Source organism: Anoplopoma fimbria, chromosome 8 (assembly GCF_027596085.1).
Source record: "Anoplopoma fimbria isolate UVic2021 breed Golden Eagle Sablefish chromosome 8, Afim_UVic_2022, whole genome shotgun sequence".
NCBI classification, from domain to species: Eukaryota; Metazoa; Chordata; class Actinopteri; order Perciformes; family Anoplopomatidae; genus Anoplopoma; species Anoplopoma fimbria.
This window is the reverse complement of record NC_072456.1, coordinates 18,339,826-18,916,541: the sequence shown is the minus strand read 5'-3', so window position 1 is coordinate 18,916,541 and position 576,716 is coordinate 18,339,826. Positions and strand designations below refer to the sequence as shown.

The 576,716-nt window shown below is 41.1% G+C and overlaps 23 protein-coding genes across 35 annotated transcripts; 13 read left to right on the top strand and 10 right to left on the bottom strand.

Annotated features, from left to right (window-relative positions):
• Positions 1-2,679: 2,679 nt before the first annotated feature.
• Positions 2,680-13,355, bottom strand: matk (megakaryocyte-associated tyrosine kinase). Of its 2 annotated transcripts, none has more exons than XM_054603568.1 (13): positions 13,305-13,355; positions 13,013-13,057; positions 12,128-12,241; positions 11,917-12,032; positions 11,322-11,541; positions 10,033-10,126; positions 9,844-9,909; positions 9,589-9,688; positions 9,277-9,361; positions 8,217-8,290; positions 7,818-8,013; positions 7,418-7,504; positions 2,680-6,001 (listed from the first exon to the last, which is right to left on the bottom strand). In XM_054603568.1, the coding sequence occupies exons 2-13, from the start codon at positions 13,019-13,021 to the stop codon at positions 5,789-5,791; spliced, it is 1,374 nt and encodes a 457-aa protein (XP_054459543.1). In that variant the 5' UTR covers positions 13,022-13,057; positions 13,305-13,355; the 3' UTR covers positions 2,680-5,788. The 2 variants fall into 2 exon arrangements, with proteins under 2 accessions (XP_054459543.1, XP_054459542.1); XM_054603567.1 differs by lacking the exon at positions 13,305-13,355 and adding an exon at positions 13,165-13,200.
• A 339-nt stretch (positions 13,356-13,694) lies between these two features.
• Positions 13,695-33,996, bottom strand: zfr2 (zinc finger RNA binding protein 2). Of its 5 annotated transcripts, none has more exons than XM_054603561.1 (19): positions 33,914-33,996; positions 30,555-30,810; positions 30,120-30,237; positions 29,125-29,346; positions 26,946-27,271; positions 26,428-26,616; positions 25,904-26,141; positions 24,770-24,948; positions 24,249-24,368; positions 22,991-23,154; positions 22,248-22,374; positions 21,920-22,125; positions 21,124-21,292; positions 19,638-19,812; positions 16,916-17,004; positions 16,656-16,751; positions 16,139-16,250; positions 15,789-15,886; positions 13,695-15,266 (listed from the first exon to the last, which is right to left on the bottom strand). In XM_054603561.1, exons 1-19 carry the CDS (start codon positions 33,964-33,966, stop codon positions 15,093-15,095), a joined length of 3,111 nt encoding a protein of 1,036 aa, XP_054459536.1. In that variant the 5' UTR covers positions 33,967-33,996; the 3' UTR covers positions 13,695-15,092. The 5 variants fall into 5 exon arrangements, with proteins under 5 accessions (XP_054459536.1, XP_054459539.1, XP_054459538.1 ...); XM_054603564.1 differs by having other exon boundaries at positions 23,009-23,154; XM_054603563.1 differs by having other exon boundaries at positions 22,991-23,151.
• Positions 33,997-37,390: 3,394 nt separating this feature from the next.
• atcaya (ATCAY kinesin light chain interacting caytaxin a) lies at positions 37,391-42,381 on the top strand. The gene is made up of 9 exons (XM_054603156.1): positions 37,391-37,467; positions 39,596-39,654; positions 39,767-40,018; positions 40,720-40,893; positions 41,035-41,137; positions 41,260-41,391; positions 41,763-41,849; positions 42,051-42,149; positions 42,342-42,381. The coding sequence occupies exons 1-9, from the start codon at positions 37,391-37,393 to the stop codon at positions 42,379-42,381; spliced, it is 1,023 nt and encodes a 340-aa protein (XP_054459131.1).
• Positions 42,382-48,534: 6,153 nt separating this feature from the next.
• On the top strand, positions 48,535-52,423 carry mibp (muscle-specific beta 1 integrin binding protein). Its single transcript, XM_054602341.1, has 8 exons — positions 48,535-48,706; positions 49,605-49,695; positions 50,274-50,322; positions 50,535-50,709; positions 51,339-51,410; positions 51,561-51,667; positions 51,811-51,896; positions 52,137-52,423. Exons 1-7 carry the CDS (start codon positions 48,681-48,683, stop codon positions 51,894-51,896), a joined length of 606 nt encoding a protein of 201 aa, XP_054458316.1. The 5' UTR covers positions 48,535-48,680; the 3' UTR covers positions 52,137-52,423.
• A 5,912-nt stretch (positions 52,424-58,335) lies between these two features.
• Positions 58,336-61,861, top strand: loxl5a (lysyl oxidase-like 5a). Its single transcript, XM_054602997.1, has 6 exons — positions 58,336-59,260; positions 60,005-60,113; positions 60,785-60,922; positions 61,225-61,381; positions 61,516-61,611; positions 61,742-61,861. Exons 1-6 carry the CDS (start codon positions 58,336-58,338, stop codon positions 61,859-61,861), a joined length of 1,545 nt encoding a protein of 514 aa, XP_054458972.1.
• A 6,123-nt stretch (positions 61,862-67,984) lies between these two features.
• On the top strand, positions 67,985-76,267 carry mydgf (myeloid-derived growth factor). The gene is made up of 6 exons (XM_054602705.1): positions 67,985-68,184; positions 70,394-70,444; positions 70,535-70,596; positions 70,922-71,003; positions 73,377-73,449; positions 74,685-76,267. The coding sequence occupies exons 1-6, from the start codon at positions 68,020-68,022 to the stop codon at positions 74,762-74,764; spliced, it is 513 nt and encodes a 170-aa protein (XP_054458680.1). The 5' UTR covers positions 67,985-68,019; the 3' UTR covers positions 74,765-76,267.
• Positions 76,268-91,331: 15,064 nt separating this feature from the next.
• On the bottom strand, positions 91,332-105,053 carry tnfaip8l1 (tumor necrosis factor, alpha-induced protein 8-like 1). 3 transcript variants are annotated; one of them, XM_054602889.1, is made up of 3 exons: positions 104,790-105,053; positions 93,983-94,262; positions 91,332-93,213 (listed from the first exon to the last, which is right to left on the bottom strand). In XM_054602889.1, the coding sequence occupies exons 2-3, from the start codon at positions 94,252-94,254 to the stop codon at positions 92,925-92,927; spliced, it is 561 nt and encodes a 186-aa protein (XP_054458864.1). In that variant the 5' UTR covers positions 94,255-94,262; positions 104,790-105,053; the 3' UTR covers positions 91,332-92,924. The 3 variants fall into 3 exon arrangements, with proteins under 3 accessions (XP_054458864.1, XP_054458866.1, XP_054458865.1); XM_054602891.1 differs by having other exon boundaries at positions 104,801-105,053; XM_054602890.1 differs by lacking the exon at positions 104,790-105,053 and adding an exon at positions 96,211-96,259.
• Positions 105,054-106,644: 1,591 nt separating this feature from the next.
• Positions 106,645-112,819, top strand: cope (COPI coat complex subunit epsilon). The gene is made up of 10 exons (XM_054602330.1): positions 106,645-106,781; positions 106,958-107,020; positions 107,159-107,259; positions 107,897-108,049; positions 108,410-108,463; positions 108,681-108,762; positions 109,221-109,376; positions 110,918-110,986; positions 112,021-112,095; positions 112,489-112,819. The coding sequence occupies exons 1-10, from the start codon at positions 106,680-106,682 to the stop codon at positions 112,540-112,542; spliced, it is 909 nt and encodes a 302-aa protein (XP_054458305.1). The 5' UTR covers positions 106,645-106,679; the 3' UTR covers positions 112,543-112,819.
• A 321-nt stretch (positions 112,820-113,140) lies between these two features.
• On the top strand, positions 113,141-137,022 carry cers1 (ceramide synthase 1). Its single transcript, XM_054602202.1, has 7 exons — positions 113,141-114,211; positions 131,096-131,255; positions 133,505-133,685; positions 134,225-134,386; positions 134,539-134,686; positions 134,813-134,973; positions 136,534-137,022. The coding sequence occupies exons 1-7, from the start codon at positions 113,963-113,965 to the stop codon at positions 136,574-136,576; spliced, it is 1,104 nt and encodes a 367-aa protein (XP_054458177.1). The 5' UTR covers positions 113,141-113,962; the 3' UTR covers positions 136,577-137,022.
• A 448-nt stretch (positions 137,023-137,470) lies between these two features.
• On the bottom strand, positions 137,471-151,516 carry ncln (nicalin). 4 transcript variants are annotated; one of them, XM_054602197.1, is made up of 15 exons: positions 151,197-151,516; positions 150,190-150,380; positions 149,199-149,343; positions 148,907-149,001; positions 147,747-147,827; positions 147,421-147,524; positions 146,745-146,833; positions 146,088-146,227; positions 145,413-145,639; positions 144,799-144,886; positions 144,661-144,699; positions 144,238-144,401; positions 143,694-143,747; positions 143,348-143,426; positions 137,471-142,816 (listed from the first exon to the last, which is right to left on the bottom strand). In XM_054602197.1, exons 1-15 carry the CDS (start codon positions 151,369-151,371, stop codon positions 142,754-142,756), a joined length of 1,734 nt encoding a protein of 577 aa, XP_054458172.1. In that variant the 5' UTR covers positions 151,372-151,516; the 3' UTR covers positions 137,471-142,753. The 4 variants fall into 4 exon arrangements, with proteins under 4 accessions (XP_054458172.1, XP_054458174.1, XP_054458175.1 ...); XM_054602199.1 differs by having other exon boundaries at positions 144,238-144,398; XM_054602200.1 differs by having other exon boundaries at positions 145,461-145,639.
• Positions 151,517-190,028: 38,512 nt separating this feature from the next.
• Positions 190,029-192,758, bottom strand: s1pr4 (sphingosine-1-phosphate receptor 4). Its single transcript, XM_054603069.1, has 2 exons — positions 192,673-192,758; positions 190,029-191,994 (listed from the first exon to the last, which is right to left on the bottom strand). The coding sequence occupies exon 2, from the start codon at positions 191,831-191,833 to the stop codon at positions 190,589-190,591; it is 1,245 nt and encodes a 414-aa protein (XP_054459044.1). The 5' UTR covers positions 191,834-191,994; positions 192,673-192,758; the 3' UTR covers positions 190,029-190,588.
• A 4,257-nt stretch (positions 192,759-197,015) lies between these two features.
• Positions 197,016-253,117, top strand: LOC129094190 (unconventional myosin-IXb). Its single transcript, XM_054602263.1, has 45 exons — positions 197,016-197,319; positions 215,558-215,778; positions 215,912-216,131; positions 216,473-216,979; positions 227,838-227,932; positions 230,579-230,641; positions 232,145-232,244; positions 232,633-232,733; positions 233,158-233,287; positions 233,372-233,461; positions 234,215-234,331; positions 234,537-234,671; positions 235,098-235,219; positions 235,394-235,535; positions 235,680-235,875; positions 236,605-236,680; positions 237,100-237,192; positions 238,678-238,791; positions 239,588-239,627; positions 239,791-239,913; positions 240,020-240,100; positions 240,387-240,497; positions 240,856-240,981; positions 241,114-241,263; positions 241,391-241,551; positions 241,682-242,039; positions 242,093-242,904; positions 243,113-243,188; positions 243,349-243,464; positions 245,089-245,207; positions 245,786-245,979; positions 246,065-246,172; positions 246,284-246,454; positions 246,545-246,586; positions 246,694-246,805; positions 246,944-247,017; positions 247,634-247,826; positions 247,928-248,056; positions 248,300-248,405; positions 248,600-248,731; positions 248,847-248,970; positions 249,136-249,186; positions 249,985-250,100; positions 250,201-250,340; positions 250,795-253,117. Exons 2-45 carry the CDS (start codon positions 215,621-215,623, stop codon positions 251,358-251,360), a joined length of 6,990 nt encoding a protein of 2,329 aa, XP_054458238.1. The 5' UTR covers positions 197,016-197,319; positions 215,558-215,620; the 3' UTR covers positions 251,361-253,117.
• Positions 253,118-254,721: 1,604 nt separating this feature from the next.
• Positions 254,722-259,951, top strand: use1 (unconventional SNARE in the ER 1 homolog (S. cerevisiae)). Its single transcript, XM_054602972.1, has 8 exons — positions 254,722-254,901; positions 256,186-256,235; positions 256,339-256,417; positions 256,624-256,776; positions 257,088-257,103; positions 257,246-257,276; positions 257,516-257,678; positions 258,646-259,951. The coding sequence occupies exons 1-8, from the start codon at positions 254,803-254,805 to the stop codon at positions 258,826-258,828; spliced, it is 774 nt and encodes a 257-aa protein (XP_054458947.1). The 5' UTR covers positions 254,722-254,802; the 3' UTR covers positions 258,829-259,951.
• Positions 259,952-279,663: 19,712 nt separating this feature from the next.
• On the top strand, positions 279,664-351,816 carry insrb (insulin receptor b). Its single transcript, XM_054602274.1, has 23 exons — positions 279,664-279,784; positions 301,119-301,667; positions 334,053-334,261; positions 334,385-334,518; positions 340,147-340,286; positions 340,516-340,660; positions 340,748-340,962; positions 341,413-341,539; positions 342,367-342,617; positions 343,534-343,701; positions 343,824-344,022; positions 345,529-345,667; positions 346,089-346,242; positions 346,565-346,713; positions 347,805-347,961; positions 348,183-348,279; positions 348,582-348,649; positions 348,791-349,020; positions 349,764-349,874; positions 350,001-350,163; positions 350,298-350,427; positions 350,561-350,695; positions 351,218-351,816. Exons 1-23 carry the CDS (start codon positions 279,691-279,693, stop codon positions 351,570-351,572), a joined length of 4,119 nt encoding a protein of 1,372 aa, XP_054458249.1. The 5' UTR covers positions 279,664-279,690; the 3' UTR covers positions 351,573-351,816.
• A 10,668-nt stretch (positions 351,817-362,484) lies between these two features.
• On the top strand, positions 362,485-403,596 carry LOC129094191 (rho guanine nucleotide exchange factor 18-like). Of its 3 annotated transcripts, none has more exons than XM_054602265.1 (31): positions 362,485-362,560; positions 366,442-366,599; positions 367,313-367,938; positions 368,309-368,489; positions 369,042-369,168; positions 369,282-369,333; positions 370,588-370,662; positions 371,223-371,334; positions 371,624-371,816; positions 380,075-380,142; positions 380,981-381,026; positions 382,170-382,353; positions 383,039-383,145; positions 384,522-384,662; positions 384,813-385,063; positions 385,216-385,341; positions 385,458-385,575; positions 385,698-385,952; positions 386,176-386,252; positions 386,474-386,652; positions 386,816-386,889; positions 387,204-387,389; positions 387,582-387,728; positions 388,019-388,134; positions 388,962-389,030; positions 389,218-389,265; positions 389,490-389,771; positions 390,339-390,488; positions 397,485-397,836; positions 398,806-398,949; positions 399,450-403,596. In XM_054602265.1, the coding sequence occupies exons 1-31, from the start codon at positions 362,485-362,487 to the stop codon at positions 399,776-399,778; spliced, it is 5,049 nt and encodes a 1,682-aa protein (XP_054458240.1). In that variant the 3' UTR covers positions 399,779-403,596. The 3 variants fall into 3 exon arrangements, with proteins under 3 accessions (XP_054458240.1, XP_054458241.1, XP_054458239.1); XM_054602266.1 differs by having other exon boundaries at positions 369,279-369,333; positions 387,582-387,722; XM_054602264.1 differs by having other exon boundaries at positions 369,279-369,333.
• A 12,370-nt stretch (positions 403,597-415,966) lies between these two features.
• Positions 415,967-428,136, bottom strand: enc3 (ectodermal-neural cortex 3). The gene is made up of 4 exons (XM_054602269.1): positions 427,821-428,136; positions 425,521-426,555; positions 424,663-425,429; positions 415,967-417,526 (listed from the first exon to the last, which is right to left on the bottom strand). The coding sequence occupies exons 2-3, from the start codon at positions 426,541-426,543 to the stop codon at positions 424,683-424,685; spliced, it is 1,770 nt and encodes a 589-aa protein (XP_054458244.1). The 5' UTR covers positions 426,544-426,555; positions 427,821-428,136; the 3' UTR covers positions 415,967-417,526; positions 424,663-424,682.
• Positions 428,137-431,961: 3,825 nt separating this feature from the next.
• timm13 (translocase of inner mitochondrial membrane 13 homolog (yeast)) lies at positions 431,962-434,274 on the top strand. The gene is made up of 3 exons (XM_054602273.1): positions 431,962-432,219; positions 432,605-432,673; positions 433,013-434,274. The coding sequence occupies exons 1-3, from the start codon at positions 432,100-432,102 to the stop codon at positions 433,109-433,111; spliced, it is 288 nt and encodes a 95-aa protein (XP_054458248.1). The 5' UTR covers positions 431,962-432,099; the 3' UTR covers positions 433,112-434,274.
• A 341-nt stretch (positions 434,275-434,615) lies between these two features.
• tmprss9 (transmembrane serine protease 9) lies at positions 434,616-441,743 on the bottom strand. The gene is made up of 15 exons (XM_054602267.1): positions 441,596-441,743; positions 441,334-441,461; positions 441,185-441,252; positions 440,918-441,093; positions 440,734-440,778; positions 439,740-439,853; positions 439,377-439,542; positions 438,964-439,238; positions 438,531-438,673; positions 437,496-437,781; positions 436,870-436,983; positions 436,627-436,795; positions 436,271-436,536; positions 435,679-435,815; positions 434,616-435,043 (listed from the first exon to the last, which is right to left on the bottom strand). Exons 1-15 carry the CDS (start codon positions 441,741-441,743, stop codon positions 434,882-434,884), a joined length of 2,397 nt encoding a protein of 798 aa, XP_054458242.1. The 3' UTR covers positions 434,616-434,881.
• Positions 441,744-444,420: 2,677 nt separating this feature from the next.
• lsm7 (LSM7 homolog, U6 small nuclear RNA and mRNA degradation associated) lies at positions 444,421-447,031 on the bottom strand. The gene is made up of 4 exons (XM_054602272.1): positions 446,972-447,031; positions 446,605-446,695; positions 446,404-446,475; positions 444,421-444,910 (listed from the first exon to the last, which is right to left on the bottom strand). Exons 1-4 carry the CDS (start codon positions 446,975-446,977, stop codon positions 444,768-444,770), a joined length of 312 nt encoding a protein of 103 aa, XP_054458247.1. The 5' UTR covers positions 446,978-447,031; the 3' UTR covers positions 444,421-444,767.
• Positions 447,032-447,323: 292 nt separating this feature from the next.
• Positions 447,324-449,373, top strand: LOC129094195 (kelch-like protein 23). Its single transcript, XM_054602270.1, has 3 exons — positions 447,324-448,317; positions 448,503-448,914; positions 449,070-449,373. The coding sequence occupies exons 1-3, from the start codon at positions 447,327-447,329 to the stop codon at positions 449,371-449,373; spliced, it is 1,707 nt and encodes a 568-aa protein (XP_054458245.1). The 5' UTR covers positions 447,324-447,326.
• A 2,276-nt stretch (positions 449,374-451,649) lies between these two features.
• On the bottom strand, positions 451,650-462,393 carry LOC129094196 (ceramide synthase 2-like). The gene is made up of 10 exons (XM_054602271.1): positions 462,215-462,393; positions 458,984-459,101; positions 456,720-456,838; positions 456,308-456,365; positions 456,002-456,052; positions 454,627-454,719; positions 453,767-453,895; positions 452,712-452,818; positions 452,091-452,247; positions 451,650-452,002 (listed from the first exon to the last, which is right to left on the bottom strand). Exons 1-10 carry the CDS (start codon positions 462,388-462,390, stop codon positions 451,802-451,804), a joined length of 1,209 nt encoding a protein of 402 aa, XP_054458246.1. The 5' UTR covers positions 462,391-462,393; the 3' UTR covers positions 451,650-451,801.
• Positions 462,394-487,498: 25,105 nt separating this feature from the next.
• Positions 487,499-550,455, top strand: fbn2b (fibrillin 2b). Its single transcript, XM_054602300.1, has 65 exons — positions 487,499-487,584; positions 490,511-490,817; positions 498,452-498,534; positions 498,688-498,789; positions 504,895-504,990; positions 505,638-505,733; positions 514,514-514,711; positions 518,650-518,775; positions 522,537-522,662; positions 526,378-526,530; positions 527,635-527,877; positions 527,998-528,141; positions 528,348-528,467; positions 528,627-528,752; positions 528,839-528,961; positions 529,723-529,998; positions 530,096-530,149; positions 530,244-530,369; positions 530,726-530,851; positions 531,222-531,341; positions 532,365-532,502; positions 532,900-532,950; positions 533,143-533,268; positions 533,371-533,598; positions 533,827-533,952; positions 534,059-534,187; positions 534,399-534,524; positions 534,757-534,882; positions 534,983-535,105; positions 535,329-535,454; positions 535,637-535,762; positions 536,201-536,323; positions 536,505-536,627; positions 536,738-536,863; positions 536,964-537,086; positions 537,464-537,586; positions 537,704-537,865; positions 538,009-538,077; positions 538,213-538,338; positions 538,427-538,552; positions 538,692-538,841; positions 538,953-539,024; positions 539,119-539,244; positions 539,880-540,005; positions 540,642-540,767; positions 540,870-540,986; positions 541,247-541,375; positions 541,489-541,608; positions 541,782-541,907; positions 542,046-542,198; positions 542,305-542,370; positions 542,470-542,595; positions 542,929-543,048; positions 543,146-543,268; positions 543,445-543,576; positions 543,676-543,801; positions 543,918-544,124; positions 544,376-544,501; positions 544,624-544,746; positions 545,449-545,565; positions 545,662-545,790; positions 545,985-546,104; positions 546,698-546,929; positions 547,146-547,299; positions 547,470-550,455. The coding sequence occupies exons 2-65, from the start codon at positions 490,654-490,656 to the stop codon at positions 547,845-547,847; spliced, it is 8,652 nt and encodes a 2,883-aa protein (XP_054458275.1). The 5' UTR covers positions 487,499-487,584; positions 490,511-490,653; the 3' UTR covers positions 547,848-550,455.
• Positions 550,456-550,956: 501 nt separating this feature from the next.
• Positions 550,957-552,798, bottom strand: LOC129094968 (cortexin-1-like). Its single transcript, XM_054603288.1, has one exon. It carries the CDS (start codon positions 552,100-552,102, stop codon positions 551,722-551,724), a length of 381 nt encoding a protein of 126 aa, XP_054459263.1. The 5' UTR covers positions 552,103-552,798; the 3' UTR covers positions 550,957-551,721.
• Between the last annotated feature and the right edge of the window lie 23,918 nt (positions 552,799-576,716).

Below are 576,716 nucleotides of genomic sequence, written 5' to 3'. Positions count from 1 at the left end.
GCAGCTAATGTGTAAATGCAAAGTGTCAGCTTACTGAGGGAAGTGGAGAAGGGGGGGTGAAAGGGGGAGCGAAATGGTGATAGCAGGGTGTGACGGGGAAGGTAACATTCATGTGATTCTCTGGTTCTATGTCTTGCAAAAGCACACAGGCAGAAAGAGAGAAGAACACTCTGCTGTTGAGAATACCATTAAAATATGCTGAGATTGTTTCCATGGTAACGTCAAATCAAAGGTAAATGTACTATTTTCAGTGTGAAATTGTTTAAGTTTATTTCCTTTCTAACATACCGTAATTAGAAAGGTTGGCATCATAATGAAAAGAAAAACGTATTATTTACAAAGAAAATCATGTCTCAAGTAATTCAATTTCAATTTTTTTATGGAAAAGGTCATTATATCATAAGAATAGTTATATGAGAACAAACAACAATATCACAATATTATAGAAAATGCAGTATTTAGGGAGAAAATGTAATTTTGAGAAATAGTTTCAAGGAAAATGTTGATATAATGTGACAAAATGAGGGATAAAGAGGATTAATTAGGATCCATTGAAGTCTCACCATGAAGGAATTACTTATAGTGATACATCTGCTTCTCACCAATTCCCCCAGGAGGAGCACCTGGCTTTTCAAGCTAATTTTACCTAGCATTTTACATTAGCCCAAAAGACATTTCCCCATTGACTTTCATTGGGAAAGAGACGTCTGTAAACTAATGGATACTTCTTTTTAGATAAATGATCTCACGTGCATAAAGTGACTGTCTAGTCTTCTGACCAATCAAAGAGGATACAAATTCACATTCAGACACTGGTGGCAGAGGATGCCATGCAAGATCCTGATGATTACATAATTGGTAGTGAAACTTTTTTGCTTCATACACCACTGAGCAACTTCCATAGAAATGAACGCTGTACCAGTTCTCTTAATACATCCATGTTCTCAGGCGGTCATTGAAATGGTTGGGTGTAATGCAACCTAATCTAATTTTGGTTGGATGTGGTTAAGGAGTTCGTGCATAGAGCAAAAGAGGCGGGACTCAATCTGAGAACCAAACAGCTATCCGATGACAGTGATTTAGATCTTTATTGGTTTAAAATAAGCTTGTAAACTGTGTACTTGTGAAACAATCCGGTTGTAAACGTCATCTCTCAACTCCAACTCCAGTCTTGCATCTCAAGTCACTAAACAGACTGTCAACAATGAGCAGCAAACAAATATGGAAGTCTCGTCTCTGATACCGGCTGGCTATACTTGAGCCCTTGAAATTTAAGCTTAAGCTAAAGTAGCCTGCATGATGTTGGCTGGCAAAGCTGTTGATCCACTCCATACTGGGATAATTATAACTTTCATAACTTTGAGTTGTACCCTTACATTAAAAGAGCTGTATTTAACATTCTGAACATTAATATAGCAGAAAACAACTATTATCTATGTAAAGTTCCCCACTCAGGTAAACACAGTTAGGACTCTTAGCACTTTTGCCATATATTGCAGTGTTAGCACCGTTAGCCATGAGCCAAATTTATTATATTATTGCACTGTTTTTTGTTCACAGATTCAATATAAAGAAATTCTTGGAACAATAAGTTCAAATTGTTTCAATTTAAGAAAGCCACTGGGCTCACAGGAACAGTAGCATGATGAAGAGGACCAACAGAGAAGTAAAAGCAGACTGTTTCAGAGACGATTATGTGAAGTTCCTTCACTCATCCTGTTTAGAGACGTAATAGCACGTAAACCTGGCCTTAGTTGAACTCTAGTGTTAAAAGCCGGCCAATCCATGATGCATATGGACTGTGCCGAGTTTGACCTACTTACTTAGGATACAGTACAGTATAGTCATTTTCTATTCTTTGCTTTTTAATGGAAATAATGGATAATTTTACCTTGTTGGGAGTCAAGTTAAGAGAGGAAATCACTTATTGGTTGAACTAAACTTCAAACAACTCAGACATCTGAAACATGACAAGAGACCCCAAGACACTGTTTTTGGTTTTGCTGTGGACCAACACATAACGGAGTTCTTCAGCAGGAAGGACAGCTGAAGCATCGGACACCCAGAACAATAATATCCATATCAGGTGCAATAAAATCATATATAATACATACAAAATACAAATATTACTTATTTTCAATATCATTGCTAATATTAAACTCAATATCATGCACAATATAATTGTTCTACTTTAGTTTCTTTTAGGCACTGTTGCTAGTATAACTTCTTATTCACTTTTTACTTTTAATTTTTTTTATTCTTATGTTGTAATTTACTTTTTCTATTTTATTTGAAATATTTTACTTAATTTATCCTACTCTTATTGCTATTCTATTTAGCATTTGTGTTAGTACTACATCTTATAAACATGTTTTTTATTATTATGTTGTAATCTTTGTTCAATCCCTTCTATTTTACCTTATTTTAGCTTAATTTATCTTACAATCTACAGGTTGACAAAAAAAAAGGGCGTTTGGTTGTACAGGGCGGTGATCTTACTATTTAAGGGTTACAGTATTTAGTATATTCATATCTTAAGATACTCAGCTCATACAGCTCATTTTCTTGGAAGAACATCTTGCCTCTAACCTCTATTAGCTCATATTAGCTGCTTTGCTTCTGATTAAGTGACCACATCTATTAAAACCTAAACAAGCTAAATCCCACTATTAGGTTAATCTAAAGTGCAGCTATTCTTTTCCCACTGCCTGTCTTGTGCCGCATTGGCTCCTCTTGGATCAGTACAAAGACCACAAAAACAACTTACATGGTGCAGTCTCTAAGTAGTGGAAGAAGGGGAACAGTGACACTTGGGAGTCTGCTGATGAGGCTTATAATACATCTTTAACAGGCACAGACATCAAGCAAAAATTGAGGGTGGTTTCGGTCCGGGCATTAAAGGTGATAGACTTCAGCCACCAAATATTAGATATGAGGATTTTAAGGGGATCTTAAAGGATCTTCTTTATTACAGTTGGTCCACTAATAATTTGGGGGCTGCAGTTTATATAAAATGTGTTAAACTACATGTTAACATCCTCAAATTAAAGCTGAAAGTCATCACTTTAGAAAGCACACAAGGATATAAGACCCTCTGAGAAAACATCCTGAGCACTCACATTGAAACTATGAGTACCAGAATAAAAGCTTTGTCCTGATATTCTTATAAAAACACATATTGACAAACAGAGAGGAAATAACCACTGGTATTCAGAAAAAATCCTTTACTCGATAATATATAACTCATCCGCCATCAAATCTTTTATCATTTTTTTTAGACATTTGGTTCCTTTATAAATCTTTGTCCAGAAAAATTGCTGCTCATCCCATTAGAGAGCTCGAGGAAAACACAGAGCAGATTGAACAAATCGTGGCGGAGCCTCGCTTGCACTGTACAATAACAAGGGACGGAGGATCAAGCCTCAATTTGGGTTCCGTCTCCCGGGATAGAGACAAACACCAGGCTTACGTAGACTTAAGTCAAATGACATCTTTAATTTGGTCTTGTGCCGTGACATCAATCCAAAAAATGAGACTTCATTTCGTGATAAGTTTAGAACCGAATGTGTATTAGTCTCAACAGAAAGTAAAAGAAATATTTTATTGTATTTCTATTAAAAAGCAACTGATAATCACATACGTTGAAATTTGTTATACATTAATAAATATAATACATAAATATGAAGGTATATGTAAAATAACAATGTAATGTCCAAAGATTAGGAATACAGAAAACATTTTGTATCTGCAAAAATCCAAAGAGATCCCAAGAGATCCCAAGAGGACGGTGGATAACACAAAGTCACTCTTCTAATCTCTAAATCCTCATAAAGAGGGAAGAGAAAGTAGTAATAAATGCCGTATTTCCCATTGATTTAGTCTTAAGGAATAAATTACATTTGAATGAATTGAATCAAAGCCCCCGTTCCCAGTATGCTGTAGGCTGTTTCCACAAACAAATCTGAAAAAGGTTGAATGCGAAAGTTCATCTTCAAAGTGAAAAATCTACTGAATTAACCAAAGGCATACAGAGTATCTGCTGCAAATGAAAAACCACATCTTCCCTGCAGACAAGCAAAATGCTGACTGCTTTTTAAGAGTATGTAAATTAATATCTCAATATAAATCAGCAATAACATTAAATATTAGATATTTTTTATATTAAGCCCTGAATCTATGGCATATTGTTGAACTTCAACGCCGGGACACAAGCAGATTTGGGTGATGTGTGATTAAATCCAGGATAAAGTTTTTCCTTTTCCTCTCCCATATGCATGATTGATCTTCCTCTGATGTCTCTCCCTGACATTAAATACAAATAACCTGTGTTTACTCTGCATGCATAACGTAGATCTTTGATCATACAGGTACCATATTTATAAGGCAAAATACTGACACTAAATCCCAGTTGATGTATTGTAACGGGAACTACCATAGAAGCTGTTTTAAGTTATTTGCCGGGTGTTTATGTGGACAGATTTTGTTGACTGTGCAGGGTGCAGTCACAAAATTTAGCAGGTATGTAGTTGAGATTAAACTGAAGGCCGAGTTCAAAGATGGGTGTGCTCTGAGCAAAGGCGCCGTAAGCAGGGGTTAGGTAGTGAGTAAGTGGCCATTTGAGAGCCCACTTTGTGTTTCACTAGGGATACACCAATACCACTTTTTTCAGACACAGTGCAAGTACTTGACGATATTGACGATACAGAATACTGATATAAGTACTAAATAATACCCTTACAGTTTAAACAAATACTTTCAAAATCATGTTTTATTTTCACCAGATGTTGCTCACTTTCTGATTGTGACAAATATACAGCATAATGCTGTTGCTCACATTTTAACAATTAAAATTGTGTTTTCCTGATACAAACGTATCAGGAAGAATAGTTCTTTGCCTTCTCAGGTAAACAGCTGAAAGCGGCGCAGCGTGTTACTTAAAGGAGAATAGCTGGTTCACCTTTAAGGCTGCATTTGTCCACGACAACGTATGCAACATTGTGGCGGCCAACTCTCTTTGACCGGTGAACTGGTAGCTGCTTGTTTTGACGTATTTTACCGCTTTGTGCATCAGGTTATTGTTGGAGCTGGGCAGTTTATTAGGCTCAACTGACGAGAGGGTTAACATTGCATTGCCGTAGTGGTATCAGGTGCAGATGTATCAGTACATGAGCACAGTATCCGACCCGTTACTGGTATGGAGCGTCTCTAGTTTTTCACCTTGTGAGTCTGTATGTGTGTCATTATGGCAGAATGTTGTCCTGTAGACGCCTACTGTAGCAGGAACTACCACAGAAGTGGTTTTGAGTGCTTTCCCAGGCGTGCCAGGAAAGATTCTGTTAATACGATAGGATCACAACTGTGCAAAATGCAGTCACACTTGACTGTTGTCAAAATGAGAACCAAGTTTGCGGATGGGTGTGACTGTATTGGACTTGACCCACCTGTTGGTGGTGCTAAAGGAAAAGTCAGGGGATAACCAAAGTAATTTAGGATCATCTGGGGACCATGAATGTCTGTACAAAGTTTCATGGCAATGGACCAAAGTCACAGAGCCACTAAAGCAAAGTTTAGTATATTCATGGCTCTAACCGCTAAACCCTTTCTCATCAGCATTACATGATGACCAGAGTTACATAATGGTCGTCTTGTCCCATCCGCTAAGTTGAAGGAAATCCAATAGGAACTCCACTGGGCCATCTTGGTGAGGCGGGTAACAATGTGCGTATTACCTGTCCATCAGTCGCAAGTCTATTCCCACCATTGTCAGCTCAAAGACTCACAACCAAGATCAGCATCCAGATCCAGACCTGATCCCATCAGAGGCCGGGCTGCGTTTACCCATCTCTCGCTCAAGTTTCTCTCTCAGTTTGTGAAAAGCAGGTCTTTTGCGTGGCTCCTGCTCCCAGCAAATCCTCATCATGGAGTAAACAACGGGGGGGCAGTCCTCTGGAGCCTCCATGCGGTAGCCCCCCTCCACCCTCTCCTTCACCTCCTTCAGAGACTACATGAACAGGAGCACCGGGAAAGAAAGGAGGTGAAGAATTCATCAATTGTGAATATTGAGTATTCACAATCCTGTTTACTACATCATGTGTTTGAAGCATTTGTGTCATTGACTTTCTTTTTATATATGTTAACACCCGAGATACTAATCACACACTCACACTTTTTCCTTGGTCTCTTTTCCAACAGATAACAAATTACCAGGTGAAGAGTTTAATTAAGGTGAGCACAAACTTGACCCAAATCAACCTGCATATATATATATATCTACAAACAGGCTGTAATTAGGAGGTAATCATCAGCATTTAAAAGGACACCACCTGGAGTAAGGTGCATAAGACACACCCTAACTGTCCCTTCCATTAATGCTGCCTGATCCTGTCCTTATTGACCTGTCCGATTCAACAGTCATCGAGCAGCATTACCTGAGAGCGCCTAGTATGGCAAACAGAGAGGTGTTTAAGTAGCATAGTTTCTTCCTCTCCAAAGTCTCTCTATAAAGGTGTTGACTTAATCCAGCTATCATGTGACGTCAACCTGCTTCATCTGTTTTTTTTTACCCGTTACCTCCTGCTATGAAGTCTACGTGTACGATGTAGCTTCGTCCTCCTCCTTTTACAAACACTCCATAAAGTAGATTAGTTACGCTGAGCACAACAAGATTGCTTTTTATAAATTGTTCCACACAATGTACAGTAAACATCTATAATCGCTGACGCACTACTATGATCTAAGTGACCTGAAGTGGTTTCCTGCTCAGACGCAGTAAGTCGATCCAGAAGATGACGGTCTACAGACAAATCTGACCGCAAGGCCTCGTTATACTTTCCACTGACACACCTACGACTTTCTATAAACACGAAACCTGTTTCGTGTTTATATGTCAACAGAGTTACCTTACCAGCCAGAGAGAGAGGAAGGATTTATCTGAAGTCTTATTCTATCATATTTTATTCTTTTGAGGGTTTAATTTCTCAAAATCTGCTTTTTTATTCATGAACAGGGAGAGCAATACAGAAAAGATGGATGTCTGAAAATTGTCAGACAAAGAGTGGTTGCTCAGTTGTTTGATAAAATATCAAATTTAAATAATGTCATATTAGTCACATTGATCAAACCTGACGAACAATGAGATAAGGCATGTTAATGAATGAGCTTAAGGCAGATTGTAATGCCTTTGGACAGAGCCATGCTAGCTTCCCCTTGTCCCCCTGCTAAGATAACCGTGTGGCTGTAGCTTTAAATTCAATGGACATGTATGACAGGGGTATTGAACGTGATTAGGTCAAACTGTTGGTTTAACACAGTTTTGTCTGTAACTGACATATCTGCAATGCACCCATGTGTCTAGTGAAATATATCACCCATATATAAACACACACACATAAAAGCGACATGTTCTGGTGCTACATACCATCTTAGGATAAGGTTGACGACCGTAGGAGAAGATCTCCCACAGCAGAACACCGTAGCTCCAAACATCTGATTTTGTGGAGAATTTCTGCATCAGGGGAGCAAATATAGAAACATATAAAACATGTAGAACCCCTTTCTAATAGAGAATCCTTCTTTAAGTGTTTATATGTTGTTATGACAAAGTCAGTAATCAAACTCTGACATCCTGATGAATTAAAGAACTAAAGAAAAAGATAAAGTAAGTTATGGTGGAGAAATATATGAATCAGGTCATTACACCGACCTACTCGTTATGATGGATTATTACTGATTAATATTAAAAGAGGTCTGCACACTTGAACGTGGTGAATCAATGGTAATGACTGTGGTGATAGCAAAGTGACACTCTTCAAACCGACCTCTTTCTTCAGAGCTTCGGGGGCGGTCCATTTAACCGGCAGTTTGGCGTTATCTGACACCTTCGAGTCCACCTTGGTCAGACCAAAGTCGCTGACCTTGGCCAAGTTGTCGTCAGAGATCAACACGTTACGAGCTGCCAAATCTCTGTGAACCAGCTTCTTGGACTCCAGGTACTCCATCCCCTCACACACATCACTGACCACATACACAGAAACACACAGAAACAATTGTACATGAAACTGATGAACACACACAAACAGTGTAAAGTATATATAGTTACTAGCAGTTGTTTGCACTTATGGAACCAGCTGTCACACAATGTACTACTCTGCACACACTGTATTTTCTGCTGTATAGAATGTTAAATCTTTAAGTTTGTCGCTGACGTTTGAACTCACAGAGCAAAGCAGAGCAGCTGAACTGAGGTTACAACTGAGCGTCCTCTTGTCCTGAGAAAGTTGACAAGGTTTCCCTGCAACACATTTGCACAAAAATGATAAAATAGTCAAATAAGGTTATATTAGAGGATATCTCAATTAGCATTATGAGAAGAACTATAGTACAAGTAGACAGAAATACAGCAAGCAGGGTTTAACATTTTGGTTTAAAAATGTGTAAACCCAGATCTCAGTTATTTAATACTTTAAACTGTCACCTAAAGTCATTATATGACTGTACTTGAGGCCAAACAACTACAATGAGCTTCTGCATTTTTCATTGAACACAAGAGGAAGTCAGACTCTGACTCCTTAAAACTGAATCATTGGAAAACCATTGCAACTGTGGCGACCCCAAGTGGCAGCAGGGCAGTCTGTCATTTAATTTATGTTATTTTTATCGTCTCACAGGCGATATAGCTCACAACCGAACATCACAAAAAAACACATAAACACATGCAAACATGATCCTGAGACACAAAGCCATTCACTCTGTTAAAAAATACAGAGATTTGATTTCACAAAACATATACACTTTAGTTCAAAAATTACAAGCAAACACAGGATCAGTGCAAACCTTCAGATATCACAGTGCCTCAAAACCCCTCTGTCTGTCTTCCAGGAGTTTGACCAGATTATTTGGTTACCCAGAAGGTAAAGCAACCCTCGTAAACTAATAAACCCTCTATAAGTATTTTTTATTATTGTTTGCTGATGGTGAATTTGCAGTCAAATGTTGATATACTCATAGCTGGGGAGTCCAGCTTTCTGTTCAGATATAAGGCACCAATGTGCTTCCCACCAATAATTCATTTTAACTTCATTATTTTTGTGAACAGGACAAATCTATAGGCTTTAACTTACTATATGTGATTATATTTTGTGCTTCATCGCGTGATAGAACAAGGCGTCTCTGAGTTACGTTTTATGTTATTTATTTCTTATTGCTCCTGACATTATAATCTTGTTTCAGTTCCAACTGAGAACTGCTGGGAACTGCTCTGTTAACTGTTAACTGTACCTTAGTCATGAGCTCTGTGACAATATGAAGCCCTTTGTGAAGAATGACCCCCAACAGTCGCACAAGGTTTTTATGCTGGAGCTTCCTGTAAGGAGTGAATTCACATTAAAGACGCTGACAGCAGGAATTAAATACGAACAAGTTACATATGATTCAAAAGGATTTGATCACTTGTACAATAAGGCAATATTATTAGTTTTTTCATTGAGCAAACTCACTAAATGCTGGTTTTATTAGTATTGAATTTACAGCTTTTCATAGTGTTTTGTCAAAATGGGAAAGCATTCAAATTGAGGAAGTCTTCAGACTCACGTCATGACTGTGGTCTCCTGCAAGAAGGCCTGAGCTGTGACATCACATTTAATTATCTTTACCGCCACCCTCTGGCCCATGTAGTCTCCTGCATAAACAGCTGGGGTTGAGAATCACACACAGAGTTTATTACATTGGAAATAAGAAAAACATGTTCTTCTCTGTAAATGTTTGATGACACCTTTCATTATAAATGTTGGGATGTTTGAAACAAAGATAATAAGAGATAGTAAATAAAATCAAATAAAAGCTCACCACCAAACTCCCCCTCTCCTATGTTCTCTCCCAGTTTGAGCTTCGCAATGTCCAGCAGCCATCCAGCTGCATAGGAGGGAGAGATGAACTGTGAACCCTACACCTCTATAAGCCTTTACAGAACGTTATAATTATTATTTGTATTATATTTGATCAGTATAGATACAGTTTCCTTGACCTCAGACTTACTTTTGGACAGCTCCAACTCAGCTGACTTGGTTCCTTGTTTTTGTTTGGGCTTCAGAAGAGTTGTAGCGATGGAGCCTTTGTTCTTTGAGTAGAACTGCAGAGATGGAAACACACAACAACTGAAACAAAAAGCATCGAAGGGCAACAGCTGAATTAAATTGCACAAGGGAATTATGATACAGCGACACATCAGAGCCTGGTTTTGTATTGTCAGCAGTCTGCCAGCACCGAGACAAAAGAGCATTTATAACATGATTCAGCCCAAATATTTTGTTTCCTCACAGGAGTAAGTCAGCCGGTCTGACTCAGGTCTGAAGCCATCTGTGGCTCGCTGATAAGAGCTGGCCATCTCTGTGGAGTCTCACTGCAGCAAAAGCTTTCAATGCACCCTCACACAGAGACACACAGGCCAAATACAGATAAACAATAAAAAATGTGTTTTCATGTGTCTTCCTGTCACTGGCGTCAGTTATGCTGATCTGTTTTCAGGCTGACAGACACTTTGGCCATAAATACTTCAGGCATCTGAGTAGCGTAATCCCCAACCCCCATTTCATGACTAACTGTCTATTTATGTCTTCCTGTCACCTTTTGTGGTCTTAAGTGTGAACATTTGAGGGACTTTTAGTTGCCTGCTAGTGGTCTTCTTTCAACCCATGTGGTCGAGACTGACGTTTCTCACTAACTATTACATGAATTGGGGTGCACTTTTGTCCAGACAATCATGATCCCCAGAGGATGAATCCTACTGATTTACGTGATCCCATGACTTTTCCTCTAGCGCCAACATGAGGTTGACATTTATGGTTATAGTTGGTATTGAAATGTCCAAATGGTAGCTTTCTAACATGATAAACTAAGATGGTGAACATGGTAAAAAATGATCAGACTCAAAGAGGCACGGCTGTTCAATCACTGGCCTGGAGTTTGCATGGAAGAAATAGCTGAACTGAATTTGTGAACTGATTATCTACGCTGCAACATCTGGCTGAAATCTGATTGTAGGGAAAACTTGAAGTAGGAACAACAACTTAAAGCGAAACCAGTGTGTTTCAGGTTTGGGGCTTTATTTGCATGAACTGAAAGCTAAAGTGTGTTGTGCTTTAAATCCCAAGTTAATTAAGTACAGGAGTATCTGTGTAATGACACTGAAGTCAAAACAATATGCATATTTTTACCTTTGCCTTTATATGAAAGATTCACAGGGATTTTGTTCTTGTTGCAGCTATTTTTGTCCAGCATACATAGAATTACACAACTTAAATGTATTCTAACCAGGAGCCTCTTACCTCTATCATGTCAATGAGGTTGTAAAAATACTGTGTGTTATCAATGGTCAGCTGCTTGTCCTGATAAATCACCCGGTAGTGGATAACATCTCCAGAGACACTGACACACAGGACATAGTCGCCGGGATGGCGGATGGACTCTCGAACCAAGAACAGGCCGTCTTCGGCGGGCTGCAGCTTACCCACCGCCTCTGGACCCGAGATCTTACCATGAAACCAACTGGTGAATGACAGCACAGAGTGACCCACACATATTAAAAAAAACATCTGTCTCATAAGTTCAAAATTACTAACAAATAAAAAATGTTCTAACAAACAGGATGTGTATTCATATCAGTGGTTTACACAACAAAAAAGGAAGTTGTGAGTGATTACCATAGAGACAATGTTTGTTATAGCAGGTCCAAATCACGTGTTTTTTCAACATTGATCCAGCCAACTAGGCTTTAACGTACTATATATAAATGTCTCTGTGTCACTGTCACATTGCTTGTGTTAACCACATGTAAACATGGCTATCTCCTATGGATGTGTCACATCCGCAGTAATCACATGCGGTAAAAAAGTGTGAAAATGAGAGAAAGAGGACACTTACGGCATGAGGCTGAGGCTGGGGTCGACACGTAGAGCCTCTCTTTCCCGCACGTTGGTGGAGTTTATGAGTCCCTCCTCTCCTGTGGTGTTGAGTCTGGCATTGTAATATCCCTTCTTCTAGAAAAGAGAAAAGTCTTGTGTCAAATGGTGGGGAAAAAATTACAAAATGAACTGAACAAACAGTTTGTAGCTCCTTTTAAATTTGACAGTACCGCGCTGGCATCAATGATAGTGAGGATGTCTCCTTTGTGGTAAGCCAGTTCACCAGGTTTGGGTTTGCTGTGGTCGCCCTTGGCCACACACTGTGTACCTGCAGCCCAGCTCATCTTCAGGAGCAGAGAAATATTGATAATTATAATAGTCAGACTTTTAACTTCACAAATTGCCTGGCCATTTTAAACAACATATTAAACATGACAAATGTTTCATACTTATTTTACAAGATCATTATAACCAAATAGTTAAGTTTTCTTCAAAGAACTATGTAATTATGTATAATTAAGTAATGACAGTGAAAACAGCTCTGTTATTTTAGTCACTGTTAATTTTCAAGATTGATCTTTAAAGAACTTCATTTAAATTCAAGACTTAAAGACCCTATGTTAAGTTAGCTATGTCTCTATTTTACCTACAATCACTGCCAAATAACAATAGTCTTTCTAGGAGTCGTCTTCTGAAATCATTAGGAATTTATAACCCTCCAGTATAATATGTTAGCCAAAATGACCAATAACATTACATTACATTACAGTCATTTAGCAGATGCTTTTATCCAAAGCGACTTACAATAAGAACTGCACATGGAAAATACTTTAAAATACAATATGCACTTAGTTAAATAGCCCAAGCATCTCATAGCCCGTTACATTTTATTGTAACATTACTCAAACTTTTTTTGATTGACTTCAGACAGAGTTTGGTTTCTTAATTTATAATAATCTCGTGTATTTTTTTTTTCTATTGTTGAATATCTATTTTTTAACAGCCCCAATGTTTTACCTTAACATCACTCAAATATTAAATATGACTTGTCTCAGCTCCTTGTATGTTGACTGATGTTTAAAGCTAAACCACATCATTACAGTAAATAGGCTTACCTTTGCCATCAGCAGGAGGGAGTTGGATAATTCTGTGTTGAACACCTGTCGAGGAGAAAAATGTATCCAAACAATAACATAACATGAAAATAAAATACACTTCTGTCCATAAATAAAGATCTGTTGTCGAGACAACGAGGATCCCAACACACCAGTAAGCAAAGATGAAGATGTTGCGGGGAGCAGGATGTTGACAGATTGAGCATGGCTGCTCTTATCGCATACATTTAAAGTAAAACGCCCCGGACAGCTTGTGCAGTCTGGTTTCTTGACGACATTAATGTTTCAGTACCTGCAGCTCTCTGGGCAGATGTTGAGCTTTCCTCTTCAGCACAGCTGGATCCGGAAAAAAAAACCGACTTCAAAATCCTCTTCGACAACCATTCAGATGTGACATTTTCTGCCAAATGTGCTTATTAAACAAACTCAGCAGGAACCGGTACTGTAGACACTCATGGCTCAGACTACTGCAGCTGTGCAGTGAGGCTGATATCAGCCTGTCCGACCACTTCCTCAGTATTTAGGAAAATGTGGTAAATACTTCATGAGGCGACACAAGAAGTGACGCTGTAGGCGACTCCACTTCTTCTCCTATTAAAAATCGCATCGCATGAAAATGTAGAAAGAGTTTAATTGGTTTAAAAAAAACAAAAAAAAAACAGCACATGACACAAAATTGGCTTAAAAGTGTTTTAATATCTCCCCCTTAATGTTAGGCAACACTACAAGGACATTTAAATAATATAGGACAGCAACGTTCACACTTTCCGTTTGAAAAACACAAAATAGATTTCCTTCAGAAATAAAATAAGCAAATACTTATATGATGCTCTTGATAAATGAAAATCAAACTAAAAACGACACATTAAATCTCTTAGGTCAACTTTTAAGCCAAAGAGTTGTGCAACTGTCCCTTCCCCGTCCCACATCTTTGTGGAATTATATCATTACAATATCAACCTGACAAAAAAAAAAAACAACAACTCATTAATGTTCCCCTTTCTCTGTATACACAACATGATGCAGGCACAAGGAAGAAAGTCAAAGAACTACTTGATCATTACAGTAGATATTCAGTCTTATTTCTCGGAATAAAGCTTTTCTCTTCTGCTAACTGTACTCTGGAAGAAAAAAGATTACTAGGCATATTATTCAAATGATAAAATTATGGCTGCATTCAGTAACATTGTCATTTCTTAAGTGCTTCATTCCCTCAGCATGCTACAGACTGTGCAACACAAGACGTCTCTCTCAGACAGATTTACCCTCCAGTGTGACTTCAACAGAAAAAAAACACAAAAAGCAGAACTTCTGTGTCTTTGTACATTTCTCGCAAAAAAAATCCTTAATGATGACATATTTTAAAGGCAGTCATTTTAGTGTAACCTTTCAACTTGACTTTAGAGGTGAGCTAAACAGCATCACGCTATTTTAAATACTGTGTCATCTTAGGCACATGAAAATCACAGTACTGTATTTACGTAGATCTCAAACACAGACAGTCTTCTGGGACCGTTCTCATAGTTTCATAGCTCCTAAACTTGAACCCTCATCTATTTTTTGTTTTGTTTCACACATACTGAAATAACAGCATACAAATGTCATGCACCAACATTAGTTCAGAGAGTCCTGACTCAAGCAGTTGAGTTCAGAATCCGCTGAAAACACAGCTTCGGGTGCAGATGATTTAACATCATAGAAAACAATATAAATGTACTTGACGGTAGTGGCTTAACTATTATGAATAAACAGGAGGGAGGGTCAGTAGTTAGTGTGCAATTATAGTCAGTCACTTTCATGGGTTTTTTTATTGAGCCAATTTTCTCTGCAAACTTTAAAAGACACTAAATCTGCGATGTATATATGAGAAGGATTTTTAGAACAGATTCTCAAGCCTCAGTCTCCCCCCGACACATTACTCCTCTTAATTCAAGGGTAACCATCTAACATGTACAGTCAGTTATATTCATATGTGTATAGTTGCTTGTTAAGATTGTTTTCAAGAGTTGAAAAAAGTTGAAAGCTGTGACATTCTACCAGTCTCTAAACTAGCACACGCCTCCACTCTGGAGGGCAAAGGTCAAGCACTCTCTGCTTCTTCCTTCTTGTCTTTTTTGCCCTCCCCCTCCCCGTCGCCGGTGTCGCTGCCGTCCCGCCTACGCTTGCGGTTGCGAGCGCTGGCCTTGGACGCTGGCAGGGAGTCCATACCCAGAACCTTGTGGATCTGACGGAAGGCAAGCAGCCGTAGAGCATGCTGGAACCAGAGAAAACAGGAAATGTAGGTTTGTGGAGTTGTAGTTTTTTTAGATACTTGTATTAGTGTTTTATTTTACAGTTTATGGCACACAGGAAACATGAGGAGAGGGTATGAAATGCAGAAAAGTTTGTGGTCCTCTCTCCTGTTCCCTGCAGCAAATGTCCCTCAAACGCAGACTACCAGGTTCACTGTGGATAACGTTATTTTAAAAGTCTTCTCGTTCCTCCTCTGACTGTTATTTAATTTGGATGTCAACAAAAATCTAACATGGTAAATCTGCGTGGTTCAGGTAGTGGTAACACAAAGAACCCTCTCATCAAGCTTTTTAGGCTAAACCACACATTGCTGCTGTCTTTACCCACCGTGTAGTAGAGGCTCATCAATTCAGAACTGAAAGCAAACACCTAAAACAAACTAATGTGTCCCGTTTAAGTTTGATTACTAAAAGTGAATCCACACCTTCCAGCCAATCAGAATCTAGGCTTTTCAGAAGCTATGGCATTAATGCCGTGTGGGTACCTGTGCGCTGGCAGTTATGTCCTCTCGAGCTTGAAGCATCATGCTTCCCAAAGCATCCGTAGTGTCTTTCTCACAAGGGTCCATCAAACCTGGTCCATCTGAGAAAGGGAAATAAATGAAACATTTAAATATGATAGAATTTACTAAATCAGAGGTAGAAAATATTGAATTATTTTTCCTTTAAAATGTTGAACACGGATTTTGTTGCACCAGAGAGGACCCACAAAAAATTATGAAAATGTCCCCAGAATAAAAAAGATGACATGAAACAAATCATTTTTTAAGTGATAAAAGTTCTGTATCTTGTGAAAACCATCTACCTATTCAGATCATATTAACATTTGTCTGACCTGGTAGCAGGATGCCTGTGGAGATGCACTCCAGGACTCTGCGCATGGCCTCTCCTGGGCTGAGCGGGCCGGCAGCACTGCTGATCACTTTCTCCACCAACAGCTCCATCGCCTGAAGAGAGTAACGCACGGAGGGAAACAAACACACTGAATGGAAGAAGACACTCCAGACAGCTGATTGGAGTACCCTCATAGCTACTCCTCTACCTGCCCTGACTCTGCATAAAACACCCGGTCAAGACATTTGCGGGGAATCTCCTCACACAAGATATTAATACAGCATTGATGCAGCACTGATAGCGCTGTGAATGTTTGTAAATATACTTTTAATGTTATTATTCTCTCATACACAACATCAGGCGAGACAGACATACAAAAGAAGAGGACGGAAAAGCCAAATCAAGCGTACAACAATGCACATGCTCGCAGAAATGTCACTTCATATTATAAAACCTCACTAGTAGGAGGTCAATACTACACCAAATTTTTAAAACACAACAGAGTGGAAGCCTCTTACCCAGCCGGGCATCTTTCCCCATGTGGGAACCCGTTGACATAAATCTCTCAGCACCCGAATGATGATCACACAGGACTGCAACCCGTTGGCACGAGCCTTCAGAAATAAAAGGGGGAAAAGTAACATTAATAAACAAGAAAGGGGCTTTTATTTTTAGATAGAGACGACCTCTGACAATGTCCCCATAATATTTAACTGGTGACTTTAAATTTGTGTATTTGAAAAACAAAAAGGCAAGGCTAAAACATTTATGATTGTACCTGAAACCATTTGGCGTGACGGAGAGAAGCCAGGTACTCCAGACATTTCTTCTTATTCAGAAGATCAGTAGGCTCCTTTTCAGCCACACCTGGTAAAGATAACATGCACCAGCTCATGACTTACAGTCAAACTAATGCGAACCCCAAATGATGACTATGCAATACATAGTTAATGTTGATGTACAGTCGCCGATCAGGGACGAGGTTATAGAAACGCTGGACGTTCATGTAGATCTCATGTGTCCAGACTGTTCCTTGAGTCATAAAATACTTTACGGTTTGTTTCAGTTTGTTTTTGTGAAAAAAAATGATGAGGGGAAGATATGAGAGAAAGTAAAAGCACTAGTCTATGTTTTGCAGATATATATTCTTTGGAGTGGAACATTACAGAGATGCATGCAAAAAAAGAAGGAAATCCAACAGAGAATAATGGTGGAGTTTATAATTCATTTTTTAGTTTAAGATGAATAAACCAGACAAGACCTGTTGATTTTACAGTGGCTTCAAATTTGGACCCCAGTATCGTCTGCCTGACTGCATCTTTCTCACAGAAAGACATTTTGACTTGTCAAACATGTGCGTGACTAATAACCTTATTAATGCCTAGGTGTTTCTGTGCCAGGACCGGGATACTGAGCATGCTGCTTCACTGGACACTTAAAAAGGAAGTTATCGTTTATAGTTCTCATGCAAGTCAATATATCTTCATGAGAAAGACGTACTAAAACTGTTTAATCATATGGCAATCAGCTGGTTTCCGTCTTACTCAAATGTGTTTCCCTCTTACTTCAATGGAGTTTTATCACTCTCAAGATCTCTTACATATTTTGTAACCTTTCTCCGGTATATGGTCATTGAGTCCCATCTTCTGACAGTTTTCCCCACAATTTCTCAAAAAAAAAATCAAAATCATGTCAAATTTGGCTTTTTCACAATACCCATCATGCCTTTTATACAGGAAATTAGTAACTATTGGATATAAAGTAAAGTAGCTGTCCACATTGTAGACATTTTTCTTAATAATAATCTCAAACTCTTGAGTTGTGGATTTCCTCTTTTTCGATTGAAACAATTCAAAAGATTCAGATCCAAAAATGTATTTTCTACAGCTTTGATCATGAAACATGGTCTTTATCCCTTTGAAAAGCTCTCCTTCTACAAATCAATGTTTTTAATTGGCCCCTACTTTGCATCAATAGCAAATGCTCCAATTTCTCCTCTGCAACTATGTTCAAAAGGAAACTTCTAAGCAGATAAAGTAGGAAGACAAACATAAAAAAGCAAACCAATCAAGATGGAGTCAGATCCATATGAAAAAAGCCCAAGATTAACTTAATTAGTACTAAAAACAGGTTGTGTTTTTAGGTTGTATTTAGATGTTAATGAAATTGTTTGAGGACATGACAGGTTTGTCCAAAACATTCAACTTGGTAACTGATGACTTTGATGAAGTAATATTTCACAAGAGCAGCCTCGGGGCTTTCCACACTTCTATTTTCACTAGAACTGTACAGCAACAGAGGACATTAGCTTTCTTACAGGGAAAAATAAATAAGAAAAACAAAATTCTTATGAAGTCTACACTTCATACCACTTAGAATCAAAGACCCATATTTATCATGCCTCTTACAGATTGGAGATTGATTTAGCAGCAGCTGAGCCCCTCTGATGATCGCAAAACAAGAGTTTCCTTCTATAAAAAGCTTAATGAACATGGGCAACCTGTTTCCTTTAACGTTTCTATTCTTAGTGGTATGTGAACAAGTGTGGTCTTCAGATCAGCCATTGGCTTGCCTAGGTCTGCTGATACAGAAGTAGGGGCACTGATCAACAAACCCAAACAATTTTTTTAAAAATGAAACACAACGGTCACAGAAAACATTTCTACCATGTTTTCAAAATGGGGAAAAAAACACATTAAAATACTGACAGTTATTGGAGCAGGTGGAGGAGTGTTTGCAACACAATGATCTTATTATCTTTACTGTTGAATGAGGGGGGAAGCAATGACAATGGATTTACTTATGTCATCTTATTATTTAAATACTGATCATTGTGAGGCGATAAAATGACACTCCAACACCTCGTCACTGATAATGCCACAGTATGATACAGGGATGAGAGATGGGGGAGTGGAGGGAAGTTGCTGGACCTCAAATTCCCCATAATAGGTATCGTGACCAAAATGCAGCAAGGAGCACAACGATTACCAAGTTTAAAAAATAAGGATATTTGTGATAATAGTTTCATCCATTTGAAGCCTTTTCATCCCTGGGCATTATCTGATAACTGATCATCACCTTCAGTCTCTCGTTATAGCGTCCCAAAGGTCTCATCTGAGCATGTGTTCACAAGATAAACACACACCCTAGTGGCACAGAAAGGTCGGAGAGCCCGGCTTTTGATTCCCATGTTGTGGAAAAGAAATAAAGAAATTGGGGACTAGTATAACTGCAAAAAATGGGGGAAATGAAAAAAGTGGGACAAATGAATGTGCAAGTTAATTCTTATTTTAGGGGTTAAAAAAAACCACTTATACGTGGGCTTGTTAAAAAGTCCCACTTCACATTTTATGTAATTTAGGAGCTTTTCAGCCTAAACATTTAGGCTACTGGGTGGAAGGGTGGCGCAAGGGGCATCTATATATATATTTATATATATAAGTGTATTACACACATCGCTTACATTTGGTCGTGGTACTGAAAGCTTTGGCTTCTCTAACCTTTCTCAGCCGCTTTTCCTCCTGCCTGCTTGTCCTTCTCAGTAGCAGGGTCCTCCCTCATCAGCGGCGAGGTGAGAGAAATGGTCACCTGCATTTTGGGCTCCTTGCTTGAAAATATCACGATGTTCGCCTCCTCGGGGTGAGCCTGCACCTCATACTGATCTTCAGAAAATGTCTGCCGGTTAAAAGGACACTTGGGATTACTCACTACAGAGGAGGAGGGGTGCAGGGGCAGAGAATCGCCTTGTTCGGCAAGATTACAGGGCGATACTGTTGTGTTTTAACCATGGGTGGAGCAATTTTTTTTTTCTCTCACGGTGGTTTCCCTTCCACAGGGTCTGTGACATTACCAGAAATATATTTCTTAACAATGCTTTCAATCAATGTAATATTTAGTTAAGCAACGGGGCAGTTTAAGAAGAAATAGCCCCATCTCACTCTGTAGGATTCAGGTGTCATAACCAGGCAGTGAATCTAAAGATCAGTCAAAAGCACCTTTAATGAAACACTCATTACAGCTAAAGCAGGAGGGAGGAACAGTGAGGAATTACAACACATCACAACCTTGTATTTGGCGCCAATCCTCTGTCTTGTGGAACTTAAATGGCCAGTAAATTCACATGAGCTTTTCTCTTTAGGCTGGAAGCAGTTCAGTCATTTGTGAACATGGAAACATCTGTCCCAAAGCTAGACACCACACAGTATTTCTAAGATGTAGCCAGGAATTCCTCTAATAACAAAAAGAAACGGACTGAATTGATTAACACAATTAACTTTACTGAGAGGCAGTTCTGAACCACCAAAACATGTGTACAGAGAGCTAACATGACTGATTTTACTTTCTCTGTCAAGATGTTAATCATAATCGTTGATACATGAGTGAACGACAATCTGTTGTGTCATTTCTGGCTGTAGAGGACAGCTCTCCATGTTCACAAATTATAAATAAGCTGCTCAAGCACATGAGAGAAACCCGTCAAAGATGAAGTGAATTAGTCGTGGAATTTCTTTGTGGTTTTGGATATTGGTTGGTTGACACGTGGGAGTTCTGCAAATACTGCATCACGATGTTTCGGTTGTTTGTGTTTTATAAATATATATATATATAGAAGATAACTTCCCGTTTCTATTCTATTGTTACATAATTAAAACCATTCAGTCACTCATCACCCACCTCTTATGACACAAGTCATAAGGCAGTGGATGACAATTTCCTCTTTTTAGAAATCTACTTCATCCGACAACATAATATTTACCAAACTTCTGATAAAAGCTGGCAAAGGAATCTTTTTCCTGACATTTTTTTCCAGGATTTACAGTTCATCTATATGATGCCACACCCAGGTGTTTGTCACAAAATCCTATAATAATTTGATATAAAACTTAAAATGCAAGATTGTCAGTGTTGTGAACTCCGAGTTTTCCACAATTCTTCCCTCCCTCAACCTCAACCGATGTCCTAAATTAACTGCCGACGTTTTCTTACCTCCAGTTCTTTAGGCAAATTCTTGGCGATATTCTTCAGTAAAGTGATGGTGGGTTTCTTAGCCGTCAGCAGGATGAGCTCAACATTTCTGTCTCCACGAAGCAGCAGGCCTTTGGCCAGGATACCCACCCTCATCACACCTTTTAGCAGCCGTCCTGGGTTTTCAGTACTGTCAAGAGAACAAACAATTCAGCTTTTTGTAACAACTTGATGGATCACAAATAGACTCGGGTCATAACGGACATTTTATTTATCGATGGCTTCTGCTTTTTACATGAGCATACACCTGTAGCTCTAATGTATGTGTGTGTATTGTGAATGGCATGTGACACCTGATATTTTGTTTGTGTTTTCACATAATTCATAAGGTTGTAAAGTTATAATTCATAAATAAATTGTCCCTTATCCACATGAGAAAAATCTACATTGCATACAGACATTCAAAAAAAAAAAGAAACGATTATTTTTGTGTCACTGCATCCAAGGGAACATTAGCTAGCAAACACGTATGTCTTTGTTTAAATTACTTTGTTTCTTATTTATATGAATTCCTTAGCAAATTAAGATCAATTAAATTAATGAATTAAAATAAAAAAAATAATGAGCTTTGGAAATGAGCCCCCCCAAAAAAATGTTTTATGTAATCTAACATATAGCAGTACCTTAGCTCTGATGTACACCAGTAGGCCACGGCCCAGTGGATGAGGATAGTTCGCTTAGGTACCTTGAATCCTAGTTTTTTTTACCAACATTCCCAAAGATAAATGTGCATTATCTACCAGAGATAACTTTTTACCCTTTTTCATCTTCTCCTTCAATAGCAGCGGTATCAACAACTGGTGTCTCCTTCTCCAGCAGGGAGTCTGACACCAGTTTTAGGGCTCTCTCAGAGTGGGAGACGATCCTCTGGACAGCCTGGAGCTCCTCCTCTACCGGGTAAATGGTCGAGTGTTTAGCCATGATGTGGCGGTCATCGGGAGAGTCTGGCCGACGCACACACGTCTTATAAGGGGGGGAGGGAAAAGAGTGATTGATCACGCTTGGACTTAAGTTTCAGTGAATGTTTGTTTTCTGTTTTTTCATACAACACAAAATAAGACAATAACTGCAACTGCGGTGCTCACCAGTAGAGGAGGTACTGGCATACCAGGGCGGCTCATCAGGGGTGGAGGAGCCATCCTGCGTCTTTGCTCCCCCCAGTACATCTGCTCCTCCTCCATCCTCCTCCAGTACATGTCCTCCTCATATCGTCTGCAGGAGAAGGGAAAGTTTTTAATTGTCACTCATTAAAAGTAATTTATTCCAACAGTGGTTTGTTATGTCTGCAATTAATGGTACAAAGTAGTCCATAAAAAAGCACTTTACCAAAACATTTACTCTGAACTACCGTTGATCATTTAAGATAATTATTTCACAGAGGTTTTGTCTCGCAAGCATTGTGTTAGTTGAAGGTAATCCAAGGTTAGAAAACTTGCATTTCCTCTTGTAACAACAATTACAGCAGAGGACTGGTATGTCAAACATTTCTTTTTGCATTAGGAAATTTACTGAATTACACCCTGATCTGGCTGTGCAGTTTTCATGATAAAATCTTCTTAACTAATCTAATCTCCTGGTGATTATGATGTGATTAACAAGAAAACTGTAACAGTCAATAATATGAGGTAAGAAATTCCCTTTTTTCTCCTTGTGTACATGCGTCAATCAGTTACTAACATTCAGTTGGTCATCGTCAGGACTTCCTTTTTACTGATAATACATGTATGAATGCATCTTTATCATCCTTTGTTTTTTTTAGTCTATTCTGTGAGAACCAAGGAAACTTGCAAATTCAACGTCAGAGGTGTAGGAAGTTAAGGTTACTAACTTTGGCCACGAGTCTGACCTCATCTCCATGTGCCAGCGCTGCTCATCGTCTCTCTGTCTCTTCAGCACCGCCTTCTGCTTCTGCTTCTTCAGCTTGCTCTCCTGCAGCTTCCTGGCCCGGTTACTGGGCTTGATCTCCACAGGAAGCTCTGGGTTGACTTTCTTCTACAGACAGAGGAATGTAGCAATAATGTAGCAATGATGCCTGTCTGTTGACAGGAATCCTGCAGATTAAATGTAAAATAATATTTAATTTTCCTTTGGGTTTCCATCCACGTCAAGCTGGCATTTTTAACCCCAAGATCTTTTCTCTTTCTTTAAAAAAGCAAACTTCAGAGACAAGATAAAGTCTTAGCGTTTTAATAGTGGGATACCATTGGTAAAACTGGGTATCATATGTGCAACAAAATGTGGACCCACTCATAGAAGAACAGCTCCATAGGGGTCAGAAACTCTACATGGCACCTTTAAGAGGCCAACTTTTTAACTTTTGAATTTCTCATTTTGCCCATCAATACAGCCCATCGCATAATACGGGTGTCGTTCTTGACTCATTTATATGTTTATCCAGCAATGTCACTTACTGTCTCAATGTAGCTGTCCAGAAATTACCGTAAGCTTTCCATTACTACACTAGTTCAGTTAAAAGGTAGCATCTATATCCAGTGATCAAATCATCATTTAATTCTCGTGCTGCCATTTAACAAAATATACAGCTGTAACTGAGACACCGTGTTTGGCTATGCTGAAGCACAAAAAGAGCAAAACTTTTGCACTCCAGTCGACAGGTGCGTAGAAGAATACCTTAGGTAGACAATATAGAAAAAATAACTCCCGCACACTGTCTTCTTCACTTGCGTATAAATATCTTTTAGTAACAACGTTTCGGTACGTAGACCTTCATCAGGTTATTTACCATGCTATGCTGAAGCACAAAATAACCAAGAGAAAGAAAGTCTGCTGAAACCACACAACGTATCTGTACGTATGTCAAACCAGTCCATCCATTCAAACTCCTGGTCAGATATGATATGAATAAGAATTACCCTGTTTTGTGTCTATCCAACCAACAAAAGAAAGGTGGAAAGAGATCGGACTTTTGGAAAAATCAACTGCTTTGAACAGAACCCTCCTTGACAGTTCATGTAATCTAAAAAAGCAAAACATTTGAAACTATTCATCTCAGCCTTCTGTTCAGTATGTCTCTCTGTTTAACCAGTCAGACAGGAATCGACTCAGTGATGCTCAAACTTTCGTACCTTGTACTGAAGTCTGTGCCTCCGGCCTTTCAGGTGCATGTCTTTAGCATTAGGGTCGTTGAAACTGCACTCACACAGTTTACAGTGGAATCTAATCACTTTTCCGTCATCGTTACGAACCTGAAACAGACAGTTGTTCAGGTAAATACACATTGTACAGGACAACAAACGTTTTTTTTTTTTTTTTAGTTATAAGAAAAGGAAAAAAATTGCAAAAACTTTTAATAAATAAATAATAAATATTAATAAAACCAATCTTTACTGCAAGTAGAATATGTTACAGATTACAAGTCAGAATTCATTTTGAAACATTGGACAAAGTATCTCAAAATATCTAACTCACATGTTGTAGACTACTGTGACAGATGAGATCAAAGTAGATAAAAAATAAAACTGTTAATAAAATGATATCAAACCCTCTTTAACTTTATAACTGTTTTTCACTCTGCATATCAACCAACACATATCACTCCGATATACTGATTGGCTGTCGGACATTTTTCTTTACTTTTCCTGCTCACCTCCTCTACATAGTCGTGTCCCACTGGCTGGATGTCTCCCTGGCCTCCAGCTCTGTCGCAGTCATCATCGTCACTCTGAGGGTCCATTCTCTGAACTGACTGTTGAATGGGCTCCGGCACCTTGGCTGCCACCACCGCCGCCGTCACTGCAGCTGCTGGAGCGCTGACAGGCTTATGGGCTACGAGGCAGGTAAGACATTACAAATTAGAGAGTTCATGTAAGGACATGTAAATAACCATTGATAGACTGCCATTCAAGATGTCCACCATGTTAACCAGCAGTTATTTGATTTGTTAAAATTTTGTGACACAGTTCATTCTGTTAATTAAATTTAACCCTGCTTTGAGACTAATAAAGATACATTATGGCCTTAGAGCAGAATGATACTAAGTTTGCATGTGAGCCATATCATTACTTGGTAAAACTGAAGCTTAAACATTCAAAATAAACACTTCTATTTTAAATAAACAACACACGCAAATACACAGAGAAGCAAAATGTTGGAGTGTAAAGATCTCATTTATGACCATTTGTTGGGAGAAAAAAATATTATAAATAATAAATATTATTTTGTAGGTGCACATTGCTTCAGAAGTAAGGGCCATTTTAGAAAATTGCATTTGATCTTCAATATTTTGTTCATGCAGAAGATAAGGAAGGGCTAAATAATCCTGTTCAAAACTTCATGCCACTAGTTTAAGTATAAAGGACTCATTATACACCATACCCCGACACCTTTCAAAAACCAACATTCACACCCACCTATATTTGACAACTGGACATTCTGATTGTACACACAAACGGTCTGAAAATGCGTGCTATTATCTCCACTTTTAAAACTTGGAACAAATACAGCATGGTCAGACAGCACGTCATATGATATGTTGATCTACTCTGGCCCTAACACACAAATCAAACAACACTATTGGAAACAGTTAACAAGTGATTCAGGCCGCAGCTGTCAAAATGCCTTCTTGTTTTCAATGTAGATGTACATTTGGCTAAATGTCTACTGTGCAGCTGTATTATATAGGTAGATATTAACATCGGATTGGTAGTTGTTGATTATTAAATGGGTTAGATGGGCCAGAAAAACATCTCTTATCATCTACGTAACAAATCAGCCAACTTACAAACAACAGTTATTTTGGAGGGAGCTGGCTTTTTGACTGGTGCTGTTTTGGCGGTGACGTTTACAGCCGCCAGTTTGGGAGTCACAGTTGGAGTTGAAGTGGTTGAGACCAAAGCTGGAGTGGATGTAGAGACTTGAGGTTTCCCTGCTGTCGATGTTGTGATAACTGGAGCCGAATTCACCAACACTGGCTCAGTGGAAGGTATAGGTTTGCCCAACTTGGTGTGAAGTTTCACCACCTTTCCAAGGTCGACAAAGGGGACAGAGGAAGATACAACCATTTAAGCCTGCTGATACTTAATCCCATCCTAAATCCCTAACCCAGGTTTCGTTCCAAGACTTATCAGCTGTGATGGAACATCACAGCTGATAAGTCTTGGAACGAAACCATCACATGAGCACACCACAGTCATGTCCATTAAAGAAAGCATGTTATGTCAATATCTACCACAGACGCCGATATTTTCTTGAATAACAACATTGCAAGACTTAAAGATAAAGAGAAATGATCACAGCTGTGCTAACCTTCTGGTGTTTGGCCCCACGGATATGGGCGGCGTAGGCATCCACTCCGGTGCAGGAGACGTCACAGAGCTCACAGCGTAACTGAGTCTGGACCCCCCTGGGTCCGTTGTTGGACCCAGTCTGCCCGCCAGATTTCAGGGCGGCCTCCTTCTTCTTATGCTTCTGGCCCTCCAGGTGCTCCCGGTACGTCTGGTGGAGTAAATCAAACCAGTTAGCAAGATGTAGCTTACATCATATTTATTACTTTTCAATGTTTTTTTATTCTGTGATTAGATAAACTCAATATAAAACAATGGCTGATACTTAATGATGTTAACCAGCTATGAAAGTATATATTTTTTTATAAAGACATCAAAACACGACTCTGGTCTTAAATCTTAATGTTGCAATGTGTTTGTTCCCATTTTTTTGTGTGTGTTTGTCTTATTCAAAGCTCAGTAATGCACAACACAATACAGCTTTTCTGTTAAAAGCTTTCTTTAAAGAAAATCTTGTCCCTTGTCCTTGTAAACTCCTACCTGAGGGCCTGCACAGCTGATCTTGCAAATGTCACAGTAATGGAGCTGGGGCTGCTTCGGAGGCCCTTTGGGCTTCTGCAGCTTGCTCTGGTGAAATGTGGGCTTTTTGTAGGAGTTTACAGTCGGAGCTGTCACCATGTTGCTGCCTGAGTTGCTCCAGGAAGAGCTCGTCAGCTGCTTAGGTGGCGGCTGGATGGGGGGCTGGGGCTGTTGCAGCTGCTGAGGTGGAGGCTGCGGCTGGGTGAGAGTCTGCTGGGCTGGCTGGTAATAGGAGGGGGTGGATGTGGAGGTATAGCCAGTTGAGTCATAACTGGAGTAGTTAATGCCTGAGGGTAAGAGAGCAGTAGGAAGACGGTGAGGACAGAGAGTTATTAGAGAGAAGAAATGCAATTAGCGGCACTGCATTCTTAAAAATTGTCAAAAGATGTCATAAGAAACTTAAGCTTGAATTAGCAAGGTATTAACGTTTGTATACACTTGTCCCTGCCTCTCAGATTCAGCTCACACCTTTGTTCTCTCAGACTTCTATCAAGGAGATACTTGATAGTCTCAAGAACCAGCAGAGGTAGAGGTTAGCTCGCTAGCTACAGAAGTTCACAGACTTGCACTGCGAGTAGTCACTATGTCACCAAGCGTCTAGACGAGCTGATCATTTTTGCTGTGACCCTTTGAGATTGCAACCTACTGATTACACCTCGCTAAATCCTTCTTGAGTGTGAATGTGAGCCATCAAGTGCAAAACTGTGGTAAAACTGTTCCACCTCGCTCAGAGGCCATCCTCACCATAATAAAACTACTTTAGGAGCAACGGAGATCCAATATCTGAACCCATCGTCTATTGGTCCGACTACGGATAAGCCTCTGGGGGCAATGGGCTATATTTCTGGGGTTCTGGTGTAGCCCAGCTGATATCCAGGCCGAGACTTTCTTTTCTGTGCACTGCTTATTAGCAACTTGAGATGTAAAATGATTTGTCTTTACTACCATATACAATAAGGCTGTATCGAATACATCTTTTTTTTTTTAAACATTTTTTACATCAACCTTTGAGGTTTTAAATTAAGCTCTGAATTCTGAATCATCACCCTGAAAAGAACGGCTAACATAAATGCGTGCAGATATGACTACATCTAACTTTTTTCAACACATTTTGACTCTTGAATATAACAATGCTCTGGAGTTATCGGCAAAGTTTGGATCACACAAGTTACAATCCTACGCAGTATTGATGCCTGAGTCAGCGTTTTTTAATACCCGGACCCAGGGATGAAGTGAAAAAATAATCAATTCATGTAAGAATGTAGATGCTGATCTTGTAAGATTCTGAATCGATTCCTAACTTCTAAAACTTCCAAAACATTTTCCTAAAAAAGAAAAAAGATATTGCATTTGAATATGTTCATATATTGCCACATCACATTTTAAATTCTTGTCACTTTCATATACTTTCATGTTCGCTGCTGCTGGCTGGCTGAGGGTTACCAAATGAAATTTCGTTGTATCACTACAATGACAATAAAAACCTCTTTATCTCTTACCTCTATATTAACATATGTGGCTGCACACTGTCTCTTATTCGTACTGTATACTGACAATGTTTTCTGATGTGCCAGTAGTGCAAGGAAAAATCCTCCTGCTGGTGACTGAGGTAGCAATTTGTGCACTGGCAACTTTGATAAACTATTTCATAATAAAAATAAGGAACATTTCAAACGCTGAACAAAAAAAAAGAAGACAAACCGTTTTTAATAAGTCACACCTTTGAAGTTTGCCAATGTAGCTGTTATGCTGCATGCATCTGAACCTGTAATATTTTTTAATAAGCTTACCTGACCCCTCCCAACACGTTGGTCTTTCGACCTTTGCACCAGTACTATGCAACCACTACTGGAATCCAACTATACAAATAGCATAACACTAATAACTGATGATCTTCATCTGCAACTGTGCAGAAATTATGGGTTTAAAGAGAAGCAGTAGAAATACATAAAAAAGACAAAAATAACACAATGTGGATTTCAATATTGAATGTCAACGTTATGAATTAAAGCTATGCACTAAGCTATACACATCAGTTATACATTAATGTGTATACATTTATTTGTTTATGTATATATATTTGGGGACAAATGTTTCTTTGGGATGAACTTTTTTTTTTCTTATATCTTGTCTTATTTACCCGAGTAAGTCGTGGCCGCAACAGTGGAGCCGAAGGAGGAGCCGAGGGTGTAGGATGAAATGGGTGTGGGCGGCTGCTGGACACTGGTGGACACCGGGTAGATGTTGTAGCTGGTGGACACAGAGGGGGCCAGAGGCTTCAGGGCCGTCACCTGCCTCTGGGGAGGAGGAGGCTGGCTGTACACAGTGGTGGGGGCTGGACTGTAAGCAGTCTTTACTCCAACTGATAGAGGAAAGGGTGGAGGGGAAAGAGGAGAAAGGGGAGTAGAGGTGGAGAGGAAGGGCATTAAAGTGAGAGGAGCGCACAGTGAAAGAAATCTGAGACATCCATCCCATCCTCTGGGACTGCCTGTCAAGAGTTTTTGGCAGCACAGCAGGGATTCTCATTTCACAAGCAAATAAGCAACAGATACATTCCACATACAGTCTATCATATAACATCTTTAAAAGGGGAACAAGAATAAATAATCCCAGGACGGATGACCAACCAATCCCCCAGCAAGACTGAGGGGTGTATGTCAAGTGTTCTACACTAGTAATTAGATCTGAAACAATAGTTATATAACAGTCAAAGAGTATTTGTTTGTGAAACTGATATGAACTTTTAAGTATTCAAAATACACACACACACACACACACACACACACACACACACACACACACACACACACACACACACACACACACACACACACACACACACACACACACACACACACACACACGCAGAGGTCAGGTAAACTCACTGCTTTCTAACTCCACACCTCCAGATTTTTTTTTTAATTTCAAACTTGTCATCTTCAGCACCAATAAACGCTGATTCAAGTGATATCATTCGAGGCAATTTATCAGATAAATTACCGCTCCTTGTGGAGTCAGAAAAGAGTTCATACAACTTTCTTCACATATGCAGTAGTACAACAGCTGTTAACAAACAGGCAAACAATGATTGAAAATTTGGATGCAACATGAGAGAAAAAATATAAAGTGACTCACCAGTCTGGTAGTAGTTCTCTGTGTGTGTCCTCTGAGCCGATGCTATACTCGTCGGGTAGTACTGTTTATTGTCATAGGTAGTCACAGCTGCAGGACGCCCATAGCTGTAGTTGTCCTGCTGGTGTTTACAAGAGAGTATTTAATCCAATGGGAAAGCAGCAAGATTTAAAAAAAAAAAAAAACACAGATTTAATACTACTGCATTAAAGTGTGCGAAATGAAAGCATCCTTTAAATTCTTATGGCATTATTTTTTTTGTTCTAAAAAAATAAGATAATCACAGTGAAAATTGGTACCAAAGGTGCATACATTGCCGTCTGTCCCAGTGTCTTTGTGGCTAAAAATCATATTATATGACCCAAAACAAAATTCTGTACATTTCATCCAATTTGACTACATCATGCAATAATGAAAAGGAAGCAGAAAGTGACTGACCGTTTCTGGGTACACCTGGTACGTTTGTGGGGTGGTGGTGGGCTGCGGGGGTGCCGGGGGGTCTGGCTGTCTGTATGCGTATTCAGGGGGAGCCTGATGACTCTGATAGGTGGGGTAAGGGGCCGTGACCACAGGCCTGGCTGCCTGGACTGGAGCTGGAGAATAGGACGCAGTCACTGCATGAGCCACAGCTGGAGCCTGCTGGACAGTGTAACTGGCTGTAGAGGGATGGGAGTAGGCCGGGGGAGGCTGGGCACTGAAGGAGAGGAGAGGGAAGGAAAAATTAGTGATGCAAGACAGAAAACTTCAAAACTGCTTTCAGTGGACATCTATATGAACAACATTAAAGTTCAGAGAAGTGTTTTTTTAAGTCTTTACCACTGGTTAGAGCTGAAATCAATCCATGTTAGAAGTGCAAGAATATTTATCCTTTCATAATAAATAGTTAAAAAGTTGAATAAAGGCTTTGAGGTTCAACTAAACCGTAATTTAAATCAACAGCATTCCAGTTTCCTGTCTGTTTCATCATGGCATGATATTACTGTAATTTTAAACAACAACTGATCCTGATGCCTCCTTAACAGTGGGACTGGTTTACAATGTAGGTTACCTTGAAAAACACAAGCACGGTCAGTGGAATGATAATCTGGATAATTTTACTTCAAGTGTGTGGATATTTTAAAAAGATCAAGAGTCTTCTACCAAGGAAGAGTGGTGCTTTGAGCTACATGCTAATGTTGGCAAGCTAAAAAAGTAAAGGGATCCCCATTCATTCTGAGGGGGCATGAATGTCGGTGCATTGTACTATATTTCGGGGCAATCCATCCAATAGTTGTTGAGATAAATCACTCAAAACCACAAATGTGAACCTCATTGTGGTGCTAGAGAAAAAGTCAGGGAATCACCAAAGTCAGCATCATTTGTCATCTGAGCACCATAAATATCTATGCAAAATATCATGTAAATCCATAAAATAGATGCTGAAATATCTCAGTATGGACTGAAGTGGTGGACAGACCAACTGAATAACTAACCAGCAGCCCAATATAATTCATGCCCATGAAAAACTGTATAAAATATTGAAATCTAAATGGGTGAGTCATGTAAAACTGCAGTTTATGACACCTCTGCATTGGCTTAATTTTTCAGCACAGGATGTTGCAGCTTGGTCATAAGTATAAGCAAAAACAATAGGGAGACGAATCAAATGCAAAACGTCAACATCCAAACAAGATTTAATTAATCGTGGAGGTCAGAATTTTGATCACAATTAATATTACGTGATTGACTGAGCAGCCCTGCATTGACATCAGATTAATTCATCGGCATACAGAGACAACCACGCAGCAGCCTTGTTGTTGGCACGGTTTAGGATGGGGACAGCAGTTACTGGCAACGGCATAAGTAACTCATGATATCAGCATCTTTATTAAGCTTTCAGTGTCTAGATAAACAAAACATGAGAGAGCTAAAATGAAATGACATCTAAAGGTCATGAAAGAGCATAGACTCAAAATGCTGTGGGAGTATTCATAACACCATATTATATTACAAAAATAACATGGATCCGTAGCAAATCAAAAATAGTTGCACATTACAAAAAAATACTTGGAAAAACCCATTTTTCCAAAGTGGACTAGTCTGTGCATTGTCCATTAAGCATCTCAATAGTTCCTCTATAAATTGCCTGTAATTACATTATCTCAATGTGGGCAAGAATTTCCACAACCTACTTATTGGATTATGCAGGTGCTACATGTGATGTTGTGAATCAGATATTTCACCTAAATAAGTGTAGTGGACACCCGGGAATGTCTTAGACATGTTCTACAGATATAGACATAAAAAAATAGTAATGTTGATAAACATTATGTCAATTTACTGTCAAAAGATCGTTTTCACGGTCTATTTTTGCTGTCAACCGCGCACAACACACAGGAATAAATGCAAGATATCGCATCTCTAGAAGAGACACAGCTGACACATTATAGAGACAGGCCTGTGACAGCAACAAAACATATAATCGTATAGCAAACACAACAAAAACTCACTGCCACAATAAAGTGCTGCAGGAATGAGTCCTAAACACTGGAAATTAGTTTGATATCAATGGGTTTTTTGAATTGGTTTTTGGTTGGATGCCAGAAATCACAGCACCGCTGACACCAACTGCTACTGCCATTATTATTATTATTAGTCACATTACTATTACTATTACCTGTACCATTACGCATATCAGCTTTGCTTCCACCCTGAAGCCCTTTTTGCTTTCTCGCTTTGCAGGTTTCCATGAATCGTTGTGGTACCTGGACCGTAGACACCCACTGCTACTTAGATTATTATTATTAGTCACATTAATATTACTATTCCCTATTTCATAATTATAATTCAAAAAAATGTTCCTTCGTTACTCTGCTTACTACTCTTATTATATGAATCATTTATGTCATATACATTGAATGTGTTGTATCTCTGTTATGCTGTTCATTCTGTACACATGACTATTGCATTCTGTCCAACCTGGGAGAAGGATCCCTCCTCTGTTGCTCTCCCATAGGTTTCTTCCTTTTTTCTCCCTATTAAAGGTTTTTTTTTTTTAGGGGAGTTTTTCCTGTGCTGATGTGAGGGGTCTAAGGACAGAGGATGTCGCATGTGTACAGATTGTAAAGCCCTCTGAGGCTAATTTGTGATTCTGGGCTATTCAAAAAAAAATGTACTGAATCTTCAAATCAATAATCAGCATTACAATTTAAGACTGGTCCCCAATGCAGGATTTGGTGAATGACCTAAAGGGAAACATGCTCATAGAAAATGAATACTGTATACTACTGTTTGACAGGTGTGATGGCTTGAGTGAAATCTTACAAAACAGGACACCTTGCTGCAGTGAATGATAATTACATGATGTGCTAATTCTATCTGATTACATGTCAAGATGACAGGCTGAACACAGGGTTTTACAGGTGATACTTGTTCATTTTCTCCCTTAAACATAAGCAACATCATCTATTTAAATGTCCCTTTGCAGCTGCATGTCTTTATCCAACATGCAACGTTACCAATAACAGGCACACTGTCTGTTAATCCTAAATATCACCAATCACAGCGATGAACTAAACCAGCTGCGTGACGCCTGCTATAGCGGACCATTAGTCTGGCCGTCACTGAAGTCCAAACAGCGTGTCGGGGCAGAGCTGGCCTGCAAACTCAGCTAAGCTAACGTTAGCTAGCCGAACTAGCGGGTCAAGCTAAACTAGCTTAGCATCCCGTCTCACCCCTCCCACCCACCGTGAGACACCGGCGGCTGATACATGTGACACAAAGGACACGCTGACATCAACCGGCATCTCTTGCATTACCTGTATTGCGGACCGGCACCATGTGTGAACCCGAAATAATTGCTTGCAGCCATCTTGGCATCTCCAGTATACAGTACAGACCAGCAGAGATACCCTGACACTGTCCGTCAAGATAGTTCCCCCCCTCTAGCGCAGCCAATCGGAACACCGCTCCGCTTCCACGGAACTGCGTAACAACAACAAAAGAAAACATATTTAACAAACCTTGAGTGAGATACATACGAAAACTCGGCGATAAAATGTTAAGTAAATGTTTAATTTCAATTAATTTACATTAATAGTTGAGGCATAAATTATTTTTTGGGAATTTATTCTTGGAATTCCACATAACAACATCGCGCATGCGCACCAAGAATGAAAAAATATGTCTTAGAAGGAAGTTTTTTTTTGTTGTTTTTTTTTGCTCTTATTTGAAGAAACAGTAGAAATTAAATAAAAGGGGTCAAAGAATAGAAAAATAAATAGAAAGAAAATAGGAAAAATGTAAAAGGATGAGCATTTGTTCTGGTATATACTCCTTTTTATAAAACTCCATTTTATAAAAACTTAAAATAATCTAGTCAATTCGTTATCCCTGGTATTGGAAATCAAAACAGCAATGCTAAAAGGCCTAGATACTCATATTTGACTGTCTCCTAAACATAGACTGTATAACCCCTAACCCTAAAAAACGGGGTTTACGCGAAGACGGAAGTAGCGTAAATGAATCATCTCGTTCTGCTGTATTGGCTGAATGTCATGTGTGCCTGTCAGACGTGCATGCACCAATGATAAATAAATAATATATCTAATCTATAGCCCTGAGTCTGTGAGAAAATAAAATCAACATACTGTCATATTCAGATTCCTATTAAACTGCCTGGGAACCATAATGTTCCAGCTAATAAAGTAAAGATGACCTTGTTTTCCCCTCACGAACGCCACAAAATTGAGGACAGTTATTCCATAAATCTAAAGAGGGATTCAAATGTCAAATTAAAACATAAATATTTATATGTATATGCCGTGATTAGTAGACCACCAGAGGCACAAAATGCCCTGATTATAGAGACAGGTTTGTTAGAGGAAATATGCAGACAGCAGCACACTTTGCAGGGAAACTGGTCAGGGGTGATATGATTGGTTGGGTTGCAAGTGAAGTAAGGGATTGAATAATTCATGTGTGAGGAGAGTTGGGGTGTATGAATGCGAGTGGGGCGAGGAGACAGAGAAGGAGGGGAGAAGCTATGGATGGAGAGAGAGAGAGATGCTGTTGCCAGGGAACAGCAGCCACATAGAGGACCACTGAGAAACAACAGCAGGATTATCTGATGGGGTAAAGGGACACAGAGACTGGTGCTCATTTTTCCCTCACTGAGACGGTTTGAATTGATGTTTGGGAGTGGAAAAGGGTAGTTGGAGTTACAAGCAGGAAAAAGAAGGCGTTAGGGAGGGAGATCATGATGCCAGAGCAGATGCATTCTGATTAAAGGAATTTTGTGTCTTGGTGGTGTGGACGTCTAGGAGCTGAGAGGCAGGCTGTCGGCTCGCTCTTCACGGCCAGTCTTTCCCCCAACAAAGGTGGCCAGAGGCATAGGAGAAGAGGGGGGGTCCGCCACAGAGGTGCCCCCTGTCTTCAAACACCTGCTGCTGGCTAGCGGCTGACATCGAGGACACTAGGACTGTGTCTGTGCACGAGTGTGTGTGTGCATGTGAATGAGTGTAAGACAGGGAGCGTGAGAAGAGAAAATCAGCCTGACCCCGCTGCTTCTCTGTTGATGTGGAGGATCCCGGCTTTCTCCCCTTGAATCTTTGCGTCTGTGACTGAGGAGGAGGGAGGACTCATAGACCAGAGAGAGGTTTTGAGGGGATCTCACACCGCTCATGTGAGTATAGTCACTGAATTAACGTCCATGCATTCCTATTCTGCATACCTATTCTACATTCAAACACCTTAGGCTGACTGCATGCACATAAGATTGTCCACTAACACATGAAATCCATTTAGGTATTTTCCCTTTTTGGCTGTTACATCTGGGATGACCGAGGAAGGCTGCAGGGGCACTTTACTCTATGATGTTTTGCACATTTGGTTGCAATTCATTTTGTATAGAATTTTTTTTTTTTCAATATTGGAATTTGCAAGAAGAATGATTAAACATGGGTAGCATAATACAACAATAAGGGTATTTTAAGGTGAAGGTCAATTTCTCCTTACAGCATTTTGTAGATTGTTGGAATATTTTCACTTATAATTGCATTACGTTGTCAACATTTTCCCAGCCTGTCAAACATGATGTGATAAAGAAGAAAACATCATTGTCTTTGATCAATGATGATAAATTATTTAATCCGTTTTTTAGCTCTCCCTCTTGCTTAACTGCTTTCTTTTTCGGGTGTTGTCACATTGGATTTTTATGTGACTTTGACCTGCTACAGATAAACATTTCATGTGTTTGTGGATTTTGCTTCATGTTACAATCTCTTATCTTTGCTTTGTTCCCTTTGTGTAATGTAACGCCTCTAAAAATGAATTATTTCCTCTTTGTGAGACATGGCTGTCTTCCAGTTAAACCACAAGTGTTGCTGCCAAAACCTCTCCACTCCTTTAAGTAATTATATTACTGCACTGCCTGACAAGGATGTCAGGATCAAATAGGGTTTGTTGTTTTTTTATTTTACCACAACAGTATTATTGTTGCGCTCTCCTAACACGTTCTGAAAAGCATTAATGTGACCCTGGCATGCACTTTTAATGTGCCTTTCCTCTGTTTTGTAAGAATAACCTCCAACACAAACCTAAGAATCCTCTGTCACTCAGCAGAACCTGCTCAGACATTGTGGATTGTATACTTGAGCGTTCAGTGCATCTTAATGCCACCGTTGATTATGCAGTCAGTGTATGTAATCATTGTAAAGGCATTTCACCAGTATGTGGATGCTCTTCAAACTCTTGAGCACAAATAAATGAATATTAGATCTTTAGAGAAGTTTTTTCTGTTAATACTATTGGGGGGTATAAAGCCTGAGCTTAAAAGGCAGCAGTCACATCAGCACGGCAGGATTAGTGAGCTGTGGGGGAGGATTAAATGTGCAGGTCGTCCTCCTCATTGGCCTCTTGAATTCCAACCAGGAAGAAATTTGTTCGTGATATTTGACTTTGAGGAGAGCTGAGCTCAAAGTGGGCTCTGTTCGAGTCAGTCACATGCCTCTCTCATGTGCTCCTCTGGGCTCGGGGATAAAAAAAACCATCTGACTAAAGAGTGGTTGCAGCCCCCAAATTGTAATGGAGAAAGTATTTAAATAAAGTCCTCTAACAATGCTGACTTTTCCCCTTTGTCTTTAAGTCAAACACGTGTTCCTGCAGTGCAGCAATGGAGCTGACTGTCTAGTAAGTACACACATTTTATGTGAAAGTTTTCCCTTGTTATTGTAAATAGAGTTCATTCATTAACAGTTTTCTTCACACCTCCAGGCCCCTGCTCTCTTCCCTGAGGGATGGGCACCACAGAGGCAACTCTACGAATGGAGAACTTAGAGGTGAAAGACGAGTGGCAGGATGAAGACTTCCCCAGGTGGGATCCTTTTACTTTCTACTAATCATCATCTGACTGTACTGAACTTAACTGTTCTTTTGATGTCAACTGGATGACGTTGAAAGTGGAAAACTATGAAACAGCTGTGCAAAGAAGCTGCCGTTATGGCATCTCTTAGAGCTGTGTGTGTGCCTTTAACTATACGGCATATTCTTGTGAATGTGTGTGTTGATGAATATGCAGTTTAATTTATGGATGAGAAGCTCATTATTTAGGATTACTTGTGCAGATAATTATGGATTGATTGCCAAACAGAGGTACTTAATGGGCCAGCTGCAACTTATAACTCAACCGATATTTGGATGGATTTAAAAGCAGTGCTGTTTAAATTAATCAGTAGTTTTGTAATATTGACACGTTTTATTTTTATAAAAGCTAACCTATCTTTATGATAGCCATATCTTGTTTCTGTTATATTGTCTTAGCAACAGTGGATTTATATAAGCTTATTGTATTGATATTAAATGTACAGGGTGCAAGGTTTCAGCCCAGTGACATTTTATTTCATGTTCACAATAAGATAGAGAAACAAAGAGAAGGATAAATGATGGTAAAATAAAACTTTTAAAAGGATTTACAGAGTGTGGGAATTTGATGTTCAGAGGTGGAGATGAAGAGCTTGATGGGCATAAAAAAAAGCAGGTGGGAAGGGGGATGACAGTCAGTTCTGGGCTCCCTCCTCCTCCTCCTCCCTTCTCCTCTTCCCTCCTCCTCCCTCCTCCGTCACACTGGGAGGCAGGAAGCCAGTTAGCAGGTGCTGCTCTGTCTGTAAATGGTCTCAGGCTACGTCATTTGACGCAAGAGCAGTCACCGATCAACAACACAGCGTCGCCAGGAAAATGGTGGCAGGTTTTGGTTAAAGCCAAACAGAGACGGAGGAATAACCAGCAGCAAATGGATTTTCAATGCAGCCTCTGAGAGATGCTCTGCTCTACACTGTCTGTCATCAGCTGAGAAAACAGGGAATGAGTAAGCAAACTAAATCTAAAGGTGTGTCAGGTTAAAAAGCTATTTGAATCAGCCTTGACAACAGCAGCCCCGTGGTATTTCCAGAGGGTAAGCATCATTGATTCGTCCTGTTATTGTTGTGTGTAGCTGAAGGACAATGCAGCCATAAACTGGAACAAAAGAGATTATATTGCTTTTGTTAAAAGAAGAAATCCCCATAAATCTGTTCATAGAATTGGCTTAATTTCTGACAAAGGAAGCGTTGGACTAGTAATCACTGCAGGGTTCCTCGGGGTAAAAGGGTTGAACCGTTCAGTGCCTGTTTCTCTGGGCTAAAGCCAGTGTTTTTGGCTTAGGGGGAGCACGCACTCTCCCCCTCTAGATGGGAGGGAAGAGGCTGTAAGCTTTCAAAGGGATGCAGCTAAGATCCTCTCTGCTGAATGACACTGCATTTTTATTTCTCTGCATCTCTTGCGTTTGGACCATTTAGTTGCACATCCCTGTTTCCAGGTCCCTGATTTCATTGGGTGTTGTTGCTCATATGCAAAACACGTCTGTCCTAATGTGCATAGTTTTGCTTACTCTTAAAAACAACCACACAGATGGGCAGATGCTACACAAACATATGCAAGGCAGGACCTACAGTTTGCTCCTTCTTATGCGCAGCGTAAATTACAAGTAGCATAAAGGGAAAGAGAGCTGCATCTTTTTTTCTCTATGCGGAGACATACTGTACTTCTTGCTTCTTCTCTCTCTTCCTCTCATTCTCTATCTTTTATTCCTCCCCTTTTCTCCTCTATCCCCCCTAGAGAGGTTAATTACCATCTCTATCCTCCTCTGCTTGCTCCTCTTTTTAGTGCTTAGCCAGATCAGTGTGAACACCCAAGCCTTTACTGGTCCATTGAACACCATCCTAATCACAATGTTAGATTCTAATGTGAGGCCATAGTTAGAGACTGCCGCATGCTGGAGAACAGAGTCAGCTTTAAGTTAAATCTACTGCAGCCAAAAGTAATGGTTGCTTATATTAAAGACCAAGTGAGCGTCATGATTGTTCTTCTGAACCTCTGTCCTCAGCAGCATCATGACTAGCTTTATATTATATATTATACTCAACAAGCTCAGTGCTTGTTCCTCACCTGTGTGTGCTTCCCTCCAGACCACTACCAGAGTACGGAGACATGGATCCCTCTTGTGGTCTCACAGACGACAGAGCCTGTAAGTAACACTGAGGGGTCACTGATTCAATCATGGAAAGTCCATAATAACTCTGATTTATGACATCACTAACATTTTCTGATCCGTCTCTCCTCTCGTCATCTTGCTGTAGCTCCCCCTAACTCCCTGAATGTGAGCCCACCTGGAGGAGGAGGAGGCGGCATGTCCTCGTCCCACCGCAAACGGCGTACGTTGGTTGCCCCGGAGATGAACCTCTCACTGGACCAAAGCGAGGGCTCTCTGCTGTCAGATGACTTCCTGGACACGCCGGATGACCTGGACATCAACGTTGATGACATTGATACGCCTGACGAGACGGACTCGCTGGAGTTCATCACCAATGGCAACGAGCTGGAGTGGGAAGGTTAGTGGTTAAAAAACACACACAGATATCTTCTGAAGATTGCAGATTCAGCAACATGTTTTAAATCACTTCTTAAACCTTTCTTTGAAAAATATCCTCTTATTAATTTGATGAATTTAAATGGAAATGTATTTTTTTACACCGCTACATTTATCTGACACTAGTTTTGACATTATTAGTTACTTTTTACAGAAGACAATGATATGATGCAGTCCCATCCTTCCAATCTACCCAGTAATTTGCCCCACAGTGACAAACTACAACACTGTGAAACAACCCATTCTGCATAATGAGAACTTTTACTTTTAATAATTGACGGTGGTACGTTTTACTTTTACATTTTCAATTCAGGACTTTCAATGGAGTACCTTTAGATGTTGTTTTTCTACTTTTACTTCAGTAAAGGATCTTCTTCCACAATTTCACACAACTGAAGAGTTAGGATATCTTCAACCTAAAATAATTTTAAATTACAACACAAACCTGAGTCCTAATCCATAATAAATGTTAATCTTAAAACAGCAAGACAACATGTAACTGCAGTTTTGTTAAGACTAAAATTTAAAATATATATCTATTCAACAAAAACCTTACTTAAGATGATTTTACACACAGACAATATATTTCACTCTTGTTTTGAACCAGTGCTTTGCAATGTGGCAGATATTTTCAGAAAAAAATCTGTCTCTGTGTCCGTCCAGATGACGCGCCGGTGGCCTCGGCCAAAGCAGGTCCCGCTGGCGGTTCAGGGGACATGGATGAGGAGGGGAATGTCAACAACGGACGCCTCTGGAGGACGGTGGTCATCGGAGAACAGGAGCATCGTATTGACATGCAGGTCATCAGGCCCTACCTCCGGGTCATCACACATGGAGGTCAGCAAAAGGACAGAAATCAATTAGATCAATCTCATGAAAGACTTTGGAAGATGGTTTCCAGATATTTACAGAAATGCAGACTTTAACTCCTATGCAGAGAAGCATTATTCACTATTAACTTAAACTCTCTCCCATCAGGTTATTATGGCGAGGGACTTAACGCCATCATTGTTTTCTCTGCCTGTTACCTGCCTGACAGCAGCTGTGCAGACTACCACTACATCATGGAGAACCTCTTCCTGTGAGTGACTCTGTGTGCCTGTTGTCTCATAACCCGTCCATGATGCTGAGTCCTCTCATGCTACTGTTTTAAGGGTTATTCAGCGTTTTATATGACACATGACAGCCCTCCCTCTCCTCCAGGTATGTGGTGAGCAGTCTGGAGATGCTCGTGGCTGAAGATTACCTGATCATCTACATGAACGGAGCCACTCCACGGAATAAAATGCCTGGGATCAGTTGGCTCAAGAAATGTTACCAAATGATCGACAGAAGGTGGTTAAAAGGAGAAACTACTCAGATCTTATGTTTGTGATAGGCTGTCTATAAAAAAAATCTTCATACTCATTTAAAAGATAACCGTTCTGAACTGAAATATAATTTAGGCCCAACCTATTAGCTGCTGAGTATTGTTCACCATCAAAATATAGAAATGCATGACATTGAAACTGACTGACACAAATTGGAGGTTAATAGATGTTGTCAGTTGCTGTCAGTAAGTTTGAGCCTGAGGTGACTCACAGGTTACATTTACAGCAGGACTCTGTTTAGAGAAAACCTCTTCATAATTAACAGTTTAATATTTTTTAACACTAACTGAACTGTGTTAACTGAATTGTGTTAACATCTTCGTGTTGTGACGACAGATTGAGGAAGAACCTGAAGTCTCTGGTCATCGCTCATCCCACGTGGTTCATACGCACCGTCCTGGCTATATCCAGGCCCTTTATCAGGTAATACACACACACCTACAACTAAACAATTATGTCTGAAAGCGGGATATCCATAAAAGTTAAAATTGCTTTTTCTAGTACTGAACTATTGAGGACCAGGCTGTGCTTTTGATCATGAGGATTTTGTAACTGAAACATCAGTGATGCAGCGACTGTAATGGCATTCATGTTGTTGTTGTTGTCCTTGTTGTCCCTCTGCAGTGTGAAGTTCATGAATAAGATCCAGTATGTCCACAGCCTGGATGAACTGGCAGAGATCGTCCCCATGGAGCACGTCCATGTACCAGAGTGTGTGGTGCAGTAAGTAGCTTTCATCACTAGATGGAGAAAACGAGCCGTGGCAGTGACAGCAGCTTCTCCTGCCTTAAGATGATTATTCATGATGATTATTAAGAGTAATGTGTTTGAATAAAAGTAAATAAAGATTAGTACTCAAGCTCTTTAAAAGTACTGGGATATACTGAAGGATATAACAGTGTTACTTATTTTCAGATTTGACGAGGAGAGGATTAAAGCAAGGAGGGAAAGGTAAAATACATTTGATAAGATCATCCTCTCATACATTTATATTACTCATACAGAATTGCACTTGAAATGAACTGTGGTTTAAGCACTTAAATGGAATTAATTGGCTACAGACGAATGCCTTTAGATTCACAACCAATTGGGCATCAGCCTAAATGCCTACTATAACTCTCTGTATGCGTGTGTGTGTGTGTGTGTGTGTGTGTGTGTGTGTGTGTGTGTGTGTGTGTGTGTGTGTGTGTGTGTGTGTGTGTGTGTGTGTGTGTGTGTGTGTGTGTGTGTGTGTGTGTGTGTGTGTGTGTGTAGGATGGAGCAGGAGCACAGACAACAGGGTCAGCAGAAATCAGTCCCACAGGAGCCAATTAAAAAAACTGAGAGGTACTGGTCCAGCCTGGATTTTAAAATCATATTTATACATCGGACATTTAAATAGTTGGGACAGTAATTCTTTTTTGGTGTGTTGTCATCCCTCCAACTTTCTAATGGTTTTTTTCTCATTTTCAGGCCGAAGTCGATGTTTGTAGATCGAGAGTAATGAGAAGGACAACTTCGCAGGTGAAGGTATTTTAAACCACTGTTGTATCTCTTTTAGGAGCCCGATGTAGCTCTCTGTTTTGAAGTAGATTCACCACATAACTCTTTATATAGCCACACAGATCTATATGAAGTGGCCAATAATCACACATTCCAGTTTACTGTTTTTACATATTCCAGGACCAAAATCAGATAATGATTGAAGTCAAATATTTCAGTTTGTATGCTTTCTCTTCAAACCTTCTATCAAGTAAACAAAATGTAATTTATTCAATTAGATCGCCTTTCTTACATGCTTTTTTTTAAGCAATCGTGTATTTATCCATTGTTAAACAGTAGCCTAATTGTGTGAATTATTTCTTAAACAGAAATAATCAAACAGAATATTCAAGTATACCTTTAGCTGAGTAAATGAATGGGCATGTAGAGTATTTGACAAAGAAACAGGGTGCAACGATGGGTAAATATAATTATGTTTTCATTCATACACATTCATACACATTCATACAGATGATAATCCTCCATTGTCAGGGGCGATATCTATCTGTAGTTTGTGATGTCATGCACACCTTTATATTGATGCTTGCTTTATATTGAGACTTGTTTTTCAGGTTTTTAAAGTAGCCTCTCTGGAGTTTCATTTCCCTCTAGTTAGTTAGTTAGTTAGTTAGTTAGTTAGTTAGTTAGTTAGTTAGTTAGTTAGTTAGTTAGTTAGTTAGTTAATTAGTTAGAGGACAAGTGATGGATAAAAAAAGAATTTTCTTTAAATCTCCAGTAAGCAAAACTTATTTTAGAAGGGTGTATTTGAAGATTGTTGGTACTAAAGTAAATTTGTCTCTTAAAAGAACGAGACAAATACTAAGAACATGCAATTTAAGTTTATCAGTTTATTTAGATCATGATACATGAGTAACAAAAATGTTTTTATTGTCCTGTCATGCACAAGCATTTCCTTCTCTTTATGCAGTGTGTGACAGACGTTTGGAGAATGAACCTTTGGATTTGTACCCGTATGAAGAAGTGGGTCCAACAAGTCTACATATTCTTCCTTATTTCACCAACATCCATATGAAGATTTGTGCCGTGAAGATGGTGAACGCTCCGCCTCATTAACCCATTGTGTGAAACCCCTTCTTCCTCTCTTCCAGAGGGTTTCATATAGCAACTTAAAAAATGTACAAAGGAAGTCGCTGCAGGAAGTGTTTCATTATGGAAACTATTGCTGCGTTCATCGACTCATTAACCTGCTGTTTGGTGGGACCTGTTGTATAGCCCACATTGTAATATTACATCATCGTGATGCTCTGGAGGACCGGGACATTGACAGAAACTCACGCTCTATAATGTAACACAAAATGAACTGGAAGACTAAAGAAAGCCGACTGAGTTTGGTGATGTTGGGTAAAACAACGATGATACTCATGTTGTATCTTAGTTTAAGGGGTAAGCCCTTCAAAATTTTACAATTCTAATTTTTGTTAAAAAATTTAAAAATATATACAAAATTAACTGTAAAAAATTATAAATATTTCACCAACAAATTCTGAAAATAAGACAATTAGAGATTTCAGATTTTTGCCTGACATAACTGATGTGAACATGTGTTATATAATATTTAACACTGCAAGACCGAAGATGTCTAACAGCAACATTATTGATGTAGCAGATGCTGATCTTGGGTCAGTGTGTAACCACCAGACCAAACACACATTTATATTCATGCTGGTTCGTGTGAATATAATGTGTGTTAAATGTAAATAACAATGCATTAAATGCCTCTATCTTTATTTTTTTTGCCTCATACCAGCTGTATCTTAAGGCCTTCTCAAGCTCTCTCTTTTGCTGAAGTGGCATTTTGAATAATGTCCAAATGTACTAACATCTGTACTGTAACTTGTGTTAATGCTGTGCCTCAGTTGTCTTGCGTGTAGAACATTTGTGGCCTAAAAACCCCCATATGACAAAATCTTTGAGAACCATATATGTGTTGTAAAATAAAAAACTTGTTTATTTTGTGTAACATGTTCATGGCCACATCAATAGATGTCATAAAACATTAAAGACATGTGCTTTATATTAATATTTAGACTGCAATCATATTGCATACTGTATGACATGTATTAGACAAATATAATTCCAACCCACCATAGACAAAACATCTGCAATAATTTTGTATGAAAACGGCAATAATCAACACAGTAAACACACATTGTACATATGATTGCATAGTAATGTTATAAATTGTGCATATCTATAATTCCTGAACATTGGCTGTCAGTTTAGATTGAAAAAAAAACACATTTATGACCACTAACTTGATGAAGTATAATGGCCTCTGATGAAATGTTGTTATTTAATTTAGAATCATAATGTTTTTGTAGCTTATGTTAAGACTTAGTTTGTGATTTCAAATGTTTTTGTAAATGTCAGCAGAGCGACATCAACTTATGGTTTTAAGTGGTTGTTTCTGATGAACATTTGGGATGATATCAGCACATTTCTCAAACATCCTAATGCATTAGGGATCGGATGTTTTCTGGGGTTGCTTTGAATTTCTCTTGTCTTCCATCTTTTCGACTTGTAGCAGGAGGGCAGAGAAGTAAGAATTTTTATTTTTGTAAAGAACTGCATCGATTTTAATGCCTGCCTGCCTTTTTTGCACTATGTTATGTTTAGGTGGAGAAAAGTTCTCCTAAAGTATATTTTGTGTTGTTAAGTAGCATTGCTGATGGCATGAAGTTGTGTAGCTTTTAGTAAAGAATGAAAATGAAACGCTTCTTTGTTACAGAAAACTAGTCTCATGAAATGATCTTTTGCCTTTTTCAAGTTCAACTTTGCAATCATTTTAAGTTCTGTTTGGCTGTTTTCAAACCAGTAAACCAAACAAGTAGTTTCATCAAATATTGATCATCCCTGATGGAACAGCTCAGTTATTGCAGCTCGTCATTCTTTGTGTTTGAGGTTTGTTTGCACTGAGTGCCTATTTTTGCACCAAATGCTTTTTTTAAATCCAGAAAAAGTGACAGAATGTAAAGTGTAGCCTTTCCATTTGAAGTAATTATAGTTTATAGGTTTATTATATCAAATTTCACCCAGTATTTTAAGAAAGGTTTGAGTAGAAATGGTTGACATGACCAAAATGTTCGTTTTGACTATAAAAGCACAATATTTATATTGTTACAATTCATTTGCCTACCATTTGTCTGCAGTTAAATGTTTGCTCAGATTTAAATGGGAAAGATGATCTATCATATCATATCATATCATTGATATCAATTCTGCCTTGTACATATAACTGAATAAACTGTTCCTCCCAAAATCTGTTTTTCACAATTTCTGTGTACTCATCATTAATACTCTTCAGATACAGAGTTTGACCTGGAAAAACTAGACTTATAAACATACACTGTATGTGACTATGTTCCATTTTAGACCACTGTATGTTACAGAAACAAAATCTTAGTTAAGAGTCATTTTTTACCTGGATGTGTGAATAGGCAGCTCTTTGCTAACAAGTTTGTAATATTAATTCAAAAAGGTGATCTTATTTTAGTGATGTGTTTCCAACTTGTTTCAACCTCACCCAAGGGGCCAAAAAAATCTGTAAATGCAGGTTTCAGTAGCAAGCCTTTGAGTTCATGGTTAATATGGCATATATATTTGTATTTTTGGCAGTGCACAACAAAAACGTGCATGTTAAAATAAAAATCCACTTTATATTCTTGTGTTCTACTTGGCCTGCTTTCTAACTATTGTCCCCAATAATGTAACCAGTTGAAATTTTTAGCAATATACGCATCATGTGAGCACTGCAAAAAATTGTTTGGGAACCGCTACAGAACAGTACATCACCTGCATGCTGAGGATGTGCAGGTGCATGAGGACATCCCAAAATACCCCTTACTTTTCCAAAGAGACGTCACAGCTTCAGGGGGAGGTGCAAAATATCCGGACGGGGCTGTGATCAGGTTTGACATTAAGACTCCTGAGAAAAGTCTCTGTCTTTATTTGGAGTAAAGGAGTCCTATGATGTAACTGCAACCATAAGATAATCACGAGTCCCCCATCACACCCTTCTCCCTTACACACTACTGACCCAGAGAGAGACCCTGGCTGTTGACCCCTGACCCCTGAGAGAGGATTCACATTGCACATGGACGCATACACACAAATAGACGTGAATGTATACTACACCATGCTATTCTATACTATACTATACTTTACATCACTCTATTATAATATATACTATATACTAGTATTATACATTACTAAACTACAATTTTGAGGTATTTTTACAACACTTTTATGGTACTTTCTTTGGAGGTGTATAATCTTGAATGCAAAATTTACTTATGATAGACATTAATAATGATATGCAATGTATATTATATCAGACTACATTTATATTAAAATGTATTGTAATGCAAAGCTACTTCTTCTTAAAGATCTAATACCGGTTATGTTGACTGCATGGCCATAACTCAGTCAAGAGAAGAATAAGTGTTCTCATCTGTCCTCCTGTCAAAGACTAGAATGACCTACTTTATTTTTCTAATCTTTTAATTAACATTTATAGAAGCACTTCCTAAATGCCAGTATATAATATCTCTTACCCTACTTGGCTGGTAGGATCTGTGCTATAAATACAGTGGTGGGTAGTAGCTAAATACATTTACTCAAGACCTGTGCTTAAGTACAGTTTTCAAGTACTTTACTGCATTCTTTTTTATCTTATGTTACTTTAAACTCCTCCTTCACTACATTTCAGAGGCAAATATATTCACAAAACATGTGATCAGTAGCATATACAATATGATGCGGTGTTATAAATGTAACTATCTAAAAGTATATGAAGCTTTTTAATTAGCTCCACCAAAACCAGCTATAACCTTAAAGTGTGACTACTGTTTACATGATAATGGAAGGAATAATAAAGGTCTAGTAAAATAAAGATACACTAACACTAACAGGACCCATTCTGACAAAACAAATACTTTGACATTTCATGCTTTTAGTACATTTGGCTGATAATACTTTTGTACTTTTACTTGAAGGGCATTTAGAAAGTAGAGCTTTTACTTGTAAATTAGTATTTTCTATATTGTGGTATATTTAAACACATTTTTTAATACCTCTTCCTCCACTAAAAAAAAATCCCATTATGTGAATAGAGTTATACAATTATGAGGGCTTGCTGTTAAAGTATTTGTATTACCTTAATAACTTTATGTATAGATTATTGATTTATATATTAATTAAAAAATATTTTAATATTTTTTTCCTCACTGATTTGTCTTAGCGCTGTTAGCTCACTTATTTAACCACCGTCAAATGAATGTATCAATAGGACACCATTAATGGTAGTTTTCCACTGTGGGTCATCAGGTGGATTAACGGCTGAACGGAACAGTACGAGCTGCTGATCAGCGCTGTGTTGGACAGGAGCAGGTGCAGGGAAATATGTAAATATGTGAAAGTTTACGGGCGGTGATTGGCTGATGGCAGGCGCTATCTGGGCCCTGATTGGCTGCGGCGAAGAGGCACGTAGCGCCAGTGAGGAAGAGTACGAGCACGTCCGAGCAGCATGCTTGCGTCAGTAGTGACGCAATACGACGCCGGTCGGATATAAATTGCAGTGCTTTGCGCGCTCAGTCAATGGAGCAGTAGTAAGCATTTTATTTGTTGGATTTTTATCCTCGATTAAGTATAAAAAATACTCTTGACTGTTTCTTCAGCTGACGTTGAGCAGGACTGTCGAGAAGAGCAGAAAAGATGAAATACATTATAGGAATTGGCGGGTGAGTTTATTAATTGTTTTAATATTTTTATTATTTGCAAACATTTTGCTTGTAGTGTTAATGTTACATTTAAAGCTTTTTATATCTAAATCATTTCAAGTTATTGCTTAACTATCTGATAGTTGTTTGCAGACTGTTGACTTAAATTGTATAGTATATATATATATATATATATATATATAGTATATGTATATATAGATATAGTATAAGTGTTCATGGAGGTATATAAAGTAACACTAGGGCTCTGGATAAAGTTATTAAAGTTCATAAAGGGAAACTTAAATGGACGTTGTCCTTAAGTCAGCATGTTTTATCAGCTGCCCGCCAGAAAGTGTTAAAGCTGTCTCCGGTCGTGTCCGGTGCGGCTGGTTTGTTGTCATAGATCGAGCGGGACATTTGAAATTCACCGGGAGACTCAATTCAAAAGTGGAGGGAGATTTAACATGAGTATTGTCCCAGACAGAAATCAGTTTAATGTTATGTTCATCACTTGTGTATAAAGCTTTATGTTAGGAAATGACACACTTTTTAATCCATGTTATATCAGCTTTTTTATGTAAACAGAGCATGTGCTTTTTATTCAGCACCTTTTGTTTACTATAGCAGGTCACCTTTTAATCACACACACACATTTAACTGTTTAAGCACACACACACACACACACATTTAACTGTGTTTCAAGCAAATGTGGCTTTTTGCCCTGTGTACCAAATTCACTACACTTTGAGTAACAATACCATGTAAACAAATGGCACCATGTGTCTTTTGGCGGAAATGTTTAATGGCTGCTTTTTTTGTTTCCTAATCAAAATATTTTAGTTTTAAATCAGAACTGTAGCTGACGAGATATTATTAATGTGCATTTTTTTTTAATCACGTTTTTCCTTTTTGTTTACAGAGTCACTAACGGTGGTAAAACCACCCTGACAAACAAGTTGATCAAGACTCTGCCCAACTGCTGTGTTGTGCACCAAGATGACTTTTTCAAGGTGAGTTTAAGCAAATGGATGAGTGTTGTTTGCCTGTTTTTTTTATTGATTAATTCAGCATTGCATGTCAGAAAAGTAGTAAGTGCTGCAAAGTAACCTCCCACACCCACACTATGTCCCCCATAGTAGATATGGAAATGGGATTCATGTCTTTTGAGCATAGTTTCTTTACCTGCTTGTCTCTTCTTACTGCTTTAGTCATGATTTTGCTGCATTGTGTCCTTTTGAATTTCCTCAGATACCTGTGATAGACATATAACTAACATTAAATCAATCAACTTTGCATTACTTAACCAAGAATATGGCCAGATGCAGCTATTTTCAACTTAATTTCCATTAGCACTTTCACTATATATAGTATTGAATATCCCTCTTTTCTCCAATTTCATTACAGCTGTGTAATTTTATTTTTTTAATTACTTGCTTAGTTTTGTGCTTACCCTTGGCTATGCGCCTTTGCTTTTTCTTCTGTGTGTGCACTTCTTTAACCATAGTACTCTGGCATGTGAGTAGAATCTGCGTCTTGTGTTCAGAGCTGTGAGGTTGCAGCAATGTTTTATTGGTGAATGTTATTTCAGAAACCCGATCAGATAGAAGTCGGGGAGGACGGCTTTAGACAATGGGATGGTAAGACTTCACCAAAGACTGCATATGACTTATTGTTTACACTTTAGTGTCATATACCTCTCCCTCCAACATCACATAGACTGCACAACATTAAGCTGATATCCTTTAGTAACACATTTCCTTTTTTTTTTTTAAATTCCTGACTAATGTCTACTCTTATTCACTATCTATCCTTTCCATCTGCTTCCTTTTCTATCAAACTTGCTTTATAGTGATAACAGCTATGGACATGGAAGCCATGACCAACACAGTAAAAGGCTGGATCGAGAACCCAGTGAAGTTTGCCCGTTCCCATGGAGTCCCTCTGTCTTCTAAACCCGACGTGGCCAACCCAGACGACCAGACCCACATTCTGATCGTGGAAGGCTTCCTGCTCTACAACTATCCGTAAATTGATATTCATTTACTTGGTTTAACGTGTGTGCGTGCGTGTGTGTGTGTGTGTGTGTGTGTGTGTGTGTGCGTGCGCCGTCCGTCCGTCCATCCTTTGACCTATGAAGCAGTTTAATAAAAGGACATGTGGTTTGTGCAAATGATAATAATACTTGCTCTAAAACAACAATGTAACTTTAACATTGTGCAAATTCTCTGGGAAATTGTGTTGTGTTTTTGAATCTGGCTCTAAATTAATCAAATCTCTCCTTTTGATCACCTTCGCATGACATCATTTTTAGTGAATGGTAACATTCTGTTAAATGCAAATTCTGAGAAATGTATGACAACAAAGATTAGATGTGTTATTTCTGTGATGTCACGTGTTCATTTTGCATGCTTACTGTTACATATACACGGACCCCTTTTGGGCGGGTCCTGCAGTAAAAGATAAGGGTTTCAGCAGAATGAGGCTCTCTGAGTTGTCCTTAAAGCCGACTGCTGGTTGGTTGTCACTGTGTCCTAGGGATGAATATCAAGCACTCTGCAGAGATGTAGATAAGAGACAGTATGAGCACTTACATGACTGTCCTTTTCTCTAGTTTATCGGAAAACTTCAATGGTCTTGTTCATCTCCCCTCTAGGCCTCTGCTGGATGTTTTCGACAAGAGCTATTACATCACGATTCCCTACGAGGAGTGCAAGAGAAGGAGAAGGTGAGCATTTACAAAAAATGATGTTATGTGTTTACTTTTTCTACATTCATTGTCACATTTACACTTTTCTAGTAAATTACTTCAGCTGTTTTCCCCCATAATTCTTTCATGGCGAGTGGACGTTCCCTAAATGTTTGTTATTACTTTCAGTACAAGACAGTATACTGTCCCCGACCCCCCCGGCCTGTTTGATGGCCATGTGTGGCCGATGTACCTGAAGCACAGGAGAGAGATGGAGAGCTGCGGATTGAATATCGGTATGTTGCCTGTCTTTTTTTCTATATACATATTTGCAAAAGCTTGTGGAAATTAAGTGTAATCTTTTTTTTAAATGGTAATGTATTATTTTTAAGTATGATTTTATAAACTAATTAACTGGTCAACTTTTAAACTGTTGCAGAGTGCCTTGATGGTTTGAAGTCTAAAGAGGAGATCTACAACAGAGTGTATGAGGACATTCAGAACAATCTGCTCAATCGTTTATAGGTAAGAAGAAGGATTGATATTGATATTGATATTGATATTGATATTGATATTGATATTGATATTGATAAGGACATATTGCACTGTTTCCAATTTGAGTGTCTGATATCCTAGATTGAAAAATCTGCCTCATTTTGGGGCCGCTTCATTCTTTTTCTTTTCTGCTAAAAGTATTCTGCTTTTGGAAAAAACTAAATGCTTATTTTCTAAAATAAAGTTGATGTTTTTTTGTCTTTCTTGCAGCAGGAAGACTCCTCTCCATCCCTGTACAGAACTTGTAAATAGTACCAAGGATTCATTTTTGTGAAGTTTTTCTAATTTTATTCTTTGTTTGTGAATTAAACAAAGCAATGTTAATTTATCATTGTCTTTTTTTTATCATCTTTAGATGAATTTATGTTTAAGTGATTATTGAACCAGAACATTACTATGTTACTGTTATTTTAAACCACTGACTTGTACTGGACCATTTGTTGCATTCTCCTACAAATAAATGCATTGGTTACTGTTGATATACAGAACATCATGAATCTCTATTGTCTTGTTGTCATAAAATACATTTAGCAGTTGATATAGTTATATGTGTTGGTTTTTATGAACTTGCAATATAATAAAGAGCTCCCCAATTTATTTATCTCACTTAGACATTACATATTGCCTTAATTATTGTAAATACTGATAAACATGACTTAGTAGTTGTTTGGACTGTTTAATCTTGTTGCATGTGAATTGAAGTATTTTTACAATATAACTTGGCTATTTCAATTTAGAGAAGATTAGTCACTCCATCTGATATTTTTTTATTTGGGGTGCCTTTATTGATTATATCAGAGGGCAAATGAACGCCGCTTTAACTTAGTGTACCGTTGATTTGTGTCCTGAGCTTGGCTCTGCATGGTTTAGTTGAAATATACTTTTTCATTTCGTTACCTTTTTCAAAAGACATACACGCTGTGCAAAGGGACAATTTCAGGATGCATGGACATTTATTTGCTACAATGGCACTTTTTTTATTTTCCCTCTCTTCTTTGGCTTTGTTTTTGGGGTTAGGTGTTTGTTTCCTGGTTGTATTTGTATATATGTACTAAAAGAAAATAAATTACATTATCTTTTAAAAAGAATAGATAGCTTTGAGACTTTTCTTATCAACTATCTTCCCTCAATGGAAAACACAATGCTACCTAAGTATTCATTTAGTGTGGGTTGTCCATTCTCATCCGAGACCTGGGATCAGGACGCAATGGTCTCCAACCCGGGGTTTTGCACCCCCAGCCAATCTGGATCTGGGCATAGTAAACATAATCTAACTGATAAGACATTTAATAACTTTAATGTAATTATCTGAATCTGGCGTATAAAAAATCCCTGTGAACTACATCCAAGTTGAGCTATTTTTGCTTGCATCTATTTTAGAAACAGGAAAAGCTCTGTACGACATCTTAATTTGTCCTCCTGCGCTTTTTCAACACAGTGGCTCTGAAGGTAGATGCATGAGTAGGTCATATACGAACTACAAGATTCAGGCTTACACACTAGATTTACATCAGACCAGGCGCGTGCCTACATTGTGTATGTTTCGATGCGTATAAATAGGCCAGAGTAATTTCTCATTTCCCCTGAGGGAATACCTTATCTTGCCACAGAGTTAGTGTGAGCAGCTCATCATACCACAGCTAAATAAAGAACGGGTCAGGTAGGTGCATGTATTCTGGGGCAATGTCCTTGTCATCTCCAAAGTCTGTTGAATACCAATGTATTTTATAAGAGGAATAAAAGGACAATTTGGACGTCCAAATCAATCTGACAGGAAAAGTGATTTGGGTCATTTTTGAGTCAGAGTTGTGTAAACTCTTAGTTATAAAGCAGCAGAGAGCAGAACTTCAGGTTCCTGTAAATTGAGCTAAGTAGAGCTTGTAGTGCAAAGATATGTTCTTCATTTTATTGACACGTATTAAAATAACAACCAGTCTTCCCATTCCTAATGACATCAGCTGTAGGTACGTGTGACCTGTTATGTGTGTGTCCTGTGGAAATTGAGTGACAAGGTGATTGTTGTGACGCTCTAGCAGGTGGATGTGGAATAAACCACACTGGCCTGGACTCCCGGTGCTAAAAATGACATCAGTATGTGTGACGACTGTCAAAGCACGCACACATAAGGGTGTGTTCATCAAGGGCATTTATGAAACAAAGAAAACAGACAAAAGATGACAATATCTCTGTGTTTTCAGGTATGCAAACAACTTGCCTTTCAAATTCTTGACTCAAAAAATAAAAAAATGTTTACGTCAACTTAGTTGACTTTATGTTAGCAAAACCATTGATGAAAAAACATGAAGAATTGCATTGATTGCAGGGCCGTGAGACTTCCTCATTAGATAGACTACTTCAGAAAACACAGGTTGCAGCAACTATCAGCGACACAGGCGTTTGTGGGGTTAATGAATTAACAAATTAATCAATAATCTCTATATACATTGCGCTTTCAGAAGTTGAAAGGGTTCAGTACATTCACATGGTTTGAGTCTAGTGATTTACATGTTTTTTATGTTTAGTTATACTTGGGATTGTTTTAATATTTAATATATTTAATCCAAGACTAACTAGGTAAAGGGCCAGATGTGTCCCGCGTCCACCTGTCTGGCTGTTAACCCTTCCTGACAGGTGGACTGGGGACTCAGTTGTCTGTTTTGATGGATTTAATTTGTTTGTGCTCCAGTTATTGTTGCAGTTGGGCGGTTTGTTAGGTACAGCGCCCTGCATGAAAGACACTAATCCTGTCGGTTAATGGTAAACGGCTGGTTAACGACAGTTTGCTTTATAGGGTGGGCCTCTATAAAGTCAGTAATATAACATGACTCTCCAGTCTGTCCTGCACTGCTCTTTGTTCCCAATATTTTTCATCACTGCTGACAAAGAAAGAAAAAATTGTGTCATAAATTAACTCAAATAACCGCCCTTAATATATCTTATAAATTGTTGCTTTTTATAATGTCAACTAAATTGTTTTAAAAGGCCCCATTTTAATAAAAACAACAACTAAACCCAGGCACCAGTGACAGTGAGCTGCTGAGGAATGAGGAAAGTGTTCTCTTGTTAGCTGATCTGTAGCTGTCTTTCAGGGTAAATGTCTTTCCCAATTGAGACCGCAGGTTCACAAAGAGCTAAGTTTTGAATGCAATATTCATAAACACAACATTAGTGAATTCAGTTAACTGCAACTTTAGTTTGCCCATGAATAACAAAACAAATTGAACTGGGCCTTTAAACCAAAGAAAATCGTCCTTTAAATAAACTTGGTTTGATGATAACCTTAAGTCATTAAGTCATTTGTCCATCTGTGGGATTTCTCCACAGTTTAAAGTAACTTCCAAGTGTCTGATGACCCTAAGGAAAACTTTTCAACGTAAACTGTCCGAGTCTTATGAGTCAGAGTGCACTCTCTAAACATATCAGAGGGAGTCTCTCCAAGACTTCTCTACTGTAATACTTCCTGTTTATATTAGTAACTGCACTCAAAGCTGCTGGTTCATTTTTAGTAAGGGATGGGAATGGGTGAAACGAAATATTTGACTAAGTTATTACTAAAAACAGAAATAGAAGAATCATGTTAAAACATACGTTAGAACTTTATCAATTTTAACCCTATTTGTTCAACTGGGTTAATTTCCATTATTTGCACATTCCACAGGCTGTCAAAATGCAGCTAAGTATAAAGGAGGCTACAATATTTCCTTCTGAAATGGAGTGGAGGAGAACTGTGAAAAACTAAAGTGAAGTAGAGGACGAGTACTTAAAAAATTGTAGCCTACAGATTAAGAATATTGTTACTGCAAGTAGCAGCCGACTGGCGATCACAGTTATTTCGGGAATTTGACTTTTTCTTCACTTTTTCCACCATGTTTCCCGATTTCCTGGATATATCTGAACATTTTAAACAAATAAGCTTCTTGATAAACTTTGATAACTACTTTAATCTCCAAATAAACTTTAAATGAAACTAAAGCCAGTGTTCATTGACGGTGTTGGATGGCTGGGGGTTTAAATCATGTGTGTCAACGAGTTAGGGACAGAGCAGTATCACTGGCCGGACAGATCTCAAGGGCTTACACTGTGAGAGACCACCCGACAGGCTGGAGGAATGACATCCATCCGGTTACAGCCTGCATGAGCCAAATACACCCTGTGATCATGTCCCACAACATACACACACACACACACACACACAGACACCTACCATGCTCCTATTTCTCACACTCACTCACAGATTTATACTTGCAGAGATTGCTGAAAGGCCCCGAGTGCTTGCCAGGGTGTGTGAGTATATTTAGAGGAGGGTTCTTGTAGTGGTGGTGCAGATACAGGAGGTTCTATACATTCTGACCTCCGCTAATCCAGAGTATGCTGGTTACTTTCATCACCGTGCACTTGTGACTGGCACCACGCTACTGGCTACCAGTCTGTCCACACGTCCAGGCAACCAGAATAGCTGAGCCACAAGATGAATGAGACAGAATAAAGGCAAAGTTGACGGCCTCTCACCTACTGCGATCTTCAACCTCATTACCGTGTGTATATATGTTGAAAATTAACATAGTTAAATAAAAATGCACCAAATAAGCCTGAACTGCCTGTGACTGTCTTCTGGTGGAGGTAGTTTTCTTTGTTTTTTTTCTGTTATTGTTCAAGAGTTTTGCTTGATCCCTTCAGGCCTTCACAGTTGGCATGTTCAAGAAGAATAATGGCTGTCCATAGAAAAACACTTCACATCCCTGTAAAGAACAATATTAGGGATAGTTGGTTCATTACAGCAGCTCGTAACTTGAATGATGACTTGTTGACCTGTCATCCAACAAGATCAGGACTGAGTCTCATGTGTCTTTTTCTTTGTTTCTTACCCATAAATACAAGTTTCTCAACTGTACATTTTTAGTATTTATATTTCAACAATCACAAACTTGAAAAAAATTGAACAGTCTGGCAAAGTTTTGATTTTACTGTTTCATAAACATTGACAAACACTAGAGACCAGACTTTACTCTTGAAATTGCCCCTCCTGCAGAAGGCCTTAATGTGTTGGTAGAGAGTGGCGCACATAGATCATCAAATGTAAAGTGCTCCCATGGGTGTCTCATCTATTACACAATAGGGATATATATATAAATGGTCTGCAGCCAAATGAAGATGTCAATAAGTGCTTTAGAACTCTACAGTGTTTAGGACTATATATATATATAAGCCTGACCTGACTTTGAAGTATGTCACACAGCTTATGATATAAATTGCAGACATGCTTTGGGAGAGAACATGAATAAATAAATACACACTGTAGGACTTGTATACGTTTACAAGGGTTTGAAGGTTCATTGAGAGAGACTCATGACTACAAATTAGTTTGAACTACAGCATGAAGTAAAATTTCTAATCACTTTATTCTCATATGTGTATTTTCTCCAATGGAAGCTGAATAAACTGACAACTAAGGGATAACTTCAAAAGTCAAGAGACTTTGATAAAAAAAAAAAAAATAGACTTTCAGTGAGGGTCCACTGCCATCGTGTGGTGAAAAGGTCTACCTGGCCTCAGAGTGGGGATTCAACAGGTTCATTACAGCCCTAAAGTCATTACACTCCCAATACTGCCAGTCCCTAATGTAGCTTAGGCACGAATCACTTCAGATATTAAGATGCATCATTTATTTCCCGGGACCTTCATTGCACCGTTGGGTCCAGGACTATTTGAGAAGCACTGCTTACTGCGTTTTAAATGTGTTCAGTGATGCATTTTCAGCCCATGTTAAAATCACAATGAAGTGCTGTTTATTTTTGCACAAATGAATAGATACACAAACATATCAGAGATAGATAAAAATCCCATTGCAGGAAGAGGCAGAAAGAAGCCTCCACCTATATAATATTAAAATATCACAATATTATTGAGAACATAAAATGAATAAACATAAAATATGACTACGTAATATTGTCGACAACGTATTTGTACTACCTTGCACCTCCATGAATATTTTCTGTTTTAGGATAGCTAGAGTATTTGTAATCTTAATAGGAATCAAAGCTAACAACTCGGACTTTATGATGAATAGTTCCTCTTCTTCTTTGTCTTCTTCTTCTGAATATCACCGCCTGCTGTTTTGTTTGTTGATAACAGGCTTCGACCCGTCCGGTTAACGGTGGTGAAATGGTTAAACTGAGACACGAGAGAAACTGTAAATGTGAAAAGGCATTTTTTTTCTTTTTCTGAAAGTAACTCACATTACAAAAAAAAAAAGGTGAAGACGTCTTCACAGGCAGTCTCTCTCAGTGGTGATGTTGTGCGTAATTGCGTGACGGAGTCGAGTGTACTCCAAACACCAGCCCATCACCCAGGTCAAAACCAAAGTTTCAGTGTTGGACCTCTTCACATAGAGACACCTTCACACTGAGCCATGGAGAAGCTACAGCTTGTGTCCATCTGCCTACTGGGTGCTTTGGTGTGTTTTGGTGCCGGTCAGCACCTTCCACGCGTCCGTGTCGTCCCGTGGAGACACAGGATTCAGTGGGAGAACAACGGCCAGGTGTACAGTTTACTGAGCACTGGGACTCAGTATCGCTCACCTGTGCAGAGCAGAGGAAGCACTCAGTTCGCATTGACGACTAAAAACAGCTTTGACCGACTTCACCCTACTGTTGCACTCAGGGGATCCAGCAGAACCACACATGGAGACCTCCAGGACGCAGCCGGGGGCCACTCTCAACAAAACGAACTAAGCCAATTGGATGAGTCGGTTCTTGGTGTTGATGCGGGTCAGTATTTACTCGCCCAGTCCCCACCGCTCCCCGACACCACCCGAGAGGCTGTGGTTGTCCGTTCACAACAGGCACCATCCAACCACAGCGATGGTGCTTACACCTCCATCCAGGAGTTATCTGGCAGTGGAGTCCTGCGAGGAGGCCGGAGTACACCTGGAGATGGCTCACACCGGGCCACAGCGTCTCCGGTAAGAGCATCGGACTTTACGCACAGTCGAGCTGGCAGGATGAGATCTGACAGCTCAGAGGCTGAGGATAGCGGGAATACACGTCTCATCCAGCAGCAAACACATGCAGGAGACGCTCTCCAGTCATTGACCAGAATTACACCGGAGCCAAATGTCTCTCCCACAGCGCTGACCAGCAACGCCGTAGAAATACACTTTCCTCGCCCGAGGCCGGATGCAACAGGGACTACGGACACGGACGACCCACGGGATCCGCACAGTATTCATCACAGGAACTCAGTTTTCTATAATATTTACCCACCAGACCGCAGGAACAGGATCCCTGTGCGACCTCCACCAGGACCGGGCTATGGCACCAGGTTCTTCCACAACGGTGAGGCGGACAGGAGACATTATAACTAAAGTGTAGCCTATAAAAAGTAAAGAAATCAAGATATGTCTTTATTGATGACACCCTGAACTCATAGTCTGAATAATGAACTAGCCCTGTGAAGCACTGATTGTTGCAATGCTGAGGCACAGATGCCTCATGCTCATTTTTCCAAATGTAAATCCCCTTTTTTAATGCAGTTTTAATGGGAGTGAGAGTTAATGCCCCCTTACGACAAAATGAATATCTCCAGTATGAAAGCCTCTGAGCAAAATAGAAATGAAATGGCTGATTGATAGATCGGGAGTCATTAGTCCAGTAGTTTGGCAGCAGTGGTGCAGAGTAAAAGTCAATAATCTGTATTCTAATAAAGTATTTAATATCAAATGTACTCAAAGTAATATTACTTGATTAACAATGATGATTGTTTAATTTACTATATTCTAAAAAATATAAAATCAGTTAATATAAATAGATTGTTTTACTTGTATAGTGGGATACCCCATGTAATGTTCTGATGATCTATGCATGACAATTAAAATCACCACATACATTTCTGTTGATTAGGCCACATCAATAGTTTTCTTCTGATTTCCTTGGAGAATATCAAAGTTTACACCTCTTTTCCAGAGGAGAGAGAAGGTTTGAAGCCCCCCATTAAAAGTCTTAAAGAACAGTTAAATTCTGTTTGAATCAGTGCATGTATTTACATTATTTTTAAGTTTTGGTTTGTTTGTTTTTCTGCAGGTCTCCCAGACTTGGTTCCCGACCCATACTACATCCAAGCTGCCTCTTATATTCAGAGAGTGCAGATGTACGCACTTCGCTGTGCTGCTGAAGAAAACTGTCTTTCCAGGTACACTTATTTATTTGACTTTACATGGAATTGATCCATCATTCGAGTCCAGACCAATAAAATCATTTAATGAGTAAAGATACGAGTAGATGATTCTTGTATTGGCCTTTTGTCCTTAACTGACATTTAGTTCTGCACATGCTCTCTTCAGTGCGATAAAAAGTCAATCAATGCGCTATAGACTTCTAAAGAAATAGTGATAATCATTTAGGTTTCCTCTGAGGTTACCACTTTAGGATGTGTGTTGGCCTCAGTCCCGTTTGGAAGCGATATAGCTGAGTGACATAGAGGCTGGACACAAACCTGGCAGCCACCTGAGATTCTCTCCTCTGATCTGAGCAGCCACTTCAAGCTCTGAAGTGAAAGGCAAAGGATTCCTGAGGTGAATCAAAAAGAAATGCTGAGGCAAGTCCAGAAAACAGCCCCGTCGCTTCCACAGCAATGCACCATTATGTTAGCTGGAGAAGGAGTTCAGTGTGCAGTCAAGTGTGTGTGTGTGTGTGTGTGTGTGTATGGAGGATATGTGATGAAACAACAAATAAAAAGGTGATGCAAGTCAACCCCAGCTGTGCGCTCAGTGATTTGTGTCCTCCTATGTGTCATTTCAACCCATTGTGAAGATACTGGAGTTTAACTTGGCTCATTACATTCCTGTTTCCTTTTTATTTCAGGTCTGCGAATCATCCCAGTGTGAGGGACCTGGACTACAGAGTCCTGCTGCGGTTCCCACAGCGAGTGAAGAACCAAGGAACAGCGGACTTCCTCCCAGTGAAGCCCAGACATGAGTGGGAATGGCACAGCTGTCACCAGTGAGTTCAGTGGTATTATATCAAAAAAATCACAAAATCACAATTTGCTCCTGATGGAACAATGCTCTATTTGATCATCGAAGAGCCACCCCAGCAGTTGTTCCTTTCTTGGTGCTGATATGTATGTATATGATCAAACAATATATTTGATGTAAAAAGGAAGAAATCATTATATGAGTAACTTGTTCCATTTTGGCCAATGCAGCATCAATATGAGCTGATAATGACTACAGAAATTATGATTTCCACAACACATTTTCAGTAAAGCTCTCATTTTGGTCCGTCTCTCCGTTTGTCTGCAGGCATTACCACAGTATGGAAGCTTTTAGTAATTACGACTTGTTGGACATCTCCACTGGACAGAAGGTCGCGGAGGGACACAAGGCCAGTTTCTGTCTGGAGGACACGTCCTGTGACCCCGGGGTGCGACGGCGCTTCGCCTGCACCGCTCACACACAGGTTGGTCTTCCTGGTCTAAGACATATTTTTACTTTTCCACTGATCCATCCATTGATCTATTATTTTACTTATTAGATGATGCTTCATTGCTGTAAGATGAAGCCAAGAGTAATGCATTTGGCTTTTTTTCTTAGGGGCTCGGTCCTGGTTGCTACGACACGTATCATGCCAACATCGACTGCCAGTGGATCGACATCACGGACGTACCCCCTGGAAACTACATACTCAAGGTTGGGAGTAAATGAAATCGGACCTGATGAATAAAAACAGATTAATTATTAAATTCACAACAGCATGTTTTCAAATAACTGGAATCAAATGGAATATCTACATTTCATAGCTGTTTGTTCTGTTTCTCAGGTGACAGTGAACCCCTCTCAGATGGTTCAGGAGTCTGATTTCTCCAACAATGAGGTGCGCTGTGACATCAGGTACACAGGAAGCTACGTCCAGGCAACAAACTGCAGGATCACTGTGTAAGTCAGTCTGCTGTTCTCACTCCTTTTAGCTGAGATCAGACGTCCAAAAGGGGAAAAGCTGATCTCGGATATCTTTTCTTTGATTCCACAGAAGCTGACCTGACTGAAGACAAACCTTTTCCCACAGAAACTTATACTTAATTCCTTTTTGTTTGTTGCTCTTAATGTGCAGTGGGTACTCTGTTGTGCCGCTGTTTTACTTCAAAATGTTTTCTAATCTGTTCCTATTTATGTGATATGATAGACTGTTGCTACAGCCAGACTGGCTAGATGTTAACTTATGTATGAATAACCATTTTTAGAGACTCTTCTGTTAGCTGTTTTTGTGTAGTAAACTTGAGGAACGTGTGTTAGTGTGATTCATAAATATAAAGAAGTCATTCAAGCTGTGTAAATTCACTCAGTTACACTGTATGACTGAATAGGTGCTTATTTTGAGTGGTGCTTTTCTCCCCTAAAAATTCATTAGCAATTTGTATTTTCGTAGAAGACGATCATCTGTTTAATATTGACAATTTATGGGAGTAAAAGACTTAAAAGTGCTGTTAAAATCTTAAATCCAAATACTCTAATGCATTTCGAGCAGAATGGCTTGTATGATTTTGTGCACTTTTGTGTAAATTTCCAGTTTCCACTGTTCTTTTTCAATCTAGTGAAAGGGTATTTGATTGTTTGAAAGGTGTAATGAATTTATTATGTTTCATAATTAAGTTTGGGTTCTTTTTGGAAACAAAGGTACCATTGAAGACTGATGCCTTACTTAAAAAAAAGAAAAATCTGAATAGTCACTACTGATGGGATAATTTGAACAAATATTTAACGACATTCAGTCATTCCACTAACCATTTACCATTACTTCATCACTTATTATTTCACACAAGCTGAAGGCCATTAGAGTGAGGAGTGGTACATTTCTTAAATGCTTTTTGGAATAACACACCTCGGAGAAATACCTGAAATGATTCCACTTTGCACGTTTACGTCCCTCGGAAATAGCAACAACACTTCACACAACACCAGCCTGTTGGGTGTTTGTCATGTTGTGTTACAGTAGATGAGTGATGGAGAAAACATTTATTCGCCTGGCAACAACTCTGTGTGAGGTGTCTGAGAACGCTCTGTTTACACTTTGTCACCAGATTTATTAGGGACACTGTCTGGCTGGGATGTGGAAATGAGTGAATACTCAATACAACAATTTTTTTAACACAATTCATTCTTTTTGCAATTTTTTCAATGGCGCTCTTTGCTGTCCAGCACAAATATATTCCTTCATGGTTTTGTAATGTTAAACATAGAGCGTGAAGGTGGAGGGTTTTTAGAGCTTTTGACTGTATTGACTTGTAAAGTCTTTATATAGTCATTATAAAGTGGGAGATCTCAACAACTTTTATGCAAAATCTTACAGTTCCAGGATGTTCATGAGATGAATATGCAGGCAGGTGGGAGCTGAGGTCATAGAGTGCATTTTCTCTGCTGCAGCATCTGTTGCTGTTCCAGAGCAGCTCACCCACTGACTCACTTTCACAGTCCGTCTTATGGCAACATCAGTGCCACAGCAGGTCACCAACATCTCTACTCCCCTCTCAAGGTAATGGAAGGAGCCTGCTGTCTGCTTCTCAGATGCCGTGGATGTCAGTCCTCATTTTGCTGGGCTGATGATCTCCATCTGTTCATTCACACATCTGTGAATAAGAAAACCAGAAGAAAGTTTTAGAGAATTCATTACATTAGTGTATATTCAGATCTGGAACACACTTATACTGTGGTGAAGGATACATAAGCATTAACATCAAAAATGATTCACTTCAACTATAAATGTACTGGTTCTGCAGCATAATGCCTCCTGTCACAGATATATTAGAATGTATAACATACTCAAAGTATTAATACTGTATAAGAAGCATTGGTGGTTTGGTTCTGTAGTTCCTAACCATCGGTCTTATTTGGTATTATATCATATGTTTATTGTTGGTGTAATATTAATCTGAAAAGTGTAACTGTTGTTATATCTGTTGCTGAAAAATAAAAAATACAATACCTATATTAACCCACTTTCTCCTCTCTCATGCACAACCTACACTACTGATTCCTCCGACCTCCAGTCTTCATGTGTTTATTTGACCTTTTCTGTGTTTTTAATTAATCTCAGTTTATAAATTTATTTGTTTAATTTTTGAAGAACGATGTGTCTCAAACTTTGTCATGGCCTCACAAGTCAGATTGTGACACCCCGTAACTGTACTTGGTGACTTTCCATTGCTGTTAAGATAAAGGTGCATGGATGCAAAAGATGCAAAGAAAGAAGAAAGTATCCGAGATGAGGAAAGTCTCAGTGTATGTATGTATGTAGGCTGCAGATATCCACATCACACTGGGATTGAGATCTATTTTATAACGCCAGATTTCACTCGTCCTCTTACCCAAATATAGTGTCTCTGTGGAGCCCAAACCATCTTTGGTCAGAGAGCCACTGATGTGAATTTGAGTGTGACGGAGGGTCAGGCCAGAGCCTCCTCTGCTGCTCCAGATGCTGTTTGCTCAGGGCAGGTCGATGTGTTGAGCCCGCGGGGTGTGCAGGATGGGCAGAGCTGCCGGTCGCCCCTGGCTTCCCCCCGCTGGAGATGGCGAGGAGGAGAGAAATTCCACAGATCCGCAGACGGCCAGAAAAACCTGACTGCAAACTGCTGACATCAGCAGCACCGCGGCTGAACCATTCTTATCACGGACTGAAGCTCTGTGAGGCTTTGCCCAGAGGCCCCGACTGTCTGAGACTACCGGTCAACAAGTGTCAGAGCCAACAGGCAAGACTTCAGTGACACTTTATGGCAGTCAGTTTGTTCCTTGTGCAGACACAAACTGCAAAATAGTCAACACTGACCCTGTTAACGGATGCTTGTGGTTTCTCTATTCTTTCTGTTGTAGCTTTAAGTTAAACTTTCAAATCTCTGTGGTTTATTTCATACTATTATCTGATATTGTTTGGGTGTCTTTTAAATCATACATTTATAAACCTTGTGATCACTGACTGGGGCCACTGAGACTTAGGGCTCCTGGGCCGTCTGGCTTTACTTACACAGTGTCACTCAAAGAGACACTCACCAACCAGGAGAATTCAAGATAAACTTCTGCGCATTTCAACAAAGCTCATTCACATTGTATGAGCTCATTGTGATGGATCTGCTAAAAGGTCTGTGGGATTGAGGAGATTAATGTGACTTTGCAATAATCAACACCATGCCAGTGTTTATATAAATCATCATCCTTCAGAGTTCATTTAACACATTTAGACAACTATGAACTCACACAGCAATCAGCTCCATGAGAGGACGAATAATAATGCATGCAACATTTTAACAACTGATTAATCATCTAATCATGGAGTTAATTGGCAGAACTGATTCAGCTCTGCAACAGATGTGCAAAACTATTATATGGGCTAAATATATAAATCTACACATACATAACCACAGACATACTGAAGTGTAGATTTCCAACCCTTCCTGTCATATGTATAAAGTCTGGAGTATGAGCTTGCATCATTAGTGAAATAACTTCACGCCGACACGTACTAATGTTGTGTTTCTCTGTCTCGACTTCTGGTCAGTATATATTTACCTTTGTAGAGAATTGTTTGTTTTTAGCAAAAAAGAGAAGCTGTTTGTGTGAGCACGCTGGAAATGACTCCTCAGCCGAGTGTCTGACATTCTGAATAAAACAGAAAACAATGTTTACCTGGGCAGGACAAGGACTCCTGGGATCTCACAATTTACACATCATTAACAGCTCTCCCTATTTGAAAATGAAGAATATGACTAATGACACCTGTACTTTTCCTCCCGGAGCTGCTGTGTAAATATCCACACACTCAACAGGCCGTCTGTTTGAATGCATGCTGTTATTAATCCTGTTAATGTATTATTTTTGGGGCTGGGAAGTGGGATTGGGCAGTGAGGCGGACCGGATGGGGCTACGAACAGGCGAGGAGGAGGAGGTGATGGAGGGGGGAGGGTGAGGAGAAGGGTGAAGAGTGCAGACAGGTTATTCAGCTGAAACCCTCTAGTTGTTTTTGGTCTGATTTTGCTTCTAAATGCTCGTATTGTTTTATGGGTTTTTTGCACATGAGTGTCAGACAACGTTGATGTGTCTCCCCTCGTACCAGACATCTGTTCACCTGTCACGGGACGACGCTTTATGGCTCCAGAGACATACGTATAAAAACATGCAGACATGCAGACAGGTAGGAGCAGACATGAGACTGTTTTTGTCTCCTGTAACACAAAATGATGTTTTACTGTGAAAAAGAGAGGAATGTGCATGTACAGTATTTGTTATCAAGAGTATTTTGTACGCCGTTTGTAAGAGGATGCCACCCGTACATAAAAATGTTAATATATCTTGTGCAGCAGCCCTGAATAAAAGAGGTAAAAGCACTCATTCGCTCAAAATGTATAAGATTTTGTTTCATCGATCGGAGGGAAAAAATTGCTAGTGTTAAGTGTGGTTAGAGAAAAGTGCTGTTTTCCTTTCAGTTGTTGAGACATTTATTTATGTTTATTTCCATAGTTTTTATTTTATTTTGAGTCTAAACATCATGCAGCAGTGGGCACTTTCAGATGAATGCACTGAAATTATTCTGTCAAATTACAGTAGTTTGTTATGAATATGTGTGTAAATAAAACACAAAATCATCTTACTGTGCTTTCAAAGCCTACTATTCTTATCGTTCAGTGCCAAGTACACAATACAGGCTGTACATACAACACATATAATACATCACATATAATACATCCATTTAAAGATGTGCACATAGATCTCTTTGTATATACATTGTTATTCCAGTGTTCCTTACACTCAATGCACTACTCGCACAGAACATTACAAAACAGGCAATGAACCATATGCAATTTCTAGTAACCTTTTATACCTGTATGTACTTGTTGGTAACTTTCCCCCGAAGGAATGAATAAAGTCTGACATTATCTTGTTATGTCAAGGAGGAATGATTCATTGCAATAAGATTGGAGTGGATAAGACTTACACTGAGACAAGAAACGTCAGTGACATGTTAATGCAACTTATACATTTGCGAGGATGAGATGTGCGCTCTGCCCTCTCCCTTTTACACCTGCACATGACATCCTGGGCTGCAGCCAGGCAGTAGAAAAAGAGACACATAAGCCTACTGTACGCTTTAAATAAGCAAACATCAGTATGTTTGTGTGAGAGTTTTTTTTACTCTCTTGGACATACCATAAAGAAACAGTTCTGACGTGAGTTGGTGTAAACTATGTGTGGCCTTTTGGAGTTTAAAAAATCTACTGTGATTAAGTTTGACCAAACAATCCCAATTTAAGGTCAATTTACTGGCTTTGTACTGGAGGTTTTAACGATCAGGCTGTGTAATCATCGGTGGATGGAGTTTGCTCAGTTGTCATGGAGATGGATTGATTGCAGCGAGCTCACTGGGCCTTGAGTTCGAGTGGATTTGTCAAATTGCTATGTTGTGTTGTTTTATGCTTACTTAACTATATGTTGTCATACAAATAAAAATGTAGACATTTTGCATAATGGTTCCACTTAGTCTGCATTCAAAATAAATGTACAAAATTGGTCAAACAAGGGCGACATCGTGTGGTCAGGAATGGTAACGTTAAATTAAAAGATAAGAGATAAAATAAGATAAAATAAGATAATCCTTTATTAGTCCCGCAGCGGGGAAATTTACAAGATTACAGCAGCATAGAGGATAGTGCAAACAAGAGACATAGTAAAAAAACAAGATCAAAAATAAGTGATTAGAATTATAAATAAGCAAATGAGCAATAAAAAAACAGTAAAAAAACAGTAAAGAATCCACAGTAACTTAAATATTATATATACACAGAAACTATTATAGCTATTGCATTGCACAGAGTATTTGTATTGCACAGGTATGTACTCATGTGTACTCATACTTATATTCCTCATATTTGAAAACATTTTTTTTAAAATCTAAGATACACCAACCAGGAGTGTTTTTTTTTTTTTTTTTTACTATTACATCGAGATAATTGTGTTTTGAATATTTTGTCTCCTTGAGTTGGTCTTTGCTATGTGACGCCTGGTGTGACGTCATCCACAGTCGACACACACCACCACACATCTGAGGAGGAAGAGATGGCCACCCTAAATAACTTCGGCTCTGTGGCTTCGTCGTTTATGTTTATGTTCGTATTGATAATCGTTGCATTTGTCCCGGTTGATGCTTCTTCTGATCAGACGAAGACGGTGGAGTTCAACGTTAAACCGGGAGGAGTGGTGCACACTTTCACTGAGGCGATTGTAAGTGACTGTCTTCATTGGATTATTAAAATAGCAGATAAAATAATAATAATAATAATAATAACAGCATTGAAAATATCACGATATGCATTATTTGTGTTTGTGTATTAGAGGTGTTTTTCTATCATTAAAGTGAGTCACGCATATTCAATATATTCGGTGTTGTTTATAATGACATATACGTGTAAAAGAAAAAAAACCACTGCGTGATGACGTCACAGCCTGTGAGAGGCTGACACGTCGCTGCCTCGGTGCCACAATGAGTCCATTCATTGGTTGACAGCTTTAATGACTGGGAACTGATTTCTCTCAACTTTAATTTAATATAAACAAACCTGAAATAAACAACGACAAATTAAAAAAATGTGCTAGACTAAGATTGCAACAATACAATTCAATAAATAAATTCATAAAAATCTATAAATAAAGGTGAAATAAACACAAAGCATGAAGCTAATTTAACAGCCAAGGAGTTAAGCTTAAAAACAAGGCTATAACATTACTCTAAATTAAAGGCCAGATAAAATAGATGAGTCATTAATTTCCTCTTAAAAATACTGAGAGAGCTTCCTGTTCTAATTTCCAGAGGCAGTGTGCTCCACAGTTTAGGGGCATAAAAACAGCAGGAACTCTCACTGGTACTTTCATTAAATACATAGGGAACATTACAAAGGAAAAGCAGTGGAGGACCTTGGTGATCTGGCTGGAACATAAAATGAAACAAGATTTCTGATGTAGGGAGAAGCGAGGTCATTAAAATCCTTATAAATAAGTAAAGTAACTTTAAAATTGATTTTAAAAGCGCCAGCTAACCAGTGGAGTGGAATCAATTTCCTTGTTTTAGTTAAGACTCACTGCTGTACTCGCTGTGTGTAGCTGTTATTAGGTCATCCAGTGAAAAGGGAATTAGAAAAGTCTAAGAGGCTGGTTCAGCATCATTCTGAGCTATAAAAAAACATCTGACTTTGCCGTTACTACCAAGATGATAAAAGGATGTTTTAATGACATTGTTAAAAATGAGGAATAAAATTAAATCAGAGTTTAAAATCACTCCCAAGTTTGTGATGTCGGTTTTAATCTATTTGCCACCAAACACTGAGTGCAGTTTCTTCTCTTGCTGCTTTGGGTCCAATTAAAAGAATCACAGCTTTTTTCCTCATCTAAGCTTTTAAAAGTTTTCACCCATCAACACATCCATTAATGTCAGTGAGAAAGGCAATGAGTGCATGCAGTGCATCGTGGGTAAATTAAGATTTTAAAGTGATTTCTGTCTGACAAAAGACAATTATCATCATCATCATTTGTCCATAAAATGGGCTAAAATAATAACACATGCCCATCACAATAGGCCGTTTTCACTGCTGAAACTTCATAACAGTAAAAGCCCAGGTGTTACTAAGAACATGGTGGCTCTGCTTAGGGCTGGCAATATGGTGGAAACCATTATCTTGATATTTCCCTGTGATAAGGATATAATATTGTTATATATTGCAATATGGCAAATAATTGCACATTCACATATGAGATCATGAAACTGGCGTTGAAAGCGATGCCCTGCCTTCCACTGTTATGCATTAAACAAAACAAAACTGTTTTCTAAGTGTAGTATATTACTAGTTTTTAAGTTTCTGACTATTGTTTTGTACAAGTCATTACTTTGGACAATAGAATACATTTTTTATCATGAGGCGATTTAATTGAAAGACAAGAAGGGATATTACTGATTTATCGTTCTCCTCTTTCTTAGAATTGATTCCTCGTATATGTAACATTTACACCTGTACCTTCCTCTAGAACAAGTCAAAACGTATGAAATGATAAACGTCTTTAGCAGCGGAGTGATTGATGTCTTCAAAACATTGTTATCACACCAGCAGCAACAACAGACCTTTTGAGTTGGTAATGATGTGAACTCTAGAGAAGCAAGCTAATCTCTGCCTTTGCTAAGCTGCAGAAATGAATGTTTGCTCGATTTAAAAACTGTGAATTCATTTTAAATCAAATCAACACGGTCGCACACCTTTCTTAAACTGAGCAGCACACTGACATTTTCCCTCTAGTTCATAAATGCCTGTTGAGAAAACAGTTAGTGGATTGATGGAACGTGTTTATTAATAGCGTGTGAAAGTAATTTAAAGTTCAATAATGAAAGTGATATGCAGACTTAATGATGCACTTACTAACATTATGTCACACTCTCTTATTACAGGGGAAGTATGAGTGCTCATTCACTTATGCCTCACAAGGGGGAACCAACGAGGTGAGTCTCTCTCTTCATTTTGATAAATTATGGATTTTTAATTATAGCAGGTTTTATGCATAAATATTCTTCCGGTTTTGTGCCAAACAGCAATGGCTGATGAGCGTGGGTCTGAGCGACGACGACAGACTGTTCTCCTGCTCCGTGTGGAGGTGAGACACACGCACACGCACACGCACACACACACACACACACACACACACACACACACACACACACTGTGGCGAGATTCTTCAGCTCAGTGACCCTGATGTTCAGTGTGTCTTCAGTGAGAATTTGTCCCGTCCGAGTCTCTTTCCACTGAGTCACTCTTTGATTGTAGTTAACCGTGACAGCCCCAGTAGAGAGGAAAAACAATAGTCTCCAACCTCCTGGTTTAAATATATTCATGTCCAGCTTCCACTTAATAAGCAAATAAATACATGCAAATTGACTTAATGTGATTAACAAATATTTTTCTTTTTTCATTTCTGCCAGGCCCCAGGGGAAATCCTATCTGTTTTTCACTCAGTTCAAAGCTGAACTGAAAGGAACCAAAATTGAATATGCTAATGCATATGTAAGTATAATAGAAAAAACAATTCCCTCAACTGTCCTGTTCACTTGAATTTGTTTTCATGTTGTCAACTGATTCTGTTCCCCAACAGGGAAAGCCAACGTTAAATGTAATGAATTCAATAATGGCATCGAGCCATCTATTATAGGGATTAATGTAACCACATACCACACGTCTCGCATCAGTTGCATCTTGATATTTGTGTGACATAGTCAGTTTGTTGTGTAGCTCTCATTCAGTAATATCGGAAAACAAGTCAAACTTTATAAAAGTTAAACACAACAATTGAAGAAATAAATGTTTTACATTTATATTTATGCTGACTCAGGCTAAAAAAAATCCCACTTTTGATGCAGCACCTTATTATAAAATAACAAGTTAACCCACAAACTACATATTGTATCTTTAAAAAAAAAAAAAAAAAAGATTTGCACAACCCTTGCCCTCAATGTTGTAATTTGTTACCAGTCAAATTGCACCACATCCTGCAGAATATAGTTATACCGCTGTAGGTGCAGCACATGACCTACAGAGTGATTAGTGGGTCTGTGGCTCATGTTGTGCAGCAAGAAGCTCCGAGGACTTTACTGCCAAACAAAGACGGAGTGCAGTGAAAAGTTTTCCCCCCGATGTTACTGCACACGTTTAATGCACCCTGTCAGTGTTGAGATTAAAGCTTCTCATACTTTTTGCCCCAAAACAATTTTAGAGCAAAGGATTTACAGTGTCTGCACAAATGTCAGAAAATCAAGGAAAAAAACGCAGCTGATGAACATTTTTGCGTAGCCTGCAAATAATAAACCATCCACCTGAAACCAGCGATACAGCAATACGTTTATCAGGCTCGGAGGAGATTAAGGCTGGGCTTTTTAACTTTGCTTTTTTTAACCACAAAGCTGGTGGCTGTAAACATCTACACTTTGATTTTGTCTTTTGTGCAAAGATCATTATCACATTTAATGACACAATTTGATATTTCAAAATAGCGGGCTTCTTTACTGAATATGCATTTGTGTGTGAAATGCATGTAACATTTCTGTATAAATGGGGTTATGAAAAATCATAAACAGGATAAGTTTCACCAAAGTCGTGTAGCCAGACCTTTTTCTCATTAAACTCTGTTTCAATACATCTGCTACAAACAATTATTCGTTATTAGCAATTTAATTATTGATTATTCTTTGGCTTATTACATAGCCAAAAAACTAGAAAATGTCCATTAGTTTCCAGAGCCCAAGGACTTAAAATTGCTTGTTTGGTCTGACAGTCCAAAACCCCAAAGATATTTAAGTTTATAATGATCTAAAGCAAAAGTATAAGCAACAAATCCTTATTTGCAGCTGGAATCGAAGAAATTTTCTGTCAACTAATTGATTGTTTCAGCTATAATATAACAACTATGTCAGTTAGAAAAAGCGTTGACAGTTTACCATTTAATACTCTGATCAAAGAAGTATTGCTAGGGACAAGTTTATTTCCCCCTCATGTCATTTAAATTAGGTTTTTCTTGGGACCTCCTTCAGATACAAAGGTCTTAAACGTCACAAGATTAAACGTCACCCAACATCATCTGAGAGCCAGAGCATCGCTGGATATACCTGACCCCACAGTCCTGAGTAGAATTGAATAAAACACGCTGTCACTTGCACTTTGGACCTGTCTTTTGCTTTAGTGCACATCCCCTCCACTTGTGTATCCATGGTAACCCATCACTTGCTTCACATGTCACTGACAATTTTTTGGTCCATTGTCCTTTACTGATTGTTCCAGCTTCATCCCAGCTAGGACCAACTATGACAAACTAACACAGGCAAAGTAACAGAAACGCTTAAATTCTCCTGGAAGTCAAACTCATCGTGTCTTTGCACGTAATGTTCCAATTGAAGGTTAATGTCTGGACTCCTTCCTGAGCTCTGTCACTTAGCGGAGGTCTGCCGTGTCCGATGTGGTCGTCGCTGAAGTGAGGCCGCACGTTGACACGCCTCCTTCCCCCAGCAAGGGCAGTCCTGACATTCTGTCATTAGTGAGAGCACATGTTTCCTCCTCCTGCTCTGGCTCCGTGCCCTGCAAGCAGAAGACAAACACACAGAGAATAACTCCACTAAACGATGGGACGGAAATAACCTCACACACACACACACACACACACACGCGCAAACGCACACCTGCCACCCCCGCACAGCATCTCCTTGACCTTGTCGTCACATCCTCCTTCTCTCCCGGCCCGTCTGGTGCAAAAAAAATTGTCTCCTGTGCCGCCTTTCATCCTGTTTTTTGTTTTTTCATTTATTTTTCTCCTTTCTTTTCCTCCTCCTCCTCCTCCTCCTCCTCCTCCTCCTCCTCCTCCTCCTCATTTCTGCTGTTTTTTGTCTCCAGTCTCAGACGGTGGCTGCAGGACAAAGTGACATGCCTTTGAAGCCGGAGGAATTTACCGTAGGAGACTCAACAGGTGAGGAATTGATTGTATTTCCAAGTGTTCAATCAACTCCCTCTGCTTGTCATGTCAATCTCCCGCTCCCTCCCTGCCCTCCATCACGCTGCGAGTTCCCTGCTGATTTTTCGCTAAGGCATATTCTCCAGCTGTGAGTGGGTTGCAATTTGTCCCCTGTAGCATTATTTGTTGTTATTCAGTTTCTGCAACAAAAAAAATCCCCACTGTGGCTCCAGTTCCGGCCTGTGATTAGCAGGATTTGACAAATCACACGGCAATTTACTGTAACAGCAGATTAGTCACAACAGTACAGAGGATTATAAAGTCACTTTCCTGCAACTATCACAGATTTTAGGATAATCCCATCTCTGTGAGACCATTGGGAAACACTTCCAGTCATGATGTAGTGGGATAAACTCCTTAACAGTGGTAGAGCAGGTAAATTGTTCTTTTAGATGCAAAATATATCAATGAACTGGCTTGTAACTCACACACAAACGTGTATTTCCACATTTAGCAGGCTGCCGATTCACCACAAAGAGAACCTGTTCAGGCACTATTAAACTAGTTCTACACATGCCGACGTGCTCCATCTACAGGAAAGCAAAGTTACAGCAGTTAAGACCTGTAGATGCCTGTAGTTAATGCCGCCACCGGCACTCAAAATAGATTATAGTTTTTACAATTGACCATTTGTGCCACCTGCAGGCAATGAGTGTCACAACTGCAGATTGTTAAAGTTGCTGATAGCTTTGAGTTATAAGGTTTTCTGCATGTGTATTATAAGGTTATCCTACTCTAAGGTGGTGCACATTCATTTGTATGAAATGTCTCATAAGCACGAAAACAGTTTTCAGAACAGTTTTCCGCAGTTCCACTTGGCCCATCGACTTTACATTTTGATGACACACTTCTCATTTAGCTGGAAAATATGCTCTAGTGAACAAAACTATTACATTTAAACCTTAAGCACAAGCAGCCGTTCGAGAAATGAAATAGCAGCAGCTGTTATCTTACTTTCCTGTGGAGGTGCTCGCCTACATCTACATATCTCATCTGCTGCTGCTGCTGTTGCTTTACTTGCAAACAGGCAGTGCAGGTCGGACTCGACCTGCAGGTCTCAAACTGCCGGCACTTCAGTCAGATGAGACTGGCTGGTTTCAGGTGCTCTGCGTCAGTGATGCTGACCGTCCTTGTTTTTGTTATTAAACATTATCCGTGACTGTAATTTTTCTCTCCTCTCTGTCCTCCAGTGACCCACAGAGATGGAAAATTCAGCGCTCAACTCTCCAAACTGACTGCCATTGGACGGACCAAACATGATGAGCTGTAATTTTTCAGGAGTCTGATTTTAGTTTCATGTGTTGAGCTCTGAGTCGGGCCTCTATGATTCATCTCAGTAGTCAATGAAGGATGGATTTGTGGGGGTGAAAAAACTGAAGTGGGATGATACTGACACTGTATGTCAGTAGATGAATTACCCGTTATGTTATTACAATGGATTTGAAAATGCTGCTTGGGACAAAATACAGCCCGGCATCAGTTTGGTATTCTTATTTTTTTTACTACATAATGTCCTAGTTTAAATTCTGCCATAAGATAAAGTGCTTCAAGGGTTATTTCTCAGTTTCTGAGGCAATAAGATTTACAGAGAGCAAATCTGCTTCTGATTCACTGTTGGACGCCTGTGAATGTATAGAGGATTGGTGTCTGGGGGCTTGTAGGGTGTAGATAACACATTCAGAGTAGGGAGGGATTTATCTGTCCTGTGTAATCCTGAGATGGAAAGAGAATAATCTCCAATAGCGTCATCGCGCTCTCATAAACAATTACATTTTCTACAATCTTGTTCTGTTCTGAGCTGAGCTCCTCGCTCTCGCTTTCTGTTTGTATTTGACTGTTAGATTAACTGTAAACACACATTTTATTCCCTAAATCACCAATCGGTACCACTTGTAATCAATTACGTTTTTTGTTTTTGGCCAGAAGGGTAACTTGTAATAGAGCAGATAGCAGCTACGGGACAGTAAGAGAAAGATGTAGAGAACACACTGGAGATCAGTGCATTTTTGGATACATCTTCAATAGTGTCAGTGTGAATTAAGTGTTGAGAAATTAAGTATATTATTTAATTTGAAAAAGCCTTGATCTTGAACATTTTAATTAGACTCCTGCAGCAGAAGACACAACCAGTTCCTTATTTAAATTTCTCTCTTTTTAATTTCAGGATATTTCACTGACTTCTCAATTACACTGTTTGAGTTTCAACCCCAAAAAACTACAACATAAGGTCTGCACAGACATTTGGATCATAATATATAGAGAGAAGAGATGTCATCACATAAATCCTGAGCCCCTTTTGAACCGTCTGCTTTCATCCTTCAGTGTAACATGGGTGGATCCGCGAGGGTATTGTGCAGCGAGCAGGCTTGCCTTTAGCTTCCTTACATTGATCCAATCTTCTTAGATCCACACAAGTATCCACGAGATGAGTTCTGGGGATTAATTTCACATTCGAGGATTGTGCTGATTTGATTCTGCGGTCAAATTACTCGCTGAGATCAGTACCTTGTTGGTCGGGGTTCGGATCCTCTCATCTGTCTGGTGTTGAGGAAACGCTCAGCGGGGGACGTTTGTGAGTCCCTGTGTCACCACCGTTGAGGCTCCTTCTGGGGTCACAACAGGAAGCAACCACGTCCAGATGCTGTTCCAGAATAGAAACAAACACACGTTACTCATTTTAATACACGTTTTTATTTTATTTTTCTACTTCTTATTTGTTCTGGTTCATGATGAAATGTGATTGATGTTTGAATAAAAACATGTTGTCACTGTGCTGGAGATAATTCAATGTTTTTTGTCTTGTTATGTCAGTCATGATCTGATTGAGCCTCCCACAGCCTCGTAAAAAGGGTAAACATGAAAAGAGAGAAGAGATTTGAGTGCCAGCATAGAGACATTAAATATTCTTAGCACTGTCAGAGCCGGGCCACCGTGAACATGGCAAAGCGTGTTTTTGATGCCCCCGACATATCCGTCTAAAATAACTGTAATTTAAGTACCAGCACTGATGTTTTTCCTAATTTAAACTCAGCTTGTATGTGGCAGACAGCAGCCAGGTTTTTACCATAGAAATTAGACTTCATATGAAACTTTCTATTAAAATAAGCGTTATGAATAAACGTATTCTGTAAATGTTCTCAATTAACATATATTGTTCTCGGATAAATGTTTCCACGAGATAAAGAGCTTCTATTGTTTCTCCTTATGTTTCTGGGGATGAAGGCTTTGCAGGGAGGATCTACTAAATCCAGAGGCACATATGGGAATGTATAGAGTGTTGATCTTTGTGAGCTCACAGAGATATAGAGTCAGGAGGGATTTTTATTCGTTTTATGTTAATCCAAGAGGAAATCAGTCATCGTGATTGTAGTCAAACTGGCATCAGCGAGGTTGAAATATGGGAAACAAGAGTTACACGTTTATACTGCAACCACGCAGTGCAGTGCTTTTATGTAAAATCTAACCATGACAGTGACTATAAAACATCTGAATTTCATTTAGAGAAGATCTATTGTGTAGCAGCACTTTAGGTAGAGCTTTGCCAAGAAACCCCCACAGGGTCTCCTACTTGTAATTAAAGTATCTGATAGAAACGTGACCATTTCTGACTCTGATTTCCAGTTTTCTATGTCGCTGTGGATTAAAAAAATGTGACACTTTCTTCTCAAGGTGGTTGTTCCATTCAGTAATAAGTCTCTGCAGCACAATATCCCTTTGTTTAGTGCCAGTTCACAGTGTATCTGAGACTCAAAGCTGACTACGCTGTCATCCAAACCCTGAACTCATATCACTACTGTTTACCATCTGGTACCAGTAGAGATGTTTACTTTCAACTTTCCTCCCCCCACCCCCCACCCCTACAGTGCAACCATCAGGGAAATATATACACATGATGCTGCCAAGAACTGGCTCAGATTGTGATGCCGTGCATTAAAGAGAAATCAGAAACATTTTTAGCTACGCTTGCAAACTGGCTCCAGGGATCAGTCGGTCCAACACTTTAATCCAGACTAAAATATATAAACAAGTCTTCAATGGATTTCACACAGACATTTATGCTCCCCAGAGGATGAATCCTACTGACTTTGGTGTCCCCCTGACTTTTACTTAAGCGACACCAGCAGACCAATCACATTTTTGGTTCTTAGTAAAATCTGTGTTTCTCTCAGATTAAATTGGAAATCATACAAAGGTCCCCGAATCCCTTTGGCTTGTGAACCCTTAACACAGTGCAAGTTCTACTTTCAGCCCTTCATCATCTGTAATATGTCTACCAGTTGTGTTCAGATCAATCAAAGACACTTTTTTTCTACTTAGATCCAGAAGAAACCAAAGTGAAAAGTCTGCAAAATAAGCACAGCTTTATGTGTTAAAAAATAAAATAAAATAATCTTCCAATCCTGATGGTCATATCGCTGTTGCATCATCCAATACCAAATACATACGAATAGATGCAAAACTAGAAAGGTGCATTGAGCAGAGTGCAGATATCCGCTAGGTGTATGTGAAACGACCACTGCTGTATTGTGTGATTGAACGAACACAACCCACAATAGGCTAACCCCCCTCTACAATAATGGGCTGTGAGACGTGTTTATTCTCTAAACTAAGATAGCAGAACATGCTAAGCGTTACACCTGCTGAACATCAACATGTTGATAGCTCAAAGCAACCCTCACTGCCCTGATAGCATGACTGTTGTCTGTAAATCTTGTTGAAATAGCCTGTAAGTGAGGTGATTTTCTCTATTTTCATAAATCAATAAATCCTATAACAGTCCAAAACCAACAATGAATTAAACCTACAACAGGTACCCTATATTCTGTGTATCCAAAGCCTATATGGTTAACTCCTCTCTGCCACAGACCTAAAAAACACATCAATGAACCACACTGTTGCACTGTATGACATGTTCTTTCATTAGCACTCACACACACACTGTGGTCCATTATGAGTCACTCCCACAAAAAACCATCCTGCTGCTGTGAATACTCTCAAGAGCACCAAATGTGTGTATTAATCCACAGCTCCTGCTTGATTAACGTTCGCTAAAAACTACTATGCACAGCAATTTTAGGAAGTTACTGAGCCATGATGAAGCTGCATATTTGTCGATATATTTTTAAAGATTTACTTCTTCAGTGGGAGGAAATGGGCTTGTTGCTGAGTGCCACAGACGGGGTTGGAAAGTCAGAAAGTATTGAGAGACAGTCCAACACATTGTTGGTTTTGGTCTTTTCATTTGAATTTGCTGACAATAAAAGAAAATATAGTATATGAGAACATCTTTATTCTTTAAAAAAGGGCCGCATAAGGCATTGAAATAAAAGACAACCTCAGATGACCTAAATGAATAAGCCATTGATTTTCTGTGCTGTAAGTATGTAATCAATGCGGCAGACATTCCATTGCCTCTTTTTCTCTCTTTCCACTCAGACACACCTGCCTTCTATTTCTCTCTCTTAGCATCTCTTGACATTTAGAGGGGAACAGATGGAGACTATGACCCAGTCGGTCAAACCAGAGGCATTTAGTAACACCAGGGGCCCCGTGAAGGGTACAACGAATGGCCAGCTGCCCCCTGTCTCCCCTGATGCGAGCTCAGGCGCTGGGCCGGTGACCCAGTCAGCTTGGAGCCACTCGGCCTGTTCACTTCTTATTTGGCCTTGCTAAGTTCCTCATATCTTGTGATCTATCACAGATCTGCAGCCTGTCTTCCCCAGCGCGTGCTTTTCACACCGCTGAGCCAAAGTACCTTGAGCTGCACTGAGTTCTCGTTAAACCATCACTACTCTTGACAGCAATTATCTAACCCAGACAATGGTGATACATGTGAGTGGATTTGTCTGGCTGCTTAGGTTGAAGTGCACTAAAGTAATCAGTCCGGACTTTGTCTTGTTAGCTTGCAATAATTACAATTTCCTTCATATTTCTATCTAATTAGGCCTTCTCCTTTGCCCTTTTACTGCGCAATCTGTGGGAGTCTGAGAGCTGGGGTGAAAATTGAGCATCTGTACAGAGGCTCCTGTTACCACAGTATTAACCCAGACAGATGTTATGATGCCCTGTGTATGTTCTGCGTATATACTCAAGAGATTGGTATAGGAGGAGAAGCGGGAAAAAGGACGTCCGCAAGCCAAGCTGTTCCTCATAACATACTCACCCCGGGTTGCGTTTGCGTCCTGTCACCTTGGAAACTTGGTCTCAGCTCAACTTGGCGAGTCTTGAATCGCTCTCCACTCTTGCGGCTGGTTGCTGTGAATGTGGCTCTGTTTCCATCAGCCTCCCCCTTCCTGCTGCATTGTCTCACACTGTGGTCGAGAGCAGCCTCCTTTTCTCAGGGTACGGAGGAGCTTTGCGGGGCTCCTTCACTGTCTTTGTGTGCTCAGAGGATCCTCCGTGGGGGTACGGTGGTGGCTTGCGACCTCTGCGGCCCTGAGCTGCTGCTTGTTTAGCTGTGGCTGCAGGGGCAGAGCACACCTGTGGAGGTCTGTGAGCGGGTCCTGACGAGGACACTTGCCTCTCTTTCTCAGTGTTGGACACAGTTTGAGTTGAGTCAGTTGGTGGGCAGCTGACAGACGGAGACCGGGCCGATGATGGAGAGAGCAGACCAGCAGATGGGTGGCCACTTTGTGGGGTCTGATAAGTACCGACTTTGTTCTCTATGATGACAGAAGGGCTAAGCGTGGGGGGTGGGTGAGGCTTTGGAGACAGAGGGGGGACGGGGCTGACCCTGATGGAGGAGGAAGGCCCTGGGGAGTGAGGCTGAGACCCAGGGCTGTTAAGGTGATGGAGGTTTACTGTTAGAGGGGAGAGACCGGGAGTGGGAGGCCGAACAGGGAGGGTTCGTTGGGGAGACGAAGTAACATCGTGCTGCAGCGGCCCACCGTGTCTGGGAGGAGAACCCAGACTGCAGGTGAATCGAAGAGTTCGACTCCGCTCTGATGGAAACCCAGAGGTCACAGGGCTCAGCAGCACATTAGGTGGAGACCGGCTCCTGCTGTGATGACCCCTCCTGAGGCTGCATGAAGGGTCTGAGGTTCCAGGCTGGTCTCCAGGCTCTGAGGGCCTACGATGGATGCTGCCCACCGTCACTTCGCTGGAGCTGGAACCTGAACTGGAGCTGCTGTCGCTGGGAGGGTTGGCACTGTCGCCTCTCTCAGCCTCCTGCTGCTCCTCCGCATTCAGATCAATAGTTGAGGTTAGATAGTCAATCTGCTGCACCACCTATGATGGATACACACAGCACGGTGATAATTAAGAACAGTAGAAGTACTTGGAAAAAGTATCACTCCACTGATTTTACACATAAAGATCTGAGGAGTACTTTCAACCTGTGAAAACATTCGCATAATGTTTCATGTGGCTCTGCAGGGAGGTTTCTAGTTTGAAAAAGTAACCTAGATGATGTCATAGTGATGACATCAGGGTTATGTCAACTTGAGGTCCGGGGCTTTTTAACAGAGAGCCTTACAAACTGAAACGAAAATACTTGGATGTTTATGAGGCAGGGTAGGTCTAATGAAAAGACTCATTAGACCTACTCTGAGTTTCATTATCGGAAATGTAGGATCAAGAGTTTTTGGCAATCGACCCACACAGAGACCAGTACAGAAAACTTGACCTTAGCTGCTTTTGTTTTCATTATGACATCATAAAAGTGCAGTACCACATCGCTTGAGTACATCCAAGGAAAATCTGAAACTCATAATTATTTTCAGTGTTGTTTGAGCTGCTCCATTTTTTTCTTCCAATTTTGAGAATTTAGTCAATAAAGTGTTAGAAATCCACACAATTGAGAAGCTGGAATGAGAAAACATTTGGCATTTTTGCCAAATTATGTTTTTGTAAACTTGATTAATCTTTACAAGACCTCTCGTCAATTGAAAGACTAATCACTTCAACACTTGAAGTATTTTTGGGCATTTTCTTAGCTTTTATTTTTATATAAGTACAAAGCTGACAGGAAATGAAGGGAAAGAGAGGAGAAATCCAACATGCCAAGAAGATCCCCAGCCAGATGGGAACCGAGGACACTGTTACACTGACAGCAGCTTAAATCCCTCTGGAGCCAGGACTTTATAAAATGATCGATAATATAAAAAAAAAACCAATGTCAGCGTTAGAATCGATTTAGTAATGGCAATATAAATAAAGTTTGCATAATTCTTTTCTTCTGCATTTGCATTTCTGCATCTATAATTTGGAGCATTTCAGACTCTTACAGAAGTGGACTCTCACCAGGTGTACAGCTCCAATCTGTAAGTATGTCACACAAGCTACAACCTAGTGTAAAGAAATGTTTAGCTCAGCCTGGAAACAATGTATTATGGGAAATGTGTAAGCTAAATTTAGGTGGGTTTCCCTTCTTATACTTATAGTAAAAAGCACACTATATAGCGTACTGTACAGATATACACGTCTAGATGCATATATTTAAAGGAATGCAGAGCATGTATCACACACACATACACACACACACACACACACACACACACACACATATACACATAAAGACACACAGACATACACACACACACACACACACACACACACACACACACACACACACACACACACACACACACACACACACACACACACACACACACACACACACACACACGTACAATGATGAAGGCAGGAGACATTGTAGAAAATTACACTGGGGAAAATGTTTGACCCATCTCTCCACCTGCTCTGTGTGCACAGATAAATCCTCGGCCCCTGCTGGAACAGATGAATTATTGTTTTGTTCTCTGTGTTCAACAACATCCTTGCTGATGTCAAAAGATGACCTGGTTTTTCTTTTTTTACGCCGAAGCTTTTTGGGAGAGGCATTTCATATTACTTTGAAGTGCAGCATGTATATGCACATCAAGTGACTCGGGGCTGCTTGTTAATGTCAGAAATCAGAGGAGATAAAAGAGAAAAGGACCCTCGTCTGCTGCTCCCGAGAGTGTTTATTAAAAACGATGTTTTGTGACCCCTCTGGTCCTCACACATAGTGCTGATGAGCACTGAAAGATGTTTGGTGTAGACCTCAGTCATGTGAGTTTCATAAGAACAAATTCAGTTTAAATATTGTTGTTTTGCCTTAAATCATAGTGCCGTTTTTGAGCTGACAAAATGTCTTAGCAGAAAACCATATTCATGCGTGAGCTTGTTTTTGTCATATATTTTTTTCCTGAGACAGATGTCTTTAGTGTTGCTTTAATATTTGTATGTAGTCTCCATCTGAAATGCTTGAAAGGCTCACTCCAGTTCCTTTTTTTTTTTATAAAAGTGATTGATTATTAAATAAAACTGAGGGTTGCTTCCCATGCAACAGAATGATAAAACAGGGCTCTGAAATAAATATGTGACCAAAGTCTTCTCTGGTGCCTTATCTTCCTTTGATCTGTCGACTCTGTTGTGAAAATTTGGGCTTTTCTATCACAGTGTCTGCTTGCTTCTCCCCCCGCCTCCTTTCCCCCTCTTTCCGTGTAGCCTATATGCTCTTTCATCAGTGTTATATTAATGCTGTGACACAACTAAAACCTCGCAGCCAGAATGATGAGGTTACTACCTCGGGTTTAGCCGCGACCCGGTGGATGCAGATCAAATGCCAAGAGGCGAGATTTACGTGTCACTTTTGCTGGATGAGGAATACGAGGCAGGGATACTCAGATATAAATGGATTATAAAACGCCATCCAGCTGTGCCTGGAGCAGCATCTGTCCATGAGGAGGGAGAGTGGAGGCAGAGATGAGAGTGGATATTAGAGGAGGAGAGACAGAAAGGGAGATGCAGAGAGGAAGGCCACTGCTTCTGCTCATGTCACGTCTCAGCAGCCCCTGAATGCATCATGCAAATGGGGCATAACTATTGTCTCATTCACCTCTATGAAAATGTACACACAAATTGAGCCAACGTGTTGTGTATGCTTGGAGACAGATGACAGAGGAGAGTTGCAGACACAGTTTGCAGACTGCAGTGGATTCATCCAACCCTGCTGCTGACTTTTTTAATGCATGTTAAATTCTGCTGAGGATGTGTATTTGTGGCCTGCATTGTTATCTGTAAGAGAACAAGCCCTCAAGGTTTTATAGCATAAGCATGAATATTTCCTGCATGAGGAAAAAAACAACTTAATTAATGTGAGAGGATGCAATAACTTATCTGCTCCTGATCTGAACCTTTTCTTTTTGAGTCCAGGAAAGACATGATTGTGTAGGTTAGGCAGAATCAACAAATATCCAACACGTTACCTCTTTCATTTCCTGGTGAACGTCCCTCAGCGCCGTAAGAACCTTCTCCAGGTTATCCACCACCCGTTTGATCTGGTTTCGAACCACCTTCCTGGTGCAGCCTGATTCCTTCCTCTGTAACTCCCCTCCCTTGGCGGGCCTGTACTGGACCCATGTCTGGTTCTGGCCCAGGGCCGCGATACACTCCACGCTTGGTCTAGGTTTCCTGGGGCCTCGCAGCGTTGTGGTGCAGCCCAGGCCCGTCTGAGGAACCTCGGTGGAGAAGATGACTCCATTGAGGGGCCTGTTGAAATGCTCCACAGGTGGTTCCCTCAGGTCTCTCTGGCTCTGGGAGTTCCTGAAGCTGGAGGTGAAGTAGTGCTGCCTCTCCGTTGGTCCCTGAGTGTCTGAGCTCACCCAGCTGGATGAATGGAGGCCTCTCTTGCGGTAGGTGGTACTGCTGGCGTAGTCCCACACCTTCCCCCTCCTGTCCTCCATGTCCACCACAACAGGCACCTTACAGTTTGGCTCCTCAATGAGCAGTGCAGGAACAGGAACAGGAGGGGGTCTTACTAGAGGCCCGTATTTCCTGACTGAGGTGCTAGTCCCGTCATTCTGGGACTGAAGGGCACTCGGGTGGCTGCTGTGGTTCCTCACAAAGGTGTGGTTGTCCTGGGCAGACATGGAGCTGTTGCTCAGACCTTGCTGTCCGTCTGTCCCCGGACTGCTCTGCGTGTCGGGGATCGGGTCCGGCTCTGGAGACGCGGCGGGACGGTCCTCCCTCTGCTTCCCCAGACTCCCTGGCAGGATGCTGTGACCCCGCAGCACCACTGGCAGCATTCTCGCCATCCCCACGCCATTGCACCGAACCTCCCCCTTCTTCGCCCGGTCCTTTCCCTGGATGGAGAAGAACCCGATCCCTTTGGCTCTCTCCAGCGGGCTCAGGTTGCTGCGGGCCTCCGAGCTGGATTTGTACGGTCCATTGAGCCCCAGGTCACTGCTGTGGTGGGGCTTCAGACTATTACGCAGCCAGGGGATGAAGTTGGGGGCGTGGGGCTTGAAGCCTTTCTGCTCCCCCGGCGCTGGAGCCCTGCTGTCAGAGAACATAGTGATGGATGATGTCCAGCAGCCTCACAGAAAGAGGAAGAAGCAGAAGACGAACAGGAGGACTCCTGAGACAGAGAGCTTCCTCCACTTTTTTCCATGAATCCTCTCCTACCTTTTCCACTAACACACACTCAATCCGCTCTGTCTTTAGTCTCTTTTTCCCCTTCCCTCTCTTTCTCTCTCCGACTCTGTCTCCAAAACTTTTATCTGCTTTTCCCCCTCCTCATCTCGGATCCCACCCACCCACTCCCCTTTTACTGCCGAAGCCTGTCTCTGAATTTATCGCCCTGCCTTTTCCCCTCCCGTATCTGCTTCTCCTCCCACTATCCTCCCTGTTGTATTGCTCCCGAGCCCCTCACCCCCTCATTGGACCGGCCTGGGAGATGCCGAGGGCCTCCTCTCTCTCCGTCTTCTCTCTCTGCCTGCCTGCGTCTCACTGGCTCAGTAGCAGTGGAGGCTTCCTGTCTCTACATCTCTCTCTCTCTCTCTCTCTCTCTCCCCCACACACTGCGCTGCGCTGCCTCCTATCCTCTCGCTCTCTCTTCCTCCCACTCCCTCTTACTGCTCTAACTCCCTTTCTCTTTTTCCCTCGTCTCTCCCCATTTTCTCTCTCTTCTCCCTGTTACTCTCTGGTCTCATCTGAGAATCCCATTCGTCCTCTGTCTTTGCAACTCTCTTTTACTCTCTTTTCCTCCCCTTTCTGTCACCACAGCCCCCCCCACCCCTGCATCCCCACCTCCCATTTGCCAGGGAGTGCAGCTGAACTTCAATCAAGACGGCATTGTTATTAATCCCCCGTTAGCCAGTGTATAACCACGTGATTCCCCCCCGCCTCTGTTCTCATCTGATTACTCCTTTCCCGGCTCAGCCCCTCACAATTAAATGCTGCTTAGGATACCAGAGGGGGTTTAAAGGGGCAGGGGAGGATGGCAGCAGGAAAGGATGGAGGAGGAAGAGTAGGTGGGGGCACATAATTGCGACCCTCCAAGAGCAGAGATCAGCACCCGTTTGACAGAAACTATAAGCTGCCCGGCTCCAAACGACAGCCTGCCTGTGGCACGGCTCTCCCCAGATTATTGCAACTGTCAGCAAATAGTGTCATGTTACATCCCAGTTGTTTACTTGTTTTATTTTCTGCCGCATTTCCAACTTCCATTTGTTCCAATTATGCAGAGACAGCTGCTATTTTTGTGTGTCTCATTCAAATTCCCATTCTTGGCTGTCTGGATTAGATTTCTTGTGTCTGACAAGCCCAAAGATGCCTCCTAGGTGCCTTTTCACTCAGCTGTGGCTGCATGGATTGGGTCCCTCCCTCTGGCAGCATCTGAAATAAAAAAGACAGCAGCACAGCCGCACAAAAACGCCCTGACAGTTTGCTGTCACTCAGCAGTGAGGCACTCAAAGCATCTGTCATTCTGTAAAGTCAGCACAGCAATTTATTCCTCAGGTGGTGCCCTGTGAAAATATGACTTAATTCACTGACATATTCTACTATACAGGTACGTGGGGGGAGATAAAACAGACACGGGCTTGCTGTAATCTGCGGGCTAAGAAGCTTCCTGCCTACACGTGAACAGGCAGCTGTCATCCAGTAATGACCACTAGTCTGGTTATAAAAACAATAAACAGTGGAAGTAATAGAGCGGCTACTATTAATCCTTTAGCTTTTTTTCCCCTCATGGCATGCTGGCAAACACAAAGTCTGTTTCTATGCTGGGGGGTGGGGGTTCTATTGCATTTAAAAGATTTAACTCTGAATGTATATCTATATGTCTGTGTGTGTGGGTGCACACGTCAATGTTTAAATGTTTTATGACGACAATTTCACTGAAATTCTCTTTGAAATGATGGTTAATCATTCAAGTTTATTTCAAGAGCACAGTCTCATACAAAAGTAATAATGTCCTCACTTTACAGACCATGAAATAAAAAATGAATAAGAAACACACACACACACACACACACACACACACACACACACACACACACACACACACACACACACACACACACACACACACACACACACACACACACACACACACACACACACACACACGAAGGCTACATAAAAGCTTAAGTGCACAGATTGCTCTTGGATCTATTCAGTGTTGGTGCAAACCTTGCTAAAGATGATGTAGGTCGTTGTTCGTTGAAAATCGTCCAAATTTGGTGCTTAAAAATAAATAAAAGAGGCATTTTGCATTGCAGCAAAGGTAAGAATATGGTTGATTTTCTTAATTCATGAAATTTGGAAATTCATGTTTTTTTAAAGGACAATGACATTCTGGGAACAAAGTTGTGAGAGGTTACACATTTATGACAATTTTTTATATTTCATTGATTACATTTGAAAATAAATTAACCTCCCTTAATGTGTTTCTACTTGTTTGCGTGCGTGCATGCGTGTGTGTGTGTGTGTGTGTGTGTGTGCGTGCCAAAGATCCTGAATTCATGTCCTTAAAAGTCTAAGTTCCCCTCCAATCAGCCACCCACGCTGTGAGGCCCATAAATAACATGGCAGCCATACACACAATCATTGCTGATTTTAAAGTCAATGTGGAATAATAAGCAGCTGTCACATTGCTGTCCATTGGCAGTACGGCTGCGCTGCCTCTCCAGTCCGTTTGCCTTTAAATTAATCTGCTTTGGTAATGGAAGGGAAAAAAAAAATACAGAGAAACTGCTCCAAAGCTGGGAAAAAATTCTCCTTTTCAGTTTGCTGCAGTATTTCTATAAAAAAGCTTTTTATGTCACCATCATGTAGTCTTTAATATCGGTGGTACAGTTGGGAGCAGAGGGACGACACACAGAGCATATGGCCTCATTGTAACATTACCTGCTGCCTGTTTTGAGTCCTTTAACAGGCCGACTGCCCATCGAGAAGCAGCAGAGCGAGTGTGCTGGGACACTTCAGCGTGTGTCTGCTGAACTTTAACAGCTAGATTCAGTGTGATCACTGAACCTACTGCAGATAGTTTCCCGGTTGAATTTCTTCGAGCAGAGACAGAGAGAAAGACGGTCACAGTGAGAGAGAGAGATAGAGAGTACTGAACACCTTACATAATTTGGTGGAAAAGACAGATGTATAAGTAGTACTTTGAAAGGCAAAGAACCCCATGTCTGGCGAAAATGATCTGTGCAAAATGGCTTTCATTCAATGCGTCTGGCACTTGGGAACTTCCTTTAACCACCTGGACATCACGAATGCATAGTTCGAAAAGGATTATGTGTCTTCGCATCACTGTTTTTGGCTACGTCTTCACACAAAGTGATAATGAGAAGTTCCCTGAGAACGCAGTGTTCTTTTTTGCAGTATTAAATATGGAAGTGAGCAGATGCTGTCTTCCCTGAAGTGTCCAGTGTCACGCTGGTGATAATCCTCAGGGCTTCGGCATTGAGTCGTGTGTGTGTGTGTGTGTGTGTGTGTGTGTGTGCACAGCAGTGTCTTTCCCAGCCTCTCATGTATATTTTTGTGTTGTTTGCTTTTGGATTCCCCTCCGCCGCGCTTTTCATCCTTGAACAACGCGTCAGTCAGGTGCTCTCTGAGGACTAGAGCGAGAGAGGAAGAGAGAGAGAGAGAGAGAGAGAGAGAGAGAGAGAGAGAGAGAGAAAGAGACGTGGGGACACCAATAAAGAGTAAAAGACAGACAGAGAAAAGGGGAGGAAGACAGGGAGTTTTGAAAGACTTCTAACTTCCAAGCTGACTGTCATAGCTGTGCTTGCCAGAGGGGAGAGCACCTTTAAGCATACTGGATGAGTAACGATGTGGAGGGACTACAAAAGCAAAGTAATACATAATAAGCAGCGCTCGCTCTGCTCTGCCCCTCTGCCAGCTAACCTACATGAGATTGGTGTTGAGAGAAAAGTTGGAAGTGCTTGAAAGGTCAGCGAGGGCCTTGTGGAAGAAGGGGCCTCTCCTTTAACACTCTGCACACATTCTAATAAGATTTAGAAAGCAGGGACATAACTGTTAGATTGAGATGTTGGCCTCGGTGTATAGATTTCCATAGAAATGAGAAGCAAAAACAGACAATGTGATGACTGAATCAAAACGTGACAAAATGTTTTACATACTGTAGGTTACCCTCCGCTATACTCACGCAATCATTCATGCTGCTTCAGGATATATAAACCTGCTTCTCGTTTATGATGCTGCATAAATCAACAAATGCATATTCCTCTGCTGCTTTAGTTTGAAAAGTACAATAAAGCGATCATCGTGGAAATAGTTGAATCATCTTTCTTCTTTAGTGCCACTCATCTTTTGAATGCATTCCCAGTCCTCTTTCACTCATTAGGCCTGAGAGGAATTTCCGCTGGCATTGATAAAAAGAAAAATTGAGGAAATATGACTGTGTGACGTTGTACGAGTGCAGAGCTTTGCCTCCTGTTTGAACACAATGCCCTGTGGTTTGTTTTGTAGCACCACCCAGAAGTCAAACATTAGGGTGTTTGCGCCCGTATTGACAGACAGCCAGACTTCGCAGTATTATGCCAAAACCAACTGCCTGTATCCTTGTAGGGATGGGCCATGAAACTACAGCTCGGTTTGTCCTTCCTAACAGGGTTATACGTGCGGACGGCCAAGCAGGTGAATCATTCCTTTTGTCATAATTAATCCTAGAGCTAAATATGAAGCTACAACAGCTCAGTTCAACTCGGTTCAGGTTATAGGTCTGCACCACATAATATAGCTTCGTAATCTGTGCTTGAACACAAGTGCAAAGAGTAATGGGTCCTCTGAACGCTTCCTCTCTTCAGCTCTCTGCTTCTTAGGATGCAGGGCAGCTCCTTTGTAGTCACTTCATTATGTAGAAATGATAATTACGCCCCAGTGGAAGCTAGCTCCAGCAAAATGTATTAGAGCCCTCAGTCACATCCACTGATAATCATGTCGTGACTGCTATTTTCACATTTTTTAATTTTCAGTAAGTGTTTGAGTGAGAGACACAGACATTTGAAAGAAGAAAAAAAAAATAGTGTTTTTATTCTGCTTCAACCTCGTACACAACTTTCCGAAAATGGAAGACAGGCGGATGTGAATCGTTAAAGTTGTCAGGATGTTTTTTGCTTATTTTGACTTAACAGTGAAGTCAAATAATAATAAGAAGTATACAGAGAGACAATGAGACGTGACTGTACTCACATCCCAGTTTAGTCATAAAACTCTCTGAACTTGAGGGTGCATTAACTGAAAAAAACAACAAAAAAAACCACATTATTCACAACCATTAAGATGATAATTGGGCTCTTGTTGCTGCTGTAGCCTTTCAAGTGTGCTGCAGGGAGGATCTGCAGACGTGCTACAGGAAAAGTCAATGATGGATTAAACTCAAAACTGAATTCAGTGCTAATCATGCTACACTTGAAATTAAACTGCCTCTGATTGTTTAGGTTACCAAAAACAGAAGCAAGAAGTCTTTCCGTCCTACTAATTTCCTGTGTTTCCTTTGACTGTGGAGCGGGCCTGCAGGAAGTGGAAAAAAACGACCCAGAGTGGAATTGTTTGTCAGTCGGTTGGGTTTGTGTTTGCTTTCAAGGCTGAGCAACAATGCTGGGAGCAGGAGGACAGGGATTTGGCCGACTAAATCCAGGTCAGACATAGTCAGATTACCCCCTGATCTGGCCCGGAAAAATCCACAATCCAACATACTAATGGGAAGAAGCTCAGTGCTTGATTGAGGGTAAAAAAAAAAAAAAAAAAAAAACGACAGTGAATTTATTCTTTAAAAAAAGTAAATTGTATTATATTTGTTGCGTCGTGATACAATACAGAGACACAAAAACATCATATGTACATGAGTGAAATTAAAAACATTTCACTATTCACAATAGTAAAAATGCAACATGATAAGTATGCTTAGTTTGAGGGCTTTAGTAAAATAAGTGGGGCTGCTGCAGAGGTTCTGGTGATTTCTACTTATTGTGTCATGGATTTTAAACCGAGGGAGATTTAAACTAACCCTGAGATGTGGAGGGATTGGAGAAAATGGCAACCAAACACAATTAAAGTCAACTGTTTTGGAGGGGGGACTTTACTAGCAGAAAGGATTAACTTCAAAGCCTCCCAAAATAATGCAGTTAAATCAAATGGGTCTAACAAACGAGAATACACTCAGGGGAGTCATCTAAGAAGTAAAAAGAAAAGGCGAAACCACAAAAGCCACCATCAATGTCTTCATTATCACCGTTACCAGGGCTATAATTATCAAGTGCATACTGTTTTGTGAAATGTTCCTCCGAAAAAAAAAAAAAAAAAAAAAAAAAAAAAAAAAAAAAAAAAAAAGGACTGCATTTGGAGTAACATCAGTCTTCGTTTCTTTGGCAGAGCTGCTGTGGATGAAGTTAAAGTTTCAGCAATCCTATCTGGAAAAGCACAGCACTTATTACACGGCTCAATTTCCAATTCTCTCACAGGTACGCACACACACACACACACACACACACACACACACGCACACACACGCACACACACACACAGAATACAAACATGAGAATACAAAATGAGGCCGCAGCACAAAACAATCTCCCAGACAGACTCAGTGATACAAAAACACATAGACAAAAAGGAAAGACATCTATTATGAGAGGTTTGGGAGGGATAGTAACTATTCATATTCTCCTTTTAGGGAAGAAACACAACAACATCTTTCACTCCATTAAAAAAGGACTTGCATTGCGCAAACAGAGATGGTTATCTCCATTACATTACAGAGGCTGCCGTCTGGTGAAATGGAGAGGCTGCTCAACGGAGGCAGGCTCCGGGCCATTATACCATCCGAGAACAGGGAGCTGTAATTGCAGTGGGAGAGCACAATCAGGTACTGTGTTTGTCTCTGCTCTAATCTCTGTACCCTGTCTGGCCCTTTTCATAAACACAGAGCTGCGTTTTTTCCATCCATCCTTTCATCCGACTGCTCATTGGGAGCCTTTTTGGTTCAAATCTGTCAGAATTCAAACCAGAGTTTTAGTGCCTTTTGGATAAACTCGAGGCAACGCTGCTAAATCTGAAACAGAGCTGACCCTGGGCTCGAACATCTATTATGACGAGCGGTTCGTCTGTGATGGCTTTGTATTCCCTCTCTGACAAAATGCCAGAGAAACCTTTTGCGGCCGGTGCCATATTGTGCAGCTCCCCTGCTGTGATTATGACATTTATAGACTCGAGGTTGGAGGTTTTTTTTTTTTACCGAGCAGATGAGCGTACAGCCAGCAACACATTCAACAATATGCAGCACAATCAAATTCCTTCACGTTTATGGTCCCTCTATGACCCAAATACCTCATACCTCATCTTTGTTGTGGTGGCTATAAACCAGACTATTAAAAAAAACTAAACAGAACTGGGTTTATAGGTGCCTCCTAAACAAAAGGCCTGGCCTCTCTACAAAGTGAAGTTCAGTGCATGACGGTGAAAGCTGTAAAATGCAGGCTAAGCAGGATTACTCAACTGCAGTGTTTCACATGGTTTCATTATTGCAGGAAAGTACAGTACAGCGCTTGTTCAGGATTGAGTGCAATACTAGTTTTAGAAAAAAAGATAAAATAAAAATTCACTTCTTTATCCTTGGGTATTTGGAATAGACGGAAATTCACTTTCTTTCCCCTCCTGGTGCCCCCAAAACCATTTTGGTCCATTAAAAGCTCCTCACAGAGATATGACTGAAGGCCTGTGCTGGATTCATGTCTTCTTGATTTAGTAAGAGAGCATGCAGAGTGCCCTTGGAATGAAGACAAAAATATGGTTTTTTTTTCAAGGCACAGTTGTCAAGGCTCCTATCGCTGAATATACTGATAAGAGCCAGAAGTTTAACATTCATTTCAAAAAAAAAAAAAATTTGAACATCTGCTGGGTTTTGTTTACTGTGGAATATCAAAAAAAAGAAGAAACAGTCTTTGAACTAACTAGACGAGATATAAAATTCAGTGTAACGGTAACGGCTGAAAGGCACACACAAACAAAAAGCAACAAATGAACAATAAAAATGTAAATGATTGTCACTTTAAATGAAAAAAAATCAAAAATCTTGCATGGTGGTACATGAGGGGGTGACTAGAGGTAAAGATGCCTGATGAAGAGGCAAGTGTAGGTCAGAGGTTCCCCTCATCAAGCATCTTGTTGATCCCGTTACAGATCCTCTGTAGGTGGGCGCGGTACACCTCAGTGGGCCCGTAGAGAGACGCCAGGAAGTCACAGTCGGCGAAGTGATTGAACACGTGGTTGACTCTCGAGTGGCTCTTGGCTGTCAGGTGGCGTTTGATGGCCTGGTGCAGCAGCTCGCGGCAATCATTCAAAATGGCGCTCATGACGCGTCGGTCAAAGGTGAACTCAATCTGGTGGAAACTGACCGCCGTCATGGCCAGCGTGTGGACTTTCTTCCTGCGAGACGAGAAGAGAAAGGCTGTCAGTTTCTAATTCTGACCGGAGCAGCAGAAGGAAGTAAAAATAGAAACTGCTGTCTTGTGATTTTTCTGCAGAAAAGTTTCAAAACTCCCCTCTATCAGTTATAGTGTTGTCCTTCACAGCGATGCATCTCTGTGCTATTATAATCACCATTCTCCATACTGTGCTCTGATGTCAGCCTCACATGCCTCCGAGCTGGGTTTATCTATTTTAGTGTAAAATATATAAACTGATGTAAAAGTCAATTTGCTTAATTCGCTTCCATCAGCATACAACAATGTAATTGAACTGCAGTTCTCCTCACTTGAACTTGAACCACATCAATGTAGATTCTCAAGGTTTGTCCCTTTTTAATACACAATTTAACAATAATTAAATATATGGAAGGGTTTCCCCAATGCACTTAATTCAAACATTTTAGGAAATAAAGTTATTGAGTAATAGATAAGAAGATTGATACATCCTTCATATCTAGACACTGCACAGAAATGCGGCGCTGATTGACAACATGTTATCTGTCAATCAGTAGTTCCAGTGCGTAACATCCTTAAACCCCTCTTGACATTTTTACTGTGTACAGATCGAACAAACACGATAAGCTTTTATGTTCGTAGGTGAATATCTGAACGTTGGAGAGAGCTAGGCTAGCTAATTGCTTCCTGGCTCTTGCTCTGGGCTAAATGCACCTGCATGACAGTGGCATCGGTCTTCTCATGGCAGAAGAAGGCAAAAATAAGCCGCCTACCTAAAGTTATCCACCAGGATCAGCTCCTCGCCGTTGAACTGGTTGTTTCTGTAGAGCACTCCCAGCTTCACCACCATCTTGATCAAGTTCTTGATGATCTTCTGGGACTCTTTGCGGTTGCGGGTGTACTCCTTTGTGACACGGTACAGGTCGTCCAGCACCTCGCTGCTGGTGTCGTCGATGAAGAGGTTGGCCATGCTCTTGGTGGCCATCTTGCTCATCAGCTTCTTCTGCGCCTGCAGGGCCAGGCTCTTGGTGCTGAAGGAGTCCATGGTCAAGTCTGGGACGAGATGAGAAAGAGAGAATGAAAGACTGTTTAGTTAGACATAATTCATTTTATTTAAAAAATTACTAAAAACGTGTTTGCTTTCTAATTATTTTTTCTTTTACAGGTGATAGCAGATCACACTTTTTTTTAATCTCAAACGCAAGACAGGCCAAACATCACACACTGACAGCCTGCAATGTGTGAGGTTATTATTGCAAATAACATCTACACTAATTCTGTTTAAACTGCAGGGCAGATAACTGTCCCCTTTATCAGATAATGAGCTGTGGCAGCTGTCAAATTAGTCCCAGCAACCCTCTGGCTCGGAGATTACAAGGTAGTTAGCGAAGAATGTGTCATCACGCGTGCAAGAGTTAAGTCAGGTACAGCACGACCAGGCAAAGCAGAAAATGTAATCTGGACGCTTCATCTGCTGAAAGCATTTGCCGAACAAGTCGTGCATGTGTGTGTGTGTGTGTGTGTGTGTGTGTGTGTGTGTGTGTGTGTGTGTGTGTGTGTGTGTGTGTGTGTGTGTGTGTGTGTGTGAAGGTGCGCAGGAGACAAACAGTGCAGACTTATTCATTGCACGCATGTTGCTTGATTTATGTATGATGTTGTTACTGAGTGTGTGTGTGTTTGTTTGCCAAAGCCAGAGTGGCTCCGTGAAAGGCTGCCCCTCATGAAGAGTGAGGTTCACGGGGGTCACGGGCTCTCACAGCCCCTCTGATCTCTCCTGTGAAATGAGGCAGGTCCACAGTACGCCTCATCAATATAGCAGCCGCGTCTCAATGCATTCTGCGGGTCACTTCTTCGGGGTTTGTACATTCGGTTTCTTGAAAAATAAAATTAATCTATTTTCCTGTAGACTCCCTCTCTAACCTTCACGGATCTCAAAGGATAACCTAGGAGTACGCGGCAGACAACAAAAAGCTGTTTGCCACAACTGCCCTCCAATGTCAGCGCGGGCGGACTGAATGAAGATGAGGAGGAAGGGGAAGTTTCATTTTGATAAGACATGGCCAGCGTTTTCAAATATTTATCTTTAACACAATTAAACGAAAAGAACTGAAAACGAATTAGTTTTTTATCATTAAACAACTCCTAAAACTTAATTTTAGGGATCCTGAAATTGTCAATTGAATTGACCTTTGGGACAATTTACTGAATATCAAATTTTCAGATCAGATTTTCTTTCAGCTAACAAACTAACTGTTTCAATTTAACTTTGGTGCAATGTGCAAGATATGGCCAGAATTTGTTGTCAAAAACATAAGAAAAACAATTAACATTACCAAAGGATTTGAAGAGGTCACAACATTGACGTTATCTCAAATACTATGTATTGTAATGCAGAGATTTAAAGTGAAATTAGCATGCTAACCAGCTAGCCCCACTGTGTCCCGTCCACCCATCATAAACATGGTGCTGGGGTGTGTGCTGGCTGAATTAGAGTGGTTACAGCTCCGGAGCTGCCACTCACTCATGAGGGGGAAGTACTGTACCTCACATACTTTATCTAACTTATTTTAAGACTACAATTAACATCTGAGGAGTTTTGATTCTTTTGTCAAATGACGAAAAGGGTTTTGAAGAAAAATAGTTTTGCAACTAAGGATTATGTTTATTATGTCATATTATTATTAATCGATAAATCACCTTGTACCTGAAATGTCAGAAATTAGTGAAAAATGTAAGCTTTAGTTTCCTAGAGGTCAAGGCGACATCTACAAATGTCTCGTTTTCTGTGACCAAACAGTCTAAAACACTCAAACACACTGCTTGCAAAAAAGGACTCAAAAAATTGTTGCAGCTTAATTTTCTTTCAATTGACGTACCGCATAATTGTTTATGCTTCATGGACAAAACAACTGTATTGGAAGCAATTTTAACAATAACAAGCCGCAATATAGTGTCAGGAATTAAGGAAACATTCATGCAAATAAGTAAAACATTTCATCACCTCAGGGGCTAAAGCAGTCAGATCTTATTTCATTACGTCTCCCTTGGTGCCTGTCAGAGTGAAAACAAATTAATTATGTTCCAGCAATCTCCTCCACATGAAAGTAACCCTAAAGCTTAACTGAAAAACCGCATGATTGGCCAATTGCCTTTTCCACGTGCTCGAGAATAATAGAAATCCAAATCTATTAGTGCAGCAGACAAAATGAATGGTGACACACTCCTGCTGGGTGACTTGTGATTTTTACAGTTGGTACTAGAAGGCAGTGCGTCTGCTGCTACAGCGTGTGACTTTCATTCCCCTCTCTCTCCCTCACTCGCTCTCTCGCTCTCTGCAATGCCTCTCCAAGAATATCAATAAGACTCCTTGGAGAGAGTGTCAGCAGGATGCTTCCCAGGGAGGAGACACATGAGGAGAGGGAGAGCAGAGACGGAAGCAGATAGATGGAGAGGAAATAAATAAATAAAAATAAATATATATAATCCTGAAATATCGGGGGGAAACGTAGTTGCTGAATGAGAGGTCATTTATATACCGTCTCATGCTGAATTTAGTTTTACTCCCTCTCTCTTTGCAGGTGCTTGGCGTTTAATCGGGCCTCTGGCTGTGCTGATCAAGGATCACTGACAGATCCCCATCGACCGCTTCGCCAGGATTGTAACTCTAAACTTGCCAGGGCTGCACTTGTTACAGAAAATCCAGCTCTGACGCAATGTGTGTGAAACAGATAACAAGGAGAAAGACACTAATGATCCCACTGAAAACCGTAAAAAAAAACAAAGAAAGACTCAAGAGCCTTATATCTGTGGTAGCATTGATTGAAAACAATCACTTGGTCCTGCTGTCACCCTCTAATCACAACGATGAGCCTCAAGAGGACAATCGCTTATCATTTGCAACACTTAGAGTAGGTCTGCATTAACCTCCCTCTCTTCCTCTCTGCGCCTTTGCTGATGGACCTTTAAGAGTTTTGAAAAGTGCCACTGGATAATGGGCACATTAAGAAAAAGCATCCTCTTTGTCAGATTGGAGGGTGGTTTCATATTGCTCATTAAAGTCCACTCTCGTCGGGGATCAGTGCCAATCACAACTCTTTATAGCCTGCCGACAAACAGCGGAAAAATGATGAGAAAGGGAGGATTGTTTGTCTTTAATACCCATGAATACAAACAGTCTAAAGTGGTGGCACTGGGGATTGTCCTTCTGAGGTTTCACTCAAAGATGAAGTGGGACATAACAGACCCCCGGCCCTCTTATCTTAGGGATGGAGGGAGATGCTCTCTCCTCTTTCTTTACCCCCTCCATTTCCACAAATCGAGAAAACTAAAAAGGTCTCATGGAAAAAAAAACAGTCCTCAGGGAGGAAACGCTCGGAGTGATGAAAGGTTTTCAATCAAGGAATCCTTTCTAGTCTTTGTTTTTGTTTTTTGGTGACTTTGCTGCATAACAGTGGTTAGTGCCAGATCTAAATAGCCTGTGAAGTCCGGTGCCCAGGGACAGCCCGGCCAACACTGACACAGCATCTCCATAGTATTTATAGAGGCAAATTCTTTACGGATTTAAGGCTGAACAAGACATGGCAGCAGCAAAAAACTGCTGAGTGTTGTAGCAAAATGCACAAGACACAGCCAATCGCTGCAAGCAGAAATCACACAAAACAAAACCCCCCCCAAAAAAACCATCTGCACACATGCACGCTTCCACATACTGATGGGTCTGGTTTAAACAGCTGAAAGTGAAATGAAAAACAAAGACAGATTGCAGCAGCCAACAGCTCGCCGGCATAATTAGAGCAGTTAAACAAGCTACATAATCATCAACTTTTGCTTAGAACAAGCCGGCATACATTCACTCTCAAAGACATGCAGAAGCCCAGCAAACAGGACTCATGGAAATGAAACCGAACCCTAGAGAGGGTTGGATGTCTCGTGACAGTGAGGGAGTCTGGGTAATGTACCCACTCCAGGGCAGCTCACACTCTCAGGTAGGTGTAGACAGCCTTGTCAGCCCGGTATGACAGCCTGACTGAGGGCTGTGATAACGAAGAAATAACCCAACTGTCCTCTCTCTGGTCCCTGGAGGATTTCTGAAGCTGGGTCAGGGGAAACTGCGCAGGTCCTTTATTATCTGGCTTTAATTTGCTTTGCCTCTTTGAGTTTTAGGGCAAGTAAAGCTGATGTCTGCATTGGTGACACTACAGCAAACAGCTTTTCCCAATTGATTTGGGGGAAGGGGAACTTCTACTGGCTGTTGCTTTCTATATGTGCCGTAGTGGAAACCTTTGAGACTGAACAAGGACGGTAAAGAATGACTTCTACTTCTTTTTGCAACACCTTTGAAACACTGTTATATATTTGAGCGCCCAGTACTTGACTGTATTATAATTAAATTTATTTATTTGAGTGTCCAGGACTTGAATGTATTATAATTAAAACTATAACTGGTTATTAGCAATTTCAACATTAGGGTTGCAACTAATGATCACTTTCATTATCAGTTAGTCTGTTGGCTAGGCTTTAGGGAAGGCGATGTCTGAACACCACTTTGGTCCAGACTGAAATGTCTCAACATCTATTGAATGGATGTCCATGTATTTTGATAGAGACATTCATGTTCCCCTCAGGATGAATTAAAATCACTTTGATAATCGTCTTACTCTTCATCTAGCGCCACCCACAGGTTAGAAATTAGGGCGTCTTTGGTTTATACCTGCAAAACTAATGAGATTCCCATCATCCTCATCTTTGTACTTTGTGCTACTTAGCAAATGTTAACATGCTAAGATGGTGAACATTGTAAACATTATACATCCTAAACATCAGCATGTTGCATTGTCACTGTGAGCATTTTACCATTTAGCTGAAAGCCCCACTGTGCCTATGTAAAGCATCAGCGAGCAGCAAGACTCCTGGTCTTGTTTCTTGTTTAATCCTGAATCCTTTTAATGAAACAACCCAAGAAGGCAAAATGCCTGACTGTGATGAGGGGTCTCAAATTGACATTTCTACTTGGTTGTCATAAGCCACGAAAAATAGTTTTAGCCTTTAAAAAAAAATAATTATATTCACAAATGAGTGTAGGAAAATGTCCCTCACCATTTCAAAGAGCCCGAGAAGACAATTACAAATTGCTTGTTTTGTTCAAGCCACAGCCCCAAACCCAAAGATATGGAAATTACAATAATAACAAGAAAAGCTGAAAATCAAAGTGAATGTTTGCGGCATTCTTTTATTTTTTTGCCTGTGTTGACTCGCTTACCAATTAAGGTTCCAAACAGGAAGTAGCAACTGAATGGTACATACAAATTCCACACATGCTACCTGACATGAACATTTTGTTACCTTTTGGCTTCTCATATCTCAAGTAAAAACAACACGATGTGAGCGTGGCATTGGTTTCCCAAAGGGGGGCCATTGAGCAGCATCCAGGATGCAGCCTCTGCATCAGCCGCACATCACTTGTCAGTCAAACTAAAGCTGAGGTGTGACAGGTGAGAAAGAGCCAGAAATTGGATACACCCGTAGCTCCCACCCACTCTAACACATGCCATCATGCCTCATGAGGAAGAAGAGGCCACAGCAACTAAAATATCCCCACTCTCAATACCTGCTGCCAATCTAGACAGCTTGGTGAGTGCTGATAACAGCCATCATAAAGAGAAAACCAATAAAGAACGTGTTTCTACACTGCTTAGCCATCACAAGTTGGTTAAAAAAAGCTTTGGCAGAGATTGCAGAACTTTCCATGACACTTCGTCTCACAAGTGATTGGTTGATGGCAGCAGAAAATGTCACGACTTTCATATTCTTCAGGGATGAGTAGTCACATGGATTGGGGCACTGTGACCCTGACAGAGACGACTCCATCAGCAGAGAAAATCTTCACTGCCGTGGGATGGCAGTGGAACCGATTACAGAGAACAGCTCTGTATTTGTGGGGATTAACTGCTCTCTAAACTTTCTGAACAGACATAAATCATACCACAGTCCTGCACCACACAACACAAACAACCCTATAATCTGCCATAAAGTAATGAGTGCCAATGATTTCCTCTGACACTAAGCGTTTTTTTCCATGTATTATGTCCAAATTCAGAGGCTTTATTAATATTTTCCAATTTTGTAGTCTTTCACATCCTCAAATGAATAAAACTTGGACACACAGAGGTTCAAGAGAAATACGATGTAACGGAGACCTCCCATTTTTCTGGGCTCAAGTATTATTTCAGCTCTAATATAAAGACTTTCTAAAACAATACAAGTGAGCATTCAACCAACACCTCTCTGACACGGTAGCAAACACAATAAAGGCAGTATTTACAGCGGGGCTGTTGAACTGGCGTGGTTCATGTTGTACTGTGTACACACTCTGAACATATTGGATTTGCTTTGCTGCCTTTGGGTGGAACTCCCACGAGCAAAGGTGAATAAAAACACAGCAAACGTGTGAAGTCGACACAGTCATTACTCTACCTTTTCCTATGCCAGTTTGAATAAAAGCTTAACAACACTTCACAAAAATAACAAACAAAAAAAAAAAAAAAAAAATGTGGACCCCTGAGAGGAAGTTTGAAACAAAAGTTTCTTCAGCATGACCAAAAGCATTACGGATGTCATTAAAAATGAGTTCTTATCGGGAAATTTTGAATCGTGTCTCTCCACAGATTCTCCCCAGCTGTTTGAAATAATCCGTCTCCACTTTGAGAAACAATAGACAACCCTGCTTGTTATATAAGGTACATCCGTGCTTTGTGCTCAGAGAGGACAAGTAACCACTCATATGAGCAGTTCTACTGAAACCCCCTTCACACTGTAAGGGAATCAACAGCCGGATTTCAGGACAAGTGAACGCTGCAATTTCATCTTTCACCAAGTTTTGTAGTGTTTGTCTCGCCCTTCTCTTGAGATGTTACATAACACAACCGGTGCTGTGTGTTAACAACTGTATATGTCAGACGTGTGTGTGTGTGTGTGTGTGTGTGTGTGTGTGTGTGTGTGTGTGTGTGTGCCTGCCTCTCACACACTCATCTTGTTCAGCGGCTTTGACATGAGAGCCATAATTACATCCAAACGGATGCACATATGCGGACACACCACGTGCATGCTTTGGTTAAAGGAGTTCTTTGTGCGTGACGTTATGTGCTGTCATTTTCTCATCCTCCCACGCAGTCATCATCTGTGCAGCTCTGCTGAGAAAGGAGGCAATCAGTGCCTTTTTAGCTCAGACGCTGTGCACCATCCTACCCTTTTTTTAACAGTTTTCTCAGATCTGCCAGAGCCCTGTGAACAATTAATAATTAACACATTGGCATATAATGGATCGGGGGATTAATAATTCAGCCTGCCGATTTGGACTAAAATAGACCGGAGGCTAAGAGGAGGCTTGCTGCGGTGCAACAGGTCGGTGCAGAGACGAGGGACGGGGATAAAGGCTGGACTGCCAGCACATTCAGGAAGAGAATCATTGACTGTGAGCTGATGGTGTTCATTTAGGAACATCAGTCAGCGTTACAGAAGTATAATAAGGCTGGGAATACAGTAACTGCTGCGCTGCCCGAGGGCCAACACAACACTTGCAGACAACATTTGTTCTAGCATTAAATTCAGAAGCGGGTAGTTGTTTTATGGTTACAGCTGAGCTGATTTGGAATAACCCATCTGCGGAAAAAAAAAGAAAGGCAAATAAAGAATATATAAAAAAAAAAGAGCAGTCCACACTATCACATAACTTCACTTGGAAGTGCCATGTCCAAGTTTTAATTACATATAATTTGCAATATAATTAGTATCTTAACGTGCTGCACATAATGCAAGACATAATCAAGGTGCTAGCTGGTGCTTGAGTTATGACTGATGTCTGGGCCTATGACATTTTAATTAAGGCCACCATAAGAGTGGGTCACATTATGAGTAATTTTCTTCACCTCAAGCCTCAAGAGCATCATTTGTTAACTTGGTATGTCAACGGAGTGGAAAATAGCAGAGTCATTGGCTGTAAGAGCAGCAGAAATGGATATCAGTGAAAACAGAGAGGGGCCATTATGAGAGGACATGACTGTGACTTTTAAATGACTCAAGTGGGATCTCAAAGGAGTCCGGTCTATTGGCAAATATCACCTTCCCCTCACTCTCTCCATTTCAAACAACGCCGTGATATTTGCAGGTCATGCTGCTCTGCTGTTTTCGGACAAGGCCACGTGCTCCGAGTGTTTCGGGTTTCCAGGGAAACTGGAGGCCACCCGTGTTCTAGGCTGAACTTTGCAGTCCAGTAAAAGCAGGTCAAACACCTCTCTTGTCGTGTCAGTGAGTTACCATGGATTCCCCTCGGCAGACAAAACAGTGTCTGTAGCATTACTGCTGCAATTTCAAGCCCTGCCTTTAATAACGTTGCATGGGGAACTTGTGGCAACGTGACTGCATTGTCCTTCTCTCAAAAACGCTCCGAGGAGGGGATCTGCACGGATACAGTTACACTGAAATATACATAGACGAGGCTCTACGGCATTTGCTTAATCCTGCTATTGACTGTCAATTATCGCCCATCATTATTGTTTCTTGTCTTTCAGAGTCACATTGTGCTGAAACAATGATAAAGCTGTTGTGAAGCACAAAGCTATGATTAATGATGAAAAGCAAATACTCATTAAAACCAGTCATGGATGAAATCTAACTTTCAATGTACTTCTATTGTACTGTATTTCATATTCACTATATTTCCATGCCTTCCAAAGCAGCGGACATCAATTTGATTATTCTAGAGCTGTGACTAACGATTATTTTCATGATCAATTATCATATTAATTAACTGATTTATCCGTTATTCAACAAAATGTCAGAACATAGTTAAAAAAGTGCCCATCATGATTTTCCTTAAGCATGTTTGTTCCAAAACCAACAGATATCAATCTACAATGAAGATATGGCTTCTTTTGATGTGGTCACTTGCCAAAAGGGTTTGAAACAACTGATTTAGCCTTTAAGATGTCAGAAGATATGGCAAAAAATGCCTATTCTAAAAGCCCAATTATCTAATAAAACAGTCCAAATCCAAAAGATATGCAAAGTACAATATTATAAATCAGAGAATAGCAGCAAATCCTGACAACTGAGAAGCTGAAACAAGGAACCAGTTAGGACCTTAGCATGACAATATTTAATTGATAATCAAAATATTTGCCGATTAATTTACTGTCAAGCTACTAATAGAGTGATCAATTACTCATGACAGATCTAGGTTATTTGGTCTGCACATTTACATATATTGAAACAGAAGGTGTAGAAATAAAGTGCTGCAGTTATTCTGTGATGATGATGATGATTTTGGCCCCGCCTCAGCTAAATGGTTGACAGTTATTGCTACCAACAACAAAGACACAAAGGACACTTTGGCAACTAAAACAGAGCAGGTAAAAAAAACAAAAACCTCATTTCACCACTGATACAGCTAATGCAAGGAGAGAGGCAACTCCAAGTCCTGATCCAAGGCCATAATTCATTTGACATGTCTGTTGAGGCTGTGCATGATAATGTGTGCTGCTACTTGCCAGAGATTTGGCTGCACAGTGAAGCTATTCATCCACATTCAAACCTTGTTCTGGACCAAAGCTTTACAATGTAAACACAGCAATGTGTTACAAAACATATCAGTGTCTGCAAAACACATGTCTTCACTCTTTTCCAGTCTTGGTCTGGATTACAACTACAAAAAGGCTTTTTAAGTTTGTTTGTTTTACACCAGCAGGGATGAAAGCCTTATCTGTAGCTCTTCTTTTACTCACTTTATTGGGAGTAAATTGTATAAACTCACCATAAATGTCACAAGATTCTTGTAAAAGATTGTCTCAACTGGCCACATATCACCACTTTCTACAAAACACCCATGTATGCAAACCAAAACAGAAGTTACTTATGACATTCAGCAAACATTGGTTGAAATTGAAAATTGGGTTTATTGATGCAAGATGCCCAAATTTTCCAATTATTGGTTTCACATGACACCAAATATGGTTAGGGATTATGCAATGTCCTTCATTACCCATCAATAAAACTGATTAGTAATCTTCATTGTAACCACATGATGGCCTAAAACTCCCTTTAATTCAATGAAGTTGAAAATGATTTTGTCTTTTAATAATATGCAGTTTCCATATATTGCCATAGTAACAAAACTCAGCCAATGAACTCTAAAAAAAAAAATTAAAAAACACCATCCCATAATAGGTTGTAGCCGTTTTTTGCCGTTGCTAGCCTAATAATCAAAATGCTAGATTTGAATCACGTTCTAACTGATAGGTTTGACCGTTACTTCCGCTAGCTTCGTAGTAAAAAAAACCAAAAACCCAGCCTGTCGAAGAAAGACAAGTGAGCGAGCAAACAAAACGGTAACTCGTTAACTTCATATCAGTCCGTTAACCGTGAAGAAAAGAGCTGCTCCACGCCGACAACAGTTAACATTTCAACGGCTCAATAACTCCGGTTTGACCACAGGCCGCTGATAACGGGCGACCGTTAACTGTTTGATTATGACACGTTCCATTTACAAACGGCTGGAGCGTTAAGATGCCAGCGACGCGGACTCACCTTGCTCTCACCTCGGAGGGATACAGGAGTGGTCAGACAACTAATAGGACGAGTTAACTCTGAACCAGATCTCTCAGGTCTTCATCCTGGCAGCGCAGGAGGAGGAGGAGGAGGAGGTGGTGGAGGGGGAAGTTGCTTCACAGCATGTTTTTGTTTTGTTTGTTGTTTTGTAGCAACTCCCGCAATAAAGAGAAAACACGTCCTCTCCCCTCGCAGCTCCTTCTTGTTCTGTAACAGTGTATCACAGATGTGTAAATTATTGAAAGAGTGTGTTCTTCTCTCGGCTGTTGGTTGTAACCTGAGTCCTCCTCCTCCTCCTCCTTCTTGTTCTCGTTTAAAAAAAAAAAAAAAAAAAGAAAAAAAAAAGTTTCAAACTTGAGGGGAGACCTGGAAATCACCAGATTGATGTTGTCTTGGGCCAATGGAGGAGGGTCGAGGGGAGTGGACCGGCCCAATCAGGCCGTAAGAAAAGGCCCATTTACGGCCAGCACATTCCCAGCCCCCTTAAGGGTTTCCAGTAATTATCCTTGTCCAGTCCCCCAGTCCCAAGGCTGACCAGTTCCCAGAGGAAATGGTGCTAAGGGAACAATGAGCCGGAACTGTGCAGCAGTTTTTCTTTTCTGTCATGGACTAAATGATATACTGCCTCGTTAAGTTATAAATTAATGAGGTAAACAAAGACACAATTTTCTTACAAAATTGCACATTTTCACAACATTTAATTAATAATGAGAACACACACACACACACACACACACACACACACACACACACACACACACACACACACACACACACACACACCCCACACACACACACACACACACACACACACATTGATAGATTTTGTAAGCGGATGTTTTTAGGATACAGGAAGTTTGTCATCTGTGTAATGGGGAAACAGGAATTCCCGAGGCCAAAATAGCCTTCTTTCATTGTTACTTTCACGCTGAGGTAATGTTAAAAGTATTGATATCACACACTGTGAGTTTAAGGCCCTACAGTGCCAGAAACCTTGGGTGTTATTTAAAGTGTTATTTATACGAACCCATAAACGGAGCCTATCAATATTTATATATTGTACTGAAGGTTTAAGTATTGTGTTGCTGCAAATCTCAGTCATAATAAAAACACAAGACACCTGTAGTGGTGAAATTGATCTGGCGCGCCCTCAAGTGGTTTAATGTGATTAGTGGGGGAAGACTTATGGGTGTGAGTGTGAAAAGTATGTTAAAATCTGCCTGCCTATACGAAAAATATTAAATAAAATACAGAAATGTAGTTTATAGTATTTTAAAATACTTAAAATAATAAAAATATATTTTTACACGATTGTTATTTTCATAAGATTAGAAAGAAAATCAGAAATGAATGAGAGAATGCTCATTACAATTTCTGATGTCTTAAGATGTCGCTTGTTTTGTCTGACCAACAGTCAAAATCTGAACAAATACCCAGTTTATTACTACACAAGGGATAATCGGTTTCTTTTTTTTCCAGAAAAGTCGTGACTAATCAATATCAATATAATATATTGTTGTAGATGTAGTCTCTGTTTATCAGCTATGGTTTGTATACATAAACATAATAATATAATAATATATAATCATATTTTAATAATTAACAATATTGTTTTAAATATTTTAATAATTATTACTATTTTAATAATTAATTATATTTTTAATATTTAATAATATTTGCCTTTTTAGGGCAAAACAATATATATATAATATATTTTATCTATATGTCTTTTATTAATTCCCCCTTATGATCACCAGGTATCTGTGCCGTTCACCTGTGCGTTTGTTAAACTCAACATCCCAGAATCCTCAGCGGAACGCAGGAAGGTGACGTATTTTTGCTACGTGTCAGGAAGTTCTGTAGTCAAACATGGCGGCGCAGCAGGGAGATGTTGATGAACTCTTCGATGTGAAAAATGCCTATTATATTGGCAGTTATCAGCAATGTATCAACGAGGCTCAGAAGGTGAAGGTGTGTATCCACCACGGCATCAGCGGGACGTTTTAAAATAAACTGTTTCCTCTGTTATTGAATGTTAACGTCACATCTCTGCCTAGCATCAATGCTAAACATGTTAGCGAATATTCTTCTATAATAAAGCCAACATTTCTCTAAAAAAAATAATGCTTTTATTTCTTCCTATAAAGCCGTCAACAGCAGAAAAGGAGACTGAAAGAGACATGTTCTTGTACAGAGCATACATTGCGCAGGTAAACCAGTCATTTTCTCATTTTGTGTCACTATGAGCTCAGTCTCTTGTCATTAGCTGATTCATATTCATATATGTCACTCACTGTTTAATACACAGATGTTTAAAACCGCTCACCATGTGTTTTGTGCTATTGCAGAGGAAGTATGCTGTTGTCCTGGATGATATCAAGGGCAACTCTGCACCAGAGCTTCAGGCTGTCAGGATGCTTGCTGAGTACCTGTCCAGTGAAAGCAAAAGGTAAGAGCATTTCACTCAACGTGGAAGGGGATTGAGGCTGATATGGCTATGCTTTATGACAGTATTCTGTGTAGGCATTAGCTCAATACAATCATGAACATTTTACCCGAGGAATCGTTCAATCAGTATCAAGGTACACAAAATACCAAGTATTACAGTCAGTCATGCAGTACATCTTGAATGCCCAGTTTCTGGAGTGCTCTCCTAACTGTGACTTTCCCAGATATATTTTCTTTAAAAAGTCTCAAGTATCCACCAGTCCCTAAGTACTGATGAATTATTGATTATTTGATCCATTGCCGCAGTTGTTTACTCTTTCCATGTATAACTGTCGTCAACGTCAAATTATCTCCATGTCACTGTTTTTTATGACATTTTTTGGTGAAGCAAAGGCAACTGGTTGCATCAAAATGGCATAACAATTACTTCAATATATTTTAATCTACTCAACAGAATTAAAGAATATAATATACCCCTAAGATATTCAACATATGACAAGTTTAAATCCAATTGTGTGTGTGTGTGTAGATTACACACCATCTTCTACTTTAGTACCTGGTTGTGATTCAATGATTCTCTGTAGTTTAAAGTCCTCATTGTCTGAACAATTTCCCGCTGCTTTTTTAAAATCTCGCAGGGACGCTATTGTTGCTGATCTAGACAAGAAGATGGCGAAGAGCGTGGATGCTGCCAACACCACCTTCCTCCTCATGGCGGGCTCCATCTACTACCATGAGATGAACACGGATGCTGCTCTCAGGACTCTGCACCAAGGAGAAAGCCTCGAGTGGTGAGAAGTGATGAAGGTTTTACTTTTCAAAAGTCTCAGAAAGATTTTGCTAACGTTACAAATGGATTTCAGGTCAACAAAGAGAATACATTTGATTTTCTTTCTACAAACTACTTGTATTGCAATAAAAATAAAGATGAAATAACTTGTTTCATCCTTGATTCTTTCTTTGAAATGTAATGAACCAGGTAATGTGAACATAAGTATAATAATACCTAGAGGATAAACTTCTACTGCATCATACTCTCAACGAGAGAGGCACGTTCAGAAAAAAAAAATTGTGCTTATAAGGTTACTGTTATATTAAAAACAACAGCCTGAAACTGACCAAACTGACCTGAACATTTGTTTATTTTTCAGCATGGCCATGAGCATTCAGGTGTTGCTGAGTCTGGATCGTGTTGACCTGGCAAGGTATGGCAAAACACGTAATCAGTGGCTGATTTGCAGTGCATTGTTATGTTAGAGTTGCTATTTGAAGCTCATGGAAAACATCCATGTGCTTTTAATATGTGTTTTAGTAATGTCATTTGACAGTAAGTCTGGACTTAACTAACTTTGCATGCAGATAATTATTCTGTCTATTGAAACGGGATGTGTTTCTATGACATTAAATTCTTCTCATTGACAGGAAAGAGCTGAAGAAGATGCAAGAGCAGGATGAGGATGCTACTCTAACCCAGCTGGCCACAGCCTGGGTTAACATTGCTGTGGTGAGGACACCAATATATGTGTTACATCATCAAGATACATTTATTTGATAAGTAAATGTTCTATCATGAATCATTTTTAAACCCTAGGTAGATAATAGAGTGAACGGCATTTGGCTGCATATATACCAAGTTAATTAAATTACTATTCATCCTATTATCATCCTAGTTGTAATGTTATTGACTGAAGCTGCCATCAGGTTTTACATGGTTAGCAGGCAGGGTAGTATTTAGCAGTTTTCTGGGAAGTATTGATCTAAACAACAAAAAATGGCAGGTCAAAGAAGGACACTGATCTGTTTAATTTGTCCTGTCCTTATTGCGTATTACCACATATTACCACAACCCCATTTAAAAACTAAATCAGCAGCAATTGTTTACCTATTATTGTCTTTTCAGTGTGATCTCTGCTGAACATTTCACCTTGCCTACATTTCATCACATTTTGTGTGCTATTCCAGGGTGGAGAGAAGCTCCAGGATGCCTACTACATTTTCCAGGAGATGTCCGACAAGTACTCCTCAACACTGCTGCTCCTCAACGGGCAGGCGGCCTGTTACATGGCTCAGAACAAGTGGGAGGAGGCTGAGGGAGTGCTACAGGAGGCTCTGGACAAGGTAAGAGGACAATAGTAGTTGTCCTTGTAGTACTCTTGTTACGTTTCTTTATCGCACATGACCTGACATAGGAAGCACACTTTGATGTACATACATGCAGAGTTTGGCTTCTCTCTTAGGCTCATATTAGCTTTATATCCTTCATAATTAAAACCTTGGAGGATGCCTGCTAAATGGGAGTTGTGCTAGAGGCACTTTGTAATATGCCTTTAGGGTTAAACCTTTATGATTATTACAAGATGCATTCAAAATCATTTTAGAAAAAAGCAATGAAACAACAAGGATTTCTAGTCTTAAAGGAGATTTTTCTGAGTGAAAGATGTTATGCAGATGATGTTCCTCACTGTTTCACCAAATGTTTAAATGATGATGAAGCACAATCTAAACAAGTTAATCACAACTGTCTGAACTTGAAAATAAAAATTTTACTTAAAAAAAAAAAATCATCATTTGTGGGTGTTTCAGGTTTGTGTAATGCTAAATATAGTCTTTAGAAATGTTAGTTAAAGGTGTCTTCAGGACCAGCAGTGTGGTCATCCAGCCAGTGTAGTAGATTAATTAAGAAAGTATTGTTAAGTTAATGTTCTTCAAAACACCAGTTTGTAAAAAAGAAAAAAATAATTTTTTGAGGCTATTATTTTTAGTAGAATTTACACTATTATATCAGAAGTCTCAGAAATAAGGCCACATGTTTACTGTTCTGTGGAGGCCTCCCTCAACAACAAAGTGTGAACATGTGAACTGTTTGCGCTTTAACAGCAGATGGCACCACATGCTCTTTTGTAGTCTACAGTTATTGTAAGTTATCCATAACAGGATAGCATTTGACCAGTACACACTGTTATTCCACAAGATGCAACAAAATATTCACTTTAAAGTTTTATAAGCTCAGCCATGTTCACTATTAAAAAACAGAAATCTGTCAGACTGTGAGATGGCTTTCTGTTTTGACTTAAAACTCAAACCAATTGTTTAGGTAAACTCAAGTGAAGGTTTTCACAAATGTCCAGCTTTTTCTGAGATTCCTTTTTCCTTTTCTCTCTTCTGTTTTTTACTGGTTCAACTATTAAAAAGTGATGGTTATACTGTGAACTTATCTTTCACTAAACACACAGAACATAACATGCAGTAAGAGCATTATGTGGCTTTGCATGAATGTTAACGCACATGTTGTGCCTAGCAAAACCTGACAAATTGTTTAATGGTAATAAGTGGAATAAATAAAAGGAAAATATGAACAGAAGTTACAGCGTTTCACTCGTACATGTTGAATTGCATACATTAGGAGCATAATTCCATTCATGGCAGTATACTGATACACCTACCTGCACCACCATGTTGTCTGCTGTACTTGTGATATAGGAGATTAAAGTCATATCATTCATTTATTCATCTCAGTAAGTGACAAGAAACTTGCTAAAAAGGCGATAACTTTGTCTTTCCGTGTCTTGTCACAACTTTGTGGGTCGATTTCTGTCCAGTCTGCTCCGTGAGGAACGACTTTCTGTTCATCTCTGTGTTTCTCTCTTCCTCCTTTTTAGGACAGCAGTCACCCTGAGACGTTGATCAACCTCATAGTGCTGACTCAGCACCTGGGCAAAGCTCCCGAGGTGAGACTATGAACCCAAAGCTGTTAGCGACACCGGCGCTTTAACAGCCCTCAGTTTAGCATTTTATGAACTCGTCCTCAGTCAAAGAGGACTTGTTATAACTTTGTCCAATAGCGCGACGCTTGGAGAGCATGATGCTCTTCTCAGCAATTTTCTGTGTGTTTGCTTTGATTGAAGCAGGCAAAAGCATTCAACCAAGCAGTTTCTTGATTGCATTTGTCCTCTATCATGAAAAGTGTCATCTAAGCAATTCTTCTGGGTTTAGTGCTTTGTGAGTAAAACACCCTGGAACTCAGAGTTCACAAGATAAAGACTCAATTATCTGTCTTTGGTTTGATGAACTTGATAGTAATGCAATAGAATGCTGCCCATTGACAAAGCCATCACTAAAACGTTTTCAACTGTGATAACAACTGATTAGCACATCTCACTTCAAGGTTACCTGGAATTATGTGGACAAGTTCTGCAAATGAGTCTAATCCTTGGTTATGGTAGTGGAGAGTAACTTTTATTATTATTATATTCCTTTATTGATCCCCATGGGGGAAATTCGAGTGTTGCAGCAGCTCAACTACACAGACACAGACAATAAATACACATACTATACAACAAAATAAAGATAGAACAGGAATAAAAATGTACAGTATATAATGGACTTCTTTTGTCTGAATCTAATCTAAGATATGTTTGACTTTGTTGGCTCTTGTCCTATATGGCTTCCTGACTAATGATAGATGTCCAAATATTGTTATTTGACTTAACAGCTGCTTCTGTGCTCTGTGAACAGATTGGCATTTTGATTACTCAGATCAGGTTTTACAATCTCCCAAATGCAGAGTAATTATTTGGACATCAGATTTTTTGAGAAATGTCACAGTTTTCCAACTGAGCCTCATCCACTTGACACTAGTGAGAAGACCTCAGACAAGCCTTCCTAATATTTACTTTGTTTCCCAGTTTTAAAGTCCCTGAAAAACAGGTCTTACGGTTTACTTTCTAATTTTTTGCATCGTCTGTTTTACGTTTTCCCTCAGGTAACCAATCGATACCTCTCTCAATTGAAAGATGCACACAAAGCACACCCATTCCTCAAAGACTACTTAGCCAAGGTAACTTGATTGTTTTTTTTTTTATTTGTTATTCAATGCTTTTCATTCTGAGGGAGGCTGCTGACCTGTGTCCAGGGCTATATAGGTTCACGTGTATCTTCCAAAGTCGCTGACAAGCTTTCATAACCTTTACTCTGTTATAATTGAATCAGCTGGCTTGTTTGTTTTCATTGTTGTGCAGCACGTGTCCTTAGAGCAACGTCAATGACAGTATTTAACTCTGGATCGTTCGCCTTTGTCACACACTGTGTTGTAATTACACAGCGGTGCAGATGTACATAAACATGTTTAAACTGGGTTATACCACTGCCAAACAAACCATGTGAAGCACAGCTGGTCATATGTTTTTTTTCTAGTGTTTAACTGTTTCCATCTCTTTTGGCTTCCCTGCAGGAGAACGAGTTCGACAGACTAGTGATGCAGTACGCTCCCACCGCTACAGCATAAGCCATCTGCTTCTGCCGAGACACCTCAACCATGGACTTCAGTACAAACACCATGAAGTTATCTTTATTAGCTGCATCGCTGCATTTGTTTTGATACCTGTCAGAAAAAAAAAAGTCAAATTTAAACTGTAGCTATATTATTTAAACAAGACCAGAAGTCATCATTTCCCCTGTGTGTAGATGAAACATGTCCATCCTTTATTAATTTGGAATTTCTCTTATGAAATCTGTTTTAATGTAAGCATTCCTCTGAATTGATAATAAATGTATAATTCCTGTGTGGACTTTAAAGTGAGTTTTTTTTTTGTATGCACGCAGACACTAATGATTTAAACCAAATTAAATTTAAAAAAAAAAAAATGAAAAAAAAATGATGGCACATTTTTGTGTAATTGAAGTGTGTCGTGTGTAGTCACAGAGCATTTGTCTGCACTGTCTCTTTAAGTCACCCTTTTTAATCCTCAAGCAGAGGGTTAGAGCAGAAGATAGCGGGGCCCTAATTACGTCACGCCCCTCGTTTTTTTCTTTTCTTCCCCTTCTTCTTCTTTTTCGCATAAACGGACGCTGTCTTCTTTTCAACGTACCAGTTGATTTCCGTTGGAAACCGACGCGCGGCGTATCAAAACCGCAGCCCCGGACACGTTGACCAGCCCAGAAGCGGCGGCGGAGGAGAAGAAGAAAAAGAAGAAGAAGAAGAGGCGGCCTCTTCATAGGAGAATACTAATCTGATTTATCCTTATTTATTAGCTGGACTAACGTTGCTTCGTGTGCCGGTTTGTCCAGTAATCTGCCACAGACGTTACATAAGTTCGACATAACGGTCGGAGATGAGACGTTACAGCGCAACGGCTCTCTAATCGAATGCGCTGGAACGGGCTTCGGCGCTGGAAGGGCGACACGAGCAGAGCGCGAGCTGAATACGTTGACGTGCACGCGCTCCGCCAGGTTTACGGGTAATTCATTCAAACTAGCTTAGTTAGCTCGAGCCCGATGCTGGAGTCACTGCTGTGTGTGCGCGTTTGATTTAAGTTAGCTAGGCGGCTAACCGGGGACGGGGGGACGGGGACGCTGCCGCTGCCGATGAGCCCGTGTGCGTAGCGGAATGATGAGCAGAAGAAGCCACCACCAGACAGACACTAAAGGCTCACATTAATTGTTGAAACCACATTTAATAATTGGACTGCGTGGTTGGGCCCTGCTATCATTCATATTAACAAAAAAACAAAAAAAAACCCTGTCCTGGACGCGAAGAATGGGCCCATGTCTTAATTTGGAAAACAAAGAATTAGGCTACTGAAGAGGGGTAAGCTGGTTAGATAAGCTTGTTTTAGCGTGTTTAAGCTGTCTGGACTGTACTGCTCCCTCTGCCCCTTCAATTGGAGTATTTTTGTTGCATATTTTTGTGTCTGTGCCGCACCACAATGAGCAGTCACAGCGGGGACGCCGGGCCGGTCGAGGTGGAGCCCATGCCGGGATACTTGGACCTCGTCTCCAGAGCCTCCACCGTGATGCTGGGTGCGTGGAGGGACTGTAGCTCGTGTGGTCTGGAGCTCTCCAAACGGACCCTCCTGGATAACGCGTACATTACCTGGACCGAAATCGCCCTGTTCCTCTTTTGCGCCTTTTTGTGGACGCAGGTCAGGCGGGGACTGACAGAAAGTCTGTTTCAGGTTGGTGACACGCAATCACAATGCTAATACCCCATTCCTCATCCTCAAGGTTAATTTACTTACAACCTTTAATGAATGGGTTTAGTAGCTCATTTCTTTAATTAGAGCCCCAGCACAGCAGAAGTGTGGCCTCTTGTGCCTCCCATCTCTCAGGGGGGGGGAGTAGTGAGAGAGGGAGAATAACACGTTCACAAATATTTGATCCTTTTTTAGGCTAAAGAAATCAGGATAAACAGAATGTGGGAGTATTAGATAGTAAACACCCTTATCTATACTTGTGCTTGCCAAACATTTGAGCTAAATAAGTCTGAAATGAAGATTTTTTTTTTTTATGGTGAGCACTTCTATATTTGCAGATGGCATATATATATATATATATATATATATATATATAAAAAATGCAAGCTCAATTCCCACACACTAAGCGAGGTATAATCAAAATGCTATATAATGACCCTAGCTAATAAAGTCCCAGTTACAACCATTGAGCTTTATCCTCATTTTGTCCCTCATTCCTTCTGGTAACCTGGTGACAGATTGAAAATATTCTGGTGAAAAAAAAAATATATATATATATATATACATTTTTATTTACTTATTAATAGTCTGGAACAATCAATACACAACAGCATACAATTTTTTGTCTGCTCGCTGAATACAATTCAAACATACTTTTCCATTTTATCCATTATTACAGTCGATATATTCCTGAAACTTTTAGATTTCTATTAGGGCCTTTAGGTACTTTTTGGTACGTGGCAGCAAGGTCATTGACTGCAACTATGTCAAATTGCAACTGATGCAGACTTCCTAGCATCCTATTTCCCTCCCCCCCTTTGTCTTATTTTCTCCCAGCCACATAAACTAATGCTGAAAATGAGTGGTGGGGGAAGCGGATAAAATCTAGTATATGTCATTTTATATCCAATACCATAATAAATAACAAAATAATAAGTTTTCTGGAAAATTAATGAAGCAGTTAATGAATACAGTAAGTAATAAGTAATGCCTGTTTTGAGTTACGTCACATACCTGTCAATTCAAATCTTCTTCTCTCTTAACACTGATGCAAAAATCATATAAAAATCAAATTGCATCACTCAGTCGTGCTCATTGATTTGCAACATTACCCATAATGCCCTAAAAACCCAGAGATGCTAAATAAAGAAAGGGCTACTCTCGGCTTAAAATGGCATAACACAATTACAAATACAAGCTATTACATCTACATCATATTAACGGATGTATTTTCAGAATTGAGACCAATACACTTTGAAATATCAGTGGAAAATCTTGGATGTGCACTTAAAAAAACCCACAATGTCTCTTAAAGCAGCATCACAACATTGTTTCTTACAACAGTATCTCAATCAGAAGCCAGAAGCTCAGTCTGTGCTCTGACCTCATCTTTTCCCTCCACCCATCCAAGTCCTGAGTACCTCCACACTGTTGTTGCTGCCGAGGAGAGCCCTTCTCCACAGAAAGCTAGCATGTGGCTCGTTATTCTGCCATGATTGCGCATGGGGGTGTAGAGGCTGCATGTGGTAGATGCTACGATGGTGATGAAGTATACTGTAGCTCAGGGCCCCATGTGTGAAGCCAGATGTGGCCTGAGAATGCAAAGAATGAGGCCTGTTTTCCAGTTTACATTATGGATGTGTGACCCCTATAGAACAATGTTGGATAAACCCCATTTTAAGGCTGGATACTATAAGGGGTGGGAAGGATGAGGTGAGATTTTTAATGTCAGGCGGATTAAGAATCAGTCAGTGTTCCCTCGGTTAATAGTGCATGTGTAACGCCACCTTTACAGCGCTTACATCAGGGATGAAGAGGATGGGTTCAGTGTTAGGTCAGTCATGCTGATCTAATACAATGTGACAATACATCACAAAAATTGAGGCTGGTTGTCCGAAGACTACGACTATATTTGAGGTCTTATTTGAGCAAAGCTTATTGCACGGACTTGAACTATACAGGATGTTTTCTCACTTGTTAAGCTGGACATTAAGTAAACCACAAAAATGGATTTAATACAGTACCTGTCAGTAATGATTGAACTGTGGCTTTCATAGTGTTGAAGTGCACAATAGCAATGGGCACTATAGCGTGCACAATGTGAGCAGAAAAAATGACCGCACAAACAATCCAGAGTACACACCCTTAATTGGATTCAGAGATTCAGAGCTAATGAAACTAAATGGACATCAAATGTTGACACCAGTGTGTAGACTATGGTGTGATGTGACGGACATGTGAGGAATGAATGTTGGTTCCTCCAATGGACATGAAATATGGACCTCAAAGAACATTTAGGTATAACCGTCAAAGAGAAAGATGTAACGTAGTTTGACAGGTTTTTTGTATTCCTCTTACTTCATGAATTTATTTACAGGACATATTTCTTGTAAAGCTGCAAGGATTAGGCAATAAATCGCTAAAATGAAAGTCCAAAGACAATTAACGATTAATCGTTTCTCAAGTCATTTCTCAAGCAAAAATGCCAAATGTTTTTATTAATCAAAAACATTACTAGCGGATGAATCAATACTTCACACCTGACAACAGATGTAGTGGATGAAAATATTTGGTTTCCTGTTTTGTTATACAGTACTCTCTGTCATGTTTGAAGAAGGTTGCCCCACTTAAAATACCCACTTTATCTCTTTTGCATATTCCATGGTACACTCAGATTCCAACCATCACAGCAGCAGGGTGATGCTTGATTTTGTATGCTAAGCTTGCTGTACTCAGTCATTGGCACCATAATGACCACAGCCAAACCTTGTTGTAATGTAAAAAAAATATAATACAAGTGTGAGACTACTGCTTCTGGTCGAACCCAGTCACTGTCAAAAGCTAGAAGAAGAGATAAATAGATATTTAATCCTCAGTGTCCTCAAGTACACTACTACAGACTTTGGACGCATGCTTTTATGGTGGATGAGCTTTGGTTCATGAACAAGGCTCTCCAAAAGCTAAACACACTTGAGGTTAGATGGATGTGCCAAACATCCGTGGTCAACCAGGTTCCACGTGGCACCATGTTCACTTCACATGTCAGTGAGCATGCTGTTAGGTGAGGTAAGCAAAGTGTGTAGGTTGTAAAGATGGCCCCTGTGCACAGAACTGTATGGTGGAGCGAGTGGTTTTCATCATGTTTCACTTTTGGTTTTGATGCTCGAGTGTAAAAGGCAGAGCAGCACGTATTCAGGTGTAATTAAACACAACTTGTTGATAAGCCACTTGAGCTCTACTGTTATATAAAAAAAACACTGTGGCCCATCATACTCTCCTGACTCATCCATTGGCACTTCTGACACTGGCATTTTTAAAATGTGTCATTTAAGTTAAGTGTTGAAAAGCTTGCCATTTATCTCAGGGCAACATATGGGGAAATGTTGAAGTTCTTCAATCTGCTCTTATGAACTCTCTTCTGAAGAAAATGTACCCAGTAATCTTCTAAATGTCATGTGACGGTGTGAAAGTAGCTGTACTGCTTCCTCATTGTCTTTTTAACCTCACTCCACACACACGTTTGTCAATGCACATGCAGGTTTATCTCTCTTTGCTTGATTCAAATAGGTGGTTTATGAGTTGTTCATTGCATTTATATGCCATATGTGTGTCAGGTTTCAGATACATATGGTTGTTTTTTTTTCATACAAACATGCTTGTGCAACTTCCTGTTATATTATCGCAAAGCCTTGGTGGATGAGACAGTGAATGAAGAAGAAGAAGGTGGGAAAATAGTGAAGAGAGTAGAAAGAATGAACAGAGACAAAATAACGATACTATTCGGTTAGAGTAGAGGTGATCAGAGTGGATAAACTACCAGAGAAGGAGGACACAGCTAGAGGAAGGAAGGAGAGGAGAAGTGGCTTTACAAGGTTGTTGTGTAGCTGAGAACAAGCTCGCTGACTCATCATTAACAGAATTTCATTCACACTCGCACACATGCTACTAAAAAGGATATATATGCTATCTCACACATGTACATGCCACTTCTCACTACCTCACTTTTATATCCAGCAGCATCAGAGTATGTGTTTTGAAAGCGGCAACACACTAGCTGATAAGTGTACACAAATAGGCAGGCAGTGGTCAAACCCTAGGTGCAGCAGTTAATAACCACTCTCATAAATGCCTCACACACACACACACACACACACACACACACACACACACACACACACACACACACACACACACACACACACACACACACACACACACACACACACTCTGGAGCTGTCACTTAAAGAGTAGAGCAACAGTATGCTAGCCGGCTCCAGCCTTGTTGCAGACCAAAGTAGCACCTCATCCCCTGCTGTTGTACTAAATGTGAAAGCCGTCTTATGTTTGACAAGGTTCCCCCCAAACCACAGATCCCAGATCACCTTCCACAAAGCCCCTGCTCATTGTTGTGCATTAGCGCCGCATAGGGAAACCTGATACTGGATTTGTGGTGAAGGGGAAGTGCTATCCATTCAGCCAAAAGTGCCCACTCAGGTGAAACTTGCTTGTAGTTTTGACACTGATTGCAAGCGGTTGTTCGGAAGTTTGATTATTAGGCCTATTAGTTACATCCTCCTCTCCTCTCCTCTCATCTTTTGACTCAGCTATCTAATTTATCATCATATAGCGTTTTAAACGATTAGCACTTTCACCATCACCTGACATGTGATCTATTGCTCTGTGTGCTCCAGTGTGTCATGTGTCATAAATACAGAGCGCTTATGGGTTCACAAAACTGTCAGCCCCACTGTTTCCCCACTCGGAGGTCTGTGCTTCAATTAATCATTATGTGTCACTGTCATTAATGCACTTGTATAAGCCTAATTATAGCCATCATATTTGTATCATGCATTCACAGTATTTTTAGGTTTGAATTTTGATTACAGCATAATTTCAGTGCCAAAATATGTTCCTAACCCTGTGTGTGTGTCTGCAAAAAGCTGAATGTCTGATGGCTTTGTGCATTCGTAGGGTTGGTTGGCTGCATTGAGGATTGTTCCAACCTGTAATGCACACAGCATCAAGCTGTTCAGTTCAAATTTCCTACTGACGTATTGGGTGGCTTGCTTGTCAAGTTTAGCAGCGGGTTTCCATATCACTGCCTTTTTTTTTTTAGCATTTGGATCCATTATTCAAACTATTTTTCCAGGCATTTGCAGTATTAGCAAAGATAATTATTTGTTAAGATAGATACAAATTTGAATTATGTATCAACAATTTTTAAGTTTGGCTCTGTGACACATCTTATCCCTCAGTGCCCTGCTAGTTAGCACTCCAGACACAAGAAGGATCATATGTAGAGCTCACGACAAGTCATCAATTAATTGATTAGTTGATGGTAAGAAAAGCAATCGGCAACTATTTTTCATTCAAAAATAGTTAAAACATACAAAACAAAATATTCTCTCTTTCCTGCCTCTCAAATGTAAGGATTGATTGCTTTTTCTCAGTTTTACATAATTGTAAATTAATTGATGGATTGATAATTAATTGGACTGTCAATTGAACATTACAAGATATTTGAAGATGCCATCTTGGGCTCTGTGAAGATGAAACATTTTTTCACTACTGTTTGACATTTCATAGACTAATTGATGAGCTGTTAATAAATCAACAGATTAATTGAAAATGAAAACAATTGTCATGTTCTCCATCAGGTGAAGAAAAGAGGATTGATCCTTTCATGTGTGTCCAGAAATTCTCCATATTTGATGTATTCCATATTTAATGAAACCTTTTGTAGAAGACAGTTTCATGCACTGTCATTTAATACGAGCATGGTGTTGTTTAGACAGCAGGTAAAGGTAGAAAAACAGAAGGAGTGATTGTAAACTCTCTAACATGGTGAATCACAGCCGAAGCAGCCATATGTACCAGCAGCTACAAAGCAGCATCATGAATCAGCTCTGTTTGCTGACTGTGACAGTCCGACTCTCCTCTGGTCAACTGGAATGTGCAGCGAGGCCTTGACCGCTACAGAGCTGCTGTGGCCGGCCTCTCAATCCTTTTCCTCTTCCTCTCGCTTTGTCTCACTTACTTACCCCCAGATAGACACAATGGACAGGCTGTCATTAGACGAGAACACACTGTCACTTGTTGGCTTCCTACTTGGCAGATGTCTCACTGTTATAGAGGCCACTCTATAACAGTGGACTGGACAGAGTGGTTGGACAGAAGTTTCTTTTTGTCAACATCTTCATGCACGTTTGTGTGTGTGGTGAATAAAGTCCTCATGATGTGGATAATTAATTGGATGTTTCTCGAAAGGTTATGGTTAGGATCTCAAAAGCATTCTTGGGATACATTAGATCTGTCAGTCTCTCTCTCTCTCTCTCTCTCTCTGTCTGATGCATCCGCATGCACTCACAATCAAAGAGAACGCACTTTCCTTTGCTAAATGTGATCAGAAAGTTTCCTGCAGCTTTCTTCTTTGTCCTACTCTCCCTTCAATTCACCTAATCTCACCTTTTTCTGTATCATTCTGACTCCTCATCTGACTTTTATCTTTTGTATTCTGCCCTCACATTTAGTCCCCACCCACCATTTGCTGTTAGATTTGCATAGCCACTAGCTAATTAGCCCAGACCTGAAGGTTGAGAGTAGGACTTTTAGGGAAATTCACTCACTAATGGCAGCAACTTCAAAGGTTAATGCAACAAAATGACTGGAGCCAAGGTGTAACTCAGATATACTATACAGACCATACTGTCTTGTCACACTTCAAAATCCCCTCAAAGATATGATATTTTTGCAAAGAATGACAAAATAAAATTTGTATGTGGATGTTTTGTCAGAGGCAGTGATCAACGGTACCTACACTTTGGGGATTAAAACACTAATATGAATGAAAGCTAAAAAAGATACACGATTACATTGTTTGATTGACTGGACAGGTTGGTAGTGTTTCGATGTGCTGCTTTTCCACAGAAACCCAGTAATGTGGGTCTGCTTTACTCCTCGCTGTAATTCATAACCGAACCCAATAACCTATCCTTAATCCACACATCCCATCCTCATTTAACTCCATTAGACAGTTAGTGTAATGAGGCCTATCTGCAACATCGGAGCTATAAGCAACCGCCTGAAAGGAGCTGCTCTAACGGATTTTGGTGTGCTCGTAGAACAAACACACACTTTGAACAGGGATCGCTCAATACGATACTATATCGAATCTTAAATCGCCAATTTGATTTGTAATTCACTATCACAATTTATAGAATGTCTCATTACTTTTTATGTTCTTGCCTATGTGGAACCGTTGATTGATATTGTTAATGGTCAGTTGAACATTTATAATAATCTATAATAAAGCATTGTTAGTAAATATGTTTGTGGACCTTCAGGCAGGTTTCCAGACTCAGCTAGCCAGATTCATATTTATTATTCAGTTCCATATGGTGTCAAGCAAGATATGTCTTCGTGTTGGTTACATTACAGAAATATGGGACTTTGCCATGATAAGGATTAAAAACACCTCTAATCATATAACTGAGTAAAATCCACCCCCAGAACTTGCATCTAGCATTGGCATCTAAATCTTTATGTTGTGTATTATCATACTTAACATTTGTTTTGACTTTCCGTAGTCATTAATCAGTCATTAAGTCTCTAAATAAAGAATAATGGCACATCATTAAATTGATTTTCCATCTTTACCAGTCAACATTGCTGTCTGTCTATGAAAGGGTTTGTTTTAACATAGCGTCTGATTGTGGTCGGCTCATGAACCATCGGCCTGATGATTCATACATAGATTGGCCTGTTAAAGACACACATGCATTCATACGGCGGCTGTGGCACATGAGGTAGAGCGCTTGTCCCGTAACCACAAGGTTGGTGGTTCAAGCCCCTCTACCGGCAACATGCCGAGGTGTCCTTGAGCAAGACACCTAACCCCAAGTTGCTCCCCGGGCGCTTCATTGCAGCCCACTGCTCCTCCAGGATGGGTTAAATGCAGAGAAATAATTTCCCCATTGTGGGACTAATAAAGGATTGATTATTATTATTATTATTATTATACTCACACACATACATTCTCTCTGTGTTGCCCATAGCATGGTTAGTGCATTATAAATGACAGCCGTATGTCTTCAAGCTGTCAGTTTGGACAGGAAGCAGCTTGAGTGAATATCTTAACACTTCACTGAGACTGTAACTTAATGTTATTTTCCACTCTCTTTCTGTTGCTTTAACCAAGCCGGGAATATGATGAGTTTAAATTGTATTGCATTCACGTAAACATGTTTTTATTAGCAACATTATAATAATGATGTACTCTTCAGGATGGAAGACACAAATAATAAGACCATATGACCAAACATCACAAGCTTTATGCTCACAGCTAAATGAAAGGAAGTGGATGTACAACAGCGCCGAATAAAGAGCTCACTGTATGCTACTTAAGTGCCACAGCGTGTCTGTGCTGACTTCTGTTGTTTGTCGTGTAAATATTTGTAAATGTTTTGTCCCTGCAGAGTGGACAAATGTATATGTATATGTCTTCAGCCAAAATGTGACAGCATAGTTGGCGATGTATGTTTGTGACCTTGTTATATGAAAAAAGGTTCAAGAAATAGTCCAGTCATTAACACTTTCCCATGATACATTTTCACTTTTATGTTGATTTTAGTCAGCAGTGATCTTGCCAATCATGTATTCAATATGATTAGAAACATACATTTTCACTTTGGCTCAATGTGAATGAAGTGGATCAAATCTGCCCAGCTAGCTTTTCTTGAAGTCGTCTCTCCTGCTCTAAAGTAGCATTAGCCTTTTCTGATTGCTGCTTTTGCCCACTAAATAATGTATGCTCCTTTTACTGACTGCTTTATGATGCAATAATACAATGTAGGCTCCAGAACAAAAAAGACACCTTAAAAAGGGGTTTGCATTAGGACGCAGCAATGTTCACTTAAGTATGTGAGGAAACATGAATGAGCAGATACAGATAATGAAGATAATGGTATGAAGAAATAATGAAAAAACTAAAACAGGCTATATTTCACTTCAATAGAGAGTTTAATCAATCTGTGTTATTCTTGAGACCCACAACATGATTTGTTGAGGAATTCATCCACAGTGCGTACGATCAGAAGAAATGTCCACTCTCCAAAAAAACCCAACAACTTTGCTTTAAAGCTTCGTAATATTTGAGTTCTGTATGAAAGTTTTCATGACAAAAGGTCAGCAGTGATCTTGCCCTGGAATGTAAAGGCCTTAAGGCAGTTGTAGAATCGTGCAGTTGTGTAAATGTTTTTAAGTTTAGGACTTGTACCTAGTCTTGACAAGCCTAGACAGAATGTATGTATACATGTCTGTACATGGTGTTATTAAGAAAACATGGTGCTGCTTCTATGTTAGTGATATATATATATATATAGTGAATGTGAGAATATGTTTTAGCTTAATTCTGCAAAGTTATTTAACTATGATGCTCCAGAAGTTACGGTAGTTGGAGAACCAGTTAAGCTGTTAATGCCTCCACTGGGATCAACTAATAGGCTAGACCTTCTTCCACCAGGTGCACCTGCTCTCCCTCTCTATTTCTCTGTCTTACTCACAAACATTGTGACACATCATATGTATGCTCTGACACACACCATTTCTCATTTGAATATCTATATCTATTTATACAACAGGAACTGAAAGCACTGCAGCTTTAATTTAGACTAAAATATGTATTTGATGGTTCCTTTGCTGTGAATGCCAGATGAAGTAAAGTAAGTGTTAATAAACGTTGCCTTAACAACCAACTTACATCAGATTCAATGGCCTAAATGTTGTGTTTCATAGGACTGAAGATGTTTTGCAATTCAGCTTAGGTAATCAAATCCGGCTTTACCCGTCCCACTTGTATTTCTCATTCATATGATTTTGCATCACGCTGCTTTGCTTCTCGTGGCTTTTAAAGTATTTTTTTCAAGCTTACCTGTGATGTACATAACTATAATACAAGACCTGCCCAATTCTCCATTAGATATAAGGGGCTAAGCTATATATGGAAAAGTTATATTCAAATTGCATTTCAGTCTACCTCAGTCAAGTTTTTTAAATACAACCTTAGGTCCTGTCCAACCAAAATATTTGAACTAAACATATCTAACTATAAATGATCCCTCTCTCGTAAGGAATTGACTGAACACAAGTATACTTTTGTATTTGCAAACACCTTTCGCACACACATACATGTAAAGGCACAAACTCTGTCACAACATTATTTTAGGCTTTCGCTAGATTTATGTTGCTGATCTTTTGTTTGCTTTTTGATTCTATGTCTTTTAGTTGACTTTCGATGTGTTCATGGCTTTTGTATCTGCTTCTAATGCCTACTGAGGTGAGATTGCTTCAATAAATCTCTAGGGATTTTTTATAGGGGGAGTTTTAATTGCATATCTGATGCTTTGTTTTATTGTGTTAATAAAAATAATAAAAAATGTAAATCAGTAGCCAAAGACAGCCTAGTCCTAAACATTTGCATAATATGCAATGGTCAGAAGGTATTTTCAAAGCCCACTACTGTCATAAACTGTGGTCATTTACTCTCTCGTGTATGCTATCTGCTACGTCCAGTCACGTATGTGCAAATGAGTGTGCTCAGTTGCTAAGGGTGTGTTTTTAATCAAATCAGGTCCAAATGCTCAGCCAGCCTCTTGCTTTAGCACCAGTATTCCAGCAGTGCCCATCTGGAGTTGTGAGTTGTCCTGGTGGGCCAGAAGTTCAAGTGACATCCATATGGAAAGTAAAAAAACACATCACATGCTGTTTGATCCTGAATTGGTCTGGTCGTCTAGCTTTATCCAGATGTGCTTAAGAAAATAATTGCATGTAATGGCCCTTTTGTTTTTGTTGGAGTGGACAGAACAGTTGTCCCTATCAAGCAAAATTTTAAGGCTTGTTTCTCATAAGAAAATATGTCTCTCTGTCCTTGCAAACCTCAACATCTGTTGCCTTCAGGTGCCTGTTGGATACAAAAACAAGTTCAGCAAACATAATATGTATAAAAAGGGGGTTATATATTGCATAGTAGTGATCTGCAGTGTTTTCTAGTGGTGACATATAGAGACATAGGTACAAAGAAAGAGGGCCTATAAATGCTTGTTTGTTGCTTTTCACTTGGGATTTTCCATACTTAAGTCTCTACTGAGTCACACATATGCCTCAAAGAATGTATTTAATCTGTAGTCAATTCCTTTTTAATGCATCACATACAAATGAACAGCCGACTCATCTCACCACCAGCAGGCAGGATATGGATGTGAAGAGGTCAGGACAGAAAAATGTGCCATTACCCAACATTAGTAACCTGGAGAGGTTAGGGGGGAGAGAGAGAGAGAGAGAAAAGGGCAGCCAGTACCAGCTCTCTCACTGTCCCAGTATGAACACGGTACAGGGGAGACTGAGAGGGGTGTATGACCCGACTGTTGTCAAATAAGTGATGTTGAGATAATGTGGTGTACTTAACTTAAACACTTCTTGATGTGTCTTAACGCCCACATTATTGTTACTTTTAACATACAGACAGCAGCTTCACGGTGATGAAGTCTGTGTCTGTGTTAAGCTGTTGATAATACAAAGGCTTCAATGTCGCTGCTTGACATTAAAAGCCTTCCACTGGTGAACGAACTGCTTGAGGGCCTCTGACTGATGGTGATGACCGCTAATGAAGCCTAGTTCCAGACCTCTGAGATCAGAGATTTAATAGGTGTTGTGACCATTCATGGCTGTTTATTCAGTCTGAGAAACTTTTGACTAATCAGAGCTAAATAGGTTGGATTAAGAATGGGGACGTTTTCCTTCATGGATACCTAGTAGCTACATCCATGAAAAATTGTGTCTTAAAAAGGGGGACAAGGTAGATGAGACCAACGCTTCTGGACAAGTTGTTTTAAGTCTACATACAAAAATAAACATGAATAGATGATCAATGTGAAACAATGTTAACTGCTCTTACCAACCACTACCACAGCCTCAGTGTCAACTCATAGTGGGACAGATATATTACTCCCTGTGGATTGAATAGGGTACAATAAAAAATAAATAATCCTCCTCCCAACAAGATATTGGTTAACGTTCACTAAAATCAATTTACAGTTGGATTTGAAAGATTTTCAAACCATTTGATGGTTTATAAAATATTTTATCCTGTAACTTGAAAAAACAACAGTATAGAAATTCATAAAGGAAATACTGTCTTGAACTTCCTGCCTCCATCGGGACATCCCTAATGACAGCTGTCGGCTCATCCATTTGTTAAGAACAAAGGGGGAGTGGGGTGGGTTGGGTGAGATTATTTTCTCTTTACAGAGGCAGATATTCTGTTTTGGGTGAGGTAGACCAGATGTGTAATGAAAGGGATAAAAAAAAAAAAGTGGATTCTAACCTACTTACAGCATCAGAAAAGTCTAGAAGACTCCTCAAATAGCGTTGCGTAAAAAGTTAATCACAAATAAATATAGTCTAAAACTCTGGCCATCCATTGGATTAGCCTTTGTTAATCCTATTTGGCCCAAGTCTGGGCGAAGATGTAAAGAGAACGGAGGGAATCGGTGGCAGAGCTGGGTTTAAAGTGACACTGAGACGGACAAAGTGACGTCAGATTAACGAAAGGGATCGAAGGAATGAAAGAGGGGAACTTATTGAACAGATCCACACATGAGCCAGCAGCCCGACTCACTGGCCCAGTTTATCTTCTTACGCAACAGGCCAGCGGAGTCCATTCACCCTCTCTCCTCTCTCATCACTTGCTTCGGGAAAGGGCAGAAAGGGGGCTGAGAACTTTTAGAGAGAGGAGGGTGAAAGGCAGGGCAATGGGGTGCAGCTGCAGATGATCAGGGAAAAGGGCGGATGAGGGAGGGCTGTAGTGGAGCAGAGATGGATGCCACGCTGCAGGTCTTTGCCAGCATCCCTGCATGGTTGCTAAGGGAACCACTCATTTGTCGTCAAGTCTTTTTCACGCCGACTCCTTTCCTGTCATACATACTCTCTGTTTTTCTTCCGTTTCCTCTCTCCCTTCTGTTTTAAAAATGCTTCTCGTTAGCTAGAGAACGAGTTCAGCCAGAGTCTGTCTGTCAGAGAAAGAGAGAGAGAAAGAGAAAGAGGGAGAGAGGGGGAAGCTGTTGAATGGTTGCAGGTCCCAGCTGAGTGTAATTCAAGGCCTTGTCATTTATCCGACAGAGGACGAGTGTCCTTGACCCACTATACCCCCAGTTTGTATACTGGCATAGAAAACTAAAGGGTAGATTGGTAGAGTGGGTGGATAGGACCAAGTGTGATGGTGGGCTGGCCAGTACAGAAAGACAATAAACAAGCCATTGGCAGGATGTTATATAATCTCAAAATCTGCATTTGAAACTAAAATGTTGTCCCTGCTGTGTGGTTTTTGTTGTAAAAGCCATGGACAGAGAGACCAACTTTTGTCCAAAATTAGCCAGCAAGTAAAAACATCAATTTACCCAACAAATACCAGTAACTGATCTCAAAGACACATCTGCTACCAGCTGATTTGGGGTCATGCCTCTGCCCTACTTTATCCCTGCACTAACGGGCTTCATACATATTTGGGTTTGGGGTGTATTAACTCTTCTAAACAGGTGTTGCAAGGGTTTGAACAGTAAAACTGGATGTAATCTGGGACATTTTAGCTCTGCATTAGCACTGCATTAAAAAATGCATGGGGCTGCTTTGGTGGGGGCGTGTTGCTGCAGGTACAGATTAGAAGAGGAAATGTGATCCAAGGAGGGCAGTTTGAGTAACAGATCCATGAGTTTGAAAGCTTATCAGACACCAAATGAGCGGTGTATGTTACTGTGAGGAAGGACGTGACAACACTACAAAGTTATCATGATTGTTATATAATGGTCATATACAGTTATATGCAATTATTCTAATACCTATTCTCGATCACAGCAATCATGGAGTAAACTATAGAACTCTGCAGTCATGTGAGGATGAAATCTACGTTTCCAGTTTTTTTATACAGTGCAAATGTTGTCTGAACAGGCTCTTCAGAATGTCCTTCTCCACTCAAAGAAAGCAGTGTTATTCCTTTTGATTTACAACGTACAGAAGAGAAAAAAAAAGACTGCAGCCAGCATGGTGAATGTCATACAAACAATGATGCCAACTTCAAAGTTGTCCAGTGCAGTTACAGTACAATCTACAGAAATACACATCTGTCACTACCACATCACCACTTTGGTTGTAAAATGCGGCTGACACAAACTCGTTCATAAGATAACTGTGTCACTAATTGAATGCGGGTTTTTTTAAGCGTACATGTAGCCCCTAACGATGACATAGTGGAAATTTGGCATTGGAAGATGTTACATTTATGTCGTGGATACAAACAGGATTGAAACAGTGGGTAAAACAACATAGAGGTCAATAGAACAGATGTGGATATGGAGGCATCAGTAAGAGATGTACTGAGCAGTGAGGCAGCAGTAATGCGGATTTACAACTTAGGTATGAGGTGCAGAGCCGAACACGGTGTCTGCAGTAACCTGTATCAGCCACTAGTGTTATTCAGCCTGCGTGAGTGTGCGTAGGCTTATGTTTTTGTCTATCGGAGGGGGTGATGTAGTGGAAGACTGGGGGGGGGGGGGGGGGGTATGCTGTGTGCTGACAGCTGGCCTCTATAAATAAATGTCGCAGGCAGGGGGAGACACAGGGGAGGAGAGAAAAGACAGAGTGAGCTGGGAAGACTGAGAAATAAAAGGGGGAAGGAGGGGAGAGAATGGGGGACGGAGGGAGGAGACGGAGGATGGGAGGGTTGATGGAGAGGGACTGATAGAGATGAACTGAGAGACTTAAAAGATAAGATAATCCTTTATTAGTCCCGTAGCGGGGAAATTTGCAGGATTACAGCAGCATAGGGTAAAGTGCACACAAGAGACATAGTAAAAGAAAGACAAGATAAAAAATAAAATGCAATAAAAAGAATGTGGCTAGCGTCCTGAGCTCGGGTCATAGATTTCCGGACATGTACCGCATGTCACCACAGTCTCGACCAATCAGCAGCCACGTTGGGGATCATGTGCCCTCTGCAGCTGCTTATGCTCTTCTGCATGTGTCGCGACATAAGGGAGCACAAAAGACTGTCGCCGCTACATTTTATCTCACATCAGTGTTGCCCCGTCAGCTTCCTTCTCTGTCTGGTTTTGACCCTCTTCTGTGTGACGCAAGGACTCCATCAAATCCAGAAAACAGCAGCAGAAGGGACAGAAACATAAGAATGAGGCAGAGAGAGAGAGAGAGAGAAGAAGAAGAAAATGAAAGAAAGACGATCAGCAAGAGATAAAAGACTAAACAGGTGTCACGTTTTTTGGTCACACAGACAGTTTCAGACATATATTGTGTAATGCATCCCTGTGAATGTGACGTTCTGAGAAGGCACGGCTTACACGCGACTCCCTCTATTAATTGTTCATGTAGTCGGTCACTTAACCCTGTCGTATCATATCCTGTAGTCTAGCTGCTTAGTAACAACCCACTGAGATCTACTGTATCACTGACACCGGCTACTTTCACTCTCCTGCCTCCTGTTACACCATTTCATTGCCTTCCAAAGTCGTGTGTGTGTGTGTGTGTGTGTGTGTGTGTGTGTGTGTGTGTGTGTGTGTGTGTGTGTGTGTGTGTGTGTGTGTGTGTGTGTGTGTGTGTGTGTGTGTGTGTGTGTGTGTGTGTGTGTGTGTGTGTGTGTGTGTGGGGCATGCTGTGTTGAGCAGGGTTTGGTTTCCTGTCTTGGCAGAGCAAAGACACACTGAACACCTGCCTGTCTCACTGCTTTACTGATGTACCTGTCTTACTTATTGTGGTGTTCCTGCTGGCACAAGATATATATGGAGGCTGAAGAACAGAGAGAAAATGGGAGGCAAAGGGTGGGAGTGGTGGGCGGTAAGATAAGGGAGGTGACAGAGGAAGATAGCATGGCCCCACCAGTGAGTAGGTGGAGTTGTCATGTTATCGTGCTGCATCAGGATGTCGGGGGCCTTCCTTCCGACTTCCTCTATTTCTGCTTGCATAGCAAACCATAAGCAGACTCGTGGAAGACGGAGCAGATGGTCACATGGTTGAAACGTACTGTAGCTTAGTGATGATGCTGTATGCATGTGTGTCAGGACAAGAGCGACATACAAAGAGGAAGAGAGTGCACGCGTCTGTTGTTTCAGTTATATGCCTATGTTAAAACGGCATCTGCTGTATCTGTAATCTAACATCTAAGCAGGGCAAAGGTCATCTTACATCTTAACAGGGTCATCTTACACTTTCTATTATCATCTCATTATAAACCATTATATGATTGAATTTTAAAAAATCATGTTATTCTTAAATAAGTACGCTAATTAGCTTCCCTTCTGCAAAAATATACCATTGGTTTGAACGTTGTGCACAGTGATAGAGGCATATTTCATGTGATGCATTTGTGGTAGTTCAACTGTTTATTATAAAAATGTACACTAGTCTCTTGATGTCTCCACTATTACTTCCTTTTATACTCATTTGTTTTCTGCAGCCAGTGTTTATTAGTTCACAAAAATGTGCATCATGGAACAACATCAGCGGTTCTTCACAATAAAACAAAAGAAACCCAAAAGAAATTCCAGCTCCGAAACCACAACACTGCATTAAATGACTGCGAAGATTCCGTGTGGTGAATTGTTTGCACCACACATGTTGAATTAAGAGCCTTGTGTAGAATTTCACAATTCTGTAAAAGGACACCGTCTGAATGAATCAGTAATTGTGTCTGGAAAGACCTCCCAGCAGTTCACCCAGCTGCATGCCTAAAGAAGCATCTAAATTCATTCTAGTACTTCCTGTCCTCTGTCTGACTGTGTCTCTCCTCTCTGTGCTCTGTCCCTGCAGCCTCTAGCACAGTGGTGCAGGCTGCTGCCCAAAGATGCTGCCAAGATGCCGGAGAGTGCGTGGAAGCTGGTCTTCTACACCATGTCGTGGTCATACAGCACCTACCTGCTTTTCTTCACCTCCTACTCCTTTTTCCATGACCCGCCCTCTGTCTTCTACAGTAAGATACACAAACAGTGTGAACAGATTTAAATGTTGCTTATTTAGCACTCGTCCTCTTCGTGGATTTGCTCCCCATCAAATGTTAGTGGAAAGAGCCTTTAATGGTTAAGTTTACTGCTTTAAATTCCTTTTCAGTGTACAAAGCATGTCCATATTAAATATGGACCTCAGAAAGAGCATGTTTAATAGTACTGCAACGAAGCCATTTCCCTTCCTAACCTAGTCAACGAGCTGAAGTTATTTTAATGACCACATTCAAATGACAAATGAAACAGCAGGCAGCACGCCCTACTCTTATACAGACTCTGTGTGGGTAAAATGCCACTTAGAGTATTCAAATAGAGAGATATTTATAGCTGTGCATACTGTTCATGCATATTCTGAGCATTGAAGTGATCACTCTCCCCTGTTATCCAATCATCAGTGATCACCTGTTATTGATACCAAAAGACAAAAATAAAAGTATTTTGAAAGCAATCAAAAGGAGAGGAATCAAATACCAACAATACAAAATAGTTTTATGATAGAATACATTAAGTGTTGCCCCAACACTTGTTGACTGCATAATTGTACTTAACGGATGACTATTATTGCATTGCTAATGGAGGATTGTAGTTGAATCAAGCAATCTTTTATGGTCTCGGTGCCTACTCCATCAGACATGGAGGTGTCAGGGCTCCGGTCGAACTCCAGCGCTCTGAGTGGAGCCAGCAAAGCCTGGATGACAGTGCCAGGTTCATCTTTAATAGCTGCATCACCTCTAATAGCTGTCAGCCTGAGATGTGTGCAGAAGCAGTGTACCGCCATGTGACTGGACTGTTAGGGAGGAGAAGAGAGAGAGAGACGTGAAAGCTAAAAAGAGAGGAATTTTATTTGTAGAGTGAGGAGGAAATCACACAAAAGCGAGGAGGGGTCTGAATTCTGAAGAGAAGAGAGGAGGGGGAAAAAAGTCTACAGTTCCCATGCCTCCCCTTGGCAGCTCTTCTTTTGTGATCCATCTAGCAGCCTTCTCCTCAATGTTTAATGACAGAAGGTCCAATCAATAAACATTACACGCAGCTCTAACGTAACCCCATCCCACCCGGGACAAACCTCACTCAAACATTAGAGGAGAAAGTTTCCGTCCAACATCTGATAGGTTTCAGAGACGTGAGCTAGCCTAGCAGCCTTAACGTACATTTGTCATGTTTTGCCTGTGGTACTTTAGAAACCCTCTCTAATTCCCCCGAGCTTAAACCTGATCCCTCAAGCCTCCTTCACACACTAACTACCCCAGCTGACCCTTCACATCTGGTAACCGGAAGTATTCCTCATGTACACAAGATGAATCCCCTGTGGGTTGGTCCTTTATAGCGTGGCACATCAGTTTGTGGTTTTAAACCTAATAATGAATGTTTTTTATTAAAGTTTGGACAAACCTAAAAGTTAAATGAAGACCAATTGATTAAAATGGGATATTTAAAAAAATTATTTATCCACCAAAAATGTATTGACCTCTCATTGAGTCAGAGAATAATGATATGGACTAACGGGCACATCAGTTTAATGTAAATATATTTACCGTAAGATTTTTTTGATTATGATCCATTTAAAAATGTAATTATTTTTCCAGTCTCTACAGTCATTTGTAATCTAAAATGTGTTCTCGTGGTTTTAATTCACAATTTTTGAGAGTTTTCTGAGACAATGAGGCATCTTAACACTGTCTGACAGACAACTGCCTCCTCCACATGAGCTTGTACTGATAAGCAGTAAAGTGAAGTAAAGATGCCGTTTGGCATGAACTGTTTGCAACTCTGTGATAGTTGTAATACAATCACCCACTATTCTACTGTGTGAGCCAACAGCATGATGCCCTCAACTAGAAAGTACAAGAAGACATACAACAAAAAGAAAGATAATACAATTACAATCCATACAACAAGGCTTGCAGAGGATTCACGCCTCTGCCAAATGCAGCATAACTCTGCATGTATTTTGATAATAGAAAAGGTGTCATCCGGGCTTCAGATCTGAAATAAATTAATATTCATAAACGTTAATATAGAAAAAGTATTACATAGACAAAAATATTGAGGCTAAAATAGAATAAATATATAAAAGTGGGGGGGGGCTTAGATAAATGTTATCTCCTTCATACATAATCTGACAGTTCATGACTAAAGTTTATTTTAAAGGAAAAGCAGACATCCTTACTGTGTGTATCGGCCCGTAACCCCTCGTCACATCTCCTGCCTGTTCCTCCAGACTGGCAGAGTGGTATGTCAGTGCCTGCAGACATCGCCATAGCCTACCTGATCCAGGGCAGCTTCTACGGCCACTCCATCTATGCTACTGTCTACATGGACGCGTGGAGGAAGGACTCAGCTGTGATGGTAGTTCACCACATCATCACGCTGGCACTCATCAGCTTCTCCTACGCCTTCAGGTACTAGTTTAATGTGTCTGCCTGCTAAGTCTAAAAAAGAACTACCTTTGACTCTTATAATGAAGTCGTTCCATTCAGTTTATGCCGTATTACCACATTAAGCCACATGACCGAGCACAGATGCAGTGAGTCGTATGTGTGATGAATTAAACTGTGGGAATTGTAGTCCATTGACACGCTTTAAGCGCCAAAATAATTCCCAAACAAAAATGTAATTATTTGTGTTCCTGGTTGAATCACTGTGTCTACCTGTAAAGCTTTCTGCCTGCAAATGAAGGGATTTAACTGGGGGGGGTAGAAAAGGATTTGCTTTTTGTAGTTAAATTAAAAACAAATAAATGCAAAGCACCTGTAAGATAACAAGAACTGAGACTGCATCACAGTGTATCTCTCTTTTGCAGACTGACAATGTCATTCCCACAATGACAGCTTTACTGCTCATGTTTCAGGAAGGTTGCTGGTTTTATTCTTGTATAGAACTTGTATTAGAAATAAGATAAACTTTACACCTTCTGTACCGTGCACTCCCTGCCCCTCAGATACCACAACGTTGGGATTCTGGTGTTGTTCCTCCACGACATCAACGACATCCAGCTGGAGTTCACCAAGCTTAACATCTACCTGAAGTCCAGAGGAGGAGGCTATCACCTGCTCAACGACGTGCTGTCCAACACGGGCTCCGTCAGCTTCAGCATCACCTGGTGAGGCTCAACAGACACAGACACACACACACACACACTCTCCCACGCACTTTTGTAGTCTCATTTTTCTGTCTGTTTCTTATTCACTCATAAAGATTCTGAAGATGAATAGACATACATTTCTATCTGTGGTTTCTATTGCGTTCTCTCAGGTTCTGGTTCCGTCTCTACTGGTTCCCTCTCAAAGTGCTGTACGCCACATGTGTGTCCAGCCTCCAGTCCGTCCCCAACATCCCCTTCTACTTCTTCTTCAACACTCTTCTCCTGGCGCTGCTGCTCATGAACATCTACTGGTTCTTAGTAAGGACACTCGGGTTTATTCATTTAAAACCCAGAAGGAATTTATAGTAAATGTTTGTTTTGTCTGAACTGCAAAGACACAATCTGACTTCTTTGTGTTTCCTGTCTCTCCCCTGTTCTGTGTAGTTCATTGTGGTTTTTGTAGTAAAGGTGCTAAAGGTGAAGGAGGTGAATGACGTCAGGGAGTACGAGGACGAGGACGGCACCAAGGCGGCAGCCGGACTGCTCAGAAAACCTCGGGCAGAGAACAACGACGATGATGCTGGACATCACAACTCTGCCCAGGGGTGAGCCGACACCAACACACCCCGTCTTTAGTTTAACCTGACAGAGAGACCTCAGCTCACGGTGGAATAATACCACCAGCCAACTACTGGCAGGTTTTTACTGTAAATCTTCACTAGTTAAAGGTGCTATTTGTAGAATTTCCACATCAATAAATATTTAGTTTGAAGACTTGAGCTACTGTAAAGAGAAGGCCTGGTACAGTGTAGATTTTTACACCAGTGTTAAATTATAATGCTTCCAGACAGAGAACTGGGATTAAAAAAATAATAATATTTCATAAATAAACACATTAATAATGTATTCAAATGTAGCCAAAGGTATTGTTATATTCTGAATAAACAAAACTTAGAGTCTACATCCATGCTAGCAGCTCTATGAGACTGTACTCAGGCACAGTGTTGCTTTGAGCTAAATGCTAACATCAGCATGCTAACATGCTCACAATGACAATGTTAACATGCTAATGTTTAGCAGGAACAATATTTACCTTGTTAAAGGGACGTACAGGGATACTTAGTTTAGTGTGTTAGCATGCTAATATTTGCTTTTTAGCATTAACAATAAGAACATTTCTGTGTAATAAAATGCAATGATCCCCCATAATAGTTGGAGCTTTTATGGGGAGTTATGATATTAATGTAGGACTTGACTATCAATGCCACTGTCGTTAGTTTGACACCTCTGAATCATTTGCTAACTTTATTACCTCTTACATACAATGGCACATCCATGCTGAAAGATAATACAAAGATAGCACTTACGTTTTCTATTTAATGATTATCTCAATGTCAGTTTTGGCAGGTAAAAGGATGGACGTTATCAATTCAGTTATGTAGTCAGTGTCCTTTATTATCACATCCTTGCAGTTAATAAATCAAGTCAATAAATATTAGAGGCGATTGAGTAGATTAATATGAAGATTTACAAATTGTTTGTGTCTACTTCCAAAGAAACTATCGAGTTATGTAATAGCGATCTCTTGTAATGTGAAAATAAATACTCAGCACTTTGCAATAGTGAGCTCCAAACAAGAAAATGCCAACTTGACTAAAACCAAACTCTATCCGTTTGCGCCTTTTTATCTGAACTTATGGATTCATCCGTCTTTATCTGAGGAGCTGCCTTTAGCCTCCTGACTGTCATGTGAACTTCTATCATCTGCGGCTGATTATCACGGCAGCCTTTGACCATTGAAACTCTGAAGACGTCGACAAAGTCCACGACACCGTATAGGCTGTAGTGTTGTGGTGCAATCCAACGATTTCATAACTCATTCAGACACTCTTCCTCACCTGAAGCCCAGGTGTAGATGCAGAAAAGAGCAAATCTCCCAACTGAGCTTGTTTAACTAGCAGCTCTCACAGGTAGATAGGATCAAAGAGCCTGAGGCCATATGGAGATGTGATTATGTGGCACTCCTTATCTACCTGGCCTTGACCGCTGCTGATATCCTCCCTGCTCGCTAATGCCTCACACCCGATCACCTCACTTGACAAGCTTATTCTCTCGTCCTGTCCTGCGCTCTCAGTTCCCTGACTCTCCCTTATCTCTCTTCGTAGGAAGCACGTGCAGAACGGGGTCACCAAAGAGAAGCACCTATAACAGGCTCTCCGTCGCCACCACCTGGCAATGGGCAACAAGTACAAGCAAGACAAGACGCCCTACTCAGACGGCTCACGCTCAAAAAATGTTGGCTGAAGAGAAGAGTGTCACCAAAAGAAAAAAAAGGGAGGAAAATAGCAAATTGGGCTGCAGTTGGTTTTTACTCTTTTTATTTGTTTTAGAACATTTCATTTCATCGCTGTCATTTTTGTTTTTGTTTTTATTAGAGCACTGTGAATGTTTTTTCTTAGTCTTATTGTTGCTAACTTTACATTTGATAGATTCAGTATAAAAGCAGTTTGAGTGAGAGTTGGACTGTGATTGTCGCGTACAGTAAGTTCAGGGTGTCGTGATCATCACCGTCGCCCAGACAAGGAGACGTTTATAGGCCTGTAGCGGTTCTTTAGACATTTAGACCAACAGTAACCTTTAGCAACCTGGTAAACAAGCAATATGCTAATTCTATAGGGGGGAGCTGTGTTTGCCGTCAGTGAAACAATGAATTCTTTGTCTCCTTTAAACTCCGTCCATCTTCTCTGACGCAAGACATGAAGAGAAAAAGGCTAAAAATCACGATATTCAAAAGGGAAACATTGCGTTGTTCTCAGTATCATTTTTCCACGGCCGCATAAGAGCCCGTCTGACATTACAAGCGTCTCACCACATGTATTGATTTTCATATCATTGCACAAATCAGCGGTGGTGACCGCACAGCTCTGGCGTCCATTAGTATGAATTGAAAAGCCACATTGGTGTGTGTAGGTATGTGTGTGTGTGTTAGGTGTTTCAGGATGGATGTAGCTGGATCTTTTAAATCCTTCACAACATTTCACCTCTTAGTTTTGATTTATTTTTACACGTTATCTCTTGTACTGATGATCAACAGGCATTGGAAATATTTAATTGTATGGAAAAAAGCTTTTATTTCTTTTTTTTTTTTTCTTTCCTACATGTTGCAAAGCATCTGTTGCTGCACTGACATGAAGGCATACAAGCTGGTTGCTGGTTTAATGACAGCAAATAGCTAGAATTGATTGACTGGGTTTCAGTATCATCCTCATCATTTAATTTGTTGAAACAATATGGATATGATTAACATTTATAACCAGTTCGTGGGTGGTGGAGGCTATAAGGTTCATTGGAAATTGTAACAATAGCCCAGAAGTTGTGTAAAGATAAAGATCAGTATGATGGAAAAAAAAAAACAATTATGTATGCACACGTGGTATTCAGGAATGCATGACATCGAATGATTTTGGAAATATGCTATGAAATTGTCTTACAAACAATTAAGAAAAAAATCCTCTGGCTATGTTATCATAATGTCTTTATTAATGTCTAAAAATCTTCCTAAAAGTGATTTTTCCTTGAAGCAGCAGTAACCACTGAACACACACAACGTTGGCTGACAAACACACACAAACCAGTGTGTGATAAACTGTCCTGTGGCATTTAAATGTGTGTATTTTAAGATATATTTCAGACACGCATTAAGAGATCAGATTAAAGTCTATTTCGTCCCAAAGATCCACCCTATGGGAACATTTATAATGTCATCTGTAATTCCAAAACATTAAATTAAACCACAGCGAAGTTACCCCGGATCCCACGGTGTGTGTGTTAGTGGAAAACAGCTGTTGCACCTGTAAAAAAAATAAGGGATATTTCTATTCTTCCTACCTTCTCGATCAAATTCAAGCTCTTGTTTCGATGAACAGCATGCTTGTGCTGCTGGAGCGGGCCGCAGATGTCGCGCTGTTTTAATTTCTCTGTTTGTCTTCCACACTCCCCACATCAGCACATGAGGGGAGTCACGAATAACTTTTAATTTTATATTAAACTATTACTTTTATTGTTGTAGTTCAGGTTATTGTTGATGTATTTTTTTTTTTTCTTGATTTGCTGCTGTTTTTTTCTCTGAGAGCACTGTTGGTATTCCATTTATTTTCTGGTTCTTTTTTCTGCTGTGTACAAGTCGGTGATATAGTCCGCTCAGATCAGATATTTTCCAGGTAGAGTTGTTTTGTTCGTCTACATTACAAGCACCGGGGTTTAGTCTCAGATCTCTTCCTGATTATCTGTATGCAGGCTCACACTCATTTTACTGTAGTCAGTATACAGCTGTACTGTAAAGGAACATGGTTTATCAAACACATGTTGCTGTGTGTTATATATCAGATGTTCAGAGTCCCGTGGCTGACTGGTTTTTACTAGCATGGTGTTCTGGCAGGAAGTGACCTCCAAGGTCTCGACTGCTCAACTGTGAGACTAGATGAGTCATAGTTTGCTGATATTTTTTGTGATTAGGTGACAGATGACAAGAGAGAAGTTTGCAGTTAACCCACAAAGACCTGTGATCTGGATTAGATGTGACTCATCCCTCAAGTCTGGTATGGTACTCTGTGCAAACCCCCCACCCCCCCAAACAGCCTACAGAGTAACTACACCTGTGAGGGGTCGGCGATATGACGACATGCACCATCAGACGATATTCATTTGCTGTACTGTTAAAAACGTGGTGTCAACTCGGTAAATTCAATAGCGGTTATATGGAAATATTGGATTTTATAATTTTGCATCTAAAGTACTTTGTCTTTTTTTAGGTTTTTACTTTGATGGATTACCCAAAATACAGCTGCAACAACTACCAGGTGTGGATTAGATATAGGTAAATTCATGTTATATGTCAGTATGGTGTGAAATAAATTGTAAACATGTCGCCCACCCCTAACTGCAACCCGTGACCAAACTATCTGAAACTCTGAAATTGAAGGGGGAAAAAAAAACATTTTAAAATTGTCAATTGATTTTTCTCTCTGTGTATATTTGGCTGATTCTTATTTAAACGTCCGAAATGTTGAAAACACGTCGCACGTGAAGCTCAGTTCAGTCGGACAACTCAAGTTTGTTAATGCACAGACTTGATATTTGATGTCTAGTCTCTGATGACCTCCTCACTCTCCTTTTGAATCAACTCACTGTCAGCTCAGAGGAGATCAGGGAGTGACGATGAAACGATGAAGCAGTGTTTTTCCCGTCCGTCCTGCAGCTTTACTGATCAGTTTGCAAAAGGCAGCAGTGCCTTTGTGTTGCAGTGAGGAGAAAAGCACGATATGTTTGCTTTCTAGGCTCTGGGCTGATCTCATCACTCCCAAACCATTTCCGTCAAAAAAGATAAATTTAGGGAGTGATGATAAAAGAAGCCGTGTTTATAAACAGAGCAAGAATTTGCAGCAGATAACATTCGGATCCAAGTCTCTGACCTCGTCACTCCCTGATCTTAATGAATGGAAACGGGGGGAATAAAATGAGAAGTGTTTGCAAAGCGAGCAGTAGAGGCTGAGTGTTGGATGTTTTTGTTCTGAATATGACGTGAAAGTTGTCCACCTGAACTGGCCTCACAGGCTTCGCCTCTATTATGACACAAAGTATTTTCATGAGTGCTTTGATTGTGCCAAAGTGTCCATCCAAATTATGAGGCGAGTGTTTGTGGGAGCTGGTGAAGAGCAGAGTGGAGCGCTAGTAGGGAATGACGGGCAGAAAAAGCCCTGCAGGTATTTCTTCTAAATTGCACTGTAATTTATTAGTATTATTATTATTATTATTGTTCATTAGTAGATCATAATTAGAAAAAAAGGGAAATGAGAATTTGGGAATTTCTATGAATTTTTCTGGGGAGAAATAAATGTAACTAAAACTATGTTCATTTAAAGTGGATTTTAATGACACGTTTTCTGGACTATTGACTGTAATCAATACAAATTGACCCTTTGTTGTTTTAAAACTGAATTAGAGCACTTTCTAAATCTGACCACTTAATAAAGACATATTTGCTCTTTTGTAATGCAATTTTAATACTATTCAGCCAATGTTATCGTTTCATTTTTTCCCATAAAATAAAACATGTCAGTAAACAAGAGTTCCTTGTGATTTCTTTTCATTTTTATTTATTTTGTAAATCACAACTGATGTCATTTTCATTGCGAAGATCAAGTGTTGTGGATGAGGCGAAACAGAGTTCGGACCAGTGGAGGGTTCGGTTCAGTGCACAAATGAAAACTAACTGCTTCAATAAATTATAAATTCATATGTACCACACAGTATCTCCCTCATGTTGGTAATAATAAAAATAAGGGGGGGGGGGGGGGGGGGGGTAACAGGTAATGCAGTAAAACATGGAAAATAACAAAGGCAAAACCACAGCATTCACCCACAACAAGGCAAGACCAGGGCAGAGAAAAGGTCAAGGAAACATTGCAGCATTCATTTTACACACAAACATCTCATGAAATTAATAATCTAGGTGTGTTGAAGATATTGTTCCCAAATGTAATCCAACACCCTTTGTGTCATTGCCCCTTTTAAGACATCCAGTTTACAAATACTGCAGTGCTGACTTGACCAAAAATATTGACACGGCTTTAACAATGTCTGATTAAGTCAAATCAAATTATTGCTGCAGTCAGCAAAAGGTCAAATTCAGCAAAACATGTTTTCCACTGATAAAAAGGTGTAAAGGGGGAGTTTTATCTCGCCACGATGTGTTGGTGTCGTACTCTTACACTCTTAACACACGTGCTCTGATTAGACACCCATGTTCGTAGCATGTGACCTTTCTTCAACATGAGTTTTTAACAACAGTTTCAACATCACCAGCATGATCTTTGTTATTTTTAATCAATTCAGGATTAAAAAAAAAAAAAAAAGACTAAGTCACACAGCAACAGAAAGCAAACCTCGACTACAAGAAAAAAAGTGGCACAAAAAGTAAAAAGGAAAATTTCAAGGTGGGATCTGCTTTAAATTTCTATAAGTTAGAGATTTAACAGGGAGACAGGAGGAGATTAGTACATGCAGTAATTATTTGGCAAAGATTTATTTCCCATTCAAATGAATGTTTCTTTTAATAAATTCACTACCAAGGCAACTGAATCAGGTTAATCTAAACACTACTTCACATTGTTTTTGAGAAATCGTCTTATCCGTAAACGCTATTTGTGGAGTCATTTTCACTGCCTGTTTAGAAGGAAAAGTTCAGATTTTTTTTTCAAGTCTGTCTCAATGTAATACTCATATGCTTAAATATGAAATATTCAGTCAATTGACAGGAAATCAGTCGCCAAATATTTTGATAATCGCTTCTTTAAGTTATTTATCAAGCACAAATGTCGACATTTTAATGTAATTTGTTGCATTTCTAGGTTTTATATTGTCATTTTTTTCAGTAAGCCTGACAGGAAATACAATTTGAAGACATCTTGAAATTGAATTTTTTAGTCAAAGAAATCGATCGATTCATAGGAATGCTGAGCAGGAGCCCTTAAAGATGGATACAAAATCCACAGTCCTTTCTGTGCAAAAATGCATCTGAAGTTAAAATGAGGTCAAGTCGGTATCATCTAATGTTAACTGTCTTTTTAGTATGAAACTCACTGTGTTTCACTGATGGTGGATTTTGTACCTTAAACATTTTAAATGTCAACTGCACATTAGAAGGTGTTTTTGCACGGAACGAGGAATGTGGATTTAGGAGTGCGTCATTACGGTGAGAAAGAACAATTACAAATACGTCTTTAAACTTCTTTATGGAAATGTGAGTATTGTATTCAAGCAGATTGAAAAATGCGAACTTTTCCTTTAACAACCAGGTTGGGTGAACACATCTCCTGACAAAAGAAATTCTGGGCTAAACTCTGCGTGGCCAGTTTCTCCCTGTAGCTGCCTGAGACAACACATGACGTCAGTTTGGCAGAGCGGTCACTCGTACAGTAAACCAGAGGAGGAATGAGGACACTTAATCTCATCTGGATCTCAAGAGGTGTGGACAAATGCTTTACATCCCTCACAAGAGTGAAATAATGAAATATGTCCGACGCGAGGGATGACCATAAATGAATGACGAGACATCTGTGTTCATGAAGACAGGGAGAGTGAAAAATGATTCCTGATTATTCCGGCCAGTGAGACCAAATGGATTAAGTTGGCAGCAGGACAGGATCTGACATCATAGTCTGTGGATCAGGATGAAAGACATGGAAGAGATTCTGCTGGTTTGAAAACCATCATGAGACCAGCAGCCCGGACCAGCTGCTGCGTTCTTACTGGTTAAAGTTCCTTGATTTGTGGAAAAAGGGTTGGATTTTGGGGGAGGGAGAAAAAAAAATGGTGTCATGCACTTTAATGGGTCTTCGTCTTGGGTTGGGTGATTCTACGTACAACACTGTAGAGGATTCCGAAGTTCTGGAGAAAAGGAGCAGAAGACAAGAGATCAGTTCATGTTTCTAGACAAGAAGACCCACAAAACATCTGCACACTCACAGACCTTTAGCAGACATGGGAAACTAACAACGTCGCTTCATCCATCAGTAAAAGTAATGTTTTTTTCTGGGGAGCATCATCATTTATTTGAAGTTGTCTTTCTGGCTGGCTGTCAGTTAAATATTTACTCTCCTTTTAGGTCTTTTTTGATTTCCACCAACTCCTGAGGGAAATCTATGACTCTTTAGCTACTAAATGCTCCGCTGTGTTCACCAGCTAGTCGCTAACTTTGTCCTTCTATTGTTTGTTTCGGAGTGTTTCTTGTACAGTGGTTGTTTAGAGCGTATTTGCTGAAACGTTCTGCCTGCTGTGGACGAAAGCGACGTTATGAGAGCAGTGAGAGCAAATATACAGACCAAAAAGCTAAACGATGAGCTGATATATTGTTAGACTAAAATATCTGTTATAGTCTAAAAGAAGGCTACAGTCTACTGCATGAACACAGTGACTTACCTGGATAGCAAGATACATCATCCCTAAGTAGGCTGCAATGCAGACGGCCAGCAGCAGGTCAAAAATAGCAGGTTTCACTCTGAGAGAGAGAGAGAGAGAGAGAGAGAGTAAAATACAGAGAGGTTATTAAAAGAAAAACAGACAAAAATCATCTCCGACATAATGTGATGGCTTATTTTAATGTTTCCCCAAATCTAGTTAACTGAGGACTGATTTAATGCAGAGGAAATAGCTTTACAGCGTCACAGACAGCTGGGAGCTGGACAGCTTTTACAAAAGCTCCAGTAAATGAGCATGAACTGCACCAAAGAGCCTGAGAGAAGGAGAGCAGCTCATTACAGCGTACCTGTAGGCATTCATAGTCTGCTTCAGCTGGTCGTAGAATACAAACTCTGGATCTCTGAGGACAAAACGGAGAGAAGGGTCAATAGATGGAAGACACAGGAAAGACTTAAAACTGTGAAAGTATGTGACGATATATTCTGAGCATTCAAGCTCTGATGCCAATGATTTCATTCATGATGACAGAAAGCAGGCTGACACCTTTGTCTCATTTTTTTTTTTTTTTTTTTTTTTTTTTAGTATAAGCAGTCCAGTTTCCTGCATAAACTCAAGAGAGTTGCACTGAATACAAACAGTCACAAGCACATTGAAGTTTAATAGAGATCTGTTTGATCTATCATAAAATATTAGAATATTTTGATCTTTTAAAGACAGTGTTACACCAGATGTGAAGATAGGCTTATAAGAAGCAAAACAGGCACTGCATTCAAATAGGTGGGATGTGAATATCTCAGCTATTTAACAACTATTTCATCTGTTTGCTTATACTTAAAGTATAAACTGAATATTGATCATTCCCATCAGCCTCCATCCCCCTTTTCTCCTACCTTTTGTCAGCTTTGACGTAGTGTCTCTTGACGTCCTTGAGGTAGTGTCCGAGGTGATACTCCAGAGTGGACACCACGCTGCTGTCTTTGTCCACCAGCTGAGCGGCTCGGGGCTGCGCTGTGAGCCAGTCGACCACCGCTGAGAGCTGCTCGTCCTGCACCTGCTGACGCAACAGGAGACACAAACTGCATTACAACAGAGGCGTAGAGTGTGAGCTACACACAACAACAAAAAACACACCAGTGTCTGTGATGGACAATTCGGGATATAGTAAATCTGTATATGGGAAATTATTATTATGAAAAGCAACGTTTTATAATAGCTATGTGGAGGTCTTGCTTTCAGGTTTAACAACTAAAATAATAATGAGAGGAAATTGTTGCTACTGCCGTTTCTTTGCCCTCGCAGTTTTTCTGACTCACCATCTGTTCACTGAAGATCTGCAGGTCCCCAGGAGCGCCCTGTGAAGCAGAGTAAACACACAACACAAATGTCAAGTCACAGGCAGAAAGCAGACACAGAATCCAGAGCCATATCATTTTCTCCATCTGTGGGTTTACCTTCTCAGTGAGGTTGTAAATGACCCTGGCCAGCGCCTCTGCTACCAGCTTTGTGTTTCTGCTGAGTTTCTGCACATCTACATGAGGCCTGTAAGGCACATGCACAAGTGTGAAGACAGTTTAGACATGTGTGAAGACTAGATAATAAAAGGAGAAAAAACAGGAACCCTCTACAGAAAGAGAGAGAAGTGAAACCAATTACAGAGCATCCATTTCCACAAGGGAGGGCTGAAATGCAGAAAGCGTGAGAAAAGAGGACAGAGCAAATATCTATAATATATGATAGGAAAAGGGTCAAGTGTGAAAATACACACAAATTATTTTTTTTAACAGCCAGAGAGATGGGGAGATGGATGGCTACAGGAGCAGTTTAAGGAGTGGAGAAGAGAGGACATCTAACAAAAGTGCATAAATACATTTATGAATGATGTAATATTTGCACTGGTTGGGCCCTCACTACACTCTTTCCATGGAAGGTGTGCCGAGTGACTTTACAGTGGAGATGGAAAGGGATGGGTCCACAACAACACCTATGACAGGAACAAAAATGACTGGCAGCTTGGATGGAAACTCTTTGCTTTGGGTGATTCAGAGACTTGCAGTAATGAACCCACCCAGCAGGGGGCTCTCCCGCTCCGTGGCGAGAGGAGGGGGACACTGACCGCACGTCCATGATGCTGAAGCGTTGAGCCGCGCGATGGGAGGGCAGATGGGACAACGTGAAGGCCGGCAGGCGGCGGATCCCGAAGCGCTCGTGCTCCCAGGCCAGCATGTCGTCGGCCAGGTTGATTTTCTTGTGGACCATCGAGAACTTGACCTCTGGGTACTGACTAGCGGCCACCTGGGAGGAAATGGGGGAAATGATATCGTATATTCCAACATATAATCTGGGTTTAATTAGAAAAGTGGAGCAAAACTGCTTGTATCAGGAAAAACGTGTAAATAAAATAGATGCAGGCTCCAGGGCATCGTAAAAAACTGATTTGACACGAGCATTTTTTTAATTAACAGTTGGTCTTCATTAAGAAAACACTTTTAGATTAGAGAACGCAAGTTATCTTGTGAAGCAGTGTTAAAGGGGGGATACTGCTGTGCATTTGTATGATGTACATCTCTATATAGGTGGTGAGATTATTAATATAGACCTATACATCTGCTACTAAACAAGAGTATTCTAAGATGTTTTTGTCCAAGGTTGTAGCGAGAGATTCATTAACTAAAGTTACTCAATGACAGAGAAAAAAATAAAATAATGATCCTGTGGTGGATCAAGCCCTCGGGGTTCTTACCAGCTCCAGCTCTTTAAGTAGAGAATACTGAGGACTCCCCTCTTTAGGAGGTTTGGACACATGGAGGTGCAGAGTGTCTCCGTTCCCCAGAGTGTCCAGACACAACACAAAGGCTACGTTGTCCTGCAGCAAACTGGAGTCTGTCGAGAAAGGGAATATAATATAATATAATATAATATAATATAATATAATATAATATAATATAATATAATATATAATATTGAAACAAAGAGGACGTGAAAAAAAAAAAAGGGCACATGATATGTTAAAAACACAAAGAAATAACCAAATATTGTATGTAGAGAAAAAAAAAAAATAGGACTGGTTCTATCCAACTATGATAGGCTGTTGTTTCTTTGTTCCGATCGTCTTAGAAAAAAACGTCTTAAATGTAACAGTTTGGTCTACTTTCTAGTGGGACATGTTCTAGGTTTATCAGATATAGTGTATCTATCTAAACATCTACTTATCTTTTCAAACTGGTTTTGGGAATAAATTGGTTTGAATTGTACAAATTCTTTAAATACAAATAATTGTCTTTATTCAGATTTTGAGTATTGTATTAAAATTGAATCATAGCCCGACATTTTTGCATCGAACCAAATCCAGCTGCATGAACACTTTGTATGAAAAGCATTGTATGAACGTAACGCATACCTGTATGGTCCAGATTGTCCTCCAGCCAACGTTTCGTGCCCTGGTAGTTGAATTTTCCCCCACCAGATACAAAGAACAGCAGGTTGTACCTGAACACAACACATGATTCACACAAGTCAAATATACATTGGAAATGTCCTGAGGGAACCTGACGGAGGATGTGTGATGATTCAATGTATAGACACAGAGAACTAAAGTTCACTTTAGGGAATACGGCATACATTAAAATGATCATTAAATCAAGAGTAGTGCTGACTTTGAACTTGCACAGAGCATGTTACAGTAAAGTCCATTAAGAAGTCCTCTCTGTTCTTAGACATAAGAATGAGCCTGTAGCATATTATTGACCGCTTTAAGTATATAGTTCTCAAGAAGCATCTGGAGCAGGACACTATCCATAACAAATGTGATAGACATGACAAATAGACTTTATGTTACGTCCAGATGAACCACTGACATCAGCAATCAATACCACTTTGAACATTTCATCCTATAGACAACGTATAAAGTGAGTGTGGAGCATAGAGAACACTGACGTGTCTCTCCTGACACGACTGCGTAAAATAATCGGAAATGTTGTTTTTAATGCAAGTGTACGTAAACTGTTATTTGAGGCTAATGTGACAGGAAATGATCCAAAAACAATCTTCATGTGATGGCCGTCGTCATTACTCACCCGGCGTGCGTTCTCTTGTAGGTGTACAGTTTGGAGAAGAGACGAGCCAGCTCTAGTAACATGGACACCCCACTGCCGTTTGAGTCAGCGCCGTACGACAGCCACTGAAACAGCCACTGAAACAACAAACAAACACAGAGAGAGAGAGAGAGAGAGAGAGAGAGAGAGAGAGAGAGAGAGAGAGAGAGAGAGAGAGAGAGAGAGAGAGAGAGAGATTACTCTCCTGGCCTGCTCTCTTTTCACTGACAGTTGTGTTGCATTACTGATACTATACGTTAAGAAAGAGTCGGGGCGTATTTGTAGGAGAAAAGAAGCTGCGACCGTACTGGAGCAACACCAAAGGAGTCGTAGTGGGCGACCACCACTATAGTGGGCAGGTCTTCTCCTCCAACTCCAGCCAGACGACCCTGGTGAATAAAAACAGAGGCATTAGATGACTGAAACAAAACAGAAGCAGATTATCTAAAGCATGAGCTTCAGCTGAACCAATGGCACCCTGCTTATTAAACTTTCAGGCTAGTAGCGTGACAGTGCAGAGTTGCAAAGAGTTGACCTTAGGGTCTCTTAATCCCCAGCAGTGTGACTAAACCACCTTTTCTTCTCCTGGTTTTAAAACAAAACTTGGATTAGAAAGTTCTAAACTAACAATATACCACCTGTTTGGTCTACAACATTGATACTCAACTTTAGACAATGATCAAAGCCTTCAAAATCCCTTCAGGACCTCTTATGAAAACAAAAAAGGGACAGAAATGCTGTAGCAATCGATTCTTTGAAGTTGAAGAATGACATTCACATTGCGCATTAATAATCTCCTTGTTTAGAGTGAATGGACTATTGTGACCTTGAGAGCAAAACTAAGAAAAAGCTTGAACCAGAATAGTTAATAAAATACAGAAGTGTTATTTAACACTAAAGCCTTAACAAATCAAGAATAAAGAGTTGTGTTTTTCAGATATCTTGCAAATTATTATGGTCTCACAAAACAAGAAGCATTTAAAAAGCTTCAGGCCTGTTGACTGTGGGAGGAAACTGGATCAAGCATCCAGAGGGAAAACTACGCCAACTGAAACTCTCACATAAAGCACCAACACAGAGGTAAATCTAGGGCATTCTTCTGTGAGTCAACAGTCCAACAACCACGACACCGCTCTGCCTGATGTTACCGTGACATGCAACCCTCTGACCGGTGCTCCTTAAGTTTATTTATTTGTACAGAAAACTAGGGATACTTTAGTTTTCCATTTTAAATCGACTCTTCAGAAATAATCTGCATCATTTATTAATAATATAAAAAGACTGAATTTACAATGCTGAAATCTGTTTTTGCAAAACTGGCACCTTGGAAAGCTTTTTTAATCTTACTAGTATAGTTTTACTAGTTACGTGATTCAGGTGACAAACAATATGACTTTATAAAAGGTTTGTGTGTCTAAATCAGACCATTATAGCACATTTGTCTTCAGATTATGGTTAAATGTCTCACCTCTAGACTGGTGATGGCCCAGTCACTAACAGCTTTACTCTGAGCTCCACTGGTTACCATCTGGAAGCCGTTGGCGGTGGCTGTATGCAGCAGCACTACAGAAATCAACAGAAAACACAGCATTAGAGTTGACCGACTTGCAAAGTGATCATTCCACATTACCAACTCTCCTGTCTGTTTATCATAGGATGACTTTTTCATCATAAATGTACATAACATTCAGTGTATTATTCATACAGTTAGACATATTGAGTCCAACAGCAGGTCCAGTCTAGAGTGAGCGACTCTCTACCTTCTGCTGCTGATAATGAGCCCTGCGAGGAGGAGGAGGTCAGGGTTTGGGTGTAGATGGACAGCAGCTCCTCGTCCTCCATGGCAAAGTAGACGGGGACGATGGTCTCTGTGGCCAACATCTCCGGCTCCAGCTCCATGAACTGCTACACACGACAAACAGAGGGGACCAGCGTGTTAAACAAGCTACGACACACAGCTCATTTGTAAGCGTGAGATGCTGATGGATTGAAATATAAAGGGGATATCTGATTAATTTCTTAAATCCCTGCAAGTTCAATTTCACACATTTGGGGAGAGCTACAGTGGGAAGCAGGAGAGCAACAGCATTACAAATTAACCTTTTGTCTCTACAATCACTCACCAAAAATGGAATTTAGTTACGCAACCAAATGAGTAACTCATGAAATGCCTACGACTTGTGTTTTCCATAAACACTATTCTAATGATCCCACTCTTAAAATTGGTCAGTGTGCTTTAGTGAAATAACATCCAATCTCTGAGAAACCTTCTAAACCCTTTTCTTTGTTTTTGAGACACACTAATCTTGGTGAAGTTAAGTGGAAAGCTTAAAATATACTAATCAGGATAGTGATGTTATTTAAATGGTGCATTGGGACACTGCTTGCCTCTCCATTTTTCCCCTGTTTGAACGCCCTTGAGCACTCCTAACCCAAATAAATTCAACTCGAAACAGATAAGCTTGTGGTTGGCTGCGCTGCTCGGTTATCTCAAATAAAGTTAAGCCAAAATAAATGATGCGACTCGTGACTTGTACCATGCATAAAGTCTGACAACAAAATGTGCACAGCTTGAATTGTGTTCTTGTTGTGCTCTGTATTGTAGCTCACATTCACTTGAACGTTGCACCACCTCCCTCCTTTGCATTTAACTTGAACTCAAAATCAAAGTGGAAACAGGATGAAGAGAGAGAGAGAAACGATATATGCAGCACAAGACTTTTCATTTCTGGCATGAAAGTGTGTTCTCACCTGCACTATGTCCTGCGGCATAGCAGACATGTTCTTGGGCAGGATGATGACCACAGCTCCTGCTGACTGGCGCAGGGCTTTCTGGTACTCTTCATAGGAGAACTCAGCCAGCCGCATGATAACACAGCGACGACTTAGTACCTCCGCTTCCACAGTACGAGCCTCCGTATTCAGGATGGCATTCCTGGTACCTGAGGGTAGGAAACACACTGACCATCAATTATGAACCAATACCTCTTGACTATACAGTACCAGTCAAAAGTTTGGACACACCTTCTCATTCAACTACTTTGAAGAATGTAAAATATAAAACATATTCTGGTTTGTTGAGCATTTGTTTGTTTACCACATAATTCCATATGTGTTCCTTCATAGTTTGGATGTCTTCAATATTAATCTACAATGTAGAAAAACATAAAAATAAAGAAAAACCATTGAATGAGAAGGTGTGTCCAAACTTTTGACTGCTACTGTATGTCCAAAGGAAAGGGCAAGGTGTTTTAACCTGCTATAAGAGCACAAAAGCTGTTAAATACAGACAAACTGATGCTGAGGCTATGAATGAATCACAACCTACTTGACACACACACTTTAACAAAGGGGGTTGGGTTGATCTCATTGATCATAATGTAAGAAGAGCCACAACAACTAATGCTTTCACTAATGTGAGCTGTTTTCTCCCCATTTGAAGTCTTCTTCTCTAATCTGAAGATGTGTTGACAAAGCTAAAATGTAATGTTAAGGAGTAACATTAATGATCCTGATTGTCTACAAGGAAATGAGCTAGCTTGTTGTTCCCCTACTAGCACAGCTAAGCTACATTAGCACCCCTAGCTAGCTAGCTAGCTAGCTGCTGCTAACCTGCACTGACATGTGAGTTCAGGTTAGCTTGAGGTTAGCTTGAGGTTAGCTGCAGACAACAACGAGCCACCTCGCCGCCCTCGTTCCTGGTCAAGTGGACGTGGTTGTGCTCACATGTCCTCCCGGCAGAGACCCGGCTGACCTACCGTAGGGCTGTCCCTGCAGGTCGTACTGCTGCATGCGGTACACCGTAAACTCGTGTGCCGCCTCGGCCGGGAGCGGGGACACCAGGATCAACACCGCGGGGATGAACACGATGAAGGTGAGAGGAAACGAGGACTTGAACATGTTGTCGAACACTTCGCTAGCCTCCTCGAACATCGTGGCGATCGTATCGGGCGAACAGCTGTGTGTGGGGGGTAAAAAAAAATACTACGTTCAGCTGTCACCGCTTTCAGCTACTGACAGAAAGGGACCCGAGTTAGCTTAAGCTAGCAAGCTAACAACCGCTATCCGCAACTGACAGATCATTCTGGTCAGGCACTGACTGGACGACCAGCTTCTCCACTTCAATAAATGCTACGTCGTTGCCTGTTTCTGGAGATGGAGCAGAATAAATGTTGCGTGTTTAAAAGTGCGTGTTTAGGTGTATTATTTATCCAATAATCAAATATTTAAAACTGATTGCGTTGAAGCAACGGTCCTTCAGGGATCGTTTAGGGCAGCTATAAATTAAGGGGCGTGTCATTTAAGGACACTAGATGGCGCTGTACACCATAGAAACTACTATAGAGGCGCTGTACACCATATAAACTACTATAGAGGCACTGTACACCATAGAAACTAACTATAGAGGCGCTGTACACCATATAAACTACTATAGAGGCGCTGTACACCATATAAACTACTATAGAGGCGCTGTACACCATATAAACTACTATAGAGGCGCTGTACACCATAGAAACTACTATAGAGGCACTGTACACCATAGAAACTACTATAGAGGCGCTGTACACCATAGAAACTACTATAGAGGCGCTGTACACCATATAAACTACTATAGAGGCACTGTACACCATATAAACTACTATAGAGGCACTGTACACCATAGAAACTACTATAGAGGCACTGTACACCATATAAACTACTATAGAGGCACTGTACACCATAGAAACTACTATAGAGGCACTGTACACCATAGAAACTACTATAGAGGCACTGTACACCATAGAAACTACTATAGAGGCACTGTACACCATAGAAACTACTATAGAGGCACTGTACACCATAGAAACTACTATAGAGGCACTGTACACCATAGAAACTACTATAGAGGCGCTGTACACCAAATAAACTACTATAGACACCAAAGAAACTACTATAGAGGCACTGTACACCATAGAAACTACTATAGAGGCACTGTACACCATAGAAACTACTATAGAGGCTACACCAAAGAAACTACTATAGATGCGCTGTACACCAAATAAACTACTATAGAGGCACTGTACACCATAGAAACTAACTATAGAGGCGCTGTACACCATAGAAACTAACTATAGAGGCGCTGTACACCATAGAAACTAACCATAGAGGCGCTGTACACCAAAGAAACTACTATAGAGGCGCTGTACACCATAGAAACTAACCATAGAGGCGCTGTACACCAAAGAAACTACTATAGAGGCGCTGTACACCATATAAACTAACTATAGAGGCGCTGTACACCATATAAACTAACCACGATAGAGGTGCTGTACACCATATAAACTAACCATAGAGGCGCTGTACACCATGGAAACTAACCACGATAGAGGTGCTGTACACTATAGAAACTAACCACGATAGAGGTGCTGTACACCATAGAAACTAACGACGATAGAGGTGCTGTACACCATAGAAACTAACGACGATAGAGGCGCTGTACACCATAGAAACTACTATAGAGGTGTTGTACACCATAGAAACTAACCATGATAGAGGCACTGTACACCAAAGAAACTAACCATAGAGGCGCTGTACACCATAGAAACTACTATAGAGGTGTTGTACACCATAGAAACTAACGACTGTAGAGGTGCTGTACACCAAAGAAACGGCGCTTTCATAATATTGGCTGGATAACGACATAGCATATTCTGAGATTTACAGTAAAGGTTCAGACCTGTTTGACCTTTCCTGGTAGAGTGGGTGACCTTTGCACCTTTGTACTGCATCCTTACTGCAGCGGCCTGGGATTCCTTTAATGTATGTCGTCCCCCTTGCAAAAAGAAAACCTTATAGCTACATGCATCATTGTAATTTACCATGGAAACCTAATTGCATCAGAGTTGCATACTTAAACTAAGTCCAGCACAGAATGACTGTAACTAGGATTTTACCAATACTGTGGTCTTCTTCTTATAATGTTAATGTGGCAAAAAATGGGTGCATTTAAGAGAGAAAAGTCCCTTGAAACATTACTGATGGTTAAGTCTATTATTCCTTGTTATTTTTATTTTCATTTTATTAACCATATATTGCATTTGTAATCAAAGTCTCGCAACCTCACCAAAGAAAAACTGTTCTATTGTCCTGTTTAATGCCCTGCTGTTGTCCACCACATAGTCTTACATTGAGTGTAATACAAGTCGCTAAGTTATAATATAATACAAGTTTATAATATATGGATCCCATACCATGGACGCTCCTGATTTCCAGCATAATTGTAAGTAACACATAATTACAAGTTGTTAAGACCTGACATGACCCCTATGCTTCCAATGGGAGTTGCAGCCAAGTGCAGAGGTAAAGTCAATAAGAACAAGACAACTACCGGTCAGTCTTTCTTTTAACTTCTGATTAACTGTGTCCCTTGAACTAGCCAGTGCTTTGACTTGGTGCTGGTGTGAAAGACACAAAATGCATACAAATTGTCTTGGCGTTCGTTGACTAGGCCTATGCATAAAAAAAGAGAGATAAAATAAAAATACTTTCTTTCTCTTTCTGTATTGTCAAATATTTTAAAAGACTCTGTTTGCACTTGGCATATAGATTTATTAAATCAAATTAAAGCATTTCACTGTGGCTTTAAGGGAAACTTCACAGGGTTATAAAAAGAAACAGATCATTTGTCCTGGTCATGGGATATCCAAAAGTAATTTGTTTCAACCAGATCTTTCATCCAAAGTTTTATATCATAAAAAAACAGTAATAAAAATGAAAAGCCTGCAACCAGATGGGTGGAGTTCAAAATCATATTCTCGCTCTCTCCTCTCCCTGTCTCCCCCTCCTGAGGCTGCTCTGCTAAGTGGCAGATTAATGCTGATATGATGTCCTGCCATCCCACTTAATGGACCTTGGCGTCATTATTTCCTCCTTGTATGAGTAATCCATGCCCGGGCTGGAGAGAGAGGCCAAGCAGCCAACAAAGCACAAAACCAATTTGTTGTGGACGTTGAAGCTCCTTGTAATGATTTCACATTACTGAGAAATTATCATTTGGAGATCCGCTCACATGACCAGCAGTCTGGCAGAAGGAAAACACACAGATGAATACAACAGAAGAAGAGAGCAATTGTTTCATGAGAAAAATGCTCACGTATATATGGTGGTTGTGCGTCACATGAAGGTCATAACTTCAAAATTCATAACATCCTTATTATAACAGGATCATCTGATAGGGGCTCAGAAAAAATGCAAAGAAAGTCATTTTTTTTCACTTTATGTCGCTTCATCAAAAAAATGTTCATACATGTGTGCATACTACAGTGTAGACTCAAAGGCACACACACACACACACACACACACACACACACACACACACACACACACACACACACACACACACACACACACACACACACACACACACACACAATGCATGAGCTGTTCCGTGTCCTCATTTCTTTCCAGTGCTCCTGGGAATGTCCTGAATCAGACCAGCCTTTGCTGCCGACCCCCGGCCACAGAAAAACACTTTCTCTGTCCACACAAAAGGTGCAGTCAGTGTGTGTGTATATATGTGTGTGTGTGTGTGTGTGTGTGTGGGTGTAAGTACTGTGGATTAATGAGAGATTAGCCACCTAGCAGTAAGTAAGCAATTTCTGTGTAGCATGCCTATGTAAGTAGCTCACCCCTCGGTTTATTGCCCCTTCCCATTCTCAGAGGATGCTGTCATTTTCTCACCGCGCTGAAAGGCTGCTCAAACACTGGCCACACTGAAGTGTTTAAACCGCTCAACGACAAAGTCACAATCACAGAATACCAAAGATACACTGTAAGAGGGAGTGATTTCTTGGCTCCACACAGGGACCACTATCGGCACACAATGGTGGTCTTTCCAACCAAGACCTATGGAGCAGGTCCTCTGAGTCATTCACTCCTGAAAACACACCACCTGCTGTTTAATCCCCTTGTTAATGAGCAGAAGCTTGAAAACGACAAGGTCCACGCTTCACACTACTTTACACTTTTTGAGCAAGTAATTAAGTATCATTGGGTCCTTGACCCATTACACAGTGTCTTGTGATTTTAAAAGAAAATCCTGTCACAAATTGCACCACTTTGTTTGTTTGTTTTGATCTGGCCTGTCTGTGTCACTAACTCTCCCATCATTTCAGGTCCTTCCACTCAGACCACACATCACTCATTCCCCTCACCTGGTCCTCCACAACCATCTCACCTGCATCCAATTCTCTCATTAGTCCCTCAGTATTTATATCAGTTCACTGGCACTTGGTCCCTGCCAGATTGTCTTGTGTGTTACTACCAAGCTCTCCAATGTATATCTGGTTTCTGAATCTGATCCGCCTGTTTTGACCCTGCTGTCCCGTTTGCGCTGTTTATTTTCTGCCTGCCCCTTTTGGTTTTGTTTGCCTGCCTGAACATTAAGTAAACGGTGTCTCTGTTTCTTGGTCGTGCTTTTGGGTTCCAGTTTGGTAAAAAATCTGACATCGCCTGGAACGCCATGCTCCGAATGAAAAATTAACACCCCATTCACACCCAGTCAATACTACCAAATCCCTTTAAAGAAGGAACAATCAGTTGCTAGAAATGGGGAATACTTATTGCCATAGTATTCAGATCCTTGAATGAACAAAATATCTAGTATTACTTTGTTACAGGTAAAACTCATACATTCAAAATTGTCTTGTGTTAAGTGTGTATTTGCAAAATAGTATCCAGTGTATACCAAGAAAAAGTACTCATTCTGCAGATTGTTGTATTTTATATAGTATGTCATTGGATTTTTATTTCTGGTGTGTTACTGATTTGTCACTTTTATAAACTAATTGTATTGTTCCGTATTTCAAATCTTAATCTATAAAGTAAATACATCTGCCAAATAAAACACAGTGTATAAGTACAATATTTCCTACTTAAAATAAAAAGTAACATGCCCCAATACCTCAAAACTGAAGTACAGTGCTTGACTAAATCTTCTTAGTCACTAAAAAAATATTATTTTCACACTGAAACTGTAAGATTCAGTCTGAGGGTTTCAGCTGCAGTTGTTCTTTCAACATGACCTGGTGCTGATGGATCTGATATGACGTCTGACTCTAAATACATAATATGACCATCCTTAAATTTATTTTCCTCTCCTGCTGATTTGCAGTTGATATGTGGCCACAGTCCTATTGGAGGCAATATCGCCCCGGCTTCTTTACGCACCAGGGAATTGATTTACCAATCATTTTCATTAAGGCCATTGGAAATAAGGCAAAGAAAAAGGGAGACCATAGCGTATGACAGCTGAGCTGCAGCCACTGAGACCGTGAGCCTATTTGGTTGCGCAGGGCAACAGTCAGATAATGGATGACGAGGCCTCCTGGAGCCAGCCGTTCCATTAGGTTTCGTTAATGCGGTCGGAGGAGGTTGGCGTGGCTCATCCGCCTTCATATCCACTTTCAGAGACGCTCACTCATGCTCGCCAGCGGATTCGTCCTATCTTTCTCCTCTTTGGCTTTCTCTATTGTCTTACTGTTTACTTCCTTTGCTTCTTACTGTATATCCTTGTGTTTTCGTACTTATTTTCTATTTTCTCTTTCTCACGCTCATGTTTTTGCTCATGTCTTTATTCATGTTCTCCATGTTTCTTGGGAGGCTTTGAGTAAATTCATTCCATGTGGCTGCTTTAGATTAGTTGGTGGTTTTCTGACGGTATCGTCCCAGTCGTTGCACAAGATAAAAAGAGTACATATTGTCTCTGAATTACTGCATCGAGGGATTTGCGGTGGATTCACACTGTTGCAATACAAAATTGTTAAAGGCCTATTTTCGAATCTGTGTGCTTTTTTTGTACAAGAGTGTCGCTGTAGCATGTGTGGCAAACTAGGAACTCCAGGCTTGTGAAAGAGGAACATGTGTCACGGACTGACCGTCTGTACTGTGTGGACTGTACATTTAGTGTGCAGAACAGGGAGAAATTCATGAATGAAGACATGGGTGGATGGGTGTGTGTGTGTGTGTGTGTGTGTGTGTGTGTGTGTGTGTGTGTGTGTGTGTGTGTGTGTGTGTGTGTGTGTGTGTGTGTGTGTGTGTGTGTGGCAATTACTTTCTACATATTGCTGGGAATGTAAGCAGCAAGATGGGAGAGGATCTTGTCTAATGCTTTCCTGTCTTTCTGTTATTTCGTTCCCATTACAGCTATTTTACCAACTCTTGCAAATTGGTTGCCCTACAACCCCAAAGGCATGTTTAGGTAGCATGTATTTGTAATGTAATGTATTATTCTCAGCAAAATGTGCTGACTTTTGTTGTTGTTTGCATAGCAGGTAAACAAAAAAAACTTGTAGAGGGGGTACAACACATGCTTTTAAACTTAAACTTTATATTCAGTTAATTAAGTGCTTGTTTTTGTTTTTTATTGGCCATTTAGTGGCATCTGAACAAGTTGTAAACCCAAAATTGACATATCATCACCTTATAAAGTTGTTAAGGCCTATATAGGACATTCCTATTTACACATCCAGCAGACAAAGAGCAACATTTTCATTATTTGGAGCTGTTTTAATTTATTTTTTTGACCACTTGACAAATGCAAGTCCAATATTCACTCTCTTTTAGCTCTGTTTTTGGTCTCTACCAAAGAAGATTCAGATAGTCTGGACAGGTAGTGCACAGGGTTCATACAGCTTTTTCACCTAAAACAGCTGCCTGTTGCTACTGGAAACAATGGGGATAAGAGCAGTGAGAACAAAACCAGTAAAGTTGTATTGACTGGGGCAGCTTTAAGTCTATATTAGCCAGTTTTTATATAAAACATGCAAAGACACCAAATAATGACATTATTTTGTGGCTGATACCATATTAAGGCGACCGGTGCTGTTTGTTTACAATGAATATTTCTCTCCTGTGTGTACCTCTTTATGTTGGTGGATATTCATCCTGAAAGTTTCCTCCATCCCTCCGCCAGTGATGTGCACACTTTTAGTCAACACTGACCTTCCCCATCATCGTTCCTTCACTGCCTCACGTCTTTGATCCCGACCACAGCGACCCTGATTTCTCCCAGACCGAGTAGCCTTGCGTTACTCGCCTGTACCTCCCTGTCATGTTTTCATCCGCCCGGCTGGTGCATCACAATGGATGCCTGTGCCTGCAGAGCTCCCTCTGACCTTCTCCCTCACCCAGTCACTCGCTCTCTCTGTGTCTCTCTCTCTTTTTCTCTCCCCCAGCTGAGCGGGAAACTGTTTCTCTGTCAGCCTAATAAACACAAAAACAAATTGCAGCAGGTTAGAAGTATGCAGCGTGGGACGGAGCTGTTAATGTAATGAACTTGGCTTCATGGAAATACGAGGCAATTAAACTCCCACGGTGCCTCCCTCTAGCCCAGACAGGCTGAAGGGTGGGGGGAGTGAAAGAGAGAAAGCAGGGAGCTAAAGAGAAAGAGACATGGGGGTTTGACAGAGAGAATAGAGCCATTTAGTCGGCCCACAGGAGTAGGAAGTGCGCTGTCTGTGATTGAGCTTAAACACCAATCAGTCATGAGGCTGCCTTGTCCAGAGGTCACATCGGGCCTAGGGGAGCAGTGTCCGACCATCGCTCACCCTCCTGCTGTTTGTTTTGGTTGTTTGCCGGCCTGATTGCTGACTGATTGCCAGCCAGGTTTAAGTTGTTCAGGTGACGATAAAGAAACAGGAATCCAGATGGGGATCAGCGCTGAATGTTTTTTTTACGTATCTAGAGCTCAATGTCTGATCAAGTATCACAGTAGGCCGTTGATTCTCGGAGTAAACAGACTAATTGTCACGAGAACAGTCGAGGAACAATCTTGCCTTTAGCTCCTTTAACTTCTGCAATTAGATTTTGGAAATGTGTGTAATAAGCGTGGAATGCAAGGATTCACCTTATTAGCAATTTACAGTTTGAACTGCTGACAATACACAGTATTTTCCATCCAAATGTTACCAGTTAAAAGGTTAGCTGGACATTTTTTTTAAATCACTCATTTGCTCTCTTGCTACATATTGACCATTGATTGTGTCAGAAGATTGTTAGCCTAGCTTAGCATTAAGACTGGAAACTGCTAGCCTGATTCTGTTCAAAGGTTACAAATCTGCCTGCCAGCACCTCTAAAGCTCACTAATAAAACAGCAAAGTAGAAATGACAATTTGTGATTTCAACAGGGAGTTATGTTGAGTCTTGTCATTATTATGTTGTTGCCATGACGTTGAGCGTAGACTCAGAGAAGTTACTGTGCAAGACCAGGCACGTGACTCGACATTAAGCCACAATTCTTTTGTTTTTAAAATATATATTTTTTCGTTTGTGGTACAGCTGAAACAAATTAGATAATAAATATCATTGAACGGAGCCAAGGGGTAGCTGCTTCCCTTTATTTCCATCTTGTGTTATGTAAAGCTAACCTGTTGCTAGCTCCAGCTTTAAATTGATCAATACCATTGATCAATATGAAGCTATAAAGCAAATGAACAATGTCTAACGATTGAAATAGATTAAAAGAGCACAACCCGAGAACAGGATGACTTTTCCCTTCCACAGGCTTTAGAGCCGCTTAGCAGAGTTCGAATCCAGAGCCAGAATTCAAATGTGAGATTTTGATCTGCTTCAATCAGGGAGGCTTGATCCCCTGGCTTTTGCCACATCTGGTTTGTAATTGGCCGTGCTGCTGTAAGGATGATGCAGAGGGCTGAGCAAACTGTTGGAGGCTTTCTTCCATCCCGCCTGCATGTGGAGGTTTATGAGGGAGGTCCAATATCTGCCAGCAACCCATCACAGCGTGGTTGTTACAGCGTGGTATCTGGCTCCTGCCACACTGCTCTTGAGTTATTCTATATCATTCTCTCTTGTCCTAGTGGATTTATTGTTTGTTATGAATATAAATATCGGCTTCCATTTGCCAGATGCACAAGAGTGGAAGAGGAAAGAGGTGGGGGGAGCATGATTGAAATTCTAGTGAACCTTCAGGAAGTAATCTGGACCAGGGCACGCCAGAGAGAGGGAATGGTTTCCTTCTGCTTCTGTTTGCACTCTTGCTGAGATTTGTGTGAAATGAGGCTTTCGCGCCACATGTCTCACTCTCTTTCGTTATCTTCCTCTCCGTGGATATCTCAGTTCTCACCCACAGTTTATCGATTGATGCAATATCAGTGTGGGGCGTTAACCCGAACTCTCCACACAAACACAAAACATATGTGCTGCTGACTCTCATAAAGCCAACTGACCACCTCAGTGAGAAACTGTATTCAAGATATAGAAAAAGAGGCTCTTTGGGTTGGAAGGAGCTCGAAATCGGCTGGCTTTGAAGCTACCAGAAAGCCCCTCTCTCACTCAGCCAGATAACACTCAGGCCTTAACCCGAACTCAGATCCATCTGCTTGCTGCACACAGGAAATGAAGAAAACGTGATGAAATGAGTGCGGAAAGCAGAGAGTGTGAAGTTCAAACCAGAGACGCTCTGGTGTGTGAATTAGATTCATGCCAGTTAAGGACTGAGTGATGACTTTTTTATTTAATTAATTTCATTTTATATTTTATATAACATTATATGTGTTAATGCTGCTTTGACAGAACTGTCTGAGAAGAGAACAAGAGGGCTAAAAACATAAAATGTGAAGATAAGAACACTCTGTACACTGATAATGACAAAGCTTTTAGTTACTAGACATTCATATAGGTTAAATGTTCCTCAATATTTTATCAAAAAAATGAATGACATCAAACAGAACGTACCTGTGCCTTGTCTTATAGGTCAAAATACATACGTCGCAAATAAAATAAGAATAAATCAATACAAGGAGCCAGGAAATGAAGATATAACACATATCAGAAGTATTAAAATGGTAGGACATGATACTCAAGCTAAGAGCTGTCATAAAGTGCAACCCAAACACATCAGCGAACCCCGTCAATAGTATGATGCTCACATTAAAATCCACTTTTCGGAATAGTTTGCTCTTAGACAGATAATTAGCTGTAATTAATAAAGCACGAAAATCCACTGTATGTGAAGAGCATACCATGTGTATCCAGTTAACTTTTCTTGGATAAAGTCTTCAGACTACTATTCTACCAACACAACAAAGAAGAATATTCTCACATTAACATTCTGACTCTACTATTATTATTACACATATGATGTGATAGGAGCTTCTATGTAATCTCACACAAATAATACTGTGTGTTGACATTCATCTTGCCTTCCAGGAATATGAGCTATGTATTATAAAGTACAATGCAGGGCGATGCTCTGCCTCTTTCCCCCTTATGGCTGCATCCCAGATGAGGATGTGATGAGGACCTGACAGGAGACGATTCATCATCCCTCACAGGTCATCCATCACCAGCGGCAGGCAAAGGAGCATCGCTGGGAGGGTGACAGGCCGGAGAGCTTAAGGGGATCACCCTGCTCCGAGCGTCCAACTGGGTGCTCAGACCAGCGTGTTCTTCGGTGAGCTTCCTACAGTGCAGTGCAGTGATTAGTTCAGCCTGTTCAATGTCCACGTGTTGAGGTGATAGATCGGTATTACAGGATATCTACTGATGCCATCACACCAGAAGAAAGACCCACAGAAATATATGAAATAAGAGTGTGGGAGATGAATCAGACATTTACATTTGATAAGCCTGTTTTCTTTGGAAAGTTTCATATAACTTTATTAAGTTTTGACGCAACAATATAGCCAGCTCAACTTTAATTAGCAGTGCATCATGCCCGTCACCAAGCGACAAGCGTTGGACGTCAGTTTGAAGCTTCACGCAAGGGCTTCCATTGAAAAGTACTTGAATTTTGTTATTTTGTCGCTCTTAGTGTGAACATAGCATAAAAGTCTACCGACACAGAGGCTTTGAGGCTTTACTAACACAGCAGTGCATTGACCTAAATGCTAACGCCAGCATGCCAACAAGCTCACAATGATGTTAACAAGCTGATGTTTGGGATATACAACGTTTACATTATTCAACGATCTTAGTTTGGTGTGTTAGCATACTTTTGCTAACTAGCACTATATACTAACTACAACTGAAGTTGGTGGGAACATTTTTAGTTTGGCAGGAATTTGGTCTTTAATCAAAGTATTAAACAAATTGGAATTTTGAAATGAAGAAGCTAGATAAAACACTAAGAGATCACTAAATGTCTGTGGCAAACCATCCAACAGCTGTTTCCTCAAATACACAAACGGCAACCTCTTTGGTTGCACTGTTAGAAGAGTCAATAATGTTAAGATGCATGGGCTTCAACCTCTTGGGACAAAATCTCATGTCAGTCTATCGAATAGTTATTTCAGTTTTGACCAAAGTGGCTGACTGACAGACCATCATGACCATCCGTGGAGTGCCTGCCATGGCTAAAGAAATCTGGTAATTGTATGTAAACATATGTGTGTACATCTGTGCATGTGTTTAACATCTTGTTCAGGTATACAGTTTGTCCCGATCCTACTACCCTGCCACCTGTCTGGCCGTCGGCTGCGTTCCTTCCTTTGATGCAGGGCGGTTGTGTGTCATCCAGATGTGGCGGCAGAGGTTTGAAGAGTTCAGTTAGTCCCTGGAGATTTTCCCCCTGAGCCGCTCGCTCAGGCAGGGCTGCGGGTAAGAGTCATTACAGCCGACAAATGTGTCTTTTCTTGCCTCGTCCTTACCTCCATTGGTGTACGACTCTCTCTTCTGTAATTCTACTTACCACTTCCTGCTGCTTCTTCTTACCTGCTGCTTCCGTCCTCCTTCGTTGTCCCCTTTAGTCCTCTTGAATTCTCAACTGGAGCTGACTTTCCACATCCTCAGTTGGATGGAGTTATCACATTAGGATCTACTGTTCTGGCTTAAGGGTAGTAAAACTTTTGACTTTCTCTGTCTCTTTATTTCCATTTTCAACAGCCTCCTTTTTGTGTCGTAGCAGGAAAAGCACACTAGTAATTAATAACATGCATAATGCCCAGGGCGCTGGTATTTAGCATGATGGCTGTGTAACTGAGCCAATGTTAATGTTATTAGTTACACATGTGCTTCTCCTGCTATGACAAATCAAAATGTCTTGTGCAGGAAAAAAGGCGATTGAATTAATCAGAAAATTGCTCCCATAAAATCTATATAAGGTATGAAATCCGTTGCATTACGCTGAGTGGAGAAGTGAGAGTGTTCAAAATGAGTGCACATGTGGCCCTCCAGTTTGTTATAAGCAGTGCTACAGATGGCCTTGATGCTTGAGAAGTATGGGAAAGAACAGAGTGAGAACTCTAACAGAGAGCCCTTCAGGCAGCATGCATCACCCACAATCCCTCTCTTTAGCGGCTTACAGAAAAAAGCTGCATAGCTTTGGGAAACATATGTGTCTTTTTTCACTCATAAGAGTCATCTAGCATGCCTCCGTGTGTGTGTTTGATTTAGTTGCTGTCTCTCACCATGTCTGTATATGTATCGAGAGAGGTTGTTCAAACGGTCACTGAAGTTATTTATGCTACAAAAAGGTGTAGTGCTGTAAGAAAACCGGGACCAACTGTAATACAGAAGGTAAGACCGCCTCCAGCTGCATGATCCGAGTTCAAGTTCTGTCTCATCAAGCCTCCGCCGTGCTTCAAGTGCCCTTGAGCAGAAAGTTAAAGCAAGAAATATCTGTACAAACACATTCACTCAGAGGCTGACATGCACATGTATGAATTACAAGGAGGGATTAACATTTTGTAATGAGAGAGAGAGAAACAGACACGATAAACATTTGAGAACTGTCTTTCATCACAGTCGTTTTTCATCGGCGGCCGTGTTGCTGCCCCGTGTGAAGAGGCGAGCTCTGGTTTGGTCTGGAAACAGGATGTGGGCAGGAGAGCTGGGCATCGGCCACATGCCTTGGAGCCACTGGAGCTCATTTGCATAGGTTATGTACAGTGTGTGTGTGTGTGTGTGTTTTGCGTTTGGACAAGTGTTTGGTTTATAGCTGGGTGTCCAATGAAATCCTTCTGTGCTTGTGTGTCTGTGTCATTGCCTATTGTCAGTTTGTGTGTCTGTGTATACTTGCAAATTTTGGGTTCATGCCTCCTGTTTTGTGTAATGCTTATATGCTTGTATCCAAGAAGGGTGTGTGTATAAATGTGTGTCTGTGTATGTGCTTGTTCCCTCCCCCAGGTCTTGCGTAGGCTTCTTTTCCCGGCACAGCATCATGCATGGCATTCCCGTTGGCACCGTCTTCGGCCCACCCTGGAAAAGTCCAAGACAGGCAGCCAGGCTGTCTGTCTCGCTCAGTCTGTCATCAACCTCACCTCTCCAATCTTTTTTTTCTGCTCTGACAGAATGCGGTTGAATAATAAAACATGAAGAGGGTCAGGACGGAAGCAATATTTTTTTGCAAAAAATAAGTAAATTTATCTTGGGCTGACCAACATTTCGACAAAATAATTACACCCGTTAAGCAACAACCGGAGGATTAAAAAAAAATACTTGACTTCAGAAATGTAGACTTCAAACAAGGACTCAAGTCAGCCTGAAGTCACAATGATTAAGAATTGAGACTTGACTTGAACTTGATAAGCCGTTTTAGGCCGTACATTTAAGCTTATATGCTTCGACAACCTGTTCTCTCTCCCAATGCATCAAATACTGCGGCTTTGTCAGTGCACCTCACTGTCTGGCACCAAAGCACAGAGGCATTCTTTAGCGTGTGAATGTGACGCAACTAACTTCAATGTGAACACGTTCGCATTCTCATCTGGTCACCCTAGTTTGGAGCTTTGGAGCACTGATAAAGCTTCAATATCGGCATTTGGGTGGGAATGTGTTGCCACCGAAACAACTCAGCTAGTGTATACAAACTACTCAATTTGAAAAGAAAATCCAAAATTGTTTTAATGGTCAGCATTTAAAGACCTGAAAGACTTGCTTTTGGACTTTCAGTATGCTAAAGACTCCATTAATTTGCTGTCATCTGTCTACTGTCAAAAATAGAATGCATAAGATTCACCTTAAAGTACTTTAAAAAAGACCTAACTTTGACTTGGAGTCAAGTCCCCCCTTAATGAAGGAGATATTTGACATGAGACTTGGTTTGAAAAGACTTATGACTTAACCCTGACCAAAAGACATAAAAACAGCTCTGCAGATCTGTTTATCAGGTTTAAAGGTGACTTAATTCAAGTCGCATTAGAAACAGCACAATGTCTCTAGTGTCCTCATTTACAGTTACGTTGGTTTATGCTGTAAAAGGAAAATGTAAATGTCAGAGCATTTTCTTTCTGCAAACAAGCCCACATCATTCAAACAATGTGTGACAGTGTTTATACTCTGTAACATAGTAATGTACAACAAAACAGAATTCATTGCATGCAGGGAAACCACTCTGCTTGACGTTCTGGGGAATGTTTGGTTCCAGTCGCTGAAAATCAGGGTATGAGCCCAGTTGGTCAGCCTGCCTCTTGGCTTCATCCTGGCTCGGCCTGCTGGAAAGTCTGAATGCTTCAGACGTGTTTAAACAAACAAATAAGCCCAGAGGGAAAATATGAGAAACAGGCAAACATCATCACCTTGGCTTGAGCGACGAGCACCGATCGCTGCTTTGAAAGATGGCTTGTTTTTACGCTGAGACGGCATCAGCTTCATGATCTATGATTAATGTTGTCGTGCCGTTTCTGTTTTCATCCTGTGAAGCTTTTCTCTCATAAGTGCTGATTAATTTTCTGTAGTTTCCAGAGTGGGCGGTAATTTCTTTCAGTCAGGTCTCATTTGCTCGGGGTTTGAGATATCCATCCCTGAGATTTCTGTCTCGACACCAACGCAACAAAGGTGAATGGAATTTTATTTGTGGAGCTCAAAGCATTGAATATTAAATTAAGATCTTGTTTCAGAAACTCTCCTCACTTTCCTCTGGATATCAACTGTTTAATTTAATTTAGTATGGCTGTGAATCTCTGTCCACATCTCAGATTTGTTCAACAATTTAAAAAGGGCGCTGCACACCTGGATGCTGTTGCCGTGGTTGGAGAAACACAACCGAGTCAATAAGTGATGTGTGGACATCATCCTCCTGTCCCACTGGTAGAAAAAAGGCAACAGAAAAGTTGCCACAAACACACCACATTGTTGATATAATCACTCTTTAACAGGCTTATTTCTTCAATTCACATTCAAATGTTTTGTTAGCTGAAGCGACTGAAGCTTCCATGTCTACAGAACAACAACGTCATTGGGTCATTTAATCGTGAAGGGAAAAAATTAAAACCAACCAACTCACCAAAAAGAAAATGGCTTTTTATGAACATCTTGACAGATAGACTCATGAAGTGAAGTGTAATCAAATGGCGATTCAGTCTGATAATTGATCATTTACATTTTAACCATTGCTACTGTAACATAAGAATATGATTTAATGTAGCTTTAAGCACTACAAACCAAATTCTGTTCACCTCCAATGCAAATTAAACTGCATGGATAGGACCCATTAGAGCTAAATTATTAGGTACTGCATGTCTTCTTGTAATTTGGGGTGCCTATAACTCCCAGGTAATTTCGAGATTCAATGCATCAATAATCTTTTCTGCTGTTAGCTCAGAAACTTAGAAAAGCCAGCCTGGAAAAAAGACACTGAAGTCTAATTTTGTGCAGTGGAAATGATAGATGGCACTGATAAAGTAGCTGTGAGTTATGAGATGGACAGACAGCTCCAAGAACATTGCAAGGACTGCAGTTCTCGTCCCCAAAAACTGCTTTTGTGAGATATTATCTAACTTCAGAGAGAACACAAGAGTGTAATTAATGAATGTTATGTCTGGACATGTAATACTCTTTGAAATACAGTCTAATCTTAGCTGCTGCCCTCTAATCATTTTAGATTTACAGCAGGGAGCAGTAGGAGCCCCTGACTGCTGTGCCTCTACTTCGGAGGGACATCATTACGATCTCCCTGCTGTGAGTGTTTTCTTTTAATTGTTGTTCAGATATTCTGCTGAGTATTAATGACCAACCATTTTTTATTTTACTTTTCATTTCCCTCAGAATTACTTATTTTTACAGCGTCTATGAGGATTTCAGCATAGTTTTTAAAGACACCTCAGCAGGACAGAAAAGCTGTTTTTGACATCACTGTTGTTGGGATGAAATTCATGACTTTCTATTTACAAGACGCTCTCTCCGCTGGGCCTCCTGTCACTCTCCAGTGTCCAAAACTGCTGCATCACGCCTGCACAGATGAGACACTGTCACCCCTCCATTGGCTTTGTTGACAGAGTTTTTTAACTGGTTGAACATATTAATGCCTCGACTTTAGAGACACGAGTAGATGTGACTTTGTCATCTTTTGATATTTACTTTTTCAGTAAGTTCTTTTTTTATTTCAGTGATCCAAAATGCTTTTTTTCCTTTTAACTTTGGTTTACATTTAACCATTTGCTAAAAACACCTCCCATGAACAGAGATTTTCCAGTCTTTAGCTTAGCAACCGTAAGTAGGCATGGTTTGGATTTGTCACCACGTGAAGCGTCTTTCAGGTCATGTAGTATAAGAGCGGTACTAAGAAATTTGGAGGATGAAGTGTGTTTTTTAGGCTTTTAAAACCACAAACATGAGCAAAAGTGTAAATAATGGATTAACAGTAACTTTATGTGCTCTATAAGCTACAATCGTATAAGCCCTTCTCTGCTCTGTATTGGATTTAAGTAAATATAGCAACCCTAGTCAACGTAACATAAATTATGTTATGTATATATGTTTGCCAAACATAATAGTCCTTAAGTTAATATTGAGAGATAACATCATTTACTATTTGATGATACAGACCAGTAGGCTACATATGCTAAGCATCTAAACACAGCTATGTTAGAACTTAATAATATTTTTATCCTTGTCATAATACTAGGCCTAGCTTGCCCTATACTACAATATATTTTCATGTCTTCTAAATGGATCATCGACTGGTGAGGAGGTATTTTTCATCTGGGTCTTGTTAGCTTTAGTCTCAGTCTTTTTTAACCACAATATCATAAAGTGCACATTTATGACCCAGTTTACAGAGTTCTTGATTTAAGACATGTCAGCTTGAAACAGAAAAAAAATGAGCAAGAGGAGTTGTTTTCGACCTACAGCTACAGCTGATGAAATCTACCCGTCGTCATTTCACCTGGAAAAACTGAAAACAGCTAACCAGAAATAAGAATCCTCCTTTAAGTCTGCCTCTGTCTTAATTCTGAGAGCCATTCTTCCTTATTTGGAAATAAAAGTCTGAAGTTTAATGTCCTCAAATCAAAGAACTCTGGAACTTGCCTGAGAACTAACATGCGTCATGTTGAAAACTCATATTTCCATCATGATATATTGTGATATAATCCTTTTTACTATGTTATTATGGTCATAAACTAAGTGGTTAAATGTGTTTTCCTCCCATTGTTGTTTTATTGATCCTACATAGACTACATATCCCCTGCACAGTCGACCATTAGTTCAGCAATGGCGGGTAAACATTGGAGACAATCACAAGGCAAACAGAGAAACACAATCATTGCCTCTCAGCCTCCAGAAATATGATCCCGCACCTGGACTCCTTCAAAGTACCTCAGCACCTCTGTGAAAGAGCAAAAAAAGAGAGAGCGAGACAGTGTCCCTTTAAGGGATAACTCACAGAGGAAGGAGAAAAGCTGCAAAGAAGGAGAGGAGAGGAGAGGAGGTGTGTATGTGTACGTGTACATGTCGAACTGACAGACACTTGGGAGAAAGACGGAGAGAGGAAAGAGAGATAAGCAGAAAGAGAGACAAAGACAGAGAGACACAACATTACATTAGGCACTTAGAGCCATTCCTCTCTCGCTAAAGGCTAATGCAATTGCCACAATAAGAGTGTCTCAGCGGAGGCTGTAAAAAAAAAAAAACTAGAGAGGGGAATGAAAGAGGAGAGGCAGAGAGGGAGGGAGGGAGGGATAGAGAGGAGGAGGAGGAGGGAGGGAAGTAGGAGAACTGGCAGCTCTTCCTCCAGACTCTCACATGGACAGTGGATCTCATGGGACGACTGGTTTGAAAGTCTCTCTCTGTCTCTACTGTTACTCCTGGCTGAGTGGGTCGGCGCTCTGCTGTGTCTCCAGAGCGATCTGTCAGGTTTGCAGGGAGGGAGAGACAGAGGGAGAGAGAGAGAGAGAGAGAGAGAGAAAGGGGGGAGACAACTCCGGTTGCAGTCAAGGCAGGCAGCAGTTACCAGCCTGCTGCCGGCTGGGTGTGTTAACTCCACATCTGACCTCTATGGGAACAGAGCAGCCTCCACTCCTCCCCTCTCCTCCTGGCAGGCTGTGGGAACAAGGGGGACAGAGTTTAATTTCGCCCCTTTCTCTCTCTCTATCCCTCTCTCTCTCTCTATGTCTCTCTGCTTCTTGCCGGGTTGTGGCGCTCCAGCCCTGGACAGACCAGGACATGACATGGACAGCTTTGGCAGCGAGACCTCATCCAAAGACTCTCTGAGGATTTCAGAGCTGACTGATTCTTGGATTCTTGGATGGCACAGTTGGCACAGCTAGGCAGTTGTCTCGTCAGTCGTTAGCCAGTTAGTTAATTAGTCAGTCAGGAAATCGATCAGTCGGGTTCCTCCCCTTAGGGTCAACTCTTCAACTTTGTGCATATCATCATCTGAACACTTGAGGTGACTCAGACTTACCGAATAACAGATACGGGACCTGTGGGCATGGTGAGTGGCAAACACCCCTCTCTGTCTCTCGTTTTTTTCCTTTGACTCGTTTGTGGGTGTAACATTCCATTTCCAAATTTTATTAGCTTTGCTCTGTTTGTGTGCCTCTCCTTATTTTTTTCATCCTTTTTTTTCCTCCCTTTGCTCTGGCAGCTGACACAACACAAGACAGCAGATATGATCAAAGCTTGGGTCTGATGTTATGGAGTTTATGCAGTTGTCATAGTCTGGCTTTGATCTTTTTGTGACGGCACTTGGGAAGACAGTGCATCTCTGATTGTATGACACACAGGTTTTACAGCCAGCATTAGCTCATCTTGTTGTGTTGGGATGGAATGAAGAATAAAATCGTTATCTACTCAAGGCTACTTTAGAGCGGGACATAGAGGGTTTATTAATACCAAATCAATGAACAACCTTATAAAAGTTGAATAAACCTGTATTTGATTTTGATCTGTGGGAACAGAAAAGCAGATACAGAAGTGTATCTCACACACACACACACACACACACACACACACACACACACACACACACACACACACACACACACACACACACACACACACACACACACACCTGCATGACTTCTGGCTGCTGTACCAGCACTTTTTCTCAGCAAACTCATGACTGTGGGGGGTTTTTGTAGAACGACATAATCTCACCACTGTTTGGGAAAAGGAGTTTGATTTGATAAGCTCACCCTAAAGTGAAGTGCACAGAACATTTTTGGACAAATTGTTCAAATATTTGAACGTGTTCCAAGGCTTTATTTATCGCCGTCTGCTAAATCAGTGAGTCGTTCCCATGTGTGAGAGAAGTGTTTCACAAGGGCAAGGCCAAATAAATGCTTTCAAAAAGTTGTATCTTCTGGATATAGTGTTTAAAACAAATGCAGCAATGTAAATGAGAAAAATAATGGGGGACATGAGGGATTCTACATGCCTATTAACACGAATATTGATAAATTATTGTTTGTAATGCTAAATAGGCTGACGATTAACATCTGCATTATGCATCTTTTAACTTCCTTTTACACCTTTTGTTTTGGGTTTCCCTGATCTCAAATAATGGTTCTATATGGTTGAGTCTGGGGTTGTTTTGATATACCAGTATTGATGATAACTATGATACTTAAAAAAGATAAATGATTGATATCATGTTAATAATATGATATTGTGTAAATAATGCAGTGCTTTATATATAAAGGTCTCTCTTCACCTCCTACACTTGTATTTTGTGGCTAATTCCTTTGCCATAAAAGAGACAAAACACATAATAAAAAGAATGAATTTCACTGATATAATTTTCTTTTTTCTTTTTTAACAGATAGAGATCATTGTAAATTCTTTTGGCCACAATAATTGTGTAGTGAAGATCTGATATCATGACAGTCCATGACACCGTGAGAATCAATCATTAATCCTCGGATACTTTTTTTTACGTACAACAAGCAAGCTCTTACAAGGGCATACTGTGCACTAAACACAAAAAGGCAAAGAGCTAAAGTAAAAGACTGGTTGTTGAAAGTAATTTATCAAAGCTAACATTCACATAATGAATATTGTGAATGACTAATTAACATTTGTCACATGGCCGAACAATCCACGTTACTGCTTGGTCTGCTGGAAGTTTGAGGAGGTAATTAATAAATTAGCAGGATTAACTTGATAAACTGAGGTTATTTTAATGCTTTGTTCTGTTTCTCTGCCCCCTTTTGATCAAAAAGACGTTAAATCAGCTTTAAATCTGAACTCTATTTCAGAATAGGCCAAACACACGATCTGTGGCAGATGTTGACGAGGGCGTTGTCTTGATAACAACCAACAGATGTTTGTTATTTGGGTTCTGCTGCTGATTTAAACTCTTGAGTTTAAGTGAGTGTGAGCACATGTATATGTGTGGTCTGTGTCGTCCCACAGGAGGTGCACCTGTGTGACTCTGCTGTAGTTTCAGTGTCCTGCGTGGAGCCACTCGGACTTCTCCTCTCTCTTTCATAATTTCCCTGATTTTTGTGTATTCGCTGGTTTTCCCCTCAGATCAACTGCTGAGTGTTTAAGTGTACAGGACAGCCTGGTTTCCCTCAGCTCCTTCAGCCCGGTCATGCGTCTACCACAGAGAATTTCTGTCTGAGCCGAGGCAATTACAGCACACATCCAAAGCCATCGTAGCCAGGAACCAAATGAAGGAGCCTTTGATAGGCCCCGACTGATGCATATTTACTTTTTATGACCGACCAAGTAGTAAACAGCTTGCCTTGTTGGCGCTCGAGCAAGACTTTAAATACAGGCCTGTTCACGCACAAACACACACATTAACACACACAAGTGCAAGCACAAATAGACAAAGACTTCAAGAGAGGAAATCAAGAGAAAACTAAACAGCCATCTCTTCTGCTGTCAATTGAACGAACACCACATAAATATCCACGACTAAGTGGCACTGCCAGCTCGATCTGTTTGCCAGCATCTGATTTCATAATCTGGTTTGCTGGCTGTTTTTTTTTTTTTTTTTCTGGAGCTGCAGAACAGCAGCAGCAGTAGCGTCCAATTGAAGCCATGTGTGGTGGAAAAACAGGCCACAGTTTGTGGAGAGATTGCATGCTTGGAGTGGGAGGGAGCCTGCCGGTCACGGAGGTCACGATCCGAACACGCCAACTCCTCTTGGCCTCCGAACACGCCATGCTGACGGATGCATCTCAATAGTCAGTCAGGAATCCCTCCCAAACATCCTTCACTCCCTCCTTAACTTCATTTGAATTTAATAAGTAGATTTAACAACTTTTATTGGACCGCTTTTGGGAAAAAGCATCAAAGAAAGGCAAGAAGGAAAGGACTCAAACGAGCTTTTGTTGACAGGGAGTGTCACAAAAAACAAACAAAAAAAGCAGTTGGTTTAGTTGAGTCTGGTATGAGACTTTATCAGAATTGGCTCTACTGATAGTAGCACTGATATATCCCAGGGTCCTCAAATGAACTAGACAGGCCATTGTTGTTGTGTCTGAGTGAATTTCCTCCACTGTTACATCACTCTCACACACTCTCACACATGAATACTGCATTATCTCTTTTATCTTTCATATTTTCCCCATCTTTTGTGCTTTACTTCTACCACTGCACCGCCTCCCTTTATTCTCAGCTTGTTTCTGAGAGTCCTTCCCTTCCAGTCATAATGTTATCAGCGTAGCCACGGCTATTAGCTAATAGCTGAGATAGCTACTGCTATCAGATTCACAGATGCCAGGATTTAATGCAGCTGTGCCATTTCCCCTCATTCCCTTTAATGGATCACGTTTCTGTCAGCGCAGAGGCCCAGATCGTTTTTTCTTTCCTCCATTGTTCCTATAAGAGGTGAGTCAGAGCCTCTATAAAGATCGTTCAAATGGTTTAGCATCAAGTACCTTATGACATAAAATTCATAAATCTGTTTAGTCTCGTATGTCCTATTCTGTTTCATTTCTCACAAAAAGTTGGTAATGATTGATTCTGCGTGAAATAACATCCCCACCAAAATTGCATTAACGCAATGCAAAGTGGATTATTGTTAATGGGACATGAGAAAAAAAGCTCCTGCTTGCCTGCTCCCTTCATCAGTCACATGGCAGGGCTGGTTTATCGGAGTGATCTAATGAGCTAAATAATGAAGCTCAGACCCAACAAGCTCTGGTAATGAGGTTTTAATGCTCATGGGGTCCTTAGTTAACTACAAAGGTGTGATTGGTAGAGACTGGGGCCTTGTGTTTTACCTCTCTGATCAATTCTAAAACTGTCCGATGTGGCAACTCCGACTCATCTCAGCAGAAGCTCCAGTTCTTTCTACTGTCTCCTTCCAGTCTCTCACCCTTTTTCCCTCTACGTTTCTGAAGCGGATGCATTAAGCCCCGGGAAAGGCGCAAACATTTACATTTCCACTCAGTTATGCCCACTTGTCTTTCCATCAACTTTATATGCAAGTTATCCATATATGCACCTCTGAAATACACTTTTTTTAATTATGGGGACAACGGCGCACACTTTTTGTCACTTTTAGAAGAAATTTATGGTCTCACACTTATTTTTACACACAATAAAGTAACACAGTTGTATAATAGTTGTCTAAAACCACACCTGTCTAGCGATTGTTTAGTGTGCGTGAATGTTGGATTCTCAGTTGTGGAAAGTTATAAAGATTATCGATCCAACCTGCGCTCTGTTTGAGGCGTACTGACCCATTAAGATTCTCTGTCCCTCTAAAACGTCTTCACATTTCAGTAGAACTTTGCAAACATTAGTTCACTTTAACTTTAAGCTGATGAAACGCTACAGATTGATCAAGCATGGTTAATGTTTGTTTTTGACCTCATAAGAGAAGCGCTCACATCTCCCATCCGACGCTTACAATTGATTCAACATAGTCTGAATAAAGACTGCATTTTCTTAGGCCCATTGACTTCCCTGTCAATTCAATGAGCAATGTAGAGTCGTCGTGCACATCCAAAAATGATGTAGACTAGTGCTGGTCCAAAACAATATAGCTATGAAAATATAAAAAAAAGGTCTGCACATTGTAGCTCCCTGAAGTGCAATTTATTGGTACATTCAAAAGTGATGTTTCAGGCTAATGCTATTCTTCAGACTTAGCATTTTTTGTGCCGTTTTTATTTAATTTTTTTTATACGAACTAGCCACACCTCTTAAATAAGGGTAAACTTTCTGTTCCTTTCTTGCTCAGATTTGCTTGGAGAAGTTTCCCTAAATCACTCCTAAGCTAAGAACTCCTTGTTTTTACCCTATTCTGAGCATGTTTGTGCAACCCCGTTCAACAGCATGACACAATGACATCCCATAACTCAAGGCTTTTCTAATGCAATTCGACTTGTACTCGCTCTCTTTCTCACACGCACCCATTCCCACATTCTTATATTTCTCTCCGTCTCTTGTTTCTCCTTCTCCCTCTCAACACTTTGCCTGTGTTTTGTGAGAGCAGGCTGACAGATCACAGTGGCACCGACGTGCGAGATGCAGGTTGACGTCAGCGCTGAACGGCCGGGTTCAGATGTGAACCTCACGCCCGCGGTCACCACCAAATACATCACAACATCGTCTGTGTAAACACTGCCAACTGCCTCGAGTAGAAATTCATAAGAAACTGCTTTTTTCACATTTGAAAGAAAATGTAAGAGGAGGCAATTCTAATGAAAGTTCGATTTTTGTGGATATTTATGTGTAAATACATGTTGCAGTTAGTTTTAAGGTTACTGACCAGTTGAGCTCAGTATTATTTCCCCCGCTCTTTCGGCTTTTTGCCCAGAAAGCAGTTTCTCAAAGCTGCGTGAATGAGGTCATTTTGTTTCGGCTGAGTGTGCAAACATTGCACTCTAAAAATGTGGTGACTTGTCCACACCTTCAGCCTCATGTGAAATAAGAACTTCCATCAGGCTGTAAATTATGTTCATGACATAATCAAGACATGACATAATGCTTTCACAAACAAATGACAACGAAAGTCAATTTAGTTGGACATGTTGAAATCAGATCAAATTGAACCCTTACAGTTGCAAGAAATAATAATTTTGTATACTCTTAATTCTGCAGTGGAGCTAAAACAATTGACAGAAAATGAAACCCTTTGTTTCAGTAATTTTCATTTGCTGTTTCCAGCATCTCAAATGTGAAGATTTGTTGCTTTTCTTTTTCCAGTTTGAGAATAAAATTGAAATCTTTGGGTTTTGTATGTCAGCTTTGGCTCTGTTAAATTATGACGGCCATTTTTAAGACGTTTTGAAGGCAAAACAAAAAACTAAATTCTCTGAAAAAATAATCTGACAATTACCTGATGATTAAAATAATTACTATTTTCAGTTCTAATCCAATGCACATGTGTAATCATTACCACATCCAACCTCTCCATCATCACACCATTTATCTATATCTGACAATAATGTCACAGATCAATTATTTCCCATATCAAGTTTTCACACCCAGAAAACAAACACTGACTCAGCATGACCACTCCCTATTGATTCACTCACACTCTCACCATTTTCTTTTTTTCTTTCACACTCAAGCCACTCCAACCTCATGCATGCAAATTAATACACACACACACACACACACACACACACACACACACACACACACACACACACACACACACATTTCTTTTTTTCTTTCACACTCAAGCCACTCCAACTCATGCATGCAAATTAATACACACACACACACACACACACACACACACACACACACACACACACACACACACACACACACACACACACACACACACACACACACCCAAGCAATCCCTCATTCCACTTCCCTACAACTGTTCAGTGAAGCACAACTTAACGTTCCACATCTCACAACCTAGACAAACATATTTATTCATGATTCCTGTGCACAGGGAGGGGCAGACTGTTAACGCCGGTTGACAGGACAGACATATTTCTCTGTCTGGAAGGAGTTTGCACGCCTTTATTAGATTGTACAACATGTACTGTGGCTTTTGCACATAAATAAAAAGGCTGTGGAGGACACCCAGTTCCTTTGAAATGATGAACACATGCCATTGAGATCCTGTCAGAAGAGTTTGTAATGTTAATTATCTACCTGCAAGTACAGACAAGAGTTGAGCTTTGACTTCTAAAGATAGGTCTTTTCTGTGTAATTATCAAGATTTAAAATCTTATGATAGTTCTTTCAGGTGGGATCTGAACTCCTGCAGCATTGATTTTAGATGGAAGTTGGTCCTTCGATCCCATAAATCAACTCCTCACTGAAACTGGCAAAAAGTTATTACAGTGCTGTTAGTTCATCACAAAAAAAGCACCATCAAAGCACATAATTAGCATATGCAATTGATGAGTTTATCAAATAAATACATGTTTGCTTTGTGGTTACAGATTACACATGTGTACAGATTGTCAAACCCTCTGAGGCAAATTTGTGATTTTGTGTGGGAATTTTCCTTTGTTTTCTAAGAGCAATCACAGTAATGATGTTAACAAATATATCACGATGCACAGGCAATTAAGTGTTATTCTGCTGTCCAGATCCACCTACCACGCCATAGCTCTTTTTTTTTATTATTTGTACAAAAGCTGGAGCGTAAAAACAGCAATTCACTGTTTTTTTTATTTCTTGGCTCTGAGCAGTTCCAAGTCAACCAGAGTGTTTATTTCAAAAAAGGAACCTGATCTGGATTCCTCTCTTGTCATAGAAGAAACTCCAGATGTGGTTCTCCAATTATTTTGACTCTTAAATCAGGTGTGAGGAGATGCTGACAATGTACAAAAAGCGATGAAGGAGAGACTGTTGAGACTCAGCCATAACCTCCTCCTCCTCCTCCTCCTCCTCCTCCTGACTGCTCAACAATCCTGTCATTATTCCTTCCCTTGCAGGGTGGGCCTGGAATTTTTCCGTGCAAAACGGCATAAACAACAACAACAAAAGATAATGACACACAGTGACGTTCCAATCGTACAAGAAGGAAGTTGTAAAAAGTGTTTACGTTTTTCTATGTTTCCCCTTGTTGGACCCACCGTGCTGAACAACCCTCTGACCTGAAACCCACTTGTTTAATGAGTAACCGAGACAAAACAGAACCATGTGCATTGGTCAGGCTTATTATTTGCAAAAACAAGACGCAGATCTCCTGGTTGTGCACGTTCTCCTCAGCTGACATATTATAGTGGGGGTATTGATATCCAGGAGCACCACCAGACGGCTTGCATTACCTTCACAATTTCAAACAACCAGTGTTTTCGTTTTGCCTCTGAGTTGCTTTAAACACCTTAACCAGGTAGGTGGCTCTGCATGTTCCAACCAGACTCCACATCTGCTGCATCTTGCTGATCTCTGCAGCAGAGAAGTCTGCAGAGTCGTTCCTCACGTCCCAAAAATATAATATTTTTAGATAACCTGTATCATCTTTCATCCCAGGGTTACACCAGTGCATCGTAGATTACCTTCACATCAGTTCAAGTTCTCCTTTAAAGCTTTTATTCGGACGAGTAATGTACTCCGCATCTCTCTTTGTTTCAGGTCACAGGTGCTCCACAGATGCTTTGGACGGAGGCACCTGGAGCCCATGGAGGATAGTGGAGAAGATACAGAGGGTGGAGCGGTGCATGTGGATCCAGCCTCTGCCCCGGCTGTGGTGGGGAGGGTTCCTGGCACCGTGATTTGATGCACAAAGAATAACAAAAATCACATTGCCAGGGATTTCCACTCCTTCACAGCTCAGCAGGTGACCCCGCCCGTGTTATATTTCCACAGTGGGATGCCTTTGTGTAGTCTCCTTGGCTGTTCTGTTATTATCTGACACTGGATGTTGCTTTGTCCAAGGAGTCAAAGGAATAAATACTGGAGAGGCGAAGACGCGTATTTTGATTATCTCTCTATGTGGACTTCAAGAGGTTAACTTGTGGAACCAGTTTCTGACACGGAAAGCTGAAAAACTGCTTTTAAGGCTGCAGACAAATTTGCAGCTGTCTGAAATTTAAACTGTCTGCACTATTCTCCCATTTCAAGTCAGCCAGTCAATGTAAATGCATTTGAGAGCCATACAGCTTTACACGACAGAACAAATTTTTGTGGGCAGATCAAGTTCCGGCTCTTGGAATTTAGATGTAGAAACAAGGAGACGATTTTGACTTTTCAAATGAAGGCCAGGATGCTCCTTTGGCAGCACACTCTGAGACGTAATATGAATGAGCCCCGTCGAAAGGCGAAGCAAACCTCAACATCACAAGCCTTGCAGGCTCTGAAAACCGCCAAACTTTTCTACTGAGCAGTCACGTAAAGGTCTGCGTGAGTCTCATTCCATCAAAAGCCAGCCACCCACTTGCTAAAGGCACAGAGCTTAGCTAATTGGTGAGCATTGATCCCTGCTATGTGTTGTTCACAGTGGCTAAGTTCAGTGCCTGAGGTGAAATAGTTGATTCGATGGAGGGGATTTGTTCCGGTGAATGGAAAGATCTTCATGATCCCTTATATGAAGAAAAGGAAGAGGAAGGAGGGGACAAGTGAGGAGAAATTAGGTGGAGAGGGAGGCATGGAGGTGAGAAGACAGAGCAAGTAAAGATCGTTATCCCATGTTGGAGCAATGTAGAGTTCAATGGGTTCAATTATGCAATACAGTCCAGACAAGCTGTATCGTTTTCATTGTTGTTTGCCTGAAGCAACAACTGTCTTATCTCACCTTTTGCATCTGGCAAGAATCGTCATGCATACCAAATATAATTGACAGAGTATCACTCAGACACTTTGACCCAGGTTTTAATGTGGACTTAACAATGCCACAGGTTGTATTTGAGGAATGTGGTGCTAAATGTCAGACCCGTCGGGGCATGCCCAGTTCATGTCCGACTGAGTTTGCCAGAGTGTTGGTGCCACGCGGCAGCCTGGACTTTTGTGTAGGAGGAAAAACCTGCATGCACCTAGTTTACGGTTTCCCAAGCAGCGATTTTCTTAGTTTAGCAAATGTAGCTAGGCACGGCAGGCCTGTCAAGTTTTGAGTTTAAAGCGGTGTGCATGTGGCTGTAGTAAAAGTATATTAGTATATAATACTCATTATGTAGAGACTTTGGAGATTTCTCTCTTTTTGTAGCTTTTCCAAACACAAGAGGAAAAACTATCACATAACCTTTTTTAGCTAAACAGCTAAAAAGAACAAAATAAACTAATGCTAGGACTAACCAAGCTAGCTCTACACTGCAATACTAGAACAATGCTTTTTTTAAATAATCAAGACGTCTGAGTTGTAATTCTGCCACTGTTATCGTTGTAAGTAGTACCATGCAAGACCACAAAGCATGACTGGAGTTGCAGCTGCTGTACTGTGTAAGGGGTAAATTCATTAAGATAGTGTTTGTTGTTCTCTGCATATTGCATTTCATGATACCCTTTTTGTTGGATCTTAAAAAAACACCTTGCATCCATTTTCAAACGGAGCGATGTTCGGGCTGTGCCCTCCCGTGCCTACTGAACTGGTATCAGTGTTTTGCCTAAAAACTGGCTCAGTTCAGCAGGAACAGGAGTGGAGTCCATTAACAGTCAGGATCGACACAGTACGTCCCATGCTGGACTCATAAAGAGAACTGGATTCAGCGTTGGAGGCGAGGCCGCTTGAGTGCAAGCACTCTTTCATTTCCTTTAACCCCGCCTCCTAGCCGCTCAGTCCCAGGCTCATTCATATGCGTACGAAAGAGAATAACCATGTATTCGGATATGAGAGAATTTTACAACTTTTTGGAGCTAAGGATTAAAATAACGCTGATTCACCATTTTAAATACAAATAAATGATAATAATGTAAGTCTATTGTAAAAAGGACCTTGAAGTTGTAACTCCATGGTTTGGTCACAATGTCAAATTAGTTCTAAGCCCAGCAAGCCTTCATGGGTCTTGTAACCTCACCAACTTCCACTAAACATGCACGGCCTAGATTCAACACTTTGCATTGCTCTTGTGTTAAGTTGACCTCAACCACCACAGAGCATTGTGGTAAGTTTGCCTCGAGTCATTGGCCTTGATGAAAAATCCAACCCGAGCCCTCCAACCTGTCAGATGACGGCACTGAACCCTGAAGTGTATGCAAGGGCGGCGCAGCTCGAGTTTCAGATGGCTGTCCCTTTCTTTGCCAAAATATGAATGTTTCATGAGCAGATTTACCATTTTTTGCTTGATAGGTAGGCCCGGGCGTCCGGAGCCGTTGTGTGAATACTGTTACATACTGATGCCGTCGATCTTGTTGTTGTGCTCAGCCTTCATGTTTATTTCAGCATTTTCCCCTAAAAAATCTGCAAACTCGTCTCACACTCTGCCCATGTCTCTCTCTCTCTCTGGCTTTTCTTTTCTGCCTTTCTGTGCTGTCAAAGGCCTGACTGAGACTGGAGTTTATTTGTCAGGTAATCCCAGGGAAATGTCTGCTGTCTCTGCGTAATTGATGTCAGCCAGCAGCCCCCATTATCAGTGATTGGGAATGTGTGCAATGCTACTTCTCCACTACTCTACAGAACTTGCAGCCACCAAGGAAAAGTGCATCATCTTGAAGATTTCATACCCATGGGGGAGATGAAAGCTCATTACCGAGCATGATGAATCTGCTCTTACCCACCAACTCCACTGAAAATTATGTTTCTGTTACTTTGAATTTCTGCGGATGAATGTTTCATTCAAACCTTGAAGAGATTACCTTAAAGAAAGGTTAGCAAGATGTTTTTTTCATTGTGTCAGCGGTGTGATTTTGTCTCCAGGGCAATGTTCCAGCAAAATGGTACCACTGTCAAGTTAGCTATGATTTGTGTAAACTTCTAATCTACCTGAATGTGGATGACAACGGTGCATGAAGTGCATTATTCTAAATGTCAGTACATTTCTAACTACTTTGATTTGGAGCATAATTTATTTTGATTACAGGTGCAACCAATGTTTCATTTAATTACAAATCCAAACACGATTTAATTAAATAAAGTTTAAATGAGCCGAAAAAGAATTCTAGCATTGTTTTGTTTTTTTCAATATCATAAGATCACACAATTTATCCCTGTGAGGGAAACATGTTACAGCAGGAAATAACTAAGGTGGAGACAAAGAATAAAAAGGTCATCAAAAAGGCGAGGTGTTACAAAACACTAAACTCAAGATAATGTGAGATTATCTTTCTGGTGCTGAGAACTGATGAAAACATGTTTTTTAATTGTAGACAATTAACACAGCTGAATAAACTTATTGAGGTCAATTTGGAGGTTTTAGGATTCTGAAACCCTTTTTTTATTAATCAGGACCTAATAAATGTATATGATTAAAGGTTGACATTTTGCATAGTACCTGTATGTGCCAGTCTGATGTTTAGTTCATTCAGATATCATGTGTGTTATGCTAAGTGTGGCTAATGTACTCCCTTACATGTAAACATATGCATGTTTATGAGTTGATAAAATTATTTGACTTCTTAGGCAAATTTTGGATTGCCTGAAAAATAGCTTTAAGCTTATGAAATGCTAACGAAAGTGACCCTCATTTTGGAAAATACAGTTAACAGACAATAATGCTGAACTGCTAAAATAAAATAATGAAATAAAAATAAAATAAAAAATGAGACTGTTTACAGTATGAATTCTGGTCAAAATGTTCTGGGGCACTAGTGTGAGCTCAGTGGGAAAAATCCTCACTGATGAGTGTGTTTGCTTGTTGTCTAAGTCAGTTGCAGGGTTCCTGTTTTATACCAAAACATGACAATAGACAATACTGAGTTCTCATGAAAACAGATACATGTGTCCCTACAACAGGAGACGGGTACCCAGACCACAGCCTCAAGCTCTCTTTTTGGTCTCCATAGCGATGTCAATATCCCTTTTATCATCAGGCCTCAAAGGCTGACCAGATTTCATGATGTGGCTGCTTTATTGAGCCTGATCTGCTTTGGTTGCCCCCTTTGCCATTCAATCAGTATCCGTGCGGTTCTGGCCCATGGCTGTGAGCTCGGCTGCGTAATTTGGTTTAGAGCTGAGCAGGAACATCTGTTCTACAAAGCATCAGCTCCTTCCATTCCTCGGGCCTCATGGAAAAAACCAAGGCCAGCGGTGAGGCCGCTGCTGCATCACAGGACCTCCAAACCAGCACGCCACAACCTCGAAGTCCAAACCCCCTCAAGAGTAATCTCAGCGGTGAGAGAAGAAGAGTGACAGGGCTTTGAAACACAGGGTTCAAATGTGTGAGGTCGTGTAGGATTTAAAGGGTGGACTGACAATGACTAAGAGTGTGCTTTATTGATTTCATATGTAGAGGAAGGAGGATTTAAACTGTGAGACAGTGTTTCATTCAGTCAGATGACTCACATGGAAAAGATTTATTATGTGAATAAAGAGTACGTAGAGGTTAGACCTCAATATTTTCAGTGTTTCAATGTTATTGTCATTATCTAGTCAGAGATTTGTTGTCACAGGCATAGCAAATGTGCCCACATAATGCTGGGATTTATGAAATACTGTATGGAGCTGGTTCATAAAAACAGTAGATTGTATTGATATGTGACAAATGGTGATAAACACCTTCAAACCCTCATTTAGAGGAAAATATTAACATTTTAAGACAAATGTTTATTTGCTTTCTTGGCAAAGATAAATGAGAAGAATGATATCACTCATGTAGTTTCAATCAAAACCAAGCTGGAGCCAGGAGATGGTTAGCTAATCTTAGCACAAAGACTGGGAACCATGGGAAACAGCTAGTCTTGCTCTGTCCTATGGTTTTAAAAAAAGAAACATCTTGCATGTTTAAAGCTCTGCAAAACCCGAAATTGTCTCCAGAGGATGAAGCCCACTGACTTTGTTGATCCCCTGAATTCTTCCTCTAGCACCACATTTGGGGCTGTGAATTATCTCAACAACTATTGGATGAATTGCTGTAATGCCCACTCAGACTTAACTGTACTTAATGTTAGTGCTAATTAACAAACGTTAGCATGCTAACACGCTAACATGGTAAATGTTAAGCCTACTAAACTTTGGCATGTTAATATTGTCATGTGAGCATGTTAGCATACGCATGTTAGCATTTAATTGCACAGCTGTTCCTAAGCAGCCCACATTCTTACAGAGCCACTTGCAGCTGTAGAGTCTTAGTCTTGTTTCTAAAGAATCCCCTGCAGAGAAACCCTGCGTCCTCAGTTAAGAAACTTTCGGAAACCGAAGCTGAATCATCACCCTTGGAACATCTTTCACAACACAATTAGTTAAGTGGTCACGGTGCTCAGCCAAAGCACAGCAAGAATGAGAGAGGGGATTAAGAAAAGACAGAAAACTTGCTCACATACAAATCCAAGGTTGAGAGCAAAGTCGCTGCACACGGCTAACATCCAGCCCTCAAGAGAGAACTTGTTGTCTGTGGTAATTGTCTCCTACGCTCACAATGAAAGAGGAATAAAAAGTTCATGTGCTTGTGGCAATTTTGACTGCCTCCATAATTTTTTAAAAACTCATAACGTCTGGCCTTTGTATCCGCTGTCCCACTATCTAGAATCTGATAAAGAGGAAACAGCTGGGTCCGGAGATGGCGTAGATTTGAACTCACACTGGCATCAAAGTAAATCTCCCCATAACGGGCTCTTCTGTGAAGATGCAGAGGAAAAAAATGCAGACCAAAGGCAACGTGGCGTTGCATTCCCTTTTAATTAAGGAACAGAATTCGTCTAGCCTTCTTCTCTGCTCCTTTTTCATTTTTCTTCAGCTGTTCTCCTACTGTGTATCTCCAGTTCAGAGATCTGCTGAGGATATATGGAATTACAAACATGTTTGGTACATGTTTATGCATAACTATAGAGACATGCATAACTTTAAACTACTGATTTGAAAGTACATAGAACATAAATAAGATCCACAAGCACCAGAGAAGAAGAGGGCGTTGGTGTTCATCAGACCAGATTTCTCAGCAGCGTGCAGTTGACAAAAACAAACACATGAAGAAGAAAAAGGTCTTGTATGCGATTAGTTCGTTTGGACATGCAGCGAGTCAACGCCCTTTCCTGGTCTTTTGTTCTCCTTGTTGGCGAGAGCATGATGTCAGTTTGCAGGAAAATAGCAAACACTTTGATTGATTGGGTCTAACAGTACTCACGTCTGTGAGTGGAATGGGACACCTAAACGTAGCCAAATGAACTGGATATTCTTCTTGTGGAGGCTTTCTCAGGGAGGGAGTCGCTAGGTTACATAAAAAGGTATTTCCCTGAAGCTGACAGTTCATGAAATCATCCCATGTGTGTGAATGAGAAAGACCAGATAACGCCTGTCTGACCCAGCGGACACCTGGCTGTGACCGTCTGCTACATATCACCGTGGGAACACATTTACTGTAGCTCCATGAGTACACAGGTGCACAAGCACGTGTACACATATATACACACACTGACATATGGTTAGCTATATACAAATAAAACAACACATGTTCACTTAAATAAAGCTTGTGGGGTGACATCAAGGTCACAGATTATGCAAATGTTCTCATGTAGTAAAAACCAAGTGGAAAATCTTTAACATTCTGACATGTATGTCCTCCACTTTTCCGTAAGTTGTATGTAAAGAAAGAAGACTAAATGTCACAGGCTCTTACAGTTCTTCATTGCCATGTGACCTATTATGTATGCATGACAACATGTCAGCAAGACAGGATTGATAATCGCTCTGACATCAGCTGTGTCAACATCAGTCAGTCTCATATCTTTCATCACTTCTGCTCTGTTTTCTTTTAAGCATGGTGTCACTCACACTCAGTTATGGAGCTTACAAACACTTTGTTACGTACTCTTTAGCTTCTGTGAAGAGTCAAAGATGGTCCTCGCATTTCTGGCCTGTGGTCACTAGGAGTTAGGTCATATTCCTGGAGCTGATTTTCTGCAGCTTCAGCTGTGCTGTTGCCATAGTGAAAACATTTGTGTCAAAACAAAATAGAAATATTTTACTCCAATCTGAGTGTGGTTGATTTCATAGTGGGTGACCTAAATGCTTTGGCAATATATTTTTAATCAAGTTAAACTGCCTTATTTAACGCATCCTGTGGCCTGAGCTAGATTGAGGCCTTGACTGGAACTGGTTCTCACATGATCAGTTCTTTCATTCTTTCTGAATGCATCATCATGTTGTAAATCCCAAACAAACCCTTTCAAGAGCTGATGCAATAGACCTTTATGAGGAGATGATGGGGGAATTATATAAAAATGTCTGCCAAATAGTTTGTTATGCTTTGTTTAATTCAACCTCACCTTTCACTTTGGATGGTTTGAAGTCCTGTGTAGCTGATTGGGATCCATCTTATTCAACCATGAAGACTGAGACAAAGTATCTCACCTTTGTTGTACTGTATGTTGCTTTTTCAGGTTTTAGCAGCACCATTGCACCAGGGATTTTTGGGGCCAATAAAAGGACAAATGGCTTTGGAATATCCCAAAAATAATTTAAAGAAAGGATGATGTCAAAGCCTATTGTGGATTGTGTTGCTTTTGGCATCCACTCTAATGCTCGCAAACCAATACACACACTTGCTTGAGAGGTTTTCTGTGTGAGTATTGAAACCAGAAGCTGTGCATTTAGCCATATTTGGGCACATGGTTGGATCACAAAGAAGTAGATTATGATGCAGGAGGAGGTTTAAGAGACGTTTCTATGGACATCTTGATCTGTATTTTTACTTCAAGAAACTGGGTCACTTCATAACTGCCATAAAAAAACATGTTGACCCCTGCCTTGAAAGAGTACAAAGTTAAACCACTACTTCAAGTGTTGTTGTGTTTGATACTCTTGAGAGATTTAGGCAGTATCCCTTTAAAAATAAATTGACCCCGCATCTAAAAAAGTGGAATTTCCCTTTAACACATGGCTGATTACAGTTTTAACAAACTGAGAAAAAACACATTTCTTATCCATGATGGTTCACTACAAATTAAAAAAAAAATATATATATATTTTTCTGTTATGTTTCATGAAGTTTTTTATGCAGCACATGTGCCACATGGTTGTCGTAGTGCTGATGGCACACTCTCTCCCCCTGTGTAGCTTCACTGTGCCTCACCCGCTGCCTTTTCCCCTCTCCTCAGACAGTACATCATTAGCTGTCTGCTGAACACCTGGAGGCAAAGCCAGCGAGGTAATTATTGAGGGCATAGCCACGTCTGCACGCAACCATCATTAACCCATCTTACCTCATTTAGAGTAGAGAAAAGGCCGTGTTGTTGTAAGCCGAGAAGGGGAGAGAGAGAGAGCAGTGTGGATTGCCGATCAGCCCCTGACATGTCAAATATGATACAACGAATGTCTCTGATGCTAGAGCTAATAAAGCCTGGAATTTGCTGTTGCTTTTTCATCAGGCACCGGACCTGGAGCCGTGCCAGGACCGAGGATGAGAGGAGCTTATCCCCTACTCTTAACTGTGAAGATGCAGGAATTCATGAGAGGGGAACTCACACAAACACACACACACACACACACACACACACACACACACACACACACACACACACACACACACACACACACACACACACACACACACACACACAACCAGCAATGACTTGTTTGCCTCCCCGACCAAAAAAACAGGAAAAGCTTTTGAGGAGAGCCGGCCTCAGCAATCCTTAAGTCTGAGAAACCTCATAAACGACTGCATAGACCAGATTTAGAGTTTATGTGTGTGTGTGTGTGTGTGTGCGTGTGTGTTTATGGGCATGTTTGTCAATAAGTAAGTGCATTTGAATCTACAGAATGTATGTGTGGACCTGAGTTATGCATTTGCAATCCATTACCTAGTTATATGGATGATAAATTAGTGTGATTTAGTGTGTTTTTAAATGTGTCCTTATCCTGCTCTTACTGCACAATCCCCTCAGCCGCTGCGTGGGCGGCCGTTTCAGGTAAAAAAGTATAAAAGCAAAGTTCTTCCTTTCTCACCTCAACGCCTCATTTCCTTCCTTCGGTCGTCACTGACGAGCCCGTGCAGCTCACACACGTCAGGAGAGGAATGTGTGCGTAACAGACTGCCAGGACCGTGTAAAATGTCAGAAGATGTTTTGATAGATTGATAAGCAAGCTGTTTTTTTCATTAATTGCATAGATATACAATGTAGAGCTGAAGTTCCATCTTTTCCTTACTAGTTTCTATTCTGCTCTGTTATTGCTGCAGTATGATTTCATCTTTCTTGTATTGTGATTTTTGTGTTTTTATGTCCATAGTTATGTTAAAAAAACTTAGGCTTTAAGGCGAGTTGCTAAAACTCATGACATGTGTTGTTAAATAAGATATTTAGCTGTTTTATCTGAATGGCAAACACAACAAAGCGCTGAAATTACAGTATGCTAGCTAGAACATCAGAAACTAAGTACTCATTAGACAATGGACAGAAAATCCCAGTATCATGTTTAAGCTTTTTGAAAAAGAAAAAGATAATTAGAAAATATTAGAAAATTCACTTGTGGGAAGGCTTATGGAACAGAGGCTTACCTTTTAAGAGAGAATGGGGCTTCAGTGCTGCAGTCTTCAGGGACACTTTGAGGTATTTACAACAAAATGCTGCAAAATTCTGGCTGAGAAAAAAAAAGGATTAAGGATATTTCTTGCCCTCTTGCTTAATGTCTTTCATTGTCAACATGGGTTTGTGAACATGACTCACTTTCTCTCTCTCACACACACACACACACACACACACACACACACACACACACACACACACACACACACACACACACACACACACACACACGATGTGTCCCCATCACTTTAGAGGACATTACATTGAGTTACATTCATTTCCTGGAGTCTTACCCTAGCCTTTACCATAATCGCTGCTTGCCTAATCCTCACCTTCCTCTAACCTTAAACCAAACTCTCAACCTTAATGTGTGGTTTACGTTATGAGGATGCACATTTTGTCCCCAAGAGGAAGGCGAGTCCCTACAATGTAACTGTGTAAACAGATTAATGTCCCGGAAACATGAGTAATACAGGCCCATACAAACATCAACAAAAACCACACAGACTCATATCAGCAGTTTGATTAGTCAACTGTAATTTGTAATAATAAATAATTTCAGCCATATCCTGTTATAATGCATTAATCAATTTCTGCTGCCACGTTGTTATTTAATGATTTTTGAATGGAATTACACTAAATGAAACATGTAGGATTTTAATGGTCTCTCAGTAATAACAAACTCTCTTCTCTTGACATGCCATTTTTATTCACATATACATACTGTATATGGTTTAAGGGCCATGTCATTTAAACATATCTTTTTATCAGCTTCTTACTGAACACTCTATTTTTTTATATTTTGCATGAGAGATTGGGGTTTGCAGTAGTTTGAAAATGGTATGTCACGCACTCCTGAGCACCAATCAGCATTCAGCAACATTTGAGTGTGAATCTGATGACAGTTGGTCGGTGGCTTTCGGATGTCAGTCAAATCTGATCAAACTACTCCACCCTACAACAAAATAGCTGAGATTCTGAGTAAAATAGATAATAATCTTCTGAACTTTTACTAATTTAATGTTATTGAGAAATCAGGCTTTAAGATGTAAATGATTATTCCTGTACGATATGATGTGATGACAACTGGGCTCAGGTGTGAAAAAAGTAAAGCAAACACGTAATTCTGAAAGTGTAAACAACACGTATTGGCTTATCACAGGAGGTGAGACTACGCCTTGTGGCTATGATCTATTGCAGGGACTGTTTCATGAAGTTAAAAGAAGTGAATCTGCTAGAGAAAATATTTTGCATACTCTGCCTTTGCAGAAAGGCAGATCATTAGTTTTGTTTTGTGAAAAAAACTTTAACACGTCAAGACTCAACCAGCTGTTACAGTATACAGTAGCAGGAGTACAGTACAGAAGCCTGTATAATTTACGGGTGCATACTATCTGCTAAACCTCATCCATCTACCCTGCCAGACAGTCATAATGCATTTATCAATTAGCCGTGGCTGTGTATGCCCTTGGGGCTGCAGTCCCAGCCCTCACCTCCTCAGAACTGAACTTCAATCCGTCATCCTGTCAGAAAAGCAGGGAGGGGAGAGCATCCTGCAAAAAAAAGGCTTTTTGAGGAGTCAAGGGAAAGACAAGCCTTTAAAACTTAAGTAAAATATATTTTCACTCATACTTGTTTTGCAAAGCCTACATTAAACTGATGAGTGATAAAATATATTGTTTTTGGCAGAGATTAAAATATGTAATTTTAATGTGTTGGGAAATGTTAAATGTAGATATTATAGATTTAGAAAACCATGATTTGTTGAGGTTACTGTAATGTATATTTTCAGGATGGGAGCATTTAGAGCATTTTGAATCATCTGATCAATCCACAGGAGAAAGTCAGGGCTTCAATGATGTGCCTCCCTCCAGAGGAACGCAGAGGAAGTATACTTACTGAAAACAGCATGCACTCATGTATAAAACAAAAATAAACTTTATTTATATTTTCATCACAAAGTAAAACATCCATCTTACACAAAATGTTACAACACAATGCAATGCAATACAAGTTTATACATACACATTTTACATTTCCATGCTAACTCTTAATAATAAAGAAAATCCAACATAAATTTCATCACTTCCTCCTCAAATGAGTTATTTGGGGTATAAAAAGCTTTGCATTTAGAACATCATGTATGATTCATTACTCTTATAAGCACAGTAATGAGGAATTCAAAGCTCTCTGTATTTACAGCGTACCAGAGTTGTGGTGTCTGGTGTCTGTGGTGTCTTTCCAGCTCTGATGCCCGATACAGTGCAACTACAGATCAATAAAGTGTGTCAAATGACTCACAAATATGAGCAAAAATAAAATGCTTATCATTGCGAGGATCAGTTCATATTTTCAACAGGTTATGTCAAATTCTGTTATCATCATCAGTGCAAGTGCCTCCAGGCAAAGCGCTGAACAGTCAAACCAAAACTCAGAGGAAACGGTTAGATGTGTATCAGTGCACACAAGTCTTGTTTACTTGGGAGGGGAGCACATTGTGGTTTAACCGCTTGAAACTGACAGGCAGCTGGTGGTGGAGCTCAGCCTGTACTTTTTGGGTGCCCTGCGAGGCTTGTTTGGAGTTGAGGGCGGGGAGGCCACGCTCAGATTCCTGATCTTGTTAAAACTGTTCCTCAAACTGTCCCTCCTGCTCTCCGAGGTGCTGCTGGTCTCCTTAGATATGAATGTGTCTGGGCGACACAGGCCGGCCTTCAGACAGCAGCAGCACAGCAGCTCAGCGATAGCCTTCCTCATATCACCGCTGCCCAGGGCGTAGATGATGGGGTTCAGGCCGGAGTTGAGGACAGCCAGGGAGATGCAAAAGTCAGCGCTGAACAGCAGCGCACACTGGCGGGAGACGCAGAAGAAATCCGCCAGCAACAGCAGGAACAGTGGCCCCCAGCACAGCAGGAAGACCCCAACTATGGTGATCACAGTTTTAAGCAGATCCAAAGAGCGTTTGCGACTGCGCTGGGGGCCCAGCTGTGCACTCTTGTGTACGTGGCAGTAGATGGCACTGTAGAGCACGCCGATAGCCAGGAGGATGAGGAAGAAGATGATGAGAGAGAAAAAGATGTAGCTCTTGGAGTAGAGAGGGAGGAGGGTGGAGCATCCGTCCAGGCCGCACACACAGTTCCAGCCCATCAAGGGGAGAAAGCCAATCACCATTGCCAAAATCCAGCAGAGAGCCACCAGGCCGTAGATCCTATAGTAGGTCTTCCTCGCTGACTTTTGAGGCAGCGGCTTCATCATGGTGGTGTAACGCTCCACGGCGATCAGCAACAGGCTGAATATGGATGCAGCCAGGGCCACAAACAGCATCCCTTCCCTGAAGAGCCACAGAGCCGGGGTGAGGCGGAACGTCTGGCTGCCGGACATACAGATGTTGACCAGGTAGGCAGTGCCGGTGAGGAGGTCACTGAGTGTGATGTTGGCAATGCAGACGTAAACCCAGCGCCGGCTGTGGCGGATGCGGGTGATGACGGCCACCAGCACCAGGAGGTTCTCCAGGATGATGAAAATACTGACGAAGAGGAAGACGGCCATGGAGGCACTGATGTGGTTATGTGGGCTTGCGATAGTCCTGTTCTGCAGGCGGCCGGTGTGGTTATAATGCCTCAGGATCACATGGTTGATCTCGTTGGCTACGGTGGTGGCGTTTGATATGGTGGCGTTGCCGGGGTAACTGGGTAAGTGGTACAATTCGGGGCAAGACGAGGAGGAGGTGAGGGAGGAGAAGACACTCATAGCAGCAGATGTTCTGGGACAAAACAGAGGATGTGGATTGGGAACAGGCTGAACTGAGCTGGTACGAGCTGCACGGGAATTAGTGTGGAACTCCTGCTATCAAACAGGCTATCATCACACTCTAACCTCTGGAGCTCTGCCTGTGCACAACACACACACACCTGAGAAGACAAAAGAAGAAGAATTGAGAACAATTTCAATACAACATCTAGGGGAAAATAAGATAAAATCCCCTCGCTTTCACGACTGCACTGTGCGCTTCCTCATTACGGTGTTTCGATCAATTTAAAAGGCATCATTTAAATGCCTCCCTCATGTGCCATAACACCCCACCTAGCTGTGGTTAACACAGGACGAGCGAGCAGCTGCAGGGGGCATTTAAATCACCACGTGAAGGAAATTAACACACATTTCTTACAAGAATGCTGGAAAAATGCTTTCATAAAGTTCCCAAACCACACTGAATAAATTACCAGGCTATAATAATAATTAGAATATTGATGAATAATTGCAAATATGGCAAAAACATACTTTTTTTTTTTTTTTTTTTACTATATTGATCAATCAAAATAAATGAACCAAAAACAACTAAAGAAAAATGAAAAGAAAATTCCAAGGGTTGTATTGTTTTAAATAAAAGCAGGGTAAAAACTTATTTTTCCATTTCCACATCAACTACTTCATGTTGTACCCCAAGAGTTAAGTAGAAATTAGAAAATCAGTTCCCAACCTTTTATATTGCATTCTAATTGTATCCTATTGGATGTTGATGCAATCCATTACATGTAATTAACATAGATGTAGAGTGATGTGAATGCTGTGCAGTAGTGAGTACTTACTCTGGCTGCTGGTGGTGATGCTGAGTGAGAGTGGAGATTTTTGCAGCACACTTTTGATGGGGAAGTAAGCCAAAGAAGTTTAGGTAGTCACACCCAGAACACACACACACCACACACACACACACACACACACACACACACACACACACACACACACACACACACACACACACACACACACACACACACACACACACACACACACACACACACGCAACATGCAACAGAGAGATTGCAGTCCCTTTGAAAAGAGACAAAGAATCTCTGTACAAGTATACAATTCCACAGTCTAAGAAGTCACCATTGTTAATCAAGCATCCTCCATCTATTTTACAAAATCGGTTTTACTGTTACTGATATTTAACAATCCTCCAACACTTTTCTGGTGGATCAATATTACTACGTTTTGCCAGGACCCCATGCAGATTTTACTACAACAACACATCATATTGCTCAAGCTGCCCTATGATGACTTATACAGGAAAGGCTCTTTAAACACACATGTCAAACTCAGAGAGTTTTAAATATATTTTTTAAATGTATCATATCTCAATATGTTTTAAAGAATTGTTGCATTACTCTCACTTGCACTTTCAAGACCACAGGTCACCAAGCCAAAGCTTGGTTATTACAAAAGAATTAAAATTAGGTTTTTTCTCAACATCTTTCGCAGAAAGAAGAAAAACAGGAACTCTACCAATCGGATGGAAAGTTGCCCCTCCCTTCAGGGTTTCATACGTTTCATCACACAGCTGTGGTTGTTGGTTCGGGGTCGCTCCATTTTCTCATTGCCTCCATGCCTGGCACACTTGACTTCAGAAAACCCTCCAACCATACACCAGCAGACCATAACCACATGTAATAAGGCAGGCAGTGGCATTGAGACCATGACACTTTCAAGTCAACCATCAGCACATAATTTACTGAGAGCCAGCATACGAGGCATCTTGCAAGCACTAGAAAGTGATGCCAGACCCGTGGCTGAACACATTTGCCCTTCAGAGTGGAGTGTTCAAAGACTTATGATTTTATATTTCAAGCTTTCAGCAAAGAAGGCTCTAATTGTGTCACTGCACTATCATCTACATTTATCAAATGCTTCTAAAGCATGCTAGTGTTGTCTGAATAAAGGTCGAAAGAAATGTTTGAGAAAATAAAACTAAAGTCATGCCCACAAAATATTGTTTTTCATGCTCATAGAAAATGTGATTCTTTCAGTGATGTGAAAAATTGCAAGTGGGTTTCATCTGTCATCATCCGTCCATCACAAAACTGTGGTTTAACTCAACAGTTCTCCAGTTTGCATGGTTTCTCATTTCAAATGCAAGAAAGGAGAGCGCAAATAAAGACATAAACCCTACAAAGGTAACGTAACTGTGAGACATTAACCTACATCGTGAAACAGTAAAGGGCAAGACATTCACGGGCCTTCCCCGTGAAACCAAAGTATCTCATTTCTAACACAACTTGTCCTTTTTAGTCCTGAGATGTAAAAAAAAAAGAAATTGACATGCATCACCAAACCATATAGTAAGAACTTTGATATAGGATGTTCCTATACGTAAATCTAAAGATACTGTGACGAGCTTGTTATTGCAAATGAAATGAGGAAAAAGGAAAAAACACTGCAAATGAATTGGGGAAAAAGGAACAAACACAATTCAATTCACAGCGACTGCAACTAGAGGTGTAAACAACACCCACGACTGTTGAAAACGCCCTTACTTTGAAAATAAAACTTCAAACAGCCCTGTTACCACAATATGTGCGTAGGCTATTAACCACAAGTGTGTGTGTGTGTGTGTGTGTGTGCGTGTATGTGTGTGTGTCTGTATGTGTGTGTGTGTTGCTGTGTGTGTGTGTTTTTTTAACTGATAAGCAGAGCCAGTCCCAGCTTTTATTCTTTAGGCACTTACATGTTTGCATTCCTAACAGTACTCCACTGATTTAAGCTTGCACTTTATATATAATTTATATTTATTTATAGATTTTCTGTGAAATAATTTTCTGCACTCATGACGGAAAAAAAAAAAAACGCATAAATATTGATGTAACAGAACCACAGATATCGTTCTATGTTCCTCATCAAAACCTGCCGCCTACATTACACACAGCACAACTCAACTGCCCACTGTTCTGTTCTTGAGTCTGGTGACCTCACCTCAGTCTAACTCCACACATCTGGATTGTTTTTGCTTTCTTGTAGTCTAAAGCTCCAACTGATGGTGACTCAAGTGACATCTCTTAAAATACTTTATTAAATTTCATGCGGCTCCTTCTGGAACCACAAGAGGCTACAAGATCTAGAGGGAACCAGTTTGAATGAAAACCTGCAGACTGTTGGCTCTGCATGGCATACACCACCCCTGTACCATTGTAGGGGTGGTTACTATCATGCTATTGTGCTATGATGGAGACAGTTAAAAATGTGTGTGACACAACATCTATGGACAGAAATGCTTTGATGGTGGTACCAGACACAAAGAGACTGAAAAAAATAAATGGCAATTCCAATGTTATGTTTCAGAGCTTTTTTATGACACCATCTGGCCAATCAGTGCAATTTCTTAATCAACTTATTTCTTACAGATGTGGTTGCTAGAGTCTGACTTAGTCTTTGAGGTAAAGATACTTAGTTGCATGGTGCTGATCAGTCAACATCTGGTGGCCACAAAGCAGTATTACAGTTATTTTCCTGTCAAGAAGAAATCGTGGCGCATCACTGTTAGACCGCTTAAAGATGCTAAAAAGCACACTGAAATCATGAAATATCCCAAAATTGTTATTCCAATACATATGACTGGCAGACACACCTTAACATAACAACAGATTGGAATAAATCACAATTTATATTCTTTGTAAACTGAATTGTAAATCCCAATTTCACCACTAAATATATTTTTTGTTGATTTTATATTGAGAACTTGAGAACTCTTAATTTCTTAATGCAAAATACATTTATTCTATTATAACAATTCACTCACTGTTTGAACATTGAGGAAGGTCACCTACACATTAAAAAAAAAGTATGCAGTGAGCTAAACATTTCCAATAAAGGTAAAGACACTAGTTTGTCCTTGAAGTTTTTATAGAAGCGATGGTCAAATTAGGAAACCAGTGTTGTATAAAACACATAAATCTAACCACGGTGAGTACAAATCAGAAAACAATTACCATTACTATGATCAAGAGTAAGACCTTGTGTGTTTTAATGAATTGGTACAATATTAAAGAAACATTATGTTCAAAAGTGTAGACTAGCTGAAAAATGAGTTACATTGACCTCATGCTTGGAGGAAACAAAACATCACCGGTGAAAAGTCAATATTTAGTCCCCCACTGGTGAAAAGTCAATATTTAGTCCCCCATATATATATTTTATAATTTCAATATTTAGTCCCCCATATATATATATATATATTTTATATATATATATATATATCGCTTCTATATATATATATCCATTATATATATATAGCGCCCTGTTGCTCGTTAACATTTACGAAAGAACAGCGCCCTCTGCCGGATTACGGCGGTGGTACCAGGGGCACAAAGGCTCCAGGGACGGCAAATCGATGTAACGCTAGTTAGATACTCACAGACACGTCATTTAAATAAATATATATATTTTCTTTCAAGAATAAATATTTTTTTTTTTCAAGAATAAAAAATATATATATATTTTTTTATATATATATATATATATATATATTATTATTTTTTTTTTCTTTATAAAATATATATATATAATTTTCAAGAATCCTTAAAAATTAAAAAAAAAAAACTACGAACGTAGATACGAATGGCAGCCGGGTTTTATTTTAAAATGTTTATAAGCTCAAGAATCCGATATATATATATATATTTTTATATATATATATATATATATATATATATATATATTTTTTTAAGGATTCTTGAAAAATTATATATATTTCTTTTTAAAAAAAATGTTTTTAAGGATTCTTGAGCTTATAAACATTTTTTAAATAAAACCCGGCTGCCATTCGTATCTACTAAAGATCAAATGACGTGTCCGTGTGTATCTGACCCCATCGACTCGCCGTCCCTGGAGCCTGTGTGGCCCTGCTGTTACTGCTGGTACCACCGCCGTCATCCGGCAGAGGGCGCTGTTCTCCCGTAGATGTGAAAAAGCAACAGGGCGCCTTCATTGTAGAGAATCTGGCTTGTGCCTTTTTTTCCTCAACTTTTTTTTTTTTTTTTTTTCTCTCTCTCACCGCCCAGGCTGCTTCTGTTATTTAGGCAGAGAGAAAGGAAGTAGCGACAGGCTAGCTGGTTAGCCTGTCCGTGAACCACACAGTGTGTCAGGAAAGAGTGGACTTCTGGACCTGTTTCTGTCTCACAGACTGACCCTCTTTGTTACATATAAGGACAGTTTTTTTCTGATCGGTTCATTTTCTCACCAACGTGACCCGGATTTGAAACCTTCAAACTGACTCAACTCTCACGCTTTGTCTGTCTGTCTCTCCGCCGCTGTTAGCCTGCTTGATCCAAGTGAGTCTTCGAGAGGAGAAACACAAAAACCAGTCACTGAAAAACCTGCGACCTGGTTATCATTTATTGTTTTGACCACCGGGAATGCAATCAAGGATTACACCAAGACAATGAGACAATCAGCCGGTAAAGGTAACCTTACGACGAATGCTCCCCTGACTGTGCATTTGGCTTTGGACGAGCTTGATCTGTATATGTCAAATATCATTCATTTGTTTACATATTTTGTTCTGCTTTTGTTTAAGGTTATGTGTGTAATGATACTTGTTGGTGACAACATGTCGCCTGTCTGGTTGGTGCCACAGAAGTTGCATCTATTTAAGTTAGTGTGTGTGTGTGTGTGTGTGTGTGTGTGTGTGTGTGTGTGTGTGAGAGAGAGAGAGAGAGAGAGAGAGAGAGAGAGCTGAGAATGTAGGCTGACTTGTTGCAGTGCAATGTGCCCAGGCCTGGTGGATGATGTGACTAACCTACATGTCAGTGGCTGGTTTGTTTGGTTGGGGGTCATCAAGACCCACTTGGATTTCCTGTGTTGAGTTTTTTTTTTTTTTTTTTTTGCAGACCCTTGAGTCATCGGCATACATACAATCTAAACCAGAATCATCTAGAAGAGGGCAACTGCAGTTTATCCAAATTACCAGTGTATCATAACTGTTATTATGTGCCCTCCACGGTGGTGCACAATTTATGGCGACAGTACATTTCAGCCATGATTGCATGATTGGTACAGTAGCAGTCAAAAGTCTGGACACACCATCTCATTCAATGGTTTTTCTTTCTTTCTTTTTTTATTTTTTTTCTACATTGTAGATTAATATTGAAGACTATGAAAGGAACACATATGGAATTATGTGGTAAACAAACAAATGCTCAACAAACCAGAATATGTTTTATATTTTAGATTCTTCAAAGTAGTTGAATGAGAAGGTGTGTCCAAACTTTTGACTGGTACTGTAGGTGAAATAGTAGAATACAGCAACACATCTGTTTAGTGCTGGTGCATAGTGCATGTTGATGGAGTGATGTCATCGTGACATGGGATAGGTGCAGTCTGGGGGCCTTTTTATAATTATGTCACAATAAAGGTGACATGTCCTTTTTTTCACAGACTAAACGCGTGCATTGCAGCTAACCAACTACTTCTGAACTTACTGACTTTCTGGCTGAGTAATATCAGCAGTGGCTGCCTCTACTTGCTTTTCCTGTCATTGCACACTAATATTAATAGCGCCCACCCCTTGTTTATGTCTGTAATCATGTGAAACTACTGCCACCTTGTCAATGCAGCGTTGAACATTCAGTCCTGGGAGATAGGCTTTAAATTGATATCACAGTGTTTACAATCATGGCAAATGTATTCAGAATCACATTAAGACACTGAATTGATAGTGTTGTAGCCGTTTCTTCCATACAGTAACACACTCTTCCACACAAGCTGCAGGACCAAGCTCTCGCGTCATGGCTAACGTTTGGGTGGTGGAAAAATCACCCCTAGGAACATAACATGTGCACTTCACTTGGAAGTTCCTCTCCCTCCCCATTTCCCTTTTTCCATTTCTCTGATTTACTTTGGTCTGAACGGTTGGAGTTCTACCAAGTCATTTCCCGATTGTAAAATAATGCATCCACGTCGTTCTGTTTCTTAATAAGCCACATGTCGTGAACCAGGCCTTCAGGAATGGCTTGATATAAGCTGTGAGTCTAAAGAGCAAATGTGATGTAACCCTGGTAAACAAGTAGGTGGGGCATCAACCTATAATGCATGGAATTAACCTTCCTTCACTCATTTTTGTTTTCAGTTTGAGGGTAGTTTCCCAAGCAAGTGACTGTTGTACAGTCTATTTAAACCATCATATATATATTCTTTAAAGTTTTAGTTTAATTTCTCTGCTGAAAACACTCAATTTGAAAATAAGCAATCATTTCTTTACCCCAGAGTAATAATAATGGAGATATCATTATACAAATAACCATAAAACACCCAGGACCCAGTCTTCATTAGATGTTTTTCTCTCCACAGTTCATCTTTGAACTACAAAGCTCCTGCGTGGAATATAAATGCAAGTGACATCTCATTAAAAAGACACCTCATTAAAAAGATGAGCGCAACCAGACAGCCTTTCAAATTAATTCTTCAAGACCAAACTCTGGAAGTGACATTGAACAGAATGTAGATTACATTTAATTTAGGCTTTGCAACATATTTGACAGCAAATGTCTATTGTATTTATTGTCAAAATGCAATAGTACGTAATAGAGCTATTTAATATTACTTTTACGAGCATATTAGAATCATTCTGTTTAAACGATAACGATATACGACGTAACAATATCGGCTGAAATGGATATAGTGACACAGGGTGCGTGCGTGTGTGTGTGCGTGTGTGTGTGTGTGTGTGTGTAGCATCTGTAAGCCCACTGGTCCTGTCCAGCCTGCCAACAACACTATGCTGTGGATCAGGCATCAGCATATTCAATACAGTCAAGGTTCCCATCTGTCATACTCCAAATCTAATTACCACCCCAATCCCTCAGAGAAATCTTACCAGTCAAATCTCCATTTATTGAAATGCTTCCATCTTAAGAGTCAAATCTCCATTTATTAAACGGCTTCCTGTCTCACAATTTTAATTATAGTTACTATTTAGAAACATAAAAGGGATGAGATTTAACCGAATACCGATTTTGTTCAGATATGAGCACATAGTGTATGAATGGCATCTGAACTGGAGCTTTAATATTAACTTTCGCTTAAATATTCACTTTAAAGACCTTTCCGAACATCTTCAAATGATTGGAAACTGGAAATTCCGACAAAAAAAACCAGACAAATGATGTGACAAATAATAAACTGCACAGACAGTTTATCCCCTACCTCCTCAAAGTGATTCTAAACACTTAGGCAGTCCATAGTACGAGTCACTGCCATCTTTGAAAGAAAAAGGCCATATGGCCCCTGCTAATGGTTGTACTCTTCAAGCCCCGCAGCAAAGCTGACAGTGGTTGTAGAGAAGAAGGGGGTTGGGGGAAGGAAGACCAATTACATCTCCAGCTCAGCCTTGAGTTGTAATTGGTCTACACATCCTGGTGGAAGCAATTGTGTGAAACTGCAGATGAAAAGATAATTGCCACAATCATGGCTGTGCCAATATTTCTCTGAGGAAACTCTAGAGGCGATTTGAGGGGTTCCTAAGTATTCAGCTTTAATGCGTCTATTTTGAAGCACTAAATTGTGCAATGTGTGTTATGATTATTAATTTCTGCACAGATAACACTTCAAATAAGTCTTATCTCAGCTAATCGTTGTGTGTAACAGTCCACAGAGCTGTCCTACTGCTTATCATAGTATGTCTGTGTTTTTCTTAAATGTATGTCTCTGCTGTTTTAACTGTTGTTGTTTTCTTCATACAACGCCTATCAAGAAAGCTGCTCTCTCCTGTGACGCCACATCTGCAGCCAGCAAGACGGTTCATAAAAATGTCAAATGCTTTTTAAAGGCGACAATAATGAAGTGGTGGGACGTAGAATGGTAATGGGATTGCATTGGCTTGTTTTTGCATAGATGTCTTAGCAGTCTTGTGGTCAGCTACATATGAGCATTTTATTTTTAGCTGCTGACTTCAGAGGGTGTGTGGGCTGTTTTTGCATTGTCGATAGTAAAAGCAACTTTGTGATAGACTCTCAACTCCTCTGTCTAGTTTCTATCTTATCTTGTGTGTATTTCAGGGTCAAATAGATTGGGCGTTCTGTAGAATAACTGGGAAACTATTTGGTTTGTCACAACTGTTTGATGAATCACGATAAGTGTGGGAAATAACACCCAAATTGGTGGCTGTAGAATATACTTTATGTAAGCAATACCAACCACTCTGGCATTTGACTCTGGTTTCGGGCTACTGTTTGGTGTATATGTCTAAAATCTGCAGATTGTTTAAGGCTGGCTGACGTTCTCCTATTTCAAATCGCTATGAAAAGACAAAATACACATACAAAATCCTGTTCGCGGGAGTTAAGTATTAGGTCACCGTGTTCCTATTTTTATTTTCTGCTTGAGAATCTGACAGTTTTAGGTCCCAGGCAGAACAAAGACAGAGGAACAGGTCGAACTATGGTTTTGCTGTGGCAGCAGAATGATTTCCAACGAGTCCCTCAGCAGCGTGCCTCGTCTCTATGCGCAGCTGGAGTACTGGGGAAATATGATGTAGGTTACCTGTGAAATGACGCAGACACCTGCAGTCCCATGGCCCTGCAGAACAGCCTCAGTAACTCGTATACGAGTGTTGAGTGGCAATCTGTTTGCTGCTACATGAGGTATAGTGAAGGGCTCATTGCCAAGGGCTTGGCAGGAGAGTCAGACGTGTAGAAGCTTGTGTTTCCATTAAATGTGTGCTCATCATCGTTACTTATACTGCTGTTCAGGAACAGTAGTATGGACTGGGTGTCATTTATAAACCTGTGGGCTGGTACAGTGGAGCAGAATCTAAGATCTTTCATCAATCACGCCGTTGGAAGAGCTCCACATCTCCACATGTTGTCACAGACGTTGACAGCTAATTTGTATAGGCTTCCATGGGTAAAAACTTGATGATTCCTATCAGTGTGTATACCTATTTTTTCTGTAACGCAAGCTGGGTAGGTGTATGAAGACTGAGGAATAGAGGAAATGAAATAAAGTAGGTCAGAAAGGAGAAACGGGACACCGGTGTATGTGTGCATTTGTGTACATACAGTGCGTCAGCGGCGCTCAGGCCTAGTCCAATAATGTGACAGGAATGCTCCAAGGTCCGCCTCTCTGTGGCGAAAAGACAGCGAGAAAAAAAAAAAAAAAAAAATAGCCTTGTGTTTTTTCTGAAAGCTGCAAACTGAGCTTTGCAGTGTGGATTTGCAGTGACCTGTATTTTATGGCGACCGGACCACCAGATGGAGAATGCAGGCGAAAAGAAAGTCAGTGAGTGAGCAAGGCAGTCTGTCTATGTATACAAGGAGAGGTAAAGAGAGAGAGAGAGAGAGTAGTGAGGTTCCGAACTCGCCAATTCCACAAACTCCCTGGTAACTTGGCTCTTTCCAATGTGGCGAGCTGAATTTATGGGCTTTATAAATAGAGCCAGCGGTAATGATGGGGTATAAGTGAGGAAAAGCGCAGACCGACTGTTTAGGGTTTTCCTACTTACTGTGCATTTGTTTGTTGCGTCTTAGTATTCACACAGCCGTCATTGCCTTTCCAAACACACAGAGTCAAGATAACTGGGATCAAAGCTTGATCGCGATGATTATGATTACACCAAATCTGCCTGTTTAGATTCTGATTATAGGCACAGTTATAAGCCAAGCGAAAAGTTTTAACCAAGATGTGCAACTAAAACTTTTTCCGCAGTGAAGTAAAACGTTGTCTGTCAACATCATGGAACCCCCTTTCAGGCAGTTTCCTCACAATCACTTCATATGGAATTCAGATTCAATTCTCCACATGACATCTTTCATGTTAATCTCTGTCGGGTGGTAATCCTCCACTGTTAGCATTACCTGCTTTCATCACATTCACATATGGATCGTAAAGCGAGAGATGCCAACAATAACCCAGTTTCACGAGCTCTTCTTTATGCAGTTCAGCAGACCTGATTTTCAGGATTTCCGAATTTTGACTCAAACACTGTTCATGTTGAAGGGATGCAGATATTTCTGTGTTTTCTTTGTAGATCTCCCAAATGAGAGCCTGCTACTTGTCAGCCAATCATGAGGAACAGCAGCCACACTGAGTCGGCAAACAAAAACATTTCAGTTACAAAAACGTACAAAAATAATTTAGCTTTAATTTAACTTTGCATGAAAACATTATCACAACTCATGCAACCTTTTGCCAAAAATAAAAGAAAAACAATTCCAATCTGTGCTTATGTCTTTGATGTCTGACATATTGAGTTGAGTTCTGTCATTGGCTCCCTGCCCCCTCCCTCAGCTGCAGTGGTCACCCTGCAGTGGTCACCCTCAGGAAGGTGTGTGTGTGTGTGTGTGTGTGTGTGTGTGTGTGTGTGTGTGTGTGTGTGTGTGTGTGTGTGTGTGTGTGTGTGTGTGTGTGTGGATACAGGTTGACTGACTAATTGATGGCTGTGGTGAGTGCTGTAACCTCCCCCTCCATCCTCTCTGCGGTCACTGATCCTGTCCCTTGGCTCTGGATCATGGGCAGAGAGAGGGCACACCCTGAGGCTCCGTTTGCTGTTCCTCTGCACCATAGATCAAATGTGATCATTAGGCTTAGCTAACAAGAGCCAGAGAGGTGCACCGCCTTGAGTGTATTTATCATTATTTATTAACCTCGATGTATATCATATCTCTGTCAGGTCTTCCTACAGTTGGAGGAAACGGACAGAAACTAGCCGTTAGAGCGAACGGTTTTAAGACATAATTGGACTTAGTTGTAATGTTTTTGTAATCTAAAACACTGCCTCCAACAGGAACATTCACAACCACCAGAATATACTAGCCTCATCTCACCTGCTTTATTTGTCATTATAGTCCAGGCACAGAAGTCACACTATTGCCATGTGTAACTGAATTTGTAGAAGTTGTTTTAGTGCACATAAAGCCATCACAGTAGTTATGTATGTTCTGAAAAACATGAACTCCTGCCGGATAAATAAGCATGATGACTATTTAATGACCATGGAAAGTGTAGTTCAAGCTGTGATCTCTTTTTGTGGTTTATTAATACACTCCCTTCAACTACATCTACTACAAGTATTGTGGAAATGCAAATACAGAGGAAGAAAGGGATTTAAATATGAACCTGAAGTCCTAAGACTGTAATACAGTCCCTAATTTAAGACCTAGTTCACAAGGATCATTTGCAAAGTATATATTGGCAAAAAATGGACTGTCTACTGTAGAAGACTTCCAACGTTACTCACTCCTCGTGAAATGATGTGAGGAAAAACTGAATAATCTCAGCCAGGCAAGGCGGTAGAGGTGACGGAACGTTCCCATTACATGTGCCAGGGCAGAAGGAAGGCGGTGTGTTTAGAGAGCACAATGGCGAAGGTGGCACAGTGTTGGATTAGTACGTGGTCTATGGCGCCGCGTGAAGCAGATGCCGTTTGTTGATGTTATTAGTTCTAGGTGAGTATTTTAATTACTTTATGGTGTTTTATTGGCTAAACAGCCTTTAAACTACATCACATAATGTTCCTCTGTTAGTGAGTAAAATGACTCACATAGTAGAGCATGGCGTTTGCCTTGATTACAATTTTGATCAGATTATTTGTTGTTCATGTAAACAAAGTCATTAACATGACCTGGAAGGGATTAGTTTTGGATTCATTTTTGATGAGGCTTGATCTTCTTTGGAAGACAAAACACAACATAATTCATGTTCTATTCATGTTAGCCGTTAACGTACACTTCCAGTCCAAATATATATATCAAGGCATGTACTTTGGGCATTTCTTGCACTTTTAAGGAATGGTCTCCCTGCCCAAACCTTCTGACTGCAGCACAGTCTTGCCACTAGATGCCTGAAGGGCTGTGGAGAGTGACAAGGGAAGTACAAGAGAAAAAGCAAAAAGCACAGAAGAGTACAGACAAGGGAGGCACAGATTGGGGGAGGGGGGGGAGAGAGCTGGAAAGAAAGAGACGAGTGAAGGGTAGAAGAAGAAGGAGAGGGAGATGGAGCGGGAACAGTAGACCTTGGCTGTGTGCTCTATATTGGCCGGTCTCTGCTCTGTTCTGTTTGTTTTTGCTCTATTTTTACCGTGCAGTCTGACTGTGGTCACCGATGAATGGCTCCATATGTTAGTTACATTTCTTCTGACCCAAATCATTCAGGAAGTCCAGCATTGGAGGAAGTATTAAGAGACACGTTGTGATCTGTAAAGAAGTGGACGGTCAAAGAAAAAGCTTTTGGGAAATAGCTTAGGTGGTGTTGTCTTTTCACTCTAGCTTGTTCTGTTCATGTCATATGATGTTGCACAGGATCAGTTCTGTTCTTTATGCTGTTACTGTCATCATGAGGACAAACCACAGGGAAGATGATTTCACCAGATTATACTAGCTGAACATAATCATAAGATTATGCTTTTTCTGCTTTTGTTTCTCCCCTTTATTACACATCGTTCATCATTATAAGCTCTTTTTTTTTTGCCAGCCCTCCTGCTGCTTTTTGTCCGTATTTTAAGTTCAAAGTCAGGCCGAGGCCTGTATAAAATGTTGGATTGTTGAGTTGATTTTGGCACTGCTTTCCCCACCCAACACTAAAACATGGTGCCACAGCAGACAGAACTGAGGCTTTAGTTTGTGTTGAATCTCAGTTTTGTTCTCGCCACCTGCTTAGAAGCAGTTGGCAGTGTACCCTGCTGTCTGAACTTTTTTCTTTTTCTGTAAGGAATTCAAAATAAAAAGTATGCGTGACATGTGTTACCGTCGGCAAGGCTAAGGGATTATAAATACGTATGAACTCGGGGCAGTGCGGAGACTATTCTGGTGCTACAATGGAGTCATGTGTTTGGGGAAATGTTTTAAGAGCAGGGTAGCCCACATGAGTGAGCGTGTACAATAATCCCCTCTGTCTGCCTCCTTCCCTTTGCTTCCTTTTCTCCTCTTCCTGATTTCTGCCTGCAGCTGCCCCACATTTCCAGACGACGTACTGTATGTTTGTGTGTTTGTGCACGGGGTTTGTCAAGCTCAAAAGGAAGGAAGTCTTTCCCCTAACTGGAGACCATCCTGAGCAGCCTCAGATCAAAAGCACCTAAATCCAATAAACACACTGTGCAAATAGCATTTTTCGACAAGCTTTTTTTAGGTTGGCTGCAAATAACGATCTTGTTTTCATTAGCAATTAATTGGTGGATTGTATTTTTGAACAATTGATCAATCATTTGGTCTATAAAATGTCAGGAAATAGTGCTAATTTGCCCATTACACTCTCTAAAGCCCAGGTCGATACACTATTATTCAAATTACTTATTTGACCGACCAACATTCCCAACAAACACCAAAGATATTTAGATAACTCTCACAGAACACTTAGGATACAAATTTACTTAATTACTTTTTTATTTGATGAAATGGAACCAGTGGAATTTGTGCAATTTTTCTTAAAAAATGGATTTAAGGATTAAAAAAATGATCAAAACAGTTTCAGCTCTATATTTTGGGCAATAAATTCCCTAATATTATTCAGCTTTCTGACTAGCTATCTTCATATATACTTCTTTATGCTGGCTGGTCCAGAGATTAGTTATATTAACAACAACAAAACACCAACAGCTGGTCATTGAAATAATACATTACTGCATATCGTACTGGTGCTTATGTTGGTTTGTCGACCCTCTCAATGTCTGTCGTACTAATTAAGAACATACCAGGGTCCCCTTTAGCTGTATTTCTCCACCGCTGGTCTAAACTAGTCCATTATTAGTCCAACATGGCTGAGATGACTGGTCCGGAAAACTCTCCTGAATTCCCTGTCACCACCAACCAGCGTGGAATCCCATAACAGCCAATCAGACTCAGCAGAGACCTTCTGGGTTGCATTAAGTCAGACATGCTATGGCCTCCCTGGTCTGGTGTATTTCATGTGGACCCTGCTGCTTTGAATCTAGAGTTTCAGCTCATCACAATGATTGAAAACATATATTGCTTTACACCATCTCGGTTGCTATGCATCATCTCATCGCAGTATTAACGTCTAGATGAAAGAAGCCTGGGACTTCTTTGGTCTGTTAAAGACCCACGTTCAAGGATGGGATAATATTTGGGGTGTATTTGCAAAGGAGCATTTCTTTTCTCTGTTGCAGCACTCTTCCTCATGTTTTCAGGGGTTCACTGAAATGAAAATGAGTAATTTTACTAGTTTGTGCTTCATTCAGATCTGTTTTGTTGCCCTCTGGTCTGATTGACTGGATGACAGAGAAATTAGGGGTCAAAAATAAAGACTTTCTTTTTTTTTTTGTTAGCGGAGCACTTCCTCCACTCACCTCTACCCAGTGTGGTTTTACATCTGGAATCAGTAAAAAGCAGCAGTGCCAAATGTTAGGCAGTGGGGAGCAGGAGGGGGTGACCAGCGGGGGTCGAGGGGAAGGCATCGGGGGGGGGATTATGTTAATGACGGCGGTATGACAGTAGAGATGGATGGAAGGGGGCAAGGTTAAGGAAGCAGTTGAAAAACCCAGCAATCCAGCTGAGGCAGACGGGTGGCGAGACGCGGGGGAGTAGTGTACTGCTGTACCCGGCCTGCTTAGATTACTCACCTGCTGTGAAATGTACATAAAGTGGGAGTTCATAAAGCTGTGGCTTGCAAATGTTGGATTGCCTCAAGCAACAGCAGAACACGTGGAGGCCTCGGAGGAGTAATACAGCCACGATTTTCAAGTTGTTTTGTAGTAAGTCGTCCCGTTTGTTTACAGCCAGCCTCGGCTGAAGGACCTGTGCGTGCTACGGGGTCATACCTACCTCGGAGCGATGTCGAGTGAACAGCAGCCAGCTTCAGTTCGTCAATACATGACTCGGACACATGATATTGGGAGTGGCGGATCAATAGCGTGCACTCAGATAACCGTGTTATAATTGATTAGCTTTGTCCATGGCAGTTATGGTGATTTATTTATAGTGACAGACGGCGGACTAGCTTGTGTTTAGTGAAACCAAGCTGTAGTTGTGATGAGATATCGAATGGTTTTGTTTATCCCTCTCTCTCTTTGGCTGTAAGACAGAACAGCATCTGTGATTTATTTTTTTATTTTTATTTTTTTTCTCTCCGCACCCCATACACCCCATTCTTTTAGCTTACTTTTGGCAGAAGAGAGCATTTTGACCATGAGCTTGGGCTCTATACTGAATGAACGTGGGTAATATCAACAAGTCAAAGAGTTGGATCCCCGCGGCTCCTCTCTCCTTTATCCTCTTCTGTAGACGGAGGCAGCAGATGCTCCTCAGCTCCGGTTTTATTGTTCATGGCTGGCCAGCATGGGAGCTGACTTAAAAACCAGGGGGGGAGGAGATGAGCTTTTAGTGCCCCTTTTCTTCACTCTCTCTTCATAGTTCCCTCTCTATCTGTGTCTGTCTTACTGAGCCCAGTTGGTGTCTGCTGGATGCGTTAATTCCCTGATTGAGGTTTTGGTCCCTTTTTTTTTTTTTTTTTTTTTTTTTTTTTTTTTTTTTTTTAAACAAAAGGCTGCATCTTTTGAATAGGCCACATGGCTCCAGTGGGAGGGCTCTGATCCATTCACAGCCATTTTGGGTGCATCTGCACTTCCTCAACTGTGAGGCTGATTTACCACCACTCAGCAGCAACAGGAGCAATCTCTCTCTCCCTCTCTCTCTCTCTCTCTCTATCACAAAAGTCCAGAGTGCATTTATAAATCCCTAAGCGATCTCTCTCTCAAAGACACACACACACACACACACACACACACACACACACACACACACACACACACACACACACACACACACACACACACACACACACACACACACACTAACACACAGATTGAATCTTTACTTCCTTTGCTCCTGCTTCTCATTGTGCCCAGAGGACAATGCAGCCCACTTTGGCAAAATGCCAGCCCCTCTCATCTCCATTAGGTCATGCAGAGAGAGTTGTAGTGGTGATGGATACCTCAGTGGCCCTCAACTGCACTTTCCCTGGGGGACAGGAGAGGAGCTTGGTCAACAGCGTTGCAGCCAGGCACACAGATGTACTCTGGAAGGGGGTCTTGGTGGACCTGGGGATTTTGAAATGTCTGAAATTCAGTGTAAAACAAAATGATTACATTTAACCTGAGCACAGATGTTTAAATTGTTAACCTCCCTGACCCCAGAAAGCCTACGGTGGGTCCATCATTAAAAGCACATGTTGTCTGCACGAGCACATTTTAAACCCTCAGAGCTTTATTTAAATTCTAGGCAAGGTCTCAAGTAAAAGAAACGTTGGAGGGTGGATTTGAATTACGAACTCAATTCAAATTATTTTACAAGAACTCCACATACCTTCACAAACTCTCTGCTGAACCCTGAACTCCATATAGAGTCCGTGTTGGATCGCCTCTCTTTATCTGCTGCTTTTTGTTTTTGGTCTCTAACTCTGAATTGGTAATTCGCATAATCATTTTTTTTTATGATAGATGGATCCTCCGGCTCTTTTGGTCAGATCGTATTCTTGACACAAGTCTTTGTTGTTTTTATTGAAAATATTTTTGAATTTAATAGGTATGGAATTCGATTGATCTGTTAATGATTTCTCATTCATGGAAATTTGACCTACATGGCTGTAGCGCAGATTGAGTGGGTTGACCGTTAATCATAGAGGTTGGTGGCTCAATTTACTGGAGCCCTTGTCTACGGGGTCATGTCCTTGAGAAGACAGGGAAACTCCAAATTGCTCCCTTTGGGGCATTTATGGAGGGGAAAAGTTAGGTCGTCAAAAGTGAAGGATTTTAATTTCTTTAGAAAACTACATAAGTTGTAAAGAAAATACAATGATTATTATTGTTTTATTACTGTTATTGTTATTATTATTATTATTATTATTATTATTATTATTATTATTATTGTCACAGTTCATTTATTACCTGCCGTCTGTCTGCCAAATGATCTTGGAATTATCAACCGGAAATTATTAAGCTTTTCTTTTTTTTAAAAATACATTTTTAGACCAAATAGAATATCTACTTCTACAGATGTTAAGATGATGTCCGTCACTGTAGGTGGAAACTTAAAAAGACAATAGAAGCATTCAAAGTTGTAGCTAGCTTTACAGTTTTTGACAAAAATCCTAATGACTGTCTTCCTCAAAGTTCAAATCTGGGTGCAGCCGCTTGTAGCTCTGACTAGTGAGACTTATCAGACATCAGTAAGTGAAACACTGAGAGTCACCATATTGTTGGCCCGGACTCACTGCTTACATCATACCTTGCTTCATTTTGCATCCCCTCTCGGTGTACACGTGTTTATTAGAGTGTGATACATAGAGGGAGGGAGAGACTGAAGGAGTGAGAAAAAAGTAATGCATATTAGAGTGGAGTATTCAGCTGAAGCTCATTGATGTGTCACTGGGTCATTCACTTCCTGCCAGATCATAGTCAGCCGGTGGTGTCTCAGCACTGACTGCTCTGTTTATACAGTTTATATATATATGAGTATGCATGCCTGTCTTGGGAGGGCCATTAGGAATAAAATTGACTGTCTGTAGCACAGACCAGGAGCACAACACTCAAGACTCTCACACATCTCTAAGTGAGATCATAAACACTACAACAACTGGCCATATAAAGGCAAAACATTTCTGTTCTTTCTTCACTAATTGGCACTCTAGGCGTCCTATGGCTCCTCCTCTTCCTTCTTTGTCTATGGGTGGAGCTTTTTTCTTTTCTTTTTTTTTTTTAAAGTTGGTGTGAAGAAGACAGAGAAGGAGTCGTGAGAAAGTGGAGGGTGAATAATACCTGGTTGACTTATTTCTCTCCTGCCAGTGACTGTCAAACAATTCCCTCTTGCTGCTAACAGCATCAGTGATAACAACATTTTTTCTCTCTCCAGTTTGTCAGTTACTGTTCTGCGTTCCTCCTCTCCTGTGTTGCATACGTGCAACACCCTGCATGTGTTCACTAGTGCTCGCTATAAATGTTGTGCTGGTCAGAATTATATAGCATATAAAATGGGCCATAACCTTCAGTGCAAAGTGCACAGCTCAGTGAAATATAGACCCCAGACGACTAATAACTAATAATAACTCTAATAGTTCCCCTGTGACAGAGGATTGGAAAGTCAGCAGTGCAGTCCAGACATAAACATGTGTGGTCTGACTTAGTAGTTTTACTTAAATAGCTTTTAAATTGATTGTACTGATATGTTCAATTTCGGTTGTTTTGATTAATCAGCTATGTCTGTGTTTAGGCCAATCTTTATTTATCCTGATGAAGGCACAGTGAAATGAATTGACTTAAAGCCGATATTCCTTGACTGGATAACAAGGAGTTAGGTGGGATAATGTTAGTGAGTTCATTCAGGATGAGTGGTATTTCCTTTAAAAAAAAAAAAAAAGAAGTCTGGTTTAAGGAGCTTGCTAGTTGTTAATGCCCCCTCCTGCCCACAGTAAGCAGATGAAGAGCCCTCCTCTACCCTCAGTGGTAGTCTTGTGCTCTAGTGTCTTCCCATCAGCCCTCAGTAAGCAGCTAAAGTGCCAGGCTTAGCCCACGCAAAGCAGACAACCCCGGTCTTATCTGAGGAATGCTGGGCATCCTTGCAGAGGATCTCCTCCACAGGGAGGAAGCTGTATTATCTCCAAAGCCCCCCATCTCCTTTGATTGTCCCCTGGGACCTCTCTCTTTTCTGTCTCACTTTTAGATGTTTACCTCTCTCTCTCTCTCTCTCTCTCTCTCTCTCCCCGTCTGCCCCTCTGCTTTCTTCTCTTGTTTCATTGTTCTGTTTTACTTCGTCACTACCCTTTTCCCCCAGCTTCTTTTTCTCTCTGCACAGCCACACAAGATGAAAGAGATGAAATGCTTTGCGCCGTACACACATATTCTGTACTTTAGATTTTGCTCTTTTTAAACTAGTTGCGAGAGCAGCTGAGGAGTTAAAGTAACAGATTTAAACCAGACAGGGCCAGTGATCGGGGATAATAACGATGCTGTCTTTTGTGGTCTCTGCAGTTTTGCATGCCTTGGCATTTTACAGGCTTGCATGTTTTTTGGGACTGTGGTCAACTAGCCTGGCAAAGGCAAAAGCTCTCAAGCTGCTCCATTTTCCCCCTTAATTCTCTCCTGTGACCTAAATTGTTCCAGAGTTGGCTTTGTTAAGATATCTGCATCTGTAGCTCAGTGGATTCAGGGAGTCGTACTTCTAAAACAAGGTTCTATCCCCCGGCTCCTACTGTTCACATGTAGAAGTGTCCTTGAGCAAGACACTGAACCCAAGCTGCTCCGAGGAGCTTTACAGCAGCCCGCTGCTCCTAAAAGGCTCAGGATGGGTTTATTGCAGAGGTCAAATGTCATGTATGTACCTGTACGTATATGATTAGTGGAATTAAGTTTAAGATATGTGTACGAGTTACTAGCAGCACCGTGTGGTTTGGTTCAGAATCTCTAATTAAGCAGATCTTCTATAGACAAACATTTTTGTGATTATTCTTTTCTTGACAAAAGGTTGCAATGTTATAAAGAAGAGGAAGGAAAGATGAAACATTATCTTTGCCACATTACGAAACTAGATATTTTTGCACATGATTTAAATGAGCTATTCTAAATGGGTACTTAGTAGATTGTCTGCGTATGTTACTCATGATAACTCTGCAGAACACATTGTTCATATCAGTCATTGGAAAGTTTCAGTGAAAACAAACCTTTTATAATGGAGGAATGGAGAACATAATTTCATAACTCATGCAAACGTCTGAGAGCCTTTTTTTCCCCTCAGACTGCTTTTTTAGGCATATCTCTGACTATAATATTTCTTATTTTTCACGTTGAGAAAATAAACCGTCTCTGCTTGAATGATAAAAGTGATAAACTGTAGGACTCTGTGCTTTCAGGGCTCGACCCGGGATCAGGTTTCTAAAGCAGGGCAGTCTGCCTGCCACACAGTGATTTAAACCAGGTTCCTGTTTCCCAAGGGGGACTTGCAGTGTACACAGAATACATAACTGATGCATTGCCACGCTACATGATCCATCATTAGACCAAACTTTACCCAGCTGCAACTGTGATTCACACTCAAATACTTTTCACTTTTCTGGATTAATGTTTGGTACAGACAGCCTTAACCTTGATCATATTTATTTCTCTGTGATCCAGAGGGATGTTACAATAGCAACGTAAAAACATGTTGATATCCAAGTCTTTCCTAATGTTTAAAAGTAGGTGCGTTTCTCCCTCCGACCAGAAATGTTGACTTTTTTCTTTTGGACATGCATCTCTGCAAACCGTTGGTAGTTGTTTCCTGTATATAATACTGTACGATGTTTAGAGCTGATTAAAAACCGCCAAGAGGGTGTGTGTTGCAGACTGCTGTAAAAACACTCAATGGGTATATGCTGTTTACAAGATATCATATTCTTAATAATAGTGGAATATTAGTGTGCTTGTAAATGTAGTCACTGACTCGGTCCAGAAATACCTCAGCATTACTACAAAGAGTTGACTTTAAATGAATTGGTCATGTTGGCCAGGCTTTCTGTTCATCAGCTATGATGTGAAGCTGCCATCATGTCAGGCTGGTAAAGTAACCACAGCAACGCACCATCAGTCATATGGGTGTGGAGTAAAGTTAACTCGCAGTTGTACAAAGTGTGATTGTACAATGGTTTGAGCGCTAATTATAGAGTAGTGTTTAGCCCTACATGGGTTTGTACTGACGCTTACTACTGTAAGGCAGATTGTGGTGCAGAAAACTGCTCCCTGAAGCCAACTGTTCTCTCTCCTCTGTGTGCAGGTTGTAGAGACGTATGTGTGTTGCCATGGAAGAGTTATAGATTAGTATTTAAAGTTTGGTTTTCTCTGAAACAAGAACAAAAGGCCATTTAGCACAAATGTGTGTGACGTCAGTAGAAACTCAACATGCTGTGAACTCTTGCTCAACTTTTACGGAGCAGCATGTTAAGCGCTGTGATTGAATCTATTCTTTCGTATTTGAGCCTTTTATAATACAACCTTGCTAATGCTGGTAATGATTGCAAATACCTTACAGTAGACGTAATCACATGTTGACTAGGGCTGAAAGTATGCAAGTTTTAATTACAACTAAAAACCACCTCAGCTGATTTGACTGATTAATACACAGTCAATAAGACATAAGACGGTGCAGTTACATGAAAGGGTTCAGAAAGAATTGGTGCCCGACCTCATTGACTCCTGTGAGTTTAATGGCATGGAACCCAGTCATGGGGTTCATCAGTAAGAAGTTTGTCCCCCCCCCCTTAGTTTGCTGTGGTTTAGTTCATAAAAGAGCCTGGTACATCTTCAAGGCAGCTTCACCTCAGTCAGGAAACCAGTGATATCTGTAGAAGGACTGAACAAACCTCTACTTTGTTCTCAGCTAATGGCCTGCTCAGCCCTCTGAGATGTTGTCTTCTGTGTTCTTTTGTGTTGGGACATTGCCAGGCAGAGAAAATTGAGTTATCCATGGATTGAGAGATGAGTTGTTGTGGTAAAAAGTAACATGTTATCCAGCTGCCGAGTTCTACGTCACACATCACTGTAGGTGTCTTGTCTGTGAGAGGGAACAACATGCAGTCATTACACCATTTGTGGTTAAAGTGTTTTCTGTTTTTGTATCTTGGTTGCTATCATTGAGCGGAAGGGTTCAATTTCTGTGCAGCGTCTGCAGCTGCAATTTACAGTAAAGTTTCAGTGGCAAAGTTTTTTACACCTGATCTGTTAACAATGCACTGCGGTATTATTAAATTTGAGTCAACACTAATGCACATGTCTCAGCCCTGTTCCCAGGCTCATATGCTCTTTATTTTGTTGAAATTTTTTTTTGTTTTGTTTGACCTATTCTGATGACTGAACTGTATATTTTTTGGATGCAAGGAAAACCACAGAATGGAAAATGAATTAGATTCTCTTTATTTAACCGTTTAACAGTCAACTATCATGGAATCAAAATATCTTGACGTTTGCCTTAAAGTTAGTTTTGTTGTTTCTGTTTGTGATTCTTATTCTTATCTAATTTATGTTCTTATACTTTTTTTATATTTAAGTGGTGATTTGTAAACATTTGGTATAAGGGAATAGTATTTAGCTTTGGCCTACGTCACTCTTTGTAGTCTACAGATTTTTCACATCTTTTTATGATGAACCACTGATTACAAAGAAAGAAGTTTAGGCAAGTAAATAACCTCATAGCAGGACGCAGACCTTACAGATGATCTGTTGCTAATTTAAGGCCCATAACTTATCAAACTGTTATATTTCTTGTGTTGACCTATTTTCTAGGCTAATCTAAGACACGTCTCTCTAGCAGTTACATAAAATCAAAGGGGTCAAATATCAAGGATGAGCTTTCCATGTTTAAGACTTTGTTTAAAAATCAACATTTATTTTTGCATTTTAAAATGCTTGTTCAGAGCTACAATTACGTAATATTTAAGCTTTTAGAAAGCTGCAATGCTTTATATTGGAAACCGTTCACTCTCTGTTTCTACTGGCCGTGCTGAGTGTTTATTGGAATAGAATAGCTAACTGTTGGCGTGCGATTCAGTCTTCTCTATTTCATCCCAAATGTTGTAACTACCAATGTTTGTGCTGAGGCCGTGGACAGCCGTGTTTTATCAATGTCCAGGGTCGACATCGGGAAATGATCAGGCACCATTGTCTAATCCATGTGTGGATGTCTGAAGTGCAAATAATGAACTGTCCCTGATCAATCGACCTCTCATTTTCAGGTGCTGCGTGGTGAGAGGGAAGCAGTGGGTGCGGCATGCTGAGGCCACTCCCCCTGGCCCAGGATGAGTGTCAGAGATGGCGCTGCCACCATGGCAACGAACGCAGGTGGAGAAGGGGGGGGAGGAGGGCCAGCTAGCCCTAACGATCAAGATGGCCGCTCATACCTGCTCCAGATCTACCCACGGTTGGCTGCCCAGTCTACCACCTGCTGCAACCTTAGGTGAGTGTGCCACAGGATGACGACTGGAAACTGTTTATGTTTAGCTATGATGTTGATGAGATAAAAATGAGTAGGGGAACTACTCTAAACCAGTATCGATCAAACTGAGTCATTACTTTTTTCTACTCATCAGAGTGCAGAAGGATGCAACAGCGGCCTCCGTGATCTCAGACGCTGCCACGGAACTCGGGCTGGACCCCGGCCGCATGTATGTGCTGGCAGAGGTGAAGGAATGTGGCGGGGAGGAGTGGGTGCTAGAGGCCGGAGACCTGCCGGCACAGAGGTTTCTGCTGTGGCCACGGAAAGCCCAGGAGCAACACCCTCGAAGCCTTGGCTTCTACTTCTTACTACAGGTGGAGTTTACCGTTCACTCTGCAGTCAGACTCGGTGGAGACCGCTGAGAACAGTCCTCCCGCTGTCTGACTATTGCATCCTTCCTGCTTCTGCTCTTGCTTCCTCTTAGTCAAGTAGTCAACACAAATAAAAAGTTACGCACAAATGATGGAACATTTTAACAAAAAATGCATTTAAATTAGCCACATGCAAAATGTATCCAGATATTGTTTCAACCTGATTAGCTCTATGCCATTTTGGACTGCTTAACTATTTGACTATTTAAAAAAAAAAATCAGCAACCCAGAATATTTTTTTACTGTGTAGATTAAATACTGTATTTATTTTTTCTCCGATCCAGGAGAGGAACCATGATGGCAGTATTCATTATGTCCACCTCCCACCTGTGACTAAGGAGCAGGAGGCCCAGCTAGCAGCCAGGGGCTTCCTTCCTCCTCCACAGGACGACTTTGCAGACCTCTGCAACCTCCCCGTCCTCAATGAGGACAGCATATTAAACAACCTGGGCACACGCTTTTACAAGAAAAAGATCTACACCTATGCAGGCAGCATCCTCATAGCCATCAACCCCTTCAAGTTCTTGCCAATCTACAACCCTAAGTACGTCAAGATGTACGAGAACCACCAGCTGGGCAAACTGGAGCCTCATATTTTCGCCATTGCAGATGTAGCTTACTACGCTATGCTCAGGAAGAGGGTCAACCAGTGCATCGTCATCTCTGGGGAAAGTGGCTCAGGCAAGACCCAGAGTACCAACTTCCTGATCCACTGTCTGACTGCGCTCAGCCAGAAGGGCTATGCCAGCGGGGTGGAGAGGACCATACTGGGAGCTGGACCGGTCCTGGAGGTAAGAGGATAACACCTGGTTTGTGCTTGTGAAGAAATGAGAGATTGGATTAAGTCTAGAGTATAAAAGTCAGTGTCTGTCTTGTAAAGGGACACAACAAAGCAAAGAATGGAAAACTCTGTAGATTGTGGTATTCAGACAGGTGAGTCTGTCAGATCCCCATTAGTTTCTGAGCTTCTCATCAGTCTCATCAGCCACATGCAAATCTTTTCATATCACAATTTATCTGTTACAGCATTTCACACTTCTGAACTGTCCTTTTTCAAGTGTGAAATGCATTTTTCTTTATATTAAGTCATATCCCACGATGACATTACTTCCTCAAATGTGACTCGTCACGTTGCTATGGCATGCTGAAGCACAAACACACACGCACACACACATAGGCAGAGGATGCAAATTACACTAGGTTATATTTTTAGATCATTTTTATTGGACAATAATTATCTCTAGTTCAGTGGTTTTGAATGATAAAACATCCCATGAAAGCATCGGGTCCCATACAGTACCGTACAAATGTATTTTCAGGCTGTGACCCCATTGCACTTCCCTGCGTGGGCTGATGGTGGGACATATGGAAGTCTGTGTGTTGTGTAAAAGACTTTAACATAAAGACTATGGTCTACCCAGAAAGAAGAAATGAAAAAGAGGATGGGAAGTTGCTTTATTAACCCTTCATGCGGCCCCTTGCCTTCGAAAATGCTGTGGAAATCTAGTCAAGATAGTGTGGTTTTGTTTTTGTTTTCTATCTCCAACTTATTTTGAAATGCATTCTTGCTGTCTTTGGTTAACTGATTGCCTAACATCGTGAGTTCTGTTTTTGACTATTAGAATATGAACAGCCTAAATTTCATTTGGAACATTTGTTGACCAAAAGCTGATATTTATTGGTTGCCGTTTCGGTCAGCTGACTGCTCTTCTTCCTGCTTTCTGGTCTGTGAGAAACAAAGTGCTTGTACGTACTTGCTCTCTGCAACCTCTGACAGGACAGACTGAATCAATCCTACTGACAAACTAATACAAAACGTTGTGTAAGCTACTCATTTTGATAGCTATTGGGAGAATATATATATATCAATAAAACGTGAAAACTCACTAAATAAGTTTTACATGATTTTTTTTTTATGAGTGCAGTGTAAATATGTGAGGCCAGCTGGTTGCTAATAATGGTGCACAGCGTTCAGGCCTGTTTCTGGACCGACAGACTGACCAACCGTCTGTTCGACTGAGTCTGAACAGACAGAGTGTCTCCCTTGCTTAGTTTTCTGACTAACCAACGTGAGCAACTGTCTCACTGATACACAGAAAAAGGCACCGCTAATCAGACGAAACACCCAAACCAGAATAACCATCTTTCCTCTCTGAAGCGTTTTGCATTCAAAATGTGTTTCAATTGTTTGCCCTATTTGCCCTCAACAGTGAAGTGGAGTAACTTGAATAGTTATGCATTTAGAAACAGATACTGTATGGGGCGTCACCATGGAGTTAAGTCTTGTGTCACTGCTGCTGAGTGTATCTTTATGCAGCAGAAGGTTAAATACCTAGGGCTCAATGCAAAGTACAGCTCTCTGTGTTTGCTAACAAAAGAGGCACAAACCAATACATTCAGACCAGCAGACATCTGTTAGCTTTTACGTTGTTGAACAAAAAAATGGTTGCATCATGAAGGATGAGTTATGAAACAGTATTGTTTCTCAGTTAAATCCTTGAGCTACATGGCAGAGAACAGAGTTGATTTCATTTTGTTTATTTTTCATTCCTGTAATTAGAAACGGAGTCTCCTCCACTTTCACATATGGAAGAATTTACCTCTGGTCAGACCTCAAGCAGGGTTATTATTCTGAAGTCATTTTCAGCATCCACATCACTCCCACTCTCATGCTCTCTCATAAGCAAGAGTGTACTTTTGATGCATATTTTCAACACTGTGGATCATCAGACTGCCCTGCTGTTCCGGCTTTTTTGGATTAACCATGATGTTGTGTGCATGGGATGGTGTGTGTGTGTGTGTGTGTTGTACTGGGTGGCATGAAAGTGTGTGACCTAGGTCATATTACGTATGAGTGCTTCCTGTCAGCGATGTAATCTGGATGCATGTTAGTGATTTGAGTTATATGGAAGGACTGGATCTCTGCACAATAATCTCAGTACGATGTAGACAAAAAAAGCGGAAATCCGAGCACTGGGTTTCAGTTCAGTAGTCCTACTTGGTGTTGGGAACCGATTACTTGCAGGATCTGGAAGTAAATCCCCTCTTCACATTTTTCTGTTTTATTTCGCAATAATGTGGCTAAAATGAAACCTTTTTAGCCAGAAAAGCTGTATGTGGAATGCGGTTAATTTTAAGTACGAACCAGTGCTAAAAAAGTGAAACCCCTTGATTTGTGGAAGTAAGTTCAATGGAACACCCAATACTATGGAACAGAACAAAATGAAATAGAACCGGCCACAAGCTATACACAAGACTACATTGCATGCACAGTGTATCCATCTATCATCTGTCACCCTCCGTCGTCTCCAGACCCTCTGACTCAGTACTGGAGCCTTCACTCACAGAACTACCGCTGCATTCAGATGCGTTTGAATAAGAGCAGCAGCGTTGGTCCCTTGATGTGTGTCAGTCTGTCAGTCTTTGGTTCCAGGCGGGTGATTGAGAAAACGTGGGGGCAGGGGGGGTGGGGGGTGTGGAGAGATTTTTCCCTTCCATCAGCAGAGTTCTGGTCCCTTTGGCAGACACACCGCCACTCTGCTGTTCACTCCTTTCAGCATGCAGAGTGTGTGTGTGTTAGCCTGCTCCAGAGCTGGGGATGCAGGGGCAGACAGGGAGACGGGTTCGGTCCTCGCTGTCCTGGTCCGTAGAGGAAGTGGAGCTAGGATTCAATCTGCAACCAGTCAGCCAATCATCTTGGCAGTTGAACGGCTGTAAATATACCCCCTTGCAGAATTTTTGCAAATTCCTAAATTTGCATTTTACCCAGAACAGTTGGCATAACTGCATAAGCAGAGGCAGCTGCAGTAAACGATTTTCCATACTATTACCTGCTTGGAGACCCTCGTAGTTTGTTCATGATGTGAAAATATTCAGTTTTGACAACACCCACAAAATTTAGCAGCACGCTCATAAAATGGCTGACATTAAATAAAATACACTTCAGAGACTATAAGTCCTCTGAAATGATGTTCCCTGCAGTTTCTCCTCACACAAACAGTCTACCTCTTGTGGTTACTCCCTGACAAGTTCCATCTAAGGCCTTATATATGGAGCTATACGCTATTTATAGATATTTATAGAACATTAAGGAATTTCTACTTTGAAAAATAGGGTTTTATTGGGTCTTTTTCAGTTTGTTGGAAAGTGTGGGTGGGTGGGTGTGCGTGTGTGCGTGTGTGTGTGTGTGTGTGTGTGTGTGTGTGTGTGTGTCCTAAAGCTATAGGGGAGGTCTTCATGCCTGGGTCACACATTTTGAGGAGATGAGATCATGGTTTATAGGGCTGAACTGACTGTGTGCTCTGTTGCTGGCAGATTGAATGGCCCCAACCTGAAACCGTGTGGGAAAGCTGCTGTCCTACTTTAGTTCATTGTATCACTTTTTTTCTATTACATATTGTATTGTATTGTATTCTCCTCTATGAATTTTCCTCCTTTGTCTTGAAAATAATGCCCGTAAAGGAGAGCTCGTCCTTAATACTTTCTGCAGCTTAAACAAATAAGACTTCCGCCTGCAGAACAGCTCACCAGCTCTGAATGAGTATGTCATTTGGGAACTGGTCTAACTGGTTAATCCTCTGCTGCATGGGTTTTTTTTTGGTTTCCCTGTTTTCTTTTGCCAGGCGTTGAAGGCTATGCATGCTTAATGTCTCTGGGCCCTCCTCTGTTGTAGAGAGTTGGATGAAACCTTGCAGGCAATATTTTGGAGTTATTTCTTAATCATAGGGAAGTAAAGATCAAGTTGGTCCAATTGTTATCAGAAGCCTGTTAAAGTAATATTTACTTTATGTTTTTTTAAATATGTTTGAGTAACACTAGAGTTAATGATTGATATGGATTACCATCTATGTACCAAAATACCTAAATTTGGCCAGTTGACAACTTTATAACTGCGGGATTAAGAGATACATTTTGTGTTGATTTTGGCGGTCCCTGTGGACAGAAGTGTTAGTGTTTCGGAGTACCAGAGTCCCTGTATGAAAAAACCTCTCATTTTACTGCAGCAGGGTCTGACGATTTTGTGCAGAATCCGACCCGTTGGCACAGATGACTAGCATTTAGAATAACTATATAGAAATATCCAATCCTCTGGCTAATCGTCCCGTTTACTTATGTAGGTCATATAGAGACATCAGTATTAAAATGAGACTGTTTCATAAACAGTATAAAGTTCCTCACAGCAACTTTAATAAAGGAGTTAACAGCATATCATTAATTCATGCAATATCAGAAAGCAGTGTATTGTCAGTCAAATAGTTTGTTTGGGATAAAAGCTTGACTCAAACTTTCAGGATCCTCCGAAGATAAAAGAAAAAAGATAAACGTACCATGATGCCAATTTAAGAGGTGAAAAAAAAAGCTGTTTTCTGACAATATCAAGGTTCTTGCTCATGCATAAAAAGCTTTTGATGGACAGTTTGATGGACAGTTTGATGTTATTCACTTGAGAGAAAATCATCTTCACACCTGAGATAATACAAAGCTTTTTTAACTAAAGCCTCCTAGTTGTTGCAGATTCCTGTTTAACTCCTCTATGTCCCCAGCCTCCTCCATGCCACTTTGTCTCACAACTTCAGACAGGAAGTTCCTATCATCCGGAACCCCTTTTAACAGGAAGCAGTTACGACACAGGAAGTAACAGCGGTAGTTCTCTCTGCTGTTAGCTTAGGGCTTTTGAGGGCTGTGGCTACACCAAAGTATTGTATTGTTCAGGAAGTGCAGAGGACTAGCTGGCCATTCTGTCTGCTGAGCCATTGTTTATCTCTTGCATATTGGGAGCACCTCTTTATTCCTCAGTTATATTTGGTCAGGCTGGGTGGCATTGTACATGAGTCTGGGAAAAGCTGGCATTACTGAGATTGAGTCACTGCGTCATGCACACATGTCATTCATTTCATGCGCGTGCACACACACACACACACACACACACACACACACACATACACATACACATACACATACACACACACAATATACAAAGGCCTTACTGTAATCATACCACACTCAGAATCACATTGATGAGTGGAATATGCTGCTCCTTACAGGCCAAATACAGCTTACATGTAGCAGCATGCTGCAGGCCACTTCAGGGTCTATTCATGGTACTCTGACCGCACCACAAGCTAAGGTTTGATGTGGTACCCATCTAGACATGGGTGGAGCTGCTTGAAATGACTCCAATCTGGTATAACACCAGACCACAAGATGAGACAAACTGGTTCTAGAAAACTTTGTTCTAACTATTCCAACCTTTTACCTCAGACATCTTCATTACTTTTCCTTGTATTATGTATGCATACAGGGGGTAGATCAATAATTTAGGCTGTTTCATAAAACTCTATTTAAATGTTCGGGTTTGCCCAAGCAAAGATGTTCTCATTCCAGACAGACAAAACCTGTGAGATCACGAAAATACCTTTTTGAAGATGCAAACTGCTACTGGACAATAGGCGTAATAATTATGTCTGTATTTACCGCCATTTGGTTTACACTGAGAAGTCTATGTGACAAAATCACTGTTTAACATATCGAGTGCCAAGGTCACAAATAGGGCTAAATGTATTGTAAAATTGCAAATGCCAGTAATTTTTTTTAGGCACATGTCAAATACAAAAGGCTTAACAGAGTTACATGTAAAAAAAAAAAAAAAAAAAACTGCAGAAAAGTTATAATTTGACTGACTATATGAGTGGACAGTTGCATAGTTAATTTTGCAATTGCACATTGCAGTCTTTATGTGCAGTAGGGGAGCCAGTTATCAGTTGTGACATTTCACATGATGTATACTCTTGATGTTGAAATTACTGTGTGGTTTGTGATGTTCAGACTGAACACGTCTTGAAAATGAGAATTGCTGAAATTCTTGCACTAGTTTAATAAATCACAAAGTACGCTGTAGGCCTCAGGTTCCTACTGGGCTCAACATGGATTGTGATATGCACTGTAGAAATCTGTTTTTTCTGTATGCGTCAACTGTTCTTGTCAATTCAAGTTAGTTTTTGTTTTTGTGTATGCATCAGTATTGTTGGACTCTGTCCGTAAAATATAGACATTTAAGAAGTTTATTATGAAACTGAAATTTGGTTAGCGATGACTTCCCTCTTCAGAGCTTTTTTTTTTGTCTCATGATGAGCTTTGCTAAATGTACTTCAGAACTATCCCTTCTCCATGAGACATTTACATTATTGTTTTGATCGCCTGTACAGTTACACATAGCATTTGCCTCAAAGATCGTGCATGGAAGGATCTGATCTGCTTCCCAACCTTTGCTAATAATAACAACCATCATCATCCATTACTATCAATCCCTGCCTACTGAAGCAATAACATTCTTTTTCTCCCAACCGCCACTTCTGCTGATTTATTTCCACTATGCTGGCATCCAAGACAAGTTAGTTTATTTTCCACTGTAGTGGAGTTTCTGCTGTGTTGCTGTCATGTGATAACAGGGCTAATACTTTTCATACAAGCTTTATTGTGTCATCATGAACTTCATCAATTACTGTCTTCTATATGTAAATCTTTAAATCATTATGGCTGCAGCTAACAATTGTTATCAATTAATCTGTTGAATATAAGTAGTAAAAAATGACAATTTCTCAGAGCCCAAAGTGACATCATCATGCTTGTTTTGTCCGGCCAAAATGTCCAATACAAAAACATTTTGAATTTAACACAATATAAAACACAAAAAAGCGGGGAATCCCACATTTGTGACTCTAGAATGAGTAGATATTTGGCAAAAAGATTAAGAATTTAATTGTTGTTTGAATGATGGTTTATCCTTTTCATCAGCTAACATCCGTATATGCAAATCGTTGGCAGTGTGAAAAGTGTCACCCATTATCTCTGCACAATTTTAGTGAACTACAAGTAATTTCCCTTAACACAGAGAGCTGCCATTTCATTCTTGGCAAGACAAGAAAGAAAGAGTATAGAAATATTATTAGTTTCTGACCTTCATGCAGTTCAGTATAACAGCAATCACTGGAACATTCACCGTTATTAAAACGAAGCAGCAGCCCCTCCGAGCGCTATTGACGGCGTTATTGTACATCAAAGAATCCATTCTTTGTTAACAACTCAGTTGAGTTAAGCTCGGGGGGTTTAAGAGTAGTTGGTGGGATAAAGTGGCGGCTTGAAGCAAGGCCAGGCATAGAGGAGGAACTGTGCAGAGACGTGGTTGCATTCTATCACTGCCAACATCATGTGATTTTTACCAAAGCATTTCTCACATTCAGGACAACAAACAGTGATTATTTCTGCTAAGCAACCACTGGTGTTTTGCCCCAATATTGCAGCTATCAGTGATTATATAGTTTTATAACGGTGTTGCTTGGTTCTCCAGAACATGATTAATATATTTGTGGATGTAAAGTGTTTGCAGCTGAGTGAGTGAGCATATCCTCCTAGGAGTTTGATAAATGTTTACACGGGTGCCTGGCGTTGTCCTCAGTGAATGTGGGAACTCTCTTTGTGGCGGTTGGACTATATAGACTCCCTTTGTGAGTGTATCCATGCTGTAGTGAGGTGTCGGTGTCGGGGCCTTGGCAGGGCCTGTGGAAACGTTAAACTGAAGCTCTTTTGAACCGCTTACTTTTAAAGGATGCAGCAGTGCCTCAGTGTCATAGCGATAAGGTCTGGTACCAAAGCACCAGCTGTATGTTTGTTTTTAACTGATTACAAGAGTTTTTCTCTTCTCTGTCAATTTTAGAGGCATGTTGTAATTATGCAAGAAAAATACTGACTTATAGGAGCAACTACACACAGCTCGAGGAGAAGTTGACAACTCTGAGTGTAGAAATTTGTTTTCCTAGGAGTCGGCGGCACATCTAATTTGTTCTTTCCATGAAAGTCTAATCTTGTTCACAACATCAGACTGTTTCCTTACACAGAGTTTTTTGTTTGTTTGCCAAACATTAGCATGCAATTTATACTTTCTCGTCTCTGCCCCACTCGCTTGTTGAGACAAACAACTCATAAACTGCACTGTTTTAGAGACACTCCCCTAGTTCGGTTTGTAAGGAGAAGTGTGTGTGTGTGTGTGTGTGTGTGTGTGTGTGTGTGTGTGTGTGTGTGTGTGTGTGTGTGTGTGTGTGTGTGTGTGTGTGTGTGTGTGTGTGTGTGTGTGTGTGTGTGTGTGTGTGTGTGTGTGTGTGTGTGTGTGTGTGTGTGTGGGGGGTGAGTGGTCTGAATGGGGATGTGAGACTTCATACGACTAAGTCTGGCTCAGTTGAAGTGGAAATATACAGGGGAGCCGGCTGCCAGAGAAGCCCGGTCACCACAGAGCGGAATCAGTCAAGACAGAATTGTCTGTCATGTAATGATCACTGGATATGTACACCCGCAACATGCAGATATGTACACACTGCAGATATCTGAGCCCTTCTGCTTTATTTGTCTCTCTTTCTATACTTCTCACTCTCCCTTCCCTCTTTTTTCTGTTCCTTCCATGAACTCTTTGAAAGCAGCCTCTATTTGTAAGAAGGCACATAAGACCTTTCCATGGACACGGTTTTGGAAAGCCGTCCGCATCCCCATACCTGAGCCTTCCAGCCAATCAGATCTTTCCGCTCATGGGCAAGTTCGAATACGAATGATGCTGTGACATGTTTAGCATTCCCTCCATGGCGCAGCCGCCTGGGCTTTGCAGAGATTTCCCAGGGTTTATTGTGTTCTTGGCTGTAAGGTTTGTGCAGTGGGGGAGAGCAGAACATTACTGGTAACAGTGGGCAGCATTGAGCAGTGAGACACTTTGGAGTATCAGTGCCAAAACACACTTGCTGACCCTCAAACCTGGAACAGAAGTGATGGCATAGTACTCTGGAAACACTGGAAACACCTGAATGAATAAATGTTTTTTAACACGTTTACTTATGCATACTTAACATACAACTAAACATACACATAGAATAATAAAAGCGGGTTGAATGTGTGTGTAGTACACCTACAAAAAGAAAGAGAGAGTGTGGGGGTGTGAGCCCAGTGAGTGAGTGAGTGAGTGGGTGGGTAAGAGTCTTGTCTGAGCAAGTCCAGGTGAGGCTGGAGATGTATAATTCTGGTCCTGGATAAGAGACAACTGAGCATCTATTGCATCATCCATCGACAAGCAACAACTCTTGCCACATACTTCCCTCAGGTCTCAAAACTAATATATTGCTAAGTGCAGTGGACTAAAAAGCAAAGATTGTGCACAATCAGTAAAAAGGGATTAGAAAAGTTCTAGTAAAACAATAAAAGAGGTAATGCAAAACTTGCAGGTCTACTTAAGCAGCAGGAATTAAAAGTAGGTCAACGGTTTATCCTCAGGAATCTCAATCAGACCCTGTAGGCGCGTGTTTGTGTCCCCTAAAGTCCAATCGGCCTCAACTCCACTGTATCAAATTCACCCTGCAACTGCTTTGGAAGATTCAATGTGGCTCCTATTTAACATGCACTGAGTCAACTTCCCCTGCTGTGGCCTTTTGTTGTGTGTGTGTGTGTGTGTGTGTGTGTGTGTGTGTGTGTGTGTGTGTGTGTGTGTGTGTGTGTGTGTGTGTGTGTGTGTGTGTGTGTGTGTGTGTGTGTGTGTGTGTGTGTGTGTGTGTGTGTGTGTGTGTGTCTATCTGTAACCATGTGAGCATGGGCATCATGAAGAAAAGAGAGTGCTATTCTGTTACCCTATCAATGCAGTAAACGGGGCCCCTCAGTGAGGCCTGGTAGCTGGGCTCTGCCTGCCCCTGGCTGGGTCAGCATTAGTCTGAAGCCTGGAGAGAAACCCCGGCCCTCTCTGTTTCTGTCTCCGACTCTGCTAGACAGACGAACTGATGTCCCAACCTCATTTATCATCACTGACCTATGCCCTCTTTCTCTATTTCTCTTTTACACACACACACACACACACACACACACACACACACACACACACACACACACACACACACACACACACACACACACACACACACACACAGAGTGAACAAGAGAATGAGGGGAAAGTTCTTGATGGATGATGCTAGCCCCCTCTTCTAAGACTCCCAACATGCACACACACACACACACACACACACACACACACACACACACACACACACACACACATTCCCACCCCTGTCTGCCATCTCAGCTGCTGTTTAAAAAACAAGATTTAACCCCTTGACTATCTAGTTTCTTTGTTGTCACTGTGATTTGTTATTATTGTTGTTCACCTAATTAAGGGGGCTGACACATGTGCAGGCCACTCCATATTCCCTGTTTTAAAACTCAACAGAGGTCACAGTTGAGTCTCAAAACATCAACAATGAGCAGGAAAAGATTTAAAAAAAAAATTGGGGACAGTAATGGATGCAGCTACCAGATGAAGTGAAGCAGCCAAGACTTAAAATCTTAAAATCAGGCCTGATATGGTCTCCAGGACATTACTCCTGGACCAAAATTGTAAGCTGTCATCCTGCTCCCTTTTTCATTTTTTGAAATGTTATCTTTAACATAAAAAAAACTGTTATTTGATTGGTTAATTTGAAGAAAAGATGAAGACAAATGTTGAGGAAACGCATCCAAAGTGAGGTTACATTAATCTTGAGGAGTTGTTAGTTGATTAGGTAATGCACTGCATGTTTTTGACCCTGACACTTACCCCGTGTTTCTGTCTCCTTCTGTTGTCTCTGTCAGGCCTTCGGGAACGCCAAGACAGCCCACAACAACAACTCCAGCCGCTTTGGTAAATTCATCCAGGTGAATTACCTGGAGAGTGGAGTAGTCAGAGGGTGAGTAACAGTGGGTGCATGTGTTAGTATTTTTATTTTTGTGTGTGTTTTTTTTTTGCAACCAACCACTCTCAACAATGCCTCAAACCAAGTTTATTCAAGCCATGTTACCTTAATCTGCAGTATAACACCATACAGGGATATGTTACCCATTGTTTCTGTATCCTCTTCCTGTATAGAGTCAGGGTCTTCCACCTCTCTATAGCCTGATATCTTCCTCTTTGCTCTTTTTCTGGCCGGTCATGTGGATCCTCCTCTGTGCAATTTGTGTGTGTATATTGAAACTTGCTTCCACCAGCATGTCCTTCCTTTTTTCTCAGCAGTCAGACTCTGTTCAGGAGCTATATCAAAGTCTAGTCAGCTTTGTCACTTCCTCATTTCCTCATCAAGAGAAGGGAACAGCTGCTCAATACAGGGTCTTTATAAAAAGATAAACATGTAATGTACATTTGTTTATCGGTACAATATTCTAAATGCTAAAGGCTAACAGGATAAGATTTCTAACACTGGTGTGTATGCATGCGTTCCATACTAGAAATAACATTTCATTTGAAACGTGTAAATGGCCAAAGCTGCTCATCTCCACAGTAACTGGGCATCCCCAACCTGATTATCCCCTAATGGCACCAGGTGTCATCATGCTCTATTGAATTGCTTACCCTGAGAGAGGTCTGTTATCTAATCAGTAGAGTTGATTTTAGCTGGCTGAGGCTTTTCCTTCCCACGAAATGAACCCTCTTAGACGATGAAATGCTGAGAACTATGAGTATATTCAACCTAAAACACCTTCCATAGTTTACCATCAGTGTACGTGCTGGTGTATCGGAGCGACTTCACAGCTCAGCTCTGTAGTCCTAACAAAGGCTGCCTGTCTATCTCTCCATCTCCAGTGGCAGCCATTCAGACAGTCAATAGAGGAGATTAACAAAAGGGAAGGCTGCTGTTCTACTACGCTCTGCTTTCGGAGCGGACCGTCTAACTGACAGACTGTTTTGATTCTCTCTCTAACTGTCGCTCTCTGAGTCCTTTGGGGGTCTCTGTCCGGCTAATCTCTCTCACTGGGATCTGAGCAGAACAATGAAAAGAAAAGTGAGGTGGTTTGTCAGTGAGAGACGCCTGCACTGTATGTTTTTTAATGTATGTGTTGCGAGACTTCTCCTACTCTTTGGTATATGCTGACAGATATACTGTACAGTATGGCTGGCTCCTTTGTTTTACTTTTCTGAAAAGAGGCTCCTGTCAACGTTCCTGCAGGTGCACACTGTTCTCCATTCGATCAGCTCATATGAAGAGACAAGGACTCATTTTAGGGAGCTATCACATTCACATATTGTCTCCTGCTGTAGCCCTTAATGTTCAGAACCCCCCTGAAAATATGTGTACAAACATACTGTAACATGCATATGTCATGATCTAGATATGAGAGACAGCGAGTACAACTGCTCTATTTTTCTGTTTTGTATCCTGTAGTGGGTTTAGGTGTGAAACAGGTTCCCTGAATCAAAATGCCTCCAATTGTACAGACACATTTGAAATACGGGATACATTTACAAGCAGTTTAGATGGCTAGTTTTGGGGGACTTCTGCTTAGGTTTTTCAATAAGAAGTGAGAGCCCACATGCACTGTACCTTTTTATATATTCATAGATGTTTTGAAAGCCTTTGTGACAGTTATTGCCCGTACGGGACGCCTCAAACTGGTTCAAGAGGTATTTATCAGACAGACATCAGTGTGTGAGGAGAGGGACAGCTGAATGTGAATTCCTGTCAGTTACTCAGGGAGCGCCTAAAGGCTTTGTCCTGTCAAAAACATCTCATACTTCATTACACATATACTACATCTTGAACTTGCGTGTAAAAAAATAAAAATAAATTGTGTGTGAAACCACGACACCTACAACAAATCACACAGCACAATTTTTTTTCTGAGAAAAACAGAGCTCAAATGAGCAGATATGAGGCGTAGATCTATGAAGCTGGTGTCAATTGAGCTTTATATAGTTGTGGCTGCAGTTTTAGTAGATGGACACAACTGTGTTTCTCACAGCACAGCTTTATTCTTAGTGTGCCATGAGGACTGGCGTCAGTTTTGTTTTTTGCCTGGCTATAGAAAAAACAACTGTTACTTATAAAATCTGATTTAGACAACTTTATGGCCTTGGCCTGATGCAGTGCATAAATACCGCTGCTTTTAGTGCACATCTCATGACTGCAGTGGTCTGAAAGCATACCTCTACCCCCGCAGGAGACTTTCAGTCTCCACATCCATCTAAAGTATACAATAAATTAATTAATGCCATAGCTGTCTGTCTGTTTGGCGATGTGGGTTTTGTGTGTGTGTGTGTGTGTTGCGATGTGATGTGCGACAATCCATCTGACCGTATCTGAACGCTTTGTTCACTCTTTGATTGTTCTGACCATCTGTCCTCACTTCCCCTCCTGCCCCTCCCCTCATTTTTTATTACCAGCCCACTTTCTAATATGACCTGAAAACACACACACTCATACACACACACCAACACGGACAGAGCTGAGTGACCTTTTGTGTTAAGTGATTCATCCTCATTGTTTTTTCTTCTTCCCCTTTTTTTCTTGTCCTCTTCTACTCCCCCGCCCCCCCTCCCTCTCGTCCTCTCTGTCTTGCAGGGCTGTGGTGGAGAAGTATCTCCTGGAGAAGTCTCGTCTGGTCTCCAGAGAGAAGAATGAGAGGTGAGGAGGGACAGGAGGGGGTCTCGACCTTTCACCCCCACTGACCTTCATTGGGCCCTCTGTACAAACATGGGGATCCTCTGATAGTTGGATATCAGTTTCAGCCGAAGGCTCCAGTCTTTGACTTTGGATGTCCATCTGCCTAAACACTTAAACACCCACATATATGTATTCAAATATTCAGACACTCTAGATTTAGAAGTTCCTGGTAATGTACTAGCCTTAGCTGTGTGTCCAGAGTGAAATTAGAAATGTTACCCACTTGTATCTAAAGCAGACAGTTTGGACACTTAGCAGGACTGTGAATGTCGTAATGATAGATCATATTGATATAGTTTGGTGATGTGACCTTCAGTAAATTCGGGTTGTGTGAGTTGAGATTAACCTTTGCCATACAAAAGAGATACATACATGAGAAGAAAAAGAATCACTTTCCAGTCCTCACCCACTCGTTGCTCATTCTTCGTTCAAGCCATGCAAACCTTTGTTACTCACTGTGACATTCACACGCTAATAGACCACATGTCTGCTGCTACTGGTGTGATTAATATGCAAATATATTGGGTTGGGATTATTAAGAAGAACAGTCAAGAGTGTCCTTTACTTTGAAGTAATTTATATTACTCATGGAGGAGTCAAAAAAAGAAACTGAGCGGATATTTGACCCAAGTTAAACTGTTAAACTTGTCAATAAAACAAAAAGCCTGACTTTAATAAGAATCTTTCCCTATTGACTGTAGATACAGCAAAGCTTTAACCACCAAGTGGTACTGATTCAACTGTTATAAACACAGGAAGGCTTTTTTCTAACTACACAAGTCATGTTTTATAATTTCCTTTTTAGATTCCTACAGATAAAGATACAGACGGGCACTCATGGGGGTTAGTTTTTAAAACCACAACCTATCACTGAGCCGCTCATCTTAAGCTATCTCGTTGCAGCTTAATGTAGCTGTTGTAAGTGAGAAGAGCGTTACACACTCACGTTTCCTGTCCAGATTTCTCCCTGCTAGTTTTAGAAAATGTAGTCGCCCTTAGCCGCACAGTGTACTCTTAATCACCTAGCCTACAGTTTCTGTTGACAGTGAATCCAGCCTGTCTAGTCAGGGAGCAACTCCACTGTATGATGTAATTGTTTCTTAGTGATACGTGTGGAAACTCATTACTCCTGTGTGCTTTTACAACAAAGCTTTGCCGCCTATCCACCAACCTGCCCACAAAGAGCATGAGTGGAAAACTGATATCATTCCAGACATTGTCTTCTTTCTATTAGCTGTTTTACAATGTGTTGACTTTTGGTTTATCACCCCCTTATTTGTGCCCATAATAAAGCTCATATCCACTGACAACTGCTCACTAGGTAATAAAACAAATAAATGATGGATGCACATAATAATTAATTTAGTTAGCAGTCAAAAGAACATTTTCTTGTAGTAATACCTTGGTGTGAGTACAGTTTGTGTGTAGTACAGGCTTCTAGAAGGATGTGCGTTGTTTTTCCAGGAACTACCACGTGTTTTACTACCTGCTGTTGGGAGCTTCAGAGGAGGAGAGGAAGGAGTACAAGCTACTGCCGCCTGAAGACTACTTCTACCTCAAGCAGGTACGGTACTGCTCCCCTGTCCCATTACATCCAGCAGTTTAATGTCTTTACATTATATAAACAGCAAAAATCTTCATTCACTGTCATTCTACCTTGTTCCGTCTGCTCAACCTTTGTAAATAACCTTCCTGATGGGTTAATGAAGTATAACCTGTTGTTGTGGGTGATTTGACAATAAAGGAAACACTGTAATTAACTTGGAGCTGACCCTGTATTCATAAAGACTGTCAGGCTTGTGAATAAGCTGCTGTATACACTTCCAGTTTACTGCAAATTTCCTCACCTTCCTCCTCACTTACCTCTTTCCTTTACCTGTCTGTCCATGCTGTGCTCTTGCTGTTTTCTCATCTTTATACACCCCTTACTAACTGTACGTCTTGTCTTGTAGCAAAACTTTAAGATAGAAGATGAGGAAGACCTGCGACACGACTTCGAAAGGCTGCAGCAGGCAATGGAGATGGTTGGCTTCCTTCCTGCCACCAAGAAACAGTAAGTGAATCATGTTCATATGTCATCTGTACTGCAGAAAAGAGGCACAATGTCTTTCCAGACATGTTGAAGGGATTTTGTAGAAAATTCCCACTAAAGCGTTTTTCCTCTCGGTCCTTAAAACCGAGGTTATTTTAGTCTGAGCGTTGAGTCACATTACCCAAAATATAAATTTAAACAAAGAGACTGTTAACAGCACCAAAAGCACAATAATAGCTGCATCTAATTGGCTAATGTAGCCGTTTATTAGAAACAGTGTGCAGATGCAGGCCCATACAATGCTTCTATTCAGTTTACTAGTTATTGGACATAAAAAGATGATAAGACTAAAGAACAGCATGTGTAGAACTGTTCCTGCATTTGTCATATGACTACATTGTATCTGTTGCTTTCGGCTTACGCAGTTTTTGTGACTGTCTTGCAGGATTTTTTCTGTGCTTTCGGCCATCTTGTATCTGGGCAACGTGACCTACATGAGGAAGTCGACAGGCCGAGACGAGGGGTTGGATGTGGGACCCCCAGAGGTCCTGGCTACGCTGTCTGACCTGCTGAAGGTAACACATGCGTTTGTTTCTGTGCGACTCCGTACATCATTTGTCTGTGACTGTCAGCATTAACCTGTGTGGGTTCCCTCTCAGGTTAAAGAGGAGCTGCTGGTCGAGGCGCTGACGAAGAGGAAAACGGTGACAGTCAACGACAAGCTGATCCTCCCCTACAGCCACTCTGAGGTAGGCACCAGCCATGAAGGCATCTCTGCAACCTGTTATCAATATAATAGTGTCCAGATGAACACTAAGTGTGTGCCTGCTTCTTCCTTCTTTATTGATAACACACAAACAGATTATCTCTTCTTCCTGTCAGTGCTGTAATGTTCTCCTTTTCTCTGCTTTCTCTTCTGATTAAGCACTCATATACAATTGCTTCCGTCAGACTTTTGTTGTAATATATTCTGTTTCCAAAGCATACTATGAAATGCAGTGGTTTGAAAGTAAATTAACTCAAGTACTGTACTGTACTATAGTTCAAATTCAAGGAACTTGTACTTAACTTGCCAATTCTATTTGCTGCTACTTCATACTTGTACTTCCACTACATTTCAGAAGGAGTTTCACTTTTCAAATTAATCATGATGTAATATTATAGATTAAGATTTCCCGGGGGGATCTTCACAATATACCCACCAGTATAAGAAGTAATTAATTTCAGCCTCAACACGTGATGGACACATCAATGCATCACTAAAATATTACAATAATACAATATACTTATATTTTAATAATACTGTTATTTTGGAATGGGCCATTTTTCAGTATATTTTTATGCTAATACTTTTGTATGATCGCTTCAATAACATTTTAGAATGTAAGACTTTACTTTAAAAGTTCTGTGTACTTCCACCACCACTGATAAAACGGCACCTTTGCAGCTGTTCTGTTAGGTTTTTTGTTACACTTCTCATTATCCCCTCTTTCTCCCATCAGGCTATCACAGCCAGAGACTCCATGGCCAAGTCTCTGTACAGCGCCTTGTTTGACTGGATCGTCCTTCGCATCAATCACGCACTGCTTAACAAGAAAGATATGGAGGAATCTGTCCCAGTAAGACACAAACACACACACACACAAACAGTGCAGATTAAAGTTTTCCTCTGCTTACATACCTGAAAGAACTTCATTTTGATGCAAAAGAAGTGTACTCTACATTATTAAGTGCTATAAATATTGTTGTATTTGCTTTGATGGAGATTGGTATACATTCCCCTTCCTGCTCCTCACTGGTGTTCGGTTTGTCCTCTTTTTCCAGTGTTTGTCCATCGGTGTCCTCGACATTTTTGGCTTTGAGGACTTTGCGACCAACAGCTTTGAGCAGTTCTGTATCAACTATGCAAACGAGCAGCTGCAGTATTATTTCAACCATCACATCTTCAACCTAGAGCAGGTGAGTGGTCACATTTCGTTTGCCTTCCCCCAAATCTTTCTACGTGACGCACACCATCCGAAGAATTCTAACTCAGGATTCTCTTTGCTGCTCTGTGTTTATAATAATGACTACTTGCGTGGTGACTCATCCAAACATTTTCTCTCTGAAGAGAGGAACGGTTACATGCTAGTTCATGCCAGTTTAGAGCAACAGGAATGCAAAGTTTAATTTATTGTCAAAATATTTAGTTTACTTAGTTAAACTTGACTTGGAAAACATTATACTGCTGCATATTTAGCCTACATGAATAATAATTACATCTGTTGTGGATGTTTGGGAGTATTTCAAGGTCAAAAGAGAATAGTGAAATAGTCAAACTTCCTTACCTGACTTGATTGCATAAATTGGTTTATTCACCAAAATGTTCTGTTCTGCCTCAACCAGGAGGAGTACCAAGCAGAGGGAATCACCTGGCACAACATCGACTACACAGACAATGTGGGCTGTATCCATCTCATCAGCAAGAAGCCCACTGGCCTGCTCTACCTGCTGGATGAGGAGAGCAAGTAAGAACAGCTACAGACGATTTGCACCATTTCAATCATGTCTTAAGGCTGAGTGTGGGAATGAACTTGTTTAATTCAGTTGAAGCTCTATATTAATTTGTCTCATTTTTTTTTTCCTCACCTTTTTCTATTAATCTTCGATCCCCTTTCCCTCTCTCTGTGCCTGTGCTCCAGCTTTCCCCATGCCACAGATGAGACATTATTAGCCAAATTCAAGCAACAGCACCAGGGGAACAAGTACTTTGTCCCCACACCGGTCATGGAGCCCGCCTTTGTCATTCGACACTTTGCTGGGAAAGTCAAATATCAAATCAAGGTAAGGTGTATGGACAGAGAAGACGATGTAACACAAACAAAAGGGTTTAAATTCTACCTAGTTACACTTGAATATGACAAGACTATTTGTTTGTGTGTTGATGGTGCTGTTTTTTAATGCTCTGAATTTATTTGACCTCACAAGGATTTCCGGGAGAAGAACACCGACCACATGCGTCCAGACATTGTGGCGTTGCTAAGGAGCAGTGACCGCGCCTATGTTCGGCAACTCATCGGCATGGACCCGGTGGCCATGTTTCGATGGGGCATCCTGCGCGCCACCATCAGAGGCATCGCTGCGTTTAACGAAGCTGGCCGCTCCTGGGCCTCCAAAACTTCAGGTACATTATTAGTGTAACGTTGTCAGCCCGTCCCGGGGGAATAATTATTTCTTAGGATACTTTGTTTTTAGTGGAAAGCTAGAAGGGCACTCTGAGAGCGCAGACCTCCACCAAGGCATTTACATAATTTAATAATAATGCATGTATCTCTCTCCTGTGATTTGGATGTAATGGGTTCTTCCTTGGCCAATGCTATCAGGCCAGTTGTTTTTTTATAATCCTGCTGACAAACAAACCAAAGATATTGCTTTGGCAGAAGATATGTTTGTAATGCTAAAACAAAGAATAGTATTCATGGAACACAAAAGTACAGTGTTTTTTTTATAGGATATATATATGATATATTATAGTACATTTACAAATGTGTCACACACTAGCTGCCTTCTCTCCACTTGTGCAGCTTATACCACAACTTCAGAGTACTGCAGTTACTCTGCTCTGTAATTAGCCTCTCAGGTCAGCATGGAGAGGAAAATGGAGAAACCTGAGGCTTTAGGAGATTTTGATATTTTCCGTGCAATTCTCAATCCTCCAGACTATTTTGGTGCCCTCAGGCTTAACCCATTGACGTAGGAGTCTTTTAATGTGGATTAACAAGGTTAAATAAGGTTAATGCAAAAAACAAAACAACAAAAACTGTAAAACTCTAATTGACAGCCTTCTCATGATAAATCCATTGTTTTTTACTCATTAATAAATCCATATTTATGTTTTTTATTTCGGTTTTAGGTGTTGTCCGTCCAATCTCCAGAACTCCTTTAGGAGAGCTTCAGCGATCCAACGCCCCGATAGACAGAATGTACAAGTAAGTAATGTACATTATTGGATATAGGGCTATGAAACTTGTGTGGTCTTTGTTGGGTTTTGACTGGTTTTCCAACTGTCAGGTCAGTTTCCTCCGGAAGAATTTGTCTGCTTTAATACCTCTGTGTAAAGTACACAGCTTCATATGTCTTGTTTGATGCTCCTTGTTGAAGGTGAAGGAAATGATTTAAATGGTCGGTGCACTGTGGACCTCCACATTTATCCTGTGATGCTGGATGAGATGAGGAAGGACTATGACAAAGACGTAAACTCTGTTCAGTTACTGTAACTGTCAAAATCAGTCTTTTTTTTTACGTCACCATGACCGGTGAATCCTCCTTCACCTCAGCTCAGTCACACATTTCCTCTCCCCCTTTCGGTGACCCCACTGTGTGCGGTTCTCTCCTCTCCCCTCCACAGACGAGCTTCTATGCTCGATTTCTACTTTGATCACTCAGAGGAGCGCCCTCTAGAGGCCTTTGAAGACATCTTTGCTAGCTATGAGAGTAAGAAGTAAGTGAATTTGGTGGACAGGAAAAAGAAATGAAGAAATGAGGCCATGCAGGAAGGAAATGTCTTTGTTTTTTCCGGGTAATAGATGCCGGTTTGCTCCATTTTCAGAGTTTGCTACCATCCAAAAAAAACATCCAAATCTTTTTTTAACTAATTAATAGAGTTTAATCCAAACCAATGTATGAAATGGGTTTTATCACAGATGGTCCATCTTGTGAAATGTTGCCATGTGTGTTTGCTAATTATTAAAGCAGAGGATGGATTTCAGTACACTGATATAACACAGAAGTACAGCAAAGTTGCCCTTTACCTTTCATTCCCTCTCTTACTCAATGAAATCCCCATCTTTTACTGTAGCTGTGATGATCACTCTCCTTCCTCACGTTTATTATTCTTGCTATAGAGCACAGGAGGGGCTTTGTACTGACCCACTCTGATTAGCCACCCGGATTACTTCCATCAGCTGTGGAGCTTAGGAAGCACACAAGCATCCATACACATACAGTGGCCCCAATTCAAACAGACTAAAATAATTAGGGGAGCTTTCTCAAAATGGAACCAAACGATGGAGCATGTTTTTGGATTGTACGGCCCTCTGAATTTTGACCCTATACCTCCTGTTTTAAGATATACAATTACTGTTTTTTTTAGTAGCACCTGAATGAGTTAAACCTCCCAGCACATCGCTACCTTTATTAAATCATCCAGCCTCTAGCAGATCTGCAAACACGGAGGTATAGAAGGTCAAATTCATTGTGACCCATTTGCTGTATATGTTACCCTTTCCTTCACTGCCTGACCTCTGTTTTCATGTCATTCATGGTAAGTATAGAAAAGTATTGCATGGACTAGCCTCGGGACACAGAAAATATTCTATATTAACCTCACCAGACCCAGTATCCAGTGTAACACCAGCCCCAATTTAAAAAAAAAACCATGAATCAAACAGTCTCACCAGTAACAACTTACTTTCACACAGCAAGTAACAACCCCAGCATGGAAACAGACGGCCAACCAAACCGAACGTCATCTCAGCTCTGCATGTTAACCACCACAGTGGCAGGGATAGGCTGTGAATACAACCCCTACGTGCCCCAATCTCTCTCTCTTTGTGTCTTTTTCTCTTCTTAAAAAGGTATATGGCAGCATGGTTGGGTGGTCTAGAGTATCTCGAGGTTTCCATGTACATAATCACAAACAGTGGGAGAACACATTTTGTTGGTTATTCGTCATGGATGAACAGAGCATGAAGTTCCTCTTGATATCAGACCCCCAGCTATGCTGTGTGCTCTTGTCTTTGGTAACTTTGATGGTGTGTTTTCTTCTAAGGTTTCCTAACAGTGGTGTTCCATAAAGCCCCACTTTATGTTTTTTGTTTTGTTTTCCTCCCTCCTTTTGTCGGTTTTCCCCATCCCTTCTCCTGCTCCCCGTATTCCCTCTTATGATTCCCTCTCCACACTGGACATGTATGTGTGGTGTAATCAGAGACATGCATGCAGAGATCATCAGCTCCATTAAGAACTTGCCGTTGGATGGTGAGGACCCTCGCAAGCTGCTGCAGTCCTGGGGTCGCCTCCGCTTCCCTCGACACGTCCTCCAGTGAGTCTGCAGACAGACCTGGCGTCAGCTCTGTTTCAGATCAATCTCGCTAGTTGGCTCACGCAGAACATGCTCCTAAGCTTTGTTTCCCACCAAGAACAATGTAGACCATTCTCAACTCATTTTGACCAGCAGTGTTTAAACCAGTTTAACATAACTAGCCATACATTTTTATAGCTGTCACATTTATACCCACTTATCCCAATGGATCCAACATTTTGTGATCTAATCTTAAACAGACAACACACACACACATTCCTGCTGCATCAGTAGACATGACATTATTAGCTCTGTTCTTAGACGCTAGTTTTAATGAAGGCTAAAGCCTTGAATATTTTTCAAAATTTCTGCATGAGCATCATCAGAAGACTGTGCTGGCATGTGAGGTCTTTTGGAAGTCTTGTAAAAGTATGTCCGAGCGGCATGTCAGAGAGTTCTGCAGTCTTCACCTACACATGAATTTAGGACCCTTTTATGTGGTGATAATAGCAAGAGAGCATGTCTGTCTGTGTATGTTGAGCCTCTGCTGAGCTGATTGTTTAGCGTTACATCCCATCTCCTGCAGCAAACCCCCCTCCTCCTCATCTCTGTCATCATCACCCTCTCATTCAACCCATCATTCATCCCGTCTTCCAGGTGGAACCCTGGATGTCATCACTGACTGACAGCGCATGGGTCAGCCTTGCGTACTAACCCGGCTTCACACACTCCCATCTACTACTTGTTCCATCATCACTTCTCAAACACTCCAGTCCCCTCTAACTCACTCTTCATCTTCTTTCTCCCTTTTTCACAGGAAAAACAAGACCACCAAACAGAGGCAGGTCATCCCCAAGGTAAATCTGAGTAATGCCTGAAGAGCCCAATTTTAGGGGCGGATAAGGAGAATATACTGTTAAAGTTGGTTGATGGGATTTCATCAGTTTTACCATCATTGTATGAAGATTCTATTGATTGTGTTGAAGTAGGAAATTAATTTATTGAATTACTGTTTTGCAGAGTTTGCTGGATTCTCGATCTCTGAAGTTCATTGTGAGCCTGACGCTGCATGATCGCACCACCAAGTCTCTGCTCCACCTGCACAAGAAGAAGAAGCCCCCGAGCATCAGCGCCCAGTTCCAGGTAACATCTCCTACAACAGTATGCAGGTTACACACAGAAACAAGCCAAACACACCCTACAGCTGAAATCCTGAACATTCATCAAACCCCTTCTTTGTTTTCCTCAGACCTCTCTGACCAAACTCTTGGAGACTCTGAACAGAGCAGAACCTTTCTTCATTCGTTGCATCCGCTCCAATGCTGAGAAGGTAAGACTTTGTTATTGTTAGTTATTTGTATTTGTTCCTTAAGATCTTCTGTTAAAATCCTTGGTCTCTTAATGAATACCGAATTCTTCTTCCAGCATAAAGACATTATAAGAGGAAATGTTGAGCGTAAACATCTTTTGAAATGAACTTCTTTTTTCTCTTGCATTTTTATTATTTTTAAACGGGAATCAAAAAGATATGATGACGATTGTTCAATTGTTAAATATGGGTATCTAAATAGTAAGCGTATAAGTGAATGCGCTTCTTGTGTCCTTCATATGAGCAGAAGGAGATGTATCTGGACGAGGCCTTGGTGGTTCAGCAGCTGCGATACACAGGAATGCTGGAAACAGTTCGCATTAGGAGGTCAGGCTACGGAGCCAAGTACACATTCCAGGTACAGTAAAGTTCCTCCTCTTTTAGGTAAATCTATGTGATAATCGCACACCAATAAAGGCACTGAAGATGAAATATTTTGATGTTGGATGGAAGCTGATACAACGGCCTGCAACAATACTACAAACACACATGACGCTGATGTCAAAATATAATTCAAAGCAACGCACGCATCTATTGAGTAAGAGCTGCCGCTTGCCTGGACATGATTACCTTCCATAAATGTATTTACATTTTATATTTAATATATCTTTATTTTTAATATTGGAAAATGGGTTTTGAACCTGGGAAAAAAAAATATTATCAACAGTCTTTTTATTTTTTTTATATGTATTATCTTTGTTGTCTTGTCCCTGCAGGAGTTCATAGAGCAGTTCAGAGTTTTGCTGCCAAATAAAGCAGCTGCCTCTAAAGAGGACATCTCAGCGCTGCTTGAGAAGAAGATGGGACTGGACCCCACCACGTACCAGATAGGCAAAACTAAGGTACACTACTAAACTCTTATCATTGCTTCGTTGTTTTGTTCTTTCAGTGCACCTTATAAACCATTTTATATTTCTGCATTCGCACCTGTTCCGTTATTTGCCTATAAATCATGGTGTGTTCTCTCTGTTCAGGTCTTCCTGAAGGAGCTGGAGCGACAGCAGCTGCAGGACACGCTCCACAAAGATGTAATGCATAAGATCATCTTCCTTCAGCGCTGGTTCAGAGGTCGCCTGCAGAGGAAAGAGTTTCTGGACATGAGACAAGCAGCCATCTTGATTCAGGTAAAGGCAGATTTTTTGGGGGGGCGGTCATGTCAGTTTATTCATTTTGTATGTTGTGTTCTGATTTTGACATTTAGAGACAAATAAAGTATTATACTGATCCTGTCCTGTTCTCTGTCCTGCTTAGCGTTCATGGCGCAGGTACTGCAAAGAGGAGCGCAGGCGACGGGCAGCCGCTCAGATCCAGGCTGTGTGGAGAGGCCACAGACAAAGATCAGCGTACCACCGCCAAAGGCAAGGCGCTACCAAAATACAAGCCCTGGTCAGAGGACACTCAGCACGGAGAAGGTAACAGTTCAGAACAAGTCAGCTGGACCACAGCTAAGCAGGCAATGCTTTAAAAAAAAAAAAAAAAAAAAAAAAAAAAATGTCAATGTTTTTTTCGTGGGCTGTCACATTGATGTTTTCTGTATTACAGGTGCCACTCCATGCGTGAGGACAAACAGAAAAAGGAGGAGGAGGAAAAAGAAGCTCTGAAAAGGGCAGAAGAAGAGGAAAGAAGGAGGAGGGAAGAAGAGGAGGAGGCAAGGAGAAGAGCAGAGGAGGAGGAAGAAAGGAGGAGGATGGAAGAAGAAGAAGAAGCGGCAAGGAGAAAGGCGGAAGAGGAGGAAGCGAGGAGGATAGCAGAGGAAGAGGAGGCCGCTAGGAAAGCGCAGGAAGCGCAGAAAAAGAGAGAAGAGGCGGAGAAAAGTGAGCCTCAAACAAGAGAGGATCCGGATATAGAGCTGGTCAACGAGGAGATGCTGGAGGACATCCTCCCTGTCCAGGAGGCGGAGGCGGAGGCAGAGGCAGAGGAGGAGGAGGAGGAGGAGGAGAGGAGGAGGAGGAGACGGAGACAGGGGAGGAGGACAGAGAGGTTCGTATAAGCTCATATACAGAGGAGGAACAGGGCAAGGATGAAGAGCTGGAGGATGAAGATGAGGAATTGGATTTGGAGACTAACGGTACGGTGGCTGAGGCTGGAACTCAGCTTGATGATAAAGAAGATAATGAGGATTTAGGACAGTCTGATTCAAACCTGCCCTCCGATGTCGTCCCCTCCAACGCACTTGCATCCGAATCTCCAGGTGAGGCTCCCAGCAACACCTCCGCACCTTCCAAAGAAAAGAGAGAACGAGCTCCGGCTATTAACAGGGGCGGCCAGTCCTCCAGAAGCCAGGAGAAGAGAGAGCAGAGGAGACGGAGAGGGCTGGAGCACAACCAGAGAGAGACTGAACGAGCCGCCTCCACTTCCTCCACCTCCTCCACCTCAGCCAGCAGCAAGGATCAAACATCGCCGCCGAAGAGCAAAAGCCAGGAGCCCTCGAAGCTAAAAGAGCGGGCGGACAGCAAGGAGCTGGACCAGTACACCTTTGTGGCTTGGAAAATGAAAGAAGACAAAGGCGGGAAGAAAGAGGCCAAATCATCTCCTCCCTCTGCCGGTCCTGTTCGTCCCTCCTCGTTACCCCTGCACACCGCTGACCTTGTGCCTGACAGAAACGGTTTAGTTGACGGTGTCGGAACAACCAGCCTGCAACGCCGTTCTGGGGGGATTAAGGAGAAGCCGGAGAGGTGGAAGGTGAGGAGTAATGGAGAATACTCAGATGGCACCAGCCCTCCTCCACTTCAAAACAGAGAGGAAAAGAGGAAGAAGCAACCTCTGTAAGTCTTCTGTTCTGGTCATATTCTTTACTGTGTCTTTACCAAATAGCAACTTTCTGAAAAAATGTTTGGTTCTTTTCAACATTATACCTTCTAGTATGTAAAAAAAGTTATGGTTTATCTTCTCCAACATAGTGTTTACATGGTTAGGGACCCCCTAAGTTGTCGTTAACAGAAATTTATATATTTTTTCTTTGTTCTTCTGCAGGAGCGAAACAGCCTCCTCATCAATTGACAGTTTGTCTCCAGGATATGAAGGGGCTGGTGCTTTTTCTAGCAAAGAGGTATTTTAAAATGTTCTCCTGTTATTATGGAAAAATTAAAATATTAACTTTTGATCATTGACATTTTACGTTCTCAAAATCTGTCCTTGCTGGCGAACAGACTCTGGTCCAGTTATTCTGCTAATACTTCATCACTTGTAAATTATTTCCTGTTCTGCAGATGATTTCTCCCTTAGATGTTCATACCGATGGCTCAAAGGGAAGCTCCTTCAGACGAAAACACCAAGATAGTTCTGGTCACCAAGACTCACACTCCATCCCATCCACACCAGACAGGTACTGAACTGAACTGGACGGGCCTATACACAAGTAGTCGGGTGATGGGATGCAGCAGAGTTGCTAATAACTGTTTCTTTGAAAAGGAGGTGATTGAGATGAGTGAGGCATAGAAGAATTTATCCAAGAAGCGACTTCGTTCATAGGATCAGTAAGGATGGAATCTCCGCATTTCAGTGCGGAGACAAAAATAGAAATCATCCTCTGTTTAATCTTAAATCTGTTTTTTCCTGGGAAAACTCTTTGACTTGTGTTAGACGAGCATCCCCAGCTGGTTCTGTGGTGTTGTTGGTTGACAGCCAGAATTCCTGACAACTTAATTTACTCTGAATGGATTTATATGTCAGAAATGAACACTTGAGGCTCAGTTATGAAGCCAGAGTTTTATCAGTCGGAGGCATTGGGTTGACTGCTTTGTTTTTCCATTTGTGTTGTTGCTACGGTGACAGTGCTGGAGCAGAGCTTGAACATGTGGCACGCACAGATTATTTCGGGATAATTCAGTTTTGATAGTATTTTTAAATACTGGACTTCTAGGGAGTTACACAGATGAAATCTGGGTGTGACCCTGGACGACCAACTGTCGTTCTCAGCAAACATTGCATCGGTCACACGCTCCTGCAGATTCCTCCTCTACAACATCAGGAGGATTCGCCCCTTCCTCACTGACGAGACGGCGCAGGTGCTCATCCAGGCTCTGGTCATCTCCCGCCTGGACTACTGCAACTCACTACTTGCCGGAGCCCCGGCGTCGGCCATCAGACCCCTGGAGCTTGTCCAGAAAGCTGCAGCACGTCTGGTGTTCAATCGCCCCAAGTTCTCCCACACAACTTCCCTTCTCCGTTCTCTACACTGGCTCCCTGTAAGAGCTCGCATCCAGTTTAAGACTCTGGTGCTAGCCTACAGGGCAGTGAAAGGAACAGCTCCTTCCTATCTCCAGGCCATGGTCAAGCCCTACACCCCCGCCCGACCACTTCGCTCTGCTGCCTCGGGGCGATTGGTTGCCCCGTCGCTCAGAGGTCCCTGCGGCCGATCCACCCGGTCACAGCTTTTTTCTGTCCTGGCCCCTCAGTGGTGGAATGAACTCCCCACTGACGTCAGGACAGCAGAGTCGCTGCCCATCTTTAGGCGCAGGCTGAAAACTCACCTCTTCAAGAAGTACTACCCTGAGCCTTCCTCGTAGCACTTATTGCATTCGTATTAGTTGTTGCACTTACTGTATTCGTATCAGTTCGCTGCACTTATTGAATTCGTATTCGTTTACTGCACTTATCCTATTCGTAGTAGTTTGTAGCACTTATTATATTCGTATTAGTCTGTTGCACTTATTGTTTTCGTAGTAATTTGTTTCTGCACTGTACTTTTGCTCTGGTTTATGCTTTAAGATGCTTGTTTAAGAAAGGAGATGCACTTATGACTTCTGGTGACTAGTAGTTCTCTTGAATACCTCTATGTTGAATACACTTCCTGTAAGTCGCTTTGGATAAAAGCGTCTGCTAAATGACTGTAATGTAATGTAATGTAATGAATACAAACTTTAGTCTGCTGTTAGAAATGAATGAGTTGTAAAATATGTAGTGAATATTTTTTTAGAGCTTCCTGGTTTTTTTTTTGTGTCCTGTAGGTCAGGCGGTTTCTTCAGCAAGATTTTGAAAAAACGTCCGCATAAGGAGGCCCAGACTCCAGACAACGGAGAGCTGACACTCGCTCAGATTCTCAATGAGAGGCCAACAGGAGGAGAAGGTAATTAATACAAACGGTTCAGTTTATCCTTGTCAAGTTTCAGAAGAATTAAAGGATTTACTAGAGCAGGGATATTAACTTAAATCCTTTAAGTCCATTGTTTTTTTGGGTTCCACTTTCCCAAAGCTGGTAAAGAAATAGGGTAATACTCCTGTATTGTAAAAAGGATCCAACTGATTATATTTCATCATAAATAAAAAACATTTGATAGTTATTTTGAGAACACTTTTACCGACCAGCGCAAACTGCTGCACTAGTCCGCTTTCATCCCACCTCGTGAAGTGAGAAATGTAAAGAAAACACAGGTGTATTATCACTAATATTCTCAGGCCTTAACATTAACCCGCTGCTTGCTTTCTGAGAAAACACTGACCCGTGCTGATCACGCTCAGTGCAAACAGAATAACTTTATTCTGGGTTTTGTTTCCTCCATGGTACTCACACGTACTTTACATTCTTCCTTAGAGGTTCGAGTTGAATTTGAGAAAAGAAAAGAATCCTTACGTATGAGCCATTCACCTTTGCCTCCCTGCAATAGATATTACTTTGTGATGATAAGTATAATCCCTCCCTTTCAGCCCCGACGTCTGGACATCCATCTCGGCCTCTTTCCCAGCCACACGGGGAGCGTGCTGGTAAAGGTTTAAGCCGAAACCCCACCATAAAGATCAGTCGTGCCACACGAGTGTCTGAGCAGTGGAACGCCTCGCTGGATCGGGAAATTACCAACGCCAACGAGCTGCGGCACCTCGATGAGTTTCTGGGCAACCAGGTGAATGAAAATCCAGAAGGTCTTTACTTAATGAATGAGCTCGTTTTATTACCTTTTTATTTACTCTGTTTGTTTTCCCTTATAGGTCAATGATTTCCGCTCCAGGGGGAAGTCGCTGTCGGCCACAGAGGCCATCTTTGTAACATCCACCATGCAGTTCAGAGAGAATATCAAAGCCATGTATTCTCTCCCAGTAAGTTTGTCTGCAGGCGCATAACACACAAATAATACGTACTCATCAGAGTTCTTCCTCACCGTCCTCCCCTCTTCCTCATTTTGTCTCCTGTCCCCTGTACTTTACCAGAAGCCCACCATTGGCTACAAAGGTCTGATGACGGGCTACCAGAACAAAGTGATCCACCTGGCCGGCGACAAGCAGAAAGGAGAAGTCCAACTCGTGGTCAATCTCTTCCAGTCGGTTCTTGATGGCTTCATCAGAGGAGAGATGAAGAAGGAGGAGGCTGAGCCTGCAAAGGTGAAAACACTAAAACTCATTATCATTTCGTCTTACTCCAAAAGTTAAACAGTAATGTATTCATGATTATGCTCTCTGTGTGATTTTCAGCCTGCTAAAGCGAGGAAGAAGAGGAGGAAAAAAGATAAAAGTGTAAGTATGCAGTCACCTCATTTTGTATTTATTATAATTTATTCAATAATGATTTGTTATTTAATGTAAATGATCATTTCTAATTGAGTGACGTCCTGTCTTGTTAGATGGAGAGCCCCCTGGATCATGTTTTCGTCAACTATCAGGTCAACATTATGCAGTCATGTGACCAGTGTAGTTCTTACATCTGGGGCATGGAGAAGGCCTACATGTGCAGCTGTGAGTTAACATTCAAAACTCTTTTTCTTCTTTTATGTTTTATTTGTGTTCAAATATTAAGAATACATCTTGCAGCATAAAATAAAGAAACCGGTCCTGCCCTAAATCATGTTTTCTTTTTTTAATCTTTTCTTTCAGATTGTAAAATGGTGTCTCACAAGAAATGCCTCTGCAAAATAGTCACTGACTGCTCCACCTTCTGTGCCAAAAAGGTAGGTCTTTATCTTTAGAAATTACAAGCCTGGGTTAATTATGTGCTTATGATATATAAGGGTTGGGAGTGAGGCTGGGACTTGTGCAGTAAAGACAGTCATTGTGCAAATGTTAAATTGTCTCTGTTCCACTAGACTCAAGCATATTTTCTCATAAAGTCTGATACATTATTACAGTACTGGCAACCTAAATTTAAGCAGTTCATTTTAACAATCAGTCTTTGATCTTTGTTAAAATTACAACAGGGTTTTACAATTTACTAGCCAATACAGGAATGGATGCCTATTTGGACAAACATGTTAGCTATCATATTTTAGATTTTCATGAAGACGAAAGATGAAAGTAACCTTCTATGACTAATTATGACAAAGACAGCTAGTCGAACAGCAGGAAACAGAGAGGTGGATCAGGACCTTGACCCTCTATGTTAAAACAAAACAAAAAAACATAGTCTCACCAGCTTCCTTTTATCTTCATTTTATTGATTTTACAGATTGTACACTTTACTATAGTGAAGAATGTGTGTCTTTTCCGTGGATGTTGTAGGTAGATTGTGGCGAGCGGAGTTGATAAGTAGACATTTAACCGACTGCTGCTGTTTGTCTGTCTCAACAGAGTGACGAGGATTCTGGCGGTCTGCACTTTGGTGTGCGTGTGTGTCACCTGGTCAACGAAAAGAACCCGGTACCCATGGTGCTGGAGACGATGCTGGAGCACGTGGAGATGCACGGCCTCTACACCGAGGGCATCTACCGCAAGTCAGGCTCTGCCAATCGCATGAAAGAGCTGCACCAGCGACTAGAGACCGGTCAGACTCCTTCTATTTGACATTTATAGCTAACTGATGAGGACTTTGTCAAGGCTCCTTTATTGATTTGTCTGTTGATGTCTCGTTGGTGATGTGTTTAGACCCCCACCTGGTCTGCCTCGAAGACTATCCCATCCACACAGTGACGGGCCTGGTGAAACAGTGGTTGAGGGAGCTGCCAGATCCACTCATGACCTTCACTCATTACAGTGACTTCCTGCATGCAGTGGGTGAGGAGGACATCCCCCACCAGGGGGCAGCATTTTACCATAGACCATCTGTGTGCTGGGCGTTTTACTTATCTGCTGCTGGGTTGAAGACTGTTAAATTAGTTAGATTTGACATGTAAATTGGAAAATATTTACATGTCATGATTAAAACTGAAATGGCGAATGTTTCAAGAATATAACGAGAGCTATCAGTGTTCATGGTAAATTCTGGAAGTTTGATTTATGATGTTTTTTCTCCTCTAGAACTGCCAGAGAAGCAGGAGCAGCTTCACGCTGTATACAACCTGCTGGAAGAGCTTCCTATTGCAAACTTCACCACATTGGAGAGACTCGTCTTCCACCTCGTCAGGTAGGATTTCTCTCATTCTAGTCTTGTTTATTTTTATGTGAACATGACATCACGCCTTCAGTAGATTTTCTTTAGCTGCTGTTTTGTTACTCATCACGAACATATTCACATTACCTCAGTTAAGTAACAACTTATTATACAGTATGTTTCTGCAATGAAATGAAATGCTTATAATCTAATGAATTCTGTTGCAGGGTGTGTAAAGAGGAGACTCACAACCGCATGTCTCCTAACTCGTTGGCCATCGTTTTTGCCCCGTGTATCCTGCGCTGCCCAGACAGCGCTGACCCGCTGCTTAGCATGAAGGATGTTGCCAAGACCACCACGTAAGAAAAAAACCGAACAAATGTGTTTTTCCCTTTCCACAAAATGAATTAATCCTTCATTCTGAAAAATCCACACAAGCACTGTCTGACATCCGGTTCCCTACTCCCCCTGTAGGTGCATAGAGATGCTCATCAACGAGCAGATCAGACGCTACAATGAGAAGATGGAGGAGATCGAGCAGCTGGAGTACGCGGAGGCTCTAGCGGTTAACCAGCTCAAACTCAAGAGACAGAACACGGTGAGGAAGGAACCCTGCGTTTCTCTGGATCACCTTTGTTTTTATTCAGTGTGGTCTCTCAATACCGTGGCAACGACATACAGTTTTCGATTGTTGCTCAGCCTCGTGCCTGGATGTAAAGGAATCACGTGGGTAACATGGCCAATGTTCCTTGTCTCTCTTTAGCACTACTGGCATTTACCTCTCAGGTTCTCAGCTCCTTACAAAGGAGTGGTGGTATGTATCATCGAGCTCTCCTAGTACAGTAGACCTAGCTGTCGTAGTGTGTAGTAGTGTGCCATGCAAAAGGCACCTGTGCATGGCATGTTAGATGTGGGTGATGCTCTGGCTGTTTTATTTAATTTATTTTTTTATCCTTCTTCCTGTAATCCTTTTTATTCGTCCTTACTAACTGGTAGTAGTCTGCATGTTGCTGTTTTTTATTCTTGTTCTCTTTTATTAGAGACACAAGATGGTTCTGGGTTGGTGACGCGATAATATTTTTTAGTTGTCTTCATGGAAGACAATAGCCTGACAACATTGTGACTTGCAAAGCTTGATGGCTCATGCATCATGCATTTTTTTTTCCCTTGTGCTATTCCCATGTCTTCCTTTCTTATTTTAAGACTATAAAGTTCTTAAAGTCAGGTTATATTTGTTGTTGAGTGGTTTCTGTATTTTGGTGATGTGTCTTTAACTTTTATCATAGCTCAAATGTTTGCATCCTGTAAGTAAACGCCTTACACCAGTTCTGCTCTCAAAGGGTGTTTACCAGCTTCTATTGTCTCACAGCATTTTAGTGATTGTGTTTCACAGATGTGCTGCAGGAATTAAATCCAGATGCAATAATCCAGCCTCCTCTCTTTTCCTCACTAACAAAACGTTTCAGATATCGGTCAAAAGCGTTGTGTGTTTTGTGACCATTTATATCTATTGTGTAATTATTATATGAATGATTCCATTTATATGATAATTACATAATGGGCATTGTTGAGTTGGTTGAGGTGTCAGCGTGTCATGTTCTGTGCTCTGCAGGTGCATGAGAAGGTGACTTCTGATCTCAGTGTGGTCCCTGAGAACGAGCCTCTGGACTCAGACACGGAGGCCGAGAAGAACCTGGTGGAACGCATCAAGTCCATCAAACAGGAGAAGTAAGCATGCTTTCTGTGTTATTTCTCTGTTCACCGTGTGGTAGCGACCCTTCTCCAGTCTCTCATCTCTCTGATGTCCCCGTCATCTGTTTCTCTGCAGAGATGATCTGGCCTGCAGCCTTCCAGAGATGGAGCAGCCTGGTTCAGACCAGGAGAACTTTGACTCCGAAGCCTCGCTGAGCTCCGAGAGCCTTTTGGACGAGCAGCAGCGCTCTTCCGTTCACGGCTCAGAGCCTGATGGTCAGTATTTAAAATCTGGCCTGTCCTTCCTTCTTACTGTTTCTCTCACTCAACTGTGGGTTTCTGACCAGACCAGACCTGTTTTTTGTGGTGCAGGTCTGGACCAGTGATGGTGATGGGGGCGGTGACGTCTGCTCTATAACCAAGCAGGTTGGAGGAACAGCAACCGTTTTTGTGTGTGTGTGTGTTTGTGTGCAAACATCTGCACACCCATGTATGCATGATTATGCATGTGTGGCACAGAAGCATGCTCAAACGTTACCCAAATTAATCAATTGAACATTCGACACAAGCAGATGTTTGCCTATTTGTGCCTCACCAAACATCATTTTCGGAAGATAACGTGGTTGCATGCTCTTCCATTGCTCTTAACCCTCTTATGATTCTGTGAATTTAACAAGCAGCTCTCAGAGAAAACATGTTTTTCTTCCTCTGTCCTCTCTCTCTCTGCCAGGACGAGGTGGCCCCCAGATGAGGAGAAACAGGCCAGTGTGTCCACCCAAACCAGCAGACCTGGCCCAGCGACCTAAAGTCCCCGGTGGACACGTCTCTCGGCTAAACCTCACCCCTGCTAGCTCCACGTCCTCAGTGTCCAGCTGCGTTTCTTCATCCTCTGACTCCTACTCAGTCTCCTTCAGAAACCTGATGCAACGCCGCAACCCCATCATCCCAGGCACAGTTAAGCTCCCGCACGGCGTCCTCGCCCAGTCTGCAGCCTCAAAACCAGCTCAGGGTTACACCCCTCCTGAAAACCGAGCATTAAAGTACTTGGTCAGGAGAAGAGAGCAGCCAGGCCGCCGTAAAGACAGCACCCAGTCCCTTTACATCGACAACCCCGAGTGTGACCTGTTGTTGCATTTTTCCTCCTGCCCTCCCTCCGCTGCTTCCTCCTCCTCCTCCTCCTCCTCCTCCTTCATGGCAACGCCCTCTCCTCAGCACCAGCAACACGAGGCTTCATCCACAAAGGGCCAGAGACGTTTTTCTGACCCAGACATGCCTTTTCTAGACGATGGCGTCTGACCAGGGAGGAAAATAAATGATAGACAAGTGAAGAGGATTAGAGGCGACAACCTTCGACCAGCCACAGATGACAATGATGGATTGTAGAGAGCCAGGAGAGGATAAGAATCCAGAATCACAGTAGAGGAACATAACCTGCACATGATGAGATGAGCTGTGCAGAATCCACAGAGGATCCAGTCGCTGTCGTTAATGGGAGCTCATCAACGAACTGCAAATGTGTCCGAAGTCTTGTCCTCGATGATAGTAAAAAATAACTGGACAAGACGTTGCCAAGCACCTTTTCTATCGTTTTAATATATTGTGGTTACTGTTGAGTTGGGACAAAGGCTGTTTTTTTCTGTAGCCTCATAATGATGGACCAGCTAATTAGTTTTCTTTCTCCTGTTGTTGTTTTTTTTTTTTTTTTTTTTTTTTTTTTTTTACACATTTGTGCTAATTCAAGGAGATGTTGCAGGTTCCAGTCGCACTTTTCATTTCTTAGTTCTCTTAATGGGCGAAACACGCTCACTGATATGTTAGCTAGTGCCTTGGTATTGTACAGTAAGTTCACAACGAAACTCTTTACTCGTGTCGTGTTATGGACAGTGCTCACAACGGGAGGGAGGGTTCCTTTTGTGTTTATTGTACTGAACCGACACAAGACATGTTTGAAACGAGGACCGTAACATGCACATTGTGACTGTTGTATCGGTGCCTCGTCAAAACAGTTGCAATGGTCAACCTTATCTTTCCACCTACAGGACAACCAACCCCAGATAGGAAGTCATTTCCTCACATCGCAAAGGGAAATGGGAGCAGCACACGCCACTTTTATCCTTTTGAAACAGTTAAAACACAAACCCAGCCATGATGCAACAAGCCGTGCCACAATGTCTTTAAAGCTCCAAGTCCTTGAACTCACCTTACCCCTTTTCTAAAAATGAACTTGGCTTCACTCAGCTGGATCGTACCTGCCGTTCAGAGCAAACAGTCCCATGAGGCGCAGGTCCTGCTGAAGCACAACTTTGGCCAACTTTTGTTTGAAACGTAATACTAATGTTCCTCTCTGACTGCTGTTGAATGATGTCTGTTAGTTTGTCTGGACAATGAGGAAGATGTCCTGATGTGTAATGTGTAACAGAGAGTGTTTGGTTGGGACTGAATGACGTGAACTGTAATGGTTATTAGTATTAACATGACAATACAGAACGTGATGCTTGTTACATCTGCTGTGTTTTCATTAACTCTCCATACATTAGTCTCTTCCATCAAGGGCTGACAGATGCACACTTTTCCCGTTAACACTAATATTATGAAGAAAAACAAGAATCTAGTCAGTTACACATTCACTTATTATTTTTAAATGAATTCCTGTGCTTTAATTTGTATATTTGCGCATTGTAGTAACACAAATGGTGTTATTGAAAATGTTAAACAGTGTATGTTGAATCAAAAGAAATAATCACAGGATGAAAGACTTCGCTGTTGTATTGAAGATCTTCATCCTTTCAATTTGACATTCAGTCTGGGTTTAAAAAGTTTCCCATGTAAAACATTGTGACAATTCATGACACAATATTTTCTTTTTAAAATATGAAGTCAGACTTAAACATGGGTTTGGCTGTTTAAATTGGTAACCTCAACTGTTCCCAGTGAATCTGCAGCAGTAACTTGATAAACCAGAAGTCGTCTCAAAGGTAAGTAGAGAGCTGTGTTTTAACAGGACAGGGAAAGGAGTTTTATCAGGATAAAGATGTTTTATTGTCTGCACGGAAACAACTCAAGCAAATATATACAATTGCCAGTAAAGTGACACAGATATGTAAATATTTGGTTACATTTTATTATTGTATTATAACTTTGACTTGAATGTTGGAAGTAATTATTTCAGTTCTAAATACATGCAAATGAATTCAAGAAATACATAACCTACATAATAGGGTAAACATACAATTTATAAGCACAGAAAAATGAAAGATGCCTAAAATGTACAGCATATAACAGTGGAGTCTCAAACCCTGGTGTCACTAAATGATACAAGTCACTGGAGGAGAATAAAAGCAGACAAATATGACCTCAGGTAATTAAGCATAACAGTAAGGAAAAAAAAAAAAGCAATTTAGTTTTTTAGTATTGTAAGTGATATCAGGTTAAAAGCTATAAGCTTGCAAGTGAACTTTTTAGCATACATTCTTTTTCACAGTTGGCCTGTATTATTCATGCTCCCCCCTCATCAGTTGGGTTCACATACAGTCTTGGTTCAAGAGGTTTAGGAATGATTGGGCACAAAAACATGAATGGCATAAATCTCATAAATGATCTCTGTCAGGCCCTTTTCTTATTAGTTAAACTGGTATTATTTGAGGAACTTCTTTTCTCAATCAGATGATAGTTTTCTATTTTATTGAACACGTTTTTATGAACAGACATCTCGCAGAGAAAAAATACAAATTAAATAAATAAAAAAAGGGATTTATATAAAATATACTGAAAGTCATAAGAATAAAAAAAGAACAAAGAGCAGAAAGGCCTTAAAAGGGGCATAAATCAAGAATGTGTCTTGACATTTCACTAGGTGAGAGTAAATGGTAAATGGTAAATGGACTGTATAGCGCTTTTCTAGTCTTCCGACCACTAAAGCGCTTTTTACTAATCATCTTCCGACCACTCAAAGCGCTTTTACATTACATAATCATTCACCCCATTAAAATGCACACCCATTCATACACTGATGACAGGGGCTACACATGACAAGGTGCCACCTGCCCATCAGGATCTCTCTAATCATTCACACCCATTCATACACCGATGGCACAGCCTTCGGGAGCAACTCAGGGTTAAGTGTCTTGCCCAAGGACACATCGACATGGACTGCCGGAGCCAGGGATCGAACCGCCGATCCTCTGATTGGAGGACGACCCTGCTCTCCACTGAGTCACAGCCGCCGTACATTTTTTGGAAATGAAATCTTTATAAACACAACAAAAGTAGGGCTTACTTTTCTCCAATTGCTATAATAATATATTTACACATACGAATGATCATGTTAATCATTGTCAGAAATAGATGAGTTTAAATTATCCTAAATAAAAATAAATTAAAGAGAGATATATCACGTCTACCCCAAAAACTTTTCTAAACCAGATGAATGATACAGGCAACATGAGCAAAAATAAAATGTATTTGTCATTTGTTTAGTTTTTATTGACATAAATCTCAACCTTAAACAAAAAGGAGACTGAATTAAGCGTTTCAGAGAAAAATCCTTTATTTATAAAAAAAAAAAAAAAAAAAACATTACATTGGGAATCCTATCAACGCAATCCACTGAATAAATCGCTGTGAAAAACGCTGGTTGGACCACAGACCGCATGGGTTGGACGCTCCCCCGTGACGCTCCTCCCGCGTCATCACTGAGCCTCTGACGTCGTAATGCTGCGACGGTGCGTCAGCTTCAAACATGGCTTCAAGATTAGAAATCAATTTTATCCGGTTATTGTCCCGCTGTGAATCTATCGCTTCTGAGAAACGAGGAGAAACCGAATGGAGGTTAGAAAAGGTAAGACGACGTGATGACGCGGGTCGCTGTGTCGTTGACCTCTGACCTTCAGCAGCTAACGTTTTAAGTTAGCATGGCTGTTGTTGTTGTTAGCTGCAGCTTCACGCCGCTGAGTCTGGTAGCCACGTCGCCACTGAACCCACTGGCAGGGTTTGATTAGATGCTATCTGTTCTGTGGTGTTAACCTCTCCGACACATGTTACACAGTAAACACATTTAGCTGTAGTGTTACAGTTGATTTATGTTAGCTTAGCTACTGTATTAATGACAGCTAACAGTCGCGTTAATATCTCACAGTGCTTCACCCACAGTCACACAGAATTAGTAATATCTTCATACAGTACCAGTCAAAAGTTTGGACACACCTTCTCATTCAATGGTTTTTCTTTACTTTAATTTTTTTCTACATTGTAGATTAATATTGAAGGAACACATATGGAATTATGTGGTAAACAAACAAATGCTCAACAAACCAGAATGTTTTATATTTTAGCTTCTTCAAAGTAGTTGAATGAGAATATATATATATATATATAATATATATATATATATATGTGTGTGTGTATATATATATATATATATATATATGTATATATATATATATATATATGTGTGTGTATATATATATATATATATATATATATATATATATATGTACCATGTATATGTGTATATATATATATATATTTGTCAAATAGTTTGACACACCTTCTCATTCAATGGTTTTCCTTTTTTTAATTTTATTTTTTGACTGGTACTGTATGTGTATATTTATATAAGTTTCCAGTTTATTTGGTAACACTAATGAGGTCTACAATCCTGCAACAAATCCTCTCTTTATGAAGGTTATAATGTTATAACTGTTATAGCAAGGTGTTGATTCAACTTTTTACAAACATTTTGGAGTTGCAGTTTGTGAGGCTGTGGAACTGTATTGATTTAAAAGAAAAAGTTGTTTCCACACTAATTGTAACAGTGAGAGTTGACTAAATGAATCATGCGGCCAGAATGACCATAACATCTATCGACTACTCTCAAAAAACAACTGAACATATAACCTTTTTTCTTTTTAAAGGTAGGATTTATTGCTGTTCATTTACTGCATTAGTTTTGGCTAAGTGTCCCAACTAACTATATATATATATATATGCTTGCCTTGTTTAAAAAAGAAAAGTGACAGCTCTGGCATCAAAGTTCATGTCTGTTTCAAACTATGTAATCCTCCAAACACATGTCACATAATGTGTATTTACTATCACTGCTTTTTTGTTTTGTGTCCTCCAGTATGTTGGTGCCCTGGAGGAGATGCTGGTGGCTCTGAGGAAAAGCCTGAGGTACCATCTCTCTTAACGCTCATGTATCTCAATGTAGGTTTCATTATTGCTCATTTGTAACACACATGTCAATAACAACTTGTGTTTTTTTGGGTTTTTTCAGCAAACCAACAACAGAAATACTGACTGAATATTCAAGAAAAGTAGATTTTCTCAAAGGACTCCTTGAGGCAGAGAAACTGGTCAGTGACACTATTTCTATATTATATGCTGAAGGTGTTTTTGTCAGTTGGATATTTATGGCAGTGTTTAAAAAAATCTCTTTGTTATTTTTGTTATATGAACTGTTTATCCCACAAACTTAAAAATACACAAAACAGTCATATCCTGTTTTCCCTCCTGTTTACACAATTTTCTAATCTCATCTCTCTCTTGTTATTGTTCACAGTCTTCAGCAACAGAAAAGGCTTTGGCTAATCAGTTCCTCGCCCCCGGGCGAACACCCACTATAGCCAATGAGAGGATGCCTACCTCTAAAACCGTCCACATGCAGACGAAGGCCCGGTGCACCGGAGAGATGAGGGACGAGCTGCTCGGCACAGTAGGTTGAGATGTAGACTCCTGATTAGTCAAGATATGAAGGTTCACTGCTGAGATTTACACACTGTGGAAATAAAAACCGATGGATAACATCTGCATTGTTTTACTCACTAATGATTCCACCTCCATCTAGTACTCCATTTGCACTTTGTTTACCATTTAAAAGTTTGACATTTTACCCCCAGGCTGGACTGTATTTTAACCTTCAAATGAAATATTTAAAGGTTTGGTAGAAAAACTAGACTGAGAAAACAAATAATAAAGGCCCCATTCAATCAAATTTATACATTTTCTTCTTTTGTTTCATGACAGGCACATTCAGGCAACGGTAAGACATTATCTTTTCAGATTCAAAGGTTTCTTGAATCAAGTATTTCAACTGAAAAATTATACTTTTATATTTAACCAAGCCAGTAATCCGATTGAGAGTGATGTACAATGAAGATGACGTTATCCTTTCCTCTCTATAGGCACATCGGAAACAGACTTGCGAAACAGAAGGTAAAGCTGCACATATCATGTATTGTCTTAAAGATGTATTTTCCATTATACTGTATTTATTTATTTCCTTTAAAACTGTAAAAAAACAACTGTAGCTACTGAAAAGTTTAGACTGATTTCCAGATATGTTAATCATAACTCCCTCCTCACTGCTTAATGCTTTTACACAATGGTAGACTATCACATTTAGTTGTGACTGTGCCTACAGTAAAATCTAAATGTTGTCTTGCCGTGTGCAGAGGTTTTCCACTGGATGAGCGTCAGTCTGCTGCAGAGCTGGAGGCCGTCCTGCACCACCACCACAACCTGCAAGAGAAACTTGCCGAGGACATGCTCAACCTGGCCCGAAACTTGAAGAACAACACTCTGGCAGCACAGAACATCATCAAACAGGACAACCAGGTAACTGGATAGACACCTGCAAGCATCGCAGTATTCATCAAACTGTATTTACCACATCAGGGATACTCGGATGTAAACTATTCATGTCATACAAAAGTTTCACCGGCCAAAATAATGACTAAACAAAGCTTTAACGCAGTAATACGTCACCCTGTCTGTTTCCGCTAACGTTTCATTTGTAGACCGAGGTTCATCAGAGACGAGGAAAGATAAAATTTGTTTATGGGAATATCCTGAATATTTAACCAATGATTAACGGCTGCTGTGTGACGAGTCAGTGATAACAGATACACTTTGTTCTGCATTTATTTGACCGGCTGACTGAGTGTGAGAAACAAGAAATACAGTAATTATTGAATGAGATTAATTATACGCGCGTAAAATATAGGTGCAAGTCTTTCAGAACAGCATCAACAAGGAAAAAGGTAACGCATGCACACTTCTCCTTTCCGCAAAAAAATAATTAATTACTAAGTTTTGATCCTACATGGATCTTCGTCAAGTCAGAATGTTTTGAAAGTGGAAACCACACCCATATTCATACATCACCACACCAATAGGCAAAGCTCTTTAATTGAAGCAAGATGAGACGGAGGCATGTGACTGGATGGTGGATGGCTGTTGTAGTTTTTATTAAAGAGACCGATTGTAGGATAATATGAGCAAAATGATGAGATTAAATTAAAAGACTAAGTAATGTAAAATTTTTGTCAATATGTTTTTAAATGTCAGATTTTAACTTTTTCTGTGGGATATGGTGTTTGACATGCAGTAGATGTATTTTGGAAGTTTATTATGTATCATTTTATTCTTCGGTTCCTCAAACATTTTCTGCTCCTGCTGCCATTAAAAACAATCTAATAATGTCTGAATAAGAAAGCTGAGTTGTAAATGTGTGTGTGTGTGTGTGTGTGTGTGTACATTTATCTGTGTTTTTACATCAGTTGTGTGTTCCCTTCCCTCCCAGGTTCTGAGCCAGTCCATGCGTCAGGCCGACATGAACTTTGAGAAGCTGAAGACGGAGTCGGAGCGACTGGAGCAGCACACCAAGAAGTCCGTCAACTGGTTCCTGTGGCTGATGCTCATCCTGGTCTCCTTCAGCTTCATCAGCATGATCCTCTTCATCAGGATCTTCCCCAGACTTCGATGATGACCGCCTACAATCCCGAACTCTTACCGCTACGCCCTCCTGTGTTTACAGAGAAGTACCTACATAGGCCTCGTAGATCTGCACAGCTTGTCTGTGTGTGTGAGATGCAGATCAGTAGTGGTCAGAACCAAAACAATCGAAACATTTGCACTTTTGAAACAAAAATTCTTCCTCTAGACAAGCTGATGGAAGTTAAAAATGTGGTTTGAAGCATCGGTGTACCTTTTTTCTTAACAGGATATAACATTAATCGAGGTGAAGAGCTTCTTGTTGGAGGGTTTATGCGAGCAGCAACATAAGTCTTAAAAGCCAAACGGCACGGGCTGAGCCTTAATTGTTTTAATCCCTCATCAGGTAGGCTGCTAGCCATTCTATACATGTGTGCACTTCTCACTTAGTGCAACCTAAGAAGAAAAAATGTTTTCGCCATGCATGCATCTTAAAAAGTTCATGAGCCGTCCATCCTCTACTGTTTATTAGCCACAGTTTCTCCACTATATTGGGTTAATTGAACATGTAAAAAAAATAGACTTAAAAACAGCTGTGGGTGTGCTAAAACGTTACTTTAACTGCCCCTATTTGGCATTTATATGCACAATATTAATGTTTAATAAATGTTTTATAACACTATACTGTTGCTAAAAGGACATTTTTAAGTGTTTGTCAACAATTCTAACTTCTATGAAGACATTATTATGATTATATTTACTATATTATCATTCATTATCTGTTTCTAGTCAATATAGTGTGTTTATGATCCATTCATTAAATGTTTTTATTGTGCTTATTAATGCTAAATAAGGGGGTTAAAACATTTTACTAAAATGTAGTATTAATATAAATTGCAAAACAGATTCCAAGCATCAGTTCAATTTTTCATCTTCTGCGTTTAGTGTTGGAGACATTCGTCTTTAGGAAGTTTAGATCTTTGTGCCGTAAGTTATCAGTTCACCACTCCTCAATATGTCCGAATTCCCCCAGTCCAGTTTGTTGTTGATGAGTCTGTATGTGTTGGTGGTTTATTCCATAAATGTCCATCAGGTGATGATGTGTGTTATGTTGGTGATGACTGCTGATGTTGATGAAGTAAGATTTTGTTCTCATTAAAATGACTGTAACCGCGTGTCATTCAGAGTGGCTGTTTTTAATAGTGCATACAATCACAGGAAAGGAATTCCATGAAACTACTACTACAAAGACTCTAAATTATCAACATTTCCTTATATTATATTAGCATAATAACTGAGGGAACTGTGTGACTTCTCCTCATGATAAAAAAAAAAAAAAATACCGAATTGCGCCCTCTGTTGTTGAAAATGTCTGATGCAGTGACTTCATGTGTCCACAGAGTGTCAGTCACATCACTGACATATGAACAGAGAAGTGACCTCCATGACCCTCGTGGCCGGATCAAGCCGTGGATCCTAAATTACATTACATTACATTCCTAAATTAACCCCACTACTCATTTAGAAGTGATCTGAGGACTGAAGTATGGCTAAATAAAGGCAGTTGGCTAAATAAATCACACAGTGGCTTAATGTGACTTCTGGCTAATCTGTGCGTTTGTCCGCTTTTGCTCCTACTAGATTTAGCCTGTTGTCATTTGGGGATCAGTGCTTGGAAACTGTGAATTTCAGGCGGACAGACGCACTGAGAGAGCTTCTCGGAGGTTAACATTCCTGCTGTGTTGTCAGTCTGACTGTCATCTGAGGACTGTGGAGAGGACTGGCTTGTCCAGGCTTGCAGCTCTCCCCCTGGCCCTTCCTCTCTCTCTCTCTCTCTCTCCCCCCCGGCTGCCGCCCCTCCTCACGGCTGGCTGGCTGGCTGGCTGGCTGGCTGGCTGGCTGGCTGGCTGGGCCGAGGCCTGCCGTGTATTTTAGGATCCCTGGGGGGTATTTTGCCTGCTGGAAGCCGAGGTATGCAGCCCACCAGGAGACCAAATGAGGTTGTGTCACTGCGGAGGATCATCATCCCTCAGTTAAATCACAGCTGTTTGCGCCTCCATTCTCAGGCCTTTGCTAATGCTCTAACTGTGTATGATTGGCTCTCTGAGGCTGCAGCTACAAGAACATGACTTCATCAGCGCCGCGGTTTCTCGCGTTCATTATGGTTCTAGTATCCCATTAGCTGAAACAGACTGTTTTCATCTCAGTTTCCTACACAGACTCCAGAGTCTGGGACATGTTAAGAACCAGTTACTATATTCAGCAAATGCCTCTAGATCTTTGGAGCTCATTAATGGCACTTTTAACCTTTGACCCCGGAAACTTGAATGGGTTCCTTCCTGCACTCTTTTCCCACAGGGACACCCTGAAAATAGTGCTTGTAAATTGAGCTGAATCAATTCAGTGCCATTGTGAAATTAGAGCCTTTATGAAGCAGTTATAAGTTTAAACCAGCTGTAAAAAGAATAACACCGGTATTTTCCCTGAGTGTTTCCGAATAGTTACTTGTAATTAACTGATTAGCTTATAGAATTTGATGCATTGTTGTAGATTTAAGTATCCAAACTACCCAACAAACACAGTAACACAGTAATTCATCATTTATAATAATCATTTAATTACATTATATAATAGTTTGACAGGGAACATTCTGCCGTACTTAAGTAAAATTATTAAATGCAGGGCTTTTACTTGTATGGGAGAATTTTTCCAGTGTGGGTTTGCTACACTTATTAACTTGAAGTAAAATATCTCAATGTATCTTCCTACATTGGTTATGAATAGTTAAGGAATTATTCCCACTGCTTTATAAATCAGTTTCAAGCCATAGATGTTAACAACTTTTGGGTAACGGATAGACAGCAACCTGGGATCCCAAAAACTGTTGTGAAATTAATAAATTGATCAAAAAAAATCATAATTTAGGAGTAAGAAACAAGGAATATAATTTGATGCCTGCTGATATTTGAGCTGGTGTGTTAGTGTGTGAGTGTAAGTGTGTGAGTATGTTTAAAATAGGTTTGATCTTTCCAAACAGCAGAGAGCAGAGAAATTGTTAAGCATGAGAGAACCTCCATCCCCTCTCAGCGCAGCGCTGCGGCTGTTAAACATCAACACTCCGTCTTTTTAATTTAGTTTTTGGCTGCAGCTACAGTGAGGATTTGGGTTGCCTACAGAGATGAAGGAGATTTTTCCTTTAATTCTCTTTCTTTTTTTTTTTCCACTACTTCCTTCAGGGAGCATAAGGGTAAAGAGGGCTTTTCTTTTTTGTGTGTGTGTCTTTTTTGCTTCTTGCCAAAGTGTAGAATGTGTTGTAATTTTAATGACCTAATGGGAGCGTAAAAAGGCTTCACTTATTAAGCTTCTATCGTGACTCACTATCTCGCACACACATACTCCGATTCATGGAGAACAGAACTGATCTGCTTCTGTCTTTACTCTCACTCACATAGGAGTGGTTTACAATTTACAGTTAAATCTCCATGAGTCAATAAACTCCTTTATTTCGTTTTATTGACTGCTTTTTATGGTTTTAATTTCACATTTTTTTAGTCTGTAATTTCCCGTATTACTTAGGTCAGATATGGAAATCGTGTGTACAACTAGATACAAGTTAGTGGCGTTAAAGCACCAGGGACAGTGATGGAAATAAGTCATGTTTTACTGTTCTATCCCCCAGAATAGTGTTGAAAGTAGTAAATCAAACCAGCTCCGGTGCAGTTAACCTTTATCCACAGAGCAGTATTACAGTTTACAAGGCACCGCTGCATTGGTAAACTTATATTAAAGCAGTAAAACCTTTATTTGCTGAAGTCTGTGTCTTCGCTGCACCAGTGTCGATCATCAATCTCTCGATCTCTCTTGTCGACACAGGTGCCGTGGACGTTTCATGTTGTTTTCATTTTGCCGTTACTGTTTCCCCTCACCACGACCCGCCTCCCTCTGTGTGTGTGTGTGAGACTGTTTCTGTATCTATGTCTGTCTGTGTGGTTTTGTTGTGTCTCTGGCTCTTCCTCTGTCTAGTGAGGGCTCATCTCAAAACTCTCTCTCGCACTCACTCACATGTACAGCATTGTTGTGGAGCGTTCAAGTGCCCGAAGCACCGAGAAGGACCACTTTCACCTCTCTTGCTGTATCTGTGACAGCTGAGGATCCTGGTGGAAGTAGATCACAGATAAACCAAGCAGCCATAACACAGTGTGTGTGTGTCTGTACGCACCTGTGTGCTCTTCGCCTGTGCATGCACGTGTGTTTATTGCACCCTGAAGACCAGTATGCCATCCTCTGCAGCCCCCTTATTGCTGTATCACTAGCAGCCTAGTGTCAACATGTGGGTTAAGGCACTGAACCTTCAGGCCTATTTGTCAGGCAGTGTGGCGCTGAAAGAGTCCCCAGTGAACGAAACAACCTCCCTGCTGGATTCCGCTCGGCTCTTTGATGTATAGAGTCCAGGTAGCGCTGCTGCTGGGAGATTTCATTTCTTGGTTCTCTGCTCCTTCACCTTTCAGGGATTCAGGATCTCCCAGCGGGAAGGACTGGAGAACACGGCTGCTGCTGGTAATACAGGAGGCTTTGTGGCTTGATACTGAGGAGAAAAGCTTGTCCACTTGCTTGGCCATAAAGGAATAGTTGTATTTTGGGTAAAAATGCTTTTATGCTCTCTTGCTAAGGGTTTGATACCTGGAACTGGAGCAGGTTAGTTTAGTTTTGCATGAAGACCGGAGACAAGGGGGAAAGCTAGACTGGCTTTGTCCAAAGGCAACAAAAATACACCTCTCAAGCTCACTATTTAACACATGTAATCTTGTTTATGTAGTCTGTACTAAAACTAATGTGTTAAAGTGTCAATTTACCATTTTAAAGTTTTTTGCAAACAGCAGAGACTGCAGGAAGTTTTCTGGATTAATTGCTTTTCTCTGCTTTATATTATACAAAATTAAATATTTTTCGGGTTTTGGACTGTTTGTGAGACAAAACAAGTCATTTAAAGACGCCACACTGTTATAAAGGAACATGTGATGCAAATATTTCAGACAGAGCCTGGATGGCTTTTTTCCCATATTTCCAGTCTTTATGCTAAGCTACGCTAATGGCTGCTGGCTGTAGCTTCTTATTAAATTGAGAGTGCAATTCCATCTCGTGCAAAAAGCAAAAAAACGTATTTCCTAAATTGTCTAACTATTTCTGGTGTTTAGAACTGGAACTGGGACATGAGGAAAGAAGTCGCAGGTGTCTTGGATACAGCGCTTGTTTTTCTCTGAGTTGAGATTTGGATCTGGAAAATCGCTGCTCAGACGGGGAGGAGGCCTTGAGGGTGTAAACTGTCAAGGACGTAAAGGTGCTGTAGACAACATGAAGTGGGAGAGGTTGAGGCTTTGGGCTCGGCCTGAGGCTGGAGCCAAGACTGGGATGTGTCCTTGGGGGGGTGAGGGGTGGGTCTTGGGTTCATCCCAGGAATAATGCGCTGTTTAACAAAAGTGATAAGTTGGAACCAAGCGCACCTCTTCTGGGCCTCCTCAACGTTTTCACCCCAAGCTGCCACAGCAGGTGCAGGGCCCCTCCTGAAACAAGGGAGGCTCCTCAGGGTAGCAGATTAGGGGTGTGTGTGTGTGTGTGTGTGTGTGTGTGTGTGTGTGTGTGTGTGTGTGTGTGTGTGTGTGTGTGTGTGTGTGTGTGTGTGTGTGTGTGTGTGTGTGTGTGTGTGTGTGTGTGTGTGTGTGTGTGTGTGTGTGTAAAATCTTTCTGTTATTGCTTTCTTCTGCCAGGTTTCTCTCTAGTTTCCAACCAAACCTGTATGTGTTTTTTTTTATGTGAATGAACAAAACTGTGAAACCACAAAATGTACCCAAAACAAGGGAAACTGCTTTTGAGTTGAATACGGACATAATCAAATATCTGTCTGTGTGTGTGTGTGTGTGTGTGTGTGTTTGTGTGTAAAATACTGTGTTGATAAAAGGCCTGAATCCTTGGCTGAGCTGTTATTTGTTAGGATGTTGGAGACCAAGGTTTCTTTCAAGGGTAGTTTCAACGTCATTCATCTCATGTTTTGTCCACTGGGTTGGTATGTCAAGGCCAACCAGATGGATCGTGATTAATTACAAATACAAAAGTGCCACATTTTTTGCAAAAAAAAATTGTCTCCAAGGTTTCCTGCAACGTGTTGCGTTCTCAGTGTTGCCTCTGAGAAAATGAAGCCCAAACAGCGAATGTTGTGATTTCAATACCAGACATTCTTACTCTGTTGCAAATCATTTTATTTTGTAAATGTAACATATTGTGTTCCATCATATTTTCCATCCCATTGTGTGAGTGCACTAATCCTGCCTCCACATGGGTAAAAGTGGAGTAGACAGTACTCTCCTCTCAAATCCATCATATTCCAACCAATCCAGAGCAATACTGCTTGTTTGGCTGTCAGGCTAACTCCGGCTCTTTATAAATAACTATTGATTATTTTCTCTCTCTGTTCCTTCTGTCTTGTTAAATGACTGGATGTCTCAGTGGGGGGAGACAGGGTAGAGGATGCATACAATAGTGAGCATCTTCAGGTATAGAAAAAAGGTTGTGGCTCCTGGAAACCAGTGAGACAAACACTGTGCTCGCAGAACTGTGTTTTAGTTCAACACAAAACCATTCATGAATGGATGAACCGCCTTACTCCTCCTGCAGGGTGAGGATGTTTGACTTGCTGGATACTTTTGGCTGCAGAAAGATGTATTTTTGGAGACCAGTGAAATATAACAGCATTATAGATATGTACCACTCAGATTTTTTCAGTCCCAATACCAATATCAATACTTGGCCTTTAGGTATCGGCAGATATGGATTACAGATCCAATACCAGTGTTTAATTAATAAACTCTGTGCCTCGCTGTGTGGAAGTCACTGGGATCATTATTTAATGTGTAAGGCAACATCAGGCTTGACTTAAACATTACTTTCTTAACTTTGAGAAACAAAATTTAACATATTTAACAGTTATTTATTAAAATAATGGTATCTAATACCAGGTTGTAATTATAAATACAATGGTAGAGGACTGAGTGAATAATAGATTTATACAATAGTCGAGCAACATATCTCCACATAGGACGAACAATCATTTGTATTTACAGTAAGATATCAGATAACCTTCTGTTTTTACAATTTCCAGGTACTTTATACTTGTAGATTTTAGAGGAAAATATTATACTTTTTACTCCACTACATTTATCTGAGAGTTGAGGTTATTTTGCAGATATAGATTTTACCCTTAAAACATAAGATTCCTTTATTTTTGTAAAATGACTTTAAAATATTAAAATACCTGTAGAAATACCAGTAAATAATGTAGCTAAAATCAGTTCCAACTACAACAGTAAAATGCTACTTTTACAATAATACACCAGTAACAATAATCCAGAATTATAACAATATAACACTCACAGTCATGTTTGTCTGTGTAACAAATACTTTTTTGATACTTTAAGTACATTTTGAAGGTAATTTTACTGATAATGCTTCTGCACTTTTACTAAAGTATGATATGAATGCAGTGTTTTTAAACTGTTGCATTGTTACTTTTACTTTAGAAAAATATCTGAATAATTCTCTCACCACTTCTGATAATTAAGACACCAATATAGCAAACTTTTACACTGAGGGTATTAATACTATCAGTTTCTCTGGAGGCCAGGTGTCGTTAGCAGCTTCAGTTGCTTTGGTGAGAACATTGCACTTCTCAGTAAATGTCACTGCTGCTGTAACAGATACTGATACTGTATTCTCTCTCATCTGTTATTTACGTGTATCGCTCAGTTTCTCACCCATTTTTACACATTTCCCAATCCTTCTTCCCCCTCTCCCCTGTCTCCCCCTTTCTGCCTCAGTGCATCTCACACTGCAGCAGAAGAGAATAGTTAATGCTGAATAAAACATCACAGCAGAGAAGAAGGTCGTGAGAAACCTTGACCTGCAGTTGTAATGCTTAAGCTCTGCGTCGGAGGGTTTTTATTTAGTAGCTCAGAGATCTTTTGGCTAAACCCTCTCCATGGCTGCTGCAAGTCAGTGGGATAAATTAGGCACTAACTGTGGCTGCTGCTAAAGGAAAGTGAGAACATCTTCTATATTTTTATTCTGCCGTGTGCGATGTTCAACTTCAGTTCAGTGATTGACACTGACGAGTTAAAGCCTGACCCTCCTGTTCTCTGAGCACCAGCGCTGCTGATAGGAAATGGAAGAACACTGGCAGAGCTATTGATCACATTGTTCAGAGATGTTCAAATACGGCAACAATCCTTATCAGCTGATCCACTCCAAACACAGAGGAAATCCATATGGCTGAACATGAGAGAAGACAAAAGATTGAATAGAGTTATAGAAACGTTAAATATACTTGTAAGGGACATGTGTGTTATAACAGTATGGGGATTATGATTATAAACAACAAGTATATATTATATACAAGTATATATTATATATTACTATAAATAGTAAGTATGCATGTTCTTTATCACTTTTCACCATCAACAAGCTTCTGGCAAAAGTCTGCTGTTGACCAAATGTGTTGGTTTTCTGCATGGACTAAACTTCTTAGGGCAGTCCACATATTTTAAGATCAGGACTATGGGAAGACCAGTGCAAAAGCTTAATTCTAGCTTGATTTAGACATCCCCAAAGCATCCAATAACGTGTAAGGTTTAACGTTCTAGCTGATGGTTTGATTTTGTCCCGAAGAACTCAGTATTAATCTTTCTTCTTCATTAATGCACCAGCTCCACCGGTGACCACCACCACCGTGCTCCACAGCTGCTACAGTGTCCTCAGATTTGAACGCCTCGCCCTTCCTCCTCCAAACATACCTCTTGTCATTGTGGCCAAATAGCTTAAAATTTGCTTCATCTACAAAACCCTCCTCCAGAATGTTTTTAGCCGTGAGACCAAATAAGATGTCAATTGGCCGGTCCAGTAGTGTCCAACACTTTGGTTTATGACCAGACACCTGACACATGTCTTCTCTACTTATGTTACAATGTTTACATTTTACTTAGTTTACGTACTTATTTCGAGCCCAAACCTGACCTTTGGTTTTGTTGCCTAAACCTAGGCAAGTGTTTTTGTTTGAATTCACAACGTTAACCAAGTGTTTACTGTGACCGTGCGCAGGTCTACCCAGTGCGTTTCAAAGTGAGGCCATGGGGGTCTGAGAAGAACGTTAGCAAGTTGGAATGAGAATGTGCTGTGTTTGTTTGTTTGTTTGTTTGTTTGTTTGTTTGTTTGTTTGTTTGTTGTAGAACTCACTTGACTTTGTGTTTACCTGCATTCCAGCAGTTTCTGCATCATTACAGTCCTGTTTTTTGGTGAGTCTTGTTTTTATATCTGACCATCAACAGTCACAAAGCAAAGTGTGACAGTTTGGTTAAGGAAATTAAGAGCCATAAAGTTGCATGACATTTTTAAATATATGTCCTTAGTATTTATAATATTTTGACTCAAAAAATACATAAATAAAAGAAACCAAACTTATTTGTTTTATTTTGGGACAATGAATCTGTCACAGAAAAAGAACGGTTACAGAAAAGTGTCTCTGAAACTTTTGGCCACTTTAAACTGAGTCCACTTTATTAAATAAATGCAGGAACATCTGCTGCTGATACGGTTACATCATGTTCCCAATCATCACCTGTCTAATCTCAGCCTACCTGCTTGATGGAGTTGGTTATTTTCGTGCACACTCAATATTGATGTCCTAATTTGGGCTATTTTTTTCCTTATACATGTTTTCAAACTTGGGGTTATTTATAGTGACTAGACACACTGTACTCCCACACAGCCGGCCTCTTTCAGGCATGCAATCATCACACACATACACACAAACACACACAAACGCTTACACTCTGTCAAGTAAATGTCACTACATTACAGTAATTCCAGCTTGCGTAAGTATAAAGCGACAGTTTGTTTGTTGACTCCCAGACCCCTCGCTGAACTTTTACACTCATCTTACCTCCCCGATCCCTCAACTTCCCCATCCCCTATCCGTGTGAGAACATAAACAAACACTGTTTTTATTATTGTCATACTGGGAAGTTTTAAGACACAACACGGCCTGCCCCCCCCCCCCGGTTCCTCCCATTCTCAGTGTGCAGAGCGCTGGCCCTCTGGGGGTCACAGAGCAGCGCTGTGGTCAGTCAGGCCTGAGTCTCAGGATGTTGGAGTAGCATGCCCCTGGGCTGTGGCTGGAAATAGGACTTGGGAAGAACGAATACTTAAAGCCTTGATGGCTTCCCCCCCCTCTTCTGCTGCTCCGGGACGGAAAAGGAACAGGCCACACACAAACACACACTCTGACCTCTCTGTCAAACAACTGACAAGAACTCGGGGACAGTACTTAGGCTGCCCTCCACGGGGTCGATAACAATAGCAAAAGGCAGACGGAAGAGGAAACTAATCAAGCATTCGGCCAGTTTGTTTGGCAGCTATGTTGCTACTAATTTTGTTTGGGGAAGAGTCGGTTCACAAGGGGGGAGGAGGGTGGGCGAGCCAGGTTCCTATCTAAGAGTAGCAGTTAGTCTCATGCTCTCCCTGTAACTGATGGTGTCATGAACGCTGCAGTCTGTCTTTGATCCTCTCAGAAGAAGTAGCTCTCACCTTGGATGTGATGTATTTGACGTCCAGAATGGGTGGTGCGCGGCTGAGTGTGTTTCCTCTGTAAACACTAATACAATGCTGCTGCATTTATTCTACAACCAAGCCTCCCTCTCAGGAAGTAATTAGGTGTTTCCCCCTTTCTCTTATTTGGTCTCAGTCGGTCTGTGTGCCAATGAGAAAATACATTCTGCATCAGCCGCTCAGGTTTATTTTTGTAAGGCAAACTCAACGTTTTATTTACTTGTTACCCCTTAATGATAAACCTCTGCTATCACTACTTATAGTTTGTTGTTAAGAGCAAATACATTTCGATTGCATGTTTTTGAATTTGATAAGAGACAAGGCTTGATCCAAACATTATCAACAATTTCCTGCTCTCTTCTTCTCACTCAAGGATTCAGGCTGCATTGATGAATATTTAAGTCCTTAGAGCATCGGATATATCCATTCATGGAGGACACAGAGGATCATTGTCGGGTCCCTGTGTCACTGGAATCCTGGGAATTTTCATCCCTTCTCTGATCTGCACTCACAAGTCCCCCTGTGGGTGTTTTCACATAAAGAACGGGGTTGACAATCAAAACTATAAGTTAAACATTTTACAGCAAATTACATCCATCTAATTGTTTATCTACTTGTAAATAATAACATAAATACAGCTGGATTCATTCACCAATATTATTTAAAGAAAGAAAAGTGGTCCAAAAATCAAACTACCACTTTGCAAAAAAAAATCTTTACAACTGATTTGGTCAATTATTAGAGTTCTCAAGTTATATTTTATTAAAGCAAGTGGAAAGATATAACAAGGTGAAGCCAAAGTCATATCGTCATATTCAAACCTGCTCCATTTGCATCTGTAATTAAATGCAATTTCTCATTCAGCATTTCTTTTATTGGTCTTTCTGAAGAAAAAAAAGTGTATTGAGAGTTTACTTTTCATATTCTAAGACAAATTGACATCCACCACAGCAGCTGCTATAAGGAATTGAAGTATTTGTGTTTTACTATATAAGCACAGGAAAAACTACAGCCCTCATAAAAAACTACAAGCACATCATCTACAAATAAACACAACAATCTGCTGTTATTACAGGCATGCGTGAGCTAGAGGCAACCCCTCGACTCACTCATTGTATTGCCTTTTCCGTCCAGCCAACACGTAGCGCGTGAATGTCTGATGTTCATTAGAGCCCCGACGATACATTATCATTGAATAAACAACAATATTAGGTTGTTTTTTATGTTTTTTTTTTTTTTTTAAACTACCCTCCTAATCTAAACGGCAGCTACACAAGACACTTTTGAGAAACGTGACTTTAGATATAAGCGTAGTTACAAATGTCAATGTGGTTTTGAATCAGATTTTCTTACTTCTGGAACAAAAGTTTCTAAGAACTGAGCTCTTTGCATGCCCTGCATGTGTACGTACATGTGTACCCATTCACAGTGAAAGGAAGCAACAAAACAGCTTATCTCTGTATCTTCCTCCTCCCAGAGTGTGTAAGCCATGCTTTGATGTCGTGCAGCACACACTATCTTCCCAAAGCCAATGCACTTTTCCCCCATGAGCCCTCGCTGCTCGGGGTGCTGTGACATTGACCTGACCTTGACTGTCCTATGTATTTACTTATGTTGCTCTCGCTGTCACTCTGACAACATGTGGATAAAGCTGTCACTGACACATCCTCTCAGGAAGGGCATTCAGGTTCAAGCTGGCCGTGCAACGCTCCACCCCAGTTCCTTATCAATGATAAAGCTAATCCTTTAGCCCTGCACGTGGCCTCGTGGACCCCTGAACCGCTCATCAGTGTGAGAACAAGTACAAATAGAGGGGAGCAAAGGAGGACAAAAAAAAAGCTGAAACAATCTGGACGGGGAGGGAGAGAAAAATATGAGAAGAAGACACAGAGGTCAGGAAAAAGAAGAAAGTCAAAAATGGAGAAGTTGGATTCAGATTTGAGAGTTTAAGGAAAAAGAGCAGGTGATGGGAGTTTGTGCACAGAGACAGAGGAGTGGGCAGCAGAGGTGACCTTGATGGTCTAATCTGTTTATAGATAAGTGTGTTGTTGTCCATGTGTGGGAAAACAAGGCTCTCTGGGATGTGTGTGTGTGTGTGTGTGTGTGTGTGTGTGTGTGTGTGTGTGTGTGTGTGTGTGTGTGTGTGTGTGTGTGTGTGTGTGTGTGTGTGTGTGTGTGTGTGTGTGTGTGTGTGTGTGTGTGTGTGTGTGTGTGACCCAGGGTTAAGTGTCTCACACAAACACCAGGGGTGAACTCACAAGGACACACAACACACATGATGGAGGGGGGGGGGCTGGGTTTACTGAGGGGTCCTCTAGTTCAGGACATTGTGACACAGATAGAGCTGTCTGAAAGAGGAAGTCAAACCTTTTCCTCAAGAAAATAAACTGCTATATGTCTCACCTTATCTTCAAAGTGGTTGGGGAATTAATTTGGTGAGCGTGACATATAGTACCAAAGGAAGTAGATGTCAGGAATAAGGTTACGTGTTGAAATATCGGCCTTTGTCACGTTTGCTCTAACCACTTAATTTCAAAACAGACAGCTGAAGAGAGTTATGTAACTGCCTCTTTACTTCCTGTTAGATACAAATAATGTTTAATGAAGCCAAGCTAACTTATGATTATTATTATTTTTTTCATTATTTTGTTGGTCTAACAGTTCAAAACCCCAAACACATTCAATGTACCAGTGAATATCCACATGTAAGAAACAAAAAACAGAGAAATTACCTAAACAAAGAGTTATAAAATTGTTTGCTGGTTGTCGGGTGATTTTCCTCGATTGGGCCAGAAAGAGAAATTAACAAAGTCAAATTATCAGACAGTTAAAAAAGATGTACAAATAGGTATTTTGGCGAGGTACAGAAATGAGGAAGCGGAATGTAAAGTATGCAACTGGTGATGTGGTTGTTATTGGTTTCCTTTTCTTGTGGTTAAGTTGTGGGACTGATATCGGCAGAAAGTTAGTTGTGATTGAGTATGTTGCTTATTTGTTCAGTTATTTATTGATTTTTTTTGTTTGTTTTTTACTTATACATTTTTTTAGTATACGTTCCAAATAAAGTATATTAAATTAAATTAAAATCCATCGTCGCAGATTTTTTTGTCAATCGAAGCTAATTGAATAAGCTGCAGCACAAAATTAAGTTTCCTTTCTTTTCCATTTATTTTTCATTGAGCTGGATGTTACAACTACCACTAGCTGCCACTGGCACATATAAATGGTCTTTATAAAAGTGAGTAAATAGTGAATTTGTAGTGTTTTTTACAGAATTTGATCTAATTAAATGAGAGTTTTTTTTATCTCCCCCTTGAGCATAATATAACTCCTGGATTACATGTACGTGTGTAAGTGTTATGCTGTGTTTCTGCAGAGTTCATCAGCTCTTCCTATGATAATAAATCAATGAATCTAAAGCCTTGAGGAGCATAAATGAGAAAAGCAGAATGGGAAAAGCATATGAGTGCTTTAAATATCTTACAACATGTGCATGCATGACTTGTTACTGAATCTGCTGCTGAGACTCTGTACAACTGTGTACAGGAAGAGACTCTGAAGAGCTGATTTACATACAGTATGCCCTCTGTGATTCGTAAATCCCCCGTAATGCATGTCAAGCTGCTTTATACATAGCTCAGTGTACCTTTGGTTTCATTTTCTTTAATGGCAGAGATGATTGATCAAACCGAGACAGGCTAACAGAGGCAGACAGACAAACTGGAACTCCGTGGATCAATCCGGCGACCTGGAAGGCAGCCGTTATCAACATGGATTATCAACATGAGTTGTGTGGTCTGTGTGGGAGATTTATCGGATCACTGAACGCATCATAGGGCACATAATCATAGTGTTGAGCCGGCCGCGGTGTTCTTTCCAAAAGCTTTAGTCTTCCTCATCAATGGCTTAGTCTGACATCTAGTTATAGTCAGCAGCTTCCTTCATCTTACTCGCTGTTCCTATTTCAGATAAGTGGTTTCACACAGTCAGCTGATTCACCTGGATCAACAGTTCAGTTCCAGCTTCTCCCCAACCCATTCAGAAAATGGAACTAAGACAGGTTAAGAGTTATTCATCCAAAAGGAAATGTTCTTATTCAAAGTGCTCGATATACATAGGAACGAAAATACATGCATAGCATCAATAAACTGTATGTACATAATGTAAGATAAACTTAATTGCTCCCACAAAAGAAAACTGAAGTGTCACAGATTCAGTAGTACAAGATGCATTATATAGATAAGTCACTTTAAACAAGACTAAGACTCTACAACCATGCTAGCAGCTCTTTGAGGCTAAAAGCTAAAAACATGCTCACAATGACAGTGCTGTTTTGCAGGTACACTGTTTATCATATTAAACAACTCGGCTCAGTTAACATTTTGAAAAAGAGCCACAAAAATACCAACGCCTGTCATCCGCCCCCACACCCACTGCACCTGTACAGGAAGAAGAGCTGATCCTGTTCCACATCACAGACCTGCTGCAGTATGAGTTCTAATACGGTGTTTTGCATGTAAAGTTCATCTGAAACTCTTTTGACTTATGAAAGGTAAAGAGGGAATTCATTGATTTGAATCAGACATTTCTGCAGATGTATATAAATACATAACTTCCGTTTAGCAATAGTTAATGTTACATTACATTACAGTCATTTAGCAGACGCTTTTATCCAAAGCAACTTACAATCAGTAGTATATTACATATCATTCACCCATTCACACACTGATGACAGGCTACCATGCAAGGTGCCACCATCAGACTCTAACTAACATTCATGCAACATCCAGTCCACACCGATGGCAAGCCTTCGGGAGCAACTTGGGGTTAAGTGTCTTGCCCAAGGACACATCGACTGCCGAAGCCGGGTATCGAACCCCCGACCCTCTGATTGGAGAACTACCTTACTCTCCACTACGCCACAGCCGCCCCTAATGTGTATGCAGCGTATCCTGTTGTGTGTGTTTATGTAATCTCCCTTTTCCGAAGTCATGTCTGCAGAGGCTTCAGAGGATGGATGTGAAGATCCTCCACATGAGAGGACTTAGTGTGGAACCTCTTCTTCTAATGACAACCTGCAGTACTTGTGACTGCATTGTGCGATTGAGACACAACAAGGGAATCAGACAGTGGGAGAGGTGGCGTTGTTTGTCTGTTTGTTTGTTTGTTTGTCTCAGCTGCAGGCTGCAGGGACTGAAGTGCAGGACCAGCAAGTGCTTAAAAGTGTAAATCAGTAACACAGGGAGTCGTTTGAAGAGGATAATCCAGGAACGTTTTGTCTGTTTAAGCTCATGACCCTCTCCTCGGTGGACATCTCACACTCGTAAACACGGAGATGCCCTCACGCATACACGGACACACACACACACACACACACACACACACACAGGATGAACGGAGGTTCCTGCTTCCTGGCTCCCCAGGCAGCTAATTACGGAGCCTTCCATGCCAACAAAGGAAAGAGACTCTCTCCATTCACATTTATTAATCCCCCCCATTTACAGGCTGCAGCTCAGGCGACTGCAGAGAGAATGAGCGGGAGTTTGTTTTGCCTTCTGGATCTGTGTGTATGTATGTGTGTGTGTGTGGGGGGGGGAAACAGACAGAATATGTAGCAGGAGTTAATGTTGTAGACATTTATGTTGGGAAGGCAGGAGGGGGAAATACAAATGTGTGCATTTGTAACTCATTAACTTGGATGTTTGAATGCCGACGGTACAAATAAATGCTGCTTCTCTCCAAGGAGCTGTTGTATGTCAGCTGACTGCTGCTTCCTTGATGAGGCTGATGCTAATTCAAGATATCATTTGTTGAGTAGAGGTATTGGAATCTGTAACAAGGGAGAAAAGGGGGTTCAGTTTATCCATAATCAAATAAATCAATTGCCCCTTGTTCCCTGAATGGAAGCACCTGCATTCATTATGTTTTTATGTACACTCATTAATTCATGTTTTTTATGTCTGTAATTTATAAAGTTATTGGACAGACTTCCTCCCAGCTTTAGGAGGTTTCTATTAGTTATTACTTTGCCTTGATTCGTATGTTCAATACCTTGCTGGACCTGAAGGCACAAAAAAAGAGAAAGGAAATGCATATATTCTGTTGTGCTGCTGCTGACCATGTTATAAACGTGGATATGTGCTGTTTTGCCAGAAGACACAAAGATGTACCCGGGGACATTAAGGGCTTGAGGAACAGCTTTCACTGACGTAATGACTGTGCATGTTTTTCTTCAACTGTCACCCATCATTGTGTCATTCACATATCTGCATATATCTTCCGGTCTTAATCAACTTCCAGATACCAGGTGGAAACGTCCAAAATCTGCCCCAGAGCTTGTTATAAAACAGAGAAGTGTCAACATGTTAATGACAGGCACTGCGGCGTTGCAAATACCACGTTTCCGGTAGAGAATACTGCCTTTGTAAGATACAGAACTAGTGAAAAGAAGATGTTCAGGAATGACCAGACACCCACGCTCAATTTAAAATTATTTATTTGCATTCATTAAATGAAGCAATGAATCTGTACAACCTCAGAAATCTGTATATATGCTAACAGATCCACACTATGTTCGTTTGACATCGCCCAAATCTCCCTGCACTCTGGTCAGATTTAATCAACTATTTATTCACAACGTTGTATCCCTTTGTCCCGGTTTGACATTTGGAGTAAGTGAATTGGCTGGAGTTTATTTTTAGTGCCACCTACTGAAATGAAGTCGTAGTACAACGGCTGTGTGCTGCTCAAGTGCTGCATGTGTAGACTCCAAACTGCACTCCACCTAGGTTAGTGGGATAAAAAGCCATTCACTTGACTTCCTCTACTCCCACTGCAAAAAAAAAAAAAAAAAAAAAAAAAGGGAAAGAAAGTGGTGTTATGCACAGCACCTGAATGGAGGTGGGACAAGAGTGTGAAGAGAATACGATGAGAGAGACTGCATGTGTGTGTGTGCGTGCGTCCGGTTGGCGTCAGACAGCGTGACTACCACAAAGAGATCTGTTTTGACTAGATTCCACAACCCTTAGTCCTTCAGACCTGTGACATTTAATCTCACTAAGACCTCATTTACTCTGTTCACTGGGTAACAACATTCCTCAGATTAACAAGCCTGCTCAACAAGCTCTGAGCAGAGTAGACCAGTACGTACCCATCCAAGCACACAAACTGCACCTCCATGTGATAAACAAGGCAAATGTTCTACTTTTTTCTATTATATTATCTTCTATTGGTCCTCTGTTTCAGCCATCCTGTAGGTGCTAGTAGGGAAAACTCCCAGGTATAGTGTGCCGTTAAATTCCATCGTTGGGACAGGTTTCATTGTGAGGATAATTGCTATGCAAATCTGAGGGAACTGTGTTAACCTTCCTTATTACTGGCAGGTTGTTTTTACTTCCTTGCTGCAGGGCCAAGGCAGTGTGTAATGTTTACACTGCTCCAAGACACACAGCCATGTTGTTTTGGCCATAAATCTCTCTGCTTCTATGCTGCTTGAAATTCACCTGAAAATATTTGTTTTTTAAAAAAACGACGACAATTTTGTATGCAAATAACTGTATGTATGTAAATGTGTCCTATATCGGTATTGACTCATGTCGGCTGATAAGTATGCAAGAAATGTATCTATAGAGATGATAAGATATGTTTGCAAATTAATGAAATGTGTTCAGTATGTGAATCCACATGAAAACTGTGAGCTTAAATCGAGGCTAGTCTTCAAATGATAAGAAATACAAGTTCATTTTGTATTTGGTTAAGAAATGACACTAGAAAGAACATCTTTATATAGTTTATTCTACAACCAAATAAAAATCCTAATAAAAAAACCAAGTAACAGAAGAACACTTATTCAGCTGATTACTGCTAAGAAGATTAGTCGATCAAATAAGGAAATTAAACTGCAACTATGTTAATAGCTGAATTGATTAATAGTTTTTTCAGTCATTTTTTTTTTCATTTTTCAAGATATTTTAGCAACCAAACTTTAATTACAGTTTCTCAATTGTGAAAATAATCTTCTTTTCTTTGTCATACTATATGACAGTAAACTCACAATCCTCGTGTTCTGAGACTGTTGGTCTTTTTGAAAATCATGGAGGGGAATTTTGTGATATTTTGTAAACAACATAATGAATTGAGAAAATTATCAGGAGATTAATCATAATGATAATATTTGTCGGCTGCATCCCTACAATGGTTATTACTGCAGGGCTATTGTGTATCAGTTATTTTTTTTTCTCCAAAATCTGTTCTGAAAGAATAAGCTACAAACTAAATCAAATTAATTGAAACTTCCACCACAGTGGCTCTAACTAGCCACTGTGGTGAGTATAAACCACACAATTTAGCAGGTGATTTTCCATTCTCACACACAAACAAAGTGATATAAGAAAAGGGGAATTTCTGCTCGACATATTTAAATGTATTAAATCTCTCGTTTTCCCGTTTCTAACAAGGCGTTGATGTGTACCTCCTCCTCCTCCTCCTCCTCTCCTCCGACAAAGACCGCCGGTGTTTTGACACTAACGGCAGCGGCCGGCTCGCACAGACAGTCCAGATCCGCACCCCGGCTCGCTGGGTAACCGGGTTTATCCGCTCCGGGTTTTCCCGCAGACCACGTGTGGCCCAGCTGAGGTGACTGGCAGGACTTGTTTACTGGTGGAGAGAGAGAGAGAGACTCACACACAGAGAGAGAGAGAGAGAGAGAGAGAGACGGAAACGGAAAGAGGGGGAACCTGAGGGAGAGCAATGCTAAACGGAACGGGAATCCAAGTTTTTACACTTGACTCGTCTTTTTAAGTCTTTTTACGTTTGTTTGCCTCACCGTCGGGGAAAGGACGCGGACTTTGTTGATACGCGCGCGTGTGTTTTCTTTCATTCTCAACTCTCTCGCGGACGCTGAAACCTCGTTTGTTTTGGATTAGCTCGCGATCGTTAGCTGTCTCTCTCCCACCTTCCCCCTCCTCCCTCCCCCCCTCACCAGCTAACCATAATCTGAGGGAGAGAGAAAAAAAAAAAGAGAGAGAGACGGGCGGCGTGGTGGAGAGTTTTCCTCACTTCACAGCAGCGTGCAGGTTAAACGGAGCCTGTTTGTGTGTTTTTTTATTTTGTATTATTATGGTTTTGCTTCCTTCATAATAGATTTTTTTGGGGGAGAGAGGAGCGCCAGTTTACCTCGCGAGCCTCCCCGTCTTTTGTTTTTCCTTTCTCCCGTTTTGCGTCGTTTTCTGGGTGTTTTCATTCGTTTGCGGCGTGGTGGTCAGCGGGGGTGAAGGAGTTCAGAGGAAGGTCGTCGTGGGGAGAAGCTGCACGTTTCTCCTGCACGTAGCTGGACGGAGAGGAGGAGGAGGAGGAGAGGAGAGGAGAGGAGTTTCCTGGGATGTGCTCCCATCTGTCTTTAGAAAAAAAGGGGGTGAGCTTCTGAGAAGATACAAGCAAACAGGGCTAATATAATTTTATATATATATTTATATATATAAATATATATATATATATAAATATATATATATATATATATATAGAGAGAGAGAGAGAGAGACCTGTGGACTTCAGAGGAGAGAGCGCAAAACCCAGCCAACTCCCGTCCCTTGGCTCTCCATTTGGAGAGATCCATAAGTGGAGCTCAGTCCTGCTGGAGGAGCAGAAGAGGAGGCTGTTTTTGAAATATTTCTTACTGATTGTTTTTTTTTTTTTTTTTTTTTTTTATAAACTGGGTCTTCCCTCATTGGAGCGGTGCATTACAGAGACAATGATCCCGGGGCCAGTGGACCTCCTCCGGGGAGCTCCACACTAGCCCCCGTTGCGCATGGGATATAAATAATAATAATAATAATAACAATAATAATAGCAATTTTCTTTCTTGATTAAGTGGAGCGACAACATTACAACACATGAACGTGGACTGGCGCCTTCACTTATGGAAAATGAAGATCTTTACTCGCACGTGTGTTGCCAGAGCCCAGGATCACGTTATTTAGTGGTCTGTTGTTGTTTCTCGTCCAGGGTTCACACCGCCTCCACCGCACTCTCTGCCGGGGAGCTGCTCCTCGATGTATGACCCCCCCCGGTCCACGGGGGGCAACGGTGACTCTGTTGGCTATATTGGACCTTCATTTTTAAGAATTTGTTCAGTGCTTTTGTTATTCCAACGCCTGTTGATATAAACTTTTCTCCCTCATTGGAGTGTTTTTTTTTTTTTTTTTTTTTTTTTTTTTTTTTGTTGGAGAAGCTTGAAGAGGTGAGCTCAACTTATCTTCAAGTCAAAATGAGACGGTGGACACTAAAGCTGCGAGCACAAATTGTGTTTTTTATCATCGGCACCTGCATTATATGCCAGTGTGGACTAATAAACGGAGAAAGTAAGTATTTTGTTTTTCTTCTTCTTAGCAATGTGGCTTCATGTCTGTCATTACATATGTTTTTACAACGTGCTTGTTTATTTGATATATGAAGACATTTGTTTACACAGGGAGAAGAAAGGACAAACTAAATGTGTGCTTCTGATTATCGTCTCTATAGGAGGATGAACTGCCATTAAGCATAAGACAACATAAACAAACCAAGGAGCTCTACACAGACGTGTTATTACGAAAGGAACATTGTTTGACTATTCTAAGCACATTATAGTAAATGTGTCTTATCAAACAAACTCTCTTAAGTTCCCTGTGGATTATCATGCAGTTTATAATAGCACGCTTATTATTACTATTATTATTATTATTATTATTATTATTATTATTATTATTCTTTATTCCATCAATTAAGATTGCTATTTTGGTCACGAGGCACTCGCCTTCAATCTGGCGCATGCGTACAGTTTCACATAGGGTATAATTAAAGCTGCTAGTCATTTTTAGTTGTTGCGTATGCGTAGCCGCGCAATAATAATTGATATTTCTGCGTGCCATTATTGAGTACTCCCCCCCCTCCCTCCCTCCCCCCCCGGGCCGTCTCTTAAAGGTACATGCTGCTTTAGCGGCCTGTGCTGGATGAGCCAGCCCCAGGGCCAGATTAGTCGCTGTAACTGGACGAGTGTGGTCCGCTGCAGCGAGTCTAAACTGGGAGCAGCAGGATCGGCCCTGTGTGCGCGGCGAGGCCTCTCACGGCGACAGACACGCAACAAAAACAACGCGCACACGCACACGCACACACACACACACACACACACACACACACACACACACACACACACACACACGCACACACACACTGCTGCTGCAAGCCTGAACGTAAACAAATTAGCCGCCGACGCTAAGAAGTCTCTTTATAGGCGCTGGATTAGCCGACGTTGCTCCTTAACGGATCGCACCGATAGTATGGGCGTCATCCCCGTCGGAGGGATATCTGCTCTCTGTGCTGTTTATTGGTTTTTATTGGTATCAATGAATTAAGAGTTTAGATCGCAGCGAGTTCATATAAACAGTGCGTGAGATAATGATCCCGCTTTAAACAGCCTCAGCGGAGGGATCATTTATCATATTTTGCGTTTGTTGTTGTCTGCTGTTGCTTTAAATCGTTCATATATCGAAAGAATAAAAAGCCTTTAAATCAGTTAATCAATTCACTGGTAAACAAGATCATGCACAGTATTATAGTGGAAGGTCTCTATGGGATAAATATGATATTTACCTTTTTTTTTAAGTTAGGAGAAACAGATTGACCCGTGTTATAGAAATACTATAATCATTGACTCAATTGTATGGGTCGATCATGTTATGTTGTGAAAGGGGTATTGACAGTGGGAGAGAATTGAATGAGAGAAGGAAAAACAACCTTGTTTAAGTAGATAAACACAGTTCATTTTAACCATGTGGTAACTTACTAGTGCTGACTCGGATCGAATGATAGAAAGCCTCAATTAAACACGTTGATTGTAAATAAAGAATAGCTGGAATACAAGTTCACTGGAATTAATTAAATAACATTTGACTGGGTTTTATCAGTGGTTTAACCTTTGACCTACATCTGTGCTTTTGAGATTTGCGTTCAGTGTTTTTTAGCTGATGTGTTGCACAAGTCCACAGAGTATTTCATGGCACGGACTTGGTGCGTGTGGTTCGAGCAAGATAGCTATTACACCAGTCTAAAATTAGGGAACAAGTCATCCTAATGAAACCATTAATAAACTGGTGTTTGCTGCATCTTGTGTTTCATTTGTTTGTTATTGAAAGGTTTAGGCTGTTCAAACTTTGAGTTACACTACTTAAAAGTTGCTCCCAGTGGCAAGGTTCAAAGGAAACGTTCTGGCTACTTTACACAGGTCATGTATGCAGACAGAACAGAGGCCCTGAAAGGGGGTCTTATGAGACAGGGCTGCTGGTACCCCTCCTTCCTCCTCTTTCTTCTCTCTCTCTCTCTCTCTCTGGGGTTGGGGTCCTTGTCATTGGCTGTTTCTGGTTCCTGACTTTCTCAATTCTCCTGAGAAGTGACCATATTTGGCACTCTTGAGATGTTTACGCCTAAAAATACTTAAAATATTTAATTCTGAATCCACACGCTGCCTGACATCCTCAGTCATGGGAAAGAGGAAGCCATATTGATATGTAAACCACGCTGTGGGCTGGGATCTGCTGGACGCTCTCTACAGAAAGTGATATGGAGGGTTGCTTCAGTTTGTCATAGTTATCTGCAGTTTTTCTGTAAGTAAGTAGCTGTCTCCTGGTCTAACTCGCGGAAAAAACAAGTTGTGCAACTGGGAGCCTTGCCCCCTTCTTGTTCCTCTCAGGCTTGTAAGCACAGCTCTGTTGGAAAGGAGTAACGTGCATGCGTGTTGTTACGTATGCTTTCCCCCGTCTGTATGCTTCTTAAATGGAGTAAGTCACACGGACTGCAAAGCCTAAAGAATCTCCCACCTTGACCATGTGAATTAAATGTCCAAAGCAGTCCCATTTATTCATGAACTACAGTTGAATGGTTTGTTATTCCAACTCTGCTGGTGGAGGAACACGTTGATTTGAAAATCAGGACGACTGGAGGTGTCCCTTGTGAGTTTGTCTGTAGCCCGTTTGGATTCTCAGGCTCTCTTCACTGGAGTGCACAGTGGCATTTTCCCGACAATGCTGTTCATGCTGTGGAATGTGTTTGAAGTGGCCCACCATGTAGGTGCCTGTGCATGTGTCCCTGTGTGTGTGTGTGGGTGTGTACACGTCTATATCTGTATGCACCCTGGCCACCCTGTGCTGTCTGCAGGATCTCATCTCTCAGCTCCTGACCTGCCTACTTCCGGGCAATGTATGTTTTCTGTGAGTGAGTGTGTGTGTGTGTGTGTGTGTGTGTGTGTGTGTGTGTGTGTGTGTGTGTGTGTTTTGTTTTTGTGTGTCCAGAGGAGGTGGTCATGCATGAGAACAGTGTGTACCAGAGCGGCAGGCTCCAGAGTGATCTACATGTTAGCACTAGCCCCTGAGAGCCCCCCCTTGACCCACCACACAGCCGAATCATCAAATGGACAAATTGCATGACGTGTGTTGTAACGAAAATTAGTGTTTATGTTTGAGGCAAAGAAAGTCACAATGTAAAGCAGAGTAGCCATCCCTCTACTGAATCCATTACTTCATTTAAGGAGACCTCAGAGGGCTGTATTGTGCTGATACAATGGCCAGTGAACACAGAAGAAAATGGAGTCTGTGTTTGAATAATCATTTGTTTTCTGGAAGGTTAGTTGAAGTCAGTTTAACCTAAAGTAAAGTTAGTTTTGCTTGACACCTTTCGTTTTGACACAATAACACCATGGCTTCCTGTACACAGTACTGTACTGTACTTAGTTTTTAGACATCTGTAGTGGATATTTGCATAAAAACACACTTTAAATGAGTGTGTCTTTATTAACATTTTCTTGATTTAAAGACCCTGGCATTAGTAGACTTAATTATGTATTATTAGCTGCTTATAGAGCTCTCTATTTTATATTGCTGTGAAAACGTCTCCTTCAAACAAGTGTTTTTATTTAAGTTTCTCGCCACAAACAACTTTTTGCAAGATTGCATTTGCACACATCCTGATGACGTTATACCTTACCATGCACAATACAAATTTTTACTGAAAAGAGCCTGAAGGCATCATAATGTAACTCAGTGCAACTTCTGTTAACGTTAGCTGTTAGCTCTGTTATTTAGCCTAGCAGGACTGTGTTGCCCAGCGGCAGGTGACAGCTAACATTAACTAGCTCTCCTCCTGCCAATTTCAACACGGATTCATTTTCACAATGTGTCATGATCAGGGGAAAAATATGGTGCAATCCTTCATGTTTATGACCGTTGACAGTTTGCGTATGTCAGGTCATTGTACATGCCTAACTGTCAGAAAGCATGAATAAGAGGAATCAATAGTCGATTCCAAGGAATTGTACTGGTTGTGACGAGTGTTTCTAAAAATTAAACGTGATGACTATATTTACTAAGTGAGTCATTTTAAAGTTTGAGAACTAATCTTGACAGAGCTCTCTGGATGACAAATGTCGTTAAATTGTTTGTTCTGTCCAACCAACTGTCCAAAACCCAAAGATTGTGTTTACTATAACAGAAAACAAGAGAAGCAAACATATCCTCATAATAAAATGGATAAGATTATCTCTAGTGGTTTAATTATTCACCAGGATTATGCTTGATTTGTCCTGCTGATGAATCAGAAACAAGAATTTTCTATGGCCACAGTACGACACTTAAATAGTTAGATTTTCTTCCACAATAATCTTAACGACAGATAATTACTTGAAGCATATTAATGCTTTTTGGAGATGTTGAGGGTTTCGCACAACACAACTTGTAGTAAGATTAAGAAGAATCAAGATATATAAACACCTGTCGCTAATAACAATGTCTTAACATAGCATTGAATCCATATGATGAACATTTTAATGTTTGTACATTTCAAACACACATTACATTTCAGAATTAGTCCAAAGTCATTTACTATTGTTGTATTGTTGTCGTTTTCTGTTGCATATTGTTCCCACGCCTCTCCATTAGAACAGCCTTTAATGGATGTTTGATGGGCTACATGCAGAATGGTGGCTTTCACAGTGCAGCTGTGCCGCCGAATGCAGATTGCCATTGTACGTTTGGGTAGTCCACGTTCACAGAGCCTGCAGACAATGGGGGTCATGAACTGAGGACTCCACCAGCTGTGTGTGCTGCGTTTTGAATGTTGGCCAGGAAGGCAATATGTACTTCTAAAGGAAATGAACTGTTGGGGTGCCTTTCCTAAGTGCTTCCTCCTCTGCTCTTATCCTTCCAAGTATCCCTTACAACTTCTCAGAACTCTTGTGTGTGTATGTGTGTGTGTGTGTGTGTGTTTTCCCTTGCTGTCTTTACCAACAACGCAATCGTAGGACGAAAAACACAACCTGACCTTTTTTACCCCCACAATTCACTGTTTTATCAGCCGACAAGTAAATACACTCTACTGTGTTTGCTTGTGTGTTCAGTTTTGTCGGCTTTCGACAGACGCTTCAAGGCGCCGTTAACATTGTTTTCATTTTATAATCGACTGAAAAGGCTGAAAGGATTATTTGAATTAATCTTTTTGGAAAGTAGATAAAATAGTTATTTACGTATAGTGTTCTCAACATGCTTTGAATAGCCCACTAAAGGAGAAGTATACCAGCCAAGGCTTTCTGAAGGCTGTAATGTCTGGTGTTGATAGCTTTAAATCAGATCATTTGGCCACATGTTACCTCATATCTGACTTTAGTCTACAAACAAACATAGAAAAGTAATAGCATCCACTATATTCAAAGTTTAACAACAAGAATATTTTATCAGATACTTATACTTTTACTCAGTTTCTTTGTATTGAATATCTCAGTAAGCCTCATGTCTATAGCTACGGAGAAAACCTATAGTGTATTCATTCATATTGTGGTAACTTTGTCATTGCCAAATTGATTGAGAAAATAAATGAATGAATTGATTCAAGCTACTCAGTGTCTTTGACTACACTGATTGAAGGAATCCGTCATATCCATCCCAGTATCATGTGAGGCGGAAATATGCATTAGTCTTGGACTGTTTCTCCCCTTTTAAAAAAAAAAAAAAAAAAAAGAAAAGCGTAGCTTAACTGATGCCCTTTTCCCTGACTCCCATTCCTAGACAGAGTACTGTTTTTGTAAACATCTGCTCACTGCACAGAAATGTGGTTGAGTTTCAGGGGGGAGGGAGGGAGGGAGGGAGGGAGGACTGGGATGCGGGGAACACAAACACAGAGCACTGTTACGCCATGCTGCAACAATCTGATTTGATAGTCCTTGTTGCTGTTTGGATCTGCCCTATTTTAACCGTTGGTGACTTCACACAGTAAAATCCGAGTTGAGCTGGCGCTGTAATGTGAGGATCAGCAAAGGGGATCTTTCGGAGGGCCCTTTTGCAGGCAGGACCCGACACTGGCCGACGCCATGTCCATGTCCATGTCCATGTCCTAATGTGAGTGAAGTTGAAAGTCCATCTTTTTGTGTCTTCACATTGGCTCTGCGTCCACTGTTACCCGGGAGTTTTGACCATTCAAAATGTGTTTAAAATATTTTGGGGGGGGCGAAGGTGGCATCCAAAACTGATAAGGTTGAATGTCTCTCAATTTGATTATGATAAGGAACATTTGAATACATTTTCATTGTCTACACCGGAATGACTCCCTGCAGTTCGTTGTTGACTATGCTTTTGTAAACAACTGTTCAAAAACAGGGGAAATGTTTTTTGTACGAAAGATGTAAAACTGCTGGCTCAGTTGGCCGGCGCCTACCAGAGATAGAAGTGTTTTTCTTTTGTTTTGGCAGGTCAGTGGACGGCAGACTTTTTATGTAAGCAATTGTGTAGACAGAAAACTTCTGACATTTAAAACACTGTTTCCAGATTTATCTGAGTTCGTTTGAGAAGGAAGGCTGACTGTTTGTATCACATGGGATTCTGTATCTGGGCTCGGGTGGTTACAGTTTAGAAAACCATCCTGTAATTTGAGGGTTACAGTCGCAGCAGTTAACGTGTCCATCTTTGTCCGTCGGACACTGATCTTCTAGCAGTTTCTGACTCTCTGACCCCACTGACGATACACATATGTAGGACAAGAAAATATGAAGCGTAACAAGGATGTGGAAACGATGCAACCGAGAGTTTAATCTTTATAAGACTGCATGTGCAGTAAATTTTGAACACCCCTTGAGTTTTTTTAGCTACACTTTTAGTTTTAATTATTTCTATACTCTGACATAATAAAATACGACATTTATGAATATAATAAAGTTCAAATTAAAAACGGTAATGTGTACCAACTGTGCCAGGCTTAGTTCTGTCTGTGAATTAATTTAGATTTCTATTTAATATGGGTTTATTCTGCCATTTGAACAAAACCAATTAGTCCATTTTACTAATTTCCTAAGAAATAAAGTATTTTCTTTTAATTTTGTTTGGATCTCAGACAAAGTTATACCATTTAATAAGCAGTCTAATTCTTTATAAAGCACTGTATGTGCATAACTTTGTGCAGCGACCCCCTTTTTGTATCTCTTATCATGTCTCCAAGCATATAAGTGCATTGGGATGTGTGTGTGTGTGTGTGTGTGTGTGTGTGTGTGTGTGTGTGTGTGTGTTTCGTGTATATGAGTGTGTTGGGCTGGAGTGGCTGTGTACCTAAACCTGATGGGTTAAATTGATTTTTAGGACTGTCATATGACTGAAAAGTGGTAATTTGACACACAGAGCAGTGGGCCTCTTGGCAGTTGATAACCACAACACACACATGATCATAATGTTGATAACTGTCATTGAGCAGAGGAATGGATAGATTCAAGCTTTAGCAAAGCGCATTTTCCTTTCAAAGTTATGAAAAATGCATGTAAGACAAAAAGTAAGAGGTCCAAATTAAACTTAACTTTTTGTATGTTTTCTCCCTAAACTTTCAATCATCATTCCTTCATCAGCCACAGGATAGGATTTATGCATTTGTGGTACATTCTGGGTGAGAAAAATGCAGCAGATTTGATCAGTGAAATGATTAAATCAGCAGAAGTTATTTGAACCACAACAACTTCTACTCCCTCCTCGTCTTCCCGTATCCAGGCCTCTTCTGTCTCAGCTGTGTGTCTCTCTCCCACTTTACGCCGGAGCTCCATCTCCTCCCACATCCATCCCTCGTTCTCCCTCCCTCCCTTCGTTTGCTTTTACACTCAGGGGTAAGAGGGTTCACTCTCATCCACTGATTTGTTTTTCTTTCACACTGCAGATGCGCACAGCCTGCGGACCTGTCGCCCCCCCCACACACACACACACACACCTGCTAATCCATCTCTGTACGGGGTGGGAAAACCTCCTCTTTCAAACCTCTTAAAGGTGTGAACACAATCCATTTGACACCTCTCTCTCTCTCTCTCTCTCTCTATCTCTCTCTATCTCTCCCACCCGTTTTTTGTTTTGTTTTTAGCTTTCTCCTCTCTTATGCATGCTCGCTCCAGCTGGGCCTAAGTGATGCTTAACGTGTACACCTGCTCATCGTGAACGCCCGGTCACATGGACCTTTCTGATTGTGTTGTGTTTGCAGCGTCTGTGTGTGTGTGTGTGTGTGTGTGTGTGTGTGTGTGTGTGCGTGTCCTTTTATGAGCACTCATGTTTGTATGTGTAATGTGTTCAGTTGAGGTGTGTGTGTGTGTGTGTGTGTGTGTGTGTGTGTGTGTGTGTGTGGGGGGGGGGGGGGGGGGTCCTGATGAACTAGCCTGAGATGGGTTACTATGGTGACAGGTGACTGCACTAGCTGTACTGGTAGTGCCCTACACTTCTACATTCACTGCATTTAACTCACATTTATGCATTTTTAATGCATAGTTGTCTTAGTCTATAGTGGCCTATTATTGAGGTGCTTCTGTGTATTTTTATTATGTTGCCAGTGGCGATATAAGCATGGATTCTTTTTCCGTCTCTCGACCCACACAGCAGTGTCCACTGTATACAAAGCATACATTATCAAAAACTTAGTCTTAACACCTGTAACCATTTCAGGTCCTTCAGCCAATCAGCTTGTGTCCTGTACTAAGTGGGAGTAACTCACTGAATCTCAATCTGCCAATAACTGATCAGAGTTCAGTTTTACTACTCTCCCAGACTCACTGCAATAACAAAGTGTTTGTAATTGATCCATAAGGCCACTTGTGATTCACAGGTCAGTCTTGCATGTTCAGTGCACACCGATCACAGACATCGGCAGAAGTCTGGCTCAAGACTGTAAATCTGCAGTGTTACTTACCTCCTCACTCTCCTCACACCTCTTCTGCTTTCACAACGTGTACCGTACTGCACACAGTCTTCAATGCATTTCACAAACGTTACGGTAGACGGGGAAGAGACGGAGACCACCTGCATAACAGAAAGAGGGTTCACAAAGCAGCCTCCCTCCACCATTCCTTCATGTGCCCACTGCACTGCTCCGTCCACCGCCTCGCCATCTCACCCACTGTAGTCATGAAACCAGACGGGGAGAGAATCTGTCCATGCCCCACAAAAACCACTGGCCAAGCAGTGAATGTGATCATTTAATTACAGAATGTATGCTTGTATGATTTTTATTGGGAGTTTTTATTTTATTAACTGTTAATTGATTTGTATTAACTGGTTTGTTTCTGCGTTTTGGGAGATTTATCTATTGAGCGGTGGCTTTCCTTGGCAGTGATACATATAATAACAAACCCACTAACGGCCTGGTACACGCCAGAATACATCTCTGGAGCTCAGTTTTTGTTCACTCTTTAAAAACATGTAATGCAAATCAATTGAGCTACTTTATACTGGACCAATCAACTTCTTCAACATTCACAAACTGATTTTTAATAGGTCGATTAACAGAAATGAACAGTGTTTTCCTAAAACAGCTGTAATGCAATGCAATTTACACTTTTGGAAATCATTAGCAAAGACAAAAGTCCTAGAGCGGGTCATCAAAAAGCAAATTAGATTTTCCCCGAACTGCTTGGCAGATTACAGTTCATGTGAATTCAGTTGCAGGTTGAGACCATATTTAGCTAAATAATATAATACATAAAACTCAACATCGTCACTGAAATATGGATGCCTTTAGCTCTTAAACAGAGATCCTAGATATACCTTCCAAGTTTTCGTTTGAGTAAAAGCAGTGGTGTGGTTTCCATCGTAGTTGCACATAGTGTGTATATGTACTGGGGAAAAAGCAAATTATTGAGTAGAGCTGTAAGTATCAGTTATGGCAAAACATTAAAACCTTTGAAGCATTCAGGTCTATTTTATTATTTTTAAATGACGCCCCCTGGGTTGGCATTAATTAGATAATCCATCTACGTAGCTGGATATGATTTAGAGCCAATAAAATGCGTTATAAATCTTAGCAAAAATCTGTTTTCGTTACTGCCTTCCACTTCTTGCAGACTTGTTATCATTACATATGAAGCAGCAAAGTTCTGTCAACGTGTTATGGATGGATGTTTAGTTGTTGGATTATGATTGTGAGCAAATATCCGCTCCGTCTACTGTTTGTTTTTCCACAGAAACCCTTCGCAGATTCCCAAAGACTTTAGATCACTGCCCTCCTCTGTTAGTTTTTCCGTACGGGGCCGGAGCATGTTAGGTATGGCATGGATGGAATACTGACGTCATGTTAACGTTCAACGCCCCCCCCCCCCACCCCTCCAGTCAACAAATCACTCGCTGTTACCTAGCCTCTGACAGACAAGTCCCTGGAGGGGGAGGTCCTGTGGCCACAGCGGTATTGTAAAATGACTTCCATTCATTACGCTGTCATTTAACAGCAAGGCATGATTCAATATGGGCACTCTTTAACTGTAAGTGAATTAGGAATGCTTGGTGCAGGCCCATAAACGAAGCACACACGCTCTTCATCTCTCTGTCCCGTTTCACTCCGTCTTGGCACGAGTCCCTCCAGTGTTTTCTCCCAGATGGAGGCTACAGTATCAGCTGTGCCACTCTGGGACACTCCTTCCACTCCAGACTGGCATTAAGTGTCTGTTTTCCTCACTTTCTCCAAGAGCGAGACGCCTAATGGTCGGTTAAACATTGTTAAAGCAGCATAGGACACACACACACACACACACACACACACACACACACACACACACACACACACACACACACACACACACACACACACACACACACACACACACACACACACACACCGAAGCATGTGTCAACAACAATCCAATGATATTAAAAAAGAATAGATCTGTTGTTTGATTTCTGGTTTCTTTTCTCAAAGTAGATCACAAAACAAGTGATTTAAAGAGTAGATATTTATGCTAAAACGGAGAGAAAAAATACAATTTAATTTCACTTAAAATTGAAGGATGCACTCCCAAAGCTGTGGGTTACAGGCCTGAGCAAAGAAAAGGTGGAGGTAGAGAGAGATATGGAAAGAAGGAAGCAGAGAGGCATGATGTGTGTGTGTGTGTGTGTGTGTGTGTGTGTGTGTGTGTGTGTGTGTGTGTGTGTGTGTGTGTGTGTGTGTGTGTGTGTGTGTGTGTGTGTGAGAGCTGGTGGTCTAACAGTGCAGACAAACTGGCCATTAAACCGACCTGGCCCCTCTGCCTCTCCCTCTTTTCCGTCTCAGTTTGTCAACTCTCCCCCCATTTTGCTTCCCCGTTTGCTCCTGTACTTCTTTAGTTTCTCCATCGCTTCTGCATCTTTTTTTATTTCCTGTGCTTCTTAACTTATCATCTCTTTTCTTTAGTCTCTATAGGCTCATTTACACACACACATTCATATAGAGAGACACACAAACAATTGCAGTCTCATTTCAAGGCAGTTAGAGTTAAATTATTTCCTCCTCCTGTTTTTCAACGTTTTGCATCAAATTTTGGATTCCGCTGTAGCTCAGAGTTGGCAGCCTTGCAGCAATCCAAATCAATAGGATTGGCCACGCTTGGGATGAGCTCACTCGTCCATTCACCACACAGGGAAATACCTCCACTAAACCCTTAAACTGTTTTAGCTGGAGGTAAAAAAACAAAAAAACGACTCAGTGTGAAAAAACAGAGTTAGCTTGTTTCGCTAAAGCTTGGGCAACTGTCCCGTCACAGCGGTTGTACTCTCCCTTTCTAGTCTGAATCCCTCCTCATCTTGATTTTTTTTCTGTTTCCTGTCTTGAGTGCTGAGCGACTAAAAGCGTACACCACCGTACTACAGGAAGCAGGATAGTTTGGGAAATGTAGCTTCCCAGCCATTGCTCAGACGTAGAGGTCTATATGGGATTGAAGAAGCCGCTTTGGCACAGCCACCAGGCAGGCGTAGCTCGTCCAGCCTCGTGTGTAGATATGGTTTGTGGGTCGGAGCGTTGGTGGGGCCGGGCCCTGCAGCTGCTGCCGTGCGGCTGCGACTCAAGCAGAGGAACCGAGCCCCGACTGCCTCCCTCCTCAGGCCGAGGCTCACCACACCACACCAAGACGCCACTGTGCGCTCCGCTCGCTAACGTGGGAAGATGAAAAGGAACATCAGATGTTTTTTGTATTACTCACTCTAGTCTGTGAGTGTGTGTGTGTGTGTGTGTGTGTGTGTGTGTGTGTGTGTGTGTTGTCTGTCTGTCTTGCACTATATCTTAGGCACAGTCCAGCCTGCGTTTGATTACCTGCTCTTGTTTCACAGTCCTCTGTCTGCTTCCAAATGCTTTGAGTATTTCAGGAATGCTGCTCCCCCCCAACATGCTTTTTATTTGTTTGGAGCACCACCTGGTTTAGCTGTTTTGTCAGGCGTGGCCAGAATTTTTCGGATTTTTCTTTTCTTGGTTTGTGTACTACCAGCTGTCCGATTTATTTTTCTAGACAGGGAACATGTTGGTTACAATCGGTCATGGAATTAAGCAGAAAGACTTACTAGTTCTGTATTATTATGTATGTTTGTCATGGCAAACATGTCGGCTTCCATGTCTGATTTTCTAAATTGTCAGGTGATTTTCTTTTTGAAAGGTTAAAATTGCACTGTGCTGTGCTGCAGAGACATACGAGGCACATGAAAGGAAAAAGAGAGAGAGAGAGAGAGAGAGCTGGAAATGGAATGAGGAATAAGGAAAAACCTCAGATACAAAGACAGTGAACATCTTATCTGCTTTACATATGGACCGAGGGTTTTAAATTCCTGGCCTTTGTTTGCTGGTTTTGAGTATGCAGTCAGAGCAGAGGTGCAATAGTTTGCAGGAGATGTATAGATGGGCTTTATATGAATTGTCTTCTAAAACATGGGCAGTTTTAAGCCCTTATGTTAACTTCATGAACTGCTTTGAGTGTGAATGTGACGACTGAAAAGACCTTCTAGTCATCTCGTCTTCTATCCATCTTACATGAAAGATGGATGTAAGACATGTTTCTCCGTCAGACTAGGCGTGTTCATGCGGTGGATAGTTGGTGTTTGTGTTGGTGGACATGGACTCGAGGGATCGGTTCCTATCAGGTACCCTGTCACTCTACGGAGATGTCAAACAGGGCTGTCCACTCACATTCTCCTCTTGTTTCTTTTGCCTCTTTTTTCTCTCCACTTCGCTCCTACACCTGTCTTTTTCCTCCTCACTCTCAGCAGCCTCGAGTCCAAGGTCTAACCGAGCTCCGTGGAAGTAGAAAACAGTGAGTCACTGTTTTTAAAAAAAAAAAAAAACAAGTGACCTCCCTCACTTCTTTTTCTCTTCCTCATTCTTCGTCTCTGTTTATATTTTGTCTCTTTGTCTCCCTCTGTCTGCACCTACCCCCCCCCCCCCTCCATCCCTCCTCCATCCCTCCCTTCCTCTCTCCTTTTGCCAATGCCGGAAGGTGGATGGAAGGAAGTGAGCCAAAGTCACCAGTGTGATCTGATTTAGGCCTCTCTCTCTCTCTTTTCTTGGCCAGCCATCTGACAGCGCAGGGTCTGCATGTTGCTCTTTTCTACCCGCCTCAATCTGCCACAGCCTGGCCCGGTGCCACAGCGGTAACGGGACCCAGCGCTCTGTATAAATAGGCTAGGCCAACTCCCCTGCCATGCTCCTCAATGGGAAGCTGAGGCAATGGAGGAACAGGTGCTCCAACCCACACACACTCCCTCTCTCTCTCTCTCTCTCTCTCTCTCTCTCTCTCTCTCTCTCCCTCCCTCCCGCTCCGTCTCCCTTCCCATGCCCCCCCCACTCCCCACCTTTATCTGATGCCCTCGAATGTGGAAGCACAGGTCGGTCACGAAGCACGTGTTCACTGCGCTCGCTCATCGGATCGCTTGTTCATTTTTCCTCTTATTGTTCACAGAAGGTGTCGTCTGAAAAGCATTTGTTGTGTGGTTTAATTTGAGATTATTTCCACTCTTCAAACTGCCCCCCCCCCCCTCTCTATGTCTTTGGCTCTCCTACTGTTATTTTGGTCCTCAAGTCTCTTTGTTTGAAGGTACAAGTTGGTACATGTTAATCAAAATGCCTCTCATGCAATTTCTCGGCGTCATTTTTTTTCGCTGTAAAAGCCACAGCTTGGCAGTGGGCGCACGGGGAGCTGGCTTTACTTCTCAGGACTTTCCACAGCTATATCAACAAACAAATGCATTTTTCCACTGGCAGTCCACTTGGCACGGCGGCCGCATATTCTCCCTCCTGGGGTTTGTTCAGCAAGTGATCTGTTGACAAATCTATAATCAGCAGATCACCTCATCAGGGGCAACGTGCGTCTAAACCAGAGTTAGCCGCCACCTGGTTTCATGCTGGACAGGTCTGGTTTCACGCTCGACTAACGTGAGGCTGCCCTCTGCTACAGTGAAAGGCAGAGGCAGGCTGGTACCCGGGGCCTCATAGGGCTCCACTCTAACCTTCTAGAACTGCCAGTGTGATCCACTTTCTCACTGCCAGCCAGCTACGGTTAGTTGATGCATATTAAATTCTCTGCAGGGGAGCACAACTCTAAAAATAAGAGAAGAATCTCTCTGAAATTGTAGCTACACTATAACGGAGGCTGCAGCTGTGGGTGCTCACTGAATAGTGGAGATGGCAGTTTGCTGTCAGAGATAGCCGTTACATCACTATGACCTCAGTTGCACCGGTCACGCTCAAATAATTCTTGAGCTGTAATTATTAAGAGCTTATTCTGTGAGCTAATTCCGCTTCATATTTGACAAGCCAGAGGGAGTTAAAGATGTGACGGAGATGGATGATGACGTGCTAAAATGGCTAGGAGCTGAAGGGAAATTTGCAAATATATATATATACTGCCATTTAACAGATGTCTTTAGACGGATTTAGAATGGGTGCAAATTGGAAAAAAAACACACAAACAGCCAGTAGACTACTAAAGACTTAAAGCCGTCCTGGCTGATATTCTTACGATCTAAGAGATATCTGCAAGTAAAAAGAAGTAAAAAGAGAGAAAGGTTGCACAGTGGTTCACACTGTTTTAAGCACACATTGTTGTCTACAGCATAAGGTTATTTTCAGGTTAGGTTTTCAGGGTTGAAAAACTTAACACCAGTAGTCAGTTAATCTGTGTTTCAGAATGGCACTTGTAATCGGAAACTGTTTTGTTGCCATAAGCAGCCAAGTAGATCATAAAGTGCTGGAATGTCTTGAGACATTGTTTAACTAATGTTGACATCACAGTTTCAAATTACGCGTCACAGAAAGCAGGAGGACTGAATAGGTCATTCATAATCTAAACGCTCAGTATTTGAAAGGTGTTTTCACCTATTATTGCTCTTAAAGGGTAGCGTGTGAACAGGGAGCTTATGCCACTATATTATGGTCAATGACCGTTACAGCATCAGGACTACTTAAGCCATGGAAACACTACTGCTTAATATTTAAGTTTAATATTAGGGCTGAACAATAGATTGTTTCAGCATCAACATAATGGAATAAGGAGAGTTTGACTCACCATCGCAAACTAAGGAACCATTTTATTGCTTGACAGAAAATTAAAAACTATCAAAATTATTATTTCATGACCAAAAGTGCATTTTCTAAAAGTAAACAGTCATTACTTCCTATAAATAATATACTTTTTCCTCATTTAATTACAACTTGGTTTCTGGTTTCCCCTGCAGGCATTGCACAATGCATTCATTCGCTCAGCTTACTGATGGTCTAACTTTAAGTGAAAAAATGTTATAATAATATCGATTACAATATTGTTTTTACCCAATATTGTTAAGCCCTGTTCTGTCCTGGCATATTGCATTATGCTCTATTGTCTGTGTATGGAGGATGGACCAGAGTTTGAATGGTTTCATCATATTAAAATAACATCAAAGCATACAGAGTGTAAAATAACATGCAGGCATTCCTTGTGTGACCAACAGAAGCTGAGGAACGGTTTGGACAATTTATTCAGTTACTGTTAACAGCGCGAATGTGTGAATTCAAACTATTCAAGCAGCACACAGCAACAAATGTCTAGACGGTATCTTTCTCGACGTGTTTGTTATCAAGAGAGGCGACATTTCAGAATAGGCGTATTCGTCAACGTGTTCATGTGAAAAATTTGGATTTTTAATTTTTTTATTTCCTATTGAGGACTTAAACTCATTAAACTCACTCCATCTCCAAGCTTTTCCCTCTGCTGTTTCTGTTTGTCTGACACCCCCCCATACCTCCCTCCCTCCCTCCCCCCCTCCTCCTCTTCTCATTCCTGCTGCCAAATTAAGTGTCAAACAGACAGGGAAGGCGGGTGGATGGCCCACATTTCTCCTATAGAGATCCACAGTATGGTACAGTACGTTCCAGTCTGTGCCCTGTTATTCCATTCTCTGCTTCGATACAGACCTCGCGCCCCCTACCTCCCTCCACCCCCCACCTCCCCCTCCACCCGAGCTCATTAGCGTCTGATTGGGTTGTTATTGTAATTAAGCGCTCCTGTCCAGCCAGTAAGAGCACCAAGCCGTCTGCTTATGGGTGGTCCTCGGTGGGAGGGTGGGCTTCACAGGGGTCACGGTCATTGTGTGTGTGTGTGTGTCCCCCGCACAAACAATGTCTACTATTTTAGAATTATTCTTTTTTTTTTTTTGCTCGGTTTGTGTCAAAATGCAATTTAAAACAGCAGCTCACAGCATTGTCTTTGTGTCAAAGCATTCTGTTTTACAATTTCCTTCATCAGACGACAAAACATGAATTGTGCAGCAGGTGTCTTCCTCTTTCTTTAGGTTTCTCTGTCTGTTTTTTCTGTCCGATGATCTTCCCTCCATACATCCAGTCATTAGCTCAGCTTGTTCAGTATTTGTTGAGTATATGCTTATTGTTCATCATGGCCAATAGGTAGCAAACTCTCCCCCCTTCTCTCTCCCCCACAGTTAGGCGGCGTGTGTGTGTGTGTGTGTGTGTGTGTGTGTGTGTGTGTGTGTGTGTGTGTGTGTGTGTGTGTGTGTGTGTGTGTGTGTGTGTGTGTGTGTGCACGTTCCTTGTCATGTAACAGGGGTCCATAGCGGCCCTCCATTCATGCATGTGATCACCAACCGTCCTGTAGGTCCCCTTACGTCACCCTGCGTTCCTGCCGGGGCTCAGGTTACACTTTCACCCCGCTCACTCCCCTCCCCATCATGTCTCTGCCCCCTTAACCCCTACACCTCCCCCACCTTTTTTTGTTTTTTACCCACAACCCCTTCCCCTCTTACTCAATCTCCCCATTCGCGCTCTTTGCGTCTCCTGTCCCCCCCCCCCGTTCCTTAAACCTGGGAGGATAGAGGGAGGAGATAACTCATTATTTTAACGACACAGTGGCTCTCGCAGCCAGCCCCCGACTGCATAACAACCCCTTCCTCCACTCCTTTTCCTCCCCCTTTTCCTCCTCTCTTTCCCATCTGCCCCCCGATGACCCACGACCCGACCCGACCCCCCCCCCCACCCCCACACACACATCTAGCTCCCACCCCCCTCTCGTTTCTGTCAGTCGAAAACAAGACTCCATTTTGCGGAGGGAGCTCCCAGCAGCACCTTGTACAGCTTCCCCCTCATGGCCCACTAACATTTCTTTGTGTCAATAAAGCTTCTCCAACAGGAGACGACACATGTGCTAGCCTGTAAGCACGCTGTGTGAAGAGAAAAACCTCACTTCCAGTAACTTGCAGAGGGATAAAATAAATGAATATGTAAAGGTCATGTTTGTGTCCTCTTGGTGTTTCCTTGAAGACCGTCGCGGGCAGAGGTGAGCTGCACCCTGGCCCTGTTGGTGTTGCGTAACATAGTTTGTTATGCTGCCGTGTTGCACAATAGGTATCCGGTAAGTTCTGCAGGCTGACAGCGAGTGGGTGGCCTGAAGGCCTGTTAGATGTGTCCCAGAGATAAGGCAGGAGGGGCAGAGAGGTGTTAGGTTGCTCTTATCACTGGGAATAACACCAACTGACACATAGTGGAGGAAGAAGTATGTCTTTGTGTTTTGGTTTCTGATACGCTATGTGTCCAATAAAGAGGGTGCGGCCACGGCAACGTCGCTAGATTGTGTGAATGAGTAGCTGTTGTTTCAAACACTGCCTTATCTGATGAGATTGTTTACAGCTGAAATGAATTTATTGTCTTATTTTATGAGTTGTTTTTGGCTGCTGGCAATGCTGGCTGCAGATGGAAGTGTGCAAAGTTGAGCTGGCTTTGGCCACGTCCACATCAAAGTGGGTACTTTTGAATACTCCATGTAAATGTTTTCTATCCAAACAACTGTTTTCGGTCAATAGAAGTCATTTTAGTGCACAGTGAATACAACAGACAGTGATGATCTTGTGTCCACTTGTTTGTCTGACAATAAATGGATGAATATATAACTTTTCCTCAGTGTTTGTGTTAAAAAAGGAATATAAGAGTTTATTTGATTGTAGATTTAGGAATTTATCCATCATATTTTTTGTCACTTAATTATAGACCTCCTGCTGTTTAGAGAGAAATTCACGTACTACTTGGGCAGAGAGAAACTTAATTTAAACTTCCGGAAAACCATTTCCCACCATCGGAGGCTCTGCTGCGTTGTTTTGGGAACGTTTCCATTCAAACTATGGAGCACTGACCCTGAGATCTGTGTCAAGAAGAGTCCTGCATCACTTATATCTGATGTATTTGCTCTGTAAATATTCTGATACACCTTCATTTTGATTATAAAATCTTAGAGAAGTTAGTGTGCACAGCTGTTGACTGTTGACGCTTGTGTAGTTTTTGTTTAGTTCACGTTTAGATCTACCAGTTGACATTTGGTCATGTGGCAATAAACCAACACATTTGGAAACGGAATAGTTAACAGGATGGCTTCATTTTTGTACAGAGGAGTAGCTGATAGCTACTTTTCAATATCTCACCTGCTCAATTTCTTTTACCCTAAAAGTTTTGTTAGGTGCCCTACAGAAGCAAATACCAAGGTTTTGACATTCAGCATTGCTATTTTGTGTATATTTCTCTTCAGTTTAAATGTTTTTGGGATTAAACAGAATAGTCCATTGTGAAGCCTTTTTTTATTTGACTGTATCAGACAAATTCAAAGAAAAAACAGGAACTAATTAACACATACTCAAGCTTCAGATAATATGGAAATTGGATACTTTGCATGGATATTTAAATTTCATTCTGACTATTTTTCTGATCCAGACATTTTTTGGGGCTTCTAGTTGACAAATATCTTCTGACTGTTTTGATGTCTTAGTCTGACTTTTTACACTCTGACACAGTCAATGCCTACGTTACTCCCCCCGTACTGCCAACATGTGGTTGTAGTAAACACAAATGTATTTGTCAGTGTAGTGGTCACAGGCTTTATTGGCTTCCATCCATTAAAATAAGTCACCCAAACACCATTGATGTGCTGCTGGTCAGAGTTTGTACCTGGATTGTTGACATGTTTGTCTCGCTAACCTTTAACAGAATGGGAAGTTAATAGGTAGCTTACACCTGGGAAATGAGGACAGTCAATAACAACTCAATGGAACCAAGTAGTCCACTGCCATCCATTTGGACTTTTTTTAAGACGTGTAGATGCCATTGGTTATTTTTTTTTGTGTGTGTGCTAATAGGAAGCAAAGGATTGACCATAATAGATGGGGAACATAACAACTAAGTAGCGACTAGATGGGGTTCACACCACAAAGATGGTGGAAGACACTTACAGTGTGTGATTAGTAGGTGTGTGTCTGTCTCATTGATTTGAAAGCAGCAGACTAAATGGAGACCATTAGATCGCGTCTGAGATAAGAGGTTCATTTAACTCTACATGCATGTATGTTTTTGTTTTTTACAAATTTAACTAGGTTTCATGATTATTTTTCTGCAAGCCAGTCTTTCCTTGCATCTTAGTATTCAAATTGTAATCAAATAAATGACTGAGAGAAAAAGTCTGTATGTTTATCGTAGTGGCCGCATTTAACATTTCACTGACCGATTGCATTCAATTCTAATCTTTTTGCATGTTGGTTATTGAGCATAACCATCTGTTAGGGGCCGTTATGGCTGATAGTATGTTTGATATGGTGCATGCATGCTTAAGTCATGTGAACAAATAAGTGTTAGAAGTCTCCCCACTACCATCCCACCTGTATGGCTATTACTGGTGTTTTTTGGTAAGGACATTTGTTTGGAGGAAAATGGTTGAACTGCTTTGACAACAGATCACGCATTGCTCTCTGTGACTTTGTTAACCGTTTTTAAAAAGAACAAATCCAATATGTATTTTGCTTCCTGATATAATGACTAAAACATAAATAATGCTTTCACTGTAATACCTGTTTAAACTATGAGGTATTCTTGACTCCCACTCTAGAATTTTCCTTTAACTTCTGAGGAATCCATTGAACATGTACATCCTATTAATTGTTGCAAGCAACAACGGCATGCCTTTTCTCTCTGAACATCTCCTTAAGTAGCTGTCTCTGTGTGTGTGTGAATAAGTGTGTGTGTGTAATGCATTTATTGGTCCAAATGTGGGCTTGTGTGTGTGAGGCACTGTTCATCAGCTAAAGAGTATGAATGAGCACGGAGAAGCATTTAGCTTCCAGGCTTCCTTTCTGTTAACCCCTTCATGCCTGCTTTATTCAGATCGGACAGTGCCATACAGTAATATCCTCTCTGGAGAAATAATGCTGCAGCCAATGAGAAGAGAGAGAATGTGTGTGTGAGCGAGAGAGAGAGCGGGAGGGAGAGAGCGCTTGCGGCGGGTCAGATTGTAGAGGGGACTTCAGTGAGCCTGTTTCATGAATGACTCTGCTCTACTTAATGCAGATCACTAGTGGTTTCATGGCTTTAACTGGAAAAGGAAAGTTGATGTTCATATCTGGTTGTGTTGATACCGTTGCAAATCGAAGACTACTCTTGCCTTAATATAAAGATCTATGTATATATATATATATATATATATATATACAGTCTATGGTTTGGCTTGTTACTGTAAGCCAAAGTCAAGGAATGACTCTACATTTCTACTGTGATGTGCTCTTTATTAATATTATGCTGAATGATAAGATAACAATTGATTAATTCAAAAAGAAAACATCATAAAGTTAAATTTATTACACTCTAAAACACTTTCAACAAAAAGTGGAAACCTTATTACTACACTCATGGAGGGATTCAGGGCTGTTGTATTACATTGCATTAGTTCTAGTGAGCTGCTCCTGATAAATAATAATTTATATTGAGAGGCAGGGCAGCACTCAAGAGATGTCATACCAAAACCAAACCAATTTATCCAACATTAGCAAAATTGTTGGATAAATTGTTTTAAAACACTGTGTTGTTATGTCTTATTATTGTTTCTCACGTCTCCCTTCCTCTTAATCCCTCCAGTCTGCCAGAGTAAGGACATCCGGAACAATGTGACCAACCTCCAATCGTTGGAGAACTGCACCATCATCGAGGGCCACCTGAAGATTCTGCTCATGTTTAAGACCAAGACGGAGGACTTCCGGGGCCTCAGCTACCCAAAGCTGAAAGTGGTGACCGACTATGTGCTGCTGTTCCGGGTCTACGGCCTGGAGGCCCTCAGCGATCTCTTCCCCAACCTGACAGTGATCCGTGGAAACAACCTCTTCTTCAACTACGCTCTCGTGATTTACGAGATGCTGCAGCTGAAGGAGGTGGGCCTTTACAGCCTCAAGAATATCACCCGGGGCGCCGTGAGGATTGAGAAGAATCCAGACCTGTGCTACCTGGCCACCCTGGACTGGTCCAAGATCCTGGACACAGTGGAGGACAACTTCATCGTGGCCAATAAGAATGACAGAGAGTGTGGAGATGTGTGTCCCGGCACAGCCCAAGGTCAGACCACCTGCTCACAGAACACCATCAACGGACACTTCAGGGGTCGATGCTGGTCGCAGAACCACTGCCAGAGAAGTAAGTGTATATTTGTTTTAATGTACTTTAAACAGCGGAAAACTTTAGTGTTTTTTCTGCCCTCATATATTTGCATTCAGTGTGACTTGCACATGGCGAGGATATCATTCTACGTCCATAACGGTCCCAAAAAAAAGATTCTCCTTATAACTCCATAACTTTCCTGAGAATCATCATGTTTTTACGTTTTCTTCAGATTCAAAATAACCGAATGATAGTCGTCTGTACATTCATAGGTACGTTGCAAACAGGAACTGGTAATAGCTAATTTGGCATACTTTTAAGGACATCGTTGGAGAACTGCATGGTTCCAATTTGTCCAAATGTAAAATAATACAGGGTAAAAAAAACAGGCCTCAAGTTGTAGCCCACAGCTAACTAACTGCCTCCATGGCATTGTTATACTTGGTAAAGGTGGCGTCAGGTGTTTAAACAAGCCAGATACTCACCAAATAGAAAAAAAAAATACATTTATATAGGAAGCAGTGGAAAAAATCTCCATATTGACTGACTGTTTTATGCAGACATGATAGTGTAGCACCTTTCCAGAATCCATCACACCGCTCATTGTAAAGTGGTCCACTGAGACACATAATGATAATATGCACTGGGGATACATTTTTTTTCTTCCTCCCAGAAATCAATCGAGACGACTGATGTTTTCATTCCAAATGGTTTATGTAATGATTTCTATGATGCGGAGAGCTGCTCCTGATATCTGCAGCCAGGGGGTCGTGGACTCCCTCTGATTATCATTCATTGACTGCAGCGTTGTGGGCAAGTGTTCTTATATTATAGGCTCTGGGATCTGCTTGATGTGTGGAATGACTCTGCATTGTTGAGTCAGGGAACTGCAAGCTCAAAGGTAGGCATTAAGGCGTAAAGAAAGAGGGTTTAGAGCGAGAGGGCTGATGGACAGGAATAAACAGTATAGTACACTTGTTTGTTAGAAATTGTACTGATTTTCTCTCCTTTTGCTAGAAAAGAGCTGCGGGTTTGCTTGGTGCTGCAGCCAGTATGTCGGCCAGCCAGCCAGTCAGTCAGTCAGTCAGTCTTTCCTCTCCTACCATAAACATAGAGAAAGGCTTCTATTGTAAGACACACAGAGGGAATGATTATTATTTTTTTTAAGGCGATTATAGCTTGTGTTGTTTTTTTTCTCTTGTGTCTGACAAAGAGGCTAGCATTCAAAGCATAACGACCTCGGCCATGTTTATACTTTACCATCGACTGTTGCAGCCAGCATGTAATGTTGGCTCCTCGATCATCTGCCCGGTCTCACTGTTAGGAAAAGTAAAACAGGTTATGTCTCTCTTTGTGACTCTGTTTCTACACAAACTTCAACAAGTTGTACAACATTTAGTTTGTCTAAGCGGTTTGGTTATAACAACCATTTCTAGCATTACAGAGGAGGAGCAGTGACACATAAGATTGCGTTGTCTTGTACTTCAGGTGTTGGAAAACTTGATACAATTAAGAGCTCACAATTCCAATGTAAGACAAATGAAAAAAAAAGCTGTGGTTGATATCTGTGAAGACCTGGGCCTGTATTCATAACAGAAAATGTTTTGGACCTAAGGGAAAGATAAAAGTAGAAGTTCCCAACTTTTACTTCTGCTCCCAAACTTAAGAATTAAAGCTTTTATCAAAACCTTTTTCATTAATGAAAAATACTTCAATCTAAGAGAGCTCCAGGTTGGTTAAATCAGACAGAGGTGAGCACACCTTTTAGAGTGAAGAAATGGTTTGGTTATGATGAGTAATACTTTAACTGAGGCAATATGTTTCATTCAGACGTGGTGGTAGTTTTAGCTTATTATTTGCATTTGATTTGAACTATTATAGGATGTTTCACCACATTTCCACCTTTTTCCTTTTTCCATTTATCGTGTAGAGTCACTCTCTGCTCCAGTCAATGTGATACATTCTCCTATATTATGGAAGTGTGATTCTGAGAAGTTTGATAACTTCGGGCCCTGGACTTGATCTCAAAGACAAACCTCTTTCTAAACCATTAAAAAAAGAATGTGGGCCTGTTAACAGAAGTTGTTGCTCACTACGGCAAACAACCTGTTGTACGTGTGCGTTCATGTCTCCTCTGCCTCTGATTGGCCAGATGAGCAGGAATGACGCTGTGCTCCGCATCACGTGGCCGGCTCCAGTTCAGTCAAGAGCCGTGTGTCAAAGACGGAGCCATTTCTAGATCATGATGCAATGGCTGTTTGCTCCTGTGGCGGGGGAGTGTGAGCGTACAGATGAGGTGTACAGATCTGTACATTATGTGAACTGTTAATGCTTGCGAGTGTTCGTGTGAGTTTCATATGTGCAGGCTTAAGTTCATGTCCTTACTGGAGGTGAGAACCGCAGTTGCACAATTCCACAGACCTTTGAGCCTACAGCAGCAACTGTACTGCTTTTTTTTTCTCATCAGTGTTGTTTACATTAGTATAATATACAAATGAGTAAAAGGACAATAAGTCTAGCAGCACTTAAACAATAGTAACAGCTTTCTTAGCAGTGACAGTTTAAATCGCTTATTGCTATCAATAAAGACAAATGTGTTGTTTTCCTGCTTGTGCAGTCAAATACAGTGAATCACGTGCTGGGTGGTGGAGTTAGGAAACAGCAAGGTCTTTTAATTAGAGCTTCCGTAAATAAAAAAAACTCTTAATTTACAAACTTAGGTGCACACATACAGATGTCTGGTGTGCAGGGCGGAGGAATATTAGATGGGGCATTAAAGTTAATGTGTGAGTGGAAACTGTGGGGTTGTTTTAGTTGTGTTTTTACAGGGTTCCAGTTGCCTTAGGTAAGAGCCAAGGGAGAGCCTGCATTCCTCGGATCCTACACATGCTCCTTACAAGCAGGAAAACCACTGTGTGTGTGTGTGTGTGTGTGTGTGTGTGTGTGTGTGTGTGTGTGTGTGTGTGTGTGTGTGTGTGTGTGTGTGTGTGTGTGTGTGTGTGTGTGTGCGTGTGTGTGAGAACCAAGACATGTCATGTTTAACTGTGCAGGGCCCTTAAGTAACTTGTTGGCAATCCAAACAGCCTGGAGAGTGTACGAGATCTGACATTCATTGCTCGGTGCTATTTTCTCCGTTTTGTATGTGTGTTTATCTGACACACACATGTGTTTTATGTGTATGTGCCTCCTGTTTATTTACAACGTTGTGCAGGTAGCTGCTCGGATATCGAGGTCAGGCCAGTAGTGGGTTTTGTCAAGTGCATTCAGGCTGCAATTTTCCCAGCTTTTACAAGCTGTCACCAGTCACTGTGGCTTTGTTGCCTGATTGAATGTTGGCGGTTACTTGCTTTGGAACAGTGGAGCGCATTGGGATCAGAGATGGTGGTCTGCTTTATTCAGGCTGTGTCGTGTTGAAGAACAGGGCATTGTTTTTTTTTTTACAAGGCATCAAATGTTCCAAAAGAATCTTTATATTGGATTCCTTCAATCGCAGGATAGTTTTTCTATGTTGACATTTCTGTTGACTTCAATCAATTGAAATGTCTGAGCGGGGATTTCTTTCCAATCTCACACGTGCCTTTCTGCAGCTGACCCACCACATGGATGTCCCTATGGAAAACGGAGAATGAGAAGAACTATTTATTATTTATATCATGTTTGCTACTGGAGTAGAAATACCAGATTGGCAAGAAAAATAACACTTCTAGAAGAGAAGCGGGGAGGTTGAGATCAGTGACGTGCATGAATAACTGGCACCCGCTTTAAATGAGACAGACAGGATGTGTAGGCATGTGGCATACAACTTCTGCACCCACATGTTTGCACATGATGCATCCAGGATGAGTAAAATGACCCAAAAAAATGTTTGTGCTGTCACACTTTGATATTGAAAATGTTGTCGTGGCTCTGCATGGTTTGGTTTATGAAAAGCAGTTCCTTTTTTCTCTGGCTTTTTGTTGTCTTTAAATTTATTTGATGGTTTTGAGATGAATTAACTATTTAATCTCTTATCTAATTTATAGTAAAAAAGAGTAACTCATATATAATAATTGAGGTTTGTTTTGACCTTTTCAAATGATGTTGAAATAAACACATATTTTCAAAAAGAGCTGGTTAAAAACAACAAATAGAGTTAATAAAAAAGGAAACAAGAAGACTGAACGTATAGACGAGACAGAGCTCTATTTACAGAAGAGAGACGGAGTGATGGTAGACGAAAACAAAGGCAGGTTGCTAGTTGGAAAGCAAGCACACAAGGACCCAGGACTGGATTAACAAATGACAGGTAAAGGGAGAGAACAAGTACTGATAGAAAGGATGCAGGGTAATATTCACAGATGAGAGAATGAAGGGAATGGGAGCAAACAGCCAATCTCCTGTTTAGATAACACTCTGTCTGTTGTTGAGGCCTGGCACACTGTGTTCAGCCTCACAGACACCAGCCAGCGCTGTGCTTGCACAACTGACACACACGAAAACACACACAAGCAGGAGAAGAGAAAGCTTTCCAGGTCAAAGTTCACTTCGCCTACGTGCTTTGTTGCTTGCTGTGATTGTTTTCAGGCTCACACACACGCACACACACACACACACACACACACACACACACACACACACACACACACACACACACACACACACAGCTCTACCTTCCAGTGACAAAAGCCACAGATGGGAAAATGCCCTCCCTACATTACACGTACCACTTTCAGGCCGTCACAGTGAAACAGGTTGAACCTGCACTGGTGGTCGATCTAAATGGGTCAGCGTGCGTCATTCCGCATGGCTTTGTGACTCCCCTTCTGACCAGAGGTCAACACGGGTCGGACTGCCCAGCTATGACCGGGGCTTCTCTACTGGGGATGGGAATTTTAACTTTGTCACACGGACGTTTAAAAGACATTCAACTTCCAAGCTTTTTTGAGAGAGAGGCAGAGAGTGCAGTAGAGTGGTTGAGCAAGAGAAAGAGAGCGTGAGAGTGAGGAGTATTGAAAACAAAACTTTATGGTGTTTACAGTGCTGTACGTAATTCTCAGTTATGAGAACTTCATTTCCGCAGAGCTGTAATCTGTGAGAGGTGATAAACCGGGGCCGGCATTTTTTGAAGGCATTAAAAAAGCAGGTTAAACGGATGTTCAGAAAATACTCATACAATGCTCACTCACTCACTCAGTCATATTCAGTGGGTGTCCTGGTTCCATGAGTTGTGTGTGGGTTTATTGGTTTATCTGTGTCCCGGCAACAAATCTACATGAAAGTACCAGAACATATCCTCCGACGGGGAACAAAGTCTGTCGAAACACAAAGAGGGGATTTTTGTATTTAAAAGATTTTGAAGACTTCAGGAACTCAATGGTCCCGGCCAAGAAATACTCCGGCACATAACCCGTCGTAAAACCACTAATTGTCATTTTTACACTTCGGTTTTGTTTTGTACAGATTATGTTGTGTGTTTAATCCTGCTTTCAGTCTTTATGGTAAGCTACGCTGAGTGTTTCCTGGCTGTAGCTTCATAATTAACAGGCAGCTATGAGAATCATATCAATGTTCTGATCTAAGCAAATCAATCATTTCCTAAATGTTGAACTATTCCTTTTATATTCATATATTTTGCCATAAAACGACAACACTCTGTTAATCGTAACATGATACTCAGCTGGCATTCACGGTTGCCATGGTAATATATATTGTCATCAATGACAGTTCCATCAGTTTTATTTCTCATGCTAGCAAAAAAAACGTGACAGTGGATGTGGATAAGATGAGGGCCAGATGAGGAGCCAGGAGGGGAAGAGATGGGGTTAGGTGAAGCAAAAATAAACAGAGCAAAACAAACAAGTCAAGTTTCAAGTGGGGGCTCCCAGGTACAGTCACAGACACAGACACACACTCACAAACCCCCCCCCACACACACACACTCACTTTTGCCAGAGTGGCAAGTGGCCAAGCTAGAGGAGGCTAAGAGAGAGAGAGAGAAGAGGACAGTATTAAGGATGGAGGCGCTCAGTGCAGCGTGCCGTTGGCCTGCGCCCACAACCAAACAAAAACACTTAGCCGGCCCCGGCCTCTTAATTTGGGTGGAAAAGTGTCTCTGCTCATGCTGCTTCCACTCTCACTTCTCATTCCATCTGTTCTTCCTTTCTCGGGTTCAGTTTCTGCAGTTGTTTCTAATGAAAAGTAAATGAAATAGTTTTCCCATAGCTGCTGTCCTTAATTAGCAATTTAGTGCTCAGTGACACAGGGAACACCAGTACATAAAGGGACTGACTGCCTCTCTCTCTTCTGCCTCTCTCCATAAGTGGCATTCAGGTGCCTTAATAGTGAAGAAACACTGCGTGATTTCTGCATGTTATTGTGAGTCCAACAATCCTTGTCCATGTTACTGACAGTAAAAGGTTAAGGCTCATTTACAATCATTACTTTAAGATTTCTTGAATAACTTAATTTAATAAAATTTATATTGTATAGCCCAAATTCACAAATCACAAATTTGCCTCAAAAAGCTTTAGAATCTGTAGAAATATAACCTCCTCTTTCACAGGACTTTCGCATCGGAATGAGAAAAACTAAAAGACAAACCTTTTAACAGGGAGAAACAGAGGGATCCCTGTCCCAGGAGGGAAAACAATACCAAAACAATGCCTTTTTCAACGCCTTACTCTGAGAAATAAATATAATCACAATTTTCATTTAGTTTTAAAAAGCCATAATTTACATCTGCCTGTTTGAGTTATTAGTAGTAAGATTATAGCGGAAGATCTTCGGTATCAAGCCTGTCTTTTTATTGTTAATAAACCAATTTACTTCCTGTTTACACCTGCACCTGTGTGCCCAGTGTACGTTAATACTCATGTGATATTCGTTTTTTTAAGGAAAGCGGTGCTGAGTTCACATGTGTATGGAGATTGTTTTTGTCTCTATCTCTATTTACCTCTGAGGACAGTTAGTAAGGATAAACTTCAAAGCCAAAATGAAAATACATACAGTAATTTCTTTAATGCATATTTACACATTTGGCTGAGGTGTTTAAAATTGTCATAAAAGGCAAGCAGATAAAAGATTCTGGAGCCGTGAGGACATGTGAACTTTGACACAGATGCTTTTCCAGTGAGAGGAGACCAAGTTAGAAATGCTTTCCTTTGCCGTCTTCTCCCTTACTGGAATTAACTCTGCTGCCCGGAAGAGGAAGCTAGCTTTACAGTTAGGAGGAAAACAAAATCTGAACATTTACCGGATGGACATATAGGAATGTATAGTATGGGAACCTCTTTATCATGTGACATTTTAGGCGTAGTGAGGTGTTGGAATCTGGCACACATAAGTTCACACCAACATTAGGGTTTGGGCTATATCATTAGGAGCCAAAATGATAATCTGGCTGTTATGATCCAGTAATTAAATACAGTAATTTGCAATGATAAATTTGTGATTAAAAATTCTTAATTTGCAGCATATTTCAGTAAAATAAATTGTGCTCCCCTGAAGTGAAGACTTTCAACTCTTTGACTTCCTTCTGTTCATTCTAACAGGGAAACAGTAGAGAGAAAACACTTGAAAGGTAGTATAAGGTAGTATATGAATTGTTTCCAATATCCTTCTTCTCTCCAAGTCCTGACTAAAGTGAATTACAAGTGATTTGGTGCTTATAGTGACAAACTCTTACACACAGAAGAGAGATGCCCAAATCTGTTTCTCTGATTTATCGCTATCGACACAGACAAGATCCTCTTTGATGCTGTCCGTTTGTGATAGTTAAAGGCTTTTCCGTGGTGGCTTGCCTTAGATCAAAACATACACACACACACTCACTCACTGATGTTTGAATTACCATTGGTGTCTTATAAGGGACAAGGGGTGAGATGGAGAGACAAAAACTGAAAGAGAAGGGAGGAGAAGAGGGAAGGAAGGATAGAAACAGACAGATGGAGAGGGAGAGAGTTAGTAATTGTGCTCTTGTGTTTTCCTTCCTGGCAGCTTGCATCCTTGTTAACAAATCCAAATTAACTTTGATAAGCTGGCATCAGTTGTGTAAGTGCATGTGATGTGTGTGTGTATGTGCATGTGTGTGTGTGCATCTCCCTCCACCCGCTCCGTTTGTGCAGTGAGTGCAGTGGCAGGCAGTGCTAGCCGAGCGCCCCGGGGGATCTGGAAAAGTCTCTCTCCTCTCTCCTCCAGCCCATCAATGGATGGGCACTCCCACATCCTGCTCTACACACACACACAAACACACACACATATACGCATTCACACACCAAGCACACATGCGTATACACAGTTGTAACGGTACACTTTCAGATAGACACATGCAAAACAAATGCACACTTTGCATACAGGGCCAAGTGGAGCACAAACATACACATGAGGCTAAGTGGAGCACGCTGACACTGCGGCCCACTATTCTGACAGCGGATTGGCTGGATGTAAGTAGCCTATAAGTGTAGAGAGGACGGGGGCTCCTGAGGATACCAACATGCTGGAACAAGATGTATTCATACTGTTGCCGCACTGTGTTTTATTTTTTGTCAGTATCAAGAAGGAGAGAGTCATTACTTTGCATTTCCTCGTTACTTGTGTTCACATAGGACAAGGGGATGTGGATAAGGAGGCTGATATACCTTCCCTAATGAGGATAATGCTGTGTCTCCCTCTGTGCACCAGTGGTTTGATGTGTGTGAGCTGTAGAGGAAGGCATGTTGACAGGCCAGCGATTGTTACAGCCTGAGCTGTCTGAAAGGACTTCCTCATTACTTCCTGCCTTTGTCCAAAACACTTCCTACTACCGAGCTGTACAACTGGGCCCTGGGGGGAGGCTGCTGGGCAAAGAGAGCGGGGTGGGGGTATTATTTACATGTGAGGGAAAATTAAAGGAAAGAAAAAGTTAAGTGAATCGATCACAGCTCTCCACATCCGCAGCCCTTAACATAAAACGCCAAGCTCTGACAGAGCTGCAAATGTTTATTTCATTAATCGCTCCTCCAGCAAATGCAAACCCCAGGTTGTAAATCCGTTTGTCAGAAATAAGAAGACAGGCAGCCGAGAGGAGAGCTGCAAGGATTGCATTAAGTGTTTGTGTGTGAAGGGAGGAAAAGAACACTACCCACCCTCTGGTCGAGGGAAGGGGATTGTTTTCAGGTGTTTGGCCAGATCAGATGACATCAACACTACACACACACATCATGCACACTTTGATAGTGAAGACATAATCTGATCAACAGTAGCACTATGTCCTAGTAATGTTACGGTTCAGTCTTAACATAGCAAACAGAAATGTCACATTCAGGTATACCCGACACATCTTTTTAAGCTTAACAAAACAATCCCAGTAGTACTAAATCATAGTAAATGTGATTAAAACTGCAATAAAATGGGTTTTTTTCCTCGCATTGATTATGGTTTTTTATAATACTGGGAACCAAAGATTCTACTAAGGAATAACGTGAAACAGCTTATCCAAATCTTCTGATCATAAAGTCTGCTTCTCTTTGATAAATTAGATACTACAGCACTTTTTCATCATGAATTTGTTTGTATCAGAATGGATGGAGCACAATAAGCAGATGGAAACTGTCCCCTACCTCCTCCTTTGTGATGACCAAACCCTCCCCATAACTGCCTCAAGATCTACAAACAATAAAGTCAATAATGTAACACTTTAACAGTTATCAAAATCACTAAAGTCATATGTGGATGAACGCACAGTGTTATATTATATACAGCATATTGTGGTGGTTTCACTGCTGTTATTCAGAATACACATGCTATAAGAAATTTGCTGCCAAAAATATACTTTTTGACCGTTGCCAAAAAAGATTTTAGTAAAGGAAATAATAAAATGAAAAGTGTTTAAAATTGTGTTTATTATAACAGTCCCTCTATAAACACATAATCAGCCCAGAGTGAAGGGGTGTTTTGTAACTCAGTCAAAGCACACGCAGTCTTTACCTCTACATCATTATCTCACTGTGAAGGCAGCTGCTTCATTGGAGCGAGGGAGCGCTGTGTACGTTCATGCATACATGATTTCAGAATATAGAGGCATTACATAGCATCTACCACAGCTACTATAATGTGCAGTATTTGGAATATGTGATGCTAATGCTCCATCAAATACTTGGAATTTCATGAGCGACTTTGAGGTGGTAGACCAGTTCGGCTGAAGGGGTTTGGAGGGATGTTTGAACATTTGAAATACTCAAAGAATTTTACATCACCTTCTTGGGAAAGCAGATTTTCCCACAGGTTGGAAATGTATTCGTGTTGGCGTGCAGGCTGTGGAGTTAATGCTATCTGTCACCTAACACATGGAGATTTTTATATAAGTATGCTTTTAATAGTTAGTTTATGTTTTCACCATGTGTGTACCCTAGTTTGGTCCAGCAAATCAGAACAGTCGTAACTTAATTCTCGAAAAAAATGCGTGTACTAAAATCAACTCTCAGAAGTCAGAGCTGTAAATCAGTTTTGTGTTTCTAAACTTTTTTCGTCCTGAACTAAACTTGTTAATCCTCATATGACCTCCTCATCCACGATGCTGCTTCCAAACCCAACTCTTTCCACGTAGTGCTGTCCAGACCCAGCTCACTTAGCTGAAAGTCATGTCCTTGGCTTTCAATAAATTTCCCTTTTCCTTGAACCATTAAACAGGGTTTTCTTAGCAAAAAGGAAGAAAAAAAAACACATCAGCCTCCAGGGAGTCAGGCCTTTACCCAGAATGTGTTAAGTGTCTGTGAACTGAGTATGGTTCTTATTAAAATTAGCTTTGATGTTGACCACCAGTCCTGTGCCGGCTTTAATGGTGCAGTCCGGAGAAACTCTTGTCTATTTAAGGTGATACTTGTGACACTAGGCTTGGGGCGGGGGGGTGGTGGAAAGATGCAGGGCCGCATGATTGGGAGAATGTGACCCTGAGTTGACCTATCCAGGTCAGAGGCGGGCAAGTGGAGGATGAGGGGGTGGGGGGGGGGGGTGGAGAAGTCAGAGCCAATTGGCTATTTGCTGGCCATAACTATAGGGTATGACACGGACACATACGTGCATACACATGTACTCGCACACGCACACACACACACACACACACACACACACACACACACACACACACACACACACACACACACACACACACACACACACACACACACACATTCATTCCAGGAGGACTCACAAAGACGGGAAGTGACAATGTGGAACATGGACAGGTGTGTGTGTGTGTGTGTGTGTGTGTGTGTGTGTGTGTGTGTGTGTGTGTGTGTTCTTAGTGTTTTTGCCTAGCAGCAGAGGGCACACAGTGAGATGTTAGGTTCTTTTTCCTCCTCTTCATAACCGGCTCTACTGCTAACATCTAGACACAAAATCATCATTTCCCATCTGATCTTACTATCTGGCAGCTCTGGAACAGATTTAAAACTAGCTTCCCCGCGGTAAAGCGTCGTTAAAGTCTGGCTAGCTGCTCAATCGTCTGTAATGAAGTTTGGATAAGTGTAAATATTGTTTCCTCTTTCCCGTCTCCCCCCCAGCTGGACTACCTGGGGCGAGCTTTTTTGGCATTAAACGTTGTAGTAGGATATCTCGCAAAGAAATCAAATATCGCATCCCAGTAAGGAAATGGTGTGATGAAGCATTTTTTCAACCTCTCTGTTATGCTGAATGGCTCGGTGGCTGTGTCACCCCTACACTGTTGGCATCAGCACGCAGACTGGCACAACGCCAATTTGCAAAACAGGTACTTTCCTCTGACCTGCAGCTTGTACCACTTGTTGTGGCACTTCTGTTGACACTTGTAACATTACTCAGGAGCTGCGAGAAGAATTCTGTAGAATCTATAATGAAACAAACCTGATAAGAAATGTTCACACAGAAGCCAAAAGAAAAGTGTGTGACGTATAAGTGAATTTAACTTGTCAGAAAAGTAATCAGATGAATCTCGGTGCCAACAGGAAATGAAGATATGAACCTTGGTTTAGGTATCAGATGAAAGGCTACGTGGAGGTCACAGCATGATGTTTTGAAACTGGTGGCTTTAAGTTCCGTCTCTGAGGTTTTAAAACTAAAGCTCAAGCTCATGTGAGATCATCCTTAAAACAAAAGGGTTGTTCTATTGCACTCTATTCATCTATTTTTCCTCTTATGTATTAGTTGTTGTTTAATTGAACACACTGTAGAGTCGTTTCTATTCTGCCTCTCCACTGGTCTGTCCCCATCATGCCTGAACAGTCCTGTAATATAAAAGTGATGCTGTAACTACATTAAGTTCTATGTCATCTCCACTTTTTTACTCCTGATGGCTTGAGTGGTAATATATATTTGCAAGACAGATATAAAATGCTAATATAATCTTCCCCCCTCGCCTAAATGCATCCCATTAGGATAACAGAGTGGTGACAGAGTTACAAGACTGCAGTAAAAATGGCTGCTGCTATCACTCTCTCGCAGTACAGCATCTTTATTGAGCAGTAGTGGAAGATTGCAGCACAGGTGTAGACAGCGTTCATGCTCATAATATGCTTTCCCTGCACTTCACCGTCTCTCCTCCTCTCTTCGCTGCATTTCGATGGTCCCGCTGTCCTCACGAGAAGGGAATGCAGTTAATCATTTTACCAACACGGTTGGGAAAGTCTAGTCGTCTAATAATATCTAGAAAAGCCTGCAAAAAGCATCAAACAGCGCCAAAACAGCGTGATGAAAGAGAGGAGAAATGGTCTTTCCCTGTCTCTTTTCTTTTTCTCCCTCCAATTCTCTTCCCTGTTGCTCCACCTTATGTGAAAGATCCTCCCTCTGCACTCCCTCCTCCTTTTTTCCTTTCTGTCCCTCTGTTCCTTTACTTTGTGCTCTCTCTCTCTCTCGCTCGCTCTCTCTCTCTCTCGCTCTCTCTCCCCCCTCTAACTTCCCCTTTCAATGTGGTATGCAGACATGCAGGAATTTCTGGGCCTCAAAATGATAGACCAAACTTGTCAGCCCTGGCTCCTGTTACTAAAGATGGCCGCCCCGGCAGTGTGTGTGCTTGTGATTGGTGCACGTTAGAGTTACTCCCCGTGTGATTGGTTGTAACATGTTTGTCCACAGTTCATGTGTTTTTTGGCAAAAGTGTGAATTTCAGTTGTTTTTTTTTGTTTGTATAAGGCACAATTTTCATCTGTAATTTGTGACTGCTTAGTGACTATAACTCTTCCTCTCCTCTGTTTTCTCTCCTGCACGGTTTTGGTTTCAGAGACACGTTTGTTATTGCAAGCTGCCGTGTTTGTGTCCTCTTTGTTTTTGTGTGTAAATGAGGGATTTGTCGCCTGGAGACGAAGACAGTAGCTCAAAGTCGGGCTGCAACTTGTGATGTTGCAGCCTGTTCAACATTTTTTTCCTTATTTTGATTAAACTTCAACTTTCTTCTCATCAACTGATAGTTTGGTCCATAAAATGTTAAAGAAAATGCCCAGTGTGACTTCTTCAAATGTTTAGTTTTATCTGTCCAAACTCCAAAGATATTCAGTTTACTATCACATAAGAAAACGAAATGCAAAAAATACTCACAACCGGGTAATATTTGGCATTTTCATGCAAAGGAGAGGAATCATAAATTATGCAAAGATGTTTCTCAGTAGGAATTAATCTGTATTATTGATTTTGCTGAGCATCTAGAGTCATACATGTGCTGTCCGTCTTTAATAAGTATAAATGTCGTCTTAAATAGTTAATATTGAAAATCAATAGTCAGTAATGCAAGTGCTGCTTTATGGTCATAGCTGGAGCTCAGGTCACAACATCAGGCCATAGATGTCTGCAATGCATGTACAATGATAACAAAATAGGTCCTCATAAACACACCTATACACTTGAGATCTTTACGTTTTTAAAATGTAAACTATTATTAAGTTAATTTAAAATGACATTTAGAAATGAGTCACTGGAAGAGCCCTCACAGTCACATTCTGTGTCTATGGAACCTTTAGCTGAACTTCTCATTATACAGTAGAGTGGTATAATTTATCTTCCTATTTCATTACACGCCAACTAATTTAATAATAGTTTTGGAGCTCCATATGGAGTTTTGCCAATACGCGGGAGGCTGCTCTCAAATCAACATGTCCGCCTCTATTATTTGCGCCGCTTAATACACGTATATTGAAGATGACAGTGAGTAACACCCATAGCTTGTCCTTAATATAGACTATGAGCTGGTGGGCTAGTCTCTTCAGGCGCATGTGTTTGTGTGTGTATCACCAGGCAGAATGACGTCCAGCCCGGCTAATATTTAGCATGCCTTGGCCGCTGCCTCCACTCTCCAGTGTCTCTTGTGATGGCATTGTTGCAGCTAAATAAGGTTCTGCTCCGGTGCTCTGCTCTCCGTCTGTCAGCCAGACATACTGCACTCTGCTGTCTGCTCCACACGCACTCACAAAACACATGACACGGATGACTCTCCCAGCTATGTTTTGCTGGTGTTTTTTGGATGAACTGTGGTGCACCTGCGCTTGTGTGTATTTGTGTGTGTATGTGTGTGTGTGTGTGTGTGTGTGTGCACTGTGTATACCAATATATCATCTGACTACTCCATCTGCGATTCGTATCTTGACGTAGATGGAGTGGAAAGAGTATTTTTTTTGTTTTTTTTCCTCCCATAAGGAATGTTGCCGTCATGTGCTGTCGATTTTTCCTCTTTTAGTTTGCCTGTGTGTACTGTACTGTACCAACATCTGACTGGCACAACTCAGAGTTTAGGTTAATGAGATCAACTGGACCCAAGGTATTTTCTGGTGAGAGGAATAGCAAGCATGTGACCCGGTGTAACTCATATCAATCACGAGGGAGGAGCAGTGGACATTAGCAGACAAACAAACAACACCAGTCCATCTGCAGGTCTCCAGCCAATTAACCCAGTACACACACACCACCATTTTGGAGCTGCCTTTTCTGAAATAAGAAAACAAGGGAACACTCCAAAGAGAATTCTTCTGCAGTCGCAAAACTTTTTTTCACCGGATTTTGCTCTTTGTATACGCCGCTGAAATTAAAAGGGGTTTAAAAAAGTCGGAAACTGAGTTTACGACACATGTGAAAGCAAATGGCTTTGAGTGTCACCCACGTAGAATGTAAGCCCCGAGGAGGAATGCTGCTGTATGTCCCCCCTTATCGCCCACCATCTCTCTTCCTGCCGCCTGCCTCGACTGATCCAGGCAGAAGGGGCGCCCCTCTGGCCAATTCCACTAAACTAATTGGTCGCAAGGGCTTGTGGGTAGATGGGAGTTTGGGAGCAGAGGTGAATATCTGTTTGTGTATGTGTGTGCATGGAGGCAGGCCCGAGTTGGGGCCTATTTAGTGTGTTTGTGTGTTTATCCCTCAGTTCCTCCCAGAGCAGGAATGGGAACACCAAAGGGAGGAACTGGGCGGGGCTCTTATTAGTGGGAAAACAACATTTACTTGCAGATATTTGTTGTTGGTTCCTGTTAAAACTGTGCAAATATTATAAAAACAGCTCTTTATAATGTGACCTGCTAAATCACTAGAGAGGTTCAAAAAGGAAAAAAACACAATCAGAAACATAAAAAAAAATGTATCCGCACAAAATTGCCACACAAAGCTACTCCAAATGGATTGTATACCAAACGTCTATGAAGCTTACCATAATCCATTTTTGAGATCATGTCTTTGGTCATTTTTAGAGGTTTATATTGAAAAGGGTTTTCCAGAATACATGTTGACACCCTGATTCATGCAGAGTAAATGAGAGTTTAATGGGTTGATGTGTGAATTAATTGATGAGCAATTGAGTGGATGTTTGTATCAGAGTGTCCAGCAGTGCACTTTTAAACAACTCGGCCTGTCTTTAATGGTTCTGTTCATGCAGTTCAAAGTCAGCACTCCACTGTGTGTGTGTGTGTGTGTGTGTGTGTGTGTGTGTGTGGGTGTGGGTGTGTGTATTTGTGTGTCTGCCTGTGTCTGTGTATTCATGATTGCATTTTCTGTGTGTGACCCTTCTGAGGGTCGGTTAGCAGTGATGGATGCAGAGAACAGCTTGGATGACAAACCCGGCCCCCAGTTCTGCTTGACGGGACGTATGTCTGTAGGAGGGACTGTCTGGTGCTCCATAACTCCATACTGTGGACAGTATGTGTATGTGTAGATAGAGACAGATGCTCCAGTCTCCTCGTCTCATGTGTACCGCTGACAGAGATAAATGTGCCAATAGTGCTTTTTCTGGACTGCAGAAAAATGGCCGTGGGGATGTATGACAGCCTGTTTTCTTACTGTTTTGCTTATATTTATTTACTTTGCTAATTCAAACTTTTATTGCTGAATTCATAAACTTAACTTAATAAGGAAAGGATGAGTAATCAATTATCCATTACTCCATTAATCCATCACTGTTAGGAGTGTGATCAATTCAGAATATATTAAGCAAAGGTTAAGTAAGGTTGGTACTTTATTTATGCATCTCAAGGTCATCTATGTGTTAGCTTCTTTAGTGTTAGACTTATGCTGATTATTGATCATTATTGTGACTTCCAATAGGTTAATACAACTGCTTAAAATGTGCATCCCTAGTTACAGTATAGGTTATTAATCAAAGTAATACTAGCTCATAGTAATATCCTCATTTATTCATGACCAATGGTGCAAGTGACCTAAATACAACAAAGTAGTAGTTTGAGTTCCTTCTTTGTGTATCGTTATATTTGCTCTTCACACACACACACACACACACACACACACACACACACACACACACACACACACACACACACACACACACACACACACACACACACACACACACACACTGTCAACAGGTCCTTTAGTGAATACTGGCTACAGCTGCTGATAGCATCAATCACCAATACCTGTTTACTGTCTCCTGTTAACCGCTCTACCGCTGACTGACCAGACTCTCTCCTCTGCACTGATTTAATTTAGTCCTCATTCTACTTTTTAAAATCATATTACAAAGACACACACACACACACACACACACACACACACACACACACACACACACACACACACACACACACACACACACACACACACACACACACACAGGCCTGTGTATCTCTGCCTGTCCAATGTTCTGTGGCAGAGAATCACATCTGTTATACAGTGGTGTTGTGGTGTTGAAGCAAGTATCATATTTAGAAGCTGACCACGGAAACTTGCACACTAAAAACTCATTGAGCAGTTTGTCTTTGCTTGTGTGTAATTTAGTGATTTTTGCAAGTTAAAAACAATGGAAGGATCGACATGTTTTACATCCTTACTGAGCACACGTGCCCAGATAAATGTCAATAACCTCTATGTGTTAATGCCTGCACTGCTCTCAAAAAGCAGCTAGAGCTGATAATGCCGTCCCGTCTGAGAGCTTTGTCAGCACTTTCACCATAGTCTGCCCTGTTAGCGCTGTTTGCACTATTAGCTAGTATCGCCGCCGACATGTTGAAAGCCGTTGAGAGGCAATCAAAATGCTCCCAATCTCAGACCTTGCACCTTTTAAGGATTTTCTGAATAAAAAAAATAGATAGTATACACTAGCTTAGATCACCTTTGGGGATTCATGAAACTGTGCTTGTGAGCGGGTCAGTGGACCAGAGTCGGATATTCTTTATCTACCCATTCACACCAACTGTAAACACATGTTTCTCCTGTGGTGTTTTTTTGAATGTAGTTATGGTCAGCACACTGGCCAGTGTTTTTTTTACAGAGACAGAAAATCAAGATATTGAAATTGCAATGGGGAATTTTAGAAAAATGTGATTTTGTTCAAGTTGTCTTTCATATTTATTCCTGTTTTATTAGCAGCAACAGAGGTAAAGCTTTCTGTGAGGCTCAGGTAGTGTCCGTTTGTCTCTCTGTTTACCCCTGGCTGCTGTGTTTCAGTGAAAGGCTTTTCTCTTTGTGTGCCACCCACCCAGTCTGCATGCCTGCTAGAGGGGCCTCTGTTGACAACACCTGCACCCCCAAGGATCAGCAGGGCCTCTTTAGTCCCCTGACACCCCTTTCTCCTTCCTAATGTATGTGTTGTGTTCCTTACTCTTTGTTCTATACTCTGGTGTACATGTATTATGTATGTGCACACACGCACATATGGCCACATGATACAAGCGGGTACTCCTTTTTGTTGGACCCTTCCTCTCCAGTAGTTATCCCGCTGTGCAAATCCTTCAGCTGGGTTTTTGGTTTTTTTCAGTCAGGCCTCTAAAGGGACGCCGTGTGCTTTAGCTTGGCATGTAGCTGAGGCTGGATAAGGACCCGGCTTCTCTCTGTGTTCTGCCTCGAATCACCTCCTCCACTGTAGTGCCCGTAGCCTGAGACGTAATGGGTGTTAGTGTGTATGAAACATGAGTAAGGACACTGACAAACTTCAGCATATTGTTTTTTTTATTTGCTTTTATGTTACTATCTAATTTGGACTGCACACATCAGGACCGAGCAGGTTGGAGACCTCTGGGAAAGAGGATCAAGTCAATTAAAAGCTACAAAACACCCAAAGGCACTGACGGCCTCGGGCGGAACGCTTTGTTGTAGGTCAACAAGAAGTGTCGTTGATACTCTACATACGTAATAAACCCTGAGGAAGACCCATGTTGGTCGCAAGGCGTCGGTCACTTTAAATACTTATTTAATAATGTAGCCATGTAGAATAAAGGCATTTCATTTTTTCACAAACCCTTAAGTTTTACTTGTATTCCTTGAGACTTGCAATTTACATCATTTTGAGACCATATTCCACCCAATGCAATGTGCCCTTTCTGTGTCAAAACACAGGAAGATCCAAAGAGCCCATGTTTGTGATTACCACAAAGACCCGGCAACACTTCTACTCCATTGTCTTCTACTAAATTATTGTCACATTTCTTTCAAGTGCTCAAAGTCAATAATGTCTATGGATACATGTGTCGTCTATCAAAATGCTGATACAACAAAAAATAACAGCTTTGACACATCATTCCTACATCGGCTCTTTCGTGATGAAACCTTTGTATATAAATTTTACAGATTGGAGCACAGACTGGAAGAAGTTTGCTGATGTGGTCAATGGATGTTGATGATAAATAAATTTAACAATGAAAACATTTATCAAACTTGGATGTCATGAAAATGTTGAGTTTCATAGTTTTCAGTTGTACTTTTTTAAGTAACGATGATAAATAAGATATTAATATAATCATACTTTGTGTTTAAAAGTAGCTTTTAATATTTAAATAAATTCAACAATAAGGAATATTAATTCTGTGATAGAAACATTTCTCCACCCTGGACCGTTGAATCCACGCTGCTTAGTTATGTTTTCTTGCTAATCATTTCCCTCGTAGTGGCCTGCATCCTCCTCGGTTTCTCTCTTCTTTATGTTTCTCCGGCGATCCCTGTCAGCTCCTTCCCTCCTTCCCTACCCTTGAGCTTCGTCCTCCTTCCTCCATCCACCGCTCACTTCAGTTGTGTGTCTGTATCGATGCATTCGGTAGCGTATCATGCTCTGTTTTCACATGCTGATTCGGCCCTAGCCTCCATTCCTCCCCCCTATATTCACTGAGGGCATGTCAGAGCGCATTACGTACAAATAGGGTGGTGGAAGCATCTGTTTCTAGCCCGTCCAGCTCACTATAGATGCTGCTACGGCGTAAAAATCAGCTTGTATGCTACATTTTTGTTGTTTGTTGCGGCTTGAAATAGTCTACTTCCAAGCATCCCATATATAATGCTCGTCATTGGCATGTGAATGCACGCTTTTCATCTCGATTCATTCTCTGCCTCAGCAGTTAATATTGTGTGCTTCTGGAAATTCTCTTCAGTCTGGCAGTTATTGGAACCAGGATTTTAATTAGGGGAGGTTTTAGAGTGGCACACGCCGCATTAGCATTACAACAGGAGCAAGTCTGATGGGCGGACTGGCAGGCAGACAGCGAGCCATCATCCTAACTAGTAGTAGCAGACATATCAATCCAGTCAAGTAAGGAGCACAGACAACGGGAGTGTAAACTGTATAGTATGCCTACCATTTCTGCTAATCTAGACCGGAAGGCAATGTTTTAGTTTTTGTGGGGAGTCTCACTCAATTCATTTCTAGTGTAACATTATAGTAGTCCTTCTTTTTTAGTACCCGATCACACAAACTGCCAGAAATCCGTCCTGTTATTGACGCAAGGTGTCGGGATGATTGATTGCATCATGTCAGCACTTGAATCGAATGATTTTTGGTTGGAATTTGATCTAAAATGGAGACAACCTGAAAACGTCCATGTCTGTCTGCTGAGCTATCTATACATAATCGTGTTGGCTGTGAAGCCTGAATAGCTTATTTTCAAAGTTACAGTTTTATTCTGATCAACAACCTGGTTTCAAGGTCTGTTGTTCACAAATAACCATAAAACAGGATGGCATTCTGAGAGCTGTTACCTTCAAATCAAAGTGACAGTGACTTGGGAATCGTGAATCAAAACATTTTTGTATTCAATATCTAACATGGTTTTCTTGATCCATAGAACTGTAGACCTGATCTCCCTAAAACCATCAGAACCCAATACTGGTTCCAGTCCTCGGTTTTCCCACAGACTTCACACAACCTTTCCTATCCAGGACTAAAGGAACAGGGTGTGTGTTCAGACAGACAGATGACCAAAAATTAGAGCAAACAGAAGCCAGAGATCTCCAGATTTCCCCCAAATTTCCTTTGACTCATTTGAGCCTGAATCTGAGTTTACACTGTTTTGCTTATGACTAACACTCTCCATAATCTGTCCCTGCACACCGGCCCAGGAGACCCCTGGTCGGTCTTCTCGGCTATTTTCCTTGGCCTCTCACTCTGCTGATGGAAAGATGAGTCTCATTGAGGTCAAACTGAGGCTTCGGCAACTTGAAGCTAAGCTATGAGGGACGACTGTGAATTAATGACCACAGTTCCATTTTTCTATTTGTGGGCGAAGGCATTGTGGCCACCATGTTTTTAGATTTTTATACCCCAAGTACTCTTCATGACCACTGGCCCTTCAAACCCATGCCAATGTGTTAGACAATTCAATGCATTTGTCAATATCTGAGGACACGGCATAGCTGAAATATTTTTTTCTACCAGATCTCTGTTTCATTGTCTTGCAAATATTTGGCAGAGTCTCATTTAATCAGCTCGAAGCAGCAGACGTGTTCGTTTTGCTGCATTGTTAAAAAAAATTGGAAGTCGAGACAGTTTTATGAGATACTTTATTTAAATGTCTATATGAGTGAGTAATTCAAGCACGTAATAATAATAATCATTGAATGCGGCAAAAATCAGGGCCAGCAACTGTAATGTTGTTCTCCAGTCTTTGGGTCGGGGGTCGGGGGTCGGGGGGTAAGAAGGGAGGGTCGCTATGAACAAAAGAAAGATACTAGAACTTCACGTGTCTGTGACATGTGACCGGCATTTTTTGGTTAGTTTTCGACATAATATGAGGGAATGTGTGTATGTGACCCTTGTGCTTCTCCTAGTAATGATGGAGACTTTCCCTCCTTCCTCCCAGATTAAATAGCCTTCCTAAGGCCTTGTGGGATATGAATGAAGGGAGAAGACGGGCGGGACGGGGCTGCTCAGAGCTGTCTGATACAAAGAGCAGTGAGGGCACTTAAAATGACATCTGGCCATTTTTTTGAAAAAGCCTTGTGTTCATAACTCAGTGACTCAGAACAAAAGTAATGTCTGTGATTTAATTTGATTGATTTTTGATTTTTCCTTTCTCTGTAGAAAATGTGTTAGTGCCCTCTGAGTTATCCTCATAATATTTGGAAGATTTATCATCTGATGTGAAACTTCTAAAATGACATCCATAGTAATGTTATAGTGTTAAGTGTTATAGTGTGTGTGTGTTTTTTCTCTTACCATCAGTTGCTCTGCTCTTTGTGCATCAATGCATGCGTATGTGTACTTGTGTGCGCTTGCCTGTCTCCTGTAGCTCTGCTTAGCGCTATGCTGTGAATATGAAATAGGGCAGCTAGCATCTGCACTGCAGCCGTCCCGCCCAAGCCCCCACACTGTGCCTACTGCTCGCTGCAGCTGGCCAGCCTGCAGAAACACACGAGCACGTCACTTGTGTGTGCGTTTGTGTCGAAGGGATTAAGTTTACTTGTGTGTGTATCTTTGTTTGTGTGGGTTCAGCTCCCTGTTTCTCCTGATTTTGGTTTCTTAGATACTCTGTTCGTGTTTACCTGTACAAGATTTGTTTATTCCATCCTTGAATGCAGGTTTGTCTTCACATTTGCCGGTATGCTTGTTGCTACATCTTTATTTGTCCCTGTGCATGAGTATTGCTAGCCTCTTTTATATATATGGAAGTTTTAAAAAAAGGTTAAAAAAAATACCAAAACTAGTTTTCTTTTATTTAGACTTAGAAAAACATATTCCCAAAAATCTGCTGATTATTTTCATTGATTAATTGATTAAATGTTTGGTGAATAAAATGTCAGCATATACTGAAAAATGCCCTTCACAGGCTCAGTTGAAAGATATTCAGCTAACCATCCTACAAAACATAAAAGAGCAACATTGTTCACAGCTATGTTTTGGTGTGTTTTTCTTGAAAAAGTAATTAAATGAAAAATCTAATCAGAATTGTTGCTAGTTCATTTTCTGTTAGTGCACTAATAGATTAATTGACTAATTATGGAACCCTGGTCCTAGTCTTTTCACAGGCTAATAAGATAGGTTACTTTTGGTTTGCAAATGTGAGCATCAATCTGGAGTTAAAAAAATGTGCGGTATCCAAAACAATCCAGTATCATCGTCCCGGTCATGAGGGCGAGATGAACTCAAAGCCCCTGAAACACAAGAAAGCCAGGAAAGGGAGAATGGACCAGAGGTAGAGGTGGGAGTAGAACGAGAAAGAATCTGACAATCAGCCTTTTGATAAACATTGTTTCTGTGTCAACTGAGGACAGACAGAAAAAGAGAGAGAGTGAGATTTGCCTTTCTCTCCCGTCTCTTTTTTCTGTGGCTAATATGAGGAGATAATGGGCCATTGAGGCAGAAAGGGAAGGCTTAAAAACACCTTAGTCATGACTGGGCTGCCACTCAGAGCCGCTGATTAAATTACCCAGATGAAGGAGTATTTATCTAACTGCACTTAGGAGTGTTCATTTAAAGATGTTTAATCTCTGTCTGCAGCTCTTTGTGGCTTGTGTGTTTCTTTGTTGGTATTGAGCTAGAATAGAAAATAGTGTTTGGTGTTGTTTGATCGATTCAGTCTTTTAATTTCTTCTGACATGGCAGGAAGTTGGAACTGCAGGATAGTGTTGAGTAACCAAACCTTTTATCGTTTCAATCAGAATCATTCTGGATAAGTCTGGATGATAAAAAGTAATCAGAGAGTCTCAACGTCAGGTAGATGGGGACATTCCAGAGGATTTACTGTTTCTAATTTGACTTACTATAAAGGACACAGAAGGTGTTTGTTGGTCAAAAGGCTGCAACTAGCAAGCAGCAGCAGAAATCACGAATCCCCATCAAACACCATTTGAGTTAACCTGGAACTGCTCTGAAATGTTTGACTCTGATTGCCTCCCAATCTAGTCCTCATTGTTTGATGTCCCAGGCTCATCAATGAATCACAGGCTTCATTTTTCATCGTCTTTAGAGAAGACCAGAGAGAGTGACCACAGGATCTGACAGCAGACTGAGCACGATACCAGCATTTTGTTTACTGGCTGTTCGAAGTTATGTTATGAAGAGACTCCTACTGTGTGTGTGTGTGTGTGTGTGTGTGTGTGTGTGTGTGTGTGTGTGTGTGTGTGTGTGTGTGTGTGTGTGTGTGTGTGTGTGTGTGTGTGTGTGTGTGTGTGTGTGTGTGTGTGTGTGTGTGTGTTGAGTGATTCTCGCAAGCGGTGATGTGAAGGAAAATCATGAGGCCAGTGATGCAGGTGTCTTGCTCTCTAGATGGATGTTCACGTCCGCTGCCTCTCTCCATCACCTTCCCACTGTCACCAAACTGCCTGGTCAGCAAAACCTGCTGGACCTCTGTGTGTGTTTGTTTGTGTGTCTCTGTATTTGTGTGTTTGTGTATTAGAGAGTGAGACTACATGTTGATCTCTTTTGTGTGTGTGTGTGTGTGTGTGTGTGTGTGTGTGTGTGTGTGTGTGTGTGTGTGTGTGTGTGTGTGTGTGTGTGTGTGTGTGTGTGTGTGTGTTGTACGTGCCCGGTATGTGTGTGTGTGAGATGTAGAGAGAATTTGTGTTGACTGCGGCAGTGCATGTATAAATGTATGTGTATGTGTGTGTGTGTGTGTGTGTGTGTGTGTGTGTGTGTGTGTGTGTGTGTGTGTGTGTGTGTGTGTGTGTGTGTGTGTGTGTGTGTGTGGCACCAGCTTGTCTTTGTTTGTGTGTGATTTTTTTCATGTTTGCGCCTGAATGTCAGAAAAAAAATGCAGCCAGCAGCAAATGTTGCAGCTGGTGCCAGTGTGACAAAATTAAAGATGTGGCATCGGGAGGGAGGGATAGGAAGGATGGGTGAGTGTGGAGGGTGGTTACGACGGATCTGTCGGAGGAGAGAAGGGAGTGGCGAGAGGACCGTCAGTGGGACGTATTGATTGTAGCTCCATCACAAGCGTCTGTAATGAGATCTAGTAGCTGTGGCTTTCTGGAGGAGCAAATTTGTCACCTCGGGCTAGACACCGCGGCAGGGCGGGACAGGGGGAGAAAGAGAACTGGCAGAGGAGGGTCAAGAGGAGAAGAGGAGGAGACGAGAGAGGGGGGGAATAAGTCAGGGAGATGAGAGAAGAGTGCAATGCTTAAAGGGACAGAGAGATGGAGAGTGTGTAGCTTTACGATGAAAAAGACAAGACACAAATGATGACTGGAGGGGAATCTAAGAAAACGCCTGTTGGGAGCATGCAGCTAATTACTGCAGACAGTCTATGTCTGGACTCATCTCCATGGTAACAAGATGGGCCAGCAGGGCTGGCCAGCACACAGGAAGACACAGACGAGGAAATCAATGAGCAGACAGACAAAGCAGGGAGCAAAACCACGCTCATTCAGCCAGATTCACCCATTCACTTTGTTTGTCTTCATGTCTGTGTGTGTTCATGTGTGTGTATCAGCTCATGCTTGCCTGTTGACTCTACATTAAGACTCAGTATTTGTTGCTAGGGCAGCTATCGACAAAACACATCACATATCACGTAGCATAAAAAAAGTAGTTTCGCTCTTGTACAGATTTGACTAAACAGGTCTGCAGCAGGCTAGAGATCAGAGAAGGTTGCTTGGGATCCAAATGTTTGGATCTTGCGGCAGTCACGTCAGTAAAGAACGTAGGTTTCTGCCCTCTCAGCAAATACTGTTGAATTGTCCTTGAGCAAAGCAAGAAACCTCTGATTGATTTGATCAAGCTTTTTAGTGGCAAAGTGCTGAAGTCTTGTCATTTTAACGACTGTTGGCAGCGACGAAGAAGATGTTATTGGATTTTGTTTGCGATGGTATACATTTCAGAGCTTTGTTACCAACATTAACAGGCCGTCTTTCTTTGATATGCGGAGATAGTCAGAGCGCTACTGTTTATGTAAGTGAAAATCTAGACGTGTTGAGGCAGGTATGCAGATATGTGGAAGGGGTGTGATTGTGTGCATGTGTGTGACGGGGAGGAAAAATGTTCCTCGTTATCTTGCTGAATTCTAATGTAATTGGCAACTCATGAAACCTGTGAACAAAACAGAAATCAGCTAAATAGTTTGGACTCTGAATTTGTTGCATTGTCCTAAATATGTCCAATAACACGATGCTTTAACCAGAATGATCTGCTATAAAAAGGGCATGTCATGGAGTTTTTGGGTGAGGGAGGATTTGCTAGTTTGTAGTGAACACTAAAAAGAGACCGCTGCATGAACTGTGTGTGAGAGAGAGATGAATCCTGTTCTCTTTCAGCCAATTCCAACCGTCAGTAACCCAATTTAGTCTGGGTCATTTAGCCAATAGGGCACACACACAGAGACAACACAAAGTCTCTTGTCAGGGTGCTCTGACTTTTCCCTCCCTCGACGTCACTTACTTTTATATAAGAATTTATACTTAATACAGGATATTATTTTGAAAGATGATTTAATTATTGTTGCCACTGTAAATATGTTCCCATCCCTAGGTGAGAGGACATAATTATTCACATGCCTTTTGTGTAAAACAATAGCCCAGAGGTCTCATTTATAAAATGTTTGCATATGTTTGGAAATGGGAGGAAATGCACGTACGCCCAAAAATATTCAGATTTACTAAACCTGGTTTACGCCTGCCAGAGCGCAATTTCCTTTTTATAAATCCCAAATCACGAGTAAATGTGTGCAGCTGGTTCAGCCTCACATCCAACCTTCTACACGGCCACATTTAACCATAAATGGTCAATGCAAGGCACCTTATGAATGTTGATGCATAGAAGCAGTATTTATGTTCACAGCAATCAGACTGATAGCTTTTAAAATGATCGCGACAATCAGTGTATCCACCACCCTGGATACCATTTTTGTTTTTTTATGACATAATGATTAAGACTAATGATGATATGGAGTGATTGTACGAGAGTGGTCACTGGCGTTATTTCCACACTTTGCTAATTTCCACAATCCTTATGTGAAGGTGGTGACAATTTTCCAGGTGAGGTGACTGGAGAGTGTGAGACAGTCACTGTGGTGTTTCAGTTCACCATCTGCACCGACTATTTCCCCTGTCTCCAAAGTGTTTGTACGCATGGGTCAGAGTTTTCGTTTAGGAGCAAACATTCTCCCATCGAGTAAGTTTTTATAGATCTCTTTCAGACCCTGTTTTGTGCGTACGCAACGTCTATAAATGAGACCCCAGATGTTTGAAAAAAAACAAAAAACTTTATTAATTACTTATGGGCATCGAATGAAGTACTCTATTCGTATCAGTATCACTGTAAACGTACTGGTATTGGTGCGGGCATCGTCATTTTTTAAACGATACAGAGCCCTAGTGAAGTGTGTGTGTGTGTGTGTGTGTGTGTGTGTGTGTGTGTGTGTGTGTGTGTGTGTGTGTGTGTGTGTGTGTGTGTATGCATGTGAGTCACTTTACAAAGACCTTGTAGACCTGCATTAAATGTCTTGTCCAAACATTTACCGTTCTTGGTTTAAGCCTCAGTGTGTGAGTCATACACACTCTGTAAAGAGACACCACAGAGTGTCATGGCCGTCATTGTCTTGGTGAAAGCTCCACAGGATTGTATTAATAGAGCCAATAGAATGAGAGGGAGATGTGGTGATACTCACTTTCACTTTGTTATTCCTGAATGTTAGCGCTCTATTCACTTCATTTATTTAGTAGCAGTACACAAATCCTCTTCTGAGGGAACACTGATTGGCAGCGATCACTAGGATACTTTTCTCAACAGTGTTGCTTTCATCACGCTGTGCAATCTTGTTCACAGGATACCTTTTATAAAATAATAGGCATAACTGTCATATTTACGTTGCCATTGGGAAGCTTTAAAGCCTGACTGGATATGTTAGGCCGATATCGATAGAAGATATCCAGTAATAATTCAACAGCTGATGTCTGGTTTGACTTACGCAGACATATATCATTAACAAGAATGACTTAAATTTGCCCAGATCAAATGCCCCCTGCCCCACACAGCTGTGTAACCATAGTGAAATGTATTCATATTTACAAGTACTCTTGAGTAAACTCATAGACACCTTCCTGTGTTTGGTGAGTTGCATGCATAATGGCAGCTCTTTATCTGTGTGTCAATAACCCTGAGAGGGAGTGGCTGTTGCAGAGGAAAAGGAAGGGTATGACTGTTTACTTTTCCATTCATCCTTTTAATACAGGTTGGAAAAAATTTGCACATATTCAGAAGTGCAAAGTAAAATCTTAAAATCCATCCAAAAAGAGCAACCGGACCAAAACTCCTACCAGGATGAGCAATCAATTTATGAGGGCTGTACCTAATAGTTCAAAGCCCCAGAAACTTCATTCATAATGTTGACGTCCAAATTTATTATTATTAATAACTTAGAGAAACATTTTGTGCAGTGGTCCCCCATTCTCTCTCTCTCTCTCTCTCTCTCTCTCTCTCTCTTTCACATACACTGCGTGTTTTATTCGACAACATCAATAGGAGCTTAGTATGTATATAAAACAACATACAGTAGCTCTACAATGTATTGATTCAGCATTCCCTTGTGTAAAATAGAGGTTACTGCCAATACATTGTGGCCGTTTTATGGGTATTTTTTATCATAAGCCTATCCAGCCCTTACATATTTATGTCTATGTGCCTTCATGAGTTTTTTTGGGGACAAAGATTTTGCATCATTTTTGCGTCATTGTTTTTCCTTAAGCAATATCGTCAGTAGGGAAATGTCAATATGGCCCAACCCTTCTCCTCAGCTTACCTTATTATCCCTCCCCCGTTACTCTCCCTTGGCCATAACAGTGAACACAAACAGACCTTTGCCTTAGCGTATTTGTATTTGTGTGTGTGTGCGCTCGCTTGCATGTGTGTTGACGCTTCTTATGACAGTATCACTCTCTTCCTCCCAGCAATAAGCGTGTTTTTGTTTACACTCCTTCCTCTCCTCCTCGTCTCTCTCCTCCACTCGATGTAAGGCGAATGTCTTACATCAGATCACTCAGCATTTAAAGCAAAGCTTTTGAAGCTTAGGACTCCCACCGTGGCCAAATATAGTAAACGTGAACCCGGCAGCTGTGTGTGTATATGTGTGTGTGTGTGTGTGTTTGTGTGTGTGGATGAGTGTGTGCGTGCATGTGTACTCCTGAGTAAATTACTCTGGGGGTAAAAACGTGTTTGTTATTGTTCCCACCACATTGGCTGCAGACAACACTGCCAATTAAAGGGGAGGTTTTATGTGTTAAGAGCAGGAAGTGTTGCTGTGTGTGGCTGCACGCTATTGGCTGCCCAGCTTTTCCCATGTTCCTTCCCTGGGGACAGTACAGCCGGGGCTCTTTACTGCCACGGCCAAATGAAAGGTAAACACAACACACCTTTGCATTTAAAACCCTTACTGGAACTGTGGGTGTGTGTGTGTGTGGGTGTGTGTGTGTGTGTGTGTGTGTGTGTGTGTGTGTGTGTGTGTGTGTGTGGGTGTGTGTGTGTGTAAGGAAGCGGCAGGCAAATTATTGAATGACACAGTGAGGTACGTGTGTAAAGCTTAATGAGAGATAAGCTCTCCAGGATGCTACCGCCTCCTCTTCCTCCTCCTCCTCTTGTTGTTGAAGCACGAGTGAAATCATCCCTCCATCCATGCCTCCTTCCATCCACCCCCCACCCCCCCCAATCCAGCCAGCACGAAAACAAAACAAGGCGTTGTATGAATGAAAGTGGGAGGGGCTGAGTGACCTAGAAAGGCAGGCAGGCAGATAGAGAGATAGATAGTGGTGCAGGGCAGGGTGAGGCTGTGGCGGATAGGAGGGATAGAGAACAGGACAGTGGAGTATGAGGAGGAGGAGGAGGAGGAGGAGGGGATGAATGAATGAGTGAGCTGACTGGAGCATGTTTGGCATAGCAGCTAGCTTGTGTAGCCCGGCGCTAGCATGAGCTGAATGGAGAATAATGCCGCTGCAGTAGTGGTGTTATGCTACTATAGCACACTCCAGTGAGACATCTGTGCTCGGATCAGATAGAGACATGAGAGAGAGAAGGGTGAATATACCTCAAAATCATAATAAATTAAAAGATGAAATAAAATACAAAGGTAGTGCATCATCGTGTCTATTAATAAAACGGGAGGATGTAAACAACTGTCCTTCATGACCCTGTTATGACTGGATTTATCCATCTCTGTTTTCGGCCCAGCTCCAGTCTTAAGCTGGTTGTAATTCACCCAAAGCAGCAGTCTTCTCTGGCATGCTGGCTGCTCGGCTGCGTCTGCCCCCTGTCTGCCCCAGCAAGGCCAGGGTTAACCCTGGGCGTCTCTCCTCCCCAACATGGAAGGCCATTGAATGGCTGCCTCCCCCAGTCAGCAAAAACATTGGCTGAAGCTGAGGGTGGATCTGGGGTTGGAGCGGCACTCAGGCATGGATCCTGGACTGGATCTGGATCTGCCAGCAGTCTCAGCCCTCCCTCCTCTTGTTATGTGATGCCGCGGTCACAGCATGTACACACACAGCAGACAGACAGAGAGGGGGAGGGCTGGAGAGGAGCTATGCATTTTTTCCCTCTGTGGGCCAGGGACCACTCTGTGCCGGGCTGGGTTTACTAGCTCACAGTAAAGAAAATGCAGTGGAGCGACCCCTGCATGAACCAAACCCAGAAGGTCGGAGATTATGTTTTTATTTTTTACATTAGTCATTCCCTCTTTACCGCGGTTTTGACCCACTGTCCCTTTCGTCATTGTTCTTTTCTTTAACCTCATTATCCAACCCCTCCGCTCCCCTTGCCACAACCCCGTCTGTCCTCTCTGCTTTTACTCAGGCAGCACAATGGGCAGCCCTCCTATGCAGGGGGGGTGGGGGGGTCCTATCTGTATCCTTGGCAGTGAGAGCTCATGGGATGTCCTCACATAGGTTGCATCCTATGAAGGATGGCATGCAGTGCCCCATTTCACTTTTAAGTTAACAGTATGATTACTTAGTATGATTCTTTCCTCCAATTTTGTAGCTGCCAGGGAACAAAGACAGTGGTCCATCTTTCTGATTTTAGGTTTGTTTAAAGTAAGGATAACTCTATTATCATGGGAGTAAATCTAAATACTCCCTAATTAGAATCTGCCTTTTTTTGATGCTGTAAATATTTGCCTATAAGGGGACTCAAAGCAGGGTCAAATATTCCTATTAGTGTTTGTAGCCTTTTATTTGACCTAGATCTGCTTCTTGCCCTGACGCTCTCTGGTTCATTTAACACATGATATCAAAGCTGACATTATAGGGAGAAACGTGGTGAGAGACTGATTAACACATGGGGTCCTGTCCATGACTGGAAACAGTCATAGGTCAGACATGGCCGAGATATTTTTCTTTTTTTATCTAGTGCATTGCAAAGTAAACGGAAAGACTAATCACATATTTTCTTAGGTTTATTTATTATGTGTTGTGGACGTCTGGCTGATGTTCTTTACCTGCCAGTGGATTCTAGACTGAAATGAGCTGAACAACCTTGATTAACTCTTACTAACCCATTGCTTATGGTTATTTCCTGTCTTGCTTGCACCCACCAGTATGTGCAGTTGGTAAAAAAAAAAAAAAGACCAGTGCTTGGTATAGGGTGAGATGTAATGAGTCTCTGCTGGCTATCAGACAAGGCAATAACAGCTAGTTTATTAGATCATTACAGGGAACAGGTCAAACCTTACTGCTAATCCAATCACAATCGACACTCAAGCTCTTTCACCAAATGCTGTTTCCCCGATAGGTCAAATGAAACCTGACATGAGCCAATGACCTATAATGTTAAACCTAATAGCAATTAAGGATGTTTCCATGGCGCTGCAGACTATCGCTGCTGGTCATCAAGCGTGTATTGTGGACACTCGCTCTGAATGGATTCTTGGTGCGCAATCAGTAGTTGTCCAATTACATGTCTGCACGCCGATTACGGCGAGAGTTTGTCTGATTGTGTTCTTGAATGCTAATTAGTGTTTGTCTAATAGTGCGCTTTTGTGCAAATTAAGCAGAAAGGTTTGAACCACCTATTTTTAGTATAGCAAAACCACAGAATACAGAGGGGAGGTCATGCAATTGTAACCTTTATTCAACTTGTTGATACAAATACAGTAGCTTCGGCTAGATAGATTGTTTTGTTAACCTACATGGGCTCAGGCAAGTGTGTTTACATTAATGTGGTGTTTAATTTGGGATCTTTGTTTGTCTCAATTTAGTGATGTAAATATCACGGACAGCAATCAACCACCTTGCAAGGAAATTGCTGAAAATTCAGTGCTTTGTTTTTTGTCATATTTGTTAGATTTTTTTTCTGTGAGGGTCAAAAGTTTTTTCAGTTGCAGGTTTGTACTCCTCCTGATGCCAACTCCAATTTTCTCTTCGAGCAACCACAGCAACAACACATTAAAAAGGCAACGAGGTACCACACGACCTCGCTGAGAACACCTGTTTATAGTCCACGCAGCCGTGTTCGTGTGTGTGTGTACTTCCACAGCAAACATGCATGTGGTTCCCTCGCTGCTCACAGATCAGAGCAAACCACCACTTGGTGGCCATTTTAACCACAGGGTTCTGCTCTCTCCGCCCCTTCTTGTTTTAACGTTTTGCGAGCTGTTAACTGTTAGACAGAGTGACTGAGACAGAGACACATCTCTGCCTACATGCAAGTCCGTGCTGTTTTTATTTGGTGTTTTGTTTTTATTTTACTTTTGCTACTGCAGGGTATTTGTGAACTTTGGCCACTGCTCTCTCACTTACTGTCTCCAAATACCATCAACACCAGGAGTGGTTATAAAACACAATCTTCATAGTGATACTAACTTTTTCTCCTCACCTTCTGCTTTTCCTCAGTGTGCTTGGACAACTGCAAGCATAGTGCGTGTACCCTCAAGGGCCAGTGCTGCCACGACCAGTGCCTGGGCAGCTGTTCTGAGCCGGGGAACGCAAGTAGCTGTGTGGCCTGCAGGAACCTCCAGCATGGGAATACCTGTGTGGAAAAGTGTCCTGCTGGATACTATGTCTTCAGGGGCTGGCGCTGTGTCAGCTTCTCCTTCTGCCAGGTAATAACAAATAATTCTTAAGGTTAACTTGTGTAATATTTAGCACGCATTTGGACACAGTAAACTACATCAATGGTGTAAGCATTTGTGTTTCATGTGTGTTTTTGTTGTTCTTAAATCCAGGAGCTCCACAACCAGTGTAAGCAGACTAAGAAGTTGAACCAGGACCGGGAGCTGGGCTGCTACGAATATGTCATCCACAACGGGGCCTGTATTCCAGAGTGTCCTTCTGGATACACCACTATCAACTCCACTACGTACGTCTGGCACACACACATACACACACACCCTTTAATGCCACCATAAACAAGGCCGTGTTATTGATGGTGGCCGTCATTACATGATCGGAGATGTAACCGTCACCCATAACAAATCATCCCTTTGACAGCGGACTGTGGGCACTCAACACACTCAATAACCTTTGCACACAAGAGATGATTGTGTTTGGAAGTTGATCAAACAAAAAAAAAGGGCTGGAGTATTTTTCCACTACGGAAAGTCTCCCCTGTGGAAAAGCAGCTGGGCTGCTGAGGACAAATTACGTCTGGACATTGTAGAGGTGCAAAACATCACCTGCAACTCTGTTTGCCTCTTTATCAAACGTAAACAGTGCTGTTTAGCTGTTTGAGGATGCAGCTTTTATGATTTACGGGCAAGTGCAGTGTCAATTGACCGTCTGTGAGAAGGACCACAGTCTTATAATGTGGAAACCATATGAAAAAAACAAAAGCTGATGGCTCTAATATCAGTTCATTTTGGTATGATAAGCTAATAAGTTGCACCAAATACAAATTTTCTCTATAGGCATGAGACTACATAACATCAAATTAAAATAGGGCCTCTAATCTCAATTGCTGTAAATGAGTCCATGGTGTTTTCACAGCCTCCATCACATTCTGTTCTCAATGATTACACAGCTGCATCAAGTCAAATATTTCCCAAACTGACATAAAAGAACAAATAGTGTCCACAACACTTTGTAAAAGTTTTGTAGAACTTCTCATATGCAGATTAATTCCATAAACTTAATTCACTCAAACTGGGTTTTGTGTTGCATATAAAAATGCTGAAGTGCTGATTATTTTGGAAACAGTGTACAAGGGTGCACTGGGGCTCAATAATGTGCCCTGGTCTTTATGCACCTAATAGCCAATTATTTTCCTATTGACAGGATTATTCAGTGTTCAGACCTGAGCTCAACTTGACAGTCTGTCTGGGACCTGTTTACTTAGTATGGTTGAGTGATTCACATGAGATTATATAATGTGAAATTATAGCAATTAGTAATAATGATTGTTGGTTGATAGTCAGGACTTGGTGGATGTGTTTGAACCCAATTAGGATAACAAGCATGATCACTGACAGGGGCACCGACATTCATAGCTGGATGAGGAATGTTTGTTGTAGAAGTAGTAGTAGTATAGCTCAGTGTTTAAGTTGGTTAAAAGTACTGAGGTGAAACATAAGCGGTCCAAATCCCTTTTATCCTTAAGCACACAACTTATCTTATTGTATATCCCTCTGGATAAAAGTGTCAGCCACGTGCCGTGAATGTAAAAGCAATGTCAAAAAAAAAAAGTCTGTTCCTCACCTAGTCCTGTTTAGCACACAGCTTTGTCTGCATGTGCAACAAGCAAAGGGCATGACCTTATTTAGCATTCCTACTTGAAGTAAACGGGAGGTAGAGGAACATCACTGGGTTTCTCATTTAGCACCAGTCGCTGTTGCTAAACGAGGACGACACGTATTTGTTTTGAGGCCAATTACGTGTTTTGAAACCGCTCCTGTTTGCATGTTCTCAAAACACAAACTCAGGTGTGTGCAATGAGGATAAAACATTTTCCAGTAGAAACGTGATGTATGTACAGCTCCTGTTGTTTGTGTTTTGGCGATGCAGACCTGACTAAACAGCTCCCGCAGGAGTTGCCAGTTACATTTAAAAGAATGATCATATGCCAAGCCACATACCAAGAAGTAGTAGACTTGTTTATTTAAGCTGTGACAAAATACTTTACTGAGAAAAACAACTTTTTGTTGTTGTAAAGAGGGATAGAGTTACATATTAATGGAGTGTGGAGAAGAGAGTACGTTGGATATGCGGTGTAAAAGAAGCACCAGGAGATGTATTTCTTTAAAGTGGTTCTAATTAGAGCGGGTTGTGTTCTGGAGATGTCGCTTGATGCCGTAGGTGGCTGGATTGATGGTGTTTGTGTGTTTCTGGTGTACCTGTGAATATGCGATTTTTTTTTGTGTGTATGTGCATGAGTGTACATGCATTTGAGTGTTTGCGTGTGCCGAACGTGTTTGTGACTTCATTAGCCTGTTCCTACTAAATGTTTGGTCCGTTACTTTTTCCCAGGTGCAGGCTGGGGGAAATGTCCACTTTGTCCAGATGGAGAGAGGTTTATATATATATATAGAGAGAGAGAGAGATTTATTTGGCTTTATAGTACACCCAGCGGAAATGGGAAAGAACATTATAACCAAACATGACTTTTTCCAAAATGTATCTTGTGTGTAAGAGAGAGATTGACTTTCCCTTGCGTGCTGCCAGCCCGCAGGGATTATCAGGTGCTTAGACAGAAAAGAACATTGCTTTAAGTCTCAGTCACACACCCTGAGGCAAAAGTCAGAATGGCATCCTTTGTGTGTGTGCGTGTGTGTTAGTTTGTGTGGTTACCTACAGATGTATGTGTGCACACATTATGTGATCAACAAAACTTTTTCATTTCATTGGCATTCTGACGTGGTTGCAGCATCGGGGGGGGGATTCTGTGTGTCTGTTTTGCTGCTATGGTTTGGTTATGGCAAGAACAAGCGTCATCATCACAGTGGCTTAGCCTGGCAGAAGCTACCAGACAGACTCACGCACACACGCACACACGGCGAGACAGTCGGCGAGGCAACACACATTGTACATATGAGCGCACACACACACACATAAAGGAGAATTGACACGGAGTAGAGAAAAATGTTGGCATTATGATTTCCATAACGCCATTAACTGTAAAATACTACCTTCCCTTTGCTGTGTGTCAATAGTATATAATGCAAATTTAAGTATCTGTAATGTAAGTCTGGATGTTTAGTATGCATTAGCTGTCCTCAACCAAAGAAATTCTTAGTTTATTTACACAATTTTTTTTGTCCACTAATCTATTAGTTGATTTATTCGACATATTGTTAAAACTGAATTTCTCCTCAAAGAGTCATCACACAAAAGCACCTCTTTAAATATTGTGTTTACAATGTATATTTCACTTATATATCTTTTTTTCCCCCCGTCTTCGTCTGTCTCTCCAGAAAGATAGCTGTTCTCTCTTGACATTCGTCCGTCCCTAAAATCTACTGAATACAGTTTGCTCATCTTTCCTGGATGCTGTAGCAGTAGTACAGCAGTGTGTGTGTGTGTGTGTGTGTGTGTGTGTGTGTGTGTGTGTGTGTGTGTGTGTGTGTGTGTGTGTGTGTGTGTGTGTGTGTGTGTGTGTGTGTGTGTGTGTGCATGCGTGCGCTTGGTCTGGTTCCGCCAGCCCTGGGCCCAAAACCAAACCCGAGCGTCAGCTGCGGCCTCTGTTGCAGATGGTTCTAGCAGACCCTGGAGCCCGAGTCATGGAGTTCAGCCGGACAGATAAACACTGTCTCTTTAAGAGCTGCCATTGGACCCAGACTGTCTGCCTGTGTGTCTGTGTTTTTCAGTACAACGGCCCAAAACATTCTTTCTCTCTGCACTGCAACTAGAGCATTACCTTTTCTATGTGGGAGAAAGAACGAGAGACACTGAATATCTATTTTTTCTGACTTGTTTTGAGAGATCATTACAGTGTGTTTCTGCTCACCCAGAAGTCATAGAGGGTAAACAATTATTTAGCCTCTGATTGACGTAAATTATTAAGCTTGATAAAATGGAATCTAAGAGAAGGCAGGTGTGTAATGGGTCCAGACAAGGACCAAAACCACACCCCTGGGAGTGTTTCATATCACCATGGTGAATGTCATCCATGTCATGGCCTGGCTGTTAGGGGGAAAGGTAGGGGCACGGTTTTGGTAGGACTGTGTGTATTTGTGTGTTTTTTGAATGTGTGTGTATGCTTCCTGGAAAGGGGGATTATAATAAGAGTTGCATAAACATAGAATTAACTCAGGGTGAGCTTACAAATGGCAGTTCATGCAGAGCTCGCATGGTCCCACGGCGAACAACGGCATCCTTTGTTAGCTGTTCCCCGGGCTCAGGGGCTGCTTTGAAAAGGTGCCTGTTAAGGCGGCTGTTTGATGTCATTGTCTCCTCTACTTTGAGTTTAGAAACACTGATTGGGCGGCGTCAAAATTGATTCTAATGAACCGGTGTCATCCCCAGCCCTCTTCTGATTTGTGGATGTATTTTCAGGAAAATAGATAATTCTGACCCAACCTTGTTGTTTCTGTTGCACAGCAACCTCACATCAGAGCACCCCCCTTAAAAATACGTTGGGTGGGGGAAGCCATCACTCAGTCGTGTTAGGAGTGACAAATTGAGGTTTTTGGAGCAGACCAACCCAAAAAAATGCAGTGTTTTAGTTTATATCTAAAGCAGACCTTTGTGGTTAGGGGTGTCAAGGCTGGAAGTGGAATTAAAGGAAAGGATTATGTTCTTTAGAGAGGGCTTCAGAAAAAACAGTGCTCATTTATGAATGAATCATCGGATCCATTATTTTTGAAGTGGCATGTACCCGGCTTCACTAGACAAGGCCTGCCTTTTGTGAATGAATTTGCTGAAACGCAGCACCATCAAGGCCTCATTGCTCAGTACTTGTGATTACGTGCACATGCACATGTTTGCAGGGAGAGAACGCCACTCAGAGAGCTGAGAGAGGGGAACGCCTGTTGGGAACTGCAGCTGGTGTTTCAGTCATGTTGTTTCTGTTGTCTATGATTGGTGCATTTGTGTGTGTTGTATGTGCGACAGAAGTAATTGAAGCAAAGGATGAGAAAGCGCTCTCATGTTTCCCCCAGTGCTAATAAAACTGAAGGAGGCTCAGATGTGGATGAGAGATTGCGTAATCTAATTCCACTGCTAAGAGCCTATGGATTCATTATGGGACTTATCAAATTAATTGAGAGAATTATACAGATTCACCTCTGAATACATTCAGCTCATTCATTGAATTGCAAGGCTCTGTTGGATTGTCTCTCATTTGAGATGATGAGTTTGAGAAACCTTACGTTCAGTATTGTTGATATTAAGTTAGATGTTCTATCACAAATTTCATACTTCTTGCTCCCATTTTGGTTATCTGACAGTCTTTTTTTAATTTGATATTTAGTGAAGTCAAAAAACGGATGTGCTTTTAATGAGCATTTTTATTATATTTGCTTTATATTGAAGACAGACGACATTCAGACCTTGAGGTAAAAACAAGAATAAGCACAACACAAACTCAAGCATGAAGCCAGATGACTGCCTGCATATACAATTCAGAATAGATTCTAGCAACTAGAATAAGTATATGTCAGTTTAATTCCATTAACAGATTCAGCCTTCTTGTTTGAAAATGCCTTGTCATCCCCGGTCCCAACTCACGTCCCACCAGTACGTCTCTCAGCATTCCTGCTTCATACAATTCAATTATGCGTCATTCCATTTCTGATATCTACACACAGAAACATTGCAGTCTCTGTAGTTTTTGTGGCTTTGGAATGTAGCGTGGCCAATAAACCCATTTTGATTAAGTGCCAATAATGTTCTTGATAGTCTGTATTGATCTGCTTCAATAAGAGTTCTCCTCCCAGCATATCAGCAAGTATTTACTGCATTGTTATACAAGTTTTTTTTCTTCTGTGAGTGTGTTAACGTCTCTAATCTGTGTACATCTCTCTCTCTCTCTCTCTCTCTCTCTCTCTCTCTGTAGGTTGACCTGTTCGCCATGTGCAGGGCTGTGTCCCAAACTGTGTGTGGGAAATAAGACAATTGACTCTGTAACTTCAGCCCAGGCTTTGAGAGGCTGCACTGTTCTCCACGGCAACATGATCATCAAGATCCGAGGAGGGAGTGAGTACTACTACACCTCACCGCCTGCTGGGCCTCCAGTAGAGGCTCTGGTTCTCACACTATGTCTGTCTCCTTCTCCCTCCGTCGCTCAGGTTTCTAAGTCCGTGTTGCTGTGTGTATCCACCTGTACAATTCAAATGTGTGTTTGTCTGATCGTATGACGGATCTGTATGTTTTTTGCAATCACCTACTAAGTTACCTGTATGACCAAATGTCCATCTCCTTGCAGATAACATTGCAGCTGAATTGGAATCTAGCTTGGGCCAGCTTGAGGAAATCACAGGCTTCCTGACTGTTCGCAGAGCCTACGCCCTGGTGTCCCTGTCCTTCCTCCGCAAACTACGTATTATTAGGGGGGAGCATCTTGAGGGAGAGTAAGTGTCTTCTCCTCTCCTCTCTTCTCCATTTAGATATAATCATAGTGTTTAATTCTTCATCTGCCTTCCCTCTGTCTCTCTAAGTGTCTACGCCTTCTATGCACTGGACAACCAGAACCTGCGTGAGCTGTGGGATTGGTCCAAGCACAACCTGACCATCCATCGTGGTCGTACGTTCTTCCACTACAACTCCAAACTTTGCATGACTGAAATCAGGAAGATGGAGGAGGTGACGGGAACCAAGGAGCACAACCAAAAGAATGACATCGCCGTACGCACCAACGGGGACCAAGCTTCCTGTAAGATGACCAGAACGTCAGACTTGAGATTGTCATCTGATGTTCACAACCTTACTGATAACATTTGTTTTAATGTTCTTAATCTGCTCTAGATTTCTTTGGGATAGTAGTACAAACAGAAATACCTTTTTTATATTTCAATCTAATAGAAAAATATTTTCCTAATACTTTATTTTAACTACCTCAAGATTGCTCCTTTTAGCTCTTAAGGATGAGAGTACATCGATCATCCACTTGCGTATGTTTTGAAGTATACTATTGCACTGGAACATACTCCTCATGCATAATGTCGTCGGTAAATGTAATGCAGAGCAGCTTGAACAAATCATAACAGCCAAGTGTTGGATGAAATAAAATACTGTATCTACATAGACAGCCTTCCTTCAGGGAAGCATATTTTTTGTCTTTTACCAAAGGTATGTGCTGAGCATTTTTTGTTTCACCCCTTAGGTGAGACCAAGCTACTGAAATTCACCGTGATCAAGACCACATCAACTATTATTATGCTGAAGTGGGAACCCTTTTGGCCTTTGGACTTCAGAGACTTGCTGGGCTTTATGGTTCTCTACAAAGAGGCGTAAGTATCTGACAAAAATCCCCATACCATGGCACTTCCCACTGCTGCCTTTGATACTGTCGATGATATTTAAATCGAGAGACAAAATTCAGTTGGTCCAATAAGTCCTGTTTAATCTGGTTTTCCTCCTACATCAATGATGGGACATCCTATGTTTGTCAGTAGCTTAACACATAACACATAAATTATATGCAGATGACACACAGCTGTCTTCTGAAGGTCTTAGTCTTATAAGCAAGCTGGTAAACTGTATCAATATCAACTCCTGAATGTCATGAACTCTTTTACAGCTTACTTGTATTTAAAAAGAGAGAGTCAGGAAATGTTTTCACACCTAGAATCACTGTCTCCTGAGCATAGAGAACACAGTTATTTTGGACCAAGATTTGAAAGTTAACCAGTACGGCTGTTGCTTGCTTGAAAACATGTAAATGTAGAGAATTTTAATCTCAAGTTGACTCTGAGAGGCTGGTTGATGCATTCAACTCAACCATGTTAAGACTACTGTAATGCTCTCTTTGCTGCAGTACTCAAACAAACAATAGAAAGACTCAATCTAGTTCAGATTGCAGCAGTCAACGCATTACTCCAGTAGTTAAATCACTTCAATTGCTGAAGTGAAATCCAGGGAGACACAGGTCCAGTCAAAATGACACTTAGTCTTTAAAGCACTGAATTGTTTGGCTCCCTAAATGACCTGTACTAAAATTAGCCATATAAAAAGTGTATTGCTTTAACTTTCCAAATACGCTCCACTGATACTGCTCACAATTAGTTTGAAGCTGTTGATCCATGTTCTCTGACCTCTGTCTTTCCATCTGCTCCAGGCCGTACAGGAATGTGACGGAGTTTGATGGACAGGATGCATGTGGCTCCAACAGCTGGGCGATTGCTGATGTTGATCCTCCATCCCGTTCCACGGACGGCAATAAGCCGGCTGATCCGGGGCACCTGATCCGACCATTGAAGCCCTGGACCCAGTACGCCATTATGGTCAAAACCCAACTATCTGCATCTGACGAGCACCAGGTTCATGGAGCCAAGAGCGAGATCATCTACGTCCGCACCAATGCCTCCAGTGAGTCACACAATATAAAAATAATACACACAAGTTTGGTTAGGTTTAGTAAATGTGTTTTAAGAGACTTTGTGCTTAGTTTTGGCAGTCAATTTGATGGAAATTTTCACTGATAATATCTGACTTCACAATTAGATGATAAATATACAGAATCACATTTTCTGGTTAAAAGTACCCTGTGGAGTTTCTTCTAGGAAATAGACACGGTTCGGTACGGTTTACATTTAGTCTCACCCAAACGCAATGGACCACATACAAGAACATTTTCGTGTTCTTATCTTAGTTTTCTCTTATTCAGCAAACACTCATAACTCCAGATAACTGTATCTCTAATGTTTAACAGCGTCTGCATTGAAATTAAGGAACTCGCTGAAGCCAAGAAATGGGGGAAAAATAACTCAGGGCTGTTGATCACGTTAACTTGTCACCTGAGAGTCGTACTGTCACTAAAATAAAGAAGAAATGGTTGAGAGGGAGTCAAATCATTTAATTCCTTTTGAAGTCATATTGATATTGTAGTGTTATACAATAGCATCATTTTTTAGTTATTGGGGTTATCTGAGGCTATATGAATACATTTTGAATTGTATTAGCCAATAACTTGAATTGCAGAATCAATTTTTTTTTTAGTTGTCAAACTCAAAACTGCTTCAAAGTAATGAAAAGTTAAATCCATTAGTGAAACACTTAACTTTGGACTAATTTCCCTTGACTCCTACAACAGGTTTCGACCACTCTAAAATTGCGCTTGTACCTAAGAGAAAAAATCTAAACAACGTTAAAATTGGTGAATGTGTCAAGTTCTCCATGAATGAATGAGGGGGTGCATTTTTTCCCCAAATGAACAAAGTCGATCTGTCTTCGGTCATACTTCACCAATACAGTCCTAACCGTCGTCTTCCTCCACTTCCCTCAGAACCCTCTGTGCCTCTGGACCCCATCTCTTCCTCCAACTCCTCCTCTCAAATCATCCTGAAGTGGAAGCCTCCCACCAGTCCCAATGGCAACATCACCCACTACCGCGTCATCTGCCGTAAGCAGTCCGAGGATAGCGACCTCTACAAGTTCGACTACTGCCTACAAGGTCAGTATCCACAGGTTGACCCATTTAAATCTGCCCAAAGTGACTGTTTGCAAGCAAATCAGCTGCTGCTCACTTTACATTTGTTTGCCTGGCTTTCCCTCATGCCAATTTCTCCTCCCCAGGAATGAAGCTGCCGTCTCGTACCCCGACCCACCTGGACAGTGAGGATGAGCAGAAGTGGAACCACACAGACGAGCCCACCTCAGGGGGCAGGTGCTGTGCCTGCCCCAAGACTGACAACCAGCTAAAGAAGGAGCAGGAGGAGATAGAGTATCGCAAGACCTTTGAGAACTACCTCCACAATGAAGTCTTTGAGAGCAGGTACACATCACTGATTATAATTAAGTGTTCGATTCATGACCAACAAATCTTAGCAGTTTATTTTTTGAAATGTTATATTTCAGAGCATGTTTTTCCCAAGACTCAAAGAGCTGGGATCTTCCACACTACTAGCTAAAATGTATCTAAACTTGATTAATGTTTCAAACCGACTGACACAAGCTGAAGTAAGCGATCCATTATTAAATTTACGCTGCAGCATCTTTCTTGTCACAGTGACCACTCTAAAGTCACTCACTGTACAGCTCACAGCTTTAATTAACTTTTATGCTTGTTTTACAAAGCTTGTGTGCATTCATAATTCCGTACATTTAGCCGAGTGTAGCACCACAGGAGCTCCTTGCTTTGTTAGTTGCTGTTTTTGGCCGTGCAGCAACACTGGAGCCCGTCGATCCAGCCAGACTCAATCCCTCCTCTTTTGTGCCAGCCACCATGATGTGCGTCTCAAAACAGCTCTGTGCTAACTCTGTCTTGTCCATTCGGGCGTGTGTGTGTGTGTGTGGTTTATGTAGAAACTTGTTTTTGTACAGGGCACTACTGTTGGGGGCTCAGAGTGGGAGGTGCTGATTGTCTGGGTCGCCGTGCCCCTACACTCTCCCCTGACACACACACACACACACACACACACACAAACACCCACAGCCTCTCCGTCCGCTGTAATTACTGTGCCCATTATCATTCATGCAAGTCAGGGGCTCAGTCATGCAGACCGCCATTTGGACGCACACAAACACTCAAACTCACACACACCTCGGCTGGATTTTGAACCCGTGCTGTTGAATCAGCCAAGGTCAGCTCCACACACCGTAGTACACAAAGAACTCCTCGTGCTCTCTTTTTCCATCACGCAAATGGATTGCAGGAAGCTTCATATTTTTCTTCTACATGAGCAAGTATCGGTTCAACATTAACTACACTTCCGTGTACAGTGAAGGAGAGGCTTCACCCGCAGCAGCTTGGGGTGAAGTGTATTGCTCAAGGACACTTAATGGTGGTGATTTTGGAAGTAAGGAGGATATTTTTCTAATGAATTGACAGTGATCCTTCCTGCCCTTACACAGAGGTGCACTGCAGGTCTTCTGTGTCTTGGTTGGTTTAATTTCAAGGCCTTTGTGGTGGGTCTACACTCATAACCACTGAGAAGGACGTGGACCTGCTCGTTGCCACCACCCAGTGGTGAGGGTTGGTAGCACTTCCAGCAGGGCATTAGATGGTATTTGTGGATAAATGTCATACAGTCAGACTTGCTACTCACTGTAAAGTTAGTGTGGGCAGAGGTCATCACTGGCCTCCTCCACACAAACTGCTCCATCTGCCAGGATCTAATTCACATTAAAAGGCTTCTGACTGTTGTGTTGATCATTTATCCTGACTGGTCTGGGAGATGTTCGTGCTAGAGGACTCTAAATAACACCACCTTCATAAGGATTTCAGTGGAGTTTTACCTAACTGTTGCTAACTGCTTTACCTTTTTCTCTGCTTGTCCAGGCCGTCTCGTCGCCGGCGCTCAGTGGGAGTTGCCAACGCCACCCTGCCCTCTTTCTTCCTCACCACAGCACCCAGTCTGGCTTTCGGCTCCACGACATCCACCCCTGAAGATGAAAACGAGGAAGAGGAGGGATCCAAGGTCTGACACAGTTTAGATTTTTATACTTTACACATTAGTCATTCTCCTGCCGATGTATGTGCTGATCGTTTTTCTGTTCCCCATCCCAGATTTGCAGTTTAAATACACACATTTAAACTCAATACTGGTCTTCTTAACATGTTTCTCAAAATCAGAGTGAAAACGTTCCCCTGAGAGAAAGAATGTATTTCCATTTCTATAAATTCCTTTCAACTTTGACTTTATTTAATGCAATTAACTATGTGCGCCTCTAATTTACATTCTGAAACATTGAAAGAAGATGACATTTTTATGTTTCTGTCACTACCGCAAAGAGGAAAAGTAAGGAAAGGGAGATTCCTGTTCAGTTTAGCCTCAGAATGGCACAGGAAATCACTGAGACTGTTAAAGCAATGACATCTCTCTCGTCTTTTCTGCTCAGGTGGAGCTGAAGGTCTCTTCAAAGGAGTCAACAGTCATCTCCAACCTGCAACACTTTACCAGTTATAAGATCGAGATCATGGCCTGCAACCATGCGACAGACCTCAAACGCTGCAGCATGGCTACTTATGTCAGTGCTCGAACCATGCCAGAGGGTAAGAACAAGTACAAATCTCACACAGGAAAACTTAACTTAAAGAAACAAATGAGGTCATTTTGTCAACTGGTACCTGAGTATAAATGCTTCTGACAGACTTACAAGAACACACACAGTGACATGAGCATATGTATGAAGCATAGAAATGACCATAGGTGATCAAAACTGTTTAAATATGCATGCATGTTACATGTGCATCCAAAAAAAATGCTTCTAGAAGCAATCTGGGACAAAAGTTGCCAACTAGAAACAATGTGAAAATGTAGTGCTTTATACTGCACACACACTCAGTGTTTGTCTTTAATGTATGGTACCTACAGAGAAAGCAGACGACATCCCAGGCCTTGTGACCCACGAGATAGTGACGGCCGAGCCTCCCTATGTGTTGATCAAATGGAATTCCCCTCGCTCCCCTAACGGCCTCATCATTCTGTATGAGGTGTTCTACGGGAAGGTCGGAGACTCAGAGGTCAGTACCACACATCCCCGAACTTTTGAGAGAGTGGGGATGCAGGAAAACAGGGTGAGGAGGCGAGAGACAGGCGCATAAGAAAACATGAATGAAAATGCAGAGAGAACCAGGAGTGATCTGGGTAGACTCTAGGAAGTGGAGGCAGACGGGAAAGGTTTGCTGTATACACTCAAAAGTCTGTCTATTCCTTATATGGAGAGAGGAACAAGGGATATATTTGTTTACAAACTCCCCATGCTACCCCTGTGTGTGTTTGCGTATTGTTATTCCTGTGTGTTTGTGCACAGAAGTGTTCGTCTCTGACAGTGTGATTTTGTGCGTGTGTGGGTTGTTGTTGTTGTTTACTTGCTGCAAATGTGAGAATTCATCTCTCATTGCTATTCATTGCTGCACTGCCTGACCCTAGGAGCCAGTAGCAGCTCTGTTACCATAGTGACAGAGGCAGGAAGGAAGACTAATGCAGTGGCAGGGATGAACTGGCGTCTCAGACGACGTCTCCTGCACTGCACTGAAAACGCAGCACTGACAAACACACCCTGCAGCTGAAACAAACTGATCAGGATAAATGTTAACTGACATTCAGAGCAAAACAGAGGGTCAAATGAATTATTTGGTTTATTGCACAGTAGTGGCATACGGCAAGACTAAACCCAAGCTTTTTATGCAGGTGTCAGATTGACTGGAGATTAACTGTCAAACATGCTAAAAGTCAGGAATTTTCTAACACAGTTTTGCAGTTTTTTCTTCTTTAAAATCCGTCCCCAAAAATATAACTACAATGTTATAGTTCATTCGATGTACAGTTTATTTTGTTGTAATTTTAATGAAATTTTTGAGCGGGACCAAAGCGTTATTTCTTATTTGGATTAATAAAATTGGTGGTGAAGGAGTATTATTGAAGATTCTTATTGGAGTACATATCTAGAACATATCTCCTAACGCACTTCATACTTTGGAGTTTTGTTGTGGAACTCTTTCTTTGATAGAAAAATTGTTTTTGATTTGGGTAAGACTTTAGGCTAATCTGTGCTCCCTGTCATTATTCCTCATGATATCTTGTGCTGAAATGTTTTTCTATTTTTTTCCAGAGTCACACAGCTTGTGTGTCACGACCCGCCTACCTCAAATCAGGTGGCACAAAGCTTTCGCTCGTGCAACCTGGAAACTACAGCGTGAGGGTCCGCGCCACCTCCTTGGCAGGAAATGGATCTTTTACAGAAACCACTTACTTCTTCATGCCCAGTTGTAAGACCTGATGCTATAAGTCTGATTTAACTGAACTTGCATGTCATTCATTATTCACACAAACCTATAAATTCATAAACTGCTTAGATAAGTGTTCTGAAATATTATAAGATATTGAATAATCGAGGCCTATATCATCTGTTTTACATATTCATATTCTTAAATACAGATCTGTCTTTCATACTAAGTGAACTCACCAATGACTTTTGTGTTTATTACAGCTGATCCAGGTTTAATTTGGATTGTGATGGGTCCAGTCATCTGCTTCATCCTGCTGCTGTTCGTTGGAGGTGGAGTCTTTGTGATCCTCAAAAAGAGGTAAGATCTTGGACCGGCATGTGACCTATCAGGATGATCCACCCTGCTGGATATATAAACCGAGCAGATTACACTCTATGACGTCAAAGAGGGAATGGTACTTGTTTCCTTTATAAACCTATAGTGAGACTTGAAGAAGAGGTTGTTTAACTCGAATACCTTTTAGTCCAGTAGCTATCAGGAGTATGTGACAGGACAAATAAACAAGACAGATTCTGCAAGAAGGGCGGAACATACTGGAGAAAGTTCACATTGTATAACAGTTTTCAGTGTCTAAGATGCTTTCTGTGGTTGTGTTACAGGCAAACAGAAGGCCCGACAGGACCTCTTATCGCCTCCTCAAACCCAGAGTACATCAGCACCAATGATGGTAAGAATAGAATCACACAACTACTAAGATTGTAAAATTACAACATGTTGTGCTTTTTTTTTCTGTATTTAAAAGCACAACATGATGATTTGTCGACGGTTCCCTTCATCGAAATGGCGATCTGTGTCTTGTTTTGTGTAGTGTATGTTCCTGATGAGTGGGAGGTGCCCCGGGACAAGATCACGGTGCTAAGAGAGCTGGGTCAGGGCTCCTTCGGCATGGTGTACGAGGGAATCGCCAAGGACATCATCAAAGGAGACCCAGACACACAAGTAGCCGTCAAGACGGTCAATGAATCGGCCAGCCTGCGCGAGAGGATCGAGTTCCTCAACGAAGCCTCCGTCATGAAGGCTTTCAGCTGTCACCACGTGGTACGACACTTCACCGAGCTTTTCAAACTGTCCCTCCCACAGTTTCATCACTGACTAACAGGCACAATGGGAGCAAGCTATCCGTACATTTGTGAATTACAGTCAATTACAGCTTTCCATCATGTGGTTGAGAGCAGCTTGAACATGTATGACTCATATAATCATGACTCGCTTGTTGTGTTGATGCTGCCATATTGACACACAGTTTGACTCCAAATTGTGCCTATCAATATATTTTCATTTAACAGTCGCCTAGGCACCAATTAAATAGCCATATGTTGTATATATGTGCTGTCAACTGTAAAAAAAAAAATCATGTTTAGATGAAGGGGGGGCCGTCTTTTATTATTTACCCACAGATGAAGAGAGAGTTGTCAAAATAGTAACATTTTAAAAATGTATTAATTTTGTCAGTCTGGTTAACAGCAGGAATGTTTCGCTTAAAAGTAAAATCATTAATGACACCTAACCCGCACTGAAGTAAAGCACTGAAATGCTAAAATCTAACAGGTTAAATCTGAAACTTTTACCTCTATTTTGACTTTTTTCATATCTAAAGTAACAAAACTCTTTGAATTTTGAAGGGATTCATTAGATATAAAATACCATTACCTCTCAACAAGGGATGAGGTGCTCGCTTAGGCCTTTTTGTTATTCAGTTTTTAATACTGTCCCTAGTCAGTCAAAGGAAGTGTGAATATATAAGTTCACATGTGTGTTTCTCTTTATTTTTCTCTATGTAGGTACGTCTGTTAGGCGTGGTGTCCAAAGGTCAGCCCACCCTGGTCGTGATGGAGCTGATGACCCACGGTGACCTGAAGAGCTACCTGCGTTGTCTCAGGCCGGACTCTGAGGTATGCAACACAGTCAATCCCATCTCCTGAGGTGGAGATCGATACAGCTAAAGGACGCTTTGTTTTCTCATATTTTAAACACATCACCGACTGACTTTGTAACTGTATTTTTGCGTGTTTTTCTAGCACAACCCCACAGGGCGTTCACCACCTACGCTGAAGGAGATGATCCAGATGGCTGCAGAAATTGCGGATGGCATGGCCTACCTCAACGCCAAGAAGTTTGTCCACAGAGACCTGGCAGCCAGAAACTGCATGGTGGCAGAAGACTTTACCGTCAAGATTGGAGGTACTGTTGCTTGTGTTTTTGTTTTGTTTTCCTTGTTGTTCATATTGCTATTGCAGTTCATCTCATTTAGTAGTGTGTCGTGGTTGAGTTGAATCACAAATCTCTCCCTCTTTCTTTCCCTCTCTTTCCCGTAGACTTTGGTATGACCCGAGACATCTATGAGACTGACTACTACCGTAAGGGAGGTAAGGGCCTGCTTCCTGTCAGGTGGATGGCTCCGGAGTCTCTGAAGGACGGAGTCTTCACTGCCCACTCTGACTGCTGGTGAGTCACAGTTCTGCAGTCGTTGTGCTGTCTTTGCAATCCTGATTACATTGCCGGTGCCTTTTGATCACATGTGCTTGTATGTGTGTGTGTGTGTGTGTGTGTGTGTGTGTGTGTGTGTGTGTGTGTGCAGGTCGTTTGGCGTCGTGCTGTGGGAGATCAGTACGCTAGCAGAGCAGCCTTACCAGGGTTTATCCAACGAACAGGTTCTAAAGTTTGTCATGGATGGAGGATACCTGGACCGGCCCGACAACTGCCCCGAGAGGATGTGAGTAAAAACAGACACGCAGGCTCATTGGGACACCTTTGCTGTCCTGATCCTTTAACTGTATCTTGTCTGGATAATGTCACACATTATCTCAGATTTAGGATCTCTACAAGCATTTTAAGGTATTTTTTAAGACTGATACACACTTTGAACATGTGAAAAAACATTTATTTTAAACCTCTTGCATCAGAACACCCAAATATTGTGTAAAATAGTAAATCTGGAGTAGTGTCCTACTGCTCACTGCTGCATGGGCCTTAATGTGGGTTTGAATGTTCACAAATGTCTTTATACCTTAATGGCGCATCAAAAGGTACACATTTTTTCACATGGAGCTGATTGTGTGCCATGGGAAAATTTTGCCTCTGAGTAATTCTCCTATACTGTACTTCTATTTTTGATTGTGCCCGAGGGAGTTGAGTTCTTAATTGAATGAATAAATAACTAAGATTTAGTGTAATAGAGTTCTGGGGTATTCTTTAAAGGGTTAAAGCTTGATATGCTTTTCTCTCACTTCTCCAGGCACAGCCTCATGCAGATGTGTTGGCAGTACAACCCCAAGATGCGGCCGCTGTTCCACGAGATCATCGAGATGCTGCGGGCGGAACTGCACCCGTCTTTCCAGGAGTGTTCCTTCTTCTACAGCGAGGAGAACAAAGTCCCAGAGACAGAGGAGTATGACCTGGACCTGGACAACATGGAGAGCATCCCACTGGACCCATCTTCATACTCTCACAGAGAGGAGAGCTTAGGCAGGGACAGCGGGCCCTCGCAGGCCCTCAGGGGGAACTATGAGGAGCATGTCCCCTACACACACATGAACGGTGGCAAGAAAAACGGACGAATCTTATCGTTGCCCAGATCCAGCCCTTCCTAACATCTCCTGTTTCCTAAAAGAACTTGTAAACCTTCCCTTAATCCTTCTTTCTCTTCCAGTCCATTTTTTTCTGTATCTTTTCAAGTTCCTTTCATCATTTTCTAATGGTTTTCGTATTCTTGGAGAAACCCTTCAAAACAGAAACAGATCTCAGGACTTTTTATTTTCTTTCTCATGGCTGCCGCACACAGGCAAGCAAGGGATGCAAACATGGTGTAACTTTTTTTTTTTTTTTTTTTTACTTCCTCAACAACACATCAGACTTTTTATTACCATTTTACTTATCTATTGTTTTTCACTATTGCCACGTTTCCAGGACTCCTCGTGATGGAAACAGAGAAAAAAACAAAACTGTGAACACAACAAACCTTAGACAACCAAGAAGGCTGCTTACGCTCATACTCCTCCAGACTTGTCCCTCCTTTCTACCCAACAATCTGCATTTCCACACTTCTGTGCTTCGTTTTTTTTTTCTTTTTTCTCTAAAGTGAAATCTTGTTACTCAGATAGTGGCCTTTTTGTATGTGGCCTATAAACAAAGAGAAGTGTCTATCAGCGCTTGTACTAATTTCCCTTTGAACAATGACTTAATCAGTTTGGAACAGTGGGATGACTTTCAAAGACTTGATCCTAGAACAAACATCTATTCCTAGAGGAATGTTTTCTTTTTTTTTTCCTTCCTTTTTGTTTTGGTTCTACAGAATTCCAAACGACACACAGATCCATCGGGTGTTTGGTGAAAAGTTTTAATTTATTTACTTATATTGTTATTTTCTCTTCTCTTTTCCTCTTTTCTCTTTCTCAGTTTTATTTCTGTGTCCTCACTATATGGCTGAAGGATATTTAAACAGTTAAGAATTTGACAAAAGAGTTCCTCAGACTGACCAATAGCTGCTGCTTTGATATATTTTAGTGGGTATATAAATATATAAATATATATAATATATATAGTATATATGGAATACTGGTTTTGATGAACCAGTATTTCATATATAATATATGGCATATTGATGTTTTTGTAAATAGTTCATATTTGTAATATTTTCATCAGAAGCTTTGCTAGTATTTTGTTTTGCCAGGTTTTTTCTTTCTGGGTTTTTTTATTTTCTTATTTTTATAGCCCAAGAAATCACACTAATCTACCATCAGTGCTCTCTGTGTCTTAGGCCTCCAGTCCCTCTTCAGTACTCTGTTCGCGTGGATGGGGAAAGGAGAAGGCCCACGAAATATTGTCAACTCACTGCATCATTTTGGTTTATTTAAAAACCTTGTTTCCTCTGACAGCTGAGGAGGAAACTTTACTACAGCAACGGGAAAAAAAATACGAAATAACCAAAAAAAATAAGCTTTATAAAAGGAGTATGAGGTCTTTCTAGGTGGAAGTGCACCTGACGTTTGTTTGTCTCTGTGTCTGCTGTGTCTCTCTGGTCGGATCACGCTGGAGCTGAAGTCTTTATGTGTTTGTTATCACAGGTTTATCATGTCTTTCACGTGATTGTTCTGGTTGTCCAGGTCGTCGTTAACTGTCAGTTAGAGGTCAGAGAGTGTGCAGAGCTCGTCCTTTTCCCGGTGATTGTACATCCTTGTGTTGGCGTAACAGTGATGGCTTTTCAGTTTAACTGGTCTGGGTGCTGCTCGGATCAGGGCAGGGTGGGGGGGATTAACACCAGCTCTCAGCCAAATGCAGGTGAAGAGAAACAATGAGGCCCTTTTTTTTTTTTTTTTTTTTTTTTTCTATCTCTCTGTCTGTTCTATGACCAGCATTAAACGCCCTCATTATTTTAAAATCAGAGAGCAGTAGCATTCCCTTCCCATCTCACCTGAGATCTGGATCAGTTCAGGACCTCAGGGTTAGATGGAAGTTTCTATTAAATTCACACGTTATGTTCCCCTCACGTTGTCGTTCAGTTTTTGCTCTGCACCACACACACACACACACACACACACACACTCCTGCACGCTCTCCCACCTCAGTCTTCCTGAGGCTTCCAATTGGCTGCTGAACTCGCTGCTAAAAAATCAGGCTATTGGAAATTTCCACGTTTTGTGGTCGAGGGGGCTGGAGAGAAATACGGAAAGTTCCAGCTGTGTTCAGAGTCCACAGCAGGTAGTGGAGGGGGGGGGGGGGGGGGGGGGGGAGCAGTCTCTCTATCTCCCCGAGAGAGAGAAAGAGGGAGTGTGTGAGTGATCGTTAATCCTATTATTCTCTCTGCTATCACATGCAGTCGGGCCGTCAGGACACGGTGTGCAGCAGCTATTTCACTCAGGTCTGACATTCCAGGATTTAGTTGGAACGGCTCGTTCCCTCGTTGTCCCCCCTCCTCCTCCTCCCCCCCCCCATGCCTGTCTGTTGGCAAAGCTGATACCATCACCACACCCCATCAGATTCAGTGCACACACGTGAAAGACTTTTTCTACTTAATAATCAAATATCTGAAGTTTGTCCCTCCTGCCTGGAATCAAAAACATTCCTGTCATCCGTACCCTTTCTCAGAGCTGCAGAAAAATGAGTTTGCCGAATCCGTCATTAAGATCATTAATTCACTATGACTTTTATTTTGGAGCCCAAAGGCCGTCAAAAGTTTCACAGCATATCCTCCATAATCGCTCCTCTCTCACTCTCTAACCGCAGCAGTCGATGATGTGGGAGGTGATAGTCAGCTCACTTTTTCTTTTTTTCTAGACACATCGACCAGTGTGGTTGCCAATCTAGCCGAGACAGCATTCAGCACTTATAGTACAGCCAAAGTGTTGGCAGCTTTCTGTCAACAATGAGAACCCACAGAATCAAGAGTCAGAGAAAGCAGAGAAGCTGCCTCCATATTTTACCAGTGCCTTCTCAAACCCAGAGCCACGTCCAGGCTAGTTATATCGGCTAGTGACACACACACAGACACACACACACACACACACACACACACACACACACACAGGCCTCTGTGCTCTCTCTGTATTTCAGGCAGGAGAGGCGGAGAAATCAAAGCTGCATTAACATTTGTGTTTTTAGGGGGTTACAACTTTGTTCTTTTGCTGGAAGAGAAGTAGAAGTCTTTGGGGCAGTTTTATTTTTAAAATTTTGTATTATTCGTTTTAGCTTGTTGCCTGCGTAAGGTCTGAACACTAATGTTCACCTAGTGCTTTAGCGGTGACACTGTGGATTGGCCAGATTCTGTGCTGACGTGCACTCATAGGCGCCCGAGGTGACGATGTAGATTTTAGCTAATTATTCTGAGGAGTTACAATCTTGGGCTTTTGTACTTTGTAAATAATCTGTGATGTAGTTTGGAGTATAAAAGCAGAAAAAAAAGATCTATTAAAAAAAAAAATCTGATGCCCGCCAGTTTTGCGTACATGACAGAAAAACGGTGGACCTCAGCTGTGTCGCAGTTCCACACTACATAGTAATACTAAATTCTTATCTTAAATTAGCATTTAGTACATCTTTGTATACACTACATTCTCAAAACCCAGTTAGAATTAGTATGTAATATGGAAGTGGGACATGGCTCTCGTCTCCACCTCGACCTAGGTTGCTTATCTTGTGGTGGTGTTCACATGCATATGCATATGCAATTTTTAATTAAGATGGTGCCCATATCTTTGAAATACCAGATATTTATTTTATTATAATCATTGTCATTGTATAAGAAGAACACAGTTAGCTTTTTAGTCGAGCATTTTTAAAGGTGTTTGAGAGTGGAGCGATGTAAAAGCCTAGTTTGTTATTGTACAGGTGGAGTAGCTGATGATGAGCAGCAGGAGTGCTAGTTAGTTAGTTAGTTAGTTAGTTATTAAGTAAGTAAGTAATTGTCGTCGTCTTTGTGTTTGGCCAGAGTCTACCTCAGTGCATATGGAGGAATCAGTCTAAAGAGCCTAAATCACCCCCGTCAGTCTCTCAATCTCCGATCATTTCAAATAATATCACTTTATCGTACATTACCAACACTGCTGATGAATTCCTTTCTCTTTGTGGTGTATTAAACTCCTCCCCCTTCTTGTTTTCTCTGTTTTCTCGTCCTGTGTGCCGGGGGAAGCTGTCACTGACCTGGGTATGCGGATGTTGTTGGGATGCTTTGGCCCTTCTCTGTTTTTAAATGTCTTGATTTTGGATTTGAGGGATAAGCATAAAAGATATATACAACTATTATGCCTCCCCTTGTAGATTTTCACCCAGATCACTTATCAAATGTGGAACATAAGGCAGTAAATTGTCTTAATGGACAGTCTATAAACTGTAGCAACAGTGAAAATGATAAAGTTACTCAGAAGAGGCTTCCCTTGGCGCTGGAAGAAGCAATGTGGATTTATTTTGTATATTTGCCTTTTCGGCTTTCACCAATCCTCTGGACTGTATGTTGGAGAGGCTGTAGTGGTTTCTGGGGATGTGACATTAACATGAGTCTCTCGGCTCTGAATGCATATCTGTGATCACCTAACCGAGCTCAGCCCTGGACCCTCATGCTTTTTTAAAAACACATCTAGACTACCCTGTTGTCTGATACTCTTCTTTATCAGTCTGTCAAATCCACCTCTTTGTGGTCAAAACAGTTAGCGTTCAAATCCCAGGTCTCCTCCAGTCCTCGTCGGTTTATTTGTCTGTTTCTCTGTGCTGATTTTTCGTTTCGTATGTATATTTTTTCTACTGTGAATATCAAGAGATAAACTTTTATTTTCTGTCAATGCCATGGATTGGGTCTGTTTTGGCTGATCAGGACACTGACTGTCTGGGCTGGTTAAAAAGTTTTAAAGAGGACGACTTCCCCTCCCCCCTCTGCAAAGGAAAAAAGAGCTGGACTGGGACAATCCTGTGTGCCATAAGAACTATTAACAGACATGAAATCTAGATTGTAACTTTTCGTCTCAGGGAGGCGGCATGATGCTTTGTGGTTGGAGGATAAAGAGGACGAGGAGGAAGAAGAGCTACCTACCTACCTTTTATCTGCTCTGAAGCGCAAGTTCACAGCATCCTTGCAAAAAAAGCGAAATGGAGATGATAACTCCAAGGACAAGTTTTCAACAACAAAAACCCAAACACCCTTTTCATGAATCTGAAAACCTTCTGCCCCTTTGAAGATAATCAGGAATCTTCCTCTTTTCTCTGACGTGATGTGGTCTGGACTGCCCTCTAGCAGTTGGATGGGAGCATTGCAGGTCAGGGGTGGCAAAGCAAACAGGGCCGCGACCCATAGTGCCTTGCTCAGACTAACGGCCCGCCTGACCTCCCGACCCATTCCACTCCCCTCAGAGCAGAAATGTGTCTCCACTTGTCACTAAAGAGGATTTTCCACCTCCAAACATGAAATGAAAACACAGGAATAATGTTTTTTATGCATTCTGTGTTCTTTAGTTGTAACTGCAGAGGAAATATTCTCACTGCTTGGTGGGAAAATACTGTAATTTGAAATTTTCTGACAGTTGACCTTGTGTCTCTACTCTGCTAAGATCTAGCTTGCTTTGTGCATGGAAAAAGAATCGTCTTTATCAGCGGATAGTTTGATGCCTACTGATTTTGCTTCTTGTCATCAGTGTGTTTTTACAGCAAGGCCCCAAACAACATGCGGAAACCCATGATTAGCAACAAGTGATTGCATCACCATTTGGGTATCTCCATTTGAAATGCATTTTGGTGTTCCATGATTTAAAAAAAAACAAAAACGGATAAATAAGCTCTCAACTGTAAATAGCAGCAGATCCCCTCGGCCCCCCGAAAATGAAAGCACTTGATTTTTAGGGAAGTTTAGGTTTGTTTTGTTGAACTCTGATGACCTAAAAGGTGGGTGGACAGAGCATGCTAGTAACACAGCGCAGGGTGAGAACAAAGCATTGTATGTATTATTGTTTTGTTTTAAAGAAAAGAAAAAAGTATTACATTTTAGAGATGTTGATTTCTATTTTTTTTAGCCAAAGTATGGAGGGCAAATACAATTACTTTTTTCTGACTGTAAACTTTTACTACTCTTGTACATTATGAATTTAACATGGTTATCAATGTGTATATAACTTTTTTTCTAAATTTTAAAAAGAAAGATTTGTGTTTTTCTTTTCATGACACAACCCACTACACAGAAAAGCAGAGTCAAGTCTGTCAATGTATTAAACAGGAGCAGCACAACTCCAGTCTGAGGGCTTACCCCTGTGTAACAAGACATAAACAGTACGTGGCCTGAAACGTTTCACAGCGAACCCTGCTCTTAATCCAATGCATGTTTCTGAATGTTGTCATGCATTTCAACCACCCCACCAAGCCACAGTAGCATGTCACCCATAAAGCCTTTTCTTGTGTCACCAATATGTCACGTATCACAGATGTTGTTGTATGAAATTGTTTCTGACAAGACGTGTGTTTTAGTTTGCAAATGTGTTTTTGTTTTTTTGTATGTGAAAAACTGGAAAAGACCACTGCACATCCTTTTGAAGAAGAGGAAACATGAGTGATAAAATCCTGAATAAGCTAAACAAAATAAAAAGAGAAAAAAAAAAGGAAAACTGATGGTTCAACAACCATGCATCTTTAAGTTTAGACTGTAAAGCTGGAGGTGTTAAAGTAATACTTTGGCATTTTGGGAAATACCAAATATGCCTTCTCGACGAGAGTTTAATGAGAACATTGATAGCATTCGTGAATTAGCTTAGCTTGACTCTGTTTAACAGTAAGAAAATTATTATTAACAATTAACATTATATATTTGTAAAAACAGTGAAGCGTAAAAACGTCAATTTACATTTTAGGTCGGGCTGGTGTTGCGTTTTGGACCTATTCTTTGCTGGGAGCAGCAACTTCCTTTGTTAGGATTTACAAAACAAGACATGATGTGTTAATTAATGAGCTTTAGATGTGTTGGAAGGCAGATTTTCCAATCGTTAACCAGAGTCAGGCTAGCTGTTCCCCCTCTGTGCTAAGCTAAGCTAACACAGGCTAGCAGTAGCCTTTATGTAAGGTACAGATATGAGAGAATCTAGCTCTCTGCCAGTAAGGCAACACCCGTATTTCCCAAAATACCAAACTATTCCCTTTGAGGAGGCTCAGCATAAAGGTTGAAACACCTTCAGCTATGAATGAATTAAGTACTGTCTTTCAGTAGTGTTGTGATGAACTGTTCATATTTGTGTTATTGATCAGGGAGAGAACCGCCGTTGTTTAAAGGTAGACTGTCGGGGGGGCGTTGCAGGTGTGGTGACAAATCTGAGGAAAAGCAGCTTCTTCTTTAGTTTTTAAGAGTCATCTGTCGGTCCAGTGGTCTGCTCCAGTTTACACACCAATACCTTCTATTTATCTCTATCCTGTTCCCTGTGCTGTACGTTGTTTAAATCAATGGATTTGTGTCTGTGTCGTCCTCTGTTGAAGTCTTTACCACGGCTTTCTTTGTCTTTGATCGCTGCTGCTCCTCCTCCTCCTCCTCCTCCTCCTCCCTTTCTGTGTCCTTCAAGTCTTTCTCTCCTCAGTGCACATAGGTGGTCCCCAGAATGCTGTGTGTAGTCTTGCAGGATACCTCTTTATTAATGTCATTTATTGCCGATGAATATGCTGATGTATTAATTTTTGGGATATGTTGTGTATACGTTATGTTGAGACATCGGTGCGTATGCAGACAGCAGGTATATGTGTGTATGTACAGTCCAAAAAAAACCAACCAAACCCGCAACCCACAGAGATCGCTTCATCCCTCACACTGGATCCAAATGTGCCATTATCTTTATGTATCACAGATATCAACATATTGAACACACACACACACACACACAGACACACACACAGTCAGAAATACATGCATATTGTACAGGATCAAAAATGTGCCATGACTAAATGAACGCTTGACAATTTATTTTTTCTATGTTTTCAAAGGAGAGCCAAGTAGTGACATGTACAGAAAATGTTGCAATGATATGAAAATAAAAATCTTGCTGTGTGTAAATTATTCAACAATTAACTGTTTATATTAAAATTATGAATAAAATTATTGGAGAATATGTCTCTTCTCGGTTTTTTTTAACTATGGACTGAGGCAGGAAGCCAGAAAATTCTCACTTTTTACATTTGAGATATACGACCATAAGACTGAGGCGCTGTTGAAGTTGAAAGCTCTGGAAGAAAGCAACAAAGTAGATGTTTACAAGTTCTTGTGTACAATTTTGAGGTACTTTAGTATTTCCATTTTATGCTTCTTTATAGTTTTACTCCACTACATTTGTTTGATAGCTACTGATTATATTATATATACCACAAACATGCAATTTTATGTATAAGATGACCTTATGAATATGATGTATTGCTTTACATAAAACTACCTAACCTAATAGTTATCTCCACCTAGACCAACTACAGCATTTAAATGCTTCTAACATCAGTAGCATGTCACCCAAAAAGCATTTCCTGTGTCACAAATATGATACCTATTACAGATGTTTTTGTATGAAATGGTTGCTGCGTTTGTAGTGGTGAAATGGTTTCTGACAAGACACATGTTTAGACCACTGCACATCCTTACAATATCCTACAAATGGATTATTTTGAAACTTTGGTATTTCTACTTCTACTCAAGTAAAGGAATACTCTTTCCGTTACTTGTCATACACTTAGCTTCACTTTTGGTGTTTGTAATTCATGTTCTTTTCCGGCTTTTTTGTCCACACACTCACCAACAAGTTCATCCACATACCTCTTGCTGCCTAAATGATCAGATCACACCACTCCTTTGCCAACATTTTCCTATTTCAACCTGCTCCCTTCCATTTTAATTATCTTACCTTAGGTTGCAATTTCAAAAGAAAGAATGAAAACAACACATAAACCTCAAACGTTTCAGTTATAATCACAATGTAATATTGAGATATCAGTTTTATTTATCGCAGAATGTCTGACGATTTTATTGTGCTGTAGTTCTATAATCCTACTACACCTTTTAAACCTTCTCTCTTCATGTATTGTCAGCTCATACTCTCCTCACTGCTTGTGAATTGTATTGCGGGGGGAAAACCACCTCAGGCCTGGCAGCTAATTCATGTGAGGCTCCGTGTTCATTCACACACAGAGGTCTCAGTGAAAGATGACGAGCAGTGGTACACTGTGCATTGAGGCGCGGTTGTGATGAAGTTATGCTCGGACTGAAACCACTACAAACGCAGCTAGTTCCTCCTAACCCAGTTTTCTCAGGGCTGTTCACGGGGGAGCGTAAAAGCTGCAAAACATGCACATGCACAACGCAAGAGTAAAGATTGGACTAATGAAAGTCATGAGATAACGCTACAACTCAATGATGGGTGGATATGTGTGCACTGAATCATGAGTGCATCACCTTTAGTTTTAGTTTTGCTTAATCTATTTGTCACAATGAAATGTGTTTAAGAGTCTGTGATGTCAGAACAAAGGTTTATTGTCAATAGGTCCCTCTTCTTCAACACAAGACTTCACAACTTGCACCTGTGCAATAGTTCTGTACTACCATCGCATGCATAATCTGTCATGACACATTTGAAAGTTGCAGCAATGTGTGAAACTGTAAGTGTGGGCCATTCGCTAAGTTCTCAGCTGCACAGAATGAGAAAAAGAGGAAGCGGGGTTGAGATCCTGTGGCTGGCTGCTGTCTCTCTGCAGTCAGTGGGTGAGCAACCCGACATTCACGAAGAACCCTGTCAGACCTGAGGGACTTTAAACCATCTCTTCTCCTCTCTTCTGCCTTGTTTAGGTGAACAGAGAGAAGTACCACGCTTCCATCTGGTACCTATCATCAAATGTAAGTAGAGTTTATTTTTAACTTTTTACGAGTTTTGAGTTTCAAAACAGAGATATGCAAATGTGGGCTCAGTTCCTTACATGTGTTTGTCTATGCATTGTTTGAAAATGTGAAGTATTTTATCTGCAGTAGGGTTCTGTTTTAGTGCGTTTCTACTGGCCTTCTCTGTGCCAGTGTTTTGTTCTGCCTCCTCTGTCTGTGGGAAAGTAAGAAGACTTTTCCACTTGATGTGCACTGAGCTGAACTTGACATTCATCCGTACTTACACTTGCGCAAATTAAGAAGCCCATTGGTTGCAACCATTGTCAGGCTCTGTATCTAGTAGCTGCAGCAGTTAGAGACACTCTCCTCTCTCTTCTGTATGGTATTCGTTCCTCTTCACAATTTCTTTTAGCTTTTTAAAAATACCTCACTTGCTTTTACTTCTTCCCAGAAGATGTGTTTGTTTGTGCCACTGTGACTCAGACTAAGAAAAAAAAATGGATGCATCATTGCCCTATACATTATTGCGTAGACTTCCTTCTCTTTTTCTGTTTCTGCCTTATTTCTCTAAAACATCTTTAAACTGGCCTGGAACAGTAAAATATACTTTTTTGAGGCATTCAAATTATTTCTGAGTGTTAATCAAGCTCTTAGACTATTAACATACACATTAGCTCAATTTACTACCCCCTTGCTCACTCCTGTTATACCCCAACACCCATTTCTGACTTCCTCTCTTGTCATCCAACAATCATCTTAGAAAATGTCTACACAGTGAAGATCTGCCTTGACTTTTTATCAGATACTAGGAGATAAACAGGTATTTACAACCTGTATGATTTGTGTTTTATTATTAAAACCTTTCTTGGAGTGTCTTACACTGTATCATGAAGAATTATAAAAACTCATCATATCCAAACCAAAACACTTTCACGCCTCCTTTTCTCTTCCCACTGTCACCTTCTTTGAGGGGGCTTTCTTGTTCTTTTCCTGTCTTCACTAGAGTATTTAGAGAGGTAATCCCCAACCAGCAGTTCCCTATTCCTTGCTTTGGACTCTCTCTCTCCCTCTCTTTCTCAACACCCCTCCCTCCGCCCCTCCTCGCCCCTCCTGCTCTCTCTCTCTTCCTCTCGCTGGGTGCCAGAGCTCCAGTGTGAGAGAACTCCAGTTCCAGCTGGCCTCCCCACTGAGCTGCTCGAATGGCGGAGTCTTCTCTTAACAACTCGTGGCCCTCCTTCTCCAAACTCTTGATGAAGAGATGGTCCTACAAGAGAGGTACTGGTTTTACATGTGGTTGCACTTCAGGCATTTTTGGTTTGTTGGAATAGAGCAAAGGGAACACTGAGTGCGTTAAACTGGGCAGAGAGAAGAGGGGGTCATCATCCATTAGAGGTCGTGGACTGGATGTGAACTCAGGATAAGAAGATTTGTTGGCTATTGTTCACCATTTTTACCTGATTGGGGCTTGTGGTGAGTGACAGTTGACATGTATCGGAGGAGGGTTTTTTTGTGCAAAGAGTGAGTCATTTCTCTCCCTGCAGCATTGTATGAGATGAGAGAACTCAGAAATGTCACCATGTGCTGATAATTGAGAAGAAACCTTTGATTAATCATTGTAATGTGATACTTTTGTGTGGTGATACTGCTACAGTACATGTAGAGTTAAAAGCCTAAATGAAGGGTTTTTTGAAAGATGTTTGGTGTGATTTTAGAGCTTTCCAACTAAATCAATTAAGAAAAAAGCCCCAAAGTTATCTGAAAAATAAGTGGAGTTTTATACACCCGACTGACGCACCAACTCATCTGTTAATCCTTCTCTATAAGATGCAGAGCTTTAAGTATTTACCGCTATCTGTTCCCATGCTGTTTCTTCAGAGGAATATTACTTTTTTGTAGACATAAAGAAGCCGCGTAGGATGCCTCCATTTTGCTTCAGCACTGGTGTCTGTGCAGCTTCGCCGCGTTGAAACAGTAGTCGGACCAATTTCTGATCAAAGAGGATCTGTGAGATGACAGTTGTTTTGATGTGCGCTTCGACCTCAGATCTAACAGACTCTGTGTTCTCTTTTCACCTGCACACAACATCTGTCACACACACACACACACACACACACACACACACACACACACACACACAATTGACAGACTCACACTTGCACACCAGTCAGTGAATCATGGAGGTACTGAGTGGATGATATAACCTTAATAAAATTACTTCAAAAGTATTGAATAATATATTTTTGTTAGATGAGTTACAAGTGTGACTTTTATCGCCATCTGTGTTTTTTGTTTTTCGGCTTAGTGTGTGTGTGTGTGTGTGTGTGTGTGTGTGCGTGTGCGTGTGCGTGTGTGTGTGTGTGTGTGTGTGTGTGTGTGTGTGTGTATCATCAGAATGACCTCAACAAAACATAAAAAGGTGTTTATTGTACTAGTGTCTGTGTTGAAAACACATCTGTTGACAAGTACCCATTTCTAAATCTCTGTGCTTTGTCATAAACTTCTCATGTCAATTGCAAATTATCAACAGACCGTATCATATGATGCCAGAGTTCCTCTTGTGATTGTCATGCCTCTTTCAAATGTGTGTACAGTAAGCTCTGTGGTGAACATGTGCCCTCATTTCCTCCTTCACACATTTGCTCAAATATCTTCCATTTCAAAGAGCTCATCAAAAACAAACCGGATCTAGGCACACAAATCTATCATTTACATTTTGCATGATGAAAATAAGTATCTTTTGATCTAAAGTATTTTTTATGGATTTATAGTTGTGTTCACTTTGTTGGAATCGCTGTTCTCCTTCAGTTTTATTCATTAATTCATTTTTATTCATTTTGTCAAGTACAATTCTCACAAACATAATTTAACTTTTTACTCTAAACAAAAAAACAGCTAAAGTTACATAAATTCAGTAAAATAGCTGATTTATTGTCGAGCATTTGTCAAACCAAGTCATGTAAATTTCACTTATATAGCCCGAAATCAAAACTTTGTCTCAAACTATCCGTGCAGCATGTGACACCCTCTATTTTTAACTTTAATTTGAAAAGGAAACAAAAAACATTCACCAGACAGAAGTTACAGTTGTAGAATCACAATGCAGAGAAAAGAGGAACAATATTAAACAGAAAATAAAAGTAAAATAGATCACATGAACTATTAGAATGAATAAATATTAAGTGGCGATGTGTTAATGTAATTAGGTCATTTATTAGTTGATAATAGTTATTAGTTGCAGTAGCAGACAACCCTTTGTCATGTGGAGCCAAACTGTGGGGAAAACAGCTGACTATGACAGTGCCAAAACGGTTATGGAGACACACACACACCTGAGCTCACACACACACACACACACACACACACACACACACACACACACACACACACACACACACACACACACACACACACACACACACACACACACACACACACACACACACAGACACACAGACACACACTGATGTTTCGTCCTTGTGTGATGTATTAGAAGATATGAGAGGCCAACCATAAAAGGCTGCAGCGGCACCACGAGACAACATCAAGCAGCTGCAGCAATGTCTGTACCGAGTGTCTGAGTTTACACTTAACACAAGTGGGATTTTGGACGCAAACAAAATCCTCCTCCAGCAGGGACACTGCCATCCCCGCAGCCTCGGGGGGTTGATTTAGTAATATAGAAAATAGATCCACAGTGTGTCTGTCTGTGTGTTTATGTGAGAGCATCTCTGGCTGTGGAGTGGATGCTGCTGGTTTATTGCAGAACAAGGCTGCAGGACTCAGAGTGTGGCCTGTCTGCATTTGATCTCACTGAACAACAAAATCTGAAGCCCCACAAAACAATCTTCACACACACAGACACTTATTAAAACAATCAATAATATGAATATGAATAATACTTCCTGTAAGTCGCTTTGGATAAAAGCGTCTGCTAAATGACTGTAATGTAATGTAATGTAATGTATGATTAGAATGATCTGCAAGAAACACTATAATATTGCAGTTAGATAGCAAGGTCTCGGTCTCATAAACCAAAATGTGGGTCTGCTTTCTAGATGTCAGAGAGGAGTTTTTCATATGGATCACAGTGGTGAGGGTGATTGATTTTAGTTGCAGCCACCTGAGCAAACAGGATATTTATGTCCATAATCCAAAGTAATGTAGATTGCACAATGGATTATATCATATATTTTCTGTTTTCAAAGCTTAATCTAATTTAAAATTGTATGGAACATTTGGAAACTTCCTCATTTATTGATATTGTCCTTCACAGTATAATATAAACTACTAGCATGTTTCTGTTTCTGTATTATAGTCCTGAGAGGCAGAGCAGCATCTCTTTCACCATTCCTTCATTACTGAAATCACAGATATAACATGATATTAGCGGCAGCAGTATACATGTTCACACTGATCATGGTAAATCAGAAAATGAACTGTCACAGGGGAACAGAAACAGGGCAGTGAGTCAGTGCCTGTGGAGTCAGGCTGGCTTAGGATAAAGCTCGGGTTCACATATGAGATGAGGCTTATGTAACTTGTTGTAGCTGCAGCTCTCCCCTCCTCAGATGGGCATGGTTTGGCTGAATCCCTAACAGTGAACATGACTTACTCAGACGCCTTAACGGACATTTCAGACACCTCGAGACACTGATACTTTTTTTTTCATTAATGTGAAAAGTATGAGATGTTATAATAGCACTTTCTTACCTCCAATATTTGATACCATGCTCCACACTGTACATTTCCTTCAGCATGTATACACTATTACATTATTTACCACAGGCAAGCAGCTTCTCGGGCCGCTGAAAGCTCAGTAAGAGAATAATCTCCAGCTCTCCACCACTGATATGGAGACTGCTGCTGGCTCATCATGCAGTTTGCAGTGATGGCAGTGGTTTGTAGCATCATGTGAATCCAGGAATCTGTTTATGCAATGGAAATGTAAAGGAGCTTTTGGTGAGAGGATGGAGCAAAGGGGCTGAAACTGAGCTTTTCTTCCATCACTGACATTGATTACACAGGTGTTGTGCAGCTGCTGAAATCAGCCACGTCTGCCTTTCTCTGTGTTCTATTTCTCCTCGTGGTACTGTTAAAGTTATTGAGTTTTCTGGAAGTGTTTATAACTCACAAACATTACGTCCATTGTCTTTCAGCTTCAGAGTGCAAGCCATGTAGTGAGCCCTGTGGGCCTCCCAGTGCCCCGCTCAGAGTCCAGCCTCATGCTCCCAGCGGGACAGGATCCTCCTCCTCCTCACTCTCCCCGGCCTCTATCGCTGAGGATGTCTTCTTTGGCAGCAACAATAAAGACCAGGTAATGCTCTTTAATCTTGATTTAGATCATTTTAAATTTCAATTTAGTATCCATTCCCTTCTCAGCACTTAACAATTAATGGATGGATTGAACATTGGTACAGACATTCATGTTTCCCAGACGATGGATCCTCATGACTTTGGTGATCCCATTACTTTTCATCCTGCACCACCATGAGATGACGTTATTATTTTTTTAATTCATCTAAAACTATTTGATGGTTTGTCACAACACTTGGTTCGGACATTCATCTACCTATGGGATGCATCACAATAACTTTGATAATTTGACCTTACATCATAAGGTTAAAATGCCATATGTCATTTTTTTGAGATTATGTCCAAATTATTGCAAAACTCACATGCCCATCAACCTCAGCTGTACTTTGTGTTTATAGCTAATTTGCAAATGTTAGCAGGCTAACCTTCTAAAAATATTTAAATGTGGTAAATATAAATGCCAAAGATTAGCAACGTTAGCAATTTTATTGTGAACATGTTAGCATTAAGCTGAAAAAACGTAACAAAAATAAAAGTACAGCCTCACAGAGCTGCTAGCATGGAAATAGACTTACTTGATCTCCTTTAATTTTGATTGGAGCTGATGTTTAGATTGTCTTTAACTCCTCTCTCTTCTCAATGCCTATCCTCTTACTTCTCTCTCTCCTCTGCCTTTAAATTAAAAAATGTTCTGCCTCCTTTGCTGATTTGCAGGATGCATGTTCAGAAGTCAGCGACTATGACTGCCCCTGTGCAGAGGTGAACAGTAGTCTGGAGGACCTGCTGTGCCTAAGCTCTTCCCTTAGAGACTCTGAGTACTTCAAAGACCTGGAAGGAGGGATCCCGGCTGCACAGTCGACTGCATCCACTGTAACCACAAACCCAGAGAGCAATAACCTAACTGTTGGCTTCCAGGTGTGCCTCAACACAGACGACAATCCTGCAATCAACCAGCCTGTGCAGACTTCTTTGAGCACACACTCCGCTCAGGTCAATGCACCATCTTCTTCCCCCTTCTATATACACCCTGAAGAGGAACGTCATAAAAACTTTGTGGTCACTCAGCTTAGTCCTAAATTATTGCCAGGTTGTATCATTGACAGTGGTGATCCCACAGGCCCTGCTTTAGGGCTTAGCTTGACAATTAATCTGAATGGACTGTTGGGATCAATGGAAACCGAAAAAGGAATAACAGGATCAGAGGAAGTAACGGAGCAAGCCACTATGGAGTCAGACGGAGAGCTAGACCTAGACAGCCTTCCTATTCTGGTCAGATCCATGTCGACGTCTCGGAGGCACAGCTGGGGCGTCCCTTTGTCCCCCATCAACCTGGGGAGGAGGTAAGATGGATGGATGGTTGGAAGGGATGCAGAGAATTAAAAGGAGCAGTCTCATAGGGATAAATACAACTCCACCCAAACCTATCAGATCTAAAAGTCCTTCATATGTTTCAGCTGAGCTCAGTGTTTCTAGTGGTTTCGTTGGTTGTTCTTTCACAGCTTCTAAAATAATGCAGTCAAGGTTACTTTTGGGTTTGAATATAACCGGTGCATTTAAATACTGAATGAAAGTGAAACCCGGAAACAACACACAAATAAATTCAGGTCATAGAGTGTCTCGCTCAAATGTTTTGTGTGGTCAATAGATACTTTTTCACAGCCTGGTGAACCTTCTGATATATGTGTGTTTGTTGCTGTGCTGTGCTGCCAGACTCAGTCTTGATACCATGGGCATGGAAAGCGATGGAGAGAGAGAGGATGATGAAGAGGGAGAGAAAGGTCTCCTCCAGTCCACGGAGCCGCAGAACTACAGCTGCACAGACTGTCCTGGAGAGAAGACAGATGGCTCCAGCCTGAGGGGCCCCTGTCCGAGAGCCAGAGTCACTAGCATGGTAATAAAGCAGTGGTGACATTATACAGATTATTGTCAACAAATGGTACCACAAGACCAAAACACCAGCACCATACCCATTGGTTCCTACTGAAGACTGATAAATCTTTAAAAACAGGTCACAAATAAAATGAAAAACATATACTTTAATTTTGAATTAAAAGGCTTAGTAATTTCCTAAGAGGTTTTAGCAAATATTGCTCAGACAGGAGGATATACTGCATTTGTTGGGGACTATTTTCAGCTGCTTTTGTGTATGTGGTATCGACTCAAAATAAACTACAGTGTGTTTGTTCATGGTAATTAAGGAACATGTCAAATTACAAAGCAGAGAGTCTTTTTGTGATGTGCACAAATATGAAAATGGCTAAAAATGTATTAAAATAATAAAAATAAATTACTAATAAATTTACAACATAAATTGCCAACTCATAAAGGCTGCTGTAGGTAAAAGTTATCATGATAAGTGTTTCAGCTGTAAAATGGGGGTTGGAGGTAAAACAGATCAAATGACTAGTGATGAGCATGTGTGTTTACCCTTCGATGCTTTCAGGCCTGCGGTGTTCCTGGCAGGCATCTGTACTCCCGCTCAGACATCCTCGCCACAGATGAATGTTCCCATACTGCACACATTTCTCGTGTTGTGCAGACATCCAAACAGGCCGCAAGGGCAGCAGGAGGTGGGGCAGAGATTTTGTACTTGTAGAGTACATGTTAGTTTATGTGTTTTTTGCACTCAGCAGACAGCGGTGTTCATCATATTTGACCTCTTCATCTTTCTCTTATGCAGCAGAAGAGTTCGACCCTGAAGAACACTTACACTCCACTGAAGGACACAGCCACATGTAAGCCTATACGTCAATTGCATCTCCAGCTTGAGTTAGGCTGCACAACCCCTTTATGACTCGCAATATGTGGTGGAATATCGATTTCATTTCCAGAAGATGCCTCAGACCGACTGGCAGCTCAGGTTTATTGATGCTCGAAAGAAAGAAAAAAATCCTCTGGTTTGATCCACAGGAGGCAACTTTTGATCACGTGTCCTGTAAATTAAACCCATAGCTTTTATATGGTTCAATGCAATAGTTCACATACTGTCCTGTAGTTGTAAATTGTTATAGTCTGGTACTTTCCCCATTCCCTCTTGACATTTCTGCTCCATGTCATATGTCTGAAACCTAGTCCTCCCACAGTCCTCTTGCCCAGCTCCTTAGATGGCCCCTTAGCATGGGTGTGTGTGTGTGTGTGTGTGTGTGTGTGTGTGTGTGTGTGTGTGTGTGTGTGTGTGTGTGTGTGTGTGTGTGTGTGTGTGTGTGTGTGTGTGTGTGTGTGTGTGTGTGTGTGAGTGTGTGAGTGTGTGTGTTTGTATATAGTATATGTGCGCTCTGGCGATTTTGTGGACGCAGCAGACAAGGGAGGATTCTTCCCTAAATCACAGTTTGACACCTAGCTCCCAGCAGTCTCGCCCTCTCCTCTCCTCCTCTCCTCTCCTCTCCTCTCCTCTCCTCTCCTCTCCTCTCCTCTCTCCTCTCCTCTCCTCCTCTGGCAGTCCCCACTCAACCTCAGTGTCTTGTTTGTCTTAGGCTGATGGTACAGAAAGTTCTGCAGGAGCTAAAGCTGTACCATGGGTGAGTAAACAGGAGCGGGGAGGTCTGCTAGCTCAAACGCTCGTCCCAGTATTCAGAGCAGCAGCAGAGCCAAGTTGTGTCCAGGGAGCACTGCACACTGTGTGTGTAGGTGTGTGTGTGCATGCATGTTTTTGGCATGTGTAATCGCATGTGCCTGTTTGGGCCCTGTCACACTTTTCCATCATCTCTTGAAAGAGTCTGTGGAACACTAGAGTTTATTTTTATTTTTTTATTTCACAAAATCATTGGTTGACGTATTGAGCATACTTCACAATGAAACCCAGCTGACCGAGTGAAACACATCAGTTCTAAAAGTGCACTGCTGGTTGCCCCATGTTATACGCTCAGATCTTCTGTTCACTTGTACTGCTTTAAATGTCTCTTATGGTTATTTAAGGTTATTTTTGGGCCAGTTGCCATTTAAACTGAGTCTCTCTTTTCACAATGAAACATTCTCATTTGACTCCACAGAGCGAAAGAGAGGAACAACAGATCGGACACCAAAGTTTCAGGAAATGTCACTTGGTACGAGTTCCTCTCTCATGAGTAAGTACTGCCTATAGCATTGTTCCCTTACCACTAAAGTGTAGAAGTTTTGGATGAAAATAAAAATGTCCACATAACTATGGTTGATATGTTTCTTGTGTATTTGCAGAGTTGTTTCATTGGCCATATATTACATGGTATGGTCCAAACAAAAAGGGTTAAAATACGAGGTGTCTGTATAACGAAAACTTTTCTTTACATTGAAAAATTACAATTAATCCCATCAATGAAACTGTAACTATTCACAAAATCATACAAATATTTAAAGTTTTAAATAATGAATTTCATGTGTGTTGATTTTCACAATGTCAATCACAAAAGAGTGTAACGATTATGGCGATTATCATATAACTTGCACAAAACAAACACTGTCTTTTCTTGACTTAAGCTTTTAAAAATATATTTTTTAAAGGAGTTTCAATCTGATCAAATAAACAATTTTCAGCAAATATTAATGATTACCAAATGTGGGTATGAGATGGTTAAATCCCGTCAGATTCTATTTCTGTATGTTTGTATTTCCTTTATTTCTTATTCTGTATTCCGTTTTCTTTGACAAGGACTGAAGATGGGGGGGAGGATCGTACAGAGAAGGTAGAGAAAGGCACCAAGGTGAAGAGGACTCTCAGCTCACTGAGGAACAGGGTGACCGGCTCCTTCAATAAGGATAAGGTAAACCTATACCACACACACGGTGCACAATTTGCATTGCAATGGAATTTATGAACTGATTATCATTAAAAAAAGACCAAATCCTGAGGTGTAAACAGGTCCCTGGTTTGCATGTTGCTGCACACACAAGTCACTAATCTACTTACACAAACCCTGTTATATATCCTGCCGCTGACAGGGTTATGCAATGTCAAACCCAGCCGTGCAGTATGTGCCAAAGTGAAAGAGAACACACAATTTGCATGTAAACACCTCCCCCTGTCTTTGTTTTTTTTCTGTTCCTCTGCAGGGTAAGAACAGAGAAAAAGAGCAGCAGAGAGAGAGGGGCAAGGAGAAGGAGCGAGACTCTAAAGAGAAAGAGAAAGTGTGCCGCAGAAGAAGCAGCAATGGACATTATTTGGTGCCGGGCGCTTTCTCCAGCTGTGCCACCTGCTCGCTGTGCAGCAAAACCCTGCAGAGCAAGCATGGCCTGCAGTGCATGAGTGAGTAACACCACAGCCACAGGTGTACACACAACCACGCTTGTTCTCTGCCTGACACACACACGCACAGGTGCTCCACCCACACACAAACGCACCTATTCAAACCCACAATACTGCATGCATGCTCACTCATCCACTTGTTGAAGCACTGAAGCATACGGGCAAATAAACCCCACCCACCCAACCAGCCACCCACATACACACAGACACACACACACACTCACACACACACACACACACTACACACACACACACACACACACACACACACACACACACACACACACACACACACACACACACACACACACACACACACACACACACACACACACTCAACCAGAAACGGTAATGCTTCATAAAACATTCATGGACTATTCAGAAAACACTGAAATACTCTTTTTAGGTATTATTATTTCTGACTTAATTTTATTTTAAAGGAGCTGTATTCAAGATTTTAGTGAGTTAGTTGAGAGCCGTTGAGAGGCAATCGAAGTTCTCTCAATCTCATATTTTGCACCTTTAATACAGTTGGTGACGTATTTGTTATGAGACAGATTACAGCATTATACTGTAAATATTTTCACAGTATAATGTAAAAGTTTTCACTTTGTCTTCACAACTATGTTGATGATAATCAGTACATGACACTCTTCATATTGACTGTGGCTTTTCTTTTGCACTTTTCTGCTGTAAAGAAGATGGCGTTTCAGTTCCTCTTTAAACAGCATTTAACCTTCTGTAGTATTTAATACTCAAACACAATGTGTCTGCAATTCTCTGCTTTGCAATATTGTGGGTGCTAGTTTTGCTTAACTCAGCTCACATGTTTGGATGTGTTATCTGATATATTAGCACCATCGCCTGTCAGATGTTTATGTGAATACACTGCATGACTTCACTTTGTTGCTCTGGCTTGAAATATTCCTCACAAATCCTGTCTTTTGTGTGCTGCGTTGCTTTGTCTTGACCAACCACAGCTTTGTGAGGCCATTTGTGGAGTAGATCTGCACAGGACATTTCAACACCCTGCGGCTCCTTTTTTCTGTCTGTCATATGCCAATCAGATGCAGCCTGCAGATCAGCTGATAGGCCTGCAATACCTAAAGAAAGTTTGTGAGTAGAGTACAGTGGAAAAATACTGATCAAGGAGTCAGACTGTGACGGTACTCTAAATAGCAGGAGTAATATCTTTTTATTATATATAAGATATTTTAAAAGTAGAAGGCCTCTTATCGATTGAATAATCAAAAGAGTTTAAAGTAATTAAATGGATAACGGAAAAAGTTGGCATTCAGGAATTGTTGCGTATTATAATTCTTACCCCAGCATTTTGTAAGAGATCCATTTTAAAGGTTGTACTAAAGTGCAGTTTGACTTAAGAAATTCTCAAATATAGTGATGTAAAAATGAAATGGCAATTGTTGGATGAGATTAACACAATAGTGTTGTAACATCCCTTAATATCATGTCCCTTAACAGCAGAGCTGTTGGGGGATAATTCCAAATTATATTTTATCATTTTTCAAAGGAGACATAAGGTGATAAAACCATATATCGAATTATAGTGAATCACAAATGTCCTCTAAATTCATAATAACAAGCCCAGCCCTATTTGACGGCACATTTAAAAAAAAAAAAAAAAAAAATCCATTACAAGTAAATATCCAAATAAGTAAAAGCCGCAAAATGTACTTAGAATATCAAAATATAAATTACTTAATAGCAGAAATGTAATATTAGGGATTTTAATCAATAACAACGCATCATAATCTATAAACAGATCATATATTTTGTATATAACAAGAAATTGCAGCTGTATGCATAAAGTAGCATTAAATAGAAATACGTAGACATTTATCTTATTTTATATCAAAATTTTAATTTAAATGAAAATTGTGTGATAAGATTATAATATATATATCATAAATCAGACTGTGTCTATTGATCTTCCATTGGCCCCATAAAAGTTCATACAAGTCATTATAAAACTTTATTCTCCCACACTGTATTTCCTCATGTCATGCAGTCTGACTTGTGGCACACACCTGCTGACATTATTGTAATTCAGAGATGTACTTCACCCAAAGCCATGTGGTCTGTTGGTGGAGAATTTTACATCACCAAATACAGATTGAACAAAGACAAAGAACATTGCTCGTTCTGCTCTGTGTGATACAAAGGCCATTATGTGCCCAGAACATTTATAAATCCTGTTCTCTGGCATGAGGAGATATAATCTATGACTGGTTTTAATAGTTTCCTTATTAAACACAATTGTTCTGGTATATTTCACACAAGGCAAAGGGCACCACACATCCAGTGTGCTTCAGACTGCACTGCTTCTTTTAGACATTAAACAGAAACCAATAACACATCAAGGCCTGTCTCTCTGTCTTTCCCCCCCTCAGAGACCTTTCCCCCATTCATCAAGCTTGACTGTTTAGATGGATGAAGTTACAAATCCTATACAGTACCAGTCAAAAGTTTGGACACACCTCCTCATTCAACTACTTTGAAGAATCTTAAAATATAAAACATATTCTGGTTTGTTGAGCATTTGTTTGTTTACCACATAATTCCATATGTGTTCCTTCATAGTTTGGATGTCTTCAATATTAATCTACAATGTAGAAAAAAATAAAAATAGAGATTAAAACCATTGAATGAGAAGGTGTGTCCAAACTTTTGACTGGTACTGTATTTGGTACACTTATTGTGCTGCTGGTACACACACCCACCCACACACACCCACCCACACACACACACACCCACACACACCCACACACACAAAACCAGTGAGTGTCCCTTTAATTTGAGCCCAGCCCCGTGGGGATTCAGCCGAGCATCAGCCTGTGGAATGCGTCGTTTGTATGCCACAGATTGTTCCCAGTGAGGGTTGGACACAAAACTGGACAACACCAAAAATGTGGGACACTTGTTGCTGTTGATCTCAATGGCCCAGCTGGTTTATCTGTCTTACAGCCAGGCTACACACCCGGGTCTTGCTGCAACGGTAAGAGGCAGCTCCTGCAGCTCCTGCAGCGGGATCAGGTGGATGAGTCCCGTTGTTTCTCTCAATGGACTTTGTGTGCATCCTTGGCCGCTAGCTCTGCAGCTACATGCTAACCACAGGCAACCAAACGCTTGTGCAACCTCAGTGTTATATCAGGGGTTGAGTCAGCGTATGCATAAGGGAAACCCACTTCTTAAGTTGCCTCTATATTTAGTTTATCACAAATTAAATCCCAGTTCCGCTCAACGTGAAGCTCGCTAATGCTAACTGTTAGCCGCTCGATGCTAGCGCGTTAGCATCCCTTCACCCGCTTCTATTTGAAAAACCCCAAGGTTAGTTAGTTGGGTAGCTAAGCACTTAGCTTTAATACGCTCAAAGTCACAACAACAGACTGCATAGACTCGTATTGTGTGGTGTTTATTTGTTGCACGACATGCAATCGGTTTCACTTCACGTGGCTCTTGTAGAAGTTTGTTGCGGACTTTGCACGGAGCTCAACAGGTGATTGCTAGCTCCCGTTAGCATCTGTTAGCTTCTGTTGTTTCACCCAAAGTCAGCTGTTGAAATGCGCTTTAAAATAACAGAGAAATCAAGGCTTATGACATTTTATCTAAATGTATAGTTGGATTACAATCTGTCCCGTGAATCTAAGATGTGTAGGTTGTATCTGTCCCTTGTTTTCATTCTGTTTTTACTCTTCCACCTCTCTGTTCTGACTAAGCTTTCTGTCTCTGGGTCACATGGTGCTGATTGTGCTTGGCAGGTCTGCCGGTGCATAACAACCCACTCCACTGACTCTGAGTCTCACCCATCTCACCCTGTTAGCACACCACTCCTCCATGCACCACTGCCCTGCCCTCCAGCATGCCTGACTCTCTGGGTGTCTGACTTTACAAGAGTTCAAGTCTTGACTGCCTTCATGTCTCCTATGAGTATTTATCAGTAGTTCATCTCCAAACTTGTTGTTATCATCTACTCTATAAGTAAATATAAGTAATGTGTTTGGTGTGTAAAAGACTTGGACTATGTGAGAAAGAATACATCATTTTTTTTGATTGAGATATACTTTTGCCGTAGCTTTCCGCAAGCTTTTTCTGCCAGTATTATCTGTATGCTACTGGTGTTTTATGGTAACCATGACCCTCCGATTTGGGGGAGAAATGTGACCGGGGGGGAGATGATTCGCTTCACAGAGTAAACAGCCCACTGAGCCCCTGTTTCTCCTGTTTCACTAGATGATGTCATGGTTTGGCTGGCCATTTCAGGGTTTTCCCCAAGTGTTGATGTTTTTTGTCTGCATTGCCTCAGGGAATTAAGAGTAACCTCTTGCATACACAGGAAGCAACTGATTAGTCCGTTTTTAGCTGCTGTGTAGAAAAGTAATACCTTCAAAACAGCTGTTGTGACCTCTTTTCTTAATATGTGGTGTCACGATTTTACTATGAACGGCATAGCGTGCCAGGGGGCACACATGGGTTTTAACGTGGTTTTAAACGAGTTTATACCAAGAGGGGTGGAAGGAAACCACAGCAAATATTAGCCTGATCGTGCCATCATCGATGCTTGCTGTAATAGTGATGCTCTTTACCTCGAGAGGTTGACAGGAGATACTTTTCTTAAACATTACAATGTTTACAAAAAACCTTTTGGAGCTAACATTGGCAGAGTACAGCATATCAACACTTTTATATTATGCTACCTGTCAGTGGCAAAATCAAGCACTTGGTTCACACTGTGATCGGCAACGTTGGGCTTTGGCTTCTGGCTTTATCTTTTAAATCTGTTTTTGATTCTGAGTCTGTTTGACATACTGGATATATCCTTCAAACGCATTGTAAACCCACCTATCTGCTTCTCTCTAAGACAGCTTTTTATTTTTCACTCTTCAGGCAGTGCTGTTGGTAACAGTCTGACTGCGATGCTAGCTACGAGAGCTTGAAGGAGTACCAGCAGCTAACAACAAAGGGGCAGGGCTTAGCTAAGGCTCAATTCAAGCCTTTAAAGATGCACCAAACATTTTAGGAAATGGTCAGTAATTCAACATTTCCTAGTAATTACAAGGAAACTTGCAAAACCACCAGTCTTGGAAACTGCAATTCTACAAACTGTCTGTATTCAAAGGCAATGTGATAAAAACAATCCTTTGAAGTATCCTGTTGTATGAGTTAATGTTTCCCTGGAAGAACCTACCCGTAGCTATCAGGACTTCTGCTGATTCCAGTTTCATAGATAGATAACATGAGGCAACACATTCTCTCTTTAGAGGAAGAATTGTAGCACAGTTGATTTATAACTGGTTTTGATAATTTATTTTAATCTTTCTGAGGGTTAACTTGTTTTTGTTGCCACTCAGTGCAAGCCAAAGAAAACCCTGCTCACTAATCAATCTGCAGCTCGCAGTTGTGACCAAGGCCTCGTTTGCATTTCTAGTTAGTTGAGTGACTCACTGAACTGTGAGCTTTATACCACAAATGTGCTTCTTGTGCGATGGGCTAGTTACCAGTCAGCAGATGTTGGGTGTGGTGGTGGTTTTGAAGGGGAGCTGAATGTCTTGTGAATCTCATGCGAACCTCAGTACTGCTGACATGAGTGAGTGACTGGAACTTCTCACACTGCTCAAGAGTGGCTCAGCTGATCGACACTCAGCCACTACGTTCACCTGATGATTTAAACCACCATGACAGTATAAACTGGCCTGAGCTGTGTATACTTTGATTTGTTGGGAGTTAATTATTTTCTGGTGTATGTGGGTTTGGTATTGTGTTATTGCCAAATAGCAAGGTGGTCTGTTCTGCATCTGCAATGAGTCATTGCCGATAAGGTCTGTGATATCAGTAAACAGAAAAACACCGTGTTCTTGCTTATCTTTTTAGATTATTTTTTTTCCAATGAGCAAAAAAAAAAGTTTGAGTATAATCACATACTAAATTAAAACAGAAATGGCTTACCTTTGGGTTCCTCAGTGATTAAAAGATGTGTTTGCAGTGACATGGCTTTTTATTCATCCTATCTTTTATCTCTTATCTTTCCCTGTTCTTAGAAATGCTTTCCCCAGCATTGTCCCAGTCGGTTTCTGGGCTTTGTTAAGATGTACCACTCTACTGACTTGATAGACTTTATTAGACGTTGAAGGCTTGTTGGGCATTTTGTCTGAAAGATCCAGGCTGTCAGAGAAACTGGAATTTTTGCCTCTAAGTTGGAGCGAGGTGGAATATTATCTCTTAGTGTGGCTACATGACTGCTGATGAGGTTGTTGGTTCTCCTAGGTTTGCGCCCTTATCCTCCATCTAAAGGTAAAAAAACAACAATCTTTTCTCAGGCCTCAAAACTAAATGATATCTGATCTAAAGCAATCATTTGTGAATGTTTTGTTTGCATTTGTATTTTGTGCTTTTGGGAAAATATGCACTGCTCTATGTCTACATTGGGATTCGTATTGGGCTTGCACTAAAATAATTCAGTAGTTCAGTACTGCTGGACCTGACTCAAAAAAGGGATACAGCACAGCTGGTGAAGATTATTCAAAAGCCAGTTTCTGTTTTCTTTCCCTCCAGCTCAGCCAGCAATTGTTCATTTATTACTAGAGAGAGGGAGACAGAGGGGGTAGGTTTGAGATTGTGAATGAAGTGAAATAATACAGTAAATTGGTTAGGGCTTGATCTAAAAGGGACAGATAGATTACACTAACACTCTCTTGGGTCTCTAGGACTCGCATTGTTTATTCACCTATTCTTTATTCCTCCTCGCTGTCCCTCACACACACACAAAAATGATTATCTCTCTGCTTCGTGCTTTTACTGCATAGGAAGAAGGGTTTTTGTCATTGTCTCCATTGTATACCAGCACACAGAAGAGAAAAGTGACAACAGAGGCCTTTTGCAGTAGACTTTACAGCAGCTAGTGGAAGTTGCTAGTATGGATCATGTTAATCTATTGTTCACAGGAGTGCCACCTTTCATAATAAGCTATTCAGCCAGATTGAAACAATCCCCATACAGCCTCATGCCCCATGTTACACGGTAAATGTTAAAGGATGGGGGTGTTGTTAACATGTTCACTTTGTTACCTGCCATAAACAATAACTATTGGTTGAGTTTGAGATAGTTTTACGCTTTGCTCACTAATCATTCCACAAGAAAAATGAGGACAACGTTAAGACCCTTGCTGTCATAGAAAGCTGAGCACTTAAATACCAGTGAAAGATAAACACACAGAAATCCCTGACACATGATTTCTTTTCTGATTCTAATTTCAGGCTTTTTGGTATTTTCCAGTGTTGAGTGACCTGCTTGGTGCAGTCAGCTGAAGTCTGCCTTTCACTAATAGCCGCATTAGATCAGGCCATTAAACTCACCGACCCTGTTTCCACTGATCGGCCTCCATACGGAGAAGCAGCCCTCGTTTTAGTGTGTATATGCATTTCGTCCCCTGTATGCATCTGTATATGTTTTGCATTGAGGCCATGTGTGTCTTATCCACGTCAGTCTGGTTTTACATGGCTGGGTTGGGATCAGACTTTGCATAGTGATAACTTCATTCGTTCGGCCAGCCTTGGCCCTCCAGGAAAGGCTTCTGTTGCTTACCTTATACAGTATGTAGTCAGGCTGAAAGATTGAATTGTTTTGTTTTACAAGTGTTTTGTATTTCCAGTAATTGGGTAGAAAGCGGAGTGGAGAACTTAATATCTCTGCGGCATGTTTTTTCCAAAACAACTTTGATTTATATCTGTGTTAATCAGCGATTCAGATTCAATCAGTCATGTCATCTAAACCTGACAGCAGTTAGCTTTGTTTTCCATGCAGGGAGAAAAATGGACAGAAAGACAAAGCTATTACTGAGATAAAGGGAGTTCCTGGCCTGTCAACGGTGCGACTTTCTATCTTGTTTGTGTAAACAAACAGAAGCCATAGAGTTATTGATGCAGCTGAACCACTCTCATGGAGCCAGACGTGATTCTTTGACTTGCTAAGAATAGATGTATAAAAACAAATACTTGACTTTGTGCTAGTTGATAGTGGCAGCTGAAAAAGCCGTGCCTCCAGGCTTGTATTTCAGCACCATAGCAGTGCTTTGTTTGAGTTACAGTCTTTTACCTTTAACACTGCCTTCAGGGAGCTGTTGGATTGGTTTGTTTTGCTGTTTTATTTTCCTCAGTCATGAAGCCACCGCTGTTGCTTCTCTACTGTATACTCTGTAGCTAATGCAACACTGACACTGTGTTCCTGTCCTGCTGTTTTTTCAGATTGTGCTGTGAACGTTCACAAGAGCTGCAAGTCTCTGCTGGGTGACTGCACCAGCAGCAGGAATAAGGTAAACGCTACACAAGACTTGGTTACAGTGAAGTCACCTTAGTACAGGAGTCTCCAATCTTTTCAAGCGTTTTCATAACATATCAACCAGGGCAGTCATCGCTTTAATTAAAATGTTTGCGTTTCGTTAGGAGTTGAACCACTAAACAAAGCCTCTGTTGCTGCATTTGCCTTCTTCTTCAGTTTGGTAAACAAAGACTGTTGTCTTTTAAGCGCTGTTTTTAGCTCATTTACCTTCTCTGTTCATAGACTGCAAGCAGCTGGAAAGTCCCATGTTGCTGTGGACTTTGATAAATGGCGCTCAACATTACATCTTTTACTTGCAACGCAAATGAGATCTTTAAAAAAAGAACCTGTGAAAGCCATTCCAAATGAAAATAGTATTATTTTGGCCTTTTTTTGGCCTGGTGTGGGCTTGTTAGTCTGCTAACTTCACCTTATGTGACGGCGCATCGGCAGCATAACTTGTTTAACAACAGCTGGTTGGCAAAATTTGTGTCAGAAGTGGGCGGGATGTGTGTGCATTTAATTGGATAGAAATTTAAACAGGTCTATTGGGGAACCCTCTATGTAGCAGCAAAGCCTCCACAGAGAAGCATAAATCCAATTTTGGCAGGGAAAGTTGTGAGTTCATTCAGGGACATTTAAGACAACTCCACTGAAGATGACATATCTCTGTCCATCCTCATGAAAATACCTGAGATGGACTGTGCTCGCTAGGGGCATGTGAGCAGTGTTGCTGTAACGAAAGTACAATAAGAGTATGCAATTTTGGGGCATTTTGTAATCTGTCACTCAGCTGATGAAAAAATGCTGTCTTACTTTTTTTCTCCACACAGAGAGATTCTTCTCAGAGGAAATACTCATCAGGATCTCAAAGCCTTGGTAAGCAGAACGTGCATGTGCAGATAAACACTTTGTACTCACCGCGGTATCAATTGAAAAAAAGCACATTGATGGATAGCAAGATGGTTTAGTCCCCATGTTTCAAATTAAAAACAGGATTCCTCTCTGGTGGTTTGTAGAGGAGGAAACGGATGAACTCTTATGCCATCTGTAGATGGACTCGTCCTCGTAATCTTTGCAAATGATCTTTTAAGTGTCAGATTCTCCTATCAATAATTCTTGTGCTTGATTAAAGGTAATTTGACCTGTTAAATGTGCCGTTTGCTCTATTATAATAATCATTAAGTGGTCCATCAATTGTAACGTTCAGCAGGTCCTGGTTGCATGTGATTGAACCCGCAGGAGATGTGAGCAGCTGCAGCAGCCGGTTAACTTAATCTCCTGTAGCAGTTGTTATTCAGCTCTGAACAGCTGGAGTCCTGTCAGCCACTACTGATTTCCCCTCTTGTTCTGCTCTGGTCAATCAGTAGCTCATGCAGGGGGTCGGGAAGAGAGGAATTGAGGAAAATTGCAGAATCAGAAAATTCGAGAACGAGAAGGATCTGGGCGGGTCGCATGTGTATATATAAACCAGGCTTTGTGTCCGTCCTCTGCTTCTCCTAGTTTACACCAGTGAAGGCTAATCACTTATTGCTTTTGCAATAATACCTGCTGCTGACAACTCTGACGGAGATCGTTGATTCTTACCTTTAGAGTTTAGATTGTTACAAAGCTCGTTCTGCCACTCCTCCCAGTTTGAGAAATTCAGAATGGAGCTAGCGGTTACCAAAGGCACCACCCAAACCACGGCGGCCTCCAAAGGTTGCTCCAGGATTGCTAAACGATCCTCCTCTTCCTCCGCCTCATCGTTGGGTCTGTCCAGACATGTTGGTGTTCGAGTGTTTATGCACCGCGACCTGATCACCTGCAGGTTCTTGCGATCCCTGCCTAGATCTTGGCTGACAAAATACTGGGGTCGAATCGGAAAGGAGTCAACCAAACACCCGCCCACGTCGTCGTCGTCCTCATCGTCCTCTTCTCCTCTTCGCCTGACATCTTCTTGCTCTCTCTCCTCACTTTGTTTCTCCGCATCTTCTTCTTCTCGTTTTCTCCCTTCATCTGTCTGTCGTTTTTCCTCCTCAGCGCTAAAAGACCGGCACAGAGAGCAGGAGCATTCGGGCCTGGATGGCCACCCAGGATTTCACTGCACCCCAGGCATGACCATTAGTTCGTGGGGACTAAGCACTCAGCATACTGCCGCCCATACCAGCAGCTCCACCGCAACCTCCAGCTTTGGCCACAGCCTCTGTCACAACAACAGCTCAGGGTGAGTATCTCTGCCTTCCAAGTTGGACTTATTCACTCCTCAACTGAAGGTCATTGTTTTGTGCAGCTAGTTCTTTATTTCTCTCCCTCTTTATAACTGTTTCCTTTTCAAAAAATATTTCTCCAGAATGACAGGATTCCTTTATACCTGGAGTTCAAAAACCACTAGAAAAATGAGCTATATTCCTCTCAAATCTATAATTTTGTAGATGTTTACAGGACCTGCTGTATGTTAATGCTGGATATTTTTAGATTCTTTTACTATTTTCTCTGTGCCATTCTAAGATGTGTATTTATAGTTGACATATCAAGGCAAGCTGTCTTTAATAATATAACCGCCTTATGTCTGAGTCTAGACAGATCTTAGAACTGGACTACTTTTCTGCTGCATCGCTAAGAAAATATGTAACGAGATTGGAAGGTGGTGGGAGAGAGAGAGAGAGAGTCAGAGGCATAGGGAAGTTGTAAACAAGTGCAGGAGAGAGGGAGTTGTAGATTGCCAACGATAAAAACATGTAGCTGCCTGGTTTATTTTTTTCTGGTTAATTTTATGTCATTGTCAGTGTGGCCTGTAAATGTACATGTTAGCTGCTAAATTGATTTTAGGCAACCGCAAGCTAGTGGGATTACATTTGTGTCAGTGTCATCATGTATGCCACCTTGGACTTGTGGTTGTCATCCCTCAGATCCCTCCCTGGGGAGATGGATGAGACAGATGCTCTCCGCTCCAAACGCTGCAACGAAGACGCCATTTCCCTCGCTCCCTCCACCACCGAGTCCATCATCGTTGAAGGTGAGTTGACTCCCCGAGGAGGGGATTGAACTTCGATTTTAGAAAGTCCCACTTTCCGCACTTGTTTGTCATTGCACACTCAGTTCCAGAGTAAAAGCTTGTCTTAAGGGAGTTTTCTTAAATCCATGGAGGAGGGTGTGTGGAGTGTATTTTGTGGAGTCAGGGTTGACCTCACCCTGTCTCATTAAGTTGTAGTGTGTGGGAGAGGAAGGCAGGCTAACTTTGTATTAGCTTTATCACATACAAAGAGCTACTGCACCTTCTTTTTCTCTCAGCTGCCCTGTTTTTAAGGTTTGTTGTTATCGGGCACACACTTACCGTGGCAGAGCTACCGCACCACTAGTTCTCACTTAGGAGAACGTAGATTATTATTTTCTTCACGGTATATAGCTGAAGAAACTGCACAACTACTAAAAAAGAAAATTTGACAATGTATGAATGACCCTTGATTAACAAAAATATGTACTTTTAACATTTCAGGTGCTAAGCTGACTGTATCAAAAAAGAAGTTTGAAGTATTATCTGTTGAGTATAGTATAGAGTGCAGGTTCAGCTACAAATCAGTACCTCTTTAGCTAGGTCAACTAAATGTGCTAAGACTAAAGTAAAAATATCTAAAATAATAAACAAAGAAGACCTCATTGATTTTTCTAAACCATCTTTGAGTTTATTCTCCTTCCTTTTTTTTGCTCTCTATGAGATCTTCACTTGTACAGTGCATTTAGCTGTCATACTGGATGACGCACACAGTAGTGTCATAATTGGGCTGATATTCCCATAATTTGGTGGGTAAAGCTTTCGTATTATTAAAAAGTTTGTGATTAACAACGAAAGTAAGGAAAAAAACTGGATAGAGATTATATAGTTCATACTTCCTTGTCTCTATCGCCATGCATCATTTTCAGCCCTGCCAAAACACAAAAAGACTAGACATTACGTCAGCAGTGAACAATTCTTAAACTTTGTTGCTTCACAGCTAGTAATTGGAGACCTTTGTATAAGAGAATCATCTTTCAAATATCATTGTTCAATTATGAATGCTACAAAATGTATAGAAATAAAGTTGTCAATAATGAGGACTTGAGTTACTTTTGTCCTTAAGAGGAAACAAGATCTGTTAATGTCGGTCATCAATCATTTTGAGAGAGTTTGAGAGTTGGTGTCACCTTATTGATGCCGAGAAAGAGCTGTACAATCCAGACTGTATTGTTCCAGGGCCGCTGTTTCTCTCCTTTTTCTTTTCTCATTTGAATGATTTCAGTGAAGACATTTACCTAAAAATGGACCCCCAATTTTGTGCATTTTCCCACCAACCTTTTTCGTATAATAAAACTGTAATGTGTCATAGTTTTTGATGCCTCTGCTCCTCTCCTCAGATGCCCACTATGCAGCAGTGCGGGCTGATCTGGAGTCTGATGCCCAGGACCTGGAGGTAGAGTCCTGGAGTTTGGCGGTTGACCAGCAGTATATTAAGAAGCAATCTAAAGAAGCGGTGAAGCGACAGGATGTGATCTATGGTAAGTGTGACTCCTTAGGTCGTGTTCAAACCTGAGGAGTAGCTCATTGATTAGATAGTTTTGGTAATCTGTTGACCCATTGCAATGCATTATACATGTATGTGTTTCACCTGGCAGAACATAAACATGCGACTTTATGTCATTGTACAGAGCTGATGCAGACAGAGATGCACCATGTGCGAACGCTGAAGATAATGCTTTGCGTGTATGTCCGAGAGTTGAAGGAGAACCTCCAGATGGACTCTGGCAGGCTGGACTGTCTGTTCCCCCGTTTGGAAAACCTCCTCGAGCTTCACACACATTTCCTGTCTCGTCTCAAAGAGAGGCAGCGAGAAAACCTTGTTTCGCCCAACGAGAGGAACTACACTATCAACAGAGTGGCAGACATTCTGATCTCACAGGTAAGGGGGAGAAACATAAAACTCACATGCATACAATCATCCAGCATTGATTTCTTGATAACATCACATAAAACATATGTGTGCCATGGCCAGCACAAAAACCCAGACTGCAAAAGCAGAACAGAGAGATAACAGTTTTCTTTGTGCTCCAGTTCTCAGGTGAGATAGGAGAAAGGATGAAGGACAGTTATGGAGATTTCTGCAGTCACCACACGGAGGCTGTCAGCTACTACAAAGAACAGCTGCAAAACAACAAAAAGTTCCAAAACGTCATACGGGTAAGACACATTTCTTTCCAGATTTTTTTTTTTTCTTTTTTCATATCAGATTTAATCCACAGTGCATCTGTAGCTGAGTGTATAAGGTTTTATATGAAATACCGTTTTCTTCTCAGAAAGTCAACAACCTCTCCATTGTGCGAAGGTTAGGAGTGAGCGAGTGTATTCTGTTGGTGACGCAGCGCATCACCAAGTACCCAGTACTAGTGGAGCGCATTCTGCAAAACACTGAAGGTCCAGTATTTCTCCTGTGTTCTTTTGCTAAATAAATCACTATTGAAGAGAGTACAACCATATATTTAGCGAGAAATAACTTCGCACATCACATGTTTTTTTGTTTTTTTTTCTGTCTCTAGCCGGTACAGAGGAGCAAGAGGAACTGACTCGAGCACTGGGTCTGATTAAAGACACCATCGTTCAGGTTGACACGCTGGTTAATCTCCATGAGAAGAACTCTCGACTCCGAGACATACACAATAAGATGGAGCCAAAGGCACAGGGGAAGATCAAAGATGGCCGAGTGTTTCGCAGGGAGGACTTGGCGCAGGGCAGGAGACCTTTGCTGCACGCGGGCACAGTCAACTGGAAAGCTGCTTCTGGCAGGCTCAAAGGTATCATATGGCATGATGAAACAAAATACTTCTCTCATCTACTATCTAGGTGTACATATGTTCTCTGTATATACCTTTATATATGTATACATTTATTTATGTTATTCTGTTTTGGAATGAATTAACATTGAAAAAGATACCCATACATATGAAATGTTTCTAGTCTTTTATCATCTACCTTCATCATTTTCAAAGTTGTCATTTATGATTTTTGTCCTTCCAGATATTCTTGCAGTGCTTCTGTCAGATGTGTTGCTCTTGCTACAAGAGAAGGATCAGAGATACGTATTTGCTACAGTGGTGAGTGATTTACCCATTCTGTCAGCATGACACCATCTAACAAAAACAAATTGTGTATCAAAGGCAAAACCTTGAGTAATGTGCAGTGAGAAGTAAGTGGGAGCAGAATTGAACCAATGATACTCTGTAAATGTCATTAATCAAATTGTATTACGGTACCTTAAGCACCAGTAACACAAAGCACACCCTTCTGTCTCTTTTTTCTTTTGTTATCCCCTCAGGATAACAAGCCGTCAGTGATCTCCCTTCAGAAGCTGATTGTCAGGGAAGTGGCCCATGAGGAGAAAGCCATGTTTCTTATCTGCGCCTCCTCCAATGAGCCAGAGATGTACGAGATCCACACCGCCTCCAAGGAGGAGCGAAACACTTGGATGAGAAACATACGGCAAGCTGTTGAGAGGTAGAAATACATAACGGCTTGTTACTATTATTCACATTCTGTGGAAAGTTTTTAAACAAAATATGAGAAAGATTTTGGTACAACAGAAAATGTGTAGGAACTTTACTTAGTTTTCTTTCGGTGTCTTCTTATCTGTAATGTCTTTGGTCCTGTCCCCTCTTAGCTGTCCTCATACGGAAGAGAGGCTGTTCAGCGAGGAGGAAGAGGCACGAGCTTTCAGGTTCAGAGAATTTCAAGGTAACTGTAGATCAATTAAGAAGTGAAATATAAAGAAACCCCCTGGAAAAATCATACAGTTGATGTGATAGGCCACAAGGGGGTGCTCATTCATCATATTCACTTTAAAATTGTTAGAAGTTGACTTATCTTTTTCTCTTAATCTCATCTCAGTAGTTGAAACTGATAACGGACGATAAAAGATTTTCAAAACAGCCAAGAATATTTAGGTGTGGTAAAGGATAATGGTTGTGCTGCATCCAACACCTGCATCCCTATCCTTTGTTTTAGGGATATAACCCCTCTACTATTCTATTTCATGTCTCCAATCGTAGAGCGGCTGAGCCAGAAGGATGCAGTGGTCGTCCAGGCCCTTACAGAGAAGCTGCAGCTGTTTGCAGACATGGCAGAGTCCGTGGCAGGTCTAGAGGACACAGCTTCACGTTCCAGACTTCTGCTCCGAGGAGACGCCTCAGACCTCCAGCAGGGGGAGACCCTGCTCAAAGGAGCGATCACTGAGGGTAGGACAATGCAGCATGATATGTAAATCTGCTTTAGATACAGAGGTGTACATTTTGACAATTGTATATTCATGTGCTGCATCTATGTAATAAATCTGTAGGTATTAGCATTGTTTAGTTTGCTACTTTTCTGTCTAAACTTCTCCCTCTGTCCAGCTTTTTAACCTTAATTTGCCATCTCTTTCACTTCAGTGGAGAACCTCCAGAACCTGCTGCAGTCTGGAGTGAGGGAGGAGACTCCAACCTCTCGGCTGGAAGAGGGGAGCGGTTCTGGTGTTCTGCCCAGACGAGCTGATACCTTCGGGGGCTACGACAGCAGCCGCAGCATCCTCAGTAAGAGTGAGTCCAGCACAATCCATGCCCCGAGGAAGTCCACCATCTAATGGATTTGCAGTTGTATTTGAGTGGCTTTTATGCCATTTAATAAATCTTCAATTGTAAACAAATTTAATTCCTTGAATTGGTTTTATTGGTCGAATTTATGTGTATGGTTTTACATGTGGATGTGGGTTGTTTCTGTGCATTGTTTGTAAGTGTCAATGTTTCTGTATCTGTTTTGTTTAATTACTTGTGTGTGTTTGTCCCTGCGTCCCTTTCTGTGTGTGTCGGTGTTGCTGTGTCCGTGCCAGATGGCAGTGTGAAGAAGAAGTTTTCTGGTGAGACCAGAAACCGAGACAGAAGCCAGAGAGCCAGCTCTGACCCTCAGCTCAAAGACCTTTGTGGCAGCCACACCCTGGAGCAGACGGTAGGCGCTCAACACGCACACAGACAAACAGTATATCTTGGGATGAGTCACGGTGTTATTTCCTGTAAACAGTAGTGACCAGACCAAGTCATCTGGAAAGTTTCCATGTCCTGATGTTTACGGTCACCCTGCCCTCGCAGGTCGCTTCATCTGTTTATATATAGATAAAGCCTTAATGAAACAATGATGAGAATGATCAGGCAGACGAAAGTTAATGACATGTTGTCATCAATGAGTTGTGTGTGAGAAACAAAGCCAGTTTTACTCTCTGTCTCAGGATCAGTTGTAATTATTACTGACAGCGCTGTGAAAAGGTTCTTATGACCTTGCACAATTTGTGGTCCAACAAAATAAATTTAAGTTAAGTAAATATATTTTTAATGTTTAAGTTCTTTCTTTGTTTCGCTCTAAGGGAAACAGAAAAATTCTCCTTGTTGAATTATTGACAAATATTTGATCAATATTTCATATATTTTGCTTCTCAGCTCTCATGTTAAGGTTGAAGAAACAGGTTTTTAAACATTATTTTCCATAGAGAATATTTTTAGTTTTACCACTATGGCTTATAAAAGCCGCTCAATAAAATATATATATGTAGGATGTACAGGAATAAAAAAAATTGCATAGTGTCTGTTTGTTTTGTACACAAAATATAGCTTTTGAAAAATAAAAAAATAAAAATTTTAAGCAATTTTTTTTTTTTATTTTTAATGGTTTAAATGTTTTTACAGTATCTATATTCTATTGTTTGTTTAGTATGTAGTACTGTATACAGTACTCATAGTGTTTGTTATCTTTGGTATGACCCGCTGTGTGTTGTTGCTCAGGTTGATGAGACATGCTGCTCTCCTGCCAGATGGAACCGCATCTGGTCCAACTCCTTCCCCGAGGCTGAGGTAAACTCTCCTTCTCTGATCTGTCACCTTGTGCTTCACAACTCTGCTGGTTTAAATATTCATAGCCATGCATTCTGAACTGAAAAGATGTACCCATGAGAAGTTTGCTCATTTAAAAAAGCTGTGTTGTTTTGGTGATTCTGCTAGTTATTTGGTTATGATAATCTTGTCTGTTTCTTTATTCTAGTTCTTTGACAGAGTGCTGATGCTCTCCCAAAGGCTCTACAGTCTGCAGGTAAATGAATGCAGTCAGTGAAAGAAATAAGTTGAAACATGTGTTATGTATGTATGTTAGCAGAGATATTGTTTCAAAATGTTGTGTTTGTGTTTGCAGTTTGGCTTACTTAAACTTGAAAACTTTCAAAGGTGTTGAATTTCTGTTTCATATGAATAGCGTATAAACATTGTCTTGGTTCCCTAATGACCTTGTTCTATTTTTCCCCCTGTCTTTCTCTTCAGGCCATCATTTCACAGCAGGACAGTCACATCGAGCTGCAGCGGGCCTCGTTGACAGAGCGGGCCTCCATGCCCGGCCGCCACAGAGGGAACGTGCTCCTGGAGCAGGAGAAACAGCGGACTATCGCTCTGCAGAGAGAAGAGCTGGCCAGCTTCCACAAGCTGCAGTCTCAACACCGGCAGGAGCAGCAACGCTGGGAGAGGGAGAGGGAGAGGCACCGGCAACAAGTGGAGGCCACCGAGGCCCGGCTCCGACAAAGGGAGGAGGAGTGCAGACGGCTGGAGGTGAAATGATCTGTCCTACTTTAGCAAAAGATATGTGTGGAGGGCTGAATTTCATGACCTTGCAGCTGTACTTAATATTTGAATTCACAGTTCCATTGTGCTATGTGTGATTTTCTTATTGCTAATAAAAAAAAGAATAAACTGTTCATATAGCGCTCTAGTTTGATTTACTGATATACAAATACAGTACCAGTCAAAAGTTTGGACACACTTTCTCACTCAATGGTTTTTCTTTATTTATTTTTATATTTTTTTCTACATTGTAGATTAATATTGAAGACATCCAAACTATGAAGGAACACATATGGAATTATGTGGTAAACAAACAAATGCTCAACAAACCAGAATATGTTTTATATTTTAGAAAGCAGTTGAATGAGAAGGTGTGTCCAAACTTTTGACTGGTACTGTACATTCCAACTGTTTCAGAAACATTTTACATGTCCTTTCAGGTTAATGTCTCAGTTAAGTGTGTGCATTTTGAACGCCAGTAAACAAAATACACGATGTATTTTGATATCAATATTCCACACAAACTGTGCAACATTACTTGTTCTATTGATGCAGGAGCATCTGGCAGAAGAGAGGAGGGAGCTGGAGAGTCAGAGGAAGACGTACCAGGAGGACCTGGAGAGGCTGAGAGAGTCCACCAGATCTGTGGAGAAGGAAAAGGAACGTCTGGAACACCAGAAGAAGATCAAGAGGAAGACTATTGAGGTGGGAAACTGGTTGTGGAGATGATGACTTGAATACAGAAATATCACAGTTTGCCTACATTTAGAGAAAAAGGCTGAACATACAATACAAGACTAGCATAAAGCTATTGCTAGTAGAGATACTTTTTAATTTATTCAAAATTATTCATGTCAAAAAAGTGTGTACAGCAGACACTGTTCTGTTTATTCTACATTATGTGTTTGCATGTACGGATGTGTTCACGCAAGTTTCTCAGTGCGTAGGGTCAGCAGATTTGCAGATTTGCAGATGGCGACATGTGCGTCATGTGGATCCTTGCAGCCACACAGACATAGAAACAACAGATGAAACTGTAGCTAACTAACTTGTCGAATTTGTTCTGATTGCGATACTATGTGATTTATTCCAGATACTTCAACCTATTTTTCAGTTAACACACGTATTATTGTCTATTTCCTTAGTTTATGGGTTTGGCGGCTTAGAAAAACTTGGTTCTGGGTTTTGTAGAGTGCATCCTTTAGGCATTAATCTCTTGTTTGCTAGCAGATAAAAATGACAAGCAGGCACCTTCACACATTACAACGACAATGGAAAGCGATGAATTGTTTTCACCACCTGAGTGCGGGACTTAATTGCACTCTGGCTCTATACCTTGTAACATTCTAAATTGAAGGTCATAAAAGACTATGCTACTGCACCTTTTGTAAAGTTGTGTGTAAGAAAGTGGAAATTGAGGAAAGAGTGAGGTGCTGGGTGAGGTGAAGAGGTAGTAGCAGGAGCTATGGTGCTGGTGAGGATTACTCGCAGGATAAAGAATAAGACGGGGCTTTCCCATCGCTCTTGTTTCCTTTTCTTCCGTTGCTGTTTCCTTGCATCTCTTTTTTTCCCTTCCATTCCATCCCCTGGGCCTGAATGCTGTGCCCACCCATTCAAAGTTCTCAAGCATCTGAAACACTGATTGTCTTAATATATGAATGAAAGAACATTTAGTTCTTGGTTCAGGTGCTCTTACTGGTGGAAAAGAAACACTGGATTCAGCTCCCACATTCTGTTTCATAGATGGATGAATGATAAACACACATATGAATAAACGCATCTATAACCGCCGATCCCAGGAATCCACCTACGCAGGGAGCAGTCTCTCCCTCCACCTCTCCTTACCTCCGTTTCTCCTCCCTGTGCTTTCCTAGTACGTGCTAGTACAATACGGGTCATTGTTTGTGAGTTTCATGGGAGAGAGACTTTGAGAAAGATCCACTGACTGTAATTTCATGCCCGGTGCTAACGGATCCATCAAGGAGCTACAGTAATGATACTTAATATCAGCCTTTAGTGATTTCAAAGGCCTGTATCACCATCACAGTTTGGTTGATTGGCGATCTCTGTGACAAGCGGAGAGGAGAGGGGAAACTGTAGCATGGGAAGTTTTATCTTAATACTTTTCTCATCAAAGATACAGACTAACAGTGGCAGTTAAATCTGCTATTGAAAAATGAGAGAATGGTTTTATTTTCATTTGAAAAATAAATAAAACCAATTTCAGTTTTTGGCGACTAATCCAGCAAATTAAGACCTCACATAAAAAAATACTTCATAACATTAATGGAAAAAAACATAAATATCAATATAAGAAATGCAAAAGGTGGGCAATACAAAAAATATTTAACCCTATTTACAAAGAGATGTATAAATCATGAGAGAGCACAACAGTTTATTTGAATTGAGGCAACAATTATCAATGAAGTATTTTTCAGGATTTCATTGTCAAAGCTGCCCTGCAATATGGTAATATTATTTCCAGGCAAAATTGCCCATCCCTAGTTGACCCATTTATATCATCTTCATATCATAATATTTACCCACATAGTTCTTCTTTATTGTGAACTGTTTTCTCATCAGGTGGATTGTCACTTGTTGTGAAATCAAGATTGCGTCTGTTAACACTTGAGTCTTGGTCCCTCCACTCTGAGCTGTTGCTCATGATTTTCCTGTATGGTGTACACTAGAAAGCATTGGCTGATTTTGTAATTTCGTTTTAAATTGGTGGGATGATATTTTGAAACAAACAATCTTGATTTGGTAAGGAGCATGAATGTTGCTGACGACTCTTCCTGAGTCACACATATGATTCAGTCATCATGTAGAGGCCATGTAATATACACATAATGATGGGATAGTTGCCTCTGACTAATGCTCCAATTTAAGAAAGCCGAAACCTTTTCAGCTGGATGATTCAGTGTGTTCTTGTGCTGCTCTTCTTTTTTCCTGCTTCTGTACAGAGTGTACAAACTGGAATGCTTTTTTTCTAGAAGTTTGACCAATCTCCAGGAGAGATGTACTGATAGACATGATCCGCTACAGATGTGTTTTTCTGATTGAGGCTATCTCCAGTGATGTCACCAGTCCCTCTCTGCCTGTCTGACATTCCTACCTGGTTAAAGCCTGACAGTTATCTGTGATTCGCCAGTTTCTCCTTATCCTGCACAGCAGGCTGAGTAACTGACAGATGAAACAATGACAGCCATTCAAGTCCTGACTTGTCCTCCCCAAAGAAACGCTACAGTGTTTTGTTTTTTTTACTCATCTGCTGCAGCATTACATCGTCAGACATCTGGCTGCCCATCAAACATCCAAAGGATTTCATGGAAACAAGATCTTTCAATGGCATGGCATGACTTAACTCAAGAAGTACACAAACACAACCAGCTGACATGAGTTATTGCATTTATCATTTCATTACGGGCTGCAGAAGGCAGGCCTTTGGCTGTGAGTTGTACCTAAAACACTTCACAGTAACTCCTGGAAAACCGAAGCCGCTGGCGGAATTGACTTAATGTGCTTTGGTGAGTAATGCATGGACCCTGGTAATTACAGAGGCCTTCACTGATAGTTAGATTGTCGCATGGTTTGTTTGTTTGTTTGTTGCATGATCTGCACGATGAGAAGCAGATCAGATCTACCCACTATCAGCACCCAACATCCCATTAAATCATACCCATAATATTTGTTTTAGACAAGCTCAGTAGTGTGTTTTGTACACATGCAGATGTATGGGTTGCCATTCTATACTGTTGGCCCTGCTATGGGAATTTCTTGGCTGCGGTTATGGGAGATTTGGAAGTGGTTTGTTCCCCCTCTGTGTCAAACACATCAAACAGTCTTTTCATCAGCTGTGACCTCAGGATCTGTTCCAGGCTTCGGGCCAGCCTGATATCAACAGTCATTTAATCACCAACACCCAACATTAAGACTCATCAGCAAAAACTGAGAGCTATGATTAGACCTCATAAATATAAAAAAAATGACATGCCTACTTGTGTGTGTGTGTGTGTGGGTGTGTTTCGGAACATAAATGAGTGTTTGTGTAAGAATGGAGCTAGTTGCGGCATGTCCTGACTTCAGAGGAACTTCCCTTTCATGTGCTATCTCATGTGATCACAGTTGGCCCTTGATAAGGAACGCATTGAGCTGGTGAGGTCTTTATGGGTAAATGCATCAATGAATAACCATGCAGCTTTTTGGATAAAAGCCCTCAATCTAGCGACTGCCCCTTTATCCACTCTGCTTTTTGCTCGAGAGCCAACAACTTTTTTTAACTGTATGGCTACCTTATGTAAATTACTACATGAACGTGACAGAGGGCATTGCTAAGAACACGGGAAGATTGGCAAAGCTCAAAAGAAACATTTAAAGGTCAGTCGTAAAATGGTGACCTGTATCTGTGTTTTTCACACTAAGTAATCTCTTTCCCTGTTTGGCCTCAGGCTGATTTACGACGCTGTGTTCCTGTTGTCTAAAAAGCCCCCGAAGGATAACTCCTACACATCATCACCCTTACCATGCACACACACACACACACACACACACACACACACACACACACACACACACACACACACACACACACACACACACACACACACACACACACACACACACACACACACACACCTGTGACCCCCTTCTTCTATAAGCAGTACATTTGAGAGATTTTCTTTTTACGCCAACTGCCACTGAAGCTCTCCTCACCTGTTGCCCCACACTGTATGCAGAACTATTCTGACCTGTCCTTCAACTGAACTGTTGTCAAATGACCCACAGTTAACCGTTTGCACTGTGATAGAAAACAAGGTTGCATGTAGAGTAAGTTACGCATTTCTGTGCATCTTGTTTGTTTCTAGCCATAAATTCTTCAGATGTGGGTAATGTGATGTAATGATTCCTTCTATTGTTGATGGGTCTGCACACCATCGATCACTCCTTGGTCATCAGAAAATTGCAAAAAAATGTCCATCAAATTTGCCTAGAGTCCAAAGTCATGTCATCAAATGACTGGTTTTGTCCGATCAAAAAAGCTCTTTTGATGAACGATTTAGGAGATTAATCAATTATTAAAACGGTTGCTCAATGACTAATCGCTTCAGCTCTAACGTGATGTCCCGGGAGTCATTTTATAAATTGCTGAGTCATTGCTCATCACCAAACCTCATACAAAACAGTATTTACTCAGCTTGCATGCATTGTATGAATTACTATGACGCAAATTAATAGACAGATTTAAGGCTACAGTGTTTGCTAATCGTGTACAAATACTCAAGTCAATACCTCACACATGTTACTGTTCCACACATCATCTGGTCCAGGTGAGATTCGATAGCCAGTATCTTCTTTCCACCGCTGTCACATTGTGAACAACGCACCATATTGTGCAGTGTGACATGGGAATATCCAGGCGTTTTTTTTCAGGATGAGAGAAACCTGGCTGTATAATTAGCCAGTCCGAGCCTGTCATTAACAGAAGCCTCTGGAAGGCAGCCATTGCTAATTGTTTATGTGCTGTCAGTTCAGGCTTTTTGTGCTCTGTAGCTTCCGCACAGTTGACTGCCCTGGAAACCTGCTGTTTGTGCCGTTTAAAGCCGATCGCCTTGTTCTGGGAACAATGCAACATCTGTGTGCCAAGATGAGTGAGTGCTGAGTGAGGGAAAATGATGGAGGGAAAGAAGAAAGGGTCCTTTAGGGAAGGAGGTATGGACACTTTCCCACTGCAGGGCCCCTCTCTGCCTCGGGTGCTCTGCTGTTACAACTGGAGGAAGCTACAGTCTACACACACACACACACACACACACACACACACACACACACACACACACACACACACAACACACACACACACACACACACACACACACACACACACACAGAGTCACATGAGTCTGCTTTTCATGCCTTGTAAAACACTGTCATCATGTGTTCCCCCTATAAACAGGAAGTATTTGGCATCATCATCAATCATGTAGCATGTGTACTGCATACCAAACAGAACAGTTTTAGACTGATGCCTGACTCTAGGTTAAATACACTACAGTTAAAACTGGTATTACTTTGATAATATTTGCCTTTTTTAAATATTGGATGTAGGTTCATTGTGTGATCACTTCTGGGATGTCGGTTTGCTTACATAATTGTTTTTTAAAGCTGCTATGAGGAATGGTAGAAATGGGAGTGTCTGAGCACCAGAGTTCCTTTAGTCCCATTTCACTAAAGCACTGTCTGATAGTTCTTCCTTTGCTTTCCTGGTTCTGGTTCTCCTGAACCTCCTTTTACTCCTGTGGAAAGACAAGCATTACGAATAACTATATAAAAATACCCAATCTGGTTTCCTTATGTAGGTCATAGAGAATCATCAGTATTAAATTGAGATTGTTTCATAACCAGTTAAAAGTTCCTTACAGTAACTTAAACCAATCAAACATACTAATTGATTATATTTTACCAGTTATTTCCCATTAATAACCACTATTTGTTTATTTGAAAACTTTTGCTTTAGTTACTTGTAATGCAACATCCATATCTGCTTCCTTATAAGGAATGAATATGTAGTATTGTCCATCCTCTTGTCTTTTTAGAGGACACTTTAACATGTTTAAGAGGCTTTGAAAAAGCTCTTCTCAGATTGGAACTGGTCTGCAGCTACAGTAGGTCAAGAACACATTTCAATCACTCAGTCAATCATCCTTAACATCAAGTGCTTTTATTTTGCTTATGTAGATTCAAAGCTGATTCGCAACAGCCAAAAATTGACTGATGGTTACCTTTGTTTTGACATTTTGATTTAATGTGTGACAAATATCCTTCAGCAACACATTGTGTCACTGTTATGGAAGGGATTTAAACCGTCCAACTATAATAACACTGTGAAGAGATGCTTATTATATTTCACGTTATGCAACAAATGTGGAATCACTAACACAAACAAACACTACGCCACTGTATTGTTGCAGGAACCCTCCTGGTTAGGCTCAGTGAATGCAGATTGGATGATAACATTGACTCCATCTCTATATCATCTTTCCCTCAGTTTAGTAATTAGTGGACAATGCAGACAGTGTCTCTTATCCGCTGATGTCATGAGTCTTTTTCTTGTTGCCCTGCTTGTCTAGCAGCTCAGCCGGTTTTGTTCCTGTTTTGTTAGACACGCCTTTATGTGCACAGGGACTATTAAGGGTTTTATGTTTCTCATTTTGTGTGTGTGTGTGTGTGTGTGTGTGTGCATTGTCCTTGAGTCTCTTGGAACACATCAAAAGCCTTTCTACCAAACTGTGTGCTCAGCAGAAATGGTTGCATGTGTTTCCGATTCCCTCTGTAGCCCATAAATACCCTGCTACTCAACAGATTGTGTTTCCGTAATGACAGTGTCGCACAGACGATTTATGGTGTGTATCTGTTTATGCGTATGTGTTGTGGTCTTCTGTAAGAAGTTGTTATAGGTTTTGTTTTATTTTTTTCTGCAGACATATACTCTCATACATAACTAACAACAGGCTGCACACACACACAAATATACAGGACCATGCAAACTTCGACTTTCCACAACTTCCAAACAGAATCTGACCACAAATATGGATATTACTGTGCAAAGTTGGGAAGCCGTTCTTTCTGAACTTGAATACTGATGTTTGCAGGATTTGAAGAAGGCTTTCGTCTCCTCTGACAATAACATTCAGTCTTCTCCTCCAGGTGGCTCCCCTGTCTGGCAGTCTGAACGGGGAGCTCCTCATGTCCTCGGGCCTCAACACCTCCACCAGTGTCTCCGACCAGCCCCTCCCCCAGAAGCCCCTGGTGCGGCCCAGCCTCTCCGTCGCACCAGCCGACTATCCAGAGCGCCCCGAGTTGATGCTGTGGCGGGAGGCGAGCTCCTCCACCCTACCGCTGAAGACGGAGGTGCCGCTTCATCTCTTCAGCACCACCAACCAGCAGCACAAGCTGGTGGGGGTGCAGCAGCAGATCCCCACCAAGCTGGCCGCCTTCAGCAGCGGCAAAGGGAAAGGAGGCAAGATTGGCAAAGCCTCACATCGCACTGACAGCACTGGTGAGTTAGATAGACCTCAGGTACTGAGATTCACAGGACATGCCAAAACTAGCACATTGCTTCGGGTTACATTTGTGTTCCTTTCTATCTCCATGTATGAACATCTCCTGAGGATAAGAATCAACAGTAACGGATGTGCACACACGTCTTTACATGGAGTCTGAATCAGCAACAGTAATACACATCATAATATGTGTGCTTCTATGGCTGCAACTAGCACATTTAAACTTTTTTATTAATTTAATGTTTATTTTTTTAATAAATTTCTCCACCTTATTTTTGTACAGTCAAAAACTCAACAATATTCAATTCACTACAATGTAGGAAAGGGAAATAAACAAATTGTCACATTTGACAAGCTGGAATCATTAAAAGTAATTTTATTAATAGATTCTTAGACTAGTTCCTGGTTGATTGATTCATCGACTAGTTTTTGCATCTAAACATATGTGTGCATGTATGGCAGTCTTGTAACTGATATTTTAATGGAAACGTGTGAAACATGAAGAGGATGATGCTATTCTTCTTCTGCAAAAGGAGAGAGTGGAGTGCATGAATTTTCTGTTGGTCCTGCACTTACAGTTGCCAACTCATAACAAGTATCATAAATATACTCTTTTATTAAATATGTTTATGAGTGTTGCATTAAGGTTTCCTCCTCTCTCTTACTCTTACAGGTGATGTATAACAGAGCAGTATTTTCTCTTTTAAAAGTGATCTTTCTCACTTTCTCTTCATCAACATACAAGCCATCTGTTCCTGACATGAGCTTGACCTGATCAGCCTGATTTTAAGTGACTCATTAGATCACATTAGCCGTGTAAATTGGGTCAGCCCTCTGATTTATCAAATACTGGCCTGAGAGGAGGTTTAGTTTACCAATGCAATCTAATTTTACAATTAAATCACCTTTCGTCTGTGTTTCCCTCTCCCTCTCATCTTATCTTTCACTCCTCCTCCTCCTCCTAGCCTCAGTGGATATGAAGCAGATGCTGCCGATGAAGCTGTCCGCCCGAGAGGAAAACGCCCTCAAGGCCAAGCGTTCCATCAGCCCCCACCAGCAGCCCCCGCTGTCGGCCCCTCCTCAGCTTCTTCCCCTACATCACCACGCAGGTACCTTTTTTTTTTTTTGTTTGTTTAATGCGCACACACACTTCCTTCTTTGCTCCGTGACAACAAACCTCAAACACGATCTCCTCCCGTCTGTCTTTGCCAACTGCATTATTAAACTTGGTTCTCACAGACACAAACATGAGACACTCACATTCTCCACCTGGGCAAACCGGACCCCACCCGATCACGTTCCTCTCTAAAGCTTACATTCATGCCCAGCCTCACCCTGTGTAAACACCTATCAGCTCCACAAGCCTGACTGATTAATGGCAGGCTGTTCTACTGACACAGACGCCTTAACACTTTAATCCGGTTCCCTCACAATTACCACCTACAAAGTAACACTGGCAGGATTTCAGGTGATAGATTTCAGTTAGACTGTGTAAGCCCAGCTTTAAAAAAACAGGTTGAAATGATTAATCTGTCTGCTTTTTTTTTTCCATGCTATTTTTGGAGTAATGCCTTGTTCTCTAATAGCCCTTCTTGTTTGTCTGTTACAGATCAAATCAGTCCTCCAGACAATGGTGGGCCAGACACCCAGTCCACCTCCTCCATCAGCACCTCCCACTCTCAAAATGTCCAGAAGCCCCCCTTGCCCCCTGCACAGTCCCATCCTCAGCCCTCCATGCAGCCTCCCAGCATCCCTCCCCACTCACAGAGCACCGGCTCCCTCCAGAGCCAGCCCCATCTGCAGCCGCAGGCCCTCAGTCCCAACGCCCAGGCCCATGTCCAGGTAAACGTTCACGGGCTCCCCCACAGCCACAGCATGCCGCCACCGTACAAGATCCCCACAGAAGACCTCAATAAGGAGGATGTCATCTTCTTCTAAAGTCCTGTCCGCTGCACTCAGATCAACCGCTGATCGCAAAAAGAAGAATTATGGGATAGTTGCTGCCATGAAACCACTTACATGCGAGAGTGATATTGTTGATGGTGGGCACTGTACAGGGGTGGTGTTAAATATCTTCACAAAGTTGCAGCACTCCATAACAGAGAGCAGAGCCCTTGTATGCACTCCAGTGGCCCATGAAGAAAAGAAAGGTTTTACATTTCTATTTTAACACTGCTGCCCCATCTATGTTTTTACCACTTTTTATTTTTATTTAATTCACATTGTTTAACTCAAAAGGACAACAAGTATGAGGAGGAAACATTTGTCAAAACAAAGGCTCCTTGTAACATGTATGAAAAAAGGTTTAAATGAAGTTAAGCCAATCCAAAGACATTAGCCGCGAGAGCAGAAGGGATTTGACTGAAAGGAGCGATGTGAAAGAAAAAACGGTCGGCTGATTCTTCAGGAGACTGCGATCAGTCTGGCTAGTGAAACGTGAAAAAAGTGAACGTTGCAGTGATGACGCCCTGGCTTTAACCACCTGCTTCTACTGAACCCGGAAACACAAGAAATGATTCAACAGGAACTCAGAAATGACCCAGCTCTTAAAAGAGGAACACTTTCTGCTGGATGTTTCATTTGCACAGTGTAAATACTCCATTCCAGACTAATGAATTAACTTTTATGGACTAAATGTCTACTCTTTGGGTGTCAAAATTGTGATGGTTCATTTTGTCGATCTTGTTCTTCTTAATCATGCTTATTACAGATGGCAAAACTGTGGAATTCACTGCTTGTGTTGCGACTGTTTGTGAAACCTGAAGCTCGTTTTTGTTTTTCAGTCTGTTTAAAATGCTTAATTTCAATTAAGGGAGACTTCAGCTTGTGGCAAATTCTACTTTTTTTCCAACTCGTGCAGTCTGAGACAAAGCCATAGATATCTTTAATATATTTGGTCAATTAGATTTTTTTGGTTAGATAAATATACTCCATCTGCTAATGAAGACCATGAGATTTAGTTGAACTCTTCCGAAAGAGCCGTTAATTTGAGATTGAGATTGAGATGGGACGTTTTTGTCAGATGAATATTTTCAATGTTAAGAAGGACCTTTTTAAATTCACCTTTATTTCAAATTTCATGTATTTCCATCACCCTACTAGAATATGTCTTTATGATTTTGCACTAGACGACAGTTCAGACGTATCACGGAAAACTTTTGCTTTATTCACACGGTTTTATATCTCTCAGTCTTGGTTGTTCTGAAGTGGTTTCAGTCATATAATGCACCATATTAAATAATACACAGTCCTCCTCCTTAACAACTCATAAACAGAATATACTCGTCTGTCCTCTGAGTCTTCAAGAGACTCCCAGGAAAAACTTGGCCAGAAAAATAGCGAAGCAATTTAAAGTTTATATATTCAGCCCTCATTTTTCACTCAAGTCAGGAAATGAAAAGTTCATGTGATTAACAACTCATGTTTTTAAAAGCTTGTGTCTCTGGACTCCTTTTTTGCTGAATTGACAGTAAATTTGTCAGGATGGGTTTGTTTTAGCAGAGCCGGTATATCTTTGAGGTATATATATATATATAAGATGTCAGTTTTAATTAAAACTCTGAGGTCTCGTTGACACTGTGTTTTATTGATTGCTGATGACATTTCATTAGCGGGGTCTTAAATCTGTGGCTGACAGAGAAGCGGTACTGTGACCAGGTGCAGTGGTCCTGCAGCAAAAACGACTGTCAGCTTTTCTCTTAAATGCCACCCTTTATCTCTTTCACACAGAAGAAATATGGAGATGTCCATGTGATTGTCTTTCTCTGTATATACGTGAGAACCCTTTAAATCATGAAGTAGTTGACACAATCATGTGATTTGTGTCTCTGGAAGGAAGAATGCAGAATAGCTTTTTGTCTTTGTCAAATGAAGCTCTGAAGCTGTGATCGCTAGCTGGAGTTTGAGCTGAGGGTTTATGTATATTATGTATATTGTTGTACATACTTACCGGCTTACTTTTACACATTCTTGTAGTAGGAACAGAGATATTTGACGTGCATCAAGATGCAAAAGTCAGCCAAAAGTCTGTTTCTGCATATGTGTATATACACTTAGAATACACACACATGGGTGTGTATGTATAATATGGTACGCCTTGCTTGGATAGACTCGTGGCAGTTTAACGAAATCACTGTCAGCCATTGCTGTGGAACTGATATTGAACGTTTGCATATTTAATCTCCTGATGTTTGTTGATGTTGGAGCATTGAAGCCAAGGTGCACTGTGTGTTGTCTCTCTCCAGCAAATTATGAGTCATGATTCACCAATATTATGTAGAAGTCTTGAAAACAAAACCACCTGCTTGTTTCAGTTGGTTAAACCAAAGACACATTTGGCTGGGTTCCTGACTGTGCTCTTATATGAAGGATAAATGACACTGTGCTGTTGTGTGGTCATCCACAAAGTGTTATTACTTATTAAACATCCTTGAGGGAGCGTCCACAACAAGTGTGTTTACAGTACACTGTAGGCTCATATTCTGCGTCACGTCTATTTCTGGGGCTTTATGTTTTTTTAATCTTTTCTATGCTCCTGTCCTGATCTGAAATATCTCTGTATACACAGATATTCACTTTGAAACCAGAGCAAATACAAACAATGAATCAAATGGGTGTTGAAGTTCCCCAGTATTCTGGTTTATATTGGCACAACCCAACTATGGCATCTGGAATTTTCATTATCAGGATATGAGCTTATCTGATACAGTGCATTGTATTTATGTACACCGTCTCTTAAAACACAACAACAATGTGCATGTGAACATACTTGGTGATTCTCGTTGGATGAAGCGATATCAAAACAAAAATATTTTTCCAGACTATGACACCAAGGTCTCAACTCAACGTCCATTTACAAGCTTTTTGCCAGAGTTTCAACCATATCACACAGTCTTCTTCGTCAAAGTTAAGGCAATTCTTAACTTAAAGGCCAACATGGACGATAAAATCATAGCATCTGCTGGTCAAGTGAGCAAACTCCTATCTGCTAATGCTAATGAAGAACATGGGATTTGGTTGAAAGCTCCGGAGAGAGCCCTTAAGTGGATATTGGGATGGGATGGTTTTGTCAAAGATATATTTTCAGGCTTGTCTGTCCATTTTCCTTTTTTTCCAAGTGTCTCCTTTATTGCTGAGTCAGAGATGTCCGGCAGCAGGAAAACTGGTTTAAGTTCAGTTGCGAACTTAAAGTAAACCTCGTCAGAAGAGGTGGATGCTGCCTTGTTGGTGCCGCTGTTTGGACCAACTCAAGTCTTAAATGTTCTTTTGCTGTACTGAAATGCTTAACGTCTTTGTTCTAAAACTTTAAAGCCAGTCAGTCACATCACTGTGTGTGTTTGTCTGTGTGTTTCTGTTTGTGGGTATCTGTGTGTGTGTGTTTGTGTGTGCGCGCTCTCCACAGAAAACGCAGCGGAAACATTTCTAACCGACTTGTCTCCAGTTGTGTTTTTCCTTTTATACACACTCTCATAGGCGCACATTGGACCTTTAATGTGTAAATAATCATGAACGTATTTCCTCAGCCAATTTTACACTAGTCACTTTGGATAGTAGCATACTTGAAGGGGAAAATGAATGTTCATAATGCTTATTATTGTTATTGTCTGTGAACTTTTATTTACCAAGAGCTGTCTAATGACGTTTGTAGCACACAGCAGAACTGATTTTTGTACCATTTTATTTTATTCACTGTAAGACGTTAGAATGACCTGTGGACACAAACTGCTGCCTTAGATAGAGTTTAGTAATAAAAATAAGTCTTGAAATGATTTTTGTATTTGTTGTCTTTTCTTTTATTTACTGCCAGCAAACACTAATTGTTTGGTTTGCTGCATATGTGGATAAATGCTATTTAGGTAAAAGTCATGCATGCAATGAGTCCTATTCAAGTAAATGTCTATTTACAGGGATTTGTTCTTCCCCACCGCCCCAACAACTACCACATGCAACATATAATTCTGCCTCATTATTTAGTTTTCTATTCACTGCTTGTCAAAATAATCCTGACCACCCAATTAGAGAGCCTCCCAGCCATTCCTCAGTGTCTGGGAGGTGTAGTAACAGTGTTATTGACCCTGTGAGGAGACGACCTAATAACAGTCTATTCCCAGACAAAGCTCTATTTCAGGTGCTGTGGTTGCGGCTGTTCAATCCCACTGCAGACCTTGCTAAGAGCCCGGCAGTCAGTTCCTGTGTTATTGTCATTCTGACTGGGAAGACGCTACAGTAGTGGCCTGTTTTTATTGTCTGCTGTCATTAGTGGCTTTCCCTCTGTCTCCTCTCAACAATTATTTTTTCCAGGCAGCTTCCCCTGTGGAGGGGAAGCTGCATTTTACTCCGTCTTTGTTTCTGTCTCGTTCCTTCCACTGTTCTGCCTCTTTCATGTCTCGCTGTCTCGTCCCCTCTCATCCAGTGTCTCCAATCCTCCTCAGCTCAACCGCCTCGCAGCTCATAAGCATTTTATGTAATGCAGTTTGAAAGAAGTCAGGAGTCTTTGGCTGTTGTTCTGTGTCGGAGGCACTTTTCACCGCAAAGTTAAACAAATCGGCGCTCCGCAGAGACAGACGTGCAGACGAACCTCCCCGCAGGCTCATTAAACGCTGAGACAAATCTCGGTTTGATAGACTCTGTGTCAGCAGTTGGTTTGTATTTGTTTTTGCTCTTCCGTCCGGATCTAACAGCTTCTCTACACTTTGGCAGCATGCAGGTTGGCATGAGCTGTTTAAAGAGTTCAGCCAGGCTACTGAACAAGACCACATTTAAAATTCAGGGGTTCTAGACCTTCTTGACTTGTGAACCAACAAAATCAAGCAGTGTCTTGCTCATCGGTTATATGTGTGTCATCGGTTGAGAGGTTTCGCTTTGTCCTATCTGAGTCATCATAAGAGGCCTGATTATTATAATTATACCTCTGATAATGAACCTGGTGGTGGCGGTAGATGAAAAGACAGAAGATCACAAAAGTCAGTGAGTTTCATCTTCTGGTAGCCATGAATGTCTGTTTATAAATGTAATGGCATCCATCCAACTGTTGATCAGATATTTCTGTCAGGACCAATGTTCTAATTGTGCTAATGAAGTTAACATAAGGTAAATATCTAAAACCTTTTTTTTTTCTGCTTTACATTCCCGTTAATTGTTTGCAACCCCTCAGATGAACCTAGCGACCCTTTGTGGGGTCAGGACCCGCAGTTTGAGAACCGCTGTCACCTGCAATGTCTTTAAACCAGCTTTCATTCTCCTCAACTTCCTGCCTGCTGTTTTTTAACTGATGCTATGAAGGAATGTGCTTCATGGCCGCTTATCTGAGTATTGTTTCATCGCTCCTGGCTGACACAAAGATCCTCTTGTTGAAAAGACACAAAGCCGACTCTATCTCTCGTCTTTGCTAACACCCAAGGTGATTACAGGAAGATAACCGCCAGGAAAAACATGTCTCTCCGCCAAGGCTGCTCTAAATTCTGCTTACATAACCACCTTGGTAGGCGAAGTTACTTTCTGAAAAAATAAGAGACTAATGCACAAAAAAAGGTAAAAGATGAGAATTTTTCTGGTTGTAGCTGTTATCAGTATGAACAGAACAGTAAAGGTCTGTGGCCTGAAACGGCCGTGTGTAGTTAAATATTTACACCATTATGACTCCTCGGACACTAGATATCTCTCATGGGTTGTAAAGTGTGATAAGTAAACCTGGACGGATTTCATACTGTCTGCTTCGTAGCTTTGCGTTGGATGAATGAGAATCATTGTTCCTTCAACCTGTTCAACCGATCTTCCATCAACAAGGAAGTCCCTGTGTGGGGGCAGCGGTGAAAAGGCCTCCTCAGAGAAAGGTTATGTCCGTTAGAAATCAGATCCGGGGGAGGGCTATTGTTCTGCCAGCAGAGACGCCTCAGGTGAATTGAAAGGAGGAGATGGATTATAAAAGAAGTGTGCTCTGTGCTGACTCGGCTCGTTTCGCTCAGCGTATTTGCATTTCGCTGTCAGCTGCAGCCTGGCGACTGTCTGGTCATTCCAGTTTTATTCCCATGTGCCTGTGTGCTGATTACAATGCACCAGCTAGTGATGAATGCCACTATTGTGATGGATCGGCCTGTTCCAGAGAAGAGTAAACACATTAGATTCTCATGCAGCAGTGTCCTTTTGAGCTTCATGGCTACGGGTTATTTGGTCACAAAACAATGTTGAGTCTAGGATTAAAGGAATTGTTTGGGGAAACAAGTTTATTTGCTCTCTTACCAAGAGAAGACGAGAAGATTGATACCACTCTATAAATATGAGAGTGGTGACGATCTACTTATCTCGACAAGAAAGCAAATAAGAATATTTTACAAACTGTTATAATATTCCTTTATGAAACTCTTTAAAAAATCTAGTTCACTGCTGATGACTGCAGGGAATCCTTTTTTATAAAGAGCCTTTAGTCTAAATGCTTGTTGTTTAATCACCAACTCTTTTAAAATTGTATTCGGTAATTCTCAATCTTACAACAATTAACATTGTTAAATCAATGTCCACAGCTTAAAGCATTTTTCATCTGTAATTTTAGGATGCAGTAAACTATTGTTCAAGACTGATGCAGTGTGGGAGGTCTCTGTGGCATTTTCAGAGAAGTAGAAAGAACTTCCCTCTTACACACACACACAAATGCACACTCTGACTTTAGGTATAAAAAAACCGCTGGTGGTGCCAAGACAAATAGCCTCCTGGCAGCTATCGCATGGAAAACCGTCTCAATGTCAGATTGTGAAGATGTGGGCAACTAAAGCTGCGTTTCTGCCTGGAAAGACCCAATAGAATCTTTGTGTAAAAGTGTCTTACCATCATCAAAGTTGTTGCTGAAAGTACATTTCGGAACATGTGCAGTGCTTTTAAGAAAAATAGGAACAAGAAGTGAAACATATTGTCTAGACTAAAAGGGAACAAAAGGCCGGCAGGAAGCCCTTAAAACCAGCCGGCGATGTGAAGTGAATGTAAAGTGAGTAAAAGGGAGCTGTAGGGTCCCACTTTATCAGGTAAATCAGATGCACTTTTGTTGATGGTGCACTTAAACCTCCCTGTATTATTTTAAAGAAACTCTCTGTGAGGATTTGTCGTCCCCTTTCCAAGAATGTCGCCCGAGGGAGTGCACTTCAGTCCTGAACAAGCCTTTCAACATCATCAAAAGCAGAGAAAAGTTGCTTTCTCTGTCTAAATAAGATGTTTTGTGTGTCCTTTATCTGTGTGTGCGCTTTGATATCTTCCTTCCGTGCTTATGCAAGAACCACCACAGCACTCTTTGTCCCTGCTCGTCTTTTTTTTTTCTTGAATGTAATATAAGCTGATGAAGGAGAAAAAGGGAGATTTGTTTCTATACTAGTTTGACAGACTCAGCACGAAATGGACAAACAGGGGTGAGAATAACTGCATACAGCTTCCTCAGCACTTCCCTCTTTCATCTTGGAAGAGTGTAGCGCAGCAGAGCTCATCGCGAGTGTAGTGCTGCTCTACGGGGGGGGATCTAAACACAGCCTCTCTGATTTAGGAGCTGGAACTGAGCTGTCGCCAGCCTCCCACCAGAGCTGGCATGTTGGATGGCTGTCTGGCCGCTGTTGATGGGTGAGGGAGGGAGGGAGGAGGGTGAGGGGGTGGAGGGATGGACACGGAAAGACGCTGCCAAAGGAGCAAATAGGCCACAAACTGCTGCAAAACCAAAAGCTGGGTGGATGTGTCTGCCAGTGTGCAGAATGAAAAAAAAACATTTGAATTTTAAAAGTCCTTTATTTCACTACTCAATTATACTACCAATAAAAACGGAGCTGTTAATACGATTTACTAGAGACAAAAACACTACAAAGGTTATATAAAGCTGATATCTCCATACAGTCCACTCTCTCTGTTGAGTTGCCACCATCCCCCTGCAGGATGTGTGTGATCTGTGCCAACACCCTGGGCAACGTATCCAATCCAGATGGGAAGTTTACGACAACATTCATCATCACGTTCTTACAAAATGTCTTGAAACCAAATATGTGTTGCAAGAAACATAACTGCTGTTGGATAAGATGAATTGGCAATATTTTTTACTTTTGTACTTGTAATGCAGGCAGGTCAAAGGTGGATTATGGGATTGTCTTTTGCCTCAGGGCAGCGTTGACTTTTTCAGTATTTCATAAAGACAACCATCTTTACCAAGAGCTAAACATGTTCATGAAAATGCTAATCATGTTTTACAACAAAAGTCACAGAATATTTTGCAAGATACATTCAGTATAAGCATGTTTCAACTTCGCAGATTATGGGAAAAACATAACCTCATTAATAAAAAGTAAATTTAGGTGACATTATGTTGCCAGTCTAAATAGTATTTAACTGTTATAGTTGCTCAAGGTGGAGCTCATTTTACCCCTCAAGAACATCTCATTTTTGTATGTAAAATATAATTATATAAAGTAACCAGTCACTGAAACGTTGAAATAAATGTGCAATATAAATAAAGTCTGCAGCCAAACTCAGCTAGGTGTGATGTTCTGTTGGAGGAGCTTCCAGATCCACATTAAATATGGTGTGTTTTTCTCTTCCAAATGCAGAGCACCTCACATTTACCTCTTGACTTTATTCACAGTTAAAAGCCTTCAGTCGTTTTCTAAGGTTCTCATCACCTTTGAGGAAGAGTCTTACGCAACAGAGGAGAAACTATTTGCAAACCCAGTGTAATCACTCTTGGGTGTGCACACACATTCACAACATACTGAAAACCCATCCACCAAAAACACACATACTACATTTTTTCCACTTTCATATTTTAATCCGTGGGTCTTATTTCAGACCATTAACATGTCAAAGATTCTTGGCCGAGTGTTAAAGCGCATTAGTTATGATAATATGATAATGTGACACAAGCTCAAAATGAAAGCCCTGTCATCTGCTGTTACTTGCACAAGAACCTGTTCCACCACAAACAAAGGAAGACTGCTCTATTGTTCAAACGCAGCAAATCTCTTCCGCTTCCATCTCTGTTATTCATCTGTTTCTGCTGCTCCTCTCTCTCTCATGTCTTCTAATTATTGTTCACCTCGGCCCTCTGGGAAATGGCATCTGTCAGCCAATCGGAGCACAGCGGTCGGGCCGTTGACTTCTTTGATAGTGCCAACAAAGTCCACTTCAGTTGAGTTGCAACTCTGAACAATACACCGAGCAATAACCAGCTTTTCACTACAGCCGTATAATAAATAATTCAGTGTTTTGGTATTGCTAGCAAGTATTTTTTTAAGTAGTCCACCTCTGTTGACCCTTTCCTCTTCACTAAGATCTCACTTTTGTGTATCAAAAGCAGCGTGAGGCTCTTTTGGGAATTTGAGATGAGAGAGATGCCACGGTTAGGCCACATGGCACCCCTTGTTCAATCCAAGCTGCACTAGTTTGTGTGTCTCTATATGTGTGCGTGCATGCATGAGAGTGTGTGTGTTAATACAGCATGTGTCTGCTTCATTAGTTTTGTATAAACCTCGGCTCTCTGCTCTGAATGAGGAGGGAGGATGACACACGTCAGCCCCAGACAGAGACAGATGCTGCTGACACGTCCGAGTATTTCTCTATTGTATTATTCATTCTCGGTGTCACATCTCATCCGAAGCCGGACACAACAACAGAAGGGGTCGCCTCAAACGCACATAAACACACACAAACTCACACATGCATGTGGCTTACTCTCATAACTCTGTTTGGTGTGTCTTTCTGTACGTGTGTGTGTGCATGTGCCAGAGGGCGGGTTTACATCTGCCATACTCCAGCTTCTCATCAGGCTGTAGATGATGCTTTTGAAGTTTTTTCTCTCTCCAAGCGGAAAGGGGCTTTTGATTGGGGAAGCAGAGTGTGTGTGTGTGTGTGTGTGTGTGTGTGTGTGTGTGTGTGTGTGTGTGTGTGTGTGTGTGTGTGTGTGTGTGTGTGTGTGTGTGTGTGTGTGTGTGCGTGTGTGTGTGTGTGTGTGTGTGTCACCCCAGGCAACATATCAAACCTCTTCGTGCTACCCCAACCCTCAGCAAACCCCTCCTGGAGCCTCACTCCAACCCAACTGGGAATTAATCTGTTTTATTAATGAGAGTCAGAGGAAGTGTCAGTTATGTTTTAAAAAAAATCTCCTGCAAAAACACACACAAAGGGCTTTGCTGTGTCTTTGTGACAAAGAGGAAGAGACATTTTATATCACTTGAATCCAAGTATGCCAGGCTTGCCTGGAATGTCCGTTGGCTCGTTTCTGCTCTGCCCACAGTTGTTGTTCAGCAGACAAAGCCTTTGTGGCCTCTTCCTGTGAATGAAACCGTCCTCGTGTTGACTTTGTGACATCATGAGTGATCACAATGGCTATTCTACCACGGTGCATATTTCAGATGGTACGCTCACATCTGTTTGTGAGGGGGATAAAAAAACATGTGAGGGGAGAGGCATCTTAAAAAATGACATTTGTCCGAGAGCTATGCAACAACACATTCACGAAATCGTGGGCAGAGGTGGAAGACGTACACAAAGCCTGTCCTTAGTAAAAGTAGAAGAATGTAAAAATACTTATTTTGGAGTATAAGTCCTTTTTTCAAAATCCTATGAAGTATTATCAGCAACAATGCACTTAAAGTATCAGTATAACATTATTAATCCATCTATATGTAAATAACATTTTACTATTACTATTTAACCATTATACATACATTAGGTAGTTTATCCAGACTAAAAGGCTTGAACCCCCTCCAAAAGGGTCACAAGAGAAATCTGGGGATTCATGAAATGCTTAAAGGGTTGTTTTTTTTCTCCACTATTAGCTTTTTTTGCGATATATTGTATGCTTTTACCTCTTTGTGCCGGGAACAGTAATATAAACTAAATCATCTCATAGGTTTAGAGGGCAAATGTTGGTTTGGTGTTTGGTGCAACAACTAATAGACATCCGAAATGTGACAAGGAGCCAACTGTGACAAATAGACACAGCTTTTCTGTAAGGGTTCACAAGCCAACAAGTTTGGGATAAAAGGGTAAATAGTACAGTACTTCCCTGTTAAATGTAGTAAAGTAGAAGTAAAAAATAGCAAACAATTGAAATACTTAATTACAGTACTTAAGAGCTTCAAAATTGTACTTGAGTAAATCTACTTGGTTAATCTACTAAATCTACTTGGTTAATTCCCATCACTGATCATGGACTGGTTCCATCAACTGGAAGAGAAAACAAGCTTTCTTTGTTTAAGTTATTATAGGAAACCTGTAATTTTAATCTGCAGGCAAAGAGTAGTAATGATTAGATGTGTTTGCATGTTTGAGCTTGAGTGGAAATATACAGTCTATTGTAAGTAGACTACAAGGAATCAACTACAGAGTTGAGCTCATCAGAGAGGATTCTGAGCGCCAATTCTGTCAAAACTCTTTCTCTACCTAGCAAATAAATAGATAATTATTATTATCTATTTACACATTACTTTGGCCCAATCATGGCCAATCTGATGGCGCTCTCCTGTCACAATCCTCACATTTCTCTCTCTCTCTTTCTCTTTGAGAGAGAGAGAGAGAGAGAGAGAGAGAGAGAGAGAGAGAGAGAAGCATCATAGTTTAGTAGGTATTATAGGGGTTCTAAAAAATATAAATCTCAGTCAAAAATGATCAAAAGTGGCATAGTACCCGATGTAAAAAAATGCCAAAAATGTCATACTATAGCATGTCATTTTTTGAAAAAAATCCCAAAATCATAGTATGGTTTGTTATGTTAACAAAAAACAGTCATTGGATTTTACATCATAAAAAGGACATAGTATAGTGTTTTATTGCTATAAATGTCATAGTTTAGTATGTCATTAAAAAGGCTTAGTATAGTATGTCTTAAAAATGTCATAAAAGTCATGATACAGTATGTCATTAAAATTTATTGAAAAAGTCATAGTATAGCATGACCCAAAAAAGCGATAATAAATGATATTATAGTATGCCATGAAGATGTAAAAAAGGTCATAGTATAGTGTGTTAAAAAAATTAAAAAACGCCAAAGTATAGTATGTCATTAAAAAATCGTATATACACGATAGTATACAATGAAAAAATGTAAATAAATGAATTGTATAGGATGCATAAATTCATAGTATAGTAAGCCATAATAAATCATAAAAGTCATAGAATAGAATTTCATAAAATTTCGTAGAAGTCAGAGTATAGTGTCCCATGAAAAACTTTTAAAAATGTCATAATATATTAGATCATAAAAAATGTCAAAAAGTCTTTGTAAAGTAAGCTATTGAAACGTCAGAAAAGTAATAGTACTGTATGTCTGTATGTATCTGTATATAATAGTACTGTATGTAACATTTCATCAACATCATAGTATAGCATGTCATGAAAAATATCATGAAAGTCACAGTAGTGTATGTCATTAATTATGTATAAAAGTCATTTTATAGTACGCCATGAACACTGCAATACAATATACAAGTGCAGATTAGTGTGCTAGCTCACACAAGCAGAGAAGAGCATTCGCTCCAGTGGTTAGGCTGTCTGACTGGCTGTCTGTCTCTCACATTGTTTACTCCTCATTTGCTTACCCAGTCAGCCCTGAAACCTCAGAGCTGCTGCCATCAGAGATGCCCACAGCCAGAGAGAAGGGGGGAGAGAGAGGGGGAGTCAGTAAGATGCCACACCACAAACAGCTTTGAAAGGGGGGGGGGGGGGCAACATTTCAAGAACTCATTTAGTCTTGAAGGTCATGCTTGCTTGTTGTGTCTTTCTTAGCATTCACACCAGTAAAGTGAAAAGAAAGTAAGTAAAGAGTATACGGGAGAGAAAGATTGATGTTTACTTTCAGAGATTTGTTGCAAGGCACACTTATGTAATAGTGACTGCGAAGTCTCCTCAGACAGTCACAGTTTTTAAGATGAGGTTTCCTGTGGTATTTTAATTTCAAACACACACACACACACACACACACACACACACACACACACACACACACACACACACACACACACACACACACACACACACATGCAGACACAGGCATAAACTATACACACAGTCTATCTGCAGCCACAGATCCTCTACATAAACTTACATTTTATTGCTCATACTCCTACCCGGTGGTCACAATCCTACCAAATGATCTATTCATAATGAACTGGTAGCAAAAGATGCTCTCTAAAATGTACGTAGCTACGGTTAACAATCAACATAGAAAGAATCAGTAGTCTGTACTTGATATAGTGAATTAAAGGCAGTTTTTGCAGATCTGTCAGATCAGATCTGTTTCTGCCAGAAGGTACATATTGATCGGCCCTTTGGTTGTGGGGTTTGCTAAAGCGGCCTGAAGGGGCATTTTCCAGGCCCCCTGGGGAAGGTGAGAGAGGGTCGATTCTGGCCTCATCAAGGCGTCTTTGTCCCCCATCCAGTGCAGGCGGAGGACCCAGCTGGGGGTCTCAGGCCAGCAGACACACACCGATATTTGGGTGGTGCAACGTCCCTGTCGGTTCCACCTCGCTGCATCCTTTCTTATGGGTTAACAAGAAGCCGTAACTGCTCTTACCCCAGCTCACACTCACACAAACATCACCAGAACCAAACATGCAAATGAAGCGTGAATTTATATGCAAACAAAAACCAAACACACACATGCAAAGAGACCCCACATTATTTTTTAATCCAGGACCCAGATTGTTATGGCAGTTTGTCCTAATTCTTCTCCTCCCTCCCTTAATTTTGTTTTGGGGGACTCTGAGGTTCTTTTGTCTCCAGTTGACTTTCAAATGTCTATTTATTCACTATGGTTTAATTGTGTTGTCGGCAAGATCTGTTGAAATTGCTCGTTTTGCACATTTTGCATGACAAAAGGAGCCATTGACCGGCCTGCTCGTCCTGCTGTCCAGTGCCAGGTCTTCTTTTCAGAGAGCGGTGTTTCATCTTTTTATGCACGTCTGCATCGTATTTTTAAAATCCATACATCAGCCTTTGATGAATTATTGTCCACATGCTTGACTGGACGTATCTTGTAACAGGCATGATGTCATGGCTGCAGAAGCGGACTTTTTGGAGCATCCCCTTGTTTACATCCAATTAACAACAGCTTTGAGGTTTTTTCGGTTGGCTTTGAAAAGATTTAACAATGGAGTTGCATTATTTCAGTCAAGTGATTGTTTTAGGGCATCCCCCTAAAGATTGTATGTAAATTGTTAAACAAATCATGTAATTTATAGTGTGTACATGCACGGAGTGCAAATGTTTACTGCTCATCAAATTTGTAGGCATTTAGAGCATTACACTCCATCTTTAAGTGTTTAGGACATGATGTTGCAGAGATCCAAATATCTGAGCAAATGTTAATTTGATAAACAAATCACTCAGAGCACAACTTGTAAACAACTTGCAAAACCTTCTGTAGGCTTTTTTCCCTTGTTACATTACATTACATTACAGTCATTTAGCAGACGCTTTTATCCAAAGCGACTTACAATAAGTGTATTCAATCTCATCTCCACCCAGGCAGAGTGACATGTGGAAATGGAGGAAGAAAGGAAGAACTGAGGGACAATGAAAATTTGAGTTTCCACACAAACAGCAATGGAACATGGTCTCAAATACAACAGATTTAAGTGTTGACTGAATCAAGTATTTAACCAAATTGACATCATTACACTAGGAAAAAAAGGGGCACTTTAGAGTCCTTGCGGTTTGGGCCAATTTATTGGACTTTAATTTACAAAATAAAAACAGTTTTTTCAAACAGTAAGAATGTACTCAAACTTAACATCGAAATAGATTTGTGAAATGTGTTGGTGATTTGAACTGGAGTAGTTCATTAGAGAAGGTAATGCCACAGATTATTTTTGTTATAATCTAGGATTTAAAACCTAATTTTCTCTATTGATTTGTAAAACATTTATCCACCCAACGACACTTCCTCAGAACTTTAAAGTTGTCTCCACTTGGTGTTAATATCACCTGCTGCCAGATCTTCTAAGGGACTAGATGCTCTGACAACCCTTTACTTTGAAAAAAAAATAGAGGAAGACTTTGAAAGTTAATGTTTACCACAAGCTACTAAAGAAGAGGTCATGTCTCATTTCAAAGTGGAGGTGGAATGTTTAAACACCACAGTTCAGTAGCTCAGACGTCACAAACATCTTCAAACTTCAAGCCTGTAGGCAGCGCATTCAGAGCCACCTCCCTAAACCTGCATGTTCAATGCATTCCTCTCTGGTTCTCCTCCCTGCCAGTCTGAACAACTGTGCCAACCAGACTTCTTCCCACCTAACGCCCAGTCTGGACTGCACCGCTTTCTCACGTCAACCTGGCCCGCTGCAGAATGAGCGATATGGACGAGCATCACCTGACTAACGCTGATCAGCACATTTATTCTTCAAGGTTTGATGCTTATAATGTGTGCGCACATCATACAGGAGAGCAGTGGTGGAAAGTAACTAAATACATTTTCTTAAGTGCAATTTTGAGGGGCTGGTACTATGCTTGAGTATATCCTTCTAATCCACTGAATGAATTATGTTATATAGTGGATTAAGATCAAACTGAACAGATCCCTGTAGGGGAAATTCACAAGCAATATATAAAGTTATTAGAATTAACCCTATCATTACCAGCTTCAACATTTAAGTGATTTACACATGAATGCATCAATAATAATATTCCTATAATGATTGGCAGTATTCAAAGTAAAAATTTGAATGCATGACTTTTACTTGCATTTCTACACTGTGGTATTGCTACTTGTAAATAAGTACGAGATCAGAGTACTTCTTCCATCTCTCCATGTGAGTGCCAGGGCAGAAGAGGCTTGCTCTTCACATACCACATAACTACAATGTGTGATATGGCTATGACAAGGGGGGATTATAAAGAGAGACAGAGAATGGACTGTTCATCTTGGTGGATCTTAAGTGCGCACACAGACAGGAGGAAGGAGACGGGTGTTCCTGGTAAAATACCAAAACCACTCCTAACCTGCGTTTGGAAACTATTCCAGGAACGTTAAGAGTACCTGTGTGATTATATGGCTGCCCACACTGTTTTAATGGCACAGCTGCTGAATTCCCATCATTCCTTGGAAAACAAGAGGACAAACAACAGAAAATATGTTTTCAACAAGATGTTTATTGATCAGTGGTGAACTGTAGAACACGGAGTAACAGATGGTTTATCAGTAAAAGCTTAGTATATCAGTGTATTTGATATATACTTCGATACATTGGAAAATTGCAGACTTGCACACTGAGAAAATGAAGATAGTTCAAAGAGAAACAACTTGATAATTTGCTACAAAAACACTGATTATTCACACTACCCAAGCTGGGTTAAGACAACGATACAAAATTAAGACCATTAAGAGTTTTCTTTGTACAAAATGTGCAAATCAAAGGCTTCTACAAATTCATTACAAAGCAAAATATACAAACTATAAACACAAAAGACTTCCATTAAAGATCCTGAAATATAAAATGAAAAAATAATACCATAGCTAGAAAGTATTAACTACTTTGGACACACTTAGCTTTTGTTATTTAAATCCAGAGAGGCAGGAAGATTAGCCATTCAGGTTTTGGCAATATATATGTTTATATATAAACATATATGTTATAAATACGACAACTGCTATTAAACGTAATCATACATTTACACTTGAAAAAACAATGTAAGAATGTATTCTAAAACTCTTTATCACAAGATAGTACATTCACAAAAAAAAGCGAAGACGTTAGCAGACGTGTTAGAAGACGTTACCCTTCCTTGAGCAAATACAGGAAAAACAAAACATAACCCTGAGACACAATATACACAAAAAAATGACAAAATCATAGTTTGAAAAAAACATCTTGAAACAGAAATCTTCTTCGGCCGCAATGGCCACATTCTCTCTTGCGAGCATGTATTTTAAGTCGAGGAGGATGATACAAATTTAGCTTACCAAAATTGAGGGAAGCCCGAGTCCAAAGGCTAAAAATAAAGACAGGAAGATTGTTTCTGTGCACAAAATCATACACTTCCCCAAAATGTCCTCTCTCCTTCTCCATACGCCTGGCATAGCAAAGGTCTAATTCAGTCCATCAGCAGTCACAATAAATTACACCTGAGTAAACACCCAGTGACAGGAGGGGAGAGCAACCACAACAAAAAGGACCATCTGACTTTCTTTTTTAGTTCACTGTAAAACAACATGTCAGTGAGGGACACTGATAAATCCTTAGTCTGTTAAACTGGTAATCTACTGGCGAGGTGATACACATATTACATGATGGAGTGAGTCAGTTGAGCGGCAGCAGATTTGCCCCAGTAGGTGGAACAAGATCAGTTTGGAAATCCCAGAGCACACATCTATAGTATCAGTCCGCTTCCTGGCTGTGCTTCACATGGTAGATAGAGATTGTGAGGTCCCTGCAGTATACATGGCAACGAGTCCAGCTCAGACAAGGGGCTTCATGGGAAAGTTACACAAGAAGTACGAGTCAACAGATCAGGTGGAAAGAGGCCGGACACTTCCAGTCTCTGGGCTGTCTCTGGGACTCAGGCCTTTTCGCTTCTCTGCAGCTGAAGATAATGTGAATCCAGCTGGATGGAGCCACTGCAGGACTAGACAAACTCTTCCTCTTCCTCCTCCTCCTCATCCTCCTCCTCCTCCTCTGTGCAGCCGGTGAAGAGAGAACACATGCCTGCATACCAGACACCACTGCTGATCTGGGGAAAGAGACAAGAGGGAGATTAATGTTTGGGTCCTGTGAACTCTGCTGTATGAGGACCGACCACATGACACAAGGGGCGGCCTGGACATTCTCAGGGAGTGCAGAGGAATGCTGGGACTTCGGTTCCTCCGCGCTACACATCAGCTTATCGCCATGCCATTTTATCAGGCTTACCCACATAGCGTTAATAATGCCTCAGGATGGGGCGTTATTTAACTAAAGTCCTCTTGGCATGTGGGATTAAGCTGCTCAAGCCATTTATGTCGCTAGGTAATAAATATCTGAGGGCGGCCGTGGAGAAGACCCCACGCTGGAAGGATAAGCTTCTCTGGACTACACACATATTCCCAAAAACATCTGCTCATCTGCTTTATCCCGATATAATTCGTACAGTAAGAGGCTTTCTTATAGATCAAATTTAAAATTCTCAAATGTGTAAAGCAAAATGTTTACTACATTATATACAACATGATATACAACTTTGAACATTCTATGGCCTTTCTTTATAACACCAAATATATCAGAATCTAATTTTCCTCCCCTGCTGTTATGAAGGAATGTTCCACTGGATATTTGGGGGGTTGGGTTGAAATGATAACATCTAATTTGCATGTTTTTGATAATAACTCGGGTCTGGCATGGGGGGAGGAAGGCTGTGTGAGTGTGCTCTATTATTCTAAAAAGGCATTGGAGAAAAGGCAGTTACAGGCTGGCTCTGCTGGGGACTTGTTTAGATAACCTAATGAGTTCTCATTTCCATGGCTGACAAAGCCGGCTGATACTACTGAAGCCTCAACTGATCCATACGCATCTGTTACTGTTGTGAATACATCGCCCGAAGCATAACAGTGGGACACAGCCGGAGAGCACTGCACTACTGGAAGTACAACAGAGAGGCAGACAAAGGTTTTAAACTAGCTTCAGAGTAAGAAACAAAGCTGCATTTAAACTTTCTGGAAGAATTACTCTGGCCGGTTGATGCCAACCAAGTACAAGTAAGAGTGACGCAAATGTTCTATGCATTTCTATATCATTCTTCAGACTGAGGTAGCGTTAACAAAAAATAAAATAAGAAAAATCTGACCTGTATCTGATGTATGGATCAAAATGTAAAAGATCAGTTTCCATGTGATTTATGCTGTTTCACGATGTTGAATGAATAAAACAGATCTGAATCACATATGTGCAGCCTGATTTAAAAGTTTTTACATCTATGTTGTTTAATCCTTACAGCTGCTAATAAAAAAAAGTTGTGGTTTTACAGGGTGTTATGTACCATTTTTACTTCTTCGCCTTGCACAGTGGTTTCCTGGTGTCTTATCATAACGGTGCGGTTGCTAGGCAACCAGTGAAGTATTCCTCTACTATTATTCCACACTTCTCAGTCTTCAATGTTGTATAAACCCAAACAGATGTATAAGAACTAGTAATCTTATCGGCAAAATGATCGCATTAATCTGAATTTAAATAATGACAGAATAAGTCAACAACAAATCTGGCCACACGTTCGATGCCAGCTTTCAGTGCTTGCCAGTTGGTGCCAAAAAAAGGAATTTGATACCCAGCCCTGTAACCAAGCATTAACAGCACATTTCCTGCAATACAAACTCAGATCACCCTTCCTGATCAAAGTAAAACCTCAGTAGCAGCACTTACTGTAACACATACAACTGCAGGGCTGATGGAAGTTTCCATTGCTGCTCTCTCTCTCTCTCTCTCTCTCTCTCTCTCTCTCTCTCTCTCTCTCTGTACATGTGCGTTGGTCACTGCCTGCACTTTTTAACTTCTGCTGCTGGTGTTCTAATCTCTCAGAAGTGCAGATGATGAAGAGCATCCCTCTGAATCTTAAATACTCTGGCGCTCTACTCAACGTTCCAACAACCACAATATCACTGTTTCATAAGAGTTGCAGCTTTATATTTAGTCCTCTATTTCTATCTACTGCAAAGAGAGTGGGCTTTCACATGCTGCATCATGTTCTCAGGACACCGGCAGGGTTTCAACCGAGGTCAACTATGTCAGGAAGGTGCACATAGTAGGAGAGTAAATATCATACCGATCCAAAAACACTATTCGGATTTAACTTTGATTTCTTCTGAAATACGGAACTTAAAAAATAAATAAATCAATAACCCAGAAGGGAAGAAAAAGATATTCTATTCCATAGAGATACACTCTGACCCACAAAGGTTATGTGTCTGTCATCAATAATACATTCATGTAAAAAATGCCATCCCCGTCTCGCATCATCAAACTTCAGCTCCCTTGGCCGCTCACAACAAGGATCCCGCTGTCACCAGAAATGAGCTCCAGACTGCCTCACAGTTGCGTCGTTATTACCTGTCATGTCAAGGTCAATTCTACTCAACACTGAGCTTTAGAGGCCACACTGTTCACTTTTTCACCACAGTTGTTTATGCGGACAAACTTATCCTGACTTGCATTCAAACTTTGTGTTTCAACTCCCACTGCGCCAAAACAATCATAACGACCTTCACAAATCTGACTTCCTTCTGCCAACAGGGACTAACATGTCTGGAGTGCCAACAGGTGGCCGGGTTAATAACTGTGACCCAGAAAGTACCCAGATGCCCTTGTGTGTCTTTGGTCTTGTCCACTGCAGTAACCGCAGTGTGATGCTGTGAGGGATGCCAGCACAAGACTATAGGCCACATTTATCAAATGAACGACACCCATTATTGACATTCATCTGCATTTGTTTTAGCTTAAGTGCATCTTGGGCTCAATCTGCATCTTCTAGGAGGCCCAATTACCCACGATGCACCACACCAAAGCTGAGTCGTCTTTCTTTATCTGTCCTTGAGTATAACAGGGTCTGTGCCATGTTTACTAATGACCACAAAGAATCGCACTGAATTGACTAACGAATGAATCACGGTGACTTCATTTACATGAGGTTGCATTGTTTTCATGGTCGGATAAAGGACTCCTTGGTGAGCTCAGAGACACAAGTATCTTGGTACAGCTGCAACGTAAATGGATTCTCAATGACTCCTTGCAGGAACTCAAGTTTAAGATTGAGAACAAAGAGCGTCTCTGTAAATAGGCGCCACTTCGGTACTACTTCAGCAAATATTACGTAATTCAGATTAATTACCAGGCAGACACACTGTGTCCCGTCCCAGCTGGATTACTGAAGAGGCCCCTGTAACTGTATGACAGCTCGCTTCTTTTTAAGGGCGTAATCAAATTAGTCTGGGTGATTATTCAGCCATTTTAAGCATCTTTTCTCCCCTTTTCCTTTTTGTTACTCACAGCATGGAGAAAAGACCAATAAAAACTCCATTAGGTTTATGCAAATTTAAGCAGCCGCAGCGAGGACTGTAATGTGGCAGATTGATTACTCAAGGGAGTGAAGAAGAAGTGTGTGTGCGCACGTGCTGACTCTGACTGTGCATGTGTGTGTCTGAGAGAAGGGAGGGGGGGGGAATCGTTGTTGTACACAGATGCCACAATAAAAGCCTCATTCAGCTTGTGTTCCTGGTGGCCCTCACAGCAAGGCATTAATAAAACATTAGTATTGAGTGACTGGGGCCTCTGTGCTCCTCCTCCCTGATCCCACCGTGACCTTTCCATTTTACAGCAGCTGTCTGGGGAAGCAGAGAGCCTGCCGAGGACCCCCTCGGTGGCCCCTGACCTCTCCAGGTGTACCCCATCACACAGAGCCGTGCCCACCTCATAAGAGCTGGAAGCTGCTAAAACAAGAGAATGCTGCTTATGTCTGTGGTTTTTAGGAGCGGAGAGGGGTGATGAGGAGGGAGGGGTGGAGGAAAAAAAAAGAGGAAGGCTAAGATAACAAAGGCTCAAGTGTAGATAACAGTCATTTCTGGGGTCGTTATAGGTCAGTGGTTTAAAGGGGGGGGGAGAGAGAGAGAGAGAGAGAGATATTGTCCTGAACGTTGTGCAGGGATCTGTGGTTACATCCTGTCTGGCTGTAGTCTGGTACCAACAACTAACCAGATTAAACCATGATGATGTTACTTTACTAATTGTAAAGTTTGAACAGGCAGTGGTCATATATTGCACTAAAACTCGTTTTTGGCCATGTTTTTAGCCTTTAAGGGTTATTTACTCCTCCTGCCTGGACCATAACAAACACTACCCATAATGCCTTAACATTTACAAATACTTTTCCATCAACAGTGGGTTCTGGGTTTGGCCCTGGAGTCTGTGGTTACTCACATCTGGTGGAAATGCACAGGGCCACAAACTACAGTAGAACGTGGTGACAAAAAGGCTGGTAATCCCATCCAGGCCACGCAAACTGCGAGGACAACTGCAGGGCCTCGACCGCAGGGCAACATTTACAAATCTTTACTAATGGGAATGCAGGCCACACCTTCATTCCTCCAAAATTAGAGTAAGGATGGCTGGCTTTTTAAAGGACAGGCAATGCCAGCAATGTGACTGCCTCTTTGTGTGTTTGTGTGTGTGTGTGTGTGTGTGTGTGTGTGTGTGTGTGTGTGTGTGAGAGAGAGAGAGAGAGACAGAGTAGTATGAGTGGAAAACCAGTGGTTTCACGACTGTGTTCAAACTCACAATACTACTAGTGAATACTTGAACAGCTGACTGGTGGTTTTCGGCCCCATCGTAAACATAAAAGAACACACACTTACACAAACACACATACTTGCATGCATACACACAATTATTTTTTCTCTCTGACCCCAGCTGAAAGTTGACAAGCTCGGGTGCAAAGTATTTTTAGTCAGGCGTTAGTCTCGGCTGCCAAATGGTGCAAAATATAGCTTTGCCTCTCCTGGTCTTACCCTCTCTACGCTTCATCTCCCTCTCTCTCTATATATGTGTGTTTGTGTGTGTGTGTCCTACTCCGTGTCACTTTGTTGCTCCCCTACATTTTTTTCCACTTCAATTCTCCTCACAAGCCCCTGTGTCTCGGCTGAGAGGGAGTGGACCAGCGTCAGGGTAGGACGCCTGCCTAACAAGCTGGAAATCTGAGCTTTTTCCATGCCTGCTGTAATTAAAACAGAAAGGCAGCCGGCAGCGGGACGGTAGCCACCGTAACTGCAAGAGTTCACAGAGATGCTGGGCCTTGATCTTTCATAGCCAGCCTGTCTGTCTGTCTCCGTCCTGGCCAAAAAAAAAAAAAAAAAAAAAAAACAGGCTAGCAGTCCATACCAGCAGCCTCATAAGGCTAAGCCCCCAGCTCCATCATATCCAGCTGTTTACTGTAGACACAAGTCACACATAAGCCCTCTGCTTCTCACTTGCTTCCGCTCAGCTTAACTTTCAAAGTTGTTGGCAGCATAAAAAGGAGTTTGTTCGGAGTCACTTCCCCGTACTCCTGACAGAAAGTTGTTTTGCAGTAAAGAAGAGTATGATTCATCCAAACTTCAGAGAGAGAAAATTACCGATCTGCCTTACTTTGCACACTATTTACTTCAGCACCTCAGGATTCTTATTTACATCAGTCTCAGAATTTTTTTCTTGATAACAACTTGAAATACTATAAACTTAACCTTCAACTGTTGAGGGGGTATTGCAATAAATGCAAACAACAGACTTCACCAGACTGATATATCATAATAGTAAACATGCATAGTGAAGGACTGAAAACAAGAGCTAGGCTGGTGGACATTCGGACAGCCAGTCTCCCCTGTTCCCCCTGTCTCCAGTCTTTGTGTTAAGCTAAGCTTACTGGCTAACTGCCTTATATTGAACAGACAAATATAAGGATGGTATCAACCCTCTGAAAAAAAGTAAATAAATGTAAACGTTGCATAGTGTTTTGATGTCAGACTAGAGCTGTATGGCAAATGGGCTGCATTAAACCATTGACCCTATAGCACAAAATTATACATAAATTCAAACATGTGCTTTGTAAAGCCTCCAATAAATATGAAACTACAAAACCAACCATAAACAAATGCAGCATAGTCTGGGCTTTTAAAAAAAGCATTTTTCCAATGATTGCATCGCTGCAAAAATAAGATAAGAGGACAGGCCACGTCATGAAACTTAAAACTATCTCTACCACCAGGCGCATGTAAACAACCTGCAAAACCTTCTATGCATCACTGTACATCCTCTTCTTGTTTCATCTACCAGCCCCTCCATTCCTCCATTCTCACCCAGTATAAAAAAACCAAAAACTGAAAACACCTCAGGAAAAATGCATCATGTCTTCTCTCACATGAAGCCGTGAAAACCGCCACCTGTCATCCCTTCAGGCAGATGAGGCCGAGCAATTCTTCACTGATGTGGTATGCAACATCCAAGTCAATCATATTACTTTACCCTTGAGATGTATCCTTTCCTTTTTATCCCCACTAGACTACTTTTTTTTTTTTTTTACTTTTAAGCAGAACAGATTGCCCTGGCGTCTGTCAGCACATATGGTACTTTCTTTTTGTCCTTTAAAGCACTTTGAGAAAGGTGCAATATGATAATGTATTATTAATATTATTTAAAAAAAGGTGGGCTTGTAGTGCTAGGCGTTCATTGGACTTTTGGGGGAAAATTATCTTTTATATTAGGTTTTTTCAAATATGTTAAAGATTTTAAGTTGTGCATCACATATAAGCTTTGTTTCGGCTCTTATCTCATCTCACCGATGGCTCCTTGTGCTCCTCTGGCTCTAAGCGCCTCCATATGTTAAACACCATGTGTCACATCACCTTTTTATAAGTTACAACCGTTAAGGTACTGACTCATGCTCGGAGCAGAGCGCTCGGCCCACTACAGGCACAGACCTGATCCCTGCCTCTCCACCTCGCTCCGTCAGTGACAGGGGTCCTGTGCTGTAGCTCTCGCTCTGTAATTACCAGCAGTGCTGACATTCCTCCTGCTCTCCAAACCAGGATTGCACCATGTTTATCCAACACCCAGCCGTCGCAGCAGCTAGATAATGTGTAACTGTAACCACTGGCAACCGTGAAAACAGTGAGGGGCTATTAAACTGGCCTTGTCCAGTTCAAACTGACATTTACCTCTGTTACCTAACCGTGTCGTGTGAATTATCTGAAGATAGTTTTGTTCCACAAAGTGAGTTACCATTTGTGATCTGACAATACAAGTGATGCTATAAATAGCACATATAATTGACATTTTGTTTGTTTGTGTCAGTTTAGGGAAACTACAATTACTCACCTCAAAGAGCGTGTTTGTCTCTATGCTGAGAGGTACTTCCATGTGCTGACGAAGGCGGTGGGAATGAGTGAGTAGGGCACACTGGTCACACTGTCCCAGGAGTCCGACGAGGGATCGTAACAGTCTAGTGTTTTACACCTCTGAGCCCCGAAGTAGCCCCCGACCACATATAGTCTGTTTCCTGACGCCACCGCATGACAGCTGATCCGTTTGGCCGTGACATCTCCAAACTTTGACCACTGGTACGTCTCGCTGTTGAACCGGTACGCGGAGCTGGCTGAGAATTCGGTGTCGCCTCCGATCACGACGACGTGGTTGCCAACCACTGCCGCTGCCGTGTAGCGCCACAGCTGCGGACAGGCGGCCGGCACAGTCCACCGGTTCTCGCAAGGGTCAAAGCACTGCACCTTGGGGTATTTGTCTCTGTTTACACTGGTGCCCCCAAAGGCAAAGAGTTTGTTTTTGGCGCCGACGACGGCAGCGTTGCTCACCCCCTCTCGGAGTGGAGCCACCAGCGTCCATTTATTGGTCTGAGGGTCGTACTGCTCCACCTGTTTGAGGGACACAGATGGAGATGCGGGGAAGGATCCTGCGAGAGAAGTGTGTCCTCCCACGACATACAGCATGTGGTCGAGCTCCGCGGCCCCGTGTCCGAATCTGGCTACCAGCATAGGAGAAGCTTTGGACCACTCGTCGTGTAACGTGTCGTAGACCCAGACATCTTTGGAGGCCCCGTTTTCAGAGCCACGTCCTCCGGTAACATAAACCTGAGACACATGGAGAGAAGTCATATATTTGTGTTCTTCTACCTAGCATTACATGACAACGCAAGTATTCAAATATAGATCATTTACATACCTTGCAACCAATAGCACATGCGCTGCACTCTTTCCTGGGGCTGGGGATGTCTGTTTTGGGAGTGATCTCCTTAGTCTTGTTGTCGATCATGTAGACTTTATCACACATGAAGGTCTGCCCTCCCAGCAGCAGCAGGGCCTGGCTAACTTTCCTCGGTCGGGCACAGAAACCCGTTACAATACCGTCATTCTGGAGGATCCTCATTTTGCACCGCACTGCGTCTTCCACAATCTCCCGTCCCACCTTATGGCACATCACCAGCTCCTCTGAGGCAACGTTCTTTAGCAGGTACGTTTCAGGGAGCAGCGCCAGACGGACACAGCGCAGCAGCTCGGGCAGCTCGCTGTGCCTGTGCTCCATGTCGGCCTTGACCCAGTCGATAACAGCCTCGTACACCAGGCTCTCGTCCTCCACCTCCAGCTCCTCGCTGAGGATCAGCTCCTGGACTTTGTCTCTGGGCAGGCTGAGGAAGTCCTCAGTCCTGAAGAGAGTAGCAAAGTCTGCCAGGCACATCCTCCACGACAGCTCGTACAGTCTCTGGCACTGATGGGCGTCCGACAGCAGCATCATCCCCAGACAGTTCGACTGGTGCAGGTTCTTTTCTAGAAAATCTGCCGCAGCGTCCCTGATGTCGTGAAACTGAAGCATGTCGCCGGCTTCCAGGAGCGACTCAGCGTTTTCCTCGTTGATGATGATTCGGGCCGAGTAGGCGTAGTCTAGCAACAGCTCCAGCACCTCCGGGTGGAGAGAGTCGTGGAAGTTGACCTCGGCATCACGACTCTCCCTGAGCCCGCCACTGAACATGGCCTCGAAGTATCGGCTACAGGAGGCCAGGACGGCCCGGTGGCAAGGGAAGGATCTGTTTCCGGCCTTGAGGATGACATCTGTGAAGACTTTTCGTTTGCGTAGCAGGTTGAGCTGAGTCAACAGGCTGTCGGCGTGGGTCGTCTTGTGGAAGAGCTGGATATTCATGGAGCCGGAACTAGAGCGAGACTTTCTGTTTTCGTGGTTACTGACAGACATCTTGACTTGGACCTGGAGGAGGAAATAGAGTTTAAAAAATATATATAAGTACAAGTGGAAAGAACCATTCATTTTTATTCGTTAAATTCAAACTTTTCTAACAGTTGGACAGGAGGAAGAGATTTTATCCGGTCTTGCGCTTTCCTTTTAATGTTAACTCCACCATAAACACTCCTCTCATCCTATGATCAAACAAAAGTCACCGTGCCAACAGCTGATGAGGGGTTATTCAGAAATAAAATACCCATATCAGTGCGCAGTACGGAAATAAACTTCAGCCTTCAGATATGAAAGGAAATCAGATAAGGAGTACACCCACACAAAACCAGTGTGTGTACACAGAGATTTACACAGTAATACACATACAGCCATGCCAAAACTCAATTCTAAAACATTTGATAAACAATTAGCCACATTAACTGTCTTTTAATTTAACCTGCCTTCCATGATCGACGACAGTCACCTGGGTGTGTTGTCCTGTATCACATCACATCTTTCCACCCCTATAAACATTTCAGGGCTGTGAGTCACCTCCAAACAAAGCAAGCGCAAATCAATTCCTTCCAGCCTATTCTACACTGTTTCACATGTAAACCGGTGCCAAAGCTTTCAAGCCCACATCAGATGTGACACCTCAGTCCAGCTGCTTGAGGATGAAATTATGTAACCGCAGTGCAACAGATGAAAAAAAAAAAAACCCAAATCTGTCCTTTGATCATCTGTGGTGGATTTAGACAGGCCTGCAGCCACTACATCAAGTGGGAGGACTGTTGTGCTGAATTAAAGAGAAGATTAACTCCATTGCTGGCCAGGGTGTTTTATTCAATTTCTAATTAATATAATCATATAATAAGCAGTTTGAAATAATTATGGCACAGAAGGTTAATAAAAAGGCTCTGGTCGTGTCTTGAAAACGACCAAATAAATATCTTCCGCTTTGAAGCCTCCATTGTTTCACAGCAGATAAATTTAAGTCGGCTATTCAATCCCACTGAAAGGGGGACTGTGGACTTCCGTGGAGGGACTCAGCGTGAAATCCAAATGGTTTTGTGCAGTAAATGTGAAACCACGGTCAGCAGCTCCAGCATGCGCTCAACTTTCCTCCCAAGTTTAGACTGCAGAACATCCAGCCTGCTCCAATGAGCCTCACATCAAAAGGAGCCGACCTGACACCCTGTGAGTAAACTACTCACGTTTCGGAAATTGGAGGAATATCAAATAAGCAGGCTTGTTTGGTGATGGAGCCTTCGGGAGGACCAGCCGTCTGCAGCGCTTACCTGGGTACCGGGTTCCTTTATCTCCGCTTCAAACTTGTTCCGTCGTTGATTTGTTTGAAGTTGTGCCACAATTTAGAGCAATCCGCATTCCCAGTTCAGAACTGTATCACAGCTCAAAGTGTTGGGGGAAATGGTTGAGCCATCTGATCGCGTTGAGCCATCTGACCGAGCGTAAAAACACGCAAAAATGAACAATGTCCCCCCCAAAAAAAAAGTTAGTAGTTTAGGATTGTTCTGAGGAAGCCACGCAGCCTGCAGGAGAGCGACGAGCAAAGCGGGGAGAGAGAGAGAGAGGAGCAGTAGTGTTCATACTGGCTCCTCCTCCTCCACCCTCCTCCTTCCTCCTCCTCCTCCTCCTCCTCCTCACCTCGTCCAATGGGCTGAAACACTGCAGCAAGAGCTTTCTTTATTCTCCATCCAACTTCAGGGTCAGTGCACAGCATTATTTTATAGAAGCACTGCCAGGAAGGACACTGAAGGATATAAAAACACCTGCCTGCTTGTTCCACCTACCTGCTCTGTTTCTCACTTTCACTGAGAACTACTCGGAGGAGAAGCTCCACATTTGCATCAAATATCAAAAGACAAAGCAGATGTATTTGTAAAGTACCTTTCAACAACATTAAGACAGGATAAACATGAAAAATGAATAAATAAAATAGTAAAGGAATCTGTCTACATTTTTTTTTTGAATGATTTGATTATTTATTTATTATTTCTGAAGCATGAAGGCCTAAATGCCAACTCCAAACTGTCAGGGATTACATTTAGGGGAGAAATACTAAAGCCTTGATTTATATATAATAATATTTTTTATTTTAATTGTGTTGGCCTAGGATCAGTTTCAAAATAACCCCCATGCATGTCATTTTTGGATGAATGAAAATGCCCCCCCTTCAAGAAAATCAAATAACGCTCTGAAACCTGGTACCATGTGCTCAGCTGTAGCTACCTCTGAAAATGAGAGTACTTTTATAGGATTTTATCAGATATTACTACTGAAAATACAGTCATTAGGAATATTATGAGGAATATTACATCTCTGCTCCGGCACCAAAGCACAGTCCCTGCACTGTTTGCCGTTTGCACATAACCAACAGTCTTAATGATCATATGATGGCAGGTTAAAGTTCTTCTGAGAGCCATGAGATCGTTTCTCCAGCTGAATTCCTGGCATTTTCCGAAGGATTTAAGTACTCGTGAGCTATTCGGGACAAGAATCGGGCAAGTCAAGAATGAGCCAAGTCAGCCTGCACATACAAGGAATTCCATGGGCTGCTTAAATTATGGTACTACACCCAAGCAATGGTGTGAGGATTTTGAAGTATACGTTTTGGAAAAGAGGTGTCTCTCTCTTTCTCTCTCTTTTTCTCTCTCTGCATTTTCAATGTATTCATGTAAAAGTGACTAGTATCCAAGTGCTTCAAAATAATAGATGGTTGTAGAATTTAAATTTATACCGAACAGATTCAATCATGTGTGATTCAAGTGTCTTTTCTTGTTCAAGACTCTTTGTTGGGATATGTCCCAACATGTCTGCAGATGTAATTAATGGCATTAATAATGGCTTGATTCCATTTAGGTGTGCCAGATCCAGGGCCATTCTATTGTGAGTGCCGGGCCCTTTGTCTTATTAGGACACTTAAATGGAACAGCGTTTATGTTATTAACTGCACCTGTGCTTTTCATGCTTTAATAGGCCTGCTGTGAAAAAAAGATGCTTGGAAGTCAGCAAAGAAAAAAAGAATGATAGTCAGAAGTTAAAAATTGTATACCACAGACAGACTTCAAACAGATAATGGATCAGAATTTTTGAATGAATCTCATTTTTATTCAAGCAATAGAAGCTCTTGGGACATTACTCAGTCTAAAAAATCGGACCGGTTGGTGAGGACTGTTCGTGCACTGAGATGACTGATCTCCAACACCACAAGCACCACAACAAGAGTCGATGCCCCACTGATCAGATTTCTCTTCCTCTCACTCCCTCAGAACGTCAGTCAACAGCTGCTTTTGAAGATTAAACGCTGCTGCTGTTTCTCGTCTCTCTGAGTTTGTGCTCATATGGGTTTGTGTTTTTTAGTCAGCTTTCCTTTCATCCGCTATTTCCTATTGTTTCCTCACAAAGGGTCCAAATTTGTCTGCTACTCCTATGGACAAGTCACTTTTTTTTCATACACTTGAAAGCCTTGAAGTAACCACCTTCAGTCTTGTGTAACCTCAAAGTTTGACACCATAAACACTCGTAGGTATTTCACATTCTCATAACCGTGGTTGCCGGTGCTTGTTAAAGCCTCCCTTATAGCTGACTGGGCCAAATGCTTTCATACACACAAGTGTGCCTAAAGGGGATTAAGAATTTAAGAAGATTAGATTAATGAACTCATGATTGTAATCTAGGGTTAACTCATTTTGCTGCACTTTAACCCAACCCTCCCTTCCCCCCATTGAGCCTATAGTGTGGCTGGATGCCAAACTAATCTGAGGACATATGTGTATGTGTTTGTGTGTGTGTGTATGTGTGTGTGTTCTTTTTTGCATATGCTCGGGTGCTAGCTTTGTGTAAATGGTCGTTAATTACTCTTAGGCAGGCACGCCACTAATCAGACCCCCGCAATTATTCCTCAATGCCCCCAGCATTGCAAACAAGCCAGTCACACAGTCTGTTGACAGTGACAGTAACCGTCACTCCATTGTTGCCCACAGACTCACTGTACCACATATTTGTTCACTCAAGGCAGGTGGTCTTCTCAGTGAGGTCATCCTGTCTGAAACATGAGGAGAGGGGTCCTCTAAGACGGGGTCATACTCATGACGGGGCCTCAACACCCAACAATGCAGAGGTTCTTATGACTTTCTATTTATGTTGTTGGCTGCTGCTTTCCACATAGTTTTGGTTCAAAGTAAATGTATTTACCCCGGGGCGAGTTCGCCCAGAAATCTTACAATAACGACCTTTGAATGATTGATTGAACATTAATGCAATAAAATTATGCAATGGATAAACACAATATATCAAATATCCTGATTGAAATTACACACTGTGGAAGCATATTATTCATTTTTTTAAATAATTTAATTTCCAATACAGCCTGCTGTGGAGGATCAGGATGAGATAAATAGCTGTTCTGATGTTTTGCAAATAAATGAAATGAAAATTTCCTCCCACAATTGATTCACAAATTTTACACTCCAAGACGTTCAGCCAACATACACAAGACAATTTATCACCATATCTTTATATACCTCTACTCACTGTTTTATTACCTGTTTTTATCTCTGTATACATCTCTGTATATATCTTCTCATTCACAGCACAACCTGGTTTCATTACAGCTTGATTCTTTTTTACTACCATAAACCTGTCTACCCCCAATATAAATTATACTATTTTATAGTTTTATAAATGTTGTATTTGTATCCCTTTAATTAACATCTGTACCATCTTATGTCTTGGATTCTCATTTTTACTTGCTTGATTTTCTTTAAAAAAAATTGTAATAGTATTGTTGAAGGGAGCCTGAGCTCTTACACAATATCATTGTCAATGCCCGCTTTGTGACAACAAATAACTTGAAACTGGAATACAAAACAAAAGCATATCATATCTTGGCCTTGCATATTTTTTTGGTTAAGAAGTATATACAGTATCAGTCAAAAGTTTGGACACACCTTCTCATTCAATGGTTTTTCTTTATTTTTATTTTCTTTTAATATTGAGATTAATATTGAAGACATCCAAACTGGTAAACAAACAAATGCTCAACAAACCAGAATATGTTTTATATTTTAGATTCTTCAAAGTAGTTGAATGAGAAGGTGTGTCCAAACTTTTGACTGGTACTGTATATATATATATATATATATATATATATATATATATATATATATATATATATATATATATATATATATATATATATATATATATATTAGTGATCAACCTAACTATTTACTTAAAAAACAGAGGGCTGACTTTGCAATAAAAACAAAAAAAATCTAAATCCAAGAGTCTGATTTACTCCCTTAAAGTGTTAGACTGCGTGGTTCAGGTGAGTAGGATTATACCGCCACCGTGCGGCAAACATGCGTGTGTGCCTTATCCTAATAACTACACTTCCCATGTCGGAATCCCCTTTACGGAAGTGACGTGTGCAGTCTTCCGCTGCTGTCAAGGGCATCTAAAACTCACGTTAGCCGAGTATAGCAGCAGAGGGGCTCACACGTGCATTTAAAGTAAATCGATACAGCTCCAGTTTCGGTAACGACTCCGGTGAACATGGACGGGTTCGGTTCAGACTTCTCATCCGGCGGCTCGGGGGGTAAGGTGGACACCGGGACGATCATGGAGCAGGTCAAGGTCCAGATCGCAGTGGCTAACGCTCAGGAGCTGCTGCAGGTAAATCAATGGACGCAGATGCTAAGCTAACAAGGCTAACCAATAACTTATCTAACTTACTAAGTTTAAGAGTCGCGTTAAATGTAGTACATTTATTGGGGAAGGCACCTTTATTAGTCCTCTTACACCCTTATATAAAGATAGTCATTGATGTACAACAATAAGGAAATATGACTTATAGAAACAGTAGTCATTGAAATACTTTTGTCTCGATGCAACTACAACTCCCAAAGACCTTGACTCTCTAACCAGATGTGCCTTTAAACCAGGTTAATTGTTCCCAGATGCACACTGGATGATGTAAGGGACTGCTGTTGTAACTGCAACTCATCTGCTGGTAATAACTTTACTTTATTAAATGTGAACAATGTCTTTCTTTTTTCAGAGAATGACAGACAAATGCTTCAAGAAGTGCATAGGTAAACCTGGCAGCACGCTGGACAACTCTGAGCAGGTATGTGTTGGGCCACAATGAGCAGCTTGAGATGCAAAAAAAGATTAGAGTTAAAATGACCAATCAATGGACAGAAAATCTGTAACAAATTCGGCCATCTATGATAAACTCATGTGAAGATTTGCTACTTTTTTATATTTCTATGAATGTGAAGGGAATGTCTTTGTGTTTTGGACCGTCTGGACCGACAAAACAAGCAATTTGAATAAGTCAACAGCTTTTAATACATTATAGACCAAAGAAATTGCCAGAATGGTTTAAAATGAAAATAATTGTTAGTTGCAGCCTATTAGAAAAAGATCATGAATTGTGTTACTATAACTGCCTTTGTTCTCACAGAAATGTATTGCCATGTGTATGGACCGGTATATGGACGCCTGGAACACCGTGTCCAGAACATACAACTCCAGACTACAGAGGGAAAGAGCTCGCATGTGAAAATCCCTCTCTTCGTCCTTACATTACCTTCCTCGGGCTGCTGCTCACGGTGAGGAGGAGCACAGTGTTTCCGCTGGAGGCCAGGAGCTGTGCACAGGTGTGACGTGGCAGCAGCTCGCCATCATCATCATCACAATACCTCACAGACAGACAGTCAAGCGCAGCCTGTGGACTCTAGCCATAACAAGAGTCTATGCTGACGTTTTCATTTTGTTCTGAGGAACAGTTAAGAAACAACATTTTATTATTTGTGTTATGTTATGAATAAATAATCTTCTGGTTAACAAATGAACATGTATTTTAAAAAGCTGCATGTTTAAAGACATATCGGTAACAAGAATTGGAAACTTTAAATTGCCTGTTGGAATGAACATACGTGTCATTAAGTACTAGCCCTGTGATTGACTGGCGATCTGTCTAAAGAAATTTGGAGTAATTATTGCAGTTGTTTACTTAACAGTGTGGCTTCAATAGAAACACTGAAACCACCTTGTCTTTAAATTAAGGTTGAAAGTTTCTTGTGTTTAAGAGTCTCTACAATTGGGACACATACCTGTAATAATTGTAAACAGGACGAATGTCTCAGTCGCCACAATTGCTCCATAAAATACAATCAGCATTGTTTTGTTTGCCAATTCTTTTCAATGTCTTCATGCTCAGAGAGAGACTTAACATTTCTTTGTGTAGAAAATAAGCTGCACAACTGGAGCCCTTAAGGGACAACACAGGCTTTAGTTAACATGCTTTTAAACTGAAAGACCTACTTAAAATCAAAAGGAAGACTTGAGGACCAACTTGGTGTTTTCACAACCGTGAACCTGACATTCACAAGCCTCCAAACAGTCCTATATCAAAGTACGCCTGGAGAACAAAACAGTTTTGTCTGACCTGTTTTCTAGTTGTCACTCTATCTGCCACCCTCCACAGTAGTGGGCTTGTTTCAGCAGGGTCTGCCTTGCTGTACGCGGGGTAGTGAACCTTTCTCAGCTGTATGTGCACACCTTGTCAGATGTCTGCTAACCACCAAACCTTTTATCCCCCAATCCTGCTGAGTTTATGTAATTATGTTTAATTAAGAGCAACAAAAGCTTGTGAACATTATTTGCAGTATGTGAGCAAATTAAATTATGTTCATGAAAAATCAATAAATCTTGTTTATCAGAGTCCTCTCCTGTGTCTCATCAAAAAGAGTGTATGTCAATGAAACATCACCATGGGTTTATCAAACTTGAGTCAAAATTATTTTAAATATGATTCCAGTACCACTTTTTTTTTTTCATACAGAATTATATTTTCCCTTGAAAACCCACCATTCAGTAACACTTATTACATTGCATCTTTGTGTTATATTCTGAGATTAGATACAAAAAAGACCCATTAATGAACCGCATATATCCAGAACACCACACAAAATGGAAAAAAAAAATACACCATGAAGTTTACCTTTCAGGAAAATAAATAACTGAAATAAATACTTTAAATCATGCATGTGCTAGCAAAATGTCCACAATCCACAGTTCAGGATTCTTCTTATTTCTTCAGTACATTATCAAAGACGATGGTCCCAGTTGAGAGAACTGCACAGTATTATAAACAGCACCTATGACCAGAAATGTAGGTCACACAGGTCAATACTGTGGAAACGATGCATGTGTGGCTTTTAGCATGACTTTGGTCCTTTTACAGTACAGTTTTCTGGAGAAAATGTTTCAGGAAAATCCACGCGATTTGTCATCTTCTTGTGGGTTCAGTTCATTTCTTTTTGCTTCTTCAAAAAGGCAGGTATGTAGATATCCATTTTCTTACAGATGTAACACGAGTGTAAACCCCCGGAAAACCAGTTCGCCCACATCCATGTCCCCAGCTGGTCACTCCAGCAATAAACCACTGGCCAGAGGGCTTGCGGCAGGTCAGCGGACCTCCAGAGTCTCCCTGGATGAGAAGGCGGGGGGGGGAAGAACAGAAGATTGGCTTTTAATAGCTTGTTAGAAATTAAAATGACCTCAATGAAATGCAGTCTCCAACATGTTAGGAGAATAAAACAATCAAGGATGAGTGAGGGATCAAAAGAGTAAGGTATAAAGAGAATGTCACTTGGATCGCTGCTGAGATGCCAGGTGCTTTGACCGAGACAGGAATGCATGTGGGTTTCCTTACATAAGGAGATTACAGAGAGGAAGCAGGTGGAAAGGGAGGCTCTGTATTTTTTAGGAAAAGAAAGTCTTCTCTCTCCCATCAGATAAGCATATCTCACTTAAGTGTTGCAATGAAAACCATGATTTATTAATTCGATGCTTTTTTCTTTTTTACAAAGACAAGTCCTAGAAACTTTGAAAGAATAAAGGGCATAATGTATTTTGCTCTGACCTGGTTAACCATCCACTTTAAAAAGATTTATCGGCGCCATGGCTCTATTTCCCAGAGCGTCTGAGCTCTTATTTATTTAATCTTGGTACACAATCTTAACGCTCAGATGATGCCAAGCCTGTACCACCCCAGATGCCTTGCCCATTTCCATGCTGTGTAAAAGGTATCTGGGTAAAATGGTAGAATGACATGCAACTTACCAAACAGGTGTCTCTCCCTCCCTCCATGTAACCAGCACACATCATGTTAGGAGTCAGCACATTTCCATAAGACTGCTGGCAGTCTGCCTGGTCGATGATGTTCACTGCAGCTTTCTGCAGCAGGTTGGTCAATGAACCTATGCCAAGAATTATATTAGTGGGTAATGCATTTTCACAAAGACCAAGTCTGATTCCAACATTGTTTTTAAATGCCATCTTGACTACTGTGAGCACCACCAACCAAATCACATTCCCCTTCATTGTTCTGGTGTAGCAGCAGGGGTTTCAATGATCGATAAGTCAGAACCTCAAATAAAAGTGAAGCTATCTGCATGGCTACATACCGAAAGGGTAAGTGACAAATACTGTGTGAGCAGGCCATTTGGTACTGTTTCATATTATATTTAATCATATAGTAAGGGTGGTGGGATAATGGGGCTGTAAGGACTTATCTCAGTATAAAAATAGGATCATTTAAAAAAACAAGTTTTCAGACTCAAGTTTTGTTGTAAAATGTAACATCATTGTGTAATTGTTTATTGCTTTCTGGGACACTGAGCCCTGGTGTCGGCCCGAATTTTAAATCCCTCACCTCCTTCCCTCATGGACCCCCAGCCTGTGATGTAGCACTCTGTAGTCTTGAGGAAGCTGTGCACTGGTGAGGGGAGACAGACAGACTGGATGGTGTAGGACATGGGGGCCGGGACTGCAAGCTCCAGCAGAGCCACGTCATATTCCATGTTGGTGCCATTGAAGGCCGGGTGTAGGACTACCCTCTGGACGGGGATGACCAGGGCTCCGACCCCAGAGCGCAGCACAGACCCCAGGCTCACAGCCCAGTTAGTGGAGCTCGGGTCACTGGGGGTTATAAACGAAGACTCAGTACCCCTGCTCATCCATTATTTTTTATATGAATATTATTGTGGTGAAGTTTAGGTTCAGCAGTACCTTTTGAAGCAATGTGCCGCTGTGAGTAACCATTTGCTGTGAATGAGTGTGGCGCCACAACGGTGGAGTCTCTTGAACTGGAGACTACCAATCCAAGGCCACTCCCCCCTTCGGGCTGTTACTCCACCCACAATCCTGTGGGAGCCCAACGCAGGACGCATGCCGCAGTCTGAAACAAATAAATGCATCAGAAATATTTTCTGTAAATTCAGGTTGTGCATTCCTTTACTCATATGAACCTACCACAGTTTCTTTCGTCGGCCTGGTTGGGGCAATCTGGGACGCCGTCACACTCTGGGTTGACCTTGCTGATGCAGGAGGTGGCGCTACACTGGAAGTTTCCACTGCAGTTTAAGCCTGGAAGACATGATGGGACAGATTGTGTGGCATCAGTGTACACAAGAATTTGCAATACAAAATGTATGACTGACTACTTTTATCTTGGTAACACATGAATGAGTGATCAATAAATTAAAGTGTAACCAGTTTTTGAGTCTAAGTGACCAATGGGGACAACAATTTTTGAAACTGGTTCAGCAGTGAGGGAGTACGCTGCAGACGACAGAACTAAACAGGCTGCAGTGTAAACGCTCAGGGCTAAGCCTCACTGTCAATATACATCCGCTAAAAGTGCTTAAGACAAAGCGAACGCCTGCTCACTACTCCATGCCACAATTATAGTGACTACATTTCGATCAAATTTGACCTGAAAAAGATCCAAGTAGGATCAGATTGCAGTCAATAAAATTGTGGCATACAGTAGTGTGCAGGCTGTACCTTTTTCTCATTTGTCGCTTAGACACAAAACATGGGAAAATAAGGTTGAACAATACAAGTTAACCTTTAAACTGCTTTCAGCATGACATTACCAGTCAGTGTTGGTTCAGATGACACATCCATGGCAATGGTCCTGGGTACAGGCGGATTATAAAAGCTTTCTCCTGGCACAGTCACTGGCACAGTGGGAACATACTGATAGTAATCATGGACCAAGCTGGGATCTGTGTGGCTTAAAATCCAGTTTCGGAGCCTGGTGATGCGGGAATAAACCCCAGGCCTGTTGATCTGGGCACAGCCAATACCCCAACTCACCACCCCGGCTAGGAAGAACCTTCCTGGGGCCCCTTCACACACCAGAGGCCCTCCGGAGTCGCCCTGCAGGGAAAACACAAGACCTCTGATTCTCTGAACAGTCAAACTTGTGAATATCTCTTTCATGACTTTCCTGATTCAACTTAAGCTCAGTTTAGTGTCAGATAATCAGTGATGGTTGATTAGGATGCGCACTGTAATTTCCATGATTTCATGGATGAATACATTTAACTGTGTTTAGAAAATTCAATGACCTCCATTAAGGAAAAGCTGCAAACAAGTGGAACAGAGGTTCAAGCATAGATGTCTCTGTGCAAGAGCATATGCCATTTTTAAAAGCAGGGCACCAAGTTGCTACAAGCTTCAGGGATGCTGAGCAGAGAAAACAGAACATTTGTTAACAAGATATAATAATTGTCATTAAGCAATAATTCAATACTGTATACTTTGGGTATCTTTTGTCTTTTACTTTGTTTTGCGTTGAATCTAATTTGTGTTCAGTTAATTTAAATGAGCTGTAATGGGAGCTAGATTGAGCATTTACTGGGGAGGAATGTCATATCTCCTCTGTGTATTATTAACAGCACTCATATTGTTATGCTTAGATGAAAATAACAGCAACATCCTTCAGGCCTCTATTTTTAGGGTGGGACTGGTATCAACATGCAGTTTTGACCCTACTTATAGTTTCCAGATCATCAGTGTTTGTATACAAACTTTGCCCCGAGACATGAAAGTATTGTAAGAAAATGTAAGTTGATAGCTCGTGCTATTGTAGCCACCTTATGTGAACCCAGTAAAACAGCACTAACCTGACACGAGTCCACCTTGCCCTGCAGAAATCCGGCACACATCATGTTGTGAGAAACTTGTCCTCTGTACACAGATGATTTATTGCACACCTTGGAGTCGATGATTTTCACCACGGCCTTCTGCAGTGTGGGAGGCACCTCAGCTGAATGACAGAAGAGCACAATAAGACAGAATGACTCATCCTGATCATATTTAAAACATGCAGTCCTACAATAATTTTCTCAACTGACATCAAATGCCCTAATTGCCCTGTTAAGGTAGCCAAATTATAAATGATTTGTTACTGAGTATCATCTTATAGGAAAATATTAAAAAAGAGTAAATGCCAAAATATTAAAACCCCATTTACGTCATAGTAACCAAAAAAAAAAGAGCTCTCGAAATCCCTCATTTGATTGATGTGTCGAGGTGTACTCCTGCAGGCCGACTCACGCTTAAACTGGTTTAGTGCACCCCACCCTGAGACCAAGCAGCTCTGTCCGGGGGGAAACACATGAGACAGGGAGGGCAGGCAGACCGGCTGGATGTAAGAGTTGAAGGTGAGAGGGGACTCCAGCTCCAGTACAGTGACATCGTGATCAGTGGTCATAGGGTTGTAGTCCGGAGACACAACCAGCGACTTGATGTTGATTGTTGTGGACTCTGACTCATCCCCGCTCACTTGTCTGGCCCCTACAAGGGCCGTCCATTCTCTGGGGTCGTTGTCCCTAGAAAAACAGATAGGAAAAGAGATAACAACTTGGTTGTCCCTTAAATTTGTATTGCTGATGTGGCAAGTGTAGTTAATGTAACTGATTAGGAGATTTTCTTAAAAAACTTCTCAGTGGCTTGGAAATGGTGCCTACCTCTCAAAGCAATGTGCCGCACTGACCAGCCAGCGTTCGTTGACGATGGAGGCTCCACACATGTGGCGTCCATGGAGCCTCAGGCTGACCTGCCATGGCAGCTCGCCTCGCCGAGCATCCTCACCACCCACCACCCGACTCCCCATAGCGGGACGTGTACCACAGGCTAAGAATAAAAAGTTGGATGTTTCAAGATGGAGATGAAGCAATGATGTTTTTTTTTTCTTCTTACAGGTATGTCAGTAACCTTTCATATACCATATGACCCGTCCGTAACTGTTTATTCTCATTTACCAATAACAACTGAAAAAGAAAATTGAATAACAATGCTTAAAAGGACAGTAATAGTGTCAAATAATTTACCACAACGAGCTTCATCAGATCCATCTGCACAGTCGGGGATGAAGTCACACTCTGGATTCAGTTTTGTGACACATTCTCCGTTGTCACACTTGAAGGTGTTGTCGGGACACCTTGCTTGAGAGCCCAGGTGAAAGAAAAAAAAGTCAGGATGAGAGTTACACGATAAGGTAAAATATGAAAATGTCTTTAAATTACAATTAGTTTTCACAACACATTCAAGAAGGATGGTGGTGCTTTAGTCATAAATTACAGAGTTCTAACATTTTTTTTAAAACTTGTCTGTCTTCAAACAACACTTACAAGCCCAAATGTACATTGCAAAAGGTATTGGTCACTATATTCATTCCTCCTATTTATTTTGCATGAAGAGATCAGTTTTAACGTGACTCCAACGTGAGAGATGAGAACAAAATCAACAGTCCTTATAAATACAAAAATAGTAAGTTCAGCCAAAGCTACTAGGAGGTGTTTGCAGTCTGAGTTAGTCAAATCGCACATTTTAAAGTTTTAGTACTTCAGTGCAAAATTCCCCTTTTAGTGTTCCTTCTTTCTAGCTGAGCCAGTGGAGGGACAGTATCACAAGGAGGTAACTTTCTACTAAAAACTAACTCTGGACGACACAACGACTGTTGAAGGTTGATTTTTGGCTTCAGATAAACTTTAGAATTATTTTTTGTACAGAACGATCACTGTGAAAATTGTCCCCCAAGTCATACCTTGGAATTACGTAATGAAGGAATCTCTTCACGGTTTTGATTTAAGGTCTCAAAAATTGTATCCCTTCCTTTAAAAGTCCCAGAAAAGAGCGAGATCAGCTCTTTAAACAATTTTTCATTGAAAATAAGCACTTTTGTCTGTGATGAACAAGTTAAGAAGTCACACTATCCGCCCGGATATTAAAAACACAATCCATCTGGTATTCCACGATGCAGTAAACACATGTTGGAGGATTATATGCAGGCTTATTTTAACATGGGTCAACATATTTACTCACCTATCATGTCATCCCCAATAGAATAAAATGACTTCCCACTGTTTCCTAGGAATGAGAAGAAAGACAAAGATCTTTAGTAGCCCTGACACAAGACATCACACAGCTGTGGCCTTGTTTTGTTACTCCCACTACTACACACATCCACTTGTAGGACCACAGACCGATGACAGTATAGTTCTACTACCTAGTAATATGATAGTGTTGATCGCTCCGAATTCTGGCACCTCCAGCGGTTTCCCGTGCATTACTGAGCTGAGTCCGGCTCTCAGCAGGTCCTGAATAAAGTTGTCTGAATACTGCTGGACCTTGGACACCCTGAAGACCAGTCTGAATGTTGCCATCACCTCACCATTAATGTTACTGGGAAGAAACAGACAATGCTGTTTGTTTAATCTTCTGGATGCTTTTTTGCTCGGATTAGGTCATTAACTTCTGTTCATTTTTCACTCACCCATAGGCGACAATACTCCAATCAATATAGTGATGTGATATCGACGAGGCTGTGAAGACATTTTTGATCTGCAAGAAGGAAAAATGCACAACTTAAAACCTTTTCAAATAAAATATTGGGCTCTCAACATGGAGGCAGTCCGCACTAACCTTGGACTTCAAAACTGAGGTCAGTACTATGGAGAATCCAGAGTTCTCATCCTGCAGAACTGGATCATACTTCAGACCTTTCAGCTCCATTGTCTCCATAAAATAATGCTGCTCCTGCACCAGGTAGGCTGAGCGACGACAGAGTAGAGGTGGTTTATTATGTTTAGAAATATTGTGTTTAACAAAGCAGTCTGAATAGCTCATAACACATTACACCTACATATGTCTAAGTATGCAATCATGGGGTGAATGTGATACTCACCAATAAGCAAGCCTAAGAAGACCCCGATAATGAGGAAGAAGAAGAGGAAGGCTAGGAGGGTGCTCCTGCGGGTGGAAGGCTTAGAGGAAGCAGAGGAGGCTCCTGGAGAAGACCATGGCCCTCCTCCTCCATCCTTCTTCACTTCCATGTTGGAATTACAGCACCAACCTCACAACTCACATTCCACTGTATCCAGAATCATAATGCCAGACAGACTAAATAATCCAGTCCTGGTAAAAGGTACAGTGACAATGTTTGGAAATTAGAAATAACCCACTGAGATGTTATTGTAAGTGAGGCATTATGGAATAATTCAATGGGTAAGGCTGTACAACAGGGTGGATATCAATATCCTGTGAGCAATAAGAACACAGCTATAATTTTGACTGTAGCCTATATCACAATTTGAAAATGTTTTGTGTTCCACTGCTTTGCATTATAACAGAAATCTCTGCACACGTTACAAAACAAATCTGAAATAATAAAGTCATAGGGATAGTCAACAAATACTGAATGACATGTAATATCACTAATCAAATTCTACATTTATTAATACGGTGGTACCAAAACAATTAGGGACTAAGGTCCCACTACTGAAATTACCCCAAAAATCTAAATGTAGCGTTAGTTTACTAGGTTAAAAAAAAAAGAGTTAAAGTTAAAGCCCAGGTGTTACTATCAGAAAATTCTCATTATAAATTCGTTATGACGACACAGAAAAATAAAGCAGAGACTCTGTTTGGGAGAGCTGAGATTGTAGGCTACGGGACGTGCGTAAAACAGACCAGGGAGGCCATGCTACACGGCGACCACAGATCAGATACTGCAGAAAAACAGTCACAGTTAAAAACATCCCTTAACTTCTTAGCAGATCACAGCAATTTAATTAATAAATGGACTCGGTGAGAATATTCACTTCACGGGCAAATTAGGCACGGTGACTCCAGGTACATTACAGCGTGACGCACCGCACAATAGAGGCTTTATGTCCTGAAGTAAACCCGCTCACCTCTTCCCTCTCTGAGCGCTGGAATCCACGACGTCCCGCAGCTCTCAGTGCATGACTTGGCCCACACGGGAACAGATGCATGGATGGAGGAAGACAAATGAGAGGACAGAGAGGTGCGCTATTTGTTCCACCTGCCCACGGGGCGTGCCGCGGGGAGCTCACCTCTTCGGTTTACTTTGGGAAGTCTCCGGCCGAGCCTCCTCCCATCGGGGTTGATCCCTTCGGTTCCACCCCGGTGTGCACAGGCATTTCTACTGTCACCTCAGGGATCCCATAATCTCCAGGTACTTAATAAATATATATTACTCCTTTACGCACGTACAAAAATAAAAAATAAACCAGAAATACTTTAAAGTAAATACCCTGCATTCAAAATATTTTGGGATAAATAAAAGTACATCATTAAAAAACAAAAGTACAAAAATAAATTAATTTATGTTAAATAAATAAATAATAATATTAATTTGCCTGCTGGAAACCTGACTGCAGGTCCTGGGTTCACAACACCTGGCTAAGCTTTATTTTCCTTATAACGGGATTACAGTTTATCTAAGGCAGTGGTTCTCAAATGGGGGTACGTGAAGGCACTCCAGGGGGTACTTGAGATTTTTTAAAGAATATATTTAAAATTGGCATCCATTCAAAAATCCTTTCAAAATAGTTATTTAATAAATATTCAATAAAATATAAGTGTAAGTTCATGAACTGAATTCAATGCACCAATGCAATCTCCAGTGTTGACAGTTTAATAAATCAGACACTGATGGCACAGCGCTGTGTATTACATCTTTTTTTCAACCAAAGATTCTTTGCTCTGGTTAGGGGAAAATATTTCACAGGGGGTACATCACTGAAAAAAGGTTGAGAACCACTGATCTAAGGTGTCTTTACTGGGAGTTTATTAACCTACAGCACAAAGTTTGACAACGAGGGAGGACATGAAGTTAGATTAAGTCTATATATATATATTTAATTCGCAAATCTAACATGATATAAAAAAATATATTTTACACTCACAAATATAAATGTTACTTGAGATTCGGAGCCCCAATTAAGGATGTAAGAAAAACTCTACATCAATTATAACTGGCACAGATAACAGTCCCTTATTTAAAATGCCCTGGATTGTATTTTAACAAGAATGACATTGCCTTGCCATTTTTAATGCAAAATCTGTATACTTAAATTATTCCCCCACCGAGCTCAAAGCAGAAGCGAGTCAGAGCAGTTATTAACACAAACCCTCCTTTGTCAGTGTGCAGACAGGCTTGAGTGGCTTATCTCCACAAACACAACACACACACTCCCTTAATTCCTTTAAACACTTTCAGAGATAACAATTGAATACTTCTGTTGTGGCCAATCCAGCGGTTTGTCCACAAACTATTCTGAAATGTTTTAGAAGTACCACTACTGGTTTTAACTAGTTGGCCAGTTTTATAAAAGATATGACATAATCCATTAGTTTGTGTGATTATTAAAAAGGACTGCATGTGAAAATTATCCGTAGCTAACTCGTAATTTTTTATAACTTAGCCTTTATTTAAACAGGAAATTATTTTTTTTCCTGGACAAATTAGGCCACAATGATGCAGAACTGCAGACATGCTGTAAGTGATAGTAACTCTGCTAAATAGTAGCGGAAGGCTAAGCCAAATAAAAAAAAAAAAAGAGATCTCGATGTTCATTAAATAGCTGCAACTTTCAGGGTTCTCTAAATCACATTTTTTTTTTAAAATATTGACTGAATTAGATTATGCCATCTAGTTGTTCACCGACTAACTACAAGAACAAGTGAGAACAAAATTTACAACACTTTAGATACATTTTCACTTTATTTTCTTATCAAAAACAACAAAGAATAGTAAAAAGTTTCTTGCTGTGGATAAAAAGAAAATGGTACAGTTAACACTTCCCAAACTTGTGGTCTCTTTACAACTCAAATCTTTTCAAACTTGCAAACAACAGACAGAAACAAAGCTGAAGTGCTTTCAGGTGCCCTTTTGCTGTACAATTTATGATTTAAACAAAAATCTGCTCTGTTTGAAGCATTATTACGGTAAAATAAAAAAAATAAAAAAATGAAACAACAAAAAACTCCACAAAATGTTCACAGTCTGTGCATGGTTGAGTGTGTGAATGAAGCGAGTGACAGACTGCGTGTTAGCCGTCCTGCTGCTGTACGAACGGGTTTGGTATAGCCTCCATGCCGTCCTGAGGACAGATGAGCACGACGGAGGTTCCTCTGCAGACCACCAGGCCCAGCTGCCTGGTGTCTTCTGTCAGCTTCAGCTGGTCATCTGGATCTGGATAGACATGGATGGATTAAAGTTACAGACACACAAAAATCCAATTAAACATGTCACAGACGTGAAGATTACTTTAAATGAACCTGTTTAAAAAAGGTATCTTGTAGAGTTTTGTGACCACGAGTAACACTACAGAGCTATCACTTCATTCGCTCATAGCTCCTCTCTTCAAGAGGCATTTTAGAAATGGCACGTCTTTCAAGGTTGAGAGCTCAGTTTGAATTCCAAGTCACAAGCCGGAGGAGTGAGGCGACGAGGAGGCACATAATCGAGAACTGAGATGGACCCCTTTGGCACAACCAGGGCCTCAAGGGATACAAATCTGTCTGTACCTGACCTTTATCATGAAAGAGTGGCTAACCATGCACATCTCAAGATGAATCTGGTGACATACGTTGACTTATTAGGCATACGTACTAAACATATAGTGATGTAAGATCACATTTTCCTGTCAAGCTGTTAGAATTCACAGGCAAATGTATAGTGGTGATAAACTGTATAGTTATAGTCTCGGCTTTAACAACACTACACAGGTGTATTAGAGATTTAACAACGCACAGGCTTGTTGGGACTTTTATTGGACACAAGACAAAAACATTTAAAACCAGCTATGCGTTAGTAGTAATTTGGCACCAGTCTTGAGAGGCTGCCTGCTTTAAGTTTTAAAAGCCCCCAGATGACTTTCTGCTAAAGCTCAAAATCCTTTTCCCGCACAAATGGAAAGATGGCGCCAAAGCTTCATTCTCCCATAACTAATAGATAGCATTATACAATTTAACTTTGGAGTGACAACAATGGCATATTGCTGCCCATATCCCCTACAATCCATACTTCTACTCCACAGTCAGTTTTGGTCTGGTGTCCTAAGTCTGTTGCCCCTTTAAAATAATATTTCCTGAAGGACATAAATTAGGTTAACAACAGGTTATAATGAGGTATTGCAGATATGGCTAGTTTGAGTAAGGTTTATATTATAAAGGAAACAAAAATCAATCGGAACACATTGGTGAAATCTAGTAATGTGTATGAATCTTTGTTTCCTCCCAGTCCTCGACATCAATAAGATAAGATAAGATAATCCTTTATTAGTCCCGCATCGGGGAAATTTACAGGATTACAGCAGCATAGAGGATAGTGCACACAAGAGACATAGTAAAAAAACAAGATCAAAATAAGTATTTTAAATAAGCAAATGAGCAATAAAAAAAACAGTAAAGAATCCACAAAACTGAAATATTATTATATACACATATATACAGACAGAATAACTATTATAACTATTATTGCACAGTGTATTTGTATTGTATTGCACAGGTTTTTAGTGTCATGTCGTGGTCTATCAATACAGTTTCATTGAGTCTGCAGTGTAATTTGTCCATTGGAGAAGAACAACTTCCACAGTGTCATGTTGGCACAGTTTATTTTATTATTGAAGTATACATTACTGGAGTTTTTTTATTTTTATTTTTTTTAAATCAAACTTAACTCACCACGCATGTACTCTATTGTGCCGTCCAACACCAGGTTCAACAGAGGATCAAAACCCTTCAGGACTCCGCTGGCTGGGAGGGAATGACACAGAAGAAAGCTCAATTAGCCAATTCAATCAATTCGAGGGACTCAATGCCCAAATATGGACCATTTCCGCCGGCTAATTTGGTTAGCATTAACGCTAGCAGAATAAATCTTACCTTCTCGTCCTCCTTGAAACTTCACACGGATCGGCTTGTCGATGTATTTTGACAAGTCGAAGATGCTCTCCTTCTTCTTCTTCTCTTTATCCTGCACGGAACAAAAGGGCATTTATGTGGAAGTTAGATGAAAGCTAGCAGCAAACAAACAAACATGGACTGGGCCTAAGGGTTAGCGTTAGCTCGGCTAGCCAAGATAGCAAACGTAAAGAAAACGCCGAGTTACTTATGAGTATTTCTCAGACGTCATGTTCGGAATAAACAGTAACTGACTAAAGATAGTCATATTTTTCTCCTCTGCACCCAATGTGTACAGGTGCAGAGGTAAAAAGATGTTTGAATGAAAGCTAAACGCATATGAACTCACCGCCATGTTCGCTGCGTGACACGGAAGTTAAACTGTGACCTCAGAAGTGTTCCACCAATCAAATCGCTGAGCGCCTGCAGCTGACGTCATTGGTTTGTTATTTGTTAGTTTGCTGACTTTTTTTTTTTTACTATTCAGGAGAAAATGATCACAGTTTAAAAATCAAACATTAGTATTTAATTATAAGGCCTTGTGTTATAATTAGTATATTTTACTCATACTGACCTCCTTTTTTCCTTGTTGCTTTTAGCCAGCAGTCAGTCAGGGGGGGAGTCTATTAATACCAACAGTTGGTGTGTTGTAAACCAGAACGAGGACGAGGCACTGTGCAGAAGACGGTTGGTGTGGCTGTGATATGGCATGCTTAGCCGACACTGAGCAGAAACCTCAGGGCTTTAAATTCACAGTTCTCTCTGAACAGATAAACAAACTTGAGGAGGACAAATCTGGTTTGCATCTGACGGACTCTAACTCTGCACCCGATGTTATCCCTGATGCCGTTCTACAAGTAGAAGGAGAGAGTTTTTATGTCAACCGCCAACGACTGGCCCTCCTGAGCCCCTACTTCAGGGCTCTTTTTTTTGGCTATGGCCTAGAGAGCGGCAAAAGGAGAGTTGAGATCAAAGGTTTGAGTCTGCAGGATTTCAGGGTTTTGATGGAATACAGCAAGAAATCCAACCTGGCTCTGGACAGAGAAAACGTTCTGGGGATTCTTGAGACTGCAGACTTTTTACAAATGGAGCGAGCCAGGCTTCTGTGCTGCAAGTTCCTGGAGCGTGAGCTGCACCTCAGTAACTGTCTGGGAATGATGGCCTACGCATGGCAGCGGGGCTTCACTCAGCTGTACACTGCAGCACGACAGGTGGTGCTCACACACTTTCCTGCTATTGTAGCTGAAGAGGACTTCCTTTCCCTGTCTAAGGAGACTGTTGCAGACCTTCTTGCCTGTGATGACCTGGCCATCCATAAAGATGATCAGGCCGTGGAGGCCACGCTACGCTGGGTGTCATTTGATTCAAAACGACAGGAACATTTTCTGGAACTCATTCAGCTGGTGAGGCCCGAGTCGCTCTCTTTACCATTTATCACTGAACTTTTGACCAAAATGAAAAGCTCTGACCCCAGAGCCAAGCTCATCTGCATTCTGAATGAACATTTCCCGGCATCTTGGTCAATGGGCAGGTCAATGACGAGGACCAGGGCCAGAGAGACCCTCTTTGTCCTGGGTGGACCTCACGATCAGGAGAAGCAGTCACTTTACCAATTTCACCCAATCAGTGGTAGATGGCAGAGCTGTCCCCCTCTGCAGAGAAGAAACCTCACACAGTACTCGGCAGCTGCAGTAGGTAATGTTGGATGTGAATGATAGTGATGAGGATGAGGGTAAAAATGAATATATTCCTCATGGGGAGTGTGTAAATGCTTCTCAATCATCTGTCTTGGTTGTTACATCAAATTCTAATTAACACAACAAATATATATTGGACATATTGGATGCAATCCTTACTTTACTTTTTTTCTCATTATGTAGGAGACAATGTTGTCGTGACAGGCGGCTACTTCCGGGACGTGCTGTGGTTCAGTGTGGACTGGGTCAGGATGTACGAGTGTGGGAACCAGCGCTGGGTGGATGGGCCAGCCCTGCAGAAGTCCAGGCACAGCCACTGCTCCATAGGGCTGGACTCCTCACTGTATGTCCTGGGGGGTAGCACGGATGAAGGGCTGCTGGCCGATGTAGAAAGGCTAGTGCTGGGGTCGGAGCAGGGTTGGGAGGAGGTCAGCCCCTTGGTTAGGGCTGTGGAGAGGGCGGCCTCTGCTGCTCTGGAGTCGTGTATCTATGTGGCATGTGGACTGGATGAAAACGGGGAGGTGTATGGTGGGATTCAGAGGTACATGGTGAAGAACAATCAGTGGGACGTCGTCTCCTATTCTCCTTTTCCACGGTGAGTCATTTTAAATAGTTTCAATTCACTCTCTTCAGCTTTGCTTTCTGACAGATTCTGACACAAACTTGTCAGAATTGTTATTAAATAGCTTCTCCTTTGAGCTTTGGTTGGCCTGGTAATTATGTGAAAATGTAACTTTTTTTTAACCCCAGATATGACCTGGTTGCCTCCGAGCTCAATGGTGCCCTCTACCTGTTTGGAGGCCAAGCCATGCGTTTTGACGTGGAGACAGACGAGTGGACTGTGCTGGAGGAGGAATGTCTGGACAGGAAGTTCTTCTGTGGCTGCACAACGGTCAGCGGCCAGATGTACCTGGTCAGCGAGAGGAAGAGTAACAAAGCATTCCCAAACATGGTGCTGATGGACCCTTACATAGACACTTGCATTGAGGTGGATGATGCCATACCTTGCCCTGTGCCCCTCAGAGGGTGCGTCACCATGAGAATGGTCACATGATTTGACTGATTGAGAAGGCAATCTGCGCTCACCTTTTTAATATCTATTATCTAATAACACTATCTGCAGTTGTGTATATTATATATATTAGAAGTGTCATTCAGAGAATTTGCCAAATATATTTTTGATGTCTTAATTTGGGTGAAATTAGTCTTGCATATAAGACCTATCTCCACAACGCTGTTTCACAAACACTCTGGTTTGATGGTGTTCCTTTAAACCAACCGCAATCGACCTGGGCAGCACAAACACAGGATGCAGCAAAGGTAGATATACGGTGCAGCAAAGGTAGATATACGGTGCAGATAATGGAAGGGCAGGAAAATGTTGCAAATAGTAGAAAGAGATATAATATACTCACAGTCAACATCCGGGGACTCAGACTAGGGTGAGGTAAATGAAAAAATAAAAAGCTGTTTCATTAAAAAAAAAAATCTGATCACATCCTCAAGACTAGTAAAGTCCTCCACTTAAAAACAGACAGCAGTGCTAATTTATTCATTAGAAGTCATTTATTAAAACTTTCCAACTGGCCACACAATCAACAATGCATCCATGTGCACTCATAAGAGAACAGTCTTGTGTTACTTTCATGGAAATGTGACATTTCTACTGGTTGTATATGTATTTTTAAAAAACAATATTTTAGTAGAGTTCATGAGTGAGTCATTCAGTGAATCAGCCCTTTTAGTGTTCTGGATTGAATCCCACTTTGTGTTGTGGGCTGCAGCTATCTAGAGCCAGACACATTCTATTTCCTTCTCTACCCGCTTATCCTAAAAATAACCTGTGGAAGTGTAACACCTGTTTTTGGTAGTGAATGTGCTTCTATGTATACTGTGAGAGTATTGTAGTTTATGATGCTTTGTGAACACTATCTCTGTTGATGAAGGAGTCTGGAAACAATTTAAAGACACTGAGTCATGTCTTTCACTGTGTTTGAATACATGTTAAATCCAAATTACTCCTTGTTCATAATAAGGTATAGAGTCTTGTCCTATCAAAATACGGCATCAAATTAAAAAAAACCAGTGTGTAGGTTTCGTGGCATTTGGTGGTGAGGTTGCAGATTGTAACCAACTGAATATTATGGTGGCCGACGCAAAAACGCAGAAGGCCCTCTCTAGAGCCAGTGCTTGTTTTTTTTATTCTTAACATAATCATTAATATAATTTTTCATCTCTGTCAAGCAATCCCCCCTCAATGCTACGCACTGGCCTTTAATGTTTCGTGTGAGCCATAAAGCATTTGACCTTTGTAGACAACTCCACTAATATATATCTCATATTTCACAAATGCCCATTTGTGTGTGCATACTTTTCATGGCTTACCTATTCACTATCACCACTATCCACTACCGCCTCACCAATATTTCAGGCAAAACATTAAAACCAGTCACAGTAAGTGTTAGTCACAGAATAGTGTAAATACAGCAGCCAAGGCACAAAACAAAAGGCCAGTGGAGCAAACTTTAACAAACACCTTGTTGAGAAAGCATGCTGCCTGTCATCCATATGACAATCCATATTTCTATGAGCAGTACATTTTTTGTAAAGGCATAATTTAAGCAGACATGGTGAGTGCCTTTTCTACGGGTTATGTTCTCCTTTGTGCACCAGGAGGCGCCATACCTCTTTTAAGAAGGGAGCTTAAACCTAACTAACAAAATCAAATCCTATCACAGAAAAATATAACTTTATCACCCCTAAGGGACTTCTGCAGTAGCTTTTTAGATAACAACAACATAAAAACTACCTGTTAAATATACGGTTCATAAAAAATAGATATATAAAGTGGTTTATCAACAGATTTACTACAATCAATAATCTTGATAGTCTATGTACAATCAACCATACTGTGTATGTGTATACAATGGGAGTAAATTACATCTAAATTCTAGCTTTAGGCTGGTCTCTTTAAAACATATCATAAATTAGGTAAGATTTCGTGTAAAACATTTGGTTTTCCTTGTTGACCAATGAAAGGATAAATGCATTATACTAAGGTCCAGGTACTTGGATCCTAATGTATTTACAAAGAAGTTATTAATACAATGAAAATAAATGGCATAAATACAAAATCTACAAAAACAAAATTATTTGTTGGTAAGGAAATTTCACTCTCTCCTTGTTTTAACAAACATATCGGTACAGTATGCAATGGTATGGATGACAGTTAAAATGGCGTTTCCTCCTTATCTCACACTGGGTGAGCAGATTTACAATCATCTGTGCTTTTTGCCCTCTTTTTCTTTGAAGATAAGCTGGATGCAATATGCATATCCTCTTCGGAAATCATCAATGGACCTTTTTGGATGTACACAAGCCATGTGTATGTATCATATGTCGCAAAGAAGTTATTCTTTAACAGGCAATGGGGAAATTATTCTTTTTTCCGGCAAGGGTCAACGTGGAAGGAGGCGGCTCCACTATCTTGCTTTGGGCAGTCTGCTGTTAATATTCCTCTGGTTGGTCAGGTTGTTCAGGACACAGTTGTTAGCCAGCGATGCCAGTTTGGAGTTCATTGTTCCCTTTCTCTGCTCCCAGCTGCACTCGTCCCCTTCTTCCTCAGGCTCCTCCTCTTCATCGTCCACTTCACTCTCCTCGTCACTACGTTCATCGCGCTCCACCTATGACAAAAAGAAAAAAATTATTATACAATTCCTGGTACCAAAGTGACTCATTCCCCCTCCCCTTTTCATTTTTCTATCATCTCACCTTGCCCAGGAACACAAACTTGTAGACCATACGCATGATGAGATAGGCCCAGAAGATGTGTAGTGCTTGCAGCACTAACAGAAGGGCGTTGAAGAAATAATAACCAAAGAAGGGATCGAAGAATTCTAGAGACACCACCAAGGTTGTGTGGACCACTCTGGAAAACAGACAGTACGACACAGCCAGTTTTAGTGTTGGTCTAGAAGAAACTCTTGAAAGGTTTGGAGCATTTTGACCACTGAAATACTGTTTTTCAACTCTTTGCTAAGAACTTTAGGCCTTCTGCTCTCAGGTAAGAAACCAGTGATGTCAGTTTGGTGGGAGAGAGAAAAAAGGGCAAAAAGAAAACCCATGACAACATGGACACTGATCTGCGACAGTTCAACATAAGTACACAGGCCTACAAAAACATAGCAGTGCATGATGTAATATAAAAATCTGTGTGAAAGTTGACTTATTGCTAGGCAACAGACGTGGAAACCAAATGATCACTGCAAAAACTTGGCGACTCCAAAGTTTGAGGGCGATGCGCGATGCCATGTGCTTAGCAATTTCAACATCTGGGAGAACCTTTTGAAAAAACATAAATTAAGTTTGATATTCCACCATGATATTTTTTACCTGCAAGGAAACACCACCAGCCTCGTCACCAGGAACACCAGAGAGAAGATGACAAACAGAGAGTCGCACGTCCTCGTCCAGCCAGCATAGTGTAACATCTTGGCAGACTTTCAGAAGAAAAGGTGCCTGTTAGTTATCCAAACCAAACACTCTTACATTTATGATTTATCTCTGCATACATTCCCAGGCTTTTCTCTGTTTTTGTTTCTAGAGTGACTTACAGTGAGCAGCCAAAAAGAGGTCCAGTGCGTCAGACTTAAAGCCTTTTAGCTGCAGGACAGTCTACCGAACCACTTACCTACCTGAACCTATTTCAGCAATTTTGGTTTGTTGTGAGACAGAAAATATCACTACCATTTACGCCAAGACTTTTTTTTAGAGTAAAAACAGAAAGAAAAAGTAACTTTATACATTTAAATATACCTATTATTACGTGAGTGGCCTGACAGAGATGAATAAATGAAGACAATGAAGTTCACAACACAATTTAATTTCTATTCTTATCAGTTTCTAATATACCAAAACAGTCCCTTACTCAGAAACACATGCCTGGCTGTACAGGAGATGCTGGCTGAATATGACACCCACATCATCTCCTTCATGACTTTTATCAGAGGCCGGACGACACCCAGTCACGCCTGAGGTCACATGACTAGCTCCACATATTTCCTCAGCTCTGAGATGACAGTGACAATCGTTACTTTCAGATGCTATCAGTTAAAGGTTACACCCAGGAAAATCAGCCTCATAAATGAAATCTTGCTGAGGGAATTTTTCACAATGCTCTTCTCTGTGCAGCTCAGTTTACGTAATAATAATAAATCATTTATAATGTGTTATGGTGTAAGGAAAGGAAAACTTCCGCAATAAATACACAATGGCTGTATTCAAGTCAATTTCCCCTGTGACATTAGTGTTGTGCAATGTTTTTTGCATTTCAACACTTTGCCTGTGAGAAAACAAAATTCCCATCAATGCATTTAATGTTTTTCTCCTTCCCCTTTTCTCCAACTTAAAGTACACAACCAATTCACAGAGACTTTGTGGTGGTTTACCTCGAGAAGGAAGTCAGAGGAGTCGTGCACCAGCATCACCAGAGTGCCAACCCTCACATAGTTGGCACAGTAGGAGAAACCGATGAGGAATATGGTGGCGATGTGATGAATTACCTGCTCCTTGAAGTCCTGGAAGGCACACATGAACACACACAGACCACACAGAATGAAGAAGATGTATAGTGTCATTACCAAGCCTTTGGTCTGCGGTCTTGAGTTGGTCATGAGTTGTGTCCAAGTATTGGAAAGGCAGATGTACATGTTGTCTGGAGTGATTTGTTGTTGTGTTTGAAGCTCATTTATCTTTGATCAGCAGCTTGGAGCCTGAATCACACAAAACCACCATAGTTCTTTTTCTCACTGAAATAAGGACATTTCTTAAGAAAGCTGCAGCAGCAGCAGCAGTTAGCTTCTCAGATGATTTCCTTAAGACACAGAAACATGACAAATAGATGAATTACATTGGTTATTCAGTTTCTTTTAGCATTTTAGCGATATAGCTAACTGAGTATTTTAAAGTATTTTTTTAAAAGTTTGTGTTCCTTTACATAGGTCCTCGGTAAATACATTTATTTTACGTCATTGAATTTTACAGTTTTGCGCTAATCTGATTTAAAAGCCTGCAACACTCTAAAATGAGAGCAATGCAAAGTACACCAAGTTATGATGTTATCTGAGATAATCCAGTGCATAATCCGTATTAAGTATAATCGTGCAAGAGAAAAACAACATTCGGATTACACTGTGCAAAGAAAAAGTGTTTGAGTGATGATGTTATGCAGAGGTAGGCATGTGAAAACCATCAGGGTGTTGCTCTGATGATTTAAGTTTACATCCTTGAAAATCAAGCTCACACTCACTTTTCGCTTGACGTCCACAGAGACGCACAGGAGCAGCGATAGATAGAAGCCCATTTCCAAGATGTAATACCAGTAATGAGCCTCAGCCACGGGCTAAAGAATGAGAGGAAGAGAGAAACAATAAGTCAAAATATATATTCAGTGGTATGTGGTTGCAACAGAAGCATTTACAGGCAAAGCAAAACAATCAAAACACATTTTGTGAAACTCTTGCTAGCTTCCTCTGCTAAATTATATATTGTTTAACTAGTTGTTTAAAAAGCTAAAAGAGCAAAATGAACTGATATTTCAGAGTCACTTTGGCACATCCAGCATGTGTGAGTTGGGAAAAAGCTATAGGTTTTAGGGAAATGTACAGTGGTGATGTCAAGCTTGTGTTTCCAAAGCTCTTAATGGTCATATAATAACTCCCTCCCAGTCGAAACACCACATTCAAAGTTTGCAGCACAATGGTAGGAAATTGACTGAGGCCTTTTACCCTTAAATACACATCCGATTCTTTCTGTCAGAGGCCACAAGAACTCAGGAAAAGGAAAAAGGTCAGCGGCCGTGTTGCCTGCAGGAGCTGTTATCAGTCAAACTGCATACAGAGAGAATGGGGCTTTGCATTTTTCTAGTGTTTTCAGTTCATGACCCCACAAAGAAAGGCTGGCTTCTGCAGAGGAATGCCGACCTGCAGGCATACCTAACTGTCATCAACACAGCAGAGATATTAGATTTCCTAACTCGGGTTAAAAACATTAAGTGGGTGGAGTGTTCTGACGAACTGTATAATGAACAAAAAGTATTCTGTGGCTAAATCCTTTTACACGGAATGAAGACTTTGTTTTGGTGGGTCCCTCCCAGCTGTTGTTTTTCTTAATTACTTTTGTACTTGGTTATTTTCATAGGGCTGTATATGGACATCTAGCGATAAATCTGTAATTTAATTATCAGATTGATTATTCAGCCTATGAATTGTTAGGACATAGTAAAAAAACAAAACATTGCAAATTAGAAGAGTCTAAGGTTTTCAAAGTATTTGAAGTTTAGTCTGACCAACAGTCCAAAGCCAAAGATATTCAATTTAAAATAACATACAATTAAGAAAAGGAGCAAAACATCACGTGCTAAGCTAGAACAAGTGAATGTTTGGCATTTTTGCAATAAACACATTATCAAAACTGTTGATAGAACCCATTTCTGTTCTATCTACATCAAAAGACAATAACACGTCGACCGTTTATTTTTTTTTAAAGTTCTTACTGGCTTTTGTGGAATGAAAGAAAAGAAAAGGAAGGCTACACTGTCTCTTGGAATCCTGCCTGACAATGTTTGACAGTTTATATCGAAAACATCAAAACTTGAATTTCAGATCAAGCTATTTCCTGCTCACCTGTTTGGGATAACCCCTCCAACACTCTCTATGATCCCAGAACCAGGGAGTCTGTAAGATCAAACAATAATCAGCAGAGTCTTCACGCACTACAAGCCATGAAAGCAAATACAGTAAGGTTATACAGTGTGTTAGTGTGACAACATATGATGTTGTGAAATTTGTATTCGTTACTGCTCACTTGTATTATTGCTCACATCCATTGATAAATCCAATACAGTTCCATTCTCGCGCATTCTATAAATACATGTAATTAGTAGTAAAGGCAGATCTTTTGAAAGAAATAAAAGCGACTAACAGACTCACATAAATTAAACAGCCGAGCCCCGCAGTGAAGGATATGAGGTAGAAGACAAAGCGCCAGCTGCAGAGAAACAAATAACAACCATCACTTTTTATAGGCTGCGGAATAAATTAAATTAGTGAATTAGCTAAAAAGAAAGAAATGACAAAGAGGCATGATGTGAAGCAGGAATGTATATTCACATGAATAGGAAAGGTTTAATTCCAACATGCTCAATTTTACTGATGGAATTTACATTTGGATAAATAGTTTGTGTTAAAAACATTGACAGCTCAGGCTTAGGACATGGCTGTTTGTTTTTTCCCTTAAAGGATGTCATTCTATTTTAAGATAAAGCATTTTACTATAGAAATAGCTGTAGAGACCTCCGTAACGATATGTAAAAGTATATCTTTTGAGGAAAATAAAACTCACGAGGCCTCGCAGAACTTTTTTGTGTTGCTGGGACGGTCCTGGTTCCTTCTGTGTCTGAACCAGGTCTGAATATTTCTCTGAGAGAGTCCACACTGCTTCCCCAAGCTCACCACCTCAATCTAAATACACAAAACCATAAATACATATTTACACACGCAGTATAGGTGCACACATACAAGGTTAGACTTCATTTTTGCACAAGGCTGCTGTCCCACTCCCTGAGATGCAATATTTATATAATATAATACATTACCAGCCAGAGCCAGAGCTCATTCCTGATCTCCCTGACAGTTGTGTTACTACTTCATTACAGAGAAATGCAGATTAATGGAGATCTGATAAATCTGCTCAAGCAAACCATTTGATTCAACAAGACTGATCTCTGCTGTCTCTTTCTGCATCCTGATACACAGAGTTGTGGTGATGTTGAAAATGTCCTTTGATAGAAGAACCTTAAATTACTTTAATGACTACTAGCTAGTGCAATAAAACAACACACATCTTTCCATTTATTTCCACATATTGTGTAGCACTTTACTTGTGCTGTATCAAAAGATCAATCCATCAATACTGAGAGTGCAACATTTTTCCTTGTGACTGAGTTGTGCAAATACCTGCATCTTACTGTACAAATACATATCAGCCTATTTTGTCTACTCTGTCATGTGATCGTGGCCTGGTATTTGCATGGCTGAACAACAAGGACAACAGACAGGTGTTCGTGCTAAACCAAGCCACATGTAAATAGATGATATGCAAATGAGTCAGGGCAAACACAAATGCTCATTGCATAGCCACACAATACTGAGCAGAGTTTATAATAATAATAATTAAGCCTTTATTAGTCCCACAATGGGGAAATTATTTATTTGAGCAAGAACATCAGAGCAAGAGCAAGAACACCAGAGCCACAGGGCCAAATGAAACCAACAGGAAGGTGGAGGATTTCCTTGTAAACCTAATCCTAAGATTTATTTTATTGTAGTGTTCTCAGTTGTGATACAGAAAACCCATTACCCTGGGTGCTCTCAGTGTCACCTATAACATCTCTCTGAATTCATCGTCTATGGAGCAGTTTTACACTTGATGAGCTTTAGCGCTCTAGCTTTCAGATTTGGGAGAGTTGTTCATTTTTACTAATATTTGGACTGTCTTAGACAATAGGAAAAACATATATGTATTTTTAAAATGTGCGTTGTTCCTCTTTAAAGGAAAAACATTTTTTTCACAAAAAAAACACCAAACTGCACTGTATCTTTGTAACACATCAATCACTAAACTTTAGTGTGTCGTGTGAATGAGGTGAATTTCTCTGGGGAGTTCTTAGTTAACAGTTCCTTGTTTTGAGGCAAAGGACAACACATCCAATATGCAGCCAAGTTGCAGCATACTCATCACACACTAACAACACAGATAGTAGCATTATAATGGTGCCCCGTGTTATGCGTTTCACTACCATACACAATCTCCTCACTTTTTATCATTGCTCGGAATGCTTATAAATTATTTCAATGACTTTTTGAAATATAATTTCATTTTCTTTTTTTTAGGATGACTATGTAACCAGGTACTACAAGATAAAACCTGGCACATTTACAGCAATGTTTACAAATGTGCACTTTCACTGTTTAAACTATTACAAAAATCAGTGTTATCACTAAAATGATTTCCTCCTTTACTTCCTTGTCTTAGATTTATGTTCAGTTCTAGTGTCTTTTTTGGGGGTAATATTAACTGTAGAGGTAATGTTTCTATTTTAATATATGTTTTTTGCACAGTATGTTGTCTTCTAATGGACTTTGAGTCTGCCAATAAAGATTAATTGACCTGGACTGTAGATCAAAATGTAGATTAATTGTTTCCTTTTTTTAAACTGAGGAGTCAGTAAATGTCTGCAGATCCTTTTCTTATTATTGTGTAAATCAAGCGGTAAAGGTAAGAGATAATCCTTTATTAGTCCCGCAGCAGGGAAATTTGCAGGCTTACAGCAGCATAGAGTTAAAGTGCACACAAGAGACATAGTAGAAGAAAGACAAGATAAAAGTAAAAAATGAAAATAAAAAAAACAAGTATTATAAATAAGCAATAAAAAACAGTAGAAAATCAACAATAACTGAAATATTATATTTACAGACAGAAAAAACTATTTTAACTATTATTGCAGGTATAGTATCAAATAGTATCAAATCCTAAAATAGGATTTGATACTTATTGGTAGGATATTTTCTGTCATAACAAAGGGAAGGCAGAACTTTAATACGAACTTGCGATGGTTGCTGACTTTTCTGTTTGTAGAAGGTCTCCAGCTTTGGGACAGAAGCAGCTCGAATCCGAATCCGTTCCTTCACACCTAAACGTTTGCTCAATGGTACAGCGATGAGCCTGAGAGGACAGAGAACAGGAGAAAGAAGAAAACATGTTTCTTTCCATAACAACTTCAGTCTTGTTAGTACAACGGACTGGATTATAATTCTTGAGAGATTCATTTGAGATGACGTCAACAGCTATCCAATGTGATTTTACCACAGTACAGTACAGATTAATGGCTACAAGATCGCTACTTATGCTGCTCCTGACAGCCTGTAGAGCCGCTCCCATCGGCGTATTGTGATATTTAACCACACAGTCTTTGTTAGTTGATAAGGCATCAACAGACACTTGATCTGCATGAATATGTGTGTGTGTTACATAAAGATTGGAGAGAGACTACAGTGAGAGGGCAATGTGAGTTTATTAGCACCGGAGAGGCGTTTTACAAAAATGTTCATGAGTGTGTGTTTGTTTACTTGTACATCTACCTTTATAAGAACCAATTTGAGTTTTCTACCTTCAGAGTGAGGACGTTTTTAGACATTGAGGACAAGATGGCCAGGCCTCAGATCTTTAAAGGCCTGTTTGAGGGATCAGACTTGGTTTGAAAGGTTCAGGTTTGAATTAAGGTTAGGTTAGGGTTAGGGTAAGAGTTGTTGTTAGGCACTTATTGTTTTGATGGCTAAGGTTAGTGAATGCATTATGTCCTCACAAAGATAGTAGTATAGGGATGTGTGTGTGCGCGCATAATCACATGAAACACTATCTCAGAGATAATTATTCTAAAGTGGGCAGGGAGGGAGAGATCAGAGATAATGAGAAGGTCACAAAAGCTTCACACAGAGACAAACATTGTCTCTGGTTACAGGAACCTCCAACACACAAACACACACAAACCCTACCTCAACACAGAAAACAGCTGCGACCCGGGATGATCAATCGTAGACACCTTTTCACCTTTAAGATGAGCGATAGCCCCTAAGACGTTAGCCACGCCTTCATACTTCACTTTCCACCAAAACAACTCACTAACAGTTGGACCACAGGCTACACACATGCCCAGCACTAACACACACTGGTGCATACTGGTATTCAGCTTATGTTACTACTCACTGAACCCTCCTGTGCTACTAATGCATCTAATGTTGCTACTGTGCTAATTAATACCTGATGAAGGTACAAATGAGGCTTTAAGCCGAACAATGGTTCTACTCTTACACAGCTCATGCCAAGCAAGCTGGTGTTGTTATCAATTAGGACGGGTAACACAGTAGCTGGTAAGGGAAAGCATGCAAACACAAGCCTCCTGTTCACCCATCACATGTCTCCGTCATCCTGAACTCTTCTCCTATTACCAGCAAAACTAGTTGAGTGTACAGGCAAGTTGTTTTTACAGCAACTTGCATTCACTTCACATAATACGACAATACAATAAACTGACCTTGATAATGATACATGTAATAATATTATTTTACCACATTATACGATAACACAGTGCATGATAGTTCCCTCCTTCTGTTGTCTCATTACTGATTTGTTTGTTGTAATTCATCACCATATCCCCATATTCTGGGTTTCTACACTGGAATATGGGCTGATTGGTTGGTTAAACCTCTAGTTCAAAATCATGCTTTGCTGTAGTGATTCAGAGTTATTTGTTGTGATGAAGTGTGTAAAAAAAGTTCAGTAAGACATTCATAATGTTGCTGAGTCACTAAATTGGATTTGTGTCCCAATCCTATAAAACCCTTTCATCAGTGTCTAAACCTCCTGGAATGAATCTTTAAGTGCTCATTCATGTCCCTCTATATGAGCATCACAGAAGTATTGTAATGGAAGTATTTTAAACTGTACTATAAAATAGGGGCTGCAGCTATTTCCATTATTTTGAAAAATGGACATCACAATATCCTGTAGCCCAAAGTAACTTCATCAAATGTCTTGTTTTGCCTGACCAACTGTCCAAAACTAATAAAGAAAAGCAGCAAATTCTTACATTCAAGAACCTAAAAGTTTTTTTGCCAATTTTGCTTGAAAAATAGTTGCAGATTATTTTTTGTCGATTGACTAATATTGATTAATCTGACTCTGAGTGCTTTAAAGGATGACTGAGACGCACTTCCTATTTCTCAAATATTGTAAAACGAATTTTTTTTTTCATTATCTTATAGTAAACATAAGATTCAGAGAGTTTTTTTTAACCTTTTCTAAGACGTCTCTAGATGCTTCAGCAGGATTTTCGTTATAACCACGACTGGGGATTTACATTCAAGTTTTCCCAAGGGACATCGCTACAAGAGCTTTTAAAGGCTGTTCCCAATTAGTACTGTGGATCATAACAGCATCAGTAGCCATGCAACATCAGACAATTACCTTAGCCAATTAGCTGTTCTTAAAACCAAGTAAACCACCACCATCACTGCAGTTATAATGCTCCTTTTCCTCCAATTTACAAATCCCATTTTATTAGGGCTGTCTTTGACCAAAGAAATTCTTAGTTGGCTAACACTCATACGACTAACCGATTGTTTTGATTTAATTGGCCGATCTAAAAAACTGAGTTTCTCCATAAAGAATCACACACAAGCACCACTTTAAATCATACGTTTAACAAATGTGTGCTCGTGATTTTCTTGGAAATAAGTCATCCAGCATTAAAAAGCGCTAAAGGAAAAAATATTTGTTGGCTTAGACCAAAATGACCCATTAGTGGCCTGATCGACTAAGAGGTGGCCGCCCCACATTTTAAGAGGCCCAGCCCAGTCCCTCTGGGAGGAAGGGAGGACTTTTACACACTCAGCAGCTAAAAACTGTCCATTCATGATGCCTGCCTCTCTCTGCATGTCTGCTCTATTCCCTCCATCTACCGGGAGCACTAATGAAGGGTAAAGGAGCACATTATGCTGAGCTACACAGGCAGAAAACCAGCCAGCCAGCATGACCGGTGCCAAGAGAAAATAACAGACACAATGTGTTTAAACAGTTGATTTTTAACCGAGGACAGACTCAAAGATATATATTATTTAAGATCACCATAAATATCCACGATAAATATTAAAAATGTGCTGCTCCAGCGAGTCAAGTACACACAGACGTCCAAGTTAAAGTAATGAAAATGAATGAAAAGGTAGCTCTTGTAATTGTGATTTCATGGTCCAGCTGTAATGGAGGCAGGTGTGTCTCACCTCTCAAATACGTATCTGAGAGCTATAAAGGTGAAGGCCAGTGGCAAGGTGTAGATGAGATCTCTGGGTAGAGGAAAGCGGCCTTCGTCCTCCTTCATCTCAATGTCCTGCCAGCTGATGCCAGGAGGAAGCCAGGACTCCTCCTGCCACAGCCACTCATTTAACAGGGCCTCCATCCTGAGGAGAGGAGGAGAACAGTGTTTCATGTGAGTATTTGTCAAGCTTCTGAGCAGACCTGACCTGCTAAAACATTGATGCTTTATTTATATATTTATGCCAAAAACAGCAGCCAAGACCCACAAGATTAGTCCTTAACGTGCACGTTGCACCTCCTGCATGTTTATTCTTCACGTTCATCAAAATTAAATACTTAATCTGCAGTTTGTTTTCTCGATGTTCTTTATTGATTAATTTCTGGACAGAAAATAGGGGAAAATGTGGGTTAAATTTCACAGAAGTCAAGAGAGCATTTTGTAATTCCTCATTGTTTCCAACCAACAGTCCAAACCCCCAAATATATTCTGTGACCAAGAAAAGAAGCAATGCATCACAATTGAAAAGCTGAATGTTTGTCATGTTTGCCTGAAAAACAACGATTAGCAAAATAGTTGCAGCTTAACTTTCTGTCAGTTGGCTGATCGATTAATCCACCAATTGATTTAGCTCCACACCACACTTGTTCATTTTGGCCAGGAAATAACAGCAAGACAGAACAGTGGGCTACATTACAGCATGATTTGCCTACATAACAAAACACTAAATCCACCATTTGGGGTCCTTGATCCCATGTATCCCGACAAAACCTGATCAACTCAGCCTTGATGCATGAATGGCTTCAATAATCACACTCACACATAAACACAAATATGTACACATTCATAGACACAAACACGATTATGCAATTTTGAAACCACATGTTCACATCTGATCGATTGGAGTTTAAAAGCGGTTTATTTCTAAGGACTCTCATTGATTTTGGCGGTTCAGCGTGATAGCCTCTGTTAAAGCCTCCATGCTTTTTTTTTTTTGCTGCTGGCAACAAACCAAAGCACCTTGCGCATAACAGCGATGCACAAGCAGAGACACAACAACCTCCTTATCTACAGAGACACATAAATCAGGTGTTATACTGAAAACACGCCGCATATTATCAATAATAATCCCATGAGGTCTGGCAGTCCACCTCTCACATCCCGCTACAGCCTAAAGCCTATTCAACAAACAGCCAATCTATTTAATTACATTTATCGATTTCATATTCCAGAAACTTCATAAAACAGCCCCATTGTTGCTCCAGAACAGAATATATATTTATATATTGCAGTTACCTGTCCGCGCTCCAGGGATGGAGATGGGAAGCGCACAGCAGCAGACGGGAGAGGAGGAGGAGCGTGTTTGACGCAACCTGCTCCTGCTGAGGGAGGAGAGAGAGAGAGAGACACACGCTGTCATCGACGTCATCTCATTGGGTTTTATGTCACCCTTGCATGAGATAAGCATATGGTAGTCACTTCTTACCAGACGAACCAGCCACGAGTTGTGATGATCCTTAAAATGTGACATCTTCTTGTCATTTACTCAAAACAAAGCTACAAAAAGCAGTCAAACTTGTGTTATATTCATCAAATATCTGCTCAATATATATTATGTGTGTTTTAATGCAGTTACTATATCTACACACACCAGTGAACATTTCACTTGCAGGTCCTTCCTTCACAATCAACTCCCAGCAGACCACATGACACATGACAATAAAAACATGACAATAAAAACCTGTGCAATACATTACACTGTGCAATAATAGTTAAAATAGTTTTTTCTGTCTGTAAATATAATATTTCAGTTATTGTTGATTTTCTACTGTTTTTTATTGCTTATTTATAATACTTGTTTTAGTATTTTCATTTTTAATTTTTATCTTGTCTTTCTTCTACTATGTCTCTTGTGTGCACTTTACTCTATGCTGCTGTAAGCCTGCAAATGTCCCCGCTGCGGGACTAATAAAGGATTATCTTATCTTATCTTATAATAAGGAAGGATTCTTCAGCCTCGTTTAGGGAAATTTGTTTTGCAGCATTCAGTGAATCACTGTAGTGCATGACCTGCTGCAACTACAGTAGCTAAGCATTAACTGTAGCTCCTGTAGTTGCTTGCATGCTTTTGTTTTTTCTTTTTGAAATCTAATCTTGTTTTGTGCAATTTGAAAAAATTGAGCTGTGGAAGTTTCTAGAGAAACTCACAGCAGCCTGAAAGATTGTCCTACTTTCCCCTTGTTCTACTTCCTGAAAGGTGAGCGGAGGGAATAACACCGAGACACTGGAGAGCAAGAATAAAAAGGAAGCTGTGCTTTCATCAATGATTTCTTTTTAAAGAACACTTTTTGTCATTCTTCAAAAGTATCTTCTTATTGTACATAAAAGAAAAAAACACTAAACAACGGAGAGGAGTAAAGGAGATCACAGGTTTTGCAGAACTAGAATACACACAACAGAGAAGAACATAATGGGAAGTAATTAGGGGGAATATTGTATTGCTTAAGCTGTCTAAAACTGTCTTTATGACATAAGGGAATATTACCTGAGTGCTGTTAGCATTTACCAAAACATGGAACTTTCAACAACCATGTGTGTCATATTGTTTCTTATGGCCTTAGGATACATTGGTTTAAAGTTTGGTAATGTTTATTTTTTTAACAAACAAGGTTAAAGTGTATGGACTAGGTGGGATATTTCCTGTTTCTCATATCAATCATCAACCAAAGTTCACTGTTTGAAAGCTGATAAGGTTTAGAAATGTGCTCACATGACGCTGCTTTTCATACCAATCATACTCTAAAAGTGCTGACCGAGAGGAGCAGTTGTTTATGTAGATATTCACGCTCTCCTTTCTACTTTCGGTTTGTATAACAAAAAATGAATCTAAGAATCCTGTTATGGTTTGGAGGCATGGGAAATTTGATGCTGTATGTAATTGGCATTCATGTAATGGACTTCGACATTCAAATTTGTCATTTTTTTACATTGAAAATGGTCTTAATCCAGATCCTTCTCACACAGAGATTATCACCATATCATGGTCCTGGCTGGATGGTTCCAGATATACGATATACTATGTCACACAATCTTTAACCTCTTTAAGTAATAGAGTAAGGAAGTAGGGAGTGTAATTCCAGGTAATTCCGTATTCACAGAAAATGACTGGCATCTTTGCATTTGCCACTGTTTCACTGTTACCCTAGATCTGTGAGTGACAGCAGATTCTTGTCACCACCACCTCCTGAGTTGTCCTGAGCCCTATAGAGTAGGCTGCTCTGCTTCACCTGTGCTCATGGGGCTACAATGTGCTATTTGCTTAAATTGTCTAAAAATTCCTAGCTCTCAGCATGCTTTTTTCTGAAACAACATGAGTCTTTCTTTATTTTTGTCAAGTCATTTTGTTTTTCAGGACTTGTTCAGGTTCAAGCATTTGCACATTACCAGGAGTTTAGTGTGATTAAGACAGAACATTTGACTGAAGCGGCAGCTATGATGGCGAGATAAAGAGATCTCTCTGTCAGTGGTGGTGGAATTCTTGAGATATGGCCCTGCCACAGGATCAATTACATACTATAATGTTACAATTGATTTGCCGCCTTTAATTAGTTGGAGTTGCTCCACAGAAACATTCAGGTTGACAGCCGTAATTGTGTTACCATGACGATATCATCTCTGCAGTGGGGATATGGTGACTTTGCCAGCTGGGTGAGTTCTGTTATCACTGCATGGTTGTTGTGTTGGCCAGCTGTGGTATTTACAACATTCCAGAGCTAATGTTTTTTTCATACCTGAAGCTCTATCCTTTTCCTATATACTCACATGAGCGCACATGTACTAACATGAACCGGCTGCATAAACGTGTGTGTACCCTTACATTCAGTCATGCACACATATTTAAATGCAGTCCCTTTTTACTTTCTTGTCATGCACTCGTTTTATGAATTTATCTAAAGTGAGCCATCTTCAAATCTATGAGCTATAATTATGTCATTAACGCCACAGGTGGAATGTAGTATGTCTGGACTAATAGCAGGTTACCTTATTCAGTGAACAGGCTGGTAGACAGGTAACACACACATACAGATGTCAAAATACACACAGGATAAGAAATATTCTGCAAAAATAGTGAACTTACTGTTGGTTTTTTGTACATAACAACATATGGTTTATAGAGTGGTTTTCTCCTGGATGCTGGTGTCAGTGTGTGTTTCTGCCCAGAAAAGCCTGTGTGTGAGTAGGTGTGTGCGTTTGTGTTGGATAATAATTTGTATAATGAGCAGAACATTGGTGCCCAAACAATGTTCTGCAACCACTGAGTTCATTTCCTGCTTTCCTGTACACAGCACAGCAGGTAAGGTGGCAAAATATTAATTAAATGTGAACATACTGACTTTGCTCAAATTCAAACCATGTGTAAAAGAAGCTTAGTCTGTATAAATATTAAATCTACATGTTCAGAAACCCTTGATGCCTGCTGCCTTTCCTTGTGTCCCATTGACATTCACAGCTTTATTTAGTAGCCTTTTTTTTTATCATTCATTCTTCTGTGATGAAACTTCCTCTTTTTTATGGGCCAAAAGGGAAGCTACACCATGCAAAACAATTTGGATAAAATATATGTATAGACAGTGCGATCTTTGAAAATGTTAAGCAAAACAAGACTAAATCACCACAATGGTGGTTGAGCTAAATGCTATCATCAGCAAGCTAACAGAATGATAATGTTGACGTGCTGGTGTTTAGCAAATATGATGTCAGCTGTGTACGCCACAAATTAGCACTAAAGACAAAAGCCAGATGGGATTGTCAAGAGTTTAGCCGGTCATAAACAAAAAATTGGAAACTTAACAGGATCTTTACAGGAAGTTATTATATACTTCATCCTGAATTTTATGGCAATCCACCAAATTGTTGTTGAGGTTTCACTTAAAACAGGATTCATCCTCTGGGAACCAGGAATGGCATGGCAGTCAATCCAATAGTTGTTGATACATTTCAGTCTGAACCTTTTGGACTGACAGACCAACATTGCCATCCAAAGAGCTTAAACCATGACTAAAAAAACATGTTCATCTTTATCCAGCCTCCTTTCCCCGGGCTTTGTAGGCTTTGAAAGGTTTGGACCTTAAGGAGTATAGGGACCAAGAAGGGCCTCTTCAAGCCCCCTGGTTCTTAGCTTTGTACCCCTCTGTCTGGGCCAAGAATAACACAGCCGGGGAGGTGGGGAATGTGCACAGGAAACCAGTGCTTTGCAGCAACAGCAGCGGTGGCGGCTCTGAGCCTGCTGAGCTGAGCTGAGCTGAGCCGCTGAGGACCTGGATAGAGCACAGTCACGTTTCAGCCGGGGCCAGGGGAGCTCCTACAGGAAACACACACACAGGAACACACACACACACACACACACACACACACACACACACACACACACACACACACACACACACACACACACACACACACACACACACACACACACACACACACACACACACTGCTTTCCCACAGGACCCTTACTCGTGATTACAGTGGGCACAATAGCCCACATGCACATTTACCCATTAGCTTTTTGTCTAGACACATACAAGCATACACAGGCACATTTCTATAGGTGATGACACACCATGATGTTCCTGCATTTCATCTAAGTTTCTAATTCTCTTTATTTCTCTTTCACTAGCGCACACGCATAGACACACAGTCTCAAGCTCTCCTGATCTGTGTCTCCAATATCCCCCCTGGTCTCTCTGAGCTTTGACAATCCCTGGCATCCTCTTCTCTTGCTCTCTGCCAGGTGTTTTGTTGGCACCCTATGGCTGCCAACACAACAGGGCCTCTGTTCACTGCTCCCGGTGGGGGAATGCTTTATGTGTTTCCCCCCTTACCTCTTGTCTCTCCAGGAGCATTTCTCGAGCTTTCCACTGTTGTTTCTAATTCTTTTGTCTGTTGATTTTGGCGTCAGTTCTTCCTCGGACCCCCAGAGTGAAGCCAGTTAACTCTCCGGCTCTAAGCTCTAAAGACAACAGTGCAGGGCCTCTATCTGACACAAGGCTAACACAACAACTGGAGGCATACAGTAAAAATGGTGGTCCAGGGGTAATTGGAAGTCTCCCTAATGGACAATTTGTGACCTCATTCCTTCACTGGACCATAAAGTCATACCACTTTATTCCAGCAGATGGTGCCAGACATTATAGGAACTGCATACGTCAAACTGTATGCAGTCTGCAGTCTATGGATGGTAACCACTGGCCTAAACTACCTAACTGTATATAAAGTACTGGAGTACTGAAGCATCAGTATAAATCATTTAATTTATTTTATCACAGAAATTCTATGCAAAACCAGTACAATTATTTTTACCACTGTAAATTTAGCTCATAATACTTCCACAGTTATGATTGGGGACTTTACTTGTAATTAAATATTTTAACATTGTGTTATCAGTGCTTTTGCTTGAGTAAAAGATCTGAGTACTTCTTGCATCACTGCTGTCCCCATATACTTTCAAATCCAAACTTTATTCAACCACAGGTCAGTTTGAAGGATATTGGTATTTGTAAAAATAGGTGTTCATTTGGTGGGTTTGTTTAACTTTTTTCTTTCAAATAGGTAAAAAACATACTTTGAAATTGTGCTCCATCCCACAGTATTCACTTTTCAGATGCATATTAATCATACAACATGTTTGCAAAAGCATCCTTTTTCCTCTCACAATGTAAAGATCTAACCCACAGGAGTTACAGTTTTGCAGCTCTAACCCTTAACTGAACATGTTATGCAGCTCTCAGAATTTACTCACTTTCGGCACACATATTTTCCTCAGGTAGCCCTTTCCAGTTTATTATACTTAAATGTATGCTTTTTGAATGTGTTTTTAGTGTAAGTTGTAACCTATCTATCTTGTCACCAGGGGTGCACACTACATGTCTTCCAGTTAATTTCAGGAATATTAATGAAACTAGTAACTATGCCGAAAGCAATTTTACTTTCAGGTGCATTAAGTATGCCAAAAGAATATTGGGAGTATTTTTGTTAATGACTTTCTGCTGTGGAAGCACAAAGGCATAACAAACTACAACCAGATGTATGGGTATTCCTCACATTGCGTGTTTTTGTGTGTCTGTGTACAGACGTGTGTTTGTGTGTTTGTGTGTTCATGTGTTCATGTGCTTTGTGAAAGGTACATTTCCATCCTGAGGAGGTAAACATCATTAAACTTCAAGTGAGTAGGTTTGATTGTCAAGTATAAAGTCAGCTACAAAGCCTCTCTCACCCACCTGTTTACAGCATTAATTAACAGGCAAACTTCAAGTCAGATGGAGGCTATGTCATCAGTCTTGTCGGGCCGGGGGTCAGTCTCTCACAGCTTCACTCTGGAAGTATTTAAGAGACCCTGAGGTCATAAGACATAACCTCCCGGAGAACCAACCAACGCTGAGTATTGGCATCATGGTTTGACAATAATAGGACACAGTTTCAGAGGTTATTATTCTTATAAAATAGAGGAGGTAGAAAAACAAAAACAAACAAAGAAACAAAGCAGACAAATTTAATTTAGTTTAATTTAATTAGAGTTTTATAAAGGTCAGTGCAGGTGTGTCCTTCATGCAAGAGTGAATAGGAACTTTGTCTGGAACAATAAACAAAAGAAAAGTAAGTGGTTGACAAAAACATGCTACAACAAAAACTATGACACAACCAAAGACAATTTCAACCCTAACCCTTACCAAAATATGTTCTGTATAATCTGAACCATATTTGAAAAGGGACAAATAAGAACGTGAAGTGAAAACAAAATGTTTTGAAAACATAACTAATACAATAATAGCAACAGAAAAGAACATTTGCAAATACTTAGTAATGTTTATTTCAAGAAACATGAAACACAGATGAGCGAGGTTTTAAAACACATTGAACAAAGCCAGAGGACTGAAGCTTTACAACCTGAATTTTAAATACGTTCTTGTCATTCTATAAACATTAAGTTGTTTCATGTGTTTTTCTTTATGGTAAAAATCTCCAATTCAGATCAATGTGTGCTCAAACATTATTACTTGAACCAGGTTTGTATTTATGACATTTGGATACTGGAGAGCCATTCTGAGGAGGTAACATTGGAGCCCTGGCTCTCACCTTCTTCCTTCTTCAAGCCAACAGCTCTGAAATGACTGGAAAGAGAAACCAGGTGAGGCTGGGCAGTAAAATCTTTGCTATCAGCCATTGCCTCCTTTCCCAGCTAACGGTACACCTCCCTAATGACCTGCTATTATGTCCAGCTGGTGTTTCAGCTAGTTTTGTTCGGGGTAAAGGTCACAGGTATTCACATGTATAGGTCTGTTTCGTTGCATTCCTCTGCAGTGAATGCTGACCTATTTCTTCAGCTCCTGAGTTTAGTCACAGTTTCCATGTAAAATCCTCAAATTATGATTTTTTCAAGATCTAATTATTCATGCAATTCTCATATCCACATCGATCAGAGAAAGATTGTCCTAGAAAGAGTAAAGGAAATAAGTCATTATGGATTTTTCATAATGGGAAAAAGCCATGATTGACAGATTTAGAGCATGAGATTTGTATTTTCCATAACAGAGTGGGTCATCTGCCTTTGTTTTTATTAGATAGTTGGCAGTAGAGGTGATAAAAGGTTACTGATGGCAATAAGGGGTTTACAGCTGCAGAAAATAAATGTTTCTGATTATTGGAAATAATTCATCTATGTCTACTTATTCATAAATAGTTTGAACCAATTAATTCATGGGCTGGTATTTTTGTCAGCAGGATGGTGCATGTGTCATTGACTCAAAATACTCTGCAGTGCCCATATTCATTGCGAGAAATAAACATGTCACCTAGTGCCAAGTTGTGGCTCACTTATGTGTTTTGGATAGTGTTTGGAGAACTACAGTATATGGGACAGGTTATAAGCTTCCTGTGGCTTTGGCAACATAGAACATACTTATTAGTTGGAAGAGTTCTTTGTAGGCGTTGGTCTTTTCATGTTTTTTTTGTTGATAATAAGATAAATATAGAATATATATTGCCAGCCTTATCCTTTAATATTTATTGAGTGTTTGTGTGTTGTTCCTATTGTTTAGGGCAAACACACTAAATTTGGAAACAAGAAAAACTCTCTGGAATCTGGAATCCAAAGAACTAAGATGCCAAATTCAAATGGAAACCATTGCTGCTTGCCATGTTGAGGTTGCACACATTGTTCCTTTTAGTTGTAATTTCCAGATGAGCTTAATTTTGTTGTTGTTTAAAATAAAAATGTGCCCGCATTCAGAGAATGCTTCCCCTGCTCTCCCAGAAACCTTTACCTTTTTACTCAATCATTCTGTAACTTGTCCTTCCACTGTCGGGAAGGCTCCGGACGTCATCTTAATAACATTAGAGTCTTGCCAAGACTGGCAAAGACACCCTCTTTAAAATCTTTCAAAGCAAAACAGAAGAATGTTTCATAACCATCCTGCAAGTATATAAAATTAGGTCTCAAAATCTTGAAAAAACAATCAGTATTATATACTGTTGTATTATATATGTATATTATATATGTATATCGTTGGGGGTGTGTCCGATGAAGGCTCTGAAACTACTGCCAAACGTAGGTGAGGCTGGATTACATGTACAGTCACTGTATATTCAACAGGTTGACCATCTCACTGCTTTGTGCTAATTTGCAGAATGTTAACAGGCCGGCTAACTTCCGGTTAACCCTATGCTAACTTGAATGAGGACAAATTAATTGAATCTTGTGTCTCTACTAGACTTTTTCAAATGTTATTGGACCAAATTGATCAAATTGTGATAGTGAAATCAGTCATTTTGTGGGGGTTGTGGCGCTCAAAACTATTTATACATTGGTTAACTGCCTCAACAGAAGCGACGAAGTTGGCTACAGCGGAGCCTATGGCGTCAGCACAAGTTAAACTGGAAACCGCTTAAGAACACTCTCTTGCCCACCTCGAATGACAAATGTAAAGACATAGAAAGGGACGGAGGGTTAAAATGTTATAGTTACTTTGACTGTCCATTGGCCCACCAGGATTTTTTTTTGTATGCCAGAGGGCCAGTACACCACTGCTAGCTAGCAAACTGTGGTAAGAAAGTGTTGTCACTTGCGATTGAGCAGCAGAACCACTGATGCTATGTAGGCCTACTCTAAAAACACAAAAAAGGTGAAAAACCGTTTAACTGTCTAACTCCATTATTCAGTACGATACAGTTTAATTCAATTCAATTCAGTTTATTTTGTATAGCCCAAAATCACAAATTACAAATTTGCCTCAGAGGGCTTTACAATCTGTTCACATGCGACATCCTCTGTCCCGGAACCCTCACATCGGCACAGGAAAAACTCCCCTTTACAGTCTTTTCTTATGTTTTAAGCAAGTATTTTCTAACATTTATAAAATAATTTCTGATTTAGCTTTTCCCAGACTTTAATGAACCCCTCTGTAGTCCTTGTCGTGTGAGTCCGTCTTCAACCCAGCTGGCCTCAGCCTCGTCCCTTTGCTTTGCAGGTCGGGACTTGCACAGCTGCCTCTCCCCTGCTCAGCTTCTCATTGTCTTCCAGTGACATCATTGAATTACTCACAGCAGCACATCTTTCATCATCATTTCAGTAATGGTTATCATTATCATACCACCATTAAGGTCTCTGAGGCTGCATCATATTTGGCTAACTTCCTTCCTGGTCAGGAGAAAAAAAAAAACTTCAATAGGAACGACAGGAGGATAGACTGGGTTTGGGTGATGAGGAGAGTGTTTTGGAGTCTAATGGAAAAACCTTGTAGCCAACCTGCTTGTACTTACTCTAATCATCTAAGGAAAGGCTGTGACAGAATCTGCCACCTGAAGACTGTGAGCAGATACTGCACTTTCCCTAATCATTACCATGTAAATAGTAATCAATATCGTCATCTTGTTATCATTCTTTTGTCGTCATTCTCCCAACAGACATACCACTGCTGTCAGACATTTCACTAGGTGCTGTTTGGAATCCTCCCTCCACCACCTTACGTACATGTCCTTGGTTTTGAAGTGGTTTGAGGCAATTACATACCTCGTCTTGTACATTATCTCACGAGTTAGATTCGCAGCCGTTGTTAAAGTCGAGAAAGACTGTGTTGTTTTTTCACAATGGGCTGCACTGACCACTCACAATGATAGGAATGGTCAGCCCACAGCAGCACTCTTATCTAACATCAGTCATGACAGTCGGGAATGTGTTGTAGCGGTAAAAAAAACTATTACATTGTTTTCACAACCTTGCTATAGCAGAGGGCAGGGCTGCTTTGGCTTTCTGTTGCCTATAGACATGGAAGTATCCATCTGCACATGATAAAGTATAGTGTTAATCTAATGATTTGACTAACCACTTGTTTGGTAGAAAAACTAGCTCCATGTGTTATCTGTAAAACTCTGTTTTCACAATTTGTATTTTAAATGGGGTTTGGCTTTGACATTGCTTCCCATGGTGAAAATGTACTGTCGAGAATTAAAGCCAAACATGAATGGCAATGGCATATGTTATATTTCAATGTTATCACGGCCACAACAGTACACAGCAGAAGTGCTCAACTGGCTGTTACCATGAACCGGGGTGGGATCTCTGCTGAGGTCTTATGTCAACAAGACTTTGGGGATTTTAAACAATGTAAAACCTTACACCTCTCAGAGAAACCCTGGACTTGGAAGTGACTCTTTCTCTGTTAGTTTTGTTCCCTTGTTCTGACTCATCCTGTTAATATCCCCTCAGATTTTACTCTTTCTTCCCCAATACTTATCTTGGATGTTGTCATAAAAATGTATCCCTGCATTAATCAGTTCCTCAAACGATGCACACATTCTTTATTTTTCCTTTCCTTTGTTTTCAGCTTCATATCTCCTCATCTCCTATTTAATTCCCTTGCTCATTTTCTACCCTCTTCTTGGCTCCTGACCCCTGCTGTGTGTATGAAACCTGACTGATCCCAGTCAGGAATTTGCCCTATATCACCAGAGTTGGGGCCCGTAGCTGTAAATTACATGACCAGTATGTGGAAACTCCCATAATGAAGATGGACGGACTGGAGAGAGAGCTGACAGAGCTGACTGCATTCCTCAGCTTAGTCTTAATAGGGTGATCACACACACATACATCCACGAACGCTTACATTGCTACAAAGTCATTTCAAACCTCTACCATAACATACCCTAATATAATCTTATTTCGAAATATTTCGACCATAATGTTTAAATTGAAGTCACAAACCTCTTCCAATCTTACCGATAAGCTTTCCTCCTTCACACATACAGAAAGACACACAAACAGGCGTAACTATGCTGAGTGTGTGCGTATCATGAACAGATGCAGGACTAGGAAGTGGGGAAAGAGGCTGAGGGCAGTGATACTCTTTTTTTAACACTTTGTTGTTTCTCTCTGAATTTACTAATCTTCTTAAAAAACCAAAGGTGACTGCTGTTGACAAACGTCAGTTGGCATATCTCTACAATATCTTTGCCCACGTGTGGAGCCTTTATTTTATTTGGAAAGGAAAATAGACTGAAGTATGCTAATCAAGTCAAACAGAGCACTGATGCGGCAGAGACTTTTAAAACTTTGCAGAACACATTCAAACCACCAGCCTTCAACTGGTACCAGATGCGGGATACCATGTTATAGAAAGGCTTACACATACTTCCTACGCGAGACCACACACCTCCACAGACACGTCTCGGCACTTTTCACTTCCAAGTAACATTACAGGAAGTCTCGGGCAATTGATGGCCAAGTTTACACTGTGTTAAGGATCCGTTTTAGAAGTTTTTTTCACAGTTTTGGAATGGCAATATTTCAAAGAACCACAAATATGATGATGAACTGTCAGTTCAGCGACCTCACAGGCTCTCTCAAGAGTTCACTGAGTCTATCACAGGCTCCACCAGACACTCACAGCAACAAATATTGACTCTAACAGATCCTGTGTCTTTCCTTGGTGTTGGGCTGGCAGAGCAAACAGCTGGACTGCTACAGCACCGCCCTTCATCCTGAGTAACACCCCCTCCCACCCCCACCCCAGGCCTCTGTCTGCTCATTCACCTACAGTACTGCTTTCTTCGTGTGGGGGGCCCTCGACACTTCAAAGCTCCCCGTGTGGGAGCTCCAGTGGGGTGACAAGCAGCCACAGCCCAGCTGAGCATGATCGCACTTGTCAATGCCAAGCAAACACATGTTGGAGGCTGTGTGTGAGGGACGGAGAGACAGACTGAGTGAGTGAGTGAGTGAGTGAGTGAGACTCATGCACATAAAAATATAGATTACTGGGAGTTATCGGGTTGGGGCAGGAACTGCCTCGATGTGCTGTATTTGTCAAACCCCTCCACAAAATCCTCTTACATCATCATCAGCTTTTTTTAATCCTCCTTTGCATTGTTTAATTGATTATTACCAAAAGAGAATGCTATATTGCATTCCTTTAGTGTAACGTAACTTCCCCATTCTGAGGTTTCTACATGCACACGTGCACATTTATTAAACCTATAACTTACTTGGCTGAATAATAAGGTTTTGCCTGTGGAAATCCAGCTGTTAGCTTATTCTTAATCACATTGTGTGAAAAAGGAAAGCAGGCTAGCAGTAAACTGAATGCAGATATACTCCAGATTTCTGGCATTGGAAGTTTTATCTTAATATCCAAATAAAACCTAAAGAAATGCTCCTATGATTGGTTGCTATTTGACGCTATGAACTATTACAAGCATTCTTAAAGGTTTAGTTCAATTTTCTGGGGAATGCGCTTATTTGCTTTCTTCTCTTCTAATATATGAATATCCAGACAGGATACAGTTAGCTTAGGATAAAGACTGGAAGCAGGACAAGAAATATTCCGCCACATAACGACAAGTTATTGTTACATTTCCGTTTTTGTTTGGATTAAATACACCAGATATGTGTTTATCAATGAGCTTTGGAGGAGTTGGTAGTTTATATTTAAAATTTGGACAAAGCCTGGCTAGCCATTCCTCCTGTTGGATTTATGCTTACATAAGCTTAACCGATCCTGACTGTCATATTGACAGTATTATTCATCAAACTCTTGTCAAGAAAGGAAATATGTGTAGTTCCAAACTATTTCTTTAAAACATAATTTGTAATCACGGTAATTAAAGCCTACTCCATCTTTTTCCAGGAAAAGCAGCATTTGATAACATGACTAATAACAATCAAAGGGAGGAGTAAGAAAGAGAAGCATTGAGCATGAACGAGGTGTGAAATTAGACAAATGAGCTTAAAAATAATGTGTGTATGAACGTGGGAGGAAGAGTGAAACAGGAACTGGTGTTAGTCCCATGATGTAGCAAACACAGCTGGCCACCTGATGCTTTCAACCCAAACTGACCCTCAGAAAAACCACTAGTGACCAGGCTGCATCTTATTCTATATGTATGTATTGGGACCATTTGTATATATTCAGAGCGTGAAAATTGACTCATCATCTCTTTAGATCTTCCCTCTTGTCACAACGTATGTTCTACTCTCTGTTTCTAGGCTAACCCACCCCCCTGTTTTAGGGGTTTGTGTAAAACTCTTGGGTGGTCCATTGATAAATGGCTTTAATAGGCCTCAGAGCATATGCGTGTCTTACAGCAATAGAGGTTTGACCCTAAACAAATGTGTCACAGACAAGTGCGGGGAACAACAGGATCTGTTTGTGTTGATAGAGGGACATGAGTTTAGTTTCCCATAAAGAGGATAAAAGAGGCATTTTCTTGATTTGTTTTATTAGATCATACAAAGAGTATATTTTGTTTTTGTTTTAATGCTGCAAAAAGTGGCGATCTCTTAGAAGAATTCATCACTTTTTTGAATTTTCCTCTTTCTCCAAACACACTTGGAGCAAAACCAACAGCTGCAGCCGAACAAGAAGCGAGCGTGAGACAACAGCAGGAAGGACCGGAGGGATGCATGAAAGGTGGAAGGAATGCTGACAGGCAGGTAGGTTAAGAGGATGTTCCAAGTATCTTAGCATCTGTTGCCCAAACCTCTAATGATCACAGCTCAGCAGCAGCAGAGCTGGCTGCCATGGCTGAACGTCCTGTCCCAGCATTTGTCCCAAGTACACCTGCTTTACTGGAGTTTCACACTCATAAAAGGCTTTTTGTAGCTTTTCCAACCCCAGACACACTGACAACACAAGGACACACACATGCATTAGTACTTGCATGTGCACAAACACATGCAGACAAGCTAATGCACAAACGCACACAAATGGATGTACAGATTCCTGGCGTTGTGTTCAGGCAAAGGGAAGTGAACCAGGACTTGCATGCTATTTAGACTGATTGTAAATGATTGGCCTAGTGGGCTGGAATGATACTAAAAATGAGAACATGGTTCAATTTGCTTGAAGGAAATCATATTATGTTCAATCCTTTGGCTTTGGTCATCAGATTCCCCGCCGCTATATCTTCACCTGTTCTGCAGACGGCGAGCTAACATTTATAGGTAAACATTTATTCTTAGCTGACAGAGATGGAGACGCGTTTGTAATGGGAGACGTCCAGTATCCAGATGGAAGAAATTGGCCAAACTTGCCTGCACTTATTGTAACGGTGATGTGTTTAGACAGAAACTTTACTTTGATTGAGTATTTTCAGTGTTTTTTCACGTCAAAGAGCTGCCAAGCTTTGATGGTGCCAAGGATCCACAGCTCACATTTTGATATCTACAAGTCTGTATAAAAGGGAAGTGATTATATTTGTGTAGTATATGCATTATTAAAGTAGGTAGCTTTTACTGCTTCTTCTAATTATTAGTTTTTGAGTTGTTTCTTGGTATTAACTATTGTTTTAAACATAAGTAAAGTATATATTTACATACTCTTTGACATTTATACTACACTTCTACTCTACTTAATTTAAAAGGAAAATATTGCACTTTTTACTCCACTACATGTATTCAACAGCTGATGTTACAATTTCCTTTCATATTCCATACAACAAATATGATCAACGTATAAGACACAGGTGTTTGCAGTTCTGTATTTAAGTGAAGTCACCATGTACGTGTAACAGGTAAGAATGATTAAGTTGTAACTTGTCCCACAACAAAAGTAACTAAGTTCCCTGAAGTCTACTATAATTATAATTATAAAATGAGGAAAATATTCCTCACAACTTGTTTGTTTTTTGTTATTAAGTCCAAAATAATATCTTTTGGGACCTATGATATAACAAGTTGTTCTATGTCTACCTTTGAGAGCTTTCACAATAAACAAGATGCAATACTTTATTGCCAAGCAACAGTGTTGGTGGTTATTGTTTTGGTACAGAATGGCAGCTTAGTTTCAGTTCAAAGAAAGAGAAAACACAAAAGCAGTGCTTTAGATTTCAGATGAACAAACACATAAGATATGTACTTACACTCAAGTAGAATTAATGCTGGGTTTACTTATAACAGAACATTTTTACATTGTTGTTTTACTTCAGTAATGCATCTGAACACTTCTTCCATTACTGGAGAACCAAAATATATGCTAGGAAATTAAATGTCTATGCTGAGAAAAGTATAGTTACAATGATAAATGCTGAATTTCCACTCAAGCTTATGGTTAAATGTGAGTTCAGGGGGTTGCCTGTCAGTGTGTTTACGGGAAAAATGTAGGATCAAATGGAATACATCTGTCTGTGTTGTTCATGTTAAAAATGTGGACACCACTATAATCCACCAAAGTTGCACTGGGATCCTTTACAATAACATACCCCGATGAATGCCTCTTGACATGCTGCATTTTGACAGCAAGGCATGACTCACTTTTTCTCAAATGGAAAATCTTGCAATGTTTGACTTACTATTATTATTATTGGTAGTATTGTTGTTGGTGTGCAATCATTTGCAGTTGAATGGAACAAGTTCAGCCATTTTATCTTGGGGTTGTTAAGGCATTTTGGAAAATGTAGGATATCAGTACTTAACGGAGTAAATGAGTAACATAGAGGTGAAGTTCACAGCATTTAAAGGGTTAAATTACGACATTTCATCACAAAATAACATAATTGGTTGAGGTATTTAATGGTTCAGTGTATAAGGGCTATCACCAATCCTTGTGGATCCAGAATCCTTCATGAGTAAATCTTGACTTTTTAACTGTTAGCATTAATTTAAGCCTTTTAAAACATGAGGCCACAGGAAATCTCAATGCATACAGGTATAAACGCAGTTCAGCATTGGGAAAATTACGGCTCGGCTGGAATGGAGATGACAACTTTATGGCACGCTAACGTGCCAACATATAAGGGGAGGGGAGGAGGGAGATATCAAAGTTGTTATACTCAGGTTCTGCTTGAGGGATCGTTTCAAAAAAATCCAGACGCCATTACCTTTGACGCTGCTGCCCATCCCCCACAACAGAGAAAGAAGGAGGAATAGGCCTCATTTTTCAACCTATTCCTTTTTAACTCAGTGGCATAAATCATTTAAAAAAGACCACACCTCAGTTTGGACTGCCTCATATTCACCACAGAGCCTGGTCGTGGAGGGTTTTATTAGAAATGGCAAAAACATATTCCTTGGGCCATAGTTATTGAATTTACAGTAAGGTAGATTTCAACCTGTCCTAATGCAATACGAATGCTGTCACATATCCCAAAGAAGCAAGGAACTTTAAATGTATGTTTTTGGTTTCCTTTACTTCACTATAGCGGTTAACTAGAATATGAATTCCAAATTTGATTTCATATTGGAACTGATGTTATGATGAGGTGATAAGGGACTTCTGGGCATTGAATCATTTAAGATGTTTGATTGGTAGAAAGGAACGGTTTGTGTGGTAGAAATACAGGGCTGAGGAATGAGAATATGTCTACATTTTCAGGATAAAAAGAAACGATGTGACTCTTTATTAAATGTTCCTCGATATGAAGCAGGCAGATGGTTTATGAGTTTTCTGAGATAGTGTAAATTGTATGGCACCTAAGATTACCACCTAACCTCTATTTGTATCTGTGAGTCTCCATTCATCTGTCTTACTGTCTTACTTCTAACAATCTAAAGGAATAATTCAACATTTTGTGAAACGTGCTAATTCACTTTCTGGCCGGTGGAAACACCCACTGGTTCTTGATCGTTTGTGAGACTTTGTTGCAGTGGTTGTTTGTCCCGCCACAGCCAGATGGCACACACTCAAAAACAATCTTCGACAAGCAAAATAAAGGTGAGATATGCTTTATTGGAAGTGTCTCTTAAAATAATATTTTTTAAGAAAATGACTTCAAGGATGAAGACTAATTGTTTGGTTTAGCAAACAACGTCTTGTTAACCGCCCCACCTGCATTAAAGAGCACAGCTGCTTCCTAGCACTTGGGAGATTTCTAGACTGTCTTCCACACAGGGCATCAGACAGTCCTGAATGAGGCTAGGGGGGATCTGGGACTTGGATGACGTGAGGTCATTTCTAAGTTGTTAGTTTGAAAGTTGCCTGGAAACCAGCAGATGTTCCAGGACCTTACTGGTCACCGCCAAGAAATAATCCAGCACATAAAATGGTGAATTGTTGGTTTTCATATATCAGTTTTTGTACGGACCAATGAGATGTAATCTGTTAGTTGGTGCTGGTAGGCGGATATTGTCACCTTTGGACAGAACAAAGATAGCCATTTCTACCTGTTCCCAGTCTTACATAGCTAAGTCAACCGTCGTCTGGCTGCAGCTGTAAACGAGTGTCAACCTTCTCGATATTGACAGTAAATGTTATTGAAATTACAATATAGTAGTGCTTTAAAACTGTCTGATAAATGGAGCCCCTGGTCGGTCACAGAGCAGCAATAACGTACACGTGACTAAGAGGGGACGAGGAAACTTGCACCCCCCTTCTGCAGTCAACTTTACAGTTGGAGCGAGAAATGACCTCACCTCGTTCGAGTCCCAGCTCCCCCAAGGTTTGAACAGGAAATAGTGAAAACACCACCCCCGCCCAGGCCCTGCATCCATTACAACACTCCCAAAGAGAAAACATCAACATTTAAGAAATGAACCCAAAAATGTAAGATGATTTGAAAAAATATAGGCCTGTCTGTGGATGAAAAAAACACACAATACCTGTAACATGAGCGAACGTGAGATAAACATTTAGTACTGACTGCTGTTGTGAATTTTAAGTCTGTGAATTCCAGCCGTTGTTTGGATTCCTCTGAGAGGGAATGTTTTATGCTCCTTTGAAAATACAAAAGACGTCTCGCACATCTGAAAGCCATTAGCCCCTCAAACTGTTAGCAAGCAGTCTGAGGATTCTTTCCGCTCTCTTGGAATCTTGCTACATTTCTCTCTTAGCCTCTTTTCTCTTTTCATTTCTTTCTTTTTTTCAGGGGCCCCAACCTCTATCTTTTGCAGTAACAGGGGTAATGGAACTCCTATCCAGAAAGTCTTACTTCATGGCCCACTAAAAACCAAAGTCATACACATCAACCTCTCTCTCCATCCCTCTCCACACTGTATGTTTTAACCGTGGCCCAACGCTCTTTGAGAGCTACAATGTGCTCTATCTCTGGGGAACAACATCACGTGTATACCCACCTCTTCCTCTTCTGGTTCCCACAAAGCAGGCCGGTCCTCCTCCTCATCATCCTCTGTAGCCTAACCTAGCATAAATGGACCAATGTGTTTGTGTGCTGTTTTATGAGATCACATATTCTCATCCTTCCTTGAACAACCATTCTTTGTCTCCCTGCTCGTGTTATACTTTGAAGTTCTACATTCCTCTCCCACTGCATCACCGGGGCAGCACAGCTGCACAAGGCCAGGTCTTTACAGAGCCGAGCAGAGCCGAGCAGAACAGCGCTCCGGGTAAAGTGAGGCAAGAAAGTGAATGATGGAAAGAAAGATGGAAGGGAGAACAAGCATGAGAGCTGGAAAGGGGTTAACCTGAGGAATAATTGGAGAAAGAGGCTGAGTGACAGGAGAAGGATATTGGTTGTCCCCGTGCTCCACACGTGAGGACATGTTCAGGTCTATCTATCTATTACATTACATTACAGTCATTTAGCAGACGCTTTTATCCAAAGCGACTTACAATCAGTAGTATGTTACATATCATTCACCCATTCACACACTGATGACAGGCTACCATGCAAGGTGCCACCATCAGACTCTAACTAACATTCATCATCCAGTCCACACCGATGGCAAGCCTTCGGGAGCAACTTGGGGTTAAGTATCTTGCCCAAGGACACATCGACTGCCGAAGCCAGGTATCGAACCACCGATCCTCTGATTGGAGAACTACCTTGCTCTCCACTACGCCACAGCCGCCCCGAACACCAGCGAACAGCCGAATCTATCTATCTATCTATCTATCTATCTATCTATCTATCTATCTATCTATCTATCTATCTATCTATCTATCTATCTATCTATCTATCTATCTATCTATCTATCTATCTATCTATCTATCTATCTATCTATCTATCTATCTATCTATCTATCTCTCTGTCCGTCCGTCCGTCCATCCATCCATATATCTATCCATCTATCTACAGTATACTTGCAGTTTCCCACTTCATGTGGTCTTGTGTGTTTGTTTGTGTTGTGTGTTTTCATGTGTCTATACATGTGTGGTTCAGAGATCATATTTTCATCCACCCAGGGAAAAACCGCCAGTGGACCACAGGATTTCCAGCTGCATCGTCTCTAGACCCAGTCGCACTCCACTCTGACCCCACAGGCTCCAACCACAAACCCCAAGACCATGATGACACTTAAGAAAACCGACCTCTAATCTCTCAGCCCCACCTTACCGCACACACTTTGTATGCACATGCACACACACCTTCACGCTCCCATGACCTTAAGGTTAACCTCTGCCAAAACAGCCTATGAGCCAGAGAGTCAGAAATTGAATAACTTCAGTGCGGAAAATGGGAACTGTGACAGTCTGTGATGTACACAAACAAGAGGATTTCGGGCCCTCAAATTTTCCACTATTTGAGAGCTTTGAAGCTCCAGTTAGCCTCATCGTTACCTCATTCGACTTGCTGAGCATACAAAGAATAAGAAGAAATCCTTGAAACTATCTCCTCCCTTTCTTGCAGCCAATGTCTGCAAATTCAAACAAACCTATACCTAAACTTTGGACCATTTAATATCTTACAGTTATATGCCTCACATCTTTTTATCTCCACTGCAAATCTCAACGATGCATAAGGTTCGTTGACAGCTGATTTAACACAATCAAGTAAAGCCACAGGCTAACATTAACCAAGCTGAAGCTTCATTGCTTTGGAGGGCATCCAGCTTCTCCGCTTGTGTGAAAAGACATGAGACTTCCAAAAAACGCCTATATCGAATATCTTGCATCAGACCTGAAGCAAGCTTTTTTAGAGTTACTGCACATTTTAACACCTTATAAAAGCAGAAGTTTTCTGAGAATTCACATCATATTACATCTTTCTTTAAGTGGTCAATCTTGTGGTCAAAGTATCTTTTTATGTGTTTGTCAGAACCCTTTCTCAAGACAAATGGCCCATGTTTATATGCCTGTGGGACCCTGTATACAGTCTGAATAACGATCTGAAGTTGTGTTATATTTTATATCATGAGGGGGAATATGGCGGTGTGCATGTAATTCATGCTTGTTACCTGCTTTGGGACAACCAGAGCTATAAATATAGGAAAAAACAAGTTATGGAAACAAATTAAAGCTTTAAGCATAAACTCCTCCTGCTGCCGATGACCCACATACGCACCGGTTTACCCCTGTTGACGGGCAGTACAGTATGACTAATTCTGGCCATGAATCTCTCCCTGCTGAGAGGCTGTCATGGAAGTGATTTGGCTCAGTGAAGGCTTTCCTGGCTGGGATAAAGACAGTCTGAAAGCTCTCATCAGGCTCTGGTGGTCTCTCCTGGTTCTTTCTGTCAGCGCTGGGAGCGATCCGGTAACGCTTCAAGAATTCAACTGCAGTACAGAAAAAAAATTACACATCATCTTAGTTTCCACACACAAAGACAAGGAGACACAGTTGCATCATGACATATCCTCCTATCAATGGATTAAACTGATAATCAAAGCTAACATATGGAATCTGAGTTAGGGTCGGGATTTAAAGGGTAGGCGGGTTTTACTTGTGCGTGTAGATGTGTGTATAAATGAAAAAGAGTGTAACTATGTGTTCATGTGAGGACAATGCAATCCTCATCTGGTTCCTGTACTGGCTTGTCATACTTTATACCATGTGAACTACAAGAGGGACCCAAAGCTGGACCGAGCCCTTGCATTCCTGCTCCTACTGCGCCGGGTACGTTTAACAGTACTGCAGTCGGGTCCGTCAAAGACAAATGACTTGCTTTTGTCAACGTGAGCCCATGTAGTCACCATAGCTCTCGCCACAAGTCCCACTAGGATCATTTTTCTTTCATGGAATACAAGAAAAATAAACCTGACAATACAACTCCTTATTTAAAAAGCACACATTCTTGTTCTTGATCCTCTAAACCTCCTTCTCTCTTACTTTAAGGACCACAATCTGAAAAATCAGGGACATCACAAGCGCACAATGCTCTTGGCTCGTCTATTCTGCCTCTCAAGCCATATCTATTTACCTTAGGACGACCTATGGTGTGCTTGTGTGTGCGAAAGTTTACATACGTGTATACAAATGTGTGCGCTGGAAAGAAGTGAGTGAGGAGGAAGAGGGGAAGGGAGGGCTAGTAAAAGTATTTCCCCGGGCTCTGAAAGTACAATACGCACAGACAGTGGTGTGTTTTCACTGTAGCCAGATCACTGTTGGTGAAATGTGGTTCTATTTAGAGGGGTGAGGGTGGGACTGGTGGGAGAGAGAGGGAGAAAAGAAAAGAAAAAAGGGGGGGACACGCACACACACACTCATAAACTGACACACTCGCACATAAATGAGCTCGAAACTCTTTAAGGGTCAAATTCTCTGTTCCCATCTATTCAATCTTCATGGTGCAAGAGTCTTAAGAGCTTCTGCAGCGCAGCACAAATCATTTTGCAGGACTCTACTGCATGTTGAAGGCTGATCCTACAGCACTCTGCATGTTCCCCATTAGAATGAATCGCCATGTTCAACAGGAAGACGAGAGAGGGCGTACGAATGTGCAGTCCAATTTGTTTGTACATATGCATTTGTGTGTAGAAGCTGGCATTTCTGTTTCCACACACAAGAGGAGAATGCAGCAATGGTTTATTCTGATTTAATGGGAATTTCCCTTGTTAGTATCACTGTTGTTTAACTCATGTGGTGGAAACAAACCTGCACATTCAGTCATCAACAAACACAATGTGGAAATGTTCAGGTTTTCAAGTACAATTTAAATGCATCCCCTGATGACTAAAAGCGGTTTTACATCATCTCTCTTCTCCGTAAATCCTAGTCCCCCACATTCACTTTGGTATCTTTACATCATGCCATGTCCTCCAGAGACAAACAATGCACATGGTTGTAATTACCCAACTTTCTTAATCCTTGTCTTGAAAACTGGCCGAAGACATTACAACAAAACACGATAGCCCTTTAAGGCTCATCAGATGGTGTTGGACAAAATTAATGGAAGTAGTTCCAGGTAGCCCTCAGGTCTACATATTGCCTCATTGCATGAATAACTATTTATGACCCCTACAAAACCTGTGTGTGTGTGTGTGTGTGTGTGTGTGTGTGTGTGTGTGTGTGTGTGTGTGTGTGTGTGTGTGTGTGTGTGTGTGTGTGTGTGTGTGTGTGTGTGTGTGTGTGTGTGTGTGTGTGTGTGTGTGGACAGACACAGGAGACAATTCAAGTATTGCTGACTGTCCCCGGTAAACACTGACTCTGCTTGTTGTCCTCAAAAGGAGTTTCCAGTGACAAACACAGCTCTCCACTCTGATAACCAGCGAGATCCTTTAAGAACTTGACATTCATATCATGTCTGAAGAAATGAACCTTCCAATGCTTCTTTGCTTCTATTGGCAGAATGATTTGTTGTATCTTTTGCTAATTTATTGTGATTTTACAGAAAGGGGCTATGGTAAACTACTGCCTTTCTAAGACCTTATCCCACTTGTGTTAACTTTTTGAGTCTTTATGGTAATATCAGTGATCAACAACTAGCATGAAAAAACCTCTTGAAATCACAACACAGAGTTTTTTTTATAGTGGATATATGGAGAAGTATCTCATTCGTGTAGTGAGCCAAAGGAACCGGATCCATGTTTGACACTACAACAGGACAGATGTTGCCAAAGTCAAATTTTTGGGATAATTTGTTTTTCAGATGTTTCTATTCACAATCTCTCATCAAAGTAGACTAACTTCTTTCAGGAAAGTAACTGAAATTTGTCGTTAGATGTCAAACTGAAAATGCCATAACAACAATATGGTCAGATTAAGACTATTTTCATATGAAATTAAGGTATATTTGAATATCTGTGGTAATCAATTGATTTATTGACCTACATTACTTACAAACATACTTTTTGGAACTCTATCAATGAATTTGCATGGAGACCAGGCACATTTACTCAACCCCAACAAGACTTCTTTCTAGACTACATTGAGCTGTTTTTTTTGAGAGTGGTGAAATCAGCGCTGTGGGGAGAAACATTCGAGATGTGCTCAGCTGTCCTCACCAATATACCACCCAGGTGGCCGCTCTCTCAATGTTAACTTCCTATCAGCACTTGTGGCAACAAAGCACAAGGATGCGTCAATCACAAGCACCAGTGGGCTGAGGCAGTAAATAGCAGGACTATTTGAATAGCCAGCGTAAATATGACTCTATGACAGAGTAATAGACTTTGCGGTTAACTTTATTTATAAATGGACTGTGATGTGTACTAGAAGTGTGTTGTTGAGCTATCTACGGCATTCAATTGATATCATTTAATACTTTTACTCTCTTGCATGACCTCTAATGTTAGTTATCCTATTGTTTTTGTCATTTTGGCTCATTTCCACATCCTGAGGTTTATGCAAATCCTGCTCAGCAATCATCAAAGATCATCCACTCTGGTGAGAGTCTTATCTCATCACTGAGGTAGCCTGAAGGAGTGTGTTTTTGCAGAGTGATGGTAGTGAAGCCATGTTATCCACAGTGTGAAGGTTTAGCTGCTTGGCCCCTGTTATAACAACTCTATGAGTCTTGAGGAATGTGGGTTTGTCCTGCAGTCCGCTACTACCCCCTCTCTCTCTCCGTGTCTCTGCCTCACTCTCGTGTCCCCTCCCCTCTCCCAAACAGGGCATTTCCCTAACTTTTCTCTTTTTCTCACAAGGCTATAGTTCAATATTCCATTCTGGGGCACATATCCTGTCTCAAATTCCGACCCTGGACTGCTCGACGCCACGGCACTCCAATTGTCGCAAGGTATTGTGCGCATTAGTGATCTGCTTAGTGCTGTTCAATGGAGTTATCAATGCCTTTGATTGAGACTATTGTTTCAGAAACCTGTTGTTACACGGGGGATAATCTCCCAATGCATGTCTGTTAGATAGATGGAGCGCAACTCACATGATTAAGATGCAGGAAGGTTAAAAAAAAAAAAAAAAAAAGTGCAACTATTGTTTCAAAGCGTGTGAAGTTGCACTTTTTTTTTTATTTTTTACCGGCGTTTTAAGAAACTGCATGAAGAGAAAAAACAAAAACCCTGCAGGCTAGACACGTTTTACAGTTTAATAGCTGCTCGCCTGCTTGTAGGTTTGAAGATAAGCTTTTTGTGCAAGTAAAGTGGAATAAGAAACTATCTTCCCATCTGGGATTAACTTGAGTTTCTGCAAGTAGGAGCTGATGTTGCGTTTTTTCTCCATTCATAAAGTTGCGGTGAGCTGCAGAGCTCGTTCCACCGCTGCGATATTGTAAAAAAAAAGCTAAAGAGTCTCTCTGTCATCTTGCAACTGCGTCAATGGTTGTTTTATAGCTACTTTTCTAAGTGTGGCAGATGGAACCTGCGCTTGTTGTAGTGTCTATATACTTTATGTCATATGTTTCTCAATATTTAATTTTCTTTAAAAGTTGGACTACTTAACTCTAACAACATGTAACTGTTTTTTTTTTTTTTGCATTTCTTTACCGATGTAATGCTATTCTGTGATTTTATTTCTCAAATCACCGTGTGATTACAATACCTCTTATGTCAGTTGTATTTTAAGGACTAGATTCAAAATGGATGAATTGATAATGCAGACTGGATGCTGTACCTGCGTTACTTTGACAGCAGCTCGGGTGGAGAAGTGCTCAGCAGAGCTCCACCTCGGTAATTGATCAGGCATTTCTTTTGTTCGGCATTGATCCCGCCTCCGTTCACTTCTCTTACTGCAAGCAGCAAAAGACAACTTTTTTTTTGTCTTGTGTGAGTGGAAAAATCTACCGTTTTTTTTTTTTTTTTTTTTTTTTTTTTTTATATAACTCGGCCCATAAGAAGCTTAATACGCCCATCTATGGATTGGTCTAAACCATTGCAGTTATAATAGGCCACCACAAAAAGTCACATTCAAATACTTTCATTGGTCTTTCCCTTATGAAAGAAAATTGTTAAATATCGGATGATTACATGTAATTATGTAAACATAATGTCTTAATTTCCATTTCTTCCTGTCCCTGTCTTGCCATCATAATATTTTTTCTCTGCATGCTTGAGTGAGTTCACTGCTCATCTATCTCTCATCCTCCTTTAAAATGAATCAGAGTCAGTGGGATGCGGCCCATATTTCTTTTCTTTTCTTTGTCCAGCCCAGATGTATAATGTGGTTGGATCCATGGCTGGGTCTGCTGAGGTTATATATCACCAGGGGCCCACAGTTCACTCTTAAACCTGAGATGGAGAAGAGAAAATAAACCCCATGGCTGTTCAGTTCAGTTGGACTCTGGATGGTTTACAGTTTAATGCAGTTAAGACATGCTTGTAAAACTATATAAGCTATGCATGGGGTCAGCAAATCCTAAATAATCTGATTTAGAAAGCCAGACTCCACAATGATTGATAATGGGAGTAATTTAATGTTGTGCCTTTACATGGATGAGTATTTGTTTTCTGCTTTCTCTGGTGATGGTATGTGTGATGGAGAGAGAACATTTGAGTTGATTGATCATCTTTACCTCACCACTTAACTCTCTCTGTGATTCCCAACCTTTTTGGCTTTTGACCCTTTAAATTAAAGCAATGTATGTTAATGAGCAGTTGGCACAGTTTAAATATATGACTAGTGTGTGACGTTACCCTCTTTCTTCAACATTAAGCATTTTTCAGAGGCCTAATGGGGTTTTCAATTATAAATAGCTTATTTGTTTTTAAATGGTTAGAAGCCTTATTAACATCCCTTTTAATGACAATGACAATAAAAGCATTTGATATTCTATCTCTGACACTGGACATGTCTCTCTAATCAGTTAATGACTCTCTCTCTGCAGTGTGTAGTCACTACATACAGTATTTGGTGTCTGTGGAGTGATAAACCACTTATGAAAGTGCTTTGAAGTGCAGTATAGTGAAAACAGATTGCTGGAAGTCAGGCTTTAAGTGTCTCTTTGATTTCCTTGCATGCTCTTCTTAATCCCCCCCACCCACTCATATGTTTCCTCTTTTCTCAATATAACCACCAAATAAAATCAGTGAATAATTGCATTTCAAACCATTGCACAAGAGAATTGTACATGTCTTTTTCACAAATTTCTAAGGATGCACATTTTTTATGGGAATAAGTTTAGCTGTATCACAAGGTTACAATGATTTTGTCTGTAAAATCAATGATTCCTAACCGGGGATTAAAGGGGTGCTACTGCAGCAGGTATGTGGAAAGCTCAACTAATTATCTTTCTTCATTGAAATAACCAGTAAGCTGTCTTGAGTCAACTCGAGTCAGTGCAAGTGTTGCAAATTGAGAGTACATTTAAACTAGAGAATTTGGAATAGTTAGCTAGCTAAAAGTTGAATTAATAAACTAAAAGTAATGACTAAACAGATTAAATAATTAGCCGGTTTTGGCTAAAATCAATGGATACATTGCTGAATTGTCCAGCCTCTCCAAGCAACTCCAAGTAATGCTGACCAAACATCCTTAATGAAATGTTAATATCATTAACAGTTCCTAATAACGTCCACCTTATGATGAGCTTTTTTATTGCAATACGAGTGATGGTGCTGATAAAGGAGCACATGAGCTCATCTGATAGGGCTGCTGGGGCACAAAGTCAAACAAAGAAGTTTTGGAACCACTGATAAGGCTGGTAAGCCTGATAAGTAACTCTGTATTTCAAAGTGTTTCTTAGCTTTCATCTTCTTCCTTCCTCTCTTTAGCCCCTGCTCTGGAGTGCACACCAGGACTTTTGATCTGGATCCAGGTCTAGATCCCACTGCTCAGCCTGGGTCCGTATAGTGAGTCGCTAAAAGTGAGAGGTGACACGGAGACACTACGTTTGGAGGGATAGCCAGACCAACAAATGGGATCAGGGAAGCTGGCCCAGGTGCTGCTGGGATGGGCGGCATTCCACGTGGCTTATGGTGACACCGGGACTGGATCGCACCAAGCCAGCCGCTTCACGGGCACTGTGGACCAGAGAGAGGTGCAGCGGGTTCGACGCCGTGGCCAGGAGACATTAAGAGGGTAGGGATGACAATCTGTTTGTGTGTGTGTGTGTGTGTGTGTGTGTGTGTGTGTGTGTGTGTGTGTGTGTGTTATATTCCTTTATTGATCCCCATGGGGGAAATTCAAGTGTTGCAGCAGCTCAACTACACAGACAGACAATAAATACACATACTATACAACTACACAGACAATAAATACACATACTATACAACTACACAGACACAGACAATAAATACACATACTATACAACTACACAGACACAGACAATAAATACACATACTATACAACTACACAGACAATAAATACACATACTATACAACTACACAGACAATAAATACACATACTATACAACTACACAGACACAGACAATAAATACACATACTATACAACTACACAGACACAGACAATAAATACACATACTATACAACAAAGTGTGAGTGAGTGTGTGTGTGTGTGTGTGTGTGTGTGTGTGTGTGTGTGTGTGTGTGTGTGTGTGCGTGTGTCACTGACTTTGGTAAATCCCAAATGAGCAGCATAATTCAGTTTAATTCATAAGATACTGTACAATAATTTTATATGAAGAGTGGTGAAAAGAAGAAGAGTGCATGAAGTTTGATTTTGCATATAGAATTTGGAGCATTTGGAGCTGTATCTTGAGAAGATTTAAAACATAACTGGCTATCCCCTCTCACTTTCCTGGCAGCTCATTTTCAACTGCTGTGCTTTCTGGGCTGAGGCCAAGCTCTGCTTATACCAAATTATGCTGCTGAATACTACCACATTGTTTTCTCAAAAACAGCACATGTTCGACCTTAACAGACTGCTTGCCACACTGAAATCTCCCAGTGTACTTACAGCAAATTTACATTTTCATGGGAAAGGGAGGAAAAAGCAGCTTTCTATACGTCTCATAAGGGGATGATGAGTGAAATGCATGACCCAAATTCCACTGAGTGTATTAGTTAAGCAGGAGAGAGAAGTTCAGGATTGCGGCAAGGAGATTGCTGGCCCCGGTGTTTTAGGGTGAGGCAGGAAACTTGTGTGTGTGTGTTTGTGTGGGTACATGTGAACATACATTAACATGTTTTTAAAAGGTGTTGTTCATTTGATTGCCTGTATGTGGGGAGTATCCACTGAAATGAGCTTCAGGGATCACCTCTCACCAGCTGCACCCCCCCACCCTCCTCTGCCTCCCTCCGTCCTGCAGTCCAGCTCTCTCACTTTGTTACCTAAACACCGTGAATCTGGGCGTGGGATGTATGTCTGTGCGGCAAAGAGTTTTCACTGTATATTTCGCCACTTCTCGAAAAAACAAAGGATGTTTTGTTGGGGCCTGTGTTCAGTGTCTGCATCAGTTATTCCAATCAGACTCCCATCTGTCCCAGCTTATGGTTCCCCCGGTGCCAAGCCACAGGAAATGAGGTATTCGTATCACCCGAGGGGGGTATGAAAAGGGGCATTTGTTTCACTGCTGTAGGTGACAAAGCAGCAGAGGGAATAACAGAGGGCAGGAAAAGTATGAAAGAAAGAAAGAGCGTGAGGAAATGAGGGATGAGATGAGGAAGAAATTGGCGGCGGTTTCGAGAGAGATAGAAAGAAATAGCTGGTGAATTCTATTCAGTTGTGGCTTGTTAGTAGTGAAGGGTGAAGCTCACATGGAGTCCAAGAACTGGTGTTTTCTCAAAAAACATATTTTGTGACAGCCCCCACTGCTTAGTAGAAATACATATGCCTGCCTTGTCATTCATTTTGGTTACTATGGAAGGAATTAGTCAATGTTAAATAAATAAAATTCTCCCTCTGCATTTATTTAAAAGGAGACCTTTTACACCAAAGTGAGCGCGGTGGTCCTTTGACATTTCTAGTCCATTGCACTGTTTACAGTCACCAGTAGAGAGTAACCCTGTCCGACCCAGTGTTCCTTGAGCCACAAATGAGGTCATTGGCATTGAACCCAAAACATTAAATATATGATCTGACTGAAAAATAATTCACATTCACAGTTTGTCTTACAGACAGTGAGCAGCCAGAGGAGAGAGTGAGGAAACCAGGAGACCTTGCACAATAGCAAATTATTACCATCACGTTGTGTGTGACTTCATGAGAACATGTAACAGAAGCCTGCAGACTTTTTCCATAACATTGTTAAGATGAGGAAACACTGCTGAGTTAAGAATGAAATGCTCATGTAGTGGTAGTTTTGTTTATCGAAGTAAATAGGTGATTCGATTTGACGACATCTCTGAAACTCAGGGTATGTTAAGGCTAAAAAGCACAGTTTGCAAGCTTGGATCAGGGCTAGTATGAGTACCACAAAGCAGATTTGAATTAACAAAATGTCAACATCTTTGTGGTTTATTTTTTTTGTGTTTCTAGGCGTTACCTGGTTCATGTCACTTGAACCATTCGGAAAACTTTTAAGCCCCTTCCATGTGCTGTGGCAGGCTGGCCAAAGCAAATAGATCTAATGCGTTGAATTTATGGTCAGTTTCTGTATGAGAAAAAGATCCCAGTTTATCTGGAATCGGGCTAAATTAGTCATGCGTGTTTCATCTAACCTCTGGACAGAAGCCATAGCGAGGTGAGGAATCCACACATGCTTTGTGTTGTGACGGACAAATGTTTCCTACACAGCAACTGTTAAATTTTACTACAACTCATTCACCCCAACAAACTATAAGTCAGGCTTGTGTCTTACTATAATGCTTTCATGTGAGAGCTGCAGCACTCACAGCGGACTGTCAGTAACTCAGAGTCGGTTTCACAGAATCTCTGTGTGGGAGAAGGAGGGAGGTTAGGTTAATGATGGTCATTACGTTGGCCTTGAGCTCGGTTGCAGTGTTTATTTACTGGCTAGAACTCCATATCCCCTGGTCTGTCTCTGGTAGTGCTGGGTCTGATGCCGACTGACTCTGATTTATTGGCTCCCACCGCACACTGCAGCCTGGCATCAGTCCACTCAAGGGCGGTATCTGATCAGAGTTGGCTGGCTGGCTGGCTGGCTGGCTGGATGGCTGGCTGGCCTGCGTTCCTCGATGGGTGATTGACCGTCTGGTTCGTAGAACAAGAGAAAGTAAGCGTGAGGAAGAGACGGAAAGTTATTGCTTTTGATTTAGATTTTTCGCTTCCAAATGCCTTACCAACCAAAAGAGTTGAATATTTATAGTTTAATAAGATTTCGTGTATGTTAGTGTTAAAGAATCCGGCCAAGTTCTTTTTTTTTGCAGCCACCCATCTTATTAACTTAGCCCAGATTGGCCCAGCTTTACCCAGATCTGCTGAGGAGTGACGCCTTGGATGCCGGCTAACTTGGCAGACAGTCAGCCCCGAAGCAGAGAATTACTTTCAGTCCCTCAAATCCATTCCAGGTTAATGTCAATACCAACCCGATGGCCTGGATGGGGTCCACTGTTTGCAGTCGGCCTTGGCGAATGCCTTTATTTAAAAGAAAATGGATGTCAAAGGACAAACTTTACCTCAGTATCTGAAAAAAGAGACCCTCCAAAAACCTTGAGAATGTATATGTAAGATGAGTGAACAATTGCCAGTTTCCCTTTCTGTTTTATGTGCACTAGGTTCCCTTCCAGGTTTTTATGTGTCTGCATTTTATGCTTACTGTATGTGCAGACTAAGACTGAGCTATAAAGACGGGATTATCTGGGACAGCTGATTGGCATGTGGTCTGTTAATAACGTGGTTTCTACTAAATGTCAAACTGTATGAGACTGTAAGATTCAGCCATCAGTTTACTTACCACATTTGACATACGCACAAATAAAAAAAATATATATAAAAGCTGTATTTGATTTACAATTACTTCTCGTAAACGACACGTGATCTGAAGAAACAAAACAATAAACATAGTTCCTCTGAGGTTTCTGTGGTTGACAACAGTTATAGTTGTTGTGCTGAACAAATGTATCTCCTGTTATCTGTCAGCCAGAAGGGTCACCACAACACAGATATAGTATTTAGTGATTCACTGTAGAGTTAGTTAAGTATTTTCTCTGTTAGTTACACTGCCAACAAACTCTCACCCATTTTTTCTTTACCTTTGTTTCTCAATTCAATTATATTTAAATGTATTAATTAGTTTAACAAGTTAACATTGCAAAGATTAGTCAGTCTATCTATCTGTTTCACTTATCGCTCTACCCATTAACTTTTTTTTGTACTATACTGATTGACTTTGATGCTTTTGTACATTTTGTTTTGAGTAAATCTCCCACCTCTGATTGATATCCATTTGCCTTATCACCATCTGTAGTTGGGTATTTTTTTTTACACTGCATTCCCCTTATATCCCCACTCCTAAATCTGATAGGTGAACAGGCCCAGGTGTTGCTAGAGGCAACAATACGTAAGAGGTTTCCTGACGGGGGTCAGATACCAGGCAAATGACCTTTGACCCATGACCAGTACACTGACACACACATACACGGACACAGACACCTGACCTGGAGCCCTAGCAACTGTGAACTTCTGCTCGGGGTCTTTATGGAAACAGACCGTCTGTAGTCATTTTCCATGCCTGTCTGGTGCTGCCCTTCCTTGTAAGTCAGTGCTGTGAACTGCTTTGACCTTTGACCCGCTGGATTCCTGCATGGCAAGAGGACCCTCGGGCTATACAGCTGCAAAACATGTTGATTTTGCTGTTTCTAATTTTAAAACTCTTTGAAAAAAAGAAACAATAGAAAAACTCCAACCTGTACAACAGAAGAAAATGAATGGGAGCTCAGATTAACTTTTATTTTCAGAGGATTCATCTGCAGTTGGTTTTCACATTAGTAGACTGGTTGTTTTTTTCTATGAAATGACAGTAGTTAGCGACTAGTACAATTTCCCAGAGGCCAACGTGTTTTATCAACATTACTAGGTTTATCCCTCTAGTAGACCAAAAAACCCAAAGATATTTAGTTTACTATGTTATATATGTCAAAGAAAAGCAGCAAAGTCTCGCAATTTGAAAGCTTGAATCAGAGACTGATTGCCAATTTTTTTTAAGAATAAATGCACAATGTGATACCCTACATAGTTATGTGGCCAACCCTTACTTCCAAAGATCTGCCTCTCCCTCCGACTTTGAAGTCTGGCTAAAGTATCCTTTTTGCTTTCATTGTTCATATTTCCCCCTCGGCTGAGGTGGCAACCATTTTCCTTTTATTACTATTAATGGCAGTTAATGAGCGATCCACGGGCCGGGAGGCAACTTCAAAGGCTGCGACATGGCCACAGAAGAGTTAATCTCCTTTAGATTGAGCCCTGAGAACAGCAGGACATTTCAATATTGAGGAAAACCCCTGGGGATTAAACTCTTTTTTTATGGTCTTTCATTCTGTTTTACTTCGGTTCATCCTCTAAAAGCCTCGTCTCCGCGATAGGAGACCAGGCATTGACCTGGAGGAAAGAGAGAGAGAGAGAGAGAGGGAGGAAGAAAAACAAACTAGAGCACCTCAGGGTCAAACCCCTATAATCCTTCATATATTGACATGCCCCTGGTCTGTTACAGTGGAAAATCTTCAGCGCTTTGTGGAGAAATAGATCAGGGAAGACGTTGGCTTCTCTGCTCATTAAGTGTTGGAATGCTGATGTATCGCTCCATGCATTTTTCGAAGTTTTTTTTTTTTTCGGTGCTCAGTTTGGTTTGTGTGTTTTCCCCAGAAATTCAACCCCTGCCAAGGGCCTGGCCTCTTCTTGCTTATGCTGCTCTCGCCTTCGTTTCCATATCTCTGTTTTCCGCTCCCCACTCCTCCTCCCGCTTCTTCCTCTTTTCAACATAAACTTGTTTTGCTTTCCCTCCCACTGATCCCGTTCCTTTCCCACCGTCCTGTGCCTCCTCCATAACCACCATTCCTGTCACTCTCTTCACACTTTCTCTCTTAAATGGTTTCAGTTTCTTTGAATCCTTGTCTTTTCTCCGCTGCCTGTTTTATTTTTATCTTGCGTCTTTGTCTGACGACTACTTGTTCCTACATAAATATCTCTTGTCTGCTTGCCCACCTGTTTGTCTGTCCCTCTGTCTCCCTGTGCCATCTGGTAATGTGGTTGGAGGTGTTCTCTGCACTCCATCCATCAGAGATTCAAAACCCAGCTGTCATCTCCCTGGTGACAGCCCTGGGGTTACTACAGATACTGTCTGGTGAGGAGGAGAGGAAGGTCATCTGTTCCTCGCAGGAGGATCTTGAGAAGTTCATCAGAGCTACAATTTAGCTCGAGTCCTCTAATCTACTGGTTTGATGAGACGTATCACTCAGCTTTGCAAAGTCTGAAAAAAACAACTGATGATGTCATCAGGGTTGTCTTGAGACTTCAAAAGTTTGTCAGACAACCTGTGTTATAAAATAGAGACATGGCGTTTGAAAGATGAGGACATTTAACAGGCAAGGAATGTTTAATGAAAGGCCAATGAGTTGCATCATGGGAAATGTCACACTCAGGACTAAAAGTGTGAATATCTCCTAAAGGATATCTGTCTCAGCTTTATGGAAATGCAACCACAAATCCCTGATGTGTCCTTTAATAAGTTCTCTTATTTTACTAGTCCTTGGTCATCTTAAAAACACAATGGGTAATCTACCTTAAACCGTCATAAATTATATTCCCGAAAGTGTCTGGATTCAATAGATGTGATCCCTGTGGCAAATTACTTTACCATGAGCGCCTGGATCAGGCTTTATCCCAATTTACCAAGTTGTGGTCACTTAATTCTTGGTCATGCCATCGGCAAAGGCAAACGACTAACCACCAACACAGATGACCGCAGATATACCCGTCATTATACGCTTTGAGAGGTCACTAAGGGTATCATTAGTACCACCACATAGCTGGAATCCCTTCAGCTTGTTAAACAGCTTTATGTAGCGTCTCTGGGTATTTCACTTGAGTGCACACACTAACTCACACGCACCTCCTTATAGGATTTTGGTTTTGGGATTGATGCCTGTTGGGACTTTTCCTCCTTTTCTAAATAAACTGGGTTAAAAGTGGGTGTGTAATTATTCACGGAAAATAAAAACTGAAGTGTTCTTTGCATTAGTTTGTAAGTTAGCTGGCAGACCTCAGTCCTGCTGCATGTTTATGTGTGTGTTTGTGCGTTCATGTGAGCAGAGGCCAGTCATCTCTAGTTGTGGTTTAGCTGTCCCCTCAGAGGAACTCTTTGTGGCTAACCTGTCAGGCTGATCAAGTGCTCTATAAGCTGTGATGACTCTTGCATCTGTCAGACAAGGTCAAAGTTCACTGCAGGCTCTCCGCCAGTAAGAATCTGAGCTGAGTGAGAGGGGTGGGCAGCGATGCGAAGCAGAACTGGATTTTTGCCAGAAAACGGGACAGCCAGTAATGGAATTTGGGAGAAAGGAGGACTTTATACATCCTGTCCTTCCAACTTTAAGTTCAGCCTTGAATGAAACAAAATGTTACCCCTTATGTTTTAGGCCCCTCACATTTCCTTCACTTCCTACCCTCCATAAAAAAAAAGACCTCCATCCATCACTTAAGGAGGCAGTTTGTTTTCTTTACTGTAAATTCCTTGCAGTTCTTTGGCAGCACAGAAAATAATGCATTTGTGTAATTGTTGAGGGGTTTTACTAAAATATGTTTGGGAGGTCTGGATAAGTAGTGAGTTTGTTTGTTTTTTCTTTTTTTGTCTCTATCAGGCCCAATGTGTGTGGCTCCCGCTTCCATTCATACTGCTGTCCGGGTTGGAAGACTCTGCCAGGAGGGAACCAGTGTATTGTTCGTAAGTTCCTCCATCCTTAAATCCTCTTTGTGGAGAAGATGACAAATACAGTAGACGTGGGATAATTCTGTTTGTGTCATTGTGTATAGCAGAAGACATGACATATGAATGAATCAATTTAATTAACTCTCCTCTTCCTTTTTTTCTCTCCAGCAATTTGCAGGAATTCGTGTGGCGATGGCTTCTGTTCCAGACCCAACATGTGTACCTGTTCGAATGGCCAGCTCTCTCCCAGCTGTGGAGCAGGAGGAGGAGGTCAGTAACAGTGCCACTCATCACAAACATACATTATCTGAAACTTCATCAAACAAACCCTATCATCGGTGGGTAAGAGAAAAATATGACATTTCATCAACTGACACTTTTATCAAAAGCCCCTTACATTTCATCACCCACATACTCATCGGATACAATTTTGAGTTCAGTGTCCTGCTTGAGGACACTTTGATTCTTGGGGAACAAACCACCAACTCTCCAAGAGCTAAAACAATTAGTCGATTATACTATTAGTTGATAGAGATCAGCTACATTTAGCGAGTTAATTCATCATTCAATAAAGCAAGCAAACAATGTGCTGCTTTTCTGTGTCTTCTGTTTTCGACTCTTCATCATATAAGGGATGCTTGGAAAAATACGCTTATTCAATTTCTGGTGGAGACTTTGATAAAAAGATTAATACCACTCTTATATCTGTCCATTGCATATTAGGCTGAGCTGCAGCAGATACAGTATATATATCAGTCTTGTACAATTCAGACAGTTAATACAAAACACAGGACTGTAGACAACTGAAGCAGCAACACTGTGCAGTGGTTAGAGAGGCTTTTCTTCAACTGTGGTCCCAGATTCAAGCCTCTCGCTGGAAAGCATTTTGTTCAAAGGTCACTTGATCTGATTACTTACTGTACACGAGGATTATAAGAGTAATACAGTAGATCATTGTTGTAATGGAAAGTATAGAGTAAGTAGGCCTGTATGCTTATTCTTCTAAATGACCTTACGCTTGGTTTTAAGTGTAATCCAGCTATGTGGCCCAAACTACTGATGAAACAATATTCGATGTTACACTGTTTGAGTTGCTACTCATCCAAGTACTCAGCTTTTCCAAATGTAGTGGTTCCAACCTTCTCTCACAGGAGCCAGAATAGTACTTTAGCCAGCGTAATATTAGTATATAGAATCCCAGGCCTGCTCTACAGCCTGCAGGTCACAGGGTTTGTCAGGATTAAAGTAGAGAGTCTGGCTGCCCCAGCTCAGTCTGCTGGGCTTAGTTACAGACCACTCAGGATGTGTGTGTGAGTGTGAGTGTGTGTGTGTGTGTGTGTGTGTGTGTGTGTGTGTGTGTGTGTGTGTGTGTGTGTGTGTGTGTGTGTGTGTGTGTGTGTGTGTGTGTGTGTGTGTGTGTTTTTGGAGCGGAGCGAGGTGTTTTACTGCACATGCAGACTGTGTGAAATCACGTTTGTCTTAGTGAGATTAGTGCAGTGTGTGCAGGGTTTAGATATGAAGTTAATATGTGCAGAAAACATTGTCGTTAAGTACCACTTTGGGAGCATGCAAAGTGTGCGTGGATGTGTGTATCAAGTAGCGTGCAATGTGCTCAGCTTCACTGCTTTAGTCGGCTAGTCAGTCACGCCTGGCCCCTGCCAGACCCTTTACACATGCTCACATTCCATGAAGGCCGCTAACACACATTTCCACTCGCGCAGCTGCACACACTGACAGATACACAGACACTCATACTCTTATACTAATGAGGTAGACAAAATATAAACGCACTGCTACACGTAAACTAACAATGAGCATCAGATAGCTGTGACCCAGATGTGTAAAACGGGATCTGGTCCAGCCATAAGTAAGGACGACCCTTAGAGGAAGGGCATTGAGGGTGGGGTGGAGGAAAGTCCGCCTCTGACCGGAATGGCAGGATACGCACAGATCTCCTGCAGAGTCAGGGCTTTGGCAAGAGCTATGAAGTCATGTTCCTTAGGGGCAGGACTGGGGCTAGAAAGTGAAGTGATAAATTAGAGTGAGAGCTAAGCAGAGCTGGACTCTGTGGTTCTCAGCTTTCCCCAGCAGGGATTTATGGGGAATTTTCAACAGGTTTACAAGTAGTGGAGGGGCAGGGAGGGAAGCTACTGAGATACTGGATGATCTGAATAATCAGAGACAGCTTTATTGTTCTATGATTAGTATATGGGAAATGTGTGTTCAGTGCTCCGTTAAGAGCGTGTCACTGCGAAAAAATCTTCCTGTGGCTTCTCTGGCAGCTTTCCTGAAGGTCAGAGGTCAAACAGCTTTATGGCCTGAGATAAACCTACAACCATCATTGAACTGAAAGCTCTGGAGTGACCCCAAGTAACAGAGGAGGTCACCTTATTTGGTAAAAGTTAGTTCTCTCCTATAATAATTGGTCTCAAGCAGAAGCTATAATTCTAGTAAACTATGAAACTATTCATTTCCTCATTGTTGCTCACTGTGCATGTTACCACTCCCAAACTCTACTGTCTAAATCCTTGTTATATTTGGGTGAGGTGTTTCCAATTGGCTCATATTAAGTCATAAAGCTTTGTTTTGATTTTAATTCTCACAGAGCAATACTCATTATCTGTGTCAGAGGTTTCAGGCCAGGCGAAGGCAAACACTCCTCATCGTAGCTCTTGTCTGCTTTAACATGCTGACTCCCAACTTCAGCTTTTGGACAGGGTCCCCCATTTAACAGGATAATTCAGTGCAGTTGGAAGCAAATTGCAGTTCTATGGAGATCCGTTTGGAAATGCCAATTTCCTCTGCCTTAATTATACAGCCTGATTCTAGCACCCTGGTTCCCTGAGTTATAGATCACATCTTGCCGGTGGAATGCAGAGGTTTAAATAAATCAGCAACACATTTGTGCTCTTCTACATGTAATCCAAGTGTCTGCGATTATTGCTTTGTCTACACACATGGTTGTCTATGATTTTTTTTTATGACCCTTCCTGGAATCTTTGTTTTTTGCCAGTGAACAATATTAGCTGGTGTTTCTGTGGATAGCCTGTCAGACCTTTCAAAATTTTCTTTAATTTACATAAATAGAAAAGTAAAAGAGGCACAGCCAAAGTGTCTTTCTAACTGCACTGACAACCTGGAGTTACATGTCAGTTCCCAGACAATGAGGGTTCCCGCTACAGTCACCCTTGTAATAAAAACACTGACAGTTTAGAGCAGAGCAGCTGTGCTGAAGATCGTACAGGGTCATCCTTATAACCTTGCCTTCCCATAACCATAATTATGAAATAATTTCCATGGACTTTCTTGCCCTAATGCCGGAAACAGCTGTCTCTGTACTGACAGGCTTCCATTGCCTATTGAATATGAGCACAGTGAGTCCTGGGAATGCAGAGAGAGGACTTTTTAATTAGTAGCCATGCCACTGCTTTAACATAGTCCATCTTGACCGCAAAGTAATGCTTCATCCTGAGGTCTGTAAGCAAATACATTGGTCTAATAAATCCCAAAAATTGATGATGTGTGTGAGGTACAGAGTTAACTAAGTTAGAGAGCTGTGAGTTTCCTAGAATGGAAAGAAATCTTTGTAGGGGACTCTCAACCTGCTTTCACAGCCTCTCATGCAGCTCTCTGTTTCACTTCATCGCCCATCAATGCCCAAACTGAGGCTGACTTGTCACTGATTCCTAGGTGTGTGTAAACCAGGACAAAACACAGCTATAAAGCTCCTCAGTTTTCCATCAGACACACACACACACGTACCCGCACGCATACGCACTCAACACACAAGCCTGGACTTCCTGTGTTTCGCAGCTTCTCGTAAAAAACACCCAGATGTGAGCAGCTCACCGGCGACACTACCAGAGTACAGAGGTGCATTGTGGTGCCGCAAAGCAGCACCCAACTCCTTTTTGCTCGACGTCTGGAAGACACACACACACACACACACACACACACACACACACACACACACACACACACACACACACACACACACACACACACACACACACACACACACACACACACACACACACACACACACATACACAAACACACACACATTTGAACATCCCCCTACCCTATTGCTCTACACGTACAGCTTTCCAGACATGGGTCATTGGAGCAAACCATCTCTCTCCACCTGCGGGGGATAAACTGCCATCAGGAGGGGGAATGAGAAGCGAGGTTAACTTGTGAGATCATCTCCTTCTGTCTCCAAATGTGCTTGTTTGCTTCCTCCTCCTCCTCCTCCTCCTCCTCCTTCTCTCGTCTAGTCTCGTTGCAGGAAAAAAGCACGACACCTGGTGCACATGGTACCTTTCCAGAACATGTCCCATCAGCCTCTGTTTCTTAGGGCAGGGAGTTTATTGACTTTAAGACCATATTGTCTTGACCAATTTAGAAAACACTGTTTGTGGGGGGGACTTTGAAAAAATGTAAGAGTCTATCCAAGTAGTCCCCAGCTTTGGAGATTTTCTCACCATTTTGTTCCATGGAAAGGACAACTGAAATCAATCATTGCAATCATCCTTCAGGTTTCACATCACTGCTCTTATTGTTGGCCTTGAATGAAGAAAAAGAGTCATTAGAGTGTACAGCATTAACCTCATGTCTTGGTCTCCAGAGGAGGACTTGACCCATCTCCTGTGAGAGTGACTAATAATAAAGGGTGAGAAAGAGAGAGACAGCATACGAGTACACTGACCTATAAACCCAGCCTGCCCCTGAGTCCTCAAGTACTTGCTTTAATTTATCGCCATATGTTGCCATGAGACACAATCCAGACAAAAAGTTGTTTCTGCCAAATATGTACGTAGAGTCTGCCAAGTGTTGCACATGAGAAAGTTAACTGGAATTTCTTCCAGACTTGAGATGCATTTCAGTGAATTACACCTCTGTCTCACATTTACTGAAACATCAGAGGGTCCACATCCAAGAGTCATGCTATTGTGCTTTGACTCATGTAACTGAAGTCTGAAATGTGTAATCTACCAGTAAGGCAGGCTTGAGTAATCACAAAGAAAAAGCTACTAAAGAGTGTATTCACTCATCCTGACTCACACAAGGCATATTTAGTGTGTTTGGGTACAGTCAGAATAAGTGGGTGGATTATAGTGGCTGAAGTACCTCCTGTTTGGCAAGTGTGCAAACTCAGAAAGTCTCATTAGACAACCTCAGCTACGAGGAAGCTCAGTCATTTCCCCTCTGCTGCACAGCGCTGCATGCCAGAAATTTTAAAGAGAGAAAGATACATAAACAGACAGATGGAGAGAGAGAGAAAGAGAGGAAATTAATGTTGAACTTGCGATTAGGATATAGACAGAAGAGCATGAAAGGCGCTGAGGGAATAGTGGAGGGAGGAAGAGAATGAAGGCACAGGGAGACTAAGGTCTTGAGTCAGGATAAAAGAAAAAAAGGATGCAAGGACACATTTAGTGAATAAAATTCTTTAGCATCCAGAAATTAAGATGTCTTCTCTCCTCTTGTGTTCACTAAAAGACTGGCTCAGCAGGAAGCTGCTTGTCTGCCAGAAAGATCAATTATTTCCCCTAATGAAAGCTTCTGCTACGTGTTTGAGTCACATTGGCCCTCTCACAGTCTGTGTGGCAGTCTGCCAGCTAGGAGTCTCCTGCTCCACATCATAATACCTGTACCACCTCAGCACAGCACTCCTGGTTTGTTTACCAACTATTCAAAGTTACTCCATTTATTTCTCTTAAATTCGCTCCCCTGTGCATCCCGTTTGGATACTTTTTTTTGCTATTGTACCTCAATTCTTCCCCCCCCTCACCCAGTTTCCTTCTCCTCTCAGCAAATTCCTGACTGACTGACTGACTGTAGCAAACAGCTGGCTCGACTTATTGCCTTCCCCAAGTCTGCTTGATTAAATTTGGTTTTGTGGCCTGGGGGGCTTTTTAGCCTTGTCTGTTCATCTAAAGCTGCCAAAGAAACACCAGAGTTGTGTGAACCCTACTGAAGTGGAAAAGGCCTCTTAATGTATTAAAGTGTCCGTTGCGGTTTAACTCACTGGAGTTTTTAAACAACTGTTAATATGTTTTTTAATTGGGTAATAATATAAGGACGCAATGTGACCACTCAATTGATTAATTCTCCCAATTAAATGTCCTAAACGTTGAGGTTTGGTTGATAATACCTGTAAAATCTTTTGAATAAAACCTATTAAACAATTCTAGTAGTAGCACTAAAAGCAAATAAAGTTAAAGTTTCTGTACTTGTCTACAAAAGCATACATTTGCAGCTTTTGTTTTTTGATAGAACAGGGGATGAGAATGCCTAATCATTTTTGAAGTGCATCTTGTTTACACTTGTCTTTCATGGTGCTCTTCCCACTCTCTGTCCTCTCTCCTACAGTTCAGTCCTGTAACGTCAGGTGTATGAATGGAGGCAGCTGTGCAGAGGACTCCTGCTCCTGCTCGAAGGGCTACACAGGCAACCACTGTGGACAACGTGAGTGTAACCTGCTGCACACCTGGGTGTCAGTGTGTGTTTGGGTGTGTGGGGGTGTGTGGGTGTGTGTGTGTGTGGGTGGGTGGGGCTTAGTTGCACTGTGTCTCCTGCTAGTAAATAGTTATAAGGACCAAATGTCTGAAGGATGAAAAGATGATAGAAATTCAGCAAATTGTCCTCACTTTGAAATCTTACTATACATACAGACTATACACATTTATATCTTTAGATTTGGACCTCATAAATATGCTGCTGCTTTACAAAGCTTTTGGTTTACGACTTATTAAGACTATTGGTCCGGCCTTTACTTGCAGCATGACTAATCAGAAAACCCAGTGCAATCTTTACTTTGGGTGACATCGCCAAATAAAACAAATAACTTGTACTGTGGTTGTTTAAGGCCTGTTGAGGACGATTTTATGTTAGAGAAAAGAAAAGGGGTGAAGAGAAGAGAGTCGTTGTTATTGACTTAAGAGATGTAGTCATATACAATACAGTATGTGTTGATGCGTTGGTGATGCAAGTGATTAAAAGGTGAAGTAATTAGTAGCTTCATGAAAGAAATGTGTTAGCGTGTCTGTGAGAGTGAGTGTGTGCTAAATGATTGATTCATTGTGAATTCCTCTGTTTTCCTCTGTCTCCTGTAGCTGTGTGTGAGAATGGCTGCCAGAATGGTGGGCGCTGCATCGGGCCCAACAGATGTGCCTGTGTCTACGGTTTCACTGGCCCGCAGTGCGAGAGAGGTGAGTGCTCATCCTCGATTCTGTGATTATACAGTTAGGATTTTCCACCCTTCCTTTCAGCTCAGATTGTATTTACATGAAAGAGGCCTGCTGGTAATAGACCATACTAGGTATTTTAGTAGGGAAACCAAAGGGTGCTAAACAACGGGACATTGTTTTTTGGTAGTTTTTGTATTAATACCTCATATGAGCTATAACAACGTTCTACTCACCAACTTTATTGCTGAGATCTGAGAATGTTGACATCCAAATAAGCAAAATATATGACAGGTCAGACGACGAGACAATTTGTTAATTAGCCCCAAAGTTTATACACCTTTTATGGAGGTAAAAACAAACAAATATTATTGCGATTAAACTGTCATTTTTTTATTGCTTTTGCAGACCAATTTACTGTTAACTTTGACCCAGCATTCTTAATATAGGTGGGCCTACACACCTCTACAGTGAGGGGTTATAATTTTCAGTGAGCTTGCTGTTTTCACCTCTTAATATTGAACGTTTGTGTATAGCTTGTGTGACTGCTTGCATTCCTTGTCCTGTTATAGTCAGCAATTAATTTGGTGTGTGAAAGATTATCATACCTGATTTATAATACTACAAGATGGAATAAAAACTTGGGTTGTAAAAGAACTGAACATTTTCTATCAATAAAAACCCATTGTGCACTTTGACTAAAATAGCCTTTAACAAGCTTGGGAGACACCGACACTGCTTTTATCAATACTCCCCACTACCACACACATACTCTAGTGTTAAGGAAGATATCAAACGAGGAAGTCTCTGATGTGGTCATGCAGTCGTGGGTATTGCTCCTATCAGTACAGACAGACTCTGTTGGTTCATTACTTCAGTGCTCAGTGAGCGTTCGGGCTCCTTTAACGTGGATGACTTCATACAGTTAGTTCAGACATACAGTGGGTGTTCGTCTCCTGAGCTTTGAACAGAAGCCTGAGGTATGTGTATGGTGGGAAGTGATGACCGGGTGTGGAAGTAGGTGACAAAGTATCTTGATTGCAGATGGAAAAAAAACCTGAGTTGATGGCTGGGCCTTCACCTTAGTTCACCTTTTTCGGAGAAGGAAATACCTTTACACCTTCAGATATTCTCCCTCACCAGATTCACCTTTTTTGTGACCCTCAATTTCTAATTTCTCCCTCTTCCTCCTGCTCTTACTGAGACTGAGTTAGAGGAAAGTTCTTCTCACTTAACTCATTCTTTTTAGTCTTTCTTCTGAATTCCTTTTTCCTGGATATATACCGTAGTTATACTGTATGTATGTATGCTTGTGTAAATAAACAGCCTTCTGTTATCTCCAAATTCTTGCCTTCATCTTACTCTCCATCTCTCAAATTATTTCTCAATGGAACTCTGCGGCTTGTTTTTCTGGGAAAAATACAACATTTTGGGGGCTGAGTTTGTCAGATGGAGCCTTAAAGACATCTGGCAATAAATACCCTCTCCCCCTCAACATCCCCACGGGACTGTCAGAATAGACTTTCTTTGTAGAGTGATCGTGGACATTTCCTGATGAGGAGAGGAGCAAGGTATGAGGGAAGCAGAGACACAAAGAGAGAGAGAGACAGAGAGAGACAGAGAGAGACAGAGGGATGGAGGGGAGGAAGAGGGTGAAAATGAAAATGGACTCCCCAGCTGTGTACACAAAGCCTGGTGGAGGGGAGTACAAACACTCTCCATGTTGCAGTAATGGGGAGACTGCTGGACCTGCATGTATAGTCACAGGGGAAACGTTTATAAATCTTTGTTTGTGTGCCAAACAAAGATTTATCTCACTGAGGCATACTTGGTGCCAGGTATGTCTCAGTGAGTAGGGACCCTAAAACATTTGTCAAATTAATGGCATAATTGAACCTAGAGACAGTGGGTTGGACATGAACATTTTAATTTGTCACTGCTTCTTTAGCAAAAACGGTCACTAAAGACATTTAAACGTTTGTCCTTCAGTTTGCCAGATAACAGTTTAGAATTGTTAGCTCACTGATTCACAAATTCAGAGAACTATCCTCTGAGATATTCAATAATTCTGATAAATGACCAGTGTATTATTTATCATTGGGTTTGGCCTGAAATTGATGCTGAGTCCCTGGTGTGACCCTTAGTGTTCTTACAGCTCTGTTGTGTATTGCGGTTTGAAAGTTTGTGCAATTGAGTCCATGAGTCAGTAGATTTAGTGTGTGATTCATTGAGAGGACGGCCGATGAACTGTGATTGTGAAGGCAGCAAAAGTCAATGAGTTTGGGCGAACTGAGAATGCTGGATGGAATCATGGGAAACTCCTCCATGAACGCGTGTCTGTGGTGTGTGTGTGCACGTGCAGCTGTGTGTTTGTGCTCCTTGACTTTGGTTTGCAAGACACAGAGTTAGAGTTAGTCATTCCTCCTTAAATGAAAAAGAATTCCCAGTTTCAGTCTCACAGAGTCACTAGCAGGCTGTAGACTCTTGTTAAATAATGCAACAATAAGTGTGTGCATTACACGCCAATATGAGCCCCATTGCACTTGTTTGTGTTGATGCATGTTTTCACATAATTTCAACCGTATGTACAAAAAGGTAGAACAATGCTGATGTGTGTGTGCAGATCTTTTGCTCATTCATCAGTCTCTGTTCCAGCACTGCTCAGTCCAGTCTGTCTCTGTGGACCTAGAAAAGCTTTGTGGTCAGTTCCAATCCCATGCCAGAGCAAATAAACCGATAATCGCAGCGTTGCAATTTTGCCCCCAAGCAGGCGGTGACGTCAAGGGCATTTTGAGGTGCTGGAGGAGGAGGAAGCTGTGCTATTTCTGCACTATGGACTCTGGATAAGAGTGGACAGAGCATGGCTGGACAGGATGGCTTTGCTGGTGGAAGGGTGGGATTCAGGGGCAGGCACAGGTCACTCTGTGGAAAATATTCCCAACGACAAGTTAGTTTCAGTCAGCCAGTTCGGAGCCATGCTAAATTTGATTTACAGCACGTCTATAAATTATATACTAATGCAGCATGACGTTACCTCTTAATGTACACCCCATATGTCCAAATCCAGGAATTTCTGGTGCAAGACAGACACTATGAAGACACAAAGGAGCAAATTCTAGTTCAAGAATTGGCTGAGAGTGTTCAAATTCTCCAACATTATGTTTTAATCCATGTCTGGAAATGTGTCTCAATGGGCTAACACCGTGAGCCCTGTGCTTCATCCAGATACAATGTGTGACTATATGCTCTGAATTATATCGCTATGTTATCCATTAAGTGTAATTAGGAACGTCACATTTAACAAGCTGTTTTTAGTGTCTGCTTTTCATGAGGGCACTAAAGTTTGATGATCCATCTCATAAACAAAGTGGAGGAAATTATTCACCAGTGCCCAGGCCAAATTTAGAAGCTCTGGTTTGTTCCAATCAATACTTGAGTAGCCTCACGGGATGGCCATGAAGGCCGTCTTTGATCTGGCCTGATGAAGAATGGGCCGATTTACTCTCTCTGCACTTAGGTAGCACTACAAAGACTGCTCCATCCGAATAAGTAACTCATGTCCCATGAGTGGTAGCTGTTGATGGAGCCTGGAGCCCAGTAGCTCGACTATGTTTCTGCCTGGCGGTGTCTGCATTCAATAGAGTCTGAGTTGTTTTACCACTGCTTGACATTATTGTGATGGGAATACTCCCAAAACACACCAAAATAGCTTTAGAAGTCAAGATAGATTTTACAGCTCAATGGGTGAGATATAGAAACAATGACAGAGGAACAACAGTATGCCACAACATAACACAATTATATACTTTTTTTATTTCATATTCTATAATTAAGTACACAAAGTCATAGTATGTTACAAAATGCCTGATGATTACTGTTTTTAATAACACTTTGGTGTCGATTTTTCCATGTAGTCATGTATGTCCTGAACGTCACACACACCAGTTAGCTACAGGCTTCAGACTTTCAGATCTCTGTAGATTGCTGAGCGCTTATCTCTCCCATTTCCATTCTCCCATAGTTGTTATACCCTGTGTGTGTGTGTGTGTGTGTGTGTGTGTGTGTGTGTGTGTGTGTGTGTGTGTGTGTGTGTGTGTGTGTGTGTGTGTGTGTGTGTGTGTGTGTGTGTGTGGTAAACACTTTTGGTGTGGAAGAAATGGAAGCAGCAGACTCCTTGAGGAATGATAAGGGATAAAGGAAAAGAGTGGTTTCAAGCTTGTTGATAATAGCTCTGATAAAACTCACAGAGACTGTTATGGTTGGCTACAATGAAGATAAACCTCCACACACACACACAAACACACACTGAAACACACATCTGCACACACAAACAAACAACCCCACACATTTGAATCATTTATTTATGTCCACATCAGCCGAGGACACAGGGATACAAACAGAGAGATGCAATCAGATATTCCACAGGAGTAGCCAGACATGTGCTCAGTCTGCACACACCAACCAAAAGTGAACACACATGCACACACGCACAGAGGATAATTAGAAAATGTCTGTATTTTTCAACAGGTGAGTAACAGCATGACGTTTAGACTTAGAGTTTCAGAGTCAGAGGCTCAAAGTCTTCCAGCTGTATAAAGTCTAGAGAGGACACACAAACACATATATATTTTCTCTTGATTCATTTGATCTGTTGACCTCTTGTCAAAGGGAAGTATGTATGAATGATAGTAGCTTCATTTTCATGTGATCAACTCATATTTCAAATTTCTTATCTTCCCAGACCTCTACTCCTGGGGGCTTTATAAGTACTTTAGCAGTTATTAATGATTCTGAAATGGGATCTTTCCTCTTCTGCCATTTCTCGTTCTCTCTCTTCCCTTCTACTGCTCAAGTCAATGCCCCCGTCCCATCATCCTTGATCCCACAGCTGGACGGGGATGATGGGAAAATGTTTTCCCACAAGGGTTTGCGTTCCAGACAGGATTAAATATTTTCTCACCTCAGCCTTTAAAGTATTTTATCTTCTTCTAATCCAACTTCCATTAGAGCGAAGAGTAATGGGCTTTGATGTCTGATCACATTTTTTTATTTTTTTTTATCATTCATCATATGTGAAGGGTCGGACCCTGTTAACATCCTCTGATTTAATGTATGTAGACTGATCTAGGTGAAAGGTTACAAGTGATTCAAGCAAACTTGGGGCTGAGTTACAGCAATGCCTTGAAACTTTTATTGGATTTGATGCTTTTTATTGAGCTGATGTTTATGAACTTAAAACATTTTAAACTTGTAAGAATGAGAAGACTCCATTAAGTCTGGAGAAACCGGAGACATCTGGATGAGAGACAGAGGTCGCAAGCAGTGGATTTAGGAGTAAGGAGTGGACAGCGGATAGAAAAGAGGATCTGGTGAATGTTTTTCATCTATTGAGCAATTTGAACACTAATTAGACCAAATTACTTCCGAATGTTGTCGGCAGCACCGAGTCAGGATGTTGGATTGCTCGCTTGTCCTGACCTGCCCGATCCAATCCCATGAGTCCGATGACTTTAGATGCATAACATACAGACATGTATACCAAACAAAAGCCTGAACACTTGGAACACACATGTTGATTGGGACACTGTGAGACAGGCAGCCGTTTGTTATTTAGTGCTTTCAAAGAAAGCTGTGTTGCTGCTCCAGCCTCTAGTTTGTCTCGAAACTGCACTTTGGAGAGATTCTGTGTTTTCCTTCAGGTAAAGACGTGTGTAAGAGAGAGAAGAGTGGGGAAAGTGCATTTATATTTAATTTAGCACACATGCATTGTCTGCTGGACTTGGCTGCTGTGTGCGACTGTCTACAGTTGCTGGATGATCAGCGTGTTGGAGAGTCCAGTTTCCTCTAATGAGGGAAACAGTTCTTTCTTTTCTTAAATCAAAGACTGAAGGGTTGGAAGCACCATTTATTTTGTCCTTCGCTTCAATTTTTTTTTTCTTTCTTTCTTCTTTTTTATGTCCATTGAATCTGTTAGTCCCAAACCAAGACATTTAATTGTTTCATTTCAGATGTGTGAAAAACAGTAACAGTACTTGCTGTCAGAATATACCAAAATCAAAAATGAACTGATAAACAAGTGTTTAACCAAAGTTTTATTTGGATTTTTTATTTTAGGCAATTTCACATTGGGCTACTGTGGTAGAGTTATAAAGCGGGTTATCCTTAAATCAAAGAATCAATGTTCGACTCCTGGCTCCACTAGTCAATGTCGATGTGTCCTTTACCCAAAATTGCTCCCGTAGGTGTATGAATGGGTATGAATGATGACATAGTGCAGGTGGCACCTGCATGGTAGCCCCTGCCATCAGTGTACGAATGGGTGTGAATGACATGTTAAAGCGCTTTGAGTGGTCGGAAGTCTAGAGAGGCGCTGTACATGTACAGTCCATTTACCATTTTCCTGCTGCCATTGCCAGATTCTCAGGTTTGGACCGAAACCAACCCAAACTGATGCGGAGGCAGCAAGAAGACTTATTACTAAAGTTATAAATAATAAGAGAAATGACTTACAGCCTGGGAGCCCAAAAGCTTGCAGGACATAGAAATAAATCCCCCAAAAGCTGCAGGAACGTTAAACACCGTAAGAACATAAAAACTAGGAACCGGTAATGGACCAGTAATGATACAAGGAACGAAGAACAATGATGAACCGGCCCACGGATAAAGGAGCACAGAGATTAAACACACAAGTAAAGGAAGGTGATAACGAGGCAAAGGTGGGAAAACACACAAGACAGGAAGTGAAGTTTTTTACAACAAAAGAGGAGGACTATCTAAATAAAAAAAAAACATGAATTGAATAAGCTATATGGGACCCAGCTGTTTTAGGAAAAAATACTTGAAACTATGAAATTCATTTTTTTTTTTTTTTAGGTTTACGTCTTCAGTAGGAACAATGGACTTGGTGAGCGTGTAGTGAACAGTGTAGTGAAGGGATGAAAAAGTACTTAGAGATAGGATCGCTTGTTTGAGTGTTTTTATGGAATTGGGTGAAAAAGAAAAATATAAAATAACGGCAGTCTTATTCTTGTGAGCTTAGGTTTGAATGCAGATCATTTGTTTGTATAATTTCTCAGAACATGAGTAAATGTCTGTGGTGTATGAATCAACACTCCCCTTTGCCAACCAAGCCACATGTTGATGGAAGATCAAATAACGGCTGAAAAGCTGGCATGGAGAGAGTAGAAGGCCGACAGGAAGAAAGACCTTAAGCAGGCGAAGAGAAGACAGATGAGGGAGAACTGGCGTGAGCCCCAGCCTGCTCTCTGCATGCTCAGTCTGACCTACTTTACTTCCCCTCTCGTTCTCTTTTTTTTTTTTTTTTTTTTTTTTGCGTCTCTTACTCTTTGCCCCCCTGTTCCCTGTGATCCCCTTTTATGTAGCACAAGGAACCAATAAGTCTGAAGAAGAACTCCCACCAGACACCACTGCTGATTCCTATCTTCCCATGTCCTTCAGAGCTGAGCAGGCCACTGTCTTTCTCCACATCTCATTTTCACAGCCTTGGCTAGCCAACCATGCAGCTTGTCTCTCATCTCCCCTGTGATAATCTAACGATCTCCTTTTGTTTAATGAAGGCTATATTAAGTTTGGCGCCACAGCAGAGCGTTTCTCCCACAAAGGAAACCATCATCAGGCCGTATGAGATTGAAAAAAACAAACATCTTATTGCTGAAATTGTTTCAGCATGAGGTCATTGTGCCTGATTTGTGGAGTGTGTAGCCCGAGGTTAAGCCATTGTTTACTGGCAAACGGCAGTGCAGCAAGTAGGCAAGGTGATCACTGAAGACAGGGAGAGTTTGTTCTCATAATATGTTAAGTGGCAACATCTGCTGGCTGTGTGTAATTCCTTATCTTCACTGTTGTTACCATCCTTTCTCAAAAGATAGGATCTGCAATTTCAACACATCTGTCTCAACTTCCATGAGACATTTGTGTTACTTTTGTGTTATTGGTAACATATGTTGTGTGACGTCATATGTGTTTTTGGACACACAAATGTGCATTGTCCTGAAGATACCATCCAGATGCGTTCAAATGTCATTATCATTTTTGGAGTGAATGATTGTCACGGGGTGATTGTTATAGACGACCACACTGCCGTTAACAGCTTGTACTGTCACATGGAAACAGAAACCACAACTGTTCAGCCCACCACCAACTCCTAGTTAAAGTACTGAAATGTGATCCAGTATGTCAATCCAATGGGTTAACTTATTGGGGAGACTAAATGTATAGCAGTCATTCAAATCCTATTTCCAAATTCCTGTGGAAAGAAACAATCTGGATGTGTTTAGCAGTTTATTCTGAGCAGGTTTAATAGGTAAATGTGTGAAATCACATGCTCTGAAGTGAGTCGTTATTCTGCTACCAACGCTCATATTGTTTTTCTTAAGTCCTGGTAAAACCTGCTACTTGTAAATGCTGTTTTTTGTGAGCCGATTCTTTATTCAAAGATTGAATACTTGAAACAATCAAGCTGTGAGGACTTGTTTAAAAGTCCCAGGAGTCACTAAAATCATCCTTTAATGTTCTACCAGTTTCGTTTTTTTTCCAACATCCACTCCTCCATTTGATGTTTGAGTAAAATTAACAAAGAAAGAAAAAAAATCCCTGACTTCGATATTACAGGAACTATTTCTTCCCCAGAAATAGAATAAAATTCTCAACTATGTACCTAATCTGGTTTCAATTTATGGTGTGCCAGATGTGTTCGAGGAACTGAATTGCTGTTCTATTTTTTTGAATCAATCAAAAGTTAAATCAGTCACAAACAACGGACTCTTGTCTTTCTCACTCAACAGACTACAGGACTGGGCCATGTTTCACCCAGGTGAACAACCAGATGTGCCAGGGCCAGCTCAGTGGAATCGTCTGCACCAAGACCCTCTGCTGCGCTACCATTGGTCGAGCATGGGGCCACCCCTGTGAGCAGTGCCCCGCCCAGCCACACCCCTGCAGGAGAGGCTTCATCCCCAACATCCGAACCGGAGCCTGCCAAGGTCAGATTGGTGCACATACAACTACATACGTCTCTCTGTCTTTCTTGTACACACACCTGGCAGATCTTCTTTTTACCCGTGATGAAGGAAGACACACACACACACACACACAGGTTCATGTACAAAGCCAGAGTCACCACGATAGTCAGTGTAACCATTACTTTACCCGTCATCATCTCAGCTGCGATTCCTGACAACAACATCCCCTTGGTAGTGTTAACAACACAGAGGGTGTTTAAATGTACACAAGTACACGTAGGACAAATTCTTTTTTGTGTTTTCCTGTTAAGGTGTTATTCAGCAGAAGATGTGTACAAGCATCTCTTATTTTGGTTTATTTGTTCATTTCATAGGGACAGAGTAAGTTGATCAACATTAGTAAAAAATTACAAGATGTAAACATGGCTTATGCTAATTTTCATCCTTCGTCCCGTAGCAACCAAAACAGAAACATTACAAGTGACAATAAACAGATACAAATATACAATACACAAGTAGAAAAAATAAATACATTGTGCATCATGTCATGTTAAAAGTGATCACAGTTCTGGTTTGACTTGAGCCATTGTTTGAGATGGATCTTAGAAGTACAATATGTAGGAAACCCCCTTTTGCATCTTTTAGCACAGTTTGTCCAAATGTGGTGCGCCTTACAGTCCCATCTAGTGGTCGCCCTGGTGCCAATGCCACTGTCATGGCTTTAAATTGATTAATTCAAGGAGGAGGGGCAAAGCCTCACTCATGAAAAAGCTGAAAAAAGCATATTTTAAATTTATATTATTCTCAAAACTCAATAAATGATATTTTTCCAGAAATAAACATTTTTATTTATTTTTTTATATAAAAATCTCAAAGGGTTCTTAAGTAATTATATTGATTCAAGTGTGGTTATGTCTATAAGTGACCAGTTAATATATCAATAATCAAAATCATTGAATTTATGATGCCATCCTTGCATCATAAACTGTCCTGATTTGCATAAAACCTGTAGATTACATTTTTCACATGTATTTTAAAAGTAAAGGTAGAGTCCAAAGTGACCCAAAGGTATCTGAACACATATGTTCAAGAATATTATATATATATTTTTTGGGCATTAACTAAAAGACTTGATTTAGTGAGCTATTCCTGAACATGGGTCTGTGCAGATGTCAGAATTAAGAATATGTGTTAAAAAATACTGCTTCATCTGCTACATTTGAATATTGATGTTTTCTCATAAATTAGGCAGGTCATTGAAATATATTTTGAATAAAATCCTCATCTTTAATTTAATCTTTATCTCCCTGTAAACAATTCTACATGTAATTTATGTATATGTCAGTATATCAGTCATTATGAGCAGGTCCCAGCTTTTACATCACTTTGAAAAGTGAGCTTGAGCTTGAGCCTTGCTTAAACAGGTATGTTCCATAAACAGTGCATCATGTCACCCAATGATAGCAGAGTAATAGTGAATTCTAAAGTGGATGTATAAAGCAAAGCAAAGATACTTATAGCATTAATTATACAAACTTTTTTATTCAAGAATAAAGCAGCTCTGACTAAAAAGGGTCCACAAGAGTGAGATATGGAGTTTATAAAAGAAAAACTGAGGGACATATGAACTGAAATTCACCTTCTTTCATCAACATTCCTGCCGCTGGTGTCCCAGAACCCCCTCAGACCAGACCAGACTCTCTCTGCATGCCTCTCAAATAACCTATGGCCCTGACCAGACTAAGCAATAAGACTCCATCAATATATGACACATGTGGAGGTCGTGTCCCTTGTTAAATGAGCCCAGCCAGGCTCTTTGTTGCCTCAATCCAGCTTCACTCACATGGACACACCCAACACCACTCTGGGCGGATTGTGATGGTTGACGTATTGCTGGAGCCGTCACAGAGGGAGACTGTGTTTTTGTTCTGAAGCTCATAGCACCTGGCCACATTTCAACAGTATCAGCGCTAGGGACATTAAATTCATGTATTTATGCTGGGAAGTCTGGGATTACAGCAAATTTAAGTGTTGTTTATATTTAGGATTGAAAGTTACACATTGTGGGCTTATACCAATATTTGTTAGACTTCATTGGCAGATATGTTGACAGGGTGTTTGTAAAAGCCTGGTTCCAGGCATCTGAATCCCCGCCCACATCTTGCATTCATCCAGCGATTCTAATAATGAACAAATGAAGTGAAACAAAAAGGCCATTCAGTCTGTTCATCATGTTGAGGCATTTGGCTCTGTCTCAATGCAGGCACAAAGGGAGCGATGGTGAATATATTTACAGTCACATTGTTATTTATTCTTGTCAGGAGCAAGTCCGTTAAAGTATTTAAATTGAGTTAGATCGCCAAAATAATTTCCATGTTTCAATACAATGTTTTACAAATTCTGTTCATTCTTAACTCTTGTCGAGGGCCATGGAGGAAATTGTTTCCAATAACTGGAAATTATATGGATATAATGTAATACCACAATCCATCTAGCTATATGTTTAAGGGTGAATACAACATTTATGAGGGAAATTCAGAAAGGTAACACATCTGGGATTAGTAACTGGTTTGTATGTAGATCCACAACTTCCTGTCTTTTGGATGTGGCCGCCAGTATGTTAGAGTTATATCAGTTTGAGACACTCACTCATCTCTCTGTGACTAACATATCTCCTCTCTAATTCTCTAACTCTCTGTACTTCTTTCTCTCTCTCAGTCTCTGTTTATATATTTTCCCCACTGTCTCTCTCTCTCTCTCTCACACACAAATGCACCAAAGCCACCTAATCGCTAGAGAGCCCAGAGCAACGTCTCTCTGGCAGAAGAACAAAGCTCACCTGACCATGAATCCAACTTTGAGGATTGCATGCACTCCAGGCACCACATCAGGTTGTTGGCTGGGAGATTATTTATTTATTTTTCTCTCAGCCTTTTGCCGAAGAAGCAGAGATTGAGTTAATTCAAATGAATGGAAACAGGCTGTTATATATTTATATCTATATCTACATCATAATCTCTATCTCAATCTCAATCCCAATCTCTATCTCTATCTCTATCTCTATCTCTATCTCTATCTCTATCTCTATCTCTATCTCTATCTTTCTCTATATACCGCTATATAATTACACACACATAGTACACAGTTGAGCTATCTGGACCTTTAAACACGTCCTCACAGTTTAATTGTTTCAAATGTTTAGTCTTTGAATCAACAATTGTCCCTCAAAGATTTCATTTACAAGTAGCAGGTTTTACAAGGACATAAAAAGAACAATGTGAGACTTGGAAGCAACATAACAGCTCATGTTCTTATTAAACCTGCTCAGATTAAACTGGGAAACACATCAAGATTGGTTTGATCTGCAGATATTTAGCAATATATCTGTATGGCAAACGTAAATATCTCCAGGCCAAGACACATATTGACAATGCCTGGGTCCTGCTTGGTGACTGGCAATGTGGTGAATATAAACCCACTGTTTGTGGATCAGGAACAGAGGTATCCAGAGTTTCTTGCAGGATCCCGCCCTCTGACGTATGCCCAATACTGTGGAAAGTGACTCACATGAATGCTGGGAAAAAACGTACATTTATAAAGCCATTTCCTGTTGAAACAAGAGCTTGAATCGGTCTTTCTGGAAAGGGTCTTAGACATCACAGCCGACGCCAAGTTAGGTCTCGCTTTTAAGAGATTTAAGCGATAGAAAGTGTGTAAAACATGCTGTAAAATGTGCTTTGATCCTTATGATTAATATATATAACGTATATTTTTATAGAATAGTTTGATGTTAGTCTGAGTCTTATTTTTTGTAGTTTTTTGGGGTATAACTAACATACTGTAGGATGTCTCATCTCTCAAATCAATGCTATGCAGATGCCAGTAATTATTAGAACATTTATCCATTCCTGTTTCAGCTTCTCCTCACAAAAGTCTATGTCTTTCTGTCCTTCTCTTAGATGTGGATGAGTGCCAGGCGGTGCCAGGTCTTTGTGCCGGAGGTAACTGCATCAACACTGTGGGATCCTACGAGTGTAAATGTCCAGCGGGCCACCGTCAGAGTGAAACAAGCCACAAATGTGAAGGTAAGTGGAATTACCGCAAAAACATGTTTAATGATTATAGAACTAATCTGCATAATGAGGACCAAGGGTATTAAAAAAGAAACGATGAAGACTAGCGGCCGTCTTTAAAGCGCTGCCAAGATTGTCAAATTTGCAAGATGATAAGAGTCAGGGGAACTATTATTAAAGTAGATAAAGCAGCGTAGTTTGAATTGGGGCCCAAACATAGTTTTCACTAGAAGTTGGCTGTTGAAGAAAGTGTCCTTGAGCTACACATTTATTTCCTGATGGCTCCATGGTTGATGATCTGTAGCTCATCCTCTAATATCTTTATAGAGGAGGAAAAAGAGAAGTTCAATCTGTGTTATTATCCTATATGTAAGTTATTATTATCAACTCAGATAACGACTAATAACTAAAAAGATTTTTATTTTCATTTAATGATTGAAAAGCATCGCAAAATATATTGACTTTCCTGTTACTAATGCAGATTACTTGAGCATGTAAACTCATCAACAATCCAAAATAATCCAGTGGAACTAAAATTAGATTTTGTTGACTTGACTGGTAACACAGTAAAGTAACACAGTAACGATGCACTTCATGATAACTTTGGGTTTGCTGGGATCAGCTTTGAAATCTCTAAGTGACAACATGTTCAGAGTTTAAGAAGTCTGGACATGTGCACATAAACACACACACAGAGTGGATTCACATTACAACTTGTTGATTGGATGGAATTTAAACAATGCCCAGGCTAAACAGTCTGATAGTTAGCCAGGAAGGGGTTGTGTCTGTTGGACTGAAGCCGATGTGTTCTTAGTGTTTAGGGAGGATTAAAGAAAGCTCTTGAACAGTTTCAGCCAGATGACATCTATTCTACTGAACAGGAAGGCTGAACTGGCTATCGAAGTGCATCAGTGTATGAATTATTATCTAATCTCTCCTTTTATTAACTTGTGGCATGATTTAGAGATGCACGGAATATATAGAGAAAACATTCAGATTAATGGGAAGCAATTACCATGACACATCAGAAAGTGATTTATGTCACAGTGAATAACAGAGGAAACGGGGAGGATGACTTCACTAAATTCAGTCCCAGTTTCAGTTGTGGTTTTGGATAAACGCCATCAACGGTTCAGGATTTACAGTCAGGAGAAAATGAGATGCTGAGCACTGCTCATAGACAGTTGGGTGTGGATGTTGTAGCAAAATTCCAGCACAGAGAGGGCTGAGCCGTTTTAAAACAAGGACGCTCTGAGACAAGATATAAACACAATCTTTCTACTCCCTACGTGGTCATTTTCACCTTAAATTTTATACACTCAGCTTCTTTTCTTCTCTTTATGCACGGTGTGATCTTAATTTTCTTCAGCAAAGGTGATCTGGGTCAAAACAAGACTAGAGCTACAAGCTACAAGAGTATTTTCTTCCTTGGTTGAAAAAGAAAAGTCATAAAATGTGATATATGTTCTTTGCAGTTTCCCATTCTAATTTTGCCTGAGAAACAAAAGATAAAAAACAACAATAAAAAAGTGAGAAGAGAAAGAGTTCAGTGTTTGTAAAGCTTGTTAAAACAAAAGAACATTTGTGACGTGTACCTGAAGTCATGGATTGGCAGGAAACACATGTTTAGTGAAATCTCAATCAGACCTGGTCCTTTGGGGGAGTTTTATTGAAATACCCCTCTAGCTAATGCACAAACAAGCCTCACTTAGAGCTTTCACAGTGAAATTACTGAGGTTTTTGGAGCAGTTAAGATAAAGTGCAGTTAAGATGTCATGGGCGTCTGATCGTTTGGGGAACAAGGCACCTAGTTTAACGGCCTGCTTTTAGTTCAGACTCTGCTTAAAAGTCTATCCTTTTCCCCCCCTTCTCTTTCTGCTTTTTTTCTGCTTCTCCCTTCATTTTCCTTCCATAAATACAGTCCTTTGGCTCAAAACCAGCTGTTAGTGCTGAACAAAGAAATACTTACGGCATCTGGGAGACTTTCTCATTACACACGCAGACCTCCCTGTTGCCATGACACTCCTGAATTTCACACACTCGTACAAACACACACATAAACAAACATTTCGACACATCAGAGTTTAAACTGGATGAAACAACGGAAACTGGTTAAATTATACAAATACTTTATCTTTGTTTTTTTGGAATATATTATGGGTATGTACACACAGTTAAACATGGCAGACTTGATGGCTCAGTGGTACATATTTATCCAGGTGACAGACATTTCCCTCCACACACTGGGTCGGTACCAGAGCGCTACGTCTGTGGGGAGTGTAATGTCTGGCGTCTTGTTGTTGCTGCTGAGAGAAAGGTTTATTTGGCGGGGGTATTTACAGCCTCACCTAGCTGTCAGACAGGAGTCAGCAGGAGAAGAACAGCCTCTTAGCTTCCCACAGCAGGCACATGGATGGAAGCTACACACTCCTAGAAAGACAAACACTAACACACCCTTCACTTTCCAACTAAACGCGCAGGTCAGACACACACACACACACACACACACACACACACACACATTACCTCACGCAACACGTCTGAGCTATTGCTGTAATTATGCCCCGTAGTGGGGCAGTAATTACGTATGCATTTAAATAAGCGTGACACATCATAAAAAACCCAATACCTTCTGGAACTCCACTTTGGGTTCCCCCGTCATGGAGCAATGGGGCCCCCTCCCCACTGAATAATACAGCTTAATGACATCATAAAGGTGGGCCCTGCCCAGCACCCACCCAGGTACTCTCAGCCATCGTACACATTTATGAGTCTAACTATGGCACGTTAAAATAAGGTCAGCTTATTCACTGTAACCTTGGCAGGTTTTTTACTTTTAGTACGGCCATTTGTAGACTTGAAGCAATGTAGATACCACAGTTGCACATGTAATTAAACCAAATGCTGAGTTGTATTATACATATGTTTTACCTTATAGAGTAGCAGGTTTTCTTATTATCCACGCCCATATATTTGGTTGCTGTCCACATTTGGGGTCCTCAAAGGACTGCGCTGTTGTCTTATCCTGCTGTACAACAAGTGGTTTTCAGTAGAACAATCACTTATTATTGTAATTATAGCTTATCTATTTTTCTCTTATGCTCTTTGATAAAGCTGGATATCTTGAAATTAATTTATCACATGATACCTTGTTGATATTTCACTTTTATTAAAGAAAGAAGCCAAACTTCCCAAATGTCACAAACAGTCGACCAAAGCATTTGTCTGAATAAAGCAAAGCCTAATATTGGCACAAATGTATTGAAATCGGTAGACAAAAGAAGACTACGAAGGCATTCAATCCCAGGTTTCTACGGACACAAATAAGTCAAACTACTATGTAGAACTAGACTTATGTGTATGTTTTATATATAATTTGATGGTTATCACATTGTGGGAGCGGTTAACCTGATACATAATATGTCAGAGCTATTTTAGCATCAGTTTCCTTTGTAGGAACCATTCACTGCTTCAGTTCTTTTCACTGAACTTTACAGTTTGTGACTCACAAGCTTGAGTTTTAGCCTGAACAGAACAAACCAGAAGTAAATCAATTCCACTTTAGTTGACTGCAGATCTGTTTGATTTGCTTTATTATTCCTCAGGGAGAAATGGTTGCTCCAAGGCAATAAAACTTTCACTGCAGCGTGCTACTGTATCTTTCCAAAAAAAAAAATATTCACTTTGAAAGAAAATGAAGTTCTGTGCTGGCGGGAGGCGTTCTTGACAGATGTGTCCTGTGATGTGATGTTTATGATGTAACTACGTTTCAGACATTGATGAATGCAGCACCATCCCCAATGTGTGTGATGGAGGAGAATGCACCAACACTGCCGGTAGCTACGTCTGCACCTGTCCACGAGGCTACGTCTCCAGCACGGATGGATCCAGATGTGTGGGTGAGTCTCATACACATACATACACACACATTAACAGATTTCCAACACTCTCATATGAGCATTACCTCAGCCCATGGCTAGCTAAAAGCTACACATCTGGCTGCTAACTTCCCTCCCTCCAACTCTGCTTGTTGTGAGTGGAGTTCCGATGAGTCAAGCTGGCCTGTGGTCACCATGTGCAGACCAACACACAGCACGCACTATTTGGCCTTGACAGCATTAATCCACTCTAATGTTAGTGCCCCTCTGACTCATTCACATACATTGCATACTTAACTGACATGTCCCATGAAACATGACCAGGTGTTAATGTATTCCTGCGATCCTCACCAATCATGGCAGCCACAGTGAAACACAACCAGGTGTTAATACATTATTTCAAGATTTCTGCCCCAAAACGGACATCTCAGGGTCTGTCTGTTTCACCCTATCTGCATCACAGGCTCAGCTCAACTCTCCTCCAATAAAAGTTCCTGTAGCAAACTAAAACCTCTGGATTAGTATAATTGGAAGTACATGTTAGCTCCCAGTTATTTTCTAGTTTTCATGAAATCTGTCTTCCCTCATCTGTGGAGCTGTTCTGTTTTTTTTATTTTTCATCTTTGGAAAACGTTTCAGAGGAAATTGGTCGAAAAATACCAAGAAGACCAATGCCCAGAGTCTCACATGCGCCCACACATGCACTTAAACATAAACAAAAACAGGGTGGGGGCTGTTCTCATAGGTATTGGGTGATTGTTTAGCTTCAAAGTAACAAGCATAGGGTGTTGTCTAAGGGAAAGCTGAGAGGAAATAGAGGAAAGAGGAAAAAGCTGGCAACACTAGCATGTTGAAACCAATACAATTTTAAAGCCACAAGTATGTGGACACCAGCATAATAATCCACTATGGGATTGTTCAACATCTTATTTCAAAATCATAGGAGTACTGCTGTAAACAAATATATATAAATATTAAATAAAATTAAATAAATGGTAATGGGAGCAGTAACAATCAACATATGGAAGAAGAAGAAGAAGAAGAAGAAGAAGAAGAAGAAGAAGAAGAAGAAGAAGAAGAAGAAGAAGAAGAAGAAGAAGAAGAAGAAGAAGAAGAAGAAGAAGAATAGGAAGAACAAGAACAAGAACAAGAAAAATAGGATGAATAGGTGATGAAGATTGGTTGTGTTTTTCCTCAAACAGATATTGATAGTGGAGTGAAAGATACTGTTAGAAAGATCATTACAAATATAGTGCTAACTGGCAGCCTGGTTCCTGTGCCAATGTGTGTGTGTATGGGAGAAAGGGGTGCTCCAATCAACCAATCCAAAAAGTTTTCCATCTGTCTTCCGTTATGCATGACCAAATTTTTATTTTTTTCCTTTTTCCTCCGTTATCCCCTTTCTTCCTCTTTGCCCTGAAGAGATATGCTGCTCTCTCTCTCTACTGATATCTCTAATTTTTTGGATCTCACCAAATCTCCTTCTCTAAGCTACGGGTTGAGTGATTTACAGTCGAAAGTCTCTCTGTTAACTCTTCAACTGTGCAAGTTTCCATCTCTGTGAGGGTATTTTCTCTTGCTCTGACTCCTCTGGCTGTTGTGTGTTGTTTTTCCTTTTCTTAAGTGTCTTCGCACTCTCATCCTCCTTATCCTTAACTGTTTCCTTTGGACCTTATTTTTCCATCCATCCTCTGACATCTGGATCCTGACCTTGTTTTCCTTCAGTTGTGGTTTTCAGTTGCTCTGAAATAAAACAGGTGCCAGACAACCTCAATGTAGCTTTCCTCCGTCTCGGTCCCGCATCCAAAATGGACAAGACTAGATTGGGAGGACACAGAGCCAGAGATAAGTAAACCCAAACAAAACCAGACTAGACCGGGCCAGGGCCAAACCAGTGGTCACACTTAAACAACAAACCTGGGCCTAGAAACTCAGCGGGTTTCCCCCTCATGTGTCTGACACACTTTGACGCAGTTTCCCTTACTGTCTGATCTATTTGCCTTTTTTTGTGGTCAGAGTATAAAGTGAATTAAAGAGAGTAAATTGTTTTAATAGGGCTGATCACTCACCCTCATGTCTTTGAAGCAGGATGTATACAGCTCTGGTCCTAGATGCCATCGTATGTGGCTGTTGGCCTGTGTTTTTTGGGATGTACTGTACCGTGGTAAAGCAGGCCAGCGGGAGCTGTTGGGGGCCCTGACAGTAATCAGAGCCTAATGCCCTGTCACACAGTGGAAGCCTTTAAACAAACAAGAAGACCTGTCCAGTCAGTCAGTCTGTAAAAACACCTCATCAAATGAAAGCATTTGCCTGTGTAGTGGAGCAACACTAGCGAGCAAACCACAGTCTGGATCCAATTTAAGTCATCATCATCCTCATCAGAATTCCCCCCCGTCCCCCCTCTCTTTTCCCTCCAACCGGCCTCCTGCTCCATCATTCCTACGGGATGTTTTTCAGATTGCGTTTGTGTGTATTCGTGTACCCATATGTGTGTATGTACATATTTTGTACAAGCCTATGTGTGTGTATTTAGTGCATGTTTTGTCTACTTGACCGTGAATATTCATGGGAATGCATATCTGTGCGTGTAATTGTGTAAATGTGTGTAAGTGTGTGTGTACTGTACATTATGTGCTCCCAGACAGTGCCTCATGTTCTATCTAATTGGCAAGAATTGGTCCACATGGAACTGATTAATTCCAGACTGCTGGCTCATTAGTGTGTTAATCGACGTGTGCCCCTCCCTCCACTCCCCCCCTTCATTCTGGTTTCCCTTTTTTCTCCCCCTTCTTTTCTGTAGATGCACTTTAAATTCTCTTTCACACATACTTCTCACTTTCTAAAATAATTATCTTCCTCTCACTCTGCCTTTTCCACTTTTTTGGTATTTCCCTTAAATACCCAGAAACCCCCTGTCTTCCTCCTCTCCATTTACTCCTCACACACGCTCTTTGAACCCCGGCCCCCTCTCCTGCCCCATTGACCCTGACCTGGAAAACTCTAACAAATAAGAACCCCTTTTGGAGGCCCTTCAGATGCCTGCAGTTATTCGAGACCCCGTGCAACCTTTCCCACTGCCAGCCCATAAAGGAGCTTCCTTCACAGCCACCATGGAAGGGCCAGGCCAGCCCTCTAAATTACAGCACTGCTGGTTTAAGAGCAGTGATTATCTGTAACCTTTTCCCACATATAAATCTGTGGCAGTGTTGGTAATGGGGCTTGATTTGTTACCTGAAGTCCTGCGTTTAAAAAGTAATTTACACCAGGCTGAAAAAGTGGTGTTTACCGCACTCTCTGGTTGAAAGTTTCAAGTTTCCAGCCTGATGTATCGCTGACCATTCCCAGCATAAGTGGTGGGAGTTGTGTGACGTACCTATAACTACACCTAACAGTGATGTTACAGTGTACTGACACACCCTGGAGTGCACTGGTACATCACTAGAGCAAGTTAAGAGTCAAAACCACTAAAACCAAGAAATTTAATCTTCTGTTAAATTGTTCGATTTTATTCTGGTAAAGATGTAGCAAAATGTTCAATTTGAAGAATTTCCTTCTTTAGAACTTTACCTGTTAGATGTTTTATTTCTTCTTAAACACTTTAAGATACATATTGTGTGTTGTATAAAGTATCTTATACTAATACATCGCTTACAGTTTTCATCTTAATCTCTAAAATGAAAATACTCTGATGACCTCGAGTCATCAAATTATGTTAAAGCATCTCCTTCTCCTTCAGATCAGCGTGTGGGCACCTGTTTCTCCGCCTTGGCTAACGGCCGCTGTGCTGCTGAGCTGAACGGTCAGTACACCAAGATGCAGTGTTGCTGTGACACAGGACGCTGCTGGGCTTTGGGACAGATCCCTGAGATGTGCCCTGTCAGGGGGTCCGGTGAGTACAAATAAAAACAACATACACAGAACAGAGGATACATGTTTCATATGCTAGCTGATGCCCAAACAAAGTGATGGATATGTGCTTTGAAATCAGTACAGAACATCAATCACCTTCTTCCCTTCACTGCTGAAAAAGAACTGGCAGGCTCCACAATAGATTGTCCATGACTTGGCATGAGCACAGGCTGTAATAAATAAATAAATAAAGCCATGACAGCGTCAACTTTCCACAAGCCAAATTAGTTTAATACAGCGATGTAAAACTAGACAACACTGATGCCGAGAGTGCGTTGAGTTTGCTTGTGTGTGTGACAGCGAGGGTAAGAGCATCTACTCAAACTGATGAGCATGATGTCATGAGCATAAACTAAAGAGAAAAAGATGTTAAAGATTTGTGCGAAGATAATAACCCATCATCTCATCAGTCAAGCTTCAAAAAACTCTTCCTCTGCGTGAGATTGTGTGATCCAAAAGTGATCTGTTACAGAATGTTCTGCTGATTTCAGTGGCACCGCCAAAATAAGATGCATGTGTTTGATTTAGTGTAACTGTAAACAAAGCTTAACATATACAGGATTGTGTATGCATACTGCACACACATATACATATAAACACATAACTACACAAATACATACATAAAGTACTAGCGCTGCATACATAAATGCCTTCATACATACAAACATAAACAATACACTAGACTTACTGTAACTACATGCCAAGTATAGTAGAGTTGATCATTATGCATGCACATTTTTTCTTATTACATGGTTAGGCTTTGCTCCAGTGAAAATATATTTGAAACCAGTAAAAAATGTAGATGGTCAACTTATTAAAAAAACTTTAACTAAAGAACATCTAAATGTAATGCAGATGCAATGGCCTTTGTAAAATCTGTAATTCCAGGAAACATTGAGTACATTTCAAATAATTTTACACTGTAGGAATTTGAGTGATCCCACAAGCTTTTCTTGGTTGGCACAACTTGAGAGCCTATCAATATGTTCTTCCTCAGCTTCATCTGGCAGGGAACAAATGAAACGCAACCTACAGTAGAATGCATCGACTGATTTTTTCCTTGTGATCTTTGTCTCCTTTGTAGATGAGTTCAGGCGTCTGTGCATTGTGGGTGTTCCCCAAGGACACGGACTCCCTCAAGTCTACCCCAATGGACACTTCCCCAACAACAACGGTAACGGGTTCAACTATGGATACAAGTTCCCCAGTGGACCAAATGGTAACGGCAACGGGGGCAATGGCGGAGTAGGCTTTGGTGGGAACGGTGGGAGCTTTGGTGGGAACGGAGGAAGCTTTGGAGGCAATGGAGGAGGACACCAACATATAGGTGAGTCACTCTGTGGGTTTCAATAAGCTGGTACTAGATTAAAGGGCTCATTTCCTGTAGGAACCTTTTTTTTCTGTGTTGTATTTTTGTTTTGTTAATTTGTCTGTCCTTTATTCTCAGGCACGGTTTCTGTGAACGACACCATCGATGTGTGCAGACATTTCACCAACCTGTGTCTCAATGGACGGTGCATTCCCACACCCACCAGCTACCGATGCGAGTGCAACATGGGCTACAAACAGGATGGTCGTGGGGAGTGTATCGGTAAGAGACATGCTCTATACTGTATAAATGCACATGTTTCTCAATACCTACCAGAGCCATATAGGCAGACATAGTGACTATATGAGACAGTACCAGAGTTAATTCCATGCACTGCACTGCCATCTTCTGCTGAGTTAAGGAATTTAATGCAAGTATAGGTGCAGGTGAAAAGTGCTGAAGTGTGAATTATGTTTTTTTCTCCCCAGATACGGATGAGTGTGTGAGTAATCCATGTATCAATGGAGACTGTGTCAACACACCTGGAGGGTACCACTGCAAGTGCCACGAGGGCTTCAGCGGAACCCCCACCAAACAAGCATGCAATGGTTTGTCACCCTGTGCTGTCAAGCTGCATTACTGTTCCCCAAGATGTCTCCTTAAAATGAATACGTTGCATATATTTATCACTGTAGTATGTTTATTACTGGTGGTTAAGATTTAATACACTAATCCACATCCTTCCTTCCTCTTCCCTCTTTCTTTAGATATTGATGAGTGCATTGTGAATGGTGTGATGTGTCGCAACGGCCGCTGTGTCAACACAGAGGGAAGCTTTCAGTGTATTTGCAATGCTGGCTTCGAGCTCACTCCCGATGGAAAGAACTGCATCGGTAAGGAGCCATCACAGGTTGACCTTTAAATGAGCTGTCACCTTTTTACAAACCTGACCTGACATTGTCCTCCTGTTTCTCTCCAGATCACGACGAGTGCGCCACTACCAACATGTGTCACAATGGCATGTGTATCAATGAAGATGGCAGCTTCAAGTGTATCTGCAAGCCTGGCTTTGCTTTAGCACCCAACGGACGCTACTGCACCGGTATGAATGATTTATGAAGACAAATACAGACCTCAACTCTCGGGCCAAACAGCCTGCTGTATTGACAGATTCGGGGTTCTTTGAAATCCTTCAGATCCCTTTTTTTAAACTTATTCATGCTTATGTCTGACTCTTTGAATCATCCATAAAGTCCAGAAATTGATAGATGGATGAATGTAGTCTCTTTTGAGTAGAAAAGCATCAAGAGTAGCCGCCAGACAATTGCAGTCACACCGTAACACAGACAGCACAGTTGCATATCCAAAATACAACACTTATCAATCTAGTTATTGCTAACTCTCCTTGACCTGATGCCTCATCAAGCTCCCAGTGATGTTTTTTCTAAAACTGTATGTTGGATGTTTTTCGATATTAGACAGTTGTATAAGTAGAAGAATAATTGGACTATTTAATCTATTCTGAAAATGAAGTTTTTTTTCCTTTCCTTTTTCACTTGTTGCTCACAAATTAGCTATGAGATCAGTGAAAATGTTATCCTATAAAAACAGTGACTTTCATAATCCAAGATCGTTAAAACCATATTTTAAAGACAATTTCTTGTACCTACTATGTGTTAAGTATCTGAAATGATAAAATAAATCACCATTAGATTTATTTTTTATCGGAAACTCATATCCTTATATATTTAGGGATGATTTCTCCTTCAGTTTACTAATAGAAATAGCCCTTTCTGTATGCACATAAGCTCATAAACTGAAGTTAACATGTGACGGATACATTGTGTGCCCTCTCTCCATCAGACATCGATGAGTGTCTAACTCCTGGCATCTGTATGAACGGACGCTGCATCAACTCTGAGGGCTCCTTCCGCTGTGAGTGCCCTCCCGGCCTGGCTATCGATGTAGATGGGAGAGTGTGTGTGGACACGCACATGAGAACCACTTGCTACGGAGCCATAAAGATGGGCACGTGTTCACGGCCGTTCCCCGGTGCAGTGACCAAGTCTGAGTGCTGCTGTGCCAATGCTGAACACGGCTTTGGAGAGCCTTGCCATCCCTGCCCCTCCAGAAACTCAGGTACAATCTGTCATTCGCTTGATAATGTTCATTTCCATTCTTACAAATCTTGGTTTATTTTGTGAATGCAATCTGGCTCATCTGATGTTTCTTTCAGCTGAGTTCCAGGCTGTATGCAGCAGTGGTATTGGCATTACAGCTGATGGCAGAGGTGAGTTTGTTGTTCATGAATGTGAATGTTCCCACAGTGCTGTTTCGAAACACTCTAATAAGTGTTAATCTACATAATCCCTGTCCTCTCTTAGACATCAACGAGTGTGCCCTGGACCCAGACATTTGTTCGAACGGCATATGTGAGAACCTGAGAGGAAGCTACCGCTGCATCTGTAATATCGGTTACGAGTCTGACACCAGTGGCAAAAACTGTGTTGGTGAGTCAGAGTGGAGTAGATTGTTTTTAATGAAGTGAAACTATGTACCATTCTGTTAAAGTGACCACTGTGGCAGCAGCACAAGGAGAGAAAAGTCATCAAATTGTACCTAAATATATCTTTCTGGTCAAACCAGACCAAGTTAGGCTGTAGCAGCAGCAATGAGTGAATTGAGTTAAGGAAGTATGTGTTTTAACGTCTATTATGTGAAATGTCGATGTATTTATTGAAAAGCTAGTCTCGCTTAAAGGACAATGCTGTTGATTTGAATGATAGCCATTCAATTAGAAATGTCTTCAACATTACATTTCTGTCCTCTTTTTTACAAACCGGTGCCTTCTCCCGCCTCCCTGCAGATATCAACGAGTGCCTGGTGAACCGTCTGCTTTGTGACAACGGTCTCTGCAGAAACACCCCCGGTTCCTACACCTGCTCCTGTCCTAAAGGATATGTCTTCAAACCTGACTCAGAGACCTGCGAAGGTGAGCTCTCACACACGCACACACACACACACACACACACACACACACACACACACACACACACACACACACACACACACACACACACACACACACACACACACACACACACACACACATTCTCTCTGACTCAGAAACACATTTACGTGTCAGTGCTGCCTCCCATCCACAAGTTTTATCATTTTTTACCAACAATCAAGATCATTATGAGGTGACATTATTACCAGATGTGTTGGATTTGGTTTCCAGTAAACATGTGACTCATGGAAAAGAGACACACGCACTGTTTGTAACAACCAAATTGTGATGATGATCCATTTGAATCAGCCTCTCAGCCTTGACATCATGAGTCTGTTTGAACATGTTTCAGATATCAACGAGTGCGATTCAAGCCCTTGCATCAATGGAGCGTGTCGCAATGTGGCCGGGTCCTTCAACTGCGAGTGCACCCACGGGAGTAAGCTGGACTCCACCAACACCATCTGCGTGGGTAAGACATCCGTCCTCCCAAGTGCCTGACACACATTAGAGCAGCACAGCAGGGACCCAGAAACTGCCTGGAAATAATAAGTACACACTGAGAGTGTCAACGGGAAATAATTGGTGCAGGAGCCTTCTGTAATCATTCTAATTGAGGTTTACTCTCCCCTTTTGTAAACAAATACGAAGGCTGTTCAGGTTTCCAGGAGCCATCCAGATACATTATCATCTTCAGATGTTGGGCAAAATGGCACACACTTGATTTTTTAGTGAAATACTTGCATGCATGGCCTTGGTTCACACGGAGAATGCTTTACTTCACAGAGATCTGCCCCCAGATTCAAAATGACATGCGGTATGTAAGACTCTCTGCTGAGGTTAAATATCCCACTTGTTTGGAGGTTTTTTTGGGGGAAATCTTTCTGAGAAAGCTACACGCTAATACAGAATACAGATGTTTTTGTAACTGGAAGGGAGAATGAGTCATTAAATAAAGACTCTCATATATACTGCATGAGCTGGCTCCGTCAAAGATCTACAAATTCCTCTGGTGTGGTTTATTTTTGTTTTCTGTTTTAGAGCCCATCACTCAGCGGGGGAGGAAAGCGGGAGTAAATTGTGGTTTTGTGTTTGGGTGGCCTTGTGGTCTCGGATAAAGGTGTCACTGTTATGACTGTACAATCTTTCAGTTCATAAGGAATAGAAAGGCATAGGATTAAATGTAATGATGCATGACTTTAGTTTACTCAGCTCAGTGTGTGGCAAAAGACATACGTTTTTATGGCAGTGAGGAAAGTTAAAGATGACATTTTGATTGTGTTTGTGGTGTATTTTGTTGCCATAGTTAAAGAAACCCTGTGGAGATCTTGACATTTTGACCACTGGTGGTGTTGTGGAGTAGTGTTTTCATGAGCACATAACTGTTTTGTTTATATCTTGTGCACAGTTAACACAGAATGTTCACCGTGTTTACAAGAAAACCCCACAAGGATTCTATAATCAAATCTTCTCCGTTGTAACTTCGGCTCCACAGACAGCATGAAGAGCACATGCTGGCTGACGATACAAGACAACCGCTGCGAGGTCAACATCAACGGAGCCACACTGAAGTCTGAGTGCTGCTCCACACTGGGAGCCGCCTGGGGCAGCCCCTGTGAACCCTGCGAGATCGGTCAGTTCTCACACCAGGATGCTGCTAATTTTTTCCTGCCGTTGTTTGATTCTCTGACCAATTTTTTTTAAAAACTTGACAAGGTTTCAGACCTCTGAGTTAAGGTTTAAGATTTGTTGAAAATCTCTGAAATGTCATTTAGATCACTGATTTAAAATCACATTAAAGAGTGATTACAATTGTACACATTATAATGAGTACATTATTTATATATAATCAAAAGAATAAAAGATTAAATTAAATTATTTTGAATGTTTTAATATTTAATGTCTTCCTAATATTGTGGCAAACTCAATGTATGCATACATACTCTTCATGCGCTTATATATAAATATATATATTTTTTATTTTATTTTTATTTTTTATTACAACTCTTAATGTTTTCATGTCCCCTCAGACACCGCCTGCTCTCGAGGGTTTGCTCGTATGAAGGGCCTTGTCTGTGAAGGTAAGAACATTTGATACTTTGATGAACGGTGACAAACCTGCAGTGTTCCCTTCATCCAACATCGGCTCCCGTGAAATCATCTTTTTGTCCTTGTAATGTGCCTTAATGTTTTCCCTGAAGCTTTATTTTAAAGAAAGAAAAACATGTTTCACCTTGTAATTACGTTTTTTTAAAATGTCCTTCTCCCTCTAGACATTAATGAATGTGAGGTGTTCCCTGGAGTGTGCACAAATGGCCGCTGTGCGAACACCCAGGGCTCATTCCGCTGCGATTGCGCTGAGGGTCTGACCTTGGACAGTACGGGACGCACATGTGTGGGTAAGAGGACAGCACAGCACAACAGAGACATCACTTCGAATGAAACTTAAAAAAAGAAAGAGGTGTGACTTTGTTTTTGATTCTTATAACAAACTTTTCCAGACACACGTAGTGAGCAGTGCTACATGAAGTGGCATGAGGATGAGTGTGGCGAGCCGCTGCCCGGGAGATACCGCGTGGACATGTGCTGCTGTTCAGTGGGTTCTGCCTGGGGCATCGACTGTGAGGAGTGTCCCAAACCAGCCACCCCCGAGTTCAGATCAATCTGTCCCAGAGGGCCCGGCTTCGCCAACAGAGGAGAAATTCTGACCGGCAGGCCGTTCTACAAAGGTACCAAGGTTTTACAACACTCATCCAAAGGGCTTTGACACACCATGAGTGTGTACATTTGTTTGTAGAACCCTAAAATCAAAGTGGATTACTAGTCAGAAAAGTCTTATCTGTAATGTGTATACTTATACAAAATATCTATCCAGTAAATTGTATAATTTTGACCAAATTAGTTCATTTTGCGTTTTTGTTGCCATGGCCATTTTAACAATATGTCTTCCTCTCCAGATGTGAATGAGTGTAAGGTGTTCCAGGGCCTGTGTACTCATGGAACTTGCCGTAACACCATTGGAAGTTTCAAGTGTCGCTGCAACAGCGGCTTCGCTTTGACCGCAGAGGAGAGGAACTGCACAGGTACAACAATGGGAGTCCAATTTATTCAAATGAAATGACATTTTGATGTCACAATCAGTGAGCAGTTAGTGAGTGTTTCTGTTTTTTTAATGTCTTTGTGTTTCAGACATTGACGAGTGCCGCATCTCCCCGGACTTGTGTGGTCACGGTACTTGTGTCAACACACCCGGCAGCTTTGAGTGTGAATGTTTCGAAGGCTACGAGAGCGGCTTCATGATGATGAAGAACTGCATGGGTGAGTTGGAAACAAGTTTGCACTCATAATAACACATATTCAGGTTGTCCTCCCTGTTTGAATTCATGTCCACAATGTGAAGTTACAGTCCAGTTTGGCAGTTCACCTGATCTTTCCATTACTTTGATGTTCTTTTCCTCTCTTTATTCATAACTTCTTTCCCCTTCTTACCTCTTCATCCCTCCTTCCCTGTCTTCCTCTCTGGCAATAGACATTGATGAGTGTGAGAGAAATCCCCTGTTGTGTCGTGGAGGAACCTGCCTGAACACAGAAGGGAGTTATGAGTGTGAATGTCCCCCCGGACACTCGCTCAGCAACGATGGATCTGTCTGCGAAGGTGGATCATACGTCATTCAGCACACACACACACAAAAAACAGGCTCACTTGGTGTAATTTATCATACTTTATGCCAAATTTATTCAAACTGCTCTGCTTCACAGAGTCAGACTTTTCTCCTGTGCATCTTTTAATTTCTGTAAACTTGTGTTATATCTGTTATTCATCATTACCCTAAAGTACAATACACAATATTGTATATGTTGCCTAACTTGTTTGCTTGTCCTGCCAGATGTGAACGAGTGCCAGCTGAGTGACAACTTGTGCAAGCATGGCCAATGTGTCAACATGCCCGGAACCTACCAGTGCTCCTGTGACACTGGTTACCAGGCAACACCAGACCGACAGGGCTGCGTTGGTGAGTGGAATGAACTAACAAGGAGATCAGCTATTTGTGCACTTTACCTTCTTATCTAATGAGACCCAGATTTTAACTCTAACCGGGACCTTCTTTGCAGATATTGATGAGTGCACCATTATGAACGGAGGCTGTGAAACACACTGTACCAACTCAGAGGGCAGCTATGAGTGCAGCTGTAGTGAGGGCTACGCTCTCATGCCTGACCTCAGGACCTGCGCAGGTAATCAAGCACAGGATATGTTTGTTACACCTGTATTCAAATTAACTCTTTTTTTTCAGAAACTATAACTATTAATAAATGCAACAATGTCATAATTTGAGAGTTTCCATCACGTCCTGTAGTTACCCCATGAAAATAAAACACTGATGTCTTTCTCTTTTATCTTCTACGTGCTGTTTCCACCTGTATCACATTGAAATGTATTTTCTGCTGTTTCTGGTAGATATTGATGAGTGTGAGGAAACTCCAGACATCTGTGACGGAGGCCAGTGCACCAACATTCCCGGGGAATACCGCTGTCTGTGTTACGATGGCTTCATGGCCTCTATGGACATGAGGACGTGTATCGGTGAGAGGAAAAACAATACTTAGAATATGAATATAATGTGTAACTTTTCATGAATTTATTCATTCAGTTCCTCTGAGCTGATCTATGGGACTTCCTCTGTCAGACTCGTTATCGGTCACTCCAATCTCTAAAGGCCCGGACATTCATGTATTAACTGCGTCTGTCCATCCCTGTCTGCCCAGATGTGAACGAGTGTGACTTGAACCCAAACATCTGTCTCCATGGTGACTGCGAGAACACCAAAGGCTCCTTTATCTGCCACTGTCAGCTGGGATACTTTGTCAAGAAGGGATCCACTGGCTGCACAGGTACAAACACACACACCGACACACACTCTGTCACACACACACAGCCTGACACACACACTCTGACACAAACACACACCGACACACACATCACTCACACACACAAACAACAGCGACTGAGAGGTCTGGGCCTCTCTGTGTCCAAATCTGAGACAAGTGTTGAGACAGTTCACCCATGCATACACTAGTACCAGGTCTATGGTTTTAAATATGTTATATTATTATTGACTTACTGCTTATAGAACTTAAAACTATCGGCAAAGCAAAAAAGCTAAATTTCAACATCTCTTTGCTTTCCATTAATTCAGGAGCATTTTACACAAAACACTTAGGCTGCAATATTCTTGATATTCTCTTTTGTCATTTTGTTAAATGTTTAAAGAGAAATGTGTGTTACTGCCTGCTTAAAGTATTGGCTGATTGATCTTTATACCTCTCCAGATGTTGATGAGTGTGAGATCGGGGCTCATAACTGCGACATGCATGCTGCCTGCATCAACGTGCCTGGAAGCTTCAAATGTCGCTGTCGAGACGGCTGGGTGGGAGATGGCATTAAGTGTGTGGGTGAGTACATATTCAGATTCATTCTTTTTTACAGTTTTATTTTACAAAATAAGTTTTTAAGACAACATAAAGTAACACAATTATCTTCAGTGCACAAGAATATTTGAAATTTCTGACTGCTTTGATTGAGTTCTGCTATTAAGGTCACCTTTCTCACACTTTTTTCTCTCTCTTCCTGCAGATCAGGATGAGTGCTCAGCAGAGGACCACAACTGCAACCCTAATGCAGACTGTGTGAACACACCGGGATCCTACAGGTGTACATGCAAGGAGGGCTTTAATGGAGATGGATTTTCCTGCTCTGGTAAGAATGCTGTAACTTTTTAATAAATCATAATTGAATACTTGCCACTGTGTGTTGCCAGAAAGCTCCATGCACAGTAAGTTTAAAATGCACTTGTTGCTCTGTTTCAGACATGGATGAGTGTGCGGACAACGTGAACCTGTGTGAGAACGGACAGTGTCTGAATGCTCCAGGTGGCTACCGCTGCGAGTGCGAGATGGGCTTCACTCCTACAGAAGACAGCAAGGCCTGTCAAGGTGCTGCACTCACTCTGTCACAATTTATTCTCTTTGCTCTTCTTCTTTCATTCACGTAGTGTAACTAACATTTGCTCTCTCTGTGTCGTCTTTGCCGCAGACATCGATGAGTGTAATTTCCAAAACATCTGCGTGTTTGGAACGTGCCAGAACCTTCCTGGGATGTTCCGCTGTGTGTGTGATGATGGCTACGAACTGGACCGCAGCGGAGGGAACTGCACTGGTTAGTGTTGCGCTTCTGTAACTTTAGCCCTTAAATCACTTTAGTTTAGACATAGAACAGACTCTAATAGCTTGGCAGAGTTTTATTGACAATAACAGCCTTCATTCATGCATCGTATTACCATTTAAAAAAATTTGATGAAAGATATCCAACACATGCTAAGACCAAAGATGTGTCTAATACCATCTGTTTACTCCCTTCATTTCTCAGTCTTTGTACAGATCACCTTTAAATCATCCCTCTGTTAGTTTGTGACATAAGCAAGATTTAAAATCTTTAAAAGTAGTATTTGGTTACTCTTAAACTTATAGATTGCTACATTTCAGAAAGGGGTCTGTTATCTGGTGTGTGTTGCTGAGCTTGTTTGTGTGTTGCAGACATCAACGAGTGTGCGGACCCTGTGAACTGCATCAACGGGCTGTGTGTGAACACTCCAGGGAGCTACCTGTGTAACTGCCCGGCTGACTTTGAGCTCAACCCCACAGGAGTGGGCTGCGTGGGTGAGTCACACTTAAAGCTGGCCTAACCACTCTTTATTCTTTATTTCATTTAAACATTCCTGACACATGAAAGTGAAGAGTCCCATGTATTGATAAGCAAATATTTGTCTTTCTTAGATACCCGCGTGGGCAACTGCTTCCTGGACCATCTTGGTCGTGGTGATGGAGGAATCTCCTGCAGTGCGGAGATCGGCGTGGGCGTGACCCGAGCTTCCTGTTGCTGCTCCCTGGGAGGAGCCTGGGGAAACCCCTGTGAACTGTGCCCCGCCCCCAACTCCAGTATGTACCACAGGACTGATTGATGACCTTTATTTACTGCAAATTCACACAGTTACTCACATTTGTCTAAGCTAAAGTTATTTATTCAGACTTTTTTTCTGAAATGTACAGTCACACTAACTTGCTGTGTGTCTTGTCTGTAGCGGAATATAAGACTCTTTGTCCAGGAGGAGAGGGATTCAGACCCAACCCCATCACTGTTATCCTGGAAGGTACGTCATCCAGCTTTCTCTGTTTTTAAAGTTTTGTTTTGAATTAACAATGGAAACCGCAAGTGCCTCCAGTGTAGCAGCAAAACACTAAACAATGTCCTATATTTTTATGATTAACTTTGAATTATTCTCTAGATATTGATGAGTGCCAGGAGCTGCCAGGTCTCTGCCAGGGTGGCAACTGTATTAACACCTTTGGTAGTTTCCAGTGTGAGTGTCCAGCAGGCTACTATCTCAATGAGGAGACTCGCATCTGTGAAGGTAAGAGAGGAAAGAGAAATCACACTGAATTAGTTTATTGAAAATGAACAACCTGCTCTCACCTCACATATCATATCTTAATATACAGATATCGATGAGTGCACAACCCACATCGGGATCTGTGGACCTGGTACCTGCTACAACACTCTGGGCAACTACACCTGTGTGTGTCCCCCTGAGTACATGCAGGTCAATGGAGGAAACAACTGTATGGGTGAGTGGGAAAGACCTGCAAGAAAATAGTTAACATGTCTTAAACTTAAAAAGTATTCACCGTTTGGAAAGGCAAACATTTCTAAATGCTCGTTCTCAGCTTTCGGATTTAAAGGACTGTCTTCCTCTTTGTATCGCAGACATGAGGAAGAGTGTGTGTTACCGTAACTATAACGACACGTGTGAGAACGAGCTGTCCTTCAACATGACCAAGAAGATGTGCTGCTGTGCCTACAACGTGGGAAAAGCCTGGAACAAGCCGTGTGAGGCCTGTCCAACTCCTGCTACCAGTGAGTCTCAATAAAAACACAAGAGAGGCATTTTCTGAAACAACTAAAACTTTGATGTATGAGTGAGTTTTCATTACCGTCACTGAGTGTCTCATGTCCTGTGTGTTTCAGCTGCGTACCAGTTACTGTGTGGTAACCAGGCTCCTGGCTTTATCATCGACATCCACACTGGCAAGCCCATCGGTAAGGTCAATACAAGGTCAAAAGGGTTACAGTGCAAAAGTGGTGCTGTAACAAGGAACAGTTTGCACAATAACATTTTGTTGTTTTTCTACAGATATTGACGAGTGCAGGGAGATCCCTGGTATCTGTGCCAGTGGAGTGTGTATCAATCAGATTGGGAGCTTCCGCTGTGAATGTCCAATGGGCTTCAGCTACAACAACATACTGCTCATCTGTGAAGGTAAAGCTCTCTCTTCTTTTGCTCCTCTTAGTGTGTTTGTTGCAAGAGAAGATAACGGCATTTACCTGTGATTGTGATTTGCTTGTTTTGTTCCCTTTTTTTGTCTCTCACTCTTTACACACATAAAAGTAGGCACACACATCTGCACACGTGTTAAGCTCCCCATAGTGTGTCTCCTCTTTTGACCCTGCTGCTTAATCATTGCATACGTATGCCTTCCTTATACAGTATAGAGTATATACTTACTTCTGGCAAAAACACTTACCACTATTTCTGCACTAAATCACACCAACACACCCGACAAACACACAAATAAAGGTTACACTCACTCACTGGCTCAGAGGCACTTTTACAAGCAGCCCGCTCAGTGGAGTTTATGCTGCCTTTTCCCCACATGAGTTATGCCCTTGTAAAGACAAGTATAGTGGCTCTGAAAGAGAGCACCTGCCTGGACTTTCAATCATCCAGACCAGAACCTGCCAGCGACTGACCAGCGTCTGAACTGTACCAGAGCCAAAATGGAGCTGTTGTGTTTTCTCTCCTGCTGTCCACAAGCGGACTGCCTGCTTGGAACAGACAGTTATGGAGCCTGTGATTGATGTTTGGCTGCTTCTCTTTTTCTTCCCCCTGCGTAGATATTGATGAGTGTAACAGCGGGGACAACCTTTGCCAACGCAACGCCAACTGTATCAACATTCCGGGCAGCTTCCGCTGCGAGTGCTCGCAAGGCTTCAAACTGTCCCCCGGTGGGGCCTGTTTGGGTGAGTCCAACCTGTCTGACTGGCCTTACTGGGGTTTCTTATCTTAAGTTATCGGAGAGGTGGGATGATTGTGTTGGTGATGTGAGGAAAATGTAAAACATGGACATCCCTTGTTAAGGGGAAATTGCTTAGTAATGTTAATTTAAACCAGCCTTTGTCTACACACAACACCAGATTAGGGTTTTTATTCTGTCACAAACAACCTACACATAACATATTTCCAAATATTCATGAAACAAAAAAACAGAACACCCAATAAAAGGAAAAAAAGTTTAATCCAACGTGGCACTTGGACATACTCACACAAAAGGAATAGAACTAATAAAATATATTATAAATATCATACAAAACAGAAAATGTATCAGTTGTTATAATAACCACAGCAACCAAAGAAAAGATGATGGAACCAGTTTCTCAAATATCAGAATTTTTGCTTCTGTGTATTTCATATCATAGTAAATTGAATATCTTTAGATTTTTGATAAAACAAGCTATTTGAAGACGTCACATTGTGCTCTGAGGAATCATGATGGCCTTTTTTTTAACATTTTATGACATTTATACATTACATTTTATGACCTTTATAACATGTCAATATATTTAATTTTTTTAATAATATTTTTTTTTCTTGTTCAGACCGTAATGAGTGCCAGGAAATTCCTAATGTGTGCAGCCATGGAGAGTGTATTGACACACAGGGAAGCTATCGCTGTCTCTGCCACAACGGCTTCAAGGCTACCGCTGACCAGACCATGTGCATGGGTGAGAGGACTCATCCTAAAACTACACAAATACACACAGCACTGTGTCGCATGTAATCCTGCATAGTAAGTCTAAATGTTGTTCCCTCTGTGTGTATTTTAGACATCGATGAGTGTGACAGACAGCCGTGTGGTAACGGCACCTGTAAAAACACAGTGGGATCCTACAACTGCCTCTGCTTCCCCGGCTTCGAGCTCACACACAACAACGACTGCATGGGTATGGATCATTTACTGCTCTACAAAGGTCAACAGCACTCTGTGTCAAAGTCTTGATGCAGGTTAAGATGTCATATTGTTAAAGATTACACCTTTAAATTCCATTAAAATCAGTTTGGACTTTTCCTGTGTAACAAAGAACATTCCACACAAGACATTTATTTTAGAAGCTCTTGATGTTTCTGGTTTTGTTTGTCAATGGATATAAAAAATCGGAGGAATGTTTAGAGAATCCTTATCCTCTGAATGTTTACCTTACAGACATAGATGAATGCAGTGCCCTCCAGGGCCAGGTGTGCAGGAACGGACAGTGTATCAATGGACTCGGCTCCTTCCAGTGTCTCTGCCATGAGGGTTATGAGAACACGCCGGATGGGAAAAACTGTATGGGTAAGTCAGAGGCCTGATGGGGTATTGATTTACTTTCATGCGCTACAGTTTGTCTGACATACACAGACATAAACACACATTCTCTGATTTGGACATTGTGCCATTTTTCACAGATATCAATGAGTGTGTGAGTCTGCCCGGCACTTGCTCTCCGGGAACTTGTCAGAATCTGGACGGATCTTTCAGATGTATCTGCCCTCCTGGCTATGAGGTGCAGAATGACCAGTGTATAGGTAAGACACACACACACAAACACACACACACCCACACAACCAAGGATAGAAAAGCTTCAGTCCACACTTAATGCTCCACACATACTTAAATCAGTGACTCAGCCATCTGCTCTAACACACTAAAAAATTCACGCCCCTTATTTCCCCACCTCCCTTACTCCTTTACTTTCCAGATATCAACGAGTGTGAGGTGGAGCCCAACATCTGTCAGTTTGGCACCTGCACCAACACCCCTGGTAGCTTCCAGTGCACCTGCCAGGCGGGCTTTGTACTCTCTGACAACAAACGCCGCTGCTACGGTGAGAGAAGCTGTTACTTAACATCTTGAATTAATATGCTAATGTGGTATATTTTTTCTCCCTAACTAAGGTGGTGGAGGAGTTTTTTGTCCCATGAATAACAGACTAATTACTGTCCATCATTTTTTCTTACGGCAGATACCCGAGAGAGCTTCTGTTTCACCAAATTCGAGGCAGGAAAATGCTCCGTCCCCAAAGCTTTGAACAACACCAAGGCCAAGTGCTGCTGCAGCAAGATGCCTGGAGAGGGCTGGGGACTTCCCTGTGAGCTCTGCCCACGAGAGAGCGAGGGTGTGTAACACAGACACGCACACAGAGCTTTAATGCAGACATCACTTGCACACAAAGACATTTGTAAAAATAATGAAGCTGACCTTTTTTTCGGTTTCTTTTCCAGCTGCTTTTGACACCCTGTGTCCCTTCGGCCTCGGAGCCCTGCCGGGACCGGGAGATGCTCGTGAAGGTGAGGGCTGAAACCTACATCAACTACCTCGAATAGTGGCTAAATAGAACGTCTTTAAAATGTTTAAAAAATATGCTTTTTTTCTTCTGCTTTCTTTAGATATGAATGAATGTCTGGAAAACCCAGGCATCTGCCAGAATGGTATCTGCATCAATACAGATGGTTCGTTCCGTTGTGAATGTCCCTTCGGATACAACCTGGATTACACCGGAGTCAACTGTGTTGGTGAGATGGTTTCTGAAATTAAAGTTAACAATCTTAAACATTGGAATCCAAGAAGATGAACTGAGTATATTAAGAATTGATACTTAAACAGCCGCAATTGAGCAGACACAGAAAATGCAATGACTGCAGCTTTCAGGACTTCTTTTAAGGAACTTTATTCCCGTGTCTCATGTTTTTTTTTATCACCAGTAGCAGCCTTTTCCTGCATTACAGCCTGATCTATTTTTGGACTAACATTTAAGCTGCTAATGAGTGCTTTTAAAGTCTCAGGTACAGTATAAATGTGTCATTGGTTTTAATGGCCTGCTCTATCTATACCCCGCTCTTCTCCAGACACTGACGAGTGCTCTATAGGAAACCCATGTGGTAATGGAACCTGCACCAATGTGGTGGGAGGTTTCGAGTGTTCGTGCGAGGAGGGCTTCGAACCCGGACCCATGATGACTTGTGAAGGTCAGTCATTTGCATTGTAACACATTGGCACTGGCAAAATTATTTTATATTGATTTTATAGTGAATTAAAACAAGCCGTCTCTCTTCTTGACTCCAGACATCAACGAGTGCTCCCAGAATCCTCTGCTGTGTGCCTTCCGGTGCGTTAACACCTTTGGTTCCTACGAGTGTATGTGTCCAGGTGGCTACGTGCTGCGAGATGACCAACGCATGTGCAGAGGTGAGAGAGCACCGCAGATTTCATTTCTGTAATGTGTCACTTTTATCTGCTTGACTCCTGTCATCTCATATTATTCCTTAATTCTTGTCCACCACTGAAACAGGATATAGTTTTAATTTTAGCTTGCTATTATGGTTTTTACTTATAATTGTCCATCTGTTATTGTCCCTCCACAGACCAGGACGAGTGCTCTGAGGGTCTGGATGACTGTGACTCCAAGGGCATGACCTGTAAGAACCTGATCGGTACCTTCATGTGTATCTGCCCTCCTGGCATGCAGCGCAGACCGGATGGAGAGGGATGTATGGGTGAGTAAAAAAAAAAAATTCAGCCAATGTGAGAGGTTATCCTCAGTCCTCTTCACTCTCCTCATCCTCCCGTCCTATTTTTGCTCTGTACACTGGCAGACCTGAACGAGTGCCGCGCCAAGCCTGGCATCTGCAAGAACGGACGCTGTACCAACACGGTGGGAAGCTACCGCTGCGAGTGCAACGACGGCTTTGAGTCGAGCTCCACTGGAACTGAATGCATTGGTAAGATCACAACTGGTGAACAACTAGTTTTCAAACATTGATAAGGTGTAGGTGTCATTCTTTTCTTCCATCCCTAACTGCAAACACTCCATGTGTCCTGTTATCCTTTCCTTCAGACAACCGAAAGGGCTACTGTTACGTAGAGGTTCTGCAGACGATGTGCCAGCAGTCATCCACCAACAGGAACAGCGTGACCAAGTCTGAGTGCTGCTGCAACACGGGCCGAGGCTGGGGGTCACAGTGTGAGCTCTGCCCGCTGCCTGGCACCGTACAGTACAAGAAGATGTGCCCACTTGGACCTGGCTACACTACAGACGGTAGAGGTGAGTAGCACAGTAAATTAAATAGATTAAATTGAATCACCACAATCTTTTAAAGTAATAACTTCGAAGATAAATAGCATTGCAATATGAATTTGGGAAGGAAACCAAGCAGGTTGAGGTACATCAAGTTCAACGCAGCTCACATTGTTATAAAGAAACTTAATGAGACTGGCTTGTGCTGGCTTCCTTGAATTATTTGTTTGGCAAGAGAGTAATCGAGATCACTTTCTAAATTGTCTCCTTACTTCCAGACATCAACGAGTGCCATGTGATGCCAGATATGTGTAAGAACGGTCAGTGCATCAACACCATCGGATCCTTCCGCTGTCACTGCAATGTGGGCTACAAAACCGACTTCACTGCAACCTCCTGTGTCGGTATGGCTGACCTCTGTCCTGCTAATACTCTCTCTTCTTACCAGCCAGTGTGGTTTAAAAGGCATTCGGGTTTTATCGATACTAAACAGCTGTCTGGTTTTTTCCCTGTCTGCATACTCCAGATATGGATGAGTGCGCTCTGTCTCCAAAGCCATGTAACTTCCTGTGTAAAAACACAGAGGGCAGCTACCTCTGCTCCTGCCCCAGAGGATACAGCCTACAGCCAGATGGAAAGACTTGCAAAGGTTGGTGGACTTTTTTGTTATGTTCGATGTTTATTTCATAGCCTTATAAAAGCCATTTGAAGCTACTGAGTGATCTTTTTGATAGTTAACCATACTAGTTGTATTGTTACAACACCGCGGCAATCCTAGTGCTGTTAACCTATGTTCTTCTACGTCAAAGATTTATTCATAATTCTTCCAAATCATTTTCTTGGCATTTTCTTTCGAGCTTTGTATATACATCTCCAATTTTTACAACTTTTAAAAGCAATAATACCAAAAAGTTTCAAATGGTTCAGAGTGCTGCAGCTAGAATCTTACATACAACACCAGTTTTAGCTTCCCTTCATTGGCCACCTCTCCGTTTCAGATCAGACTTTAAGGTGCCTCTGATAACTTACAAAATTGTAAATGGACCAACCTGCCCAATCTCTTTAAACCTTATATTCCAAACCCCCTCCATAGAGTAATTGTACCTTATCAGGAAGCTCAGGATTAGGCTTGTTTTTCAAAATAAAAGCCCCCAACTCTCACTGTATGTGAACATAACTTTTTAACAGCCTGCATTCACATCGAAATTTCTGCAGGAATCGACTCTCCTATCGTTTGTCACACATGAACAATTGTTCTCATATAAATCTATATTAACCAGCTTTATGTCTTGAGCCTCCATCCCTCTATGTTATTTAGTGGACGTTAAGTGCTTTCTTCTTTCCCTCTTAGATTTGGATGAATGTTCGACCAAGCAGCATAACTGCCAGTTCCTTTGTGTCAACACCATCGGAGGCTTCACCTGCAAGTGTCCTCCCGGCTTCACACAGCACCAGACTGCCTGCATCGGTGAGTACAAGACAGAAACAAAAAAGCTTTTAATGAAGGAAGGAACTAAAATTGCATCTTTGATTCAAATCAAATCTCTTTCTCCTCTCTTTTCAGACAACAATGAGTGTTCTGCTCAGAACAGTGGATGTGGTTCCCGGGCCTCTTGTGTCAACACGCCTGGAAGCTTTAACTGTGAATGCTCTAAAGGTTTCTCCTTGGACAACACAGGCATGGAGTGTGAAGGTGAGCAGAGACAGAAACCTTTATATTTAGTCTGAAGAAGGTCTCTCACACAGGGGCCTTCCAAAATTCATGGGATCATGGATGGGAACATGGATGGGGTTCTGTTGATGTGTTTGTGATCGAAGGTGGCAGCAAATAGTGTTTGCACTAAAGCCAATTTGGAATTCAAACTCTTAATTTTTCCTCTTCCTCAGATGTGGATGAGTGTGGCAGTAACCACCGCTGTCAGCACGGCTGTCAGAACATGATGGGAGGTTTCCGCTGTGGCTGTCCTCAAGGCTACGTGCAGCACTACCAGTGGAACCAGTGTGTGGGTGAGTTGTAGACTCTCAGGCTGTGAGTTTGTCATGATGACATTAATGAACAACAGAGGTCGTAAAGAGGACCTGGGGAATCCATTAAGGTTGAAGTATTTTAAGGCTGCAACAATTTATTAACCAGAGTATACTAGTTACTATTGATTAACACATTTATAGTGTCATTTCATACAAAAACCTCTGATTCATGTAAACAGAATTCAACAACCTTGTGGTCACGTTTCTCCTTTGAATTTTGATAATCATAGGAATAATGCATATATTTTCTTGATTTATCTGATTTAATTTTAACACTAGTATAGCCACATAAATAAACTGTTTTATAAAATGTCTATTTCTATACTTATATGTATAAATAAATCCTCTGAAGAACAGCATTAAACCGGACAGAAATATAGTGAAGCATTTGTTTCAGAAGTAATTTGCAAGCATGTTTCTCTTTAAATCTTTATGTAAGAATCGATGATATAGGCAGCAAGGCCGAACTATCATCATCAACACCATCATGAACATGCGAAAGAACTGTCACTAGATATGTGACGTATCATCTCCTAACATGCTCTCTGCACTCTTTTGTCTTTCCTCCACAGATGAAAACGAGTGTCAGGCATCCACAGTGTGCGGCTCTGCCTCCTGCTACAACACACTGGGCAGCTTCAAGTGTGTGTGTCCCTCTGGTTTTGGATTTGAGCAGGGCGGTGGTGGCTGCCAAGATGTGAATGAATGTAGCACGGGCTCCAACCCCTGTATCTACGGCTGCTCCAATACTGACGGAGGCTACCTGTGTGGCTGTCCTGGAGGTTTCTACAGAGCGGGACAAGGGTGAGGGAACACAAAATACATAGATTCTTTTAAACAATTGGTAATTCTTAAGGAAAAACTGGTGTAAATATAATTTTTTTAGTTATTCCTGGTGGCACCATTTGACCATAAGATTCTTGATCATGTTTCATGTGCTGAGAGTTTTGCTCCTGAACTTGAAATGAAATTCCTTCCCTCTTAATCAACATACTAAATTCTCTTGTTGTCTCCCTCCAGTCACTGTATGACAGGCTCAGGTTTCCCCGGCCAGTTTGCGGAGGGCGATGAAGATGACAGTCTGTCTCCTGAGGCCTGCTATGAGTGTAAGATCAACGGAGGAGGAAAGAACGGACGTCACAAACGCAATGCTGATGAAAACGAGCTCAACCAGGTAACTGTGTTGACAAACTGCTTCTGAGTGCTTCTCCCATTTGGAATGAGATTTCAAAATAAGTGTGGTATAATGTAAGAAAAGTTGTTGTTGAGGTCTCTATCTGAGTGTGTGAAGTTTCTGCTACCTCGTGTTTCATCTCGTTCCTTCAATCCTTTTCCTCACTATAGGAACCAGCAGTGAGCATGGCCAGCATAGACACCCAGGCCTCCATCCCCATGAACCTTTCTCTGTCCTCGCTGCACAACAAGGAGCCTCTGCTGGAGCTTCTGCCCGCCCTGCAGCCCCTGGAGCACCATGTACGCTACGTCATCACCCACGGCAACACTAACGAACATTTCCGCCTGCTGGAACGTCGTGATGGAAAGAGTGTGCTCCGACTCGGCAAGAGGCCGCCTCCAGCGGGATCCTACCGGCTCGAGATCGCCAGCATGCGGCTGTTTGGGCCCCGGAGACTACACCAGCTGGAGGAGCAGCACGACAGTGACTACCTACAAGGGGAACTAGGAGACGCCCTGCGTATCAAGCTCCTCATCCACCTGCATTGAGCTCAGGGTCCTAATCCTGTTCTGGACTGATTCTAAAGCCTTTGAGTTTTAACCCTCCCTTTTTATCCAATAACTCCTCCCCTACAGGACCATCCTCACCAACAGGGGCAATCAAGGGCTATGAAAGACTGAGTCAATCAGCCCAACTCTACCACCACTTTGTTACTGTTTATGTTATTATATGTTCATGTTTTGTGTGTTGTTTTTTAACCCTGACTACACCCCCTCTTGCACCCCTCCACTTGTATCCGACCCAGCACTCATTCTCCATTGAGAGAGCCAGCGGAGGAGATGGCAGAGAGGTGTCCTAGTGCTTGGACCATAGTCCTCTAATACAGACCAAATGGCAGACAGATGGTTCACAAGTCCATGAAGCACTTTTGTAGGCGAGCAAAACAAGGAATTACACAGAAACAGAAATGAAGTGCTGAGAGTGGCCAACACTGTCTTAATGCAACTTGTGTTGTAGTATTAAAATCACATGCAGGATATAAAGTGATATCTTTCTGTTTAGTGTTATAAAGAAGTGATATTACGCCTAAATATAAGGGGTTAAATGCCGTCATGGTGGTCCACGGACTTTCTCACCTCTCTGTTATCTCGGTAAAAAATCCCAACACTTGAGACAAGGTTTGTCACGTCCGCCCCTCTCAGTATTGTAGTGTGTCATTTAATGTATTTGTGCTGTTTGAAAAATGTTAACACGAAGGACTGCAACATTTACACAGAATTTCAGGTTCTTTAGTCCATAGCGGTCGGTTTTGTAGCTGGATGACAACCAATTTTTAGACTAGAGGTACAGAAAAGCTGTGTTCTACTCTGATGTAACTGACTTTTGTCCTGCCTGCGGGCAGCAGAAAGCAGGGGTTAGCGTGTTTGCGTGTGTGTGCTGTCATGTTTGGTTACCTCAGTATCTCTCACAGAGTGTGGACACCATGCAGTGATGCTGACTTTAAAACAAAAGAGGGGGCTAGTATCGCTCAGCATGCATCATGAGCAGGGAAATACACCAGGTAGTAGCTCGTATGCTTAAAAGAAGATAGATCAGGTCACATGTATTTATCCTTGTAGGGATTAAGATTTCAGGTGCACTGATTCTGGACCTGAGAGCCAGCTTTTTCCTTATGTCCAAAGTTTTTTCCGCTTGTCAGCTGCCAGAGGCTTGTAGCTTCTCCTGGGTTTTGCATTTTTCAAACAAACTCCTGAACATAAATGCTTCAGGGGAACAGAGCTGTAGCTGACAGCCGGAGTTGGGAGGCTGAACTTGAAAGCTGACTTTATCTGACTTCTTTGACTTGAGCTCGATGTCTGAGCCTCATTTACAACACAAAGAGACACACAACTGACTCTAGTAAGAGTCTCAAAGGTGCAAGACATGTTAGCTGTAACTAAAGGTAGTGCTTAACAACGTAAGGGCATGCACAGGTGAACACGAAACCTCACAAAAACACAAATATCCATCAGGTCATCTCTCAGTTTTCGTGATTTTTTTTTCTCTCAAAGAGAAAAACGGTGCTAGGTAATACCATCTCTTACGCTGTACAAATAAAGTGCAGTCTTGAATCGGGATTGCAAAAATTCCTCTTTTTTTTTTTGCTAGGATTTATTGTTATTGTGTATGTCTGTCTTTTGTATTGTCTCAGTGCTGAAAAAAACAATATTATCAAACTTGCTTCTTGAAAATTAAATTGTATATTTTTAAGTGAAATGTAGTTTTTTTTTTTATGTCAGGCTGCCGAAACAAATACTTACAGTAAACCCAATATTGAAGGCCTTTATGTGCTGTTGACTTTGTTTTGTTGAGAAAAAAAGAAGCGAAACCAACAAAAAGCGAACACAACGTTGTATTTGTTTGTATTGTTTTAAACCAAGGTCTTCAGTCAAATAAATCGTCAGCAAATGAAATCAGACTTAAAGATAATTAACATTCCCATCATCTATTATCTCATGCAAACTTACACTGTCTGTACAATGCCATAAGGATCAATGACCATCTCCAGCAAGGATCTATGGTGCTGAACGATAATCTTTTTCTCTTAACAGTCAAGGTTGCTGCACTACCCCACAGCCGAGGCAATGTTTATAGTACATAACCATTTTTCTAACCTGGAAACATTTGTATACTTTGTATCTTTATTGTCAGTTTGTCATTTTTCTTTTATTTGCCACTATGTTTAAAAAAAGGCAGTGTGTTTCGTGTACTTACTGTATCTCAGCTTCAGTGTCAAACTTGAAACAATACTGTCATGATCATCTGCTTGCATTGAAATGTGTGCTTTATACTTTAGAAATAAGCTGGGCATTTGAACTGTTTGAGTTCAAATGTCCACCAGAAGCCTGACACTTGTTCATACAGAGTCCAGCTGAAAGCTGCAATGACAATCATCCAGTTACAACATATCTAGTAGCTGACGATCAATGAATCAATCAGCCATCATGGAGCATCTTTTTTAGTACGCTGAATAATCGTCATTTTTGTCCAAAGTCAGAAACCAAAGATTTATAACACCACATGGCAGTCTGTAAAATTAGAGTGATTCACATTATATTGTAAACTTTTTGTCCAGTGACATTAACGGCAATAAAGTATTGTGGGGTATATTTTTAAGTCTTGTGTCCTGAGTTATTCTTTTCTCTTAGGCTTGTGTTTAAATGTCCACGGCTAACAAAAGTGACACAAGGTGACACATAAGTGGTAATCATTTTATTTAATTTCCAACATGAACAATGTGGACTTTCCACACAGTCCACCTATCAGTGGAACTTAGGAAGAAGAAGAAAATCCTTTTTTTTCATTTAAAAAACCCAAAGCAGAGAGTCAGAAAAATGTTTGTAATTACAAAACACAAGGAAAGCAAAGCTACCTGCTTTGCCTCCCTCTACGCTGTGGCTGCATGACTACCTCAAAAATCCACAGTCTAAAGATTGGTACAGTAAGAGGAAGAGGGCAGAAAGATAGCAAAAAGGAGACTCCCAAACTTGAGTCAAGAATAGAAAAATAAAGCTTTCTTTTGCCTAAAGGTTGCTATTTGCTTCATCTCCAAACTGACTAAAGCAAAAGACACAACCAGTGAACATAAACTCTACTTGCTGTAATAAGATATTATATTTTCAATATGGCTTCTCAGTTATAGACACAGTAACACACAAAACATATACAGACAAAATGTTATGGAGACTTAAACTACCTGCTTCTTAAAAAGCATTCGAAACTGCAGTGCTGCTCCAGGATCAGTGTCCGAAGTAAAAAAGAAAAGTGTGGATTTGTGCTCCTTGATCAGCACTTAACACTTGATGCTTTAAAATGGATATAGGTTCCTTAAAGGGGCATCTGCTCAAGTGTAAACTCCTTCATTTAAGTTCTGCTTGTGTTCTGTATGTCGAGTGTTCTCATAAAAAAATCTAACTATGTGGTGAGCAAAGCTGATCTCCCCAAAATCATATTGTGTTTGAAAACTAGCAGGCTCTGGAGTTTGGAAAATCTAGCCCTAAGATGACGTTGTAGCGCGTTGTAGCATGTTCAATGGGTACAGTAGGTCAGGTTAAGGCAGCTGTGCAGCTCATTATTTCTGTCCTTCACGGTCCAACATCTGGGTGTTTGGCTTGCAGGGATTCCAGTGGTCTGTGTGCCTGTTACTGAACCAGACTTGATATGCTTACATAGCTTCCTGCAGCCTCGTATTTACATCAGTACAAAAGCTGCAATACAGTGATATAAACCAGGCATACAGCAGCATTAGGAACACCTTCTGCAAAGAGTGCATTCACAATATTCTGAATTTGTACAGTCCATTTCCACATCTAAATTGGTTTTAAATATTCTGTCTCTGTGCAATGAAACATTCCCCTCTCCACCCTCTTTGTACACATCAACCTACACCAGTGCATAATCAAACTGGCCCCGCTCCAGCCCCTCCTTGTGGTCAGTCCAGGATGATGCAGGCATGCGGCTATAGGGGTCCAGCAGGATCCTGAAGCACCTGACCAGCAGGAAGACCAGGAAGAGCATGAGGAGGCCTACGAAGGCCAAGGCGGTGCGCTGCTCGTTGTCGGCGACGACGAAGGACAGAGGGGGGCTGCTGCTGCCACCGCCAGGACTGCCGGGGATGGAGGCGCTGGCCGGGGACAGCAGCAACTCGTAGTCAAGTGTGGGCACATCGTTCATCCTCCAAGGGGCCCGTAGGCAGGGCTTGCACACTGACTGGATGGTTGGTGTATTGGGAGGAGGTGCGGAGAAGGAGGAGAAGGTGTTCATGAGGGATTGACGTAGAAGGAAAGGCGAACCTGGAGATTGGGGAGTTTGATTACAATGCTTGAGTTTTATAATGTATTCCTTGTTTGTTGGCTGAAGAGCATGTAGTAGCGGTGTAGTAGTCAGCAGGTCGTTGACAAGAAAGAAGACTGCACAGCTATTTTCAAGGTCAGAGAGGGAAGGTGTATAATTGTGTGTAATCTGATCACGGCAGGACTTGCACACACATCTTCCTCCGCTGTAGAGTGTATTGAGTCAAATCTAGGTCAGTTTAAGTGACATGACAGAGAAAGGCCCCGCCCTAATGTGCTCTGACAGTGTGACAGGCGCGCACACACACACACAATTAATATTAATTACTTTTCAGCACACACATTTTGAGGAACTGACTAAACAGTGTTATGAAGCTCTACGCCTTTCTTAGTGGAGTGACCGACACTGTTTTTAGAGTGTTTATCAGGAACACTCTGCCACATCAGCTCTCATTCTCACTCTCAATCGGATCAGGCAGGACGTGACACTGCCTCCTGCTAATGCCAACACTCCAACACGTGTCTGATCACAGTCAAGGTCAGTGTTCTCTACGGGAGTTAATGGTGTTCAGATGGACTGCTGACACCCAATTGGGTCTAGCTGTGTAAGTGTGTGTCAGGGTGTTGTGTCACTGAACCTGAGCCAGACACAAGGCTATTTAAAGTATCTGACAGCAACACCAGGTGTGTGTGTGTGTGTGTGTGTGTGTGTGTGTGTGTGTGTGTGTGTGTGTGTGTGTGTGTGTGTGTGTGTGTGTGTGTGTGTGTGTGTGTGTGTGTGTGTGTGTGTCTAATTCAATCAGGAGGTCAGTGGATCAATGGCCCTGAATATAAAACAGTGCATCACCTTTGCTGGTGTTGCCTGCAAAATGCACAGTTTTCCCCCTTTATGCCCGGCTTGTTGTAGCGTGATAAGTGGGTCAGAGCTGTCAAGTGTTCAAACAGGTCCTCAGAAATTGCCTCTCCTGACAAGTCGAGCGGCAACGAGAGGTAGAAGAAGAAGGTTCTTAGAAGTTTGTTAAAGTGTCAGTCATGAATGAAAAGTGGCTTCATCCGGTTTGATCTTCAGTCCACGGAACGCAGATTCGGTTTATGGGGCTGTTCGGCAGACATGACAGAGCGCCGTTAACAGACGTAGTGTCATCAGATGTTCCTCGTTAAGCCGAGCAATCAGTGAGTGATTGCAGCTCCACCCGCTGAAAGAATAAGAGACATCTGGTTAGAAAAGCGCTGAGATAATTGTCCAAAAATGTCACAAATAAAGCTCTGATGAGGAGATTTCATTTTTCACAATACAACATCTCACTCAAATCCCTTAAAACAACACTGCACCAATTGTACAACCTTTAATTTGGGACCGAGAGAAGATTAAGTTATTCCATCCTCATTTCATAATACAACGAGATTATTATCACCCTTTGCTCGATAAGTAACAGTGACATTAGCCATCTGTGGGGAGAACACAGCACCAGCATCCTGTGTAATGACACTCAATTAGTAAGCTGATTATGGTTTCATTACAGCCACATTAGCAGTAATGAATACATGATAATACACAGTGATACCGCATTACATCACCCTCATTTGTCAGTGCACTGTTACACTGGGCCTTTTGTTCACTTGTTGACCCCCTTTTATTCATTTGCTCACATGATGGAGGGGAAGACAAAGTGTTGTGGAGCCTCATTAATAATCTAAAATCACATCACCCCTGGAGGACCATGTTTCAAATCATTGAGGAAACGCAATACGCACACCATTTTTTAACCTGCTCACCCTTCTGAATAGAGTGCTGACTGGGCTATTTTCTTTGACAAACGTGATAGCAATAGTTATGCAGAGCACTGAGGGTGTTGGGGGGTGAGATGTTTAGGAAAGAAGGAGAGAAGAGGAGCTAGAGAGATGATTGGAAGCAGGAAGCAACACGGGAAGCAACACGGGACTTAAAGGAAAATTATCGGAGGTGCAGAGATTTGGTTAGATTTGAATTTATGACACATTTCAGTGAGAAAAAATAGGAATGTAAGATGGAAACAAAACAGAGGAAGATGAAAAGGAAATTATGTAGATTGATAGAGGAGGTAAAGATGGATGAATAGAGCAGAAGTTCCTTTGGTGAATGGGCAGCGGTACAGAGAGGAGAGGTTTACTGGCACAGACTGGACTGACTCTCCTCTGCACGACCATGGCAATATGCCTTTTTATATTCTTTCTCTCTCTCAAAGGTTTTCTTTATCTGCTACTTCATCAGCCAGTGTCTCCAGGGTGGTTGGTGCACCAGACCCAAGCTGGCAGCAGGATGACACACCGGGGAGGTGGCACTTGCAGTGTGAACGAATGTGAACTTCTGTGAGTGTGAATGTGTGCATGTTCCAGCTTGTGGCTGCCTCTGAGTGATGTGAGTTGCAAAGCCCAAAAATAGGTCAGAAGACCTTGGAACCGTTTTCAAGGACACAGTTACGGCTGACCTCATCACACATCTGCAGCTCCAGATCAGAAAGGCCCTCCAACTGTTATCATCTGCTGTGAGGCTTTGAAACCACTCTTTCAGCTTATACCAATTTGTGTGCTTATTAGGGAAAATGTTGTTCAGCAGTCAGCAGTTTTTTGTATTCTATTCTTTTCACCTCTCAGAGCATGCACTTACTGATACAAGCAGGCTTTGCTTAAATAAAAAGCAATTAAAGATCCTAAACCACAATACTCCATAAATAATAACAAACCCTGGACAGATGCTCACTGCACAGGAAAAACACTGCAGTGATGCAGACAGACCAGTACGATCCAGCTGTGAGACCGTCAACTATCTCTCCCTCTCTCTGTCTCACACGCACAAACACAGAAGCATTAAAACACACACTCTGGAAATATAAGTGGGCAAAAAAGAACATTGCTGTCGAAACCCCACATTTCCATTTTGAATGTGGGAGGAACGGCTAAAAGGAACACACATAACCTCCTCATCTGATCCTATCCAACCTGTAATTATTTAGTGGCAGCGTTTCTCCATTATCTCTCACCAACTCATCACTGAGAGAGAGTGGATGATAAATAGACTGAGGCTGTGGCGTAGTGGAGGTCGGTGGTTCGATACCCGGCTTCGGCAGTCGATGTGTCCTTGGGCAAGATACTTAACCCCAAGTTGCTCCCGAAGACTTGCCATCGGTGTGGACTGGATGTTGCATGAATGTTAGTTAGAGTCTGATGGTGGCACCTTGCATGGTAGCCTGTCATCAGTGTGTGAATGGGTGAATGATATGTAATATACTACTGACTGTAAGTCGCTTTGGATAAAAGCGTCTGCTAAATGACTGTAATGTAAAGTACTTAAAGATGAGAGAGAAAGCATTTGTTCCCTGTGAAATGCCTTATTTTATACAATTGTAGGTATACCATTACTTATACATATTGTATATTAATTTATTTAAGCAATGAACTGTAGTTATGAGTGTAAAACTGGTTGATTTTATAAAAAGGAAGTAATATGTCAAATGTACTGTATTTCCTGCCATTGCAACAAGCCTTTGAAGAGTCAGTGGTCAGATAGCTCAGTCATGGGCTACCAAGGTGTGATTGGGTGTCTCTCTCTTTCTCTGTGTGTGTGTGTGTGTGTGTGTGTGTGTGTGTGTGTGTGTGTGTGTGTGTGTGTGTGTGTGTGTGTGTGTGTGTGTGTGTGTGTGTGAATAAGTTATTGGGAGGTAGAGGGAGGACAGACAGAGATTGCTCAGCTTATTTTCCTCCTCGTTAAGTCTCAGTTCGACCATCACCCTCCATCAGTCTCCACACACACACACACACACACACACACACACACACACACACACACACTCAACCCACACACTGTCGTCCATCAGCCATCGTCTCGCTCGACTCGCATTAGCTCTCGCCCACTCCATTTCTCCTCCTGGACACTTCCTCAAAGCACCGACGAGACCCCTGAGATGAAGGGAAGCGAAGCGAACACTCGTCAGTCTTCATCGAAAAGCCTTTAAATGGACACCTCTCTGACACACACACACACACACACTGAAATGAAAGCACACACTTCAAAGTTGCCTTATTTAAGCTAACTTGCGTTCATATAGTACTTAGATTCACTTGAAAGCACGCACGCACGCACACGCACACCACTATCATCACTTCCTCACAGAGCCATTGATCCAGCTCACGTTGACAGAACTCATCAGGGTAAATGAAATGAAGAGAGCTGAAAATAATTTAGTTACTTCTCAGGTGACCCTTTTCTATCATCTATCTACCTCCCACTAGCTCTCACCCACACACACATACACATACAAAGTTTTAGTGCTGAACACTCAAATCTACACTCAAGTTCAATTCAGACATTTTTAGCATTTATTAATGTACAATAGTTGTCAACAATTCTAAGTTCTCCTATTAAGACATTTAAGTGAAGTGAAGTTTCATCTATTTAGGCACATATAAGTTGAAATTTATCATATTTGACACATGAGCTACATTTAGGTGAAAAGGGCAAATCTGTTAGGTAACATTAATTAATTTAAATGGGATGGAAGTTTTGTTTTCAGATGCAGCAAAACGTTGTGATTTTGAGGAAAAGAAAAAAACATATCAACAAAAATCTGACAGAAATTGTATTTGCCTCACTGCTTGATTTGCCAGCTGTTTGACTCTTTTTGGATGTCTGCTCTCTCTCTCTCTCTCTCCGTCTCTAATGCAACCACTCAGCCAGAGTCACACAAATTTCACATTAAAACAAACACAAGTATGATCTTTTCAGTGGGGAAACAACAGTCCACCACTGTCCTCCCGCTTCAAACACACAGAGAGCCAAACAAGGCAGCCATAAAGGGGTCAGTGCAGAGACAGCCTTGATTTGTCATTATTTATAGCCTGAGTATATCCACTCACCAAAAGTAATTAGACTTTAGAAACAAAGGGGAAAGGGATAAGAGAGAGAACAAGGGGAAAGGGCAAAAGAAAAAGTGAGAGAGACGGTAAATGTTCCCAGTCTCAGCCACAGCCTGCTGGGAATTGAATTAACCCCTTCCAATTGGCTGCTCATGAAGATAAAGTGGACTTAAAGAAAAGGCAAAAGGGAGCTGCATGAGATCCACAAGCTCAGGTGGGTTTCCCCCTTCACATCAAGGCAATGCTGTTCACAAAACAGACAGACGTAAACATAAACTGAACATTTCGTCAAATGGCAACACAGTGAGAATGAATTGATACCATCCATCATTAAGCCTCATTGATAAGTTTGATTTCTGCTGTGATTTGTGGGTGTTTGTCCGGGTTCATTCCTCACCTCAGGGAGATGATGACTGCTCTGTGAATGTGGCTAATGAGGACGATGGGGACCAGGTCACCTTGAGCTTCGAACAACAACAAAACATCCAGATGCCGACTCTATCTGGCTTAACCTGAGATTCTTAATGCAGCTTCTAAAAGAAGGGATTCACACACGCACATACACATTTGTACATGTGCTCACACAAATTTATGGACCAAAACATGCACTTCTTAAAAGGTATTTTTAGCACCTGAGAGACACAAAGTGATGGTGGAGTCGCTTCTCTTTAGCAGCTCAGCCCGGGACCAGCCGGCACCTCAGATAGCCCCCCGTCACAATTAGCCTGGCAGACACTCAGTAGCTACAGTAATGGTGATAAAGTTAGGCAATTAAATATTCTGCTGTTCCGACACAGCCAGACATTTGGCTTTGTGTATTTGTCTGAGAGAGACGGATGTGAAGACACATTGAGAGAGAAAGAAAGAGAGAGAGAGGGAGCTCTGTTCTTTCTCTGAGTACATGCAAATGAGAAGCTGTGGGTGCGGAAAGCACTCAAGACTGCTGACCTTTTAAAACAAAAAAAAAAAAAGGGTACAGCAACACAACCAAGAGGGCAATACACTTTATATTGATATATTCTTCAAGAACCTGTCCATTGTCATAAACACATGCACTTTCTCACTGCTCACTCCTCATCAGATTGAAGTATGGAACTCACTGCTGAGCGTTCTTTAAAGAGAAAAAGTGGCCCATGACTGAAGGAAACTGTTCAATCATCATCAGCTCTCAGAGAAACTGAGTGAACCAGGAGAAATGAACAAGGGACGGAGATGTGGAGAGACAGACAAATGCAGTTGTACACAGATGAAGGAGCAATGGGGGAAAAAAACAAGTCCTTTGTGATTCTCGATGCCGCTGAGCAATTCCATCTTCCTAGCTGCCTACAATCTATCATTTTATCACTGGCCCAGAAGAACACGCAGTCTATTTTCTTTATCAGCATATTTAGGGTTTTCAAGGTCACTACAGCATCAATATTGAAAGTATTCAAGATTCTTGATCAGTATTTGTTTTGTGCAGGACGAACTTTCTGATTTATCTGAAGACAACGAGCCCTGATTGGGTACAGTTGCAGAGCAGAAAGTCTGCCCTGATGGGGTCACCTGTAGGACGTTTCTCCCAAAAACACCAAGCGTGATAAGACATCAGTGTGGGGGAGGAGGAGGAGGGGAGCTCCCCTCTATTTGGTCTCCAATCTGGTCCGTCCTCTCTCCCGGCTATTTGTGTCACTCTAGCTGACAGCCTGAAGCACCAGCGTGTCTGACTGCCAATGGCGAACGCTCTGAGGGACTCAATTCTGTATTTCTGTGGAGGAACTGGATGCTGGACGTCCTGCTGCTGATCAAGACAACCAAAACATGTGAATGCATTGTTCTCAATTTTTGACAACACTGTGGGATGCAAAATATGGACACAGAAAACTAATTTGCTGGCTTGCAGAACATCCACAGAGACACATACTGTACATAGAAAGATTAAAACCCAACTCGCACACTGTAACTGGTCGTACAGTCATAAGTGTATTTGTATTAGCGTCCTCATAGGCTAGGAAGCACTGTGGTCTGTTCTTCTTTGGATCAGAGTTATTGATCCATAGCATCCTGTCCTTCACTCCAACTGTCATAATCTGCCCTGCTCCTTAGTTATTTTTTTTCCTTTGTTTGATTCCATCAGGTTTATTGTTTTATGTTTTATGTTACTCACCTCTCCTAAAATCACTTCACTTCCTGCCTTTGTGTATTGTGTAGTTTTGATTGTTATCCCCGCCCTGATTAGGATCACCTGTCCCTCGTTAGCCCTATTCTGCTCCCACACCCCATTTACACACCTGCTCTGAGTCAGCCTCGTTAGTTCAGCCCAGCCAATCAGCTCCTTTCATGGGCCCAGTGTTTTTCCCCAGCCAATCAGCTCCTTGCCCCGTTCTCTTGCCTACTAACCTCATTCCCTTCACCTGAGTTTATCCACCCATCTCTCCACCTACACTTCCTCCTCTTGTCAGATTAATTTGTATTTAAGTCCTGTTTTTTTGTTATGTTCATTCTGACTTGCCTGCACTGAACATTGAATTAAAGTCTTTACTCTGAAGTTCTGTTGCTATATTCTCTTGCATTTGGATCCACCTACTCCACTCTTAATGACACCGACCTTTGTTGTGTTTCTCTCCAATGAGCCAGTGTAAAATATAAATAAATTTTACTTTGCTATTTAATTTCCATTTATGCTTCAGAATCAGCTTTAACAGCAATGGACAACAAGAGTTCAATGGTGTGTGGGGGCACAAAGAGTGCTGGAATGATTATGTTATTGTAATATAGTACACTACATACTTTGGCTTTATTTTATATTCAACAAAATGGCTACACAGGATTTAAATGTGAACGTTTAGTAAATGCCAGTGTCTTAAACTACATTCTCTGAGGTGTCTGACAGAGAAGACTCAGTACGTTTTGCATTTATGGGATATATAAAGCGCTGTGTGCATTACTTAACCTGTGTCATTTTCAACCCAAAAATAAGGTTCAAAATATCAAAAAAGAACCAAAGCATAAGGTTGAAGTCTAAAGGCACAAATATTAGACTCTAGTGCCATTTTCCTGCTTTCAATTTCTAATGAGATTATATATTTTGATTCATTTTGTGCTATTTTAAATGCTGAAAGAACCAAATTCCCAGAATGTTTCCATGACTCACAGAAAGTGGCATAAAAACCACAAAAATGATTGCAGGTCATCACTTCACAAGCTCAAAAGACCTTTATTTGATAACAAAAATATCATATCTAGTATTCGCAGGGTCTGCTGCACCCTGTGCAATAAAGCGGGAATGTCAGGAAAAATAATATCTAAAATCTAATAAAAAAGACTAAATGCACACACTCACAGAGCGAACCTATCTGTGAATTTGATTTCACCAAGCCATGACTCTCTAAGCTATAAATGTGATCTTTTTTCCTGTTATGAAGCACCTTGGGGTCTGACTTAAAGGGAAAAACTGTCCTGAAACACATTTGTCGCTTCTAGCCATCTAACTCACTGATGCTGGCATGCTGACAGGCAGCAAAAGAAACCACCTTTCTCTCCTCCACCTCCACCACTTTTTATCAACTCTGTCATATCTGACCATCATTTCCATCAATCCCTTGCAACACTTGCCCCCCCCCTGTCCTCCCTTGATTCCTTTGTCTCCCCACCCTTCTTTCTAAAAAAAATCCCCTCTGTTCCACCAGTCAGGGTGAACAAATGTCAGCCCAATCATACCCACCTACATTCTACAATCAACTCACAAATCACAAGCATGAAATATTCACATACAATGGTGAGTGCAAAGTGGTGGCAGGTGAGGAGTGTGTGGTTGAATGAGTCAGAAGTATTAAAAAGAGAAGAAAAAGTTTTATGTCAAGGATTATTCTGTATTAATTCCGGGAGAAAAGGCAATAGAGAGAACAGAAAGAGGGCGTGAGCCAGCATGAGTGCAGCTGACATGGCCCATCCAACCCTATAATTCACCTTGAAAGACTCCCTGCTGCTGTCACGATGGCTAACGGCACAACACACCAACGGGAAAAGACCTGGCGGCGGAGGTGAGAGGATGTCAGACGAAAGAGGAGGTGAGATAGGACAGTGAGCGAGCAGAAGGGAAGCGGAGACTTGGCGAGAGAAAGGATAAAGGCAGGGAGGAAAGGTGGAGAGCAGAATAGTAATTCCTATGATTCACGTCTGCATTCAGACAGAGCAGAGGTTTGCAGCTACCCGGGGAGCACAGGGAAGCATCAATCAGATGTATCTGGAGGTAAGAGGAAGAGGGGGAAAAAGAGACAGGGGGGGGGGCTGGGATATTTGGGGAGGGTGGATATAGAAATGTCAGCACTCTTAAAGTCAGATGACAGCACTTTCCTTCCATCAAGCAGCTGTTCTGTCAAGTCCAGTGGGACAGAGCAGAGCCTGTGCCAGCCAGTCAACCGGCCCACGGTGAAGGCCATATATTGTACATGCCCTATCCACACAACACTTCGGTCAAAAACCAAGGTGGCAGCGGGCTAAGAGCCAGCATAAAGACAGGCTGAAACGTTGTAGTAGACGGTAAAAGGAAATGACCTGAGACGTCGGAGCGAACATGAGCCAATATGTGAAACAATGCTGTTCAGTCAGCGATGCAAAAAACAACTTGTACCACACACCCATGAATGTGAAAATACATTATCAGGGACGCAACGCCCAGTAAATCCTGCCCACCTTTTTCGGAAAGAATTGGAGCTTTAAATACTCCACAATGGCAAAGTGCTGATTAAAACAGTGGAGCTGAAATATCTTTGCTCAGCAGGGTGCTGCTGGCTGCTCTGATCCCCACTGACAATTGAAGCCACCAGTTGGACTCCTAAGCACGGATTAAACACACAGAAGGAAAAGTCATCACAAAGACACAGATGTATCACCTTGCTGAAGTGGAGGTAGTCAGTTCGGCTGATTTGATTACAGAGCTTACAGTGAGGTGGAGAGAGAGAGAGAGAAAGCCTAAAGCCTAGCAGACCAGAAAAGGGAAGGCCAAACACAATCTAGGGCAGAAGAAAGGAGAGCTTATCAGCACACTTTACTTCATGGTCCATCAGCAAATTTCATTCCAATAAGTGAATTTGCCCTCTTCTAGTATTCCCAGGCGAGTTAATAGACTTGGGATGGGTGCAGCTCTGGGATCGAAGGGGCTTTTCTGGAGCTGACACAACAAATCCTGACTGTTATCAAAGGGCTATAGATTATAGGGTTGTTGAATAATTTATGGTTGATCTTCAGCAGGAAATCATAACTGCAACATCTATCCTCACTCTTGCTTTTGAAGCTGGAAGACCGATGATGACTCCGCTGCGTCTTCTTTGTGCAGAAGACATTTTCCACAGAAAACGCTCCACTTGCCTGCTGCTTTAGTGCTCATGTGAGCTGGAGGCGTCTCTCCACGGGGCAGCAAATAGGAGGTTTATGACCCCATGTGCTACCTTGCCACATAATATACAGCAAAATTGAATCATGCTCAGTGCGACATTACTTCAGGGTTAATACACTGAAGTGCCACAAAATGTGCAGGTGATTTCTTGTTCTATGCCTCAGCGTGAAAAAGTAATTTAAGAACTGAACCGTACTACAGCATTGAGTTTAAATTATGCCACTCAAAACGTCGCAGCAAAGACACATTAGTTACTTTACTTTGCTTTCAAATGAGGCCTGAAGAATTTGATAAAACAACCACATCGGTGAGCAATAGAGAATAAATTATATAAGATACCGAACCTAAAAAACAGAGAGACAGAGAGAGACAGCTGTGTGGTGGAGAACCTGATTCACTAATGTGCTCCATGTAATACTGTATATCCTGACAGGAAGGCTTTATGGGTAAACCCTCCCAGGTTTTCGCTTTCCTCTCCATCTCTCCTCTCATTACAGGTCATTACATGATGACACTGATGATGAGCTTCCTGCCGATCAGTTATACCATAGCGTGCTGTCTATTTATCACAAGTGGTAAACTGAGAGTGGTCAATAGAGTAAAGTAGCCACAGACTCCACAGCATGCTCTCATTTTTAAGATTATTTATCAAGCCCTTAACGTACAGTTATCCCCCTTTGTTTTCACATTCACATTGTGTTCTGTATCAGCTTGTTCCAACTCTGCATTCAAGCTTTTGATGTTTACATTGAGTAAAAATGTAATCCCAAGATCGTTCCTTTGACTGGAAATATACTAGATGTGTCATTTTGTCTTGGTAAATTCCGTATTTTTAAACACTTTGGGAGTATTCTCAATTTTGGGTGTTTAGAATAAGGTTCTGTGGGTTTGAACAATGTTACAATCCAGAGCATGTCTTTGTAATGAGTGGTCCGCCAGAGGGCCACTGCTTGTTATTACAGTAAGACACCAACATTTCAGCAAACAGCCTTCATCAGGCACAAATAAAGGCTTATTAAGTCTGTCTTTTTGCAGTGCTGTTTTAATAAAAACTCGTGAAAATGAGAACATAGTGTGCACTTAGCTAACCTTATTGAAATTAAGCCTTCAGCACCATACTGTACATGGCTGAGCATTCCTATAACTTAGCATTTAAACGGAGAGAGTTGACCAGTTTTCCACCAGAGGTAACGTGTCGCTTACATTTTAATTTGAAGACTCAAACTGGTCTAAGAACAGCACCGAGCCTCTGCCCTCTGCTTGACGACCTCAATTCAGATTGTAGATAACAAAAACTCAGATTACTCATTACTGTTAAAAAGACGTGCTTAATTATTTAGCAGTTGTCATTCAGTGTAACATGAGACAATGAGGATGGAAAAAGCCAGGAAGGCCGTGGTGCATCCAACGCACGGCACAGATTTCAGAGTCCTGGTGAGTAAATGATAAGGTGAAAATGGGCCAAAGTCAACACCTCCACGGCTAGGAGCTGGATCACATTACACAAAATCCAATAGGAGTCGATCAAAGAGTGTCAACGCAGTGGTTACAGAGGGGGGTTTTTTTCAGCATCAATGGCAAACCTGAAAAAGCCAATGAAATTTAGAATACATTATGTGGAGAAATTAGATTTTATCTCTGAGTGACAGTTTTAAATTGAATTCCCGTGTGTACCGCTAGCTGTTGGATGTTTGCATCCGTGCTATCTTAATGGCCTATGGGGAGTTCATGCACACCCTATCCCAGCAGGGTAATTCAATCCACATCTCCTGAAGGTGCTTTGAAGCTAAAAGAGGAGAAGGAATTCTGTCTCGCCACACAAGCATTGCAGTAATTTCATGGCACACTGGTCCATGATGTGGCAACCTGGTGATTTCAAATAAATCAAAGTCAGCAGGTTTGGTACAATGATTCCCAGTAGCTGTCAGGTATAGTGATGGTGTCTATTCCTGGCTGGACAAATGATATCACCATGATATGACATATAGAGGCAAATGTGGTCAGCTCACAGCAATTTCCCATGAAGTTAAAAACAGATACAGTAGACCGGACTGCAAAAGAATTTGCAAAACTGCAAGAACTTTGAAAGTTTGAAACAAATAATACAGTAATCCACGCACAAGACACAGCCGATATCTACAATTAAAATACAACCAAGTCATGCTCGCATTTCAATCTCTAATAAATCCAATGATCTTGCTTAAACTGCAGATTTATTATGAATATTTAGATACAGACGTTATAAACATTGCAAATAGTGGCTAGAATATTACACAAACCTGAGCAGGCGTGTTTCCGCGGTGTCTGAACAGCTGCAGCATCAAACTTCTTGATGCGCTCGTCTCTCCTCCTCTTCCTCTTCCTCTTCCTCTTCCTCTTCCTCCCGCTGCTGTTGCTGCTGAGCGTCGCTTTGCGAGGAGACACGACTGGAAGCAGCCAGAGGCTCTTAAAGCTCCACACCCACTCCACCGCCCCCAGGGCCAACAGCCAATCACAGGTGCCCTCAACACAATAATACATAAATAAATCATACACAAAATACTTGTTCTGATGGGGAAGTACATGTGGTACATTTTGCAGGATTTGTCACTTCACAACTTGATTTTTTTTACATCTTTTTGTTGTTCTTTTTATCTCTGGTATTTCTTGTTTGGTAAATGTATTCTTTCTTTATAAAATATCTTTAGTAAATTAGGGGCAAGCATATACAGCTGTCTCCAATGTGCATTTTCTGTTCTCTTTTGTTTTATTTTATTATATGCACAAATAAGGAACCGCATATTTAAACTTACCTGATGAATATTACTGCCTGTGAATATTGCCCTGCATAGATAAACTTGTACTCCTCGGGTAACATGAACTGACAATTAAATGACCAGACAAGGTCTATATGTCTTGTGTCTGTATGACTTTAAACTGTCTATTTCACACTTCAACCCAGACCAGACTGGTGCGAAATCCAAATGCGGTTGGCCTTTAATATGACTGTGTACATCGAGAATAAAAACTGCTGCTTCTTTCAAAGTCCCTTCATAAAAAAACAAACCTAGATTGCCTGGTGCACCTTAAAACTGTAGCTGTGTATGAATCTTATCAAGTAAGCTCACACTTTTTGGAACCACACTACAAAAAAACTTGAAAGTCTTGAATCAATATTTTAAAAGTATTTCTCACCCCCCTTGGTTCATAAGATGTTGGTCCAAAAAATCTCTTCGTATCTCTCCTTAACTCATTCTTTCCCAACTAGACACCTCATCCCTTCCTCCTCCATTTCTTAAAATGCCCAATCCACCCAACATGCTCCGTCCTCTTCCCATCCTTGCAGTCTATGTCGGGGGCAACCAGTGGCATCTGTTCAATCTGTTGCAACCTGCTGCCATTCCTCCATCCCCACTGCCAGGTGCTACTGGTGACAGTCGCCTCACCCGTGTTCCCGCAAGAGCAGGTCAGACCTCGAGTGTTGGAGCAGCTGGTAAACGGGAGAAAGAAAGCAGTGGCAGACGGGTTGTGGGGAGAGGCCTTAATAAGATTTATTTCTCTAAGTCTTTTGGTCCTCACAGACTCACCTCCAAAGTTAATATGTAAGTGATAAAGGCTTCCTTGAACCTTTTTTTTTTTTGCCAAGAAATAAGAGATGATGCTCCATTTTGAAATAACACCTACCATACCCCTGCTCCTACTGTATGACTATGATGTGACTTTCCCACTGCGGTACATCAGCAACTGGCAGAATGGTAGAATCTGAAAATATGTAATGTTTCCAGTTGGAATCGATGCAAAGTAGGTAAACCAAACCAAGCTGTAGTCTTCAAATTCTGAGTCGATTCCAACAAAGTGCAGGAAGGACATGTTTCTGAACAATGTCAGATATTCCCTGCGGGTTCATCTCACAATGGCGATAGTGTGTGGGCGGACATAGCAGAGTGTTCAAACCTTTGACAACCCAGCTGGACGTACATCTATTATAACTGTGCTAATTTTAATTAAAGCCATTTGCTCTTGGAACAAAAATGGCAGCTTCACATTAGGGGCTGGAAATATGTATGTATTCTAAAGTGTGTATAAGTGTGTGTGTGTGTTCATTCACTGTGGATTGGTTGTGTGGGTGTGTGCAATTACATTATGGATGTAATGAAAATGAGTGTGTCACTTTCCCAGGTGTGTTTTCCAAATGTGTGTGTGTGTGTGTGTGTGTGTGTGTGTGTGTGTGTGTGTGTGTGTGTGTGTGTGTGTGTGTGTGTGTGTGTGTGTGTGTGTGTGTGTGTGTGTGTGTGTGTGTGTGTGTGTGTGTGTAGGAGGCTGTGAGTGGAGCTACAGAACCCACAACTGACATGTTGACTAAAATCCGTTGGCTCGGGATATGTGATCGTGTTTGTGCATGCGTAATACTCCTGTAAGTGGAAAAAAAACATATTTTCTGCTTTTGTGTGTGTCTGTGTCTGTGTTTGGGTGTGTGGGTGGAAGCGCAGATGGTCATGACCAATCAATAAGCCTGATAATGAGATCTGAGGGGTGTCATTATGGTGGCCCCTCAGGCGTTCAACGCCTCCTCTTCCGCAAAGAGCATCGTTGTCTCCTCTTCTCCGAGGGAACATGCACCTCATTAACCTTTTTGAGGCAACACAAAGCCGACCAGATGCCATTTACTTTTCCCCTACATGTTAGGTTGTTATAAACAAATCAACCTTTTTTCTCTTTTTGGGGCAAATACTTGTAATTTCTCAAAAGGTCTAAAAAAGTTAATGTGTCTGGTTGTGTGTTGTGTTTTAGCAGTAGTTCAGATTGTTTTTCATTAGATTTAAGGTTTAGTTTCAGTATGTAACAGTGAAGAAGTCTGTGATAAGATTTCAGCAGCATCATTTACGTATTCATCAATTTGGAGTTTAAGATCCTCTCTAATTCACTATCTGTTAAATTTACCAAATAAAGGGATTTCTGTCAAGCTGACAGACAGAGCTAAAAGCAATGTGTGGATTTTTGTGATTGTCAGCAGTGAAAACTAATAAAAAAAAGTGAGAAAAGCTTAAAGAATTGTGTTTTCTGCATAGATTTAAGTGTGCGGATATCTATTTCTACCATGATTGTCAGCAGTGGAAATTAGTTTCTAAAAATATACCAAGAAAATTCAAGCATTCTGACCCACCATCTCACCAAAATAAACCTTACACAATTTAATGATACTTATAATTCCAGTGAAACCTCGAATAGGCATTACATCATAAAGACACGGTTTTTACAGTGAGCAAACTGTTCAGCGTTGATGACAAATTATGTTTGAGGAGGGTTTTAATGCCAGGCGTGACAATGTTCTCCTCATTCCTGAAGTCAGATCTCCCTCATGGCAGTAATCCCTCCCATGTTGAACACCAACACATGGATTGTTACACTAATATGCAGGAAAATCAGTGGCTGCTGTTTTTATAGTGAAAGTGGAAAAGTCAACAGGGTGCCTGAAAGTCATTTAAACCTCTTGGAATCAGAGCTGTTCTGTAGCCAGTGGCCTTCAGAGCCATGCCACTTCCCCTGTGGTGTGTTAGTACGCCTATGTGTGTGTTTGAACTTCACTGCAGGGGGTTTGGCTGATTGAGTGGTACAGAGGAACCTTGCAAAATTGAGTGGAGTGAGTCTGTCCTGACTCCTGAAACCAGAAGGACACAAGTTTAGTCCCCCATGAAACTGTGTGGGTGCATAGACAGACCATGTTTGCCACTGAAGTACCGTTGAGCAACATAAAACATTAACCGCTTCGTTCTCATCCATCGTGAGCTGTGGAATGAGAGCATTAACTAAATGCACAAATAAAAATGAAATTCAACAAAGATGCTTCTCTGGCTGAAACACAGTGCTGAATCAGCACATTTCCACAGCATGCATGGACACGTATTCTAAACAAGCAAAGAATTAGACGTCTTGTTACATGTAGCTATCCACATAGAATTCCCGATGTGTTTATGACTATTTACAGAATGATAACATTTCCTGTGCTCATTTGATTAACCGGTATTTGAAAAATGTGTAAAATCACATCTCTGTAATTGGAAATAAAAATGCGTTGTGAATGTGTGTGTATACGTGTGTGTCTTTATGTGTCCTCTGCTGAGAGCAGAGGCTACGTCTCGGGGTGGTTTCCTACAAGCTGCAGGGGAGGTGATGGGTGAAAAGGGTCGTTCCCCCCTCAGTCCCTGCTATGGAGCAACATTCATCATTCAATAGGTTCACAGCTTCACCCTTGATTGTCCCAGTGGCACCACTGTGCAAGCTCACACGCCATTCCATTCTCGATAGACACACACACACACACACACACACACACACACACACACACACACACACACACACACACACACACACACACACACACACACACACCTTCACCCATCAGTCCCCAACAAGCTCGTCTTTGCTGTTTAACAGCAACGCCTAATGGACCATTTGATATTCTATTTTTGTTTGATTACTCTACAGTGTCTGGCCAGGTAGATCCAATGTATAAGAATGCTGTGTGTGCGTGTGTGTGTGTGTGTGTGTGTGTGTGTGTGTGTGTGTGTGTGTGTGTGTGTGTGTGTGTGTGTGTGTGTGTGTGTGTGTGTGTGTGTGTGTGTGTGTGACCGTTTGATTATACATATATTAAATGAGTTGCGTAATAGCATACAATGTAATGTAATACATTGTGTGTTTTTGATTTTGTGCACATAAAGTCCACCATTTTTTCCTTGTTTTTAAAAAAGTATGCCACAGATTTAGCACAGCACTCAAACGGCCAACTCCAATTTTGAGAAATGAAGCCAAAGCTCCTCAAATGGCCAAACTTTATGCTATCTGCCACTATTGTTGCCTTAAGCCACTATCCTAAAGCAGAGATGAGGGGCGTGCTCCAGGTAAGGTAAGGTTAACTAATTATTTTCAAACTCAACACCTCCAGATTGTTTTAATTTTCAAACTTTTGTCTTCAGTCACAAGGGACACCAATTGAGGCTATTTATCTGTTTTTTTCACAGTTCCCAGTGGTGCTACAAAAGGCTTTAATTCACATATGTCGTATTTCCCAAGACCTGCAAACAGACTATGGTGTATAGAATGGGCGCACTTCCCCTTTAAGTGTAACAATTTCAGATCAATACCTTGGGGCTGTCCAATGGCCGGTGATGGACAGCCCCAAGGTATTGATGGCATGATGGGAAAATTAGTTTTTAATGAGACATTAGCTCAACCCCTGACCTTGGGAAGACCATTCTGAGGATTTATTTTCTGTCCCCAGTGGGAGTGTGTTGTGGTTAAATGCAAGGTCTTAGTTATTCATAAGAGCTTTAATTGTGAACAGATGTCCAAACAACCCTTGAGTAGAGTGAAAAAATAAGTTCCTTTTGAAAGACTTTTTATCTGCTTGGTGGGATTCCGAGCCTGGGGACATTCATTACTCCGAATCTTAAAGCAAAATGATTTGATATCAGCTTTGGAAATAAAGTGTAAAGCTGTAAGGGTTTGAACACGCTGACGAAGTGGACAGTGATGTGAAAGGTTTGTAAGACCAGGCTGCCAAAATCATTTTGTACTGCTACTCGCGGTGTAATTTTCCTTCTCGGGGAACAAGAGAGAGAAAGAGAGACAGGGAGAGAGAGAGAGAGAGAGAGAGAGAGAGAGAGAGAGAGAGAGAGAGAGAGAGAGAGAGAGAGGGACTGCAAGAAGGGGAGACTGAATTAAATTAAGATGAGAGGACACTTAGTTCAGATAACAGAGTCTGATGGAGCCAGTTGACTGATGATGCACCGTTTCAAATTTTCTCCACACGATTAGCATCGCCTGAGGATTAATTCTGGTTACATTTGAAGTGATTGATCATCCCTATAAATTAATGAAACAAATAGTAAATATATTAATAACAAATGAAGGATAAGCCTTGCCAGTGAGGCAACCAGCCATGCTGCTGCAATGCATCATGTTCAAATTTGTCATTTGCATTTTTTTTTTAAACAAGATATGCTGGTCCACCATATTAAACACACATCCACACACAACTCTTTTCAACACCTTCTGCATTTTCTCATGTGCACTCACTCAGTGCTCCACAGTCAGTGTGACCTGTTTAACCCTGCTCTTCTCCACTTCAAAGCCAATAAGTCAATATGATCCCTCTTACCGGTGATTAAATAGGCCAAGGGTCAATCTCTTCTGATCCATGTGACACCGTGAAGGTAAAATGCCACGCAGAGTTACTCCTACACTAATGAAGGTATCACATTTTTAACAGCTAAGTAATTGACCCATTGAGCTTTTCTGCCAATGGATCGATGGATGCCCACTGACACTGGAGTGGAGTACAGTATTCCCCTGCCACACAGAGAGCAACTAGCCAGGAAATTACATCTGTAGGTCAGCATCGCATCACCGCCAGTACTGCTCTGCATCCAGCCTGCATGAGGCAAGTCCACTTATTCACGCTGACATCACATGAGCACAGGGAAAAATCAATTACTGGACCGAGCTTGTGATGACAGCTTACTAATGAAAATGGAAATCATATATGTAATCACGACCATTTAAAAAAATGAAGTAATAGTGGAATAAAGAAGATGAATAATTTAAATTTAATTCATGATTTTTGGTCCTATGGCAATTACGGAACCGAGAATTTTATTTATTCATGGTTCTTTCATAGAATTGATAAATTAATAATATTATATTACAACTCATTTTCCAAAAATGTATTCTACTTTATTTCAGACCGTTTCATCCAGTTTTTGGAGTTTGAAAGAACTTCCCAAGAACTGTGTTCACCTCTGTGTGTGTAGTCTGACTCATCTGTAGCTCCAGCATGACACCTTCAAGTGATTTACAGGAAGAGGGGGACAAAAGCACCGCATTATTCCCACCTAACTCGAAATTAAGTGTAGCAAAATTCTAAAGTGCTAACCTAATATGTACTCTTGCATTTATTTATGGATGATATACATACATTTTCATTGCAGGAATTTAAGCACCAGGTGGATACTCACATTAGCTCCAGTGTGAGGTGTTCAAGGTCCATCTTCAGTTGAGTTGAGGGAAACTAAAAGAAAATCAGGCAAATACTGTTATCTAATATAATGCTCTTTCCTTAAGATTCTTTTACATTTATTTTCCTTTTTCAAAAAACTCTTTGGTGGCTAATATAATGTTTAGTTAAGTTTAATTCTACGTTTCTAGGAGCTAATGGTGAATGGTTATGTGAGGAAGATTGAATGAGTGTCATTCAGAGATTTATGGGTCATAGATAAAATCTGACTTGCCTTTGGTAGCTCACCTGAACTGTGTGAAGTGAAGCAAGTGCACAAGCACCTTTCCGCTGAGGCAAAGGGACATACAAAGACCAGAAATTGTGCTAAGGCCAAAAGGGGACTCATTATAAATTAAACTACTTCATCAGTCAGTAGAAATGGAAGGTAGAGGAGGGGTTGGGGGGCAGTTTTTATATTTTCGTCTGGGATTTAATTTCCTCCCTTTACATATTTTATCAAAAAACTCTCTCCCCCACTTCCTTAATCCTCCCCTTTTTACCTTCCTCTCCTACTTTTCTGCTGTCTTTAGCCTGCTATCCATCATGCAATCTGACTTTAATATGCTTTGGAGGAATATAAGCCATTCATCACAGTGTGGTGAGGCCCTGGGTATCACCAAGCTGCATGTTTCATAGGCCAGTAAGCCTCAGCAGAAGCATGGGTCAGCTGTAGAGCTGCTAATGCCTCTATTTATTCCGCCAGGCAGGCCGGATACAATCCGTCACTCCGGGCCCGACTACCCCGACTCTGTGTCACACCTTTTCTGCTGCTCCTTAGCAAACATCTCTCCAGTCACCAGATTGGCCTTTGCAAGGATGGATGGAGGGGTAGATGGATGCAGAGAGAGAAAAAAATAAGCGTGGGTGTGAGAGAGAGTGGGAGACATGGGGAGCATACAGCAAAGAGAAGAAAAAATGGAGGAACAGGGAAATAGATGCAAGAGATTAAACTTGTACAGTCCTTAATATTCAAGTGTCAGCTAACAGCAGCATGTTCTCAAGGTAATGTCAGTCAGTGCACCACTTTGGTCCACAATTAAATACCTCAACAACTATGGATGGATTGCCATGCAATTTGGTAAAGATATTCATGGTCCCCACGGGATGCATCCTAGTGACTTGATCCCTACTTCTCGTTTTACAAAGAGGCTCCATGTGGTTCATAATTGTAATTTTGAGTGAAATGTCTCAACAACTACTGGATGGATTGCAATGAAACATTCATGCCCCCTTCAGGATAAATTGAATTAGGCAAACTTTACTGATCTCCTAACTTTTCATCCAGCATCACCATCAAGTCAAAATTAAAATTTGTCCAATACTTTGGTTTATGACCAAATGTGTGCTAAACAAATTACATTTCCATTAACCTCAGCTTGAATTTACTACTAATTAGCAAATATTAGTCTGAGAATTGTGAGAATGAAACTAAATGACAGCATCTGACACCTCTTACTATATGCTATAATGCTGTAATCCATTGCAAGTCAGAAGTCAATAATTCTGAATTGGTGTTCCCGACTTCCAAGCTTTATGCTGAGTCTTGAGTCTGTTCGGGAAAACATGGAGGTCTGCTGCAAACTGTAGGGCAGGACTCTGAGCTTCACACACATCTACAAAGGACCTACATCAATAACTACAGAGACGCTATCGAAGAGATTTAAAAATACAACTTTTTAAGAAATGTTATGACCTTAAATCCTGAAAATTGAATCAATCATTTTGAGGATCCGCGTAACAGTAAAGAGACAGGACCTACTGTGCTCGCAAAGACAAGCACAAATCGACTGAATGGAAATGGAAATGGCAGCTTTAATGTTGCTACATTACCTTTCACAACACCAACACTATACATAAAATAGGTGGTTTTTCTTATGTTGGCGACGTCAGGCTAGCTGGATCTTGCCAAATGTTCCTACTTGGTATTCTGACTTGAAAGACCGTATCATTACATGTTTTCCTTCCTGGGGTCTTTTTTTCGGTTTTCTGAGTACAATGGATTGCAGCATAATTCATAATCAGACGGGCAGATTTGACAGCAGTTCTTGTCCTTGTCACCAGCAGGAAGTAGGGTGTGGAGGATCACAGGGAAATAGGAGTCTGTGGGGAAGAACAACTCATATTATCAAATACCATTCACGCATGACTTTTAAATGACTGCAATTATTCTTTGCAGCACAATTAGCCTGTGGAGGACTCTCTGGAGAACAGTGTGGTGGATTAACTATGTCACCCTGACTCTTGTGTAATTTGACAGGGGATTGCAAGGAAACACTGCAAACTGAGGAACACAAGTTGCAGTATATCAGTGTGACTCATGTTGCGAGTTGCTGTATTATAAATCTTCAATTGAAAAATGTAATGATCAAAGTTGAGCACACATAGCGAAACAATAAAGACAGCAATGAGAAAAAGAACAGATGGACCTTTGGGCTAATTAGCAGTGCTGAACCATGATTTATCACGTCATCGCATATCCCAAATTCTTACATTATCTTTCATCGCTAATCTTCTATGAGGAACTTGTTGTGCAAAGATGGCTGATAAGGTGGACATGTTGAATATTCTTGATAATTGGACTCATAATCATACAAACAAGTGACCTCTCTCTGAACATCTGACTTACAGCTGAAGTGAATTGCACGGAGGGACATCAAACTGCTCTTAACACTTCCCATTGCATCGGTTATGTAAAGGTGTCTCTAGATTTTTGTCCTTGCATCATCCTCTTGTTGTATGCCCTTACCTTTCCCCACTATCCCTCATTCACACTCCACCTTCTGCCTCCACTAATAAATCACCTTACCTTTCTGCCTCTCTGACCCTGACCTTGATAACTATTGATGAGATGACAGAACTCTTTATTCACATCCTCATCTACCCGTCATGCTGAGGGAGAGAAAAAAACAACTGTAGTGTGCAGACACATGCACTCAGAGGTGAAATAAGGGGTACATACTGTATATAGACTATATAACATCTTTGCTATGGGTCAAAGGCTCTGTGTGCTGGGTTGACCTCTGCTTTATCTGAGGACAGTAAGAATATCCTCTACTTTTAGTGATAAGTAGTCTTTCTACTGGAAATTCAAACCTCTCACAATGTAACATTCACTTCTGCATCTCACTGCCCTCCATGACTGATAGGACATGGTAACAGTGTGGAAAGTTAACCTAACAGGTCTTCCATCATCATTAGAGTTATTGAAAGGCTGTGGAGAGCAGACCAGCAGGGAAATACCTGTAGCTCGCTCCAGCTGTCCACTGGCCTCAGGCTGATTTACTCCTATAGATCAGCTGTCACTGGAGGTGAGGCGATCTGACACAGTGTTTGCCCACAGGGCTTGTGAAAAAGAACGGGTCTAAAGAAAAACATATATTAGTCACAGTGTTCTCACTGCAAATGAGCCGTGTTATTGTTGAACTCTGGCCAAAATACCACTTCTCTTCCACTTGTGGATCTGTCCTTTGTCACTACACACTTAATTATCTCCTATGATATGATATACTGTGGTATTTCCCTCAGAGGTCTAGTACGCCAGCTGTTCATCCTCCATGTTTGGAAGAGAGTGATACATTTCTTGCTGTCTGTACCGTTTTCCTGTGGGCTAGAAGTTAATGGCCATGTTTGATGCTCCTCCAGACTTCTTATGGAGCTGTGTGCATCTGCTAAGAAGAACAGCTTGTACTTACAGCCACCCTTTCCTCTGCTTGTCCACTATAATATGTTCCTGTTGATGCTAATACGGGCACCCAGGCCACTAAATCTTATGACATATCAGACCTCTGAACGGGAACAGTAAACACAGCCGGCTGGAGGGAGGAGACCAGTGGCTGATCAATAGAAACAGCATTTGCTTCCGTTGTTTTTCCTCCTCTCAGCAGAATCGCCATTCTCATAAAGAATCTGCTGCCCGCAATTAGGGTGGGTTTGCTGATGGTGTCTTGGGTGGACAGGGGATTAGATTTAGAAAAAGAGGGGGAGGGGGAAGGAGAGAGGTGATAATGGAATTGAAACGCTCAGAAAGTTGCTAATGCATGAGATTCAAAAGGATGGGAAGGCATGAAAAATGATCAGAAAGAAAATATTCAGGTATTAGTGGGTGAGATAATGTGTACTGTGAAAGAAAACTCAATCTGTGAATGGTAACCTACCTTAGATGGAAGAAATGTATATATTGATATTTGTGCATTTATATTGTATCGTGTACAGGATATGTACTGTATGTAGTGGTGCCTCCTTGGCATACAGTTGTACTCCTACATACATGGGTGACATTCAATAAAACTAAAGGAACAGTGAAACAGATTGTCCTTACTTAATGTTAACATACAGAAGGCTATATTTCCCTATTAGTATCATGAAATTAATTATTGCCAATCAAAGGTTTTATATTAAAATGTGCCTCTATATGCTAATATGGCTTTACATTATATCGTTTATATTTGTAGATCAGATGCTGGTTTGGTGATTTACTTTTGTGAATAATTTGAAATATTATTTGCAGCATATATTTCTATCAGCCATATGAATAAAGCATATTTGAATTTTTAAAAGAATTTCAACATAGTGAAAAAACACAAAATTCTGTCTTACCTTTGCTGTTTTGTTTGTGAAAGGTATGTTTGAGAGATACTGTACTGATCACAGCCAATCACCGATATTTTCTCTGCATACCTTTTCTGTTCTTTGCTATTAAGGTGAGATATAAGACATTGGTGGTAAAGAGTGCCAGCATTATTTAGACTACCTTTATGTGCAACAATGTCCCAATTGAATCCATACTGCATGCTACAGTACGTACTTTGAAAGAGGGCAGCAGCAGTAAGTTCTAAAGGTAAAAAGGCGCCTACATCACACAAAATGGAACTGAAAAGATTTTAATTGGAGATGTGGGTGTGTTGTGGTAGTAGCAGCTAGTTTATCCTCAAGCCACCAGTCTAAGTGATGTCACTTAAGGACATTTATCAGATTTTGTGCGGCTCCCTTTCGAGCTACAAGACCTGTAAACAGACTGTGATGTATAAAATCCACACAGTCCCTCTTTAATTGGAAATTGAATTGAAAGTGACAGAGAGCCAGACAGAGACAGAACGGCTTAAAGGGAAGAAGCATTGTACAATGAGAGAACTGATGTGAATATCTGAGAAAGAGGCATCTGTTTCATGACCTGGAGTAACCGGTCTGTGCCAATACGCTGAGTGTGATCCAGCCACGGTGAGTATTTATCAGCACCGATGCATGCAGACACACAGAGCTGTGTCTGATACCACAGTACTGG

What these genes read in the sequence shown, in the direction of transcription:
- matk (XM_054603568.1), bottom strand. An exon ending in AGGAGAGGGGGAGTTTGGTG is followed by an intron (nt 9,689 to 9,843) that starts GTGAGCTTTTAT and finishes TCTCAACCCCAG; the next exon opens with CTGTTTATGCAGGAGACTAC. An exon ending in GTCAACCTTATCCTAAGATG is followed by an intron (nt 6,002 to 7,417) that starts GTATGTAGCACC and finishes CTGTTCATGTAG; the next exon opens with TCTCTGAAGGAGGTGAAGGA.
- zfr2 (XM_054603561.1), bottom strand. Translation starts at nt 33,966, where the DNA reads ATGGCTGCAAGCAATTATTTCGGGTTCACACATGGTGCCGGTCCGCAA. An exon ending in CTCCAAAATAACTGTTGTTT is followed by an intron (nt 24,949 to 25,903) that starts GTAAGTTGGCTG and finishes CCTGCCTCGTAG; the next exon opens with CCCATAAGCCTGTCAGCGCT. An exon ending in AGGAAAAGCGGCTGAGAAAG is followed by an intron (nt 17,005 to 19,637) that starts GTTAGAGAAGCC and finishes TATCTTTACCAG; the next exon opens with GTGTGGCTGAAAAGGAGCCT.
- atcaya (XM_054603156.1), top strand. Translation starts at nt 37,391, where the DNA reads ATGGGCACCACAGAGGCAACTCTACGAATGGAGAACTTAGAGGTGAAA. An exon ending in ATCATGGAGAACCTCTTCCT is followed by an intron (nt 41,138 to 41,259) that starts GTGAGTGACTCT and finishes CCTCTCCTCCAG; the next exon opens with GTATGTGGTGAGCAGTCTGG. An exon ending in TACCAAATGATCGACAGAAG is followed by an intron (nt 41,392 to 41,762) that starts GTGGTTAAAAGG and finishes TTGTGACGACAG; the next exon opens with ATTGAGGAAGAACCTGAAGT.
- mibp (XM_054602341.1), top strand. Translation starts at nt 48,681, where the DNA reads ATGAAATACATTATAGGAATTGGCGG. An exon ending in GAGTGCAAGAGAAGGAGAAG is followed by an intron (nt 51,411 to 51,560) that starts GTGAGCATTTAC and finishes TATTACTTTCAG; the next exon opens with TACAAGACAGTATACTGTCC. An exon ending in GAGCTGCGGATTGAATATCG is followed by an intron (nt 51,668 to 51,810) that starts GTATGTTGCCTG and finishes AAACTGTTGCAG; the next exon opens with AGTGCCTTGATGGTTTGAAG.
- loxl5a (XM_054602997.1), top strand. Translation starts at nt 58,336, where the DNA reads ATGGAGAAGCTACAGCTTGTGTCCATCTGCCTACTGGGTGCTTTGGTG. An exon ending in GAATGGCACAGCTGTCACCA is followed by an intron (nt 60,923 to 61,224) that starts GTGAGTTCAGTG and finishes GTTTGTCTGCAG; the next exon opens with GCATTACCACAGTATGGAAG. An exon ending in CCTGCACCGCTCACACACAG is followed by an intron (nt 61,382 to 61,515) that starts GTTGGTCTTCCT and finishes TTTTTTTCTTAG; the next exon opens with GGGCTCGGTCCTGGTTGCTA.
- mydgf (XM_054602705.1), top strand. Translation starts at nt 68,020, where the DNA reads ATGGCCACCCTAAATAACTTCGGCTCTGTGGCTTCGTCGTTTATGTTT. An exon ending in ACACTTTCACTGAGGCGATT is followed by an intron (nt 68,185 to 70,393) that starts GTAAGTGACTGT and finishes CTCTTATTACAG; the next exon opens with GGGAAGTATGAGTGCTCATT. An exon ending in TTGAATATGCTAATGCATAT is followed by an intron (nt 71,004 to 73,376) that starts GTAAGTATAATA and finishes TTTTGTCTCCAG; the next exon opens with TCTCAGACGGTGGCTGCAGG.
- tnfaip8l1 (XM_054602889.1), bottom strand. Translation starts at nt 94,254, where the DNA reads ATGGACTCCTTCAGCACCAAGAGCCTGGCCCTGCAGGCGCAGAAGAAG. An exon ending in ATCCTGGTGGATAACTTTAG is followed by an intron (nt 93,214 to 93,982) that starts GTAGGCGGCTTA and finishes CTCGTCTCGCAG; the next exon opens with GAAGAAAGTCCACACGCTGG.
- cope (XM_054602330.1), top strand. Translation starts at nt 106,680, where the DNA reads ATGGCGGCGCAGCAGGGAGATGTTGATGAACTCTTCGATGTGAAAAAT. An exon ending in ACGAGGCTCAGAAGGTGAAG is followed by an intron (nt 106,782 to 106,957) that starts GTGTGTATCCAC and finishes CTTCCTATAAAG; the next exon opens with CCGTCAACAGCAGAAAAGGA. An exon ending in TACAGGAGGCTCTGGACAAG is followed by an intron (nt 109,377 to 110,917) that starts GTAAGAGGACAA and finishes CCTCCTTTTTAG; the next exon opens with GACAGCAGTCACCCTGAGAC.
- cers1 (XM_054602202.1), top strand. Translation starts at nt 113,963, where the DNA reads ATGAGCAGTCACAGCGGGGACGCCGGGCCGGTCGAGGTGGAGCCCATG. An exon ending in CCCGCCCTCTGTCTTCTACA is followed by an intron (nt 131,256 to 133,504) that starts GTAAGATACACA and finishes CTGTTCCTCCAG; the next exon opens with ACTGGCAGAGTGGTATGTCA. An exon ending in GTCAGCTTCAGCATCACCTG is followed by an intron (nt 134,387 to 134,538) that starts GTGAGGCTCAAC and finishes GCGTTCTCTCAG; the next exon opens with GTTCTGGTTCCGTCTCTACT.
- ncln (XM_054602197.1), bottom strand. Translation starts at nt 151,371, where the DNA reads ATGTTCGAGGAGGCTAGCGAAGTGTTCGACAACATGTTCAAGTCCTCG. An exon ending in GGACAATCTGGACCATACAG is followed by an intron (nt 146,228 to 146,744) that starts GTATGCGTTACG and finishes CTTTCTCGACAG; the next exon opens with ACTCCAGTTTGCTGCAGGAC. An exon ending in AGATCTTCAGTGAACAGATG is followed by an intron (nt 144,402 to 144,660) that starts GTGAGTCAGAAA and finishes CTGTTGCGTCAG; the next exon opens with CAGGTGCAGGACGAGCAGCT.
- s1pr4 (XM_054603069.1), bottom strand. Translation starts at nt 191,833, where the DNA reads ATGAGTGTCTTCTCCTCCCTCACCTCCTCCTCGTCTTGCCCCGAATTG.
- LOC129094190 (XM_054602263.1), top strand. Translation starts at nt 215,621, where the DNA reads ATGAGTGTCAGAGATGGCGCTGCCACCATGGCAACGAACGCAGGTGGA. An exon ending in ACATCTTCAACCTAGAGCAG is followed by an intron (nt 234,672 to 235,097) that starts GTGAGTGGTCAC and finishes TGCCTCAACCAG; the next exon opens with GAGGAGTACCAAGCAGAGGG. An exon ending in GCACCAGCGACTAGAGACCG is followed by an intron (nt 247,827 to 247,927) that starts GTCAGACTCCTT and finishes TGATGTGTTTAG; the next exon opens with ACCCCCACCTGGTCTGCCTC.
- use1 (XM_054602972.1), top strand. Translation starts at nt 254,803, where the DNA reads ATGGCTTCAAGATTAGAAATCAATTTTATCCGGTTATTGTCCCGCTGT. An exon ending in ACAGACTTGCGAAACAGAAG is followed by an intron (nt 257,277 to 257,515) that starts GTAAAGCTGCAC and finishes TGCCGTGTGCAG; the next exon opens with AGGTTTTCCACTGGATGAGC. An exon ending in TCATCAAACAGGACAACCAG is followed by an intron (nt 257,679 to 258,645) that starts GTAACTGGATAG and finishes CTTCCCTCCCAG; the next exon opens with GTTCTGAGCCAGTCCATGCG.
- insrb (XM_054602274.1), top strand. Translation starts at nt 279,691, where the DNA reads ATGAGACGGTGGACACTAAAGCTGCGAGCACAAATTGTGTTTTTTATC. An exon ending in ACCACTATCAACTCCACTAC is followed by an intron (nt 334,519 to 340,146) that starts GTACGTCTGGCA and finishes CTCTCTCTGTAG; the next exon opens with GTTGACCTGTTCGCCATGTG. An exon ending in ATGGTTCTCTACAAAGAGGC is followed by an intron (nt 341,540 to 342,366) that starts GTAAGTATCTGA and finishes CATCTGCTCCAG; the next exon opens with GCCGTACAGGAATGTGACGG.
- LOC129094191 (XM_054602264.1), top strand. Translation starts at nt 362,485, where the DNA reads ATGGCGGAGTCTTCTCTTAACAACTCGTGGCCCTCCTTCTCCAAACTC. An exon ending in TACGAGTTCCTCTCTCATGA is followed by an intron (nt 370,663 to 371,222) that starts GTAAGTACTGCC and finishes TTCTTTGACAAG; the next exon opens with GACTGAAGATGGGGGGGAGG. An exon ending in TGTCACAACAACAGCTCAGG is followed by an intron (nt 382,354 to 383,038) that starts GTGAGTATCTCT and finishes GTCATCCCTCAG; the next exon opens with ATCCCTCCCTGGGGAGATGG.
- enc3 (XM_054602269.1), bottom strand. Translation starts at nt 426,543, where the DNA reads ATGTCTGTCAGTAACCACGAAAACAGAAAGTCTCGCTCTAGTTCCGGC. An exon ending in CATGTGCTATTGGTTGCAAG is followed by an intron (nt 425,430 to 425,520) that starts GTATGTAAATGA and finishes CATGTGTCTCAG; the next exon opens with GTTTATGTTACCGGAGGACG.
- timm13 (XM_054602273.1), top strand. Translation starts at nt 432,100, where the DNA reads ATGGACGGGTTCGGTTCAGACTTCTCATCCGGCGGCTCGGGGGGTAAG. An exon ending in ACGCTCAGGAGCTGCTGCAG is followed by an intron (nt 432,220 to 432,604) that starts GTAAATCAATGG and finishes TTCTTTTTTCAG; the next exon opens with AGAATGACAGACAAATGCTT. An exon ending in CGCTGGACAACTCTGAGCAG is followed by an intron (nt 432,674 to 433,012) that starts GTATGTGTTGGG and finishes TTGTTCTCACAG; the next exon opens with AAATGTATTGCCATGTGTAT.
- tmprss9 (XM_054602267.1), bottom strand. Translation starts at nt 441,743, where the DNA reads ATGGAAGTGAAGAAGGATGGAGGAGGAGGGCCATGGTCTTCTCCAGGA. An exon ending in CCTCAGTTTTGAAGTCCAAG is followed by an intron (nt 441,253 to 441,333) that starts GTTAGTGCGGAC and finishes TCCTTCTTGCAG; the next exon opens with ATCAAAAATGTCTTCACAGC. An exon ending in GGCCGACGAAAGAAACTGTG is followed by an intron (nt 436,796 to 436,869) that starts GTAGGTTCATAT and finishes TATTTGTTTCAG; the next exon opens with ACTGCGGCATGCGTCCTGCG.
- lsm7 (XM_054602272.1), bottom strand. An exon ending in GTTTCAAGGAGGACGAGAAG is followed by an intron (nt 446,476 to 446,604) that starts GTAAGATTTATT and finishes ATTCCCTCCCAG; the next exon opens with CCAGCGGAGTCCTGAAGGGT. An exon ending in CACAATAGAGTACATGCGTG is followed by an intron (nt 444,911 to 446,403) that starts GTGAGTTAAGTT and finishes ATGTCTATCCAG; the next exon opens with ATCCAGATGACCAGCTGAAG.
- LOC129094195 (XM_054602270.1), top strand. Translation starts at nt 447,327, where the DNA reads ATGGCATGCTTAGCCGACACTGAGCAGAAACCTCAGGGCTTTAAATTC. An exon ending in GTACTCGGCAGCTGCAGTAG is followed by an intron (nt 448,318 to 448,502) that starts GTAATGTTGGAT and finishes CTCATTATGTAG; the next exon opens with GAGACAATGTTGTCGTGACA. An exon ending in TCCTATTCTCCTTTTCCACG is followed by an intron (nt 448,915 to 449,069) that starts GTGAGTCATTTT and finishes TTTTAACCCCAG; the next exon opens with ATATGACCTGGTTGCCTCCG.
- LOC129094196 (XM_054602271.1), bottom strand. Translation starts at nt 462,390, where the DNA reads ATGGAGGCCCTGTTAAATGAGTGGCTGTGGCAGGAGGAGTCCTGGCTT. An exon ending in GGAGGGGTTATCCCAAACAG is followed by an intron (nt 454,720 to 456,001) that starts GTGAGCAGGAAA and finishes CTCATTCTTTAG; the next exon opens with CCCGTGGCTGAGGCTCATTA. An exon ending in CTGGTGGTGTTTCCTTGCAG is followed by an intron (nt 452,248 to 452,711) that starts GTAAAAAATATC and finishes TCTGTTTTCCAG; the next exon opens with AGTGGTCCACACAACCTTGG.
- fbn2b (XM_054602300.1), top strand. Translation starts at nt 490,654, where the DNA reads ATGGGATCAGGGAAGCTGGCCCAGGTGCTGCTGGGATGGGCGGCATTC. An exon ending in CACCAACACCATCTGCGTGG is followed by an intron (nt 531,342 to 532,364) that starts GTAAGACATCCG and finishes TCGGCTCCACAG; the next exon opens with ACAGCATGAAGAGCACATGC. An exon ending in CACAGGCATGGAGTGTGAAG is followed by an intron (nt 545,791 to 545,984) that starts GTGAGCAGAGAC and finishes CCTCTTCCTCAG; the next exon opens with ATGTGGATGAGTGTGGCAGT.
- LOC129094968 (XM_054603288.1), bottom strand. Translation starts at nt 552,102, where the DNA reads ATGAACACCTTCTCCTCCTTCTCCGCACCTCCTCCCAATACACCAACC.